General features: G+C 50.5%; 10 protein-coding genes and 1 long non-coding RNA gene across 19 annotated transcripts in view; 5 read left to right on the top strand and 6 right to left on the bottom strand.

Moving 5' to 3' along the window:
* DRGX (dorsal root ganglia homeobox) overlaps positions 1–10,681 on the bottom strand; it is a 23,906-nt gene extending 13,225 nt beyond the window's left edge. The window contains exons 1-5 of the mRNA XM_040970493.1: positions 10,648–10,681; positions 7,073–7,170; positions 6,126–6,227; positions 3,174–3,358; positions 2,954–3,066 (exon numbers count right to left, since the gene is read on the bottom strand). Of these exons, the coding sequence (XP_040826427.1) occupies positions 2,954–3,066; positions 3,174–3,358; positions 6,126–6,227; positions 7,073–7,170; positions 10,648–10,681 (532 nt within the window). The remainder of the gene's footprint in view (positions 1–2,953; positions 3,067–3,173; positions 3,359–6,125; positions 6,228–7,072; positions 7,171–10,647) is intronic.
* A 25,931-nt stretch (positions 10,682–36,612) lies between these two features.
* Positions 36,613–106,082, bottom strand: ERCC6 (ERCC excision repair 6, chromatin remodeling factor). Its single transcript, XM_040970330.1, has 21 exons — positions 106,005–106,082; positions 101,388–101,835; positions 99,849–99,969; positions 96,983–97,097; positions 91,573–92,311; positions 78,278–78,406; positions 72,230–72,388; positions 66,502–66,637; positions 56,173–56,343; positions 55,570–55,746; positions 50,029–50,145; positions 48,764–48,859; positions 45,722–45,937; positions 45,264–45,374; positions 44,874–44,993; positions 44,456–44,550; positions 43,071–43,216; positions 42,283–42,987; positions 40,434–40,638; positions 39,546–39,609; positions 36,613–38,727 (listed from the first exon to the last, which is right to left on the bottom strand). The coding sequence occupies exons 2-21, from the start codon at positions 101,819–101,821 to the stop codon at positions 38,305–38,307; spliced, it is 4,479 nt and encodes a 1,492-aa protein (XP_040826264.1). The 5' UTR covers positions 101,822–101,835; positions 106,005–106,082; the 3' UTR covers positions 36,613–38,304.
* A 33,183-nt stretch (positions 106,083–139,265) lies between these two features.
* Positions 139,266–140,870, top strand: SLC18A3 (solute carrier family 18 member A3). The gene has a single exon (XM_040970501.1). It carries the CDS (start codon positions 139,266–139,268, stop codon positions 140,868–140,870), a length of 1,605 nt encoding a protein of 534 aa, XP_040826435.1.
* A 4,568-nt stretch (positions 140,871–145,438) lies between these two features.
* On the top strand, positions 145,439–183,750 carry CHAT (choline O-acetyltransferase). The gene is made up of 15 exons (XM_040970384.1): positions 145,439–145,504; positions 149,256–149,447; positions 149,972–150,090; positions 151,422–151,475; positions 152,567–152,747; positions 154,759–154,936; positions 169,821–169,990; positions 172,525–172,625; positions 173,407–173,535; positions 175,101–175,223; positions 178,546–178,687; positions 178,776–178,838; positions 181,501–181,638; positions 183,161–183,411; positions 183,729–183,750. The coding sequence occupies exons 1-15, from the start codon at positions 145,439–145,441 to the stop codon at positions 183,748–183,750; spliced, it is 1,929 nt and encodes a 642-aa protein (XP_040826318.1).
* A 4,762-nt stretch (positions 183,751–188,512) lies between these two features.
* On the top strand, positions 188,513–201,422 carry CUNH10orf53 (chromosome unknown C10orf53 homolog). Its single transcript, XM_040970313.1, has 3 exons — positions 188,513–188,609; positions 200,566–200,685; positions 201,358–201,422. Exons 1-3 carry the CDS (start codon positions 188,513–188,515, stop codon positions 201,420–201,422), a joined length of 282 nt encoding a protein of 93 aa, XP_040826247.1.
* A 12,564-nt stretch (positions 201,423–213,986) lies between these two features.
* On the bottom strand, positions 213,987–235,743 carry OGDHL (oxoglutarate dehydrogenase L). Of its 3 annotated transcripts, XM_040970327.1 has the most exons (22): positions 235,528–235,743; positions 232,460–232,630; positions 226,821–226,923; positions 226,393–226,508; positions 226,132–226,286; positions 225,344–225,490; positions 224,057–224,147; positions 222,689–222,868; positions 222,421–222,549; positions 221,317–221,496; positions 220,979–221,131; positions 220,543–220,645; positions 220,006–220,134; positions 219,160–219,310; positions 218,188–218,315; positions 217,373–217,551; positions 216,696–216,767; positions 216,422–216,547; positions 216,245–216,317; positions 215,227–215,390; positions 214,848–215,002; positions 213,987–214,110 (listed from the first exon to the last, which is right to left on the bottom strand). In XM_040970327.1, exons 1-22 carry the CDS (start codon positions 235,729–235,731, stop codon positions 213,987–213,989), a joined length of 3,033 nt encoding a protein of 1,010 aa, XP_040826261.1. In that variant the 5' UTR covers positions 235,732–235,743. The 3 variants fall into 3 exon arrangements, with proteins under 3 accessions (XP_040826261.1, XP_040826263.1, XP_040826262.1); XM_040970329.1 differs by lacking the exon at positions 221,317–221,496 and having other exon boundaries at positions 235,528–235,731; XM_040970328.1 differs by lacking the exon at positions 232,460–232,630 and having other exon boundaries at positions 235,528–235,731.
* A 23,976-nt stretch (positions 235,744–259,719) lies between these two features.
* PARG (poly(ADP-ribose) glycohydrolase) lies at positions 259,720–374,225 on the bottom strand. 4 transcript variants are annotated; one of them, XM_040970344.1, is made up of 18 exons: positions 374,192–374,225; positions 367,243–367,309; positions 365,751–366,716; positions 364,745–364,928; positions 361,235–361,357; positions 361,032–361,115; positions 357,237–357,311; positions 326,853–326,945; positions 324,416–324,573; positions 309,275–309,354; positions 304,838–304,898; positions 301,112–301,187; positions 297,186–297,333; positions 285,778–285,856; positions 284,250–284,358; positions 272,640–272,745; positions 262,361–262,489; positions 259,720–261,796 (listed from the first exon to the last, which is right to left on the bottom strand). In XM_040970344.1, exons 2-18 carry the CDS (start codon positions 367,278–367,280, stop codon positions 261,636–261,638), a joined length of 2,670 nt encoding a protein of 889 aa, XP_040826278.1. In that variant the 5' UTR covers positions 367,281–367,309; positions 374,192–374,225; the 3' UTR covers positions 259,720–261,635. The 4 variants fall into 4 exon arrangements, with proteins under 4 accessions (XP_040826278.1, XP_040826275.1, XP_040826276.1 ...); XM_040970341.1 differs by lacking the exon at positions 374,192–374,225 and adding an exon at positions 373,830–374,049; XM_040970342.1 differs by lacking the exon at positions 374,192–374,225 and adding an exon at positions 373,830–374,049 and having other exon boundaries at positions 365,751–366,707.
* LOC121149774 (mitochondrial import inner membrane translocase subunit Tim23) lies at positions 374,048–398,463 on the top strand. Of its 2 annotated transcripts, none has more exons than XM_040970349.1 (7): positions 374,048–374,330; positions 377,168–377,226; positions 384,574–384,667; positions 384,833–384,917; positions 387,110–387,168; positions 389,109–389,219; positions 397,729–398,463. In XM_040970349.1, the coding sequence occupies exons 1-7, from the start codon at positions 374,048–374,050 to the stop codon at positions 397,842–397,844; spliced, it is 807 nt and encodes a 268-aa protein (XP_040826283.1). In that variant the 3' UTR covers positions 397,845–398,463. The 2 variants fall into 2 exon arrangements, with proteins under 2 accessions (XP_040826283.1, XP_040826284.1); XM_040970350.1 differs by lacking the exon at positions 374,048–374,330 and adding an exon at positions 374,337–374,535.
* A 207-nt stretch (positions 398,464–398,670) lies between these two features.
* Positions 398,671–418,633, bottom strand: NCOA4 (nuclear receptor coactivator 4). 3 transcript variants are annotated; one of them, XM_040970348.1, is made up of 10 exons: positions 418,511–418,633; positions 407,029–407,183; positions 404,871–405,011; positions 404,613–404,701; positions 403,977–404,085; positions 403,381–403,470; positions 402,770–402,913; positions 400,813–401,826; positions 400,322–400,435; positions 398,671–400,083 (listed from the first exon to the last, which is right to left on the bottom strand). In XM_040970348.1, exons 2-10 carry the CDS (start codon positions 407,167–407,169, stop codon positions 400,078–400,080), a joined length of 1,848 nt encoding a protein of 615 aa, XP_040826282.1. In that variant the 5' UTR covers positions 407,170–407,183; positions 418,511–418,633; the 3' UTR covers positions 398,671–400,077. The 3 variants fall into 3 exon arrangements, with proteins under 3 accessions (XP_040826282.1, XP_040826280.1, XP_040826281.1); XM_040970346.1 differs by having other exon boundaries at positions 400,322–400,462; positions 418,511–418,632; XM_040970347.1 differs by lacking the exon at positions 418,511–418,633 and adding an exon at positions 411,081–411,117 and having other exon boundaries at positions 400,322–400,462.
* Positions 418,634–420,083: 1,450 nt separating this feature from the next.
* On the top strand, positions 420,084–423,939 carry LOC121149780. The gene is made up of 3 exons (XR_005882854.1): positions 420,084–420,258; positions 421,431–421,515; positions 423,521–423,939. It is a non-coding gene; the product is annotated as an uncharacterized LOC121149780 (long non-coding RNA).
* MSMB (microseminoprotein beta) lies at positions 421,605–432,186 on the bottom strand. The gene is made up of 4 exons (XM_040970367.1): positions 432,112–432,186; positions 427,874–427,979; positions 426,162–426,267; positions 421,605–421,828 (listed from the first exon to the last, which is right to left on the bottom strand). Exons 1-4 carry the CDS (start codon positions 432,112–432,114, stop codon positions 421,699–421,701), a joined length of 345 nt encoding a protein of 114 aa, XP_040826301.1. The 5' UTR covers positions 432,115–432,186; the 3' UTR covers positions 421,605–421,698.
* Between the last annotated feature and the right edge of the window lie 138,976 nt (positions 432,187–571,162).

The following is a 571,162-nucleotide window of genomic DNA, read 5'->3' as shown; positions in this document are numbered from 1 at the left end:
CTGGAAAGCCCCGACTCACTCCTCCCTAGGGATTAGACTGAGCCTGGGAGAGAAAGGACAGTCTGACCCCAAACCACTTAACACACATTCAACAGAACAGCACAGCATTGACCCCCGGGGTGTTTAGAAGCTGACTTGGCAGCTGATACGCCCCTGGAACCAGGGACAGGGGCAGAGCCTGCAGAGTCATGAGGCAGTTCCCTGGGACATCAAGAGGCCTCGCCATAATGTGGTCAGATGTTTTTAGAAGACAAAGAGGCCACCCCCACGTCAGTCATGAATCATCTCCCAGCCATCTCAGGGACACTCACCACGGTGCCATGGGGAGTACCCTCCTCCTGGGAGGCCAGCTGTGCCATCCCGAGAATGCAATCGAACCAGGATGCCAGATCACCTAGCTGTGCACACAGGAACAGGACAGCTCCTCACCCTCTCTGCAGCAACACTCAGCTGGCCAGAGGCAAAACAGCCAAGGAGGCCTGGGTGTCACCATGAGCCCAGGGAGGTGAACCTGCTGGGGCCTGCAGAGGAGGTGCAGACACAAGAAGAGACGGACCACAGACAATGCCCTCAGCCGGCCAGCAGGGAAGCACCCAGCTGGTGCCACCACATGTGGGCCAGCAAGGTCCAGATACTCATGGGAACTGTTAGGGCGGGGTGTGTAGACCTCCCTGAGAATGCCTCCGCTGAAGTCCCAACCCTCAAGGTGACAGAACTAGGAGGTGGCAGGGGACGAGAAGGCCTATCTGCAACCCACCATGCCCAGACCTTGACCCCAGACTTCCCAGCTCCTAGAATATGGAGAATAAATTCCTGTCATTTCTGAGGCACCTAGACTGTGGCATTTAGCTAGAACCACCCAGAATACTCATCCTCTCTTGGAAAATCAGCCATTCTGGCAACCTCTCAGCCACATTGGGCTGTTCTAACCAATGCTTCACCTTGAGTGCTCAGTGCCCCCTGGCGCATTGCTTCCTATCACAGAAAAAGGGGCTTTGCTGTGTGCCCACACTCTCCAAATGAAGAACCAACAGAAGCACTGAGAGACCAGGACAAGCTAGGGCTCTCAACAATGCTGGCTGCACACACGCGCAGCGTTCACCTTCCTCCAGCCCCCTCCCCACCCTTGCTTTGTGACACCTGAGCATGCCTCAGCATCCCTAACTGTGTCTCACCAGGTCTGGAGGCAGGTGCCAGCTGCCCCAGACATGGTCTTTCCAACACACACAGACGCTCCCAATCTCAGGAGCATTCCAAACGCCCCTGGCAAAGGCGGCCAGCAAGGTCCCAGGGGTCACCAACTCTGCCCGAAGGAGCCAAGGAAGCACAGCCATGGGGCCGTGGGACACTTGCATGACTACATGCTCCTGCTTGGGCCAGCTGGTCGCATCCAGCCCCAGCCCCTCCCACTAGCCTCTGTCCGTGGTCCTGGTTGGTGCCCAGCTGGGAGATTCTCTTCCTCTCCCCTCCACCTTATCCAAACCCTACCTTGCAGTCTGCCCTTCAAGTTTCCCCTTCGGCCACTGGGCCTCCTCTTGGCTTGCCAGAAACACTCAAATGGGCTGCCATGTGCCAGAGTAACACCTGCACACAAGATGTTTACTCACCAAAGCAGTGTGGGAGGGGAAGAGCCCTGGGTGATGGAAAGATGCAGGGCTCGCTTCTTGGCAGAGCCCAAGTCCCCCCACCTGGAATCTCCTTTGTGACTTCGTGGCATTTAGCCGTCCCACATCTCTCTGCGGTGGAGTTTTCAAAATGCTTGGAAAGCAATTTTGATTTCTTTTTCAGATGTTGGAATGTTTGCATTCACATGAACACAACAGCTTGCGGGGAGAGACTCCAGTCTGCCTAGTCCTCACAGATAAGTACCCGGCTGCGATCTTCATAGCAAGCTCAGTGTTGCTGTGTGGACCTTCCCACTGGTGGCAACGGGCAGGTGCCCAGCGTCCTAGACTTTGGGGCAGTGTAGATTTCGGGTCTTCAGTGCCTGAGCAATATGGTGTGTCCTGGGACTGTGCCCCATGGCTGCCCTGCTCACTGGGGGCATGATGTGGCTCCCCCAGACAAGCCACTTCCCCTCCCCACCTGTGGCACACAGGGCACCAGCAATGTCCTTTTCTGCTTCCCAGAGACTCCCTAGGGAGACTGTTCCATCTCCCTTCCAATTCAGAAACCAAATTCACAGGGAAGATAGCTATTGTGTCTGTGGGTGCACCTGCGCTGACCCATCTTCTAATAAGGGAACCCCCTTGAGGCCAGGGAGACGACAAGCTGCACAGGACAGACAGCAGACACCTCCTCGGAGGCCTCTCTCCCACTCTCTGTTATAAGGAAAAAGTCTAGAGTTTGCTCTGTACTCCCACTTTCCAACCTTCCTTCCATGTAGCACACTGGTCCCTAAGGGGATGCCCTGGCCCTCCCCTAGACACACTCTAAGGTCCAGCCAGCCCTATTCTAGCCAGTACAACTGCCAAATACATTTGGGACTAGGTAGGGGGAGACATCAACTAGACCGCTGTACCCAAGTAAGGTGCCCAGACACCCCCAGGGGACAGCCCCTTGGGGCTCATCTCTCTAGCGTTTGAGACACATCCTTGACGGTTTCCATCCTTTCAAGCCCCCACAGCCATTCTGACAGCACACTGCATTGGGAGCCCCCAGAAAGGCACAAGGGAGAGACAGCTGCACCCAGTAGGAGCATCCTCAGACACACACAGGGCCTGGTGCAGGAGCTGTGTGACAGCACTCCCAGGACTGTCACCAGGCAAGCAGCCATCTGCAGCTGCGATCCTGGGCTGGGTCCACATCAAAGGCACAAAGAGGGTAGGGTTTGTGATGCACAGGAGCGGAAGATGACCCCACCCCAACTGCCCTAGGAAACCCTGACCCACCCCCACACACACACCACCACCACACCCATTGCTGCAGCCCCTGGCCAAAGGAGGCCACTCACCCTTCAGGGAGGCCACGTGTGACAAGGCTTGGGCATATGTAGCCGTGTTCAGGAGGGTCCCTGGCAGGCAGGAAGGGAAGAAGGGGCCTGTAGGGCCCACCGTCCGGCCCAGGCTGGCAAAGAGAAAAGAACTCATGGAGGCCCCACCCAGCCTGCCACAAAGCCTGGGATGCCCCATTCTCTACCCCCGAGGCCTGCAGCCCAGTCGGGCAGCCCTCACCTCTGCTGGGCCTCCAGGGCCTCCTTCTTGCTGCGGGCCTGAGGGTCGCCGGGGGGTGGGGAGTTGATGTTTCTCACCGGTGGCTGCGGCTGCACCTCAGCCATGGGCTCCTTGGCACCCGGTTCCTGGTCCGAGGCGCCCCTCTCTGTCTTCCTCCATTTGGCCCTTCGGTTCTGGAACCAGACCTGAGTCCCCAAAGCAGAAAGTAGAACATCAGGCAAGTGGAGGGAGCCAAAGTCACAAGTCCCAGAAAACTCCTGCTGAGCCGAACAGCTCTATAGGGCATGCTACTTGAACTCGAACTCCACACAAACAGATGAGAGGACTTCGCAGCCAGAATCAGCAGGTGCTGCCCATCAGCAGAGTAGAAGTGCCGTGGACACTACCTATGCGGCCTTACCAAGTGGTCAGTGTCAAGGCCACTTGTATGATGGCCCTGGTCTTCCAGCAGACTCAACCTTAGCACCTGCCTAAGCTTCACCTCTCCCCTTGCCCCACCTGTGGTCCAACCCCCATCCCCCCCAAGCGAGAGGCAATGATTCTAGGGTCAGCCCTGGTAATGAACTCAGGACCTCCAGATACCCACTGCCATTCTGTTGTCACCAAAACAGCAAGTCCAGAGCTCACTTGCCTGGGTCACCTCTCTGAAGCCCAGCTGGGATGTCCACGCCCACCCCAAGTGGTTAGGAAGCTGGCATACCAAGCACACAGTGCCTGGCACTCAACCACTCATTGGCCAGCGCACACCGACTGGAGTGGTCATCTCCGACCTCCCCACATTCGAACGAAGCCTCAGTCCACCTAGATCCGAGGACCTGCTTAGAGGCTAATGGCAGAGTCTGCAGCCTCAGAGAGCCGTGCCATGCACCTGCAGAAGGGCAACCCTGGGGAAGCCAGGCAGCCCAGGTTCAAAGTGCCTTGCCAACTCAGGGCAATCCAACCTCCTGGGAGGGAAGCCCTGCAACAATGAAAAGCATTGGTCAGGCTCTCCTTCCTGTCCTACTGGGCCCCTTCTCTCGCCCTCCTCCAGGGCCACCAGCACCAGCGGTTCAGGAGACAGCCCAGACCTTGGGGTTGGACCCTCTGGCAGCCTACCCCATCCCTTCATTTTCCTTCTCCTTTAACTGGACTTCTCTCTTTCCTTTTTTTTTTTTTTTAATCTGGTTGACTTTTAATTGCACATATCAGCCACCATTGAATAATGATTTTATCTATATTCTAAATTTAGGGCAGTTAAACGCAAAGCAAAATGCAGACACTTTCTTGCGTCTTAATTGAATGAAGGTCACAGCTATAACAACACTTAATTGAGCTATTTTTCATTATCATATTTTAATGACTTTGCACTGACAGTCGGCCGGCTTCCGAGGAAAGAGCGTGATGGAGTCGTTTATTTCCCTATTTAGTCATTGTTTGACAACATCAGCTTCGATTAAGACCCGGCTTTCTAGAACATTAATCATATTTGAATGAGCAAGGGGTAGAAATGTAAACACATCTCCCTTCCCCTTCCCTTCCCTTCTCCATCACATCACCCCCCCGAGCCTGGAGCCCCTGCATACACACACACACACACACACACACACACACACACATGCACGCACGCAAGCACAGTGGCTCGCACAACAAGCCCGCCACAGCCATTGTCTGCCGGCATAATAGTCAACAAGAACCGCGACAACAATTCCCCAGCTTTAATTGTCACCACCCCTATCTTACCCTTGCACCTTTCAGGGTGAAGTTATGATCCTCCACTTCTGAATGCTCAATAATTGTGTCATTTATCTCAATTTGCAGTTCAATCTTTAGGCAGCTATTGGCAAGCCGGCATTAAAAAAAAAAAAAAAAAAAGAATAGAAAAGAAAGAAACGAAAAAGAAAAGGTAGCCGGTACCCTGGCCAGGGGAGATTTTCATTTCCAAATAATAATCAGTTTAATTTGCCCGCCTATGACCAATGATTCATGTTCAGATTTAATAATCAGGATCACATAATCTGATTATGGGGCAAATAATTTGTTTACAACCCCCAATTTACTGCTCAGAATTCCATTATCTCTCTTCAGCCATTGGTTTTTAAGAGATACTAACATGACCCAGGGGAGCCCAAAGCAAACTATTATATTTCCTACAATTAGATCTTTGCATAGGCTTAACCCCAAGCCCCTGCATAAAGAAGAGCAGAACCAGCATGGAGGAAACCCCATAAATAACATGAATATATAATTGTGCTTCAAGAATGGTTCGCCCCACGGCGCGTGTGTTCCTCTCAAGCTCAGGCACATCTGCCCCGCTCGGCGGGTCGGCGCATTTAGACACCGTTGCTGGGAGGCTCCAGCAAAGAAAGCCGCCTGCTTGGAGGCGGCCACGCGAGCCAGGCTCCTCGGCTCCGCGGCAGCCCGTCAGCCCTTCCGCAGCCGCTGATGCTGATGCTGCTGCTGCTGCTGCGGAAAGATGTTCCAATTGCACCTGCTCTTCCTCTCATTCACTTTGCTGAAAGGATGAGCAAGGAAGGATCGCGTGGGCTTGATGCAATTTCTGGAAAGCAGTTCGCAGCCTGCTTCCCAGCTAAAGACTCAGATCTCTGCAATTGACCAGCCTTACCCCAGGGCGGTCAAAGCTGCTTGGAGAATAAGAATCACAGCTTTTTTTTTTTTTTTCCTTCCAAAGCAAGGAAATGGATGTGCATTGATGTAATTTAGTACCTTAGAGACGCGGACAAATTAGTGTAGGACATTATCACTAGTTAATTATGAATGACCGATTAATCAACCTAATCTAATATTCCACATTATGTTGATGTTATTAAAGTGCATCATGAAAATGACAGATAGTCTTCATTTGCGTTCTTTGGCCAAATGTGCACTCTGCAGTCACGATGTCAAAAAGGAAAAAAAATAAAAAGTTTGCCAGTTTTAATATTAGAGAGTTAAATCATGAAAAAGAAGGCTTACCTGCACGCGGGCTTCGGTGAGGTTGATCTTCATGGCCAGCTCTTCGCGCGTGAAGACGTCAGGGTAGTGTGTCTGAGCAAAGACCGCCTCAAGAGCTTCCAGCTGGTGAAAGAGGGGAAAGAACTCTGTTTAGCAGAGGGGACGGGAGCGGCTGCAGCGAGGTGAGGGGTGTAAGGGTGCGTGCGTGCGTCCCATCTGCCATGGGGAGGCAGCTGTTGAAACAACAGGCTCTTTGAAGAGATCCCACGGCCAAGGCTTCAGCCACAGACAGCAAGGGAGCTAAGACTTGTGCACAAATTTCGCACCAACAGCGGGGCCACCATACACATAGGCACGTCAAATATTTGTGAAGGGAGACAACCGGAGGACGAGCGGGAACAGTTTGCACAGTGTTCAACACGGGCTGAGAGGAAAGAAGTTACTGGTGGGAGCATCCCCCTGTTGTTCCTACAGAAGGAGGGGCGTGCGGGGGGGGGGGGGGGGTTGCTCAACTTCCTGACTGCTCCAGGCAGCTCCAGGAGTAGGGCAGGGCACAACGGGCATATGTTCAGCGAAACGGCCCAGTTCCTCGAAATGCCACCTCTAGGTTCCAGAGGCCACCCTTCCCTCCCAAGGACAAGGCCTGCAGCACCAGCCAACCTCCTGACCCCCGTGTCCTGCTATCTAAGGATGTGGAAATGCACTCCCTCCCACTGCAGATTATCATCCTGGGGTGAATGGGAGAGGCTACTTGGGGTATCCAGGCAAAGGTGGTCGTCTGGGCTCCACCCCCACCCCAACAGATTCTCCCAGATGGTTCCAGAAAAGAGAGATATACTGGTTGAAAGACAAAGAAGAGGTGCTACACACTGGTGTGTGTGTGTGTGTGTGTGTGTAGGAGGCCAGGTGCAGCAAGGAGCTGATTCCCAGGCAGAGGATGGGGCTGGACTGGGAGTGGGAGGAGGTACCTGCTGCAGCGTGAACGTTGTCCGGTTCCGCCGCTGCTTCCTCCGTAGGAACCCATCGTCAAAATCCCCCGGCGAGTGGCTGCCAAAGGGCGCAGTGCCTGCTGGGGTAAACTGGATCAGTGGAGCCGAGAACCCCTGCACGCTCCCCACCCCAGCCCTCAGTGCACCCTTACAACAGCAACCCAGACTCCTCTGAGGACACCAGCCTGCCCCTTCCAGGCAGTCCATCGCCCCATACAGCATCCTATCCATAACTGCTGGAGAGCAGTGAAGGGGGGGGGACCCCTTCTATCCTTCTTGTAGAAGGCAAGAGGACAACCTTAATCCCTGAGATGTTCAAGGCCATGGGGAGTGGGGCGGGGGGAGGGCTGGCTTGCTATGGAGCATACCTCTGCCCCCTACACCCCAGCCCACCACACCTTGGCCTCCTCCCCAACCCCAACCCGCTTTCTCAGCTTCTGAAGGCTCCATGTCTGCTCAACCGTCAGTCTCCCACCCCTTGTCTATACAAGAAGCAAGGGTGAGAAGCTGGCGGCGGGCATAGGGGCAGACAGACGGCACCCCCAAGAGCTTCCCCCAGCACTGCAGACAGTGCGAGGAGGTAGGAAGTTTATAAATGAATATGCTGGTCACAGCTCATCAGCGCCATAGCAGAGCCGTTCTGAAATGTCAGTTAATAGCAACTTTGCAGCCAGAGCTGCTGTCCCTTCATGCCAAGCACACCCAGGCAGGGGACCACTCTCGGATGGCACCTGTCCTCTGGCCTGACCTTTAACACACACGGCTCCCACTTCCTGGAACAGGAAAGCATTGTCCTTCCCAAGCAGCCTCCAAAACTCGCTACGAAGCCAGAACAGAATTTGGCCCCAAACGTGCATTCAGCTCATTTTCCAAATGTGCACTATTTACTTGATAGTCCACAATGGCTTCTTAGGAAAATAAATGAGCTCACTCCCATTAAGCAGCGAGCGCGTTACCTGCCATGGGCCCCATGCTTGGGAACCCTGCCCCATGGGCAGTGGGCACTCTTGGGCCTTCCTGCCAGGACCGTGTCCCAGGCCCAGAGACACATGGTGCTTGGGGCTTCTTCAAACTCTGTCTACTACCCAGAGTCCTCCCAGCTACGGGTTACCCCAGGGCCCTATCCTTTGCCGCAACATTCCTGTTCCTACTGAAAGCTTTCCTCTCGCTCCATCTTCCTGTCCAAATAGCATTCTACTGCAGAACCCACTTGGGAATCTTTCTCTCCAGCTCTTTGCAAATTTTCAGAGGGATGATCCCAGAGTAATCTTATTCCCATTATTTTGCAAAAAAAAAAAAAAGCCAGAGAGTCTCCTTTTGAAGCAAAAATAAAACAAAAATAAATGAATAAATAAATAAGTCGCATAAAGATACCCAGGACAAATTTTAAGATGTAATCAAATGTACCAGCTTAGTCACCACCTGATTGGTACAGATTGGTTTCATCTGATTAGAAGGTAATTTACCAATATCCACCAACAATGTGAGCGCACACATAGGCCACTGATCTATGACTACATTCATGAAATGTGCTAACGTAAGGATGAAAAAAATCTGAAAACCATCAAATTCTTTCCCATGCCACTTATTCAAGATCTTCAACTATGAAAATAATTACGCATGAACTTTTCACGCATTTGCACTAAAATAAATTGGTTTTTTGGATTCTGCTTTCCCACGACCTCTGTGAAGTGCCCACGTGTAATGGAATACTACACAGCTGTTGAGAAGAAATCCGCCAATCTGTTTCTAGAAAGATCTCTGAGCGACACCAGGAAGTCCCCAAAGAACACACAGCACCATAAGGTTTAGCCTAAAAAGACAACATGTAAATGACAGCAAACACGTTTCTTTTTTTTTTTTTTCTTGAGGGATTTTCAAGAAACCAACAACGGCAGGTGGATTTAGAAAAGGAGGCAGAAAGGGACTTTTGCCTTTCTTTGCGTAGGTTGCCGTTCTAACTGAACTTCTCAGGCAGGTGCATATGAGACTTGAACTTCATATCAACAAAAGCATCCAACTCAGCCACACCCTGCTTTCTCCAAGAATAGAAATTAAAAGTTCCAAGCTGAGAGATGGCGCCTCTCTCCATGGCGCCAACTGCCTCCGCCCCACCACACCAGGACTAAACAGAACGCTTGCTTGTGTGGATGTGACTAAAAAAAAAAAGAAAGAAAGAAAAGAGAGAGCCACCCAAGGGATCAGTGGGACGTGAAGCTCTTCTCCAAGCGCCTGGTCCTTTCAGCACCCAGGTGAGAGGCACATAACGTGCAGGGGGCAGAGCTGAGGGTGCTGGGCAGCTCTCAAAGGGAGAGCTGAGTCCCTATAGGCTGGGTCAGGATGGATCACAAGTCCCTTTACTACGTGCCCTGCAGGCGGTCAAGCCCTTTCCCCTGAATTCAGCAGAAAGTTGGCCACTTGCTCCACTCCCCAACGCCAGCTCTGACCAACAGCTTGGCGGATGCTTCCAAAACATGGAGCGCCAGCAGGTGTACCTCGCTGTCCTTCGAAGTCCATCCAGCCTGGGTCTTCATGAGCAAAGGAGATGAAACACAGAGGAATGTGTGGCCTTTTGCCCCTAGGAATGCTCACCGAGGCGGCTCCGAGTACCAGGGCAGGTCCGCTTCTCAGGTAACCTTCTGCCTCCCAAGGATCTCATGGCCTGTCGCCCTACCCCAGGCCCCGCTGCATTTCACCTCCCAAATCCTCCTGCTGTTCAGTGAGAATCCAGCATTGACTTGCTAGAAGCCCCACTGACACTGCTTGTCCTAAGGAAGGCCTCAGTTCACCTTGAGCGTGGACAGGAGTGCACCTCCTTGGAGAAGCCACCCTGGGGTCCCGCAGGTCCACAGAGGCTCAAGCTGCGCCCTTTCCAACACTTCTCCCTCCCCCCAAGCCGCAAAGAGCAGGGATCCGGCAGATAATTTCATCCAAGGCCAGGAGACTTTGAAAAATAAGAACCTTGGCCTTGGTGGGAGGCGGGGGGGGAGGGGGAGGTGGAGTGGGGGAGAGAAGGGTAATTGGATTTGGGATTCAAAATCCCACTGATGGGAGCCAGGCCAGGGCAGCGTGGGGACAAGAGAGGGGACCCCAAGTAGGCTCCAGAGGTGATCAAGGAACTCCAGACCCGCGCTGAGCTTCCCTAAACTGAGGGCCAGGTCCCTGAGAGGAAGCCGCCCAGATCTGGTCTTTCCTGGCCAGCTCGCCTTGGCTTTCCGGGATGTTGGCAAAACACCGTGAAAGATTGATGTGGCCCCCTGGGCGGGGGAGCCCCGATTAGAAGCGTGACACGAGCATCTGCCGATCCCCTTGACAGGCATAGCCCGCGGGCCTCCCCGGCCTGGGCGGGGAGGGAGGTGGGAGGCAGGTGGCGATGGGGGCGACGGGGGGCGCAGGCTGGAGCGGAGTTTCCGAAGGGGGGGCCTGGCAGCCCCAAACTCACTGCCAGGAGGCTGCGACCCTCCAGGAGTTGAGCCCTCACCCCCCCATCAGCCCCGCGGGGGCGGCGGCGCTCCGGCCTCGCACGAGCTGTCCGGGCCCCAGCGCTTACTCACCCTCCAGCTGGGGCGGGCAGTGGAAATAGAACATCGCCGACAGTCGGGTGGGCTGGACGGCGGCCGGAGATCCTCGGACAGGCTTGCTGCAAGGCAAACAAGGATAGGAGCCGAAGTGCCACTCTTCTGGGCCCTGGCGCAGCCCTGGGGCGCACCGGCCAGGGTCTGCTCCCAACACCTCCCGACCTACTTGCCGGACAGGAAAAGAATCTGAGGGCGCCCACCAGTCACAAGGCAGCGCCCCCCCCCCCTCCAGGGGCAGCCCTTGCTTGGGGTGGGGCCACTCCCTGGCCAACTGTGCCCGAATCTCTCACCCATAGCCCCAAGGCTGCGCGCGCTGGTCCCGGCTCTCCAGGAGTCCCCCCCGGCCGAGAGCCTTGCGCTCGGCCACAGAGGGCGAGCGCGCACGCGGTGGGCTCTAGCGGGGAAGGCTGCAGAGCCCCCCGACCCGGCGACCCGGCTGGAGCGGGGAACCCTACGAGTGAAGGCGTCCGGAGCCGGGCGTACCTCGGCCGGCTCGGGCCGCCAGGCTGGAGCGAGAGCGCTCTCCGCGGGCTGCACGCGGGGCTGGGCTGCCGGCGGCGGGCGGGCGGGGCGCGGCGGGCGCCCGCAGGACCGGAGAAGTGGGTCGGCCAGTAGCCAGATGTCTTGCTGTCTGTCTACGGCGCGCGCCGCCGCTCAGCACTTGCCTTTATAATCTCACGCGTAATTGGCCTTAATCTGATTATTTCCAGCGCTGTCTACAGCGAGTAACTTGGATAGGTCTACAGGGCCTTACAAATGGCCCACGTGGTGTTAAAAAAAAAAAAATCTGTCATTTCTCAGCAAACATCGGGAATGTTGCTCCTTTTTTGTTTGAAAAGAGGCTCCGAACAAACAACCAAAAGCGGCACCCCGGGGGAGGCGAGGGAAGAGGGAAGCCATTCTTTTCTGAACTCCCGGCCCCAGCCCCAGCCCGGAACCACTGCCCTCACTCCCCCACCCCACCCCCCAGCCTCGAACCTGTCGTCCTGGGAGCGCTTGGCTTGGTCTCACGCTGGGTGGGAGCAGCCGCTCGGCCACTCCGGGGCTGCCAAGTGACAAAGCGCCGCTAATTGTCGCTGCCGGATGGGTTCGGGGGGCGACTGTGCGCGCGGCTTCTCTTTCCCAGCGATCGTACAGAAGGAAAGTTTGATTTTGTTCTCAGCAAGGGGTCCCTAAATTTATGTTCAATGCTCGATGTAAATGATATGCGGTGGGACCCTCCGCAATTACTTTTAAAACGCATCGGAGGCAGACGCTCGGCGGAGAGAGACCGCCCTTCTCTCTGCCTGGGTGAAAATTAAACTCTAAAGTACCGGGCTGAAATTTTCAAGTCAGGGGCGCGGGATTGGATCAAGTCACATAAACTGGGGAAAAAAAAGCAAGTCTAATGGCGCATAATTGGTTCTGTAATAGCATTACACCAGGATAATAGCCCGTTACGGCCCTTGCACTATTAAGTGCTTCCCTGGCGGAAAGCCTTTATGATATTAAAGGGGGAATATAATGATATTTTGGTTATTAAATGCGTGTAATTAATTTATGCACCACTGAAAATAAAGTTGGTATTATGACCCACTCAAGATGCCTCGCAGAAGGCAAGTCAGACAACTGTTGATAAGTTTTTGCTGTCTGGGTTCCGTCTAGACTGCTTGCTCGTTTTATTTCGGGACGATGGCTTCTTGGGCAGACTGCACAGATTGAATATTTTATAAACGCTCTGATGCCGCGTGCGGGAGCCTTGGCGAGGCAATGGGTCGGGTCTCCGCCCCGGCCCCCGGGATGCAGCCCCGATCTTAAAGACGCAGCACTTGGCGAACAAAAGGCCTGGCGGGCCGCCGCTCGCCTCCGCGCTGCCCCACGCGAGGAAGCGCGCCTCGGGGGCCGAGGAGCGTGGAGCCGGAGGCCGGCGCGTCGCCCAGGGCCACCGGTTCGCCACTGGACGCTTCGCAAAAACCCGCCGAGAGGAAGACGCTGCTAAGCCGCTCCAGCTTGCGGCGACCCAGGGTCGGTTTCACGCCAGCTCCCCGGCGCGGAGAGTCGGCCCCGCCGCAAGGAAGGAACCGCCGCAAACTCAGGCTGGGTTCAGAGCCGAAAAGACCGCCTTGGCGCCAGCTCCGCGGGTGCCAGCTTGGGCCCCAGGGAGGGGCACGTCCGCAGGTGCAGGGGGCTGGGTGCCGTGGCCTGCGGGGCAACTGCGGACGCGGTTTCCACATAGTGCAGAAAAGGGCTGGATCCCTTTCCCAAGACCCTTGCCCAGAGGTGGCCCGCGACAGTTGCCCCTGTCGCTGTCTCCCACAGAGGACGCCTGCTCTCTGGAGCCCTGTCCGAATCCCTAAGCCCACCCTACTTTGCGACCCTGGGTCTGCCCAAAACCCGCTGAATCTCCCTCTCCGGCAATGCGCTCTGCGCGCCCCGGCACCCGAGCAATCGCCAAGCGAGGCTAGGAAGGCGTCCCGGACGTGTCCAGCAGATGCTTCGGTTGCACAGGCAGGCCGGAGTCTGTCTTGGGCACCGCCTGGGCCCCAGAAACCGAAGAGGGCCAAGCCTCAGCGTTAGCTCCCCGTGCTTTGATTTCAACCGAAGCCAATTCCAATTCAGATCCGGAGAGATTCAGGCGAGCACATGGGCTAGTCCTGAGTCAGCGAGCAGCGCGCGCCCATCCCGGGCAGGACCCTGGACAGCGGCGCTGCTTCCTGCCCCCGCCCAGGGGGAGAAGCAAGCGCCCTGCGAGTCTCTCGGGGTGCCCAGCGACGGGACGCGCCCGGCCTGGCCTGGTCCTGAGATCTCGGGGGACCGAGCCTGAGTCTTTCTCCGCCCGAATCTGCCAAAGTTAAACTCAAGACGCGCGCTCAGGACGCGCGGCTCCTAACCCCGCCGCCCCTGGCCACCTGCCCTCGGCCTCTCCAAGCTTCTCTAAGACCCGAGCCTGGCCGCTTCCCCGACCCTGCAACCAGCCGAGCTCCGGGAAAACACCCACCTCGTACGGGGCTGGCAGCCAGCTGGGGACCCCCCGGCGTCGCCTCGTCCGATGCCGGGCTCCTTCCAGTTTAGCAACACACGGCGAATCAACAGCCTAACAACCACGGCAACAAAAAAACTGCCGCGAACTTGGATGAGGAGTCCTCTTTTCCCTCGATTCTTCCAACACTCGGGCCTGGAGAACGACTAATAAGGTCTCTGCCACGGTCCCCTACTTCTTCCCGCCCCCTCCCCAAACAGGGCGTTATAACGAAAAGGTTATTTTTCCTTCATTCTTGTGCATCCGGGAGTGGGGGGAAATATTTTCCAATTAACCGAATTCACCGATGGGTCCCGCCTGGACACGCTGATAATTTACAACCTAAAAGTGTACTTTCTTTATCTAAAGACCAAGGTGACTGCTTTTAATTTTCTCTAACCTCTTTACACTTGATGTTCACCAGACTCATAATGTTAATTGGCTTCATATACGGATCATCAGTTTAATGAAGAAATAAATCCTGTGTTGCTTTATGTTTTAACAGTGATTGCTTTAATGAGGAATGTGACGTGTTCAAAATCCAAGCTGCAGGAGACGTTAGAGAGAGACTTCTATGAGGAGGCCAATGCTTATTTAAAGTTAAGACGGCGGGGTCATATTTCAGGCTCCCTACCCCCACCTAGGGTTCCTTCCAGCCTAGGCAAGCAGGCGATCCTGTGGCCCTCAAGCTTCGTTTTCTCCGTGTTCTCTCCCGGTGACTGCATAGGGTGCTTAACCTTAGCACCTGCCCTCACTGGCAGGGAGAGTTCCAAGAGGGAGGGAGGAGTCCAGCTTCCAAGGTTGTCCTTATTTGAAGAGAGCGAGCTACCTGAGACCTGGGTGCAGGTGTTTGCCAAACATCTCCCCCAGTTCACCGGTCAGCGGCGGAGATACAAGGCGTGCCTCAGAACCATGGACAGCTCCGGGCAGGCTCAGTGGGCTGCCAGTGACCCCTTGACGTGTGCAGGGGCGGAGCCAGGCTCCTGTTCAGGTGACGGAAACTTCCTTCTCCATCGCACTTAATAGCAGTGTGAGTCCGCCGGCTCTGATGGGTGTTTGATTTTTCCTAATTTGACGCTGTGTTTATGAAAACATCTCAGCAACACAGACAGCAGCAAGACCAGGCTGGAAAGGCGACATGCGAGCCCTTGATCGTTTCCAGTTGAATCATGAGTCATTTTTAATTGGATCCTGAAAAGAAACCCAAATCCTTCAGATAAAAGAGAGAACAACAACAACAAAAAAAAAAAAACCCACCAACGCCGAACTTTAAGGCTCTGGCTTGAGGTCTCAAACACCACCTGTACTGCCTTTTTCTTACCATTCCCCATGCCTGAAGAGCATCGAGGGAAGCTGTGGAGATCTTTTTGAGCCCAAACACATGAACATATACAGGATGTGACATCTGAATCGTGCTTATCCCTTTTACGAGTTTCCACTCCAGAAACTTCCCATCACGTAACTGTGAGATAAAGCAGATAAAGATCGTTCAGCTTCGGAGAAAGAGGAGGGGAAAATCCACATAGAATTTCTTAAGTTTTGCTTTGGAAGCATCGAGATCACCTACCCTGGTGCTGGTGACACGGACATCTGAAAGCAAGAGCAAAAAAGGCTCTCTCATGAGATCCCCAGTGGCCACCCGGTTTGCACGCATTGGACAATGCAACAGGTGCACACCGGGTGAGAACAGCCATACCTTCTTCCACCTGTCAGCGAATCTATTGTCATTTTGTAGTTTTGGAAATTACCAAGAAAGTCTGGGTTAGCAAGACTCGACAGAAAAAAAAATGTGAAAAAAAAATAGCAGCTAATTGAAATTCCACATGAACAGGGGACTTATGAACAGAAAATATATATATCCAACAAGGGATAAATATGCATTTTATTATCTTGGAAATTCCCTATAATTCACGGGTTTTACCGTCGTGTGAAAGTGACAGCAGCTACTTGGAGGCAAGTCGGGCTGCCAGGGCTTCCGTTGCTCCTGTCCGGACGCCCCAGGACAGAGTAGATTCCCGTGGGGTTCCAGCAGCCACTCAGCTCTGTCAGCCCCTGACCTTACTGCTTATACTGGAGGGCAACTCCAGGTCAGCCACCTGCAGGGTCTGTGCATCCCCGGGCTCTGGCCAAGCTGCTACACGGAAGCAAGGCCACGTACCCTTGCAGGATATTTGGGACAATAATGCCTATGAAGGATGCTGGTGGGAGGGCAGAATGGCAGGGCAAGGCCAGAGAAACTGGAGGTGTGTTGCTCTAAGGGAAGCCAGATACCAGCGGGCATTTCTCCAAACTCACAGAATGCATACCCCACCTCCCGATAGGGCGGGTGCACTCATCGCTGTCATCAATGTCCTGGGGAGTGAGGGACACAGGGAGTAGGAGGGGACACTTCCTGAACAGGAGCAGAGGGTGTGCGAAGTCAGGTCCCAGTTCTTCTATGCACAGAAAACAAGCTCTATTGCAAAGTAATCAAACTCAGAGACAATGTAGAGCACATGACAGGCACTCGGTCAACACCAGCCATGCCTGTCCTGTCATCTTCATGCTCTTACTATTCCCCCTGGGTTACCACAAGGGGCCCCCACGCTGGCAGACCTGCTCTCTACCCCTGAGCTACCTGAGTGCTTCCAGATGGCACCCAACCCTGCAGGCCAGCTGCCCTCCTGGACACTGAACCCATACTATCACAGGGATGTCTCCCCCCGAACCTCGTCCACCCTAATGCCGTGCTGCCGCCGTACCTTCTTCTGTTCTTCTCCATGCCCCTCCTTTTTTTTTCTTAAGATTTATTTCATTTTTATTAGAAAATCAGACAAACAGAGAGGGGGAGAGACAGAGAGGAAGATTTTGCATCCATTAATTCACTCCCCAAGTGACCACAACAGCGGAGCTGAGCCAATCCAAAACCATGAGCCTTCTCCAGGTCTCCCACACGGGTGCAGGGTCCCAAGGCTTTGGGCCATCCTCTACTGCTTTCTCAGGGCACAGGCAGGGAGCTGGATGGGAAGCAGGGCTGCCAGGATACAAACTGGCGCCCATATGTTATACGGCGCGTGCAAGGTGAGGACTTTAGTTGCTAGGCTACCACACCAGGCCCCTGTTCTTCACTCTTAATTGTCCAACTCCTCATGCTTTACTCGGCACACTGACCAAAGTTCCTGGAGGCAGGTGGACACTGTGGTAGAGTAGGTTGGCAAGCCGTCTGGGACATCCACATCTCAGATCGGAGGCCTGGCCTCGGGTATCACCTCTGCTTCCAAGTCCATCTCCTGCTAATGTGCACCCTGGGAGACAGAAAATGATGATGGCTCAAGTACTTGGGACCCTGCCATTCCCACGGAACACTGCAATGAAATCTTTGGATTCTGGCTGCAGCTTGACCCAGCCTGACTGTGTGCAAACAAAAGAAGTCTCTCTCTCTCTATCTTTCTCTCTCTCTCTCTTTCCCTCTCAAATTTAAACAAAAAAGTTGATAGGGTCAGGACTGTGGCATTGTGAATCCAACTCCCACCTGGAAGGCCACAGCCCACACTGGGACACCGTAGTTTTAATCCATATTTTTGCTAATTCCGATGAGACCCAGATGGAACTCCTGGCTCCTGGTATTAACCTAGCACTGGCTTTTGCAAGCATTTGGAAAATGAATAGCGATGAACTCTTTCTTTCCGTCGCTCTCTCTTATCTGTGTGTTCTGTCATTCTGCCTTTTACATAATTACATAAAGCTCTTTTAATAAAAAATTTTTGGAAAGTGGAATTAAAAGTAAGTTTATTTTGATGCAAAAAATAATAATAAAATAAAAGGAATTCTGGGCCCAATGCAATGGCTCAGAGGCTAAATCCTCATTTTGTAAGCACCTGGATTCCATATGGGCACTGGTTCGTGTCCCACCTGCTCCACTTTCCATTCAGCTCCCTGCCTGTGGCCAATGAAGGCAGTGGAAGATGGCCCAGAGCCTTGGGACCTGCATTCAAGTGTGGGAGACCCAGAAGAAGCTCCTGGCTCCTGGCTTCAGATTGGCTCAGCTCCAGCCATTGTGGCCACTTGGGGAGTGAACCAGCAGGTGGGAGATCTTTCTCTCTCTCTCTCTCCTTGTCTTTGTAAATCTGACTTTCCAATAAAAATAAAGAGATCTTTTTTTTTTTAAATTTGAAAATTCATGCATAGTTTTTTCACAGTGCACATTTTCAATGAAAGCTTTGGAGATTGCCCACCACCCCCCACCCCCGCCAAAGTTTCAATCCTTTGGGCACCAAGATGAAGTTGTCTTTCAATTCCATTCTTCCATGACATTTTTAAACATGCCCTCATATTCAGCTAAAAAACTGAACCAAGGGAATTCACGATGCTTGAATTAGTCAAAGGGCACAGGAATGTGTCTAGACATCTAAGCCCTTGGACTTGGCGTGGGCGTTCTGCCCAGCTACAGGCCTCACCACTCCACACTGTTTCCCCCAGGCCACCGCACACGCGTGTGACTCCTCCAGCTCCTTCCAGTTCCCCACTCCATATGTCCCTAACACCAGCTTTGTTGAGTTGACCATGAGTTCCACAATGACAGTGACTTCTTTGTGTTTGGGTGGTTGAGGAGTGTGATGAGGGGAACATGTTGAGGAGCATTTAGCTAGCAACTACTGTAGACTGGGGTTAGGGGACCCAAGCCTGAGCTCACAGCCTCAGGCCTCAGCCCCAGGAGCTCCTGGCCCAGGAAAGGAGCCAGGTGATGGGGAAGGAGAGGGGAGGGGAAGCAGGGAAGCTTCTGTCTACCTCCCTGGCACCCCCTGGGATCCCCAGCTGGGGAGGTTTCACCCTTGGGTACCCTCTCGCAGCATCAGATGGAGGAGGGCCCAGAATACACTCTCCATCCCCAGCGTGTGCCTGGCGGTTCACCTGCCCAGCCCCCCGCTTGCCAGCTCTGGCCTCGGTGGCTGACCCCCACAGCAGTCCATCTGGGCTGCATCCTTCGGAGGTCAGCTCCTGACATCCCAGCTTTGGGGGGGTGCTGCTTCCGGAAGGCACTCCCGAGCCACCGAGTTGCAATCAGCCCATGTCCTGAGCCCCCAGTCCCGGGTCTCACGTACTGTTGCCACCACGAATGGCTAGTAATAGAACTCAATCATCCCGAGGAAACCTCAAATCCGATCCAGACAAAAAGTAGACCTGCTCTGCCTCCATTCTAAATGATCTCAGCAGTAGACCTGGCTCTCAAGGTTGGCGCTTTCAGAACCCTCTTCTCTCGGGTTCACAGAAAGAGGAGCTGAGTGAGAAGAATGGCCTCCCCCTTGCAGCGGGCATCAGAAGCAGGCCTGGCCCTTAGGTCCTGCAAGCCCCAGCCTGGGACTCCGGGCTGTGCCCCTAAAATCAGATGCATTTGCCCTACAAGGAAATCCTCAGCGATGGCCCGTGCCACGGGTTCAACAGATGCACAGCGCAGATGACTTGCAGGAATGGGAAAACGTTTGCGATGTGAGTGACCAGTAAGCACAACACAAGCCTTTCAAATCAACTGCAGTGTGTGTGTGTGTGTGTGTGTGTGTGAGAGAGAGAGAGAGAGAGAGAGAGAGAGAGAGAGAGGACAATGGGGGCACATCACTGGGAGACAAGGGGGCAAATCAGACTTCTTAGACCCACACGCGACAGTGCCCACATTTCAGTGCCTGGCGCTCTCTCCACTGCAGTCAGCAGCTTCTCCCTGCCCTTCCTCTTTCTTTCTTTCCCCTCTCCTTCTCTTCTTCCTCTTCTTTCTCCTCCTCCTTCCTCTGCTCTTCCTGCTTCTCTCCCTGCTTCTCTGTAGGTCTTTCATAATTGACCTTCCTTTGACCCTCTTGCAAATCTGGACCTGCAGAGCTTGCTCTCTTGCCACCTGACCAGCCAATGCCTGTCCACACACAGGTGCCGCCTTGCCAGGATGTCCCACTCCCTTACCTGCACTGCCCACTCCATCTATTCCACCCTGGGGACGTGAGGCCCCACCACCTGGCCTTCTGAGGCCAGGCCAGGTACGGCACCTCGGGGCACATCCCGGCGGCAGCAGGGGGCCTGCCTCCTGACCTACAGGTGGCTTGGGCCAAGGCAAATGGCTCCTGGTGCACATGCTGAGCTCAACAGGAAGCTCTGATTGCAGGAGACTGGAGGGTATGAACAAGGCTAGTCCAGCCATTGCTGCTCCTCAGGCGTAAACAGGGAAGGGCAATGCTCGGACCAGCACACCACAATGCCTTCTTTCCCAGTTCACTTGGCAGGGCAAGCTGGGGAACACAGAGTTGGGGTCAGGCACCTGTCAGGTGCTGTACCTGCAAACAAATCCTGAGGGTCTCAGGTGGTCGCTGGAGTCTCTCTGAGCCTTTGCAGCAAAGCCTGCCAACGTCAGCCAATGACAGCAGGGTTCTCAGGGAGCTGCCTGGCCACCAAAACCATCTCAACTGTCCTCCTAGGGTTCCCCCAGCTCCCAGCCACCTACAGCAGAGACCTGGGGGGCGGGGGTGGGCGAGGGAATCCAGTCACTATAAAGTCAGCAGCTTAGAAAGGCTGCTGTGACAGGCAGGCCCTGCCCCGTCCCTCCCCAGCCCCACCCACCAGCCTCCTCCACCCCAGTGCTGCCTGCCGTGGGAAGGTGTCCTGCAGGCCAGTCCAGCTCTGCTTCCTCCTCCCCCTCCTTCCCTCCCTCTTTCCCTTTCTCTGCAACACAACCACACCCATGCACAACTCCACCTCTCCAGGTGAGACCTGTCTCAACTGCCTCCCCTCTCCCAAAACCACCTGCTATGGCTCTAGCCTCGCGCTCCATCTTGGACCATCCTCTGCTGCTTTTTCAGTCCTTTAGCAGGGAACTGGCTCAGAAGTGGAGCAGCTGGGAGTCTGGGAACTGGCACCCATACGGGGAATCCCAGTGCACACAACGCCAAGGACTTTAGCCACTGCGCTATCGCGCCGGGCCCATATGAGGATTTTACAGGGAAAGAGGAATGGGACCATAGCTGCAGCCGGCTTGGTGAGATTGGTTTTCCAGCTGACAGCTCGTCACAAGAATCTTCCCATGGAATGGAAGAAACATCCCTCCGCAGTGTTCCTGGCAGTGCCAGGAGCGCCAAAGGTGCATGCGCAGCTGGAAGACAGCACTGTGGTCTAGAGGTGCCCGTGTTAAAGGCGCAGTCCCAGAGTCATAAACTAACAGAGTGGAAAGGTAACTCCAGTGCCAGGTGTCACTGTGTGGTGGTGGGGGGGGGGTGTCCTTTGGGAGATGACTGGGTAGGGCTGGGAGGTCAGGGCAGAGTCCCCCTGGCTGGGTGACAATGGCTTCGTCAGAAGAGACTGAGACACAGCGTCCCCTCTTGCCACACCGAGCCTGCCTTGCCTCGGATTCCCCGTAAGCACCAACCATAGGGCTGCCGACCCCGGATGACGGATCTCCAAAGCCGCGAGCTGCCGTAGGGCCTGCTCCTCCCTCGGGCGCGCGGCTCGCTGTTCTCAGTAGGGCAACAAAGAGCCAATGGCTCCCACGGTGGCTTCCACGGGCACAGCTCAGCGCACTCTGGCACGGGTGTCTGTGACCTGGCAGCTCTGCCTTGGGGCTGGATGGCAGGATCCCCTTGACCCTGGCTCCTGCACCATCCACTGGGGATGCAGCCCCTTATCAACAAGGCCAGAGTCAAGGACAAGTTGTCGCACTTCTCCTTGGAGGACACGCTCTTCCGAGGCCTGGAAGTTACCCCAATCCCCCTGCCCACCTCCCATCCACCATGGTTGAGGACAGCTCCAGGTAAGCCCTACCGGATCGATTACAAGAAGGAAGTGAATGGAGTGGGGGGACAACTGCTCATGCTTTGTTTGGGGAACCCTTGGGGCACACTTCTGTTTTCTTTTTTTTTTTTTAGATTTATTTATTTTTATTACAAAGTCAGATATACAGAGAGAAGAGACAGAGAGAAAGATCTTCCATCCAATGATACACTCCCCAAGTGACCGCAATGGCTGGTGCTGTGCTGATCCAAAGCCAGGAGCCTCCTCCGGGTCTCCCATATGGGTGCAGGGTCCCAAAGCTTTGGGCCGTCCTCGACTGCTTTCCCGGGCCACAAGCAGAGAGCTGGATGGGAAGTGGAGCTGCCGGGATTAGAACCGGCACCCATATGGGATCCCGGCGCGTTCAAGGCGAGGACTTTAGCCTCTAGGCCACTGTGCCGGGCCCCCACTTCTGTTTTCTTAAGATACGTTTTCAGAAGAGAAAGTATTGTGCCAAAGATCAAGCAGGGGTGGGTACTGTGGCACAGCAGTTTAAGCCGCCACCTGCGGCACCAACATCCCCAAATGAGCACTGCTACCAGCCCCGGCTGTTCCACTTGTGATCCAACTCCCTGACACTGCATCTGGAAAGGAAGCCGAAGATGGCCCAGGTGCCGGGCCCCGTCACCCACATGCAGTCCAGCTGGAGTTCCCGGCTCCTGGCTTGGATCGGGCCCAGCTCCAGCCTTTGTGGCCATTTGGGGAGTGGACCAGAGAGTAAAAGAGTCTCTTTTTCCCTCCCTCTCTCACTTTTCTTCTCTCTCTCTCTTCCCATGTCTCTATATAACTCTAGCTTTCAAATAAAATAAATATTTTTTAAAAGGCTAGGCATACTTAGTCATTGCCTAGAACTGCTCACACTCTCCCACGTGGCTTCGAGAGCCCTCTGACCAGAACCCAAGGACGCGTTTTCCCTGTTAGCTTCATTTCCACCACTAGCTGCTTCTGGCACCCCAAGTTCGGGGGGCGGCAATTAGAGTGCAGTGGGCACAGCCACCCTGAAAACCTCCTTCCTGATGTGGCTCCCATGGGCCCCTAAGTCAGCCGCCTCCACCGGGAGCCAGGCAGGGGGCATGGACAGGCTAGGTGAAACTGATGAGGGTCCAGTGGCCAGGGATCCGATGGAAGCCCCATGAACACATGGACAGAGGCTGGCGGAGGGCAGAGGTCAAGGCCACGGGGACTCTGGGACCGCGGACAGGAGGCAGGTCCTGGGAGCATCAGGCACAAAACTGGGGAGGAAATAATTCAACAAGTGACATAAAGGACAGGACCCCAGGCCACTGGCCAACTCCTCCCCTCCTCAGGTAGGGTCATCCACCTGTATGTAACACAAGGGGGCCGGGGTCTCCAAGCTCCTTGCCCCCACTCTCTCTGTGAAGCCAGCTGGCGCTTCCTGCAGGGCACCAGCAGGCAGGGCTCCCTGACCACAGCCTCACCAGACAGCACCGTCAGTTGAGTTCAGAGTGCCAACGAGGGTCTCCAAGAGGGCATCAACCCATCCTGGGAAGCAGAGAAGTTCACCCCAGTTTTAGACTGCGGTGGGTACCCCCACGCTCCGGGGACAGCTTCTTAGTAGGCGACCATCTTCCTAAAGTTGCCGGGACCCAGCCGGACTAGACCCAACCCCAAGGCGCTCAGCCAGAGCCAGTGACGGCCACCAGGTGGCACCAACGTGCAGCGCAAGTCAGTCCTTTCCAGCTGCGCGACTGCTGACAGTGGAAGAATCAGCTGGGTGTCCGCTGGGGTGGCAGGGCGACTTGGAACGGGGGCAGCTGTCCACCAGCTGCCTGGACAGGTGAAGAAGAGGACTCCGGATGTGAAGTTGGAGCTATGCCCTGGGCCAGCCAGCACTTGCCGCTCCAAACTCAAGAACTTGTCTGCCCAGGTACACGCATTGCTGCAGGATCCCTCACCAATCGAGGGCCTAAGTGGCACCAGGGGTCCTTGTGGGGTCCTCACAGTGTGCACCTCACGTGGGCCCAAGAGAAAAACCCCTTCCTCCACCCAGCTGACACCGCAGCCTGGCCAGCCATCATCACCAGCAGCTTACCTTGGCTCTTCTCAAAAGCTACCCTCCTTTGGATGGTCCAGAGAAGACAGCCCAGCCCAGCCCAGCCCAGCCCTGCCCTGCCCAGCCCTGCCCTGCCCAGCCCAGCCCAGCCCAGCCCAGCCCTGCCCAGCCCAGCCCAGCCCTGCCCTGCCCAGCCCAGCCCTGCCCTGCCCTGCCCAGCCCTGCCCAGCCCAGCCCAGCCCTGCCCAGCCTCACGACTTCCTTCAGGGCCATTGCTTCCTCCTGGAGCTTCTACCTCCCTACCAGCTTGCAGCTGCAAAGCACGTGAGGCAGAGGGCATCACCCAGCCAGGCCTGCCCTCTGCCAGGAGAGGCCCTCACCCCACGCAGCAAGGCCCGCCAGCCTCAACTCTGCTGCAACCTCATGGCCCTACGTCAGGGATAAACGCATTCAGGAACTTTGGTTAGCGTTTTTTTTTTTTTTTGCTGGTTCCCTGCTGGCCACGAGGAAGCAACAGGCCACCGTCCCAGCTGCTGGCCCCGGGGACCGGTTCCCTCCTGGGCCCTTCAGTGAAAGCCTGCCACCTGCCAGCAGGATGCCCGTCTGCTGGCGGGTGGTCAGCAGGTCCTGGCGGGCCAGAGAGGAGGCAGCACACGGCCCCCACACTCTGAGAGGCTGCGGGGACTTTCTCGAGCATTCGGAGCATCTAAGAAGCCACGGAGGAAAGGGAGTTTGTTTCATCTTTCATGCTTGCTCTTTCTTTTTATTAAGATTGTTTAAAAAAAAAATTTTTTTAATTGGAAAGTCAGATATACAGACAGGAGAGGGGGGAAGATCTTCCATCCGATGGTTCACTCCCCCAGTGGCAGTGATGGCTGGAGTTGAGCCAATCCAAAACCAGGAGCCAGGAGCTTCTTCCAGGCCTCCCACACAGCTGCAGGGTCCCAAGGCTTTGGGCCGTCCTCAACTGCTTTCCCAGGCCACAAGCAGGGAGTTGGATCAGAAGTGGAATAGCCAGGATACAAACTAGCACCCATCTGGGATCCCGGTGCTTGTAAGGTGAGAACTTCAACCACTAGGCTACTGCATTGGGCCCTTTTTAAGGCGTTTGAAAACAGTTTGCCCTACATGTTTGCACTGGTTTGTGTTGCACCGTACCTATTTGGGGCTTTCCCCCTCCCACTGGGGAGACAAAGGGAACCATTCTCGTCTATGCCTGGTTTCCCATCAGAGGCTTCGTGGGGGTTCTCCCTATGACTTAGGCATCTCCACCTGTTGACTACCCTCGTGGCTTGGTATCTCCCACAGCCCCTGGTCTGCACAAGCTCCCCACAACAGGAGCGTCGGGGTTGCAGGAGCTGGGGAAGGGGGTGCTCGCTGATGCCCACTCCCGCCCCACCCAGGCGGACGGCAGTCTGGCCCACCTCGCCCCACTCAGCCGGCTCCCTCCCACCCGCCTGTGACCGGCAGACAGCTGGAGAGCTGGCTTTCTTTCCGCCTCGCCCTGAGGCTGCTGGCTCGCACCCCAGGCTCCTCATCCACCTGTTTCAGCTGCACCTGTTGGGGAAAAGCACACGCTCTGGTCTCGTCATCACGCCCTAACCGGTACGGCCTGGCAGCCACGCCTGTGGCATTCAGATTTGGTAAGTGGTAAAAAGAGGGATGAAAGAGCAGGGGAAGGTGTGTGGGGGTTCCGGCCCCATTTTTTTTTTTTTTTAAGATTTATTTCAGGGCCCGGCGCGGTGGCGCAAGTGGTTAAGGTCCTCGCCTAGCATGCCCAGGATCCCATATGGGCACCGGTTCTAATCCCGGCAGCCCCGCTTCCCTTCCAGCTCCCTGCCTGTGGCCCGGGAAAGCAGTCGAGGACGGCCCAAAGCTTTGGGACCCTGCACCCGCGTGGGAGACCCGGAAGAGGCTCCTGGCTTCGGATCGGCATAGCATCGGCCCGTTGTGCTCACTTGGGGAGTGAATCATCGGACGGAAGATCTTCCTCTCTGTCTCTCCTCTCTGTGTATCCGCCTTTCCAATAAAAAAAAAATAAAAATAAATCTTTAAAAACAAATAAATAAAAAATAAAAATCCTTTTTAAAAAAAAGATTTATTTTATTTCTATTACAAGGTCAGATAGGAGAGACAGAGAGGAAGCGGAGCTGCCAGGATTAAGCCGGCAACTATATGGGTTCCTGGTGCACTCAAGGCAAGGACCTTAGCCACTAGGCCATGCCGCCGGGCCCAAGCCCCATTTCCAGAAGGGACTGGAGCTTTCTCAGAAACTCCGGAAGCTGGTCATGGAGCTTGTGTCTCAGGGGTGGCCGCACACAGGAAGTCCAGCAGAACCTCAAGCCCGTGGTGTGGTCATTACAGACCGGAAAACACTTGGCAGCTATTCACGGCTGCAGGTGCGGGCCCCTTCCTGCATGGCTGTTCCTCCGAGGAGGGTTTGACAGGCAGACCTAGGGGAGCTGGGAAACCTGCGGGAGGGCCAAGGCTGCCCCCCAACCCCCGTGAGTCCCCTCGTGGTACACGGGCACACCCAGCCACTCCCAGGGCCCTGGAGCGCCCAGGCAGGAGAGCCTTCTCTCTGAGGTCTCCCCAGGGCTGACTTGGACACGTAGACTCTTTGAGGGGATCTGGGGACGAGCAGGTGACTGTCAGGCCTAGTTACAGCCTGGGGTCTTCGCTACAAAGTGGACCCTGAGCTCCCACCAGGCCCGCCCGGCTGAGCCCCAGGCCATCTCGGTGGTGACGGGGACGTCTGGGTCCTCAGAGTCGAGGTGTCCGTGGGGGACCAAGGCACGGCCTCAGGATACTGAGAAGCTACAGTCCTGTGACTTTGCACTTCGACTCGGGAATAAAGTATGCCTCTTCACGGCAGAAAGCCTGACCCTGAAAACAGAAAATAAAAACTCTATGTACACTCAGTAATCCTGCAAACCAGAGTTGATTTTTTTTTTAAAGATCTTCCTTTTTTTTTTTTTTAAAGATTTATTTATTTTCATTGGAAAGGCAATTATACAGAGAGAAGGAAAGATAGAAAGGAAGATCTTTCATCCGATGCTTCACTCCCCAAGTGACCGCAATGGCTGAGGCTGAGCCAATCCGAAGCCAGGAGCCAGGAGCTTCTTCCTGGTCTCCCACACAGGTGCAGGGTCCCAATGTTTTGCTTTCCCAGGTCACAAGCAGGGAGCAGATGGGAAGTGGAGCTGCTGGGATTAGAACCGGCGCCCATATGGGATCCCAACATGAGCAAGGCGAGGACTTCAGCTGCTAGGCTACCACACTGGGCTCCAGAGTTGATTTTAATGATTTTTTTTTTTCCTGTTTTCTGACACAAACTGTTGTTCACTGAAAAGGGATCCTATTAGGAAGACTTCCTTCGACAACAGTGTTGCTGAACATCTGTGAATGGCTTGCAGTGTCTCCTCCACTTGGATAGAAGGAAGGAGGTGTAAGGGCTTAGAATAACCGCTTGATTTTGCTTCTGTATATTGCTTTCTGCTGAGCAGGAGTAGAGCCATGTTGGAATAAATATAGAAAAGTTATTTCGTGAAGCAAGTAAAAGTTTCAGTTTCCCAGACATGAGCAAGGCAGCTGCAGGAATAAAAGAGATAAGGTAGCAAGGCCAGTGCAGCAAGGCCAACACAAGAATATAGTGGATAAGGAAGGGAGGCACAACAGTCTGAGAAAATGCAGACTGTTATGCCAAGCCAAGGGAGCCCTGGCGCTGTCTAATCTTAAAGTAAAATGCTAGCTGTTATGCGAAGTTTGCGGTTTTGTCCTTTAAAAAGGTGCTTTAACCTGCTTGGGGCGCACAGAGTCCTGGATGCCTCCAGAGACTCTGTTGCCCATTCGCGAATGTTCAATAAAATCCTCATGCTTATTGCAGCCTCTGCGTTTGACTTGTTTTGCCAATGACAGTGTGACTCCCCTCCACGGGGTTGGACTCTCCCTGAGTCTAACAGAGGGAACGCTGGGTGGGGATGGATGGAGGGCCGATGGATGGATGGTACTTGCGCAGGTGGATGGATGGATGGAGGAAGGATGAGTGGATGGATTGATAACCATCAACTCACAAGTACTTCTCTACAAATGGACAATTAGGTCCATTTACAGTTTTAAGTATGTGGTTTCTCATTAATGAAATACTGCAGTGCTGGCTGGCAGAGGTCTCTTTGTCACGTTGTTTTACTTTAAGCAAGACTCAGATGATGGAGGAAGCTGCCTTCCCCGGACCGGGTGCACCCTGGCAGCCCATGGCAAGGCGGGCCTCCTGCTCTATTTCAAGAGATGCTGGCACGCGGCAAGGTTGTCGAGAAGCGGGGTGGAGGTCCAACACCTTCTCTCGTCCCGTCTCCACACCGCCTAAGCAGCACAATGCCACCAGTGTCCTGGCCTCCAGCTGGGCACAGTCCCAGCTCTGCCGCTGGGGGACCTGCCTCCCACAGCTTCATGAGCTCTGTGGCTGACCACTCTGCAAGGCCGATGGAGCCCACCAGCGGGCAGTCAGCCAGCCAGTCCTGAGAGCTCCCAGGCGAGGGTACTGGACCAGAATTCTGAGAGGGGCAGGGGGGGCAGGAGGAGGAGGACAGATGGAAAATTCTTCCTCCTGCTTCAGGAAACTACATGCGGCCTCGGGAGAGCTGACAGCCAAACCTGAGAGGGGCCCACATGGTCCCCAGCTGTGCCGACTGCCGGAAGGAACAGAACTCACACCGACGACCCTCATGCCAGTCCTCATCCTGCCCCCAACCCCGCCAGGACCCAACCCACCAGGACTACCTCCAGGATGCATAAAGCTAGGCTTCGGAAGAATAGTGCCTTGCCCAACATCAAGTGATGTGAAGATGTCAGGACAGCCCTGAGAGGTGGTGCCCCAGGCTCCCAACCCCTGCCACCACCCACCCAGGCAAGTGCATGCCAGGCTGGGCACTTCCCTGGCGGCCGTCCACCTCGTGTCATCGATCCCCTGCTGTTCCTGGAAGTAGGGGAGACTAGCTGGGGATGTCGGGGTCCCCTTGAAGCAGGAAAGGAAGGAGGGGGAGGAGGTACGACTGGAGGTGTTGGTCAGGAAGTCCCAACTGTGCCAGCCGACATTCCCAGGTCTCTGGAGAAAGGGCAGTTTAGGGCAGACACTCCTGGTCCCAAGGAAGCTGCAGGGCTGTGCTGCAGGGACCAGAGGGTGACAACCCACACCTTGGGCCTCTGACATCATGGTGGCCCTTCCCAGTCGGGTGCCTGGCCCCATTCCACACTGTCAACCCTAGAACTCAGAGGCTGGACAAGCACCTGGGGGTTGGGGTGAAAGGCTCTGAGGCCTGACCCCCACCTTTGGGACAGGTTCCTCCACCCCCCACGGCCCTGCCCAGGATGAGCTAGTCAATGGGCCAAGGCAACCGTAGCCTCGGGATGCCCTAGAGAGACGGTGGAGATGAGCGTGGGGTTGGGCCCACTCCCGAGCCAGGCTTGGGCACTGAGTCTCGTGCCCCCTCAGAAACGGGAAGCCTGGAAAGACCCTGAGAAGGGACACCTTCTGGGCTAGCGGGGAGCCTGCAGCCCAGGCCTTCCTCCCAGGCCTGCTCTCCATCTCCATCTAAGATCCTGTGGTACAGTGGATGTAGCGGCTATCTGATACAGGTGCTCCACTCCCAATGCAGCTCTCCACTAGCGCTCCCAGCAAAGCAGAGGAAGTGGGAGACCCAGATGGAGCTGCTGGCTCGTCTGGCCCAGCCCTGGCTCTGGCAGCCATCTGGGGTGTGAATTAGCAGATGTCTCTTTATAAATAAACAGGCTTTTTAAAAACACCTTTTTTTGGGCCCTGCGCGGTGGCGCAAGTGGTTAAAGGTCCTCGCCTTGCACGCCCGGGATCCCATATGGGCGCCGGTTCTAATCCCGGCAGCCCCGCTTCCCATCCAGCTCCCTGCCTGTGGCCTGGGAGAGCAGTCGAGGACGGCCCAAAGCTTTGGGACCCTGTACCCGCGTGGGAGACCAGGAAGAGGCTCCTGGCTTCAGATCGGCATAGTATCGGCCCGTTGTGCTCACTTGGGGAGTGAACCATCGGACGGAAGATCTTCCTCTCTGTCTCTCCTCTCTGTATATCCGCCTTTCCAATAAAAAAATAATAAAAATAAATCTTAAAAAAAAAACCACCTTTTTTTCCCCTTAAAAATAATTTATTTCTGTAAGATTGACAGCAATATCCTTTCTATCATATCTTGGTCTAACCAGATAAAGATTTGTCAATTACATTAATAATTACAAAGCAGTAGTTCTTAGGGCCTGGCGCAATTGCTCAGTGGCTAAATCCTCGTCTTTCAAGGGCTGGGATCCCATATGGATGCTCCACTTCCCATCCAGCTCCCTGCCTGTGGCCTGGGAAAGCAGTCGAGGACGGCCCAAAGCCTTGGGACCCTGCACCTGTGTGGGAGACCCGGAAGATGCTCCTGGCTCCTAGCTTCGGTTCAGCTTCCAGCTGTTATGGCCATTTGGGGAGTGAACCAGTAAATGAAAGATCCATCTCTCCTTCTCTCTGCAAATCTGCTTTTTCAATAAAAACAAATCTTACCAAAAAGAAAAAAAGTAGTTCATGGTATATATTTTTTATTGTTTTTCTGTTGCTTCTTGATTATTCCCTTCTTTCTCCAGTTTGTTTTTTTTTCTAGTGACGTAAGGTATAAGGTAGGACTGTCACAGATCACTGTATCTACTGGAGTGGCAGGAAGACGGTACCCATTAGCTGGCTCACTCCCCAAATGCCCACAAAGTCCACAGCTGGCCTGAGCCAAGTCAGCGACTCAATGCCAGTCTCTCCCGGGGGGAGAGGGTGTTTGCAGGACCCCCACCCCGAAACATCAATGCAGCCTCCCAGGGTATGCACAGGAAGGAAACGGAGTCGGGACCGGGAGCTGGAAGTTGGTCCCAGGCCCTGGGATCCGGGACACAGGCATCTGGCCGTCTGTTTCAGCACCAGGCGGGACATCCATCCCTGCCCCCGACGTCAGCACTGACACCCAGCTGCAGGTGTTGCCCGAGAGCACCTGCAGCTACAGCCCGCAAGTTTCGACACGCCTCATGTTTTCTTTGTATGTCCTGGTTTCCCTTGTTCTCATCTTTGACACACTGACTGTGTGGTGTCCTCCCATTTCTCAAATCATTCCATTTTCCAATCTCTTAACTTTGTCGTGCAACTGGTCCCGCAGAACACACTGTGTATGACTCCCGTTGAGTTTGACAGCCTCGCTCAACCTGGAGAATGTTCCATGGATGAGAGCGTACACGCTGTACCTCCTGAGTGAGGGGCTCTACCTTCACTGTCATCTTCTACTTACTTCCACACCTGACTGGGTTCTGAAGCCCCCTGTTGTCAACTTCTCCATTCCTGCCTGTTTATGGGCTGTTACTAAATGCATGTGTATTAACTGCTATCATCCTGATGAAATGACCCCTTTATCACTATAAAAGGGTACTCTGTGACTAGTAATTTAAAAATTTTTACTTGAAAGAGTCACAGAAAGGAGAGAGGGGTCTTCCAATGCTGGTTCACTCCCCAAGCAGCCACAATGGAGCTGAGCCGATCTGAAGTCAGGAGCCAGGAGCTTCTTCCTGCTCTCCCACATGGGTGCAGGGTCCCAAGGCTTTGGGCCGTCCTCGACTGCTTTCCCAGGCCACAGGCAGGGAGCTGGATGGGGAGCAGCAGGTCTTACAATGGCACCCCCACAGGAGGTGGGTGTCACAGGTGGTGACTTTCCCTGCTCTGCCACGCCAGCTAAGTTCAGTGCATTTTTCATCTGCGGCTTTTTGCATTTGTACTGTGATACATCTGAGAAGGCTTGCAGTTCCTCGAGCTTGCTATTTGTTTTCTCGTGACTGGGCAGTTTCCCTCCCTTCCTTCATGTACCCCCATCACACGCACACTTCACAGCACTTTCGGGGTGCACTTGGTGACGTCTCATTTCTCTGAGGTTTTTGCTCCTTTTCCTTGATTCTTCTAACTCTGCCATTTGGACAGCAAAATCTCCCGGCAGGCAAGCTGGCTGAGTGGGTCTTCTGTTTGTTCAGAATCCCTCGAGTCCCTCCAGCTCGTGTTCAATTTGTTGTACTTCTTAGCTTTATTATGTGAAGCTGGCAGGGATGGGATGGATCGGGACCTGTTCCACCTCCCCTCCGCATCTCCCTCGACCTGTCGGGGGCCCTGGTGCAGTCAGGTGCCATATGTCAGTCAGGTGCCCCAGTGCATTCGGGAGCCCCGGTGTAGCCAGGTGCCCCGGTGTAGTCAGGTGCCCCGGTGTAGTCAGGTGCCCCAGTGCAGTCGGGAGCCCTGGTGTAGCCAGGTGCCCTGGTGTAGTCAGGTGCCCTGGTGTAGCCAGGTGCCCTGGTGTAGTCAGGTGCCCCGGTGTAGTCAGGTGCCCTGGTGTAGTCAGGTGCCCCGGTGTAGTCAGGTGCCCTGGTGTAGTCAGGTGCCCTGCAGTAGTCAGGTGCCCCAGTGCAGTCGGGAGCCCTGGTGTAGCCAGGTGCCCCGGTGTAGTCAGGTGCCCTGGTGTAGTCAGGTGCCCCAGTGTAGTCAGGTGCCCTGGGAGTTTGTCTCTCACTTTTGTGAGGACAGTGGGTGGCAGCTCAGGTATCCCATGTTCTGGCTGTTCTTGCCCAGACTATGTAGATAGTCTTAAGACAAGTGTCACTCCTTGGCTGGGTGCATGCAGGACAGACTGGAGACTGTAGGTGTGTGCGAGTGGCAGGTCTGGCACTGCAATTGTCACTGCCGATAGTTGACCTGGACTCGAAGTAACACTGGGCCCTTTCGCGCTGCCACTCCAGAAGTCTAAAACACATTTCAGTGCCAGACATTTTAACAATGTCTTTTATAGCACATGAAGAGGTGCTAAAAGACAAACACTCTTTATTCCCATTCATAGCTGCAGGAAATGCATTTGCTAAGATTCAGCCCTGCACTCTGGACTGGAACCAGCACCTCCTTCAGCCCAGAAAACCCTGCTACAAACAACAGGACGTGTATTTTCACACAGAGCTTTCAACTTTATCTTCAAGGCCAGGAGCAAGGCGGAGAGGTCAGCTGCTGTAAGTTAAATTCATCATCATACTGGAAACATACAAAGTGTTAAGGATGGGGCTAGAAAATCTGCAGCTGTCACTACCTCCAGCAGACACAGCTGTTACACACGGAACGATTCAGACAATTAGAATTAGGGTTGCTAAGTACAAGAACAGTATGTAAAAATCAACTTATAAACTAGAAACTGTAATTAAAAGGATGCAATTTACATAACCACAAGAACTGGAAGGCAGTCAGGAACACCTCTGAGATAACAGGGTAATCTTTTTATAAAATCTAGGCCGTAAGAGAATTATGTCCATAAATATGTAATAAATAAATGGAATGGTACAACTTATTTAGGCGAAAACTCTATCAAGTAATCCAGCTAACATGTATATTTATTACAATTGCGGAAATAAAATCTAAATGGGATGAGCTTATTACAAAATGTCTATGGATTCAAGATCCCAAAAATCACCAAGGGGTTTGTGGAGGATGAAGGACACGACTCTGCCATTTGGAACACACGATTATGAGCAAGTACCTGACCGAGTCAGGCAACAGGACAGCACCCACAGACACGCCCCCGAGTGCCCCAACAGGACAGCACCCACAGACACGCCCCTGAGTGCCCCAACAGGACAGCACCCACAGACACATCCCCGGGTGCCCCAACAGGACAGCACCCCACCCAGACACGCCCCTGAGTGCCCCAACAGGACAGCACCCACAGACACATCCCCTGAGTGCCCCAACAGGACAGCACCCCACCCAGACACGCCCCTGAGTGCCCCAACAGGACAGCACCCACAGACACGCCCCTGAGTGCCCCAACAGGACAGCACCCCACCCAGACACGCCCCTGAGTGCCCCAACAGACATCTTACCCATCAGGGGGAAGGGATTCATTATCTCTTTAACGGGCTAGAAAAATGAGCTACCACAGGGAATTGAAAGGGAGATTGATGAAAATGTATTCACAACTGTAGGCTAGGGAAGGAGGTTCTTAATTAAGAAAATGAAAACACAGAAATACTGAACGTTAAGAAGTATTTTTTTGGATGGTCAATAACATACACGAAGCAGACAGACACATGGATGTTCTAATTCCTTGGCTTTTTATGCAGAAAGAAAAGCATCCTGATCTAAACATCTTGTAAGACTTGTAAACATCTTGTAAGAACAAGCCCAGGATGGAATGTGCGGGGCTTTTAGGGCGGGCCCTGTCCTGCCATCTGAGAAGGCAAGCGACCAACTTCAGTGAAATGACGCCGTGAAGGCAGACACTGCATGCAGGGCCCCGGCCAAGCTTCCCACCCTCGGATGAAAGCACCTGCAATGCCACTCCAAAGCGCACCAGCCGTTTCTGTGGAGCCTCAAACAACCGAGGCTGTCATTCAGAGCGCACCCAAAATGCCTAGGGCGACAGCACTGAAGCAAGGCAAAAGAGGCAGGGGACGTGCCAAGCACAGGGCAAAGTGCAAGACACGCACACCTGTCCCCCCAACAAGCTCGCCGAGGCTGATCTGAAGCCTGGCCTCTCAGGATGCTGGGGGAAAAACAGCCTTCATCAAAACCCCTCTGCCTTCTGTTCAGGAAACAACCCAGACTGAGAACTAATCCATGGGCACGGCCGGCAAGCATGAACAAGCAAGGCCAGGAAACATGCAAATGTTTAATGAGCAGTCGGGGAAATGCAAGGTAAAGCAACGTAGTTTTAAAACGTTTTGGGGCGGCACTGCGGCCCAGCATGTCAGGCCCCACCTGCAGTGCCAGCATGTTATCTGGGTGCTGGTTCCAGTCCGACTGCTCCCCTTCAGATCCAGCTCCCTGCTAACGCACCTGGGAAAGCAGTGAAGGCGGCCCAAGTGACTGGGCCCTGCACCCACGTGAGACCCCGATGGAGTTCCAAGCTCCTGGCCTCAGCCTGGCCCAGCCCTGAATAGCAGCCATTTGGGGAGGGAAGTGGCCGATGGAAGATCTCCTCTCTGACTCTCCCTCTTTCTCTAGAACTCTGAATTTCAAATAAATACATACAATAAATATTTTAAAATACATATGATTTGATTTCCACTTAACACAAAGACTCCCATCGCCCCACCGATTCACTCCCCCGGCCCCCGAGCTGGGAACTCACTCTTGGTCTCCCACACGGATGGCAGGGACCCCAATGCTTGAGCCATCAGCACTGCAGTCAACGGCCGTGGGGGTCCCCTAACCTGGGTGTTCCAATGTGGCACATGGGCACCCTAACAGGCAGCTTAACTTAACCTAATGGGCCAAGCGTGCACCAGGACAGGTTAAACAAGAAAAAAAAAAAAAAGAAAGAAAGAAGACCTGCTGAGAATAATGGCACCTGCTGACGGCAAAGGTGTAGAGAGATGGGTCTTCCTCTGGAAGGGTCAACTGAAGCAGCAATCTCACTACATCCATTAAATTCAAAACCTACATCGTTTTCCATCCATTGCTTCCACGAAGCCAGAGCTGGACTCAGAGGAACGAAAAGCCGCCTTGCATTAACATGAGTTTGCAAAGTGACAAGGATGGTTATAACCACACTAGCACACAGTGCACGCACCTGGCCGCTGCCGGACACTCCCAGCTACAGGAGCTCTCACAGTCAGTGAATTACTCCACTCTCGAGTCACAAGGAAAGGAAAGCAGAAGCAAGGCAGGGTTGGGGTGAGCAGTCCCCCTGTCCCGCCTCACCTCCAGAATGAGGCCCACACATCCCAGGCAGCGAGCGGGTAGAACCCCAATTTCTTCTTTGGGGGCCTCACCTGGGAGTTTTCCTGAGATCCCACTGCCTGCAATTAGTCACACAGAACAGGCACTTGGCACCTAGACAGCTGCACGAGGGACACCTGGGTCCGAGGTTGGAGTGCCTGGTTTGAGGGCCCCTCTTGCTACCCATTCCAGCACCCCATTAACAAAAACCCTGGTAATCCGAGGTGGTGGCCCCAGGCCTTGGGTCTCAGCCACCCACGCAAGGGAGCCAAATGGAGCTCCAGCTCCTGGCTCTGGCCGGGCCCAGGCCCCTGCTAAAGTAGGCACGCGGGCAGTGCCCCAAGGCATCAGAAACCTGTCTGACTTCCAAATAAATAGTAAGTATTTTTTTAAGAAAACTATTCAAGATCATATAATGCAGTCATGTGGCCACAGAGAACCATCAAGGGGGCAGACAAGCTCAGTGCTGAGCCGAGCTTTGCCCTGTGTCCAGGTGTGAGTCCCAACCTGAGGGCGAAGTGTGTGCCGCCTGTGTGCATGACCGTGGGGTGAACGGCCTGCAGGATGACCCACTGCGGGCAACCCTATGCTCACACGGGAGCGGGGCTGGTGTGGGGGCGGGAAGGCAGACCGCCGTGCTCGCGCTGTTCCAACATTGCACCAACTGAGGAACGCAAGCGGCTGGACACAACCCATGTTAACGTGACCTGCCAAACACAGCACATGTGTTCGTGCTAAATATGCAAAACCTTCGCAAGTTGCAAATACTAGACTTCACGTGAATGAATAAATTACTCTGTGTATTGATTTAAAAAACATCCCATTCTGGGTAGTCTCTCTGAGTTCCTGCACTCCAAGCGCTCGGCGCCACCCACACGGGCGGCTGTCATGCTGAGCCCAGACCCCAGCTGGGGCCAGGCAGGGCAGAGCGGGGCAAGCACTGGTTCCGTGACCCCAGCTCTCTCTGTGTTCTAACAGTTTCCCGACCTCACAATCACTCAGGAATGCCCAAACACAGCATCCCAGGGGCCTGAACAACGACTTGACCCTAAGAAGACGAGGGTATGACAGAGATAAACACAGGGTTCCCAGAAACAAGGCACCCCTGATTTCTGACTCCCATCTGAGCCAAGTGTTCAACTCACGACTTTCTAACCTGTTTAAAAATGCCTTTTATGGGGCTGGTGTGATGGTTCAATCGGCTAATCCTCCACCTGAAAGTGCCAGCATCCCATGTGGGCACCGATTAATGTCCCAGCTGCTCCACTTCCCATCCAACTTCCTGATAAGGTACCCAGGAAAGCAGCAGAGGATGGTCCAAGGCCTTGAGACCCTGCACCCACACGCAAGACCCAGAAGAAGCTCCTTCCTCTGTAAATCTTTCCAACGAAAATATATAAACCTTTTAAAAAAATTGCCTTTTATGACGTCCCTGCAAAGTGAAGGAAATGGTATCTTCTTCCCCCAAGAAGCAAGAATCAACTAAAAAATGAAGCCAGGAACAGGAAAAAAAAAAAAGAGAGAGAGAGAGAGACAGAACATCCTAGGGGGACGCTTGGCCCACCTAGGCCATCTGTGGCTATGGAAGGGCGGGACCCCTGGACCAAACCCCAGAGCAGAGGGGGCAACATGCGCGCATCCTCCCCAAGCCCAGGCGGCCCAGGTCAGGCACATACATGACCTGGGTACCGCCGCCCGCTGCAAACGTGAGCAAGGCAAATGGAGATGGCACGGGGCAGGGCAAGCAAGCCCTGCCATGACTGCTGAGGGCAACCGGCAGGGATACAAGGAGAGTCGGGAAACACAACTTCAAGGCAAAACGAGAAAGTCAGCCCCAAAAAGGGAATGAATGAGAAAGACCAGGCTGAGAAAAGCATCAAGGGTGGGCCGGGCTCCCAGAACTGCCAACGCCTGAACAGCAGTCAGAAACGGGGAGACGTAGCTGGGAAGCACGTGGGAAGGAGTGACAGGCGGGAGGGGGCAGCTGTGAGCCGGCAGGCACCAACCCCAGGTGCTCTCAGACAAGGCGATCGGCTGACACGGCCGGGGCTCCAAGGACCGGAGGAGGCCTGCGGTCAGCGGCAGGGCTCAAGAGGCCTGCTGTGCTGGGCACCAGCACTGCTTCAGATTTCTGACTTCTGCAAACCTGTCTGTCAGGAAACCCACGTATGCTATACACACCTTTACACAGTGTGACAATTTCACACAAGCCTGTGTTGGGCTATGATCTGTCACCTGAGGCCAGGTGTGGTACCCTGTCACCTCACTGCTCTGAAGCCTGGGCTCCTGGAGCACCGTGCATTTGCGGGTTTGGGAGCAGGCTGCTCAGTCCATGTCTGGTCACGGACCAGAGGGGACGCCTGTGCATCCCTGTGCATCCCAGTGTGGTATTTTATATGAACACTTCTGGTTTTGCTTTTTTTGTTTCTGTAACACATTTTTCCCACCTAAAATCAATGGTCCCTGTAATGGAACAGACTGCTTCTGCTCAGAGTGAACAGACTACTTCTGCTGGGCCCTCTCAGTAATGGCAGTTTTGCCCAAGTAAACACCCTTACTGCCAAGCTACATTTGTGCCTGACTGATAAAAACGCCTGTCAATCTAACAGACCCTTACGAGGCAGACTGCATACATGCGACCTGAAAGGGAACAAAAGCGACCTGGAGTGGCGAGTGACATGATCGTCCAGTTCGGAAAGCTGTGCACCACGATGCTGCTGCCAGCCGATCCTGGCGAGCCGATTTATTGCGCAGGCCCAGCTGAGGGGAAGACATGTGTTAGCACCACGGAATGAATCCTTGAGGCTCCAGCACGCATGTCTATGACACGTACTCCCTGACAGCAGTGCCCCAGGAGCTACCGCTGGGTCCCTGATTCTCTCACGCACTTTGCAATGCTGGCAACACGCGTGCAGGCACCTTCTCGGGCTGCTGGCCAGAGCCAGCCAGGCGGGCAGGCATCTTCTTCCTTGGAGCTGGGACTGTGAGGTAGACACACCGTTCTGGGTTAACGTGACTGGCCGTACCACCAGCCCAGCGGGCTGGCGGCCTGGGCGGGGAGGCTGCTCAGCAGTACTGGGGCTTGAGCTTCCAAATGCCCTCGCCTCCCGGCGTTCGGTGGAAAGTGCAGAGATTCCTCAGCAGTTCCCGGAAGACACAGGACTGCGACGCCGACAGCCTGGATTCAAACTCCCGCAGGATCTCCTGAGTGCTGGCCTGGCCGTCCACGCGGGCCTGGAAGGCCACGAAGTTCCTCACCTCCACCAGCAGCTCATCGTGCTCCGTGGCGCTGGGGGCCAGGGCGGCAGCACCCGGGACGTGCCTGTCCTCGCTCTCCAGCCGCTCCGGCACGATCAGGTGGTTTCTCGCTCGCATCTTGGCCAACAGTGAAGATGAGGAAGGCACAACGGAGGAGGACTCGGCTTCCTCTCCATGTCCGCTGAAGTGTCCAGAGCCTCGGTCCTTCCCCTCCTGCGCTGTGACAGCATCCTGGGGAAAGAAGGCCACTGCGTGAGCACATGCTCTGCAGTCCCGCCCCACGAACCTGAAGGGCCACTCAGAGACTGCGTGCCGGGTGGTCGGGCTAATGGGGAAGGTGAGAGTCAACCCCCAGCTGAGGGCCATTTCTGCATGAGTGAGTAAGAGGAAAGGGAAGCTGGCTGCCCCCCTGGCCCCACTGAGAGGCAAGGGGCTCCCTGCAGGGCTCCGGGGAAGCCCTGGGCTGCCAGCACCTGCCCCTGCTCCCACATGGAGGCCCGTGGTCCCTGCTGGGTGAGGAGCAGAAGCAGAGCCCTCCTCCGTCTCCTCTCGCCCCTCTTCCTTCCACCTCAGGCGAGCTTCTTCAGCTCACCACGATCCCCTACAGCACGGCAGTCAGAGGAGCTCATCCTGCCTGACGTGTTGACACTGCTCTCAAATGAGAGGCTGCAGCGGGGACCGTGGTGTATTACAGTTAAGCCATATCAGAAAGACCAAAGAGGGCTGACCAGTGCACAGGGCAGGGAGGGGGGCTCGTGGCCCTGGCAGCCATGAGTCACAGCCAATGTTCATGCTGGGCTCAGTGCCTTTCCTCCAGGAGGCTGGCCCTCGACTAGGCCTAGAAGGCTGTAGGGCCTTGGACACCCGGCCCTGTACTTATGAGCCAAGGGCGGCAGGTACCTGTTGGGGATCTTGGGGTGAGACCCCATCTTTCAGAAAGTATGGCTGTGCCCGCATGATTGTTCTCTTCACAGCCAAAAAGAGGTGCCGCTTCCCCACCACTCAGCCAAACTGCTCCCACGCATGAGCAGCACCCTGGCTCCCGTTACCTGGCATTTCTCCGTGGCGCGCTGCACAGGTAGGTGAGAATTCCTCTTCTGCCCGAACCTGCTCCTGCAGAAGGAGACAAAACACACGTGTCCTTCATCATTGACAGGGCTTTCTGAGACCAGGAGGGCAAAACGCCCACTTTGCGCCCAGCCGGGGACAGGTGCCTCTCTGCAGCTTCTGCCCCACCCCATGCACACATGCCTCCTGAAGCCCGCGTCAGATGCACATCCTCACGCAGCACCCGCTGGGAACCACCCTCCAACTGCAGAGGGCCTGTGAGTTAGCACAGGGTCACCCATAGCCATCTTACTCTGGCTAAGCCATTATTATTACTATTTTAAGATTTATTTATTTTATTGGAAAGGCAGATGTACGGAGAGGAGGAGAGACAGATCTTCCATCCGATGATCTACTCCCCAAATGGCCGCAATGGCTGGTGCTGTGCCGAGCTGAAGCCAGGAGCCAGGAACTTCTTTCCAGGTCTCCCACATGGGTGCAGGGAGGGTCCCAAGGCTTTGGGCCGTCCTCAACTGCTTTCCCAGGCCACAAGCAGGGAGCTGGATGGGAAGCAGGGCTGCCGGGATTAGAACTGGTGCCCATATGGGATTCCAGCATGTTCAAGATAAGGACCTTAACCATTATGCCATCGTGCCGGGCCCCTGGCTAAGCCATTATTACACATCTCTGCTTCTTGTACTGCCATTTCTCATTCAAAATCTGTCACTTCCTCCCAAGAAAGCCAGCCTTGAAAAGTTGGGGAAGCGAGCGGGGAAGAAGGTACAGCTACAAAGCCCTGATGAGTTCGAACCCCTAACCCAGCGCGGCCTGGCCGACCTCTACCTTGGCCATCTGGCCAGCTGGTGAGCAGGGCAGCGTTGGTCTCTTACCTTACTCCTGCCGGTGCCCCCGACGCTCCCCTGTGGCCAGTCCAGGTGGGAACCCCTGACCCGGCACCCAGACACCGCTGCCGGGAGAGCCTCAGGGCTTTCAGAGCGTCCTGGGCCACCCGGTTGGCTTCGGCCTCCACCAGCACGTAGTCGGGGCTGGCCCCATCCATGATGGCATCGTGCCTCATGACACTGTGTACACCCACTGGCAAGGAGGGAGACAAAGGGGCACATCTCAGTGCATGCGCAGAACACACTCCCTTCTCAGCAGACAGGAACACCCGTGGCAGTGGCTGGGAGCACCCGGAGGCTCATGGACGCAAGCCCCAGGTGGGCACGGCCCACTCACCCTTCCCGGGCGATACCCTCAACCAGCACGCCAACCCAACCTTTACCCTTCCAGCCTCCCTCTGACCAAGCGGGGACACAAAAACCCACAGGAAACTCTCTAAAGACAGAAAAAGTATCAGCCAAACTAGAATTTCTAGAAGGTAATCATCAAAAGAACAATAAAAATCACCTCATGCAATGAGCAGCACAAGGGTCCCAGCCTTGCATTTGTCTATCAACACAAATGAATGAATGAAAATACATGGACTACATTTCTAAGCAAAAAAACAACAACAACAACAACACTTACCTACCTAAAGAAAACAGCTGAGAAAAAACCCTACCAAAATACAATGTAGGCAAAGTGCAAGGCAGCACGGAACAAAGTGTAAAAGCTGGAGAGCAGGCCGGGAGTCAGTGAGCCAAGAGCCTAGTGCGCTGAGAAAAATCATAAAAAGATAGCCTGCCAGGATCAGCCTAGTGGACAAAAAAAAAAGCTACAAATGACCTCAAAACAAAACCCTGCTGCTGAGGTGAGTGTGGTCATCTTTGTTCCCGAAAGTTCTGCACAAGCAAGAACCCAGGCTGTCCATCTGCTTCTCGTGGCCGGCCTCGGCCCTGCCCGTCAGGTGCCCGCTGGACCACCTGGATCACAGCGTGTCTTACTTTTCTGTACACTTCCTGTGTCTGGGGTTTTTACAGTTGTTGGATGTGCAGGCTGTGACACCAAAGGGAGATGCGAGTCGGGCTCAGCGGCCTCTGTGTTGCGAAGGCTCAGCGAAGCACTCAGGGAGACAAGGCGGGCTGGAGCTGACGCGTGAGGGTGCGAGTGAGGAGAGCCCAGTGCGGACCTCCCCGCATCCCCTGCGGACCGCAGCTGGATGCCACACCGGCCGGCACCTGAGTCAGGAGTCATCACGGCCCCAGACTCTGCACCCTAGACGAATCCTGCAAGCCTACGTGTAACCTTAAAGCAAACGCCAGCAAGTGCAAGACCTAGCAGCGTTCTCTGTGTGATCCCAGCTCACTTCCTGAAGCCTGAACTCTTCCCATGGGACAAATCGACAGCCCTATCCGACCAGGCTAAAGGGAAGCCTTGGCAGGAATGGGACACAGCAGTCCCTCCCTGACTCCAGCCTGGGAAGCAACAGGTGACACCCGTGTGAGCTCCTGGCTCCCAGGCACTGGGCAGTGAACCGGCACACGGCAGGTCCCTCTGTCCGTCCACCTCTGGCTCACCTGCTCGCTGGGGCGGTGCTTGAGCCGTGCAGGTATTCTGCGCTCCAGGACCCTGACTGCCTCGACTTCCCCTCTCACAGCAGCTGTCAGCTCTACTACCTGCCAAGCACGCTGAACGGCCAAGCACGCGGAACAAGCAGAGAGCACTCCCTACCTGAAGCAGCTCACAACCTCCTACTAGTGGGCTCGGTCAAGTACTACAGACTGCCAAGCTTCCGGGGGCCTCAGGGAGCGGGGTACAGACATTGTCAATGGCAGCGCGGCCAGGCCAGCAGGCTACCTGACTTCCTGAAGAGCTTCTCCAGCACGTAGTCGTCGGTGCTGCGGTGCGCGGCCTCATCCGTGTTGCCGCCGTCCTGCTGGCGGTAGCGCCTCTGCTTCACCAGGTGGGAGATCCGAGTGCCCTCGAACTTGGCGTCCCGGTGGGGCCTGTGGCTCTTCACCTTCGGCTTTGGGGTCTCGGGTTGCTCGGGGGTCTCCTCTGCTGCCCCAGTCTGATGCTTGGTTTTTGACTTGTGCTTAGAGAAAACAGCTTCTGGTCGCTCGTTCTCCCAGAGCAGCTCGGCCTGAGAGCCTCCGGTTTTGGAGGACAGGTCCGGCTTGGTGTCGCCACTCCCCTCGGCACACAGCCCGGGGGAGGTCTGGCTGCTTCCCAGTGCATCCTGATGTTTCCCCCTGCCGCTGCCCACCTCAGAGTCCTCTGGTCCAGGCGCCACAAGCCCCTCTTCTGCCATCCTGCCACCACTGGGTGTTATGCTGGCACTGGTGTGTGGGTCATCTTTTGCAGACCCGCCTTCATCAGAAGCCACAGTGTGCACTTCTGCCCCAGCCCCTGCAGGCTTCCCCGCGGGCAATGCAGCACCATCTGGCAATGGACTGGGCCGCGGGAACGTTCTGCATTTGGGGGCATCCTGGTCTGTCCCCAAGGCTGGCCGACTCTTGCGTTTTAAGGGGCGCCTGGGGGTCTGCACGTCTGAACCGGTTCCTGCCGAGGGGGAAGCAGAGAGAATGTCACGAGCAGGAGCGCCTTCCCGGGGGACCGGGGCTTCCCATGAGCTGACGCAGTACCTGCGAAGATGGCGCTCGTCTCGGTGCTCTGGGCCGCGTCGGGACTGCTCAGGGTGAACAGCTCATACAGGTCGTTGGACTTGAAGAACCGCCTTTGCTTCGGGTCCTTCAGCACTCTGTTCGTCAGAAACTGCTTGAAGATTTGCCTGAGATGACAGAAACAAAGCTGGCCACCCTCAAATTCTGATTAGCTCTCCCTCAAAACCAGTCCTCAAGCCACAGCCGAGACAGATAACTACAACTGCACAGGTGGCTAAATGACGGCTCCAACAGTTAGCCTTGGAAGATAACAACCGAGGGAGCCCTGAAGACTTCAGCGGGACCCCACAGAGCACAGAACCCAAACCAGAAACAGCCGCTTGCTGCTTGCACCGACAGCTCTGCCATCCTCCAACACATCTTCTCAGATGCAGCCCCGTGACCCAGGGCCCCATGGAGCTGCACCCCCTCTCCCCACTCGGGACCCACCTGCAGGCTCTGCCTCCTTCTGACCCGCCTGCCTGGCGACCCCTGCAGGGCCCCACCATCATCCCTCTGGACCCTCTGGACTGAGCAGCACCGGGCCCTCCCAGTTGTGCATCTTCAGGCCAAGCATGCCTCTGAGGGAACGCACTCCTCTCACAAGATACTCGCCATCTGCAGCCCATTTGGCACAGACCCTTAAGAACCTGGAGACCATGGTCAGTATGGTGGCTCAACAGGCTAATCCCCCATCGGTAAGTGCTGGCATTCCTTATGGACACCAATTCATGTCCCAGCTGTTCCACTTCCCACCCAGCTCCTTGCTTATGGCCTGGGAAAGCAGTGAAGGTTCACCCAGAGTCCTTGTGCCCCTGCACCTGTGTGGGAGACTCAGAAAGGCTCCTGGCTTTAGCAGTGGGATCAGGGAGGTCCCACCCCCAGAAGAGCTGGGCACAGCCCAAGACCAAGTCTTTGTAGGGGGAGAGGAGAGGCTGCAATGCCTGGACTCAGCAGTCCCCCTGCCCCAGAGCCCAGCATGTCCTACAGAACGACAGGCAAAGGCGCCTCTCTGCCCGCAGCCATGGGCCACCAGACGACCACACCTATGCGCAATGTGCATACGCCAGGCCCAGGCCCTGGCTGTCCCATCTCACAACCAGAGCAGGCAGGAACACTTCCCTCAGACGAGAACTAACACAAAGATTACATATAGGCAGTTCTCAAAGTACAAAACGGCGCAGAAAATATCAGGCCTGAAGGGATGTTTGAAAATCAACAAGAACCCATCCACACTTGCTTTAGTGGAGAACAAAATACACAAGAACAACCAAAGCTTGTATCTGCCAAGTGACAGCAACCACTATGTGAGATGCGGACTGTTTAGACCGCGCTTAGACAAGCCCTCTCGCCCCGCGGGCACTGACCGGTGGTAGATCTTCTCCTCGATGGTGCCAGCGGTCAGCAGCCGGTACACCGTCACCTGCTTCTTCTGGCCTATTCTCCACGCGCGCTCCCGGGCCTACAGCAGAGACAGCACAGTGAGGGAGAACTCTGCTGTGATGCCAAAATTGAGAATGATAATGACACCTATTCATATGACGACCAGGACTATCAAGGCCAACACACAGTCAGGTGGCAAAGATGAAATGAGACACCTAGAGGTCTTCAAGCCTGAACTGAACACAGCACACCGAGGGCTCACTGCTCGGCTCCAGTCTGCTGCCGGCAAGGGCAGACGGCAACCACACCACAGCCCCACCTGCCCATCTGGGGCTGACCATCACTCAAGCCTGCCACAGCCCCGCACTCCAAATGTGCTCTTCAGCACCATGGAAACCAGACCTGCGTGTCGGTGCTCGGGTTCCAGTCTGGGTCGTAGATGATGACTCTGTTGGCTCCAGTCAGGTTGACTCCCAGCCCACCCACGCGCGTCGTCAGAAGAAACACAAATATGGATGCATCCTAGAGGCAAAACACACAACACAGCTCTGCACCTCTGTCCCACACTGGCCCCCACACTGCCCAAGGGGTGATATGACCGTCAGAGCTGCTAGGAACCTATTGGCAATATTTAAAATAGAGAGGTATCAAACCTTTGCTTAACAAACTCCCATACCCCGACACACGCACACGCACCCCCTGATCTCAATGTGCACATCAGCCAAGCCAAGCAGCCTGTTTCCCCGCAGGCAGCCCCCACCACATGACCCTGCTGTTCCGTGCGCATATTACCTCATTGAACTGGGTAATCAAGGGCTGTCTCGATGCCACAGTCGTGGTACCATCCATCTTGAGATAGGAGTACTTCCGGGCTCTGAGGAAGGCCTCGAGGATGTGCAACATCTACATGGGGGCGGGCAGGAGTTGGCCCATGAGCGCACTACTCATGAGGGCCTCCCAGCCCAGAGCAAACAGCACAGCTTCCCCAGCAGGCCGCATGGAACCCTAACTCCCAGAGGACCACTGGTGGTATTTCTTCATGGCTAAGTCTTACAGCTGTTAGAAACGGCCTGAGCTCAGGCCCAAACTCATCTATCTGCACACCAGATTTCAAACAGGCCAAACACCTGTAGACATCATTGCTTAGATAGAAGCAAAACTCGTGAGAAGATGGCAGGCTGCCACCCCTGTGCCCCAGCTCTGGAGCAAACGAGCCTGACTCTGACCCAAGGGCCAGCCCACTTGCTCACCTGTCTCGACTGGGAGAACAGCAACACTCGCTGGCCCTGCTTGTGCCAGATTTTCAGCAATGACTCGACAACGATCATCTTCCCAGAGCGTTTCCAGTACCCGAACTGCTCTTCCTCAAGTCCGTCATCCGGGAGACTACTGCAGTTCTTGGGGCCCCCCGAGAAGAGGTCAGGGTGGTTGCAGATTTTGCGGAGGGCGATGAGTCCAGAGAAGATCTAGGGTGCACAAGAAGGCCTGCGCTCAGACTGCAAATGTGAATGCGATCCCGGGAGGCAGGTAAGGCACCTGCTTGGTGTGCGACAGAGGAACTCCCTATCAGCTGCTTAAGTTTCCTTTAAAGTTGGAGCCACAATTAGCTTGGACACATCTTCTTTCCCTGCTACAACAAAAAGATCTGGGTGGACTGAGTTTAATCGGCAGGCTCACGGTCAGTTGTTAACTCATGTTTAAATCAGAAACACCAAGGCAAATTAAGTTTGGGAAAGCTGTTACCAGCTGCACTTCAAGCTTACATTCCTGCATCTCCCCAGGAGATCTGCAGTTCCCTGCACAAGCCAGAGGGGGAGGCTCCACTTCCCAGGCCTCACTGTCACTTCAGAGAACACCTCTGCATGAGAATCGCACAGATGGGAGGGTACAGGACAGTGCAAGCAACAGCAGGCGTGGGAGACCTGCAAGGCCCCACCACCACCCTGCACTAGCCAGGCTCGGCCTGGCAGGACGGCGTTAAACAAACTGTAGGAAGGGGCTCTTCCTCAGCCTGCAGGGTGCACCTGAAATCCAGCCCAATGATATAAAAACATATCAGAAAGCGGAAATCACAAAGATAACAATCAAAGGGCACAGTAGTTTATTTAAAATAAATAAATAAGGGCAGTCAAGCAAGTAATAGATCTAAACCAATCAGGAATGTCATCAAAAGTCCCCAAAGAGGGCCCAGTGTGATGGCTCAGTGGTTAAATCCTCACCTTGTACGCACAAACATGCCATATGGGCACCAGTTTGTGTCCCAGCTGCTCCGCTTCCCATCCAGCTCCCTGCTTGTGGCCTAGGAAAGCAGTCAAGGACGGCCCAAAGCCTTGGGACTCTGCACCCATTTGGCAGACCCAGAAAAAGTTCCTGACTCCTGGTTTTGGATCAGCTCAGCTCCAGCCTCTGCAACCACTTGGGGAGTGAACCAGCAGACAGAAGATCTCACTCTCTGTCTCACCTTCACTCTGTAAATCTGCCTTTCCAATAAAAACAAATAAATCTTAAAATAAGAAAAAAGTCCCTAAGGAGTCCTCTCTCTCTCACTCCCCCACCTGCAGCTGTGCTGCCCGGAACAGTGGCTCCCGGCCACCTGCGGCTCTGAGCACAAGAAGTGTGCTGGGGCCCAACAGACAGGAGCTGCAGCTAGAAAACACACTCCCAACCTCCACAACTTAGGACAAACACAAGGAAAGCATCTCACTAGTCACTTTGCAATTCTGAATACACAGTAAGATATTTTAGTTAATTAGGACTCATAAAATGTATGCTCAATAATCATCTCCCTAATGTTTCTTCTCCCTTTGACGCTGCTGTGAGACAAGTAGAATCGCCAGTCCGGCGTGTCTTCCAGCCAGCCACCCTGGGGGCCAGAGGGAGGGAAGGCACATTTAGGAGTGGAGAGGTCTAACTCTCCCTGGGACCACAAGTAAGCTGGAAGCTGAGGTGGCTCACGCACCCCAATGGGGTGAGTGCAGGCAGCCAGGTCACCTGCATTCATCCCTCATCTTCCTCTAAGTGCGGGTTCCGGCTGGTGTGTGTGTCCGAGCACAGTGTTACCCATATGTGCCTCCAAAAGGACAGAGTGGAGCCACACGCACAGAGGTGTGGACAAGCAGCATGTACCTGCTACAGGAGGGTCCAACACGCAAATGGACTCCTGAGTCCATCAGGCAGCAACAGCTGTGCCGAGTGAGAGCAAGGCAGGCCAGACCCCAGCCCTAGGACTCTGCCACTCCAATCACCAGGACACAACTCAAAGGATCCTGACGCGTTTAGACTCCATGTTGAGCACAATCCCACCACGGACCTTGCTAAGCAGACAGGGCTCATTTCACGCTGTGTAACGCCCACAGCTAGACTGTCGTTACTTCCAGAACAGTGTACAGAGACGATGCTGCTTCGGGGGCCTGCTCCTTGCAGTGGTCTGGGTCTGCCCGCCTCCCTCTCGCCTGAGACCGCCCCTTCCTGCATGTATCACCGCAGCAGATCCTACTGTCCAGAGCTGGCCTCCACCAAAACCCAGACACAAGCACACAGTGTCACACATCAGGCCAGGGGGAGCACGCTCAGATATAACCTGGGTCCTCTTACTCCTGTCAAGGCTTCCGATTCAGCGAAGGGTCTCACTGTGATGCCTTCATAGGGGTCACAGAGAACTCTTGGCCTGGGACACAAAGCAGTGGGACAGGTCTGCATGGCGCCAAACACTGTCACAGTCACATGAGGTCTCTGAAGGGCTCTCCTGAGAAGATACTGTCCAGGGCTCGCCACAGGTGGGGGCACAAGGCTTGGGGGACACAGAGAGAGCACGAGCAGCCTCCTCTCCCCTTGTGGACAGCGAGAACTGGAGGGTAGAAGCTGAGCCAGAGGCACGTCGGGTTCCCAATCCACAGGGGTTCACAGATGCTCAGGGGACCCCAGACTCCTTGGGAAGCTGATGAGACCTAGGAACTCTCAGATGAATAAACACGGCCTCACTGCCAGGAAAGCCCAGCCAGGTACCCCACACCCATCCATGCACCAGATAAGACACTCGAGAGTAGCAGAACCCCGCATCCCTTTGGCCCTGCGTCTGGGTTTCAGCTCCACAGCACATGGCTTTGCAACCTTCCCCCGGTCACCCAACTCAGCACCTTAACTTCTTCAACCTGTAAGCTGTGTCTCACACCTCCTATGTGGGACCACACGTGAATGAGCCGTGACGACTTTTCCCGAAGAGCCTGGAACATTCCAGAAATGCATTTCCCTCCCACTTTCCCAGGTCCTCTGGCTTCTGTTCCTTCACTAACCTGCATCTCTCCATTAAGGATGTCATACACTTCTTTGGAATCAATAAAATTCTGGTAGACTTTATGTTGCTCGTCTGTGAGACGGCAAAATAAGACCTATATGGGGGAGAAAAAGTATACTTTTAAAAATAAAAGAAGAAAATAAAACATCAACTGAATTTGCTATCCCAAGAGCACAGCATTTGTAGCTTTGGTAAGGTACTGGTCACTGGAACAATGGCAGAGCACAAGCCACGCTGCAGAAGAGCACAGCCCAGCCTCACACCAGCCCCTCTGTCCCTTAGTCCATCCACACCTCGGGGCATCCCAGTGCCCACCAGGACGGGAAGTCTGGCTTCCTGCTCACAGCAAGTGCAGTGGCTGGATGCAAAGACCATGCCCACCCACCCCAGCACTGGCGTGCTCATCCAGGTCCAAACCTGAGAAGCTCCATTTGGAATTCTCTTTCCAAGTTGCTTGGCATGGGTCCCAAGCTTATCAGATCCACCTCCAACCACAGCTCTCCTTTTCCAGGCCAGTGGGGATGACGACCCCGCAGCACAGGCTGGCCAATGTCCCGACTCCCAACCCCTTTCTGCCTCCACTGGAGCACATGGCTTTGACTGTGTCTTCCCTGGCAGTCGCTTTCTCACAGGAGTCCTTGCAGGCACCCCATGGCTCTTTCTGCGTCTACCAGCAGGTGCTGGGCAGAAGGGACAGTCTCTTACCCAGATTAAGATGCCATAGCAGGACGGAAAGGAGAAGGATGGCCCTCTCAATGCCTCAGCCTCAGGGCCTGGGCCCTTGGCTCTGGATCCCCATCCCCAGGTCAGCAGGGCCTCCTGACCTGCCCTCCAGCCAGCAATCCCCCGCCCTCCTCACTGCTCCCCTCCCCGGCCCAGGCTTCTAGCCTCAGCCATGCTGGTTTCCCTGCTGGTTTTTGGTGGACTGAAGCACTGTCCTGTCGGTCCTCTGGCACACACTTCCTCCTGGCCACACTGTTCATTCTGCACCTTCTGGACCCTTCTGAGAGGCCCACTTCCCGGAGTTCCTGCCCTTGGTACTCCCCAACCCTCTGACCTGTTCCCAGGGTTCCCAGCACCTAGTGTCACCTGACATCTGCTGAACTCATCTCATCCGGGATTCTCTCTCCCTTCAAGGAACGCTGAGTGTTGGGAGCACAAACATGCTAGGTTCCAAACTCAGAACCACAGTACAGCAGGCTCTGAGTGCAATGTGCGCAGGCAGACGGGGCTGAGGGAGACGCGGCCCTGGGCCTTACACACCTGTTCATTTTTGTCTGGCAAAGAAAGGCTCATCTTGACATCTGACTTCATCCTCCGCAGCAGGTACGGGTTGATGGTGTCTCGTAAGACGCAGGCGCACTTGTAAGCAGTTTTCACCTTTAATCAGAGAAAGGAGCGAGCGGATCACTCCAATGATTCCAAGTGACCAGTGTGCTATAAAATTGTTTGGAAATGGTTTGGGAAAACAACAAAATGGTCCTATGCACTTCAGGAGGGGTGTCTCTCATCACAATACCATCAGTTAAAACAACCCATCTTATTAACAACCAAAGGAACAGGCAGGAACTCGTGCCTCCTCCTTCTCTGCTGATTACGCTCACACAGGTAAACCCTAAGGCACACTCTTCATCACCCTCTAGGGGGCAAACTGCCTTCCCACGGGTCACTGTTGATAATCCTGTATCCTCCAAGGCTACGACTAAGATCAAAGCGAAAGGGAAGGCGTGCTGGAGTGCTGCCCTGAGAGCCCAGCAGGTGACCTGCAGGGATGAGGCCGCTGGAGACGGCAGAGTGCCTGTGGCAGCTCTGGGACCCCAGAGCCCGCAAGGGAGCAGGGCGGCCTGGTGGTCACGCCCATGGCGGGCAGTAACTGCACGCAGGGAAACAGTGTCCAACGGTCCTGGCCACCACTGTCTCTGCCAATCAGAGGAACAGATGAACAAGTCCATCAACTACTGACAGATCAAAGAGAAATAGCCCAGAGACTTAATCATTTAACTACTTGTCATTTCATGGAAAAAGAAAATTTCAACTGTAATTTAAATATAAGAAAGTTAACTTCAAAAAGAAAAAAGAAAGTTAACTTCAAAATGAATAATAAGAGACTTACCATAAGACACACAGAAAAATTCAAGTTAAAAAAAATGACACATCAAAAATAAAACTAAGATGAAATGTACATATACGTCATTTTATGAGCAAGCTATGTATGGACTTCCAGACAAAAAGTTTTGCCCAGATGCTGAAGCCGTTTGACAGCAAGAAGTGGACACCTCCCTCTCCTCCCCTGTGCACAGAGGAGAAAACAAAACAAAACAAAAAAACTGAAGCATCTGTCCCACCCACCTTCCTCCATACCCAAACCTCCTCACCCTAGGCAGGGGCCCACCTGGGCTTGCATCCCTGTCAACTACGTAAATAACATCACATAGAAAATTAAAAATGTCTGCACCAAAAGAACTTACCTATTTTAAAAACAGGGGGAAAAAAATAGCAAGAGATCTCCCCCATCTGCTGGTTCCTTCCCCCAAAGGAGCACAAGGCTGGGGCTGGGAAGGCTGGAGCCCAGAGCTAGGAACACAGTCCAGGTGCGTCTCAGCCGGCTCACCCGACTTCTTCCAACTGCAGAGCCGTGCTCTCAGGCGAGCTGCAAAGCACTGGGTCTGTAACTTCACTGTGAAGTGAGGGTGACCAGACTGAGACACAGACCCTCCTCTGGGTGGTGACGCTCTCCCCTCACCCTCCTTGGCTTTGTGGGTCACTGGCTCAGTCACCTCTTCTCCTAGAAGCAGACAGTGTGTGCCGCCCTTGTCACCCTGCTCTGGGACCCCATTTATTTATCACATTGCCTCTACCCTCCTTCTGAGGGAACTGGAAACTTCTGGTTCCAGCTCCTCCTGCCAAGCTAAAAACCCATGAGCACCTGCAGACAAGCCATGATCCCAGCATCCAACAGCACACGGCTGAGCAAATACAACCACCTCTCCCCAGAACCTCACTATCCTTACAGGCAAAAATAAGGATGGCAGCCTACCCTCCCCACCCCTGCCCCATCCTTAATATTCCACAGCCAACTGCGGTGCAGACGTCCAATGAGAAACTCCAGAAACAACTCATAAGTCTTCAACTGCATGCCATGCTGAGGAGTGTGACTAAATCCCACCAGTGCTCTTGGCCCAGTGTGTCCGAGTTGCTCACTGTCTCCATTGCTGGGTGGCCAGGGATGACATTACAGAGTTGGCACACAGGACACTGTGCTCCACTGTTTCTGGCATGCACCAGGGGTCCTGGAACACAGCCTCTGCTACTCGGGGAGGACCTGCTCCCTCACTGGGTGGGGTCCTGGAAGGGCACAGTCCCAGCCCGTCTGTGTTAGAAGCTGTGAGATGAGGGCTTGTAGCCAGGCTCATTGTGAGGATTTGTACTTCCAGCTCATCAGAAAGGTCCTTGCAGAGGTTCACTGAGGCGCCCCATGCTGCTGGACATGAGGAAGCTGTGTGGCCATGGGGGCCTTGGTGCATTTACAGGTTTCCCAGCACGTCTTCACAAGGGACTTCCTGACTCCAGAGATGTGCTCATGCTACGGTTTAGCAATCTGGTGCTGTTGGTCTACCAAGTAAAACCTCTGGCTGTCATGTCTGCACCCATTCTGGATGCCACTTTGAGTCCCAGCTGCTCCACTTCTGATCCAGCTCCCTGCTAATGTGCCTGGGAAAGCAGCAGAGGATGGCCCAAGTCCTTGGGCCCCTGTACTCATGTGAGAGACCTAAAATAAGCTCCTGGCTTCAGATCAGCCCGGTTCCAGCCACTGCGGCCATTTGGGGCAGTGATGTGAGATGAGAAAGATGTCTCTCTCTCTCTCTCCTAACACTTTCTTTCAAATAAATTTTAAAAGTTAATTTTAAAACACCTGTCCCAAAACCTAAGCCATCAGAGCCAGCATCACTGACAGTGGGCAAGTAGGCCTATGACAGCCTCACAGGAGAAGTTGGGGTCATGAAAGGCCAAAGAAGGGTCAGAGGCAAAACTCTGGGGGTCCAGAAGCTTCTAGAACCGCTGGCAGGGCATCCGTGACTAGACATTCGGTAACAGAATCCCACCAACGTTCCATGTCCCCTGACTCTGAGGTTTACAGCGCTCACTTTTCGGGATGTGCTCAGAAGACAAGAGGAATCCATGTACATTGAACCCGTGTCATCAGGGAGGGAGGAGGCGGCAAGTGCAGAAACAATATTGGCAAAATGCTCTGAGGTGGCGGATCTGCGGGCAGCGCCAGGGAGCTTTCAGCGAGTCTGTGCAACTTTCAGTTTGGTTTATAATCATCTCCAGCTGGAAAGCTTTGTATTTGGGGGGTTCCCCAAACCACCCCCCCTCAAAAAAAAGAAAGAAACAAACAAAGTGTAACTGAAGGACTGCGGGGACTTAGAGGAACAGAGCCTGACAAAAGTTAATTAAGTCACTCTGGGCAGCCTCTGCAGAGGCCTCTGTGGTCACCAGAGCTTCCTCGTGTCCACAGCACTGGGGACACGTCCACAAACCTCTGCAAGGGCCTCTGCGGTGAGCAGGGAGCAGCATCCCTGCAGTGGGCCTGGATGCCCAGGGAAGATGACAATTCTGTGCAACCTGAGGCCGAGTGAAACTGCGACACCATCTCCACTACAGACGTCAACGCGGACACTGGCATGTAAACACAGGCCTCACCGAGTGGGATGCGGGCGACACCGTGGCTTCCAGAACACTCAAGGCTCAGTGTCTGTGCTGGACAGCCATGACGTAAATGCTGAAGCTGGAGCTGTTAGATTTACCCTGATGGAAAACCCCGGAACTGTTTTATGTGGCATCTGAAACCTCTTATCATTTCCAATATAATAAGCAAGTGTTCTGGCTATTTTTGGTTTTCAATTCGACAAGCACTGAATTGTAGCTATTAGAATAAAATTTCTGAACTAGAAAAAATAGTGACAATGAAAATATACATTTACTCTGGAGCCAGCAGTGTGGTGCAGCACGCTAGGCTGCTGCTTACAACGTCAGCATTGTGAGGAGTGGCTCAAGCACTGGCCCTGAAGACCAACAGGACCCCCACCATTTTAGACCCAGCATGGCTTTCCTTAGGCTTCAGTTTCCTAAAAGTTTTATTTCTGTAAGTTTTGCACTCTTTGGTTCTGCACCCAATTTTGTTTCCGCCACTTTGCCACAACCCTACTGTCCACCAATCCCATCTGCTGTAGCCTTGTGGCACTGAACCTGACGGCCCTATCCACCAATCCCTTGAGGCCCCGAGTCCCTGGCCCCCACCCACCCACCAACCATGTCTACCAATCCACACCAGTCCCATGCTGCCAACATCCGCCCCTATGCTATAAAAACACTCCCTTCATTCTTCTCTCTGCTTCTGCCTCTCCGTGCAGCCTTCTCTCTCCACTCGAATTAAGACCTGCTGTATGATCCGCTGCGTTGGGCGCTTGGGTTTGTGGTGATATTTCCTAATAAGCATCCTATGTGGCACTGTTCCACTTCTAACTCAGCTCGTTGCCACTGTTCCTGGAAAGGCCATGGAGGACGGGGCCCCTGCCACCCACGTGGGAGATCCTGATGGAGTTCCTGGCCCCTGGCTTCAGCCTGGCCTAGTCCCAGCCATGTGAACATCTGGGGAGTGAACCAGAGGACAGAAGAGTGTCTCTTCCCCCTCTGTCACTCTGCCTTTCAAGGAAATCAATCTCCTCATGAATAAAATTTGAAAATCATTCAGTCAAGACTAAAAGGTATGAAACGTTGTTTTGGTTTTTGAACAATTTTCTGAGGCTGAGGCTTTTCCTATTTAAATACAAGTTACTGCAAAGCACGTGGAGTGTGGGGTGGCATCTCTTCAGGTGGGAGGCTTTATTTCTGGCTGGGCCATGACCCACATGAAGGGGGGGGTGGCAAACACAGAAACCCTGCCTCCCCCAAGGCTGGCGGCTGCCCCAAAAGGCCTCACACCGCCCACACCCGAGCTGTCCTCTGAAGGTCCTGACTATGACAAACCCATTCAGCCTGCTGCCTGGAGCTAGGGCTCAGAGGCCGGCTGCACTGAGCTCCCCCACCCCACACACTCCCTTCACTGCACCTAGGACCTGTACACCCTGCTGGTTCTCCCTGAAATGCCATCTGGTCCCCTCCTTGTCCTCAAGCCAGGCCAAGGCCCTCAGTGCTCTCAGACTTAGTGCTCCATCCCCCCTGCCGTACCCACCTCCCCCGTAAGTGCCCTGCAACCCAGAGTCCCAACATTCTTCCCAGAAGCCCTTGCAGCCCCTGCCCTCCTGGGGCACCACTGTCTCACTGTCCATGTCCCCAGCTGTCACACAGGCATCTTTGGCTCAGCACCACCCATACCCATGGAACATGGCTGCACCCACATCACTGACCTCACTCTGGTGGCCCTTGTCCTAGAATCAGGCTGAGGGCCACCTCTGGGCCCCACCTCGTGCCCGTTTCCCTAAGCATCTCCCTTATTCTGCCCAGGCACAGCACTAGCAGCCCAGGGTGCAGTATGGTACATGATGCCCTCTCCTGGTCACATGACCCCTCTAACTTCTCATCAGACAGAAACATCCCCGGAACAAGCAAGGCCAAAGCTGCCCTCTTCACCTCAGGCAAGGTGAGGTTTCACTCTGGGGCTTTCCTCTGAGTAAAATGTGCTGTTTAAAATCTTCCGTGGGAATGTCTGAATCATCAAGCCAGAGGGATCCATATGGCTGGCCCTCTAAAAGAGCCAGCCAGCATCTTCTCCGTCTGGAATACCCCCAGGCCTCACGTTACCTGCACTGGGGAGGCATTGGAGTAGCCCCCCATGGTGATGGGCACTGAGAACTGCTCCATGAACACGGGCAGGGTGCCCAGCTTCCCGGGGAAGATGAAGTCGAAGAGGGACCACAGCTCCCGGAGGTTGTTCTGCATTGGCGAGCCGGACAGGATGATGCGGTGTGGGGTGCGGAACTGTTGGGTGAGATGAACAGCTCCTTACTGAAGCCACCCTTCCACCCCCCATCCCCCACAGCATCACCAGACAATGCCCATGATGGCCCGCTTGGAGTCACAGACATCGTGGGCAATGACAGGCTTCTCCCTGTGCACAGGTGACTCCCGGGGTCAGGGAGTCTGCTCACTGTGTAGGCTGGCACTAGGGATTAGAGATGCACTGGCACCATTCTAACAATTGGTCCTTACCAGAAGGGATGGGAACCACCATGACTCACAGCAGGAATAAAAGAACTTGCTGCATTAAGGAAAACATGTATTATAAATTCCTCACACAAAGGCCAAGGAAAACACTCAACTGAGATGTCTTACTAAAAGCTGACTGCTCATTCCCAAATAAAAATTCTAGCATCTGCCTAGAAACCTTTGTTACTGAAGTCATACCTGCTTGCAGGCAAGGGTGACAGCGGCGTTTGGATTCCGGATTTTGTGTCCCTCATCCAAGATCACATAGTGCCAGTTGTGCCTGCTAATATCATCTTGCATCAGTCGGATGTAGGAGTAAGAGGTGATCAGAATCCCATGACAGTGAGCAATATCTCGAACTAGTTTCTCCTAAAATTGTGAACCAGGAAAGTTAGCTTTAAATAAGAAATGAGACTAAATGAGCATGACTTAAAATGAAGCCCTTATCGGTGTGATGCAATCAAAAATCACTTTACAAGAAGACAAACAGAAAATGTGTAAGCCTAATTATACATGATCAACACTGGACATGCACTTAAAATTTCATTCAAGGGTAAGGTAGCAAACACCTAACAGTATGATCACTACTTAGGGTGAGGAGGCCGGGGCTTAAAGAGAGAGAGAGAGATTAGAGACTAGCAGAAAAAGTCAGCCCCTACAATGCTGAAATGCTAAATGGGCAATGATTTGAGTCCTGCTGCTCCACTTTCCACCAACTCCCTGCTAATGTACCCGGTAAAGCAATGAAAGATGGCCCAAATGCTAGGGTCCCTGTCACCCATGCAGGATACCTGGAGAGAATTCCTAGCTCCTGGCTTTGACCCTGGCCCAGCTTTGTCTCTTGTGGCCGTTTGGGAGTTGAACCAGTAGATGGAAGATCTTTCTCTCTCTCTGAAACTCTGCCTCAAATAAATCTGTTTTTTAAAGTGATAAAAAGCTGTATTGTGTAAGCAATTAGTCCACTTTTTTTTTTTTCTAAAAACATTGCTTACGTCTATCCTTGTTAGGCTTAAAATCACAACAAGAATGAGAATAAGGAGAACAGCCAAGGCAGAAGGAAGAGATCTGCCCTCCAAGGAAGCCAGCCATCCTGCTCCAAGCACACTGCCCAGGACAGGGCAGCAGACACAGCTGAGCTCTTCAAGGAAACGTAACCAGAAAGGTGGCGGGGGGGAATCAGCAATACAAATATCAGACCAAGGAAACAGGTGGAAAGAGAGAGAATTTAATTGAAGGAGGTCAACACACTAAAGAAGAGCAATGAACCCACAAAGCAAAGAACTTGATGGCACAGGAAGCTCTCCCAGAGGGAATGGAAGACTAAAAAGCCTGAGGACACCTGGGAGTAGAAGTCCTCCGTCTGGTCACCAGCTACCAGCACAGCGTGCGACTACACAAACAACTCTTTGTTTACAAACACTAGGGTCCCAACCAGCAAGCAAGTGAACTCAAGCAACTGAAAAAAGGAAATGAAAGCAGTAATAAGATAATAATAATAATAATAAAGTAGCACAAAGAAAAAAAAAAACAGCAAACATTACCGAAAAGACAAACCCAATAAACCAGCTCATGCAGACTCAGCCCTGGTTCAGCCTCAGCTTCTGGGCCTGAGAACAGACCAAGGAGCATCACCCCTGGTGCAGGGAAGGCAGACGGGCTACCAACCCCACACACCCCAGACCCAGGGGACCTTATAATTAGAAAATCACCAAAATTCACCAAAGAAATAGAAGATGAACGGAATAGACCATCACTGCAGACTCTGAAGAGAGAGCTTATGCTCTTCCCACCAAAAGTCCAAGAGGCCCAGAGTAGGAAGAAAGCCTGGTACTGAAACTGTCCCAGAATACAGACCGTTCTCAGGCTAACACAACCCTATTTCCAAAACGGACAGCACTGCCCACTTCCCCCTGTGCCTGCACGCCTCCTAACTAGGGAGACATTACTTCACAGATAAAATCTACCAACTCATGAATCGAGCAAGGCTTTCACAGGACACAATGGCTAGGTGTTCGGAAGCCCACTAACACAACCAATGTGGTCATGGTCCTCTCACACAGTTCTCTCAAATCCAATGGTTTCCAAAACGGTAATTTTATTAATATCATTGTTAAGAACTGGGACTAAAACATTCCTTAATTCAATAGGGTCTAAAGAAAAGTAGAGCAAAGGCTAGGAAACTATTGAAGGAGCAAAATAGGGAAATGTCAATTTTTTTAAAAGATTTGTTTATTTATTGGAAAGTCAGATATACAAGAGAGGAGGAGAGACAGAGAGGAAGATCTTCCGTCCGATGATTCACTCCCCAAGTGAGCGCAACGGCCGGTGCTATGCCGATCTGAAGCCAGGAGCCAGGAACTTCTTCTGGGTCTCCCACACGGGTGCAGGGTCCCAACTGCTTTCCCAGGCCACAAGCAGGGAGCTGGATGGGAAGTGGGGCTGCCGGGATTAGAACCACCGCCCATATGAGATCCCGGTGCGTTCAAGGTGAAGACTTTAGCCGTTAGGCCACACCGCCGGGCTCGGCAAATGCCATTTCTGAGGTCACGATATACTAGCCATGTGATCAAGCACCTTGTGTCTAAGAAAGGGTCAACAGGTGACAGCTGAGTTTTAACACCCAGTTCCCATTCACAAAGCTCAGGACCTGCACAATAACACCTGTGTGCTGAAGGCCACACCTGGTTTAACCATCCCCCAACTCCCAACCTCGTGACCAACGTAGGGTGCACAGCCGTACAGATATTTGACAGGTGCTCTCAGGGCTCACTTCCACCCCCTCGTCCCCAGCCCCTGCTCAGCTGCTGGGACCCAGAGAAGGCAAGGTCTAAAGAAATGAAGTGCTGGTTTTGTAGTGCAGTGGCTTAGGCCACTACGTGCAATGCTGGAATTTCATATGAGCTCAAAATCCTGGCAGCTTCCTTTCCTTTTATTTATTTTTATTGGAAAGGCAGATTTACAGAGAGAGGAAACAGAAAGCAAGAAAGCAAGATCTTCCATCCGCTGGTTCACTCCTCAAATATCCACAAAGGCCAGAGCTGAGCCAACCCGGAGCCAATCTGAAGCCGGGAGCCAGGAATTTCTTCCGGGTCTCCCATGTGGGTGCAGGGTTTCAAGCTTTGGGCCGTCCTCGACTGCTTTCCCAGACAGCAAGCAGGGAGCTGGATGGGAAGTGGAGCTGTTGGGACACAAACTGGCACCTATGTGGGATCCTGGTGCTTGCAAAGTGAGGATTTGCTGGGCCCACAGTTGCTCCACTTCCAATGCAGCCCTGCTACAGGCCCTGGAAAAAAGCAGTGGCAGCCAGTCCAAGGACTGGGCCCCTGTCACCACCTGGGAGACAGCTCAAGTTTTTGGCTTCTGGCGGCAGGCTGCAGCCTGGCTCAGCCATGACCACCGCAGCCACTTGGGGAGTGAACCAACGGTCCGAAGAGCTTCCTCTTGCTCCCTCTCTCTGTAACCCTTTCAAATAAAACAAATAAATCCTGGAGAAACGAAACAAAACAAAAAAGTAAGAATTAATATATATTTTTTTTTAATGGAGGAAAAAAATCCACAAAGCATACATTGCAACGTTCCCATACCCTCTACTTGGGCAGTGGGTAAGAACGCACGGGGGACTATCTGTGGTCACCTGATTCAGTCTCAGAACTCCAGAAGTGCCCAGATCAGAGTTTGAATAACAGTGGCTTGCTGAATATTATGGACGTCTCTATCCAAACACTTAAGACAAATCATCTCGGGTGGTTTCAAATTAAAAGCTTGTAAAATATGTAACCTCGCCTAGTTTTTGCAATTAATAGGGTGCATCTGCAATTAGCCTGCCTTACTGAAGGCAGTGCTGTTGTCATTACAAGATGTCGGAGAGTGCTGCTGTGATTACGGAGGCTCAGGAGACCAATCCCTCCTAGAGGGCAAACAGTGGACGGGCAGAAAAACAACAGTCATAAATCACGCTGTCAGCCACGGGAGAGCCGCGTGCAGCACAGGCGCATGAAGGCCATTCACGGCAACGCGGCACAGCAGCTTCCGGGGCCAGCATCGGCTGCACCTGCAATTAATTAAAATTTCCTTCAAGCTAAATCTTTAATAAACAAGGATTTGTGCTGACACTGAAGAAAAACCGGGGGCTCCAGCAACAGACTTTTACAACACACCTCGCGGAGCAAGCCTAGCAGCTACCGCGTTTGGTGTCAGGTGTACCCATGGCTCCGTATCACGTGCCCGGTGCTGCAGTGCTATGGTCCTGTGCACATGGACTAGGTCCGAGCTACTGAGGACGCATGAGGCGCCCTGTGGCCCCTTGCCATTGTCATTAGTCATGTCACTTGCCTCCTTTCTACGCTTCTGCAAAACCATGACTTTTCCCTGTCTTCTTTCAGAAAACTGGCCTTCTAAAGCACATGGGGTCCACCTCACAAACCCTGCGTGCCCCCAGTGTAAACACTCCAGTTCACTGCTTCCATCTGTGCAGGCGCAAAGAGGTCTAGGTGAAGGCCGTGACCTCGTCTGATACAGCAGGCATGAGCCTTCTTCCTGAATATACGCTGAGCTCCTCTCAATCTGCAAGAGGAAGAGGCATGCGGTTTCTTTCTTTTCTTTTCTCATTTTAAGATTTATTTATTGGAAAGAGAAAAAGGGAGAAACTCAGAAAGATAGCTTCCATCCAGAAGCTTCCATCTGATCTCCCACAAGGGCAGCTAGGGTCCAAGCACCCAGGCCATCAGCAGTGAACTGGACCCAAAGCGGAGCAGCCAGGACATAAACTGTTACCCACCTGGGATGCCAGTGTCACAGGTAGCAGCTTTATGTGCTATATCCCTTTCTTGGTTTATAACAGCTATTAAGAACTACTTGGTCAAATGTTACATACAATGACTATAATCTCTAAGTGTAAACCTAGTTATTCAATTAACCCTCACAAAATTACCAGGAAATACCTATTTGGCGGGTAAACAACGGGGCTCAGTGAAACCAAGTGGCCTGCCTAATGTCCCATACAGCTATAAACAGCATACCAGGACTCCCCACTCTGATACAGTAACTATGAAACCTGGGCTCTCCGGTCTGGTGCGATGGCCCAGTAGCTAAAGTCATTGCCTTGCATCCACCAGGATCCCATATGGGCACCGATTTGTGTCCCTGATGCTCCACCTGCCATCTAACTCCCTGCTTGGTGGTCTGGGAAAGCAGCTGAGGACGGCCCAAAGCCTTGGGACCCTGCACCTGCATGGGAGACCCGGAAGAGGCTCCTGACTCCTAGCTCTTTGGAACAGTTCAGCTCCAGCCATTGCGGCCACTTGGGAAGTGGGCCAGGGGGTGGAAGACCTTCCTTTGTCTCTCCTCTCTCTGTAAATCTGCCTTTTCAATCAAAAAACTAAATCTTAGAAAAAAAAAAAGAAGAAAGAAAACCACACTGGCCCCTCAGTGCTCTGTGCCACTGCTGCTTATCCACTCTTACGTCTCCGAAGAGCCGGGACTGATCAAAACAAGGCAAAACTCTGAGTTCTCCAAAAATCTTCCTGAGAATGACTACCCACATAGCAAATAAACGAATAAAAAGTACAATGAGAACTGCGACAACTGCCACAGACGAGAAGCGACTTCTCATTACACAGCTGCCCACACACTGGGCACGAAGGGAATGCAACCGCCTTACTAACTGAATGAGCTTTACTTCAAGGTACTGCAGACGGCACCTCCCGCTGTGAGCCAGGGGTACGCATCACTACTGACCGCTCCCCCATCCTCACGTACACTCTATTTCCCCCAGAAAACAGCTGGCCTTCACAAACACCATCTACCTGCTGAGCACCACCATCCTGACATCTGGAAGGTAGTGGTGGTGACTGTCGTCTGGAACATTAACAGTGACCAACTCACACAGAGAAAATCTTAGGTTTCCATTCAATACACTTTAAACTGACCATTACAGGAGATTCAGAGGCCTGCGAGATTATTTATCAAATGAGACTGGCTCAAACTAATTTACATATGCTTATTTCTTTTTCCTGTATTACTGCTGGGTGTGCACTCGGTCTCCCATTCAAGTACTAACCAGGCCCGACCCTGCTTAGCTTCCGAGATCAGACGAGATCGGGCGCGTTCAGGGTGGTATGGCCGTAGACTGGGTGTGCACTCGGAAAACGCTAATTACGCCGACCAAGACACAACTGATGAAAACAACAGGGCGAAAGCAGGGAAGCAATGAGGGGAAGAATGAGGTGTGCTCAATTTCGGGGACTGTTAGGTTTTCTTAGATCTGACCTCCAAATAAGAAAGCTTTATTACTTAGTTATATCAGCTATGACAGGGCATTACGAACATAATGTACTTGAATGAGCAAAATAATTAGTATTACTCTTAACTATTTCACTATTTATCATGAGAAAGGCAGATTTACAGAGAAAAGGAGAGACAGAGAAAGGTCTTCCATCCACTTAGTCCTCAAATGGCCATCATGGCCAGAGCTGAGCCAATCCAAAATCAGGAGCCAGGAGCTTCATCCAGTTCTCCCATGTGGGTGCAGGGTCCCAAGGCTTTGGGTCGTCCTTGACTGGTTTCCCAGGCCACAAGCAGGGAGCTGGATGGGAAGTGGAGCAGCTGGGACTTGAACTGGCGCCTTTTTGAAGTCCTGGCACTTGTGATTAGCCAATTAAGCTTTCACATCGGTCCTACTCTTGACCATTTCTGAGGGGAATTTTGTTCTCCTCTTTTCGCCCAGTACTCAATATTGCTATGCCAGAAAGCCGAGTTACATCGAGCCAGAATGTCCCCTTGCATCTGGACAGGGAAATCTCAGCCAGTTAGACATCAACACGGTATTTGAAATATGAATTAAGAAATGCAGAATCTTGGGCCCGGCGCAGTGGCGCAGTGGTTAAGGTCCTCGCCTTGCACGCCCGGGATCCCATATGGGCGCCGGTTCTATCCCGGCAGCCCCGCTTCCCTTCCAGCTCCCTGCCTGTGGCCCGGGAGAGCAGTCGAGGACAGCCCAAAGCCTTGGGACCCTGCACCCGCGTGGGAGACCGGGAAGAAGTTCCTGGATCCTGGCTTCGGATCGGCATAGCATCGGCCGTTGTGCTCACTTGGGGAGTGAATCATCGGATGGAAGATCTTCCTCTCTGTCTCTCCTATCTGTATATCCGCCTTTCCAATAAAAAAATAATAAAAATAAATCTTTAAAAAAAGAAATGCAGAATCTAACACACACACGGGGCCGAGGTCAAGAGCAACACAGAAAAGGCAGAGCAGGGCACCGGATGCGACTCAGGGGTTTGAGTCTTAATGCCACCAATAAGGACTGCTCCAAGATCTACTATCAGATTCTCAAATGTGTCATCACCACAAATAATTAACAGATCCCAGCATTAATCTTTGGTTGGTTATTCTAAGGCAACAGCATGGCTTGAAAGACAAAAAAGGACATTTCCAGGGCATGGAAGAGCTTTCGCTGGCCTTTTGAATAAATAAAAAGTACAACTTTCACCTTTTTGCCTAACAGCTTTCATTGTCAGAGATACAAGACATTTTACAATGGAACAGAAGGGACATCAAGATACGGAACAGAATGCTGAAATGAATCCAGTAGTTCTGAATAGCCAGAATCCTGTAGTAACAAACTGTGAGAAAGATACAGAGCAGGCAATTCCCCAGGGGCCTATTCAGGAACACAAGACTTCAAAGACAGTTAACCTCCCTCACACAAGCTTCAAGTTCACGTCCTTGAAAATAAGACCACCGACAAGAACGGTTGTCAGCAAGGTTGTGCAGCGCGGGACTGGCTGGATGCACGGCCACCCCAGAAGGTGGGTTCCCCACAAGCACAGCGGAGCGTCTGCTCTTGAAGATTTTGCTGGAACCTAAGGCTCTCCAAAGGTACACTGAGCTGTCAAGCCTGTCTCTGTCCGTCAGCAATGCATCTGGGCTCCATGAAGGCCCCAGGGACCGAGGGTGTGCAGGGGAGTGCAGCACCAGGGGGTGCGGGACACACACGCACTCACTAGACAGAAGGCAGGAACATCGGCTCATCTACCACAGGATTCTGCACCCTAAAGCACTAAGGGATAGACATATTATTAGACGATGGGAAAGAACAAAGGAAATGGGTGGCATGGTACGTGTACAAACCAAAGTCTCACCAGAAAATCAGTCCAGGCTATTAGTCTCATGTTGCCAAATACAACTTCTCTAAAATGCAAATGTTGGCGCTGGTGTTGTGGTGGAGCGCATTAAGCTGCTGCCTGCAACAGCAGCAACCCAGATGAGCACTGGTTCCAGTCCTGGCTGCTCCATTTCCAATCTAGCTCCCCGCTGATGCGCAGGGAGAGTAGGGGAAGATGTCCCATGTGCTGGGCTCCTGCGTCCAATGAGAAACTTGGAAGAAGCTCCAGACTTGTGGCTTCAGCCCAAGTACAGACAGCTCAGACCAGTGCAGCCATTTGGGGAATGAAACAGCATATGAAAGGTCCCTCTCTGTCTCCCTCCTTCTACTTATCAAATATATTAATATTTTTTTTAAAAAAAATAAAATCTGTTTCTTCATTGGTTGGCTTAACTAGTTAGTGTCCAGTTCCCTATGGGCAACGTTGGCTGGTTTGAACAAAAACCGTTAGTAAAAGCCGATTTCCATCTCCCCTTACCTGAGTTACCAAATCATTGGACATTCCCAATCCACTTCCATGCAAATGCCTGCTCTGCCAGAATCATGGGACACAAGGGAACTTGCAGCAAACGAGGTGTGGGCAAATTACAGGTTCTGGCACTGGGGTTCCTGAGTACGCAGCCTGGGAAGGAACGTTCCACTGCTCCCATAGGGGCAGTGATTCCTGGGGTGCAGAACAGCTCACTCAGGAGTTCATAGGACTCCAGAAAAGAACCCCAGAACTGGGGCTAGCACTGTGGCACCATGGATTAGGTACCACCTGTAACACGAGCAGGTGATTCAAATCCTGGCCATTTCACTTCCTATCCAGCATCCTGCCAATGTATCTGGGAAGGCAGCACTGGTTGCCCAAGTGCTCGGGCTGCTCTACCACAGGGAGCTTATCCCAAGTGCTCAGGTAGCTCTACCCGCATGGGACAGCGGCGCACAGCCTCAGCCACTGTAACCACTTGGGAAGTGAAGATCTAGCTCTCTCCTCCTCCCCCCCTTTTTCTGTAACTCTCTCACAAATTAAAAAACAAACAAACAAAAAACTTTAAAAATTTAGGGGCTAGCACATCGCTGCAGCAGGTTAATCCACTGCCCTGTGGTGCCAGCGTACCATATAGGTACTAATTCCTATCCCAGCTGCTCCACCTCTTTTCCAGCTCCTTTCTTACATCTGGGAAAACAACAGAAGACAGCTCAAGTCCTTGGCTCCTGCACCCATGTGGGAGACCCAGGAGGAGCCCCATTCAGATGAGATCAATTGAGCTCTAGCTGTTGCAGCCACTTGGGGAGGGAATCAGCGGATGAGAGTCCTCTCTCTCCCCCTGTCTCTGTAAAATCTGCTTTTCAAATAAAAATAAATATTTACAAATCAGTGAAGCACCTGCCACAAATGATCTCCTCTTGTCAGTAACATAACCTGCCAGCTTCCAGCTGTGCGCTCGGCAGGTGCCTGTGGGGCTGCTGGGCTATGATGCTCCAGGCTGGCCCTAGCCCACAGCCCACAGTGTGGATGCCAAGACAGACTGGGGAGGAAAAATGAGTAACACAACGCACCCCTGCCACCCACAGAAGCAGGCTGAATCATGGGGCTGTCAACAAAACTACAGCCTTCAGACGTGACGATGTGGGACTCGGAGAGCCAGAGCCACTTAGCTAAAGGGTGGCCTGCAGACTGTGACTCCGTTCATCAAAAGCAGGCTTCACAGCCTGCTGCCTGCTGGACTTGCCAGCAGACCCGCTGTGGGCTGACTCCGACCAGAAACGCGTGGGGCCAGGTGCTCTGCATTCAGGCATCACGGATATCTTTGTAGATAACTCACATTTAGGAACTAAAATGGTCTTGGAGAGGGGACCCAGGTCCAAGTACCACACTCATCTCTATCCCACGCATACCATGACCTCACACGGCCTGGCTCTGACATGCAGCCCATGCCCCTTTCCGGGACCCGAGGCAAGGTGTTTCCTGAACCATGTCACCGTTGAGAGAAAGTGATGGATCTGAGAGCACGACACCTTTCCAATCTTGGGCTGAGGGATGCTCGGCCTGTGTGTGACTGTGTAGCCACTTTCTGGGCTTGAAGCCACGGACACCTACGAACATCTTGCCCATGCCATAGGCCTGTGATGCCACCCATGCCAAAGGTGTCCCACTGGACCGCAACACAGCACAGGCTGTTACAGAGTCACGCCTGCATTTGCCATTGGTTTTGAAAACACAGAACTCTACTTTAAGTCAATAATATTAGTTTTAAATGAATAAACGAAGCACAGGAATGTAATTTGATAATCAGAGATCCAGAAAAGAATCAAGCGTGTGAAATGGAGGGTTTCAAAGCTGGCAGAATCAGGTCAGCACTGGGTCACAGCATTACCTTTTTGTGGGTGTAGGAGCCCGTTTCATGCAGAATCGCCACTCGGAACGGAGGCCACCATGTGTGGAACTCCTTCACCCACTGATGCATCACTGTCGTCGGGCACACGATGAGTGCTGGACCCAGCCCCTCAAACCTGCACAGGGGGGCCAGGGAGGAAACAGCCAGAGGTCAGCACGCCGCAAAACCCTGAGAACTCAAAGCAGACACTGAGCTCTACGGAAGTTCACTGGCATGTTATTCAAAGAGAAGGCAAGTAAGAAATCTCTAGGATCCCACTTCTTAGAGTAGGTGCAGGTAGTAAAGAAAAAACTGGGGCCAGTGTGGAGGCAAAAGACTAATCTTTCACTGTAGCACTGGCATCCCATATGGGTACAAGTCCGTATCCTGGCTGCTCCACTTCTGATGCAGCTCTCTGCTTATGGCCTCGGAATTCAGTGGCGAATGGCCACAGTGCTTGGGCCCCTGCACCCGCATGGGAGACCTGGAAGAGAAGCTCCTGGCTCTCAGCTTTGTATTAGTCCAGTTCTGGCTGCAGCGACCACGTGGAGGAGTGAACCAACAGATGGAAGCTCTCTCTCTGTAACTCTTTTAAGTAAAAAATAATAATAATAATAAATCTTATAAAAGGGAGCAGGGGAGGTAAGGACAGTATGGTGGTACAACAAGTTAATCCTCCATTTTGCAGTGCCAGCATCCAATACAGGTACCAGTTCTAGCCCAGGCTGCTCTACTTCCCATCCAGTTGCCTGCTCATGGCCTGGGAAAACAGCAGCGCATGCGGGCAACCCAGAGGAAGCTCCTGGCTCCTGGCTTCAGATCAGCTATGGTCTGGCTGTTGTGGGCATTTGGGGAGTGAACCAGGAGATGGAAGACCTCTCTCTGTCTCTCCTCTCTGTAAATTTGCCTTTCAAATAACAAATCTTTTAAAAAAGATTATTAAAAGAATAAAAGTATTAAAAGACAGCATCTATAGTTAAGTATAAGAAAATCACATTAGTATAAGAAAATGCTGTCATGTCCCTCCTTAGTGCTCAATGACATTACCACACAGGGTACCTTAACTTATGTGACCATATTGTATTTCCCATTTACTTGCAGCTTTGTAGTTTATCCAACTCCATGAGTTTTCCATCTTCACAGTCTTGGGAAGCATGAAGGGCAGAAACACCAGGGCACTTCAAAGGTTTACAGGAAAACAGAACTAAAAGATGACTTTAGCAGTGGGTGTCTAGCTCCAGTTCTGATGTGGCCCGAGATGCCCGTGGCCTGCCCCAGAGCACCTGCACCTAAAAGCTAGCTCTGTCCTCACTCTAGCTTCCTGCTCACACAGACCCTGGGAGGCACCAGTGATGGCTCAAAGGACTAGATCTGCCCGCCATCTACGTGGGGCCCTGGATTCAGGTCCCAGCTGTGACTAGCCCAGTCCTAGTGACAGCGGGCACTCAGGGAGTGAATTAAAGCATGAAAGTGGAATTGTAGAGTGAACCAGCAGAAGGAAGCTGTTTCTCTGTCTCTCTCCCTGGGGGAGAGGTAGGAAGCTATTTAAATAAAAAACGAAGTTGATTTTGGTACATGAATTTTGTAATCCATAATTTTTTTCATAATCCTCATTGGTCTCATGGGTTCTGACAGCTGGTGTGCCCAGCAGGGTGTGGCTGCCAGAGACATCAGCTTACAGTAGCACAGCACTGCACCTCTGCTGCCTGCCTCCAGCTGTCTTGCCAACATCCCCCACCCCTGCACTGGGGCCAGCACGCCCAACCTGCACTGCAGCTCCTCCAAACGACAGGCCCCTTGGACCTCTCCACCTCTGCCCTGTCCTCCCTGCCCCAATGTATCTGCTTGTCTGAGAGGCAGAAGCACAGGAACCAGTCTTCTGATCCCTGGCTCATTCCCAAAGTGCTTGCCCCATCCGGGCCTAGACCAGGCCAAAGACAGGAGCCCAGAACACCCTCTGAGACGGGTCTCCCACAGGGGTGGGCAGGAAAGTACAGGGCCATGACCTGCTGCCTCCCAGAATGGGCATTAGCATCAAGCTGGAATCAGAAGCGGAGATGGGGACTTGACCCTAAGCATGCCAGTCTGGGCTAAGGGCATGCACCCGGCTTCTCAAGGGAGGACCAGGTGCCCGGGCTGCCCTTCTCCTGGCCCAGGCAGCTCCCTGTCGGCGCTAAGGGAATGCATGCAGCCCCAAGAAGCAAGTGACTGCATACACTTAGGCACCTGCTGCAGACACTCCACGACCAGGGCAGGACATTTGCTTCCACAACAGTGCTCCTTCCTAAAAGGAGGCAATGCTCTCGCTCATTTACAGCCTCCACAGGGAGTATGAGCAAGAAAGATCATCAACATGCACTTAGCAGGGATTAGGAAACGACCAATCAAACACTGCCTAAAATATTTAAAAGCCAATGCCCATTCAGATACAACTCTACAGCGCACTGCTTTTTTCCTTTCATGTTCCACAGCACACTTCTTTTCCTTTTATCCTGTGCTTTGGGCAAGTCGCTGCACTAAACACTCTCTCTCTCTCTCTCTCTCTCTCTCAAAGTTAGCATTTTCCCCTGGCCCGGCGTCTAGGTGGCATCCATAAGCTTTCTCATTTCTGCCACTCGCCTTGTACTGGAAGAAGCAGGAGTTTCCATACTAAGCTGAAATCTGGGAGCAGGCCTGGCTTGTACCTGGGCCCGAGGGGACAGCCACATCCATTAACAGTGGCATCAGCTGGACGCCCTCTCCCTGCCCCAAGAAGGGCGTAAGACCATTGAAATGTACTGGGGGGAGCGGGGCCAGGGCCCATCACCAAGCTCACAGCAGCTCCTTTCATCTTGCCTGGTCATTGATCACTTAAGGACAAGCCAATAAACAGCTCTGCACTCAACCATTTCCATCTGCAGGACGGAAATCGGCTATCAGGCCCTACAACAGACAAGAACTACTAAATCCAAAAGCTGCCCTTCAGAATGCATTTCTTTTCTTGGAGTATTTGTTCTTAACTGAAAGTTAACTAACAGATCATCCCAAACTGGGAGGTATTGCTGAGTTTGGAAGGAAACTAACACTATTTATTATCTACCGTAAAACTTAGGGAGCTTAACACTGCAACACCGACAGCTAAGTAAAGGGCAAGGACCTATGTCCCCTCCGAGGCCGGCGTGCAGTCACCAAGGAGATTGTGAATCATCATGTGTAGTGTGCATTCCTCCTTTTAAAAACAAAACCCCGTCAGATTAGGAGAGCATCTGACCTAGCAGTTAAACTGCAACCCACAGAGGCTGCTCAGCTCCGGGTCAGTGTGGATTCCAGCAGGCAGCAGGTGGTCCCTGTCACCCACGCGCAAGACCTCCATGTAGTTCCTGGCTCCTAGTCTCAGCCTGGCCCAAGCACAGCTGTTACCGGCATTTGCGGAGAATATCAGCGGGTAGGAGATCTGTCTCTCTTTCTCAAATAGAATAGCTAAACCGATTTTTAGAAACGAGTGAGCTTCTTTTTCAGCACAGGTGTATGGCATCACAAAGTCTCACACTGTTTCAGGTTGGGGAGCCTTCACACTGCGGCACTGAGCCCATCCTACATTGCAGCTCCAGTTCTGCAGCGTGCGGTTCAGAGGAAACGGAGGTGGGCAGAAAAGCAACACCAGCTGAAGCAAATCTCATCCGACTGCAGATGCCGTTTGTTTAGAACATGAACATGAAGCAAAACTTCAAGTTCACCTCATTTCAAGGGGGAGACATTACAAAATATGCAGGCAAAAGCTGCCGACTTGTTCCAGCACAGGGACAAGCGGAAGTGGGGGTGGGGCACCCACATTCTGGGGAGCACCTCCATCCGTGTGGAGCTCAGCGGCTCGCCTGATCCATTTCCGCCTTCTGGGAAGCCACCTCCACTGATACTGTTTTAATGAAGCCGATTTGGGCTTGAATCCAATATGCTCCCACACTCCTTCATTATGGAGAGGAGATGAGCATCGACAGTTAATTGATTACAGCTGATGCTGGTTATGAGCCCCCGTTTGGTTCTGAGCAGGATGGCACCACTCAGGAGAGCGGGATTTCATCTTCACATGCAACGACACTGCGGGAACTGACATCCGCTTTCCCAAGCCCGCGATGGAGCCAAGCCCACACAAGGAGTTTCCCAACAGCAGCAAGCACAGGGAAGGGAAGAAGGGAAGGAAAGGAAGAAGCAAGGGGAAGTTAAAAAAAGCCACAACCGAGAGTCAGGGAGTTGTTAACCAAGAGCCTATTCAGCAGAGCAAAGGTCTTCCTGCTTTCAATGCTAAACCAATGTCAGACTCTGACAGGAAAACACTACACGCCAACTTCCCACTCTGTCATGGTCGCGGGCTAGCATGCCTTTTCCAGGCCAAACACGATACAGATTCTCTGTCACAACAGGGGCAACGCAACGTTCACTGCTGCAAACAGCTCCTGACAATTGTACAAATGCAGCTGGAACTTCAAAGATCTTCCAGACACTCAAGCATTCCTGACAGAAGCATCAATCTTCTCAATTCCTTAAGAACAGGAAAGGAAGACGAGGTGTTGCAGGGCAGACTGAGAACACTGTGCTGGCCTTGGCAGCCAGCTACGATGGGCGCAGCAGGCTATGATGGGTGCAGCAGGGTACAGCGGGCTACGATGGGTGCAGCAGGGTGCAGCAGGCTCTGATGGGTGCAGCAGGCTCTGATGGGTGCAGTGGGCTATGATGGGCGCAGCGGGCTATGATGGGTGCAGCAGGTACAAGGTATTCCTTGGGAGGGCGGGCAGGTAACTCCCTGTCTTAGGAAGCTACCCCACACAGTGCACAGTGAGTGCCTGAAGGGGCTAGGCCCGAACCCCCACCGCTCACCAGCAAGGCCCACCAAAGCGCAAGCAGCTCGTGGGTGACCTCGGTTCAGGGTGAAACACCCCACAGCATTTACTGAGCCATGGTGTTTTTCAACAACACCAATTTCTATCAAGCTAATTTACAGCATAACATACAGATTCACTAGTACCGTGCCCCCAAATACTGAACAGACTCAACGCCTACCCTTCCCCAATGATAACGCCTTACCAGTTCATTTCAATTTATAAAAGAGTGGAGACAAACATCTCCTCAGGGCCAGGCATCAGTTCCAGACAGTTCTTTGGGCTTTGGCCTTGGGGGTCAGAGCCAAGTCAGAAAGGTCGCAAGGGGGCAGAGTGCATACTTCAGCCCAAACACAAATGCTGCCACACACCCTCACGACACACGAAACTCAAGGCCCCAACTTTCCCCACTGCCAGACTTGCTGCGACTCACTCTAATGCTCACCTGGTCCTCGGCCAAAACAAACATTTTACTGTAAAACTTAATAAATGGAACCAAAGGTAATACATCTGCTTTAAGATTCCATATTGTGTAAACTATTGATATTAACATAATTGAGTTTGTAAACAATCCGTCTGTGGATGCTAACCTTAGACATTGTATTGACCCAGAGTAACTGGTGGGGCTCATCTGCGGAACGAAGCATCATCGATGCCTGGAATTCATTACAAGTGTTACATGTTTAATTTCTCCTGCCCTACAGCTCCATTGTCTCGTAAAATTTTTCCTTTGATGTCCCCCACTAAAAGAATTAAAGGAATATTGTAATTGAAATGTCATCAATAATTCACAAGGCCCTCCTCCACAGCAATACATCTGATGAAATATTCATCGGGCCCCACAGACTGACAGTCTGCAGAGGAGCACTTGCCTGTAATTGGAACCGCGAGTCCTGATCTTGCTGTAGCTCAGACTTGCCAAGAAGGCAATTATCTGGATGGTCTTGCCCAATCCCATCTCGTCTCCCAGAATTCCTCCTGCCTGCTGGCAGTGCAATTCCCACAGCCACCGAACACCTGTCTGCTGGTACCTACGACAACAAACATCCACAAGAAAAGAGAACATGGCAAATGGTGGATGGTACAGACCGTAACACAAAGTGCTCATGAATTAGTCATGCGGCTGGTTCTCGTACCAGTTAGAGAACACGCCGGATGTGTGTTTTACATGAGGAGTGTATTTATAAGGTCATGCATTTTTGATCACCTGGGCATAAAATCACAAAAATTTTTTTTTCTTTACAGAATGTTAACACATTTCTAATTAAACTGACAGATGGGGCAATCAGGAACTATTTCAAGTCTTTTTCAATTCAACATTAGAGAAAGCTTGGAATACAAGTATAAACTTAGTCTCCTGCATTCATTCTCTTTCCGGGGGAAAAAAAATCTCCAATGCTTTAAGTATCTGAAATTCTATTAATTTTTCTATTCCCCCCAAAAAAAGAGAGAGAGGCAGACAGACAGCAATTTTTTTTTCTCCCCAACCTGAACAGTAGGATCAGTTACAGCTCACCCAGGAAGTCACTGTATCTTTTGACCAGAAAAACTCAACTTGACGTAAGTCTGAACAAGAGGCCTGCTCACAGAACGGGTACGTAACAGATGACTCTGTCACGTCACTGGCAAACACCAAGACAAACAGCTGCAAGTTTCAACAACACAAACTTTAAAATATTGTACAGCAGAAACTGACTCAGGGATCTCACCAGATCAGAGCTATTAAACTTTTAAGTAAGGATTACAAATCAAAGAGAAATAAAACATCCTTCCCCAAAATATAAGTTAGTTTCTTTTCTTCCCCCATGAAGGGCACTGAAAAAGGAAAAAAAAAAAAAAAGAGGAAGGGAAGCTGAATGGCAAAACGGAAAAGAAAACATTACATTTTTGAAGCAAAAGAAACAAGTAACATCATGGAATGGCGTGAAGATGCTCGGGTTAAAAACTGAGAGAAAACAAACAAAAACAGTTAAGTTTAAAAAACAAACTAAAAATACTTTTTTTCCCCAAAGAAAACATTAAAGCAAATGAGCTATCTACTTAAGAGAGAGATAATTTTGTTGTATTGCCCAAAGACTGACTCTGGCATGTCTCCCTGTGTAATCCTTTCAGTCTGCGCTGCCTTCACTTCCTCTCTCCTCGGCAGCCACGTCACGGGCACGTGCTCACCAGGACGCTGTGAACCAACTCTACAAGCTGCACTTGAGGAGGCCAGTCCCGGGGTGCAGCAGTTAAAGTCCCCGGCTGGACAAGCGCACCCAACACTGCAGTGCCTGGTTTGAGTCCCAGCTACAGCTGATGGCTCAAGGACTGGGGCCCCTGCCACCCATGTGGAACACCAGGATAGATTTCAAGTTTCCCAGTTTCCACCTGACTTAGGGCTGACTGTTGAGGACATCTGAGAAGTAAACCAGCAGGCGGAAGATCGTCTGCTATTCTGTCTCGCTCCTGTTCTGCTATACTGCCATTCAAATAAATAAAATATAAATAAGCTTTTAAAAAAGAAGTCTGACCAGGGCTGGTGCAATGGCTCAATCGACTAACCCTCCACCTACAAGCACCGGAATTCCCTACGGGCACTGGTTCATGACCCAGCTGCTCCACTTTCCTATCCAGCTCCCTGGTTGTGACCTGGGAAAGCAGCAGAGGAGGATGGTCCAAGTCTTTAGACCCATACACCTGCGTGGTAGATCCAGAAGAAGCTCCTGGCTTCAGATGAGCTCATCTCTAGCCGTTGTGGTCATCTGAGGAATGAGCCAACAGATGAAAGATCTTTCTGTCGATCTGCCTCTCCAGTGAAAGAAGTAGTCTGACTTTAGCTACTGCCATCATTACTTTTCATTTAAGAAAAACTCTGCAGAATTTGACTACTTATTAAGATTGGTGGGGCCAGAGTTGTGGCACAGCAAGTAAAGCCACTGCCTGCAATGCTGATATCCCATCTGGGTGCAGGCTTGAGTCCCAGCTTCTTTATGTCTGATCCAGCTCCCTGCTAATGCACCTGGGAAAGCAGTGAAGATGGCCCAAGTACATGAGCCCCTGCCACCCACGTGTGAGACTAGATTAAGTGCCTGGTTCCTGGTGTTGGCCTGGCTTAGTCCTGGTCACTATAGCCACCTGTGCAATGAACCAGCAGATGGTAGCTCTCGCCCTCTCACTGTAATTCTTCACCAAAAAATAAATAAACAAATAAATAAAAGGGGGGGCCGGAGGACCAGCATGCTAGCCAGGTGGCTAAATCCTTGCCTTGCATGGGCCAGTATTCCATATGGGCACCAGTTCTAATCTCAGCATTCCCGTTTCCCTTCCAGCTCCCTGCCTGTGGCCTGGGAAGGCAGTCGAGGACGGACCAAAGCCTTGGGACCCTGCACCCACGTGGGAGACCTGGAAGAAGTTCCTGGCTCCTGATTGGCTCAGCTTTGACCATCGCAGCCACTAGGGGAGTGAACCAACAGATGGAAGATCTTTGTTTCTCCTTTCTCTGTAAATCTTTCCAATAAAAATAAATAAATCTTCAAAAAAATTTTTTTTAACTTTAAAAACAGATTGGCTATTATGATATGCACACCTTGGAGAGGAGGACTAGAACTCAAAACACAACCAAGTCTCTAGGGATGTTAAACCATTTGATTTGGGAAGGACAAGTTCCACAGAACTGTGGCGCATCATCAGAGGACAATGGCTGCCACGTGGCTACCCGCCAGCTCTGGCTGCAGCCTCCCAGCCTGCCCACAAGGACAATGTCATCACCACATTATAGAATTAGGAAGCAAAGCCTCGGAAATGGGAAAGTCGTTTGCTAGCTGAAGTGAGCAAACAGGAAGTGCAATCCAGAACTGTGACTGCACAGAGGCTCCGTTCTGGAAATACCCCAGAGCAGCAGCTCTCAGCCAGGGGCAAGCTGGCTCTGGAGAACTTGCGGCAATGCCCAGAGGTATTTTTGCTGCAAGTGGGAAAAGGGTACCAGAGATCTGGTAGGCAGAGAGAAGATAGAGATGGTGCCCCAACCATATCCAGCCCCAGTCATCCGAAGCGCCAAGGCAGAGAGACCCCGACCCAGAAACACAGTTTCAGGCTCCTGAACTGGCTGCACTGAAATGACCTCAGCTTTTGAAAAGGCCCCATTCTAGATCTCCCTCCCCAAATGCCAATTCCAGATGGAGAGCCGCCCTGTAGGAGCAGCGCCTTCTAGTGGCCGTCCTGAGCCTCACAGCACCCCCTGACTGGGAGGAATCTGCACAGAAGAGTGGGGGTCCCAGGAGGCCGTCTGGGTCCTGTGACCCAACAGAGGCAGCGCCCCGGGTGTTGCCCCTTGTATTAATCTCACTTTCTGGGGCTTTTACACAGCACAGGATTCTGGGTTTACCAGAAGGGAATGAGTACTAAAAATATTTTTTAAACAAAAGTCATGGAAAAAACATCTGCTAAGCAACCTTGTGGGTCCTCAAAGAGAAGTAGGGGTATCGTACAAAGATGTCAAAGGATGGCTCTTTCCTTCCACCCCCAATACATTCAAAAACACCTGTCAGGGCCCAGCGTCCCACATCCTAGTGCCTGTGCAAGTCCTGGCTACTCTACTTCTAGGCCAGCTGCCTGCTAATATCCCTGGAAAGGCGACAGACAATGGGGCAAGTGCCTGGGCCCTGCACCCACGCGGGATGTCAGGATGCTGTTCCTGGCTCCTGGCTTTAGCTAGCCCAGAGCTGCCTGCTGTAGCCATCTGGGAGAATGAACCAGGACACAGCACATCACATGCTCCTGCAGGGGCCACAACCCTCCTCTTCTCACTAATATTAAGAAATGCAAGAAGGAAAGAAAGGAGGGAAGGATGCAAGGAGGGAGGAAGAAAAAGGAGAAGCCAAGTGAAGTGAGCACCAGGCACCCGGCTGGACTGCTGGGCTGGGAGTGCAGCGCCAGCCGTTGGGTTCCAGTCCTATCAACGACCTTGGCTGTATTCCCCTTACTGCTCTGACAGTAAACACTGAGAAACAAGCATACAATTCAGAGGAAACACGCTACAGAGCCAACTGGAACGACTCAGGAGAAAGTCAAAAAGAGTTTCCTAAACTGCAGTGCCAGTGCAGGAAGGGCAAGCCTCCGCCCTGGCACTCCCGGGAGACATTGCAGCCGGGCACCATCCTGCTGGCCAGAGACGGTGCTTACCAGCACGGCTGGGAATACGGGGCAAAGGCCCGCCGGCCGTCAGCCCGCTGAGACATCCCAGACAAATGCATTCGCTGGGCAAACTTTCAAACCCGAAATGTAAAAGTTAAACATTATCTCGCAGAAAATAGCACTTAAATGGGTAATTGTATCTTCTGAATCCCTAGTGTACAACTATCTGCCCTGTTAATTCAATTCCACAGAGTGCAGCAAACTCAGTCAAAATATAGCCACGGTTTAAAGTGAAGTTGGCACGCCGGGAACTCGCTCACGGAGGTTCTGCCGAGGCCCCTGCTCTTCACAGAGGGGGAAACGAAAGCAACAGAAGCTTTAGAATATTCATAAAACATTTAAGATCCTGTTTTGGTAAAAATAAAAATGTTGACAAAATACTTTCTGGGAATGTGCCATTAAGCCTAGTTAAAGGAAAAGAAAACATATTCATTGTAACTACTATGGGGTTAAAAGCCAGGAACACCGAACTCTATTGGTTATTAACTGCCAAATTCCTCTGCTAGAAAATGTCATGTTTAAACCAAAAAAACGCACCCCGAGCTGCCCTCCGGCATGTGCCAGCCCAGGCACACAGCACACTGGCACAAAGACCTGCCTCTGTCCACTCCATCTGGGTATCCCTTCTGTTGGTCCAACACTGACACTGTGCTGGCCTTTTCTTTATCAGCAATCACTTGAGAAATGAAAAGAGTTGCCAACAAATGTTGTCTTTCTTTACCTTTCCACAATTAATTTTCATTTGGGAGAAGCAACAAACCAAAAGCCACCTCTCCAGACTATCAATGTTTTCCTACATAAAGGACTAGTGAGGTTTGGACTTGAATTTCCTTGGTCTTTCCTCTGGTTGGTTACGGCAACTGAACCATGCCATGCCGTGCCACAGCTTCAGGCTGCAGCTCTTGGCTCGGAGGCATCAAACAGCCGGCCCCTCCTCTGCACCACACCCCTTGGAGAGAAAACACACAAACCGCACCGTCAGCTCTTGGGGCGGAAATAGAAAGGGCAGGCTATTCTGAAGCAGACAGCTTCGGGGCTACTAGACGGCAAACTTGCTACAAAAAGGACACAGAAAGACGTTATCTAAGAGTTTCATTTCCCAAAGGCATCTAGGAGGTCTGAGGAGTGCTGGTCGTAAACCCCAGGCGGGGTAAGAATGAAAACACTCCTGCGGGCTCACTCACAGCCCAGGACCCAGGCAGCACCCAGGGCCACCCCACGAGGGAAGGCGGAGCCAGCCTCAGGCACGACCGCCCCCTCCAGGTGCTGCTCTGGTCTCCTCTCTCAACACCCACATAAAACACAGAGGTATATCCGGTCAGCTCCAAGGGATCACACCCTCAGGTGCCATGCAAGACACTAAGAAAAGAAGTCCTACAGCTTAGATCCTGCTAGAAGGAAACAAAACACTGACGTCCACAACAGCTCTGGATTAGCCTGGCTGAGGAATGAGGAATTACTGAGCACAAAGCCAACAGCACGGATGGCTCTGAGCCACGTCGGTGGTGGTCTGCTGAGACCCGCTGCACCGACCCACAGCTTACAGATGGCCCACCACGCCCCTCAGTCAACGCGTGAGCATCTAGTTTTAATGTGCAGCATGTGGCCAAAACGCCATCTGATGGTGCCTCTAGCTGCCCTCGCTTTGGCAAGGACCTGCACCAGGGGCTCCTTGCTAACTACCATGAACCCCCATACAACAGGTTGGGAACAGACAGACGAGAGAGCCGGGACAGGGCACGCACTTGAACAGCTTCTTGAACAGAAAGCCCGGCACGCGGAAGCCCTCGTCAAACTCGGCGTCGCTCTCCTCGGAGTCGGCCTCGGCCTGCGCACGCTCCTTTCTGTCCCGCAGCCTCAGTTTGTTCCACCTCCTGCCAGGAAAGACAAAAATCACAGCTCAGTTCTCAGCGTCTCCAAGCTGATTGAAACAGAGAGTTCTAAATCACCCACAGGGAAAAATAATAATAATAATAATAAAACCAAACCCAAACAGGCGAGTCGGGATGGTGCCGGGAATGCCCACTGCCAGCGGTGCCCAGAGCGCTGCTATTCAAGGACGAGGAACGATGCTCCTTTCCTGCCTTGGCACTTGAAATCTTACCTCAATGATTACAGCTGCTCTAGAAACAGCTCCGTAAGGTTTCATTTCATCATCAAAAACCACCTGCTTCTCTCCTGCAGTCCCTGAGGGCAAACTCCTCTCCCTGAGACATGAACCGAGTCTACAGAAGACCCGGTGAGGGTCTCAGCAGAACAGAGCGCCTCCAAACGGCAACACCGCACAAGGAAAAATGGGTCCCAGCCCAAGACCTTCAACGGAAAGCAAGCGTTCAGGGAAGAGCTCAGTCAGATTCATTCAACTGGGAGGAGAACCAACAATATAAAAGTGCCGAGAGCTAACCACTCAGAAAACACAAGAGTTGTCCGAATAAGGACTGCGATTGCTTGTGTCCTGTGAAGGCTTATATTTCAGAGGCACAGCACCATGTTCAAGTGGCAGGAGAAATGTCAATGACCTGGGGAAAACAAGAAGAAACTTCACAAAATTCAACAGTTTTCAAGGACACGGACTCGCAGAATTGAAGGCAGGCTGTCCGCAGCCCGCACACGGCTGAGCCCGAGTCTGAAGCCGCAGCGGCAGCAGATTCAAGCAGTAGACAGGCAGCTGTCTTTTAACCCGCAAGTTCCCAGGAGGCGAAAGACAGCAGCAACATACCAGAAAACCAAGCCCGCTCATCTGCCTCTGACCGTGTGAGTGTACCTGACAGTGGAAGGTGAGGAGGGCACCGGTCACAGCAGGGCGGCTCTGTCCCCAAGCCAGCCCAGGCTCACAGTGGAGGGGCAGGGCCAGCCCACCCATCCAGGGCTGCTACCAACACGAAACCAACTCCCTCCCTCCCAAATAAAGTCTTACCTGGCCAAAACGACCACAAAGCACCCCCCCACCAGACACAGGCCTGGGACCCAGTGTCAATCCCGCACAGGCCAGTTCCCAGGTGAGCAGGTGGTTCGCTGTGGGCACTCAGACACCAGCAGTGGAACCTCGGGCACACGTGGCGATTCCTGCTGCTCGTTCTCTGAGATCTCTGACGGGACCATCTTTGCTATCTGAATTCATACAGCCAGAACCGAGAACCGAGCATGGGGACTGCAAAGGATCATCACATTTCCAGCAGGAAACCGGGAAGAAGCTCATCGGCTAGCGCGGCCACTGAGAAAGATTTTATTTCGCAATTTTTCAAAGACAGTTTGGCCCAAGAGAAACGCCGCCACCCAAAGAGGCTGACTTTTCCTAGTGTGGTGTGGCAAGGCCCTTGCGAGAGGGTCACAGGCTGCGCTCCATCCACGCGGCACCGTGTCCTTCTGTGGGATCCGCACAGCCTTGGGCAGCTCACCACCCTGCATCGGCAGGCTCCCTCCACCGCCCGCCCTGGCTCCTCAGACACACAGGAAACCACAGAAGCCACGCAGACAGGATGCCCTCCCAGCGCCTTCCCTCACACACAAAGAGGAAAAGCGGCCGGACGTGTTCAGTCCGCTAACAAACGACTGAGGGCGGTGGGCAAAAATCATTATTGCCTCTGCGTATTTGCATCATGGTGAAAATAAACCGCCCCAGGAGAATAGGACACACAAATTAAAGACAGCAAACGCCAGGGCTGAAACCACACACACTGGGGGCTCCCTCCAAGAGAGTCCCCTGCTGGGCTGCACGACTTCCCCGTGCGGCTAGGAGCTACCGCTAAGCAGCGCCCACTGAGGCGGGGCTCGCTGCAGGAACACAGCAGGTGCCGCAGAGGGTGGAAAGAGGCTCAAATGGCCTCCACACGGGGAGGCCAAGGCCTGGCCCACCTGGACACTGCCCAGGGCCTCGTGGGTGCTCCTGCTCAGGTGAAGGGGCAGGCCAGAGCTTGGCAGGCCGGGTGGTCTGCCTGGCCAGCAGGTGTGCTGGGATCTCTGGGCCCAACACACAAAGCTCAGCCAGCCCCCCATACCCGTCTCCCATTATGCACACACACACACCTGGGCATGGACTGGCTAGAATTGAGTCCCGCTGGCACTCGTGGACTCTGTAACCCCCACAGGGCCTATTTCTTGGGCTGGGGAAGAGATTCAGTGTGAGGCCCAGGGTAAAAACGGGTTTGCAGCACCACACCAGGCAACGCAGTGCTGCCCTCACCCAGACCCTCCCGATCACCGCTGTGCCTACTCACAGAGGAGGGAGCACCCCCCGTGTGTAGTTCGGTACCACAGCAGTGAGACGGTGTGCTGCCCAGGTACACCAAGCCCACCTGCACGGAGGCCAACAGAGTTCAGCAAACGGAGCCTTAGGGAACTCCTTGGACAGATGGACCCCAGGCGAGGAGACGCCTGCCCTGTAGACACAACCTTAACTTGAAAATGCCATCACATAGGGCCACCCCATGGTACAGCATGGCAAACCTCCTCCACCTGGGACCCCAGCATCCATTCTGGGTGCCAGTTCAAGTCCTGGCTGTTCCACTTCTGATCCAGTTCCCTGGTATTGGCTTCTGCACACATACGGGAGACATGGAAAGAGTTCCAGGCTCCTGGCTTCAGACTGGTGCACCCCTAGCCACTGCAGCCATTAGGGAAGTAGGCGAGCGGATGGAAAATGTCTCTAGCTCTGCCTCTCAAATAAATAAAAAATAAACCTAAAAAAAAAAAAAATGCTGTCACGCTATGGAACAGCAGACTGTCAGAAGTGTAGTGTCTCTCCTAGGACAGAATCACATTTGGAAACATTTAAAACTGGCGGGCGGGTTGGGGGACAGGCAGGGCCCTACGTGTGCGAAGTTCAGATCTGGGACTAAACGAGCTGAAATCTTAAACACCAGAAATGGTTCTGGAATGCTAAGATTCTTTTCTTTCCCACACAGACGAGTTAGCTGAGAAAAAGCAGAGGGGGCAGTAAATCAACCCATCTTCACCTCTTTCAGACGAGGAATCACTTCCCCACCTTCTCCATCCTCTCGTTTACAAGCACCATGCACGCGACAGTCACAGCTGCAGCCACATAAACGGAGCGGGCCTGGTGTTCCTGGCAGGCACTGCCTCCCCGAGCCCGCGCCGACTCCACGGGCAGCCGCCAGGAATAAGCATTAACTTGTCACTCCAACCAGAGGCAGGCGGGGAGAGCTCTCCCTGGCCGCCTGAGCCAGGGCAGCAGGCTCTGGGGTGGGGTGGGGGGCAGCCAGAGGCCACACTGTCCTGGCGTGAGCTGCCAGGTGCCATCGACGGGACCCTGAGACCCCACCTGAGAACGTGCCGCTGCTGTTACGTTTCCCCTAGAGCTGCCAGCATGCCGAGGAGGCTGCCAACACACAGCCCAGAAGCACAGCCAGCTGCCACAGTGACATCTCTGTGTGGTGCTGTCCCCAGGAGACACACCTCTGCACGCCTGGCCGGCCCCTGGCTCTGCCCTGTCTTCTGAGTGTCCCCTCCAGGCCTTGTGGCATCTGGGCATGGCTGGGTCTTCACCGCAGCACCCACCCATGAGCACTCATAAAATTCATATCTACTTCCACAGCACACACTAAAGCGCCCAGGTCAGGACAAACTGTCTTAGCGGCATTTACAGTCCCTGGGCCAGACAAGTGCCTGCCTCAAGCTAAACGAAGGACGGACGGAAGGAAGGAAGGAAAGAAGCACAAAACTTGGCCAGAAATGATGATGGCATAAAAGATCAAAAGATCTTCCCCAAGTGGGCTCCTGACACGCCCTGCTCCATCTCTGGGCCGGCACGACCCAGCTGCACTTTCTCCTACTGGTGGGCCTCGGCCACTACCCCAGCCCCGTCTGCTGATTAAACACGGTCAGGGGCACACAGAGGGAGTGACCCACAGCATGGCTGGGGTCATGTACAGCAGGCTAGGCTTCCGCCTGGCTGGGCAGCGACGACCCTGACCACGACCACGGTTACCTCGGCCCGATCTTGGCTTAGGTAACAAACGCAGCGGCTGCCAGCTTTGGCCATGTGTGCTGTGCACCGGGACCTGGTCTGTCCCAGCGGCTGCCTCCAGGCTGGAGCCCAGCAGCACATCCAGAGGTGAGGGCACTGTGGGCCAAGGCGCTCCTGGCCCTCAACTGGAAAGAGGCCATCTGACCTTCAGAGGACACCTTATACGCTGTGTGTTCATCTCCTGGTGTGCAGAGCCAGAAACTGGCGAGAGGCTTACAAGGACTGAATGGGGCAGCCAGTGTACAATACGCCTCGGAGAGCACAGACGTATCAGCTGCTGTTTTTAATGAAGAAGGTCAAATGGAGGCATCTCAGTTAACTACGGGTCTAAAGCAGAACAGATGTGAGTTCACCTCCAGTGCTGGGCACTCGGGAGTTAAGCTCAGCCCCCAAGAAACACTAGAGGTTGGGCTGTTAACATGGAGCACTCTGGGCCTGACATCCTAGCTACTAGGATGACAAGGGGTCTGGAAATCTGTGCCATCCACCTTAGACGGAGCCGTAAGGAGCTGCGGGGTGGTCCTGACCCATCTGTCCTGAGGACCAGGCAGCAGGCTGGGCCGGTCTGAGGGTCCCTGCACAGCTGTCTGGTGCCCCCTAGTGTGTGAAAGGAGAACTACCACCAAGGGGGCTCCAGGTCCAGGGAGTGATTTGGTTAGGCGCTCCTTTACCAACTGCACTGGGAACTATTTCCTGCCATCAGCTCCTCCTCGTGGTTCTCACAGGCCTCCCCAGCCTCTGACGGGCCGGGCCGGCTGCAAGCTCTGCTCGAGCCATCCTAGTGAACGAACTGGTGAACAACCAGAGGCCTGGTGTGGGAGAACCCACGCCCTGCCTGCGGGATCTCACCCACTTCTCCACCCAGCTGCTCTGACTCTGGGGCGTCTGAGTGTCTCGCCCCGCCATCACAGGATACTGGCTCGCTCAGTGGCCTTGGTTGGGTCTGAACAAGCCTCGTTTGAGGCTGCACATGAAAATGCATATTCAAATCTGAGTAAAAACTACTGCCAGTTGTTGAGGTACTCTGGGTGCAACGCACCACTTTAAGTATTGAGTTCAATCAATCCTTATAACCCAATTGGCAGATATATATATATATATATACACACACATATGTAAAGTTTAAGGAAGACATTGGGTCTGGTGCCATGGCATAGCAAGCTAAACTCCACCTGAGTCACTGTAGGTCACTACTTCCGGTCCCCGCTGTTCCACTTCCCATCCAGCTCCCTGTCTGTGGCCTGGGAAAGCGGCAGAGGACGGGCCAAGTGTTTGGGTCCCTGCACCCCGTGGGAGACCCAGAAGAAGCTCCCAGCGCCCGGCTTCAGACCAGCTCAGTTCCAGTGGTTGCAGTCATTTGGGGAGTGAAACAGTGGATGGAAGGCAAGATCTTTCTCTCTGTCTCTCCTTCTCTCCATAAATCTACCTTTCCAATAAAAATAAGTAAATCTTAAAAAACATAAAAACAACGGGGGGAGGTGCTAGAGAGTGGGGAAAAATGAAGACAGCCGCCAAGGGAGTTAGCAGCGGAGCCGCAAGCCCAGAGCTAAGCATCAGCTCTAACCAACACGGTCTCTCCACAGAACATCTCCGAGGGGCGGCCACGGCCTCGCGTGAAGATGCCTGCAGCAGTCCCAGCTCCGCTCCTGGTCCCACTTCTGCTAACGCACACCACTGTGAGGCACAGACACGCAGGCTCCTGGGAGACACAGATGGGGTCAGTCTGGCCCAGCCCTGCCCCTGCAGCCAGCTGCAGGAAGGAACTAGCGACTGCCAGGCGTTTGCGCTCTCTCACTCGAATCCTTGCTCCCTAAATTCCCCAGAGCCTCTATTCTCTGGGACTAGCTGAAGGGTCGCTAAGAATCACCTCTCCACTGTGCGAACACTGCCAGAGAACACACCCAAGCTTGAAACTGTGCACTGCTGGGCCTGGCGCAATAGCATAGTCCTTAAAGTCCTTGCCTTGAAAGCACCAGGATCCCATATGGGCGCCGGTTCTAATCCTGGCAGCTCCACTTCCTATCCAGCTCCCTGCCTGTGGCCCGGGAAAGCAGTCAAGGACGGCCCAAAGCCTTGGGACCCTGTACCCGCGTGGGGGACCCCGAAGAGGCTCCTGGCTTCAGATCGGCTCAGCTCCAGCCGTTGCAGCTGCTTGGGGAGTGAACCATGGGATGGAAGATCTTCCTCTCTGTCTCTCCTCCTCTCTGTATATCTGCCTTTCCAATAAAAATAAATAAATATTAAAAGAAAGAAAGAAACAAACAAACAGTGGCCTGGCATGGAACGCCGCCAGCACTCTGGTTTCAGGAGGGAAGGAACGCCCCCTCCTGCATAAGGAGGTGCCCCCCGTGGGGTCCGGGAACGTTTCAGAGCAACTGGTAAATCGACTCAGTGCTCCCTCCTGACTGCAGATAACCAGGCTGAGCAACCACACAGAAACCCACCGTGCCAACCCGCAGCAGGACATGGTCAACCTGGGGGGGGGGGAACCCAAGGGACAGACACCCTCCCGCAGAGCCTCAGGGAAGCCACTCTGGAAGTGCCAGAAACCCAAGGCTGCCCCCGCTGAGGGCCAGACCTCAGTCAAGTCCAGGAGTCCACGAGCAGTCGGTCTTTTAGTGTTTCGTACGGTCTGTGTCCCTGTGGCACCACTGGTTCCGTATTCCCCGCAGCGGGGAACCCCTTGCTGAGCCCATCTGATCTGCTACGCCGAGGTACTCGACCCTTGACTGCTTCTCTGCCTTTTTATGGTCTGTCTGGGTGGCCTTAATTGGCACAGCCGAGCCGAGGAAAGACCCTGGGTTAGGAGTGCAGACTTCGCCGAGTAAATGAAGACGGACGCCGACGTTCACGCACAAGGCTGGAGCGGGAGGTGTGTGCACGGCGCGGGGCTGCACTGGTCCCCACTGTGCCTCAGCATGGCACTGGTGGAAAGTCAATGCAGCGTGTGTGCGTGTGTGTGTGTGTGTGTGTGTGTGTGTGTGTGTGAACCACCGCCCAGGGAGTAACTTCCTTTCCTCTGTAAAGCAGATTCCCACAAGAAGGAACATCACCTTGCTCCCCAGGAAAGCAGGAGACTCCCAACCACGCACTGAGCTGTCTGGGCTAAATCTTGAAATGGCTCCTGAATTCCTTGAGATCAAGCTGTTTGGGCTTTACAACCAGGTGCCAGGTGCCAGCCAAGCAGGCTGAGCATGTGACCCGGCAGCACAGGGCAGGCGGCAGCAGCCCTGGCTCTTAGCCAAAAAGGGGGTGGGCACGAGGCAGGGGGCTGGGGGGAGGGAGGTTCTGGATGTCAGCTGGGACAGGTGCCCAGGCTAAACGGGCTGACCGAGCTGCCCCCTCGGACGGCTACCACGGGTGACCACTTCTCCCCCACGGCTCAGCCTCCTCTCTCCTACGGGATGTAAGGAACCAAGAGATGGCCTGATGGCTCATTGGGCTAATCCTCCCCTTGCAAGTGCTGGGATCCCATATGAACACCAGCTGCTCCACTTCCCATCCAGCTCCCTGCTTGTGGCCTGGGAAAACAGCAGAGGACAGCCTGTACCTGAGTGGGAGACCCAGAAGAGGCTCCTGGCTCCTAGTTTCAGATCAGCTCAGCTCTGGTCTTTGCAGCCATTTGGGGAGTGAACCAGCATATAGATCTTTTTCTCTTTCCTTCTGCCTGTAAATCTGCCTTTCTAATAAAAATAAATCTTAAAAAAAAGACTGCCTTTCTTAGGAAAAAAAAGCAACCAGTGTCCCGGCTGTCCCCCTCAGTCACAGCTGCCACCAAGCTCCTTCCTTCCAGACCCCACGTCTCACCGATCCTCCCCCTGGGGCTGGACTCCCACCCCAAGTCTACACAGCAAACCCCCAAACCAGGGTCCAGCTGGCCGGGCCTTGGAGCCCCACGTACAAGGAACAAGGTGACCACTACTGGCATTCAACTGATTTACACAATGAGCCTCATCCTTCCTAACTCAAAGTCGGGGAAAGGCACATAAAAAACATTTAGCAACAAAACATACTCAAAACCAATTACATCAGGGACACCGCTGTAGCACAGTGGCTGAGGTGTTCCATGTGGCCACTGGCTGGTGCCCCACCTGCCCCACTTCCTAGCCAGCACCCTAATGACCTGGGAGAGCAGAAGACGGTCCACGTGCTTGGGAGACCCGGAAGAAGTTCCTATTTCCTTGTTTCATCCTGGCCCAGTCCCGGCAGGTGCAGCCTTTTGGAAGATGAACCAAAGGATGGAGGGAAGACCTCTCTCTCCTGTCTCTCCCTCTCTAACTCTTTCAAATTAATCAATCAATCTTAAACAGAAGCATTACATCTAAAGATTCTGCAGGTTCAGATCACACTTCCTACCCCATCCTGCCTATTCTGCTCAGGCCTCCTGCACTGGCGCAGGCCGTCAGGGCGCTCCGGGTGCAGACAGCAGGTGCTGGCTCTTGGCACCACCTTGTGGTCACACCTGCTACTGCACCCTCCACAGCCCCCAGCCGGCCCCACCAGGAGGGAAGGCAGGTCCTCAGACTCAGGGGCTTCAGGGCCACGGTGGGCGGCAATCTCAAAGGCTCAACTCAGAGGGCAGCCTGCCAGAATTACAGCACCGTCAAGACATGCAACGCAGAGTCAAAGCCTGGAATGACAAGGGGGAAAGCAGAACAGGAAGCAGAGGGGCTGTTTAACCTAGTGGTTAGGGCTCTGTTTCCCCCCCCCAGCCAGCTCTGCTCCCACCTACAGCCTCCTACTAACCCTGACTCGGGAAGGCAGTGAGGACAGCCCAGGTACTCGGGTCCCTTCCACCCACACAGAAAACCTGGGTCAAGTTCCCAGCTTGAGCATGGCCCAGCCCCAGCCACTGAGGACGTGTGGGCAGTGAACCGGCAGATGGGAGCACTCTACTAACGAAAGTTAACTAATTAAAGTTTTTAAAAACCAGTTTTTCCCACCTTGGTTCTCGTATCTGCCTTCACAATGCAACCCAGGACATGGTGGGCACCGCCAGCTCAGTCAGTTCCAGGCTGGCAGCCGGGCAGACGAGCTGCTGGGGCCTGCCCGAGCCTGCGACTGTGCCCCTGAGCCAGGGCAGGCAGGGCTGGGATCGGCCACGCTGACGAAGGCTGGGCTGGGAGACAGCAGGCTGGCAGTGAGAGGGAGGGCAGCCCCTCATGGACCCAGTCCACACCCGCAGCCTGACCCAGGCAGTGTGCGACCATCAGCGGGGGACGGGGGCAGCGAGAGCCCTCTTCTGCTGACGGTCAGCGGGCATCCCACCTGCTTGCCTCTCTGCTGACCCAACCATTGTGCCGATGTCCAGGCATGCCCCGTGGCCTTGCCAACAACGAGGGACCATTGGGCAGAGTCCCCACCTGCAGCACCAGCCCTGCCTGGTGAGAGCCCCGCAGGCCTGGTTACATCCTGCCCGTGCCCACCAGATGCCCAGTGTGCCACAGGCCCTGGCACACACCCACGTGAGCCTACAGCGGCGTCCCGGCTCGAGAAGGCGCCCGGCAGCGGGAGCCTGGAGTGCACACCAGGAGCTGCCCTTGTACTTCAAGGGTGGAGACGAGTGACAACAGCAGGGGGGTCAGTGTGTGAAGTTCTGAGTCAGCCTAGCCTGGGCACACAGCCCAAGAGCTGCTCCCAGAGTCTGCTTTCTGTTTCACGCATGACACAGCCCTAACTGATACCTGGGTGACCAGCAGTCCTCCTGGTCTACTGGCCGGTGCCGTGGACTGGTGGGATGGGCCACTATCTGCAGCATCACCACCTCGGACCCGGCTGCTCCAATTCCGAGCCAGCCTCCTGCTGCCCCTGGGCCTGGGAAGACAGCACAAGATGGCCCACGTGCCTGGAGACTGGGCTGGAGCTCCTGGCTCCCGGCTGCAGCCCGGGCCAGCCCTGGACGGGGAGATCACGGACACAGTGACCCAGCAGGTGAGCTCAGTTCTCTCCAACTGCCATTCAAATAAAAAAGCAGGTCTCATGCTGCCTAGGGGGGAGACCACCACACATCCCCCAATCTACAGAGCATCTACGGAGACGCAACGCAAACATATCAATGCGGGTGTCTGCGGCTTAATAGCCTTAATAACCGGAGCTATAAAATTTTAAGAGCTATCGTATTTTGGTGGCAATTAGAGTTATTGGCATTTCAGAAATTCATCTGAGGTTTTACTGTAACTTTTGCAAAACACTGGCTTACGATATGGCTTTGGAGATAATAAATTGCTTACAATCGTAACATTATTAAGTTACTGCCACGAAATTAAACTCAACCCGTATTTAAAATTCAATCAAAATAAACTGTTCTTGATCAAAACAATGATATGCTTAAAACATATTTAATATCGACCCAAGTTAATGGGAAGAATATAGATTGCTGAGTTAGTACTTTTGTTAATTCTGCATGGTGTTGAAGACACAGCCTGCTCCCTGCCTTGATGAAAGGCTGATCCTCCACCTGCAAAGCCAGCATCCCACACAGGCACCAGGTCTAGTCCTGGCTGCTCCACGCCAAGCCAGCTCCCTGCTAATGGCTGGACAAGCAGCAGAAGACAGCCCAAGTGCTTGAGACCCTGCATCCACATGGAAGACCCAGAAGTTCCTGGCTTCAAACCAATGATCCACCCCCCATGATTCACAATGGCCGGTGCTGCACGGATCCGAAGCCAGGAGCCAAGAGCTTCTTCTGAGTCTCCCATGCAGGTGCAGGGTCTCAAGGCTCTGGGCCGTCCCCATCTGCTTTCCCAGGCCACAAGCAGGGAGCTGGATGGGAAGTGGGGCTACCAAGATTAGAACCAGCGCCCATATGGGATCCCAGTGTGTGGAAGGCAAGGACTTTAGCCACTAGGCCACTGCGCCAGGGCCAAAATAAATAAATTTTTAAAATATAGATCGAGCAACGTTTCTCATGTAACCTAGAGCTACAATGAGAAACTACCCAGAGAAGCCACAGCTGTGCAGGACTGCACAACGCATAACAATGAGCGCCAACAGCTCTAAAGACCCGGAAGGATGTCCCAGCTCCACGGAAACCTATTTATTAATCTGCTGATCTGAGAAGTCCAGAGGAGCACACTCTCATCTCCCAGCCCAGACGGCCGCAGTGCAGGGCCCCCCCCGGGCTCACACACGCCACAGGCCCGCAGTGCAGGGCCCCCCAGGGCTCACACACGCCACAGGCCCGCAGTGCAGGGCCCCCCCAGGGCTCACACACGCCACAGGCCCGCAGTGCAGGACCCCCCCAAGGCTCACACACGCCACAGGCCCGCAATGCAGGGCTCCCCCTGGGCTCACACACGCCACAGGCCCGCAGTGCAGGGCCCCCCCCAGGGCTCACACACGCCACAGGCCCGCAGTGCAGGCCCCCCCCAGGGCTCACACACGCCACAGGCCCGCAGTGCAGGGCCCCCCCCGGGCTCACACACGCCACAGGCCCGCAGTGCAGGGCCCCCCCCGGGCTCACACACGCCACAGGCCCGCAGTGCAGGCCCCTCCCTCAGGGTTCCCACATGCCACATGCCCACAGCGCAGGGCCCACCCAAGGCTCCTGCACACCATACGCCCGCCATGCAGGGCCCACCCAGTGCTCCCACACAGTGCCAGGAGTCACTCCCACTGCCTGCCAGGGTCTGCCACAGCAGGAAGCTGGAGTCAGGAGCCGGAGCTGGAACTCCAACTCCAGGTACTCTCAAGTAGGGAGGGACACAGTTTTTTTTTCCCCTTTCTCTGTGTACGTACATATATTATATATTACATATACGCTATATAAGGCAGAGTTACAAATGGGCGGGGGGAGAGACAGAGATCTTGCATCCACTGGCCCACTCCCCAGGGTGGGGTGAATTCGCAGCCAGCAGCCTGGGACCCTATATCTGGATCTCCCACGTGGGTGCAGGGGCCCAGCACAGGCCACACCCTCCACCACTTTCCCAGGCACATCAGCAGAGCTGGCTCAGAAGCAGAGCAGTGGGACTCCCTGCAGCTCCCAAGAAATGCCAGCCCCACGCCGGCACCAGAGCCTCCAGGATGACCGCTCACCCTCCAGAGCATATTCTGGAAGAACGCCACCGCCATCTACTATAAAGAGGACTCGGGGTGCGTGCGGCAGTCTGGACACAGTGAAGGGCAGTTCTACCTAACCAAAGAAACAGCATCGGGGCGGCCTTCACTCACACAGCCCACCAGGGCTCCCCACACTTGGACGAAAGGCCAAACTGCTGAGGGCCAGGCAAGAGCCACGCACTCCGGATATGCAAGCCACAGACGGCCTTTCCCTCCAACTGGGCGGCCGTGTGAGGACACACGAGGGTGCCCAGAGCTGCCGGGATGGTGAGGACAGGCCGGCGGGGCTATGTACGGACAAACAGCACCAACCTTAGCATGCCTGCCTCCTCCCGCCCGCCATGCAGCACCTACCGAGAAAGCCCAGGGGACAAAGGCCAAGGCCATCTGCAGCGTGGAAGACAATGAGGCAGAGGGAAGTGCGCCAGGCATGGCAGTTGTGCCCGGGCACAGTGTGAGGCTCGGCTATGTACGTTCGTGTCTTCTCAGGGTCAGGACGTGGAAAGCCAGCCCGCTCCTTCAGCAGCCAAAGTGAGCTGTTACCACTTTCTTTTGCAGGAAAGTCCTCTGTAATTATCCTGCTCCCAGTGTAGCCACCACAGCCAGCTCAAGCTCACCCTCGGCCCGGCTCTAGCCCCAGCCCTGCTGTCACCTATGACTTGCATCCCTGTCTGAAGACAAAGACCCAGACAGGGAGGGGGAACCTTTCTTTTGCCAAGGGCCACCTGCACATTTAGAATATCATTCTTTAAAATCAACTGCCAGACTACCCTGCTACAGACCTGGAAGTTTCTGAGTTCCACCTGCAGCTGCCTTGGGGCCAAAAGACTCGGCAGCCAGATATGTGCCTCCTGGCCATCCCCCCTAGAAACACCAGTGCTTGCGGGTACACAGCAGGGGCTCCCGGCTGCTACACCACTCTGTGTTCCTGAAACCACCGCCTGAGTCAGAGGCAGCACCAAGTCCACTTGTTCCCCAGCCCCCGGGGCTCACCTTAACCGCTGCCGGTAGTAATTTTCGTCGCCGTCGTCACGGCACCTCGCCACCTTGCGTCCTCTCCCTGGGCCGGCTGCTGGGGCATCCACATCCTCCTCGGAGCTGGGGAAGAAGTCCTCGTCCACCTGCTGGGCTGCGGCTTTCTTCTGCCGCCTCCGGCCCTGGGGCGGGGGCTTCAGCTCATAGTCAGTGCCATCTCCAGACAGGTCCACCCCTGCCGCCTCCTCGTCCTCCTCGTCCTCCTCCTCCTCCTCGGTGGGGAAGTACTCGGACTCCTCTCCTTCTGAGTGGCCGGCTGTTCGGGGCTGCCCCTCGGGCTCCAGCGGCTTCCTCCGCGGGCGCGGCACCACCTTGCCCTGGAACTGCGCGGCCCGCTTCTGCAGCTTTCTCATGTGCTTCTGCAGGCGCCTGTCGGCCTTGGACAGCGTCTGGCTCCCCGGCTTGGGCTTCCCTTCGCTGGCCGCCGGGCCCGTGGCCGCAGTCACGGGGGTCGGGGCCTGCCGGGCTGCCCGTTTGCCCCGTGCTCGCTTCCTCCTCTCAAAGGACAGCTTGGCTTGCTCAGCCAGGTACTTCTCAAAGCCTGATGCCTCGTCGAGCATGAGCTTCCGGGGCTGCTTCTCCGGCTTCGGCTGGATCTGGGTGCCAAACGGCGTCATCTGGCCGGTGCGGATGAGCTCCTCCCAGGCGCTCTCCTGCGCAGGCATGAGCATGCTGCCCAGGCTGGACGGCCCTGGCTCTGAGAGAGAAAAGAACCAGCACTCAGCCCCACAGGTGGCTTCACGCAGCCCACGCACACAGCAGCCACCTGCAGTGGCCTCAAAGCAAGTCATGTGTGGTCTGTACACTAAGCTGTCTTACACATGCGGAACACAGTTCATTCCTGCATTGATCGGGTCAAGTTTCACACACTCCCGTTCACATGGCTGACTTGCTGGTGACTCTCCCGGGAAGCAGCACACCTAAACAAACCTAGGCCTCCACAGACAGACTCGGGCCCACGAGCATTAGTTATCAATGAGGCTGGCTGGGTTTCCGTGCCGCCTGAGTGCTGGAACCAGGATTCTGGTGGGCTAAGATCCCAGAGATACACCCCCCGACAAACAGACCCAGGGACCGACAGGTGCCTACAGAAAGAGCACATGTGTGCCCGACCCAGAGGAGAGGGCGCTGCTCAGGACAGCCTTGTCCCACCCTGGCATGCCCGAGATGGACACCGCACTCTGGTGTCTGGCTAAGGCACAATGCTGGGAGATAGCAGATACGGCTCAAGCAGCTGGGACCCTGACACACGCAGGAGAGGCACACCTGGACTGACACCCTGGCAAGCCCAGGCCACTGCATGCAATGTGGGGAGTGAACCAGCATACAGAAGCTCTTTCTCAAATAAAATAAATGTAAAAAGCTGTTAGCTGTGCCCTGTCCAAAACAGAAGTCACCAGTCACTCGTGGCTACTGAAATCCAACTAAGACCGCAGTTCCACCACAGCCTTTGCTGGGCAGACAGGGGCCTCTCTCACCATCGGCCTGTCTGCTGGACAGCACTGTGGTGGATGACAGCTGTGGGACAGGCCACGACAAGCAAACACAGCAGCAGAACCCAGGCACCACCAACCCAGAACACCGAAGACCTCAGGCTGCACAGGAAGGAATCCCCAGTTCTCAAGCCTATGTCCACATGCCTTGCAGGCCAGTGAGACCAGTCCTGGCCCGCACAAACTTGTGCCATAATAAAAGTCCTTGTAGAGGCCAAGTATAGAGCTCAGGTCCACTGCGGTGCAAAGGGGCATGTCTGCCGGCATCCGGTCACTGGCTGCCTGGCCCAGGCTCCACCTGGCCAAGTCCTAGTGCTCTGTAGGAGGGAATGGAAACAGCCACGCTTCCAGCTCCATGTGCCACTGCTCAGCACTGCACCTGGGGAGTCCCGCTTATTGCAGAACGTCACGGCAGTGTGTCAGTTAAGCACGTGATGGCAAAGTACCATGCAGCTCTCCCATCAAGGAACACTGTTAATGAGCATCCATGGGGTGTCTGGGCTCTGGACACGGGCACCGATGCTGCTGTTAACCTCCCTGGCCTTTGCAAACGTGTGGGCGATTCTGCAGTGTGCTACGCTTTAGCATACACCACCCATCAACTCCCTGAGCTCAAGTTCCACCCACAGGGTTCAGGAGGCTTCCCCATCCCCCACCCCCTTTGAGCTGTGCTACCACTTGCACTGCCCACTGACTGACAGCACTGCTGAATGCGGGTCACATGGGACCCACCCTGGGGAACAGGTCCAAGCCATCCCTCCTGGAAATGGCCTCTTGCCAGCAGGAGCAGGCTGGTGACTACACAGGCAAGCAGCCAGAAGGGCCAGCCACCAGCAGGGCAAGCCTGGCCCCTTGGCACTCCCACTCTGTCAAGCAGCAGCGCGGAGCGTGTCACAGGAGCCCCGGGGTGTGGTGGCCTCGCCGGGGCATTCGCAGCCACCTGCAGCACCGTGGTGAGCCCACAGCAACTTCCGCCGTGTCATCACAGGCTGGCGTGCTTTCCGCTGCAGCAACACGGCATGGCTGATGAGGCCTTTCACCAGGTTTACTGACCTGGACAGCCTCTTTGGTGTAGAAAATGTTCAAGCCTTTTACCCCTCTTTCTTAGTCTGCCTGCTTCAAAAAATAAAACAGAAAAGAAAAGCAAAAATGACTTCCAGGAGGTCTTAATGTTCCAGACCCAAGCCCTTCTTGCTTCACACAAGTGCAGTCAGCCCCTCAGTACTCCTGGGCCCCACACATGAGAAGGTTCTGCCAGCTGCAGACCCTAGGAACTATGGGACAAACTGCTCCTGTCTGCAACAGGTGAACAGGCACTGCCACCACTTACGTCACGGTTACACTGTATCGGGTACTGTGTGGAGACCATGGGAAGGCTGGGAGGACGCACACAGCTTCTGTGTGAACACCCTGCTTCGCTGCTGACTTGGGATGTGAGTCAGAGCAGCTCCCCTCAGACACCCAGGTGGGCAGTGCTGCAAACGCGCCCCGCTCTGCTGCCTGCCCCTTCACTGCCTGGGCAAACACAAGGCCTCCATGTAAACACAGTGTACTCGGCACACCCTTCCCTGCACAGTGTCCGCCCTGCCATGCGCACTCAGCTCCCTGGGAGTGCATTTCCGCATAAAGGAGCCGGGTCAAGACTTACCACTTCCTCAGAACACGTGCTTCCCCACGCGTGGCCTGCCTCTTCCATCATCATTCAGGGGACCACATGCAGGTGCCTCTGTTGGCCAGACCCTCTGTAAGGACCATCCACCTACTTACCCGTCCCCATGCCAATAGCACACCATCTAATTGTGACAGATTTACAACAGGTCTCCAGCTCGAGTTCTCCTTTGTGACTGCCTTGGCTACTCTTGGCCCAGCGCCTCCCGATACCAACCCCGAAATCTGTCCTAGGGTTGCACGGACACTACAACTGGACAAGTCTTCACAGCAGTGCAGCTCCAACCCGCGGCCCTTGCCTGAGACGACACAGATGTTTATCTCCAGGTCATTCTGAGCATGTAGAAAATGCTGCTGAAAACTCCGTGCTTCCTCAGGGTGGAGCTCCAGGTGTTTGGTTTTATCGTAGCTTGCATCTTTATTAATTTTTGTTGTTCTTGGCATAAGGAAACATGGCAGATGTTCGACATACGTCACACTCAATGACCTTGCTAAGTACACATGCAATTCCAACAGACGGTTCACTGAGTCTTCGGGATTCTGTACATAAACAATCACGTGTTCTATGGATAATGAGGATTTTCTTTCTTCTTTTTTGTCCTGTGCTTTCACTTTCTGCCCAGTACAACAGCGAACGAGCAAGAGAAGAAGGGGCATGCCAGTTTCCTCCCAGATCACGGTCAACACGGAAGTCCCACCCTGTCTGAAACCGGTCACCACCCGCCTCCTCCCAGGAAGAAACTGCCCACTGATCCTCACGCCTGCGTTACAGACTGGATCGTCACGGCAAGGCCAGGGTGTGGGAGGGAAGCACGGGGGCAGACGTGGAGGGCCAACACACACACACACACACACACACAGACGCCTGGTGCACGGGTTCAAGCCCAGGTCCAGAGCTGGCAACATGGCCCTGGGTCCCCACAGGCATCCTGCTGTGCCGCCTTCCCAGCAGGGGCAGGAAGGACAAGCAGTAGGAGACCCAGTGCCTCTGGGGCAACTGGTGCCTAGATAACGCGGAGCAGGAGCCAGAGTTGAACAAAAGGGCAAGGCAGAGTTCTGCAGTGTCACAGCCGCCTGATCTGCAGGGAGTGGATGACATGTAGGGAGAAGGGAAACAAGACTATGACTCGGCAAGATATCCTGAAAACTCTCAGCACTTACGATAAGGGAGAAAACGTGGCAAACGTAACCGGTGCGAGGACTGAACAAGAGAGACTTCAGCCTCTGGTTCACTCCCCAGATGCCCCCAACAGCCAGGGCTGTGCCACGCCAAGTCAGGAGCCAAGTACTCCATCCGGCTTTCCCCTGTGAGGAGCAGGGAACTACATGCTTGCGCCATCACCTGCTTGCTTCCAGGCCCATCAGCAGGCAGCTGGACCGAGAAGCAGAGCAGCCTGCACCCTGTGCGATGGCCTAACCAGTTCACCGCGATGCCTTCCCTGAGACTGGACTAAAAAGGCACATCTTTCTAATAGTCTTCTATTACTTCAATTAATTTTTCATAATAATCTTTTTGTCTCATTGAATAAGTTTCTGGAGCTAGAGGCAAGCATTTTCTTGAAGGGCTAAAACGCTAAGAAGTCTCAATATTTATTAGAAGTAGTAAGTGATCAGCAGTAATTTCGCTCTCTCCACACACACCCACATACACACCCACATGCACACCCACACATACCCACATACACGCCCACATGCACACCCACATACACACCCACACACACCCACATACCACAGAGAGTTCCAGAGCTCACACAGTTCCCCAGAAAGGTTCTCCAAAGGATAACCATTTCAGACAGGAATATCAGTGAAGACACTGCCCTGGTATAACTTAAGTGAAGACATAACGTCTAAAACAATGGACAGAGGCTTGGAAAGCCTGCCCAACACACTCCTTAAAAGCAAGCCAGGGCCAAGTCCATGAACGTCGAGGGGCAAGGCTGGGCTTCCAAGATGGGACACAATCAAGGTGCTGGCGGCCTCTACCACATCAGCTGCCTAGGAGCGTGTCTCATCCCCCCGCCGCCCCCTCGAGCAGCTGGAATGGTAAGTGTGCCCCTGCAGCCTCCTGCACACGGGGCTCCAGCCTGCACTCTGCAACCACATCCCTAGTCTGCAGCTGCAGACACCGAGCACAGCTCCCTGAACCCTGTCCTCACATGAAGGCAAAGCAAACCCAGGCCCAGGGCTGACCCCCCACTCTGCCTCACCTGCATCTTCCTCCTCCTCCAGCCTGGTGTGATCCAGCTCAACTCTGACCTCGGCGCCTCCTAGGATGGCCTGCAGGCGCTTTTGTTTGGCCGTGATCTTCTTCAGTTGTTGCTCCTGAAGCAGTAAAGCCAAACACAGAACAGTGTGAGGCAGTGCCTCGTTAAGCACCCGAAGACAGCGACACACGATCCAGAAACACCAATCAAAGGCCAAAGACATGTCACACAGGCACCCCCACATCGCTGCCACAGGGAGAGCCTGCCTGAGCGCCTGCAGCAAGCCAGGCCCCAGGCAGTTCCCTACCCCACCCCCACAGAAGCCATCCCGGGCCCCAAGTCCTGAAGAACAGGTACTCGACACGGACACATTGCGTGCACCACTCAGCTTCAGCGGCCAGTGTACCAGGTCAGCGGGCTGCGACAGACGATACAAAGGCTCATGCTGAGCAGCGGGAAAGTCAGCCCGGTGACAACCTGTCATGCGCGCGCAGTCCTTTATGGCATTTTGCCAAAGTACAAAACTTTAAAAAAGGATCGATACGATGGTTCAACAGGCTAATCCTCTGCCTTGCAGCATCAGCATCCCATATGGGTGACACTTCTAATCCCAGCTGCTCCACTTCTTCTTTTTAACATTTATTTATTTATTTTAATTGGAAAGGCAGATTTACAGAGAGGAAAGACAGGAAGACCTTCTGTCTTCTGGTTCACTCCCCAAATGGCCACAACGGCCAGAGCTGAGTCCATCCAAAGCTACAGCCAAGAGCTTCCTCTGGGTCTCCCATGTAGGTGCAGGGTCCCAGGGCTCTGGGCCATCCTCCACTGCCTTCCCAGGCCACAAGCAGGGAGCCGGCTGGGAAGTGGAGCAGCTAGGACACAAACTGGTGCACATATGGGATCGGCGTTTGGAGGTAGAAGATTAGTCAATCCTTGCACTGGGCCCCTGCTCCACTTCTGATCCAGCTCCCTGTTGACACACCGAGGCAAGCAGTGGAGGATGGTCCAAGCCCTTGGGCTCCAGCACCCACATGTGAGAACTGAATGAAGTTCCCGACTCTCAGCTTTTCATGAGCTAGGCTCTGGCCGTTGCGGCCACCTGAGGAAGGAGTGAATCAGCTGATAGAAGATCTTTCTCTCTGTCTCTCCTCTTTCTTTAAATCTTTCAAACAATAATAAACAAATCTTTAAAAAAAATAACGCTTTAAAAGAAAACCAGATTCTGCGTCCTCAACATCGTCCACCCCACACTGCTCTCTGCTCTTTTCCTGGACCCAACAGAACGGGATCTGTGACCGTCGCCAGGCCTGGTCTGTCTTTTCAAGATCAAGAACAGTCCAACACCAAAGATGGAGATGGGTGGGGGACGTGGAGATGCCAGAGGCAGCACTACTGAGCACAGAAGGAGCCCAGGTTCAAGCCCTGGCTGCTCCACTTCCATTCTACTTCCAGCTCATGTGCCTGGGAAGGCCTGTGGCAGACGTGAGCCACACGGATGACCCAAATGGAGTTCCTGGCTTCTGGCTTCAGCTTCTGAGCCCGACCACTACAGGGTTTAGAGTGAACCAACAGATGGAAGATTCTCTCTCCTACACAAAAACAAAGAAAGTTCACTGCAGGGCACTGAGGAGACCCCGACTACCTCAAGGGACCGTGAGCCTTGGGCTGCTCTTCCAGAGGCAGGAGGAGGAGACAGGGTGGGGAGGGAACAGCACAGCGGGTGGAGTGTGAGGGGAGGACCACCGGGACCACCCACGCACATGTCCCAAGCTGAGCTCACCTCCCAGGCGCAAGTGCTCCCTTCTGCGCACAACAACCCACTCCCTGTCAGCATGAGGACAAGTGGCCATCAGTACAGGTGGCCGAGCTGAGACCAGCAAAGTCAGCCCTCCCTGCCCGCAATGCATTTCCACAGCATGCAAAAAGCCCAAGATACCTTCTAAACCTCACACAGCTATGTATAAACTCCTTAAAAAAAAAAAGTCCGCAATTTCAAAAAACCAAGTTCCTAAATAAAAGGTCTTCCCCACCCTAAAGTTCTCCTACCACAAGCTGGGGAACCAGGCGTGGCTGGCACTGAACGTTAACACCCAGGGCAAGAGCAGAAGAGAACCAGGAGGAGGGCCCACCGAGGTGACCAAGTGGGAGGCCAGCACGCTACACAGCAACCAAAGCTAGGGAAGGCAAGCAGTGCCAGGGGGGAGGCAAGGCACACAGCAGGGAGCAGGTGAGCCAAGCCACGCGGGACCTCAGCCCAAGCAGCTGTGGGTGCCCGCACACTCACAGCTGTCAGCCAGGCGCGAGAGCACACACAGCTACACACAGCTCTGCCTGGCTTTTCAAGATTTATTTATTTGAAAGCCAGAGTGCTAGAGAGTCAGTCAGGCAGATCTTTCATCTGCTGGTTCATGCCTCAGTGGCCACAATGACCAGAGCTTGGTCCAGGCTCAAGCCAGGTGGCCCAGCTCCACCCGGGTCCCCCATTTGGGCAGCACGGACCCAGGTACTCCCGCCGTCTTCTGCTGCCTTCCCAGGCACATGAGCAGGAAACTGGACAAGGAGCAGAGCAGACGGGCATCGAACTCCGATACGGGATGCTGGCATGGCAAGCAGCCAACTAAAGCACTGTGCCACGACACTAGCCCCACAAGTGGATTCTAAGAATACCGAAGGACATGGGGTAAAAAGCACCAGCCGAAAGCCAAAATGTACAACAGACATAATGTACAACTTAAATATTCTCCACTATAATTACAAATACTTGCTTCTCATCTCACAAGTAATCTTCAGAACTCTTTCTAAAACAGGAACTGGGCCTACCTGATGACTTTTTCAAAGATGCAACATTCAGTGCATTATTTTGAATCACCTTATTATACTTCTGTCGCTTGACAGAATCTAGTTTCCTGCTGATGTCTTTGTTGGTGGCAGCTTGAGGGCTAAGCTGTTCGATAATTTTATTGATTTGCCTTAGGGATGTTGTGCAGGACCTGAAAAAAAAAAAAAAAACAAGACAAATGGTCTGTTTTCCACTCTGGCAACACTGTTACTACACAACCCGAAGAGATAAGTGATTTAAATACCACAATCCTTTTCCCCTTTATTAACTAAATGATCAAAGACAGACTGGAAACACTGCCCAGCTCACAAAGGGAACACGCAGGCTCCAAAGGCACCCCCGGGGGTGCTCTTTCCCTCTCTGATTTAGATCGGCTCACCCCAGGCATGAGCTGATTCACTCATTCCACAAGCCTTCAGCACCTTCTTACCTGAGACGCTGTGCTCCGGTAACCTGTGCTAAGCTTTCCTCTCATCTCAAAGCCCCAGTAAGGCAGCCTCTCAAAGCTCCGAAAAGTCCTGAACATCCTTGCGCATTTTCTTATCAAACTCAACCATGCATGACAAGTGTGGTCTATCTCACAACTGAAAGATTTGTTTACATTAAACTTTGCAGTATCACACCCCCCCACCACCAACAACACAACTTTAAATGACTCCGAAAGCAGACACCATGGAATTGCAGCTGCCAATCTCTGCACACCTGTGGATTTGCTGTTTGGCTCCTTCGTGCATTTCAGGATAAGCAATGGAAGTTACCAGCCGTCTAAGGCTCCACCTGCCACACCACTAGCCTCCCTCTGCCTGCTCTCTGCCACCTCCGTACACTGAAGGCACAAGGCCAAGACCTAACGTAAAAACTGTGTTAGGACCAGGAGCTGAAGTCATCGTCACTTGGGTCAAACTACCACTCGGCAAGAACATCTGCCCCTCCAGAGGACGAAAGAACAACACGCCAGGGAACTGTGTACAGAACATGCCGCCCCTGAGTCACCACAGTCACTGGCACCACAGCCACCTCAGCTGGGCAGCCACCTGCTTTCGCCTCTCCTCCCCAGGGCAGACTGGCAATGGCCAGGGCGCACGGTGGCTCTCCTGGGAGACACAGAGGAGGTCTCCACAGGAATTCATCTCTCTTTACACAATCAAGAGTGGGGCAGAAAGGAAGCACAGGAAGCTCCTTCTCAATGTTTCCAGAAACATAGAGCTGAACAGCTGAACTAGCAAGGCACTCAACACAGTCTGGGAACAGCACGGCTGAAGGCATGCATGGCGGAGAGCTTGCTCCCGGGATGACTGCAGAACCCCTGGCTGCAGGCGTGCTGGACCGAGGCTGCTCCGGGCTCCGGGAACAGCCTCTCTTCAGGGGACCCACATGCAACAGGCTGTGTGAGCTGCCCTGGGACCCCAACTGCTGAGCCCAGGGCTGCTGTGAGACAGGAAGGCAGAATGGGGCTGGGATGTGGAAGTGGGAGGCACTGGTCTCGATTTCCGGGCTCTCAGAGTTTCCCGGTAAGTCTCCCCATCGTGCCTGAACACAAACAGAAGCCAGCAGATGGGCAGCACTCACGCGAGGTCATCCAGGACGGAGCCGTACTCCTTCTCCGCATCGGCGAGCTGGGCCGCGTGGCTGGCCTTGTGGATGGCGCTGTCCACCTGTTGCAGCACGCCTTGCTCCAGCACATGCTGGTCGTAGACGTCCACCCCCAGGCCCTGCAGCTCCAGGGCCTGCGCGCTGGGCTCCACCGCCTGGATCTGATGTCTGTCGATGTGCAGCAGGGCCGGCCCTCTCCGTGCGGTGCTCGGCACGCTCCCCTCGGCAGAGGTGGAGGGGCCCTCTCTGGAGGAGCAGGAGGGCAGGCGTCCCTCCACACCCAAGTCCACCTCCGTCTCCCCGCTGTCCTTCTCCCGCACTGCTGCTCCTCCATCCTTCTGGACGTGGTCATTCTGTAGACAGTCCCGCTCCGGGGTCGGACTTGAGTGGGCGAGTCCCCCGTCTGACATCCCGTACAGACTCCCTGCAAGGCAAGATCACAACCATCACGAAAAGTCCTTTGGTTAAACAGAAGTGATGGCTCCCTGGTTCGGATACGCTCACGTTAAAGCACAATGAGTCTCGAAAGATCACGTGTAACTTTCCAATTGACATGAATTCAAGTTCCCAAGCATGCATTTCTTAAAAAGACACAAAGTACGCATACTCTTGGGTTCTGAGAATAAAGAAGATAAAAATGAGTCAAACGAAGAATGGGAGACATAGTTTCATCAACAAAGGGCATTAGGGCAACTGGCTCAGTCATGTCAAAAACCTGCATAGCGACCATGTGCCAACCCCACGAGAGCCCACACCTCGTGGTTGTCATCTTCCCAGTCGGCATCCTTCTGGTGGACTGCAATGTACTCAGTCGGCATGGGAAGGAGAACACTTGCACTTGAAGCCAAACCTAAAAACCTCTAAGCTGAACCATCTATGCAGCGAACGGGAGCCCTGAACCAACCCAACCTCAGACAGGGGCTGCCCAGCACCCCACGTTGCACGGAAGCACGGTCCAGACAGCAGCATGGAGAAGAACAGTATCGCGGCTCTCGAGGGCTGTCAAGAAGGGAAAGCTCAAGGCTGTCAGGGGCACCAGGACGAGGACCCTCCCTCCCCTGCTGACTGGGGAAAACCTGCAGCCAGCAATTCCACCCACAAGTACTTCCTGTGGTCATGCTAAAGGAAAAAACACTACAAAGCGAGAATGCATTCACGCTCGTGTTGTAAGCAGCACGTACCCGGATCTCTGCAGGACACACACACACAGACCTGCACAGAGCCACGAGAACCGTGCAAGGGCGAGGGGCGACAGAAGGGAGCAGGGAGCGCCCACCTTATTCCATGTGCCCGCAAACTGTGTAAAGGACAGGCTGTCCCATAATTGTCTATATAACCTATAACCACAGCATCTAGCAAATGCATTCATAAGCGTGATGACAGCCAAGAGACAGCCTTGCTCTGTATTTCACTGTGAATAAACACGGGTTTCTTTCAGAGCTGGAACTTGATTTCCATGGAAGGACCACAAGTGCTGTCCGTCATGGCATTTCTCAGTGAACAATCCTGGCTGCCAAGCTCTGGGTGCAGAGGGGACACGGACTGAGCACCAGTAAGCCCGGGGGGTCCACCCTCTTCTGCCGAACGTGATTGAGCAGCAGGGACAAGGACCAGGTGCTGTGTGAGCACAGAGTGGGGGCGCTGGGGAGCCCAGCAAACAGCACCACGCAAGAGCTGTGCTGTGCATCTGGCCCTGGCCGACACATAGGGGCTGCCCAGCACCCCACGCTGCACGGAAGCATGGTCCAGAGAGCAGCCTGGGGACGAACAAGTCCAGTCTGGCCATCTCCATCGCCAGTGAACTTGGCTGCCAAACAGCCTCAGGAAAGGAAGCAGGGAGGGGCGGCAGAGAGCTGCAGGTGCTGTGTGCAGCGGTGCGCTGCAGAAAGCAAATGTGAGCTTGGGGGAGGGACCCGCTGCAGAGTCAGCAGCTGGGACAGGGCCCAGGGACCACTGCGCAAGGGTCGGAGGGGCCTTCTGATGGGTTTCAGGACAAAATCTTCAGCTCACTGCTGACGTTTCCAGCTCTGAGCCTGTATACTAACTGAATCCAGCAATCCTGTTCCCACAGTTCTTAACTGTATTTAAGTAAAAAAAAAAAAAAAAAGTTAATCCAACCCAAATGATGAAGTCATAGTATTGATGTTCAAACACAAGGGGTTAAAAAAAAAATAGGGAAAACTGAGGGAGAAAGAGGGAAAAGTGAAAAAGGATGTTGTAGCTCAGGGCCCTGCACTATATAGCCTAGTGACTAAATCCGCGTCTTGTATGTGCCGAGATCCCATGTGGGTGCCGGTCTGTGTCCTGGCTGTTCCACTTCCCATCCAGCTCCCTGCTCGTGCCCTGGAAAAGCAGTGGAGAACGGCCCAAAAGCCCTGGGGCCCTGCGCCCAGAAGTGGGAGGCCAGGAGGGGTACTCCTGGCTTCAGATGGGCAACAGCTCCAGCTGCTGCGACCACAGAAAGGCTGCTGCAAGTTCAGGTAAGGACGTCAGGTTATCAGTCTAAGAAGCTCCAGGGAAGCAGTCATTCCGGGAGGGCTGAGCCCTTCACGCGCCTGAACATGCAGCCGTGCACAGAGGAGGCTGAGGAGGACCACGGAGGAAACGGCCCACCAGGGAGGAAGTGTAGCCTGCCGCGTGGTAGTGGGCAACCCCGGGAAAAGTATGGGACACAGGTCCTGCTGAAGAGGAAAAGGGGGCTGAGGAGCAACTGTGCCACGTCCAGGAGGCAGGAGCTGGGCAAGCTGGCCTCCCAAAGCCGCCGAGTGCCACTACCATCCGGAGCCAGACAACCTCTTCCCTCAGTGATATGCTGAAGTGGGAGAACAGAAGTTGGGGTTAAGGATGCTGAAGAGAGGAACAGTTCAGGAACTCACTCAGGGTCCAAGCTGGACATTCAAACATCCAGAAGTCAAAAAGGCAAAAGGGGACCAAAAATGGGGCAAAGAGGTGGGGACGCCGCTACTCTCAGCCTCTGGCCAGAAACCAAGTCTCTGGGTCGAGCTGGCCGTGGGAAGGCTCTCAGGGGAAAGTCCACCTAGAATCTCAGAAGGGAAAGTGCCCAAGCAACAAGGAGCGCTCATTACACCTGGCCACCTACCAGAATGTACCAGCTTAACTAGTTCCTGTCCCCCACAAAGCCTCCTGCGGAACCAGGGCCTTTTTGTTTGCTTAATAACTGTAGATATCAGGCCCGGCGCGGTGGCCTGGTGGCTAAAGTCCTTGCCTTGAACGCACCGGGATCCCATATGGGCACCGGTTCTAATCCCAGCAGCTCCACTTCCCATCCAGCTCCCTGCTTGTGGCCTGGGAAAGCAGTGGAGGACGGCCCAACGTTTTGGGACCCTGCACACACATGGGAGACACGGAAGAGGTTCCTGGTTCCTGGCTTCGGATCAGCGCAGCACCGGCCATTGTAGTCACTTGGAGAGTGAATCATCGGACGGAGAATCTTCCTCTCTGTCTCTCCTCCTCTCCGTGTATCTGACTTTGTAATAAAAATAAATAAATCTTAAAAAAAAAAAAAAAACACCATAGATGTCAATGCACAGAGCGGTGGGGCAGCGGTGAGCGCTCACAGGCCCGAGCCTGGGGACAGGCCAGCTAGCACCTGCAGGTGCCACCAGCTTGTACAGCCCTGGGGCCCGGGGCCTGAGGGTGTTGTGGAGAAAAACGAAAGACAGTGAGAAATGCTGAGTTTAAAATGCCCGCGACAACCCTATTCACTGTGCCAGATCTTAATGCATCACGAGGCGGAGTCAGCGGGGAGGGGGCGAAGAGGGGGTGCCTCTCCCTGCAATGCTGGGAATGAGAGGAGGGGGAGAGAGGGGTTGCGAGCTGCCACCTGGTTAATGGGGTCAGGGAAGGAGTGGCTGGAAAGCCCTAATTATGCACTTGCTTCCTGATGCCCTGTAGGGCAACGTGGTCAGCCCAAGGCAGGGGTGCGGCCAGCCTAACTCAATGGGGCCAGTGGAATGGGGAACCCCTTTTCCTACTGACCGCTGGCAACGAGGAGACCCAGAAGTGGGGGGCGAGCTGGCACCTCCTGGGGAACCCCTTTCCTACTGCCTGCTGGCAATGAGGGCACCCAGGAGTGGGGGGCGAGCTGGCACCTGGTTAATGGGGTCAGGGAAGGAGGTGATGCCAGAAGCTGGGGAACCCCTTTCCTACTGCCTGCTGGCAATGAGGGCACCCAGGAGTGGGGGGCGAGCTGGCACCTGCTTAATGGGGTCAGGGAAAGAAGTGATGCCAGAAGCTGGGGAACCCCTTTTCCTACTGACCGCTGGCAATGAGGGCACCCAGGAGTAGGGGGAGAGCTGGCACCTGCTTAATGAGGTCAGGGACGGAAGTGATGCCATGGTGAGCCCGGGGCGGCGGTGCGGCCGGCCTGACCCAGCGTCGGGCACGTCCTGCCTTGCCGAGCGACCCCCGCGACCGAGCCAGCGTTCCCCGACATCAGCCCCCTAGCCCACAGGGGGGCGCGCGCCGCCGCGTCACTTCCGGGCGCGCCGCCGGCCTCAGCAGCGGCCCCCGGCCTCGCAGCGCCATTTTCGGACCCCAGCCGGACGTTCAGCCCGGTGGCCGCTCACTCACCCACAGGCCGGCCGCGCGGCTGACCACTCCGGAAGCCGCCACGCACGCCCCGCTCGCCGGCAAGCCGGCGCGCCGCAACCCGCTTCTTAGAACAACCGGCCCCGGCAGGCGCATGCGTGCTGGGCGCGCCCCAGCCCCGCCCCCAGAGCTGCGCGAGGCCGACGGCGCATGCGCAGCGTGCCCGGGGCGTGTAGCAGCGCGGGCGAGGTCATGTGACACGTGGACACGTGGGACGACAGGGCCGTGACCCCCGACCTTCGGCCTGCTTTGGTCATCCAGCATGAAAACGTGGCGCTTTATAAAAGTGGAATGTTAGTCCTTTGGCCTGTTATCGAAGAGACTGTGCCTAAGGCAATTGGTACGTGGTTTAAAAAATAAAGATGGATCCAGCATAATAGCCTAGAGGCTAAAGTCCTCGCCTTGCACGCACCAACCTCCCATATGGGCGCCGGTTCTAATCCTGGCAGCTCCACTCCCCATCCAGCTCCCTGCTTGTGGCCTGGGAAAGCAGTCGAGGACGGCCCAGAGCCTTGAGACCCTGCATCGGCATGGGAGACCTGGAAGAGACTCCTGGCTCCTGGCTTCGGATCAGTGCAGCACCAGCCGTGTGGTCACTTGGGGAGTGAATCATCAGCTGAAGATCTTCCTGTCTGCCTCAACTCTGTGTATCTGACTTTGCAACAAAAATAAATCTTTTAAAAAGATATATGTAACGGTTTTGACTAGGAAGTAGAGACGTACACTGCATTGCATCTTCACATCTGGGTGGTATTCTCCATCACACAGTTACTTACATCTCTGTCAGTGAAAAGCCACAAAACAAAAACATGAACAACAGGAAGAAAAATGGGAAATTTACAACAACATGAAGTTGAAGTATTGAATGACCACTGTGTCACTGAAGAAATGAAAAAAAAAAGTCAAAAATCTTAAAGCAAAGAATGCTATTGTATGACCTATGATTCAGTGAAAAAAAAATAAGAAAAAATTTTTGAAGGAATGAAAAATAAAAATAAAAATATAAAAACCCAGGAGATGGAGCAAAAAACAGTATTGAAAAGGCTGTTGATATTTTTCATGAAGATTGCTTTATGTCAGAAAAAAATATATGTTTGTCCTTTTGGGATTGTCTTATTTCACTGAGCATGATGGTCTCTCGTTGGGACCATTTGGTTGCAAATGGTAGAATTTCATTCTTGTTCATGGCTGAGTAGTATTCCACGGAGTAGATGTACCACAGTTTCTTTACCCACTCCTCTTGTAGCAGCATCTGGGTCGTTCCCTTGGCTTTGCTATTGTAGACTGTGCTGCTGTAAACGTAGGCTGGCAGATCGCTTTCTCATCTGCAGACTTCATGTCATCTGATATATTCCCAGAAGTGGGATAGCTGGGTCATGCAGCGGGTCAATTTTCAGTTCTCTTGGCAGTCTTGAACTGACTGGCATGGCGTTTGTACTAGCCTGAATTCTCGCCAGCAGTGGGTACCTTCTCCTCCCATTCACACCAGCAGGTGTTGTTAGTGGAGTTCTGAATGTAGGTTAGTCTCATTGGAATTAAGTGTGGTGTTGTTTGTTTGTTTTTTGTTTTTAGGTGTGGTTTTCAGGTTTTCATTTGTATTTCCCTGATAGCCAGGGAACCTGAGCATTTTTTCATATGTCTATTGGCCATTTGAATTTACTATGGTTTTTTTTTTTTCTCTTCTTAAGGATTTATTTGTTTTTATTAGAAAGACAGATTGATTCTTTCCCAAGCAGCCTCAATGGCTGGAGCTGAACCAATCTAAAGCCAGGAGCCTGGATCCTCTTCCAGATCTCCCACGCAGTGCAAGGTCCCAAGGCTTTGGGCTGCCCTCAACTGCTTTCGCAGGCCACAAGCAGGGAGCTGGATGGGAAGTGAAACATCTAGGATAGGGCCCAGCACGATAGCATAGTGGTTAAAATCCTTGCCTTACACGCCCGGGATCCCATATGGGCGCCAGTTCTAATCCCAGCAGCTTCACTTCCCATCCAGCTCCCTGCTTGTGACCTGGGAAAGCAGTGGAGGATGGCCCAAAGCCTTGGGACCCTGCACCTCTGTGGGAAACCAGGAAGAGGCTTCTGACTCCTGGCTTCAGATCAGCTCAGGTTCAGCCATTGTGGCTGCTTGGGGAGTGAACCATCGAATGGAAGATTTTCCTTTCTGTTTCTCCTCCTCTCTGTACATCAGCCATTCCAATAAAAAATAAATAAATAAATCTTTTTAAAAGAAAAAAGAAACATCTGGGATATGAACCAGGGTCCATATAGGATCCTGGTGTATGCAAAACAAGGATTTAGCCGCTAGGTACTGCACCAGGCCCACACCAGCGAATGTGAAAGTGAGAAAGTGAGAAAATGGCCAGAGCTGAGTTGATCTGAAGCGAGGAGCCAGGAGCTTCGTCCAGTTTCCCACGCAGGTGCGGGTCCCAAGGCTTAAGTGACTCTGCCTCCTGCCACCCACACAGGAGCCCTGGATGCTCCTGCCTTCAGCCTGTGTTCTCCCTGGCCAATGCAGCCATCTGGGGAGCGAACCAATGGTTTGAAAATTTCTCTGTCCCGGTAACACTTTCAGATAAAATAAAATGAATCATTATAAAAAAAAAAAATCATCTCCGAGACCATCCTAGACCGGCCAGCCAGAGCTGAACCTTTAGTTTAGCCAGAAATTCCTAGCTGACTCAAACTTGTGTGGCTAACAAATATTGGTCATTATTGAGGCGTGTTTGGGAAGTTCCTGTTCAGCGGCAAGCAACAGCTAGCTGATCAGTGACACGGAAAGCTGTCAAGGCCAGGGTCAAGACCAAGCATGTGAAAGACAGCCAGATACTTTCATTCTAGGCCCAGGGTTCAGGAGAAGACCTACCATTGACACACAGGTATTGGGCGGGGTGGGGGGAGGTGTTTCTGGGAAGTCCCCATGCTGTCACACGTGCAGGTGTAGACTTGCAGGTCTCCAAAGATGTCACCGACCTCAGGCAAAGGAGATGCAGCAACAAGCCAGCAAACAGAGAGCCTCTCTCTGCTGTTCCTACTCACAGCGAGCGGTCCACGCGTGGGCACACACACCAGACCATCAAATGGACAAGGAAGAGGAGGAGAGAGAGGACCTGGGGCAGAGAGCACAGGCCACGTGGCCGTCCCCCCATCTCCCAGGCAGGGATCGCGTCACCCAGGGAAGCTGGAGGTTGGCCTGGGAGGGCCAAGAACTTTCACGCCATGTCAGAGCACCGGACAGACTTAGCAGGTGGGATCTAGGTTAGCATCTGGGGGAGGGGAGTCCTGGTTTTCTGTCCTCCCTACTTTTCTGGAAAAGATCTAAAAAGGTGAAATTGGTGGTAGTGGTTCTGGAAAGGGGAGAGGAGTCACATTTGTGCATTACCAGATTCAGGCTGCTGGGTTTGGTCTGTTACAATCTCTGCTTCAAGTTTTCCCCTCTTGCACGTGCCTGGTGGTCACCCAGTAGCGGGATAAAGGTTTGAGTCCTGGCTCATGTCCCACCCTTCAAGTTGTCAGTCTGCTGATAGCCAATGAGTCCTCCATAGTTTAACTCAAACTCCAGAATTTAAAAAAATATATGTTTATTTATTTAAAAAAGAGGGAGGCATCTTCCTTCCACTGGGTCAGTCTTTATGTAGCTACAACAGTCAGGGTTAGCCCAGTCATTCAGACCTTGCATCCAGATTTCTCATGTGGGTAGCAGGGGCCCAAGCACATGGGCCATCTTCTGCTGCCCTCCCATGCACATTAGCAGGAAGCTGGATTGGAAGTGGGGCAGCCAAGACTTGAACCAGCATTCTTATATGGTACTCCAGCAACCCATATGTTGGCTTAACCCACAATGCCACAATGCCCCCCTCCGAGTTCCAGCATGTATTTAAGCTTTCTCATATCCACCCCTCAGGCTGTCTGGAGACTTCCTGGCTGCCTGTTCAGTACTTTACAGAACAATCCAGACTGGTAACTAACTGGTGCCATGTCCTTGTCGCTCACTAATTGAGGACCTTCGTCTCTTGGCCCTCTGGGGACCCAGAGTGATGTGTGTGGTCTCATGTCCAGCCCTGTTCCCTCTCCCATGACTTCAGATAAAGAAATGCAGTCACAGGCCCAGCATGATGACTCAATTGGCTAATCCTCCCCTTACAAGCACCAGGATCCCATATGGATACCAGTTGATACCCCAGCTGCTCCACTTCCCATCCAGCTCCCTGCTTGTGACCTGGGAAATCAGAGGAGGACGGCCCAAAGCCTTGGGACCCTGCACCCACGTGGGAGACCTGGAAGAAGCTCCTGACTCCTGGCTTCAGATTGGCCCAGCACTGGCCATTGTGAATACTTGGGGATTGAATCAGCAGATGGAACATTTTTCTCTGTTTCTCCTTCTCTCTGTAAAGCTGCCTTTCTAATAAAAATAAATATTTTTTTAAAGGAAAGAAATATCATCATTGCATGCACTAGTCCTTGGCGCCCCTGAGCTCAGTGTCCCACAGTTGCACACAGCAGCCAGGTTCCAAACCGTTGCCTCCTTCTACCCGGCAGGAAATCCTGCCCACTGCCCCCACCTCGCTTCTGTGAGGGTCACGCTTAAAGACACCCACCAACCCCCTCGCAGCCCTTTGCAAGATGAGTGTGCTGTGTGCTGCCAGGCTGTTAATCAGTTTGTGGCAGCACAAATAAAATCAGAGCGTCTAATTAAAACTAATGAACAAGCGAGCGGAGACCAGTCCGGCCGCCTGGCTCTCCAAGGCTCCAAGCCGCAGATAATGAAAGTGTCACCCCGCGAGTGATGCGTTTCAGCAGAAGTGTGAGGGCAGCAGAAACGCGTGCACGCCCGGAGCTCCCGCTCCACCCGGGCACAATTTGCAAGTTCCCGGAGCCCAGTGTGGGTGCTCCTGGTGCTTCTGATTAACGACTCCCGCAGGAAGTCGGCCAGTTCTCTGGGCAGTCCCTCAGGCTGGGGTTCTTCTGCGAGGAGGAAGGGTGCGTTTTCTTCTTAAGGTTTTGGCGAAGCCCGGGCCGGAGGAAGTCGTCAACCAGGGCTCTACTGCCGCATCATCCCATGGCAGAAGGCCAAAGAACGAGAGAGACCAAACTGGTTTTGCACAAACCCACTCCATCCATGAAAGTAGGGCCCTAGTGACCTAAACACCGCAAAAGGTCCCACTTGCAGGCTATTAGTGTGGCATAGTGGGTTAAGCCATCCCCTGCAACGCCAGCACCCAATATGGCTTCTGGTTCATTTCCCGGCTTCTCCATTTCCACTTCAGCTCCCTGTTAATGCGCATATGAAAGCAGCAGAAGACGGTCTAAGTCCTTGGGCCCCTACATCCATGTGGGGGACCCAGAAGAATCTCCTGGCTCCTGGCTTCCACCAAACATAGCATTGGCCACTGTTGTGGCCATTTGGGGAGTGAAGCAATGAATGGCAGAGCTTTTTTCCCTCTCTCTCCCTCCACCTCTCTGTAACTTTCAAGTAAATAAAATATAAATCCTTGGGCCCAGCATGGTAGCCTAGCCATTAAAGTCCTCACCTTGAGCACCCAAGATTCCCTACGGGCGTTGGTTCTAATCCCACCACCCCAATTCCCATCCAGCTCCCTGCCTGTGACCTGGGAAAGCAGTGGAGGGCGACCCAAAGCTTTGGCACCCTGCGCCCACGTGGGAGACCCAGAGGAGGCTCCGGGCTCCTAGGTTCGGTTTGGTTCAGCTCTGTCCATTGGCAATTTGGGGAGTGAATCAGTGGATGGAAGATCTTCCTCTCTGACTCTCCTCCTCTCTGTATATCTGACTTTCCAATAAAAATAAATAAATCTTTAAAAATACACACACACACACACACATCGTTTAACATAAATAATGACTACTGTGTGGCCAGTGTTGTGGCATAGTGGTGTAAAGCACTGGCATCCTATGTGGGCACCATTTCATGTCCCAGCTGCTGTAGATCAGAAAAACGCCCATGAAGCCGGGCCCAGCACATACCCCATGTAAGAGCAAGGCACGCTGTACAGTGTGGATCTCTTCTCTCTGTGATCATGGAGGATCATGGTGCTGCTGACGCGCCATCCTGGAGAGGCCCTGACCACATGCCACCAGATCAAAATGTAAACTAGGAAGTAGGGGAGCCATTGAGTGCACTCTGCCCTCTCACCGTGGGCCAGTGGAGAGACTCAACGCCAAGCATGCCTGTTTGTGCAACTCTCAGGACCGGGGCTGGCACAGAGCTGTGCGCCAGTGGCGGCTGTTAGAATCGTTGGTGTTGGTGCTAAACAGCGATTCCTAGGCTCCTGCAGAGCACCGCAATGGGAACTTCCAAGGTGAACTGGACACCGGCCTCCCTCGCAGCGTCCTGGGGACCTGGTGCCCGCCGAGAGGAGGTCTCCAGAATCCAGATCCAGGGAGCACATATCCGACTCCACGTCTCCTGGGGAAGTGCTCCCTCTGCCACCTCCCTTCGATGGCCCCGATCATGCCAGCCTGGCCTGCCTTGCTCAGCAGACTAACGGCTACTGTGTTGCGTGGGTAACACATTGTTCCAAAGTGAGGCTCGGGGCTGGCACTGGGTCACGGCAGGTTAAGCCAACACCTGCACTCCCAGCACACGAGCGTGGATTTGTGTGCCAGATGCCGTGCTTTCCAGGCTCCTGGCCTTGGGGAATCAGCAAGTGGAAGCCCTCTCTCTCCTCCTCCCTGTCATTCTGCCTCTCAAATAACTAAATCAGTTTTATGATTTATGCCACCCAGGACCTGTGGCATTTTCCTGACAGCGATGTGTTCCACATAGGAGAAACACAGAAGTGACACCGGCAGGGGTAGGGGGCGACAGTGCAGAACTCAGCAAATGGTCCTGGACACCAGGCCCAGCTCGACAGAAGAGTGTTCCCTGACAATGAACATCACAGGCTCACAGCTTCTGTCCCCAAATTGAAGTTCCTCATCACGGATGACAGCTGGGGGGTCGGGGCCCGAGTGGTACACGCCGACTCCTGACGGATACAGGCCTCGAGCAAGATCACTGGGCTCAGCAAGTTTCCGAAGCAGATGCAATTTGGAAGTTCCCCGCAGGTCTCACGAATGCAAGCTAGAGCCTTTGGCACAGATGATCGGAAATGAAAGCCAAAGTTTCATCAAAGCCAAGGTGTAGGAGCAACATATTGGTCCCTTGGCGTCATTTGAAGAAAATTAATGTGTGGGGAGGGAGGGGGGCAAAGAGACGGGGAGCGTGCGGTATGCAGCACGCCCTGGAGATTTGCCCGCGGTTTTATTCCTGCTATAGCAGAAATGAACACTCCCAGCAACCCTTCCGGGAGACGCAAGACATGTGCTTAAGTGAGATTAATCAGCCCAGCCCGTGTCCACCTAATGAGTCATCTTTGACATGACAAAGAACACGAGCTGTTGGCCCGGCAGTTCTGCGCCCGGGCGCATGAAGCAACTCTGGGGCTGCCCAGGTGTTCCGCTGTGGGCTGCCCCTGAGCCTGCGAGGTTCAACCACAGCTGTGTGCTGGGTGACACTGACCACACCCCCACCCCCGATGTCTCTCGAGAGGCCTGGGGGCGGGGAAAGCAGAGAGGAACTCCTGTGCTCTTGCCCCTCAAGAACCCTCCTTTCTAGCCCAACAATGTTCCCGTGGGCCACCGCTCCGAGGCCCTTTCCCATCATGCTGTCATCAAATCCCCTCGCCATTCTTGATTGTTGATAACTCTCCCCACTCTACAGATGAACACACTGAGGTCCCAAGGTACACAGTAGGCACTGGGCGAAGTTGAGCTGGCAAATTCGGGGCTCCGGCTTATGCCCCCCACCCCCGGGCAGACTTACAAGGGACAAGGCCTGTGGAAATTCAGGGGCTTGGAAGCCATGTATGTGTTGGGGCAGCTTCCTTCTGCCCACCATGTCATCCATTTTTTTTAAAAAAAAAAAGATTGATTTATGTTTATTGGAAAGTCAGATACACAGAGAGCAGGAGAAACAGAGAGGAAGATCTTCCGTCCACTCCTCAAATGGCCACAATTGCCAGAGCTGAGCTGATCCTAAGCCAGGAGTCAGGAGCTTCTTCTGGGTCTCCCACGCGAGTGCAGGGGCCCAAGGCTTTGGGCCATCCTCACTGCTTTGCCAGACCACAAGCAGGGAGCTGGACAGGAAGCAGGGCCAATGTGACACTAACTGGCACCCATATGGGATCGTGAGCCTGCCAGGTGAGGACTTTAGCCACTAGGCTACCATGCTGGGCCCACACCATCCATTCTTACCTTCTGTTGTCATCAGATTCTGCCGGTCCACCCTCAGCGGGAAGCCTCCTGCTCTGCCAATCTGCCTTCCATCTGCATTGTCCCCACACTCCCAGGACCTCCCTGGAATCTCCTGTTCCCACCCCCGGCTTCCTTCCCCTTGTGTCCTTGGCGGGCTGAGGGCTGGGATGCTCTTCTCTAAGAGCATGGTCTGGTTTGCTTGGTGTCCCTACCCCAGCCACCCTCAACCACTGAAATACCATCCCAGACCCCACCTGACCGCCCCGGCAGAGCAGCTCCACCCCCTGGCAGAGAGCAGAAGGGAGAAGGACCCAGCTTCTTCACCATGCCCTTCCCAGGACCTTCCTAGTCCCGGAAGCTGTCTCTAAATGCCCCAACGTGGACACACCCATCCCCTATTAACTGAGTCCATCCACCTGATGAACAGTTCCTCCTGGAACACCAACTGGGTCCCTCAGCTGTCCACAGCCAAGTTCACTGGGAACAGTGTCCTTGGGTGGGCAACCACACCAACCTACCAGGACCAGCACCCAACCAGCACCCAGGACACCCCAGCCCTCGGCACAGCCGACTTGCCTGGCTCTTTCCATGAAACTCACCTTTTGGGTCTAATGTCCAGGGCCTTGAATCACCTGACTCCCCTCCTCATGGTGGCCACTGAGGGTGTGAAAGGGACAAACGAGCTGGTACACTCAGCTTGCTGTCCTAGCTCTGTCCCTGCTCTTCCGCCAGGCGAGCGAGTTACTGTCTCTCAGTTTGGGTCTCTTCCTCTTGCATCCATTCTGCAGATACTTCCCAGGCCTCCTGTGCACCTGCTCTGCTCTGGGTCCTAGGTTTCTGTTACCCACGATGGTGAGTGCTTCGATGGTGAGTACCAGAAGATACACGTTAGGCACGCCAAGGATGCACATCATGGAGACGGCTACAGAAGCATCCATCTCTGTTGGGTGCGTTTGGCCTAGTGATGAACAAGTTGGTTTAAGCCTCCACTGTGATGCTGGCATCCCGTGTGAGCGCGTTTGTATCCTGGCTGCTTCACTTCCAACCTGCTCTCTGATAATGGTCTGGAAAAGCAGAGGAGGATGGAATTCCTGGCTCCTGGCTTTGCCTGTCCCAGCCCCAGCTGTAGTGACCATTTAGGGAACGAATCAGTGATGGAAGATGTCTCTGTCTGTCTGTCTTTCTTTGTAACTCTGTCTTTCAAATAAACAAATCTTTAATAGGTTGATGAGGACAGAGATCAAGAAGAGGACGAAGAAGAGGAAGAGGTTGGAGTTATTTGAGAACCCACTCGGAGTTTGCCACTCGGAGTGCCTGGATTCAGTGTTAGCTCTGGCCCCCGATCCCAGCTTCCTGCTAAAACAGACCCTGGAAACAGGAGTGATGGTTCAAGTACTTGGACCCCTGCTACCCACGGGGAGACCTGATGGATCCTCAGCGCTTCCATTTCTGCCCCAGTTCCACCTGTTGCAGGCATCTGGGGAGTAAACCAGCAGAAAGAAACCTTTCTCTCTGCCTCCAACATAAATAATTTCTTTCAGTTCTGTGACTGTCTGCCTCCAGGACCTGTTGTTCTCATGAGGCTCCCTACGTGCCACTGTTCAGATCACCGGCGATTCATTTATTTGTAGCGATTTAGAATTGACTTCTGTAAAAGTGTATTGACAAGGGACTGGCATGATTGCTCAATGGCTAATCCTCAGCCTTCAAGCACCAACATCCCATATGGATGCCAGTTCATGTCCTGGCTGCTCTTCTTCCCATCCAGCTCCCTGCCTGTGGCCTGGGAAAGCAGTCAAGGATGGAAAGCAGTCTCCTGCACCTGCTTGGGAGACCCGGAAGAAGCTCCTGGCTACTAGCTTCGGATGGACTCAGCTCCAGCTGTTGTAGCCATTTGGGGAATGAACCCATAAATGGAAGATCTTTCTGTCTCTCTTTCTCTCTGTATATTTGCCATTCCAACAAAAATAAATAAATCTTTTTTTTAATGTATTGACAAATACTAAATGTTGTCATTGCGTTTTGAACGTAATATAACACAGAACATCCTGTGTTAAATATTGATCTCTCACATCTGAGCTGGACTTAGATACTAAGTATTTTATACTTGTAGGAAAGAACTTGAAAAGTGTGTTTTTTAAACGTGTGTGATATGTATTACTCTTCATCAAAGCGCTAGTCATGAAATTTAAAACATTGGGCTAAAAGTAGTTATTTTTCTAGAATATTCTAAATTGAAAGCATGACAATTTAGATTAACCTTCAGATTATCAGGACATGATAGATACAGAGATAGAGAACCTAAGAATGTCTTAACACATTTACGAGTTTGGCTTACAGCTATGACAGCAATACCTCTGCTTTTAGAAATCAAATACAATATCATAAGCAAATATAGAAGGTATTTGGGGTCAAGTTACTTCCTAATCAAATAATATAACCCATCGATCTAGGGTTAGAGTTGGTTAGGGTTACAAGCATTCAGAAACATTTACATTTTGTCATTGGAGACATGTTGTGGGTCACCAGGCACGTGGCAGAAGAGGGCACTTATCCGGACAATAAGATGCTGGACTCTATGCTTGGTATATGCTTACAATGAAGGAATCTCAACTGAACTTGAACTGTGGTTACACAACAAGGTGGAGGAATCCACCATGGGGGGAGGATAGTGGGAGGGGTTGGGGGAATCCCAGCACCTATAAAACTGTATCACATAATACAATGTTATTAATAATAATAAAGAAGAGTGTCACCCGCATGGTGTCCAGATGACAGTCACTGAGCAGCAGGGGTCCTGTGCGATGGCCCAGATGGATCGAATGGGAAAGCAAAAGGCCAGGAAGGCGTGGGAAGTTCGTGCAGGGCATGCCTGGCCCCAGGATGGCCACCAAGGAGGTTCCGATAAAAAGCAGAAGACGGCTGTAAACCACACAAGACCCCAGAACCACACACCACCGAGGGGGTCCTGGTTGTGCATCTATGGAACAAAACAGGTTGCCTCCCAAGCAGATGGGGTCATCAGGGACGGTGGAGCAAATTTGTGGCAATTTATAAAAGAGCCCCCATTATTTTTTTGGAAGATGAAACGGAGGCCAGCATTGTGGGACAGCGAGTTTTTGCATCGCTATGTCCCATGTTTCTGGCGTGAGTCCCGGCTGCTCCACTTCCAGCCCAGCTCTCTGCTAGCACACGTGGGGAAGCAGTTGAAGGTGGCCTGTGTGCTTGGACAGCTGCTACTCCCCTGGGAGACCGGGATGGAGTTCCAATGCTTTGTTTTTCCAACAAATAATTAAAAAGAAGACCGAGTAGCCGGCTGTTCACACCTGCTGAGGCTGATCCAACGATACTTCAGAAGAAAGTACAGCAAGGCCCACCACACAAAATAGCCCACCACTTCCGACTGCACAGAGACCTGGCCCTTGCTGTTTCCTTAGCTAGCCCCAGACGGGGCACACAGCGCCTTCCACCCACTCTCACGCACATCCCAGCTCTGATTCAGTGGGGTCAGCTTTGGCTCCAGCAGCCACTCCCGTGGGCTCCACTCTCTCCCTTGCCTTGGGTAGGTGGCAGCAGCTCAGCTGGGGCATGTTGTGTTTTGGCCATTTTGTCATTCACTCATTTATACACCAGTGCATGAGCCACCCAGTCAGTCACCTGCACCCAGCTGGTCAAGATAACCAGCTCAGTTCTGGTCCCCAGGGTTAAAGTTGCAAAGTCCAAATACAGAATCCAGGCCACAGGAAACTAGAGCTTTCTGCAGAGCTACCCCTCGAATGCACACCACGTCCCCAGCGTGCAGAGCTCGCTCCCTTGTCAATGTCCCCAGTGGTGTGACACAGCTGTCCCAGCTGATGAGCCTGTACTGACACAACATGGTCACCTGCGGTCCACACTTGACCTAGGCTCATGGCATCGAACATTCACAGGGTTTTCAAATGGGTACAGAAAATGAGCAATACAAAGACATTACCTGCAATTGAAAGATCTCTCTCTCTCTCTCTCTCTCCTTCTCTCAAACAATGCCTTTCAAATCAATAAACAAATCGTTAAAAGAGAGGGAAAAAACTGCACGTGACTTTCCAAACTTTTTGCACACAATTAAACTTAATGCTTTAATTCCGCTTCTCCTTAGCCATCCTTGACCATGTGAAGTCCCCTTGTATGATGGCGTGCACCTGCCATGACAGCTTCATACAGAGGAATTCCAAGGTCCTAAAAATCCCCTGTACTCGGCCAGTTCAGTTCCGAGCACCCCACCCCTCACCGCCACATTACTCTCCCAGAATGTCGCAGCAGGCAATCTTGTCAGACCAGCCCCTTAGTAACAAACCAGTCATTTAGCAACCAGCATTCAAGGTTCCACTGGATGGTTCATTCCTGTTCCGTGCTGAGCAATTCCACCTTGTCTGCTGCATAAGGCTTATTATTCTCCCACCGATTGGGGGACCCATATGCACAAAAAGTGAAGGTCAGCCCTCCCTCACATAAATCCAAAATTGAAATAGAGAGAGATGAAGGAGCTATACTTAAAAGCCAGAAGTTGAAAATCTCCAAAGAAAACCCAGAGTTACCTCCTCATGACTTTGGATTGACCTTGGTTTCTGAGGACACCAACAGTGCAAGCAGCACGAGCCAAAAAGAGAAAGGGTGCTTTTATCAAATTAAAATTTTGTGGTTCAAAAGACACTAGGAAGAAAAAAATAACCCACAGAAGTTTGTATTCCTTTTTTTTTGTTTTCATTTTATTTAAAAGGCAGAGAGAGAGAGAGAGAGAGAGAGAATCTTCCATCTATTAGCATACGCCCCAAATGCCTGCGACAGGCAGGTCTGGCCAGGCTGAAGCCAGGAGCCAGAACTCCGTCCAGAGCCTCCCATGGTGGTGAAGGGACCCAAGCTCTTCCCAGGCACATCAGCAGGGAGCTGGATGGGAAGTAGAGAAGCTGGGGTTTGAAACAGACCCTGGACATGGGCCGCGGGCATCCTGGGTGGTGATGACCCACTGCCCCAAATGCCTGCCCGCCCGCAGCTTTTCTCCTGGCCTCCCTGGTGTCCTTTGTTAGAGTCCCTCTCTGGTGGCCTCCTGTGAGCCCCAAGCACTCACTGTTTCACCATCTCCTCTAGGGCAGGTCTGCTAGTGACAAACTCCGGATCCTTGAGCTTGCTGGAAACGCCTCAGTTTCTCTTCGACAAGAGAAAAGCAGAGAAGGAAAAGAAAAACACTCCTTGCAGGCACGATCCTTCCCCACTGACCTTGCTTGCCATCCCGCTCCTGTCCACCTTAAGGTAGCAGTCAGCACGCAACCAGCTGGCTACACCCTCAAGGAGACCCCAGAGAACAGAGGCTGTTACAGCATGCCCTACCGTCTTCAGAAAACTTTACAGCTTTTGCACCCAGTCCCTGGATGGGGTGAGGCACAGGGGTCTGTATTTTCCTGAGCCCTGACTTTCCCGCTGCCCCACCCAGGGTTGTAGGTCAGCCTGCCACGAATCCCCAGCAGTGCCCATTGCTTTTCCCCCAGGGGTGGCCCAGGCAGGCAAAAAAAACCCAGACTGGGATAGTCTTCTAGAAAACTACAAGGTCTTGTAGAAAAAGATCCCACCTTGGGAGCTGGGATTGGCGTCTGGCAGGCTGCCGAGGGCCAGGAAGGTGTAACCAGGGTGAGTGTATCTACCTCCATGGCCATGGTTCCCTCCGGCAGGCAGCCTGCATCCTTCTGACTCAGCCTTTCTGTGTCAGTAAACCCTGCCCTGCTCTGCGGAATTTGGACCAAGCTGAGCCTGACAATTTCCCATCATCATTCGTGCTTACATCATGCTGTCAGTTCTTTCTGTAAAGATTTCTATTGTTTATTTGAAAGGCAGAATTATACACACAAAGACAAAAAGAGATCTTTCACCTGCTAGTTCACTTACTTTCCAAATGGTCGCAACAGCTGGGGCCTAGCTGGGCCAACGGTAGGACCTTAGAGCTTCATCTGAAATGTCCGTATGGGTCCAGGGGCCTAAGGACACGGGCCATCCTCTGCTGCTTTCCCAGGCACATTTGCAGGGAGCTGGATGGGAAGTGGAATAGCCAGGACTCGAACCAGTGCCTGTATGAGATGTTGATGGCGCGGGCGGTGGCTTAGCCCGGCGCACCATGATACTAGCTTCTGCAGGATATTTAAAGGAATGCTACCACAAACTACCTTTATGCTCTTTCACTTCTTCCTCTAAACCTGTCCCGCAGACATTTGGTTTCAAGCCTGAAGGGAGATGGCAAAAGCTCCTAGAACTTCAGCAGTTACACTCAGAGAGGAAGCTAAAACAGCCACCTCGTTAAGGTGTCCCGGCCACAGCAGCTGCAGCGTCCTTCACCTAATTCCAGCGTGACGCTCTTTGTCCTGTCCCACGGCACGCGAGGGCATCCGGGACACGAGGTGGCCTGGGTAACAGGTCACCTATACCACCGCACCTGGCCCCACATCCCCACTGTGCTGCACCTGGGACCCTGCCATCTGCCATGTCAGCGCTGGGGGCGAGATCTCTAGGGGTGAGGACGGGGTCCTGGAGTTCTGTCCCCAAGAATGGAATCCTCAATCCCTGCATTTCGGGTCATCATGGTTTTGCTGTCACAGGAAGCTCTCTCTGCCCCTCTGCAGACAGGAATTAGTATCTCCTCCTGGGGTGGCGGGGATGGGCTGCGCAAGCTCAGGGGTGGGCCCCTGCTAGAGACAGCCCTGAGTGTCAGAGTGCCCCAAGGATCTAGGGGAGCAGTCTTGGAAACCGGGAAGGGCGCTCCCCTTCCCGCTGACTGCAGCCCAGGCTGGGCAAGGACACCACTTCCCCTACAAAGCCAGGGCAGCACATTTAAACTGCTTCCTTCCAGGAGCAGGCTTTCGGCACAGTAACTTAGAGGCTCAGGGGGTTAAGCTACCACCTGCAACATCGGCATCCCATATGGACACCGGTTCAAGTCCCAGCTGCTCCATGTGCAATCCAGCCTCCCGCTAACGCAGCTAGGAGGACCGTGGAAGATGGCCCACGTGTTTGGGCCCCTACACTCAGGTGAGAAACCCAGATGGCGCCAGGCTCCTGCTTTGGACCTGGCCCAGATCCAGACTTTGTGACCATTTGGGGAATGAAATAGAACATGGAAGCGCTCTCTCTCTCTTTCTGTGTGTGTGTGTGTGTGTGTGTGATTGCCTTTCAAATAAACAAATGCCACTGGGTTGTCTGCAATCCTCGTCAGACTGCCTGAGTTCAAGGTTGGCCTCCACTTCCGGCGTTCCAGTTAACTCAGACCCTGAGAAGCAGCAGGTGGCAGTTCCAGCCACTGGCTCCCAGCCTCTCACCTAGCAGATCTTCCTTTCAAATACAAATAAATCATTAAATATTGAAAAAAAAAAAACCACGATTCCAGATCAGTAGCAACAGCAGCACTGAAAAATTTGTCAGAAATTCAACTGGGCCAAGTTGGAAATTCCGACAGTGGGCGAAGCCGTCCATGGATGATTCTGACGCATGCGCAAGCCTGGGGCCTCTGACCCAAGACCCTGGAGCACTGCCACCAAGGTGCGCTTGCCATAGCAGAGTTCTAACGAACCTCTAGAAACTCCGAGGCAAACAGCCTGAGATGCAAACAGGGCACCTGGACCCTTCAAAGCTCCTCTGGGGTCCGGTATGTTAGCCTAGTGCTCAAAATCCTCACCTTGCATCTGCCAGGATCCCATTTGGCCACTGGTTTGTATCCCAGCTGCTCCACTTCCCATCCAGCTCCCTGTTTGTGGCCTGGGAAAGCAGTAGAGGATTGCCCAAAGCCTTGGGATCCTGCACTTGCATGGGAGACCTGGAAGAAGTTCCTGGCTCCTGGCTTCAGAACAGCTCAGCTCCAGCTGCTGTGGCCATTTGGGGAATGAACCAGCAGATAGAAGACCTTTTTCTCTGCATCTCCTTCTCTTTGTAAATCTGATTTTCCAGTAAAAATAAATAAGTTCAAAAAAACCCGAAAAAACAAACAAAAAAAAACACCTGCCATGGTGACTTGGAGGTAGAGAGAGCAACACAGAGCTGCCATGTGCTGATTCGCTTCCACAAAGCCCTGCAGCAGCCAGGACTGGGCCGGGGCTGCAGCTAGGAGCCAGGAGCTGAATCCAGGCCGCCCCCGTGGGCAACAGCAGCCCCATCACATGAGCCATCGCCACTGCCTCCAAGGAACGGTCTGCGCCAGCCGCAGGCTGGACTCAGTTGCTGGAGGGAGAAGTGGAGTAGTCAGGATTCGAACCAGTGCCCCTGTGAGATGCTGGCATCGCAGGCAGCGGCTGAGCCAACTGCACCACAGTGCCGACCCTGCCACTTATTTTAAGGAATGTCACCAGAAACTACATTTACATTCCTTTGCATCTACTTCTAAACCAGCTCTGTAGAAATTTATTTGCAAGCCCATATGGCGTGTGGTCCTCTTAATGGTGTATTTTTTTTAAAAAAAAATCTTTATTTTTGATCTATTTATTTGAAGAGTAGAGTTAGAGAAAGAAGCCTTCCACCCATGATTTACTTCCCAACTGGCTGCCATGGCTTGAGGCTAGACAGGTCTGAAGTCAGGAGCCAGGAGCTTCCTCTGAGTCTCCCACGTGGGTGCAGGACCCAAGCACTTGGACCATCCTCTGCTGTTTTCCCAGGTGTGTTAGCATGAAGCTAGATGGGAATGGAGCAGCCAGGACTCGAACCGGGCCCCATATGGAATGCCGGCACTTGGAGGTGGAAGATCAGCGTGCTGAGCCACCACACCAGCCCCACAAACTCTGGTCTTAAAACCACATACTCACCGGTGTCCTTGTAGAATAACCTCAGCCTGTTTAGAGCAGAACTCCCTAATAGTGTAGCTCAGAACTGTGGGGAGGGGTCCCCCTGTTCTGCCCTGGCACTTCCCTTATTTCCTCTCATACCCTACCAGCAGGCCAGCCTTCCCCACCCCAGCTCCTGGAACTCCGGTGCTAGCTCAGCTCTACCTGATACCCAACTGGAGGAAAGGAGCACTGGTTCTAGAAGTAGAATGTTCCAGAACCAGGTGTTCATGGCTGCGGAGCTCAGCTGGCATCTCCTGGTGCTTGTGGGAGCCCATGGGTCTAGCAAGCCAAGCTGCAAGCTGTTGGGAAGCAGAGAGAAGACGTCTCTCTCTCTCTCCCTCTCTCTCTCTCTCTTTCTCTCTCTCTCTCTGCTATGCCCCACCTGGCCTCTCCCCCTTAGAGACTCAGCCTCCTGACTGAGAGACCACCACAACACCCCGGAGAGCACGCAGACCCCAGACACAGGAGAAAAACATGGTGATCAAGAGTGAAGGTTCTAGAACCAATCTTCCTCTCCCACCTGTGTCTCTCAGGGGATCCCCAAGACTCACGGGTTGAGACCTCAGGAGGCCCCTGAACCGAGGGGTGTCTGTGGGGACCGTGAACCTCCTGGAGCACAGCCTCTGCTGCGAGTGAATGACAGGCCGCGGAATCCTGTGTTAACTTGGCTAGACCTGTGGCTGGGGCGCCAGGCCAGACATCGGGGAGTTTGTGGCTTTAACGTGGCTTCCTCTCGCCTAACCGAGCCAAGGTTTCTGAAGAACTAAAATCCTCAGCGAAGAGAGGGAAGTTGGCCTGGAGACTGGCCTGGGGAGGTGGGCATCCGGCCTGGCGAGGAGGTCACCAGTGGGGTGTCTGGGTTATGGTGTCTAGGTCCAGGTCTGCACCCCAGCTTCCTGCTAATCTGGACCCCGAGAGGCAACACTGATGGCCCAAGTCCACTGGGCTGCGGTCACCCACGAGGGAGTCCTCCCCACCCCCCAGTTTCTGTCGGGGCCAGGCCTGGACACGGTAGACATCTGAGGAGTGAAGCAGCGAATGGGGGTGCTCTCTCTCTCCCCCCGATATATTTTTCAAGTGATCTGAAGGTTCATTAAAAAGAGAAGGCAGAGATCGCACCGTCGCATAGTATGTCAAGCCGCTGGCTGTGATGACGGAATCCTATGTGAGCACCGACCTGTGTCCCAGCAACTCGTCCCATCCAGCTCCCTGTTGATGAGTTTGGCAAAATGATCCAAAGCCTTGGGCGCTTGCGCTCACACAGGAGGCCCTGATAAAGTTCCTGGCTCCTGGCTTCAGCCTGGCCCAGCCCTATCTGTTGCAGGCATTTAGGAAGTGAATCCGTGGATGGAAGAGCTCTCTGTCTGCCTAGTAAGCAAAAAAAGAAATCCTAAAAAGCAAGCAACAAGCAGCAGTTTATAACCCTGCGGTGGCGCACGGGAAAGCCAGACAGTTCACTCTGCCCCTCCAACTCACTGACATTTCGTCAAACTGCCCTCGTGGCTGCTGTGAGGGGTGGGGAGTGGAAGGTATACCAGAAATAACCAAACACAAATATAATCTATAAAAGTGACAGATGCAATGGTAGTTGATCCTGCACGGGTGGACGCCCCCACGACAGCCCCCAAACAAAGTCAACGCGGAGAGAAGCAACAGGGCCACTCTGAGTTCTCGCCTCTCATCCGTTTATTTGAGAGACAGGGAGGGGAAGAGAGAGAATGAATCTTCAACCCGTTGTTGGTTCACTCCCCAGATGCCCACAACACAGAGTCCAGACAAAGTGGTTGGCAAGGGTACGACTCCCCGAGCTAACTTCACCTGCTGCAGGGAGCGGGGACGGGGGCACCATAGGGCATGGGACCTCAACCAGCAGCCTAACTGCTACGCCAAACAGCTGTTCTCACAGGAAGCTTTGAAGCCCGCAAAGAAACATCACATCCGCACTGGGACACTTACAAGAAAACGCTTTTAGTCCCAGTACTTTCCATCCAGATGCAAACCGCAAGAGCATGTCCTTCTCAAGAGTGACCAGACGGGGGCGGCAAAGACCAGCGGTGGACCGGCCTGACTCTGCTTTCCCACCTGACCAGTTCAGCAGGATCTGCCGGGAGATGAAGACGTGTTAGCCCTGGAGCCACCAAACCAGAAGCTGCTACAGGTCAGGGACCCAGCGATCTCTGCAGCCGGCAAGCTCTCTGGGGTGTAACTATCTTGGCCACACCCCTGCAGCCGGGCCCAGGGGCCAGCTTTCTCTAAAAGCAGGTGTTACGGTTAGGGGGGTCAATATGTGTTTATCTGGCCCAATGCCTTCTGCCAAGCCACCAAACTTCTTACTTTCGAACTTACCAAAAGAGCTGCAGCCAGCTCCATGTCAGACTGAGGGGTCCACCTCTCTGGACCTTGCCTGCCCCTTACTCGGGGATGGGTGGGACCAGGGGCCTGTGTCTGCTAGCCTGTCTCCCAGCGTTCCTCCTGGCCTGAGCAAGGCAACCCGGGCCCTGCCCCCTTTGCCTGCCCTGAAGCTTCCCTGCAGGCAAGAACTCCTCTTGGGGCAGGGCGGGAGGGTGGTGGCAATAGCTCAGTGGCTAAATCCTCACCCTGCAAGTGCCAGGATCCCATATGGGCGCCGGTTCTAATCCCAGCAGCTCCCCTTCCCATCCAGCTCCCTGCTTGTGGCTTGGGAAAGCAGTAGAGGATGGCCCAAAGCCTTGGGCCCCTGCACCCATGTGGGAGACCTGGGAGAAGTTCCTGGCTCCTGGCTTCGGATCATTTCAGCTCCAACTGGTTGCAGCCACTTGGGAAGTGAACCAAGAGATGGCAGGTGTTTCTTCTCTTTCTTTCACTTCCTTTCTGTCTGTAAATCTATCTTTCCCATAAAAATAGATTTAAAAAAAATGTTTTTAAATGAAAACTATTTGAGGGAAGCGACGCATGCCAGCCACTAAGCACACAGCCTCACCAAGGAGGGAGGCAGCGGCCATGTGCCTCCCTGGAATCAAGTCCCTGGATTCAGATCGCCCTGAATCTGCCTGCTTGGCCTATGTGCGAGGCCACGGGCACCTGGCACACCGTGTCTCTGGGGGAACGCACAGAGAATGGTTTTGGGAGCCCCCTGACAATATTCCAGCTGATATTTCAACTTGGCCCGACCACCGGGCGTGCAGCGAGAGCGGTGGGCTGCACCCCAGTCTCTCTTCTCTGTCCTTGGACGAGCTGTGTGGGGACTTTCTTGATAAGCAGCTCTAAGAAGTCAAATGCCATGCACAGCCACACGTGGTGAATGTGATCTGAGGCATGCCTTCAAGCCGACACGTTGCACGCGACTCGCAGCCCACCTGCTTGTAACCTGAGGCTGCCAGCTGTGTGTTGTACATGACCTGTGACTTGACTGGAGGGTCCAGACAGACAGACATGCCTTCTAGTGTCATGGTTGGGTGGGAGGGGCTAGCGGGAGACGCCCCTCTGCCTTCCCCTTTCTCAGTCTATATAAGCTTGTGCTTGCATTACAATAAACGGACATGTTTGATCAGACTGTCTCCAGAGGTTCTTGTGTCTAAAGGACACCATCGCCTCACCCCCTCGGTGGTTTTGGGCGCCTGCTGGTGGGTCACCTCTGAGAACTGGTCCCACGGGCAAAGGGTGGGCTCTGACATTCACCCAGATGCAGCCCACCCAGCAAGCCCCATCTCTGCCAGCTTTCAGGCATGTGAGGGCCAGCGCCCATGGCCAGTGATCTCTGCAGGGTGGCACGAAGGGGACAGCTCAAGTCCCAGCGAGCAAGGGTGAGCAAGGGGGCCCTGGACCAGCTCCACTTAGTAGAAACCCTGGGGAAGCTTAGGGGAGGTGGGGAAGGCCAAGGACCAGGGGGCCAGAGGGCAAACTGACAGGTTCTCAGTCCAAACCTCCTGCCCCGTCCTCCCTTCTGAGCTGCCCTTTCCGTGTCTGGGGGCTGACCCCCTCCCTCCAGGTTGCCCTCCCCCACTCCCTTTACCATCAACACCAGCTACCCTCGGGGCCCTATCAGAGGGGACACGTGCTCAGGCTTAGGTCACGTCACCTGAACCCTAGCAGAAGTCTGGAACTCCCCAACGCTCACACAGTGAGTGGGCGCAGGGCTGGTGCAGAGAGGATACAAGAGCAACAAGGACCCAGACAGGAAGGACCCCAGTTGTTGTGTGTGTCCCCTCCCTTCCACTGAGCCCTGGGGTCTCAAATGCCCCCCTCAACCTCCCACTGATGGGCAACTCTGTACCTGCCTTCTCCATGAGCCTCCAGGACAACAGGCACCCGAGGAACCCCAGCCTTGAATTCTGCCACATGTTCCAAGGGACCAAGCAGGAGCCAACAGGATTAAGGGGGACCAGGAACGGCTCATGAACAGGAGCAGGCAGCCGAGGAGGGAGGGCGAGGAGGGTTCCCTCCAGGCTCAGGGAGAACCTGTGCAAAGTGCCTGAGGTGGAGCGGGGCCATCCCCATTGAGCACCCGGGCACAGGTAGGTATTCAACCCAGGCAGCCTGGTTCCCTGCCGGCTCTGTTGGGTCTGCTAAGGTGATGACCTAGAATGATGTACATATCACAGCGGTGTGGGTAAAAGATGCACCCTGTTGCCAGCTCTTGGGCCAAGAACCCACAGCAAGGGCTCCTCTTGGGAGACTTGTCATCCTGCACCCCAACCTCAGGATCCCTCATCCTGCTCCCTCTCCCGAGCCCCCCAGGCTCACTGCCATGCCCCCATCTTCCACCTGTGTGACACCACAGGAGAACGTGTGTGTCACAGCTCAGGGTGTGCCTCGCTCCCTCACCCCCAAACCCGGGACAGGAAACCATCTGTTTCTTCCCACGTTCTTTTACAAACACCATTAGCCCAGCCCCTGCCTCTCGCAAACCCTCCTGTAGGTCCACCAGCTGGAGGGTGCTTTGGGCTGGCATCAAGGCCCTGTCCAGGGTCCTCCATGTACAGCATAGCCTGGGCCTCACCCCATTGAATGCCACCTGGGCAAGGGGCTGAGTGGGCTGGGGCAAGGCTTGCCTTGCCACCCTCCCTCACCAGGGGCCTACGGGCCTCCATGCAGAACAAACACCTTCCCAGCCGGTTGGCTCAACACTCGGGGTCAGAAGAGTTTGTGCAAGGTCCTGCAGTGTGATTCAAGAGCTTGTGGTTAGACACTGGGGCACCTTCCTTCTCCAACAGCCCCTAAAGAAGGCACTCTTGGATCCCACTGCCAGGCCTGGGCACATGCTAGGGATGATCAGGAACCACGTATGGGAGGCATCAGCCATCTCAGACGCTGTGGACAGCAACATGACCTGGAAGGTCCCGTGCCTCCCAGTGCCATCCTGGGGCTCCCGCACTCTGCCAGTGGCTCCTACTAAGTCCCAGCCTGTCCCGGCGTTGAGCCCGGAGCCCAGAGCAGAGATGAGGAGACAGGCCCTGGCCACAGGCGAGCATACTTGCCAGGGCGGATGCTGCCCCTGCCATGGGGGCATGGTCACTAGGAACTGTAGTTCCACAGCCATAGCAAGCTCACGATGGCTCCCATCCGATGTGTTTCCCAGCCCCTGCAGCCTTGAATAACCACAAAAGCCACATTTTGGCGGGCGGGGGAGTGTTGGTGGGCAGGGGCTGGACGGCCAGGCTTGGGTGCCTGGCCCTGGCTGGGGAAGGTGCCTGGAGCCACAACGGCGTGCCCAGATTCGAGTCCTGCCTGGAATCCTGACTCCAGCTTCTCACCAGTGCAGACCCCAGGGGGCACAGGGGCTGACTCAGTACCCGGGGTCCTGTCACCCAGCGGGGAGACGGGCTTAAGCTCCCGGGTTCTAGCTTTGGGCCTTAGCCATGTGGGCAGCTGGGGAGCGAATCAGCAATGCAAGAGCCCCTCTCTCTGTCTCTCCGTGTGTGTCTCTCTCGCTCTCAGGCTAAATGTCCATGGACAGACTGAATGCTGCACATTCCCAAGAGCTTTTCGAAGCCACATACACAAAATAGGAGAAAATTATATCCCTGACTCAGCCTGAGGCAACGAGAGGTTGTGAGAGACTGCAAGTCGCCAACCATTCGTTGGTTGTAAAAGAGCTGAACTGAGCACAAGTGTCGCAGACAGAGGCGCACACCTCGGGTCAGTGGGTCAGCCTGCTGCCTGACCGTGCGTGTGTGTGTGTGTGTGTGTGTGTGTGTGTGTGTGTGTGTGTGTGTATGAGTAAGGAGGTAGGGTATATGGAGGCTGTGCACAAGTATGTAGGTAGGTGTGCATGCATGTGTGCAAATGAGTCTGTCAGGAGTAGTGAGGGGGTGTGGAAGGAGGTGGTGTGGGGTGCGGCTGTGTGTTTGGGTGGAGGTGAGAGGGTGTGGGGTGTATGGGGTGTGTGTGCGTTCACATGGTGTGGTGTGTTCCTATGGGATGTGTTGGCATATGTAGCCCCAACCCCTCTAGGCATTTGCTACCTGACGCCCCCTGGTGTTCCTGCAGGGGTGAGCAGGCGTCAGTGCAGCGCCCCGCCCCCCAGTGCCTCGTGAGGATGGAGGAGTGTGCGCGTTGGGGGGAGAGGGTTGCACAATGCCCGAGCACTCCTGTGCTGGGGGAGGGAGACCCATGGCGGTAGCAGGGCTGGGACCACAGGACCCCGGGGTCGCAGGCAGGCAGCCTGCAAGCATGTGAGAATGCCAGGAGCTTCAGGATGGCGGGGGAATAGGAGTCACCCACCACTGAGGGTCTTGGAGCCACGCTAAGCTGGTGGACCTGACCCCCTAGAAACAGGCTAGTACCAGTCCAGAGCTGGGGATCTGCAGTCAGGCAGAGTGGAGGCCAGGAAGTCTGCAAGCTGACACATCCTCCGTGCTAGGAGCTGGGTGTAGCTCTAGGCGTAGAGAACAGAGCTGACCCCACAGACAAAGATGTGAAGTCCACAGCAGGACCCCAAAGCACAGAAGCCACATGGCCAAGTGGGCAAACAAGAGAGTGGGTTCCACAGTCGCTCCCTTGGCACATGACCCCAGTGGGCTGCACCCCCGTGACCAGAGGACATGCTGGGGCCCCCGCAGAGACTCACCTCACAGGGCCTTACAGACGGAAGCTAATCATGGTAAAAGCCTTCCACTGAGCTGGCTCAGGGCCTGGGCTGGCAGAGTGACAGTTCCCGGCCTCTGCCTCCCTCCCCGTTTCCCGGAACACCAAGGCAGTGTTGGGAGCTGGGCTGACTGCAGCCACCCAGGTTCTCAGATACTGCAAAACAAAACTTGGGCTGTCCACTAGATGGCGTCGTCTCCTTACAGGCCACTGGCCCCCACCTGTCAGCAGGTGTCAAGATGCTTCAAGAATGATACAGAGTCCCTTGCCTCATAACCAACACACAGGCTACCTGGTGTGGTGCCCGCCTGTCCTTCAGAGCTGCTGCTTCTTTTCCCAGATAGCTCACTGGTTTTTCTCAGAGCCACGGGCAGGATCCCGGGAACAGACGGCAGACGGGCCCTTCATGCCAGTCCCCACCCTCCACTGGCCTCTTCCAGCTCCCTTGATCCAAATTGCATGATCCAAGTCTGGAAAGTGAAGTGGCCCTTGCGTGTCCCCTCCCAGAAGCTTTGGATTCCAGGCAGGAAGGCTGGCAGCTGCTGCCTTCTTGGGTCTCGCAGCAAAGTCAATCTGTGACTCCTCAATGCCTGTCCGTCGAGAGAGACAATTCCTGTTATCCCAGGACATTCCTGGGTCAGGGAATTGGGAAGACTTCATGTTAGATGCCCCTCTGTCAATTCCAGCTCAGCTAAATTTGTTTGGGACAAGACAAGTTTCTTCCAGGTCTCCCATGTGGGCGCAGGGGGCCAGGAGCATTCAGCTGAATCAGAAGTGGACCTACTGGAGCTCAAACCTAGATCCATACAGAATGCTGCTGCTGCAGGCAGCAGCTCAGCCTGATGCACCGCAGCACTGGTCTGATCCTGACTCTTTTTGAAACAAGTGTCTCCTATTCCATGGTTGCCCAGTCATGGTGCTCAGTGCTGCACAGTGAGGGCAAATCGGCACCCAAGATCCTCCTCCATTCTTGAGGCGCATGCGCAGTGACGCAGAGTGACCCAGACAGTAACAGCCCACGACACAAGGAAGAAAGAGATCTGTGTGTCTGAGGGAAGGGGAGGAATCCTGGTTGGATTTGCTCAGGGTGCAGCCTGGAGATGGTGTAACTGCGAGCAGTGCCACACCAGACGCTCGAAGGTGATACTGATGTTTGGAGGAGCTAAGCAATTCTGCACAAGGCCAGAGACTGAGAAACTTGCAAAGGAAAGGCAGCTCCGAGAGGTGTTTGAAAAGACAGACCCTCTGGGCCTGCTGCGATAGCATAGTGGTTAAAGTCTTCGCCTTGCACATGCTAGGATCCCATATGGGCGCCGGTTCTAGCCTTGGCAGCTCCACTTCCCATCCAGCTCCCTGCTTGTGGTGTGGGAAAACAGTCGAGGATGGCCCAAAGCCTTGGGACCCTGCACTTGCATGGGAGACCTGGAAGAGCTCCTGACTCCTGGCTTCAGATTGGCTCAGCTCCAGCCGTTGCGGCCATTTGGGAAGTGAACCATGGGATGGAAGACCTTCCTCTCTGTCTCTCCTTCTCTCTGTATATCTGCCTTTCCAATAAAAATAAATAAATCTTAAAAGAAAAGAAAAGAAAAGACAGGCCCTCTTAGAACTGAAACACTCAAGGACACAAGTCAGGAGTCAAATCGAGGCATGACACAGAGGCCACAGCGGGAAGTGGATTACACCGTGCCTTGTGTGTCAAGCTGAGCAGTCTGGATTAACTGTCACTGCTGACAGGGCTCTGAAGGGTTTGAAGTGACGCAGCAGCTCCTATCCATCCTAATTTGCCCTGCCCAGTAAGGCTGGGCATACAGTCCCATAGGGTATAGTAGCAACGACTTTCAGCACCATAGACAGAGCCAGGGCGGTTGCGTTCCATTTCAAAATGTTGAGAGCTGCTACAACTCAGAAAGAAAAAGGTAAACAATTTAACACAGAGGAGAGAGAGAGAGAGAGAGAGAGAGAGAGGCAACTCACAAAAACAGAAACTACAAAAAGCCAAAAAACCATAGCAAAAGGCACCCAGCCAGCCAAACAAATTGATTATTGAAAGGATCATGACAACCATTTGTCTCCCAGAAGATGGACGGAAAAGGAGGAGGGCAAAACGGATGCAAGTGAGTGCTAACACATGTGGGGGTGCTGTGCAGTGCATCCACTGCTCGGGGGGGACACTTCCATTCATCCACTGAAGTGGGCGAGCTGGATACGTGCAAAATGAACCGATGGCTGGGGCTGACCCACCAACCCCCGTTATTGGTGCATCCTTTGGGGAAGCGCTTCCAATGCAAGCCCAGAGAAACTCATCAACACAGAAACAGCGAAAAATCAGCAATCACCCAGGTGTCCACCAAGAACTGAAGACATGTGCAGTAGCTACAATCAGCATGTCACAATGAGTTGAAAAGAAAGGGATGCACAATGCCATCCGGACAACAATATCTCTGTTAAATCGGACATGTCTGGGAGCCGGCATTGTGGCACAGTGCGTTGGGCTGCTGCTCGAGACACCTGCGTACGGTAGCAGAGGACTGGTTCGATTCCTGGCTCCTCCACTTCTGTTCCTACTTCCTGCTCTTGCATTCTGGCCTAAGCACTGGGACCCCTGCACTTGAGACACATGAGAGAAGACACCAACGGAGTTCCTGGCTCCTGGCTTCAGTCTGGCCCAGGCCTGCTTCTTGCAGGGATTTAGGGACTCTCTCTTTCTCTGCCATTGAGGTAGATGAATATATATCCGGTGCAATAGCCTAGTGGCTAAAGTCCTCATCTTGCATATGCCAGGATCCCAGATGGGCACTGATTCGAATCCCGGCTAGTCCACTTCCCTTCCAGTACCCTGCTTGTGGCCCGGGAAGGCAGTAGGATGATCCAAAGCCTTGGGCCCCTGCACCCGCATGGGAGACACAGAAGAGCTCCTGGCTGCTGGTTTTAGCATGGCTCAGCTGTAGATTGAGGAGTGAATCGGGGGATAAAGATCTTGCTGTAGATCTGCTATGACAATAAAAATAAATAAATCTTTTCTTAAAAAAAAACCTTTAAAACATAACAACTGATTTACTTAAACATAATGGTGCTTATGTTAAATTGCATATCAGCTTGTGTTTGTGAAGGCACTTTGGCGATTCTCTGCAGGAGGTCAGGGTGTGATTCAGCAGGCTAAACTGCCGCCACGATGCCCATACTGGAATGCCAGGTCATGTCCCAGATGGATGCCCTTCCGATCCAGCACCCTGCTTATGAGCCGGGGAAAACAGCAGCAGGCGGCCCAAGTGCCTGGGGCCCTGCATGCAGGTGGGAGACCAGGATGGGATGCTGGGCTTCTGGCCTTTGCCCATTTGGAGAGGGAACCAGCAGCTGGAAGAATGACCTTCTCTCTCTCTCTCTCTCTCTCTCTCTCTCTCTCTCTCTCTCTCTCTCTCTCGCTCTGACTTTGAAACAAATAAACTAATCACTTTTTTAAGTTCTGGAAAAGGGGATTAGAGGATTAGTTCATTTTGGTGCAAAAGATAATTGTACATCCCTGAATAGTTTTCCCGTGACACCCATGTTCACGATGTCTGTGCAGGCTTCCCCGTTACGCATGGCTTTCCAAAGTTTTTGCACCAAAACGGCTTATATTTTAACTCCGTTGTTCGCATGCCTCTTCAAGTGCTCTAGGTATGTCTGGAAAAGAGTTTCTAAAAGGTTGGAAAATACACATGAAAATAGTAATGATGGCAGGGGAGACCAACTCTTCACGGTGCTCTGATGGGCCAATGTCTTCCTAACATGATTACTTTCTGTTTTAAATAGATGTAGAATTGGATCTCAAAATCAGATGCCCCAGTATCCATGCCAAGGGGCCCTGGTCAGCATGAGACAGGAAACACAATAAAGCAAAAATAAAACATTGTGCCTTCCAGGCCCATGTGGGCAGGCATAGAAAATCCACCAGGATTTGGCGGGGGGGCAGGTGCTGGGGGTCACAGCATTTCAGGGAGGCAGAGGGCTGAGGGCAATGGAAGAAGGCCCGGCAGTGAGCCAGCCAGATGCTGGTTCAAGGGTGTGGCTGGAGGAGCCCCTGGGACCTGGTAGGAGAGGTCAGGGAGGGAAGAAGCAGGTTGCCCTGCGGTCTGTGAGAAGCCTGGAGTTTGGTGGCACTTCATGGAGGCGTGCACAGCTGGCCAGGCTGGGAAGCATGGGACAAGACTCCTCTTGTCCTGCTGTGGAGAGAGATGCTGACTCCGGGCTAGGAGGCAGCAGCAATAAAGCTGCCTTATTGCACAAGGAGGGAAGCCACGGTAGCAGCAGGAAGCCGAGGCTTGGCTTGCACCAGTTTTTACCACAAATCCTGGGGGAGTCAGAGGGATTGAGAGTGGGTTGGAAATCCCCATTCCAGGATCTGTGGAAAGGAACAACTCCAGGACCTGCCCATAATGGATCCCTGACTGCAGCCTAGCTCTGCTGTGCGCACAGAGAGCCTGGGCCACCCAGGACGGGCTGGCCAAGGGCGGCCAGGCAGGCACGTAGCCCTTTGGCTTCCGGCCAGGGGACTCACAGCTTTCCCGGAAAGACTGGGACGACCGCTCTGTTCTTTTTGCATCTGAGAATATGCGGCTGGGGAAACCTAAATTAATTAAGTGGTGCTGAGGCCCTGAGGCCCTCCGGAAACAGTGCGGGGGGTGGGGGGAATGGTCGAAGCCTGAGCTCACTGCACCCCCCGCCCCCTCCCCCTGCTCCCCACCCAGTGCTGGAATCCACAGAGGCTCCTGGGCTGGCTGGGATCTAACGCTGCACTTCAGTGCTTCCAGAGAGACAAAGAAATCATAAATCAGGAGCAGGAACCCCACCCACGCACCAAGCAACGCGCTCGCTCACTCGGTTCACATTGCTGGCATCAGACATGTCGCCAAAGCAGCAAATGGCAGAGCCCCAAAAATGATGTGACCCCCCCACGACCGACTGTCTGGGCAGTGAAGCCAGGCTGACCCAGTGTCTCCCTATTAAGCAGCAGCTGTTTCCTCAGGACCCACCCAAGATCACACACACATACTAAGCCAGGCACTGTGCACAGCAAGTCTGCCACACCTGCCTCGGCCTCCGCGCTCTCCAACAAACTCCCCCACGCCCCTCCAACGCCAGTCCAGTAGATTCTGTTCCATCAGACCAAGGCCAGGGTTGCCAGCCAGAAATCACCAAACTTTGAGGTCACACACAACAATGAATCCATAGCAAATGCAAAAGCTCTGACTCAGCCCCAGAACTCAAGCTAAGGTCTTCCAAGTCAGTCTTTCCCTTGTGCCCTGGGGGACCGATAGCTGGATGCCGAGCTACAGCATCTGTGTTCGAATCTCTCTCCACCACCTGTTAGCTCTGTCTGCGGATGGTTGGTGAGCTCATTTCAATGAGTTAGGATTTGCAAGGTGCTCACAGCAGGGTCTGGCACACAGTAAGTAGTTTTGTGTGTTTCTCTAACAAATTCCTTCTTTTACTGGTTGAGCATGCATTAAGCAGCAAATGCATACTCTGTAGCAACAATGCTGGATCTAATCGAGAAAGCAATGGAGAGAAAATGCTTTCCATTTGCTCCTATGGAACCGGGTGGGAAGTTCCCTTCTTCCGGTAAGATAGGGAGAAGCCCCTCCCCCCAAAGGAATTTATCAAGAAATCAGGTAAAGAGGGAGATGCCAGAAGCGCAAGATAGACGGGACCAGCCCTTGCAGGAGGTGGATGACAAGCATCGCCCGGGCCAGTACCCTGGACAGCTCCCGCCTACACAGGTCGGAATGCAGGGATACAGGATGCTCTCCAGCCCTCCTATGCCTCTCTGAGGCTCTAGCATTTTGCTGAAAGGGTCCTTGGCCCCCTGGTGTCCCCTGCACTCTGGTCCTTAAGGCTGATGGAACAAGGGGGTTGCCTCATGATCCGGAAGTTTGGAGGTGGCAGAGTCTACCATGCCTGGTCCTGCTTCTCATCTCGCGTGTGACCCAAAGGTGGTCACCTTGCAGGGACACAAGCAGGCAGCGTGAGTGCCAGGATACAGGCTCTCCAGCCGAGGGGGAGAGCCAGGCTCTGCCGTGGGACCCCGCCACCAACAGCCTGGGCTAAGATGTGGCCCACAGCATCCTCGCTGCACCAGTTCTGAGGCATGAGCAGAAAATCGCACGTGCTCCGTCCCTGGTGCAGGGAAAATCATAATGAATGTGTCTGCTTCCTGCCTCACAGGAACAGAGTGCTGGAGGGGGCCTGAATTCAAGCACAGCCCGGGACCGCGTGGATCCCACGGGGCTGGGAAAAGGGGGTTGCCTCCAGGAAGCCCAGGGAGGCTAGTTTCCCGTCTTGTGATTCCGGCTCCTACCTTAAACCCTTTCCTTTTGCTTTTTTTTTCCGTTTGGCCTTAGACAGGGCAGGCAACACTGGCATAAACAATCATTTGTCTGTGGGCTGGAAGGCTGCCTGTCCCTTGGGAAGTCTCATAATTGCCAAGTCAAAGACCCCAAGGTCTCACACTCTGATGCCTGCAGAACTAGGCAGGTGGGAGGTTTGCAGGGAAGGACAGGGGGGCCGCTGGGGCAAGCTCAGAACGGTCATGCACCAAATAAAACTTCCAAGTTCTCTTACCTCCAGTGAGCCCCTACCCCCACCCCTGGCCACAATCCCTCCTGTCCAAACTTGGGTGTCTGTCTCCCCACCTCTTAGGAGACAGACCCAGACAGGGGCTCAGCCAAGGTCTCCTCAGGCCAGGCCTCAGTGCCATGGAACTCTCTCAGACAGAGGGCCCTACAGAGCAGGGTCAGCCAGTGGACGCCTCTCCTTGCCCCAGGTGGCGTGGCGAGAGGAGAGCTTAGGCAATCACAGCTGGCAGGGCCACCGTCTCAGGTCTGACGCTGTGTCTCCAACGCTTCAGGACAGAGTCATCTTAGGGTCGGCTGCCAACTTTCCAACACCCTCCACATGCTCCGACAGCCCCAGACGGGCCTAGCTTCATAGCACCCACCTTAACCTGCAGGGTCAGCAGCATAGCCAGGACACCCCGACTTCGGGGGGTGGGATGGGGCTGGGGCTTCTTGTTCCTGCTCCTCACATAGACCCTCTACACAAGTGACATGAGGGGGAATGGCAACTTTCCAACAGAACAATGACAGTGGCGAGTTGGCACACTGCTTCCAGTGTGTGCCAGGCAGGTACTTGCATGGCAGTTACCACCCATGAACCCCTTTTAGAAATAAAACAACTGAGGAACCCAGACACCAAGTCATTTCCAGAGGTGGGGTGCTATGACAAGCAGGTGGCAGAGGTGAGAGCCACCGGAGCTCCCATAAAGCTCCTGTTCTTCTGCCCGGGGCCCTGGGGTCTCCTACCGGGTTGGGAGTGCATGAGGCACAAACGGCCACATGCATTTTATTTGGTCTGTTTTTAGACCAGAAGGGGTGGGGAGAGAGAGAGAGAGAGAGAGAGAAAAAAAAAAAAAAAGCAAACCAGAACCTCAACAACGCAAGCCCCGCGGGGCCACCCTCTTTCCAGCCAGCATCGGGACTAGAACACCAGCTCCAGGGGCCATCGGCGGCCAAAGCCCTTCGGGGGGGGGGGGGGGGGGGGGGGACGCAGGTGCAGCGTGGCGCAGCGCAGTGTACAGCGGGGACTGACCAGGTCAGGTGGGGGCTGAAAAGAAGAGGCCTCCGGCTGCGGGCCTCTGGCACGGTGAGCCTAGCTTGCTGTTCCCTGCCTGGACGGGGGTAGGGTGGGCGCGGCGCCCCGATCCCGCAGCTCCCGGAGGGACCCAGACCACGTCATTCCTGAGCCCAGACAGCCCATCCCCAGAGATGCAGAAAGGAGGTTGGAAAAGTGGGTGGAGGCGCAGAGAAGCTGAGGGAGGGTCTGAGAGTTCAGTGGAGAAGGGGAGACGTGGAGGGGCGAGGTGGACCCGCAAGGTTCCTGGGCCCGGACTAATCCTGGGGCTTCCAGAGTAAGGACCAGGCCACCTCTCCCAGCTCGGTCCTCACATGCTCCTAGTGGGGAATTTTTAAATTTGTTTTTATGCTGTGACAATTTGCCCAAGGACCGGTATGTCCCAGCCTCCCCTCCCTTCCTGGGGAGGGGGAGGGGGGTGATTTATGTGGGGGCGGGGCCAGAGGAAAGCTTGGGGAGGGGGTCTGTGCCCCGGAGTCCCTCGGCTCGCGCGGCTCGCCCCGTGCCAGCTGCGAGGACAGATGGACGCGGACGCGGCTCACCTCGGGGGCTCCCTGCCCGCTGCGCACCGACTCAGGCCGAGGCGGAAATCCAGAGTCCCCGGCTCCCACCCCCTCTCCGAGAGGGATGGGGGCGGCGGGGAACCTGCTGGTCCGTCCCGCTGCCCCGCGGGGACTTAGCCAGGAGCAGGGGCGCGAGGGCCGGCGCCTTGTGCGGCGCGCCCACCCCGCTATCCCCCACCCCAGGGGCTGTCCCTTCCGAGAGTTTCCCGCACCAAGACCCCCTAACTGGGGCTCCCAACCCTGGAACGCGGGGACCCCTACCCGGCCGCGCCCCGCCCCCGGCCCCCGCCCCGCCGACGTCGTATTAGCATGAGCGACGCAAGTGGCCGGGGCATCACTTGGGGGCCGGGACTCACCGCGTCACAGCCCCGAGTGGAAGCGAAGGAGGAGAAAAAAAAAGAAAGAAAAGGAGGCGGCGGCTGAGGAGGCGAGAGCGGCCGCGCGGGGCGGGGAGGTGAGCGCGGCGGCAGCGGTGGCGATGCCCCTCGGCCGGCGCGCGCGGCCTCACAGCGCGGCGGGGGCAGCTCCGGGTGCGCCCCGTGCGCAACGCGGCCAGTCTCCGGCCGCAGCCTCGCAGCGCACCCGCCCCTGAGCACGGCGGCGGCGGCGGCGGGTCCCTCGGGCCGGCCAAGGGCGCGGCAGCGGCGGCGCCTCGCGGGACGGAGCCCTTGTCTTTCCCGGGGCACGGGGCCATGCGCCGTGCAGCCACCTGAGGCACAGGGTGCTCTGCGCGGCGAGGACCGCGCTTCCCAGCCCATCCACCCTCCACCAAGTCCCGCGCTCTCCTTTCTGCACTGCGGGGGGACGTCGGCGCCCTCACCTGCTGGAGAAGCGTCCGCAAGAAGAGCCTCGTGGGGGGTAGGGGGCATGGAGTCCGCGGCGCCCGCGGGCCAGGCCCGGGCTGCGGCCAGCAAGCTGTCCCAGGCGGTGGGCGCTGTGCTGCAGGAGCCCCGGCGGCAGCGGCGCCTGGTGCTGGTCATCGTGTGTGTGGCGCTGCTGCTGGACAATATGTTGTACATGGTCATCGTGCCCATCGTGCCGGACTACATCGCCTCCATGCGTGGCGGCCACCACGACCCCACGCCGACCACCGAGGCCTGGGCGCCCACTTCGCCACCGACGCCGACACCAGCCCCAGACAACACCAGCGCCAACGCCTCGGCGGCCCCGACGGCTGCGCCGCGGCCGGCTGTGTCGGGCCTGCTGCGGCCGCGCTACCCGGCGGAGAGCGAAGACGTGAAGATCGGGCTGCTGTTCGCCTCCAAGGCCATCCTGCAGCTGCTGGTGAACCCCCTCAGCGGGCCCTTCATCGACCGCATGAGCTACGACGTGCCGCTGCTCATCGGCCTGGGAGTCATGTTCGCATCCACCGTGCTGTTCGCCTTCGCCGAGGACTACGGCACGCTGTTTGCCGCGCGCAGCCTGCAGGGCCTGGGCTCCGCTTTCGCCGACACGTCGGGCATCGCCATGATCGCCGACAAGTACCCCGAGGAGCCCGAGCGGAGCCGCGCGCTGGGTGTGGCGCTCGCCTTCATCAGCTTCGGCAGCCTGGTGGCGCCGCCCTTCGGCGGCATCCTCTACGAGTTCGCGGGCAAGCGGGTGCCCTTCCTGGTGCTGGCCGCCGTCTCGTTGCTCGACGCGCTGCTGCTCCTGGCCGTGGCCAAGCCCTTCTCGGCGGCTGCGCGGGCGCGCGCCAACCTGCCGGTGGGCACACCTATCCACCGCCTCATGCTGGACCCTTACATCGCCGTGGTGGCCGGGGCGCTCACCACCTGCAACATCCCCCTCGCCTTCCTGGAGCCCACCATCGCCACATGGATGCAGCATACCATGGCCGCGTCCGAGTGGCAGATGGGCCTGGTCTGGCTGCCGGCCTTCGTGCCGCACGTGCTCGGCGTCTACCTCACCGTGCGCCTGGCGGCGCGCTACCCGCACCTGCAGTGGCTCTACGGGGCGCTCGGGCTGGCGGTGATCGGCGCCAGCTCCTGCCTCGTGCCCGTCTGCGTCTCCTTCGCGCCGCTGGTGGTCTCGCTCTGCGGCCTCTGCTTTGGCATCGCGCTGGTGGATACGGCGCTGCTGCCCACGCTCGCCTTCCTCGTGGACGTGCGCCACGTCTCCGTCTACGGCAGCGTCTACGCCATCGCCGACATCTCCTACTCCGTGGCCTACGCGCTCGGGCCCATTGTGGCGGGCCACATCGTACACTCGCTGGGCTTCGAGCAGCTCAGCCTGGGCATGGGCCTGGCCAACCTGCTCTATGCGCCGGTGCTGCTGCTGCTGCGCAACGTAGGCCTCCTGACGCGCTCGCGCTCCGAGCGCGACGTGTTGCTGGACGAGCCGCCACAGGGCCTCTACGACGCCGTGCGCCTGCGGGAGCGCTCTGCACCCGACCCGGACGGCGAGCTAGGCGGCCCGCCCGACCCTTCGGACGCGTGCGAGGACGACTACGACTACTACTACACTCGCAGCTAGCCGTCTCCGCTCCTGCTTCGGGCCGCCCCGCCCCCACCCTCGGGGTTAGGGCAGGTGGAGGGGGAGGAGGGGAGTGGGCAGAGGAAGGGGAGGGAGAGCAATTGCCCCGGGAGCGCACTGGCCAGCTCAAACTCAGGGCCCGCCTCCTGTAACCAGGACCCCCGCCTCACCCGCTCTGCCGCGCCCCTGCCAGAACCTCCTCCTAGTGACCCGTTCAGTGGCCCCTCTCCTTGGTCCGACAGGGCGTGGGGCACCGAGGCAGGGGAACGTCAGCGGCTGCGCTCCAGGCCGAGGGGGCGGGAGGAGACCTGCGGGCCGCCACCTCGGGCCCCTACCCCCTCACCGTTCGCCGTGTAAAGAGCGCGGTACGTCTGTCTCTCCCTCACTCTTCTCCCTGTGCCAAACACAGCCTGCGCTGCGCCGCCGGTGCCTCTGGTCCGAATTAATAAACCTTATCTGTCTGAAGAGCTCGAGTCTCTTTACTGGTGGGGTGGGCACCTGAACACAGGGCCCCATCTCCTCGGACAGAGTGGTAAGTGAGTCGGCCTCACCAAGCCTCCCCATTCCCGACCCTGAACGCGTGGGAAGCCTGTAGCTCCTTTGCAACCAGGACAAGGACTCCTATTGGCCGTCACCCCTCCAGAACCCGCGCTCCGCTCAGCTGGAAACCGGGCCTCTGTGGGCTGGCGCCCAGTACAGCGCCCTAAGGGGTGACGCCTGGGGGTGCCCAGGACCTGCCGGGGCTGGGAGCGCCGGGCCCCGCCCTCGGAGGGCACGCCCCGTGCCGGCCACCAAGGCTTCCCTTCCCACCTGTATCTCGCCCCGTCCGGTCGGCCTTCAAGGAGGCAACCGGAGGCCAAGCCATTGCGGGTAAAGGAAAAAGAAACACACCAGCCGGGCTTTGCGGCCCGCAAAACGGCATCCGCGGTGTGTTTGTGTGCGCGCGCGAGCGTTGGAGAACCGGGCGCTTCCCCAGGAAGTGGGGAGGCCACAGGTGGCCGCTGCGCTTCCTCGCAGCAGGTCCGGGTGCTGAAGGGAGAGGACCGGAGTGTGCGAGCTGGGGCCAGCCACCGCGGCCCATCCCGAATGGAAGCAGCTACCCGGGGTTGTTAGAAGTTTTCCAGCCCGTTCTAGGGAGTTCCGGTCCTGGGAGCTCCAGGCTGGCGCTGAGGGCATCTCCCTCCACCACTACCACCAAGGTCCAGAATCCATGGAGCGGTCTTTGGGGGGGGGGGGCGGCGCCTGTGCCAGCATTGCCAAAGTAAGCGTGTCTGCCCTGGTGTGTGTGTGTGTGTGTGTGTGTGTGTGTGTGTGTGTGTGTGTGTGTGTGTGATTCCCCCTCTGTGTGTGCATCTGAGTGAGGCCTGTCCTTGTGGGTACTTCTTTGGGGGCTTTCTATTTAGGAGGCCAGGTCTGTCTTTCCCCTGGGTCGGGTTTCCAAGCACTCCCCCCCCATCTGTCCTCAGGAGAGACCCTTCCATCTTCACCTCCCATCCCCCAGCGCCAGCTTGGATGGGACTGTGACAAAGAGGGACAGAGACCCTGGAGTAATCACCAAGCAGGCCTTATATTTTTTTATTATTAGTATTAATATTATAAGATGGTACAGGAGAGTGTGGGTCTGGCCTGCTCAGACTGCCTCTGACCCAATCCTCCCCAGGACTGCTGCGTGAGCAAACGCTGGCTGGCGGGCGGGCGGGCATCTTGGTGCTGGGGGAGCGCGGGCGTGGGACGGGCTGGGCAGGGGGCAGCGGGCTGGGGTGGAGCCGCGTTCCCGGTGCCCTTCTCAGGATTGTGCTACCCCTGCGCGAGCTGCTCCGGGAAGCCGTCCGGACAGGTTCCGGGGACCGGGCGGTGGGAGGGGGTGGGGGGACAGAAGACAGAGAGCGGAAGGGAGCCGGGGAGGGTTCGGGAAGGAGGAGGGACGCTAGCAAAGAGGGGAGGCGCGTCGGGCTCACCAGCAGACAGTCTGGCGGCCGCGGGGACCCGGCGACGTCGGAGGCTCCAGCGGGGACCCAGGCGGCGGCCCCGGTCCGCGCAACCGACGCGCCCCTCCCACCCCGCCCATACTTACTGGCGACACCGGCCCCCGCCACCCCCACCCTACGTCCGCAGTCCTGTTTGGTGCTGTGCAGCGGCGACCAAGGCGGTGGTGCCCGGGAGAGCAGGTGAGAAGGGCCGGGCGTGCAGGCGGGGCACGGAGCTCCGGGAACGGAGGACCGCGGGTGGACACGCTGTGCCGTCATCGCAGCCCTGGCTTCAGAGGCCCTGGGACTCGCCTGGTCCTCCGAGTCCGGTACCGCGGTGACCGTCGGGGGAGGTGAGGGGGAGAGGAACGGCTAGGAGGCTGCGGAATGGTGCTGCCCGGGAGCTTGGACTTGGAGAGTGCTTGGAGCCTCTGGGTTGCTGCGCCTCTGAGCTTCCCGTGGCCGGCCAGGCACCACCGGCTGAGGGCTGAGGTCTGTGCTAGCCGCGCACAGGAGGAGGGTCCGCGGCCCCTGGAGGTGATGCTGCGCGTGCGCCTGCCGACTCAGCTGTTCGCGCAGAGGGAGTGGGCGGTGGGGCGCGGCCAGGTGATGCCCGATCAGACTGGACTGGGCATTGGGGGCTCTGTTCTGGAGACCCGTACCCCAGGCAGTCTATAGGAGGCCAGGAGGGCGGCTGCTTGGATTACACGCACAAGACAGACAAACGTCAAGGAGGACAGGGAACTGGCAGGGCAGAACCACCGCAAACTATCATACTAGGGTCAGCCTGGAAACCTGAGTTTGCGGGAGGTGGGGTGGGGGGACGGCAGGAGACTGGGCAGCCAGAAGAGACACTGGCCTGACTTTGTCCAGGTGCCCTCTCCTAGGGGCTGCTGGGCTCAGCTGGGCTCAGCTGTAGTCCTGGGCAACCCCTGATGCACCTGCTCAGGTTCTGTGATGGGGAGTTGTGTCCCAGGGACACGACTCGAGAGTGAATTGAGGGGTTTTGAGTACTTGGCACCTTGAGATCCATTACTGGAGGTCAGAAAGATAAGAGCAGGTGATACCTTGCATTGTAATCTGGGAAAGGGGAAGGGTGTGAAGCTGTTTAAGTTCCGGGGCTCTTCATGGGGAATATGGACACGCCCAGCCTGCTAGGCAGGGAGATGCTGCTAAGTTCTTTCCACCTGCAGAACTGAGACATCTGGCTAGGAGGTACAGAAATAGGAAAGTGTGTCACGGGCCAAAGTCAGACCTGTTAGTAGCACCAACCGACTGGGATCACCCTGTCCCTGCCTGCCAGGATTTTACCACCTCTGCCCCGTGCCACAGACACGCACTGCCTCCTGCCCTGGCTGTGCTTCTCCTCCTTTGCCCCCTGCACTAGGCAGAACTGCTGTTGGTGGTATGAGAGGCTAAACACGAGGAGCTGTGGGTTCTTGGCGGGGGGAATGGTGGGTGCGTTTGGTGGAAGTCGTGCAGGTGTGCCTCTGCAGGCTGAGGTTTGGGGCACCTCAGGATGCTCCCCACCACCTTCAAAACCGGCCTTGAGCAGTGGGCATTTAGGCAGTTAGGATGCCAGGTAGGGACACCCGTGTCTCAGAGCACCTGAATTCAAGTCCCAGCTCTGCTGCTGATCCCACTAATGGGCACCTGGGATCAGCAGCAATGGCTCAAGCCGTTAGGTTCTGGACACTCCTGCAGCAAGAGACGTGGATTGAGTGGGTCCCTGTTTCAGACATTGGGGATGTGTGGGGAAGGAATTGGCAGGTGGAAGTTTTCCTGTGTGTGTGTCCCCCTCTTTTAATAACAAAGACAAGAGAAAAACTGGTCTTACTCTTCTTGGTCTGTACTTTCCAAACCTGCTTTTATTGCTTCTATCCAGGCTCCTAGGAGCCCAGGCTCCCAGCCCCTTGTACCACCTCCCTCTGGTCTGGGAGCCACCAGACCAGAAACCAGCTAATTCACAGCTCATCCAGCAAACCCTGGAGGCCGCCCCCACCTCACTGTGCCCAGAGCACCTGCTCGAGCAGAGAGCCTTCAAGGGCATTGGACCCATTCAATACACGCATCCATTCATGCACCACGTGTCCCTCCTCTTCAGCTAGCTAGCCATCATCTACCCGCGGCATGCCAGCCCCAGAGATCACGCACTGGTCTGGATTCGACTCAGCCCAGTGCCAAGCAGTTGTGTCCCAGGCATGAACAAAGCGAGAGGATTGCAGGTGGCCCCTCCTACATTTGGAGGGGAGGCAAGCCCAGCCCTGCTCATCCCTTCGCTGCTGCCCTGGGGTCATGTTCCAGGTGGAGGCTCCCTCCAAACCCTCTCCTCTATGGGGGCTCAGAGAGAATAGTCATGCTCGAGGGGGCCAGGTCTGGGGTGTGCAGGGGGGGTGGAGGTGGGCACTGAGATAAGATCCAGGCTTGAGAGTGAGACCTCAATATGCTACAAGTGGTCTCTAGCCTCCTCGTGGGGCTGGGGTGGGGATCCTGTTGTGGGAAAGGAGAGTTTGTGGCAGACCACTGTGATTCACGCCTTGATGCCCTCACTTCTCTCTTCCCAGGTCTCCCCTTTGCTTGCCCAGCCCAGGAGTCCCCAAGATGCCCATCCTGGACAAAGTGTCCCAGAAGGTGGCTACGAAAATGGCCAGCAGTGAGGAGGAGCCTGTGAGTGATGCTCGGAGTCCTTCCCCCCCCCCCACCCCCTTCTAGGCCCTGCCTGGAGCCCAGAAGGCCTGGGAGCTGGGTGGGAGTGGCCTCAGGGCAAGCAGCGGCTTGCTACAATCAGACTTCCTAATCCCTGAGTCCGGACCCGGAATCACCTGTCCTCCTAGAAAAGCCTCATCCCACCCCAGTGGAGCTGTCTGTGGGAGAGGCTGCATGCCCTTCTCGCAGCCCCAGCTGCTGTTGCCACTAGCTCAGCCCAGGAGCCCTGGCCACCACCTGCTTCACTGGCCTGAGCCATACCCCCTCCCACCCGGCCTTTGTTGTTGCCCCTGTTGGCTTTTCCCCCCTCCCCCCCCCCCCAGCCTTGGTCTGGTCCCATCGGAATTTTCTTTGATGGCTCTGATCAGAACTTTCTGGTTTCTCCCCTTCGAGGCTGCCAATGACAGTGCCCCAACATATGCAGCTCATCCAAGTCTGTACTGTTGTCTGCGGCTCATGGCGTACTCCCTGCCCCAGCTGAACTGCAGTGGAAATTGTGTCCAGCCCAAACTGGCCAAGAAAGCCTGTATCTATAGGCTCCAGAGTCCAGAAGGGCCTGAGAAGGAGCCCAGCGAGGCTCAGATGCTCATGCTCGGCTTTCCTGTTTCATCTCCGAGTCCCACCCACCCACTGCGCTGACGCCAAAGCCCAGAGCAGCACGGTCACTACTCCTGGCCGAGCTCCAGCCTCACGCACAAGCAGGCCCTCTTGGCCAGATCACCAGCTGGGCTGGGCTTTCTGCTCTTCTTTCCTCCTCCTCTCCCCATTCTCCCCGCTCTCCCCCTGCAACCTATACCCGAGACCACAAGAGCAAGAGAAACAGAAGTGACTGTGATGGGGATGGGCAGCCCTGAGGTGCTGCCCAGACCTGTGCTGGCATTGCTCCCTGGGGCAGGAGCAACCTCTAGCAGGCACCGACACCCCACCCTCTGCCAGAGCAGTGAGCGCCAGAAACAGGATCAGACAGGTGGATGGCTGTCACCTACTCCGTCAACGCACATTCATGTCATCAGCCTCTCCCTGGGCAGGACAGGGCGAAGCAGAGCGGGGGCGGGTGGGGGGCACAACCCTGCAGGACCCTTCAGTCCACAGCACACCAGGGCAGGGAGGGGCATCAGAGAAGAAACCCTTCCCTTCACCCTTGCCCCCTGGAAGGTGGCCTGCTAGCCATCAACCTAAGCAATACTGTTAAAAATGCTGCTTGCCTGAAACCAGCAGCTGAGAGAGGGAGAAGAGAAGGGACGGGGCAGAGAGAGTGACAGCTGAAGAGGAGCAGGGCAAGGGGTCTGAGTCCTCCATCTGCCACCTGACTTTTTAGATGGCCTTCCATGGCTTTGCATGTCCTCACCTGTGAATGGACCAGCATTTCCTGCCCTGGCTGAGTCACAAAGGCGAAGAGTCACCTGAGACCCTAGGTGATTCCGCTAAGCTAGAGGAAGAGGGGGGTGTCCTCTCTCCCAGGCAGACAGTAGAGGTGAGGTGGGGCAGTGGAGAGGTCCTGTCCGGATTCCGGCTACACGTGGGGGTCCGGAAGATGGCAGGTTTCCTGGGACAACAGTGTCACCCCCGATGCTTCCTTTTGTAAAGTGGTCGCTAACATGGGATAGGTATACCTTGTAATGGGGTACATGTGTGCAGCATAAACTGAGCAAATTGGGCAGTGGTCTTTCCATTTTGTCTCTTTGCATTTGGGGTCTTTGGGGTGCTCCCTCTGACTCTTCATGTGTTCCATAAACATATTTGTCTACATATCATGTGACTTACTGTTACTACTCCAGCCTGACTCTGCTTTGGCACCTGTCACTCAGCCTCCCTTTATCTGCATCCTTTCCAATCTCCAGTAATCGCTGTTGTAAGTTCAGGGGGAGGAAGTCCCCATATGTGAGACAGGGAAGGTGTCACGTTAGTCCGGCGTCCTCTCCTCGCTCTAGCCGGCTCCATCCACTTTGCTGCTGATGTCAGGGTTTCATTCTTTTTGTGAAGGCTGCAGTCTAATCCACAGTGCCCATATGTCACCTTTGCCGTGCCCACTTGTCCTTCCGTGAACACCTGAGCTGGCTCCGTATCTCGGCTGCTGCCGCAGGCCACACATCTGTGTGATGTGTTGATTGTGTTTGCTCTGGATCTCTCCCTCGGCCTGGGTGGGCAGGGTGAGCTGATAGACCCGACTTTTTGTTTTCAGTTCCGGGATGGCTGGACTGATTTGCATTCCCACTGGCAACAGTGACAAGTTTCCTTCCCTCCTCGCCCTATACCTTCATTACCTTCTGGCTCTTCATCCCTCACCCTCCACAGGGCTGCTTAGCATTCACATTTCCCCATGGCCAGCAGCAGGGAGCATCTTTACACATGCATGTTGGCCATTTCTATTTCTTCCTTCTAGAACGGTCTCTTAGACTCCTTTGCCTGTCTCTCCCCCCACCCCCTTCAAGGCTTGTTTTTATTTGAAAGGTAGATTTACAGAGAGTAGGAGATGTGCTTGCTTCGGCAGCACATAGAGCAGGAGAGGTAGGGAGAATCCTTCCTCTGATGGTTCACTCCACAACAGCTGGAGCTTAGCTGCTCTAATCCAAAACAGGGGCCAGGAGCTCCCGGCGGGTCCACCACATGGCCGCAGGAGCCCAAGGACTTGAGCCATCCTCCACCATTTTTCTAGGTCATAAGCGGGGCACTGGGTGAGAATGGAGCAGCTGAGACATGAACCAGCGCCCATATAGGATGCTTATGCTGCAGGTAGAGGGTTAGCTGGCTCTGCCCTGTGCCCGTTTCTTAAGAGATCTGTTTGGCTTTTGTTGAGTTTCTGGCTAGGAATCGTTTGTCAGATGAATGGTTGCAAATATTTTCTCCCATGTCCTAAGGTTTTATAATGCATCTAACTGGGGCCAATTGCTTCTCCCACTTAGTTCTCTCTGTATCCCTCTAGCTAGGAGTTGTTATTTATAGGCCACCAATGAGGAACTAGCCTTGGAGAAGTTCAGCGGTAAAAACTTCCCCTGCACCTCCACCACCCCAGCCCCAGTCCCCACATGAAACACCATCCTTTTGCCTGCTTTCCCACCTGGGAAGAATTTCCCAGCTAGCTCAGGGCGGGTGCAATGGTCCCAGGAAATGTCCTGTGGGATTCCGGTCATTACGGCAGCACTGAGCCATGGTTCCCAGCCCATATCTTCTCTTCCTCCAGGCCTCCCTGGGAAATTAGTTAGTCCCTTTCAGATCAATTGGATCCTAGATGCCCAGCTGGGAACCGTTGGAAATGAAGAATGGTTGGCAGAGAGCAGCATCGGTGGCAGGCAGAACTGCTGCATCTTAGAGCCACCCTATATGGTTGATCACTTAAGCACCTTCACCTCCCTTAGCTCTGTGCTCCTCTGAGGCCATCACCTCCACTTTGCAGGAGGAGAGACCGAGGCAAACAGGGCGGGCATACCTTGTTCAAGGTCACGCAGCTGGACCGGAGCATGACCCCAGAGCTTTTGGAAGGCAACAGTAGGGTCTTTGTGGTTGTGCTTCCCTGGGGTGGCCAGGTCCAGGTAGGGGTGGAGGGGGTTGAGGGGAGAGGGACAGGACAGAGGCAGCAAGCATTTCCTAAATGCACCATCCAGTTGAGCAGAGCCTTAGAAACTGGCCTCAGGATAGGGAAGCAGAATGGAGGACATGGGTGGGACACATGCACGGAGGGGCACAGCCAGTGCCTGGGAACCCTGTCTTCCAGGAGCTGCCCAAGCTGCCAGTGCCCCCTCTGCAGCAGACACTGGCTACCTACCTGAAGTGCATGCAGCACCTGGTGCCCCAGGAGCAGTTCCAGAAGAGCCAGGCCATCGTACAGCGGTTCGGGGCCCCTGGTGGCCTGGGCGAGACCCTGCAGCAAAAACTCCTGGAGCGGCAGCAGAAGACAGACAACTGGGTACGGGCTAATGATAGTGGGGGAAGAGGGGGAGACTTGGTGGAAGGGGGGCTGCACAGGGACCCATATGCGGGGCAAGAGGCAGATAGAGGGAGGGATTTGGGTGAAGGGCAGGGGCCAGGAGTTGAGCATCAAATCCCACAGGACGGGAACTTTGGTGTGGAAGAACAGGTGCGAGGAGACAGGGCTTAGCAGGTGTGTGCTGAAGGAATAAATGCAAGCATGGATGAATGAATGATCCAGCACTTTCCAGATGGTATCGCACCCAGTCCTGGAACTGCCAGTGGATGCTACGGCAAAGTCCAACCAACCTGCACTTGACTGAACTCGTGCATGTGCTACTGGATGCGGTAGCCCAGCCTAGCTCTCCTGCAAACCTAGCTCATATATAGGCTGACAGGTGTCTCGATTGTCCCTCGGAGTGACCAGGATGGGACTGTGTACTACCACAGGTCGAATGCACCTGCTTGGGTGGGTGAGTGGGGGTGATGAGATAAAAGTGCCCCCTCCTGACCTCCTTGCAGGTGTCTGAGTACTGGCTTCATGACATGTATCTCAACAACCGCCTGGCTCTGCCTGTCAACTCCAGCCCAGCTGTCATCTTTGCCCGGCAGCACTTCTACGACACCAATGACCAGCTCAGGTGCGGCCACAGCTTGGGGACCTGCCCAGGTAGGGCATGGGGTCCAAGCACCCACAGGGGTGTGCTTCCTGGGGTTCCAGTGCCCCAAGGGACAGCTGCCAGCCAGGTTTAACTGTAGGTGCCCTTGAGGCCTCCTAGGAAGATGCTCCTTGGGGGCAGGGGCATGGCCACTCATGGAGGTCCCCATGGCAGTGCCGACCTGGCTGAGGCCCCTGGCGGCTGGGACACACGTTCCAGGACTGTTCGAGCGGCGGCGGCTGCCCTCCAGAGCCTTCTTCTAAACAGTCTCCGGTGGGGCTGGAAATGGTCCCTGCCTGGCAGGCGTGGCCGCCAGCAGAGCCTCTGCCATCTGCTGCAATTTCAGAGCTCACTGAGCCGCTGGAAGGGCCTCCAGCAGGCTGACGCCACCGGCGACCATGGCTGTGACAGGCAAGGCTGGCGAAGGACCGTCTCCCTGCCCTCGGGGACTCTAACGTGCTCTCTGTGGCTTAGGACTAAATGGGGCAGCTTGCAAGGAGGTGTCAGAGGGAGCAGGGCAGGCAGGTCCTGGGGGCTTAAGGAAACAACAAACCCCTACCTATTCAACCTCATGGGGCAGGACTCAACCATGCTAGTGAGACCCCCCAACACATACACACTCTATCACAGCCACCCCCAATCTCAACGCCAGCCTGCTGAGCTGCTGCCAGCTGGGGGGGAGCGTGGACAGGCAAATAATATCTGCCAATCAGCCCTCTAAATGCATCCAAGGAGGCATTTTCTTTGCTGTGTAATTAGGCCAGGCATCATCATCCACGGGTGGTTAAACCAACGCCTAGGTCCCTGGCACTGCTGCCTGTTCCCCTCACTCACCTACCTCCTGCCCCACCCACCCCACCCCAGCACTGGCTTCACTCTTCATCACCACCAAGGGCATCCAGTGACTGGCTTCTCCGGGGGGCGGGGGGGGGGGGGAGACTAGCACTCCAGGGCATCCTAGCCCCATGGTCTTAACTTCCCAGGAAGAAGTCAGCAGCCAGGCCTGTGGTAGCTGCTCCATGCCCTCCCCTGGCAGCCGGCTCACCCTCTAGGTGGTTCTAATCTTCCCTTCTTGTTCCTGGAGAGCACCTATTCCCGTGTTGTTTTGTTTTGTTTTAAACCACAGGCTTGTGTTGGATTCTGACTTGAGGGTGAGATAACAGGTGCCACATGGGATTGAGGCATTGAGGCATTCCTGGGCGTGTGGTGGTGGCAGCTGGGGAGAGGGGCAGCTAGGAAGGAAGGAAGAAGGGAGGAAGACAGGACACTGGGCGTGGGGGGCGGGCAGGGCTCAGCCTCCTCTCTCTCTGCAGGTTCGCAGCCAGCCTCATCTCTGGGGTGCTCAGTTACAAGGCCCTGCTGGACAGGTAGGACGGGCCCCCGACTGGGTTCAGGGAGTGAGGGAATGTTGTGCTCCAGCATGGTCAGCGAACGCGTCTCTCCTTTCCTGCTACACCGGAACAGAGAGAACTCTGGGAGTGGGGAACCTTGCCTTTTGCCAGCTCTGGCTGCCTTGGTCTCTGCAAACCCTCTCACTCCCTGTAAACCTCATGTGCTCCCAGGCAGAGTGGATTCCTTTGTTGGGAGTTCAGAGGCCATGGGGAAAAGGGGTGGGGTCAGCTCTGTCCCTCGGGGATCTCCCACGCTCAGTAACCAGGGGTGCCCTGAGCGATGGAGAGAGCTGCACAAACGCAGTGGGGCAGCATGGATTTTCAGGAGGAATGGACAGATAGTGGATGGGGGAGAGATGGATGGATGTGGGTGGTGAGTGGGTAGGTAATGGATCAGAGTAGATGGATGGATGGTGTATGGATGAATGAATGAGTGGAAGAGTAATGGTTGGGTGGATGAGTGGATGGGTGAATGAATGGGTTGGGTCCATGGATGGTGAGTAGATGGATGGAACGTGGGTGTGTGAAGAGGTAAGTGGAGAGGTGGATAGATGAAGAGATGGGTGGGAGGGCAGGTGAGAGTGGATAGTAGTGAATGAATGGGTGGATGGATAGATGGGATGGGTGAGTGAACAGGAAGCAGAGAGGTTGGAAGAATAGGCACACAACATGCTGACACCACAGTGCAAAGAGCTGCCTTGAACTTGACCACAGTGCACATTGCTGCCTTGAACTTGAGACTTTTAGAAGTGATATAGCAAGAAAAGAGTTTTCTAAACAGAACAGAGTGTAGGGGTGGGGTGCAGAGCACAAGTGGAGGCCAAGTAACCATGACACCTGGGAAAAATGGTGAGATCCAATGCCACACAGGTGTGAAGTGGATTGGCAGAGATGTGAACCAATGCTAGGACTCTCCACAGGCTGTGGAAGACCTGAATTCTGTAATTGACACCATGGGGGCAGTTCTAGGTATGTGCCTCAGTTTACCTGACCAAGTCCCAATCAACAGAACCAGTTCCAACGGCCTCTCTGCATGGCCACCCGCTTTCCTCCACTGTCACCTGCAGCCACTCCATCCCCACGGACTGTGCCAAGGGCCAGTTGTCTGGACAGCCCCTCTGTATGAAGCAGTACTACGGGCTCTTCTCTTCCTATCGGCTCCCCGGCCACACCCAGGATACCCTGGTGGCCCAGAAGAGCAGTGTCATGCCAGAACCCGAGCATGTCATCGTGGCCTGCCGTGATCAGGTAAGCCTCCCTTGTCACTACTGCCGTCTCTGGTCTCCAGGAGTGAGAGATGTGTCCCTGCTTACCTCAAGGAGCTCAGCCCACACTCCTAAGGTACACTGGCAGCTGGGGCAGTGTGGCCCCAATGTGGCGTCAGCTACTCCCGGGAGGTGCCATGTGCTCCTGTCAGTGAACTTTAAAAACAAGGAGAATCAGCAGTTAGTTAGAATGTGCTGCCTTGGGCCCAGTCCTAGCTGCCGAGCTCCTTGCAATGCACGTACTGTGCCCCCTCTTCCCAGGGACCCTGCACCGGCCCATCCATTTGCTTGCCTGCAGTGTCCCTGGCGGTGACATCCTTGGAGACCACACAGAGAGATGACCAGAGTGCCAGCCAGGCACATGTATGTGCCAGACCTTGCTTACCTTGACCCTGACTCTACCTGGGTGGGGGGAGGGGGTCAGCTCCTCCATTTGACAGATGAGGAAGTGGGGTGCTAAGTGGTCTGTCTGGAAGTGGGAAGGACTCCCAGGTCTGGCTTGTGCCCAAGGCCCCCTTTGTGCCCAGCATGTAACTCAGGGCTTTTTACCTGGTGCCCCAGAGCTAGTATGAGCTCCCAAGGCTTGAGGGACAAGGTGAGTACAAGGGTTCCTGAATACTCTTACCCACAGAGATGTCCTCACAAAGGCTGCATGCTGACCAAAAGAGCATGGGTTTTGTTTTGGTTTTTGTGCTGCTTGGTTCTTCCGGTTTTGTTTTGTTTTTCGGGTGGAAGGCCATGTTTCCTGCTGTCTGTGCAACTCTTCCAGCAGAGTTCCTCCCCCCACCGAGGCTTGTCTGATAGTTGAATTCATCCTGGGGCTCAGTCAGGATCTCCCTGCTGGGAGTGTCTGGGTTCCACGCTCACAACCCTCCCCCCGCCAACAGCCCACCTGTCTCTGGCTAGCTATGAGGAGAAAACACAGAACTTTCTGGGTTTTCGTTCCAAGGACAAACCCGCCCCTCCTAACCCCAGTCTTGAAGTCATAGAATGACAACATCCCATGGGTCTCCACACGTGTGCGCGCACGTGGACACAGAGATCCTTGTCGCAGCCGCCTGCCCACCTTCATCAGTCCCTAGTTGGTGACTGGCTTGTTCCCCTCCAGCTCCCAGTGCGTTTGAGTGTTTGAGATCCATCCCTAGGTAGCTGGAGCGCTCTGGTTCCTTCTGACACGTGTGTCCACCCTACAAGGACACTAGGCTTTGGCCATCCCCCTTCTGAGATTGGTGAGGCTCCTCCCCTGGTTGGCCTGCTGCCCACACCCTCACCCACTCTGCGGTGCGCATATGCATGCTACTTTGAGCCGTGGGCCAAACCATGCATTTGTAAAAGCTGTTGCTGAATCACAGACCTTCCCCAGCTAGTTTTTGCTTTTTAAGATTGATTTGTTTTTATTGGAAAGTCAAATTTACAGAGAGAAGGAGAGACGGAGGAAGATCTTCTGTCTGCTAGTTCACTCCCCAAGGGGCCTCAACGGCTGAAACTGAGCCGATCTGATGCCAGGAGCTTCTTGCAGGTCTCCTACATGGGTGCGGGGTCTCAAGGCTTTGGGCTATTCCTGCGGGGTCTCAAGGCTTTGGGCTGTCCTTGACTGCTTTCCCAGGCCGCAAAAGCAGGGAGCTGGATGGCAAATGGAGCAGCTGGAATTAGAACCAGCACCCATATGCGATCCTGGCACGTGCAAGGCGAGGACTTTAGCTGCTAAGCTACCATGCTGGGCCCTTCCTCAGCTAGTTTTGATCAGCCCAATCTCCCCAGCCCTCTCGACCCCAACAAATGGCATAGCTTGTTGGGCATGGGGAAAGCAGGAACCACCCAAGCAAGCATTTGGCTGCATTTGACATAGCCCTTATGGCTGTCATCAGCATTGTGTTGGTGACCCCAGCGGGGATGACCCAGAGTCGAGCCCCTTCCCCACACTGCCCCACCCCAGGAGCATCCCCTGGTCCTGCCCACCGGCGAGTGACGCATCCGACCTGTCTGTCCCACAGTTCTTCGTCTTGGATGTTGTCATAAATTTCCGCCGTCTCAGTGAGGGGGATCTGTTCACTCAGTTGAGAAAGATAGTCAAGCTGGCTTCCGGCGAGGACCAGCGCCTGCCTCCCATCGGCCTGCTGACGACAGACGGGAGGAGCGAGTGGGCCGCAGCCAGGACAGCCCTCGTGAAAGGTCAGCGGCTGGACCCAGTGCTCCATGCTCATCTCATGCCCGCCGGGGGCCGGGCGCCATGACTCCATTCCCATGGGCCATAATGCGGGGAGCACAAGTGCTAGGACCAGATGACGAGGTACCTGTGAGCTGACCGCCGCTCTTGTCTCTCGTTGTTCCACTGCTGGTATCCTAGCTTTTTCTGGGTGAGACTGGCTAGCGCTGAGTAGACTTGGGGTGCAGCGACTTGGAGGGGAGGAGTGGACTGCAGCTGAGCAGAGGTGTCTCACAGGTTGTCTGGGTCACTGGAGAACAGCCAGGTGCATCCCCAGGAGGGTGGCTGGTCATGTCTGTTACTTGATCACTTTTTTTTCAAGCTGTCCCTGTAGTTAGGAATGTCACTGTGTATTCCCTTAGCAAAGGCACGGATCTTTTCAACGGGGAATGTATGTATCACTGGCAGCAGCTCAAATGGCTGTGCCACAACACCAGGCTCCAAACCGGGATTTTGAAAGGCTTGGGTGGAAGACGTAAGAATGGGGCAAAGTCCTGTGCCATGAGCGGGTGGGACAACCTGGAAGATTGGAGGGTGGTGTCTAGGCAGGGGGACTGACCGGATAAAGCTGGGGTCACTCAGCCGGGATACAGCTCCCCTGTCTCAGGGACCCAGGGTTCTAGAAGGAGCTGCTGGCTCCTTGCGCTGAGCAGAGTTCAGCCCAGCTGCCTCAACCTCAGGCATCCAAGAGCTGCCTCCTGCAGACTGTCTCGGTGGCCGGTTGGCTTGTCTTGCTTGGTGTGGCTCATCTCTTGGCTGGATGTCTCCCTCCACCCATTTCCAGTGCCCGGAAGGCTGGGTGTCTCCTCTGTATGGCTGAATCTCTGTGCTGTGCCATTGTAGTGGAAGGCCAGTTAGGTTTGTTAAATGAAAGAATTAAAGGGTAACTCACAACACATGGTCCCGGCTTTGCTTCCTGCTTACTTGTTAATTATTCTGTCGTCTAATTATTGGGCACCTGCTGGATGCTTGGTCCTAAACAGAAGGTTGTGAGGGGACCACAGGGAGTGATGAGAGCTGACTACTCCAGCGAACTTGACCGCCACAATGGGACATTAATAACTCACCATTAGAAAGAGAGTCAGCTTACTCCATCCCCCCGGAGATCGTGGAGAAATCAGACCCTCAGGGGGGAAGAGACAGGCGTCAAAATAATCGCCTCTGCTTCCAGCTTGGTCTCCACTTTATTAGCCGGCCAGGGCCCAGTGACTCCCACCAGGACTGACCAGGATTGCCTGAAGGTCTAAACGCTTGGGCTGCGCTAATCGGAATTAATTTGCTAATGGCGCTTGATCTGGCTTTCTGAATGGAAGCGCCACACAAAGGCGGGTGCCATGCACCTGCCGGTGAGCAATCACATTAATCCAATTAACGCTGAGTGCCTGTGTCGCCTGCTGGCTGGCACCCATCCTTTCCAGATGCCTTCCTCACTGGAGTAGCCCTTATCATGGAGGGGGAGCACTTAGGGAGCAATTTCGGGACAGCCAGAGACAGTGACAGTGTGAAAGGTGGTTAAGCGTGAAGGCTGGGTAACGGGATGTATCTAGCTGGATCGCAAGCACTCAGGAAAGCAGAGAGGTGAGGGAGAGGCTTGGGTTGTTTTCTGCATGAGCCTGTGGGTGCACAGCAGTCCCCTTGGCAGGGTGGGTGCGGGATGGAGTCATGAGAATGGAGCTGTCAGGCTAGATGTATGTGTCTGCTTCTGGAAGGAGAGGTCAGAACAGCGATATAAATTTGAGAGCCATCAGCACCTAAATGACATTAAAAGGCACAGGCCTGAATGAGATCATCAAGATACAGAAGGACAGGGCGGGCCGTAAGGATCAGGGGAGAAAGTCTAGCAGCTTGGGTGGGGGGCGGGGGGGGGGAAGCACAGAAGGAAGACCACCAGGAGACACCCCCAGCCCCCCAAGATTCTGAGAGGAAGCAGCGATCAGCCAGCTGTGTGCCATGCCGCTGAGAGCTTGCGAGGAGGAGACGTGGAAACTGGCAACCTTAACATTGTCGGTGAGCTTGGCAAGGGCCAGGCTGGAGCCATAGGCAGAGCGATGACTGGATGCTGATGGAGATGGGCCAGCATCTCATGGCATAGTTAGTGAGTGGAACCTGCAAGTATAGATGAGTCTCTCTCTCTCTCTTTTTTTTTTAATATTTATTTATATGTTTGAAAGGCAGAATGACAGAGAGGTAGATACACACAGGGGGTAGGGGAAAAGAGAGCAAGAAAAAAAGAGAGATCTTCCATCCATCATCTCACTCCCCCCAGTGGCCTCTATCGGGCTGAGTCAAGCTGAAGTCAGGAGCCTGGGACTCCTTGTACATCTCCCATGTGGGTGCAGGGGCCCCAACGCTTAGCCCATACTCTGCTGCTTTCCCAGGTGCATTAGCAGGGAGTGGTATCAGAAGTGGAGTAGTCAGGGACTCCAGCCAGTGCCCTGAGGTGGCTGCAGGCATTACAAAGGGGAAGCTAAACCCACTGCACAACAATGCCAGCCCCTCACCGTCTCTTTGCAAATACAGTAGTTTTAAAAGAAGCAGAAACACAGAGGAGTTACCAGGCAAGCCAAGGTTCAGCAGACATGTTCTGAATAGAATCAGGAGAGGCAAGGGTGTGGTTGTGGGTGCCCAAGTGTATGTGGAAGGAGTCTGGCAAGTGGAATGACAGGAGAAAGCAGAAAAGTGGGGGTTGGGATTCTTGCACGGGCCGGTAGGAGGGCAAAGCCTCAGAAGCAGAGAACCTAAACTGGTCCAGGGAAAACAGCATGACAGGCTGGGTAAGGAGAAGTGTTGGTGGGCTCAGCCTCTGTAACACAGCCCTGCAGGGCCCACGGCCTCAACCGGAGCAGTTCAGGCTGAAAGGCAGGCGAGGGGAAGGGCTGGGAGGGTCAGGGGCTGTGAGCTCCCAGGGGTCCTCACTTGGTCTTCCTTCTGTGCCCAGCTGAGCCCTGACCATGGATCACTGTCAGACAGGTCCTACCGTCAGCTCCCTTGACCCACCAGCCCTGTCTCTGAATACAGCCAGATACGGTGGCCTGTGATGAGCTGTGCGTCGGGACGGGGGGTGGTGTGTGTAGAACTTCAGCAGGTGCAGCCCAGGCCACTCAGGAGGGGAGTGAGTGGCAGACAGAGGATAGGAGGTAGGGGTGGGGGAGACGACAAGTGGTTGGGAACAGAGTCTGTGAACCCAAAGTCCAGGGGGTGGGGATGCTTGGCTCAGAGAGAGCAGCAGGGCCGGGAACCAGCAGGTGTTGGATCTGCTCCGGGGAACAAAGATGAGGCTGTCCGAGGGAACTGAGAGAAGATGTGGGTGGGTTCCAGTTACCGGCTGGGGCAGGGATGATGAGGAAGCAGAGGATGCAGGAAGAGCCCCAGATCGCAGTGGCAAGGATGGCAGCCTTGGGGAATGGAGTCTGGCAGCCCTGGCCGCAAAGGCAGGTGGCGAGGAGGGGTTGTTTGCCCAGAAGCAGGAGAGGAGACCCGGCCCTGGGGAATGTGAGATGGTTACAGACAGGAGAGCTCCTTGGTGAGATGAGGAGATGAGCAGAAAGCTGTGTGCAGAATGGGTGAGCCACGTGGTAAAACTGGCAGGTGCAATAAAAGGCCGAGAAAGGATGCAAAAAGAGGGATAGGGTCCTATGTCCACCAAGGGAATGCACACAGCGGGGGAGCTGCACAGGGAAGGTCAGCACCGGCCCCTCCCTGCTCTGGGTGTGGCCATTGGAACTGGGTTTCCCTGCAGCCCACAGCAGGGTCCTGATGAACTTTGTGCTGTGGGCCAAACTGTGTCAAGGGCATCTCCAGACCCCAGCCCTCTTAGCTAAAGCCATGAGGCTTCCCCCTCTGTCCATGGAATCTGGCTCTTATAGGAGCACAGGCAGCCCATGAGCTCAGGCCAGGAGCCCTCCTGGGGGCCCAGGTGCAGGACACACAGGCTTCCACTAAAGAAGTCTTTCAGACAGATTCCCCCATCCCTCTTGCCCAGACATGGAGGCTGCCCCAGCGCCCCATCTGGCCTCTCTCATCGTGGCCCAGGAGGGTTTCCACCGTCCCAAGAAGAACTTGATGCTACAGGTAGGTGGGCTAAGGTCAGAGTGACTCAGCCCTGGCTGCAGCCCCGGGGTGACTGCTGACGTCAGAGTTGTCTAGAGCATTCCTTCAGATGGAAAGCAAAGCAGGTTCCTGGGCCCCAGTGATTTTCCAGTAGGGTAAGAGCGGGGCGCAGCCATCTATTTTTAAGTGTTGTGGCGTTTGCAAGCACACAGCCCAGACTAGAACCCACATGGGTGTCGGTGTCTGCCATGCACCAAGCTGTCCTTCCTGACCCCGTTGTTGTCCTGGTGTCTTCCTGAAGCCAGGCCAGTGGCGGGGCTGGGGTGGGGGGTCACCTGTCTGGGCGGAGGGGAGGAAGCAGCATCTCCGCTGGTCTGCAGCCCTTACCCTCACCAGCGAGGAGTCGAGGAGTCGCTGGTGAAGCCAGGGCGTGCGCCTCCCCACAGGGAGCTGCTCAAGACAGCCATGGGGGCCTCAGCATGTCTCTCCCCACCCGGCCACAAAGCTGTGGCCTCCCTGAACCCAGAAGGAGCCAACCCCGTAATCCTGGTCTGGAAATTTAATTAGACATTCGGCCTGAGTCTGGAAGACTACAGAGCTTGTCAATTTGTAGGAAAAAATGATGGCCGGCCTGGAGCGGCCCCCCAAGCCCGCACTGGCTTTCCTGGGCGCTGCATGGAGATCCTGTGAACAGACCTTGGAGGCAGATGTTCTGCGCTCACACAGCCCCGCCAATATGCATCCCCAGCAGCCAATTAGAGCTGGGCCACTGCTCCCGAGGAGGGACTGGACAGAAGGCAGCTGTGGCTCACGGAAGGCCGTGGTCATGGTTTACAAGGACCGTTCAGGATGGGAGCGTTGGGCTGTTTAAGTAATTGTCATCCAGAGCTGGGCAGGTCTGCTGATGTTAAAACCAATTACGCATTAGCACTAACAGTCTCTCTGATTTAATTGGCCCAGAAGTCCTCGGTGTGCTCTTCGAGGCCGTTTGCCAGTTTCCTTCTCCAGGGAGGGACTGGAAGCCATTGCCTCCCTCCCACACTGGAAGCATGAAGGCCTCTGTGGGCCACAGTGTCCAGACTGGACAGGCAGGTGGTTCAGGGCAAGAGGCTTTGCCTTGGCCTGTCCCTACTCCCATTCCCCCACCCCAATCTCAGGGCTGTCTGGGCTCTGGGGTGGGGATGGCAGCCGCCCTGTGGGGAGAGGATGAGGGGCCGGGCTGTGAACAGATGGCTGGCTGCCTGCTGCATGGAGGGTGTTGGCCAAATGGTAGCTCTTATTTGATTTGGGGAAACACTCTGGGGATGCTTTGCCCAAGGTCCACAGCGTGCCTGGAAATAGCCGGTGAACTTGGAGATGGGTAGCTGCCGTGTGCATGGACAGTGCCCTCGCAGTCAGGGAAAGCAAGCCCCTTGGATATTCAGGCTGCTTGAATTCCGTGGGTGGGATCCTGACCCTGGGTGCCCTTTTGCTCACCTGTGCTGTTCTACATTCCCTGGGCTCTGTGTGCAAACACACCAGGCACCTGTCTCCTTCCATCTCTTCTGGTCCCAGTCTCCCTGGCCCTTCACTTGCCATGTCAGGCACAGCACTACCATGTTGAGGGTACCAGGCCAATGGCAGGTGTTTCTCTACCTGCTGTCCTGCTCCTCATTCTGGGAAGGAACATTCTGGATAGTCCCAGCACTTGTGGGAACCCAGGAAGAAGAGCATTTATTGGATTTCTTGGTTCTTGAGGGTTTTTTGTTGCTACTGTTTGCTTTTTTTTTTTTTTTTAACTAGATTAAGCTTATTGGGAAGTCAATTTGAATCCTTTGTATGGGTGACAGGGCCCCTGCTACTTGGCCATCACTGCTACTCCTAGGGTCTACACTAGCAGGAAGCTGGAATTGGGAACTGGAATTAGGACTGAAACCCAGGTACTCTGATGGGGGACAGGGTTGTCCCAAACACCAGTTCCTGATTGACTTTTAAATTCCAAACCATCTGAACCTCCTTGAAATAGGCCCCACTTGGTCATGTTCTTTATATCCATATATATATATCTGCTAATACATTGTTCAGTATTTTCACACCCGTATTCTAGGGGAATATTGATTGTAGCTGCTTTAAAAAAAAATAAGGTTTATTTATTTCTCTGTTCAAAAGGCAAATACATTGTAACAGCTAGACCTGAACCAGGCCAAAGCCAGGAGCCAGGAAATCACCCCTGATCTCCCACATCAGTAACCAGAAACCCAGTACCTGGGCCATCCTCTGCTGTCTCCCCAGGCACGTTGGCAGGGCGCTGCATCCTGGAGCAGCCAGGACTCAAACCAGCCTGCTAGCGTGGGATGCAGTGTCACAAGTGCCAGCTTAATCCACCATGGCACCGTACCAGCCCTGTGTGGGTTAATGTTGGTTCCCCGCAGCGCGTTCGTCTTGTTTGGCTCATCGTGGATTTGTCAACTCCGTTAGGAGGTGTTGTGCCCTCTTACATTTTCTGCAATAAAATGTTCTTCATTCAATGTTCCGTGAAATCCTTCATTGAAATGTGGGCCTGGAGATTTCTGGGGAAGCTGTAAACTTGCAAATTCAACTTCCTTCATAGTTAGAGGACTATTTGAATAGTCTAGTTCATGTTCAGTTTGTGTGGTAGCTAATAATTTGTAAGGATTGGCCCGTTTCATTTCAGTTGCCAGTGTTCTGTGTGTCGAGCTGATCACAAAGCTCTCTCTCTCTCTCTCTTTTCTGTTCCGTGTGTCTGCAGGGTCCACAATGACATAGTCTGCTTCGTTGCTAGTGTTGTTCGTTGTGTCCTCTTTCACTCACTTGCTCTCTCTCTCTCTCTCTCTCTCTCTCTTTCTTTCTCTCATTAGTCTTTCCACAGACTTGTCTCTTAAAAGCACGGGCTTCCTTCTCATGGATTGTCTTTTTTTGTCCTGTTTTTGGTTTTTGTTAGTCTGAGCTTTTTATTCTGTCCTCTCTCCTGCTTGGCTTTATCCTGTTGTTTATTTTTCTACATTGATGTTCTGAGATCTTCCTTCTTGTAAACAGTTAGTGCCATCAATCTCCCGCTCATCAGAACCACGGCTGGATCTCACAGACTTTGAGGTCATCTACTTTAGTCTTCAGCCACGTCAGTGTATTTTTTAAAATGTGTCTTAAGAATTCTGCTGTGACCTATGGGTTATTTATTTTTTTTTTCAAAGATTTATTTTTATTATTTTTTCATTGGAAAGGCGGATATACAGAGAGAGGAGAGACAGAGAGGAAGATCTTCCGTCCGATGATTCACTCCCCAAGTGAGCGCAACGGGCCGATACTATGCCAATCCAAAGCCAGGAGCCTCTTCCGGGTCTCCCACGCGGGTGCAGGTTCCCAAACCAGGCCACAGGGAGGGAGCTGGAAGGGAAGCGGGGCTGCCGGGATTAGAACCGGCGCCCATATGGGATCCCGGGCGTGCAAGGCGAGGACTTAGCCACTTGCGCCACCGCGCCGGGCCCAACCTATGGGTTATTTAAAAGTGTGTTCTTTAATTTCCAGAAGTTTGGAAATGTCCCTGTCATTTTTCTGTTACTGATTTCTATTTTGATCCCAGTGTTGTCTGGAAATACATTTTGTGTCATTTCAATTATTTCAAACTTTTTTTAAAAGATTTATTTATTTTTATTGGGAAGATTTACAGAGAGAAGGAGAGACAGAGAAAGATCTTCCATCCATTGGTTCACTCCTTACATGGCAACAACAGCTGGAACTGAGCCAATCTGAAGCCAAAACCCAGGAGCTTCTTCCAGGTCTCCCACGCAGGTGCAGGGTCCCAAGGCTTTGGGCCATCCGCTACTGCTTTTCCAGGCCACGAGCAGGGAGCTGGATGGGAAGTGGAGCAGCTGGCACATGAACCCGCACCTGTGTGGAATACTGGCGCTCTAGACTTAGATTGCTACTCCACCATGCTGGTCCCTCAATTATTTTAAATTAGTTGAGGGTGTCCCGGCTGCTCCATTTTCTATCCAGCTCCCTGCTTGTGGCATGGGAAGGCAGCAAAGGATGGCCCAAAGCCTTGGGACCCTGCACCCATGCAGGAGACCTGGAAGAGGTTGCTGGCTCCTGGCTTTGAATCAGCTTAGCTCTGGCCGTTGTGGCCATTTGGGGAGAAAACCAGAGGATGGAAGATCTTTCTCTATGTCTCTCCTGTCTGTAAATCTGCCTTTCCAACTTGAAAGTCAGTGATGGAGAGAGAGGGAGGGAGAGAGAGAGAGAGAGAGAGAATCTTTCATCCATTGGTTCACTCCTGAAATGGCCACAGTGGTCAGAATTGAACCAGTACAAAGCCAGGTGCCAGGAGCTTTGTCTGGGTCTTCCCAGTGGGTGCAGATGCACAAGGCCTTGGGCCATTCTCCGCTGCTTTCCCAGGCCATTTTCAGGGATTTGGATCAGAGATGGATCAGCTGGAACTAAAACCAATGCCCAATGGGATGCCTATGCCACAGGTGGAAGATTAGCCTTATATATCACTATGTCAGCCCTATATGAGCATTTTTTAAAAGAACCCTATTTGTATTTATGTCAACCTGTTACCATTATCTGTATGTCTTGTAGTAATTTCTATAGATCTTGCCTCACATAAAAATAGCTTACCGCATTCCACTAACTGTTGAAATTTTACAAGTTCTAATGAAGTATAGAAAACTTATCACCTGCTGCTTGTGTTTGTTCTCTGCCATTTGTGATATAATTCCTTTAAATATTTCCTTTTATATACATTTAAAGCTACATCAAGGAGTGCTTTGCTTAACACTGGGCATGATGGAGGAAACTCCAAGGGAGAATAAAAATTCAGATTTTAATTTTTTCCATTGTTCTTTCTTCATTAATGTTCCAAGGGTCATCTTTTCATTATTTTCTTGTTTCTGGAAATTTCCTTTAGATACTTGCTATGGTTTGAGTATTTCCCAAAAACCCAATGTGTTGGAAATTTGGTCTCCAGTGTGGTGGTATGGGAAGTGGTGGCCTCTTGTAGAGGTTGGTACTCCAGTCCTTGGCTGAGAAGGGGAGTGTGTGCTGGGATTCCTCAGCAGTCATGGAAGTGCAATTCAGGGCCGACCAGACCCTGGGAGACCCTCTGGCTGCTTGCTTGGAAATGTCATCTCTTGCCTCCTCCCTTGCGCCTACCACCTGCTTAGAGGTCCTCACAAGAGCTTGTGTGATGCTTTCAGGACTTCTGCTTCTAAAACTGTGAACTGCCCAGCCCTCTTTTCTTTGTAAAGTAGCCTGTGTTGGGTGTTGCATTATAGTGTCAGAAAAAAAAGATGCATACCCCATTCTTTGCAGGTCAGTTTGCTAGGAGTACAAGCTGTTAGGTTTTATTCCTCATATGGGAATGTTTTGCTGTCCCTCCTTTGTTTCTGAAAGATATTTCTCCAAACAAAGGATACTGGTTGACAGTTCTCTCATTTCTGTCATGAAAGGTGTTTGCTACTTCTTCCAGCTCCACTGGTTTCTCATGAGAAACACGCTGACACTCAAATTGCTTTTCCCTTGGAGATGACATGCCTGCTGTCTCTCGCTGCTTTCGAGGCGTTTTTAACAAAGTTTTACTATGATATGTCTTGGTGTGTATTTCTTTGAACTTCTCCTGCGTGGAATTAACTCAGTTCCTTCAGAAAATAATAATAAGTGTTGCCTGTATGGAATGCCAGCATCAGCAGCTGGAAGATTAGCCAGTTAGGCCACTGTGCCAGCTCCAACTCAGTTTCTTGATCCTTTACATCATTTGCCAAATTCAGGGAGTTCTTAGACATTTCAGTTCTTGGTTACTCTGCTTTCTTCCTGGCAAGTTGACGCTATGAGTGTGTTAGCTCTTTTGTCTCTCAGGTCCGTGAAATTGGTTCATTTTTTTCCTCCAGGTTTTTCTTTTCTTTTTTTTTTTTTTTCCTGTGCTGTTCAAATTAGCTCATTTCCGTCTTCAAGTCTGTGGATTCTTCTCTAGGCCCCCTAAATTTCTCTGCTGAGTCCATCGCTAAGTCTTTCATATCGGTTAGAGTATTTCTTAGTTCCCGCACTTCTATTTGTTCGTTTGGCACAGAATTTGTTTCTTTGCTGAGAACTTTCCACATTATTGTTTCAAGCATGCTAATCCTTTATGATGATCCATTTGCAAATATCTATTACCTTTTTTGAACATTTCTTGCATCTCACTGTTGGTGAGTATTGGCTATCTTTTCCCCTTCCAGTTGGGATTTTCCTAGTTATAGATATGATGAATGATTTCCTATGGAAACCACATATGAGATTGGCTCCTGGTAACAACTTCCTCTGCTCCTGCTGTAACAGGCAAAGGGCTGGAGCTGCTTTGGGAAAACCAGAGGAAGGTCAAGTCCAGGTTTTTCGTGTGGCTTCCATGGACACTCTGGGGAAGGGTACTTCTTAACACTGCAGGGTGGAGGGGAGTGGCCCAAGGCCCTGTAAGGTCCCTGTGGATGCTCCACTGGGGTGGGTTGGCGGCCGGGGGCTGCTTTGTCACTCACTGGAGACAGAGGTCTTAGCCTCTGCCTGAAAACCTGACTTCTCTGTTTCTCCCAAAGTGGAGATGTCTCCCAGCAGACCGAAGGTTTGCTGCCAGTGTGGAATGGGGCACACAGGGATATGGGCAGTGCGACCCAGCTTTTCCTGTGTTATTCAGCTGAACTGGATGAGCTGCTCTCTACAGCTTTGTATCTTGTGCCCCTCTCCCAGAGAGAAAGAGCAGGCTCCTGTAAGAGTTGTTTATTTATATCTACACCCATCTTGAGGTTTTATCTTTTCATTTATTTTGCTTCTAACTCAGTTAGAGAAAGAGAGATCCTCCATCCTCTGGATCACTCCCAAAATAGCTGCAATGGCCAGAATTGAGCCAATCCAAAGCCAAGAACCAGGAGCTTCTTCTGGATCTCTCGTGTGGGTGCGGTTCTCAAGAATCTGAGCCATTCTTTGCTACTTTCCCAGGCCATACCAGAGAGATGGATTGGAGTAACCAGGACTCGAACTGGTTGCCTATATGGGATGCCGGTGCTGCAGGTGGAGGATTAGTCTAGTCTGCCACTGCATTCGCCCTTCCATTTGAGATTTTAAGTTGCTGGCACCTTCTGTTCCCAATCTGGATTGTGTTAAATTTTAAAAGTGCCAAGTGCATTAATTTCCTTAGGCTGCCAATAATATGAAATATCCCAGACTAGGCAGCTGACAGATGAGTCACTTGCTTCCCACAGCTCTGGGATGGTAGTCCCCGAGGTACGCGGGTACTGGCAGCACTGGGTTCTCAGAGGCCTTTGTCCTTGGTGGGAGGCCTGCTGCCTTCTCGTTCCACCTCCCAAGGCCTTTTCTCAAGGCACACACACTCTTGCTGTGTCTTCACATTAAGACACTGGTCCTGGGGCCAGCACCATGGCTCAACAGGCTAATCCTCTGCCTGCAGCACCAGCATTCCACACAAGCACTGGTTCAAGTCCCAGCCACCCCCCCTCCTCTGATTCAGCTTCCTGATTATGGTCTGGGAAAACAGCAGAAGATGGCTCAAGTCTTTGGGCCCCTACACCTACACGGGAGACCTGGAACAAGCTTCTGGTTCTTGGTTCAGATCAGCTCAGCTCTAACCACTGCAGCCATTGGGGGAGTAAGAGGGAAATGAGAGTGTGTCTGTATGTGTGTGTGCATGTGGGTCTCTCTGAATCTGTATGTGTGTGTCTGCATGTAGTATGAATAGTCACGCGTGTCTATGTGTCTGTGCACGTGTGTACAAGTGTAACTCTCTGTGTCAGATTTGTATGTGTGGGCATATCCGTATGCGTGTTTATGTCTCCAGGTGTCATGTATGTGTATTTATGTGTATATGTGTCTGTGTATGCATGTGTGTGTGAGTGTAGGTATGTGTGTGTCTATGTTTGTGTCTGTGTAGGTCTCTGTATGTATATGTGTAGGCATGTGTACGTATAAGTGTGGGCATGCATGTATGTGTATGCGTCTGTATGTGTGTTTGTGTCTGTGTAGGTCCATGTTTGTGAGTGCATATATTTGTGTGTATGTATGCGTTTCAGTGTATATGTGTGTAGTTGTATGTATGTACATGGGCATGTTTGCATGTATGTGTGTCTGTATATGCGTGTGCATGTGTGTGTCATGCTCAGGTGTGCGTGTCAGGGAGCAGCAGCTGTAAGTTCTGCAGCTCTCAAAGGCAGAACCGCTGGGAGTCTGTCTCGGCTTGCCTAAGCCACGAGCTGTTAGATTCTAGCCTGGTCTAGCGGTCCCCTTGGGGCTACTCCGCACAGCCTGGTGGCCCCACCACAAAGCTCTCAAGGCCCGGGGCTGGCATTGGAGCGAGCCCCTCCAAGCGCTCAGCTCCCTGCTTCTCCCTGTGGTGCAGGGGCTCCTTAAGGAAGATGGATTGGCCGCATTAAGTGCACCTCGGTGCACTGGCTGAAGACGCTGCAAGACAAACGGCTCCTGCCGTGCGCCCCCCCCGGCACCCCCGCCCTGCATTCCCATTACCTCGGGGCCAGCATCACAGTGGCTGAGTTTGGGTGCAGTTCATTTTCTGCCTTACACGTTGAACTTGTCAGCAATGGCCCCATCGGTGCTGATGCTCCAGGAGTTCATTTGCAAGGCCACCTGGCCCAGCAGCGCTGCTCTCCTGCTCCCATCTCACGCTGGCTAATGAGCCAGGACCTGACTCCTGTCGGGTCCTGCGGAGTTGCTGCCCGCCCCTCCACCCGAACAGCCTGCCTGTGATGACCAGGCCTCAGCCCCTCCTCAGGGTCCCTGCTCTGCTGCCCAGAGGTCGACAAGGCACTGATGCCCGCGCAGTTGTCCTTTTTTGCTGTCACTCTCACATTGCCCATCTGGGAAGGAGTGGACCAAGCTGTCAGTCTCCTGCCCGTGGTTGGGTCAGGCCACTGCCAGCCCACTGTGGGCGTGGGGGAGCTGTGGCCCATGCCCTGCAGATGCTGAGCCAGGGCTGTCAACACTCACCAAGGTGCGGTAGCCTTGGCATCCACGTCCCACAGGAGGGTCTCAGGGATTCACTGACCTCCATAGGGAGTTCCCTAGCTGCTTAGGGAAGCAAGCATTCCAGCCATGGCACCTGTGCTCCAGGCTGCCAGCTAGGGGAGTAGGCAGAGAGGGGCAAAGAGTAAATGCTAGTTACCTTGAAAGACATTTCCCGGAAGCTAGTCATAGAGAGCTAGAGATCTTACTGATAGACAGGAAGCAGCTGGTAACCCCCCTGGTCTGAGGGCTCCGGGAACTATAGCTCCAGCTGCTGGGACACATGCCCGGCTGCCAGCCAGAGGCTCAGAGAAGGAGGAGTAGGGGGCCCTGTGCATGCTGCCCGCAGGTGCCATACTCAGTGCTCTCCTCTGCCCCTGTGCCCAGCCCCGGGCTCAGGCTCACATCAGGACTGCTTGACATTCATGGGCATCGCAAACCCAGGTGGCAAACTTTGGTTTCAATGCTGGTGATCTTTTTTATTTCAAGATTAATTTATTGATTTGAAAGGCAGAGTTACAGAGAGAGAGAGAGAGAGAGAGAGATCTTCCATCCATAGGTTCACTCCCCAGATGGCCACAATGGCCAACATTGAACCAGTACAAAGCCAGGAATTTCGTCTGGGTCTTCCAAGTGAGTGGCAGGGACCCAAGCACTCAGGTCATCTTCTGCTGGTTTCCCAGGTATGTTAGCAGGGAGCTAGATTGGAAGTGGAACAGCCAGGATGCAAACTGGTATCTATATGATATGCTGGAGTTGGAGGCAGAGGTATTACTTGCTGTGCCACACACCAGCCCCATGGTGGTGATCGTTAAACCACAAGGCAGGTTATCCAGCTCTACACCCAGCTGCACATGGCAGAACGGGAATTAGGAGAAGGGAGCAGACAGCTGCAGCAGCCATGGCCATGACCAGGTGCTGCCGAGCACACCGGCCCAGCTGCCCTTTGCCCGGTGGAGGGAGCTGTCCGAGGCAGCCTGGCTGGCCTGGCCCTGCTGTCCAGGAGTGCAGGGATCAAGTTGACAGGGTCTCACAAGTTGCTGTCCCTGTCTAAATTGCTGCAGTGCAGTGGGGGTGCCTGGCCTTGGGGCATGTGTGGGCTGTGACACCCTAGCCTGTAGGAGAAATCCAGGATGCCATGGGTTGCCAGGGACTCACAGGAGAAGCAAATTGGTGATGAGGGTTGTGGTTCCCGGTGGGAGGGGGCGTGGGAGACGTGTCTCCTGCACAACATGGAGACTTTAGGCCTCTCTGTTTCCATGTGTCCCACACACGGCCTGAAGGAATCTTTCCGAGCTCATCCAGATGCAGGTTCAAGGGGAGCAGCCTGTTGCTTCCATGACAGCTGTGCCTCTGACCCCAAACCCAGCTGTGCTGTAGGTTGGTTTCCATATGCAACTGGCTCGTTTTCCAATATCAGCGACAGAGTTCAGTGTATGAAGAGTCTGGGTTCAGAGCACACATACGTGCACATGCCCAGATGGGGCTCATGTGCCAGAGTGGAGGGTGCTGTTGAGTAGAGGCATGGGGACTCTCCTGGCAATGGCTGGACTGGAAGTCTAAGCATCCTCTTTGGACAGGGCCAGCAGGCTGCACACCTAGGGATAGAACTGGCTGTAGTGAAAGGGAATGAGGTGGGGGCAGGGCAGAGACCACTTGGGGTAAAAGAGAGGCTGAGCCCGTCTGACTAGGAGGCCAGGGCCGGTGGCTCAAGATCTTTCTCTCCTCCATGCGCGTGCACTGGGACCAGGGCTGCCTGGTAGGGGCCAGGGGCTCAGGCTGTGCTTGCCTGTCCCTCAGACTCCACCAACCGGGACTCGTTGGACATGATTGAGCGCAGCATCTGCCTCGTGTGTTTGGATGCGCCAAGCGGCGGGGACCTCAGTGACACCAGCCGGGCGTTGCAACTGCTTCACGGCGGAGGCTGCAGCAAGAATGGAGCCAACCGCTGGTATGACAAGTCCCTGCAGGTGAGCAGTCCCGCTGTGTAGTTGGCCAGAGTGTAGCCACGCCCCAGCGCGGCACCAAGCTGAGAGCTAGCACGGATGGTGTTGGGAGCCAGCACACCTATGCAGGGAGCCCAGCCCAGACTCTTCATAAGAGCGTGTGGGCCAAGACCTGATCAGAGTCCCCTGAGGCTTCCCTGCAGCCTGTGCCAGGAGCTGGGATTGAGTCCCATGTTGAAGAGCAGCAGGTGCATGTTGGGGCATGAGCCTGTCAGGTGCAGCACTCAGTGACCCAAGGCCTAGTGCCATCCCTGAGGGGAGGGAGCATCGCCAGAGAGGAAACAAATTTGCATATTTCCATCTACACGACATCTACCTAGAGACAGAACACTTAGTAGGCTTGGAGGAAGACATTCCTGGTCGTCAGGAGTGACACCAAAGTCAGGCCCCATTCCTCCGTCCTCTCTTCCTCCCTCTGCCCACACCCTGAGCCCACTCACGTTAATAGGTGAAGCCTTTATGGCCATGTCAAACAGCGTGGGAGCCACCACCCTCCTTGGTATGGGCTTGGTCCACTCTGCCAGCTTCGCTGCACAACTCCTGTGTTTTCTCGTGCCCTGTCCAACCCTTTGCCTGTGGTCCCCATCTTCTTGCTTTGCTTGTGGGTTGTATTTCTTCTGGGCTGACTGCAGCAGCCTCCCCCATGGTACTGGGCTGCTCAATGTGGGGATAAAATGGTACACTGGGTTCTCGGGACCTGGAACTTAGCTAAGGGAGACATCTTCATTTTCATTTTTCTAAGGATTTTAAAAAAAAAAGTTTATTCACTTTTACCTGAAAGGAAGATTCAAGAGAGAAGAGCGAGGCAGAAAGAAAGATCTTCCATCCACTGGCTCACTCCCCAAATGGTCCAGTGGCTAGAGCTGAACTGATCCAAAGGCAGGAGCTTGTTCCTGGTCTCCCATGTGGGTGCAAATCCTTGGGCTATCTTCTCCTGCTTTCCCAGGCCAGATGTAGGCCATAAGTAGAGCTGGGTGGGAAATGGAGCAGCTGGGACATGAACCAGCACCCATATGGGATCCTAGCACTTGCAGGCAGAGGATTAGTCAGTTTAGCCACCACCCCTAAGAATTAATTTTATTTACTTGAAAGAGAGAGAAAATCTTCCATCTGCCGATCCCCTCCTGATAAAATACAAATAGCCAGGGCTAGCCCAGGCTGAAGTCAGGAACCTGAAGCTCCTTCCAGGTTTCCCGTGTGAGTGCAGCAGCCGAAGCACTAGGTCATTTTTTGCTGCTTTTCCAGCACATGAGCAGAGAGCTGGATCAGAAGTGGAGCAGATGAGGCTAGAACCGGTGTTCTGAGATGGGATACCCACATCACAGGTGACAATTTAATCCACTGTGTCACCATGCTGGTCCTTAGCAGCAGTTTTTATTTTATTTATTTAAGATGTATTTCTGTCTTTTATTGGAAAGGCAGAGAAGAGACAGAGAGGAAGATCTTCTGTCTGCTGATTCACTCCCAAGTGGCTGCAATGGCCAGAGCTGAACTGATCCAAAGCCAGGAGCCAGGAGCTTCTGCTGGGTCTCCCATGTGGGCGTAGGATCCCAAGGCTTTGGCCCGTCCTCTCTTGCTTTCCCAGGCCACAGGCAGGGAGCTGGATGGGAAGTGAAGCCATCAGGACACGAACTAGCACCCCTATGGGATCCCGGCACATGCAAGGAGAGGACTCTAGCCACTAGGCTGCCACGCCAGGCCCTGTTTTATTATTATTTTTTAATGTTATTATTTTTAATATTGGTTACATAGTTGAGAGGGACACATGCCCCTGTGGGCCTCTGATTAGGGTGGGAAGGGGCAGGTATGGAGAAAGATAGGTGCTTGACACATGTTTGAGTTTTTTTTTTTTTTACTCCTCTGTCTGTAAGGGAAGAGGGGGAGGGGGTGCTCCTCGCTGTCAAACTACATCAGCACCAAGGGATGGGGGACGGTCCTTTGATGACACCCCAGAGACCTCCATTTGGGAAAGAGTGTTCTGAGCGTGTTATTTGAATGGCTTCAATAGCCCCAAGGCATTGTCAGTTTTGTTGCTCCAGGGTTGACAAAATCCTTCCAAGGTCTACTGGCTGACCAGGTCCACCTTAGTGTATCCACAGACGCAGGAACATGTCAGCAACAGTTTTTTAAAGACACCATTCTCCTCTTGCCTTGGAGTGACAGGGACAGAAGGACATGGACGTGGCAGTGGGTGGGCATCCCCCTTCCATCCCCGCAGTGGTTTGGCCACAGATAAGAGTGGCTGTCCCAGCTGCGTGGCTGTCCCAGCTGCGTGCCAGCCACATCCCAGCTAGGTCCCTGACTCAGCCCCACCCACCCTGGGCTGCAGGGCGCCTTTACTGTCTTGGGATTGTCACATGGCCAGGCCACAGCGGCTGTGCCCAGGGCTCTGTTTCCAGTGGCAGAAATGGGGGCATGTGTGTTCAGGGTCACTGTGTGTCAGGGTCCCTGGAGCCAGCTCCCTCAGGGTCCCGCTCACCTCCCTCCTCCCGCGGCAGTTTGTGGTGGGCCGAGACGGCACATGCGGCGTGGTGTGTGAACACTCCCCGTTTGACGGCATCGTCCTGGTACAGTGCACGGAGCACCTGCTGGCACACATGTGAGTCTGAGGGGCAGGGCACAGGCCCACAGGAGCTGGGGATCATCTTGCTGCGGGCCGGGTGAGGGGCAGGAAACTCAAGGGGGTCCTTGGGGAGCAGGGCTGGGAAAGGTGGGGAGGTGGGGAGAGGCATGTCCCTGAGCATAGAACCATTGAGGGTGGGTTGGGGGGGGGGGGAAGGCAGGGCATGGAATTATCCAGAACATCTGCTTCCATTTAGGCAGGGAAGCCTAGAGCCAGACAAGATCATTGGTCCTGAGTCTGGACTGGCTAGCACACAGGGGGGTCTCTTTATCACCCCTTTTCCACTCCCAGACCTATGCCTCCTCCTGGCTGGCCCTAACTGAAGGCTCCCGTGCCCCCTGCCTCTGCTCACAGTTTGGCTCATCTCATGCTAGGATGTCTCGCTCTCTCTGCCCCCCTCTCCCCTCACACTCCAAGTTCAAGTTCTTGCATGAACCACTTTGAAATCCTAGAACCCAGCCTTTGTAAACACCACCTGCAGCGAGTTAGGCAAGATGCCAGCGAGGTAACAGCATCAAACGGGAAAGAAGGTACCTTTAGATGGTGGAGTTGGGAATGACTGATGGAATCCTAGCTCAGCTGCTTCACTAGCTGCCGTGACCTCCCTAGGGGGTTTCCCCATGGCATGCGGGGTCCAGCGGGTCTTTCACCATGATGGTCCATGGTGATTGCACACAGCAGCAGCCATGGCAATGACCGCACAGGCAAAGCTGCTGGCAGCCAGGACCCTGGGCACTGACCCCCTGTGCACCTGCAGGATGCAGAGCGGCAAGAAGCTGGTGCGCGCAGACTCAGTCAGTGAGCTCCCGGCCCCCAGGAGGCTGCGGTGGAAGTGCTCCCCGGAAATCCAAGGCCACTTGGCCTCCTCAGCGGAGAAGCTTCAACAGTAAGAAAAAAAAAAAGTGACTGACCAGCCAAAGATCCCAGCCTGCCCCTGGCCGGGTGGCACCACACCCCACTGCCCCTGGAAACCACCTCGCCCAAGTGTCCGTCATTTGCATCAGATGCAAACGGGCAGCTCTGTTTTTTCCCCTGTAGGTCTCACCTGACTGAAGGGCCGGGGAGGTCATTCCTGCTCTGGAAAGCAATGAGCAGGTGCTTTGAATGAGTCATTTGAATACGAGCCACTTCAATTTGCTTGAATTTATACTGCAACTGGGGGTTGGGGGACGTCCCCCTACCAGGGGAGGTAGGGCATCAGGTCCAAATGGGACCCAGGCAGGCAGACTGAAAACAGGTTCACAGCCCACTGGGTAGGCCAGGGACAGCGGGAGACACTAATGGGCTGGCCATCGAGTCTAGACCATGAGTCATTCCTTCATAACTGAGCATGAATGCATTTATCCATTCATTCACTCAGTCACTTATTAGCGGTGTGCAGCTCCAGAGTCCCTGGGGGCTGGAGGCCTGAAGGAATGTGCCACTGGAGGCCTGCCCTCTGCTTCTCTACCACATCCTACGTGACAGAATGGGAGAAGTGTCCCAGTGAGACAGCATGCTGCAGACGACCAGCAGCTCAGCTGTGCCAGGACAGTGAGGGAGGACCCTGAAGCACGGGCAGGAGTTCGTGGTGCAGACAGATGGTGAAGCAGCGTATGGCAGGGCTGGAGACCAGCTATGTGGGAGCATGATCAAGATTGGGCATTTGCTGTGGCCAGAGCCTGCCCTGGAGCACAAAGAACACCTGTAGGCTTGGGGCAGCCTGGCAGGAGGCAGTGAGGCTGGGACATGAGAGTGGACAATCCTAGGCAGGGTGATAGAGTTCCAGGAGAGAGAGGATATGTGAGGGGACATGGGATTGCTCTGCTCATCTCCGTGTCACGCACAGCCAGTGGCCGGACAATGGACCTTGCTGGGCATCGCTCTGGTGGTCAGAGTGGACCCCAAGGTCATGATAGAGGAACAGAGCGGTCTCCTCGGCCTCCCCTCGGGGATCCCTCCCATGACAAAGGCCCCGGCTTGGTTGCAGTTGGGAGGTGAGATGGCTGTGCAGCCCTTGGATGAGTTGCCCTCGCTGGGGTGATGGTGACAAACCACCCGGCCCCAGGAACAAGTCTTGGTGGAAAGATGATATAGGTACCTGTTGAGTGACAAACTCAGTTATGGTGGCCAGGGTGACCAAGGCTCCCCTGGGGATTCCCAACACACCTCCCCACGGGGGTCAGACAATGGCCTCTTGCGTGGGCAAGTGGGATCCCAGGATTTTCTCTGTGGGTTGAATAGCCAGGCCACTTCCCATCTTCTCACCTCCTCGCTGGGCTGGCCTCCCCAGGTCGCTCACAGCAGCCAGATTCTCGGATGCCCGCTCCGCTTTCCTGGGACACATACTGCATGTTGCTGACCATCTCAGGGTATCCCCAGAAGGGCGATGTCTTTCCCCAGAACACCGGGTCCTGGAGGCGTGTGTATGCTGCCACACAAACAGAAGCGTCTCTTGCACCCCTCCCACAGAATAGTCAAGAACCTCGACTTCGCTGTGTACAAGTTCGAGGGCTATGGGAAGACGTTCATCAAGAAGCAGAAGTGCAGCCCTGATGCCTTCATCCAGGTGGCCCTCCAGCTGGCCTTCTACAGGTGAGCCATCTCTGTCATTTAGACATCTCTAAGGTAGCTAGCTTGGTGTGAAGGGGGAAGGGGTGGAGGAGAGGGCAGGCAGGACTGAAGGCAAGGGATGGTGGCCAACTGACCTTTGATAAGGAGCTAAAAACAAACCAAAAAAAGCAACAAAATACGAGCTGAATCTCCCTGGAGACAGGGCTGGATCCTGTGGTACCAGCTCCTGAAGCCAAGGACGTGGGCAGTCATGTTTCTCTTCACAGCTTCGAGGCCAGGCTGAGCTCTTTGTGTGTCTGTGTGCATGCATGGGCTCCCAGCATCCTCACACCCTTGGGGAAGGGATCACAGAGGCCCTGCCATCCATTGAGACCGCGCCTGAGGCTGCAGGGGCCTGCCCATGACCATGACCAAGCATCCAGGCCAGGTGTCCACCTGGGAACCTTCCAGGCCAATTGCTGCACCCGTGCAGCTGTGAGCAGGTGCCAGCCCAGCACCACCCAGGGAGTGCTGGACTTGGCAAGGAGTGGGTGTGGCCAGAGCCCCCAGCCTCCCTGCACAGCCAGAAGAGTGTCTACTGTCCCAGGGACAGCCTTCTAGTGCCTGAACAGTAACAACTAACTGTTTTTTTTTTTTAAGTTGATGATATTTTTTTCCAATTATTGCTTTAAGATTTATGTACTCTTATTGGAAAGACAGATGTACAGAGAGGCAAGACAGAGAGAAAGATCTTCCATCTGCTGATTCACACTCTTCAAGTGGCCATAATAGCTGGAGCCAGGAGCTTCTTCCAGGTCTCCCATGTGGGTGCAGGGTACCAAGGCATTGGGCCATCCTCGACTGCTTTCCCAGGCAACAAGCAAGGAGCTGGAAGGGAAGTGGAATACTGGGACACAAACCAGATCCCATATGGGATTCTGGCACACGTAAGGCAAGGATTTACCCACTAGGCCATCATGCCAGGCCCTAATTATTTTTTTAATTCTACATTTCATGGGCACATGAAATTAAGTGTCTAATGATTACATAGCTTTAATCAGCATTTCTGTTTCCCATTTTCTTAATAAAGCTTTGGATATGCTTAATAAAGATACATAAACAATTGTCTTTTTTTAAAGAAAAAAAAAAGTTTATTTGAGAGGCTAGCAGAATGGCGTGGCAGGCTGTTTCCACCTGTGGTGCTAGCATCTTTTGTGGGAACCAGTTTGACTCCTGGCTGCTCCACTTCCTTTCTTCTTTTTTTTCAAAGATCTATTTATTTTTATTGGAAAGTCAGATATACAGAGAGGAGGAGAAAGAGGAAGATCTTCTGTCCCTTGATTAACTCCCCAAGTGGCCGCAATGTCTGGAGTTTTGCCGATCTGAAGCTGGGAGCCTCTTCCAGGTCTCCCATCTGGGTGCAGGGTCCCAAGGCTTTGGGCCATCCTCGACTGCTTTCCCCGGCCATAAGCAGGGAGCTGGATGGTAAGTGGAGCAGCTGGGATTAGAACCAGCGCCTATATGAGATCCTGGCGTGTGCAAGGCGAGAACCTTAGCCACTAGGCTACGGCACCAGACTCTGCTCCACTTCCCTGCATATGGCCTGGGAAAGCAATAAAGGCTGGTCCAAGTCCTTGGACCTCTGCACCAGAAAGACCAGGTAAAAGCTCCTGGCTCCTGGCTTCAGATAGACTCAGTTCTAGTCATTAAGGCTATTTGGGGAGTAAAACAGTGAGTAGAAGATTTCTCTTTCTCCTTCTTTTGGTAACTCTGCCTTTCAAATAAAAACAAATCCTAAAAAAAAATCAACTTAGTTGAAAGGAAGATAAACAGAGAGAGGAGAGAGAGCGAAAGGTACCTTGCACATGCTAGCTCAATCCCCAAACGGCCACAACAGCCGTGTCTGGACCAGGCTGAAGCCAGGAGCTTGAAACTCCATGCGAGTCTCCTGCTTGGGTAGCAGGGACCCGAGCAGTTCATCCATCATCTGCTGCAAGGAACTAGATCCCAAGTGGAGCCGCTGGGCCTCGAACCAGCCCTCCCACGTGGGAAGCCAGCAATGCCAGTGGTGACAACCTCCTATGTCATCGTGCTGGCCACATAAACATTTCGTCTGCTCCTGGACTCAGCCGAAGCCACCTAAAACTGGGACCTCTTGGTCCATTTTCTATAGCCATAACAGAATACCGCGAAAAGGGCATTTGGCTTTAAACGCCTGGCAAGGTGATGTACAATGACTGGAAGTTGACGGGGCTCTAGACGTGAGAAGCTGGCAAGTCCAGCATGGAGGGATAACATCTGGCCAGAGCCTTCCTGCTGCTGCCTCACAGGGAGGCCCCAAGCAGGCACCAGGAGGGACAGGGGCCAACCTCACCCTGACTCTAGGAGCCTGCCCCCAGAGCTCACAGGGGGCAGAGACACACCTCCCCAGCCCGCAGCCTTGGACTGAAGCTCTGGCTGGAGCCCTGGGATTGCTCAGCTGCCAGCTGGGCAAGGGACAGCATCTGCACCCAGGTTCAGTGCAGCAGCGTCTGCGTCTGGGGCCCCGCAGGGAGGCGGAAAAGGAGTTCCCTGCCAGAGTGCTGGGCAGAAGGACAGGTGTGCACACCAAGTTGAGTCACCCACTCACACATCAAGCCCTGTGCCCAGCCACACCCGGATCCAGGCCTCCCCCTGCAGGAGGACCACCTGGCATGGAAAGGGGTTGCCCAGACAGACCTGAGGCACAGGGCTGTGGTTGGCTGGGTGATTCTGGGCCGCCTCTCACCCTCTCTGGACCCTGTGCTTTTCTTGCCATCCCAACCCCAATGCCAGGAACTTCTACCAGCTGGCAAACAGTGGGGGTGGGGAAGAGAGAGGACATAAGAGAGGGGGCTGAGCCAGGCCCAGTTCACCCACATCAGCCCGTCCTGGCTGGTAGGGTACAGCCGTAGTTCCCTGCACTGCCCTTGGGAGGGAAGGTGCAGGGTACACTCCCACTGCTGAAAAACAGGGTCTCCTCCCCGGGTACAAGTGATTAATTGTACAATTATTCCGTTTTGTGCTCTTCATCAGACGCACCCATCAGATCTCAGAAAATTCAAGGTTTCCCAACAGATGGGGAATAGATCTGTATTTTTCAAAGCAACCAGCCACCATGTCTTTAAGTCAGCAGAGCATCGGAGCTGTAGGCGCAGGCGAACCTTGGCCAGCATTTATCTCTGGGAACCCTCCACCATGCCTATTAACCATTAGCATGAAATACGACGGCCACGGAGAGTTGGGCTATGCACATGCAGCCCTCTGGGCCCATTATTCTTTCCGCATCGATGACGCTCGGTGGAGAATGAATGGCCGCTTGCCACTCATCCGTTTTCTCGCGCAGACTCCACGGGAGACTGGTGCCCACCTACGAGAGTGCGTCCATCCGCCGCTTCCGCGAGGGCCGCGTGGACAACATCCGATCGGCCACCGCGGAGGCCCTGGCGTTTGTGAGAGCCGTGGTGGACCACAAGGCTGACATTCCGGTGAGTCGGACTCTGAGCCTCTGGGAGCACCATGGCGAGGGCACCAAGCAGCCTCTCCCTCAAGTGCCACCTCTCTGTTGATGGACAGGATCAGGAGAAGCTGCAGCTGCTGAGAGACGCCATCCGCGCCCAGACGGAGTACACCGTCATGGTGAGTGGGGGTCCCACAGCCCGCCAGAGCCGGGCCACACCTCGGGACCCTGGACCTGGCGAGGTCACACCCCCTCTCAGAGCCACCGTGAGGAATTTGGGCCGCACGTCCATGTCTTCCTGTTTTGTTTTGTTTTGTTTTGTTTTGCAAACATGTGGACAGCATTTGATACCCTTTGCAATAACGTCGTGGTAATAGTATAGCAACTAAAAGGAGGAGGGGGTCGGATTTCAGAAAGCTTGGAGGACATATCCAGGGGTTAATGTGTCAGGTGAAGATGCCCGGGGCCTGCATGGGAGTGCCTGGGTTTTGGTCCCAGCTCATGATCCCAATTCTAGCTTCCTACTAAGATAGACATTGTTGAGAGGGCCCAGTGAGGGCTCCCAGGCCACCAGCTGGGTTGGTTTCCTAGCTCCTGGCTTTGGCCCTGCCCAGTCCTGGCTGTGTATGGCTCTGGGGAGTGACTCAGTAGACAGGAGCTCTCCTTGTCTCTCTCTTTTTACTTTTTCTTTTTGTGGAAGATTTATTTATTTTTATTGGAAAGGCAGATTTTATAGAGAAAAGGAGGGATGGAAAGATCTTCCCTCTGCTGGTTCATTCCCCAAGTGGCTGCAACATCTGAAGACAGGAGCTTCTTCCAGGTTTCCCATGCAGGTGCAGGATCCCAAGCTTTGGGCCATCTTTTTTGGGGGGGGGGATTTATTTTATTTTTAAATTGGAAAGTTGCATATACATACAGGAGAGAGAGAGAAGTTCTTCTGTTTATTGATTCACTCTCCAAGCGACCCCAACCACCAGAGCTGTGCCGATCCGAAGCCAGGAGCTTCTTCGTGGTCTCCCACCTGGGTGTAGGATCCCAAGGCTTTGGGCTGTCCTAGACTGCTTTCCCAGGCCACAAGCAGGGAACTGGATGGGAAGTGGAGCTGCCAGGATTAGAACCAGCGCCCGTAGGGAATCCCGGTGTGTTCAACATGGGGACTTTGGCCGCTAGGTCATGGCACTGGGTCCAGTGCCACAAACTTTTTAAAGACCCCTTCCATCTGGGTAGCCATTTGTTCAACAGTAGAGGCCCAAGGTGAGGGGGCGGGGCTCAGGGCTGGCCAGCGCAGTTGCACCCTGTACACTTGCCTGGTTGTGGTTGTGATGAACTGTACCTGGGGCTCCATCATCTGGTAGTCAAAACAGACTACCTATGGAGAAGGAGGTCTCAGCTGAGAATTCATAATTAAATCCAACTTGTCAAAGGAATGTTTCCCTGGTTTAGAGAAATCATTCCTTTTCTGGCACTGCGGAGCCCTCATTTGCATACAAACAATGGAGAAGGAGCCCCCGCTGGGGCCGGAGATCAATATATTATCTGCAAGTCTTTTCCATCTTTGAAAGATCGAATAAAGTAGGAGAAGGGATGGAGTGAATTCCACTGTCTCTACAGGAAAGCAGGTGCAGTGCCTGCCTGGGTGTTAGAACTGGCTGGTGTCAACCTCCTCCTCATTCGGTTGCTACACCCCCAACTCTTCTGAAGAGTCCAGTGGTTGCTCTCTTGGGGAAAAGGAAGCAGCCTCTCACTAGTCACTGCTTGCTGAGTGGCTTGTTTTCTTGCTCTATGTCTGGCAAGGCCCTGGGAGTTGCATAATGACACACACACATGGTGTACCTACGTCATCCTTGGAGGATCCACTGTAGTCCCAAGGAGAAGGCCCTTGTATGAAAACAGCCCCCTGGAGAGCACAGGGCAGCTGGCTGCGTTCCCCTGTCAGGAAGACTGCCTGGAGGAAGCGGCACTGTGAGCCTGAAGGATGGAGGGACACTTAGCATTTGCAGGGACAGGGGAGTGGGAGATGTGGCTTATCTTGTTATAACACCCACCCTTGGCAGTGACTGGAGGGACAGGCCAAGAGGCCAGCAGGAAGCTGGATGACATTGATGAGGGGAGCGGAGAGGCTGTGCCCGGGGCCTGACATAACGCAAGGGTGGGGACTTCAGGGCTAAGCACAAGGGTTAGCTGTCATTCACTCTGGCTCCGTGGAGTGGGGCAGAGGGAAAAGAATGGAGGTGACAGCAGAATTGTAGGACAGATGGTACCAGCTGCCTCCAGCGCTCAGGGAGGTCATCTCAGGGACCAGCGGATGGCTCAGGCACTGGGGGCATCCGTTGAGAGCCAGGGTACCCGTGGGGCTGCGAAGATGAGGGCTGCTGGAGTCAGTTTGTACCACTGTCACAGCACACCTGCAGCTGAGCAGCTCTGGTGGCTGGGAAGGTGGCAGTGGGGCCGGGCTTGGAGGCATTGCATGGCAAGGGCTACCTGGTCCCACATTGTCCTGCAGCTGGAGGGAAGGCTGTGTTCTAACTGAGCAGCAGCGATGGGTAGAAGGTGGGAGGGCTGGGGCCAGATGCTTTGCGAAGGGCCTTATCTCATTTACCAGGGAGCTGTTCTTACAACTCTTAAGGGACATGCTCCCAATATTCTCACATTGCCTAGTTTATTCCTTTTGTAATTTATTTTGCATTTACTTGAAAAGCATATAATCAGCGCCCTGGCCCCACTGCCAGCCACTCCACTCAACCCCAGTGCCTTCCAACACTGGTGTTGCAGGCAGCAGCCGAATCTACTGCCCTACAGCACCAGGCCCTCATCTCCTGTTCTTTGTCCCCAATGGCTCAGGCCATCACAGGGATGGCCATTGATAACCACCTGCTGGCACTACGAGAGCTGGCCCGCGACCTGTGCAAGGAGCCGCCAGAGATGTTCACAGACGAGACCTATCTGATGAGCAACCGGTTTGTCCTGTCCACCAGTCAGGTACGGCCCCCGCCTGCACGCAGTTCCCACAGAGGCCTCAGGGGAGCCTTGCTCAGAGCACCTACTTGCCACCTTCGATGAGGGCATAATCTCACCCCGGCCCAGGTCGAGACAGGCCGATGGGAACACACCCAGTGCAGCACTGTAACCATCACACCTGCCCTAGCTTTCAATCACCACACTAATGGTAGTGATCTACAGACCCCCAACTGGCCTGAGACAGGAGCTCCAAACTGGTCCCGGGCTTGACTCTAGCAGGCCATGCCCAATTTCTCCCTGGCCCCAGCAGAGGGTGGGCTGCCAACCAGGCACCTGCTAGCCAGCACTGCAGTCCGGGCCTGGCTGGGACCAAAGCATTACAGACAGAACAAAATCCATTAGAGAAGCAGCCACTTAGCAGGGGACAAACCCCTGCCATCGCCAATTGACTACAGCCGCTGCACAGACCGCAGCCGCATGTGGGTGATGGAGGGGCTGATACTGCTGTGCCAGAGGCTAAAAGCCCACTCAGTAATCTGATTTTGTCCTACCGGTCGACTGGCCAGGAGCTTACAGACACGAAGCAGCAAGGGCAGAATGCCAGCATCAACTCTTCAGGAAGCCAGCCGTGGGCAAAACGTGTTTCGGAATGGGCGGTTGGCCTTCGGCTCTTGCAAGGCAAATTGATCTGACAGGGCTGTGACTCAATTAGCAAGACGGATGGTTGGTTCCACAGCCACAGACAGACCAGGGCCCCTCCCCAAACGGTGAAACCACAGTGCTGGGGAACCTGCGAGCTAAAGGGCCACTCCACCCTGCACCTGTCCAGTATTGATTGGGAGGCGTGGGATTTTTTTTTTTTTTTAACCTGTGATGGTGGCAGCTCTTGTGTTCCAAAGTAGCACTTGTAACTCCCGTGCCTTCAGAAGCCGCCTCTCCTGGCTTGTGATCCGGATCACAGCATCTCGGCGCTGTCCATTGCAAACATATCAGGCGCATTAGTAAAATTCCACCGCCAGCAACCTTTGCAACACACGGCCCTGGGTGATCGTGCCTGGCTAATCCGTGGAATGCAGCCAGGCGGCGCTGACGGTAATTAAGGACCTGAGGGGAACCAACAAGTCAGTTCTTCAACTTCACAAATTACCTTCCGGGGTGAACCCAACCCCTCTGTTGCTGGCCACCCGGGGTGCCATTTAGTAAATGAGTCCATTTCTTCCTCCTGGAATGATACCCCGGGGGAAGCCTCAGCCCAGGACCCAGCAGCCTGGTCACCCTGGGAACTGGCGGCTCCGGCCGAAAAGCGAAAAGGGGCCTGCTCCCACACAACCACTGTCCCCAGTTTTGCTTTTAGGAACCTGCTTGTGTCCATGCATGCAGGAGCAGCGGCTGATCTGGAGAATGCAGCCAGAGCCCCAGCAGCTGGAGCAGGGCGAAGCAAACTTCATGTGGAACCCTGTGCTATACCAATGCCCTGCCTTCCCACACAGGTTCACAGGTGGTGTCCCCAAACAAGCAGCTGCTGATCTGTCCTCTCCTGCAGGTGCCCACCACCATGGAGATGTTCTGTTGTTACGGTCCTGTGGTCCCCAATGGTTACGGGGCCTGCTACAACCCACAGGCCGAAGCCATCCTCTTCTGCATCTCCAGCTTCCACAGCTGCAAGGAGACATCCTCTTCGGAGTTTGCCAAAGCCATGGAGGCAAGCCTGGCCGACATGAGAAACCTCTGCAGTGCACCACAGCCTGCCCCAGGCCAGCCACCTGCAACCAAGGAAGAAGGCCCAAGACCACGGTCAGGGCCACTGACCTTGACGTCCAATCACCATTAGGTTGCCTGTCCCCAAGCCCAGCCTCTCCAAAAGCTTACAGTGGTCCCTCACCCTAGCTTTCTGCAGCACCCCCAGGCTCCTCAGGACCCAGCCCTAGAGCACACAGAAGCCTTCCATGGGGCTGGCATGTTACCCAACAATGGCCCCCCCATTATGCATGAGAATCATCAATATTTATCATGGTGCCTGCCACTCTGGGCACTGGCTCAGAGGCAGCCCGAGTGAGGCAGGGAGCTCCCTCCGTGGTCCTCTCATTTCCTCCCCTTCTCCTCCCCCACAGCGGGCCCCAGCGTGTCCAGTGAGAGGATGAGTCACCCCACTGCAGGCAAGGCACCTCAGTGAATCACAGGGTGACCACATAGCTTCCCCTGAAGCAACCCACTGCCCTTGCACACACCTTCCACAGGCCAAGTTCACTGATGGTGATATGGGCTATCAAACATTTTGTTCCTTTGGCTTCCCGGGGCAATCTTATATATAGCTATTCCAAAAGGGGGTGGAGGCTTTTCACAGTATTTCACCTGTGACTCCACAGGAGTCCTGGCAGCTAGCTGTCTGCTTCTCAAGTGACATCAAGGTCATCAAAGGGACAGGTGCAGATACAGGATGGAGTGGACCATGCCCCTAGAGTCCTTCCATTTGCATTTCTCTGCCCTTTTCCCACTGCCCTGCCCCCTGACCATGCTCTAATAAGGTGGAGGAAAAAGAGGACTGCCTAGGAGTTCGTCTTACTGTTGCCTGCTTTGTTTTGTGTATTTCCAAGAGTGAGATTTTACAGAAATTCATGGCAATGTTCATTTCAGAATTTGAGGGCGGTTGCCCAAGCAGGACAGCCTGACCATTTGGTTGTTTTATTTAAGGGCCCCAAGGACAGAAGGGGACAGGAAGCAGGCCGGGGAGGAGGGACTGGCCCTGTGTAGCCCCAGCTCCTGCTAACGAGGGACAGAGAGGCTGAGATGCCCTGAGTGGCTATGATAGGCAAGGCAGTGTGGGGGAAGGCAGAATAGGAAAACTGCATGAGTCATGTCCCCGCCCCCCGCCAGTGCCCTCCACTGCTCTGGGCGGAAGGACGGGGGAGTTTTGGGAAGACCACCTCTTCCTAAGCTACTGGGCTCTGCAGCATTCGGAGCACTCCACTCTGGCTCTGCCACATTGCCAAGGCACAAGGGGACACCTCTCAGAGGAAGGGGCTGGGAGCTGGTCTTCCGCCTCCAAGGGCAGGGGGTACCCTGCATCTTTATGCCAAGGCAAAACTGAGCCATTGCCATGGGCATCCCCAGAGACACCCTGGTAAAGGAGGCTGCTCCCTGTGTCCCCAAAGAGAAGGACATTGGGATGGTCACTGGGAACGGGGATGCATGGTAGAATATGTGCGGCCATCTTCTAATACTGCTGAATTGCCAAAATCTATACAATTAATTGTTGAGTTCTATTTTTATAAAATAGTTCTAGATTTATGGCCATATGTATATGTGTATTTATAGCCCTTTAATTTTAATTTATAGTTTTGTGCTGTAAAGAGATGTCTGTTATGATTAAGGAACTCTATATTGAAAAAAAGCTATGTGTAAATTATTTAAAGAGTGGAAGTGTATAGCCAATAAAAACAAAGCTGAGGAAGAAGATGTCGACCATTGTTTCTATGCAGAAGTGCGCTACCATGCAAAGCTGTACTTTCTGGGAACTGAAGCCATAATTTATAGGCCTACATCTGGGTCCCACCAGCAGCAATGGTCCATGAGGTGGGCAGTGGCAATAGTTAAGATACCCTTTGGGACCGCCCTGTCCCATATCAGGGGGCCTGACTTTGGAGACCACTTCACTTCCTATCCAGCTCCTTGTTAATGCACACCCTAGGAGGTAAAGGACATAACTAAGCCGGGTCCCACCCTCCAGCATGGGTGACCTTGGTTGACTTCCATCCAGGATTCCAGCTCCAGCTTGGCCCAGCCCTGGCTGCTGCAGGAAATGGATGGAAGATGGACGATATCCCTCCACTCTGCCCTACATACACACCATCTTTCTCTCATTAAACATAAATATATACAAACTTCAAACAGACACAGAGGCCAGGAGAGAAATGGAAAGGGGGGAGCCGAGTCTCTTTCTGTGTACAGCAGGCCACCACGAAGGTGGGAGCAAGGGCAGGGGTGTTTCATGGGTGTTGGGGATCTGAGTGGCAGAACCCTGGGTGCAGAGATGGGCATCTCTACTGAGCCTGCACCAACAGGTGTAGGCGCCAGAGTGTGGCAACATTGCCCCTTCCAGGGATGTGGTGAGATGACATGCAATGGCTCTTGTTGGAAAATGGAGAAAAGGAGACATTGAAAACCTAGTCTTTTGCTGCAAGGGCACAAGTTCCCTGGCCGCACTCAGTCAGCAGATCCATTCCAAGCTAGGGTGAACTCTGTGGAACTGCTGCCTCGGAGCTGAGGCACCTGCTATCTACCAGAAGCCCAAATGCTCTCTCACCAGAGCCTAAGAACAGAAATGTGAGATGATGCCCAGGAATGCCCCAGGAGGGGTGAAGGGAACAGGCACCAGGGGTAAGGGTGTGCATTGATTTGCCACGTAAGTCCCAGGCAAGGGGGCTGTAAAACCTCCAAGAGCAGAGCAGGAGTTCCCCCAACACACACATCATTGGGCAGCCCTACAAAGATAGGGAAGAGTCCCTCTGGTGACTAGCAGTTTCCCAAATCACCCCTGAACCATTCTCCTTGGAGACAGTGAGACACCACTGCTAACCTTCCTGATTCGTGTTCCCTTTACATCCACAGGACAGACACACCACCATCCCTGGGAAAAGCCAAGATGCAAAAGGACTTGCCTAGCATCCTTGCTCCTCCTTTACCTCCAGGCCCAGCTCCTCCTTCTCCCCACCATCTGCTTCCTCTAGAAGTTCTTGGCTTGGTTCTGTCCCTTCCTAGCTCCACAGAACCCAGGCTTCTTGTAAAGAGCAGGCTGGGTTGGGGGGCAGAAGGCCCTCCGCCACCCACAGAAGCAGATGCACCAAAAGGGAGAGTCTGTTAAATAGAGACTCAAGTTCCAAAGAAAGACCAGAATGACCAGAGCATGGCAGTAGGCAGGAGACACAGGTGTACCAGACCACACCCAGACCAGCAGCCTTAATTAGGTTCTCCTAAGAATATTCCCGAATTGAAGAAACATTGTAGTGGGCTTTCAAGGGACCCCTCTCCTCTTGTCCAGAAGGAAAGAACAAGAAGGAGGAGGAGAAGAAGAAGGAGAAATAAAATGTTGGATGCTTGTAAGCCAGGGTTTCTCCAGACAAAGGCAGGGCTAGAGGTGGCTTTCAAATACCAACATGTACCTAGGGAACAACATACACTGCCAAGAAATATTACATCATGTCCCTCATTAGATCCCCTGTATTCAACCTCTGACTTCAACTGTTGATGCCAACTTCCTCCAACGTCAGGCCTCTGAGAGCCGGCAGTGGTGGCTAGGACATTGGGTTCCTGCCACCCACACGGGAGACCCGGCTGGCGTTGAGGTCCTGGCTTTGCAGGCATTTGTGGAGCAGACCTGCACACGGGAGCTTGGTCTGGGGTCTCTCTGTTTCTCGGCCTCATCAATGAATCAATGAAAGAAATGTTAAACAACGAAATGGCATTTACTCATGAGCCACTTGAACAATAACAATAATGGGATCACTCTAATCATTAAAATGCATTCAATAAAACTCACCATTCATTCATAATTTAATTTTTAAACTCCTCGTCATAAAACAGAATTAGAAAAGAACAGGCTTTACTCTGAGCAAGAGCATCGGCATAAATCCTACAACACGCACCCTCCCAAACAGGGCAGTGTCGGGACTGTCCCTCCGGTGTCAGGATATAGGAAAGATGACATGCATTCTCACCACTTCCATCCGTCACTGCAATAGAGTTCTTCCCAGTACAGGACGAAGACAAATGAAGGAGGGACTTAATAAAGAAGATGAGACTGTCACGGCTTACAGACAAAGTGATGGTTTAGGAAGAAAAACCCCAAAGAATCTGCAAACAAATTCACAGAAATAATAAATAAGGTCGCAGCAGCAGCTTACACAGGATCAATATGGGAGTCAATTACAGTTTATACAGCAGCCATAAACAGCAAAGTCACAATTCAAAAGGCACCACTTCAAGAGCACCAAGGAATACAGCTAATAAGACCAAACCATATGCAAGTTAAGCTATATTGAGAGACGCTGGTGAACAAAACAGGGGTATTCCAAGTTCACAAACAGGGGAACCTCAGAAATACCTCAGTCATTCTAGCGAAACTCTCAACAAGGGGATGTGTGGGTCAGGCTAGCTCATGATACACTTCAATGGCAAAATAATGGACTTGTGACTGTTGTTGTATTAATATAGGGGAAAGCAGTGTGTGCTATGGGAGTAAATAAATAACAAAAAAAGTAAATAAATAACAAAAGAGTATACTAGCTCATTCAGGCTAAGCCTCCAGTAGAAGTCATTTTCAAATTCTGGTATGCACGCTTATTGAAAGATCTTTCTTGAACAGCATGAAAAAGCTCACTGGTCCGAGGTCAAGGAGAGGTTGAGAGTAGCATGCATGGGAGGAGGGGAAGGGGGGTTCGCCCCAAGACTCTCTGTGACCTTGAACAGGAAGCTTAGAGGGTGAGCTACCATCGCTTAGTCTTTGCAGAGTTTGGGGTGTCCTGGAGTCCAGCACCTCTAAAGGGAATTGTTGTCTGCTCCAAATAACCTAGATAGTAAGGGAACAAAATCAACTTTTGTACCCCTGCCTGGCTGGGTAAGGCTACTTGGCACTTGTGAGCATCGGTTTTGTAAACACCCAACGCGCCAGGTTGCAGCCCCAGGGTATGCACCCGACCCCCTTGCTGGAGATGCTGCTCCGGCCCAGGGCAGGGTGGGTGTGCTGGGGGCGGGACCTCAAAACTTGCCTCAGCTCCGCCCCGTCCTCGGTCCCGCCCCCCGAGAGGGGGCCACGCCCACTCCGCAGCCCACAGGGAGAATGGTTGCCTAGCAGCAGCGTGTGTTGCAACTTAGACCGGGAGGCGGCAGAGTGCGAGCGATGCCCAAGAAAGCGGTGGTCACCATACGCTACGGACCCTACAGCGCGGTGGGCCTGGCCGTGGAGCACCGCACTTTCCGCCTGGAGGGCCTGCAAGGTGGGTCCCTGCCGCGCGCGCCCCGCTCTTCCTTCCTCAGCTGCTCGAGGCGCATCTCCCGGTCCCTGGAACTCGGAAGTAAGAGTGGAAGCAAGGAGTCGCCATCGTGATGTACCGGGTTAAAGTCACCGCCTGCAGTGCCGGCACCCCCACGCACGCTGGTTTGAGTCCTGGCTGCTCCATTTCCAGTCGCCCTCCCTGCTAACGGCCTGGGAAAGCAGTAGAGGATGGCTCGTGTGCTCCGGACTCTGGACACAAGTGGGAGACCCAGAAGAAGATGCTGACTTCTGGCTACGATCATTCCAGCTATTTTTTTTTAAAGATTTATTTTTATTATTATTATTTTTTTATTGGAAAGGCAGATATACAGAGAGGAGAGACAGAGAGGAAGATCTTCTGCCCGACGATTCACTCCCCAAGTGAGCGCAACAGCCGATACTATGCCGATCCGAAGCCAGGAGCCTCTTCTGGGTCTCCCACGCGGGTGCAGGGTCCCAAAGCTTTGGGCCGTCCTCTGTTGCTTTTCCGGGCCACAGGCAGGGAGCTGGAAGGGAAGTGGGGCTGCCAGGGATAGAACCGGCGTCCATATGGGATCCCGGGCGTGCAAGGCGAGGACCTTAATCACTGCGCCACCGCGCCGGGCCCCATTCCAGCTATTTTGGGAGAGAACCAACAGATGGAAGAGTCTCTCAATAAAACAATAAAGAAGGAAGTGTGTGCCACCTGCTTTCACACAGATTGACAGGAAGAATGACATAAACCGACTTGAGGACCACTGAGCCGAGCATCACAGGTCCCAAAGCTGGAAGGGGACTGTGCTGAGCACTTTTGCTCCTCGGCAAACCTGTTATGTCAGGCCCTCTGGTGGATACTGGAGGACACAGTGTGAAACTGTGATGTGTATCCTCCAAGCGATCTTCTGAATAACAGGTGTGCCCAGCTCTCAGGGAGCAGCAAGATCATGACTAGCAGGGCTTATGGCTGGCCACCCTAGAGGGTGGAGGCCTGGAAAAGCCCAGCTGAGGAAACTGGTTTGGAGTTGAGCTTTACAGAATGAGGTCCAGGCAGGCAAGAAGGTCCCAGAGGGACTCCTGTCTGAAGGCGTGGACGGGAGGCGGGGACCAGCAAGGTGGCGGGAGGCCAGATCCTGCAGGTGCACACAGAAGCTTTACTTCTCAAGTGGCTTCCCTGAAGACGGGGCGAGGCCCACCCAGTGGTTGTTGGGGCCATCCAGAGTTAAGTAGGGAGCAGCTCGGACCAGGGCTGCATCCAAGGGTAAGCTGTGGGTGGCAAGTAGCTTGACATGGTGCTGGTGGAGGCGCTTGTTACTCCGTGGAGAACACCAGAGCTGGAGCACAACGGGGAGGAGCAAGTCCCATCTGGGGTATATTCAGCTTTCCCGGCCTCTCTCCTGTCCCGATCCTGCTTGAGTGGAGGCAGCAGTGCAGGTAAGGACGGAGGAGGCCTGAGTCCCTGTCTCAGAGAGAAAATGTACTGAAAGTGAAGAGAGCCCAGGACTGCACCTTGACGGATGTCACCACACCAGGGTCTTCTTTTTAAAGATTTTAAAACTTTTATTGGAACAGCAGATTTACAGAGAGAAGGAGAGACAGAGGGAGAGATCTTCTGTCTTGCTGCTTTACTCCTCAAGTAGCTGCGACAGCCGGTGCTGAGCTAATCCAGAGCTGGAAGCTAGGAGACTCTTCCGGGTCTCCCACATGGGTGCAGGGTCCCAAAGCTTTGAGCCACCCTCCACTGCTTTCCCAGGCCACAAGCAGGGAAGTGGGGGCAACCAGGACACAAACCGTCACCCATATGGGATCCCAGCACTTGCAGGGTGAAGATTTAGCCACTGAGCCATCGCGCCAGGCCCCGTTGTCTTCCAGACAAAATGCTATAGGAATTGAGGCCAGAAACCTCACCTTTGACCCAGTAGTCCCAGAAGACTTCCTGGAGGAGGTAGAATTTCATCGGCAGAGAGAACTGCTTTCTCTCACACAATAGCTGGTTGCAAAATATCCATGGCAAGTGGCTCAGTGTTATCCATCGGCCCAGGGATGTGGTCTCAGGATTCCAAAGAGGGCTGGGGAACAGTGTGAAGGCCGGAGGTCTGATCAGAGTCCCATGGGGCCATTATCTGGGGAAGCTTTGTCTTGCCTTCACCTGGTGGCTGGGGGTGGGGGAAGGAAGGGCTGTCGTTTTTTCTTTTCTTTTTTTAGATTTCTTTTCGGAAGGCAGGAAAGTGGGCCAAGTATGCCTTCCTTGGTCATTGGGAACATGCATTCACAAGACCATTGTCATGTTTGGGCCAAGTTGAGCTCAGCTTCTCCTTCCTGGCTTGCCATGATGAACCCTCCTGCAAAGGTGCTGCACCATTGTCCTTCACCCCTTCCATCAGATACCAAAACAATCGGGCCTCTTGGTCCTAGACTTCAACGGCCCAAACTATGGCGCCAGCACCATGACATGATAGGCTAAGCTGCCACCTGCATTGCTGGCATCCCATATAGGTGCTGGCTTGAGTTCCAGCTACTCCACTTCCGATGCAGCTCCCCACTAGTGTGCCTGGGAAAGCAATGGAAGCTGACCCGAGTGCTTGAACCCCCCCTGCACCCACGTGGAAGGCCCGGATGAAGTTGCTGGCTCCTGCTTTGGACCAGCCCAGCTACATCTGTTTCAGCCATTCTGGAGAGTTAATGAATCGCTCTTTGGGGCCTAGCGTAAGGGCTCAGTGACCTCACCTTCCGTGTCAGGATCCCATATGGGCACCAGTTCTTGTTGCAGCGGCTCCATTTCTCATTCCATAAGCTCCCTGCTTGTGGCCTTGGAGAGCAGTCGAGCATGGCCCAAAGTCCTGGGACCCTGCACCCACGTGGGAGACCAGGCAGAAGCTCCTGGCTTCAGATCATCTTAGCTCTGGCCATTGAGGCTACACTAAACCATCACACCGAACCCTCGAATGAGAAAAAAAAAAATTTTTTTTTTCTTTGTTAAAGACTGATTCTCTCCTACAATCTTCCTTTTCTTTGTATAAAGTCAATTGTAATGTCCCCTCTGTCATTTGTTATTCCAGATATTGAGTCTTGATTTGATTGATTTTTCTCTATTGTTCTTCCTTATTCTGTTTTGCTTATTTCATCTTTGTTATTTCTTTTCTTCTGATAACTTTGGGTTGTTCGCTCTTTTTCCTCCCAGTTCCTTATGCCACAGTTAGGTTCTTGACTCAAGCTCTTTTTCAAGATAATCATTTACACTTTGTAACTTTTGCACCCATTCTGCTCTCACTACATCCCGAAGTTTCTATAGGTTATAATTTTTGTCACTCAACACAGGTATTTTCCAGGTAAATTCCTTGTGATTTATCCTGTAATTCATTGGTTTAAGAGTTTGTGCCGTTTTATTTGGAATCACAAGTACTTGTAGGTTTCCTAGCTTTCCTTTTGGATTTCTGGGTCAAACTTTCCCTTGTTCTTTATGATTATGTGATTGAAATCTGGCCTTTCAAATATTCTCATATGTTTCCTCCTGAAATTAGATTATTCTCCTCCCCCAGTTTGCAACAGTGTGGTAACAGTGTTTTGACTAACATTTGGTTGGAAACAAAACACAAAGCCCTTACCCACGTTTTTGTGCCTTTGTTCTGTGTCGATGCCCTGAATCGACTCGCGGCCGAGCTGTCTGCTCCCACCTCTGCTTCCTGCCGCCATGCAGCCATTGCACCTTCACGGTTTTTTCCAACCCACATTCTGCTCAGGGCACGCACTTGACTTTCTAATATCCTCAACACACGTGAGCACTTTTTAACGTTCTCATTTTCGAAAGAAACCTCACTTCAACTTCCCTCTCGGGTTTTATGACGTCTATTGCATGTTTCATTGTAATCTTTTGCCCAGACAGCTGTGGGAATTCTGTGTGTCTCACAATGTTCCTTTGCCTTGCCCCCAGCCTTTTCCACCCTGGGTGAGTGCCAGGGGAAGCTAACAAAGCATCTTGTGTCAGTCCTTTGCAAGAACTTGAACAAGGTTTGCCCTGTTCCCAGGAATCCAGAACCAGGACCCTGTAATGAGAAGACAGGCTGGTCCCACATCACGGGGGAAGAGTGGCCAGGGCCGGTCTTGGTGCCACACAGCTTTCCTACTGGTTTAAAGCCACTTTGTTCCTGGTGCAACTGACTATTTGGTTGCTGTAGGTTTTTGACTACTTTCTAGAGTTTCACCAGTGTTAGTTTTGAGAGTTTCTTGGTTTTTTTGTTTTTGTTTATTTGTTTGTTTGTTTTCCTCTATGTTTCCTTGCTATTTTGTTGATGTCAGCAGATACCTTTGTTGTGGTCTTTTACCAGCGCCACACACGGCATGGTTTGGTGTGTGTTCAGTGTGAGCATTGACACACCAGCAGTTGTCTCAGAGCAGAATGCACATGTAATCACTCATAATCATATACAACTTACAAGTATTAGGGGCAGAAACTCCTCCATCATATTTGTCCACAGACCTGGCCAGCGGCAGCTGCCACCTGTCCCTGAACCCAAATCCCCTGCTTGCATCCCAGATCTGCCTGTCAGGAGGGGCGCGATGGGAGCAGAAACGGAAGTATTGACCTGGTTTTGAATTGGGCCCATTTGTTGGCATTGTGGTCAAAGTCACTTCACGTTAATGAGCTTTGGTTTGCTTCTTGGTGGGAGTCTGCTGAGAACATCCTTGTAGAAGACCTGTATCACACCTCCATGTTGTGAGGACTTGAGCGCTCATCCAGTGACTCCTGAGAGGGCTGTTGGAAAGGGGAGTAGGCAGGGGGCAAGTTGCAGCACCTGCAGGTCTGGTTGCAGAATGTGTGCGATTCTAGAGTCGGATCTGTTTTGTCCTTAAAAGTGAGGGCGTGAGGGAGGGTGGCGAATAATGAGATCGGATCTGTGCTTTCAGAGATCGGTTTTGAAGGACAAGATGTGGGGAAGAGGAGTGAGTGGAAACAACCCCCTGGGTTGGTTAGAAACAACGCTCTGGAGCCTGGATGGGAGCGGGAGGGGCGCTCTGAGTCAGGAGGCGCAATGACAGCTTTGAGTGACATCTGCATGCTGGCGACTTCCTGTCTGGCCAGGACCTCCTGTCACCATTCACACGCGAAGTAGGCATCTCACACTTAGAGTGCCCCCAAATCCCCAAACCCAACGCACCAGCAGCTGACCCGCCAACTTCCCTCCAACCCCAGGTGGGCACAACAATTCTCTCCTTCCACTTCCTGGGGCCCAGAGCCCTCTTCCTCCTCCACTCTGTCCTTGGTATGTCTGTCACTCAACCCTCCTTGCCCTTTCTTATCATCCCACCCAGCCTCTGGCCTCACCACCTGACTCACTCCCTTGCCTCCTGGGGGCACAGGTGATTAGGATCTGCCCCCTCACTTGGGTTGAATTGGAACCCACTGGGTTCCCGGCCCAGTCTCGGCCACTGCAGGCATTGGGGAGTGAACCAGTGGGAAGGCATTCAGGCTTGCTTGCCCTCGCTCGCTCTTTCCTCTTAAGTAATTGTTTTTCAAGCTTTGCTTGTTTATTTAAAAGGCAAAGAGACAGAGAGGGGGGTGGTATTTTCCATTCTTTGGTTCATTTCCTAAGTGGTCAGGACCAATCCAAAGCTAGGAGCCAGGAACTCCGTCTGTATCTCCCACAGAGTTGGCAGAGACCCAAGCACTCAGGCTGCCTTCCCAGATACACTACCGTGGAGTTGGATCAAAAGTGCTACGGGATGGGATGCCTGCGTTGGACGTGGTGGCTTAATCCGCTGTGCCCCAATGCCAATCCGTGAAACAATATTTTGAACAGCAGTGGGAGGGTCCACAGAGCCAAGAGTGCGGGCATGCCCTCTCCGCAGTGGGGAGGAGGACAGAGTGTTTTCTTCAAAAAATCCAGGGGAGCATTGTTTTTTTCTTTTGTAGTGGAAGATGACTTGATGATGGAAGGTGCCAGCAGGTGGCTGAGTTGAAAAAATGAGCTTTGTAGATGCATGAATGAGCTTTCGCCCAAAACTGGCAGCCAACATTCACTGCAGGCCTGGGAGTGCTGGGGGTGCTCACGGCAACAAAGCAGGGATCTTCTGCTCCTGGTGTCTTGTCCCAGCCCCTAACACAAGGGCTGTGGCGCAGAGGACTAAGCCACCGCCTGCAGTCCCAGCTTCTCCACTTCCAATCCTGCTCCCTGCTAATGAGCCCGAAAAAGCAGCAGAAGATGATTCTAGTGCTTGAACCCCTACACCCATGTGGGAGCCCTGGTGGGGTTCCTAGATCCTGGCTTCAGCCCTAGCCCTGGACAGCGTAGTCGTGTGGAGAGTGAACCAGCAGATAGAAGAGCTCTTTTTCCCTGTCTTTCTCACTGTGCTTGCTGTAGTATCTTTCAGATTATATATAACCCTTGAACAAAAGGCCCACGGCAACATCACTGGGTGCAGATTCTCCTCCATAACAATCTACATCTGTATAGGGTGTGTATCTTGGAAAATCCTGGCCCTTTGATCCTATCCCAAAGCCCTGTTTGTTATGGAAATGTACCTGATCTTGGTTGAACACACTTTAAGCAACTGAAATTTCTTATTTTTTCCGTATTACTCATGCATTGTAATAGCTTAGTTTCACACACACACACACAATCTCCCTACTACAGACTGGTGATCATGAAATTATGCTTGGCAGAAAATTCTAAGTACTTTTCTTGGCCATGGCTACTCCTTGCCTGTTGTGTTCTTTCTCTTTTTAAAAGTTGTATGAATTTTACTTGAAAGAGTTACAGGGAACGGGGAAAGAGAGAGATGGCAGTGGGGGAGGTAGGTCTTCCATCCACTGGTTCACTCCCCAAATGGATATGATAGCCAAAGCTGAGCCAGTCCAAAGCTGGGAGCCTGGAAATTCTGGATCTGGTCTCCCACGTGGATGCAGGTGCCCGAGGCCTTGGGCCATCCTCTGCTGCTTTCCCAGGGAGCTGGATCAGAAATGGAGCATGTGGGGCTAGAATCAGCACCTTATGGGATGCTGGCACTGTAGTGGGAGGATTAGCCTGATGCACCATGGCACAGGGCCCCTCCTGGTCTAATTTTAAACCTGCCAAGGACCTACTCAAAGAGATCAGAAGGAAGGCACCCTTAGAGCGCCAAGACGCCCAGTGCAGGTGCACTTCATTCCCAAATCGCATGCATTAGTTGATGAGCATCCTGGTTAACAGTCACAGCCTTGCACCTGTGCTGGGGCAGACAGGCCTAAGTCTACCTGCACCTGCAGCCCTGCAGTCAACGCACAGATGGCCCTCAGCTTGGCCAGCGCCGGCAGAAGGGGGGGCCTTTCCTGTGTCCCGGATTTAGCTGGATCCCTCTGGAAGACCAAGGTTACCACTTCAAAGGGGTGGGCACTCGGCGGGTGGCCGCGGAGCTCCTGATTGCTTCCTTGTTGGAGCTCAGCCCTGCCTCTGCGCAGACTGCTTCAGGAAGGACAGCAGCTGACCTTTCTTTGAATAGACAAAACCACAGCAGTTCCTAGCGGGGCAACGGGCCTTCTATGGGGAGAGGTGGCATTTGGAGGAGCGGCAGGAATCCTGGGGACCCTCGATGTTTGCTCTCTACAGCCAGCTGTGGCCGTGGACAGACAAGGTCTGGATGTCCCCGGGCTGAAGATCCATGCTGACCAGGAGGTGGCTTTCTGCTCTGATGGACAGCAGGCTCAGGCCCCTTGGGGCACAACACAGAAGAAGAAGCGGTGCCAAGCATCTGAGCTTGCTTGGTCATAAGCTGTGTTAGCTCCAGGGTTCTGGTGCTGATGTGGCAATGAGGCACGTCTCACTGCCCTAGAGGGCAGAGATGAAGTGGACCCCTCCATAGTCAGCACCCCCAACACCACAGGATTGGTCATTAAACTCTGATTTTCATTTATTCATTTATTTTGAAAGAGGTATTTATTGGAAAAGTGCAAGAGCAGAGAAAGAGGGAGAGACAATGACAGAGAGATCTTCCACCCGCTGCTTCATTCCCCAGATGGCCACAGTGACTGGGGCTGGGCCGAGCCAGGAGCCTCAGACACCTCTAGGTGTCCCACATAGGCAGGGGGCCTAAGCACCTGAGCCATCTGCTGCTGCTTTCCCAGACTCATTATTGGGGAACTAGATGGGAAGTGTTGGAGCTGGGACCTAAATCAGCATTCCTATATGAGATGTAAGCAATGCAGATGGCAGCTTACCTCGCTATGCCACAAATGCCAGCCCCTGCCCTGGGATCAGCTACACCAGGCCATGGAAAGCTGTTCTTGGTTAAGATGCCAGTGTCTACCTTGGAGTGCCTGGGTGGGATCCCTGGCTCTGGGTCCTGATTCCAGCTCCCTGCTAACACGCATCCTCGGAGAGAAAGCAGACATGGCTCTGAGCGGTGCGTGGTACGTGCTGGCTCCAGGCGTCAGCCCCTACCACGTGGGCAGGCATCTGGGGAAACTTCTAGCAAAAGGGAACGTGCTCTCTCTGTTTCTCTCTCTCATCTCACTTTTTGCGCCTATCTCTCAAATAAATACATTTCAGAAAACTTTTCGAAGACAGATACTGTCCTTGTCAGACGTACAGCTCTCGCCCCGTAGGGCCCTATAGGGGCTCTCTTCACTTCTACAGCCAGTCTCTGTGCCTCATTCTTTCCAGAAGGTTCCTTGGGTGCTGACAGGGGAGCGTGACAGCAGCAAGCATGCCTCCCACCTTCATCTCCCGGCCCCCTCCCTCATTCAAAGCAGGAGTGTGGGAGCGGCAGGGAGAAGAAGCGGTTTTGTTGCTGGCTGGCCTGCTGTCAGATAGAAGTCCACTCCCAGGAGAGTCTTCATTTACGCAGGCCATCGTCCAAGCTGAGGGCCTGCCTCGGGGACCTTTAAGAACGGCCACAGCGAAGCTCATGAACATAAATAACCAAGGAAAAGACAGGGCCTTCCCCAGAGTGCTGGAGCGAGGCATTAGCTGCTGTGGGTCGCTGGGGCCGCCCCGCGGGTGCTTACAGACCGCTGTCTTGCTAATGGGGACCTCACAGAGTCTCCCTGAAGCTTCCTTCCAAAGGGGGAAAGAAAATCACACAATTAGAATGTGTGCATTGGGGCCCCAGGCTCTGGAGCTGATGGAAGGATTAAGGAGTGGCCACGCCAGGCAGTTTTTGGAAACAGCCGTTGTCTCTGTAATCAGGTGCAATTAGCTGGTGGCACTTGTCAACTGATGCTCAGGGGTGTGCGTGTGGGGGTGTGTGTGGCTGATTGGAACCCTCAGCTTAAGAAAAAGCCTCCCCCCAACCCCGATTTATTTTCCCATCTCAGCTGTTGGCGGAAATTGCTGGGCTCTTCAAAAAGGTTTAATCAGGGCCCAGTGTGACTTACCTGGGGCTCTGGAGATAAGCACCAGGCCACCTGCACCGAGTCCGGGAAGTGTGCTCAAGTGACCCAGGTCTGGTAGAATGTTTGTACTCCAGAGCAGTGGTTTTTTCCTTTACCAATCACACAGTGGTTTGACCCCAAAAGGCAGGCTTGCCATCAGCTAGGGCAAAAAAAAAAAAAAAAAAAAAAAAAAAAGAAAAGAAAAAAATGTAAAGCTTATTTTTATTTGAAAGGCAGATTTTACAGAAAGAGAAGGAAAGACACTGAAAGATCTTCTATCCACTGGTTCTGTTGTGGTCTTAGGCAGTGAGTTCAAGGCCAAGAGCTTGAAAGCTGGACTACCCCCCACCTACCTGGTCCTTTCTGCTCACCTGTGACACTCACCCGGAACCTGAGAGAGGGCGGCATTGCACTGTTGTGTAGCCACTCCCCCGGCAAGCTCATGCTAGGGAGCCGCTCACTCTCTGTTGGTCACGTGCTTCAATCATTCTTGGCCTTCCAGGTACCGGCTTGCTCTCTGGCTTCCGGTGGACAGACTCCCAGGACAGGCAGCGCCTGAGCATGGTCCCTGTATGTCTGTATTCCTCACCCTCTGCCCACTGCTTGGGCAAGTCAGTGAAGATGCAAACGCTAAGATGCTTTGTATTTTTACTCTGTGTACTTTCAAGAGTCCCAGGAGAGGTGAGGTCTAGCAGTAATAAAATATGAACAAAGAAGCCAGGGAAAGGTGAATGTCTGCAGCTTTGTGTCCAAGGTGCTCACTGCCCATCCCTAAGGATAGTTTATATTGCTGGGGAGGCTGGGACATAGGTCTTCAATTTAACGGATGGACTTCAGGGTAATGACCATTGGTTCCTCTTATGATTTCAATACAGACTGGATTGCCACGTGGACTTGTCATTTGCTCATTTCTACTGGACCCTGCCATCACCAAACTACGTTAGTAAAGACTCCTTAATACATCCTGGACGTATCTGGCCTGAGCTCTCTAGCACCCTGCACCAATTCACTCCCTAAATAGCCACAAATGGCCGGGACTGAGCTGATCCAAAAGCCAGAAGCCAGGAGCTTCTTTGCAATCTCCCATGCGGGTGCAGGGGCCCAAGGACTTGAACCATTCTCCTCTGCTTTCTCAAACAGTGATCAGGACACTGGATCAGAAGTGGGACAGCCAGGATTCCAAGCAGCACCTATATGGGATACAGATAGAGGTTTTGCCTACTGCCCCATGGAACCAGCCCCATGGATATTTTCTTACATAGGAGATCTAAGAGTACGAAAAAATTGGCATGGAATTCAAAATATTGTTGCACCAGGATAAGTTACCTTTGAGTTTCATTTTTCCATATTAATTTTGAACAGATATTTCAATATGTATCAAATATATTAGATTCTTGGTTTCTATTACAAGTATTTTTCTTGCTATGAAACAGTTCATAGGGACCTGCATAGTGGCATAGCAAGTAAAGCTTCCACTTGCAGGGCTGAAATCCCAGATACGTGCTGGTTCCCATCCCAGCTGCTCCACTTTCAACCTGGAAGAAGTTCCTGGCTCCCAGCTTCACCTTGGCAATAGCAGCCTCTGGGGAGTGAACCAGCAGATGAAAGATATCTCTCTGTGTCTCTCCCTCTCTGTGTAACTTTAACTTTCAAACAAATAAATATTTGAAATAACAATGAAGTTCAGTAGAAGCCAGCATTTGGCACAAAGATTCGGACACCACTTAGGGTGTCCGTATGCCTTAGCAGGGTGTCTGGTTCAAGTCCCATTTGCTCCACTTGCGATCCACAGCTCCTGCTAACGCCCACTCCGGGAAGCAGCAAGCAGTGGCCCACATTGCTGGTGGGCCCTGCCAGCCACAGGAGAAACTAGGATGGAGGCTTGTGGCTTTGGCCTGACCCAGCCCTGACTGTGGCAGACATTAAGGGAGTGAAGCAGCAGATGAAATAGGTGTCTGTCTCTTTGCCTTTCAAATAGCAGGAAAATAAATATAATTGTAAAAAAAAAAAAAAGTTGACAATCTTGGGCCCAGAGTGATGCTAAATCCTTGCCTTGCATGCGCCAGGATCCCATGTGGATGCTGCTTTGTGTCCCAGCTGCTCCACTTCCCATCCAGCTCCCTGCTTGTGGCCTGGGAAAGCAGTCGAGGACGGCCCAAAGCCTTGGGACCTTGCACCCGTGTGGGAGATCCACAAGAAGCTCCTGGTTCCTGGCTTCAGATCAGCACAGCTCCAGCCGTTGTAGCCACTTTGGGGAGTAAACCAGCAGACAGAAGATCTTTCTCCTGTATCTTTTCTCCATCAATCTGATCTGCCTTTCCAGTAAAAATAAATGTTTTTTTTTTTAAAGATTCACAACCTTAGACATTTTCCAGTTAAAATGTTATCTTGCACATACAATGCTGTTTCTCCTTAGAAACTGTTCTTTGCAGCAAACTGAGGGCTGCACGCTTCCACCCGCGAGGTCGTAAGTCACCCAGTCCCCTCCGGAAACCCTTACCACTGAACACCATCTCCTGAGAGATAACCCCTTCTGGAGAGCCCAGCTGCAGTCTGTGCCCCACAGCTCACCTAACCCCTGCCCCATATTTTGCAGTCGTTTTGAAGAAAGATGGACACCAGCTTATCCTGGAGAAGATGGACGACTGGAACCTGGTGGAGCTGGTGGTGAACGGGGAAGTGGTGTTCCATTGCAACATCGAAGACCTGGAGTTCGGTAAGCCCGGTGGGCACCGGCCTCTGGCAAGCTCCCCACCCCAAGGTCTCACAGTGGGCCTGAGGGGAGGAATCTGGATTTTAGATCGGGTTGCTTCTCAAATTATAGATTGGCATCCCGAAGCCCCATGCTCACTCAGGGGTGCAGAAGAAAGGGATGCCCAAAACCACAAGCAGAAAACTGCCTGCTGCTCCGGCATCCTCCAGAAGCGGGGAGGGGGAAGGGAAGCGAGGCCAGGGAAGCCTTGGACTTGAAAGCATGGGGATGGAATGAAACAGGAAAGTTTGTTGCTGAAGAACGTGTGCTTCCAACTGTTTGCTCTCCTAAGTTGTGCTTTGTTCCCTTCACTGATCATCTCCACCTGCAAAGATAATTAGTGTCTACAAGCCTGCTGTGCGTGGCATTCTCAGCTTGGCCCAGGAGAGCCCCTGGCTCAGCAGGCTGGCAGCTGGCGGCCTCACTGGTGCTCTGAAGAAATGCTTCGGCAACCCATCAAGACTCATTTGTGTGTGTGTGTGTGTGTGTGTGTGTGTGTGTGTGTGTGTGTGTGTGTGTGTGTGTGTGTGTGTGTGTGTGTGTTTGCATGTTGGTAGCCTCTGAAAACATGCCTCTGTATGTCCCTGAGACATCATCCAACTGAAGAGCTGGCTCAAGACAACTCTGTTTCCCCAGGAGGTGACGGGAAACTGGACACCCTGTGCGAAGAGGCGAGGATAGCGGTGCTGAATGCCTACTGATCTCATGGACTTGGGGCCTGCCGGCAGCAGTGGCCCTGGTGGGGCACGGGCTCCGGACCGTGCTGGCTAGCAGAAGGCAGCATCAGTCCGCCCTCAGCATGTGCTGCATTGGGTGTGCCCGGGAACCTGCACACATAATAAAACTGCATCCTGTGCAGCATCTCCCCATCGTGACCCACAGGGAGAGCCGCCAATATCAGGTGCACGTTGAGCTGTAGGAAATAATAAATGCAATCTAATAACAAGGCACTCTCCCTTCCTAATAACACATCGTTGCCAGAAGCAGGTATGATTCCTTGCTGTAGTCGGCAGAGAGCCAGGAACGGGTACAAATTAAAGAGGGGATGGAGTGGGGGTGGGAGGAGTGGATGGGGTGGGAATTGAGGCCTTAAACAGTCTGAACCAAGCATTGATGTTGGAATTTGGAATTCTAGCCGTTCCTACAGATTCTGTATTGCTCCTGATGCAAGAAGACTATAAAGGTGCTAGTGAAGGTAGCTCAGGGGTGGGCATTTGGCATGGAGGGGAAGGCACTGCTGGAGACACCCACATCTCCTATCGGGGGCCGGGCCTCGAGTGCCAGCCCTGCTCCTGAACCCAGCTTCCTGCTGCGGTGCACCCCAGGAGGTCGTGCTGGTGACTTGGGGCACTCAGGCCCTATACCCTGGGCTGACTTCCTTGCTCCTGGTCTCAGACTCCCTGTCAACTACTGTGCTTCTGATTCAGTTGCCTGCTGGTGCACGCTGGGAGGAAGCAGGTCATGGTTCCCTACCTGGGTTCCTGTTGTCCTTAAGGGAGATGGGCATGAATGGGGGGGAGCTCCTGGCTTCAAGCTGGCCCATGCTTAGCTATTGGGGGCACTTGGGAAAAATTATCTGTCTTTCAAGAAGAGGAAAACAAATAAACATCCACACAGCCAGATTGTCTGCCTTCTGCTGTGTGTGCCAGACCAATGTGATGTTTGCAGGAAGGCCTGGAAGAGTCCTGGACAGAAGCATGCGGTGGTGCTGGTGTCCCTTAGGAGGAGGCTGCAGGCCCCTAAAGAGGGGTTGAGCCTGGCCGGCGCCGTGGTATTACAGGGTAACCCACTATCCCATATGTGCACCAGTTCTAGTCTGGCTGCTCCACTTCCAATCCAGCTCCCTATTAATGGACTGGGAAAACAGTGCAAGAAGATGGCCCAAGTCCTTGAATCCTCTGTATCCATGCAGGAGATCTGGAAGAAGCTCCTGGTTTCAGATTGGCTCAACTCTGTTGAGGCCATTGAACAGTGAATGAGCAGGTAGAGGAAGATCTTGTCGTTTCTCTGTCTTTCCTTCTCTCTGTAAGTCTGCTTTTCACATAATTAAATAAATAAACACATGAAGGGCTGGGGCAGGCGCTGGGCAAGCCTGGCAATTAAGGTAGTTTACATGCATAAGCCACCATGCCATGTTGGAGAGCCTCATGTGCAGTGCCCACCAGCTCTGCCTCCCAGTTTCCCCATCGGCGTAGACTCCAGCAGGCAGCGACGATGGCACCCGTCATTGGGCTTCTTCCCACTCCCACAGGACTGAGTTGCCAGCTCCTAGATTCAGCTCGGCACAGCCACAGCTATAGGCGTTTAGAGTGTAAGCCAGCAGAAAGGAGCTCCCTGGCTCTGGGTGGAGGAAGGGGAAAGAGGAACCGAACTTGCAGAGCTTTCAGAGACCCCCTTCCCTCGCTTGCAGCTTCACCCCAGCCAGGGAGCCATCCCTCCCAAGGCCCCAGAGAGCCTCCGAGCCACTGGGCCTCCTGATTGCCAAAGGAGGGCTAACCAAGAGCACTTTTCTTGTCTGTGATGAGATCAGAGATACGGTTGGCTCGGTTGGCTCGGTTGGCTCGGGGGCGACCAAGCGCTTGCAGCTCCCTGTAACTAGTTGACTGGTTCTCCACTGAGTTAGAACACTCCGGAACAGTCTCCCCCTGCTGCCAGGTTACCTGCAGCTTCAGCATTCTTGATTGTTTCCCTTCTTGTCAAAGACCCACTGGGATTAGTGCCATGGCATACCAAGTTAAGCCTCTGCCTGTGGCGCTAGCATCCCATTGGACACTAGTTCCTGTATCAGTTGCTCTCCTTCAATCCAGCTCCCTGGCCAGGGAGAGCAGCAGGGGATGACCCAAGTGCTTGGGCCCTGGAAACCCAGAAGAAGCTCCTGGCTGCAGACAGGCCCAGCTCTACCCATTATGATCATTTGGGGAGTGAACCAGCTGATGGAAGATATCTTTCTCTGGCCCTCTTTTCTCTGTAACTCTGCGTTTAAGTAATTTTATTTGTTTGTTTGTTTGCTTGCTTGCTCGCTTGCTTTTTAAATAAATTTATTTTGGGATTCAGTGTGATGGCTAATGACTAAATCCTTACCTTGTAAGTGCCAGGATTCCATATGGGCACTGGATCATGTCCTGGCTGCTCCACTTCCCATCCAGTTCCCTGCTTGTGACCTGGGAAAGCAGTAGAGAACTGCCTAAAGCCTTGGAACCCTGTACTCATTTGGGAGACCCAGAAGAAGCTCTTGGCTCCTGGCTTTGGATTGGCTCAGCTTCAGCCATTGCAGCCATTCGGGGAGTGAACCAATGGGCAGAAGATCCTTCTAACTCTGCCTTTTCAATAAAGTAAGTAAAATAGATTAGCTTTACAAAGAGAAGGAGAGACAGAAAGAAAGCTCTTTTATCTGCTGGTTCACTCCCCAGATGGCTGCAATGGCTGAAGCTGAGCTGATCCAAAGCCAGGAGCCTCTTCTGGGTCTCCCTCATGGGTGCAGGGGCCCAAGAACTAGAGCCATCCTCTACTGCTTTGCCAGGCCACACACAGCTGGTTCGAAAGTGGAGTAGCCGGGACATGAACCAGTGCCCATATGGGATGGCTAGGGCTATGGGTGGACGATTAGCCCACCCCAGAGGTAAATAAACCCTTAAAAAAAAATAAAAAACAGCTTAAGTTAACTGAAGATGTGGCATTTTGCATTTGTTTCCATATCTTTTATATTTAAATATAGCATATTATAAAGATATATAATATAAAATTTTATAAAATACATATTTCCCATACATATATTCACCTACAGGGGAAATGCATTTTTGAAAGAGTGGAACAATTGAAATAATGACAAAGTATAGTGTAAATAGCACTCAATAAAATTTCCATCTGGCGAGCCTTTTATTTCTGAGTATTCATAAAGACACATACACAGAAATTGACATCTCCCACGTGAGACCCCCTCATCTGGACAAAGACCCCCCTTATCTGGACGCAACTTGGCATCGTCCTTCCACGGTTTATGTTGCGCCTGTGAGCCAACCCTTGCTGGCCGGGTGCCGTTTCTTGAATCTGGAGGTGTCCCCTCCTTCAGTACTGATACCTGCTTGCACAGTCAAACTCTTGTCTTCTGGGACTAAGAATTGCAAGCTTTCCCCTCTCCCCCAGCCCTGTGGCCTTGGGCTGGCAGACCTGGTACCAGGTACTCCACCTGAGCATCCCTCTGCTCACCTCCTCCCTGCCTCCAGGGCATTTCTGGTGGATTCAGAGCAGTTGCCCCACCACCCAGCAGCTGCCTACCCTCTCCCGGGCCAGGGTGGAGGACAGAAAACAAGATGGCACCTGGTTCGAAGTCCAGCGGGAGTGAGAAGGGCTCCTGGGAGGTGAAGTCTGTGCCTATTTTCTGCAGAGGTGGGTCACAGTTGCAGCCAGTGTTACTGGGACAATGCCCAGACCAGGATTACCACTGGATGGGAAGACGGAAGAGCTGAGCGGATGGGGTTGCAGGAGGGAGCCTCCGGGCTAGTTATTTCTCTCATACTGTACATGTTTTCAGTCATAGGATTGAGCTTTGGTTTATCTGAGTAAAGAGTATAAAGGGTAGTTTAAAAAAAAAAAAAACAGGGAAAGTAAAAGCAGGTGTGGCCTGCTGCGGCCACCTGTGACCTCACACCCTATATCAGCACTGGTCCAGGTCCCTGCTGCTCTACTTTGAATCCAGCTCCCCGCTAATGCTCCTGGGAAGGCAGCAGAAGGCGGCCCCGAGGACTGGAGGCCTCTGCCACCGTATGGGAGACCTGGATGGAGCTCTAGGCTCCTGGCTTTGGCTCAGTCTCTGTATCGTTCTGCCTTTCCAAATTAATTTAAAAATAATTGTTAGGCTGGAAATGTGTTTAAGTAGAACTATTAGAAATTAAAATCAAGGTTTTGGCATAGAGTCGTGTCTGTGTGACTGTCCCCTGCCATTGATTAAGTGCTCTCAGCGTCGCCTCCCTCCGACTTCATCTTGGGCAGCAGAGAACTCCCCGCGGTGACCTGCGGGCCAAAGTGCTTTTTAGTGCTTTTAAAGCAAGGCTAATTAAGTCATGGTAATTAAAAGTTTTATAAGATGCCAAAGCGACGTCATTGTTGCTGGAATATGTAAAGATGGCATCTTTTAGAAAAAAAAAAAACCACAAGTGTGGCTCTGTCGGTTTTGAAAATTCAATTCAGAATCTCCACCTTGCTCGTGTCATTTTCAGGTTTTGGGTGAAGAGACTTTCAGGGGCTTCCTGCGGTGCTGATTGGGGTCTCAATACATGTGCTCCCCTAGTGGGTTTGTCCATGAGAACCATGATGAAGGCTCCTGGGGACCAACACGGTCACGTTAGGAGAGAACTGCATCCGAAGTTGGTTCCCAGGTCAGGGGAAGCAACCAGAGCCCTATAAAAACTGGATGAGATGTATGGGAGGGGTCCTTGTCAAGACTGCTGCGGGGTCCGGCATGGTAGCCTAGCGGCTAAAGTCCTCACCTTGCTTGCGCCGGGATCCCATATGGGCACCGGTTCTAATCCTGGCAGCTCCACTTCCCATCCAGCTCCCTGCTTGGGGCCTGGGAAAGGGCTTTTTCACCTGCATGGGAGAGCTGGAGGAAGTTCCCAGCTCCTAGCTTAGGATCAGCACAGCAACGGCCGTTGTGGTCACTTGGGGAGTGAACTATCGGACGGAAGATCTTCCTCTCTGTCTCCCTTCCTCTCTGTACAACTGCTATTCTGATAAGACAAAAAGTAATTCAAGTCCCGAGCCCCGCCTGGTCACCTGTCCTGCGAGCTGGGCTGCCCAGGAATGGATCACAATTGGCCACGTTTGAGGAAGCTGTGCTTCTGTGGCCGGAAGTGAGAATGGAGCAGCATGTTCTCAAGAAGAGCATGGTAGAGCTTTTCCTAGAATGAGAGGCACAGGTACCGAGTAGTCGGAAACTAGGGTGGTCTCCCTCCTGCCAAACTCACCCAGAAGGCTGTCCCATGGGCATCCTGTACCCGGTCCCTACCCTGTGCTCAGTCCCTGCTTCCGTTTCTCCAATGGCATCCCCCATGGTAATTCAAGTTACAGTCCGCGGCCGCCTCGATCAGTTCGGAAGCTTGGGGGCAGCCAAGATGACACCACCATCTACTCCTTTTTTATTTGTTAAAGATTTATGTATTTATTTGAAAGGCTGAATTATATAGAGAAAAAAAAAAAAGATTGGTCTTCTATCTGCTGGTTCACTGCCAAAATGACCACAAAGGCCAGAGCTGGCTGGTTCAAGGTCAAGAGCCAGAACCTTTTTCTGGGTCTCCCACACGGGTAGCAAAGGCCTAAGGACTTCAGCCCTTCTTCCTCTGCTCTCCCAGGTTCATGAGCAGGAAGTTGAATCAGAAGCGGAGAAGCCGGGACTCAAACCAGCACCCATAGGGATTGCCGGCACCACAGGCAGAGGTTGTATCCACTATGCCACAATGCCAGCCCTCCACCTACTCACGTCCCTACTGAAGTAGTGCTGCCCTGCAGTCTCCTCCACGGTACAGCACAGTGTCTCCACGACATGAATCTCCTCTCTACCCTGTCTCTTCACCCCCTTATCTGTTCCCCCGTCCCTGCATGTAACATCTAGGATCCCATCATCACATAAGGCCTAGACATACACACACAATGGTTTTTTTTTTAATTTATTTATTTTTACTGGAAACACATATTTATAGAAAGATCTTCCATCTGCTGGTTCACTCTCCAAGTGGCCGCAACAGCCACAGCTGAACTGACCTGAAGCCCCAGAGACGGCACAACCTGTGTCATCCTGTCAACCTCTGCCAATGTGGGGGTCCACCTCTGAGGGCAGAGGTAGGGGACAGGGTGGGGGGCTTCCACCCCACTCCTCAATGCAAGGGTTTTGAGGGTTGTTTTCCCTCCCCCAGAACACCAGCTCCCACTGTAGTTGCACACTTGTTGGCCAGCCTGCTGTATGAGTGGAGCCAATAAACAGCTATAAAAGAAAGTTTGACTTGTTCTCATCACAAAAACATGACGGTTGTCGGAGGGGCTGCGGAAGCTAGCTGCCCTGATGGGATCATTGCACAGTGGATACACAGGAGCACCCACAAGCTCATGGAGGATGGAATCAAAAGATGAGACTCATTCTGGCACAAGGCTGTGTCCAGCTCCACACACGGTTTTTGCCTTGATACCCATTTTCCATGAGCTTTTTGAAGTCCATCCAGCACGAGTACAGAGCGCTGCACTGTGCCCCTGAAATGTGTACCATCAGAGGCCAGCGTTGTGGCACAGTGGGTAAAGCTATGTGCGATGCCTACATCCCCTGTGGGAGTGCTGATTCCAGCCCCACCTGTTCTGCTTCTGATCCAGCTCGCTGCTAAGGCTCCTGGGAGGCAGCAGGGGAGGGGTCCGGGGTTGGGGCTCTGCCTCCCACATGGAGACTCGGATGGAGTTCTTGGCTCCAGGCTTCAGCCTAGCCCAGATGTGGCTGTTAACGAGCATTTCGGGAGAGAACCAACAAACTGAAGAGCTCTCTCTTTTCTCCTTCCTTCCCTCCCTTCTTCTCTGGTACTATACCATCCTAAATAACAAACACAGAAATCTTAACATGCACACCAATAATGAGGGGCCAGCATCGTAGAGCAGCATGTTAAGCAGCCACCTGCACAGCAGGTTCCAAGTCAGAGCGGTGACTCAAACTCCAGCTTCTTGTCCGGCTTCCTGCCGATGTGCCTGGGAGGCAGCCGAGGATGGTCCAGGTCCTTGAGCCCCTGTCATGCGCATGGAAGACCTAGATGGAGTCCCTGATCCTGGCTTCAGCCTGATCCAGCTGTAGCCATGGTAACCATTTGGGGTGTGAAAGCAGTGACTAGAAGATCTATTTGTTTTCTCTGTCGCTCTCTTCTCCATCACTCTACCTTACAAATACACAAAATGAATTTTTAAGAATATGTATGATAGTTAGGTACCAATTAAAAGCAAAAAAAAAAAATTCTCATGGAGAGAGACATCGATTTGGGCCCCCTGTGCCTTTCTTCTGGGAGGTCCAGCACAGTCCTTCCCTCCTCCTCCTCACTGTTCCCCAGGAGAAGCAAGCTGGGTGGGTTCGCTTCTTCCCCAGAGGGGAGACCCATGGGCAAGGATCCTCTGCTCTGGAGCCCATACCTGCTCCATGCCAACAGCAGGCACCTCAGGCTGGGAGTTCAGGGAGTTCAAGGAGTGGGCCCTGTCAGGGTCTGAGCTCAAGCCCAGGGCTGCGGGAGGCAGGCTGAGGCAGCTCAGTAGCTCTGACCAGCCCAAGTCGCTGTACCAGGGAAAGGGTGCTTTCTCAGGAGGCAGGGCAGTGGGGAGAAGGTGTCGGGACAAGTCAGGACTTCTAGCTGAGGAGTGGCTGTGCGAAGAGCCATGGTGCTGATGATGCGTTTGGGACAATAGAGGCCTGTGTTCCAGAAAGTTCTTCTCCTTGTCAAGGGGAATGGCTGCTATTCTCCAGACGGTACAGGGAAACAGGCAAGACAGCGAGTCCCACTTCATGTCCTGGTATTGACAGCAATTTCTGAAACCAGGGCGGAAGCAGAAATACAGTTTCCATCTAAGCAGGGAAAGGGGAAGCTCCCTGTGGATGGTGAGAAGAGGTTGGTGCGAACATTTTCAGGGAGAGCTTTCCAGCTCAGATCTTGTGATGGAAGCCCAAGCCTGTTGCTGCACGACCAGCGTCTGCAGCAAGGGCTTCTGTTCTGTTCTGTTTGCTGCCATCATGCTGGTGACGAGCTGCAGGCTGGAGCCAGCCTGGCTTGGCTGGCATGCCCACATGGAAGGAAAGAGTTTGAGGGGGTGCTCACAGGGGAGCAGGCACGATATTGGAGGCAAAAGACAAGTGGGCATGGCATATAAGGCATCCATCCCTCCTGCGACTTTTCTGTGGACAAGGAGGGAGAAACGCAGAGGGAGCTGAGATGGAAAAGACCTCAGGGTGTGCCTGGGGGGGTGGAGGCAGATTTTGCACAGCAGCCGGGAAGAGAGGTGACAAACAGCCTGTGGGAGAGGATAATCCATCACATTGTCTACTCCAGCCTCCACTATGCTGAATTTCCCTGCATATTCAGAGGCTACCTGCTCCTCCTTTTCTGCAGAAAACCTAATGAACCCCACTGGGACTGTGGTGACCCACTTGGCCGGGTATCCACCAGCACCATGGACAGAGCTCTACGGCCCCAGGACATTTGCTGGAGTCCCAGCTCCTTCCCGCAGACACACAAGTTACGCTTCCGGGAGACCCTCAGGATGCACAGGAAACCGACCCTGAGGAAGCTCCGTGGTTGCAAGTGTGCTGCTTGGACTGTAGTTCCCGCGGCAGTGGGCAGCCTCGGACTGTCCGGCCTGAGGGGGAGCAAGCACCTGAAGACACTCGCTCTAAGAAGGGGCTGCAGTCCTGGGCAAACACCCTGAGTGGTGTTACCACTCATGCTTGTCTTGCTCATCTGCCTCTTCTGAGGAATGTTAGTGCCTTGCTCTGTTCACTCCAGCTCTGCTGCTGGAGTCTCCAGCTGGCTGCAACAGAGTCCTCAAGCACTCACTCGCAGCCACCGTGCCGTGAAGCCCCTGTGTGGGGACAGCCTGCTCAGTAGCCACGTCATGTCGAGCCTCTGCACCTCAGCAAGTGGCCCTCAAGTGTATTCACGAGAACTGAGGTCAAGGAGGTGGGCAGGGGACGTGGGGGGCGTGGGGGTTGGGAGGAACCCTGGTGCTTTGTAAGCAGAAGGAGAAAAACAGGAGCAAATATACCCAGCCTGATGTGGCTCCTCTCCTTTTCTCCTTGTCTCCTCCCTTCCCCTAAATACAGGAAGGAAAGAGAGAGAATGTGGAAATGGTGATCTCATCAAATTTCCTAAACCATGGACCCTCATCACCCCAATCAATATGTAAAAATCATCAAAATAAAAATAATTAGTAATTTAATATATATATTTTATATATATATACCCACCCCCACCAACCACGCCTCGCCGTGAGTCTGCCATCCGTGGGCCTTCTCAGCCTGGCATTGTGAGCTCGAAAGAACCTTGTCCTGGGAATTCTTTCTGTTGGTGTTGTTACTGACATCAGAAGGTCTACCAGCTTGGCGGTTGCCTGTCTAAGCCTCGCATCCCTTTAGCATCTCCGCAGAACATTCAGTCCTAGAAGGGATCGGAAGTGGTTTCATGGAAGCAACCACAGAAATTTTGTCATGGTGCTGACATGGTGCTTAGCATGTTAAACCACCACGTGTGACACTGGCACCACATATCAGAGTGCCTGGTTCGAATCCCTGCTGCTCCGTTTCTGATCCAGCTCCCCGCTAATGCCCTCAAGAAAGCAGCAGGCCTTGGTGGTTGCGCCTTGGGACACTGCCCTGCTGTTCTCACCCCAGCCTCCCCCGGCCTCCAGGACTCTGGCCCTTCCCCCTCCACCAGAGCAGTTGTGTGGAATGGGGCAAGGCTGCCAGACAGAATGTGGAGGGAAGGGGTAGGCATGACATGGAGAAGGGCTCATCTGCTGTACCCCAAGAACCCTCTTTCCCCAACCTGTCCACCACCAGCCACATATTTAGGCCTGGGGGCGAGGTTAGGGGGGGGAAGAATTGGAGCCTGTCCCAGCTCGCAGCCCACCACAGGGTGTCCCCCGAGCTGAGGTAGGAGGCCTTCCTTTCTCAGCCGCAGGTCAGGGTTCCATGGGTAGAGGCTTGGTCCTGGTGCAGACCAAGAGCAGGTCTCCTAGCCACCATACTGGGCTGTGGCCTTGCGGTCTTCGCCATCTGGTCTACTCTGCCTACCACTTGCCTGCCACTTTTCTGGGCCATCTGAATTATGCACAGTACTGATCAATAGAGAACTTTTGGATTAAAAAAAAAAGACCTGCATTTGACATGGGAGTACCTGAGTTCAACCCCAGCTGGGCTGGACTCCCACTGCCTGCTGGTACCCTGGGGAGGCAGTGCTGAGGGCTCAGGTTGGGCTCTGTTCTCAGCATCAGCCCTGACTGTCGTACGCATGCGTGAAGGGATCCAGAAATCTCTCTGCCTTGTCAATAAATCAAACTTTGAAAGACAGAAGAATGCACAGGCGGCAGAGTGACACGACGGAAGACTTGGCCTGAGCAGAAATGAGAACCGAAGACAGCAAGACAAGATCTTCGGAGCGGAGGAGAAAGCACCGCCAGAAGGTGCTTTAGTACAGAAGCAAGTAGGAGTGTGAGCAGCGTCCTTCACACTTAAGACTAGGAGTTTACCACCTGCAGATTCTCGCTAAAGCAAAGGCTTGGTACAGGGCTACCATCTGTCTTAATGAGGTCTGATGTGCTTCACAGCCATAGCTCCCTGGAAGTCAAGAGGCAGGGAACGCTGGATCCAGCCCTGCAGGAAAGCTCCGGGTGGGTCAGGAGGCAGTGAGGGGGCGCCGGGGAGAAGAGCCTCTCCTGACTTTCATGGGACCATGGGCAGGCTCAGAACTGCCCGGTGGGCAGGGTCCTGGGTAGTGCCAGGGTAATGAGGGGAGGGGCTGGGGTGTGTGCGCTTCTGCTGGGCTCATTTGCATATGAATAGATGTTACTTTTAAATGATTTATTTCTTTGAAAAGCAGAGTGACAGAGAGGAAGACAAAAAGAGACATATTTCATCTGCTGGTTCTCTCCCCAAAATGGTCACAATAAGACCAAGGCTGGGCCCAATCGAAGCCAGGAACCAGAGGCTTCTTGTGGGACTCCGACGTGGGTACAAGGACCCATGCACTTGGGCCATCTTCTGCTATTTTCCCAACTAGTGCTCGGATGGGATGCGAGTGCCTCAGGCAGAGGCTTAGCTTGCTACACCACAGCACAAGCCCCTCCATAAAGAATTTAAAGCTCCGTTATCTCTGTCCCACTGTCTTGGGGACATGTGCATGGCACTCAAAGGAAGGGCTTGGGGAAGGAGCAAATGAACAAATGATTTGAAGCAAGCAATGGCTCCCCTACTGCGGCATCATGAGGGGGGCGACACCAACAGGCCCAAGAGGGAAGAAGTGAGCTGGTGGGCCCAGCATGGGAGCCCTGGAGCTAAAATCCTCATCTTGCACGTGCTAGGATCCCATATGGGCACCAGTTCTAATCCCAGGGGTCCCACTTCCCATCCAGTTCTTTGCTTGTGGCCTGGGAGAGCAGTCGAGGACGGCCCAAAAGCTGGGGATCCTACACAAGTGTGGGAGACCCACAAGAGGCTCCTGGCTCCTGACTGGCTCAGCTCCGCCGTTGTGGTCACTTGGGGAGTGAATCAGTAGATGGAAGATCTTCCTCTCTGTCTTTCCTCCTCTCTGTATATCCAACTTTCCAATATAAATGAATAAATTAAAAATAAAAGTCAGCAGGCTCACAGTACACAGCCTGAACCCTGTGGTAGCGGCGACCTCACCTGCCCCCTCCCCACGCGCTGTGCTCTCTCAGACCCAGAACCCCTGCCCCGCATCCCCCAATCCCATGAAAACCAAGACAGCCGGTCTCTCACAGGCACTCTTTATTTGTTTGGTTGTCTACTTTGGTACGTGTGAGCTGTGGGTGTGGCTCAGACAAATGCGGATAGCTCACAGGCCACGCGTGGGACCTGCCCAGCTTTGTGTCCACCTGTGCCTTCCCGCAGCCTTGGCTATTTCTACGAGCGTAGCAGACAGCTCTCTGGTATCAACAGAGAAGCAGGGACGGGGGTGGTGGCCTCCACACCTTCCGGGCGGTGGGACGGGGGCGTTCCTAAAGGCCATCTTGAGACACAAACAATAGAGAAACCACACACACACACAAAAAAAAAATTCCAGAAAGATCTGGGCAGCTGGGAGAACATTCTGGATGTATGTGCCATCAGGGGTGGGGAACTCCTTGGCTGCCAAGTGCCATCTGGATTTTCTAACACCATCCATGGACCATGCCAAATGACCATCTTACAAATGAGCCAGCCATGGATGTCCCGAGCTCTGAGCACCACCTGCTGTGGCCTCGGCTGGGCCAGATCCAGCAACCTCACTCACATGGCCTACAGGCTGACGCTCCCCAACCCAGAGGGTCTATCTGCTCCCTCGGCCTTCCCAGCCCTGAGAGTCTGAAATAGCCACGGCGGCCAAGGCGGGCCTGACGCTGCAGCCGGCAGCAGCTACGCTGTGGCCTGGAATGCTGTGTGAGCGTGGCCCACCTGGGGTGCTCAGTAGTGGCCTCTCTTCCTGGGCAGGAGCTCCCCCCCTCACCCCCCACCCTGATGTTGAGCCAGGCCTCAGCCAGCCCTAAAACGTCTTGCCCTCAAAGGCCTGGAGATTGAAGGCGGTGTCCAAAAACTTCTGCAGCGACACCAGGTGTGTGTTTCTGTTTCCAGTAGCTGGGGCAGCGGCTGGGCCACGGCCGACGTACCTGCAGGACAAACAGCCGAATGGCCTCATTGCCCACTCTTGTGCCTCAGACAAGTGGATGCAGCTGCAGGACCTACCTGCCTGCCTGCCTGCCTGCCTGCCTGCCTGCCTGGGTTCACCAGGCCAGAGGCCAGGGAGGAAGTTCCTCCCCCCGCCCCCGTTGACAATGGACTTGCCCAGGACAACAAGTGGGGCTAGAACCAAAGGCTGGGGGCAGCAAGGCAGCTCTGGCTGCTCAGAGCCCCTCCTGTCCCTCCCCCACCTTCCCAAGGTCAGCGACTATGGCTGCCAAGCACCTACTATGTGCTGGGCACCCACTATGCGCCAGGCACCTCACAGAGCCGTGACTGAGAACAGCTCTCACTCATTGTCCTGTGTCCAGGGATGAGGAGCCTGAGGCCTGATGTGGATGGGGGAGCCTGCAGACAGGGCACGCAGGTGCACTGGCCTCCGTGGTTAACTCCCTGCTTACTGCCCTGGCCAGCCCTGTTGCCCTACTCCTGTTGGGCCTGTAAAAGTGATGGTCACCTCCACCGGGCAGGACCGTCTAGACATGGACAGGTCCAAGCTCAGACTCCATGACTAACAACCAGTGGGGAATGTGAGGGCCCAGACAGTAGAAAATGGCGACACTAAGGCTTGATCTCTCACAGCAGCCCAACCACAGCCAGCCAGAGCCAGGAGGCGTCCTGGCAGCCACAAGCAGGCCTGGCCGAGGCAAGGGGAGGCGGTGCGTACCATATGGGCCGGTCACGGCCAAGCAGGGTCATGAAGCGCGGGCTGATGTAGTCGTAGTAGCCCATGTTCTTGTGCTCCTCCTGGCACCACACCAGCTCCGCGCCTGGGTACCTGTCGGCCTCCTGCTTGATCAGATCAAAGGGGAACGGGGAGATCTGCGGGAGCAAAGCAGGAATAAATTGGAGCAGGGAGGGGGTTGGGGTGGAGGATCAGCATTTCTAGCAACCCCAGGACACAGGGCCCAGAGCCTGCCTGCACTCTTGCTGGTCCCCCATTGGCCTGCCCCGGCCCCCAACATGCCGTCCAGGATCAGTCAGGGCTGGGGACAATGTCCCTTAGACTTTACGTCACCCTGATCGTGAGAGCCCCAGCAGTGCACCTGCTCCAGGCGCGTGAGGGCCACCTGCTCCTCCAGGCCCCGGCTGCTGCGTTCCTTGACCAGGTCGTAGTACACCTTTCCTGTGCAGAAGATGAGCCGCCGCACCTGCCCAGGAGCCCGCGCTGCAGCCCCACCTTCAGGAATCACCCGCTGGAAGCAGGTCCCTGGGGGGGCGGGAGCAGGCAGGGATGGTGTGACACGGCACAGAGGGGGCACTGGTACCATCTGCCCACTAGGTCCCCACAACAAGCATTCCAAGGTTCCTCCTGGCCACCAGGTCCCCATCCAATGCCAGGTGCAGGCCGTGGCTATAGCCTGGCACCTCTTGAGGCTGAGACGTCACAGGGAGGGAAGGGGAATGGGCTGGCAGAGGGACCATGTGAAGACACCACCGTTGGCTGAGAATCTGCCCTGTCAGCTGCGTCCCCGAGCAGCTGTGTCAGGAGGCTGTGGCACACCCGTCACCCCTGTGGCCTTAGCCCACGTCTCTGCGCCCTGCCGTGTTTTCCATTCTTGAGCTCACACCAGCTCCAGGGCACCAGGCTGAGCCAGTCGCAAAGCGCACCAAGAAGCTGCTGTAGCATCCTGCACTCCCAGGCAATGACTCGGGCACCAAGGGCACCAGGCTGCCAGGCCCCGGGAGGACCAGAGCCCAGGCACCCCAGAGCCCAGGCACCCCCGGAGCTGGGAACACCAGGTCCCCCAAACCACACATGTAGGGACACAGAGATGACCGATAGCCAATACCGCCTGAAACAGGCAGCCCTCTGTCAGCCTCCCTCCTCTGAGCTCCCCGGGCCGAGCCAGGCCAGCCCTGTGTGAGCGAGCCTCGGGTGGGAGGGGGCCGACATGGTCCCTGGGAAGCCGTGGAGTCAGCTCAAGTGACCTGAGCTGGTGTGTGCACCAACTATGGCTGGGGAGACCTAGAGGTGAGGGGTGATGAAAAGAGGACCACTGGGCAACACACAGGCCACCTCCTGGTACCGGGCCCCCACGATGGCAGGGGCCTGACATGTACCTGACACCATCTGGTCGAAGCTGGATTTGGCCTCGGGGTGTCTCAGCAGAGACTTGGGCGTAAAGATGATGAGCTGGAAGGGAAAGGAAATACGGGCCAATGGTTGGCTGTCCCTGCCTGGCCAGAGCTTCCGCACGGCGGTGCTGGGGTGGCCCGGGACTGGGGCTGGCAGCTCACGGGCTTGCGGAAGGGCAGCAGGATCTGCCGGCGCAGTATGTGGAAGTAGCTGGCCGGCGTGGAGCAGTTGGCCACGATCCAGTTGCAGTCATACAGCTGGCTCACCTCAAAGTCCTCGCTGAACACCTATAGAGGGGCAGGGCAGGGGGTACAGGCAGGTGCATCCCACACCCCAGACAGAGCCTATGGGGTTAGGGGGCCATCCAGGGGTGGCACTGATGAGGTAGGACAGACCCGTGGGGCTGGGAGGGGGTGGCCTGGGAACGGCACTCACCGGATAGGCATCGGAGTCATCGTTGCTCATCTGCAGGAACCTCTCAGGCCTTGCGGACGAGTGCTCTGGGCCCTGAAAGCCAACGGTGCATGCCCCAGCTGGCCCCGCACAGGGCGCCCACCACGGCCAGGACAGGAACCCCAGGGCTCAGCCCCAGTTCAACATTTGAATGGACAGCTTCTTGGGGGAGCCTGACCTACACCCTCATCTGTGGTGGCCCCGTGGCTGGACCAGCCAGCTCTGCCCATCCCCTCCACTGCCCAGCGGGAGGCGGCCCCTGGGTGATGCCTCTGCTGCCTGCCTGCCTGCCTGCCCTCCTGGGGAAGCCCCCACCCTGCAGACCTTTTCTCTGCCCCATGAGTGGCTGCACAGGCTGCTCATGCCAGAGGGGGAGCCCAGGGACAGTACAGCCCACCCTCCAAGGTCAGCTGCTGGTTGGGTGACATTGGACAAGCCACACCCCCTCTCCGTGTCTCAGGCTTTTCATCCCGGAGGTAGGAATAGGGCCTCCAGGCTGTGCCCAGACCAGGAACAGCCCTTCTCCATGCTACCACTGCCATGTGCCCAGGGTCCACTCCCACCCCCCTAGCGCCCTGCAGCGCTCATCATGGCAACTCTGCAGGCTGCTGGCAGGACAACCACCGTGCACCCTGGGTGCCCCGCGCCAGACCCCTCACCATGCCTTCCATGCCGTGAGGAAGCAGCAGCACGATGCCGTTGTGCCGCACCCACTTGGCCTGGCCAGTGCTGATGAACTGGTCGATGATGCACTGTGCTGTATTGTGGAAGTCGCCAAACTGAGCCTCCCAGAGCACCAGGGCGTTGGGGCTGGCCATGGCATAGCCCAGTTCAAAGCCTGAACAGAAGACACCAGGCCAGAGCTTGCTGCACGCTGTCACCAAGTGGCAGCAACTCCAGTCCCATACTGTCCCCCTGTGGCATGTCCAACAGGTCAGGAAAAAGTCCCTTAGGGAGTCTCTTGGGACTCAAAGGCTGGGACATCCCTTCCTGGAGCTGATGACAGGCCCAGAGATGCCACACCCTGGGCCCTGATGTCACACATGGTCAAGTTCATCCTTATCAACACCAGCAGCCCAGGTTGAAGACACCCTGGGGTGGCAGGGGGGACCACCTGCCAGGAGGGCAAGCTCCAGCCCCAGGCCCACACAGCTCCACAGGCATGGCGCATGAGGCTCTGGTTGCTCCCCAGGACAGGTGGAGTGTGCTGGATATCCCAGGGGGCATAGTCAGGTGTCCAGGGCCCAGGGAGGGGGCCTCAGCACCCAGAAGACAAGGTGGGGCTAGGGAATATAAAAGGCTGTGACAGCCACAGGCGAGGACAGAAGCATCTCCTGTGTGGCCGCAGAGAGGGACAGCCCAACCCCTGCCCAAGGGGACATCCCCATACCCTCAGGTAGCCCCCTCCCCCTGCCAAGGCCCTGACGCAGACAGCCCACATCAGGGTTGGCTCACGGGCACAGTGCTGACCCACCCAGAACTCCGTATTCCGAGAGTGAGCTGTTGCACACGGTGTAGGGGGCCTGGTCAGGCCACAGGTGATTCATGGGGACACATGTCCTGCGGTCCACTTCCTGGTCATGGAGCACATGGTGCCGATGGCTTGGGGAGACAGGGAGGGTGAAAGGAGAGTGGCCAGGCCCGCCAGTGTCCATCCCCTGCAGTGGGAGGCTGGCCAGCCTGTCACAGCCCTGTGAAATCTATGAAATCTCCCAGGGCTGGCAATACCAAGAAAGCCCTGGCCAGCCTGAGCCATCTGGTCTACCCACCCTTCCTGCAAGCCGGCTGTGGCTGCCCCAGAGTGCTGGGGGCCTCTGGACTAACGCTGGCAAACTGTGGTACTTCATCTGCCTGCCCTCCAGTGCTGGACAGAGTGGGAAATGCTGCAGGACACACCCTGAGCTGCTGGACACTCTGCCCTGATGCCCACATCTGCCCTCCTAAACTCTAAGGAGGGAGTTGCTGGCATGGTAAGGGAACCCCCGGGCTGGACCCCAAGCTCTAGCATGGATGGATGTCCAGTTTAAGTTGGGCCTGTAGCTAGAACCAGGCCAACAGACATGAGAAACAGGGACCCAAGGAAAATATACAGCCAACCCCAGGGACCATGTCACTATGGCTTGCTACCAAGTTCTATAATATGCAGGCCCCCAAGCAAGGGAAAACGTGATTTGGATCCATGCTGGTACCCAGCAGGACCCAAAACCTCCCTGTCAACACCATCTCGGGCAGGCTGGCCCGAGTCGGTTCACCAGGGCCCCCAGGGACGACAGGTGGTTAAATTAGCCGCTGCCTGGGGCACAGGCTCAGCCCCGTCACCAGCCCCACCAAAGTCCTATGACCACAAGGTCTGGGCCCAGGGCTCCCGAGTGCCTTGGCCTTGAGCCCTCCTGGAGTACCCACTTGGCGTCGGCCGTGCTCACTCTGGGAGTCTCGCATGCCTCACCTGAACGTGCCCCGCTCCACGTCCTGCCCACTGAGCCGCACGTGGATGCCCTCCTTGAGCAGGGAGCCAAAGGCCATGTACTCTGCCAGTGCCCAGTCGGCCGTGCGCTTCCTGACCATGTCTGCCCGGCCACGCAGGATACGAGAGAGGCCTATGAGATGGGCAAAGAGGGAATGGCTGGTAATTGGCTGGGGACCACTGAGCTGGGTATGCAAAGCAGGCCTGGTGCAACAGGCCCCCAGCTGAGCAGGTCCACCCCAGCCTCCTTCAGAGCAGCGGCTCAGAGGCCAGCACTCCCCAGAAAGCATTTGCCTTCAGCCAGCCTCAAGGGGTCATGAGTGGGGTCAGAATCCCCCCTGGAATCACCCCTTCACACACACACACACACACCCTCCCCTGCCCACTTTCCAGGAGAGAAGACTGAGGCTCCTAAAGAGAAGTCATTTCCTTAGGCTACTCAAGGGCCTGCACCTGAACCCAGGCACCCAGGTCCCACAAGCATGCCGCTGCACCAATCTCCTGGGACACACATACCCAGACACCCTTAGCAGGTGCCACAGGGCGCCCCAGCCACTGCATCAGCTCCTGGGCTTTCCACACTGTAGCGCACAGCTGGAGGTGTCATGTGCAACCCCCTCATAGCCACCCAGGCTTGTCCAGGGGTGGTGAGGTTATTCTGGAAGTTGGGTTCCCGGCACCCCTGGGGAGAGTGTGGCACCTCCAAGCACACCTGGAAAGCTCTTAGCACGGATACCCCTCCAGGCGTACACACAGTGCTCCGGGCACCCAGGTGAGCCCAGGCTGTGGCATGGAGCAGAGTCAGAGGGGCCATGCGGATAGCCTCACCCGTGTGGATGGTGAAGTCCTCCAGGGGCACGGAGCTGGCCACACTGCCGATGTGGGTGAGCACGTCCTCGGGCACACCTGTGGCTGGGCACGTCATGCTCTTGGGCTCGCCATCCACGTTGAAGAATCCTGTGTGGGAACAGCAGGGGCTCTGCTGGCCAGCACCAAGAGCCTGCAGCCTCCTTAGTCCACAGCCGCCAACCCTCAGCTGACCCCGAGCCCGTCCTCAACGTGCCCTGTTCGCCGCCACTCCCACCAAGCGCAGCTCCTACACTTGCCAACACCTTCCCACAGCCCTGGGTCCCAGCTGGCCAGCCCTGCCCCCTAGTCTACCTGCCCCCACTCGCAGCATCTGCCCTGAGTGCTCTCCTGGGCCCCACCCTCTGCAGGGAGCAGCTGACTAAGGGTGGGTGTGGCTGCCAGCCCCGCCCCCCCCGTGCGGGCAGGGATTCTGGGGTACAGCCTCGGGTTGTGGGGCAGCACCTGGGCCTCGGGCTGCCAGGACTGCAGTCACTGGGACCACTTCAGTAGACTCACCGGGCCAGGGGGAGTCCAGCCAGTGTTTGATGTGCAGGATCTTCTTATCCTTGGACCTGCCGTAGGCCTCCTCACAGATGCGGTCATACTTGGCGATTTCTTCCTGAGTGCAGGAGGGAGGGATGGGACAGAGGTGGTAGCAATGCCCTGGGCAGTTGGAGACTCAAGCCACCTGACTTGAGCACCTTATCCCTCCTCCTCATGTAAACCTCTGGAAGAAAACCAACTCAGGGCTGCCTCCTCCAGGAAGCCCTCCTGGGCTTCCGATGGAGGCTGGGCTTCCCCTAAGTTCCTAGCATGCCTGACATCGGCTTTGGGTTTGTGTTCACTTTAACAGCTAGGGTTCTTGGACACAAGGATTCTACTGGACAACTTCTTTAAGCCCCCACCCCATCCCCCAGTGCTCAGCACTCAAAGGCCCGCCCCCAGCACCCACCTCAAACTCCTGCAGGGTGACGGTGCCCTCAGCAATGAGCTTGTCGGCATACTTCTTTAGCACGGGCACCTGCTTGTGAATCTGCTTGTACATGAGCGGCTGAGTGAACATGGGCTCGTCCATCTCGTTGTGCCCACGCCGGCGGTAGCACACCTGCAGGGCAGCCGAGAGCTTACTGGCACGGGAAACAGGGTGGCCATCAAGCTGGGACACCCCCTGGATCCCACTACCCACAACCACAGGGCACACATCCCATGTGCAGGCTCTAGGGGAAGCTGGACCTGCCACCTTTTCGCCCCAGAAGCCACAGAGCTGGCCACGGCAGCCCTCACACCCACCAGGTCCACGACGACGTCTTTGTTGAAGGTGTTCCTCCACTCGGCTGCCACACCGCACACATAGATCACGGCCTCCGGGTCGTCAGCGTTCACGTGGAAGATGGGTGCGTTGACCACACGGGCCACATCAGTGGGGTACGGGGAGGAGCGGGCCATCCGGGGGTCAGTGGTAAAGCCAATCTGTGGGGGGGGGTGATCACAGCTGGCCATGACTCAGGGTCCCTCACGTACCGCTGGCCTCCCAGGTGGGCAGGTCCAGAAAGGCGGTAGGGATGCGGAGGTCTTTAGGGCCTCGGGATCCTGGAAGGGGGAGCCTGGGAGGCACACAGTGAGACATAGCAGCAACTCTTGCGGAGCTGTCCCACAGACCCCGGTCCCCAGCAGTCCCCCTTATGCACTGGTGGCAATGGACACAGTCCTGCAAGCGACCACCAGTGGGACCTTCAACACCCAAAGCCTCAGGATTCCGCTCCCCAGGGTGTTCCTAAGGAACACTAGCAGCCTCGAAGTGACAGCCTGGGTGTGATCTGTGGTCCAGACCTGCTTGGCTGAGGGGTGCCCAGGAAGCACCCAGCCTCCTGCTAGGCACTGGCGACACATGGATCCCTTTGACACTACAAATCCTGCACAGCCCCACAGGATCATCCTCCTGTGTCTGTGGCTGGGGCTGCGGCAGGCATGACGACATGAGAACTTGCTAAAGCCTACGTCCTCCACGTGAACAGGGTAGGATTTAGAGGGTCCCCCCACAGCCTCCTGTCCACCTTCAGTCATCTCATGATTACAGCAGAAGTGCCACTGTGCGGCTCTGACACTGTCCTTGTTGGGAGTGCGTGTGCGGGGGATGGGGGAAGAGCAGGCTTGTCAGCTTACGCACCTGCGGCTGGCTGACTCTGCAGGTGCAGAAGTCAGAGGTGCGAACCCAGTGGCTAGGGTGGTGAGGAGGGTGCCAATAACCATCATGGCTCCCCACCAAGAGATGGGATGGGGCAGAGATACCCCGACTGAGGTCACACACCAGTGAGCATGTGGCTGAGCGACAGGCAGGAACCAGGGCAGCCTCCCTCTGCCAGCCTGGCGTGTGTGACCCCCGCTGGTCCTTACCTGGTTGTTGACCACCATGTGCACGGTGCCATTGGTGGTGTACGAGGGCAGGTCGCTCAGGTGGAAGGTCTCATAGACCACACCTTGGCCAGCAAAGGCAGCATCTCCATGGACCAGGATGGACATGACCTGTAAGACGCAGTGGGAGCCAGGAGCGGCGCCTGCGCCCCAGCCCATAGCCATGGGGACTCAGGGTCTGGGCCAGTCTTCCTTGAGGGAGCCCCAACCCCCAGTGCCCACCTGCCCCTCATGGTCCATGGGAGCTCACCTTTCTGCCCTGGGCATCCCCACGGTAAAACTGCTCGGCCTTGGTCTTGCCCTGCACCACGGGATCCACAGCTTCCAAGTGGGAGGGGTTGGCCACAAGGGACAGAGCAATGTTCCTGTTGGTGACGCGGTTGATCCTCTCATGGTACATGCCCAGGTGGTATTTGACATCTCCAGAGCCCTGAGGGTCAGGGTTAAGCTGGGTCGTGAGGAGCGTACCCCGCCCACCCTGGCTCACACAGGTGGATGCAGCGATGGACACCCAAGCCCACGGCCTGCAAGCTGCCTGGCTCCCGTTCGCTGGGAGAGCTGTGATGTCCCTGGTCCTCCTCTTCCTCCCTGACCCCCAGGCAGAGGAAGGAAGGCGGCTTTCCTATGGGCCTCAGCTCAGACCAGCTGCTGCCACTCATAATCCCCCTTTAATTAAAAGAAAATAGATTTTAAAAAAAAAGACTAACCTTCTGGTCAGGTTCTCCAGTTTGCACACACATCACCTCGGATTCCTCAGATATTCTGAGATAGGAGCTTTTACACCCATTTTACAGAAGAGCAACCAAAGGCGCCGAGAAGGTGCCAAGGGAAAGGAACCAGGTTGCAGAGATTCTGGGCTGGGGGCCTAACATGCCAGGCAGAGCCTGGGCAGCCATGGAATGGCTCTCATTTCAACCAGCTGAGCCACTGTTCTGGGGGCTGGGGCTGTAGGCACAAGGTCCCTGTCCTCACGTTGATGGCAGGCTGGAGGAGGCTGGCATAAGACAGCAGGGAGGGAGGCAGGGGGAGGCATAAGAGGCAGGAACAGACCTGTAGCCAGAGGGTCGGGAGAACCACCCAAAGCGGTGCTAGGCAGAACTCTGAACAAGATGGAGGGCAGAGGAGAGGGCACAGCAGAGTGGGCTGAGGGCCTGGCCCAGGGAGGTAGCACAGTGAGTATGTCTGTGCTCTGGGGCAGGGCTGCCAGGAGTTCCTCAACTGACTGGCAGCTGTCAATCAGACGAGCACGGGAGCCCTCCCGACCTCCCATGGCTGTCCTGGGCACATAAACAAAGGGACCTTTGCAGGTTGGCAGACTTCTGACACTGAGGCATGTCCATGGAGGCTGAACCAAGGAACTGCTGCCCTATACATCTCAGGCCTCAGTTTCCCCAGGTGGAAATAGGAAGGCTGACCCAGATGATCCTAGGGTCCTCCCAGCCAGTGCAGACAGCAGGACTTGCTCCCAAGAACTTCATGAAAACATCCCAGCCCCTCTCCCTCTCTCCCCTGCATATGCCCATCTCAAGGTAGGCCCCAGCCCTGCTCCTCCCCAGGCTACCCCCCAACCAGATCCAGCAGCCTCCGGGGGTGGCCAGGTCCAGTGTGCACCACCCACCTCATCGGCCGCCTCCAGCTTGGGGTCAAACTGGCAGAAGATCTGCTCCAGGTCCTTGCGGATCACATTGGCCAACACGTTCAGCCTGCCCCTGGAGCCAGATGGGCTACACTCGCACCTGACCGAGGCTGCTTGCCCCCAACTCCCCAGGACCCTGCACACCTGAGTCCATTAGAATCTGCATAGTAGGTGGGTGGGTGGATGGCTGTGGATCCCTCCAGCCACTGCCCAGCAGCCCTAGGCCCACACAGACTCCTGGCCCAACCTCCAGTCCCACAACGGAAGCACAGTCCCCCCCACCCACTCTGCCAAGGGGGCCTCCCCCACTCACCCTTGTGGACAAAGTCTCCAGTCCCAGGGTGTCCTCCCCAAAGATAGGAGCATAGCGGCCCTGTTCCCAGAACCCTCCTCTGGTTGAGCACCTGCCCAGCAAAGTCTTGAAGCTGACCCACTCACGCATACCACCCCTGCCTGCCAACACTTAGTAGCAGCCAACACCTGAAGCTGCCATGGGCCACAGGACCAACTCAGCCTCGCCCTCTGGCCAGGTGCCAGGTCCTTCCAGCACAGAGCCAGTGACAGACAAACCCTGTGCTCCTGGCCGGCCAACCACAGGGTAAGGATGTCCTCGGGTTGACATGGCCCTAGGCTGGTCCAACTGCACAGAGCTCCCTGGTCTCAGGCAAGGCCTGGGGTTTTGTCCCACAGGCTGCTCTGAGCAGCCTCAAGAGGCCTATTCAGCAGCCCTGGGCCACCAGGAGGTCCACCTGCCAGGCTGGATTCCCCAGAGCCCAGAGACCCACGTTCAAAGACAAGCCCCCACTGCTGGGGACACCTTCTGGGTCTTCATCAAGATCAAAGGAAATAGGCCATCAGTTTGCAGCATGGACAGGAGAACCTGGGTTCACTTCCATTCCTACGTCCAAGGGGAGTCCATCCAGAACCACCTGCCCGGCTCTGTCTTCCCTGTGACAGGTCCCTCCATATCCCCTGATCCAGGGGATCCTTGAGAAGCATCCTGCATCCCATTATGAAATCCTCGAGACAGCAATGAGCTCAAACGGGATCCTTAGAGCATCTGTTTAGTCCTGACCCCATGTGGCTCTGGCCCAAGAACATGGCTCTTTCTGGGACAGCCTGGCCAGGCCCAGGGACTCTTCAAACTTCCTGAACTGCTTGCCTCTAACCCCCAGGTCTTGCCAACACCCTGTGCTCTCCTGTCCATCTCGTCCCTTCCACTTCAGTCCCCTGGGCCTGGAGAGGGTTGGATAAGGCTGAGGGGTACACCTGTGTGGCATCCCCAGGATGACGTTCTCGATGCCCATCTCGCTAGATTTGTCAATGATGGTCTTGAGTGCTGGGATCATGACCTCACAGCCCTCCAGGCCAAAGCGCTTCTCCGATGACCATTTCCGGGCCAAGAAGTCTTCAAATCTGAAAAAGTAAGGGATGGAGAGGGATGGGGTTGGGGCTCAGGGGCTTGGAGCTGGATGCTCTGGGACACAGAAAGCAACAGAGCACACATAGCCTGCACAGCCCAAGACCATCCCAGACACCATGCATGAGCCAGTCGCACCTTGCAGGGGGCACAGGATGAGGCGGGGATCCTCCCAGCTCAACTAAAGAATTGCTACCCACCGACCAAAAACCACACCCTCCTCCTCACAGCAATATCTCTCCAACAGGTCCTCTTCCTCTAGCCCACTGCCCACCTCACCATGCTCCACAGACCTTCTTCCCAGCTCAACTCCAGCCCATGCCATGCTGCTGGGGAGGCCACCTGGCACCCAGAGAGCTGGGCAGGAACCCCTGCCATCCTGGGTAGGTCCAGTGTCAGGGACACCCCGTGAGTGGAGCCAGGGCCAGCTTTTGTGTCCAAGCATATCCACAGCCACAACCTATCCTACTGTCCCCCGACTGTCACACTTTCCTAGAGTTCCATTCCTGCCCACTTGCCTAGCTATGTCCTGGGCTGGCTCCTGGTCAAATTGCCTTTGTAGCTGGTCCCAGTGCTCCCCTCGAGGGCCTCCCCACGGCCAGGGACAAGGTCCAGCCAGTCCTTGCCAAGGCCTGACCTCATGGAGCGCACGAGCCGGGCCAGCAGGGTCCGCTTCTCCTCGTTGGAGAATTGCATCACCCCCGGCGTCTCGAACTTCTGCCGGATCCACTGGCACTGCTCCACATCGTTGATGAACATGAACTCCAGGCCAATGTGCTGACAGTAGGTGCTCTGGGGTGAACAATGAGTGACAGGGGGACACTCCACAATGGTCCTGCCTCCTCCAGAGAGCTCTGTCAGGTGTGGCCCCGACACCCACACGCCTACCCGGACTCACCTCCAGGCGCCGAATGATCTCCCGCAGGGACAGGGTGCTCTCAGAGCCACCAATGAAGGTGGTGGTGGGTAGCTGGAACTCCTTATCGAGGTCAGCCTCCCGCAGGTCGTAGAAAGCTGGGGAACGGGAAGGGCAAGGGGGAGGCCCAGCAATCATTGCTGCCCCTTCGAGAGTCCCTTACGCCCCCTCCCTGCAGGTGCAGCCTGGAAGCTCCAGGACCCCATGTCTTGGGAAATGGGAAGTCATCAGATGCTACTTGATGGAAGAAATGGGATGGAGCAGGGTACACCCACCAAGTGAGTCAGTAGGTGGCTAAAGATGGGATGGAGCCACATGTTCCCTATGGCGCCAAGCGCTCGGCTGTCACCAGAGCCCAGGTGCCACGCACAGGTGTGATAACCACAGCAAGAGGTAAGTCCACCTCTCACCCAACTTATCGATGGTTGTGATCAAGTCTGAAGGCACAAAGGAGTCCAGGTCTGCGTCCAGAATGCCCAGGGGGTCCAGCTGAGCCACGTGATGGCCCCGAATCTAGGAGGAGGGAGAAAGTCAGGGCAGAGCTGGGATCCAATTCAACACACAGGAACCAGGTCTGGGATGGGGCCACAACATCAACCAATTCATTAGGGCTGGGACTGGGCTGACTGGCTGGGCTGGGCCAGGCTGCAGCATCCACCAGTGTGAGCTGAAACTGAGGGAGGATCAGGCTGAGACAGGTTACAGCACCCAATGGCAAAGCCCAAGTGAGGCAGGCCATACCAGACTGGGCCACAGCACCCACAAGCACACATGAGACTTGTTGGCCTGTAGGTGAACAGGGTTGGAGGGACAGCCAGGTTGGGCTAATTGACTGTCCCCATTGGTGTACACATGAACCAGAATTAAATGCAGGCTGGTTTGGCTTTGCTGCAGCATCAGCTAGCAGGTACTGAGACTGGGAGCAAATCCTGTCAAGCTAGACTGCAGAACCACCTAGAGAGTGCAAGATCTGGGACTGGGAGCGAGTCCAGTAGGGAAACTGCAGGCACCTTGCTCATGGGTTGCAGCTCCCATTGGTGAACACGACCCTGGCTAGACAGGCAGTGGCACCTGCCGGCATGAGTGCGGGCTACATAGTGGGGTCGGTTGGGTTGAGCTAGGCTCTAAAGCCTACTGATGTACATAAGAGCTGAATGAGATATGGGACAGACTGGATCAGTCTGCTGCACATACTGGCAAGCACAGGAACCAGGGCTGGAAGCAAGCTTGGTGGGGGTTATTGGGGGCTACTCCAACTAGGCTGCAGTTGCAGGTGTCTGGGGAGCAAATGGGCAATTAAAAGGCATCACCAGCCCATCACCTTTGAAGTAAATGAAAATAGGTAAAAATGTTAAAAATTCATCATCAGGGCCCACATTGTGGCACTGCCTGATCTGCCAGCATCCCGTATCAGGGTTCTAATCAGAGTCCTGGATGCTCCACTTTTGACCCAGCTTCCTGATAACGTGCTGGGAAGGCAGCTCCTGATGGTCTGAGTGCTTGGGTTCCTGCACCCACATGGGAGATTCAGAGTCCTTGGCTCCTGGCTTCAGCTTGGCCCAGAGCTGGCCTGAGAGGCCATTTGGGGAATGGGCAGGGGATAAAGGAGTTCTTCCTCTGTGTGTCTCTCTCCTTCCCTCCTTCTCTCCTCTCTCTCCCTCACTCTGCCATCCTTTTAAATACATTCGTCTTTTAAAAAAAAATCCTCAGTCGTGGAAGAGGTTTGCTCACAGAGGCACAGATTTCAAAGTCTGGGTCACCAAAAGTTTAAATCCTTTTAGACAAACTTCTTCAAGTCCTCTTACACAAATAAATACGGAAGAAGTTCATTAGAAGAAGTGATCGTAAGAAAACCATAAGATAAGAAAAACTACCCTATGAGAAAGAGGCTAATACAGGAGCTCAGACTTGGAAGAATTTACCCGACTTAGGGGCTGACACTGTGGCACAGCAGGGAAAGCCACTGCCTATAAAGCTGGCATCCCACGTGGGAGCCGGCTCATGTCCTGGCTGCTCCACTTCGGATCCAGCTCCTTGCTAATGTACCTGGGAAAGCAGAGGAAGATGTCCCAAGTGCTTGGGCCCCTGCAGCTACCTGATGAGTAAACCAGTAGAAGGAAGATCAGAATCTCTCTCCAACTCTGCCTTTCTAATCAATAAATAAATCTACCAACCAATCAAAAAAAGAAGAAGAACGTATCTTACTTAGAAGATTTGACTTCAGAACCTTGTCAATGTGGTACATCGCTGAAGACAAGATTAGATTTTAAAAACTGAAAGTGGAATGAAACAAATAAGCATGTACATCCATTTGATGATGTACTATATTGATGATGTAACTATATAGAGAGGAGCTAATCCCATTGACTAATGGAATATTCCCTAAAGATAAACAGAAGTGCAAGAAACATTCAAACTCTGGTCCCAGACCACTAAGTAGTGGGAGATCTTAAATCATGAACTCCAAGGTGGAAACATGCTCTTGTGCGGCAGTTCTGGGAACTCTGCTTCTGGCACCTTTAACCGAAATGGTGCCAAGAGGATGGGGCCAAGGACAGACCCGAATGTAGCAGACACATCAGAACACACACACACACACACACACACACACACACACACACACACACACACACACACACACACACACGAGAGGATCTCCCTGACCACTGAACCAACAGTGGTCAATGTGCCCTGCTCCCTGGAGACTGGGGGGGGGCGGGCAGGCAGAGGCATGCAGGGCAGAGGGGGGTGGTGTCTGAAGTGATACAGGAAAATCCAAAATGAGCTTGGAGTACTTGGGAGTAGCCCCAGGGAGGGAGTGGGGGGCTGGCAAGGAGGCCAGCTTGAGGCAATAATATTGATAACATCTGCAACAGACTGAAGCTTAGCAAATAGGTTTAAGTTCAGGCATTCATAGGAAAGAAAGGTGGGAGACAGGGAGGGAGTAATAGAGGGGGAGGGAGGTGTGGGGAGAGGAAGGGGGGAGGAAGGGTGGGGGAGGGAGAAAGGAAAGAGGGGAAGGAGGAGGGAAGACAGGCTCTCACTGGTCATCTTTGAAGGATGCTGGGGAATCATCTCATGATTTTGAACAGCAATCAATGCAAGGAAACCCCAAGCCCTAACCCACTGCCTGTGCAATGTGTGCCTTCGATCAGCAGCTGACAAAGTTCAACCCGTCAGAAGCGTTACGAGTAATAATCCAAGAAGCAAAGATGGGAAGACCCTGCGGGAAGCTCATGGGACTGGAATTAAAACAGATTTACCGTAGTGCAGAAAGCTTCTGAGGCCCATGCATACCTTGTTCATGGTATGCATTTTTCATGAGCTTTCTCCAGATTCCTTGTGTGCATGGATTTTTTAAAAAAAAAACTGCCCTTCCCCACAAAAAAAAAAAATCTCAAATTCCATTCTCTCTGAACTTGTAAAGTCCCCACACAGAATGGGAGTACAAGCTGGATAGCCCTACTAGGATAATTCAAAAATTCAAAATGCTCCATCAGCTGATACACTGAGTGCCAAGAGGATGCTGAGAACCGAAAATTCCACTGGTGACCTCAGCTGACAGTTGCAGTGAAAAGATGCACACATTCAAAATAGCGCATAAAATCATCTCCAGGCTACGTGTATACGGTGCATATGAAACATAAATGCATTCCTTGTTACACTTGGAACATACCCCCCAAATCTCATTCTATACATACAGATGGCCCCAAAACTGAAAAACCCCAAATTCTAAACACCTGTGGTCCCAGTCATTCTGGATCAGACATACAACCTGCATCATCAGGCTTGCATCTCCCTAATAAATGAACAGATCTGGGGGATAATTACCCAGGGCTGCAAACGATCAGAGTGGCCCTCACCATCACCACCGACTGGGAAGCTAGTTGGGAAAACATGGAAAACCAAACGTGTTTCACACACAAAACCTAGCTACCAAACTGCAGGCATCACTGGGAACACCGGGACAGGTCCAACAACAATCACTGGGGTGTCATCAGCAAAAATCCAGACTTAGAGAAATGTTACAGGATAAACCACATGGTTTCTTGCACAGAAATTGACAAAGAATGCAACCTAGGGCCATAGTCCACAGGGAACAAAACTTAAGAGCCACATCAGCTCACTGCACTCTGCGTTTATTCGGAGCTGGCTTCAAACAAGCTCTGGAAAGAAATCCTGCCTAGAAGACAAACACGGAGTACGATGACAACCGAGGCTCGCAGCCGTTATTTCTGGATGGCACCGGATGCTACTGCAGCACATTTTTCTCATTGCTAGAAATACATAGGGAAATGGCCGATGAATGAAAAAGCTGGGAAAGCTGGGATTGGCTTCAAGCAATCTGGCTGTGGGCAGGAATTGAGAGGGAAGAAGAGACAGAGGAAGTGAAGATGGGCCATGTGCTGACAGGTGTGGGAGCTCACTACACCCTTCTGGAACCTTCTTTGTGTTTACAAAATGTCCCTAATACGGTGGGTTTTCTGGACAATGCACACAGGACTCCAATCAGATCGTCATGCTCCCTACCGGCCTAGAAGGGCCCCCAGTCCTCCCTGGGAGCCCCCAGGTCAGGCCCAGGTGCCCGCGCTGCCAGCCACACGAGGGTCCTCCACCCTGGGTAGATCTGCAATAAGCCAGAGCAACCTGCTTGAACCCCAAAAGCGCTCTGCTGGGCAACTCCAGAAAGCAACTGCAGAGCCAAAAGCTGTGCACGGTCAAGGCCCTGGGGCAGCAGGCTGGCTGGCACCTTAGAGTTAACACACAGTTTAACGAGGATATTTCTTGTTCATGTTCAAAGGTTCTGGTTAGATCACCCTCTGCCTCGTGCAGCCAGCCAAGAAAGGCACAGTCACTGTGCAGTATCCCTTCTCCAAATGCTCAGACTCAGAAGCCTTGGAAGAATTTTTTTTTCCTTCAGATTTTGAAATATTTGCACGCACTTAACGTGCTTATCTTGGGGACAAGACCCAAGACGAAACACAAAATTCCTTCGTTTCCTACACAAGGGGCGATTCCTTTGTCTCATAGGTAAGGGACCTCCGAAAGGCTCATGGTCAATGCATGCTCATTTTAATCCACCTCTCTACAAGCACTCTAGACAGCTGTTCTCGAAAGGATGCAACTTCATCCAGTGTGTCTGACATGCCAGTGTTTGATTGTTACCTGTCCTGGGGAAATCGGGCCTGGGGATTTCAATTTGAGGCATCAGTTCTGTGCTCAAAGACTTTCCCAACTCCAGAGCTGACTTCATTAATTGTCAAACACAATTAGTTCCCATTTCTGGGTTGGGGGTGCAGCTCAGTGTTATCTGCTCATGGTGGCAGGTCCCCAGGCCACGGAGAGGGCCTCCCCCTGCCCCCTCACCTGGCCTCTTCCACAGTGTCCCGGCCTCATTTCCATTCGCTCCTGCTTCTCGCTCTCCAACCCTGCAGTGACTTGCTCCTCCCTCCCACAGGGTCCCCACCTAGGCCTCCCAGATCCCCAGCATCCTGCCCGCAGGTCAAGTTTCCCTGACGAAATGTCTTCTGCCACCAGTTCCCAGAGAGATCCTGACACGATTACACTTGCTAAGGCAAGAGGGCTCAGAGCAGCCCTCCAGCTGCTCCTGTTCGCTCAAGGTCCAGGACAGGACTCCCCGACAGCCCGGGCCTGGAGCGTACATCAATGATGGGAGTGCCTCCACCTCCAGGCACAGCAACTGCCCTTTCATTCCGTAAGCACCAACTAAGCACCCACTGTATGCCAGCCCCTGTGCTCTTGGAATGCTCAGGCTGAATTCAGGAGAAAATAAACATTCCCAAGGTGAGTCAACTCAAGTCTCATCCAGCATCAAGCAAAGCTGTGTCCTCGATGTAGGAACCTGGGGATTGGTGTGTGCATGAAGAAAAACACTCCAGGAGACAGCCCGCAGGCACAGTCAGCACACACACACACCAGCTACCCAGGGGGCTGTACTCCAAATGGCAACACAACAAGGGCTTCCAGAAGGGCTCCTTGGGGACAGCCTTCCCAGACCAGCCTCTGGCCATGCCCCACCTGCACTCACCTGGTAGGCCCGGATGAGGGACTGCACAGCCAGGTGGTCCTCCACCAACTTGCTGGTCTTGGTGCGGCCTGAGACGAAGGGTTTGCTCTCAGAGGTGACAGATGGGGCCCAAGCCTGCACGGGGCCAGAAGAGGCTTCCTCACTGGCTCTCCGGAAAAAGCTGTCCCAAGACTGAGCAAGATAGAATCAAGAGGGCAACTGGGTAAGAGGCCTGGGAAGAGCCATAGTGGCTGGGGTCGGGTACCCCGGAGAAAAGGGAGCCGGGCTGGCACCCATGCAGAGCCCAGCTCCCCCTGGGACTCTGCCTACATGGTGGAAGGAAGGGAGGTGTGATGGGGGCTGAATGGACTGCAGATATGACATCCTCACAGCATGGGGTGGCAGAAGGCCTCTGTGCAAGGCAGCCTCAGCAGCTTTTCAAAGAGATTCATCATTTATTTGTAAGGCAGAGCCAGAGAGAGAGAGAGAGAGAGAGAGAGAGAGATCTTCCACCCACTGGTTCACTCCCCAACTGGCCCCAATGGCCATGGCTGGGCCAGGCCAAAGCCAGAGGCCTGGAGCTTCTTCCAGGTCTCCCACATGGATGCAGGGACCCAAACACTTCAGCCATCCTGTACCACTTTCCCTGGAGCATCAGCGGGGAGCCGGATCAGAAATGGAGCAGTAGGACCAGAACCAGCGCCCATTTGGGATGCCTGCCCCGCAGGCAGTGGCTTTAATTGCTGCACCACAGCACAGGCCCCAAGTACCAGCATTTTCATTGTAAGTATCTTTGGAGTCAGCAGTTCCACTGGGAGTCATTCATTCTACAGGTATGCAGATACAAATGAGCCTGCTTCTGCTTACAGTGGGGTGTTTCAAAACGTCATGGAAAAACGGAGTCAGGAATTTATTTTGGTATTCCCAAAATTTGAAATCTGCACCGAACGGCTGTTCAAAAAGCTTACAGAAAGTACATAATACAAAAACACAATGTGTGGATTCTAAAATTTTTGCACTAGAATAAATTCATTTTTAAATTCCACTTTCCCCGAACTCTTTGAAGATTTTTGTGCTATAAAATGACAGCACAAAAGCAATTAGCAAGAAACCGATGAAACAAGTCAATATTTAAGTCATACAGCCTTAAAGACCTAAAACTGTGTCTGTTACTGTGGTTATCAATTTCCCAGACTTATTAAGAACACAGAAGACGCGTGTCCTGACGCTCTCTGTGCAGGTACAAACAGCAGAAGCAGCCGGCCTGTGCCACAGCAGGCAGACACTGTCTGTAGTATCAGCAGCCCCTGTGAGAGCCGGTTCAAGCCCTGGCTGCTCCACTTCCCATCCAGCTCCCTGTTAATGCACGTGGACACGCAATGGATGAGGGCCCGTGTACTTGGGCCTGTGCAGACACATGGCAGACCAAAGTGGAGTTCCGGGCTCCTGGCTTTGGCCTGCCTCGGCCTCGGCTATTGCAGTTACTTGGGAAGGAATGAATGAGTGGATGGAAGAGTGTACGTACCCTCTCTCTCTCTGTAACTCCACTTTCCAAACAAATCCTTCATAAATAAAAATAAAAAGCAGAAGCACAGGAGCTTCTGTGTGCTTTCCTTCACACATTCCCATCCTTGAGGACAATCAGTTGGTACAGCCCTACAGACAGCAACGTGACAACAGCATGCACGCACACACACACACGTGGTGTCTAGTCCATGAGTTAAGACGCCACATCCTGCATCCACATCAGAGGGTCCAGGTCCCGGTCCAGGTCCGGGTCCCAGCTCCACTTGCAATCCCAGCTTCCTGCTAACGCATATCCCAGGAGGCTGCAATGATAGCTCAAACACATGAGTTCACACCATTTACCTGGTGACCAGGGCTGGTACTGACTCCTGGTTTCAGCCCTGCCCGGCCAGCTGTTGCAGCCATTTGGTGTGGGTGTGCGGGTAAAGCTCTCTCAAATTAAAAATACATCAAAAATCAAAGATTCTTGGGCCCACACAACAGCCTAATGGCTAAATCCTTGCCTTACATGCTCCAGGATCCCATATGAGCACTGGTTCATGATCCAGCTGCCCCACTTCCCATCCAGCTCCCTGCTTGTGGCCTGGGAAAGCAGCAACAGAGAATGACTCAAGGCCTTGGGACCCTGCACCCATGTGGGAGACCCGGAAGAAGCTCCTGGATCCTGGCTTTGGATTGGCTTAGCTGCAGCCATTGTGGTCACTTGGCGAGTGAACCAGTGAACAGAAGATATTTCTGTCTCTCCTTCTCTCTGTAAATCTGATTATTAAATAAAAATAAATTAACCCTAAAAACAGACTCTCAGCCCCAATCAGGGCCTGAAACAATGCAGGCGTCAGTTAACGAGGACAAGAAGGCATGCTCCCGCCACGGAAAAAGAACAGCAGGGCTCCTAATGGATTCCCACGGAAAGACCTCAGAGCTCTTTCTGCAGAAAGCAAAGGCGCCCAAGCTCCCTGCTGCTTCCCTGGAAAGGAGGGCCAATCCAGGAAGCTGTCCCTAAAGGCCTCAGCAGCGATGCAGGAGGAACCAAGAGTAAATCAACAGACGCAAGATGGGTTGGGAGGCAGCCTCGTGGCCACACAGCCCCGCCACCTTTGGTCCTGGGTCACGTGACCGTACTACTTTCCTCTGCAGAGCGTGGGGGAAGGGAAGAGGAGGCAGCCACCCATTCCGCCTTCCACCTTGCCACCAGATGTCACTGATCAGCAGTAGGCATCTATTTTATCATATGGGTACTTTCAGAAACACGTATGTTCCTGATGACATACTTGTACAGGGGCCACTTAAGAGTCAGCAGAGTCTAACAGAGGGGCAGGAATACCAGGCAGGGGCAGGGATGATGGGCAGGGGCAAGGAGATATACAGGGCAGTATAAAGTTCTCAAGCACGACCCCGCCCGCCCCCTGGCACCACAGGCTCAACAACAGGAACCCAACGGGCTGCCCCATCCCCAGGGGGACAGCCCCTTTCCAGGGACTACGTGCCCGGCCAGCATGGCAGACAGGCAGGCTCCCCACCACCTCCCCCCAGGCCCCAGTCAGCCAGGTTCGGGTACCAACCTTGTGGACACTCTCGGGGTTTTCCAACCAGGCGAAGTACATCTCTTCCATGTAACTGGAGCCACCTCCACTTCTGCTGCCTGGGAAGGGGGCTGGGGGTCCCGAGGACCTGCCACGGCAGCTCAGCACCTGGACAGGAGGTGCAGCCAAGAGCCTGGCAGCCAGGGCCCCCAGCTTGGTCGACAGCAGCCTCAGTTGACTCATTCTGAACACAAGAAATGAGATGATTAAGCCATGGACCAGGACAGAAGGAGACTCATTCATTCATTCGACACCTGATGGTCCTGCTGGATGAGTAGCCCTGGGCAAGGCACTAATGAGACAGAGGGAGTGGAGCACCAGGCTTTCCTGGGGTCACAACCAGTGGCACAGTCCCCTCGATAAATGCCAGCCACAGAGCCCAAGCACCTCGTAACCCCAGCCCACACTCCCTCTGCTAGTTATCCAAGGCCTGGTGGAGACCCACGTACCACCCAGGCCCTGCCCAAGCAGTGGTCAGCTCAGGCCTCGCCGGGACTCACCTGCCCCAAAAGATCACAGGTTACAGGCAGCAACCCCAAGAAGGGCTAGGCTCGCAGCCCAGCACACTGGTGCTCAGACAGGGAGGCTAACGGGCTAAACGAGCCTTGCACTGTCAGGAAAAGGCAGAGTAAGGGGTCACGTGACCCCAAGCACCCCAGGGACCCCCTCTGACTTCAGTCCTGGCCCACTCCTAGGTGCAAACAGGAAGCCAGTGTCCACAGAGTGAAGGCACAGAGTGAAGGCAGCACAGTGGTGGCTACTCTGGTCCCAGACGCCTGCTCAGCATCACCCCCAGGACGAATGCCACTTGGGGCTCCTTGCAGTGTGGGGATACACACATCTCCTCCTCCCAGCCCCAGAACTCTTATGGAGAAAACTCTCTATGCAGCAGGTCTGCAATGCTGGGGCTTCCTCCGCTGACTCTCCAGGCCTGGAGAACCCAGGGCTCATTGTGCAGGAAGTCTGGGGACTTTGAACAGTCCCCAGAGGCCCCTGCTACCTGCACTTGCCAGCTAGTTCAAGTCAAGGGAGACAGACCCGAGGGCCTGCCCCGCCTAGAGCTCCCTCGGCCCCTCTTGACACACACACATGAACCCCCTGCTTTGCCACAGCCCAGCCCCTGCCAGGACATGGAGCACCTCCCCCTGAGCAATGACCTATCCAGGGAGCAGGGTGCAGCCCAGCACCATGTCCTGAGGAACCTGCTGTTCCCTGGCATGGCTCAGTAATCCATGAGAAAAACAACCACCCATTTTTGTCGCTCCCTAGGCCTGGCCCTGTGCCAGCAGCCCTGGCAAAGTCTGTCTAGTCAATGGGTTACTTCCCCCAGCCCTCCACCCCACCCTGCCTCCAGGATAGCCTGGAGAGACCTTCCACAGGGGTGGAGGTGGGAGAGGAGCCCAAAATGAAGCAAGGCACCACAGCTTGGGCAACCTGCCATCTCCCTGCCTCCCTCCCCACCCCCGCCCTGCACACTCACCTGAGGCAAGGGACGGGGTGAGCTCCTCAATGGAGAGAGGTTCAGCCCTGCAGGGCACTCAGCAGCGAGTCTACACACGGTGGAGTTAAAAATGCAAAGACACGTCCCACTGGGCCTAATGGAACAATGAGCCTCAACTGTCTCAAACCTTTCCACCTGCCAGGCCCTTGCTCCCTGCTGCTTCCCTGGGCCACCTGGGCTGGCTGCCCTGACAGCAGCAGGCTTAAGTTCTGATCAAACCCCATCCTCCACCTCCTCTGATCACACGGGAGACCTGAGCAGAATCAGGGCTAAATTACACAAGTGTGGTTAACCAGGCCTGGTGCGAACAGGGTTCCCGGAGGGCATCGGAAGCCCCCCAGCAACGATGAAGGAAGTCTGATACATGCCCCGGCTAAGGACATGAAACACTGAGCCCACCCATGGTGAGAATAAAAATAATGCACATTGCCAAGGGGTCCCGGGACAGACACTGCTCCATTCCACACCCCATACATGAACCCCATCCTACCCCCAGCAGCTGTGGAGTCTCCAGGGCCTACACCCATCTCTATCAACAACCCCTCTCTACCCTGCAGGGAAGGCCCAGCCAGGAGGACGTTAGGATCCATCTAGCCTGGCCCAGATCACAAACAATGGCCCCCCCAACACTGTACAGTCTACCGCAGCCACTGTAGTGGCCTTCAGGTGGCCTGGCAGGAAGGGCTCGGCCTCCCTGCCCCCTCCAATTGCCCAATTCCATCCAGGTCTGCATATGCACGCAGGAGGACTCAGTTCTTAGCACCAGAGCCCTCAGGCAGCCTGAGGAGGCCCTGTTCACACAAAGGCAACTTGGAAGGAATTGGGAGTTCGAGGCACTCCTTTTAGGGACAAAGTCACGCAGCAATGCGAACCCAGAGCAGACACCCTGGACACCAAGCTCCTGTTATGCACGCACAGCTCTGTGTGCAGCAAGGGGCACAGGGCCTGGATGAAGGTCTGCGCCCACCGCAGCTCTCCAGAAGGGCACTCAACAGAGGCAGGAGAGAGGGGAAGGTGCCTCCCCCAGAGCCCAAGACCAGGGACAAGGCAGAGCCTGGACCCTCACTGCTGTTGTCTGAGAGAGGCCCGGATGGCCCCAGAGGGCAAGCAGGGGTGTGCCTGTCCCCTCCGCAGGGACACAGGGCCCAGCCAAAGCCAACACCCAGGAAGGACCAAAGGTACACGGACCAGTTCCAAGGTCCGCTGGACAAGCGTGGAAGGCGGGGGGAGGGGTGCAGCTCAGAGGACGATAGGGCCCTGGTAAGAGGGGTGGGGGGACTAGAGAGACACGAGCGGGTGCCCCCTCCTGCCATGACAACTCAGCCTTCAGTTCCCACGGCAGTGAGCCATCAGTGAGGGCCCCACGCCCACGGCGTCCTGAGACGCGGCCCTTGCCTGCGGCTCCACACCTGTGCGCCTCCCGCAGTGCCCGGGTCCAACCTCCACAGGTCAAGACCCCGCGCCAAGTCCCTCCTCTGACCCCCAAGACCCGGCATTCGCCGGCTCGGGCGCGCCCCCACAGCGGGGGTCTCCGGGGAGCCCGCAGCCGGCCAAGGCCGGAGCCAAGGTCACGCTCCTTCCCCCGCTGCCTCCCCGCACCCATCGCCTCCAGCCCTTGGCGAAGGCCCCCCACTCCGGACAGGGGAGAGCGGCGCCTAGGGACCCTGCCAAGCAGACACGCGGGCCGCTGGACGCGGGGCCCGGGCAGGGGCAGGCCGCCGCGCTCACCGGGCGGGGGTCGCCGCGGTCCGGAGGCTGCAGGTCAGGGGGCCGCGAGCCGCGCGCCGCGCCGATCCCCGGTCACGTGCGCGCCGCCCCGTGAGCGCGCACCCCTCGAGCGCGCGCCCGGCAGGGGCCCGGAGCGCCGTGACGTCGGCGCCGCCGATGCCCCGCCCCTGGCCGGCGCTGGCCGCGGTGCTGACTGCCCAGACGGAGCGGAGCCCCCCTGGACCCGAGCCGTGGCCCTCCAGCTGCGGCGATTGTGCTGGCTAGGAAGCAGGTTGTGTGTCGGGGTCCTGGTCTGTAAAATCGGGATGCTGTTAGGATTGCAGGTTGCACTTTCTCGGGGGAGTTTGAGATCTTGCATTGCAGAATCGGATAACACATTGCAGCCATGTATTCTCCCTGTGGAGGTGGCTTGCCCTGCCCTCAAGTCCGGTTCCCACAGTCCACCCCACCTGAAAACTTCTCTGGGTCATAAATATACCATGGAACCGAACTGCTGGGACCGTGTAGGATTGCAGTAGGAGTAACTTGACTTAAGCAGTCAAGTGTGGCACATTCTATATTCTAGTAAAGGTGCGAGAGGATGTTTCAGCCCTTCTGTCTCACCCAGCACTTGGCAGTGTCTGCCTTCCACTTCTCGCCAGCATAACAGATGTGATGCCCCGTTATTTTTATATATGTGTGCTTATTGATTCGAGAGGCAGACACAAACATAGAAGGTGTCTGCCTCCCACTGGTTCACTCCCCCACAAGGGCACCAAGGCCAGACCTGACTCAACCCAAAGCTGGGAGCTAGCAGCTCAGTCCAGCTCTCCAATGGAAGGCGGCAGGGACCCAACTGCTTTAGCCATCGTCTGCTGCCTCCTATGGTGGGCGTTACCAGAAAGCCAGGCTCAGGAGTGGGATCCCCTGGGACTAGAACCGTGACACCCAAACACTGTGCCCCATCTAATCTGCCCTTTTCTGGTGGTGGAAGATTTCAACCCAACATTCTCTGTGAGCCCATAGGCTGCCTGCTGTTGTCTGCAGTTTCTCTATGGGGGTTGTTCTCAGTTTTTCAGTCATGCCTGCTGAGAGTTCAAATCACCACCAACCCTCCCACCCCTCACCCTGGGTTATGGCACCAGCCCTTCTCTGCCTTCGCTGCTTTCACTCTGGCATCGCTGGGTTCTGGTGTCAACACTGCAGCCAGATGTTCTCTCCAATACTTGAGGTTTCCCGGCTTACATAATGAAGATAAACAGACAACCAAAAGAAACAGTGTCTTACTATTTGTGGTCATGAAAAAGACATGCCCACTACACATGTACATTTCCCAGATTCCAGTAAGTACCAGCCACATTAATATGGTTGCCTGTGGGAGGAAGTGGTTGGGGGTTGGGGCTACGAGGTAATCAGTTACCCAGACCAAAGTTGGTAGGGTTCCAGGAGCAAAAGAATGGAACTAACTCCACTGTTTCTACCTGAGGTCCCCAAAACGTTTATCCGGAAGCTTCCTGTTTTAGGGAATACTGGGTTTGCTCAGCATTTACCACAAGGTGCAGCTCTTAGCACTTCCCCCCCCCCCAATAAATATTGGTTAAGCAATTGAGTGAATCTAGATGGATTCTTGACTTGGGGAGAGTCTGTTTGTTGGGTGTGGAGAACAGGGCTGATTGGGAATTCGTTGGTTACCATCCTGTTTAAGCAAAAAATCAGGTGAAGGTGAAAACTACATGCAAAGAGGCTGCCCGCACCAGAGGAAGCCAAGGGATGCATCTCAGAGAGACACAGCCCCTCTCGGCTTTCTTGGCATCCCAGCTCCAGGAAGAGAGGAGCCAACAATCAACTCTTCAACTCTACCTGAAGTGGGGTACAGGAATCCCGATCAGCCCACCCCCCGGCCGCACGGGGATTGAAAAGGCAAGGCAGGTGTCTCACAGGGTGCTGCTGATACGGCAGAAATGCTGTGAGTCGGGGAGGAATAGTCCAACAAACCCGCAGAAGACCCCTAGCATGGCCACTGCCAGGATACCCTAAGGGCGCCCCCCCCCCCCGGGCTTGTGGTCTCAGGCTCCATGCCTCACGTTAAGGGATTGAGACATGTTGGAATTCAGAAAACAAAAATCAAAGTGAAGAATCAAAATGGCAGAATGGGATAAGGGCACGTTTAAACAGATGGAAAAACATTAGCCAGTGTGAAGCAGAGAGGGCACATTCCAGGAAATAGCAGAGGACAGAACAACAGCGGAGGGACACCTGGAGACTGACAGACACAGGAAAGCAAACCGAATGTTGTGGCGTTGTAGTGACTGATACCCCGGCGGCATTCAGCAAATGGCGATCTGAACTCCTCTGGCAGCCAGAACTCCACCAGCAACAAGGTGGGAAGCATTCACTGGGAGCTCAGGAGGTGAACCCAAAGAACTGCCTGTCCTGCTGCTCTGTTCGATTTGACCAGGAGCTGAAACAGGCCCCAGACAGGCAGTGCAGGAACAGGGTAGATTTCACAGCCCAGTATGTCCCCTAGAACCGAATCAGGCACCATTTTGTGTAGGGAGACAAATGCTATGGGACAGGACTCAGCATGCACTGAGCAGGGGGTGAACTCATTTCTGGCTCAATAAATTACAGCATGGCATCCTACAGGTTCCACCCAACATAGCTCTGAGTAGCCCTCAGACGTGACAGTCAGCAGATCCAGAACTCTAGTAGTGGCACGCCAGGTGGCATTTTGTGCAGTATGGGAAAACTGTAAGACTCCAGGGACAACAGTGAGCGAGCTGTGCACGCGCTAAGCTGGGACCAAACTCACAGAACTCAGTACATTGTACTGGTCCCACAGAGAAAATAACACCGATTTTGGCATCATACAGGCCAAAATAGGTCTGTGTGGCCCTCAGATCTAATGGCCAACAGGTTCTGGCAAGATCAGCACCAACAACTTAATTATATAGGACACCTGGTGTCTCCCTAATCCTGGGAACCGCTCAAACCAGAAGGGGGAGGAAGAATGTATAGAAAACGGTGCAGCCTCAGCACAGTATCACAGGAGGTGGAGACTGATGAGCCAGGAGCTGGGGCTGTGGAGACCACGGTGGAAATCTAACATAAGAACCCAGACCTGGAACTCACTGGAAGGAGTGGCACAAGTGGCTACAAATAAAGAGCTATGTAGCAACCACAACAAGTAAAATCGAACTGTAGACCTGTGGGTGACACAGCTTAGAAACCTGCCCCAAGGAGAAGACTCTGCTAACCAAGTACAATGACCAAGAGCAAAAGAAAAGACAAAGACACAATGAATATTACTGAAGACTCCCCTGCGAAAGAGCAAAAATCTTTGCCAACCTCAGAGTTCACTGAGGAAGACATCGAGAAAATGGGACACAGAATTCAAAACACTTGTTTTAAAGTTTTTTTTTTTTTTTATCAACAAGAAGCATCTAATACAGGAGTTAAAACAATTGAAGGGACTTGTCACACAGGAAACGAATCAAATGAAAGCTGCTGCAAGAACCAGCATCCCATATGGGCGCCAGTTTGTGTCCTGGCTGCTCCACTTCCCATCCAGCTGCCTGTTTGAGGCCTCGGAAAGCAGTAGAGGACGGCCCAAAGTCTTGGGACCCTGTACCCACATGGGAGACCTGGAAGAAGCTCCTGGCTCCTGGCTTGGGATTGGCTCAACTCCGGCCATTGCAGCCATTTGGGGAGTAAACAAACAAGCAAATAGAAGATCTTTCTCTCTCTCTTTCTGTACATCTGCCTTTCCAATAATAATTAAATAAATCTTTAAAAAAAAAAACCCTCAAATAAAAGGGCCCAGTGAGGTAGCCTAGTGGCTAAAGTCCTCATCTTGCACGTACCAGGATCCCAAATGGGCACTGATTCTAACCCCAGTGGCCCTGCTTCCTATCCAGCTCCTCCTCCTTTCTGTATATCTGACTTTCTAATAAAAATAAATAAAATATTTTTTAATCAAATAAAAATAAGTCTTTGACAAAAAAAATTTAAAGCTCTCAGGCGCAGTGTCTCCCTAAGCTGTCCTGCCGTGTCTCACCCTGCCTTCTCCCCTAAGCCAGTGCTGAGCGAAACTAGAATTCCACTTCCGCAAGGTTGGTCCTAGCACACTGGCTTTTCTTCAAAACCTTCGCCCTTCACTCCCTCACCCTGCTGCCTTCCTCTCTGGAAGTCAGCCATAAAGAAATTCTGTCATTTCAGAGGGGCCCTGCCCCAGCCTTGGAGCGAGGAGTGGCTGGTGGCAAGAGCAGACAGCCTTGCCTTCATTTCTGCGCTCGGCCGGGGCTCAGACCCCTGTGCACCTGCCCGTGCTTCCTGGACATCAGCACACAAATGGGCACTCCTTCTGGCGTCTCCTCTGAGTCATGGACACCAGGATCGAAATGGACTGGCTGAGTTTTTCTCTTGTTCGCTGGTCTTCTGTCACAGCAGTGTTAGCCAGGGCTCTTATGAGCTAGAATACACCTATTCTTTTTTCTCTCCCTTATTCCGCAGGCCAGGAGGAGCAGCATATATTTCAAGCTGTGAATGACATGGTCAGATGGGAAATCTTTCTCAGGGGGCTGGCATTGTGGTACATCAGGTAAGCCCACTACCTGAGATGTTGGTATCCCATTTTGAGGGCTGGTTCAATTCCCAGCTGCTCCACTTCTAAGTCAACTCCCTGGGAAAACTGGTATAGCATGGCCCAAGTGTGTGGGCCGCTGCCCCTCACATGGGAGACCCTGATGAAGCTGCTGGCTCTTGGTTTCAGCCTGCCCAGCCATGGCCAGTATAAATGGCCATTTGGGGAGTGAACCAGTGGATGCTGTACTCAGCCTTTCAAAGTTAATAAAGAAATCTTAAAAAATAATAATAATAAGGAAAGAGCACTTTCTCTGGCAAGTAGAGGGAAGTTGTAGAGGTAAAAGTGGAGAATCAGTTCCCCAGGGGGAGAGACTCAGCGATGGAGTTGGGGCACAGGTATGAGAGGCACACCTGAGTTGGCTTCCGGGAGTTTCCTGGCAGAGTGTTTATGCATGATGGGCACAGGGTGGAACATCCCAGTGAACTCAGTGGGTGATGCAGGCTGGGAGAAACAGCAGACAGGTTCACGAGTCGCAGCCACAGATATACCACTCGAAAAAGAGAGAAGGGGCTGGGGAACTCAACTGGCTAATCCTCTGTCGGTACACGCTGACATCCCATATGGGTACTGGTTCCTGTCCCAGCTGCTCTACTTCCCATTCAGCTCTCAGCTTAAGGCTTGGGAAAGCAGCAGAGGACAGTCCAAAGCTTTGGGACCCTGCGCACATGTGAGAAACCCAGAGAAAGTTCCAGCTGTTACGGCCACTTGGGGAGTGAACCAGTGGATGGAAAATCTTCCTCTCTGTCTCTCCTTCTCTCTTTAAATCTGCCCTTTGAACAAAAATAAACAAATCTTTTTTTAAAAAAAAAAAAAAAAAGAACGATAGAGACACGGAGCAGCAGGCAGGAGCAAGCCCTGACAAGTTAGGAGCTGCAGAGTCACCAGAGGTGGCAGAGAACCCCACGGGGAGGGAAGCTGAATCACTCTCTCCAGGGCTGTGCCAGGCTGAGGTCACGGAGTCCGGAGTCGGCTGGCTGCCAGGCCTGCCAGCTGAATTGGTGCTCTGCTAATTACATTGATTAAAGTAAACATTTGGGGCAATCAAGGCTCCCGGAGGGTGCCTGCTCCTCCAAGCTCTGGAGAGGACCTGAAGCAGTGGGTGTGGGCTGTGCAAGGATGCTGGAAGCCAGCCTTTCTGTCTTCCAAACTTGTGTCTGTGTGTGGGACGGGAAGCACACGTTCTTACTGATCGATTCTGCTTGTGAACAACTTAAGCGATAAAAGTGCTCATGGAAATGCAGGTGATGGAAAATTGTGCATGAACTTCAAGGTGTCGTTGCCCAAAACGAACTTATGGAGCAAAATGTGAAAATTCACCCTGCCTCCCCCCACCTTCCCCAACCTCACTGTCTCTTATCCAGGGGTCACAGCTGGCCAGTGTGGTGATCACCAGAAAAGACTTATTTATTCTCATTGGAAAGGCAGATTTACAGAGGAGAGAAGAAGAGACAAAAAGATCTTCCATCTGCTGGTTATCTCCCTGAATGGCTGCAATGGCTGGAGTTGAGCCAACTCAAAGCCAGGATCTAGGAGCTTCCTCTGGGTCTCCCACATGAATACAGGGTCCCAAGGCTTTGGGCCATCCCCTACTGCTAAGTGGAACAGCTAGGACATAAACCAGCGTCCACATGGGATACCAGTGCTGCAAGGTGGAGGATTAGCCAGTTGAGCCATTGAGCCTGCCTCTGTGATGAGACCTTTACAAGACTGCTGATGAATTTGCTCATGCGTGATGATGCATATACACTCTTAAAAAGCATGATACACACATGGACGGACACATTCCCTGGCTTCCCCTTTTCCCTTTGGATGATCTGTATGATCTCAGTATGTGTAAGATTGTGCCTTGTTTATGGGCATGCTGTATTCATGGAAGGGATATATACTAATTATAGTTCCTCTTTCTTCCCCTTGGGTGATTTTAAAAAAATATATATTTATTCTGGTTATTGCGGGTCGCTCCAACTAGGCTGCAGCTCCCACTGGGTTATGCGAGGGCTGAGTATGTGCTGGGCAGCACCAGGCTGGACTGCAACACCCATTGGTTCAAGTGGAAGTCGGGTGTGAAACAGAACCAACCCAGTGATTGCAACCACCAGCTGATCGGGGTGGTGGACGGTGCTGGGCCCTGTACTTGCTAGTATATACCAGAATCTGGTTTGAGAATACCTCAGACAAGATTTCTTTGGAGATCTCCCCAATCAAAATGCTGGACTCAGAACCCTAACCAAGAAAAGAGAGAAGACAGAACAGGTCAACCAACCATCTCAGCTATATCTTGGCAGCGAAATACGGGTCAAACAGAGACTCTATGATGGACTATGTCAATTAGCGGATTCTTCAAAGACCTCACAGTGCTTGTAGTGTCAAGATTGGCAGCGATTCATAACTGTTGAAATATCAAAACCACCTGAGCAAGAACCTTAGAGCATACCCTACATCCGGGACCTGGGGAGGGTGGGAAATTGGGTGGCCCTTCTCCCTTAATACCCCGCCCCCCTTTAAACATGAAGGAAACAATATGGAAAAAATAAGTCCTACCCACTTTCCTGTAGCTCTTGAACCTTTTTACCCTAATTAACTATGTAAAGATTGTCAACAAAATTTTTTAAAATATATATATATATATATATATTTATTCCGAGAAATTCCCCCTAAGTATAGCCTTTGGCCTGGGTACAGGTGTTCTAATGACACCGATTGCTGCAGTAAGATGGATACTGAATGAAAACATACCCGTGTTTTGGGATTTGACGTGGACAGCGTCCCACTGCGCTGTAGGTTCCCACTTCCTCGGAACAGTGTCCGTCCTTACCATTTGTACTGAGAGGGCAAAATGAACCTCCCTGTTGTCATTTGTATAAGACTGATAATTAGATGGCAACCCATATGCATGATTCGTCTAATGAGCTGCTTGCCATTGTTTATCGTTACTTAGACGCAGAGGGAGAGACTAAGAGAGGTCTCCCATCTGGCTCAAACTCCAAATGTACACCGCAGTCCAAACTGGGGCTGGGAACTGCATCCGGGTCTCCCATGTGGGTTAACAATGATCGAGGTACTGGAACCATCACAGTTGCCTTCCCTGAAAGCCAGAACTGAACCCAGGCATCGCAAGCTGGGCTGCAGGTGCCCCAGCTCATGTCCTCAATGCTAGTCTGGATGCCTGTCCTAATAGGTACCATTTTATGTGTCCATTTTTAAAAAGTAGATAACCGAAGTTGCAAGTCCACATGGTGCGTATTTGGCACAATATTTTTGAAAAGTTCTTCTTATGGTCTTTGTTCATTTTTCTGTTGAGTTGTTCACATTTTTCTTTCTTTTTTTTTTTTTTAAGATTTATTTTTATTGCAAAGTCAGACAAACAGGGAGAAGGAGAGACAGAGGGGAAGACCTTCTGTCCAATGGCTCACTCCCCAAGTGGCGCAACGGCCAGTACTTGCCAATCTGAAGCCAGGAGCCAGGAGCTCTTCTAGGTCTCCCACATGGTTGCAGGGTCCCAAGGCTCTAGGCCGTCCTCTACCGCTTTCCCAGGCCACTGGCAGGAAGCTGGGTGGGAAGCGGGGCCACCGGGATTAGGACCAGTGCCCATATGGGATCCCCGTGCATTCATGGCGAGGAGTTTAGCTGCTACGCTATGACGCTGGGCCCATTCACATTTTTCTTACCTGTTCAGAGAAATCGTTTTTATGTCCTGGATGATAATATTTTGGGGTGGGCATTTAGCCCAGCTCACAGGACAGGGCTTCCACTCTCAGACGGCAGCAGATCACTGTTCCATAGCAGGAGGGGGGCAGGTAACAGTAATAACACAAGATCTTGTAAGACTTACTTCTTTTCATTTGGAAGGCAGATTTACAGAGGAAAGGACGGACAGGGGGATGTTCCCTCCACTGGCTCACTCCCCAAATGACTGCAATGGCCACAGCTGAGCCGATCTGAAACCATGAGCCAAGCGCTTCCTCCGGGTTTCCAACATGAGTACAGAAGCTCCAAGGCTTTTGGCCATCCTCTACTGCTTTCCCAGGATACTAGCAGGGAGCTGGATCAAGAACGGAGCTGCCAGGACACAAACTGGTAGCCGTATTGGATGCCAGGAACCTCAGGCAGAGGCTTAACTTGCTACACCATGGCGTCAGCCCAAAATAAGGTCTTTAAGGAAGAAATTAAGTATAAATGAGATCTTCAGGGTGGTCTAAAATAAGAGGCAGATGTCTCCTGATAGGAAGGGCAGAGTGGCACCTAGACACAAACAGGGAGGAGTTGGCTCCTGCCAGCCCAGGAGAGACCTCTGCAGGAACCAAGCCCACAGGCTGGGCCAGTTATCCAGGCTTATCCTACTAGCTCTTGCTCAAGGGTGTAGGAACTTGGGTTGTTTATAGTCCAGTGATGCTCCGTAATGGGTGGGGGTTCAGGGATGTGGTCTGATACACCCCTAAAGTCTGGCTATGGGGTAGTGGGAGGCACTTTATGGTCCAGAAGCAGTGGGCCAGGGATGCCCTACCACTGGCAACGCAAGGCCTCTTCTACCAGCAGCACTGGGCTTGGGCGATGAACCCCTGCTGACAGCCGCAGCAGCACATGGCATGCCTTCACGGTTGCAAATCCTGCCAGGATCGGTGGAGCCTCAAAGCCCCCAGGCAGTTCACGGCCAGGCTGTGCGAATGAGAGAAACCAGGTTCAGGTTCCTGACCTCGCAAGCCCTCCGGCTGATGTGCCTGCAAGCATCCGAGGGAATTCCATGGGGCTGGGCCTCTGAGCCCAGGAGAAGCTCCGAAGTGTGCGGAGGCCAACCGCGGGCAGAAGCAGTGGCCGTCCGGCGGTGCAGCACGCGAGGCGCTTCCTGGAGAGTGGGTCCAGTGGAGGAAAGGGGTTGGGCCACGAGCCCAGACCTGCAAGCAGGTGCGCGGATCAGCGGGGCGAGGACACAGCGGCAGTCCCAGCCTCAAGCTCCTGGACTCCCAGGGATCTCCCGGACAGGCCGGCTTCTCGAGCCTCCTGCTTTCCCGGGCGACCAGGGGACGGGACATGCGGCAGCTGAGACCCCTCCCCGCTGCCTGGCCCAGCTGAGCGCGCCCCCCCGGGGAGTCCCCAACGTGTGCCCGGCAAGGAGGAGGTGGTGGCCAGGAGGGTGCCTGGGAGGCCTGGCGCGCTGCCCGCCCTCCCCCGGGGGTGCAACTAGGCTGGGGGTCCCAGGCGGCTCTATTAAAGTCGTGGGGCTGGGAGATTCTGGTGAAAGCAAAGCAGGCCGTTCCCTACCCGCTCCCAGGCAAGGCCAGGCAGCCTGACCCAGACTCCTGGCATCCTGGGAACACTGGCAACAGGTCTATGTACCAGGTGGGAGGAGGCCAGCCGGCCAGCCAAGTAGTGGGCACCGGCCTTGGGGACAGACCAGGCTGTAGTGGTCACAGTGGAGTCAATCAGTCTGCGTGAGGTGGCACTGCACAGCCAGCCTCAAGCTGGTGTCGTTCATGGGGAAGATTGCCTACTCTAGCACAAGAAAAGCCCAAAAGGCCCTCCAAGGCTCAATGGTCTAGAGAAATGCCTGGGGCGGAGTAGGCACGACTTTGAGTGAGGTCAGTGGCGAGCCCTATCGATCAGCCAGAAAGAGAACAGGAGAGGAGGTGGGCTGGGCCGAGCACAGGTCGTTCCGGGAAAGCAGCCATCCTAACATTGTATCCAACCGACCAGAGCCAGAACGAAGACGTGAAGCTGCAAATTGCGAATGCACCACTTGGTTTCTGTATTTTTTTTTTTTTTTTTTTGCAGCTTTCTGCATCTTAAAGGTAGTTTGGAAACAAAAAACTGGCTTCTTGATTGCTCCCTCTTCAACTCTTTTCTGAACAAGCTTTAGGCAGCTAGAAGCGAGATGCTGACCTTATACTTGACCTCCTAGGAAGCCAGGCGGATGTGAGGGCTCAGGTCAGCTCATGGCTCCTGTGTAGTGTGGAGGCTGTGGGCTAGGTTGGGGGGCCTTGGGCAAGCCAGTGCCTCTGTGGACAGGGTTCAGATGTGTTCTACCAGGAGGAAACGAGCTACCCAAATACAGAGCCGAAATATTGCTTCTTCTCCTTCTCTTTCCCTTTCCTCCTCCTCATTATTGTCTTATGTATGAAAATCATATCCACAGTCAGGCAGAGCTTCCACCCCTTGGATCACTCCCTCGCTTCCCACCTCCAGGGCAGGCCAAGGCTGAAATGGGGAGCCAAGGGGCACAGTCCAGGTCTTCTCCCACATGGGGGCCTGGAAACGACCCATCATCACCCACCCTTCCAAGGTCTGTAGTAGCGGGAAGCCGGAGCGAGCCAACTGGGGAGTGAACCAGTAGATGGAAGATATTTCTGTTTCTCCTTCTCTCTATAAACCTGTATTTTCAATAAAAATAAAATAAATCTTTAAAGAAAGAATAGATGTGTTCACTCTAAGATTTGGGCATAGACAAAATAGGGATGAACACGGTATGGTTTATGTGTGTGTGGTGGAATGCCTTGAGTCAGGAAAGCTGACTCCTGCACACCACAACCTGGATAACATTCAAAAGTGTGTCCAGTGCAAAAAGCTGGATGCCAAGATCATTTTTGTAAAAAGTGCTGGCTGGCTGGGGAGAGGTGGGGGAGAATGAAAAGTGAGTGAGATAAGCTGCCTTCTGTTTAAATTTTTTTTTTAAATTTTACGTTCAAGAGTTGCAGAAAGAGGCAGAGAGGGAGAGAGAGAGAGAGAGAGAGAGAGAGAGAGAGAGATCTTCCATCTGCTGGTTCACTTCCCAAATGGCCTCAATGGCTAACGTGGGCTGATCCAAAGGTGGGAGCCAGGAGCTTCTTCCAGGTCATTTCAAGTAACCGCAGGGACCCCAGGACTTGGGCTGTCCTCTACTACTTTCCCTGGTGCATCGGCAGGCAGCTAGATGGGAAGTGGAGTGGCCAGAACTTGTACTGGCAAAGGATTAGTGTGCTGTGCCACAGTGCCAACCCTGAGTTATCTTCTTGGGGTAATGGAAATATTTTAAAATCACAGCCCTGTGAAGGCAGTGCAAATCGCTTAGACCCGCACCTAAACCAGGTGAATTTCCTGGCATGGTAACTAGACATCTTTCCTTTCTTTCCCTTCTTTTCTCTTTCTAACCTCATTCTTTTGTGCAATTCAGGCTGAGGAGAGCAGTTGAAAAACAAATGTTGAGCCAGCATCTAAGTTGCCAATACTCAGGCCAGTCCACTGTTCACTTCTGGTTCCCCAAAGCCTCTTCTCTTTAAGGAGGCGCTGTGACTGACTACAAACACCACGCATGTTGGCAAAGCCTTATTGAAAGATTTTTAATTGTTAGAGCAGTTGTGGGTAATTTATCCAACAATTGAGCAGGTTGTATGGAATCTGCCTACTCCCTCTTCCTCACAGTTTGATAACTGATGAGCTAGCTTGGAAACATTCTTACTAACTAAATCCACAGACAAAGGGGCCACGGCCCAGTCCTCCCAGCTCCCCACCCTAGACCCCCAACAACCACTGATGCTTTTCCTCTCTTGCTTCGCCTATTTCTATCGTTTAAGCACATGCTAGACTTTTCAGATTGGTTTCTTGCGCTTAGCAATATGCATTCCAGTGCCAGTTCCACGGCTGCAGAACTGCTTCCTGTCACAGCACTGAATAATACAGCAAGGGGTGTGTCTGTTTATGCATCCATTCGTCTCCTGGACAGCCTTGCTTCCAGATTGTGGCAAAGGTAAACAAAGCTGCTACAAGTATCTGCGTGCAGGCTTCTGTGTGGACATGTTTTACATTTATTTGCATAAATACTAAGGAGAGTGAATGCTGGATCAGATGGTAAGAGGCTTAGGTTTGTGTGAAACTGTCAAACCGCTTTCCAAAGTGTCTGCACCATTTTGCATTAACTGCTAGTAATGAATGATATGCTTTCAATATTTGGTGTGTGTGTTTTTTTTTTTAAGATTTATTTATTTTTATTGCAAAGTCAGACATACAGAGAGGAGGAGAGACAGAGAGGAAGATCTTCCATCTGATGATTCACTCCTTCACTCCCCAAGTCACCGAAACGGTCCGTGCTGTGCCAATCTGAAGCTGGGAGCCAGGAGCTTCCTTCCAGGTTTCCCACGCGGGTATAGGGTTGTAAGGCTTTGGGCTGTCCTCGACTGCTTTTGCAGGCCACAAAGCGGGGAGCTGGATGGGAAGTGGGGCTACCAGGCTTAGAACTGGTGCCCATATGAGATCCTGGCGTGTGCAAGCCGAGGACTTTAGCCTCTAGGCCACCACGCTGGGTCCAATATTGGTGTTTTTTGTGTTCTGGATATGGGTCATTCTCCCTCTCTCTTTTTAAGATACAATTATTTATTTGAAAGAGTTACAGAGAGCGAGAGCCCATCTTCTGGTTCACTCCCCAAATGCCAATAGCTAGGACTGGGGCCGGGCCAGGCGGCAGCAGAGATATAGGAGCTCAGTCCTGATCTGCCATGGTGGGTGAGAAGAAATCAACTACTTGGCTTCTTTGGCTGTGCATTAGCAGGAAGCTGGAGTCAGGGGTGCATTGAGAACTTGAACCTAGGCATTCCCAAGTAGCTTTTCTTTCCCTTCCCCCCTAAATATCTATTGGAAACACAGAATAACAAAGAGAGAGAGAGAAAAAAAAAACCCTTCCATCTGCTGGTTCGCTTTCCAAATGCCCACAGCTACCAGGGTTGGGCCAGGCTGAATCCAGGATCCTGGAACTCCAACTGGGTCAGCTAAGCGGGTAGCAGACCTGCAATCACCTGGACCAACTTCTGCCTTCCTAGACACATTAGCAGGGAGCTGGACTGGAAGCGGAGCAGCTGGTGTCTAGTCAGTGCTTCTGTATGAGATGCCAGCCCTACAGGCAGCAGCGTCTATACCTCCCTGCTGGCTGCCCTGTTCTCCTTTCACAGACTTATCTGTCACTTGTATGTGACCTTTCGTAAGATGTATATTTAGGTCCCTTGCCCATTTTGATGTCAGGTCGTTTATTTTTTCACCCCCTTCAGTTTTAGTGTTCTTTGTGTAGAGGCCAGCATTTTAGCATAATGAGTTAAACTGTACCTGCTTAACTTTTCGTGATGAATTTGTCGTTCAACTTCTAACCCAGCTCCCTGCTAACGTGCTTGGGAAAGCACTGAAGATGGGCCACACACTTGCACGCATGTGAGAGACCCGGATGAAACTGCTGGCTTTGGCCTGTCCTAGCCTGGGTCCTTGTGGTCATTTGGGGAATTGAATCATCAGACAGAAAATCTCCCATACATATATATATATATATGTAGTAAATAAAATTTATATATATTTATAATTTATATAATAATACTATATATAACTATATATAATCTTATATATTTAAATCTGTCTTTCAAATAAAGATTTAAAAAATCTTAAAAAAAAAAAGTTCCCAGCTCCTGGAACTAGCCCTGAATTGAGAGCACTTGGGAAATGAGCCAGTGGATGGAATCTCTCTCTTTCTCTCTCTCTCCTACCCCCAACTCAAAAATAAAATTTTAAACAGTCTAAAGATGTATTATGCACTGACCAAGTGAAGTACTCATGGCTGTTCCCACACTGAAAAATCAATAGGTTAGTGAAACAAACTAACATGATCACACCAATAGCATTTGACAATATCCAACTGCCACTTGATTTTTGAAAGGAAAACTCCGTAAACTAGGAATAGAACTTGCTCACCTTGACAAAGCACATTTACAGAAGAACCCTACGGTGGACATCATCCTGCATGGTAGGAAACTCTGAACAGGGCAGGCTACGTACGTACTTTCACCATGCCTCATGGACATATTAGAAGTTCATTACACAGATTGCTCATAAAACATATGATCATTGGGCCCAGCACCGTAGCCTAGCAGCTAAAGTCCTTGCCTTGCACATGCCAGGATCCCATATGGGCGCCAGTTCTAATCCTGGCAGCCCCACTTCTCATCCAGCTCCCTGCTTGTGGCCTGCAAAAGCATTAGAAAATGAACCAAACCCTTGGGACCCTGCACCCGCATGGCAGACCCAGAAGAGGCTCCTGGCTCCTGGCTTTAGATGGGCTCAGCTCCGGCCATTGTAGCCACTTGGGAATGAATCAATGGATGGAAGGAAGATCTTCCTTCTTTCTCCTCGTCTCTGCATATCCTTTCCAATAAGAATAAATCTATATAAAGAAAGATATGATAATCTATCTAAAAAACCAGGAATAATTTATCAGAAAGTTAGAACTAACACGCTATAGGTCACAATGACACGGGCTGGTTGAGGCCAAAGCCAGGAGCCAAGAGCGTTATCCAGGTCTCCATTTTGACAAACTGGGATTGTTTTTGGGTTTCTTCTTTGTATAGCCTTTCCTATGGTTGCTCCAGTAATATACTGTCTCCAGCGTGGGTGCAGGGCCATCCTCTCCTGCTTTCCCAGGCCATAAGCTGGGAGCTGGATGCAAAGTGGAGCAGCTGGGACACGAACCAGTGCCCTTATGAAATGCTGGCATTTGAAGGTGGAGGATTAAACCAATGGAGCCATTGTGCTGACCCCAAAATCTGTCCTTCCAATGAAAGTAAATGAATCTTAGACACACACTCACACAGAGCAGTCCGCAGTGCCTCCATTTACCATGTTGTGTGAATAACTTTTTAAACCCTTTTCTCTCCCACATTTTAAATCTCCTCTACATAGGGAAAAACAAGGCCGTCATATGTTTGTGTCAATAAACCGAGTTCAGTAACTTGAAGTGCAATGGAGCTGATTGCATTTATCTCTACTTCTGCTTTGTTTTTCCTTGCTGATATTCCTTCTTTCATCATTTCCTTTGTTTCAAGAACTCATAGGGCAGGTCTGCCGGCAATAAATTCTCTTGGTTTTTTCTTTCTCTGAGAGTATTGATTCCCCATTCTCTCTGAAGTGTATTTTTGCAGGGTGCAGCAGTCAGAGTTGACAGTTTCTGTGCTGCTTCCTTCGTGAAGTCGGATGCTGTCTGCTGCTGTTTGAGTTGCGTGTGTCCTTTAATCTGTCATTTTTTTTTTCTCACCCTTCCCAAGACTTCGTTTTTTTCCCCCTGCAGTTTCCAGAATTTTGACGATGTAATAATAATTTTTAGGTTTCATTCTGTTTGAAATTCACTCAGCTTCTTTAATCTGTGGGTTTACATCTTCTACCAAATTAAAAAAAAAAAAAGATTTTCTTAAGCAATTTTCAATCTCCTTCTAGGAACCCAATCACATGTTTTTTTAGTTTTATCTATTTTATTTCAAAGACAGAGTAACACATGGGGAGGGGGAGGGAGGGAGGGGAAAGAGAGAAAGAGAGGGAGGGAGAGAGAAACAGAGAGACAGAGAATGACTCTTCTATCTTGTGGCTCACTTGCAGGTGCTGCCAGCAGCTGGAGCTGGGCAGGTTGACAGCAGGAGCCTGCAGCTCCTTCCTTCCATGTGGGTGGCAGAGACCCAGGTCGCTCAGTTACCACCTGCTGCCTCCCAGACTGCGCATCAAGTCAGGAAAGCACATGCAGCCAGCCCATCTTGTTATGCCATTTGTTTCTACAACCTTCTCCAGAGCAAGTCGGGGGGCAGGAAGTTCAGCACTGGCGGACTGACCCCGGTATTGAGATTTTGTGCAAGCTTCCAAACTAATAGCTCAAACATGCAATGGATTTCTGTGGGCTAGGAAACAGAGTGGTAAGGAGAGAACGTTACCAGCGTAACCTCACCCGCAGTGCCAACACACGGAGTTGAGGGCTGGGGAGTGTCTCCCCTGAGCAGAGAGTTCTGTGACACGGCTGGAGGAAGTGCTCACAGGATCCACAGCCCCTGGAACCTTCAGAGCATCTGCTTCTGCTGCGGATCTGAGCTCTCTGGAGGCAAGACTGAATTAGCAAGAGGAGACAGGCAACAGGAAGCGAGACCTCAGGAAGCTGGTAAGGGAGAGAAATGATACAGCATGAATTCTCTTTGGAAGCTCCTCAGGGCATGGGGCTGTAGCTACCTGCCTCACATACATATCGGCAAATCCACTTGCAAAAACTTCCCCCAAGTCCCTAAGATACATTCTAAATGTTTTATAATGAGCAATCATGCCAAGTCTCAAATAAGTAGCATTAAGAGGGCAGGGGCTCTGTGGCACAACACGCTAGGCCGTTCTTTGTTGAACTTGCCAGGATTCTGGTTTGAGTTTCAAATGCTCCAACTTCAGACCCAGAGGGAGATGATCCAAGTACTTGGGGCCCTGCCACACAATATGGGAGACTCACAGGAAACTCCAGGCTCTTGGCATCTGCATGACCTAGTTCTAGCCATTGTTGGGGAATCAACCCGCAGATGGAAAATCTCTGCATGCCAATTAAATAAATATTTAAAAAATTATGGTGGGGCCAGCACAGTGGCCTAACACTGTGGCACTGTGGCCTGTGGCACTGGTATCCAAGCAGGAGCTGGCTCGTCTCCTGGCTGCTCCACTTGTGATCCTGGGGAAGCAGTGGAAGATGGCTCAAGTCTTTGGGCCCCTATACCCATGTTGGGAGACCTGGAAAAAACTCCTGGCTTGTGGCTTTTGATCAGGCCGGCTTCAGTTGTTGTGGCCATTTGGGGAGAGACACAGGAGTTAGAACATCTCTCTCTCCTCTGTAAATCTACCTTTCAAGCAAAAATAATCTTTTTTTTAAAAAGGAGGCTTCATTTTCTTTTGGGGGGGGGAAAAGTGACAGGTCAAATTTATATTCTCATAAAAATCATTTATGAGGCCAGCATTGTGGTAAAGTGGGTAAAGACACTGCCTGCAATGATGGCTTCACATAGGAGCACCTGTTCAGGTCCCAGACTCTAGTTCAGATCCAGCTCTCTGCCAATACACCTGGGAAAGCAGCGGAGGATGACCCAAGTGCTTGGGATCCTCACCCACATGGAAGATCTGGTTATAGTACCTGTTGAGTGCAACCCTGCTTCTTGTGGTCATTTGGACAGTGTACCAGTAGATGAAGATGCTCTCCCCCTGTAACTGGCTTTCAAACAAAAACATTTTTAAGAAAACATTTATTTAATTTTTTTGTAAAGTCAGATATATAGAAAGGAGGATAGACAGAGAGGAAGATCTTCCGTGTTTTGATTCACTTCCAAAGAGGCCACAATGGCCAGAGCTGCGCTAATCTGAAGCCAGGAGCCAGGAGACTTTTCTGGGTCTCCCACGTGGGTGCAGGGTCCCAAGGCAACAGCTTACACTGTCCACACATTATGCCACCTTATTTTTCATTGACCATATCTACAACCGTAACTCCTGCAACTCCCCATCTCACTTTTTTTTTTTGTTACATTATTTTTTATTGATTACACTGCATTATGTGACACTGTCTCACAGGCTCTGGGATTCCCCCAACCCCTCCCCAGACCCTCCCCCCATGGTGGATTCCTCCACCTTGTTGCAGCATTACAGTTCAAGTTCAGTTAAGATTCTTTCATTGCAAGCATAGAGTCCAGCATCTTATTGTCCAGATAAATTCAACAGTTTCTTGGGGAGACCATCTCTGGTCTGAAAGCAGAGCTGGCAGAATATCATCCCGATCCATTAAAAGCCACAACATAACATCAACATCAATTTACAACATTATGCAATTAATTGACATGGTATTGAGTAACAAATATGTTAAAAAATGCAAGTTCTTAACTGTATCCTCTACTTCATTGCCATTTCAATTTTGGTTTATTCAGAGAACCGGCTGCTATACACTTTAAAATGGCTATAGGGTACTATTCAGCTGTCTTGTGACTATTTTCATTTTAGCATTCAGCAGTTTATAGTGTTGAAGCTTAATTTTGCTGAATGTGGCAGATTTTGGGATAGTCTAAACTGGCTTATAACAAGGCATATGTCAACAGCTGAAGTGCAGAACAGGGGTTGGGACATTGGCTCAACTGGCTCATCAACTGCCTGCAAATGCTGGCATTCCAAATGGGCACCGTTTTGAGTCCTGACTGCTCTACTTGCTATTCAGCTCTAATGCTTGCAGCCTGGGAAAGTAGTAGAGGATGGCCCATGTACTTGGGACTCTGCACCCACTTGGGAGACTCCAGAGAAACCCCTGACTCCTGGCTTTAGTTTAGCTCAACTCCAGCTGTTGTGGTCATTTAGGGGAATGAGCCAGTGGAGGGGAGAACTTTCTCTCCACCGCTCCTTCTCTCTATAAATCTAACAAAAACACAGCTAAATAGAATTTTAAAACCCCCTACAAACATGATAAACCTCTTGATTCCCATATTCAAAATCATCTTGACACATTAACCCTGTATGTGAAATAAATAGAAACAGAACCAGTTATCCAACGCAGATCCAATTTTGCGGCTTGTTAAGCAGCACCCCTGTGGAAGGCTCGGGGGTTCCACGTGCGTCCAGGTGAGGGGTGGCTGAGGCTAGGGTGGCCCTGGGGCAGGTGACGGCAGCGGGTCCGGGTGCAATAGCAATTTCTTCTGGTAAGCCTGACATTGGAAGGGACTCCTTTTCCCTCATCTCCCAACAAAGGCGGCACATGCCCTCCCTCAAGACCAGGGTCCGGGTGCTGTCCACAGGTCAAGTACAGGCTCTCTTACTTTCACCACTTTAAAACGGATCTACTAGGCTCAGCTCTCCATTGCATCAAAAAGAAAATAAAAGCCATGAACTTGCAGCCTCAGGGATCGGACAAGAGGGAAGAAAACAGGTGAGACTCTGTAATTACTGCCTTGGTGAAGTTTTGTTGAAATCAACCCAAGTGGCTCTCGGGCTCAGTTCCGGTCTATGCTCGGAGTGGCGAGGCTTCATTGTGGCCTCCGGAGCAGCATGCAGAGGGCAGTGCCTGGCGTGCCAATCCCGGACTGTGGTTCCATCTCCCTTTCGGGGACTCGTTTGTGGAGACCCACCCCAATGTCACCTTCACTTGGCAAGACCATTCTATCAGGGTTAACTGAAGGCAGATCCTTGATTAATTAGTCACTCCTGGTGAAGAATAAATCATTACAAGTTCAGTTTGCCTAATCCCCAAATCTTAAATCCAAAACACTCCCAAGCCCGAACCTTTCAGTGGGAAATTCTACAATTAGTCCAATCACAGGTGTCCTGCTCCCGGCTGTGTGTACAAGGTGTACATGAATGCAAATGAGTTCGGGGTTTAGACTTGGGTTCCTTCTCCACGATGTCTCATTATTATGTATGTTGAAGCACTCCACATCTGAAAAAAGGCCCACATTGGAACCACTCTTGGCCGCATGTGTTTTGGGTAAGGGACACTCAACCTGTGTCAGGAATGGGGTGAACAAGACTGCCAGGCCCTTTGCGCCAATGAAGTAGGTCTCCTTTCAGAACGTACCCATGGGTCTAGCTGGCTTTCTACCACCTGAGCCCTGGCCTCCATAAAGTGGCCAGCATAGCACCTAATATACAGGGACACTCCGTGAATACGTCCCAGTCAACTTACCAGTTATTTGTTGAGTACCAATGCTGCGCCAGACCCCATGTCTGGTGCTTTTTATGTTTCATTTTCCAGTAGGTGTTACGGGCTCATTTAAAAACAACAACAACAAAACATTTATTGTATTTGGCATGGTGGCAAAGAGAGACGTTCTATCTGGAGGTTCACTCCCCAGACGACGACAGCTGGGTCGTGCTCCAGCCGAGAGACTAGAGCTCCTGGGTCTCATGTGGTGGGTGCGGTCCAAGCGCTTGGGTCATGTTTCACGTTTTTCCCAGGCACATGAGCAGGGAGCTAGTTCAGAAGCAGGGCAGCTCGCTGGCAGCTTAGTTTACTGTACCACATACTGTTCTCTATTAGCCCACTTTCTAGTTGAGTTAACCGAGGCTCAGGCATTCAGTTTATTCAGACAATAAAATGTAGTTAGCAGGAGCTGGTGTTCTGGTCCAGTGGATAAAGTTGCTACTCAAGATGCTGGCATTCCACCGAAGCATTGCTTTGAGTCAAAAGACTGCTTCACTTCTGATCCAGCTTCCTGCTACTATTCCTGGGAAAGCAGTGGAAGATGGCCCAAGTGCTGGGCCTCTGACATCTACTTGGAAGATCTGATGGAATTCTAGGCTCCTGGTTTTGACCTGGCCAATCATTTTGGGAATCAAACAGTAGGTGGAAGATACATCTCTGCCCCCACCGCTCAACTCTGCTGTTCAAATAAATAATCTTTATATGTTAAAAAGAAAGGTAGCCAGGAGTGTGTGGGACAAAAATGTTGAACCATATTTCTGTATATTAAAGAAAGGAGTGCCCAACATGAAATAAAACAATAAACCCAGATGAAAGAGAATAAAAGGCTCTATTACATACCTCAGAATGCAGACACAAGGGTTAATTAGATGTTTGATTTTATTTATTTATTTTTGCAGAAGGCATTTAGGGATAATGTATTGAGTCCTCTGCATATTCTTCCTCCTCAAGCTTTCTCCATGTCCCAGAACACACTGGGACAAAGAATAAGTTGGGCTTACTCTGGGAAACCCAGCAAGGAGCCCGGGAGGCGATGTGGGCAGCCCTCGGCAGCCCTGGGAGCTGAGCTCCGGCTTCTGTGTTCTGCAGTAGCAGGGACAGCAGCCTATCAACCTGGATGTTGTGATTTCTCCATCACCCAAGTCAATCTACTTCGTTCATGAAACATTTTAATGATCTGTTTCCTTAGGTTAAGAGAGGGAGAGCATGAGGATGGCAAAAACAAAACTCAAAAAAAAAACCCAAGCAAAACAGGTGGGAAAAAAATGGCAAAGAAATACAACTGTGAATGCTTAACCAAAACATGGAATGGGCTGGGGAGGAGTATGATCTCGCTGTTGGCAGTAACAACGCCGGGCTCCTCTGACTGTGGAAGATGATCAGAAATCTTTGCCTGGTGACAGGTGGCTGCCTTCAGGGCCAGGTCTTCCCACAAGCAAGAGGGAAGGGCCCTGGTAGAGGACCCCTTGGTCCTGCCCGCGGGAATGCAGCCCACTTGCTGGCTCATCTGCACGGTCTGCTCTCCAGCCGGGGTTCCGAGAAGGCTGGCTGCAGACCAGGACTTGGGTGTGGTGCAGGATTGCTTCGGGAACTAAATCCTACTTTGAAGGCAGGAGCGCCCTTGGCTTTCCACTTCAAAAAGCGAAGAAGCGTTTTCATCTGATGCTGCTGCAGGCTTCCGAAGCACATGACTGCAGACACAGGAGGTTAAGCAGAGCCGCTCATAAAGCCTCGGCCTCGCCACCGGCCACTCCTGCACCCAGGCTTTACCTGCTCACACGCAAGCACGCTCTTAACGGCAGCCACGCTTATGAGTGTATATAGAACCTGGCTGGTCTGGGAGGTTGCCACGAATGACTTAATGAAACGTATCAGCCATCTAGCCTTTGAACGCCAGAGAAACTTCCGGAAGTATCAATCAGCCTGGAGTCTCCGGGTCCCAAACTTTGGTTCTAAGGATATGCCTTCAGCACCGCAGAACGAACAATGATCCTAACTTAAAAATGAACGGAATCTCAAGAAACACAGAAATTGTCTTGAATCTGATTTCTTTACACTAAGGAAAAGTCCTCTTTTATTTCGCATTTCCTTTTATCTTGTTCGGTCTTCAAAACTAGTATCAATACAATTGATCAGGAGAAAAAGGACTGACAAATCATTACAGAAAAAAGTCTCCAAAGAACCATTTGTTGATATTACTTTGTCATAAATAAGGAACTATTGCAACCTAGTTCTGTATTAGTATGCAACATGTACGAAAAACAAACAAACAAAAAACCCAACTAACCCCATCCTTAATTTTTGAAATTCAAAAAAATGCCAAGTATAACAGAAGCTGGGGGTGAAAGGCTTGTGGGGGGCTCTCCCGCAAACCCAGGTAAAGACTCCCAGATTTGTGACTTCTTTCCTGGCACACGTGGTATCTGCTGCTTGTGAAATCTGTGAGCTCACAGAGGCAGGAAGATGGAGACCTGACAGGCTGCGAACAACCCTTGGTGCTACTTCACCAGAAATGTGATTGGTTTCAAAAAAAAAAAGGGAGATTTAGAGAATGAAGACTGAGATAGGAGAAAACTGGAAAGAAAACATAGCTAGGCCCAGATTAGCCAGCAAGGAGGTCGCTTAGATAGACAAGCCGACCACCGCATACCCGTGGAGGGGAAATCATGTCCTTGACTACAAATGCAGATTATGTACACATTTATATTGTCTTCAGTTCTTCCACCGCACCTGACGAGTCCAACAGAGAGCCTCTGGACAGAGGCGGGAGGTCCTGTTTATTGGCTGGTCAGGTCGCTGGCCTTGGCCCGGTCGGGGGTCTCTGTGCAGGACTCAGCTGCGTGGTATATGAAGGGGTACAGCTTGACGTGTGGCCCAGGCGTCGAGCAGTTCCTGCACTCTTCATTGTAATAGCGGAGCAGCAGCTGGTACACTTCTCCTGGAGAGTGAGGCCAGGGCGAGGCCATATTACTGTTTGCAGGTGGGAAAAAGCTTCACTCTGAATCTTCCTAGCATAAGATTAGATTTGGCTTTTGAAAACACAGCCCGGATCTCAGATTATGCCTGGAGGGCTTCCTAACACAAGCCCAAAAGTCCTTAAAAAATGTGGTTTCAGGAACTACTGATAGGCTCATGACTACTGCCAGGTACTGACTTGGGGATCTCATGGCCACCTAACTTGACACTCAACTCCTGAGTGGCCACACTGGACAGGCACGCCCATCTGCTGACTCGACAGGGAGACCTCTCGGTCTTCCCCCTCTTTTTGCTTAAAACAGGCACTAACTCCAGCTTCTGGGGCCTGACTTTAGAAAGATGACATACTCAGGATCTCAGATGGAGCTGCCAGAGGCAGCAGTTGCAAATGCTGTGCTGGGAAGGTCTGTCCTCCCCCCTCCAAGTCGCTGTCCCCAGAGCTATCCATTCTGGGTTCAGCAAGTGCTCCTTTTGGATGCTGCGCTATCGATCTCCATAGCAAGTGTCAAGCCCAGCTGCTACTTACCAACAGTCAGCTTCCTCTCGGTAAGGAAAGTGTGCATGCTGTAAATGTCTCTCATCAATTCCGAGTCCCCAAAGGTGAAATAAACCACGTCTCGCTCGGCGGCAGCAGCTGCCAGGATCTGTATTAAGGCTGTGGTAAAGAGGAAAAAACCAGACACTTTCAGCATACCTCCCATCCTCATACCTTTGGCTGCTTCGACCAGCCAAGTCTCAGAAGGTGTGCAGAGATTTCATTACAAATTAAACACTATAAAGTCTAATGCATATACACATGGTGGCCACAAGCACACTGCCCCTGGTGACACGTATGTGTGTCCCTTGAGACAGCCTCAGCTGACAGCAAAGGTGCCACAGGTGCACAGGAAAGCCAGGTCCCACCACTGCCATAGTGGTCCTGGAATCCAGGTCATTGGGAAATGTGCTGTCTCCAGGTCATCTTTATCTGACACCTAAGACAACACATCAGATAGGGACCAGGATTATCTTCCCTGGAGTAAGGGACCAGGTGCATCTGAACCACTAGGTGCATTAAGGAATAGCACTTTCTCCCCACCCCACCCCACGCTCCCCCCCCCCCCTTAAAAATTATTTTCCCTTGCTAGGCTGCTGCTTCCTCGGGTGAGTGTTGAGAGTTGGGGCTAGGGTTAGGCTGGGTTAGGCTGCCGCATCCTCTGGCATACCTGAGAACCAAAATGGGTTTGGGCCAGCCAGGCTAGGTCACAGCACTGAGGCAAGTGTCAGCAGGACTGGAAGAGTCATGTCAACCTTGACTGCAGTATCCCCTGGGAGGTGCAAGATCAGGGGCTGGAGCAGGCCTGGTCGAGGATCTGTGGGCATTCCCTTGCTAGACTGTACCTATTGCTGGTGAGCGTGGGAACCAGGGCCCAGGGTGGGGCAGGCTGGAGAACATATCAGCACCTGTCAGTACACATGAGGGCTGGGTCTAGGGATGGGACAGGCTAGGCTGCAGTAGAGGTTGGCACGGGCAAAAACTGGGGCTGTGGGAGGACCTGGTGGGGGTTACTGGGGGTTGCCTTGACAAGGCTGTGGTACCCGATAATATATATGAGGGTTGTCTGTGGTGGGCCGGCAGGGCTGGGCTGCAGCACCTGTTGGTTCACATTAAGTACGAGACTGGAGGTGGAACTGATCAGGCAGCTGTATCTACTGATATGTGCACTGAGTGGTACAGGTGACAGACTGAACCTGACTCCACACTGGCTGGCACATACAATATGCAAGTCTGGGGTCACCCCAGACTTCTTGAGGGATTCCTGAATCAGAATGCTGGACTCAGATCCCAGCCACATAGAAAATCACAATGTGTGTGGTCCGACTTAGCAGTGTATGTATTGGGACTGGTCCTCCTCAGTTGCTGATGCCTGTGCAGTGGACAGTGTGCCCAGACTCACACAGGAGTTGTGATGGCCAGCTCTACTAGGCCAGCAGGGGAGTTGACACTGATTTTTACTGTCTCATCAGAGGATAGAAATCAGAACCGGTTGGACCACTCTCCTGTTCAAGCTTTGCAACATGTTCCTGCATCTGTGGATGCATTAACGTGGACTTTGTCAAACAACAGACCTTGAAAATATCTTCTTAAGCCTGGAGCTAAGAAACCAACAGCTTCTCAGTAACACCCTTGAAACATTTTTCCTCACATCTGGGTCTCTAAGGCATCATCAACTGACCCTCCCCCATCCTGGGTGCTAATGTAGTTTGACAGTTAAGGAGTGGCTCCCCTCCCCTCGCCTGCGGACAAGGAAAAAAAATTGTCCCATCCACCTCTCTCTATACCTGAATCATAAGCCCATATGGGTGTGCATACCTTTCAATTATATAAACAATATTAAAAGGAAAATAAAAAGTTACACAATAAATAAAAATGACTTCATTGAAAGAGATCTCTTATTGGCTGATTTCCTTCCTAAATGCCCATGACAGTCAGAGCTGAGCCAGAAGCCAGGAGTCTGTGAGTCAAACTGGTTCTTCCACTTGGGTGCTAGGGACCCAGTTACCTGAGCCATCACCTGTTGCCTCTAAGGGTGGAATCCAAACCCAGGCTTAGGACGTGGGGGAACCAAGTAGCATCTTAACAACATCAAACATCACCCCAAGATTCTTCTTCCTAGTCCAGTGTTTTTGGAGCTTGGGAATGGCCAGGGACCTAGAATGTGGAAATGTACCAGACTTTTCTCTTTTCCCAACTACTTCTCAAATACAGTGAAAAGCAAGAAGGAAAAAAAAAGAAAAAGGAAATGGTGTCTCCAAGACGGATGTTATCTAGTCATGGGACTTCCACACTGCTGCTGGGAACACTGCTCCATAACAGAATCCCCGTGAACAGACAAGGTGCATTTGAGGCTCAAGCCAATGCACTAATGCGATATTTCCACACACTGCTATTCATCTGCAACTGACATTTTGTGTTTGCTTGCTTGTTTGAACTATTTTCTTATGTGATTGGCGGTCTTCCGTGTCCTAGGCTTTCCTGGGAGGTCCTCACAATCTCCTAAGCCCCACATCAATCTCAAAGTGGGATCGTGTGTGTGCGCCCCTCCTGCGCTCTCTGCAGCAGGAGCCAGTGTCTCTGTAGCAACTCTGCTGGGCTGAGCTGATACGACAGACTCAGCATCTCCAGGAATCAGAGCTCACAACGTGCCAGGCCTGAAGCTGTTTTCCAAAACTCAAGGTCCTTTATAATCTTACTCTCAACACATAACTTATGGAACAAAACAGAACAGTCACATCAGATGTTCTTTTGCCAGCTGTGTATGTCTTACTTTCTAAAAGGGAAAATGGGTGTCAAAGCCAGAAGCCAGGAGTTTCTTCTTGGTCTCCAGGTGGGTGCAGGGTTCCAAAGACTTGGGCCATCCAAGAAGTAAAGTGTTTACAAATGAGATGCAGGCAAAACTGGTGGGAGCAAGGTTGAAGGAGCTCCCTTGCCCCCACACCAAACCAGTGTAAACAGGAAGCTCTGAGTCCATCTGATCACACAGAGATAAACAGAGGAGAGTAGGTCAGGCTGCAGGAAGCTTTAGAAATGGCAACCTTCTCTTTGCAACTCCCACGGTCAAGACTGGGTCAGGTAAGAATCACTGAGAGGGTCAGTCTGGGCAGAATGCTGTCCTACAAGTGCCTTCCAGCAGATGGCTTATCAGTTGACAGCAACTCCACAGCGGAGAAATGAGGTAACATTAGATGATGGCAAAGCAGGCCAGCACTATGTCAGACGGCCTTCAGGTGCTTCAGGACAGGACCACGAGCGTGGTGTCCTGAGAACGCACAGACTGCATCCGGAAGAAGCAGCCAACAAGGTCAAAGAACACGTATTCTCCCAGTGTGCCAATGTCTTACGTGAAAGGCTGTGCAAATGGCCTGCTTGCAACAGGGGCTGAAGGACAGGACACGTCAGCACAGCACCGGGCTCTGGATCCTGAGCCCGGCGGGACAAAGGCCGAGAAAGGGCTTCACCAGGTCATCGCGCACAGTGGGAAAGAGTTGATACCAATACAGATGACACTTATGAATTACAGAAAAGAATTTTCTTCTCCCCTAGGAAACACACACTGAAGTACTTAGGAAGAAGGGCAAACATTTGTAACTAATAGTTAAGAAAAAATAACTGTCTGTGTATACACAAAAATACATCTACATAAGTAAAGTTTCTTATTTTTTTGTAATTCTTAAGATTTTAAAAATAACATAGGAAAGAAAAATCATTTGAATTAAACTAGTAAAATTTGACATGGTTGAGTGTTTCTCTAATTTGAAGAATTTATGACATTACATGTGTGATTCTAAAATATATCAAAGTATGTCCTAATTTCTAAACTAGTATTTATTAGGTATCTACAACACGGGAGGTGCTACGACTAGGTCTCATTAATTTCAAGATTGTTGAAAGTAATTAATGTTAAAATAGAGATAAATTTTAATTAAAATTGCTCAACCAATTTATGCTCACGTTAAAGCTTCAGTACCCGCAATTTTAAAAGGTTCCTCATTAACCGAAACTATGTATAAAAATGGAAACTAATGAATTGTCACCTTCCTCTTCTCAGAGGCATCACTTCTTCCCTTTCAGCGAAGATGGAAATTTCACTTTAAAAAAAGTGAAACCTACTGAAACGAAGAGAGATCCAAAGAAAGCGGCTTTTAAATTCTATCTGCCTTGGGTTATTGGTCTCTGGGAAAATACATTTTAATAAAAACACACAGGATTGACTTCCTTACAGGATTCATTCATTTTTCAAATGTTCCACAGGCCATTTTATCACTGCGGACAGGCAATGAGAGCCAACCTGGCAGAACCACTCGCAAAGACGTTGCACAAGAGGACAGAAAGCCAGCTTGCAGGGCGCTCTTGACTCCGTACCCCTTTGTGTTTGCCTGCCGACTGGCCAGGGCCAGCCGACAGAAGGCCCGCCTGCAGTCCTCATGCTCTATGAATTGAGCCAGTCAAGAATTCTCTCGGTCCCGTCTTCTTTTGCAGCTGTACAATGAAGGCGCTGAACACATAAGGATCTTTTCAAACTTTAGAACCCCCAAATCACTGTCACCACCTCTCAGTAGCAGATGTAAGACTATTAAGCAAACACACAGCGAGACAAACTGCTGTCGACCTTGTGTAAGCCAGTAATCGCTGGCGAATGCCCTCTGACACAGCACTGCTCTTAGAGCTCCTGCCTAGGACACGCTCAAGAACTGCAAATCCAGAGGATTCTGTCTCGCGCTACCCCAAAAGTCAGAGAATAAATCACAAACCTAATAGGATGTGTGGACTGCTTCCAAGTATGATATAAAAGCATCAAATTCTAACTTCAAGCACAACTAGATGCCAAAGTAATCACTTAAATTGACCTGCAGGGAGCTTGATTTTAATTTTCTTTTTGGCATCAATGTTAAGCTATGGAGCAAATAGGTATGGACATTTAAAAAAAAAAAAAAAAGAATTCATGGTGTCCTGTTGCGACAAATGAACCCAACAGAAAGTGGGTCAGATGACAGATAGTCCTCCCACAGGGTGGTCTGAGGCCCCCACAGCATGAAATATTGGTAATCACTGCTAACATGGAGCTCTCCCAGCCTCCCGGGAGGGCTGTTTGCATCTCAATAGCCCAGCAAAGGATTCCAATCCTAAACTCCTAGGCCTAGTTTCACTGAATACCTACTATTTAACACCACGGTAAAATTGAAAAATAATAATTTGAGCCGCTTCAAGGCAGGGACAGCTTGATAAGAAATAAGGAGAGTTCCCATTCATTCACAGTGCTCTCCAAGGGCCAGCACTGTGGAGGAGCATGTTAAGCTGCTGTTTGCATCTGTGGCATCCCATATGGGGGCCAGTTCAAGTCCTGCCTGATCCATTTCTGGTCCAGCTCCCTACTACGAGCAGTGTTTCTGGGAGGGCAGTGGAAGATGGTCCACTTTGGGTCCCTGCCACCCATGAGGGAGACTGGATGCAGTTCCCAGTTGCTGGCTTTGGCTGGGCCCAGCACTGGCTGGTGCTGCCGTCAAAGGAGTTAACCAGCGGACAGAATACATCTCTGTAACTATGCCTTTTAAAAAATAATTTTTTTTGGAAGCAATTTCCCGTGAGATCCTACTGGGGAGCTCAGAAAAAGGGACTAGGCCAAAAGCCCCTCTGGCTTCCCACAGTCCTTTCTTCCCTGATTCCGTCTGTACCCTTGGTCATTGGGTACCTAGGGCTAAAAGCTGTTAATAAGTGTCTGAAGAATAAATTAATACATGAAAAATACTTATTAGCTGCCTTAGCAATGCACATATAAATTTCTTCAAAATTAAATCAGTATAAACTGCAAAACTCTGGAATAATTAGGCAAGAAGCACATTAAAGAATACTTAACTCTATTTCTGGTAAGAGGAAATGCAAGTGTAGGGACTCTCAAATACGCATGTTTCCCTTGTCTGAACCTTTTTTAAAAAATTGTCACAATGGGCCAGGCACAGTAGCTTAGTGGCTAAAGTCCTTGCCTTGCATGTGCCCGGATCCCGTGTGGGCGCCAGTTCATGTCCTGACAACTCTATTTCCCATCTGGCTCCCTGCTTGTGGCCTGGTAGGGCGGTAGAAGACAGCACAAAGCCTTGGGACCCTACACCCATTTGGGAGACCCAGGTGGCGGGGGCATGGGGAGGGGCTTCCTGGCTCCTGGCTTCAGATTGGCTCAGCTCTGACTGTTGTAGCCACTTGTGGAATGAACCAGCGGATGGAATATCTTTCTCTCTGTCTCTCCTTCTCTTTGTGGAGCTCATTTTCCAATAAAAATAAATCTTTAAAAAAAAACCCTCCAAAAAATCTTGTTACAAAATCAATATATGCACATCATAGAAAAACACAGGTTAAAAAGAAAGTAAACAAGGTGAATATCACCCACTTAGCGACAACCATTATCTACACAGAAACAGAAAACCTCAAATTTATTTGTTTAACACTTCATAAATGCAATTTACCTTTTATTTAAAACAAGGTATTTATATATCAGAGCTGGCATGATAGTTTAACTGGCTAATCCTCTACCTTGTAGCACCAACATTCTATATGGACGCTGGTTTGTGTCCTGGCTGTTCCACTTCCCATCCAACTCCCAGCTTGTGGCCTGGGAAAGCAGTAGAAGACGGCCCAAATCCTTGGGACCCTGCACCCATGTGGGAGACCCGGAGGAGGCTCGAAGCTCCTGGCTTCGGATTGGCTTAGCTCCAGCTACTGTGAACACTTGGAGAATGAACCAGCAGATGTAAGATCTTTCTATCTCCTCTCTGTAAATCTGCCTTTATAAACATATCTTTAAAAATAGTTTAAAAAATATACTTATTTATTTGAAAGGCAGTGTGTATGTCTGAGAGAGAGAAAAAGAGAAAGATCTTTCATTTTGGGGCCTAGCGTGGTAGCTTAGTGGCTAAAATCCTCGCCTTGCATGTGCTGGAATCCCATATGAGTGCTGGTTCTAATTCTGGCAGACCTGCTTCCCATCCAGCACCCTGCTTGATCCCTAGGAAAGCAGTCGAGGACAGCCCAAAGCCTTGGGACTCTATACCTGCGTGGGAGACCTGGAAGTGGCTCCTGGCTTCAGATCCGCTCAGCTTTGGCTGTTGCGGTCACTTGGGGAGTGAACTATCAGACGGAAGATCTTTCTCTGTCTCCCCTCCTCTCTGTATATCTGACTTTGCAATGAAAATAAATAAATCTTTAAAAAAAAAACCCTTCCATTTATTGTTTCACCCCCAAATGGCTGCAATCAGAATCCAGGAATTCCATCCTTGTGCCCCACATGGGTGTCACAGGCTCACATAGGTGAGCGATCATCCACTGCTTTCCCAGGGACCTTAACGGGTAGCTGGCTTCAAACTGCAGCAGCTAGGACTCAAATCAGCACTCTGACATGGGATGCCAGTGTTGCAGGCAGCAACTTGTTGGTGCCATAATGCCAGCCCTGTAATTTAACTCTTACAACTCACATGGCATATCTGTATTTTCCTTTGATTTGACAATACACCAAAAATGTCTTTCCACGTCAGCAGATGAATTGCCATCATTGCTCTTAGATTGTGGCTGCATAATATTTCAGTGGGCAGATGAACTAACGCTTTTCAAACACTGGTTTCAGTAAACAATCACCCTAGAAAGACATTGTGATTCCTTCTAATTTCCTAATGATTATTCAAGTAAATTAAGGAGGAGTTAACACGGTTATTCCACAGCTGAACTCTCAGTAACAGAAAATGAACCACACAATGGAGATCTCCGGATTCTGTACTTGCTGGTCACTGCAGCACAGCCAGCCACAGTCCGAGAGAAAGGCAAAGAAATGAACACATTTCCAAAGCCCCCTGGACTGTCCAGCGCAATGGCCGCGGTTCATGGCAGACCTGGGCTCTCGACTGATGACATGAGTCTGGGCATTCATTTTACTTCAGAGAAAAACAACAGCAACAAAATGTCTGTCATAAGATCAATAAGCCCAGAAGGAGAAATAGCTTTCCTCAAGCAAATTCAGAATGAGGAAGAATTTCACAAAGTAAAAACGGAAATTCTGTCTTTGTAAGCTTTAAAAACATGGGAAAAAAATGTGGCTGAAGGTGTCTGGAATGGGAGAACAGAGATGATTTTTCTAAGTACAGCCCAAATATTTGAACACATCAACTCAGAGCATCAAAAGCCCAATAGGTTGAAATAAATGAAAAGAACTGAGAAAAATGGCTATAATGCATGACAGTTGTTAATGTTTCTTAATATACAGTTATAATAATAACTAAGAAAAACGTAAATCCCAAAGAGATAAATGGGTCGAGGGCATGGAAAAGCAATTCACAAAGTAAACCAAAAACATCAGTAAGCACATGAAGACTGTTGAACCTCAGGTCTACCTCTGGGAAGGCACTGGCACTTGCCTGCATCCCTTGTTAGAGTACCTGGGATTGAGTCCCTCCTCCTGGCTCAAGTGTCGGGGCCTTGTCACCCACACGGAAGAGCAAGGCTGAGTTCCTGGTTCCTGCTCTAGCCCGGACTCAGTCACTGCGTCCATTTGGGGAGCGAGTCAGCCAGATGGGGACTTGCTCGCTTTCTCTATTATAAAATGTATTACTTAATATGCTAATAGTAGATTTCCTGGTGTTGAAAAGTATCCATGAGATTACAGGCTTTTTAAAAGGAAGTTGGAAAATGCATATGAGCTCTTGAATATCAAACATTTTGTTACACAGAGCTGTGTGAAAGGACAGCTCCCAAAAGGTTCGTGGTGAATTAATTCTGCTAATACTATAATTCATGGCATTTTTCTGAACTTAAAAAAATGTCATTTTAATAGAAATAACAACAAAAAGCATGTTATTATTGGCAGAGTGGTTACAATGATGACCGTCGTGATTGTTCTATTCCCAAAGAGATGGAGTTTAGATCTAGTTTGGTCTAGCAGGGCCAGCTGACTGCTTTGTGTTGGCTTTTATCGTTACCTTGAGAACTGGGATACAGCTAACAGAGTCTGTGTAGCGTCTGTCCTGGGTTTCTAGCCAGACCTTCAAAAGCCCTTTGCTATTTTGCTATCCCACAAGGTCATTCCGAGGGCCAGGCCTCCAAGCTCCAGTGAGGAGGAGGAGCGAAGCTAGTCCAATTCCACGGCCAATGACCTAATGAGGCCCCGACAAAATTTCTGAACCCCAATGATCAGCACGGCTTCCTGGTGGCCACAAGGACGTGTCAGGTGAGGGAGGTGCCCTGACTGGGGAGGGCACTAAAGCTTTGCATGTCTCTGCAGGTCTCACCCAGACAGTATCGTGTATAATAAAATGACAAGGGGAAGGAGTTACTTCTGAGTGCTCTGGGTCACTCTAGGGAATTATCAAGCCTTAGGGGAGTTCTGGCAATTTCCTGGATGGTAGCCAGCTGGTCAGAAGTGGGGACAGCAACTGTCCCTACTGAGAGGGCTCTGAGCCACCTCCAGAGAGCTAGTGACTGAGCACACTGCGTGGTGTGGGGCCTGCTTTCAGGAAATGCAGCAGAAATCATCCTGATGACAACAGTACAATATTACTTTCAGTAATATATGCTTCTGAAAGTAACAAAGCAAAACAAAAACACAAAAGTTACAGTCTGATAAAAGCCAATAGCTCGTTGACTGGGTTTTGTGATTTTTCTACCACAAGCAATAAAATACAAGAAATATTTATCCTTCCTGGGGACCCAAATCTGGGCCACTGACACCGCCACCCCAAGCTAAAGTCCCATGGTGCCGGGTACCCCTGTGACAGCACTTGCTACTATGGTGCCATGCTGCAACTGCGACGCTTATCCATAGGCTGTTCCACAAAGTCCAAAGCAGGGGGCACATTTTGTTTTTAATGTTTGCATTCAGAACATACCACACTGTTTAGAACATTGTTCAGTGTTTGGTAGGTGACTGAATGAGACACATTGACCTGTGTGCAAAAATCACTCCAGCAGTGAAAGGTGAGTGAGTGGATGTTTTTAGTTTGAAACTTCAGTCAACTTGGTCACTTCCCTCTGCAGATCTCTTTATATTCAACCAACCAGTGTGTCTGATAGCTCAAATAGACAAGCAACCTTAGAGGAGATAGTCAAGTGAAACTAAGTACTCCTTTCACCACAGTTTGAAAAAAAGAAGAGTGGCAAATGGTGTTTTCTTTTTTTTTTCCATTTGCTTGGTGGTCTCGTACCAAGACAGAACCCTGGAAACCCGGTCTGAAGGACGGACTGATTTTCCCCTGGTCCGAGTGCGCTCATCCTTCTTGGGTTTACGCACCTTTCAATCGAGCATCACCCCCAAAGGCACCACAGCCCCAGTTTCCCGTGGCCACTGCAGCAAGATTCTCGGAAGCGACGCCAGGACGCAGAAATCCACAGTAGGCCTGCAGGAGGAAAGCAGCAACAGAGCACATGAATGAGCGGACGCCACGGGGGCTCCTGCCTGACGGCCTGGGGTCAGCTTCCACTGGCACTCTGCTTTCAAAGCACAGGGAAAAACAAAGCAGGGGAAAAGCCTGGGATTCCATAAGGAGGACAGTTAGACACAGTTAGATTCTAATATTTATTTGTTTTGACGCCGGGCAAGTCAAATCCCTTAAGCCAGTGCAAGTCTTGGTTTCCTTACTGGATTCGAGCAAACAGAAATAAAAAACACCAGAGGTATTCCAAGACTTGATGAGTCCTAATGGTAAAGTTATCAGGGACTGAAACTGCCAGAGAAGACACTAGGCAGGACTTTGCTTTGTAGGGACTTGGCTAACATGTTACTATCACACTTCCCCAGCGCCCTCTGAGGTGAGAGGTCTATATCAGAAACAGTGATTAACTTTTCAACTTCTGGTCTTTTACGTGCTTAGCAGAGAAAGCTATTGTCCATAAAAGGGATTCCTGCACTTTTTTTTTTTAATAAAATATTTGCTTATTATTTTGAAAGAGTTACAATAAGGAGGGAAAAGAAGAGAGAGAAAGAGAGAGATGTCCCATCCGCTGGTTCACTCCTCAGATGGCTCCAATGGCCAGTGCTGCATTAGGCAGAGGCCAAGAGCTTCGTTTGGGTCTCCCACAAGGGTGGCAGGGGCCCCAGCACTTGTGTGATTCCTCATGGCTTTCTCAGGGTAGCAGCAGGGAACTGGACAGCAGGCAGAGCAGCCAAGACACAAACTGGGGTCTATATGGGATGCTGGCATCATAGGTGATGGCTACACTACCATGCCACAACACTGACCCTGGGATTCCTGCATTCGAAGATCCCATAATGATCTTTCAGATTCCTTTTAGTCCTAAAATTCTTGCTTCCTAGCTTTGTTATTTTAAGCTTAAACACATATAAGAACAAAAATGTGCCAGAAACCCGAGGAACATACAATCTACCCTGACGATGTTGGTTAAGTTTTAATTAAACAAAAGATTCATTTTACACACAAGAAGGCTAGGCTAAGGTTTAGGTTCCAGAGTTTCTGATTTCCATTTTGTTGTTGTTGTTGTTGTTGTTGTCAGCCTAGTGGGTCTTTCTGTCTCCTAAAGCTTTTTAGTTTTCTGAGTCTATCAGACTATATTAAGAGGTTTAATAAAAAAAGCAAAGCAATGCTCCCCTAGCTTCTCTCAAATACCAAGCAAAGGCTAAAATATAGCCTATGTACAACAGTAAATACAATTAAAAGAATGATCTGTGACAAATATTCCCAGAGAAAAGCCAAGGATGAAGAAAGATGCTTCTATGAAACCCACACATAGAAATACAGTAAATTGTTCTCTGAAGCTTCCACAAAGGCATAAAAATTTATTTTATACACTGTCTGGATGGATTAACAAGGCTGTTCCTTCCACCCCCTCCTAGGCCGTAAATCTGACAGATATTAATTACAAGCTGCTGCCGGACCATTATTCAATACTGTGGTACCGACACAGAACTCCCCAGATCACCTGCATAATCAGATGCATGGAGCTTCAGAAAATCTCTCTCAGGCCAAGAGTATTAGAGTGCCAGGGAGCTCCTTTTTCTTTCTTTCTTTCTTTTTTAAAGAGTTTGGGTCTTAAATGAGCAAGGGGAGAACAAAGCCTGTCTGAAGAAACCTACTTTGCCTCTTGGTTTGTCCTCGATGCTTGCCAGCACGACTGGACCACAGCAGTGCCTGTTTGATGCTGTCAGAAGGGTGCTGGTGTCTCCCTCACAGCTACCTCTAAATAACAGGGCTGGGTGGATGTGAAGCAGCAAACACGGTCTACTGAAACCAAGGCCTAACAATGGAGAATTCAACATCTAAACTGAGGCAAAAATCTAAGATATAATTATGAACTCATTTTCTTAAATACTGACTGCAACAAAGAGAAATAAACCATGACACTAATCTGCATTTGGTGATTTGAACGGGTAATAGCAAAGGAAAAGTTTGGTGGGGAAGGAGCTGGGGTAATGTTTCTGGTGCTGTGGCCTAGCTCACCAGCTGAGCTGCCAGCTTCCTGCACTGGCATGCCAGTTTGCGCCCTGGATACTCCTGCTTTTGAGCCAGCTTATCGCTGCTGCATTGGGAAGGAAGCAGAGAAATTTCCAAGTCCTTGGGTTGCTGCCATCCAAGTGGGAGAACAGGATAGAGTTCTGGGCTCCTGGCTTCTACCTGGGCCCAGCCTGGCTGTTGTGGCCATCCGGAGAGTGGAGCAGTGGATAGAATCTCTCTCTCTGTCTCTCCCTCTCTGTAGCTTTGATTTTTAAGTAAATTGTAATATAAACAAATAGATAAATAAAATAGGGGTAGATATTACGGTGACAGTGTCTGTGATAGCAGCATCACACAGGGAGCTGTTTTGTGTCCTAGCTGCTCCAAGTCCAACCTAACTCCCTGTTAATGGCCTGGGAACGTGGCAGCTGATAGCCCAAGAGCCTGGGCACCCAGCCAGCCATGTTGGGGATCCAGAAGAAGCTCCTGGCTCCTGGCTTCAGCCTGGCCTCCCACTGGCCTTTGTGGTCAGCTGTGGAGTGAACCAGTGGATGACAGTTCTCTCCCAATTTTTAAACAACTCTTTCAAAATAAATAAATAAATCTTCATAAAAAGAAAATTAGAGGTAGAAATTAAATGACACAAACTTACATAATGATTAAGAAATAACTGGTCATAATGACAAAATACAACGTCATTCTACTAAAACCAAGCACTTTGTTTACTTTTTCTGTTTTAAAGATTAAAAAGATGATTAGAAAGGCAAAGCAATGAACAGAGAGAGAGAGACATGAATACAGAAAAATCTTCCATCCACTGGTTCACTCCTTGAACGGCCACAACAGCCAGGATCGGCGCAGGCTGACGCTGGGCGCCTGGAAAGCCATCTGGGTCTCCCGAACGGGGGTGAGTTCTTGGACTATCTTCCACTGCCTTCCCAGGGGCACTAGCACCAGAGTTGCCAAGGCCTCACTCCACAAGGAGAGGCGCTGGTGTTTCCAAGAGCTTCCTGCTGGCAAATGCCATTCTTTTGGCCCAGGCAAGAGCCGGAGTACCCGAGGAGATGGAACAGGGTGACAACAGTGGAAGAAACCAGCTTGAACTTGGGCCCATCCTGACCTGGGTTTCAGTCATGACGAAGTGATGGCTTTTACCAAAAAATTAAAAAAGAAACATTCATGCCTCAGGATAATAAGGAGAAAATACCAATGACTTCCCCAATTCATGTCAGAACCTGATGAAAAGGGAAGATAAAAGTAACTTTGGAGTCAAGTGCTAAAGAAGCAAGAGGAAAAGACTAGAATCTAGAGTTAAAAACTAGAAACTGGGGTATGTGCCACGGTATAGATGAAACTGCCATCTGCAGTGCTGACTCCATTTGGATGCTGCTTCACTTCTGTCTCAGCTCCCTGCTAATGTGAAAAGCAGCTGAGGATGGCCCAAGTGTGTGCATCCCTGCCACCCAGGTGGGAGACCTGGGAGAATCTCCTGGATAGGCCCAGCTCTGGTCATGGTAGCCATCTGGGAAGTGAACCAATGGATGGAAGACTTTTCTCTCTTTGTAACTCTGCTTTTCAAATAAAATAATCTTAAACCAAAATCAATCAATCAATCAAACAAAAAAACAAAACAAAAACTAAGAGATCAGCCAGAAAGTGGTGAAAATACAAATGTGGAATAGAAACAAAGCAGAAAGAGACCAAAGGCGACAGGTTTAACAGTCTAGAGGCTCTGAACTGCACCCAGGACAGAGATGATAATCAGGACACGGTCTGGCACATGTTCACTTGGGGGAGAAATTCTGGCTTCAGCATCCATTTTAGCACGCCCAAAGCAGACAGCTAATGTCCTTCACTATGTTGTAAATACATTAATTACCCTGCTTGCTGGATTCATAATTTTAGAGACTACTGTTCATGAGGTCAATCTATCACATATTAATTAAAGTTAACATAGTTGATTTGATACTGATTTCCTGAGTTTTTTCCCCCCTAGCATGATGTAAAACATAAAGATCCTTAATCTTGGGGCTGGGTGCGCAAATGGGACCCTCAACTCCACCGGCCACTTCTAGCAGGTGGTGGAAGGGACACAGCCCAGCCTGGCTGCTTAAAGGCAGCAGGAGCCAGCTTGGCTTGGGCTGGGGCAGACTATGCTGGGAAAGGGTCTAGCCCCCACTGGCATGCGAAGGATCTGAGTCTGGGAGTGGGCTGAGTGAGGGAACGTGGGAAACTTCCCTAGTGGGTCATAGCTATTGCTGTTGAGTATGTGGTCTAGGCCTGTAGCTACCTGGGCAAAGTAGCTCCAACTGTTGGCAAATGTGTGGGTTGGTTTTGGAAGGGGGTGGACCTGGCAGGGCTGAGCAAACCTTAGCTTACCAGCAAGTGCAAAAACTAGGCTGGAGCACAGGTCATGCCAGGCTAGGCTGTCACACCTACTAGTTTGCCTGAGTCAGAGATGAGAGCAGACTGAACAGGGCCAGGATCCAACACCTGCCAGCCAGAACTGGGATTGGGGGCAGGCTGGATCAGGCCAGGTTCCAGCATCCAAAGGCAAAGGCCAAGACAGAGGAGGGACTATGCCAAGCTGGATCACAGCAACCACTGGCACACGTAAGATCTATGGCTGGGAACAGGTCGACGACGCCCTGGTTGGGCCGTGGTTTCCACTGGTGAGTGTGAGGGCTGGAATCAGAGCTGCTATCTGGTCAGGACATGGCTGCAGTGTCACTCGGCACAAGTGTGGACTGGATTTGGGATGCGCCAGACTGGGCTAAACTCTAGCACTCACTGGTACTCGTAAGAACCAGGCTAGGTGTACAACGGGCTGGCTGGGCTAGGTCTCTGTCCCTGCTGAGCCATGTGTGAACTGTCTCTGGGTGTGGACCAGGCTTGGCTGAGCTGTAACAGCTAATAGTAAAAACCGGACATGGTAAAGGTCAGTCAGAAAATGTCATTGTTCCTGCTAGGAACAGGAAGTGGACTAAGTAGGGCTGGCCTATGGACCTACTGATGGGTGCAAGACCTTGGCTGGTTAGACTGGGCTAGGCTGTAGCCCTCACCAGCATGAGCTGGAAATGGGGGTAGGCCAGGCCCAACTAGGCCACTGACAAATGCTGAGGTGAGGCGGACCATACCAGATTGGGCTGAAACACCTAACCTGCACACGTGAGACTTAGGGGAGTGTAGGCGAACCTGATTGTTGGGGGAGGCTGCAACACCTATTGGCCTGAATGTGAGTTGGATTAGGGGAAAGCCAGGCTGGGTTGATAGTTTTTACTGGTGCATACACAAGCCAGAGTGGGTGTGGGAGGGTTGGGCTTTGCTTCAGCATTAGCTGGCAGAGGCTGCCATGAGGAGCAAATTCTGTCAAGTTAAACTGCAGAACCTCCTGGAGAGTGCAAGGTCCAGGAGTAGGCCCATTAGGGAAACAGTGGGCACCTCCCTCTTGGGTTGGCACTCTGACCTGCGAGCATGAGAACCCGGAGTGGGGCAGGCATGACTAGAAACAGAGTAGCACCTGCTGGCAGGTGTGTGGGCTGGATAGTGAGACTGGTTGGTCTGAACTGGGCTTCAGTACCTATTGACATGTATGAGAGTTGAACAGGATGTGGGACAGACTGGACCGGTCTGCTGTACATACTGGCAAGCATGGGAACCAGTGCAAGGGGTGGGCCAAGTGGGACTTATTGTGGGTCACTCTGATTGGGCTGCAGTTCCCACTGGTTTGTGTGAGGGCTGAGTGTATCGTGGACAGGATTGGGCTGGGTTCCAACACTCACTGATTTGTGTAGAAGACACAACAATTGCACGTGTATAAGCCGACTGGGGTGACGGAAGGGGCCAAACAATGTATTGGCAAGCACACACAAAAATCAGTTCTGGGATCACTTCAGACGAAGTTTCTTTGGGGTCCCCCCAACTGAACTGCTGGACTCAGAACTCCAACCACGGAGAGAATTGCAGGTTCCATGGTCTGACCATAGAGTGCATGTGTCAGAGCTGGGCCTCCTCAGTGGCTCAGCTGGAGCAGTAGACATCACTTCCAGGTCACATGCAGGATTATGGCAGTATATTGGAGCCTGCAGAGGACATCTGGTACCATACCAGAGGATGAAGGACAGCACTCATTGATCAACTACCCCAGCAGTGAATATCTGGGCAAATGGAGACTCTAAGTGGATTCTGGAGAGATTTCATTGGGCTTGGAGTGATGAAATAAGCAACAATTCAGAACTTTTGAATGATCAAAACCTCTTGAGCAGGACCCTCAGAACATGCCCCACAACGGGGACCCTGGGATGGCATTGGGTGGCTGATTCTCCATTCCATAGAATGGAGGTGTTAGGAGGCTGGGCGTGGCTTCTTCCCTTCCCCCAGATATAGGAAGGAAAAAATAAAATGTGGAAACAATGGTCTTATCCATTTTCCCACAGCCCATGACCCTTTATCACCCTCATCAACTATATCAACTATAAAAATCATCAAAAATAAAAACAATTTTCTAAAAAAAAAACCCCTAATCTTTCATAAGAGAACAAAATAATATAATCAAAGAATCATAATACCCTTGGACTTAGAAAGTAATAACATTTCTATATATTTCCTGAAAAGAAACAGCAACTATAAAAAGGTACAGATTCTTCTGTTATATATAACAGAGAAAAACTTGGGATTATCTAACTGTTCAAAAATAGGACAGTATGCCAGTCTACTTGAGGGCTGGGGATGGGCTAGTCTAGGCTAGGTTGTAGAACCTGCTGGTGAACACCAAAACTGGGGGCAGGCCATCTTAGACTAGGCCACAGCATCTGCTGCCACACGCAAGACTTGGGTTTGGGAGCAGGACTGGAAGGGGAACTTTGGAGGCTCTCTTGCTGGGCTATTGCTTTCATTGGTGAGTGAGAGAGCTGGGACTGAGGGCAGGCCAGGCTCAGCTAGGCTGCTATACATACTGGCAAGTGCTGAGATGGGTGTGAACCACGTAGGGCTGGACTGCAGTACCCCCAGCAGGTGAAAGGCCTGGGGTTGAGAGCTGGCCTGCAAGGGGAACTATGGGTACTTCACTGCTGACCTGAAGCTTCTGCTGGTGAGCCAGGATAGGGAAGGGCCAGGCTGGTCAAGGCAGTAGCACCCACTGATATACATGTGGGGTTGAGCTGAGCTAAGCTGCAGCACCAGTGGTATGCATGAGAGCAGGATGGGATGTGGGCTGGTCCAGGCTAGGTTACAGCACATGCAGGCACACACAAAACCAGGGCTGGGAGTTGGCCTGGTGCGTTATTAAATGTTGACTCAACTAGGCTATGTTACCTACTGGTGTGTGTGTGAAGACTGAGCCTCCTTAGTAATAACACCTGCATCCAAGGTGGCTACATCCACTGGCTCACTCCCTAACCCTACGACAGTGAAGGGTAGGCTGAGCCAAGGTCAGGAGTCCAGGGCACAATCTGGGTCTCCTACTCGAGTTGTGAGGGCTCAGGGAGCTCAGTCATCACTCACCGCCTTCTAGAGCGTGCGATGACAGGAGGCTGGGATGAAAAGCAGACTCCAACCAGTGCACTTCAGTATAGGATTAAGGTGTCCCCACTTAATCCTACACTGTCCAAACATCTGCCCTAGCAATGGTACGTTCTGACTTCATGTTCGTGAGAAGTGATGCGTACTTCCAGAAGATCATAAATGAATGAATGGGTACTGAACTTAAAAAAAGTACTGAGTGGTGGACAATAATAAAAATATCAACACACAATTTGATAAGAGAAAAAAGTCAGCCACAACAATTCACTTTGTCTAATATCTGTTCCAGAAAGCTCCACAAACCACATCCATCACTTAGCTTGGCCTAAACAAGGCGAACGTGGTGAAACAAAGCTTCCCACAGGTGACCTCTTCCTCCCTTTCAGAGAGCTATTTGCCACCTTTACAAGTCAGAGCCATAAATCTCCCCAAAAAGGTAATTCTCTAGCATGTTTCCCAGCTGATCTCGCACGGGATAAAACACGGGCCTCACAGTGTCAGCTCAAGTGACACAGATTTATTTACGTTTATTGGAAAGGAAGGATTTACACAGAGAAGGAGACAGAGACAGAAAGATCTTCTCTCCATCGATTTACTCCCCAAGTGGCCACAATGGGCACAGGTGGGCCGATCCGAAGCCAGGGTCCAGGGGCTTCCTCAGGGTCTCCCACGTGGGTAGAGTCCCAAGACCTCGGGCCGTCCTCTACTGCTTTCCAGGGCCACAAGCAGGGAGGTGGATGGGAAGTAAAGCAGTCAGGACATGAACTGGCACCCATACAGGATCCTGGCATATGCAAGGCGAGGATTTAGCACTAGGCTACCGTGCCGGGCCCAGATCCCTTCCTTTTAAAACCACCCTGTGCTCGGGACACCATGAGGATCCAGTAACAGCGACAGAGCCTGGCTGGAGCAACCTCATCCAGAGGTAACAGCACTCTGAGGGATTGCTTTTTTATTAAGATATGGTGAGTAGGGCCCGGAGTGATAGCGTAGTGGATAGGGTCCTCGCTTTGCATGCACCGGGATTCCATGTGGTCACCTGCTCTGGTCTTGACGGTCCCTGCTTCCCATCCAGCTTCCTGCTTGTGGCCTAAGAAAGCAGTTGAGGATGGCCCAAGGCCTTGGGACCCTGCACCTGCGGGAGAGACCTGGAAAACGTTCCTGGCTCTTGGCTTCGGATCAGCACAGCACCGGCCATTGCGCTCACTTGGGGAGTGAATCATCAGACAAAAGATATTCCTTTCTGTCTCTCCTCCTCTCTGTATATTTGCCTTTCCAATAAAAATAAATAAGTCTTAAAAAAAAAAAAAAGATACGGCGAATAACCACTGCAGGTAGCAGGCATGCACTAGATTCCTTCGGCAAAAACTAATTGTTGCTTCATTGAGGAAATGTTAGTTTTTCTATTCCTCCCTACTGTCTTATTGGCAGGTAAAAACAGAAAATCTCTGAACTAGTCCAAGCCTCTCTCAGGCGATCTGACACAGTCTCTGCTCCAGACCTCACATAACAGAGTATAAAACAGCAGATTCAGTATTGTCTCCACATACGTGCCCTGTGTGGTGTAAGCCAGGGCAATCTGGGGTCAAGCTGCGGCGTGCTCACTGCACATCTGTGTGAACCAAGGAGTCCCTGAACTTCCCAAGGCTCTGGCCATCACAGATGTGGCGAAGATAAGAAAAGTTATCTTTCCTTGAACGGTTAGAATTAAATCAGAAAGTACATTTAAAGTGCCTGGCATACAGTAAGCAGTCAGGAGCTTCATCCAGGTCACCCCCAATGGGCCCCTGGGCCATCTTCCACTGCTTTTCTCAGGCCATCAGCAAGGTGCCTGATTGGAAGCAGAGTGGCCAGGACACAAACTGGCGACCATATGGGATGCTGAATCATTTAACAAATTATTTTTGAGATACTCATTAGGCTGGCAGTGTGCCCAGCATTCACTGACCTAAAAGCAATAAAGCTCTTCCTGTTGCCAAGTTGTTTACAGATGTATTCTTTTTGTATAAAGCTCATCTCATAAGCTAGATTTTAGAAGTAAATTTTCAATGTTGGCTGTACTTACAACTAACTTGAATCATTTGTATCTTTAAAATATATGAAGGCAGGTAAACTGGAGGTTAGTGATAAAACAGGTAATGCAGAAGCATCAACTGGCTATTGAGAATTTTTAAGACGTACTTATGTCCCAAGAGTGCCACAAGAACAAGATGCAGGTGGGAATACAGTTTATCCCCAAGGGGAACCTTTCCATCTGTGTCAATATACTGTGACACTGTGGTCAGATACATTTTGGTTTCATTTTCCTCTTTGTGTTTCTCTCCAAATCATCTACTACTTACATAAACGTCTTCTAGTTTTAGTGATCCTGTGACAAATTCACATATACATGTCTAAGGAACGCCTGATAAAAATCAAAAATAAATCTTGTTTTACTTGCTATGCCAAGCACGAACAGATCATGGGCTCAGAAACCGGCTTGAGAGAGAGTCCGGAGCAGGGAGAGCAGGCTCTCATACGCACCTGTGCTCTTTGGCACACGTGATCTGCTCTGACTTGGGCAGGACAGAAATTTAGAACTACTAATGTTCCAAAGACTAGCTTTTTTCCGGAGGGTCTTTTTGAAGAGTTACTTTTTTTTTTTCACTCTTCAAATTCTCAGAAAAACCAGGGCTGGGCAAGGGTGAATCCCAGAGCCAGGAAGTCTACCCCATGTGGGTGGGTGACAGGGACCCACCCACTCTTTAGCTCTCGATCCTCTTTCACTTTCCAGGGCGCACAACAGCAGGAAGCTGCTTTAGAAGTGGACGTGGAACTCAATCCCAGATACTCCAATAGGAGATGCATGTGTCCCAAGAGGTAGCTTAACCCCATTACAATGTCTACCCCAGGAATTATTTAAGAAAAAAAAAAAAAGTCTGTTACAAGTTCAACTTTGGGAAGTAGTGCATTATTCTTCAATTTTTTTTTTACCATATCCATTCAAGAATTCTAAACATTGAAATAAACTAATAGATTATATATAGAAAACATCTTCAACAACAAATTAGATTCTCAAATGGAACAGGATGTAAGCTTATTTATCTGATTATACTCAAATTATCTACTGGTTTGTTAGTAAGAGCCTTCCTGGATTATTTGGTTGTTTATACGCTGCCTGCTATCATTACCAGAAGTCTTTATGTAGGGACTGGCAACACTGCTGCTCATTATCTTAATCTCATAACCAATCCTACTTGGAGGAGTCAGGTGATGCTTTTCAGAACTGGATCGGGCAGCCTGGCTCTGAGGGCAACCTAAGGAACTACACAACACTTCAGCTTTTTTGGTAAGGCTCCCAGTGTGGAGAGCAGAAATGAATGTATGATGAGTTATTTACGATCCCTAATAAACAGGAGTGAAAGTCTGAACAGCTGGTATGGCTCCTTATATCTCTGTGATGGAATAAAAAAGCAAAGGATTAAAGCAGTACTAAGCATTACACATCTAATGTGAATCTGAGCCATAATGAAACAAAAATTCACATGACACTTTTGCTTTATCTGCTTTAACCCTGTTAGGGCACCTTGTAGATAGAATGTCACCAAGCAGGTCTGCAAAAAAAATAAATAAATAAAGTCAGGACTCATTTGTTTCTCTACAGTTTCAGGATGAAAATGTTCCCAAACAGCTAAGAGTACTTGATGAGCTAAATGCACGTGTAGGATTTAGCATCAGACAATAGCCTATCTGGCAACCTCGGCCAGTAATCAAACAATTACAGCCTGGAAAGTACAGCTTGTGCTAGCTAACACAGCCATTAGGTCAGGAGAGCTGTGGGCAGAGACATCCTGACACTGCAAGAATTACCAGAAAGCATTAATTTCAGCATTAATAAAATGGCAGTAAATAGATGACAGCTGCCAGATGAACTAAGAAATAAGGTTACTGGCCTTGTTAAGCTCACGTCTCATTTTCTCAGGCACAAACTGATCGAGGTAGCGTCTGAAGTGAAGCGCGTCGATGGCCACGATCTCAGTGTAGCGCCGCTGCCAGTCATCCCTGGGACGGGACAGAACAGGAAGGAACAGGAATAGCAAGCAGTCACTCAAACGAAACCTAGTAGGGTCAGCTGCTGAGACTGGGACGGCGCTGATGTGCTAGGAACAAACCCATCAACCGGGTCTACAGCTACAGCAGGGTGGAAAATCATTTTATTGCTAGGTTCAAGGCACAGACACTGTGTGCACTGTCAGGCAATAAACAGTGAGATGATAAATTATCAAGAGACAACACAGCATGACATATTGTAAACAGGCACATCATTTACAATGAATCTCAGAGGATAACGGATTTGGGGGGGGGGCAAACAAAGGGAATTTAGTTCTTTGTTTTCCTTTCACATTAAGATGTGGTGCCTTTCTATGTCAACACAAGCTCATTCCTTTGCTTTGAAGGAGCTGCTCTAAATCACAGGTTTTATAACATCACCAGATATTGGCCAGGAAATAATCCTAAGAAGTGTTAGAAGAAATGTACAATAATTCAATTGCTGACCCTGAGAAAACTTTGTAAAAAAGACAAAGACATCAGAGCATTGCTTGTGGAGGTAAGAAGGGCTAGCTGACATAATTTTAGAAACATGTAAAATCCCAAATATTTCATCTCTTTATAAATTTGACATATTGCTATGCTAAACAACTTTTCACACTGAAGAATAAGAACAGAAACCATCAGGTTAGTCCAGCAATCATTAATCAGGAACAGACATCCCATACTGGAAAGTGCTTGCTGCACCCACACATTTTAAACAAAACAAAGGGAAAGAAACCCGAGGCTGTCCTTGAGAGAAGATAAAGTTCATGGAATGGCTGCAGAAGTATCCGCTGTCCAACTCCATGGCTTTCTTATTATCAAAACTGAAACTTGCCCACAAGCATCAAGAGGCACAAAGAAATACATCTGGGAAATTGATACCAACCTAGTGAGGAAGCAAGGATGTCAAAATGTGAAAACCCATTTCCTGAAGGAGGGAGACAGCAGCACGGCACAGTGCTGGTTCTGCTGCGCCAGTGGTCTGTGGCACCAGACTGACTGTCCCAACATAGCTTTCTCTGTGTCTACTCAGACAAGTTCAGGGTAATGAAATCAGCTGGTCACAGGCTGTAAGCTCTACTTAACACATACTCAGAATCAGCAGGGCTTGGAAACTGACCAGCACTGCTTCCAGTCGACAGCTTAGACACACAACGGCACAGAATTCTGCCATCCTTGCTTTTGGCTTTTCATCTTCTCTGTTCTTCCATTTGGTATAGAGAAATCGTATTAATGTTCTAAATGCCAATGAGCTTGTGAGGCTAAGACTAAAAATAAACTTCAAATTGCAGATATGAGAGTGGTGGGGGAGAGCATGAATGGATGAGAGCGAAGCCCATGTTTGCTGAGTTTTAGCTTCGAGACACTGAAGTGTGAAACACTCACCGTTCACTCCCGTCCTCATGGCTCCGGGCCCAACGGTATGTTTCAGCGTAGCCTGTGTATTCACTGTACTGTTCAGTACCTTCAAAAAAAAAAAAAAAAAGAAGGGTCATTACTAACTTCAGCCTCAGCAGGGAAAAGTCCTGCTTAAGACCAGCACAAGGCAAAGACTGCCTCTCCATCACGTGTGCTCAGCCTGTCCTCAAAGTCCTGGGCAAGGCAATAGACAAGAAAAGAAATAGCAGGTATAGAATGTAAGAATCATTAAGACTTCCTACTATCAGATATCATAACTGTGTACATAGCAAGTCCTAAAAAAATGACAGTATGAGTAAAAAAAAAATCACAAATCAACTTAGTAAGCTAAAAAGTAGATTGGGGCTGGCATGGTGGCATAATAGGTTAATCTCTGCCTGCAGCGCTGGCATCACAAATGGGTGCTGTTCCACTTCCAATGCAGCTACCTGCCTGTGGTTTGGGAAAGCACTGAAGGATTGCCCAAGTCCTTGGAAGACTCCAAGACAACTCCTGGTCCCTGGCTTTAGACTGCCCCAGCTCTGGCCATGGCAGCCTTCTGGGGAGTGAAACAGGGACACAAGAGCTCTCTCTGCCTTTCCCATCTCTATCTGTAATTCTGACTTTCAAGTAAAGTAATATATATATATATATATTTTAAAAAGTGTGTTAGTATACTAGCTGCAAACAATGGGAAAAATCAAAACTTTTCAAGAATCCATTAATCATGTCAAAAATGTGAAATACCTATGAGCAAATGTAGCCAAGATCAGTCGATATTACTGAGAATAACTTGTAAAGACTTAAATAATGGAGAGACATACTGTGCTTTTGTAATAACAGAACACTCAATGTTGTTATACTGTGAATTTCTGATTTTTAGATTTTAATCCTAACGATAATCACAGCAGATAATTTGAAAAATTGGAATCGAGGGCTGGTGGGATGGCTGAATGCCTAAATCCTCACGTTCCTTATAAGCACCAGAATCCTATAAGGGTGCGGGTTTGTGTCCAATCCAGGTCCCTGCTCTTAGAGGATTGTCCAAGTCCTTGGGTCCCTACACCCATGTGGGAGACCTGGAAGAAACTCCTGGCTTCAGAGAGGCTCAGCTCTGGCTGTTGCAGCCATTTGGGGAGTACATCAGTGGATGTAAGATCTTTCTCTCTGTCTCTCCTCTCTGTAAACCTGATCCACGTTCCAAAAAAACCAAATAAGTCTTACAAAAAAATTGTCATCCAGATGGTGACTTTAAAATTCATATGGAAAGACAACCTATAAAGCATAAAACAAATTTTGAAATAGGGCAAATTGGAGGACTCAACAGCCCCAACACATACTTGATTTTCCAGAAAAGTACTATTAAGAATCCATGGGGGAAACAATATTATTGCTGGAATAAGCAGGTATTCATAGGAAAAAAAAAAAAACCTATAAATCTCTACTGTGAGTCATCGTATCAGTAGCATTATGAGTAACAATTATTTTGAGATGGATTGCGGACATAAACAACGTAAGAATTCAGAACAAAAGACAAAATAGCTTTATCACATTGGGAGCAGGGAAAATGTCATAGACTGGATAAAGAAAGTGATGACCACAAAATTACAACAATAAATCCTAAACAAAAACAAGAGTAGGTCAAAATCACAACATTTTAGGTCAGTGTGAACCATCTTCAGGCAAGACTGGAAGAAAAATAACACTGGACACTATAACACTGGAAAGAATAACACTGGGAGATAAACAACGACCTCATAAAAGAACTGCATTTAAAGTATTTGAAGAACGCTCACAATAAAAACAATACAATTTAGAAAAGTGGGTATGACTTGAACATAAATTTCACACAGGAAGCTTCGCAATTGGCTAACAATCATGACATCAGAGAAATGCAAATTAAAGCCAGCATATCACTAAAGAACCAAAAGAATGCATGCATGGAGTTTTGGTAATACATTTCCATGAACTCCTTGGGAGCTGGCCAGGCTGGACCTCTCAGATGGACTGAAGCTGCTGACCATAGGATGCATTTCTATTCCTTCACCTCAGCTCTGCTCCTAAGGTCTTGCAACAGATCACAGCAGGAACTCGCGGATTTACGCTCAGAGTCTCTGTTATCTAATGTGAGGACCTGAAACAGTGGCACCCAGTGTGTGCGACCGAGGAACTGGACGCTACTCAAGTTAGGCAAGCTGACACATAAAAAAAGCTCATCACCAGCCTAAAAACACAGAAACAATCAGAATAGTCATCAATAGGAAATTAGCAAAACATGTACCATGGTCATCCAAAGGAATTGGATCATCCAAAAGAATGGTGTTGCTGATCCACCCAAAACACAGGCGAATCTCCCACTAGGCTGGGCAAAAGCAGCAAGTCACAGAAGAATCCACACTACAGAAATGTTCTGCTAATGAAGAAACCGGAAGGACCTCACCTATACTGAGACATTACAAGTACTATTTAGAGCACTCAGTAGGATTCCTACCAAAAAGCATCACCTGAATTTAATTAGGAAACACTGGGGAACCCAGATGAGGACAAGCCACAGGTAACTGGGTTGCATACTTTGTAAGTAACAGACAGGATGAAAAGATTTCAAAGTAAGGCTGAAAATGGTTGTGGCTTAAAGGACACCTGATTGCAACTGTAAGAGCCTGGATGGCTGAAGACTGCCGGAAACCAAGCTGGAGAGGAATATACTGCAATGACTGATGGAATTAGAATGCAGACTAGGGTGAGGTGACAACAATATATCCATGACAAATGTTCTGATTTGGGTAAATATTTTGGGACGGCCATGGGACTTCTAACACACTCTCCCAACAGTTTAGGAAAAGAAAATGGAAAGACTGAGGAAGCCAATGAGCCCAAAAGGTAAACTGGTGAATGGGCAAAGGCAATATGGAAAGCCCATGTTAGTTTTTCAATTTTTCTCTAAATCTAAAATTTATTACACACACACACATACATGGTACATATCCAAATACATACAAAGATACTTTAAAGAGCTCAAGGAAAATGGAATTCAAAGATTTGTTTTGGCACATTTTTTTTCCATTCACGCAGTTTTAGTATGCACATCAGGAACATTCCAAAGACTCCTCATATAACATATAAAGCTGTAAAAACTCTTAAAAGTTTATATATATGATTAAAACGTCCATTTAAAATTCAGTGTTTTCCATACTGGCAAACCAGGGTAGGGGGCAGGCCTGGTGGGGGTTATTGTGGGTCGCTCCAACTAGGCTGCAGCTCCCACTGGGTTAGCGAGGGCCGAGTATGTGCTGGGCAGCACCAGGCTGGACTGCAACACTCATTGGTTCCACTGGAAGTCAGGAGTGAAAACAGAACCAACCCAGCAATTGCAACCACCAGCTGATCGGGGCGGTAGACGGTGCCAGGCCCTATACTTGCTAGCACATACAAGAATCAGGTCTGAGAACACCTCAGACAGTTTCTTTGGAGATCTCCCCAATCAAAATGCTGGACTCAGAACCCTAACCAAGAAAAGAGAGAAGACAGAACAGGTCAACCAACCATCTCAGCTATATCTTGGCAGCGAAATACGAGGCAAACAGAGACTCTATGATGGACTATGTCAATCAGTGGAATCCTCAAGGACCTCGTAGTGCTTGCAGTGTCAAGATTGGCAGTGATTCATAACTGTTGAAATATCAAAACCACTTGAGCAAGAACCTCAGAGCATACCCTACATCCGGGACCTGGGGAGGGTGGGAAATTGGGTGTCCCTTCTCCCTTAATACCCTCCTTTAAACATGAAGGAAACAATATGGAAAAAAATAAAATAAAATTCAGTGTTTTCATTTTATTATTTTGTATGCTCATCTTTCAAAATAATCTATCTTTAATTCCCGTAGAATTTTGGGAAGACACTCATGCCATTATCAAGAAAAGTGAGATCCAGATGCCACTGTTTCTCGTGGGAAGCCCTCCTGGACACTCAGTGGAGCGGCTTGGTCACTGCTCTGTGCTTCCGGGTGTTTTACACACAGTGTCACTAGAGCTCTCCCTAGTCTACAGAATCTGAAACTCAACTGTATATATCCTCAAGCAACAATAATCAAAGACAGGTTTTTTTTTTTAATGTTACAATAACTAAAAACTACAAGTACTTAGGAGTACACCTGACAAAAACATGAAGAAGCATGCCATGAAAATTATAAAATAGTAATGAGAAAAAGAATCTAACCAATCTTTTAAAGCTGATATTTTTAAAAGCAAATGTAATCTGGCTCCCTCTCTAGACCGTAAATTGCTTAAGGACCAGAATTAGAGGTTAATTAGACTCTCCTGCAAAGGAGCAAAAGCCTTTGCCAAACTCAGAGTTAACTGAGGAATACATCAAGACACTATAAAAAGGCCAAATATGAGTCATAGGAGTCCCAGAAGGAGCAGATTAAAAGAAGCTGGGATTAAAGGTGTATTCAATGAAATAATAAGGGAAACTTTTCCTAATCTAGAGAAAGAATTGGGAAACTACATCCAAGAGGGGCACAGAACTCCCAACAGGGTTGACCAAAAGCGATCTTCACCACGACACATGATAATCAAGCTCTCTTCAATTAAACATAAGGAAAAGATCCTTAAATGTTTATGTGAAAAAAAAAAAAAATCAATGGACATATGGAGGAATGGTAATCAGACTCCCAGAAGACCTCTCCCAGGAAACTCTACAGGCCAGAAGAGAATAGAGAGACATAGTCCAGGTTCTAAAGGCAAAAAAATTGTCAGCCCAGGATGACGAACCCAGCAAAGCTTTATCATATCTTTGACAATGAGATAAAATTCTTCCACAGTAAAAAAGAATATGCCTCTTCCAAACCTGCCCTACAAAGGACCCTTAAAGATGTTCTCTTGATAGAGAAGAGGAATAGTACCTATCAAAATCAAAGGCAAATGTGAAGAACATCCCAGCAAAGTAACAACAGAAGACTAAATCAATGAACAACCCATTGCTAAAATGAAAGGACCAAATTGCCACCCATTCATATTAACCTTGAATCTAAATGGTTTAAACTCAACAATTAAACATCATAGATCAGAATGAATTAAAAAAAAAAAAAACATCTTTTTGTTATCTACAGGAGACATAGGAGACATATCTCACCAAAGATCCGCAGAAACTATATCATGGATTTTGATGTTTTTTAAAAAAAAAAATTTAGTTTCATCTCTTCAAAACTTGCTTTTTTATTAAATTCTTCACTGACTCACAGATCATACGGTAGCATCATTTTATTTAAGAAGGTTCTTGATTTTCTTTTTCATTTCTTCAGTGACACAGTAGTCATGTTATTTAACTATAATTTTGTAAACTTCTTCGTTTCTTCTTGTTGTTGATTTTGCTTTGTGGCTTTTCACTTTCGGGGAGCATAGTAACTGTGTAATATCATGACTATCATATGACTATGACTATCATATCCAGATGTGAGGATACAATGCAGTATGCATCTCTACCTTCCAGACAAAGATGGATTCCAATGAAACTGTTAACTATATCTTGACAACAGGATGCTGGACTCTCCGCCACTGTCCATGCCCGCGATGATGGATATTTGACTGTCTGAAGAACTACACTATAGTAATGATATGGGGGAACTAAAAAAGGGGGAGGGAATTTAGGGAGAGGGTAAGGGAAGTCCCAGGGCCTATGGAACTGTATCATAAAATAATAACAATAAAAAAAAGAAGAAGAAGACAAATATCTGTTCTGTCTTTGGAAAAAACAAAAGTTGAAAATGTGCAATATCAGTGACCCTGTTTGTGTACCAACTTAGGATGGCTTCACTTTTTCCGGAGAACAAGGTCAGATTTATTTCCTTAAGAGTATAAGAAATCTAATAGACATATACAAATACTCTTGCTTTTAACAAATGGAATGCCACCTCTCTTTTTCTAAGCAGTCACCTTTCAAAACTTGACCGACTGCCTTGAAATTTATTAAAGAGCCATGATGAAAATGTAAAGCTTTCCAAACATAGACTTTCATTTAAGGAAAAAACAAGAATTCAATTAAAATCTTACCAGGAGTTCATGACAGCCTTACTTTTGTTGTTGTTGCTGTTACATTTAGTAGTTATTAATACTCTTATTTTCTGTTACAGAAATTAATATTTGTAAAAACATTAGGAGATCTTAAAGAAAAAAATCCTATTTACTAATGGATTATGTCCTTGCAAACCTGTACAGGTCACATATGACACTTTGGTTAGCATCACTTATTTATATATTTTTTCATTTATTAAAAAAAAAATTAGAAGGAGATACAAAGACTTTCCTTCTGCTGATTACTCTCCAAGTGGCCACAACAACCAGAGCTGAGGTGATCCAGGAGTTTCTTCCAGGTTTCCCACATGAGTGCAGGGTCCCAAGGCTTTGGGCCGTCCTCCACTGCTTTCCCAGGCCACAAGCAGGGAGTTACATGGGAAGTGGAGCAGCAGGGACATGAACTGGCACGCATATGGGACCCTGGTGGATGCAAGGCGAGGATTTAGCCAGTAGGCCACTTTGCTCTGTAAGGTTTGTGCCAAAGCATCTACTCTTTGAGTTCACCACAAAAAGACTGAATAATTCTCAAGAGCACCTGGTAACTGTGGGTGTGCAAGTTATTTGCTAATGTTGTAAAGAAACACATGAGATGGAGAGATGGAGAAAGAGAGAGAGAGAGAATCCTTTTCCCTTCCACACTTGCTGGGAGGTCTTAGCTCATGGCTGCCCCAGGGAGGATGACCACAGTAAGCACACGGATAACACTGTTAGTATCATCAAAGTATTTGCCTGTTTGCATGACCTGTTCCATATTCATTTAAAAGTCTGATACCGACCAGATGTCCCACAATGATGATAAATTTAATTTACTTCCAATTTCTCAAACTCTTCTACAGATTCAGGCAGCACAGTCCCAGTCATTAGCTCACGGAGCCAGGCTGCATCACTGAAGCAATGGAATTGATCAAGCAGATAGATTGCAGGCCATGGTTAAGAGGCTCCTAAGAAGGGGATGGCAGAAATCCAGGCTTCAAATAGATGATGAAATGGCCATTTCCATTAAGGGAGCTTCACATCACAGATATTAATTAGGAGGCACCATAATAAAGTTAAGTGGATGTGGGAGAAAATGCTGAGTTAAAAGTCACCCCAAATGTCCTCAGCCTGAGGTAATTCCAGATCTGAAAGTGAGTCAAGGATCTGCAATTTTCTACTTGCTTCACAACAGCCACGGCTGCAGCCACAGGTGCGTCAGACAACAGGCGCAGCGCTGCAATGGTCCTTGTTCAAAATGGGGATAAACTAAAAGGTATTGGTTTTCTTTTACTATCACCAGCGGAAATAGCATCTTTTACTTAGAGTAACATGAATCGCAGTTGACGTGAGACTTACTTCTTTCCTAGTATAAAAAAAATAAGGCAAACTTTGTGTTTCAATGATTCTTAACAAGCTTTTTTTTTAATTTTCACACTTATAAATTCCTGTTAAAAACTGATGAGAAATTTGTCTTAAGTCTCTAGGTCCAACACAGCAGAAGTGCTCAAAATCAAAGATCCTTTAAAATATGATTTGCTATATCTACTTGGGTAAGGGTTTAACCACATCCCAGGCCATCACACCAACATAAAACAGGATGAGACCAATGTCCAAACTATTTAGTTACTGGAATTCCTTGCATGTTCACTTTCCCCAGTACCTCCCAAGTGACTCCTTCCTGGTGCATACGTGACAACAAACATAGACAGATGGCCAAGATGTGAGCTGACGCAGTGTGAAGAAGGGGTTTATTTTCCCATTTTGATCACAATCTTGGAATTCCAGGTGAAATATTTCCCATCATGGTTCAAGCATGTGGCGGGGGCCCAACTGCCGAGAAACTCCTTCGCACCACCAGGTTTTATTTTTTGCCTGACTTCACAGAAACGGCAGTATTAGAGGGAGAAGGATTATCACAGCACGTATAAAGGATGAGACGGGCTCATCGAGTGTACTTTTATCAATGGTGCTTACAAAAAATGAGGATACCTGCAACATGAGTGGAGTTAAAAAAAGCCTTGGAAACTCCTCCTCCTGGAGGAGTGACTTGTCTGCAGTAATCTAGGGAGTGTCTGTTCAAGGAAAAGCAGCTGAATCTTGGTAAGAAATACCAAGATTTATCTACTGTGGTGTTTTAATCTGCCCTAATTCTAGGCAGTCTAAAAAGAACTCCAGCTGTCGGTTCCCTGGTGAGAGCCAGCAGCCGGCCTGCTGCGTACCACGGGGCACACAGACGTTCTGCTCTCAGAGAACACTCGCTCTCTGTCATCTGGCAGTCCCAGGGAAGACCTCACAGAGAGCTGTCTTTTTCTGGTCAGACTTGTAGCATGTCCAGTGTCTGAAAAACCTAATCCCCAAGGGTGCTCGATGACAACAATTAATCAAATGATTAGAGAGAGAGAATGTTTCATCTTTTGGTTCATTTCCCAGGTGGCCATAACGGCCAGGGCTGCATCAGGGCAAACCCAGAAGCCAGGATTTTCTTGCAGATCACTCACATGGGTGGCAGGAACCAAACACCTGGGCCATCTTCTGCTGCTTTTCCAGGATGTTACCAGGGATCTGGATTGGAACTAGAGCAGTGAGCATACCAACTGGTGCCTATATGTGATGCTGGCATCACTGGCAGCTACTTTATCTACTATACTACAATGTGGACCCAACAGGCAATTTTTATCACTGAGGGTACGTACCCAAGGTGGTAGACAAGAGGCTGGGGAGAACAGCCGGGCCAATTGAAATACTTCAAAGGAAAAGCTGAGGGATGAGGTGTGCCTAAGGAGTTTTGCAAAATTCTAACTATTCCCGGGAATCTAGGAGGCCACATAAATGCCCAGATGTGCAAAACGCACATGAAAAACATCCTCAACTGCCTTGGCTGCCTGACCCGGGAGCTCTGTGAGGTAGGAATTAAGAGCCAAGGTAGTGGAAGGTGAACGCCAACTGGCAGAGAGAGCTCTTCAGCCAAGACTGAACACTTACTGCTTTCAGACCCTTAAGGATAGCTGTACAATCATCCTAAGCCTAGGACCTGAGCGGAGACCATCGTGACCATATGAGAAAGAATGTAGACTTTCAACAATTACTTTCGCAATGTCATTAAACAACAAACAGCAGCGACTTCTGCCACCAGGAAAACCCAACTTCTGGAGTTGCCACAGAGTATTGTTAAAAATACCTAGTTCTCAACAACAACAACAACAAATGATATGGAAAGAATGAGAAATTACAGCTCAGACTCAGAAAAAAACCACTCAATGGTGACTGTCCCTGTGAAGCCCAGATATTGGGTTCCTTAGACAAAGACTTTGTATCAGCTACTTTAAATATGTCTAAAAGCAAGAGAATGACACTTTTCAAATAGAGTCTCAACAGACACAGACCCAGACAGACACTCTGGAGGTGAAGAATGCAGTAACTGAAATGTAAAATTCACTGGAGGGATTCAAAGGAGATGAGAATAAAGAATCGGTGTCCTTGGAGCTAGGTCAACTGAGACACCAATAGCTTCGGGGACAGGGGGAGGGGGGCCATCAAGTATAACAAGGAGAGCAAAGAGGGGGGGTAGGAAAAAAAACCTCAAGAAAGAATGGCTCCAACCAAACTGCATGATACACATTAGTCTAAAAATCCCAGAAGCCCAATGAATTCCAAATAAGATAAAACCAAAGGCATCCACATCTGGATATATCGCAATCACTCTGCTGGAAAGACACAGTGAGAAACTAACATAAAAAGCAAAACTCAGATTTTCTCTGTTGCCTACAAATGTAACTGAGCTAAAGGTCGTGGCTTCAAGTTCAGATTTTGGAGTCTTCTGTTATATACATCTCTGAATGTAACCTAATTAAACTCTTGTTTTATGCAACTCATAATTTTGGGGAATTAAATGACAAGCTAATTTCTTTACCTCAGGTCAGTGGTTCGTCTTTAGTGTCCAAGGCAGCAATAGGTTTCAAGTTGAAATAAGAAATCCATGTTTGCTGTGGCAGAGCGGGTTAAGTCACTGCCTGTAGGGTTGGCACCGTATATGGGTCCTGGCTGCCCCACTTCCAACTCCCTGCTAACATAGCTGGGAAAGCAGTGGAGGATGGCATGAGTGTTGGGGCTCCTACATACATGGGGGAGACCTGAAAGAAATCTGGCCCCTGGATTTGGCTTGGTCCAGCCCTGGCCATTGGGGCCATTGGGGCCATTGGGGAAGGAACTAGAAGATACAACACCTCACTCAATTAGTCTCTCTTTCTACACCCCTCCCCCACACTTCCCTACCCCGCCAACTCCCTCTGTAATTCTGCCTTTCAAATAAGTGAAATACTTAAAAGTACCAGCGGCTAATGACATATTATATGGGAATGGTTTTTAGGTACTCAAATAAGGTGCTCATCTTACATGTAGTGGCTGATTAAGAGTTTCTTAAGAGCTACAAAGTGAACTGTTTTGTAGTTCATTCACAACCATTACCACCACCAAAAATCAAAAAAAGCCCCTATGACACAATGTTTTAGACTAAAGAAACTCATTTTAGTTTCTTTAAAGCAATATTTTAAAATTTCTTTCACAGATCTTTTTCCATTGTTAATGTAAAGAAATCTAGGTGAGGCACTAATAAAATGACACTTATTTGAGAATTAGAAGTTAGGGTAAACATAAGGTCACGCCTTTATTCCTCCCCCAGTAAAGGGCACTGTTGGACTGGTGGGCCTAAAGCTGTACCGATGCTTTCCATAGGTACATAATGTCTTCACACACAACTAAAACAAACTACTTCTAAAAAAATAGTTCAAAAAATTTTAATTTGAGAGGTGGAGGACAGGGAGCAACTACAGAAGAGAGTAAGCGGGGGGAGAAGGAAGGAGGGAGAGAAATGGGGGGGGGGAAGCCAGAGAGAGGGAGAAAGCAAGAGAGAGAGAGAGCACGCAGTGTGACTCATTCCCCAATTGCCTGCAATGGCTGCAGCCACAGTGGGAGCTGGGGACTCAGCCCAGGGCTCCCACTGGATCAGTCACCTACAGCCTCTGGCAGGGTGCATGTCAGTAAGAAGCTGCAATCAGAAGCAGAGTCAGAACTCGAAGCCAGGCACCCTGAGACATGGGATGTGGGTGTCCCATCAGTGGCTTAACCACACACAAAAAGGAAAAGGTGCACCTAAAACATCTTGCTCAGGATCAGGAAAGTGAAGACCGTGAAATTCTAAAAAAGCAAGCATAAGTTAATGAATAAAAATAAGGGGACTCATCCCAAGGAAGGGGCAAAGCTAGATGTTGACCCAGTGGTCTCTAGTCTGCATGACAGTATTCAACATGGGGAAAGCAGCCCCACTGACCAGACTTCCCAAAACTAACCTGTGATAATAAGACATTCATTGTGATCCAGCACCTCAGTGAAGAGCCGTGAAACAATCAACTCAGGATTGATTAAAAAGCGGATTTCTTCTTGCACAAGTCCTGCACTGGTTACACCACCTCCAACAAAACGATTTGCAAAATCCACCTATGTGGGAAAATGTGGCATGTTAAGTGATGGTCTAAAATACCTGCATACACGACAAAGAAGCACATGCCCACTAAACTCTGATCTTCTTTTTCTTGCTATGAAAATCAAGCCCCAAATTAGCCATCTTCCCAAGGGGAGCAGATGACTGCTGCTTGTAATCAGGCCATCGCAGTCCACACAACATCTCCGTCTATTTCTAAGGATACTAGCCACAGAAGGAATTCACAGAATGGAGCTGTTGGGCCATATCTGTATCATTTAGACTCACATGTGTGCAAACCTGGTGCCCCAAGGGCCACAAATCCAAGAGAGAGCTTTGTTGTCAAGTCTTCAAAGTCATTTCCTCACACTGATCAATTTTTTCTTTACATATGTACATGACTTCACTACAGTTACGCCTTTCTTCCACAATACAGCAAACACTGAACACCAAAAAGATTAGTAACTGACTACTCTCGAATAATCTTTCCTTTGTGAATGACTGAAGGGATGGGACTTTTGTCCTAAATTATACTCAGATCCCATACTCCAAACCACCTGAACATTGAAAATATATATATATATGTATATAAGTCAAAAAAAGGGCGGGGAAAGAAGCTCCAGTATGACGATACAACTAAACTAATATTTCTAATTTAGTCTGAAATGCTACGTTAAGTTTTATGTAGAGTACTACAATGGAATCTCCCAGCTTCTACTGAGCTGCATGATCCTCAAGAGAAAGCAGACCCCATCTGGCAGCGTTACTTCAGTCTATCCTTACTAAGCAGGCCAGTCATGCCAACTGTGCTAAGCCCTATGGGTCACTATGTGAGAAACAACGCCTATCCTTAGGTAACTCTGAGATATGAAATTACACACACACACACACAAAACAGAACCTATCAAGCATTATAAAAGAGGCTGACACATTTTCAAATTTCTGTAGAAAGTAAGATTTCTTAAAACTTGTTTGTGTCCTCTAGAGCAACTTACATTAAATGATAATGTGGAGCCTATTTTGCAAAAAAAAAAAAAAAAAGAATAGAATGTAAGTTTTGACGTGTAAAAATACGTGTGAAAAGACAGAAATTAACAGAAGGCAAAGCAGTCTTCTCACAGGTAGCAGAGTTCAGGAAATGCTGAAACACACAACCGACAAGTTCCTTCAGACACTCGCGTGTTTCGTTTTCTAGTCTTGAAGCGCTAAAACTAATGGTCAAACCAGAGCCACTATGTAGAAAAATAACCGTGGTGACACAAATTTGTAGATACTTTCCTACTATGTGGGAGGTCATTAGACACTGCTAGACTGAACAAATATTGACTGAGTGGTATGCTAGGGACACATACAATTCCAAGATGAACAAACAAGATTTGGGTGACTCCTGGCCCCATAGCATTTGTAATGATAGATGCATAAGCACAACAAGAACCGATTAGCATGTATTTGCATTTCTTACAGAGTACAATGAAGCAGAACTGGACCACAGAAGGAGCATGAGGAGTTTCATGAGAAGACAAGGCACTATGTAACCCCACAGTCAGTACATTAAATATCCGTACCATTGCTTATCCTTTGTCTAACAGATCAAAAACATTTAGACCTGAAAGGTGTGCTAAACACTAAACACAGGGTCTCTAAAAGCAAGAGGTCTTTTAGAAAAATCAAAATTTCTACTACATAAAAAAAAGTTCTTATAAAGGTGAGAAATCTTTCTGCCTACGGAAAAAAGGATGAGTGATTCTTTATTTTTAGCCTCTCATTATCTGAGTCTCATTCTTTAAAGGTACTTGTTTGGATTACTCAGTGTCTGAATTTTATCCTGATGCAAAGAGAGAGATGTTAACACTCCGCAGAGAGATTCTGTTGTTGTTGCCATTTGGCATAATACAATTTACATACTACACAAGGAGCTCTGTAGCAGTGCAACACAATATTCCCCCATCTCCTGGGGAGATGTGGCATGGGCAGGGAGAACAATTAATAGTGCTACAGGCCTTTCTAGCACTCTTTTAATCTACCGAAGTCTCACATTTCATAATATATTCTAGGCAAGTTGGGAGAACCTCGACCTTGACTACAGTTAGATAATTCTCTGTCAAGGCATACGGAAACAAAAGGTCAGCCTGCCTACTGTGCTAACCAGTTTTGTTTAGTTCCTGTGTATTATGTGTATTAAGATGCCTTCAGCTTAGCCAAGACTTTAATGTGGGCAAAAAACTTCACCGAAAAGGAAATGTGTATATGTGTATGTGGGCAGGGGGGCAGGCGGGGGGAATGTGACATCGATTTGAAACAGTTTGAAGCAGACTTAATTTGCCTAAATAGAAGAAAAAGTATAGAATTAAACACAAAGTAAACAGGACAAATGTTAATTCAATTATTCTAAGTATTTGTGTTTATGAACTCTAGCAGTAATTGGAAAAAATTGATTTAAGATAAAACAGCTTGTCTCTGAATATCTTAATTACAAATATGTTCAAAATAATGTCATTCTAAAAAGAATGTGTTTTATTACTTAGGACACACATATACAATAATTAGCCACACACAAATCAATCCAGTGACATAATAGTGTTATTCACACAAATTGGTCCATGTTTAGGCACCTGCTTCCTTTACCTTCTGCCATAATACAGTGTTAAAGATCTAAGGGGAGAAATTTGCTATTCCAAGTATACACCGATATGATGTGCAGTTTCTTTCAAAGAAAACTAAATTTAAAATGCTCTCATAGGGCCCGGCGTGGTGGCGCAAGTGGTTAAGTCCTCGCCTTGAACGCCCGGGATACCATATGGGCGCCGGTTCTAGTCCCGGCAGCCCCGCTTCCCTTCCAGCTCCCTGCCTGTGGCCCGGGAAAGCAGTCGAGGACGGCCCAAAGCCTTGGACCTTGCACTCGCGTGGAAGAGGCTCCTGGCTTCGGACCGGCATAGCATCGGCCGTTGCGCTCACTTGGGGAGTGAATCATCGGACGGAAGATCTTCCTCTCTGTCTCTCCTCTCTGTATATCCGCCTTTCCAATGAAAAATAATAAAAATAAATCTTTGAAAATGCTCTCATAAATGGGATAAAAACACAAAATAGCAACATTTTGTCCTTGATTAGTGAATCTTTAAAGTCACTAAAAAGCAAAAGGAAAACATGGGCTCAGATGAGGTGCAAAGGGTATCTTTAACTCACTTTCCAGAGCCCCTTTCTAAGCATGAACCTAGTTAACAGATTAGTAAGCGAGACCCAGGACGAACAGGCTCACCTGTTTTTCAAGAGACTGACATTAGTAACCACCGCTAGCTTCTGTGCCCACAACTGCCACAAATGGCAAAGAGGCCGTTAGGGTCAATCTGTCTGAGACATCTGCTTCCTAAATTCAAACAAGGCTGCCGGTGGCAAAGGGACCGGCAGAAGTTCAGCGTCTCAAGCTGGTCCTAGTTTGGGCTAAGCAAAATCCTCGACAGACAGGAACGAAACTGTCTGGTGACAGCCTATCAAGACCATACCCTGGTAATGTCTTCCACTGTCAACGTGCGATCATTGTCTGAACTGAGAGGACCGAGGGGGCCCGGATGTGATGACTTCCTGTCAAAGGCTTTTGAAAGAGGCGCACAGAACACAGAGGAGGCTGCCAAGTAACGACATTGCCCAGCCTGTCAAAGTGACCTGTTTGGTGTTCCTCTCCATTCTGCACCATGCTTCTTTGCATTCAATCAGTTTCAGGAGACAAACAAGCAGCTTCTCAACTTCCCTTTGCTGTCAGGAGCCTGACAAGCAAGTCCCGTGCAGCGGCCCGCCTACCTGCAGCATGCCCTGCCCGTTCCCTTCGATCGTGCCCTCGTGAGTGACATGCAGTCGTGTCAGGGGTTTCTCGCATCTATGACGCAAACACATGGACACACTTTTTAATGATGGGCAATTCACTTTGGAAAAATCTGAAAATATAGATCAGTAAGTAAAACAAAGCTGAAGTCACCCTAAAATATAAAAAAAAATTAAGATCTGGGCCCGGCGTGGTGGCGCAGTGGTTAAGGTTCTCGCCTTGCACACCTGGGATCCCATATGGGCACTGGTTCTAGTCCCGGCGGCCCCGCTTCCCTTCCAGCTCCCTGCCTGTGGCCTGGGAAAGCAGTCGAGGATGGCCCAAAGCTTTGGGACCCTGCACCTGCGTGGGAGACCCGGAAGAGGCTCCTGGCTTCGGATCGACATAGCATCGGCCGTTGCGCTCACTTGGGGAGTGAGTCATTGGACGGAAGATCTTCCTCTCTGTCTCTCCTCTCTGTATATCTGGCCTTTCCAATAAAAATAAAATAAATCTTAAAAGAAAAAATTAAGATCTGTTAGTTTTATTCTTGTGCCAGAGTTGGTAACCCAACAAAATAAATACAGACAGCAAGAAATCAGGATTCTCAGATGGGCTCTTTGCTTGAAAGTTAGAATTACAGAGAGATCGATCTTCCACTCCCCAGAAGGCTGCAACAGCCACAGCTAGGTCAGGTTGATGCTGGGAGCCAGGAGCTTCATCTGGGCCTCCCAGGTGGATTGCAGAGACCCAAACACTTGGGCCATCTTCTGCTGCTTCTCCAGGCCATTAGCAGGAGGCTAGACTGGAAGTGGAGCGCCTGGGAGACAAACCCATATGTGCCCATATGTGATGCTAGCCTTGTAGGTTTTTTTACCCACTATGCTAAAGGCTGGCCTCATAGATGGACTTCTATTTCCATTGGTTTGGTAACTGTGTGTGTGTGTGTGTGTGATCATCTTGATGAAAACACATGTCACAGAATTCTGCTCCATGCACTATTTATATTAATAATGATGAACCTAGTAACTGTAAGTCAATCAAAAGACAGAATTTTTTTCTTTCCTAAACAATGCTCATTGAGGGGCCCGGTGGCGTGGCCTAGTGGCTAAAGTCCTCGCCTTGAACGCCCCAGGATCCCATATGGGCACTGGTTCCAATTTTGGCAGCCTTGCTGCCCATCCAGCTCTCTGCTTGTGGCCTGGGAAAGCAGTCGAGGACAGCCCAAAGCCTTGGGACCCTGCATCCGTGTGGGAGACCGGGAAGAAGTTCCTGGATCCTGGCTTTGGAGCGGCACAGCACTGGCTGTTGCACTCACTTGGGGAGTGAATCATCAGAAGGAAGATCTTTCTCTCTCTCTCTCCGCCTCTATGTATTTCTGCCTTTCCAATAAAAATAAAATAAATCTTTTAAACCAAATTACAGCAAAATATAAGTGATTTAAACTTGCAACTGTTAAAGAATGCTAACAATTTGAGTCGGAAAGATTATTTTTTAAAAGTAATTTAAGGGGCTGGCAATGAGGCCCAAGGCATAGCCTGTCAAGCCACTGCCTTTGAGGACAGCACTCCACACAGGCACTCGTTCAAATTTCAGCTGCGCTATTTCTAATCCCGCTCCTCACCAACGTGCCTGGGGAAGCAGTGGGAGATAGTCCAAGTAGCTGAGCCTCTCTGTAGTATGTGGGAGACTTGGAAGAAGTTCCTAGCTCCTGGTTTTGGTCTGGCCCAGCCCCGGCTATTGGGGCCACTTGGGGAGTGAACCAGCAGATGGAAGACCTCTCTCTAAGTAACTTTGCTTTTCAAATAAATAAATACATTTTTTAAAAAAAGAATGATAAAAAGTAAGCTGGGGAAGCACTGGTTGTTTACTTCCTTGTTTCAAGGAGTCCAAACACATTTCTAGCGTTACTGCAGTCCGAAAGCTCAGGAACTTAGAAAATAATAATAAATTTTGTTCTGAGAGCTTTATTTGTATTAGTTTATTTAACCCTCAGAAGAGCCATATTGTTATCTCCTTTAATAGGAAGAAAAGCACAGAAGCATTCAAGTAACCTAACCAAGACCAGAAGACAAAGCAGTCACGATTTGAGCTCAGATGCGCTAATTCAACATTCTAAATTCTCAACCAGGATGCTGTAATTATTAGAAAAGTTATTTTCTAATAATTATTTTCCTATAGAAAGAGGGTCCATTTCTTGAGATCCTCCTTTCCTAACCATTTTATTCAGTGAAAAGATTAAAGAATTATGACACATAATTCTTTGGGCTACTTATAGTCAAGAAACCAAACCAGATATTCCATCTTTTGTCAACCATTCTCCAAGACTGAAGCTGGCATCATTATCAAGTTGTTAGAAACTGTTTCTTTTTTTTTTGGTGTGTTTTACACATGCAACTTCTTAGCAGGTCTTCCCTTCTGCTCCCAGCAAATCCCTGCCTGGGTATTTGCTGGCCAGGGTAATGGACTTGCTGGTACCCACAGAGCTAATGGCAAGATGCCAGAAACTCGGGAGTCGAGGAAAGCCTCCAACACCCTCATGCCCATGCAGCCTCTCACACCAACACTTTCATTTCTGTACCTGCCTTTAAGTACAGGCATGTTGGTTCTGCAGAGTCTGGGAGAGCAGATTTTAATGGATTCAAACTCAGAAAGCAGTCGAAACAAAAAAAGAGAACAATGAAATATGATAGAGAAGACATCAAGTTAAATGCTGCTTATCAAAGAGGACAATGTTAGCATTTCTTGGGGGTAGTTACTGGCACAGCAGCTTTGCTGATCTGTGCAAATAAGCTTGGCTCTTTCCTCCCACGTGGTGGTACACAGACAGGCCGCCTTTTACACAAGAGCCAAACTAGCATCAGATGTGGAGTAGAAATCCAGAGGCTGAGTTGAACTCAACTCCTCCAAATAATCTATACAATTAACAGAAGAGGGCAGATCTGGCCAGACGACCCTTAGGGCTGGGCATCCTATATGAAGAGAGACTAACAAATGAAAGTGTGTCAAGAGCAGCTTTAAAAGCCGGGAAACGGTTAACCCTCATAAGGACTTGTGCAGTTTTGGAAGGGACAGCAGGTCAAACAAGCATTTTTAAGATACAGGAAGGAAGGTCGAATGAGAAAGAAGACTGGAAACTGGAAGGACGGACCAGGAATGAGGAGGAGAAGGGATTCTTTAGAAGACAAGATATTTAAGCAAACGAAAGTGAGTCTTTCATCACTGAAGCTTCCCAGTCTCCCTCTGTCACAGGTACTATAACAATGATTGACATATGACTTCCTGGGGCCCCTTTCATCTCTAATGCGTCATGATTTCAAAACACTATACCTGTTCTCTTCCTTTTTAGACAATATCTCTTTATATTTCAGTTGAATATAAACCAAACCAAACCAAACCAAACCAAAAAACTCCTATTACTCTTTTCTTCTAGAAAGAAAAGCCATAAAATACAAATATTAATGGGAATAAGGAAGCACACTTAAATTTTAGGGTTCATTTAATACTAGTGTCTGAATAAATAAAATAATTCTAAATAGGACTTTGCTTAGATGAAAAATCTAAAGCAAAATGATGAAAGTCAGGGCTGAGGGCAGATTTAATTTTACAACTGCATTTTTCCTGAGAAGAAACTTGTTGGCATGGAGGCAATGAGACCTTGGAAACCATCGTTCCCAGATAGAGCCCTAAGTCCAAGGGTCTAGGAAGTCTTCTCATATCATTACCTTTCCCAGTCTGGAAAATCTTCAAGACTCTGTCTTGTGAAGGTTACCAACCCAGTAGGTTCTACAAAACAAAAGAAGAAAATCACACCCAAGTTTCAATTTTGAAGGGATTATGTACACATGTAGGGACACACGCACGCACACACACACACACAGTAAAAGAAGGAGTCTAACTTGTTGTAAAACTGTAAAGTCCATGTCCCCTGTTGAAATAGAGTTGTCCTTCAGTATCTACAGGCGGCTGGTCACAGGACAAGCCCCCCTCTACCAGGATCAAAATCTGAAATGTTCACATTTGTCACATAAAATGATGCACTGTTTGCATGTAAGACACTCTCAATCTTCCTGTATAGATTAAGTCAGCTCCAGATAACTTATACTCAATACAATGTAAATGCTATCTACGTACTTGTAGTACTGTATTCTTTAGAGAATTTTTCCCCCAAATATTTTTGATCTAAAATTGGTTCGGTCCACATATGCATTAACCCATGAACACAGAGGGCTGAATATTTGATAGACACTGGTTTTAACTGATACTAACATATTAAAAGTTCTTTTGCCCACAGTAAATAAAACTATACAAATAATAGTAGGATTTCAGTGTTGGTACTTTTTGATACAGTTTTTAAAACTGAAAATAATTCATTTAAAAAAAGCATTAATCAGATGTATAATTGATGTAACTTAAACGCAATAAAGACAAAATGGAATTCCAGCTTGTAAACTCCTTTTCAGAGAAAAGCTTTCCACATTTAAAGACTGGGAAACAGACATAAATAACACCTTAAGAAAAGCAAAACGCCTAAGATTTAAAAAGGGAATCGAAAGCATGTCTTTTGGAGTTAGAACAGCTAAGTCTCTGGCTTAGATAATAAATAATTGTTCTATTTATAAATAGCACCTTAGCTGAAGGAAGAAATAGGGATTCTTAGGACTTTAGAAAGATATCTTTTTGAAGAAGTAACAGAATTTAAAGGATTAAGATGAAATATTATCAATACAATAGTGTTACAGGGTCGGACATGTTCTTTGGTTAGACTTAGTTTTTATTTTTCTTTCTCTTTCTTTCTTTGTTTAGTGTCGGTGGCGAGAGCAACAAACAAGTCAGCTGGCCGGAAGTAATCTGCCCGATTCAAGTCAAAGAACAAACTCAAAGGGCCATACCATTTCTGCTTTCTTCAGTGGTGAGAGAGAAAGGCTCGTAGGCACAGAGAGAGCTGTCAGGGACTGTTAGTGATGGTGCCCTACAGCCCAGTGTCGGCTCAGCAATCACCTCACTCCTACAGACAACTCTGCATCTCATTTGCGCTCAATCATAAGTCAGTAACAACTCAAGGATCATGAGTTGTTGCTTTAGGAATGGAATATTTTGCCAATATGAGTGTGGAAATATTGTTAGATCTCCACCTTTAAGATGAATGGAAATCACATTCAAATTTCACAAGAAAGAACTCAAACATTTCAAACACCAGAGGTGCGACTCTTAACAGGAAGCCAGTTGTCTGTTGTCTGTCATCATTTTGCAACTTAGCAGACAAGAGCATCACATATCACTCATACATTAAAAAGATGGCGAGAGAAATTCATACCCATGGTGTGCAGTCAAGAAAAACACTGAGCAACACAGGTTTTTAGCTAGAATGATTAGCGATGCTTCAAGAGCCTGCCTGTTAGCTTCTTCCAGAAAAAGGCAACTTCCACCTCAGACAATTTTGGCAACCAAATACTTCCCTTGACAAAAGCATAATACATACCCCCACAGGGCCAATCATATTTCCTCCCTTTTAAAAGAGTGGGCCAATGTTTAAACATCTCATCTAAGAGACTTCATCTGATTTAATTCAGAGGGTTTTTCAAAGCCTGGCAGTCTCAGCAACCTCATTACAGCCACAAGCATGAAATGCGGATGTCCTGATGGAATTACATCCTACCAGTTCCACAGAGCAGGTCTGTCACATATTAAGCTTCTGAAACCGTACATCTTCTATACATGTAATGGAGTTGTCCTGCCCGGTCTAGTGTCAAGTCCAGTTTTCCCAGAGAAATGTGCACCTGCCTCTGCCGTCCACGTTCTGAGTTACCAGCCCTGCTGCAGGCCTCTGCAGGCCGCACGGTCTGGCTCCAGACTTCACACTTGGGGCTGGTGCCTCGAATTCTCAGCCACGTCCTCCCCACACTCAGTGTCAAGGGGGAGGCTGACAAGGCTCTTTACTGTCCTTGTCTTGCAAAGCCAGGTTAAGTTTTTTTCTTTACGCTTAGCCTCTGAGTACAGATTTCTGGGTCCTTTTGTGTATTTTATCTTTCTCGTAGGTGTGCCGTGTGCTGGCACTTCTAACTACCTCTGACGTCCCAGAATTGATGGAAGAGATTTAAATAGATTACTATAAATCTTTTTATTCCACCTTTCTATTTCCTCCTTAAGTCATTAGCTGTACATCCTGAAAAGCTAGAGCAATGCTTCACTATGCATCTACAAAGGACAAAGTTACCATGGACAGCAAAACAAGCCAGGCAATCAAGCATTTAACTATCATTTCTTCAATCTTTTAAAAAATGCTTATGACAGCTTTTATATGTCTAGTTGAAAGAAAACTTTTAGTATTTTTTCCTCAAAGTATCTGAAATCCTAAAACTTAGTGAACATCAAGTTAGCTTTCAGAGAAGACATACATAACTTGATTCCCAGGATTAAAAGAATAAACTCTGAATTATTTCATCATAACAAATCTCTTCAGGTGTAGACAGAAAAAACTATTCCTTTTGCTATCCTGAGTGGTGCTGTATTATTCTCCTTTATATCTCACTCAGTATACAGTGTCATAAGACTGAAATTGAAAAGGCTGAGATAAATAATCCTCTATCAAAGAAGTATATGCCCTTTCCCCCAAATACTAAAATACTGACAAATGATTTCATTCCACAATTTTCAACAATGTCCAACAACACAGAATATGAAGGACAATGTAATGCAAGATTGAAAGAAGGAAATTTGAAAAATGACCTTAAAATGATACCAAGGCATGTTTTAAGTGCAATCCCAAAAGCTGGATGAAATCAACTGGAAAGAACCCACCTCTTGTGACCTGACCTACCTAGGGTGGAAGGAGACCTCTGAAGTGCTCCCGTTTTCTTTATACTCAATTCTGGATAAAGACTAACCAATGCTACCAGCTGACATGCCTGTTTCTTATCTATAAATGCCCCGTGAGGTAACTGTCGTTGGCACTTTATCTAGCAGGTGAGAAAACTGAAGTTTACACGTAGGTATTAAGAGAGGCTAGACTGTGTGCACTGGTCCAATGGCCCGGTGGCTAAACCCTTGCCTTGCATGTGCCAGGATCCCATATGGGCACTGGCTCATCCCACCCAGCTCCCTGCTTATGGCCTGGGAAAGCAGTGGAAGACGGTCCAGAACCCTGGGACCCTGCACCTATGTGGGAGACCTGAAAGAAGCTCCAAGCTTTAGATGGGCTCAGCTCCAGCTATCATTGCCAGTTGGGGAGTGAACCAGCAGATGGAGGATCTTTCTCTTTGCCAATCTGCCTTTACAATTAACAATAAATAAATCTTAAAAAAAAAAAAAAAGAATAAGCAGCAGCTTGACCATGGCCATCCAGCTCCTAAGACAGCAATAGCTCCAGCCATCCATTTTCAGGTCATCACCAGCATGTCGGGTAATCATCAGTGCCGGCCCAGGGCAAGGGAGGCTACATTATGGAGAAACACGGCAGGTTAGCCCAAAGTAGTGTCAATAGCAGCACTGTACAGCTCTCTAAGAACTCTACAGAGGGCTTGGGGAAGGAGGAATAAATAGAAAAATCAGGAATTAGTTGACCTAAGCAAAAACATTTCAACTAGTTCTTCAAATAAAGAGCAGCTACAATGTATTCCTGGTTCACATTTTTTTTTTTTTAAATATTGGTTTTACTCATGGAAATGTCTGAATACATATATTATAGATTTCGGGCCCAGCGTGGTAGCCTAGTGGTTAAAATCCTTGCCTTGATACGGGCACTGGTTCTAATCCCGGCAGCCCTGCTTACGATTCAGCTTCCTGCTTGTGGCCTGGAAAAGCAGTCTAGGATGGCCCAAGGTTTTGGGACCCTGCACCCATGTGGGAGAACCGGAGGAAGCTCCTGGCTTTGGATTGGCTCAGCTCCAGCCATCACAGCCGCTTGGGGCCATTGCATGGAGGATCTTCCTCTCTGTCTCTCCTCCTCTCTGTATATCTGACTTTCCAATTAAATCCTAAGAACAAAAAAGATTGCAAAGGATGAGAGTCTAATGACCCCCCACATGCATTCACAACACATCAGCACTATTTCATTCAATGTAGACTTGCCACAAGTTGTACTTGAAACACCAAATGCCTTTCCCTTGATTTGAAATAGCCATGTCAGCATAAAAATCATAGCAAGAATGAAAGGAATTTACTTTTCTCTGTGACTCTTCTAAAGTAGCAGAAGAGTGTTTTAAGCTTCTCTGGCTTCCTTGGTGAGCGTCCTTCAAACAACCTGAAAGAGACCAAAACCACAAGAGGGTGGGGGACAATTCAAATGGCTTCAATGACTTACACAACACTAAGTCTAGATTGCTACCAAGTAATACAAAGGAGTAATTTTTCCAGAATTAAATTCTGTACAGATTACTGGGAAACTGTATTGGATTCAAATGGCCTCTGGGCAAGTACTGAAACCAACTCCACCAGGTTTCCTGGAGCCGGTCAGTCAGGGGGCACCCTCTCCATACCCACTCATGCATTGTGCTTCGGTACTCATCACCCTCCAGGGAGAAGGCAGCCACTCAGAGGCGACCCTCTCTACACACACCCACCCACCTACCCATTCACTGTGCTTCGGTACCCATCACCCTCCAGGGAGAAGGCAGCCACTCAGAGGCGACCCTCTCTACACACACCCACCCACCTACCCATTCACTGTGCTTCGGCACCCATCACCCTCCAGGGAGAAGGTAACGTTAGTACCCCCAAGTCCAGTAGGGTCAGTCAGTTCATGCACAGCCACGTTCCCAGTGGCAGATACTATCCATAATTTATAACATTACTAGGCAATTATGTAATCAACAAAACTGGAATCTCAGAAAAAAAAAAAATCCACGCTGTGTGTCTGTGGTAGAGTGAGGGTGGGGACAGTGCCCTAGGCAGCTCTGACAAGAGAGTGGGGCCAAGCAATCCTGGGAAATTGGGCAAATCCATTTGCCTTCTCAAAATTCCTATGCTGAATCCTCCATTTGGCTGAATTAGGAAGAGGACCTAGAAGAAAAAGAGGTCTTGGATAAGGTGGGGTCCTAACGGTACAAGATTAGTTAGCTTGTTTGTTTTTAAGATTTATTCCCTTGAAGGGGAGTTTCACAGAAAGAATGAGAATGAGATCTTCCACTCATGGCTTCACTCCTTGAATGGCCACAATGACCAGGCTAGGCTAGGAAACTTCACTCAGTTTCCCGGCACAGCAGCCAGGAGTCCAGGCACTTGGTACGTCTTTCAGTACTCTTTCAGGCACATGAGCAGAAAGCTGGATTAGAAGCAGACCAACCGGGCCTGGCGTGGTGGCGCAGTGGTTAAAGGTCCTCGCCTAGCACACCCGGGATCCCATATGGACGCCGGTTCTAATCCCGGCAGCCCTGCTTCCCTTCCAGCTCCCTGCCTGTGGCCCCGGAAAGCAGTCGAGGACAGCCCAAAGCTTTGGGACCCTGCACCTGTGTGGGAGACCCAGAAGAGGCTTCTGGCTTCGGATGCATAGCATCGGCCATTGTGCTCACTTGGGGAGCAAATCATTGGATAGAAGATCTTCCTCTCTGTCTCTCTCCTCTGTATATCCGCCTTTCCAATAAATCTTAAAAAAAAAAAAAAAAAAAAAGAAGCAGACCAACCAGGAAGAGGAAGAGACACCAGAGGTCCCTCTGTGCCTTGACAGGACACACTACTAAGACAGGAAGAGGATGCTCAGCTGGAACCAAATGGGCCAGCGTCATGACTGTGACTTCCAGCATGCAGAGCTATGAGGAAAACACATTTGTGTTGTTTAAGCCACCCACACTAACACAGATCCTTTGGGTGGTAAACAGTACAGCTCATGTCATCTAGTTTCCAGCAATGTAGACTTGCACTACTTACTTTGAAATGATGGTCTATTGTTATTGGGAACAAATAATTCAATTTATCCTAAGGGAAGAAAAAGCAGGGCTTTGGAAACCTGTGACCCGAGTAACACACTAAAACACTTCTAACACAAAAGCATGCTTTATTTAACAGTCATACAAAGATGCAGGGGCTACAAATGGAAGAGTATTCGTTCATCTGCCTCTAGTCATGTTTGCTGACTTTAAAACCAGAAACCCTCCAAGTCACGGTCTACTTTAATAAGTACCAAAATGGGTAACATTTTTCACCATTAGAAGAACAAGCCTTTGAAACTATGTAGGAAAGCTAATTCCATGCGAAGAGCCTATTGAGTCACGGAAATGAATTAGAAAAAAGAGAGGAAATGCGGATTTTCAAATGACTCTGTTTTCAATGATCTGAAATCTGTACTCAGAGTCAACTTCAGAAAAAAACATTTTATATGAATATTTATTTTCTAAAAAGACCAATAATGCTGGATATTATTTTAACCTAATCTAATCTTTAAAAAACAGTTGAAAAATAGATGCGTAAAATTTTTATTCAATTACAGAGAGTATGCTTCTAAAAATATTTAGGTTTTTTTCCCCCTAAAGATTTATTTTATTTATTTGAAAGACAGAGTAAGAGAGGGAGGGAGGGACGGAGGGAGGGAGAGAGAGAGAGAGAGAAAAAGAAAAGGAGAGACACAGAGATCTCTCATGGGTGGCTCACTCCCTGAGCTAGGCCAGGCCGAAGCAAGGAGCCAGGAGCTTCATTAAGGTTTCCCACGCGGGTGACAGGAGCCCAGGCATCTGGGTGATGCTCTGCTGCTTTCCCACGTACATTAACAGGGAGCTGGACTGAAAGAGCAGCAGCTGGGGCACAAAGCAGCGCCCGTATGGGATGCTGTCATCACAGGTGGCAGCTTTACCTGCTATGGATGCCGGCCCTTCTGAAATATCTAACAGATACTTAATACAAATAAAAATATACTTAACATATACATCGTTACAATCCAGGGCTCCACGAAGGTGCATGACTTGGCTTAGTTTTTTCTGCAATATGCCAACCAGAATGATCTGTTTAAATCCAATGGTAGTTGAGGTCAAAACCAATAAACATGATTTACTATGAATACCACGGGCTGTGTTACAAAACTCTCTTTCAGGTGCACTACTCAGTCAAGGGAAGCGGCAGCATGTACAAGCCAGCATTGCTTTCTTCTGGAGATAAACTGATATACCACACACTTCAACTGTACTAGTGTGGGGTGAGAGGAAACGGCTGCCGTTCTTACAGACTAAATCCCCACAGCAGAAAAGCAAAAAACCAAAGCGAAGCAAAACAAACAAACAAACAAAAAAACAGTAAAGAAACAGCATCACCAGCTTCCGACTGTGGTCAGCAGCTTGCACAGTTGCATAAAAGCTCACCTATTTCACAGCCCTGATGACAGGTGATTACTCTGGGAACCTCGTGCGCCTGCAGATTTATTACCCTGGCGCTCCTACAGACGTTCCTGGGAGAGTCAGGATCGCTCACTACCAATGAGCACCAACCAGGCTTTATGTTTTACGCCCCAAATCAAAGGAATGAAGCAGCATGTCCATGCTCCAAGCCTAACCCCACACCACTGTGTAACTAAATATACTTCATCTTCCTGTATGCCGACAGGAGGAGGGACACAGTCTAGGGAGATGAAGCAAATTAAAAACAAACAAAAAACCAAATCTTAGACATTTGTTAGACTTGGCTGTTGTGAAGTTTCAAATGATATGAACAGCCATCTGAATAGAATGGATTATCTTGGTATGGAAGAATGGAAATAGCAGAAACACAGATGCACAGCAAGGACTAGTCATCAGAAACAACCTGTGGGACAGAGTTTTGGAGTGCAGAAAGAAGATCAAGGGACTGCGGATGGACAGGAAGCAGAGGAAGAGAGGCTGGCAGAGGTCAGGATCCCAGGCGCGAGAGGACGCCACCACCTTTGCTATCCTTGGACTCTCAAAGTCCTAGGGCTAAGGGCCAGGCTCACCAAGGCCTCAAGGCTCCTCTGAGTGGTAATAAAGAAGGGGTGGGTGGGGGCGGGGCAAGGCTTCGGCTCAGTGGTCAAGCTGCTGCATGCCAGGCTGAGTTTCAGCTCTGCCTGGATTCCAGCTTCTGGCTAACGCACAGCCTGGGGGAGCACCGAGGGCTGCAGGATACCCGGCCTGTGCTCCCTGCCACAGCCTTGGACCAGCCCTGGGCTCCAGCTGTTGCGTGTGTGGGCTTTCCTGGTTAGCAAACACTGAACGGGTACTCTGTCTGCCTTTCAAATAAGTAACAAAAATAAATGACAATAAAAAGGAACAGGGTTCAAGACAGAGAGAGGGAATAAGAGACAAATATATGGGGATAGAGACTCAGCAGGGAGACTTCACAATAACCAAGCATTTTAAAAACTTTTCATTTTTAACACTTGTCAAATTTAGATTTTTCAGGTTCTGAGCAGGTATATTTAAAAATCTATTTCCAGGTAGCACGTGAATTCGTGCATAAATTAATTACAACCCCTTTACAGGTAAGGAAGATAATTTGGATTTACATGAACACACTTAAAATCAAACTGAAAATGCCAGTCAGGCAACCTTATTTTGCTCTAAACAAAACTGTTTGCATCTTCAAAGGAAAAAGTCAATCAAGGGTCAGATATCTATTAACTGATGCTTTTCTTCCCATAGTTATAAAGAGAAGCCTAGTTTAATAAAATCTTTCCGTGAATGGAATACTGATAACATTACTGGGACTGGATTCTACACACACACACAGATACATTCCCTCCCTCCCTCCCTTTCTCTCTGTCATGCAATTTCAAGTTAAGTATTCATCCCATTAGTATATAGTGAAGCAGGCCCCAAATGCTACAACCTCTAAACAGAAGCAAGGAATAATGCAGAACCCAGCCAGAAGTTGTTGCTGGCTCTTCCGCGAGGCACTCAGCCATATGGCCCCAGCAGCATTTTCAATCTAGGGAAGAGGCAGATGTAAAAGGCTCCTGGGCTGACCACTGCTGAGACCCACAATTTATCTCTGACCATCTAGTTTCCATGCAATCTCAGAAGCATCAATGCTAATCACATTGGAGCCTTTATATGGATGCTTAGGCCCTGAAAGGCAAGCAGGGGAAAAGGTCAGGGGTATTTAACATAACTAAACAGGTCTGGAAGAACAGAACAATAAATAAAAAAGGAAGACTTATTCAATTTATTGACGTCAGCCTCCCACCACATACTCTCAGCATTTTTCTTATTCAATCAACTAGCTCACCATACCTCATTTGAAATTAAGTACACTTACATACACAGCTCCCAACTGCCAGATATTATAATCATAAACAAAGCTACGCAAAAAAGGAAGCACAACAAATGCTATAAAGTCGGCTCATCAAAGGGCTCATTCCATGAGGTATCTGAGCTCTGAGGAGCCACAAGGAAGAGGAGGACTCTGAGCTGTTCTCCGTTTCTTTCTGGGTTTGAGCAAAAGACAGTGCTCAAGTCCCAGTGGGGGGGGGGGGGAGTCAGGGACCCTCCTAACCCTCTTTAGCACACAAGGGTCTTTATTCAGAAGCATCCGGGGACAACCACAGCGAGTGGACATCACCCAGTCAGTGCTGTACTTGGAATTGCTTGTGTGTCTCAGGCACTTTAAAAACATACAAAGGCATTATGGAGCTCATGGAAAATGTGCATGACAACAATAACAAAAAAAAGAATATTTCAAAATTTTTATCACCACGAGCTGGCATTGTGGTGTAGCTCATAAAGCATCCATCTGCAACACCAGCATCTCATCTGAGCACTGGTTCCCATCCCAGCTGCTCCACTTCTGATCCAGCTCCCTGCTAATGGCTTGGGAAAAGCAGTGGAAATGAACTTATCTTTTTTATTTTTTTAAACAATTATTTACTTTTCTTGGAAAGTATGATATACAGAGAGAAAAATCTTCCATCTGCTGGTTCATTCTCCATGTGGCCGCAACGGCTGGAGCTGAGATTCTTCCGAGTCTCCCATGCAGGTGCAGGATCACAAGGCTTTGGGCCGTCCTTGACTGCTTTCCCAGGCCACAAGTAGGGAGCTGGATGGGAAGTGGAGCAGCCGGGATTAGAACCGGCGCCCATGTGGGATCCCGGCAGATGCAAGGCGAGGACTTTAGCCACTAGGCTACCGTGCTGGGACAAATGAACTTACCTTTTTTTTTAAAAGATTCATTTTATTATTTTTTTGGAAAGTCAGATATACAAAGAGGAGAGACAGAGAGGAAGATCTTTTGTCTGATGATTCACTCTCCAAGTGGCTGCAATGGTTGGAGCTGGGCTGAAGCCAGGAGCCAGGAGCCTGGAGCTTCTTCCAGGTCTCTCACGCAGGTGCAGAATCCCAAGGTTTTTTGGGCCATCCTTAACTGCTTTCCCAGGCCACAAACAGGGAGCTGGATGGGAAGTAGGGCTGCCGGGTTAGAACTGTGCCTATATGGGATCCCAATGCGTGCAAGGCGACCACTTTAGCTGATAGACTACTGTGGTGGGCCCATGAACTTATCTTTTAATCCAATTTTCCTAACCTTTCTGAAATTTCCCCATAAACCCATCATCACAGCAGGCATCCTGTGAGGACTCCCAATCAAAAATGGAGGCTATCAAAGGCTTACCTGCTTTACTTCATTTCAATGTGCTCCTATTCAAAAAGAATATCCACCAACCCAGAGGCTACTTTCAAATCCAGCGGATCAACACCAACTCTTAAGCTGGTGGGAATGGCAAGCTTAAATCCTTCATTGGTCTCTCTGGACTGACTTACAACTTTGGTCCACTTAAGTAAATCAAGAATTATACTTTTCTTCATTCCCTTTATTTAAAAAACAAAGTATTCATTTGAAAGAGTTAGGGCCAGACTGAGAGACAAGATCCTAGTTTCAACCTGGCCCATCCTGGCTGTTGTGGGTCTTCGGGGAATTAAGCAGTGGGTGGGAGATCCCTGTCTGTCAATGTCTATTTTTGCTTTCAAATAAAAATAAACAAGTGAAAAAACCTAAAGAATTTAGTAGTGACTTGCAAATGGCAAGTGCTTACTAACTACTGGCCACTGTTTAGGAGATATGCTCTTATGTGAAAACAATTTCAGGGCCCGAATTCAGGGGCTAATGTTGTTAAGCTGCCATTTGTTACACCAACTCTGTGCTTCTGATCCAGTTTCCAGCTAACAAAGGTACAAGGCAGCACACGGTGGTCCAAGTGTTTGGGTGCCTGCTCCTAGTGGGGCGATCCATAAAGTTCTGGGTCTCTGGCTTCACCCGTGCTCAGACCCAGCTGCTCCCTGTACCTGAGGAATCAATCAGGGAATGGAAGGAAGATTTCTCCCGCTGAACTTTTTTTTTTTTTTTTTAAGTTTTATTCATGTGTTTGAAAGGTGGAGACACAGAGAGACCTTTCTTTCACTGGTTCATTCCCTAAATGGTCCCAATGGCTGGGCCGGCCTGAAGCCAAGAGCCCAGAGCTTCATCATAGTCTCCCATGTGGGTGACAGGAGCCCAGCCACTTGGATCTTCTGCTGCTGCTTTCCAGGCACACTGGCAGGGAGACAGACTGGAAGTAGAGCAGCTGGAACTCGAACTAGTGCCCATAAAGGATGCCAACATTGCAGGTAGTGGTTTTAGCCTCTGTGTCACAACATCAGCCCCCAGTAATGAATTCCTCATGGGTAAGAGCATATGTCTGGAATTTGCTTTCAAATATTCTAGCCAGGCACAACATTGAGGTGCTGCTTGTGACACCAGAATTTCATGCTGGAGTGCTTGATCAAGTTCCAGCTGCTATTAATCCAGTTCCTTGCACCCACACCTGGGAAGGCAGTGAAAGACGGCCCAGATACTTGGGGGCTTCTGCTACCACCCCTGGGAGATGCAGTTGGACTTCTGGCTTTGGCCTGGACCAGCCCTGACCATTGTGGCCATTTGGGGAAACCAGCAGATTTAAATTCTGCCTCTCCCTGTTATTTTGTCTTTCAAATAAATAATTTTTTTTTTAAATTGCAGTTACCCCTAAAAAAGGCAGGGTGGTTAGTTAAGTGGGAAAAACAATACAGTAACAATAAAACATTGGCAAGGACTGAAGTTGAGGATTAAAAAATGGTCACCACACTGTTGATTTGTATGTATTAAAACATGTTGTAAGAAAAATAATTTTTAGAAAAGTGACATAATCCTAACAAAGATGATACACTGCTGTTAATGGAAAAAAACCTAACTTGTCAAATTATACACTTAATGCCACACAGCCAGTTTTCTGAGGCATGACATCAGAGTCTATTTTAAGGGTCATCATGATAGAGGCACTAGCCAATCACTTATGCCAAAGAAACAAACCTGCATGTGGTCCTTGAGACACTGAACTCTGAAGCATCAATTAGAGCTGCTGCTTACCAAGATCAGCCACCTACTGGGACTGCCTTCAGAATTTTGGTTTTAGGAGTGTTATAAACCATACCATTCTGACAGCTTCTAGAATGATCAAAATTTTATTCCAAATAAACAGAAAGACTAATTACTGTTTGGACAATTCCACTACCCACACAGCTTCATGTAAATAGACAATTATGTATATATTATTTAAATTGACTTTCATTGGAAAGCAGATTTACAGAGAGGAGAGAAAGAAAGATTTTCCATCTGTCAGTTCATCCCCCAAGCAGCCTCAATGGCTGGAGCTGAACCATCTGAAGCCAGTAGCCAGGAGCCAGGAATTTTCTCTGGATCTCTCACACAGGCAAAGGGTCCCAAGGCTTTGGGCTATGCTGCACTGCTTTCTCAGGCCACAAGCAGGGAAGTGGATGGGAAGTGGAGCAGCTGAGACATGAACCAGCATCCACATGGAATCCGGGCACTTGCAAGGTGAGAATCTAGCCATTAGGTCATCCCTGACGATTGTATTTTTAGAAAATAAAGTTTTGATTTTTGTACAAAAATACAAAATTTGACCATTTTCTTTCTATATTAAAAATTGAAATGTGCACAAGTTTTGTAGTCTTCAACTAGTGGGTACCGGTGAACCTATTTTTACAGTAGAAAATGTTTTCTACTAAGCCAAAAAATTATTTCGTAAGGATGTTCTCTACCCAATGGTAATTCAATCCCGAAGAACTAGGTAAGTCAAAGATGAAAACTGTTTACTCTTAAAATCAAAGCATCTCGGTGTTTGGCCGTGGGGCTGGGGCAACAGGAGCCTCCTGCTGCTAAGCGGGACCCCAGTGTGCCTATTTGGCACCAGGCTCTTCCTGCTGGCCACCCAGCGGCAAGCTCTGGAGTCTTTAGGGTATGTAATTGTTGCCTAGGGACAGCCATGGATCAGGCCAGTGTGAGTGTAGGCGAGGGATGAATCCAGGGTGATTTCCAGCGATTGATTCATGGAACTTTCTGACAAGCATGGGGACTGAGACCTGATGGTTTGGAGGGGAGAGTCCATAAGATCTATTTGGGCCAGACTCATTCACCAGCCCACATGGGAATCCCGAGACAGGCTGTTAATGTAGAGCATCATTGACTGCCATACACCAGTCCACACAAAAGCTATGGCTGGGGGCCAGTCTGGCAGGGATAGGTATCAGTACCAGACTGATTGGTGGAACAGGGGACAGGTCACACTTGACAGGGTCAAGCCACTAACCAGCATGAGAGAGAACCAGGTCCAAGGGTAGATTCTGTGGGGGAAGTGTGGATCCAACCCTGTGGAAATACAAGTATCGCTGGTTAGCTCACAATTTGGGGTGGTGATGGGATAGGTGCGACCATGGAACCTGCCATCACTGATGGGTAAAAGAACTGACAACTCTGGGCAGGTCATGGCAGCAGCACCTGAATGTGCATTTTGGAACAGGATGTGGGGTAGGCCGAGCTGCAACTGGAAGGGGGTGGACTGGGCAGGGCCGAGCAAACCTTAACTCACAAGGAAGAACAGAAATCAGGATGAAGCATACGTCATGCAGAGCTATGCTCTTACACCAACTGGCCTGCATGAGCCAGGGATACTGTGCCACAGCATTGAAGGCAAAAGCTGAGACAGGTAAGTGGCTAAGGCAACTGCATCAGAGCAACCACTGTCATGCTCATAATCTAGGGTAAGGAATAGACCTGAGTGGGGAGCAGTGAAATTACACCCCAGCTGGGTTGAGGTTCCCCCTGGTGAGAGCAGGGGTTGGAGTGGGGGCTGCGATCTGGTCTGGATATAGCTGCAACCTCCCTTGTCACAAGTGTGAACTGGGGCTGGGCGCACCTAACTGGGCTACACTCCAGCACCATCTGGGGCTCTGGAGACCCTGGGTAGACGTAGGATGGACTAAGCTAGGTCTCTGCCCTACTGAACCATGTATGAGCAGTGTTGGGGTATGGATGAGCTTTGGCTGGACTGAAACATCCAATAGTAAGAACCAGAATGGATTGAAGGCCAGCACAGAAAGGCCACTGTTCTTGCCAGGACAGGAGGTGGACTAAGTAGGGCTGGCCCATGGACCCACTGGTACACGCAAGATCTGGCACTGGGAGAGGTTCTGATGGAGGAGCCTGGGCAACTCTTCTGGCAGGACATAGTCCCTGCAGGTGAGCGCAAGAACCATGATAGGGAGCAACCCAGACCAGCAAGAGAAAGATACCCTTTCCCCCCGACGTGCATTTAGCATAGGTTGGGGGCAGAATCAGTTCAATCATCCCTGGCGAATCCGAGCACCGGAACAGAGTAAGGGTCGGCCCAGATTTGGTCGCAACACATACCAGTGCACATTACAGAATGCCAAGGTGGGATGACCCAAACCAGATGTGCCTGCAGCACCCAAGCTGCACACATGAGAATCAGGGAGGGAGGGGGCAGAGCCAGCAGGGGGAGTGTGGGCTCCCCTGCTGGACAACCACTCCCACTGGAGGACGTCAGTTGGGATGGGGGTAGACTAGACCAGCGGGGCACAACACCTGTAGGCCTCATGTGAGCTAGATCAGGAAAAAGCCAGGCTCGGCTGACTGTTCTGACTGGTGAAAGCATGAATTAGAGTGGGTGAGGGTTGGTGTGCTGCAACATAAGCTGGCAATGGCTGGCACTGGAGGCTAAATCTGTCAAGCTAAACTCCAGAACCACCTGGAGAGTGCATGGGAGTAGAAAGGGAGTGGCCTAGTAGGAAATAGTGCCTACGTCCCTCTTGGGTCACCACTCCCACTGGAGAGCATGAAAACCAGGACAGGGGTTGGGATGGCTAGACAGAAAGGCACCTGCCAATATGGGTGTGGGCTGGGTAGTAGGGCTGGTTGGGTTGAACTAGGCTTCAATGCCTACTGGCATGTATGAAAGCTGAATGGGATGTGGGACAGACTGAACAAGTCTGTAGTACATAGTGGCAAGCATGGGAACCAGGGTAGGGGGCAGGCCTGGTGGGGGTTTTGGGAGTCGCTCTGAACAGACTTCCTACTGGTTTCTGGGAGGGCTGAGTATGAAGTGGGCAGGATCAGGCTAGACTGCAACCACCACTGGTTCGTGTGGAAGACAGGGTTCGAAATAGAACTGACCCAGCAATTGCAACCACCAGCATGTGCATAAGCTGATTGGGATGACGGACTCTGCCGGACCTTATACTGGTAAGCACACACAAGAATCAGGTCTGGGATCACTTCAGACGAAGTTTCTTTGGGGATCCCTCTAACTGAACTGCTGATCTCAGAACCTCAAGCATGAAGAGACTATGTCAGCAATTCAGAACTGTTGAACTACCAAAACTGCATGAGCAGGGCTCGTGGAGCATGCCCCACATCGGGGACCTGGGATGGGTGGGAGGCTGGGTAGGGCTTCTCCCCTTTCTTTCTCCCCTTACCCCAGATGCAGAAAAAAAAAATGCTATTAGTGTGGAAACAATGGTCTTACCCACTTTCCTGTAACCCTTGACCCTTTGTGCCCTAGTCAACTATGTAAGATTATCAAAATAAAAATACATATTTAAAAAAAAAAGCATCTCTTCATTCCTAAGAATAAGGTGAATAAAATATATTTTGGCAAGTAAGGCAGCAGACTGAGAACAGAGTTTAAGTTAGTCTTACCACTCCACTACTTTTGTAAAATTTATGTCCCTTTGTTAAGGATTTACTGAAGTCCTACAACACAAGAGACTTCATGAAAACAGCAAAGGACATGACAGAGAAGATTCCCTAAATAAAGAAGCAACTGCGACAAAGCAGGTTGGTGGAACAACAGGAAGAAAACAGGAAACAAAGGCCCACGGGGCATCAAGCACTCCAATCAGCTCCAACTGGCCCTTCCCCACCACTACACTACGAAAGTACTGACTCTCCTGGCGACAGCCACACTACAGTCAAATAGGATCCGGTGTGCCACTGGCCAGTTCCCCTTTCAGAGCTTTTGGGTGGCCTAGCAGATACAGCACAGTCTGACCCTAATCTACGTCTGCAGCCTCCCCCCAGCGGCCACACTGGTGCCGAGTCCCTGACATGCAAAGTCCTTCTCACCCACAATGCCTCTGCAGGTGTCAGTCCTGCCTAGAACACAATCACTTCTCCTTTCCTCCTTGGCAGAAACTGCTACAGTCTTTCATACTTAGTTCAAACATGATTTTGACAAGAAAAATTCCTTTATTAAAGTAATAAAGTATGTCCTGGGACCAAGTGCGATGGTTCAGTGACTAAATCCTCGCCTTGCATGTTCTGGGATCTCACATAGGCATTGGTCTGTGTCCCAGCTGCTCATTTCCCTTCTAGCTCTCTGCTTGTGACCTGGGAAAGCAGTGGAAGGTGGCCCAAACCCTTGGGACCCTACATCCAATTGGGAGACCCAGAAGAAGCTTCTGGGTCCTGGCTCTGGATCAGCTCTGGCTGTTACATCCAATTGGGGGAGTGAATCAGCGGATGTAAAGATTTTTCTCTCTTTCTCTCTGTAAATCTGTGTATCTGTAAAAATAAATAAATCTTAAGAAAAAAGCTGGGAATGTTTTGTGATTTCACAGAAAAAGTCCCTCCAAAATAGTGGGGCTTGTCAAAGACACAAGGGAGCCAGACTAAAGGAGCCCAGTGGTCGAAGCTACAACAAAGTAGTAGCAAAATAATCAGTGTCTTGCATTTTAACTTGTATAATAAAGTATATCCATGGCTTCAATTTAATAATAGGAAAATTAGAGCAGAGGGACAGTCTTTCCTGACAGTTCTAACTAATAAACTGAGAAGAAAGAAAGAGAAGAATCAATGCCCAAGGCTGGGTGGGCTGTGGTGGACCAAAGCCAGGAGACGGGAACTCAGTCTGAGTCTCCCGTTTGGGTAGCACGGAGGGGAGCACCAGGCATCACCTGCCACCTCTCAGGTGTGCGTTAGCAGGAAGCTGGAAGCAGAAGCAGGACTGCAGTTCAAACCCAAGCACTGGGCATGTAGGCATTTTGTGTGTGTGTGTGTGTGCGCACACTAAAGATTTATTTGTTTTTATTGGAAAGGCAGATACACAGAGAGAGCAGATACAGAGACAAAGACCTTCCATCTGTTGCTTCACTCCTCAAGCGGTCACTACAGCCAGAGCTGAGCCGATCCAATGCCAAGAGCCAGGAGCTTCTCAGGGTCTCCCATGCGGATGCAGGCTCCCAAGGTTTTGGGCTGTCCTCAACTGCTTTCCCAGGCCACAGGCAGGGATCAGGATGGGAAGTGGAGCAGCTGGGATTAGAACCGGTGCCCATATGAGACCCTGGTGCATTCAAGGCGAGGACTTTAGCCATTAGGCTACTGTGTGGACCCAGGATGTCAGCATCTTAAACACCTGTTAATGGTGATCTCTATGTAGCATTTTAACAAGAAAGATGGCATGATGTTGGGCAGAAGTCCCAGCAGACAATACACCAACCAGCAGTCAGCCCCCTGGTAGGACACACTTGAGAGGCACAGCCCGTGTCTATGCCATCTCTGCCAAAATTGTAGGACTTATTTCAATGGTAAAAGTACATCAGGCAAACCCAAATTGAGAACATTTTATAAAATAACTGAGTAATAATCTTCAAAAGAGCTCGAGTCATGCAAGAAAAGCACACAACAACAACTACAAAAAAAAAAAAAAAGCTTTTGTTTTGGTTTTAAAGAAACAACAGCAGCAAGTCAATTGGAAGGCAGGAGTTTGGTACAGTGCTTAAGACACTGGCTGGGTTGGCTGCATCCCACACTGAGCTGTTTAGGTCCAAGGCACTGGGTTTACTCCTAAATCCAGCTTCTTGCTATCGGGCGCTCAGGGAGTAAGCAAGAACTGCTTCAAGCGCTCGGATCCCTGCTACCCACATGGGAGACTTGGGCTGAATTCTGCATCTTGGCTTTGGCTTTGCCCAGCTCTGGCTGTTGCAGGAATCTGAAGAGTGAATCACTGAATGAATAATTTCTCTCAAATAACTAGTTACTTAAAAAAAAAATAAAACCATCAAGTAAGTGATTTTACTACACCAATCTGTGAAGCCCAAAGCACTGTCGAACACAATGCCTTTTGTTTGCTCCATGACTCCAACTTGTACTGAGAACTGGTTCTCACGGATGCACCTGCAGAGGCCGGAGATGGCTGAGGGGAGGAAGTGGAGCAGGGGATTACACAGAACACACTGGAAGAGCGGAACACACACTCTAAGCAATTCCTAACATTTGGCAAAAGAAAAAAAAAGTTCACATTCTACTCAAGGATTCCATAAAAATCACTCTAAAGTGAAGAAAAAAGTAAATAGAGAGGGGGAAAGAGAGTGGGAGTGGAAGGGAGGGGAGAAATGACATTTGCCAAGGAGATTCCTTGACAATACAGCTGTTTGTGCAGATGACAGAGAGGGTGCTCATTTGGGAAAAGGGCTGAAACATGAAACTCCAACACCTTCACAACGTGTTAGTCTCATCAAACAATCCGAGCATCCCTTTATCTTCCTTTCAAAAACAATACCACCCTGATAAATTAGTCATGTCTTCAAAGAGTCAAAGTCACTTATCACTTTTCATCTTCAGTACATTTATCAAGTCTCATAGGACAACTTCACTTACAAGCATGATTTCAGCTTATTATAAGGAATGTGGGGCACACCAGATACTCCTGTAAACAAAGCAAACGAGGCTGATGGAATCTGGCGCCCTCCGGGGAGGACGACGGACAGGACGGGGTACCGGAGCCAGGCCGACCTTAATGAAAGCCTCCCCTCTCGAACTTCCTGGCTCCTAAGTCCCAAGCAAGTTCTTTGACCTCTATGAACTCTACTTATGTTACCTGCAAAGTAGTACAAACAATACTTAACTCACCAAACTGCAAAAATATTAATTTTAACGACATAAAATGCTTGGCTTGTGGCAAATCACTAAAGAAAACAAACAAAAACTAGCTCCTTTCTACCCTTCTGTATTTTCACTGTTCAAAACGTGTTCTCTTAAAGACATACCGATTGAAGTTAATGTCTGGATAGCTAGAATATTCTGATTTCATCTTAGCATTTCGCCGTGGAAAAGTGCAGAAGAAAGCATTAGCTAAAAGACTGGCAATCTGTTCCTGTGACATTGTGATGGAATGATTCATCTTCTGCTTCAGGAGTGGTATTGGCTGAGAGAGGAAACAAAAAATACAGACGAGAAGAGCAATAATTAGTTTAGCAATTTCCAAAGCAGAGGAACCAAATTGCATTTGCTAAATTAAGGCAGGAATAATTTCAGGCCACTCTTGAATCCTTAAATCAGCAATGCTGTTAGAGTCAAGGGCTGTTTATCAGGGATGATTGAAAAAATGTACTTGTTTGACAAACTGCAGATTGCTAATCAATGATAGTGAAGAGAGCATAAAACATTACTTATTTGTGAAAAACAAGATTGCTTTAGCAAGTAAATAAAAACACGTTACCCCTGAAATGAAAAATTCTAAGAAAAGATGAAACAACACAATACTGGGTTTAGCTATTATTATTTGTACTAAATTTCATCCTTCCTTATATTAAAAATTGTTGGAAAGAACAAGTTTTCCATCTTAGTCCCTAATAAAATGATCTACAGAATGTAATTCTATAAGTCTTTTCCTTTTCTATTCTGAATCACACAAACTCTTCATGAGACCCAAATCTTATTTTATTATAGTAATTAATGGAATATGTGAAAACTATAACATGTTAAAAGACTGGTGATTCCTACATAATCAAACATTACAAATCCAAGAAGATATACAAGACATTTCTCCTGCATATCTTTTTATGTCTCAAATGTCTTCTGGATGCTCTAAACTCAAATTCACTGAGCCAAGCATTGTATTTAGTGAGTTTTATTCCATTCCAATTGGTTAAAATATGTTTTATTGACCTTCTGGTACACCTAAAGACCAACCAATAGTTTACTTATTAGTGGATTAAGCTTCAAAATGCTCCATATCATGCTGAAGATGCTTTTGCGCTCCCTAAAATCCGGACCTAAGAGCCCTGTGTGTCTACACTGATGTCAGAAAGGCTGCCTAGAGACCTGCCCTCTCAGGCCAGGATAAACATCCCAACGGCCAAGGGCAAGGTTGGGAAAGACAAGTCCAACCTCAGTGCTGCAACAATGAACTTGTTCAGAGTAACAAGAAACGCACCTCGCTTCTAAAGGAAAAATTCACCAGGAAAAAAGATAAGGAAAAACATAAAAGGCAAAGAGTTTCTTTTTCCAATGGTTTCCCCTCCTCCACCCGCCTTCAGGCCTTAGCAATCACCAATTCCAAGAAAGAGGAAATAGTGCATATTGATCTCCGATTTTCATCTTAAACATTTATTTATGAGCCAGCCATGACAGGGTGCCAATGGCTTAAAGCAAACTATTACTTGATTCTGGTGAGGAGTGAGCTCTTAACGCCCATTTTTAACACGCAAACATTTCTTGTCCCCCGCATAAACAGTGTAATTTTAAATAGTGTAAATGCTTTCTGCTCTTTTGCTAAGGCGTAATTTTTGAAAAAATTGTATTTTGAGGAAAATGGAGGGTGTTCATTATACTGCAGAGTGCTGAGCCGGAAAAACTGACAGTGGTAACTGTGATCCAACGTATGCGACCTATTACCAAGCAACTCGCAAACTTCTGACCTACAGAAACTGTGCGGGCATAGTAGAGTGAGTGCGTTCCGGCAGCTGCCTGCAACACACGATATCCAGTCACAGACTTCGCTTCTGATCCAGTTCCATGTGAGTGTGCCTGGGAAGGCAGTGGAAGATGGCCCAAACGTCTGGGTTCCTGCTACGCGTGGGGAGACTGGGCGTCCAACTCCAGTCTGGTCGAACCCAAGCTCTGGGAGCCATCTGGGGAGTGAACTAGTCAAAGAAAAATCTTCCTCTTGATTCTCTAACTCTGCTTTCACATAAATAAATACATCTTAAAACAATTTTTTTTTTGCTTTAATTTGTTACATATATGGACACAGTTAAGTCATTCCACATGAAATGAAATGCTAGATGCTCTTATTTTTAAAGGTAAAGAATGTACGTTGAACTCATTTGAGATGTATTACTTTGTGAAAGATAAGGAAGCAGTGAGTGGTAACTAAGCCATTTTGAAAATAAAATATTCTAACTCCATTAATATGTTTTGAAATAACAATTACTTTTAAATCAGAATGTTTACACAAAAAGGAAAAAAAGTGTGAGCATTCAAATATCAACAGTGTAAACTGAAGCTCAGAAATTGAATGCTGCATTTTTAATGTTCTTTGGCAGCGTTTTCTTTAGCCTCTAACCTTTTCCATTATATAGCTAAATTACCATACTTGGCAAAATTTGCTCTCACTCCCTCTCTGACCCTGGCCGCAAGAGTTGGAAGAAAATTCAACTGTGAGTCTGCAGTGAGCTGCAGAGGAAGCTTACACACACCGACCTGGGTGCAGATATCTGGCAGACACAGGGCCATTTTGACCATGTCTGGTAGAATGGACTGACACAGATGCTGCGCTTCTGCTTCTTCCAGTACCTGCAAACCGAGAAAACACGTCACGTGCATAATGACCAACAAACAACACTCGGTTTGCAATACAATCATGTTTCTGCTTGTCCTGGATCCCCACAATAAGGTACATTGGCAGCACTACCCCAGGTTTGAAGTACATCAACTAGATGCATCTATACATTTTGAACTTCATGCCCAAAGGTATTAAAATTCACCTCAGTGCTCTACAGAGATTAGGCAACCCAAATAGCAAGGTTCTTTTGTGTTAACACAATTAAATCAAACTGTTACAAGGGCGTACCATACATTCTGCTATCGGTTATGTATCAACCCAACAGGTTCTGGGGACTACCAAGGACCTGTCCAGTAACAACAGCCTCTCAGTTAACGAAGTCACCTTCAGAGCACCTGCTTCCGAGTCTACTGTGTCAAATCAGACCTAGTAGACAGGAAATCGGGTTTTAGGACCCTACCAATATTCCCCATCCAGGCATCCTTGGGAAGTTAAAATTCACAACTCTCAAAATCTGAAACACAACAAAGGGGACATTCATGGTCCACTGCTTTTCTTCTATTTCCCGTAATGATAAGGCTTTAACATATCACCCTGGGCCTTTGACTCCAACTCCTCTCTAAACATCTAAAGGAACACCTGTGATTTAGATACTACATAAAACAGCATGTGTGTGTGTGTGTGTGTGTGTGTGTGTGAATAATCTTGTTATCTCAGTCACACTGTAACCAGAAGAGGTCTCAGCTGTAACCCGGTACAACCTTGCCGGTACAACAGTGAGAAGTAAACTGAGGCCAGGACATTTCCAGATCACCTGGGATGAGAAGGCCGACTACCCACTAAGTGTCGGTCGCCACTCCCCAGGCCTCCCCGCTTCCCTCTGCACCCCCTTGCTCGGAAGGGATGAACGAACCAAACGCCTGCAGATTTTGACTGTCATCAATTCGTTATCTGCAGCTCCACACGCATGTCTGTAACTAGAGAAAGCCACATAGGTCACTCCTTTTCGTTTCAGTTTGGAGGTAAACTTGAATGTGAAGAGTTCTCTTTAAATACAAGCTATGAAATCTAACTTACGCTCACCTGCCTTTTAAAATGAAGACAATGGGAAAAGTGATACTCAGAGAGATATTCGCAGCCAGGGAGTCCGGGATTTATTGAAACGTAAAGTATGTGGAAGATTAAGAGAATGCAAGAGTATTAATTCTGGGGAAAATAAAAAGTTGTATCGGAGGAGAAGCACTCACAGCCCGGATATGATGCTCATATCCCTAATGAAAACACAATACTGACACAACTGAAATATGACGACGACGGTGGGGAATGGGAAGATAGAATCAAGGGTGTTTATGTGTGTGTGGGGATGCTTCCTCTTTATAAGGAGTCTCCGTAAAAACAGATCATGGGCCAGTGTGGTAGAACAGGGGCTAAAGTCCTCACCTTGCACGCCTGGGATCACTTAAGGGTGCCGGTTCGTGTCCCAGCTGCTCCACTTCCCTTCCAGCTCCCTGTCTGTGGCCTGGGAAAACAAAGCCTTGGGACTCTGCACCTGTGGGGGGCCTCGAGGAGGCTCGGGCTCCTGGCTCCGGATCAGCTCAGCTCTGGCCATTGCGGCCACTTGGGGAGTGATCCAGCGGACAGAAGACTTTTCTGTCTCTCCTTCACTCTGTGTCTCTGCCTTTCCAATAAAAATAGATAATTCTTTTTTAAAAAAATCACACTCATATAAAGCATTCTATTTTGTAGATCCATATTGAAGACTTTCATAAAATTCAAAATTTACAAAATATGTAATATTTAAGATATCCAAAACTTTCCTATAATGCAGCATTTTGTTTTCAAAAACTTCTTTTTGAAAAAATTACAGGCTCACAGGACACTGCAAAAATCAAAGAGGTACAGTATGCCTTTCCACTCAATTTCTCTCAATACAGTTTACATAACTGTAAAATACTATTGGCTTCAGGTAGTGATACAAAGGACACCTTTCTATGCCATCTTTTTAAAAAGTATTTATTTCTTTTCATTGGAAAGGCAGATATACAGAGAAGAAAAAAGCATCCAACGGTTCACTTCCCAAGCGGCCGCACCAGAGCTAAGCTGATCCGAAGCCAGGAAGCAGGAGCTTCTTCCAGATCTCCCACATGGGTGCAGGGTCCCAAGACTTTGGGCTATCCTTGGCTGCTTTTCCAAACCACAAGAACGGAGCTAAATAGGAAATGGAGCTGCCAGAATTAGAATCGGGCCCTTATGGGATCCCAGTGTGTGCAAGGTAAGGACTTTAGCTGCTAGGCTACCGTGCTGGGCCCCTTTCTATGCCATCTTATCCCATTTTCATTTGTACAATACCCACCAAGGTAAGCACTGTTCCACGACAAGATCTCCCATTACACGCGTGTGAATATTCACAGCCACCCTCCTTCCTACACCGTTCCTCAGCCCCTAGTAGTCACTAACCTGTTATCCTCTATAATTTTAACTTTCTCTATAAAAGGAACCATAAAGTGCGCCTGTCAGTGCCCTGAATTCGTTTATGTTTTAATTTGAAATGCAGACTTTTACAGAAGGAGAGATAACGAGGAGCCCTTCTATTTGCTGGTTCACTCTCCAAACGGCAGCAATGACAGGTGCCAAGCCAAAACGAAACCAGGAGCCAGCAGCTTTTTCCTGGTCTTGAGTTCAGGAGCCCAAGGACTTGAAGTCATCCTCAGCTGCTTTCCCAGGTCATGATCAGGGAGCTGGGTCCGTGTGAAAGCAGCCAGGACGCACACTGGAGCCCATACGGGACGCCAGTGCTGCAGGCGGAGTATCAACCTGTTATGCCATGGCCCCGGCACCTCAAACTGATTTTTTAAAAAAATGTGGTATATTGTCATTGAGTCCAATTCAAGGTACTCCACACACCGATGGCTCATTCCTCTTCGTTAGTAAGCAGTCTTCCGTGTAATGAACATACTCAGTTTTAGCAATCCACTTACTGAGGGGCAACTGGTTGCTTTTGTTTTTGGCAATTGCTAAGACCACATTTTATTCTCAATCTACCTTAAACCTCTAAAATGACTTCTTGTACAACTACAGCCAAGTAACTTGGAAACATCCACCCTAAGAACCTTTTTTGTTAGCAATTCTGTGAACACACAGAGACACACACCATACACATGCCAGCACACAGGAAAGCAGTCCTAGGATCTAATCTCTTGGTACCGAAGAAATCTGGACTTGCTGCGGGTGTGGCTTAGCGGCTGCTCCAGGCACTCTAGGAAGCGGAGCCGACCGCCCTTTACTGCTGCCCACAGCTGCCAGTTCCGCTGAAGTGTGGAGACGCTGCTTTGCTGGGTCCCTTTCCTGTTTCTATTCACAGGAAGATGCCTTCAGTGTGTCCTCCCCACTCATGAGGACCGCGCTGGACAGTGCCTTCCAATTCCTGAAGACTTAAAGCAGGTGATCTCATGGAAAGGTGAAAACGCCATCACACTTACCATACCACTCTTTGTTCTTTAAGTTCCAAGATCCCTGCTTTTATTATGTTATTCATTTATTTTGCCGGAAGCAATTTTTTTTAGGATAGGTTTTTGGGGATGACAGACTTTCACTGCTCTTCGTTCGTCTGAGAACAGCGTGGTTTTCCCTGCATTCTTGGTTACTACTCTCCCTGAATACAGACTTCCGGGGTGATGGTTCTTTCGGCCCCCATGCTTCCTGAGGGGTAACCTACTGCTCTTAGCCTGGATCTGCCCCTACAGACAACACACCATTTCACTGCTGCTTTCAAGAGCTTTTCTTTGCTTTGAAATATTTATTTACTTCTTTGAGTTAGGAGGGGTGGGTAAACAGATATGTGGTGGGTGAAGGGAGAGGAAGAGAGAAGATGGGGGTGGGGAAGACTTTCCACTATCCAATTCACTCCCCATTCAGCCTCAACAGCAAGCAACGTGCCACGGCGATGCCAGGAGCCTCGTCCAGGTCTCCTGCCGCGGGTTTGCCTTCAGCATTAAGAAGCATAGATTCCTTTAGTTTATCTTATTTGACTTCACTCAGCCTCTTAAATCTGCCAATGTACATCTTTTACCAAACTTTGGAAGTGTCCAGCCACGCCTTCAAGTGTTTTGCTGCTGTTGTGGGTCCAGCTGGTTTTTTTCCTATCCTGGTATTCCAGTGACATGAATAATAAATCTTTTATCATGATCTCACAGATCTCTAAATCATTTTTGTAAGTGATTTTCTTTCTGTTGTTCAGATTAAATGTCATTATCTTTTTCAGTTTTACCAATTATTTTCTGTTCTCATTCTCCATTGAAAACATTCACTGAATTCTTAAAGAAAAATAAGGTATTATACATATTTTTTTCAGTTCTAAAACGTGCTTGGTTACCTAAAGCCTCTACTTCTTTGCTAATACTTTTTTTGTTTCATTTAATTCAATCATGTTTGTAATTGTCCATGGAAATCTTTTTGTGGTGGCTACTTGGAAATGTCACCTAATTCTAACATGCACGCTCTCTCATCTCAGTAGAGATTTTCTCTACTTTGTGCATACTGAGATCTCAGATGGCATCTGAACCTTCTCTGGGGTGGACACAGTGGCCTCGGGGCAAGGGCATGGTTACCATGGGTCAGGAGTCAAAGTGCAGGGGCCCAGGCAGCCTTTACTGGCCTGGTGGAGAAGGGGGGCGATCAGAGCAGGCTCCCCACCAGGCCTCTGCTGATGCTCCCCTGCTATCATGCCCTTCCCAGGGTCCCACAACCCCTAGCTGATCACTCCTCTCCGCCCCATCCCCAGGACTCTTGTGACTGTATTGTCCACGCTGCCAAGTGACTTTTGGGGCAAGGGAAAAGTACCTATCTGGACACTTTGAGTCAAAAGACACTTCCCGTGCAGTGTCTTCACAGACTGACAGCTTGTTCTCCTCCGGGCCTCTGTCCTGACAGATGAGCAGCTGCTGCTACCCTCCTGCGGACGAGCTTCACAGCATCACTTATTTCTCTGATAAAGCGTTACTGCCTCGCAACTAGCCACACTCCAGACCTAAGTCTGGAAACAAACAACAACAACAAGAACAACAACGTCACTTGGAAAACAAGCAACTCAACTACAACGAGTTAGGACGCATAATCCAAAAAGATGACATGACCTAATTAATACCTTCTCATATATTAGTACCGTCACAAAACACTTGGATTTTATATAAAAGCTTACTTATCTGTACAACTTGTTAATCTGTGGAGTTCAAACTGGAATGCAAGGGAGAAATTTTTTAAGATGTAAATCCTTTAGGCACTTAAAAAAAGCAAGCGCTCTTTAAAAATTTCTGTAGCAATTGTTAAAAAAAAAAAAAACAAAAACAAGGACTGCTTACCATGATTGTAAGATAAACATTAGGCTCTGGGATTCCCCCTTCCCCTCCCCGGTGGATTCCTCCACCTTGTTGCTGTATTACATCTCAAATTCAGTCAAGATTCTTTCATTGCAAGCGTATACCAAGCATAGAGTCCAGCATCTTATTGTCCAGGTAAATTCAACGGTTTCTTGGGAATCCTAGAGCCTATGAAACTGTGTCACATAATGCAATGTAATTAATAATTTTAAAAAATATATATATATTAAAAAAGAGTAAGATAAACATTAACCGGGCAAAAAGGAAGCCTACCAATAAAGGCCTGACCCCTTCTGGATAGTGTAGACAATTACACGCATCAAGTGCTTTCCTCCCTGTGTGCCTGGGTACGCACTCAGGTACGTCATTGTTTGATTCTAGCAACACTAACTGTTTATGTATACGTTTAATGCAGCATCGACATAGTAAAGTTATTGTTCCTATTTACTCTTTTAAGGTTATAGCTCAGACCGGGTATTCTGGCAAAGTAGATCAAGCAGCTGCCTGCAATGCCAGCATTCCATATGGACAATAGTTCAAATCCTGGCTGATCTACTTCCAATTCAGCTTCGGACTGCAGTGGAGATTGTCTCGGGTGTTTGAGCTGCTGCATCGCACGAGAGACCCAGAAGAAGCTTGTGGTTCCTGGCTTTGATTGGGCCCAGCTCTGGCCATTGAGGCCAATTGGGAAGCCAACCACTGCATAGGAGAATCTTTCCCTCTCATCCTGATACTACTTTTAACATAATAAACAAACAAACAAACAAATAAATCTTCCAAAAAAAATGTGCAGGTTCCTGACACCATCCCAGCCAAGGGGACCAAAGCAGGTCAGCATGATTCTCAGGAAACTGCATTTGGAAAAAATAAAGATATAGGTCTGCAGTTGATTCAGTTGGATGGTGACAAATATTTGAATGCCTACTACATTCAACACGTGCTAAAAGACGACAGAATAGGAAATGATAACATATGTGGCCAGTGGCTTCGCGAAGCTCAACCAAAAATTCTAAGCTGTCTTTCCAACCCTAATGTGTCAGCTCTAAGCTTAAATGACAGTAGTAGGTGCAACCTCACCACAGCAACCGAAGCAAGCCTTTCTCCTTCGGTAGGAACACAGGAACCAAACCTGCCAAGTCTGATCTAAGTATCTACACAAGCATGACTAGAAAGGAGATTTAAACTATTTTATCTCAATGACAACAAAGTCAGTTTCTATGTTGCTATTAGTCCTTTCAAGTATCATTTCTTATGTAAAGTAATCCACTTGCATTGCAGAAAATTCACATAATCAAAAGAAAGTAAGACGAACCTGTAAACTCACTGCCAAGGCACCCACAGGGCCGGACTTTTGGCCTAGTGGACAAGACACCTAGTGTTAGCGAGTGGTCCATTTTCTAGTTAATGAGGGCCGCAGTGGGCAGTCCTGACGGCTCCTGTGAATCGGTTTGCTGTCACCCACATGGCAGCCCTGTACTGAAACCCCGGCTCTCAGCAAGCACGTAGGGGACGATGCAGCCAACGGGAGCTCTCTCCCTGTCAGCGCCGACGGCCCTTGCCCCAGTCCACGCACTCAAGCATTCACTGCTAACGTTTTGGGATATAACCTTTTAGGTGACTATCCATTTTAAACTTGGCGTCTTGATTCAACTTAGCACAGTGGACACTTTCCCACATAAACAAATATTCTCACAAAAGCAAATGTAAACTCTATATCACCAACTACTTATTTACATAAAAAGTTTAACTTTCATTTCATTTGAAGACAGAGTTTGTTCCCCATCTACTGGTTGACTCTCCCAAACCTTCCAACAACCAGGCCTGGGGCAGGCTGAAGCTAGGAGTCCAAGATTCAAACTCCCAAGTGGTGGGAAGGGAAGCCGCTGCTTGAGCCACCATCATCTGCTATATATTAGACAGAAGCTGTAGGGCAGTCATTAACTGGATAAACTGCTGCCTGCAATGCTGGCATCCCAATGGGTGCCAGTTTAGGGTTCTGGCTGCTCCACTTCCAAACCAGCTCCTTGTTAATACGCTTGGGGAACCGCAGAAGACAGCCCGGTGCTTGGGTCCCTGTTCCGGGCTTCATCCTGCCCAAGCCCCAGCAGCTGTGGCCACTTGGAGAGCTAATCAGTGAATCTTTTTTTTTTTTTTTAAAGATTTATTTTTATTATTTTTTCATTGGAAAGGCGGATACACAGAGAGGAGAGACAGAGAGGAAGATCTTCCGTCCGATGATTCACTCCCCAAGTGAGCGCAACGGGCCGATACTATGCCGATCCGAAGCCAGGAGCCTCTTCCTGGTCTCCCACAGGGTACAGGTTCCCAAAGCTTTGGGCTGTCCTCGACTGCTTTCCCAGGCCACAGGCAGGGAGCTGGAAGGGAAGCAGGGCTGCCGGGATTAGAACCGGCGCCCATATGGGATCCCGGGCGTGCTAGGCGAGGACCTTTAACCACTTGCGCCACCGCGCCGGGCCCTAATCAGTGAATCTTTATTGCCCTCTCTGTAACTCTGCCTTTCAAATAAATAAACTTAAAAAAAAAAAAGGAGAAAAATAAGAAGAAAAAGGAAGCTGTAACATACTTGGAGTAACCCGGAATCAATCCAGGTACTTGGATATGAGATGTGGGAGTCCTGACCTTAAGTGTTATGCCCACTGCCCACTGTAGTTATTTTAAAAACATGTTTTTTACTCTGTTTTTTGCTAACTGAAGAGAGACAGAGAGCAGGCTCCCAGCCACTGGTTCCCTCACTAAAGGCCGGCAATGCCCAGTGCTGCCAGAATGAAGCCGACAGCTGAGAACTCAGCTCTGCTCTCCCACTGAGTGGCAGGAATCTCATTACTGGAACCCATACTGCGGTCTCTCAGCATCACCTAGGCAGGAAGCTGTGACCGGGCGCAAGCATCGAGACTTGAATGCAGGCATTCCTCACACCGGATGTGGCCACCTCAACTGGTGTTTTGGACTGCTAGGCCAAACACCTATCCCATTTTTCACCATTTTTAATAAATATTACTCTACTTATTACAATGCCATAACTTCTTTAATTCTAAAATTTTCCACCACTATAATTACCTCTGACTCATTTCCCTGTCCACACGCCTTGCGGCAGGCACTGACCCTAGCAGGTGAGAGTGCCCCGTTCCACGTTGGAGTACCTAGGCCAGATCCCAGGCTCGTGTTCCTCTGGGTCTCACTGAGGCCGAAGCTGGGAGGAGTGGAGGTGCTGATTCAAGCGTGTGGCTTCTTGCCATGGACATGAGATGGAGACCGCACTCCGCGCTCCTGGTTCTGGTCTCGGCCCTCCTCCAGCTCCTGTGGGCCAGATGGGAGTTCTGTCTCTTTCTTCCTTTCTCTTTTGTCTCTTTTTTCAAACTAGCATCTTTCATGAGGCTTTGATATATAGGCTGTAAAAGTGCCTTTCAGAAAGGCTCGGTCCTTTTATATTCTTACTGGGGCCGTGTAGGAAAGTCTGTGACTCCAGCTCTCTCACACTGCATGTTTTCTTGTTATTTTTGCAATCTGATGGGCTAAAATGACATTTATCATTTCTCTTCATTTTGGTTACTAATACTGTTAAACTTTTTATCCTCATGTATACAAGTCCCTCTTTAAGAAGCATCTTGACTTTCATTAATTTTTAACATGTGAGTGTATTTTTGCCTTGAATACCAGAAATTCAGACACAATTAAAACTTTCCTTGATCATAAACTCCTAATTTCAAACTGCTTCTGAGACGTAAACAAATGTATGTCTCCTTCCCAAACTAAGGGCTTAGTTATACACGCACATAAATATTTAGCTTTTTAAGATACTGTTATTTTTCAGCAACCTGCTTTTTCCTTAACAGTTCTTTCAAGGAATAGAAGTAGAATGTAAGTGCTATATTACTCTACAACACAGATACAGAACAATTTTTGTAAAGACTTCTCACTAGCAGTAATTCTATCATCTGACATGAACAAGCACTGGAGCCATCTTCGCTGCTCCTCCGGGTGTAGCAGCAGGGAGTTGGTGTGGAGTGGGAAAGCCAGTATTTTCATTTCTTTTAACAGAGCTGATGAGTGATACAAAAGGCATATTTTTGGTTATCCAAAAAGCCCCCAGATTGCTTTCCCATACAGGAGTATCACTTTAAAATCTCAAAAAAGTCTGTAAATTTCCATGGCTCTTTCTACCTATATTTGGACTTTTTAACTTTATCCTTTCTAATGCCTTGTACTAAAAAGTATCTTAGTCTAGTTTTAACTGGTATTTCTCTAATGACAAATAATAATCACCTTTAATGTGCTTACTGGTCATGTGCAAACTTTCCTATGTGGAACATTCCTACAATTGTTTGCTGATTTTCAACATGGTTGTATGTGTATTTTTTATGTACTCAAACATAACTACTTTGTCACATAACATTTGGCAAATATTTTCCTTTTCCATTTTGCCTATTCATCTTTGTAGTGATGTAAGTACTTATGATTTTTTCTATAGAGTTACTATATGTTCTGTATACTAAGACATCTAATTTTTTTTCTTTAAAAATATTCATTTATTTTGTTGGAAAGGCAGATATACAGAGAAGAGGAGAGACAGAGAGGAAGATCTGTCCGATTGTTCACTTCCCAAGTGGCTGCAATGGCCAGAGCTGAGCCAATCTGAAGCCAGGAGCCAGGAGCCTCCTTCAGGTCTCCCATGTGGGTATAGGGTCCCAAGGCTTTGGGCCGTCCTCGACTGCTTTCCCAGGCCACAAGCAGGGAACTGGATGGGAAGCACAGCTGCCGGGATTAGAACCAGTGCCCATATGGGATCCTGGCGTGTTCAAAGCGAGGACTTTAGCCTCTAGGCCATCATGTCGGTCCCCCGCCAAAATATTTTTTTAAATTTATTTTCAGCGGCATAGTGCTAGGTTTCCACCTGTAACCGTTATGGGACCCTGTGTGCCTGGGAAAGCAGTGTTGGATGGCCAAAGTCCTTGGGCTGCTGCATCCACGTGGCAGGCTGGAAGAAGCTTCAGGCTCCTGCCTTCCATCCACCCCAACTGTGACCACTGCGGCCACCTGGGGAGTGAATCAGATGGAAGACGTCTCTGTAACCGTCTTTCAAGTAAAAAATAAACCTTTTTGGGGCCCAGCGCGGTGGCGCAAGTGGTTAAAGTCCTCGCCTTGCACGCCCGGGATCCCATATGGGTGCCGGTTCTATCCCGGCAGCCCCGCTTCCCATCCAGCTCCCTGCCTGTGGCCCGGGAAAGCAGTCAAGGACGGCCCAAAGCCTTGGGACCCTGCACCTGCGCGGGAGACCCAGAAGAGGCTCCTGTCTTTGGATCGGCATAGCATCGGCCGTTGCGCTCACTTGGGGAGTGAATCATTGGACGGAAGATCTTCCTCTCTGTCTCTCCTCTCTGTATATCTGCCCTTCCAATAAAAAAAAATAATAATAAAAATAAATCTTTAAAAAAAAATAAACCTTTTTAAAAAATTATTTTCATTTCACTTGAAAGGCAGAGAGATAGTGGAACAGAATAATATTTTCCATGTGCTGTGTCACTCCCCAAATGCCTGCATGAGTCAGGAATCAGAGAAGCCAAGGAGGGGCCCAAACATTTGGCCATCTCCTGTGTACATCAGCAGGAAGCAAAGGAGCCGGGACTTGAGCTAGCTAAATACCCTTATTCATTTTAGCAATTGTTTCCGGAATCACCCAATTTTTTCCTACATAAGCAAATATGACAACTACAGATAGGCACAGTTTTACTTCTTCCTTTCAGATTTCATATTTAACTTCTGAGTATACTGCTACAAACAGTACAGGGGGCAGGTGCCTTTATTCTCCTCCAGTCCTTGTGGGATATACACGGTATTTTATATTCCAGTACAATTTCAGCCAGGGTTTTATTGCAGCTACCCTCTGGCAGGCTGAGAAATTCCCTTCTAGTGCTAGCTTGGTAACAATTCTGGATTGTGAATGGGTGCCAAGTTCCAGCAACTTCTATTCTGCACCTATTGAAACAATCGTATGGCTTTTCAAATATGAAACTAATCTTGCATTTCTGGGCTAAGTCTCACTTGATGATGTTGTATTGGTTAATACATATTTACATATTGTTGGGCCCCACTGTCTGATGTTGTATAACAGTCTATCATACAGCAGCAACAGAAGCAGGTTGACTTTATAAATGTCTTGGGTATCATGCCCATCCATCCATCTTCTCAGAGTTTCCATAAAACTCGTGTTATGCCTTTTAAAAAACATTTAAAATGGTTGATCAATTAAAAAAAAATCTGGGCCCACAAAAGGAAGCATCTTTGATTGGGCATATTTCACTGACAATACTTGTAAGTTGTGCAGTTAAAACATTCTCCTCGCCTTTGTTATGCTTGTTTTTACTATCTTGGATAAATCTCCAAAACGTGGATTCTTTCCCAGTTGTGGCTTTATCTACCTGTCACTTATGTGCACTTACTGCGCTACCTGCAGCTCGGTCCTGTACACCACTTCTCGGGAACACTCAGGCTACTGGATGGAGGAGCTCTGCCCGCTGCTCAGGCGGAATGCAGCCTGCTTCCAGGCTCATCACACGCGTTCTGATGACCAATCACAACCTCTTTGAACCTGTTTTCTCACCCATAAAATGAAAATTTCTGTCTTGATGTGGTCAAAATTAGAACTGTTTTAATAAAGAAGAGTTGTTGTTACTATGCTGCTGTGGCATGATCTTCACCCTCTGCCTTCTATTTTATTGCCATTAATCCACTAATTATGCTTCAAGTCTAGGCTCACATCTCGCTTGAAGCTTTCCTTAATGTAACTAATTGTTCCTTCCTTTCTGCGGCCAGGTAAGTAGGCCTTACTGGAGCACCTCCCACAGTCTCTAGCTCTCTCTTCTTCAACAGCCTTACAATCACCATTACACAGGTTTCTCTTCTATCATTTGTGAAACACTGTTCATGCATGAACTGAGTTTTAAACATTTTCTGTACCTAGTACCCAGCACAGTGCTGTATTCATTAGTATTTGAACAGTAAAGAGATGGTGAACATTTTAAATGACATTTTATCCTGAAAACATGGCTGCAAAATAGAACAGGTAAGGGCATCTTGAGAAACTGCAGCTTGAAGAATGGAGAGCAACTTTCCCACGTTCATCAGCTTGGTGGCTGACACCAGGACTGGATGCCAGGTTCTGAAGGATAGTCATCTTACCTATTTAAAAAAAAAAATTCATTGACTTCTTGAAGAGACGTTGAGAGTGAGACTGAGACAAAGGGACCCACTTATGGGTCCGCTTCCCAATTATCTGTAATGGTTCAGCCTAGGGGCCACGGCTGAGAGCTGGGAACCCCCATCTAGGTTTCCCACCTTCATGGTAGAGCTCAACGAAGCTGTCCCTGTTACCTCCCACAGTCCACATTAGCAGGAAGCTGGGGTCAGGAGAAGCAGGGAAACATCCAAACTAGGTGGACATCTTAATAGTTAACAAAAGGCCAACCCAAGGAAGAGTATTTTGGAAAGGAGACACCAGCCAAGAAACTGGAAGGCTGCAGTTCCAGGTCCAGATCTGTACTTACTTTCTGTAGTCACACTGAAAAACCCCTATGTTCTTTATTTCCTCATCCGCAACAAGGATCATTCCACTATAACCCTGTTTAACTTACAGGCACAAAAGCTCAGATAACAGTGTTTTATGAATTCTAAAGCTCCATATACAATAGCACAGTACTAGGAGCTAATGGGCCAGTAATTCACGGCCTCCCCTTCGTCACCCCCACGGTAATTAACCGCCAAGTGCTCGGGATGGATCCAGCAGGTCCTTACACACTCGCTACCTCTTAATCACTACCCAGCTACTTTTCCTCAGCCCCCCAACCAGTCTCACTAGATTACTACAATAACCTAACTGCCACCCTGCTGCTAGTTCACCTCCAGTTTCTGCTCAAGTACAAGGGTGGTGGGTCCCTCCTCCACCGGAAAGCTTTCAGTGGCTTTTTGCTCCATTCTCAATACAGTACGAACTCCTTGAACTCAAAGGCAGGCTATCTCGCACTGGATACTTAGCTTAAGCGAGCAGAATGCCTTCGATGCACGTCACGTGATAGCCAACTCAACAGTTCTCTCTTCTACGACACCTACCTGTGCTTCCACACTGTGACCTATCCAATGGACAAACCTTCCCTCCACAGACAGCCCTGACGCTGGCCTACCCTTTCAATACCCTGCTCAAAGAACAGTTCGGCTTAACATCTATTCAAACTTCCTCTTAAACTGGAAGTTAACTCTTCCTCTTGTAAATCATCAGCACTTCCCCTCCCCCCCAAACAAGACTTACTGCTTTACACTGGAGTTATTAGGGACAGGCTTTCTAGCCCTTACTAGAAGATGTGTGATTGAGACACCATGTCTAGAATATTGACGTTCATATGTAACTGTATAACATAAACAGTTCTTAAATTGATTGGCACTTTCTAACAGAGGTAACTGATTTTTCAAAGCCTGTCTTCCTCCTCTCCATTGTCTTCCAGAATTTCTATAGCTTAGCAAAGATCACCATTCCTTGAAAAGGTTAATTAAACTATATATAGACTCGGCTTTTTATGCTACACCGTAAGCTTACTGCAGCTTCCTCTAAGCTTTTCTAAGTTGGAGAGATAGGTTCATTTTTAAAAGTCAAAAGAAATAATATGATGAAGGTCTTTCAGATTCACCTATTGTTCAAGCATGTTTTACGGTACAAAAGAATTAGAGGGGGAAAAAAAGGAAAGTTACAAAACGAGCCATAAATTACGTAAGAATAAAAATCAACTAGAGAAAATGAATGTTTATAACATTTCTCTGGGCATGAGGCAGGTTGACACTCTGAACAGAAGAGTATGACAGCTTACAAGAAAACAGACTCCCTCATTCCCCTTAATTTCTGAAGGCTCATGAAAGCCTGACAGGCCGGCCACGGGGTGATCTCTCACGTGTATCACCCATGACAATCATGACTTCAATAGAAATGTTCTTCAAATTTTAATAACATCCAGCTGGCTTTCAGGAAATAACCAATCGGATATATATATATATATATATATATATATTATATATATATATATATATATATTTGTATTTTAAGAAGGCATATTTCACATATTAACAGGAAAGTAATCCGTGGGCTTAAATAAGCCTGTTTAAAAATTTTATTTCATGGCATCAAAGGCAGCACTAAATGCATGTGGTGACAAAGGGGAAGGAGCCGTCCAAGAGCAAATGCTCCAGGGCCCACAGTGGTGACCCGGGCAGAGGACAGGCTCAAAGTCACCCACCCCGTTCCTTTCCACTTCTGCCGCCTGCTTTTGGTTTTTCTTCAAACAGCTATGAAGAGCTTTTTCCCCATGAAGTTTCAAAGTGCTATGACTCAAATGGAGGAAATGCCTAAAAAACTCCCACTTCGTATAAGCATTTCAAATGATCGGTTCTAAAGGAAGATACGTGACGGTCTTGAAGGTACGTGTCCTCTAACTTAGCCTGGACACAGTCTGCAGTAGTCCTGTACCAGTCGGGCATTTACTGTGCACTGGTTCAATCTTCCACAAGCACTGTTGTTTCCGCCCCATCAGTGGCTGATGCCAGGGGTGAAGGAGGACGCCACAGATGAGCTGTCACCCCAGGAGGCAAGCAGCTGGGCCTGAGAGCCACAGGCTTGGCTGCACGGGGTGACAACTTCACCACCATGTACTCCTAATTCTAAATAATTAACAACTCGCTTGGGAACACAAAACAGTTTCGGGAGGACGTCATCATCTAGTTGTGAAGCAAGCTATGTTTCTAATAAAAAACAGTCACACTATTTCATATGTAAATGTCATTAAATCAAATACGCAGAATAGAGCTGCCTAGTTTGTGAAACAAGAAGGAACCTTCAGCCAGTATTCACAATCGCTATCTTTTTCATGCTAATAATAAAATGCACAGGACACTATTACATCAGAAGGGATAAAATACCAAAGCAAAGCTTCGTTACCCTCTGTCTGAGAATCTGCTTCTCAATACCGTTAAAGCAAATAATTATTCCTAAAGAAACAATCCCCACACTGGCACAGGATGCTCTGATGGGTCTTTCCCATCTCTCACTTCTATTACTGTAACACGACACAGCCGTACCCATCAATCACTCCTGCAAGTGCCACCAAACCACAGTGCCATTACACACAAGCTGACAGATATTTTCAATACCGTGTAGGCACACCTGTATCCATCTCCTGGAGACAGGCCATCAAGTGCAACACAACAAGACTTCAGAGAAACAGCTAATGGTAATGTATATGCTTTCTAGTTTTAGAAGCAAAATGGATCTATTTCTCCAACAAACAAAGGTGAGCATGGACTGCAACTGGCTACCTTACTTTTATTCTTTGAAATAACAAGGCTTGTTGAGCTATGAGAAGTACTTTGAGATTTTTTTTCTTTTGATTTTAAAGAGAGGTTCAATGATAGCTTATCATGCTCACATGAACAGTAAAAAGAATTTGTCACACAAATCAAGTAATGTGCATACCGCATTTGACAGCATTTAATTAATGCTTTCCTTAAATTATCTGCGATGAATTAATAATAACTACAATAACTGAAAGCTTCATCCTTATATGCTGAAACAAACCTAATTTCCCAAAGGGTTCGAGGGAAATCCCTGGCAGCAGGTTCTCTGGAGGAAAAAATAAAAATACAAATGCACTAGTATTAAACACTAACAAATTAAAATGCATTTTAAAGACTTCCTTTTGAAATAATTTTGGTTTCAGAGACCAGGTAGGACTGGAAAGCATGCGAGGACTGGAATGGCATTCAACTATGCTAAATAAAACAGATGAAAAGCTCAGGCTCAGTTTATCATCTGGGACATTCATTCTTTCTGAGAATTAAAGAGGTAAGTGGGCCCCCTGCAGCCAGGAGTTGCTAAGCTTGGGAATCCAAGGGTGAACAGTTCAATAGGTCTCTTCTACTTAACTTCTATGTTGCTGCTGAGTGCAAACACACAGGAGTACTGAACACTCAGTTTGTCTGGGACACCGGATTCAGCTGTGAGGAATAAACTCCAGGGTGAATCATGCAAGGAATCTGCTTTCTAGAAAGTTACACTTTCGTATGGAAAAGGATGCTACATACCAACGAAAGGACTATGTGCCTCACCTTTTCTTTCAGTTGGCAATTCCAGGTGGTCAACTGCCAGCTTGTACAAAAAACTCCTCAAGATCCACACTTCTGGGCATGGTGGCGTGGCCTAGTAGCTAAAGTCCTCACCTTGAACGTGCAGGGATCCCTATGGGCGCCGGTTCTAATCCCGGCAGCTCCACTTCCCTTCCAGCTCCCTACTTGTGGCCTGGGAAAGCAGTCGAGGACAGCCCAAAGCCTTGGGACCTGCACCTGTGTAGGAGACCCAGAAGAAGTTCCTGGCTCCTGGCTTCGGAATGGCATAGCATCGGCCGTTGCGCTCACGTGGAGAGTGAATCATTGGACGGAAGATCTTCCTCTCTGTCTCTCCTCCTCTCTGTATATCTGACTTTCCAATAAATAAATAAATAAATCTTTAAAAAAAAAGATCCACACTTCTGCGTACTGGACTCATCTCTGCCTATACTTAGCCACGTTCAAGAAATACTGACTGACCATAGCCACATCTGGGACAATGAGATGCCTGGGTGAAGTCCTTCAGGCTGACGGACACAGTACTCAGGAGACAGAGCACATCTGTGCAGAAAGGGCAAGGATGAACCCAGGTACCCCCCTGAGAGCACACAGAGGAGCTTCTGGCTGAGGAGGCAGAAGAGTAGCCAGGGAAAACAAAGCCTGCGAGGAGGAGGGGGGTGGATTAAGAGCAAGCAAGTGACATGACGGAGAATCACAGGCAATTCAGAGTCATCAGAACACCAGGTCTGGAGGATAAACATGGCATCAAATGCATGCCAGAGCGATGGGCAGGGGTAAGGTCATGGGATGCCGTAAATATTCCCCACTGGAGCTCAGAGCAGATGAGGTGTCACAGAAGGTTCTAAGATGTTTCAGAGGGTGCAGCGTGGGTGAGCAGCTTGTGAAGGATGGGCTGGAAGGAACCTGCACTGTGCAGCAGGGGTCAACGGGACGAGCCCGAGTCATAACGATGGTATGGGTGAGACCGTGGCACCAGAAACAGGGACATGACTCAGGCGTGGTCAGGAGGTAACTTTAGAGTACTCTACTGCAGAGGGAAGGAAGGGCCAACTAGCAGGAAGTGGAGACTAACTCAGAATAAGGCAGCTAAGCCTGAGGGAATGAATGGATGAGACCCACTCACAGAGCACGCAGTAAGAATGATCTCATGGGGCTGGCAGCTGTGGCACGGGGGTCAAACCTCCATCTGCTATATACTGAATGCTCATTGGCTCCAGATCTGGCTCCTCCGTTTCTCATCCAGCTCCCTGCCAATGCACCTGGGCAAGCACTGCAACATGACCCGAGTGTTGGGGCCCATACACCTCGGTGGGAGAGGCAGAGGAAGCACCTGGCTTCAGCCTGGTCTAGCCCTGACTGATGTGTTCATTTGGGAAGATGGAAGTCTGCTCACTGCTTCTCTTCTTCTCTCCATATTCCACTTTTCAAATAAATTTCAAAAAGACCTTTAAAAAGAATGGACACAGCACAAGTGTAAAGGATTTACTGGGTATCCAATAAGTCCATCAAGCTTTTTTTTTTTAAGATTTTTTTTTTTTTTTATTGGAAAGGCAGATATACAGAGAGGAGAGACAGAGAGGAAGATCTTCCGTCCAATGATTCACTCCCTAAGTGAGCGCAACGGCCGATACTATGCCGATCCAAAGCCAGGAGCCTCTTCCAGGTCTCCCACGCGGGTGCAGGGTCCCAAAGCCTTTGGGCCGTCCTCGACTGCTTTCCCGGGCCACAGGCAGGGAGCTGGAAGGGAAGCGGGGCTGCCGGGATAGAACCGGCACCCATATGGGATCCCAGGCATGCAAAGCGAGGACCTTAACCACTGCGCCACCGTGCTGGGTCCAGTCCATCAAGCTTTCATAAGCTGACACAAACAACTAATGACAAAGACCTAAGGGTCGCCATCAGTAAGTGGAATTTAAAGCTCTTGGGTACTAAGGGATATAACAAAGAAAATCACAAACTATACAGGCAGAAATATGGAGGATGATGAAAAAGTCCATTACGGGACGTCAGGGGATAATGATGTGTCAATGTGGGTTAACCAGTTTTAACAAATATACCACTCTGGTAGGGGGTACTGATACTGAAGGTGGCTATGGGTGTGTGGGGCACAGAGGGTATAGCAGAAATGTTTGTAACTTGGGTTCTTTTTGCTATGAACCAAGAACTCTTCTAAGGAATAGAATCTTCCCAAAAAGTCACTTATGAAAGTGACTGGCTTGGTGAACCCTGCAAGCCAACCAGGTGTTAGCCAGGATCAGAGAAAAGAGGGCTGAGGTCAGACAGGCCACAGACAAACATGTATCCTAGCGTACAATTTTGTTTGAAACAGTTGAGGAGTGAAATAAGGGTAGCTCTTCCTGTGAGTTAACAAGAATGAAGAACGCTAAATGAAGGAAGTGAAAGAATTTCTATTTTAAATAACCTGACTGTTCTGCTCCCGACTTAGCTTCCCAAGGCACCTGGGAGAGCAGTGGGACATGGCCCATGTTGCTTGTGTCCCCGCTGCCTAAGGCGAGGTCTGACAGGCGCTCCTGGCAATGGCATCAAGACCTGAGCCCCTGCCACCACAAAGGAGGCCTCGCCTGAGTTCCTAGCACCTGGCTTCACATGCCTCAGCCGTGGTTGATGCAGCATTTGGAAAGTGAACCAGAGAACAGAAGACCTCCATTTTGTCTGTTTCCAAAAAATAAAAATAAATATTCAAAAAAAATCAAGATTTATATATAAAAACAGAAAAAAATAAAAGAAAAAAAAAGACTATAAAAAATGTGGTCTTCGTGGCTTCAGTCCTCAGGCACCAAGTGCCTAGCCCTCCAGAGGATTTGCCTAAGAGCCTTTTCTTTCTTCTTTTGAAATTCAAAGCTTTGAACTTGGCAGACCTCTGCAAGCTTTCAACTTTTCCTACCCATTTCCCTCCGACCTAATGCCTGGGCAGTACATCTAAACCGATCTAGCCTCTTCGCTGGGTACTATGTCAAGGACCAACTGTGACAACTCACATCTCAACCCACAAATGAAAAAATTACATGCCATTTAGTTACCTCAACTCTGTGAGCCTCGATTTTTGGTTTTTCATTTCTATAAGGGATATATTAATATTCTCTCCCTACTGGAGTGGATCTGAGAATGAAATGAAAGTATGCTTCTTACACTGTAAGGTACACAATAAAACTCGCAATAATAAGCAGCACCGCAGATAACCAAACAGGATGTTCCAGCGAACACAGAGCAGACATCCACGAGGGGAATCTTGCAGCAGAGCTGTGGTGGCTTGGCACCTAAGTGGCAGGCACAGAGGAAAGGAAGGAGCCTACCCCAGGAAGGAGGCTGCCCATGGCTGCTGCCCCCAGTGGGCTGCGACAGTCAGCACTTTCAGGCCTCACTCTCCAGTTCAGGATCCCACTTGCTTAGCCTGGAGCTGGGCTTCTCAGGGCTGAGGCAGATGAGACCCAAGCAAGCATGACCTCAATTCACACACTTCACTGTGGAGTTCACCTGAAAATAATCTTTATTTCTCTGTTGGAAATGTTCTTATGCAGAAGGTATATTTTTATGGTGTTTTCCATGTAACTAAACCACACGTATGGCAACAGGGTGTAATGCCATTAAGCTGACAAAACTCAATACAACACACTGTAAAGCATGATGATGTAGCCAGCTTGCAGTCTGACAGCCTTAAGTTGTTTCATCACCACTTGTCAGCAATGAGCAATGTGGCAGTAACTCAGGGTTAACTGCTGTGTCTTGCCAGTACCAATCCTAAGAGAAAGCTCCACTGACTGGCCGAGTCCTTGGACAGCCATGGTTCTTCCTACAGAAGATGGGGATGGACCATGGCACCATACCACAATGTAAAAATGAAATGCATCCCCTCATATCTGCCCCCAATCCCGAAGCCACCCTGAGGCTAGTAAGAGACACAAATACAGGGAAATTAAAACATGGAGTTACTACCACTGCTCACATAGAGATGCCTGCATAATGAAATCAACCATTTTAAAGATCTAGTTTCTCTCGATATTTGAAACAAATGAATAAATAGAAGCGTATAGCTATAGGTCTGAATGTACTGGCTTTATTTCATTATTAGAACATAGGATGAATGAACTCTGCTGAACAGATTTCTACTTTTCAGATTCAATGACTTCGAACAACTTTGACCTCTCATAAATAAATATAATCCAGGCAGTGCTTCATAAACACAAACAACTAAGTTCGCCAGTGACCTCATGCATGGAGGGTTCAACTAGTTGCAATGAAGCTTTCACAGTAACTCAGCAAGTGTACTATGGCAAGCAGCCTCCTCATGGCAGCCATCTGTCCTACCAGGAAGGCGCTATTTAAAAGGAATCCTTAATATGCAAAAGAACATATTAATCAAATCACGGGGGAAGTTCACATATTTCATACAAATCTACAAGTAACAATTCAACTGCTTTAATATTTTAGTGACTCTCATTAGCTCCCTTTGGCTCCCACCGTTCTCATGAACTAGGCGGAGCTGTAAAGGCAGGCAGCCTTTATTGATTCCAGGGACTATGACTCACCAAGGGAAGGAGTCCAGAAAGGCTAAATTTCCACTGGACTCACGATCAGAGGTTCGAAGGCTAGAGAGATAAAGACATTAGACGTAATCCTGTGAATCATTCGAAGCCGCTTTCATTTGATTAGGGATTTGCTACAGGCTCTTTATGTCAAGTCTAACAAGGACACTCTTGAATTTTTTAGGCTTGGAAGAAAGATCCGGAAAATGGATTATCTCTGAAGAATTCTAAAGCAGATGCTGAGGAGTAATGTGCTTCTATACATTGTGGAACTTCTTTCTACGCTAGCAAAATTCAAAAGGCATGAAGGCCCCAATCCTTACCAGTGACTAGAGAAAGAATCCATCCTACTTCGAAACAGTAGTCTCAGGACACTATTACTATTTCAGCTCAGTTTTCCCCAAATTGTTCTAAAGAACACTGACATTCATAAAAACGTTTTTAGAAATTTCAGGGGGCCTAAAGGGAGCTATGAGGCATGGAGAGAGAGAAAAAAAAATTTTTTTTTTGTTTTTGTGTTGTATGCTATTTACAAATGGCTGATCTAATACCTTGATTTTTGTCTAGTATTCCCAACTTATTACATTTTAACTTTTTCTAACATAATACAGATGTAAATCAAAACTTAATTTCTTTTAGCAATTACTCTCCGTGAGATGACTTCTTCAGTAATTTAATAGAAGTTGTTGTTGTTGAGTTTCAACTGATGTGTTGTCACTACGTCTTGATTTTGAAAGATTTTCATGTCACATCAATTCAAAAATGTTGTTAGGTGAGCCCAGGTGTAATATAGTACATGTCTCAATTCTGGAGACAATGAATTATGTTGGACCTGTTTCTAAATTTAAAACTCTGAAGAAAAGGATGGCCTGGATATAATAATTTTCTTTACATAACATGCATCCTTCAGGAGTCAGTATGATTGCCACTTACTTTTTAAGTAGCACATAAAGAAAAATGCAAATTCGGTAACAGATGTGCACACTAGTCAGTACCGAAGGAGGTCCCACACAGCTGCTCTCAGAACCGCCAGGACACCAGGACACAATATTTGAACAACGACAGCAGAAGGTGGCGCACAATGTCCAAGTAATAATGAAGACTCTTTTGCATGTATGATTTGATGCAAAGACCGCATTCTGTACTTTTTAAGATATTAGTGGTATCCAAAGAATATTTCCCAAGCCTCATCACAGCAACAAACCTTTCTACAGATCAGTTTTTTTTTTTCATTTTTGTTTTTAAACATCCTCTAATTTCTATGCTCCCAATTCTTACTCTCACTTTTAGCAAACACCAACGGAAAACCCAGAAACAAACCAAGAAACCCCATCACCGCATAATTAAGGGCAGCCTTGGATAAAGCAATATAAGGAAGAAATGAGAGCCTTTTATTCAATTCTATCTTTTCCACTCTACAAACAAAAGCAAACATGATGAATTACTATAATCCTTAGATTTCCTTTTCACAACCAAAGACTTTGCTATAAAATGTGCTTCATAATTTAATGGTCAAACTAATTAACACTTTACTTGCAGTGTGAAACTTACATTAAAAATATGTAAAACATGTATGTGTGACGACATGTGTTGTTGGAGTAGAACCCCCGGTTACACTGGCCGTCCAGGCCCAGCAGCAGAAGCCAGCAGCACCCCGACAGCAGGAACCCCTCCACACACCGCTTCCGTGCCCTTCCTCAGCCACTGGGCATAACACCCCATGTGCACGACACAGCCTCAGACACCAAAGATGAACCAAAATAGTGTCACAGGCATCATGAAATCAACGTATTTCAAATTCCTCTAAGATGCATTACTAGAGAACCTTTACCAACACTCACACAGGACCTTGAGTTAAACTTCCCTGTGACAAATGCCAGAAGTAACTACATGGATTTATCTAAAACATAAATTATTGAAGGGCTTCAATTTAATTCTGTGGAACACTACACAGGAGGGCCATAAAACACAGATTGTTTGTGCCTAGCAGTTCTCACAGCTGCCAGTAAGTAAGACCAATATTAGCACTCAAGATGCAGAAAAACATTAAATGGCTAGTTCAACTCAGTAACATCTGAGTATCTGACTATAAATTATAAATGAACAGATTGACCTTGTGATCTTTGCACGGTTCTGACCAAACAACAAAGCCAGCAATATTCCCCTCTTCTGCTCCAACAGAGGATACACACAGAGCAAATTTCGAAGAATCCTGGCTCTCTTGCTTTTTTAACTAGGTACCAGTGAATGACAACAGGGAATCACGCTGCGTCTTGATATTAACTTATCCTATTATTCTAAGGTAGTCTGGATTACAAAATCTATTACACAAAAAATTAATCAAAGATCGACCTTAAGGAAGTAAAGAACAACAGCTTAAAAAAAAAGTGAATTTATGTTGACAGTGGTGTTCCACTTGAACTGTGTGTTTCTTTTGCAAAGCAGGATACTCAGGAGTTCACTTACAATTTAATAACAAAGACTGTATAATACAGCAAAAAAAAAAAACCACTTAAAATAGACTATAGATTATGTCAAGTAATAACTAAAAATTACAGCCAAAGACTTGAAGAAGAAAACAAGAAATTAATATTTGGCTACAGCTGTCAGGACACCTTGGATGCCTTGCACCATCAGCACCCTGAAGCGCGCCTTCATGCCCATGACCTACACTAGCCATGTGCAAACTTGCCCTCTATTAGCCATCCAGGCCTGCTTCTGAGCAAGCATACCAGACAAGGCAAGCAAGGCCCTGCTTGGGTATTTACAGTAACAAGACATGGAAAACTACTTTTCTTCATACACAGTAACAGAGGGGTCATAACCAACGGATATTTTAAAATCAAATGTTATAAGTAAAAAAAGATTCAATCGGCTTCATCAAGTTTTCACTGCATCAGAAACTATATCTCTGTAAGAATGGGGGGGATATTTTCATACCCCAAATCCTTCATGGGGATAAGGCTTCCACTTTGTAGTTCACGGCTGTTTTTTCAACTTGTGAGAGTCAAAAACTCAAAAAGATAAGCCTGAAATTACTGACATAACCTTGACATGCATAACTGTGCTAGCATGAATGTAAAAATTACCCTTCATGGGCCCAGCGCGATACTCTAACGGCCAAAATCTTCACCTTGCATCTACCAGAATCACATCTGGGCACCACTTTGTATTTCAACTGTTCCATTTCCCATTCAGTTCCCTGCTTGTAGCCTGGGAAAGCAGTGGAGGACGGCCCAAAGCCTTGGGACCCTGCACCTGTGTGGAAGACCCAGAAGAAGTTTCTGGCTCCTGGTTTCAGATTGGCTGAGTTCTGGCCACTGAGGCCACTAGGGGAGTGAACAGTGGACAGAAGATCATCCTCTCTGTATCTCATTCTCTCTGTATATCTGCCTTTCATTTAAAAAAACAATAATAAATCTTTAAAAAATTACCCTTCATATCCAGTTAGCTTTGCAGACATTAATGAATCGTAAAATTCACACTACAATGCCAACGTTCCTAAGTAGCCAAAGGAAACTCCTAAAAGAACAGGCTCTTGGTGGCCTCACATTTCTTGAATTGGAACTTACTACAACTACAATAATAAAAACTGGCTGGAAAAAGGGCATAATGGCAAAAAAAAAAAAAAAAAAAAAAAAAAAAAGACCAAGAAACGGAATTCAGAGGCCAGAAATAAACTTCACATTTATCATTAATTTAGTTTTTGAACAGGTGTCAAGACAATTCAATAAAGATAGTGTGTTCTTTTCAACAAATGTTACCAGGATAACTGGTGAGCCACATGTGAAAGAATTAACTGAATCACAATTCCACAAAGTTGATACGAAACCCATATTCAAAGACAGACAGCACGATACAGTGGGCCAAGCTGTTGCTTGGAACACTAACATCTCATATCAGATTCCATTTTCAGCCCTGACTCTGCTTCCTATCCAGCTTCCTGCTAATGCACCTGGGAGGATCGGGGCCCAAGTGCCTGGATTCCTGCCACCATGTGGAAGACCTGGAGGGAGTTCCTGGCTCCTGGTTTCAGCTTGGCTCTGCTGTGGTTGTTGCAGCCATCTTAGGAATGAAGCAGCAGATGGAAGATCTCCTTGCCTTTCAGATAAACATTTTTTTAAACTTTTAAAAATGGGCATTCATATCGATTAAAACCGGACCCCTAATTCACTCTATTTACAAAAATTAATGCAAAATGAGTCTATGAGCTAAATGCATAAGTCTGAGAGTTAAACCTCTTAAAACTTTCAGAATATAAAAATAATGAAACTGGAATAACTTCCTACATATGGCAGCCAAGTGAGCAAAATACAAAGAAAAAAAATGAAAATAAGATTTTATCCATAAAAAACATTTTCTGTTTAAAAGGACATAAGAAAATGAAAAGACAACCGGCAAATAGGAGAAAATACTAAAAATAGGTGTAGTTATATAGATTTCATACTGCTCCTATCAGAATTTATAGAATTTGGCAATTTCACCTCTAGGTATACACTTCAGAAATAGTGACACTAATGTCCACAGCAACATTTTAACAGCCACACACACAGCAGGGCACCCAGGAGTCCACCAACTGAATCCAGAGGGGAGATACTCATATAAAAGCTGTCTCTTCCTCTTTCTCTGTCACTCTACCTTCTACATGATGAATTTTAGTCATTGCTATTTAAAGAACTAATTTCCCTTAACTATTTCTCCTTTATACTCCTAACCACCTAAGCTCTACATTCTGTACAACATTTGTTCAATGATACTCGTCTGTTTTTTTAATGCCCCAGCTGGCTGTGCTAAAGCACATCTACTCCGTTATAGTCCGTTGTGGACCTGGGTAGGGTCCCCAGCTTTCTTAGGATGAGTCTTTCAACCAATTCTGACTTTGTGTGGCACAGTCTTACGTTATTAAATAGGGACACAATGAAAAGAACACGGAATTTGGAGTCTAATACTCCTTTTTGTACCTGCTAATTATCATTGGTTACTTGCTTTGGTGCAGAAAATGAACTGAGCTCAACTCTAGATTTAATATCTAAACTTAACGTATATACAATGTTGAAAACATTATTTAACCTCTCAAAACCTAATCGTATTTTCTTTTCTAAATTAAGTGTTACTTATACTTTACAATTGAGGTTTAAATATAGTAAAACATTCCTTTTGAAATGCATATGTATGTTCCCAATAAATATAATTTCCCTTGTTCTTATTTTCCTTAGACATGACTGGAACAATTTTATTTTAGGTTTGTGAAAAATGTAGTATTATAGAGAGGACATACCCAGGGCAGAGATGACCCTAAACTCTAAGGCACCGTAAATGTACGATTTATATCATGATGAACTCTGCATCTTATTACTCAAAATTATGCAGATTCTGAGAAACAATGTCATTTAAATAAAGAAAATTCTTCTGTCTTAGCTGGTAGCAGGATAGTTGCTACAAAATTACTTAACCATGACCATGGAAAAGTGAAGTAAGGTGATACCTTATTTTCATGAACAAAAATACTAAATTTCTTTTTAAAAAAAAATTTTTTAAAGATTTATTTTATTATTATTTTTATTGGAAAGGCAGATATACAGAGAGGAGGAGAGACAGAGAAGATCTTCCGTCTGATGATTCACTCCCCAAGTGACCACAACGGCCGGAGCTGAGCCAATCCAACGCCAGGAGTCAGGAGCTCTACTAGGTCTCCCACGTGGGTGCAGAGTCCCAAGGCCTTGGGCTGTCCTTGACTGCTTTTCCAGTCCACAGGCAGGGAGCTGGATGGGAAGTGGGGTTGCCAGGATTAGAACCGGCACCCATATGGGATCCCAGTGCATTCAAGGTGAGGACTTTAGGCAGTAGGCCACCGCACTGAGCCCCTAAATAGTAAATTTCAACAGTAAAGGAAGGGGGGTCATATTTGTCGGTTGTTATGGAAACAGTGGGGAGCAGGGTGAGGGGCAGGTGTGTAGAGAAATCAGACAATGACGGCACACTGCACTTCTGAGAAGTACGCTGGTCTGCCTAGCTTTCCCAGTTGGAACGGCCAGTCTCCTTGGCGGAGCAAACTACGTCCCGACCACAGGGCCTCTAGTACCATGCCTTATTTACACACAGCAAGCGCTCTGTCAGTGTTGATGGACTTGGTCTCAACATACTGGTTTTTGGGGTTATCAAGGTCAAAAGATTATTATCTAGAAGTAACAGGTCAAATTAATAAAAATTGGCATTTTTCTGAATACTATCCTCACTCTCCATTTCAAAAATTACACTGCTACTATTATAAATAAATGAAGCAAGCGTAATTTGGATGACTCGAAATAATACTACAAGTGCAAAGAATCAAGTTGCAGATAATTTTTATACCACTGGTCCACATAAGAGCCAGGTCTGGGGGGAGGGCTAAGCTGGGCCGGGCTTTAGCAGTCACGAATGAGAGCTGGAATGAGTGTAGGCCGGTCAGGCAAGGCTGCAGTCCCCTCTGGTGAATGCCAGGGCTAGAGGTGGGCCATGTCAGGTGGGGCTGAGCACCCACCAGCATGCACAAGATCTAGGGCTGCAAGTTGGTGTGAAAGCAGAACCTGAGTAACTTCCAACAGGCTGTAGTTCCCACTGGTGAGCATGAGAGCCAAGGCTAGAGACAGCCCCGGCCAAGCTGGCCTACAGTTTCTGTTCGCATGTGAGCCAGGCTCTGGAAGTGGGTCCGGTGGGCCACTCCACAGCACTCACTGGCAGGTGTGACAGGCAGGATGGGGCGTAGGCTGGGCTGTAACACCCACTAGTTCATGTGAGGGCCGGGACTGGAGGCTGACCATGCTGGCCAGACTACAACCTCCTCTGGCAAATGCTGAGATGAAGCAGGCCATGCCAGACTGGGCTGCAGCACCCACCAGCATGCACAAGATCCATGGCTGTTGGTAGGAGAATTTTAGGGACTCCCTGCTAGGCCTCTGCTCCCACTGGTGAGCATGAGAACTGGGACTGGGGGAGCTAAAGTCCTTGCCTTGCACACGCTGAGTTCCCATATGGGTGCCGGTTCTAATCCTGCTGACCCTGCTTCCCATCCAACTCCCTGCTTGTGGCCTGGGAAAGCAGTCAAGGTCAGGCCAAAGCCTTGGGACCCTGCACCTGCATGGGAGACCGCAAAGAAGTTCCTGGCTCCTGACTTTGGATCGGATTGGCTCAGCTCTGGCTGTTGGGGTTGCTTGGGGAGTGAATCAAAGGATGGAAGACCTTCCTCTCTGTATATCCAATTTTCCAATTAAAAAAATAAAAATAAATCTTCAAAAAACAAACAAACAAAAAAAGAACTGGGACTGCGGGCAGGCCCGGCTGGGTAGGGCAGCAACATCTATCAGGCAACATGGGAACTGGTTCTGGGGCAGGGCAGGGCTAGGCCACGGTATTACATCCACTGGCACACACAGGAGCCAAAGGAGTGCCGCCAGCTAGGTTCCCCGCAGCATCTGCTGACAAGTACTGGGACCAGGTACAAGTCATGTCAGGCTGGACCTCAGCACGCTCAGGCAAGCCCAAGAACCTGGACTGGGAGCCTAATAGGAGACCTGTAGATGCTTTTCTGCTGGGCTACAGCTTACCCTGTAAGCCTGAGAGCCAAGGGGGCGGGTGGGGTAGGGTCAAACTGAGCAGGACTAGATTCCTGCACATGTTAGCAGACACAGGAACCTGAACTACAGGGGACCTTACAAGGGCTACTGGGGCTTGTTGCAACTAGGCTGCGGTTCCTGCCGGTGTGCTAAAGGCTAGGTTTGTGATGGGTTACGTTGGACTAGGCTGGAGACAGAACCAGCCAGGCAGCTGCATCCACTTGTCCGTGCGCTGGCTGGTGCAGGTGACAGCAGAACATGACCCGGCTCCAGCTGATGCACACAGAAGTCTGACGTCACCCAGACTTTTTAGGGAACTCCCCAGCTGGATTGCTGGACTCTCAGCCACAAGGAAAACTCACCAACTATGTGGTCTGACCTTGGAATGTATGTATCAGGACTGGGCCTCTTCAGTTGCTGATGCCTGTGCTATAGACGGCATGTCCAGACGCATACAGGGGACACTACAGGCAGCTCATCTGGGCCAGTGGAGAATACGGAGTGTCTCATCAGCGGATGGAAAGCAGCACAGGTTGGACAACTCCCCTGGCCAAGATTTGCAGCAAGCGTCTGGGTCTGTGGATGACTCGTTCAGTCTGAGGTAGACTTGTTCAGTCAGCAGACCTTAGAAAAGATTTTCTCAATGCTGGCACAATGACACGGATGACCTCTCAGAACTATCAGAACCACTGGTGCAGCACTGTGAGAACAGTCTTCCCCACACTGGGGTCTGTGCGGCACCATCAGAGGGCACTGTCCCCTAGCCCCGGTGCTGATGCAGTTCTACAGCAGGTCACAGGAGGGGGAGAAAGGAAACGTGCATCCCACCCACCTTCCTCCTGCCCCCAGTCGGAGACCCACACAGGTGTGCATCCTTCTCAACTAGGTAAACGATATTAAAGATAAAACGGAATTCAGTTAAAAAAAAAAAAAAGAGTTCTGTAGCTGATTTTGGTGGTGGAGTGGTGGTAGTTACACGAAGTCTCAGCAATGCAGGGATTAATTAATTATATTCAAACACAAACGATTTCAAATATAACTAGTGAAATCTAAAGATGGGTGAACTGGACCCGCCTGCATATTTCTTTGCAATTTCTTATAAGCACCTCAAAATACAATGCTAAAAAAACACGCTACTGGTTTTTCAAAATAAATGATGCCCACTCTGCTATCGGGTCTATGTAAACTGTGTTCTTCTCATTGCTAGAGGAACAATAACTCACTATAATTCCCCATGGAAAACGATGCGCAGTATACAGATGCAGAACCACCGAGGTCTGGTGCCTTTGGACCTAGCCACCAAGTTTCTGCAAATAAAGTACAGAACACGCACACAGAGACATCATCGCACCGTTACTAATTATAACTAATTATAACTGATTATAAGTCACTAAATACACCATCTAGGCGTATTTAATGCTGAAAACGGTACAACACAACAGACAGCAAACAGGAGACTAAAGCAAAATTCAGTATTAACTCATACCTACCTCAAACATGTACACAAAATAATGGAAAATTAAGATATTCAATTAATATGGCAGAATTTTGGTGTATTCCTCAAACCTTCTCATGTATTATATTATTACATAAAGAAATATGTATAACTTTACCTTATCCCAGAAATCAACCAAAGCTGTAAAGTCCCATTTCTTAGAATATGCCACGTTGTATTTCAGAATAGCATCCTATGGAAAAAGCAGAAACACCACCAACCTCACGATACAGCTCAATGAATTATCTGTGAACAGCCCCAATGGCATGAACTACTTCCAGTACATTTCTTTACGCAGGACAAGCTCCCTCCTACCATTAGATACTCCTTATCAGTAGCTGAGGACAAATTTATCATCCATTTAAGAAACATGAGATTAGAAAAGTCAAGTAATAGGGAAAAACACAATTACCCTCAGGCATATATGCCAAATGCAAGTGACATACTCCAACGGGCAAAATGGGATGTTGGGGATAAAAAATAAACTCAGATACCATACCAGTTTGCAATTCCTTCAAGGGTCACATCCAGATATACAATACATTCACAGTGTTAATAATATCACAGGGTATGACGGGGTGGGAGGGGGAAGGAGTTTAAAATCAATCATAGGATAAGAGGTAATAATGAAAAATAAAATTCAGAAATGCTGACCTTAAGCATTCCACTCTTACCTATTTTTACAAGCTACATATACATTTATCTTCTTTTAGCAATTCACACAAATTGCATAATTATCTGAAATGAAAAGTAAAGGCATTGCGCCATCTACTGGTGTACTTAAAGACTGACTTATTTCAGAGTTAATGAGAGTGAGAACTAAGGAGATTTTTCTTCTATCTGCTGGTTTATTCCCCCAAAGGCTGCAATGCTTAGGACCAGGCCAGGCCAAAACCAGGAAGTTCACCTGGGCCTCCCACACGGGTGCAGAGCCCAAGCACATGGGCCAGCTCCAGCTGCCTTTCCCAGGCCATTAGCAGAAAATTGATTCGTGTGAACTGGCATCCTTAGTGAGTGCATGGCAGGCATGGCTTTTCCTATTAACCACAAGGCTGCCCTTGGTATAACCCTGGTTTCCAGGGTTGGGTAAACACCAGACAACCAGCAGCTGTACAAAAACAAAACAAAACAAACTACTGATAACTACATTTTAGCCCATGCTTAATACCAATTTTTAATGCTTTATAACATGCATAATTCATAAATACATGGAATTAATAACCAACTGATTAATACCTATCCAAATTTTTTAAACTGCAGGCATGTACAGATCAAAAAAAAAAAACATTCTGTTAAAGCATTGCAACAATTCTCCAAACATCCTGAGGAAGGTTTAACAAATTCAGTATTTTGGAGCCAGCACAGTGGCACAGTAGACTAACCCTCCGCCTTGCAGTGCCAACATTACATATTCCTGTCCTAACTGCTGCACAACTGATCCAGCCCTCTCCTTACTGGGAAGGCAGTGGAGGATGGCTCAGGTCCTTGGGACTCTGCGCCCACACGGGAGACCCAGAAGAAGCTCCTGGCTGTGGATTGGCTCGGCTCTGGCCGCTGCGGCCACTCGGGGAGTGAACCAGCAGATAAAGAACTTCTCTCTGTATCTCTCCTTCTCTATCCATCTTTCAATCAATCAATAAATAAATAAACAAACAAGCAAATAAAGTATTTTACCAAAGAGCTTCCTGAAAAATACTGCACTGCACACCAACACCAAAACACCCAGGTTTAAAATAAATCCACAAGTATATTTATCTGAAATTAGCGGAAGTGCAACCCGTGCAACACTGGCACCCCATACAGGAGTGCAGGTTCAAGTCTCAGCTACTCCAGCCAGTCCCTCCTCCTGCCAAGAATGCACCCCAGCAGGGCATGGGAAAACGGCCCACGTGTTAGGTCCCCTGCCATTCCTGTGGGAGTTCCTGGCCCCTGACTTTGCCCTGATCTGCCCCTAATCATTACTGGGATTTTGCCTTTTAAAGAAATAAATCTGTAAAATAAAATAAGAGCATAATTTAAGAAAAAAAAAAAAAGCTTTTTCATTCTCTCACAAGCAATAAAATGTCGCAATAATTCAAAACTTCTGAGGCCAGTGTCTGGCATAGTGAGTCAAGCTGCCACCTGTAGTGTCGGCATTCCATGTGGGTACCAGTTTGAGTCCCAGCTGCTCCACTTCTGATACAGCTACCTGCTTACGGACTGGGGAAGCAGGGCAGGATGGCTCGAGTGCACCCACGTGGGAGATCCGGAAGAAGCCCCTGGCTCCTGACTTCAGACCTGCCGAGTTCTGGCCACTGCAGCCATTCGGGAAGTGAACAAGCGGATGAAAGGCTTTCCGCGTCTCCCTCTCTCTATGACTTTCAAGTTAAAAGAAAAACGGTATGCTTCTTTCAGCCTTGGTGACTTCTTTTTAGTTCATGAGTCACAATAAGCACAGAAAAATGTCCTCTGGGAAAACGATCACACACATTGTTTATAGAAATATCACTGTACAAATCAATTTTTGAGGCTACTGTTTCTTTTTGCTGTGATGTCTCTAATCCTTCAAGGTCTATAAATAGTAAAAAGAGGCCATTCTATTCAGAGGGATTTGATGTTTCCCCCTTTTACTCCCTCAGCATTCTTTTAGCAAAGGAAACAATTACCATCAGCAGAGAAAATCTCAATGGATTACTCTGCCCTGCACAATTTACCATAAGACAAACAAAGGAGGGAAATTCAGATGAAGGCAATGGTCCCTTTCCAGCTAATCCCGGGGCACTAAGGGACTGTTACAGAGGTGAGCAGACGCGGGAATTCAGAACACCATCAATTCTGTTGATGTTATGAAGAGGAAATAGGAAAATTCGGCCAAATAGCCCTTATGGAACGTAGCGCAGCATAATGCAGCGCTTCTCCGGGCAGTATCCTGGGGTAGCCTGCCTCTGCGTTTTGAGTTTAGATTTCAGTTTTTGCCAACAAAGGCCAAGTGACGACACAAATATTTCTGTGCAAGAAAGGGGAAACTGGTAACAAATTAAATGAATGTTCAACATGCTTGAAACTGAAAACCAAATCTGCTGAGACGGCTATTTATGTATACATGTACACATTTAATTAATATTAAAATAAGTAAATCCTGCTAGACCTTAAAATTTTTCTGTTGAAAAGGAGTCTGCTTGAAATAGTTCATTGCAAGATTGATAAATATTATCCCTGATGAATAATATTTTCAAAATATACTATGGATAACAAATCAATGCTTTTCATTTAAAGAAAAAACCAAGAATGTAATGAAATGTGCAGAAATCAGAGGAAAAACAATGATGCTATAAATAAATTATCTAAGCAAGAATGAGACCTATTTTCATAGAATATTCTGTCATTACATATATTTGCAGAAAAATGAAAAGCTTCCTTGGCCACAGCACTCTCCCCTCCCAAATATATAAATAAATTATGTTCACTGATAATCTAGATATAAGAAAACCATGTTTGCCATTACAGTTTTACATGAAATATTTAAAAATCAACAAATCACTCTCAAAATGCTATGAGTAATAAATTATCAGCATGAAAAAAATAGAATCTGTAATGTATGCTTTAATCATTAGGAAACTCAGATTCCTTTCGGCAAAAACTGCTGAAGGCGTAAATCTTTCCTTACTCTTTTAAAGGCATTTCAGAAACACACTCATTTAAATAAAAAATAAAAGAGAGGCTTGAACTGACAGAAATTGGATGGGGAGCCAAGGAAACACAGGTCTTATTTCTGGCTGTCCAAATGATTGCAGGTGGCTGCAGGCAACTCATTTGCAGCTCTCAATTTTTACACTGGAAACCAGGAACGTTCTCTTCTCTTCCCAGCTAAGAAATGTTCCCCGCGTCTCCTCTGGCATCTGCATGTGAGAGACAGGATGGTACAAGAACCCACCTTCAGGTTCTGAGGTCGTGAGAACTTGTTGAGAAGTGCAGTCTGAATGAGCTCCCATCGGCTCCCGGCTGTTCGCTCACCATTCTTTTGGGGAAATGAAAAACAGGTGAAGCAGTTAATTCTTTCGCATGCTAAAACTGCACGTCCATCAGGCGAGTACGACACCATCTTTCAGATCAGAAGGACATCAGTTTTGCTCTCACCTCGTCTTCTACAGGGTACAGGTTTTGTTCCGAACAAGGCATTTTAACATGCTTGTTATCCCATAAATCTTTATAATGTGTTGGAAACGGCTTAGGAACTTCTCCCGCTCGCAAAAGATCTACCTGAAATAAAGGAGAAACAGGGAAACTCTTAAGTACATGAAAACTAAGTAAACCCTCCGTGAACTCCCCACAGAGGCAGGCGCCAAAGCCAAGGCCACAGAATAAACACCAGCATACAGGCTGGGAAGCTCCAAGCTCCCTTTAATGTCCAGATCAGCACATCCTAAGCACCTGTCCTGCCTCAGGCCCTTCCAGCCCCATCATTCCTCGCTGAACTTCCCAACAGCTTCCTACCCCTTTCACTAACTCTGACTGCTTCCCAATGCATTCACTGCACACCCCTGCCCTCCCCCCCCAATAAAAACCTTAATCTCTGCTTTGGAGTAACATTACCTAAGCAGTCCCCGTCTTCAAATCCTATAACGCTTTCACTCTGATTCCACATATCATTCAGCTTTTTATATCCAAATACTATCTGTTCTAGATAAAACTTTGTCCTTAAACACAGAAAATTCACTTTCAGGCTTATATATAACTCACCCCCCCCCCAACCTTTTAAAATACCAGTCCTACCAATTACCACCTCCCTACACTCTTGATTAGGTTAATCCCCTACTCTCACCTTCACTTCTATGAAAACTTCAATCTTTCCAATCATTATCACACTAGCGCATGTATGCTTTCTATTCCCTCCCTTGGCGCTAAATCTCGAGAACAGGAACAGGGGCCAGGGTGTGGCACAGCTGCTAAGCGGCTAGGCTGCCACTTCGGACACCTGCAGTCCACACCGAAGCGCCCAGCCTCTCCACTTCAGCTCCTGCTTCCTGCTCAGAAAGTACCTGAGTGGAAGACCCAGCCGGAGTTCCAGGGTCCCGGCTTTGGCTTTGCCTACCCCTAGATACGGTGGGATTTGAAACTTAAAAATTTGGATTAACATTAAAAAAAAAATTGAAATTAACAGAAAAACTTGAAAAAAAAATTTTAAATAATCCAATAACTGCAGTTAGGATATTTGACAGAACTTGGAAAAGGTGTATACACAACCATGCATATAACTACTACAATATACAATATACAGTATATAAACGTCTAAGCAGGTCATTTAAACCATAAAAGTTCTGTGTTCCCTGCTCATATGCAAGAAATCCTAAGGTGCCTTGCTAGGCCTGAACTCTTCCACCCAATGTTTTCAAAGTCCAACCATGTAGTGCATATTGGCATCTCACTGTCATGAATCACAAACGCATAATCAAATCAATTATGATTTTAATTGTTCTATGCTATGGGTGAGAGGTTCTTAGTGTTACTAAGAACCTTTTCTATACAAATTTAATCACCTGGTAGGTTCAAGGAAGCCTTCCTGCAGGAAGTGGCCATTGCAGCAAACACTGAAGAATAAAAAGTTAACTAGGTAAAAGGGGGGAAAAAGGGGATAGTTTATGGACATGAAGAATGTCCGTGAGCTTTACAAACACGTATAGGAGCTACTTTTACAATCGTGTGCAAGTGACCAGTAAAACCCCAAGGGGGTATGTGGCACCCCCGCCAGGGCAACAGGAAAAGCAGGCTCTCAGAAAGTCTCAAGGAACTTCAACGAAGCTTACTGGCCACCCATGGGAGAAGACCAGCAAAGGAATGTAGTAAGACATGAAAGGAGAACAAAAAAACTAAGATTATAAGGTATTATGGAAGCTGAAGGATGAAAAAAATGCCGGGAAGAAAAGCTCTGATGTCTAACGTGGTCAGTCGTTATGATCTTATATCTCCATGTTGTGCCGCAAAAGATATTCCACGTCATCTGGGAAAGCATTTTTTTAGACCCAAAGGCCTTTGAGTTTTTAAAAAATTAGTTGTTATTGGGCCCGGCGTGGTGGTGCAAGTGGTTAAAGGTCCTCGCCTTGCACGCCGGGATCCCATATGGGCGCCGGTTCTAATCCCGGCAGCCCCGCTTCCCTTCCAGCTCCCTGCCTGTGGCCTGGGAAAGCAGTCGAGGACGGCCCAAAGCTTTGGGACCCTGCACCCGCGTGGGAGACCCAGAAGAGGCTCCTGGCTTCGGATCGGCATAGCATCGGCCGTTGCGCTCACTTGGGGAGTGAATCATCGGACGGAAGATCTTCCTCTCTGTCTCTCCTCTCTGTATATCCGCCTTTCCAATGAAAAAATAATAAAAATAAATCTTTAAAAAAAAAATTAGTTGTTATTAAAGTAATACTTCAATTGAAACTACTTAATGAATGATCAACCTTCCAAAATTGGATTATGGTAATGGTTACATCATTCAGTAAATGAAGTACATTGACTGGGGTATAAAAAATGAGTTAACATTATGAATATCAGAAAGAGTATTTTTTTAAAGAAGCACAAGAGATGGGAACATTACCGTTGAATGAATACACAACCTCCTGAATGAACTGAATGTTGCTGAAATGCACACTAGAAAATTTCAAACCACCCCCCCCCCACCTCTCTCCTTCTCCCACACACACAGCGAGTGGTCATCAAGCATTGTGGTTAAGATACCCACCTGCCCCACAGGAGTGCCTGGGGAGGTGGTGCTATGCCACGGCAGGTTAAGCCACTGTGTGGGACACCTGTGACCCCATCACGCTGCAGATGGGAGTCCTGGTTCCTGTGCTTGGGAGGCAGCAGATGAATGATGGCTCGAGTACCTGGCCCCCGCCACACACGTGGGAAACTCAGGTGGAGTCCCAAGGTCAAGGCCGTAGCCTGACTCAGCCCCAACTATCTTCAGGCACCAGGGGAATAAATGACAGGTGGGAAGCCCCTCTCTCTCTATTGCTCTTTCAAAACAATCACTATTTTTTTGTAAATGGAAAACAGTGCCTGAGCCTGATTCCTAGCTCTGGTTCTACAATCAAGCTGGTTCTGGATTTTTGCTAATGAGACCCCAAGAGGCAGCAGCGATGGCTTGTCACCGGGCTTCTGCGCCCCACAGGAGCAACCCGCACTGCCCTCTGCCTCCGGTTCCTGGCCGTGTTCCAGCACCGGCCACCAGGTGAACTTCGGCAATTCTCTGCCTCTCACTGCCCTGGGGGGTGGGGAGAAAGATGAGACTGACATCAGACACACAGAGATGCCAGTGAGGCAGTGACAACAGCAAACAGGCCAATCGAAGACTCTGTAAGTTGGCAAAAGAGAATTACTTAAGGACACCACACACACAACCTGGAGTTTCAGGGGGTGAAATAATGCCCAATTTCTTCTGGGAGCTCAAAAAATATGAGGCATCTTCAAACTTCAATTTTTCCTTTCATCACTAGCAAAAAGTAATATTTCTTACTGATTTGTTAGTTAAGAGCAAGCTGTTATTTATTTTACGTATGCAGCAAAGAGGTGAATTTCTACATCTCAATCTTCTCCCTATAGCAAACACAAGAACCCAGGACTTCCGGGCCTCTCTCTGCACAAGGAAGCGCTGGTACCCACCCGGACGGTTACTGTGTGGTTGGCAGACGGTCTCAAGGCAGGGAGCCGGAGCCCACACCAAGGCATCCTTCTCATTTCTTCTATAGGTGTTCCAAGCCACTTCTTATCTGGAGAGAGGTGAGGTGGAATGTATTTAGGGATCTTCCTCTCTGTTCTTTGGTGTTTGATTTCACATTGTTCTTTTCTAAGGTCAAGACAAATGTGTTCAGCCACAAGTTACTCACTGTTTCATTTCCCGGGCATACACAAGCACAAAACTTACCCAGGACATTATTGCTTAAAGTGCACCAATCCTCTCACTTCAATTGGTTTCATGCTTATAATCAAACATTAAAAAAAAAAAAAGCTTATGTTAAAACCAACAAATTATTTTCAGTAGTCTGTGGAAAGAATTTCTAAATATATATCGGTGGTCTTCTCAAAACAAAACAGAACTGAGTTCTGGTTCGCAGAATCTGCCACTTCTGTCTCCCCACAGCAGTGTTCAGCAAAGCACCTCCCATCACAAAAATGACCGAGTAGGCTTTAAGACTCCAGAGGAGAAAATAGCAAAAAATACAAGGGGTATGAAATGTGACAGAGATGCATGCAAGCCCCAGTGTTACCATCCACATTTGATTGATCTGTAATTGTAACCCAAATCGGTTTTCTCATATGTGATGAGAGTATAAAACCACCTGCCAACCTGCGGGTGCACGACGGAAAGTGAAACACACGACTGGTTAGAAAAGATGGTTCCAGCAAACAGCAGCCACTATCAAATGATTTTCATGTCCTAATAATTCCCCAAAATGCCAGAAACAAGTCCATGAAATTACAAATCTTATCTCCAGTTTTTATTTTACCTCTTTCTGATCTGTCTAGCGTTTGAACTTTGGTGGATAGATTTACATTCAGTATAAACAATTAGGAAGAATCGTGACTATTTCTTTGCTTCGCTGGAAACTCCATGTTTGCTATGAAAGCTGTTACACAGCAGGAGAGCTAGTTCTAGGGAAACCATTACCTTCGGTCCTCCGTTTTGGGCATTCTCATGAAGTGATCTGTGATCTTAGAATCCTTTTTCCCATGATGCTTGGAATTTCTGCATTCCACATTCAGGCTCGAGGTGTTTCCAACCTGCCTGGCGCTGAGGTCATTCAGCCCCATGCGGCTCTCTCCTCCTTCAAACTGGAAATGTAACTGAACTTCGCCTGCCTTAGCAGAGCCCCGCTTCCTAGACTCCGTGTCAGCGTGGCACCTGGACAGTTTATTGGCTGTTTGGGAGGAGTTAGCATCTTCTGACTCGTCAAAGCCCGGGCTGGTCTCTTCATCCGCGTCCGAGTCCTGACAGCTATTTTTGGAGTTGTCTACATCCATTGGTGACTCCGGCTCACTTTCCTTCTCACACGAAGGAGAATTTTCCAGGCTGCCTTCTCGTGCGCTTCGTTTGTTGTCATTCTTCAGTGTGGTACCAACATCTTCGGAGCCCGTGTCTGACAGCGGACTCTCCGGCAGCACGCTGCCATCCTCCTGCGGACAGCGAGCGCAGCCTTCCGCACAGTGGCAAGATGCGCTGCACTTCTGCTGCCTTCCGGCTTCTCTGGCCTGCTCGTGTGCAGTCCCCCGGGCGTTTGCAAGCTTCACGGGGGTCAAAAACTGCTGATGATCTTCTTGGTCCGTGTCGCTGGGACCATCAGTCTGGGGTGACTGGTCAGTGTTGGCGTTACTGAACTGCTCCGACGCCTCGGTGCCCGTGGGAGGCTCGCCTTCCGGAGGCGGCTCCCTGTGCCTCCCCTCGTGCTGCCACTTACACAGGGTCCCTGTCTGTTGCTGGTTCGGGTACTGCGTGCTTTTTCCAATGACTGGCTTCTCACGACTGAGCTGAGGCACGTTTCCTAATTTCTCTGAGTGCTCTTGGTAGAGGTTACCTTTTTCTACAGAGCTCATCATGGCTTCTATACTTGTATTGTTGTTTTCTTTCCTATGCAAGCTGTAAGAGAAAGGAGACAATCTGTGGTATGGGAGAAGCCATTCCCGTGACCACACCCCTGCAAGCCACGGCGATGGCGACCCTCCCTGTGGTTGCTGGAGCACACAGCAGCACACTGGCCCACCACTCTGTGTCTTTGCACAAGTCCCTGTGCTGCCCTTTCCCCAGCTGGACCCCTCCCGGTCACGACCCACACGGATTCTCTCAGCGACCACCACTGTTCCCTGCGCAGACCTTTCCTGCCGCACTTGTCACACTCAGCAGTAGCTGCACGCTCAGCGTCTGCCTCCAGCACCCCACTATCCGGTACACAAACACGGGCATGTTTCTCCTTCATCGCTGCATCTGAAGGATACAGGGGGGTCCCCGACACCCTGGCACACAGGAAATGCTAAAAACATCACCGACAAACTGAAAAGAATGAATGAACGTACATATAGAACGACAGGAGAGCAAAGCGGGAGAGCGAGAAAACACGAGGAGGTAAGATACAACGCCCTATGTAACAATTTTCCTGCTGGCATACCTCTCTGGTTCAGCTGTCTTGATTCCTTTGGTGTCCATCCAACTGGTAATAGGCTTCTGTTTTAAACCTGTAAAAAAAATATTTTCTTAATCAATGTGCATGAATCCATTCCTTCAAAGACACACACACACACACACACACACACACACACACACACACACACAGAGCATTGTTCTGTGACTAAACAAAAACCACTCCTTCTACCTTAGCAGTAAGAATTAAGATGGGTGGGGCCAGCACAGCAGCCTAGTGGCTAAAGTCCTCGCCTTGCATGTGTTAGGATACCACGTAGGCACTGGCTCTAATCACAGCACCCCATTTCCCTTCCAGCTCCCTGCTTGTGGCCTGGGAAGGCAGTTGAGGATGGCCCAAAGCCTTGGGACCCTGCACCTGTGTGGGAGACCCAAAAGAGACTCCAAGCTCCTGGCTTCGGATTGGCTCAGCTCTGGCCATTGCAACCACTTGGGGAGTAAATCAGCAGATGGAAGATCTTACACTCTATCTCTCCTCCTCTCTCTATATCTGACCTTCCAATAAAAATAAATGAATCTTAAAAAAATAAATAAATAAAAGGAATTGAGATGGGAACACAAATGCTAGTACTTACGGCACCTGGCAGAAAGTGACTGACCCTCAGAGGAGTTGCAGTCTTGCAGTGGCTAAGGGCCCAGGCTGCACCACAACAGCACCTGGATCCACAGCCCCGCTCTCCCATGGGCATCTCAGGTAGCCGAGCACACTTTCATATTGTACACGGGCATCACTTTGTGTCCAGGCCGCTCCATTTCTGATCCAGTTCCCTGCCTGCAACTTGGGAGGGGGATGGCCCAAAGCCTTGGGACCCTGAACCCACATGGGAGACCCGGAAGAAGCTCACGGCTTGGGATCGACTCAGATTCAGTCACTGTGGCCATTTGGGGAGTGAACCAGCAGCAGATGGCAGATCTTTCTCTCTTTATTTCTCTCTGTAAATCTGCCTTTCCAACAAAAATGAATAAAGTCTTTTTAAGCATTCAGCAGGCATTTAGCCTAAGGATGCCCATGCTGTAAATAGCAGAGTGCCCAGCTTGGGTTTCCAGCTTCCTGCCAGTGCAGACCCCGGGAGCAGCAGTGATGGCACAAGCATTTGGGCTGCTGCCAGCCACATGGGTGCCTACAGAATGCTTGGTGCTCAGCCTCAGGCCAAGGCCAGCCATAGTAGTTGGCGAGTGAGCCAATGGACGGGGGTGCTCTGATTAAACAATTCAACAAAAGCTGTGCAAGTTCATGGAACGGGACTCCAGACCTCAAGTGTAGGAGGCTCACAGCAAGAATAACCAAGTACCTGGAAGACAAGTCTAAGCACAAGGCAACAAGAGCCTCCTGGCAGAAACAGGTAACGAAGCTGCCAGTGCCCGATCCCCCAGCAAGAGATGACCCTAGAGCCAGCTGCCAAACCTGCGGAATCAGAATCCGCGCCTGAGCAGAGAGTGTCTCTAAACTTAACGTACTGGCTATGGATGAAATCTATCTAATACTTCAGAAAATACAATTTTAAACAGCCTCAACTGCTCTGTAAATTGCAGTAAATTGTGAAAAGACTTCACACACCTCACATCTCCTCAAGCTCCACATGAGCAAAACAAGTGCAGGCTTAAATTTTGAAAATCAACAGTTTATTGACGAGATAATATAATAACTAAAAATTCCAAATTTGAGATTTTATATCTAAATATTCAGGTGCAATATAATAGTGTTTTTAAACTAGTTTTTAATAACTAGGAAGCAATCATACGTAGTTCAAATTTCTTTTTTTAAACATTAGTGACTTTATCACTTCTGCAGCGAATCAGGCTTCAAAGAAAACAACAGCTCAGTCAGAGGGAGCAGGAGGACGAGCCATGCAGTTCTGAGGCTTTTCCCTACGGTTCCATCTGAAATCCTCCAAGATTCATAATCTTTCACATCATGGTGGTGTTCAAAAAGTTTCGGATTCCAAAGCATTTCAGAGTACACATTTTTGGATTAGGGATGCTCCACCAGTGAAGGCAATGCAAATATATTCCCAAATCTTCCAACCCCAAAGTGCGGAGAGTATCTGGTTTCCAGTATTTCAGACAATAGATGCCATTATCTGACAGTTCAGAAAGCTCCCCTACTCGCAGCCTAGCAATTAAACGCCCCTTCCTGAACCAGCACTCGTTCCGTGTCTGAGCGCAGTGGTCCACAAAACATAGCGCCGGCCATAACCGCGTGGCACCTACGGCCACCGCAGGTCACTTCACCACAGCCTCCGTGAGCCGCGTCCCAGTGAGGCTGAAGGGGAAGAGCGTCCTCTCCCGGGGCAGCCAGACACTGCAAACGTCCTTCTCTCTAGTATCGGACTTCAGATGCTGGTTCCTGAAGCCTAAGGGGTGAAGAGAGAAAAGGGAGACAGAAGGAATCCAAATTCCCCTTAATTACACGTTCTTCGGCCCTCTGGAGGGTCCCCCAAGGGAGCACTTTTTGTCTGTCCAATACCAGCAATTCTGGCTTCCACAGTTTTTTTTTTTAAAAAGATTTATTTTCACTGGAACGTCAGATACAAAGAGGAGGAGAGACAGAGAGGAAGCTCCTCCATCCAATGATTCACTCCCCATGCAGCCACAACGGCCGGAGCTGAGTCGATCCAAAGCCAGGAGCCAGGAGCTTCTTCTGGGTCTCCCATGCGGGTGCAGGGCCCCAAGGCTTTTTGGGCCGTCCTTGACTGCCTTCCCAGGCCATAAGCAGAGAACTAGCTATATAGGAAGCAGGGCTGCCAGGATTAGAACCAGCGCCTATTTGGGATCCCAGCGTATGCAAAGCAAGGCACTAGGCTACAGTGCTGGGCCCTTCCTGACGCCTTTTTCCCAGCACACCCAGAGGGCCGCCTGGGAGCTCTCCTCCCCCACACTCTGCAGTAAGCATAAAATGTCGCCTCTCAAGCTGCCTGGGAATTTCTTTAACTGGAAGTAATCACTGCAATCAGGTAGTGATAAATGATGGGGTCAAATAACGTGGGCAGAGATCCGTGACTCAGCCACTTACTAGCTGTTCAATTTCTTTGATTCTACATTCTCATCAAGGAAATAGGGAGCGTTAACAGGTACCTCCAGGGGTTATGTGGGGAAAAAAAAAAGTATTACCCAGCCTCACAAAGCAGATCCTCAACAAACAATACTCTCTCCCCACTCTGTGATCCACTGACATCGGCAGTTCTGCAGCTCTGCTGTGACTTCCGATTACTTACACCTGGTTCCCATCAGTAACCTGAGCATTTCAATGAGGTTATCCGGTTAGCAGGCACAGACACGGAAGTCAGTGACATTCTCCCAACCTCCTCCAATGGCCTCCCACAGCAACATCCTGGACCAAGCGCTCCCTGCCGGAAAACAAGCCGCATGCTGCGGTCTGCCTACAGGCACATGCGCACGTGTTAACCAACATAAGAAATGGGCACAGGAAGAAAAGACGATGCCAAATTATAAAATACTGAACGGGGTGGGCGTCTGACCAGGCAACGCAGACAGTCCACGGCCTGGGTTCCCACCTCTGACGATGTCAGCTTGCTGCTAACACAGAAGCAGCAGCTTCATGGGCCACACGTGAAGACCGGACTGCTGCTCTAGGTCCCTGGCTTCTACAGGCATTTGGGAAGTCAACCAACAGGTGAGAATTCTGCCTCCCTGCTTCTCTCTCTCTCGGACAAAAAAGGTATTTAATACCCACTGCCCAGCTCTCCTTCTCCCAGTGACTCCAAAATAATTTCCAAAAACATACTTATTAAGTAACAATTTTCCTGCCTCTTACTTCTCCCAAGATAAGGATATGCTGTATTTAAAATTTTAATTAGCAAGTTCCTAAAAAAAAAAAAAAACTACCAACTGTGGAATGGTTTTTAATACAAATTTAGATTTCAAACACTGGATGAAACCAGGTACATGGCAGACATTGCAGCAGGAACGGAATAGGACAATTCCAATCGGAATTTGGCTTTTCTGCCTGAAGGCCCCTTCTGCTCTGGCTCCTTGTGGGAAATCCACACCTGAAATCCATCCCTTAGACACATGACCTACTGAACAACTGTTTCCTCACCTGATATTCATTCACAGCCTTCACTTTATGAACTCCATTATTTATAAACTACAAACATTCATTTTTCTCAATGATATAACTCAACATAAGAATTTGTCATGTATAGCAAAGCAAGGTATTATTTCATGAAGCATGTTTCAGTTAGAAACACGGCATTTTTCAGGGGGTCCTTGTGACCCCGCCCCTGCGTGGTGGGTGCTGGATCCATGAGCCCCAGGGGCGAGGGGTCTGGTGAGGCCAGAGTCACAAGGCCCAGGTACTTGTGCCCACCTGCTCAGTGGGTGCATGGCCTGTGAACATCCGGGACAGGGGTGCTGTGGGGGCCCTAGTCATGCGGCCCAACTTAGGGCACGGCACCGGGGGAGACTCACTGGCCACCCAGGGACACGCTTGTGGAGATCCGATGCGTGGGCTTGCAGGGGTCTGGCACAGGTGGCCGCATGCAGGAGCCTGAGGTCTCCCATCCAGGATTGGTGGTCATGTGTCAGAGCTGGGCCTCCTCAGTGGAAAGGCCAGAGAAATGGACGGCTGGCCCAGAAGCTATGGCAGCCCACTGGGGGCCTGTACAGGACATCTGGTGCCATAGCAGAGGAAAGAAGGCAGAACAAACTGGACAACTACCCCCAGCCAAATGACAAGAGCAAATATCTGGGTGAATGGAGAGTCTAAGCTTGACTGTGTCAATCAATGGACATTTGAAGGGGTTCCTCACCCTCGGATCTGCAAGATCGACAGCATTTTAAAACCAGTGAAACCACCTGGGCAGAACCCTTGGAGCAGGCGCCACATCAGGGACCTTGGGCTGATGGGGGGGTGTGGCTGTTCCTCCTCACTGGGTCCTGGGGTGGCTGGGAGGCTGGGTGTGGCTTCTTCCCTCAGACACATGAAGACAGACCATTTGGAAACAATGATCCCACCCACTTCTTCCCGACCCTCCATCCTTCCCACCGTGACCATGTAAACATCACCTAAAATAACAATAAAAGTTTTTTTAAAACATGGCATATTTGCTGGTTGTACTCTCATACATGGTATCAAAAATTTTCTGCACCAAAACACACCTGTCTCTTAATTCCACTTTCCCACACACTCTGAAGTCCCCTGTACTTAGCTGGTGCGCCAAATAGAACTTACAATGCATATTACAGACACAGGTCCAAAAGTCAAAGACATCCTTTCTGAAAGAATTTTCCCACTAAGGAGTTTTTTGTTTGTTTTTTTAAAAAGCAGCTCTTCCATGAATCACAGAACAAAGCTCAGACCCCCTCCAGCAAGCCCTCTGGCTGGCCCAGAAACTGATCTGACATGTTATACCACGGAGCAATGCTTCCTTTCTGAATGTCCTCTGCTCTAGAGGACACGAGCCAAGCCACCCTGCGATGCTGGCATTCCTGCAGGTTCCTGTCATCACCTTGGCCGTCTTTCCACGCTGCCCGTGGAGGGTATCATGGTGCGTGTGTCACGAACTCCCCAATCTGCTTCTCCCGCACAGACATAAACCCTTAGGTGCCGACCCAAGGATCCCAGCGCACTCTGAACTCACGCACATCTCCCCATCCGTTCTGCCTGCGTCTGAGGCGGAGCACCTGGCTATCTCCTAACTGAACTCATTCCTTCCCAAGTCCTGCGTCTCTGGTTGTGTTCCCTTTCAACCCACCCTCCATTTCCCACGCCATCACACACAGGCACTATGAACTTTCTGATCGCGTCACTTCTCTACTGAAAACTCCCAACAGGTTGGGCATCCCCAGGCCCAACACTCAGACTCAAAAATGCTGCAAAGTCCAAAGCTCTCTGAACACCCAGCATGAAGCCGCAGGTGGGAAATTCCATATCTGACCCCAAGTGATGCCTTGCGGTCAAAACGCCGGCCTGGGTTGCCTTCCCCACTCCCTCCCTTCACCTGGCTCACTGCAATTCACTCCTTGGACCTCGGAACATTATTATTTTAAAATCCTCTCTACCACGTTAAGAAGCATCAGCTGTCATCTGTCAGAACATCCATCTCCCTTCTACTGTTCTGACCTGCACCCTTCTGTCCTGGCAGCTTTTTAAGGCAGGAAGGCAAAAGAGGCCACACACACACACACACACACACACACACACACACATCCTGGTTCCATCAACACAAACACACACACACACACACACACACACACACACACCCTGGTTCCATCAACACACACACACACACCCTGGTTCCATCAACACTGTGTCAGGGACAAGGCACCAACAGCTCCGTGGAGTCCAGAATGAGTCAAGCTGTTAACAGCCGCCTTCTTTTACAGCTAGACACTCAGGCGCACACCCAACTGGCACCCCTAAACTATTACAAAGTAATTACTCAAACGGAAGAAAGCAAACAGGTGGGCCGTCCAGTCCCGGGAAGAGAGATTGCATGGGAGTCTCCGATTGCATGGGAGGGTCCGCAGCCCCCGGGGTCCCGCACACAGGAGAACACGCACGCTGTTGTGGACGTCCCCCCTTCCACGTACCGAGCGAGGTGGCGCCGCCTCTGCGCGGTCCCGCCCGCCCCGGGACGCAGCCGGCCGAGGACGGTGGCCCCCCGACCCGCACGGGAGAGTCCTTGGGGTCCAGGACGCGCCTCTGCCTGCCGGGGAAGCTCCGGGCGTCCGAGGCAGCCGGCGGAGAACTTGCAGCCGTGTCCCAGCGGGGTCGTTTGGTGCAGGGCTCACAGCCGGGGCCCGCACTCATGCTGGGACCCGCAGCACACGGTCCCCGGGCCGGCCCAGGCTCGGGAGCCTCATTCAGGAACCGGGAGAGGGGCGGCCGGCGCCTGCCCGCACCATGCCCTGTCCGCCCGCCTGCCGGCCCTGCTCGTTCTCGAACACCCCACCTGGACGCGCCGCTCGCTCAATCGGCCTCTGCTCACTTTCCCACCACCGGAAAGCCGCCGTCGGGCGCCGCCGACTTCCGGAGCGCCACACTGCCGCAAAACGGAAGTGTGGCGCTTGGCAGGAGCCGGCGCCCGGAAGGTCAGCTTGGGAAGGAGGCCGTGGGGGTCGCGGCGCCGTCCTCTGTGTTCGCGAACACGAGGGGCTTCCGACCCGAGACCTCGGCGGGGAGCGGACGCCATGGAGGGCGGCGGAGGAAGCGGCAACAAGACCACGGGGGGCCTGGCCGGCTTTTTCGGAGCGGGCGGCGCGGGGTACTCGCACGCGGACCTGGCCGGCGTCCCGCGTGAGTTGTGGGGTCTGAGCGGCGCGTCGTGTCCAGCCCGGGGTTTTCTTTTTTTGGGGGGGGTGGAATGGGAGAGTCGGCGGCGGGCCGAGCGGGTGTGCGTGTGCCCTGGGACGGGGAAACGTCCACTTCCCCGGCCAGGCTGCCCGCCAAGGGACCCGAACCCGGACCCTGAGAGGACTCTTCATCCGTGGGTTTGCAGAGGGATCTGTCGGCTCTGCAAGTCCGCGTATGCAGGATTAGAAGCTCTGAAGTTAACTGCCTTCTCTCCGCTCTCTTCCCCTGCCTCCTCCAAGCCAGCCACACATAGCTGGTACCCCAAAGTAGCCAGGCAGGAACAAATGCATACGTAATGCATGTTAATGAAATAAGGAATTGGGGGGAGGCGGGAAACCATCTGGAGGCGCTGCGGAGGAAACCGAGACTTGCAACGGTGATTTTTTTTTTTTTAAGATTTATTTTATTTTAACGGAAAGTCAGGTATACAGAGAGGAAGATCTTCCATCCGTTGATTCACTCCTCAAGTGGCTGCAATGGCTGGAGCTGCGCTGATCCTAAGCCAGGAGCCAGGAGTCTTTTCCAGATCTCCCATGCGGGTGCAGGGTCCCAAGGCTTTGGGCCGTTCTTGACTGCTTTCCCGGACTACAGGCAGGGAGCTGGATGGGAGCAGGGCTGCCGGGAGTAGAACCAGTGCCCATATGGCATCCCAGCGTGTGCAAGGTGAGGACTTTAGCCACTGGGCTACTGTGCCAGCCCCAACGGTGGTTTTTAATAAGCCAGGAGAGGATTCTATGACAGGGGACAAGGTCAGGTCCAGAAGGTGGAGAACAGCCTGAAAGCCAAGAACTACTTATAACAACTGGATGGGTGAAACTTGAAAGAAAAGCTTTTACAAAAAAAGCAGCCTTCTTCCTCAGAGTCCCTCTGCTGCTTTCATAGGTCCCTTACGATCAGGGACAACAAAAATGACCTTGTGCTGTCCCCTAGGGTGCACCTGAAGCTATCTAGAAGGGTTTATTCAGAAAAGTTGGTCTCTCCCGTAGCAGAGTCTCCTTACATGTATGGCTTGGAAAGTGAATGGAGGCAGGACTGGCGCCATGGCATAGTAGGGTAGGCCTCTCCCTGTAGTGCGGGCGGCCCGTTGGTCCCGGCTGCTCCACTTCCCGTCCAGATCCCTGCTAACGGCCTGCAAGAGCAACAAAAGATGGTCCAAATCCTTGGGCCTCTGCCAGGCGTGTGGAAGACCCAGAGGAAGCTCCTGGTTCGGGACTGACCCAGCTCCAGCTGTTTGGACCGTTTAGGGAGTGACCCAGCAAATGCAAGATCCTCCTCTGTTTCTTCTCTGTATGCCTTTCAAATAAAAGGAAATAAATCTTTCAAAATAGAGAAAGTGAACGGAGCCGCCCGAGGATGCGCAGTGTTCTTTGAACCCAGATGGTGTGGCACCCACGTTCTGGAAGCAGGATTCCAGAAGGAGAACCGGATGTTGTGTTGTTTTGTTTTGTTTTTGCTCATCTGAAGCTTGCACGCTCGGAACGTGAGCTTAACGTCCGTAAAACAAAACAAAATAACCTGCGTGGAAAGTGGGGCTGTGAAGTAAGTGGTAATGACAACTTGGACCACCCGAGAGGGCAGTGTGCTGACCGGAACCCCTGACCGGCGGCCGGCAGGGATGTGACCTGAAGCACATCAGACTGCGGGTGTTTGTGCAGTAGCTGTTGGCCAGTGGCCTGCCAGGTCGCAGGCCATGAGAGCACAGGCAGCTGACGTGGCCTTGCTGGGCCCTGCCAAGGTGGTACCTGGCAAAAAGCAAAGCCCCCCAAGGCTGATCTCCTTCTAGGGAAATCATGTGAGTTCCCACGTAGATAGTGAATTGAAGGGGCGTGAGGAAGGGATCAGAAGGTTGCTTCTGTAAGCTGGAGTGGTTGGGCCAGGTGTGAGCGGCAGAGCTGTTGAGTAACGAAATTCCCAATGGAGCTGGAAAACAGAATGAGGGCTTCAGATTGATGGTAAGAGTTGGCGGGTGACGAGCAGCCGCTGGAGGTACACAAGATCCAGAGCCTAGATTAAAGATTTGGTGAAGTTGATCTTTGAAAGGTTTTGGTTTGCCGTTTTTTTAAAGTGAGTGAAATTTAAGTCTGGTCTTCTGAAAGTTTGCGTCTGCTTTTGAACTAACTCATTCCTGCGGTGACAGCCTGAGAATGTTCTGCCTTGCCACTTTAAGTCAGCTGTCAGCTTTAAACCCCGAGTGAGAGCACTTGAAATATTTATACACAGCTTTGTAGTCGGAACCCACACGCAGCCACTGGTCTTCACGTGGATTTGAGTGCTCGTTTTATTTTACTTTATTTTGCAGTCTGGATACTTGTCAGGCTTTCTTGTAGTTAAGTGAGAGAAACAGGATCTTTCTAATTGGTCCGGGCTGTGTCTCCCACTAATATGTTGATTGATGATGCATGTTGTTGCTGTATGGGATCTTGAGCCATAAGAACAAGCCCTGGGACCTGAAGTGATAGGACTAGATAAAATAGGAACATGTCCCCGCTGCAGTGAACTTGGGACAGTTGCCAGGCGTCTGTTACAACCTTGAGCCGAATTAAGTCAAAATAACTTTATTTTGTTTTCTTTCTAGTAACTGGTATGAACCCTCTGTCTCCTTATTTAAATGTGGACCCACGGTATCTTGTACAGGTAAGGTTGACATGTTCCTGGTTTGCCACCTGAGCTGTGTTTGAGCTGCCCAGAGGCACTAACTCTCTGGTCTTCAAGTGCCACATTTTGGTTTTGCTTTTTTTCCTCTCTCGTAAACCCTTGGACCCTAGCTTGCCGATTTGAGACCAGTTAACTTCAGAAGTTCTATAGTAAATTAATTAAAAACACTCAGATGAAAGTGTTGGCATAGGTAGTTATAAAGTTCGTTTTTACATCAAAGTTTCAAACAGAGCTGGTTGGATGCCTCAGGAAAGCAAGATTGAATAACATTTGAAGGTCAAGTAAGGTACCATGTCATATTAATGTATTGTAAAGCAGTAAAGGAAAGAATACAGGACGTAAAGTACACGCTTTTCTCTTAACTTTTTAATATTGTTGACACAGTTGAGGAGGATACACAACCATGTGGACCTCTGCTTAGCATGTGGGGAAGGTGGATGGGACAAATGTTTCCGTTTTTTTCTTCTTCTGCCTGTAGGGGAGAAGGGGAGGGGACCACTCCTTGCTGTCAAATTACATCGTCACCCCAGGATATGGGGTGCTCCCTTGATGATTCCTTAGAGACCCCATTGTGGAGAAGAGTATTCCAAGGATGGTTGAGGGATTTTGATAGTTGTGAAACGCTGCTGGTTTTGTTGCTCCAGGGTTGAGGAAATCTTCCCAAGTTCTGCTGGCTGATCAGGTGCCACCTCAGTGCATGCCACGCACCCAGGCATCTGCTACAAAGGTTGGTCCAGAGACTGGTCCAACCTGTCCAGCTTTCCATCCTCTGATGAAACACTCAGTGTTCTCTGCTGGCCTAGATGAGCTGGCTGTCCCTTGTATGTATCTGGGCATGCTGTCTACTACACGGACAACTGAGCAGAAGTGAGCAGCAGAGACATTGAATAACAGAATTCCGGATGCAGCTTGAAAACAGAACAGGGCTTCAGATTGATGGTAACATTCTCAGGCAATCAGCAACTGAGGGGGCCAGTCCCAATTGTGGTCAGACCACATATCTTGTGTTTTTCTCTGTGGCCAGGGTTTGAGTCCAGCCATCTAGATGAGAAGTGCCCAAGAAATCTCACCTGGGGTGACCTCAGTCTGGACTCTTGTGTACACCAGTAAGAGCAGGGTCAGATTTGCCCTGTCACCTGTACTAGCCAGCAGTACATACTGGTGGATGCATCTGCCTGGTCAGTTCTGTCCCCAGCGTCATCTCTTATGTAAGCTGATGGGTGTTGCCAGGGTAGTCAGGGCAAACCCCAATAGTCCGCACCAGGCCCAACCCCAGTTTTTGCATGTACTGGCTTGTTCTGCAGCCTAGCTCAGCCTGTCCCGTATCCCACCCAGCTCCCATGCACACCTGTGGGTGCTGCAGCTTAGCTCTGCCCACCCTCAGCCCTGGCTCTTGTGCCTACCACTGGGAGCTGTGGCCTCTCAGGGCAGTGTCCACAGTTTCCCTACCAAGTCTACTCCTTGCCAAGGGGTTATACAGGCTAATCTTTTTGTAAAATGTTTTTATTTTAGATGATGCTTACACAGTTGATCAGGATGGGAAGTATTGAGGGTCAGGGAAAAGGGGTGTGATCATTGTTTCTAAGTTTTCCATTTCTTTTCCCTGTATCTGGGGGGTCGGGAGGAGACCAGGGGAGAAGCCACATCCAGCCTCCCAACCACCCCAGCACCCAGGGATGGGGATGGAGAATGGCCACCCAGTATTGACCCAGGGTTCTGCCCAGGTGGTTTCGTTAGTTCTGAAATGTCTGTCTCACCTAGAGAACGCTTGCAATGTGTCCACTTTAGGGTCTCCATGCTCCCGGATATTGGCTGTCATCTTTGGGCAGAGGTAGTTGTCCAAACTGTTGTCTTCTCCTTCCTCTTATGCAGGCTAGTCATGCATGGTACACACCCAGTCCTGGCACTTACCAGCAGGTGTTTAGCCTGGCCCAGACATCCCCTCCATCTCTCCCTCACACAGGTCAGCAGGAAGGACATGATTCAACAGGTACAGAATGCATTAACACTGTCCAACACCCAAGCTAGAAATAGAAAAGAACTTTTTCAGCTTAGTAAATGGCGTCTACGAAATATCTTAAGCTAATGTATATGAAACTGAATACGTTCCTCCTAGGTTGACAAGTAAATCTGCCCTGCTCACTTCCGTATAACGTTGTCTAGCCAGGGCAATTTGGCAAGAGAATGAAATGGCGTACACATTGGAAAGGAAGAAGTCAAACTAGAAATGACATGATCTTGTCTGTAGCAACACACACACACACACACTAACATGTTAGAACTAATCTAATAAAAGAATTTATAAATTGGTTATTGGAGAAACAATTCTATTGCCAAAAGCATTGGAAACATCAAAATGTTTAGAAATAATCAGAAATGGGGTCAGCACATTGGCTCAGCTGGCTGATTGTCCACATCTGAGCACCAGCATCCCATGAGAGCACCGATTTCTGTCCTGGCTGCTCCACTTCCCGTCCAGCTCCCTGCTTGTTCTCCCTTGCTGACAGATGGGGAACAAATATTCTTTTCAGCACTTGTTGCTGGAGTAACCTGAGTCCGTATTCCAGAGAACAATGAGGTCACTTTCGGTGTGGCAGTTCAGGTGGTAATTGGGTGTTGGAAACCCATGTCAGCCTGAGTTTAGGTTCTAGCCCTGCCTCCAGACCCAGTTTCTTAGATTTTTTAGATCTGACACCAGAAACCCAACCGATCAGTTCAATCTGTAAATTTTTGTGCTTTGTACAACACCATCATAAGAGAAGAAGACTACTTCCCGTCCAGCTCCCTGCTCGTGGCCTGGGAAAGCAATAGGGAATGAGACTGCACCCGCATGGGAGACCCGGAAGAAGCTCCTGCATCCTGGTTTTGGTTTGCCTCAGCTCTGGCTGTTGTGGCCATTTGGCAAATGAAACAGTAGATGGGAGATCTTTGTCTCTTTGTAAAAAAAAAAAAAAAAAGTGCCTTTCCAATAAATAAGTCTTTAAATAAAAGTTGTTTTAAAAACCCAGTTATATAAAGATTGTCAAAAATAGATTAAAAAAAAAACCTAATTATAAAATGGGGGTGAAATCTGAATATAGTTCTTTATGAAGGTCAGTTTCCAATAGCTGTCAGCATTAATTTGAGAAATGCAAATTACAAAATTACAACGAAAAGCCAGTTCACATCTGCTAGTGACTAAAATCAGAAACCAGCCAGAACGATTCGCAAGGAAGTGGAAAAATTGGGCCTTCATACACATTGCTGCTGGGAGTGCAAAATGATATAGCTGCTTTGGAAATAGTCTAGCAGTTTCTCAGAACGTTAAAAATAGAGTTACTTTATGACCTGGCACTTACTTTAGGTAAGAGCGTATGCCTGAAGAATCGAAAGCATGACAAGTGACCCATGAATATTCCTAGTAGAATTATTCAGAATTGTTGAAAATGGAAACAAACCAGATGTCCATCAGCTAAGGAATGGATAAGCAAAATGTGTTCTGTTGCTGCAATGCAGTGATGTTTTGTAATGATACTTACTGCGGCATTTGATGACCACGGAGAACTTGCTGACCGACGGAAGCCAGTCAGAAACAGCCAGAGGCTGGACGATTCCATTTACATGATGTCCACAACAGGCAAATCCATTGACACAGCACGTGGGTCAGGAGCTGCCTCCGTCAGGCTGTGGGGAAAATTGGGTGATGGAACTGCCATGGGGTGGAATTCTTTGGGTGCTGAAAATGCTGTAAAACTGATTGTGCTTCGTTACACAGTTCTGAACATCCTGGAAACCATTGAATTGTTTAAATTTGTGAATTACATGGTATGTGAGTTGCACCAGTATCCATTTAAAATCTTCAGGAGAGTGGTGGAGCCTTTTGGTTCCAAGTCAAACCAGCACTAGCCACCTTTGTTGTTGGAGTTAAGTGCAGGTGGCAGCCAGGTGACGGTGGGGACCTAGCCTGCTTTCTGTCTGGATGTCGGTAGGGTAATTGTTCTCTCTTAGCTCTGGATGCATTGCTTTTTACTCGGGAAGACCCTCCTTAGGTGTCTACTTGTAACTTTGTAACTAATTTTGATTTTATGTGGGATCCAAGCTTGCAGATTGTGCCTCGAGCTCAATTACCGGTAGAGAGCCGTGGTGGCCCCACGTTGCTGGAGCTTGCATGCAGCAGCTCACAGTGATGGATTTGTGCCACCATTTTTATCTGGGCTCTGTTTGTGGTTTTAGCTTACTGCTGCCTTTATGTTCTCACTATTATATCCTCGCTGAAATATTCTTGAAAAACGTAAAGTTGGGGCCCGGCGCAGTGGCCTAGCGGCTAACATCCTCACCTGGAACTCACTGGGATCCCATATGGGTGCTGGTTCTACTCCCGGCAACTGCAATTTCCACCCAGCTCCCTGCTTGTGGCCTGGGAAGGCGGTTGAGGACGGCCCAAAGCCTTGGGACCCTGCACCCACCTGGGAGACTTGGAGGAAGTTCCTGGCTCCTGGCTTCAGATTGGCTCAGCACTGGTCGTTGCGGTCACTTGGGGGAGTGAGCCATCGGTCGGAAGATCTTCTCTGTTTCTCTGTGTATCTAACTTTGCAATGAAAATAAATAGATCTTTAAAAAAGAAGACGAACGTACAGTACTTTTCCTCCTGATTATCTGATATGGAGACATTTCTGCTGATGCACAGCCTGGGTGCGTGGTCCTTGGCATTAGCAAGCACTGCGCGTCGGGCACTCTGGTGGCCCTGGTCTCCAGGTGGTCAGCAGCGCTGGCTTCATGGCAGCCTACCAGTCTGTCTTCCCTAGAAGCAGTCCTCAGGCGTCGGCCTCATTTGTGTGTTATGTAATGTACATTTGATTCCATTTCTTTCTCTTCTTTAAAATTTTATTTATTTTTGTTGGAAAGTTTGATTAACACAGAGGAGGAGAGACAGAAAGATCTTCCATCTGCTGGTTCACTCCCCGAGTGGGTGCGATGGCCAGAGTTGAGCCAGTCTGAAGTCAGGAGCCAGGAGCTTGTTCCAGGTCTGCCATGCTGGTGCAGGGTCCCAAGGCTTTCGGCCGTCCTTAACTGCTTTCCCAGGTCACAAGCAGGGAGTTGGATGGGAAGTGGAGCAGCTGGGATGCGAACTGTTGCCCGTATGGAATCCCAGCACATGCAAGGTGAGGATTTAGCCACTAGGCTACCATGCCAGGCCCTGCTTCCATTTCCTGTGACTTCATTGTGCTTGATTCCGACTGAACAGTAATGTGCTACAGACATGTACCTGCTGTTGCTTGGTAACATTATAGTCATTTTAAATACTTCTTTATTTTTACTTTGTGATTCGTTTCTGGATTGAAGAATAATTATTTACCTTATTTGATTAAGCATACGTCTCCAGCAAGAACATTTGATATGACAGTTAGGATAATACTGCAGTGACTGCACTCTGCATCAGACTGCCTGGCTCTGGGTCTGCTGCGTTGGAGTCCAACTTCCTGCTGATGTACACTCTGAAAGGGAACAGGGAAGGGCTCCAGTACTTGGGTCCTTGACACTCTGGGAGACTCAGATTGCGTTTCAGGCACCCAGCCATGGCCTGGTCCAGCACTGGTTGCCGTGGGCACTGGGAAAGCAAACCTGCAGACAGAAGATCTTTTTCTCTCTATTATGTCTGCTTTTCCAATTAAAATGAAGTCATTCATGTAAAAGTCAAAACAAACCTGGGCAGGTGTGGTGACGTACTGGCTAAATCCTCACCTTGCATACAGGAACCCGTTTGTGTCCCGTGCTACATTTCCCATCCGGCTCCCTGCTTGTGGCCTGGGAAGGCAGTCAGGGACGGCCGAAAGGCTTGGGACCCTGCACCCGCGTGGGAGACCTGGAGGAAGTTCCTGGCTCCTGGGTTTGTACTACTTGTACCATTAAAGTAGAACTACTCACTTAATAATACTTCTTTGATAGTCTTAGAAAGCAGCAGAGTCTTTCCAATAAATGCATGCAAAAATATGGTCATAAATCTCTGGAAGCCCATCGGAAATCCTAGACTGAGTGCAATAAAATGATTGATCTTGAGGAAAATCCTTAGAAAGATCACATTCAATTCTTTGCCAAGATTTCTGTGCAAAAATGTAAGAAATTCTAAAGGACAGCACTTTTTGGTTTTGGAGAAAAAAAAATTAAAAAGCTGTATTTAACACAGTAAGGACCACTGAGAAGAAACACCTGCAGGTCTTGAGCCTTAGTGGGTACAGCCCTGACACTGGTGTCCTGTGGGTGTCCACGGGCTCGGCCAACACTGCCCCGTCAGTAAGCACATCTAGCTTCATTACACTGAAGTGATCTTCGGGTATTAATAAGCAAACACTGAATAGACTCCTTGCCATGTTGTATTATACATTTCTTTGTCAATTTGGGAGGCATTTTGAATTTTTCTAAAAAAAGATTCTTATATTTTTATTGGAAAGGCAGATGAGCAGAGAGGAGAAAGGATGGTCTTCCATCCACTGGTTTGCTCCCCAAGTGGCCCTCATTGGCCGGAGCTGAGCCAATCACCAGGAGCTCCCTGCGGGTGTGCCACTGGGGTGCAGGATCCCAAGGCTTGGGGCTATCCTATGCTGCTTTCCCAGGCCACAGGCAGGCAGCAGGAAGGGAACTGAATCAGACGGGACAGAAGACGGTGCCCATATGGGATCCTGGCACTTGCAAGGCGAGAATTTAGCCCCTGAACCATCTCACTGAGTCCTCTAACAGTTTCCAGTCGCCAGCTTTTACAGCTGTCCTTTTTAAACTCCTTAATGTTATTGCTTTACCATTATCATTTTGTAAGGCAGATTTCTTCCAGTCAAATTTACACTAGGGAAGGAGTCAAATATTTTCTTTATAAGTCAGAGGTTTGAACACGAAAATTCTCCCATACACTGGTTTGCCTTGTAAATGTCAGCAGCAGCTGGTCCTAAACCACACCAGGGTAGGAGCCCAGAGCTCAATGTTGGTCCTGCTCAAGTGGCAAGGACCCTGCCAGCCCTGGAGCTGTCAGCTGCTGCCCCGCGCTTGCACATCCACAGCAATGGGATGGAGCTCAACCCAGGTGTTCTGCCAGGAAGTGCGCAAGTCCCCAGAGGCCCCTTCACAGCTGATTCAATACCTCCCGCCCCCCAGGCCTGGAAACGAAATGTAAAATGAGAATTTTCTAGGGTATGTGTTGTGCTATTTCATCTCCTTTTGGTGTAGGCATTGCTTTTCTTGCAGGAGGTTTTGTTTATTTGTTTGTTTCAAGAAGTATCGTTGAGTTTTTGCTTTTTTGCAAAAAGGTTAAACAGGTGACGTGAGCGCTGAGGTCTGTCCTTGTGATTGCCCTTGCAGGATACGGATGAGTTTATTTTACCAACTGGCGCTAATAAGACCCGGGGCCGATTCGAGCTGGCCTTTTTCACCATTGGAGGATGTTGCATGACAGGTAGGTGTGAAGATTCTTTTGTTAAAGCAGTTGATGGAACTTAGATAGTAGTAGATTCAGAGGGTTTTTAAACTTTTTTTTTTATCATTTTCTAATAAAAGAATCAGAAGTGGCGTTGTTTCTGAATGTCAAGCTGTATAACGGGTGAATTGTTTGCTTTACCAGGGGCTGCGTTCGGGGCCGTGAACGGGCTTCGGCTAGGATTGAAGGAAACCCAGAACATGGCCTGGTCCAAGCCCAGAAACGTACAGTAAGTCGGTCACCTGATGTAGCCGTGCTGCAACAGCAGACTCCGCTTCGTTGGTTCGGTAGTGTTTAAATGAGAGGAAAAAAATCAGATCGGATTAACCCATCCTCAGTCCTTTCCCAGCTCGTTTAGCATGCTTTTCAAATTTCTTAAGACTAATAAATAATTTGTGCTGCTATGGGGCATGCAGAGAAAATGAGAAGCACCTGAGTGGTGGCTGGCTCTGCTGTCTTTCACCTTTACTAACCTCACTCTTTCTGAAGCGTAGTGCCACAAAATTAAATTCCTAGCATTTATGGGGTAGTTCCAAAAGGGTAAGACTGTTTTATGCTGGGTATGTAACAGACTGTAGGAAAGGGATAAGAACATTAAAAGGACTGGGAAGTGTCTGTAATGAGAAGTCAACGCGATCAATCCAGAAATGGAGTGCATAGTACGTATTTGGTGGCTCATAATTTAGTTGCTGGGATTCTAAACATACTGTTCAACCACCAGATGGCAGCAGTTGTCCCATAATTAGAACTGGCAAAGCTCTGGAAGACCTGTCAAGTTCCTATTTCTGTGCGTCTGTAGATTGTTATACGTACACGCCCAGCTACGGTGTTTTATTCTTATATGTGTCCCCTACATTTTGTGTGTGTGTGTGTGTGTGTGTGTGTGAGAGAGAGAGAGAGAGAGAGAGAGAGAGAGAGAGATGGGACATTTTGAATATGTTGACAAATAGGATGATACAATGAACACCTGTGAATCATGGCCAGTCCTTAACCATAACTCCAGCCATAACCAGTTAGATTCTAACTCCTTTTGGAAACATACTTAAGCATTTAATGGTGAATTTGGCAGCAGAAGATAGGCTGAGAAAGATAACCTGCCTTTCTTACGGCGGTAATAGTTAGATAATTGTTCTAACTCCCTTGCATGGGCACATAACATTGAATGATGGGAAGAAGGTGGAATTGAGAGCCAGCCACGTTCAGGTAGCTTTAGTGTCCTAGTTGCATTACTTACTGTTTCATGATTTGGGGTAAACTTTCTGTACTCCGTGCCTTAGCGTTCGGAACTGAGGGATGGTCTAGCGAGAAATAGGTAAGGGCTTCGCATATGGAAGCATGTAGGTGTGTTACCAAACCACATCCAAAAGCATTGTGCACCACCAGCAGTGCAATCATGAAAATAGCTTAAAACTAGTTCTAAAACAACATGTGGAACTTCAGGTAGTAGTTATCAGTGACTAGATAACATCACGGATCCACAGTGTTTTAGAGCCAGGACCTTGTGTTCCTGTAGAGCGTCACTGGAATGACTTCTTCCATGTCGGTTGTTTCCGGCAGGCGTCGGCTGTCCGGGCAGAACGTTCCTGCAACGGTGTTACAGTGCTGGGGGAAGGGCCTGTCCTCTTCAACCAGTTCTGCAGCGGGGGGCACTGGCGCCAGGCCGAGCTCTGCTTCCTTGAGCGTGAGCTTAGCATTCGCCTTTGGGCTGCTTAGTTCTAGCCTGGGAGCAGACAGTGCCTTCTCCACGTGTTTTATTTAGCTCTCTCCTTTTCTTTTCTTTTTTTTTTTTTTTTTAAGATTTATTTATTTTTATTGGAAAGTCAGATATACAGAGAGGAGGAGAGACAGAAAGATCTTCCGTCTGATGAGTCACTCCCCAAGTGAGCGCAACGGCTGATGCTATGACGATCCGAAGCCAGGAGCCAGGAACTTCTTGGTCTCCCACGCGGGTGCAGGGTCCCAAAGCTTTGGGCCGGCCTCGACTGCTCTCCCAGGCCACAGGCAGGGAGCTGGATGGGAAGTGGGGCTGCCAGGATTAGAACCGGCGCCCATATGGGATCCCGGTGCGTTCAAGGTGAGGACTTTAGCCGCTAGGCCACGCCACCAGGCCCTCTCTTCTTTTCTTTTAAGTCTTCTAAGTTTCTTTATAAAGTAAGGTCCAGGCTGTTACCTGAAGCTTTGCATATTCAGTATATATTTTAAATATTAAGAGAATTTTCCTCAGTCATCCCCCCACAGTGGTGAAAGATTCAACCTAGCTTCCCTGAAGTAATAGCCATCTTTGTTGAAATCTGAGGAGGTAGTAAAAATAAAACTGGAGAACACCCTTTTCAGTAGCTACTGTTTTATATTTATATATCAGGTTACTAGAGAAATAATGATTCTAAGTATGGATTCTTTGTCTTTCTTCTGCCATGGTAGGATCCTGAATATGGTGACAAGGCAAGGAGCACTCTGGGCTAACACTCTGGGGTCTCTGGGTGAGTAGAGAGCGCCTTCAACAATAAATTGTTATTACAAGCAGAGATTGCACAAGCTGTCATAAACAGTTTGATCAGCCAAAAACCTCTAGTCGCAGTATTTGAAACAATTGTGGGTTCTGTTTTGTTTTTTTAAGATTTACTTTTATTTAAAAGGCAGTTTTCGAGAGAGAGGGAGAAGCAGAGAGAGAGATGTCTTCATCTGCTGCTTCACTCCCCAAGTGGCTGCACTAGCCAGAGCTGGGCTGCTCAGGGACCAGGTCTCCCACATGTGTGCAGGGAACAAGGACTTGGGCCAGCCTCTGTTGCTTTCCCAGTCCCTAAGTAGGGAGCTGGACTGGAGGTGCAGCTGCCAGGACTAGCATCAGCATCCATATGGGATGCCAGCGCTCCAAGTGGAGCCACTCTGCCGGCCCCAAAACAGTTGTGTTCAAATCTACACTGATGAATAGTGCAGCCCCCTTAGGGAATAAGCATGAACTAGATGACAACCACAAAATCCATAAGTGCTAAGAGCTTTCTGATATCATCTCTGAAGCCTGCATACATTATTGCCCAGAAAGGAAACCAAATAAAACTATGTTTTCATTAAGTGGAATCCAGATATTTAGGTACAAGACAAGGGTTTGTATGTTAGGAAAGGTTCAAGGTCCTTTGTCATGGGGCGTGACGTGTTGATCCAGCCTTCCTGCTGTGTTTTCCTAGTAGCTTGTCAGCAGTCTGTCTGCTCCCTTGAGTAGATTCTGAGGTCCCAGTTGCCTGAGTTTTGATTGGTTCTTTGTAGATAATGAAAACATTTGTAGTTCTAGGCAAGGGGTGACTTAGTGTGCTTAGTCAGACGCAGATGCCTTTGATTCCGTATCATGTGCGAATGACTGGCTGTTCTAATTGCTGATCGCTTACAATAGACCTTTAGGGGCACTTACGCCCTGACATTTAAGGATGTCATAATTTGTTCATGTGGTTGAAAGTCCAAAAAATCTTTTCATTGTGGTGGATTAGCTAGGGCAATTTCAAGAGAGGTGACCCTCCATGTGACAGAGGCAGGACCCTCACCTGTCACGGGGTGTGGTAGTTGTAAATGTCAGATTTGCTTTTTGCCCTTTAGCCACTCCCCTATGTTTTCTTGTCTTCTCCCATCCCTCCCCTAGCCCCGTTCTCCTTTGTGCTTTTAATTGCTTCTATGCTTGAGTAGTCAGCGGGCCTGCCGTCCGTGGTAGCCGGAGATGGCTCACCGCCATGCATGTTCCCATGGGGATGTGACCAGTCCTAACGTCCTGCTCACAGGCACTCAGTTCTGCTTCTGTAGGTGAATAGAAATACCGCAGCAGGGGAGCTGTGAGGCTGAGCTTGAGGAAGTGCTGCGGGAGGGCCAAGGGTAGCTGTGATCTGGGGAAAGGGTAAAAAGGCCGGATGAGAATCTGTAAAGGCACTGCAGGCTAAGTGATGGCAGTTTTCATGTGTATGAGAATCAAACCTCCTCACAGTTTAAAAAACTGCTTTTGTGTAAAGAAATGTGAGTGTGCATGGAATCCAAAGTAGATGTGTCAGGAGTGACAAGTAGGTGAAAAGTTAAAAGTACTTCTGGAACTGCCCAGTGGTCCTTTGTCCAGAAAGAGCTGCTGCTCCGGGATCCTTGTAGACATCTCTGCCCGTCGGCCTTGCGCAGGCGCACGTGAGTTTGAGTGTGCGACACTGAGTCCAGCTCTTCCCGGCTTGTGACTTAAATCACCGTCTCACCTGCCATGGCGTGGGAAGCCCTCCCTGGCCCGGGACTGGTGTACATGCTCCTTACGCACATTCGTTGTCATGTTCTTACTGCTAGACAGTTACAGTGCTCATTCTCTATGTATCTGTGTTTGGATAAATGCGTTTAAATATAGTTGCCATACTGAGTTTACATGATATTTTTGTCACTGAGCTCTTGGTTTCCCCTTCAGCTTTGCTCTATAGTGCGTTTGGCGTTGTCATTGAGAAAACACGAGGGGCAGAAGACGACCTCAACACGGTAGCGGCCGGAACCATGACGGGCATGTTGTACAAATGCACAGGTAGGGGCTGCTGAGATACCTCCTCATACACTTGAAATGTGCTTTTTATCTGGGTTCACAAGCATGGAGTCCATTGACATGGTTGTGCAGCCAGTTCTCAGAAGTCTCATCTTGCGGAAAAGACACTTCACCCCCATGAACCAGCAGCTCCCCATAGCCCCGCCTCGCAGCCCTGAGCCCTGCTGCGGTGTCTGATTTGCGTGGAGACCTCGTATAGATGCAGTCATGCGGTGCTTGTCCTTCTGAGACGGGCTACCGCATTCGGCACGATGTCTTCAAGGTTCGCCTGTGTCGTAGCTCGGCTCAGAATTTCCTTCCGGAGGCTGAGTAGTCCACCACGTGTGAACACCACGGTGTGCCTGTCGGTGCTCTGTGGAGCGCTGCTTGAGCTGCTGCCGCTGTTGGACTCTTGTGCGTGATGCTGCTGTGAAGATGAGAACAGAAATACCTGCTGAAAACACTGTTTCCACTTTTGGATGCGTACCTAGTAGGACTGTTAGATCATAGGGCTCATTGCTGGTTTTTTACATTGGAAAAATGAGAGTGTCTTTGATATGCTTTTCGTTAATTTTCTTTATCTTGCATAGATTAAGGAACGGAAGAACTGGTTTTGTCTTAAGCAATCTAACTGGTGAGATCAGCATAGATAATTTATCACAAGACACACACACACACACACACGCGCGCCAGCATCCGTCCCCGTCACATTAGAGCATGCCCCTCCTGTGAGATGCCTGCTCTCTTGGCCGGCACGTTGACACCAGGCTTAGACAGTTCTCTTCTGTGGGTAAGTTTTGCTAGTTTAGAAGTAAACCTGTCCAGAAAATGCCTAATTCATGTTTTTGCTGATGTTAATGCATCTTTGCTCACTCTTCTTAATGTTATATATACAGTTTGATGAACTATCTTTTTAAAGATTTTTACGATTTATTTTTTGAAAGGCAGTGGTGGTGGGGCAGGTGGGAAGGAGGAGGGAAAGAAAGATCTTCCATGTGCTGGTTCACTACAAATCCAGGAGCCTGGAAGTCCATTCAGCTCTCCCACACTGGGTTCCGGGTCCCGGGCATGTAAGCAGGGATCTGAATTAGAAGTGGAACAGCTGGGACTGGAACCTGTGTTCATGCCAGTGTGGTGGTGGTGGGTGGAGACCCAGCTTGCTACACCACAATGCTGGCCCCTAAACCTAAAAGAATTTCATAATGCGAAAAGGTCTGCTCGACTCTCCTCAACTCTGAATCCCTATTTCCAATGGCAGCTTCCCTGATTAGCTTTTTAAAACAAACTTTTGAACATTCTTCTTTATGTGAGAGACAAAGCGCTGCCATCTTCTCCCAAACACCGCACTGGCCGTGAGCTGGGAACTTGGTCCCAGCAAGGTGGGCGGCGGGAACCCAGTAACTGGCAGCCGGGGCCAAGTTCCAGGCCCCCGCAGGGTGGCAGGAACCCAGTAACTGGCAGCCAGGGCCGGGCTCGGGCCCACTCTGCTGCGTCAGCCAAGTTTCTAAGTAACTCTTAGTGTTTGTCAATCTTTACTGTGATGGGCTTTTACAGGAAAACTGTGCGTGGTCCTGTAAGAATTCTACCAAATATGCTTTTGGGAGAAAATGGCTTGCTAGAGCGTCATCCTTTACCTGTTGTGTGTCACATGGGTTTTTAATTATTGGAAAAGCGGAGATGCTCGCAGTGGAAGCGAAGTCATCAAGAGGTTGTTTGGGCATGTGAAAGTTTACTTCTGAAGACGTGACACGGCAGGCAGCGCCTTTTAGTCGTAGCCCTAATGAAAACTGCCTTAATTTGAAGAACTGACTGTGTCTCCTTACTGACTGCTTTTGTAAGCTTTGTCTTAGTGGTATAAGCCAGGAGTTTGGGGGATTCTGGGGATGGCCTCTGTCTTGGTTTGTGAGACTTGCTTCCTAGAAATACATGATCAGGCCACCCTAAGGCTGATCAGCTGGCTGAGGTTGGCAAAACTGCAGCCGTTCTTGTTTTGCTATGACACTGGCCATGTTAAGGAGTTCTCATGTGCCAGAGGGAATTTTTTTAAGTCGAAATTTCGTATACCCCCTAAAATTGTGACATAGTGGCACCTGGCACAATGGCTCAGTGCCGGAATCCCATGTGGGCGTCAGTTCATTTCCCAGCTGCTCCACTTCCCATCCAGCTCCCTGCTTATGGCCTGGGAAAAGCAGTAAAGGGTATCCTAAAGCCTTGGGACCCTGCACCCATGTGGGAGACCTGGAGGAAGCTCCTGGCTCCTGACTTTCTAATAATAATAAATAAATTGGAAAGGAAATAAATTTGGAAAGGCAGATCCATGGAGGGAAGGAGAGACAAAGATCCTCTGTCCACTGGTTCGCTCCCCAAGTGGCTGCAGTGGCTGGAGCTGAGCCAGTCCTAAGCCAGGAGCCAGGAGCTTCCTCCAAGTCTCCCACAAGCAGAGTGCTAAGGCTTTGGGTTGTCCTCGTCTGCTTTCCCAGGCCACAAGCAGGGAGCTGGATGGGAAGTGGAGCAGCCGGGAAACGAACCAGCACCCATGTGGGACCCTGGTGGTTACACGGTGAGAATTTATCCACTAAGCCATTGTGCCAGGTCCCAATAAATTAAAAACCAAAAAAAAGGTAACATAATTTGTTAAAGAAGCAAAAGACCAGAACTAAAATCACATCATCAGAGTTCCTCCTGTAAGTGCACCTCGCTGTATTGTGACAGCTTTTTTTCCTAGTATATTTTTACTCATGAGTTTTGTTTCTACTTTTTAAAAAGCTCTATCTACTGGTGACACAGTCTGAACTCTTTCCTTTTCCTTTAAGTACTATTTTTAAACAATTATTTCTTTCATTTAAGAGGAAGTATTTTAGTTGTGTGTGGGTGTGTGTGTCACAAAGGCGCAGAGGCGTGGAGGGGAGGTGTGGATGGCAGCTGTCGGGAAGGCTCCGTGGCCTGGGCTTGGAGCAGGGTGCCAGGGAGGCAGTGCAGGTCTGCTGTGTGAGGGATGCGTGCGGGCTGTCAGGATCTACCTTGGCACGAAGCTGGAGACGGGCCTGGAACCCAGGCGCTCCAGGAGGAGTTGCAGAAGTCCTAGGGAGCAGCTGCCCCTTGGCAGTGGCCGGGGGCTCTTCTCAAATCGTTTCTTTTGAAAACATAGTTTTGTCCAACAAAACTCACCGAGTGCCATCCTTGTACTGTCAAAATTTTACATTTGTCTAACCCTAAATTGTTAGGTTTCTAACAAAAGTGGTATTGGCTGTAGTTGGGCTCCCCGGCAGCTGTTTCTGTGAGCACATGCCCAGATTTGCCCTGCAGGGATTCAGAGCTCTTAAACTTACATATCCGGCCCGCTTTTAGTGCAGAAGAAGCCTCTTGTTCTGGGAACAACTCGGAAGGTTGGGCTATGTAATCCTTTGAGACATCCTCCTGTGTCTATAGCACAAAAATGTTAATTGATATTTGTGACAAATTCCGTTCTGAAAAAATTACTCTTAATCATGCTGGCTAAGGAAAGCAGCCAGAATAAAGATACCTTTTAGCAGCGTGAGTATAGAATGTATGTAGTTGCTTAGCCATTTAAAGGGAACATGTGTCACCAGCTGTATGACCTTTGGAAAAAAAAAAAGTGTTGGTAAAATTGGACTTTATTAGTTTGCATAGTTGTGTTTGTAAGTGCTTACTCTTGTAGTTGCAATTCAGTGAATGGTGATTTATTTTCTTAGAACTTGCCCTGCACACAGTAGCATCATTTCACCCAAGAAGCTTTTGTGTTTTTTCATTTCTTCATCGATAACATTAGTTATTCAGTAGCATGTTGTTTACCTCCCTGGTGCTGTACATTTTTTGTTTTAACTTTATTGCTGTTGTTGACTTTGTTTCATGGCTTCTCATTTAAGGGAATGTATAGTGACAGCGTAATAGAGACTGGCATGTCCAGATGTGGAAGATACAGTGCAGTGTGCATCTCTACTTCCAAATCCAAGATGGACTCCCAGTGAAACTATTGGACATGTCTAGACAATAGGATGCTGGACTGTCTGCCATTGTCTGTACCAGCAATGTCAGGACACACCTGATGGACTTGTGACTGCTTATGAAGGACTATACTGTAGTAATATGGGGAAAATCAGTCAGTGGGGGTTGGAATTTGAGGACGTGGTAGGGAAATCCCAGACCCTATGGAATTGTACTATGAAATTCAAATTATTTATTTTTAAAATCTTGATCTTCACCCTGCTATTTTGTCCTAAATCTTTAAAATTAACTGGTCCAGTACCCCCAAGTTGTTAGCAGCTGGGTGTCCTGGGCGTCTGGATGCACAGAGCGTGGGATATGCCTAACTGCAACATGCTGCTCCCCCCAGAAGGAAGGGCATCCTCCCGGTGCTCTGCACAGACAGACCAGAGGACCTTGTGTGAAGTCAAAGGAGCCAGGCACACAAGGGCAAGCTGTGACTCAGGAGGTTCTTAGTCCTATTAATGGGAAATGTAGAATGGAGGCGGCCATGGGTCCCGGGTGCAGGATGGAGAGACGGGTGTGTGCTGGCGCTGGTGACTGTCGCACAGCCCTGCAGGTGTGCTTACTGCCTCTGAACCAGGCACGCGCAAATGGCTGGGACGAGCAGCTTTATGTTAACATGCGTTATACACAAAAACTGTTTTAAAAACAATTCAGTAGTCCCTTTCGAGAATGATGTTTTGTGGTGGGTGAGACCATGCCACCTCCTGCTGGCAGCTGAGGGCTAAGAGTGTATAACATTTTTTAATGGTTATTTTTAACACGATTACATAAGCACTTACATAAATCTTTGACCCTTAAAGCCTGACATACTCAGCCTAGGCCTTTGGAGAAAGATTTACTGCCCTCTGCTCTAACGACATTGTCATGTGGACGAGTTGAATGCCTTAGCTGTGCATCCCACAAACCTGGAACTTAAATATTCTAGGCCGTAATTCCCCGGCTTACCTTTTCTGAAGAGTTGTGTTAGGACCCAGCAGGGAGGCGGTCAACTGGAAACACAAGCCCCATGCTTGTTCGGCTTATCAAGGGTGACCATTGGTCTTATTTGGTTACTCTGTGTTCAGAGCAAGCATATTTGCTGATTAACTTCCTGTGCTTAGTTGGGCAGAAGTTGCTTGATTACAGAAAGCCTCAAACCAAGGTCCTGAAATCTTTTATTCGGTGGACAAGTTAGGAAAACATGGAATTAACGAGGAAGGTTAAAATCTGGCTGGTTTATGGAAAAAGGTGGCTGTGAGTCAGAATTAGTGAGTGATTGGTAAATGCATACCACCTGTGCTTGGGGTTGTCCTAGCGATAACCATTCTGTCTAGACTTTAGAAAGGTAATCTCATTGGTTCAAATTAAGGTTTTTGTTTGTTTGTTTTTTTTAGTCTTTATTTTATTTTTATTGGAAAGTTAGATATACAAAGAGGAGGAGAGACAGAGAGGAAGATCTTCCATCCTTTGATTCACTCCCCAAGTTGCCACAGGAGCTGAGCCAATCTGAAGCCGGGAGCCAGGAACCTCCTCCAGGTCTCTTATGTAGGTGCAGGGTCCCAAGGCTCTGTGCCGTGCTCGACTGCTTTCCCAGGCCACAAGCAGGGAGCTGGATGGGAAGCAGCACCCATAAGGGATCCCAGCGTGTATAAGGCGAGGACTTTAGCTGCTAGGCTGGTCCTATTGGGCCCTAGACTAAGTTTTTATCTGCTTAAATAGAAAGCTTTCTTGGGGATTAATAATTCATGAGGAACACATATTACATTATTGGTTTCCCAAAACTTCAAAGTATTATAGGGAACATTGTGATGATGTTGAGAAAAGATTCCCAGGGCTTATTTCATAGCCAAGAAGTGGCTTGGAAAATGGAATTTATGGGTAGGTTTGTTTGGGAGCAAAAAACCAAAAATTCTTTTGAGATCCACATATGTATGAGGACTCTTCAAAGAGATTTTAGAAAATGCCAAGTTATGAAGACACAGGGCCTGGTTTTAATTTTGTTGTTGGATTAACATGAATTGTTTAAATGCATTTTTCTGTGACCTTCTGAAGGACCTGGTCAGTGGGCCGGGTGGGGGCTGTGTTCTTGGACCCTGACAGGAGAGGTGGGCTTGTTGGTCCTGTCTGTCCGAGCCAGCCAGTAGGCCTGGGGGACCTAGGAGGGCTGGCCTGTGCTCCCGCCGTCTGCCCTCAGCCACAGCGATGAGGCATCTCGTGTTTATGTTGGTTAGGCGGAATTGAGTATCAAGTGTCAGCTCATTGCCTCGTAAATTTTATAGTTTATGGAGCCACAGCATTGCTGCCTCACAGTCCTTGGCATTCGCTGTCTCTGTGCCTTGGGGTGGTTTTCCCTCCCAGGGCTTGGTTTACAGGTGATCTTCCACAGCCTGGTTACTGGCTTGCTAGTGAGAGACTGAACGTGGACTTTCACACCCTGTGATGAGTGTCCGTGTGCCACACAGCAGAAAGCTGCTCAGAGAGGATGTCTGTAGTTTGGGTCTGTTCTGAAGAGATAAGGACAGAACTGACAGTGGAAGCATAGGAACCGGGGCGGGTCAGCTATCAGAAGTCTTCAGACTGGAAAGATTCATCTATCAGCTGAAGCCACGTGCTGGGACGCGAGTGCAGAGTGGTCAGTTCTGAAGTGCTGTAACTCGGCAGCATGGCTCCGTTCCAGAATTGGCCTCCGTAGGTAACCGGTGCCGTCCTAGGGCGCTCCAGCTTTGTCTTCCTTGTAAGTGAAGTCCCGGCTGCCTGAAGCTGTGGCATCTGCCTTGTCCGGGAGACTAACAGAGCATCTCTTTTGCCAAGCTACTTTGGAAATGCCCACTCCTGTGTGGAATGTTCACTTGGTTCCTCTTTACCATGTAAAACATACAAGACTGACATTTTACAGCTATAGACAGTTGGCCTTTTCTAGTTCTGAGAAATTTGTAGTTTCCTCTTCCTTGATAACTGCTTGAAAGCAGAAATATTTTTCTTCATTTGGAATGCTCACTGCTGATCTTTTTCTTCCACATGAAATAATCTTGTTGAAAACGGTTCAGATTCTTTTATTTTTTTCCAAGTATGGGTTGCGTAACTTCATTACGTGTGGAGACTGTCGGTACCTGGTCAGAGGCATCTTTACCATTGCATATCTGCACCGGTGTGTGTCCCAGCTGCTCCACCTCCCACCCAGCTCCCTGCTTGTAGACTGGGAAAGCAGACGAGGGCAGCCCAAAGCCTTAGGCCTCCACATCCATGTGGAAACCCCAAAGAAGCTCCTGGCTTTGGATTGGCCCAGCTCTGGCCATGGAAGCCATTTGGGGAGTGAAGCAGCAGATGGAAGGTCTTTCTGTCTCTCCTCCTCTTTGTAAAATCTGCCTTTCCAATATATTTCTAGAAATATATAATTTATAAATTATAAGTACATAAAAATATAATTTATACATATATTGGAAAGGCAGATTTACAGAGACACGAGATAAATCTTTTATCCATTGGTTCACTCCTCAAATGGCCACATCAGCCTTGGCTGGGTAAAGTCAAAACAAGGAGTTCATCCTGGTCCCCCTCATGAGTACAGGAACCCAAGGACTTGGGGTAGTCTCAGCTGCTTTGCCAGGCACATCAGCAGGGAGCTGGATCAAAAGTGGGGCAGGTAGGATTTGAACCAGTGCCCACATGGGATGTCAGCACAGGCGGTGGTGTAACTTGTTACTCTATAACACTGGCCCCAGGTTGTAACTGTGCTTCTTGAGTCTTCAGATATGTAGATGGCCTGTCTGGAGTTCAAGGCTATTAATTACAGCTTCCAAACAGGGTGTCACCTTGTCCTCAGCCTTGACTCTATTCATGGCACTGCACTGATGTAGTTCTAAACTATATAACTAGCAGGAAGTTACTCATCCAGTTGGAACTTTAATAACAATAATAATCAGGCCCGGTGTGGTGGCCTAGCGGCCAAAATTCTCACCTTGAAAGCCCCGGGATCCATATGGGCACTGGTTCTAGTCCCCGCAGCTGCCCTTCCCATCCAGCTCCCTGCTTGTAGCCTGGGAAAGCAGTCAAGGACGGCCCAAAGCTTTGGGACCCTGCACCCGTGTGGGAGATCTGGAGGAAGCTCCTGGCTCCTGGCTTGGGATCGGTGCAGCACCGGCCGTTGCGCTGACTTGGGGAGTGAATCACCAGACGGAAGATCTTTCTCTCTGTCTCTCCTCCTCTCTGTATATCTGACTTTGCAATGAAAAATAAATAAATCTTAAAAAAAAATTTATCAGATTTGTCAAACTGCTGTGGAGACAAGCTCAATTGAGAGTGATTAAGAAAATGATTAATGCTAGTCACCTTAGGCATAACAGTATAAAGCTAAAAGTGAAAAAGGTTATAATTGTTTTAATGTAAGATTATGTATTACACATGATCGCTCCTGTTTGGGTGAAAAGGTGTCCCTCTGTCATGTCTTCTGTCCATTTTAACAACCTTCCTGTACTCCTCCAAAGGAAGGGCGCTGTTTGATGGTGTTTCCCCTTCTCTCCAGGTGGTCTTCGAGGGGTCGCGCGAGGTGGTCTGGCAGGACTCACCCTTACCAGTCTCTATGCACTGTATAACAACTGGGAGCACATGAAAGGCTCCTTGCTCCAGCAGTCGCTCTGAGGACACGGCCAACTCCGAGGAGGACGCCTCAGTCATCAGTCTGGAGCTGTTTCGTCTTCTGCCTACAATTATTTTTAAAAAATTGGAGATTTTGACTTGCTGCAATCAAGATCATGGATGGCTGACCAAGACTGCCACGCCTCCTTGCCTTTAGTTGAAGCCAGAACCCTGCAGTGGGTGTGGCCAAGTGATGTTGGGTCTTTTCCTCCTTTGGAGAAGACGTTGCACCTAGCCTCTCTTCCCCTTCAGCTGGAAAACCACTTACTCCCACTATCCAGGTCCTGAGTGCTTGTAATGCCGTACCGTTTGTTCACTTGAGGGAGCCGAAACTCTTCCTAACGCCCTAGACCCCAATAGAGGGTGAAAACAGGACCAGAGGTAGCAGCTTCAACACTGGGTGTTTCCATTTTAAACCATGTATCTGACTGTAATGTAAAAGTTACTCTTGGTTTTTCTGCCCCTGCAGACTAAAACATTTTTTTTCTTTCTTTCTTGTGGTGAAATGAAGGGCTACTGGTGATCATCGCAGGTGGAGTGAGATTTCCCTCCAAAGGGGCTGACACTAAACCTCACCATGTTCCAGGTCAACCATTAAAGTAGTGGACTAGTCTGCCCAACAGTCATGCTGAAGCCTTTGTCCTTTGTGCGTTCGCTCATGTGGGGAACAAGCTGGACACCTTTCAGAGAGGCCTGGGAAGTAAGGACACGTTTTTAAGACTCAAATAAAAATAGTTTGAGCTCCAGTTGTTTCTTGGCCATATTCCTAACCAGAATATTCCACACGTATATGTAACAGTTTTACAGATTCACACAGCGAGGACAACAGTGGTGGTTATGCTTTTAATGGAGAAAAATGTATCAATGCCAAAGAATGTCTTATATACTCATTAGCTCAGTGATTAAAGTCATTACATTTGGTACAGTACAATGTGTTGGATTTCAAAGAAGAGACTACACATTTTTCTGCAACCTAAGGTATTGCAAAGGCTCAAGTTGTTTTTAATACTACCTATATTGTAAAATATCCGGGGGAAATTAACAAGAGTTTTTTTAGTTGCATGTGGTGAAACTGCACAGCAATGACACTGTTGGGATCATGACAATTTTCCTAGCATTATTTCCAATAACAGGCAAGTTAGGGGGCTAAGCTATCTCAGAGATTTTTACAATCTTGTAAATCCCATGTTTGCCCCAGAGAAACATTAAAGCATGTACATGATTTTAATGTTAAGAAAATATCAAATAGTTTTCATAAAGCTTCAGTAAACACCCCAAGGCACAAGTGTTGAAGTGGCCTGTTCACTACCATGTCACTGCACTGTGGTTTTGGAGGTACAGGAACGCTGTGCTTGTGGGCAGAGGGCATCGACTATCCCTGTGGAAAAGCACCAGGTCCCACGCTCAGCTTCCACTGACACAGGCTGCACCAGTTATCCGCAGGATAGTGAGTGGTTCAAGGACTGCATTTACGGCATATTTTGCCTTTCTGCTCTTAGTGCTGGAAGATTTTAAGCATGTTGGCCTGTAGAGTATTTTCAAAGAGTGAAGACTACCCTGAAACTGGTCCTGAACAAAGAGCCTTTCTGAAAGTGCTCCTTGGTACTTCAGGAACGGGTGGAGAAATGAATAAGGGACAAGCTGACTTTCTCAAGTGAAGAAGGATCATGTAGAGCTGATAATCTAGATTAAAATGTTTGGGCAAGATTATCAATACATATCTGGTAAAGCAAACACTACCGTATTGGCAGGGCTCACTGTACTGAGAAGAGTCATTACTCGGGCCATGGACAGAAGAAATCTCACAGCAGGAGAAACATCTTGGGGCAACCCACAGGGCAGACAAGTCACCAGCTGTAGGGCAGGGGCATCAACAGATTACAGAAACATCTCACTTTTAAATGACAGCGTTTTAATGTACTTCTAGTGATAACCCAGGCTAAGCAGCCAAGGAGGCTTGTGAGGACTGTCCACCAACGTGTGCTGCATTTCTCAGGCGGGGGTCGATTAACAACACTTCTGGAAGAAGGAACTTGGCCATCTCAGTGTCAACCAGTAGCCTTTTTCCGTTACATGGGAACTTGGAATTTTAGAACTTGTTTTTCTTCACTAGTTCAAAATCAGACAGGAAAAGAACTTAAGCTCACAGTTCAGACCCAGAAACAATGATTTGGCAAGCCACACTCAGCTCATGGATGCGTGATCATCTGAGAAAGAGCTCTTGACTGTAGTCCATTCACATCTACGGAAAGAAACCCACAAGTAACAAATCACTTCAGTGGAAGCAAAGCATGTTCTCATCTTGAAACTGCCACAAGAGATCTGAAAATTCTGACATCTCCAAAGGTCATTCTGAAGCCTTATGAGCAGCCCGCCATTCCCGCCTCCCCATATCTGCAGTGGATAAAGCATTTCACATGTAAGACAATTCCACTGTGACCAGCTGTAACACTGTAAATACACTCTTGGCATAAACCTACCTGTAGAGGAGTTCGATACAACCACTTCTCTTTATCAGCCTTAAGCTGCATACAGGCAAAGAGGTCACACACTGCCGGGAGGCCATAGCGCTCAGGAGTGAAGGGCCGCTCCTTCTGCAGAGGTGAAGTGAGTAAGACTTCCTGCAGGAAGACAAGACAGGTGTGCTGCCGCATGACGGCTGGGGGGCCCCAAGGCCGGCCCCACCCATCTTCCAACTACCGACTGGAAATATCGTCAATGTCAGCTGACACCAAAGGCAGCAGAAATTCCCCAAATCATTTCCTTAGTAAAAACAAGTTGCACTTCTCTTTCCTGCAGGATTGGGGGCTTGGCAAGTGCACTCATCATTTGTTCTGAATAATCTTACGAGTTTTCCTTTCAGTTGCCAACATGACATCAAAATAAATACCTCAGCCAGATTTAGCATTTAACCTATTTAAGGATATGGCCTATTTCTAAAACCCAGACTGTTATTTTGCTGTTGGCTCACCTTAACCTTCTTCCGAAGTAGCCACTTGTCCTCTTCAGAGGCTGGCTGGCTGAGCTTCGCTACCTTCTTTCCGGGCAACACCCAGTCAGCAGTGTTGAAGGGATACGGAGAAGTGGCTGTGGGGCTTTTTAGATTCTGTTTGCCAGGTCTGTCTTCCGTAGGAGGCACTTCCCCAGGAATTCCTTCTTTGCACACAGGACTCATGAGCCACTCTGACAAGGGACTGCTCCTGATGGCCTGGAAGGAACCAGCGATTCTGGAAGGGGCCAAGGCTTTTGGTGCACTAGTTTGTTCTGTTTCTCCTTTTCTGGAAGGACAGAGCCACATACTCAAGGAATCTTTATGCTGCTCAGGTGCAGACTTGGGTTTCACAGGCACTCCGTTTTTGTCTTTCCCTTCCTTCTTTAGAAGCCACTTACACAGAGCTTCCTTCTCACAATTCTCCTCACACACACACTGCGCAAAGCTGGCACAGGGCTCGTTAGCTTTGCACACCTCTTCTACCTTATAGGGGTCCTGACGGGTCTGGACCAGCCAATCCTCAGGAACGAGGCTAGGAGTAGATAGTGGCTTCTTGGCTTCCAAGTGGTCATTCAGGCACTTGAGACTGCCCAGGTTTTCGATCTCCACGCCTTTGGGCTGGTTGCCCCCACAGTTGGTGCAGGAGCCGGGCTTGGCGAGCCAGTCGCTCACGCTGTAGGGCTCCTGGAAGGCCTGGAACAGGAGCTTCAGCTGCTCACTGGCCTCACAGCTGCCATTGCCAGGCCTCAGTGGCGTCTGTGATTCCTGGGGAGTCACCAGCCAGTCAGACAGGTCCATCTCATCTGGAGCAAGCAGCTCTCTGTCATCCACCTTTCCAAGTTCACCAGAGAACGCACTGGTGGCAGGATGGTTGTTGCACTTTGGGGAACTTGGCTTTTCCGGAATTTCTTGCTGACTCCTGAGGAGCCAGTTTTCTAAGCCCTTCAGATTACCCCAGATGTTACTGAGGAAATGGCAGGCTCTGGCAGGCGTCTACACAAAAGAACACAGTGTCAGTGCAATCAGGTCTGCATTTACTGTGCCCAGTGTTTCTAGGTGTAAACCCAAGAGGCAATGGTGTTCTGTTTAAATACTACTGAAATATGCTACATTAAAAAAACTGTTCTCTGTAGTTTGTGGAAAACAGAGATGGAAGAGACAAGCTATAACTGAAGTATCTGCAGCCTCAGTGATAGTAAGACCAGTATCTACATGAGTAAATAGAAAATGGGCAAGCAATATATGACCAAGAAAGTCGTCACAGAATCTAACATGAAAGTGAACAATCGCCTTACTCGTCAAAGGAACCCAAAACAAAAACAAAGCTGGCACTTCGCATTAAAAAAATCAGAGGAAGAAAACCTTGCAGTTTTCAAGGTTTCAGGAAGCAGGAGACCTGAATTCCCTGCTAGTGGAAAGGCGACATGACCAACTTCCTGGAAAATCAAACTGGCAGTAAGTATTGATACTCTAAAAAGGTACACTGCACTGTCACCTTGGGTGCCGTGGGGAGGCATTCATTCCTAAGGGAACTCCTCAGGAATGCACATGAGTGATTAACTACCAGAGGCTCGTGAGAGCTTTGTCTATATCTAGAAATACAGATTGAAGTTATAGCAATGAAAAATATATGCTATGGCAGATTTTGTGGAATTAAAATATATTTTATACAAGATTTACAGAATTACTTTGTGAAAGTATACCAATGCATAAAAAATTAGCATTATAAACAAAAACATTTGTCTTGTGTTCATAATAGGATTGTGGGTTTTGTTTTTTAAATATGAAGTTATTTCCTAACTTTTAACTGTAAGGAAGAGATGTCCTTAGTGTAATTAAGTATGCGTCCATATGGCAACAAAAACCAACTACTGATTGGTAACTGACCCCACCTGCTACTGTGGGTACCACAGCCATAAAGAAAGCAGCAACAAACCTGACTGTTCTCCAGGGTCGGCTTTTGACTGAGCCAGTCCTGGAGGTTGGTGCTGGGTGCATAAGGAACTTGACAGCCATTAGCAGGTTTGCTTCCAAGGAGCCAGTCACTGAGAGGAACAGCTGGGGTGCAGGATGCGGCCTTCTGTTAATCACAGAAAAGGTTGCCTTAACAAGGAAATGTCACATGCCATATACAGTCTCCCAGAGAAACGGCAGACTCTGGGTTTGCCGTGGGGCGGGCAGGTGCCTGCCTTCCCTAGTGTAAAATAAGGAGTATAGCAGAGCTCCTGGACTCCAGGATTCTCAAATCACATCGCCTTTGGAAAGAAACTGAATTACAAAGACAGTCCCAAAGAGAGAGCAATACCAGTAAGTCAGATGACCTTAATGTCCTGACTGGTTATTAATGATTACCTATAGCTATAAAATAGTTTAATTTCTACTTGACATTCAATCTCAGGAAAGTATTCAATTACACTAACTCATTACCACTAGTTTTTTTTGTTTGTTTGTTTTAGTTTTTTGCAAATAAACTGTATAAAAAGGAAAAAGAGATTTACTTAAAACCCAAAGGAACCATAAGCCAGCAGAACCATAAGCCACCTTTACCTGCTCTGGTGATGGAATCCAGCCTCTCTTTTCCAGCAAGGGTCCAGTGTTTGCTGAACTAGCATGAGCCATCAGGTGTTCAGGAATTTGCTATCAAAGCAAGGCAATCTGGTCATGTTATTCATGCTTACACACATTCACAAATTCCATGTATTATTTTTCAATTTAAAATATTACAAGAGTTGCCACTTCACTACAATACTACTTACACTATGTGACCTACAAAGCAGTTATGAAATCTGAGTCCTCTATTTACTGTACATACATATAGATGTAGCTATATCACACCAGCAATGGAGATATTATTACTTTTCATGTGCCCCAGATGAGACCACGTCTGATTCTTTATTAAAGGTCACTCAAGCCATAATTTTGTAAGAAAAATGTCAAGAGCGTTTACAGAGAAACAGGATGAGTTACAAAGACCTTCAATGAGTCAATTCCCACACCCCAAAGGTAGCAGTCTAGTACGCTATCAGCTTTATCAGGAATGAAATTTCTGAGAGCTACCAAATGCATATCTTTTTAAATCAGGCCGCCTGTGGGAGACCACAGACCACAGGCACCCTGATGCATCTTAGAGGAGCATCACTCACCATGGTCTTGAGGGACCCGAAGGTGGTGATGGTCTGGCGCAGGGAACTGGTGTCGGCCTCAAAAAGCAGGACAGTCGAGTCTTCAGGCTTAAGGGTCAAACTGCCCAGTCTGGGGAAAAATAGTGTTTTTAAAAAGACTGATTTATTTCTTGAAAGTCAGAATTACTGTAAGAGGGAGAGACAAAGGGAGATTGCCCATCTGCTGACTGTCTCCCGAAAGGCCCACCGCAGCCACAGCCGGGCTGGCCATGTGGACACAGGGGCCCGAGGACCTGGACCCTCCTCTGCTGCCCTCCTAGGCCATTAGCAGGAACTCAAACTGGTGCTCATATGGGATGCTGGCACCACAGAAGGATAGCATGCTAAGCCATCATGCTGGCCTGCAGTAAACATAAATTTTAAGGAACATTTGTTCAACATCACAACAAAAGCCCAATTACGATTTTAAATGACTTCATTTCTCTAAGAACTTCAACTACTGATGACTGGAATGAGGCAACACCAAATATACATATACATGATGATTTCAAATAGAAAACAGAGAAGGGCAATGCATGCAGTACGCCACAAAGCTATCTTTTGACAAACCAAGATTAAGGAGTCTGAAACCAAGCTTTCCAAAAAAAAGGTCTTTACCTCTCCAGACACACGGAGACTTGATTGGCTAGATCTTTGCTTTGGGTGCACTCCAGCTGATGAATGAGACAGTTGAACTGGCCCAGTAACTGCAAGAAAAAAGGATACCATTTAGTCCCAAAGACAATAAAAGCAGCAGGTGGATCCCAGCTAAGCAAACTGTGCAATTGAACTTAGTTATCCAACTGCATGGCAAGGAAGACATCCTCCGGAAATCTAAAACCAGGCTCCAACCAGTCCCAGTGCCGCGGCCCTCACCCAGTAGAGCTGCTGGGCCTGCTGCTGGAGCGTCTCCTCCTTCAGCTGATGGATGAGGTCCACCTGCTCACACAGCCACACCTCTCGGCTGCGCAGACATTCCAGGTGGCGGCTGATGCTGCTGTGGATCTGCGCTTTGACCTAGGAAGAAGACGTGCACGTTAGCTCCTCCACCGACCTGAAGCCAAAGAACCAGCGGTGAGGGTCTTCCACGTCCGGGACCACCCAGCCTTTGATTGGTAGCAGCTACAGTACATCTTCCGGGGGGGGGACATGTGTACACTCAAAACTGCGTTAGAGGATCAAGATCTGACATGCCGAAGATGATTCAAGGATCCACCAAAGTCTTACTGGACCCCAATTTTAAAGAATCCCAGGCCCTAAAACCCTCCCTCGGAATCCTTTCGTCTTCAGAGAAAGTTAATTTTGAGCACTTTATTTTCAAGAGAAACTAGAAGGTTGTGTCTTCCAGGAGATGCTGAGCCCCTCAGCTTCCCATGTAATTTGACAACCTCTCGCTTTACAGGTTTATTGGGAAAGGACAGCCAGCCTCATCTGCTCCTAAGCCACACAATGAGCAGTCCACTTAGAGTAGCCTGAATGAGCAAACTGAGGTGACTACAGAATGGACAGTTTAAATACAACGATAAACCGCATGTTTCTGGAAGCATAAGCAATGATTCAAATGGGAGCTAAATAAAAAAAAAAAAAATTCCCAAGGAGAAAAATCAAAACTGCTGTAAATTATTTCATGAGAATATGAAACTACATATTTTAAAATCTCTATTTATTTCAAAGGCAGACAGACACATAGACACAGAGTTAAGACAGAAAGCTCCAAACTCCCTGCGGCCTCACCCCTCAGATGCCCACGGTGTGGCCAGGGCCAAAGCTGAGAGCCAGAAACTCAAGGCTGGAACCCAAGAGCCTGAGTCATCCCTGCTGCTCCCAGGCTGTGCGTTAGCAGGGAAGCTGGACCAGAAACGGATAACGCACACTGAACCCAGCACTCTGACATGAAGCACAGCTGTGCTCTTACCCAGCATCCTAATCGTGCCCTGAAAACACTTTAAATTTTGTTCTGTGTAATAAATGCAGTTCTGTTTCAAAGTCAAGTTATATTTAGTTTGCATACTTGCTGAAGAATGCTAATGGGATTAACAGGTTTCACTGCGGCCTGTTGCAAAAGTCATACAGGAGAGCAATGTCACCAGCGAGCTAAGACGATGAGGGCAGCTGGAAGAGCCCTCATTTACCTGTCAGGAAGAGGTGCATGCGCACTGCTCACTCCCTCCATTGCTCTGTGCTGATGACCATGCCCGGCACAGGGGCCACATGGAAGAACCATCAAAAATCCAGTGGTTACAACATCCACACAGCCACAGCAGAAAGCCAAGTCTCATATCTGGCTCCAGCTCCTGGCTCAAGCCTCCTGCTAATACACAGAATGGTTCAAAAAATTGGGTTCCTGCCACTGTTGGGGACACCTGGTCTGAGTTCCCTGATTCCAGTGTTGGCTTGGTTCAGTCTCAGCTGTTGGAAGCATTTCAGGAGTTTAAGCATCAGAGCTGAGCTCTAGGTATCTGCCTCTCTTAACTCTAAAATAAATGATTTTTAAAAGTGCACATTGAGGGCCCGGCGGTGTGGCCTAGTGGCTAAAGTCCTCGCCTTGAACGCGCCAGGATCCCATATGGGCACCAGTTCTAATCCCGGCAGCTCCACTTCCCATCCAGCTCCCTGCCTGTGGCCCGGGAAAGCAGTCGAGTATGACCCAAAGCTTTGGGACCATGCACCCGTGTGGGAGACCCGGAAGAAGCTCCTGGATCCTGGCTTCGGATCGGCATAGCATTAGCCGTTGCGCTCACTTGGGGAGTGAATCAAAGGATGGAAGATCTTCCTCTCTGTCTCTCCTCCTCTCTGTATATCTGACTTTCCAATAAGTAAAAAAAAAAAAAAAAAAGTGCACGTCGAAAAGAATTCTACAGAGTAGGGCTTTCAACTCTTCTAGGTCTTCCTTATCATCCCTTGGGATCAAAGGCACCTAGGTGCCGGATAGCTGACCAGGACTGAGTAGACCATGCAAGATATGGGGTGCAACTTTTTGGTTGGCGTGCGGCAGCTGAGCCCAGACAAAAGAAGAGACAAGCCCGTGTCATACCTCACGCAGGTTCTCTTTGATCTGCTGTTCAGCCCGGAGAACTTCTCCGATGGCAAGCTCCAAGTCCCTCCGTGCATCACTGCACCTCACAAGAGGTTCTCGATTACTCGAGCAGCCACTCTGGTCCTGTGCAGTATTCATTCTGCTCACAGTTCCTTTAAAAGAAACAAAATGGATAATAATAAGAATTCCAAGTAGTACAATAACTATGATCTAAAACCACCTTGCGAACGCTCCTAAGTAATCATCCCAACCAGTGGACATTACCAAGTGCAGAGACTACGTCCAACCCAAGACCCGACACACAGGATACTCCGTACTACTGTCCCTCCCTTCTCTCTGCCCATTCAGTGTTGCTGCCAGTGACACTCCACATGTAAACAAGTATTTCTGAAGGAGTGCACAGGTACCTTAACAGGGACACAGACTCTGAGAAGTGAAAAGACTGTGGAGCCTAAGTTTCTAAACCACCCAGGCCTTTGAGGCATGTGCTCCCTGGAAGGCTGCGATGGAGACCAACAGCTAGGAGACCACAGTTACTTCGAAAACAGGCTGTGAACTAACAATGTAATACACAGAGTTTACAACACCACTGATAACTGCCATTGCCTCCATTCACAGGAAAGATGAAATTTCTGATTTTCTGTTTTAGGAATTTTTGATTTTGTTTAAGTTGGAAGAACACAGGTATGATTTTCACAGCTAGAGAACGCTCACACGATTCCGATACAAAGGGGGCACTTAGAGAACTGGTCTGGGCAAATGCAGAGCATTCTCTCAAGTCTATCCGAGCTGAGAAAGTAGGAAAGGCAGTATGTGTTACAGGAAGATGTCGGCAAAGCAATGAAGGGAAGCTTGACAAGAGCGGCTGGGTGCGGAGTTTCATGTTTATTCTGAAGAAGCACTGACCACTGCAGCCTGCACAGTCACCACGCCCTTACGCCAAAGTGACTTCCCTCTGGACAGTAATACACAGACACAGTATCTCTGGACAGTAAGACGGCAAGACAGCATGCTATCTTTGTGGACAAAGGGATAATAAGCTAATCGAAATACAATACAACTGACCATAAATATTTCTGACATGGTAAAGTTTGTAGAGGTGTGTCCAGTTCTTCCTAACTACTCATTTTCCTTTAAGGAAGGCATAGAAGTCAGACATTAAATTTGGAGGTAACATGGTACAGTGACAGAAAGGGATCACAAAACAATTTCTACATAAGCTGTCAGTGTCTATAAAATGTAAATGTTTTGCATAAGAGAATGAAACATTTTTAATGGAAATCCTTAATTGAAGAGTAGGGAGCTAGCAGTGTGTGAGGCCTGAGGGCAAAGCAATGCACATGCTAATTTGAGTGCTCTAACCAAAGGGTCTGCTTGGCCAGGGGCCCAATCTGTTTATTACATTTCAAACTTATTTCTGAGTTGCAGGCTGGATAAGAGGGGACTTAGAAGGGGGAAAAAGGCCTCAAAACCACACTAATCCTCCCCAGGATGAAACTCTGCTGAGTTGAGATAAGAGACACTTTTAGGAGGACAAGATTACACTTCTCAAATACCCAGCCAGCAGTCAAACAGAGGATTCAGATTTGCTCAGAAAAGGATTTGCAGTAAACATCTTAGGCAATGCAGAAAAATGTCTTAATAGCCCTGAAACCAATGGCCACAGAAAAGCCAGCTGCTGGCTGAACAGGGCTGAAGGCCTCTGGGGACAGAGCGGACTCTGACCTGGTCACATCTTCAGGAGGAGCAGCTGTGTGCCCAGGTGAAAGCTGGACAGGCACAGGGTGTGTTTCTACAGCAGAAACAAAACAGGAAGCAACTCAACAGGCTTTCTTTTCACCATCTCAGCAAAAGAGCCAAATTCAGGAACTGACAAGCTCCTACAAGACAGTGGCAGACTCGGGAAACTGAAATTTCCCCCGGTTAGCTCTATGCCCTCAGAAGGACTATCAGAAGGAAGGGCTTTTGAACTGCAGCCGGTGCTGCCGTGAATCCTAAGAAAACCATTCTCAGGCTGTCACCATCTGTGTTGAACGCCACAATGCCTGCAGTTCAAAATGCAATCGACAAAATGGAAATGCAGCTTCAAAACATCAAGAAGCGCAGAGCTGTAGTGTGGGAGACAAACTCACAAGCATTCCCAGATCCCCAAAGCAGCCTTCACCATCCAATCCCAACAACTGCACACTGTTTAGGGGAGAACATGGCACGCACAGGGGCCTGCCCCTTTATCAGCTGTGGCCAGAAGGCAGGACAAGATTAAAGCTGCTCCACTTCTAACCTAGCTTTCTGCTAACGTGTCTGGGAAAACAGTGGAAGATGGATCAAGTGCTTGGGTTCCTCACCCAGCTCGGTTATCTGCAAGAAGCTCCTGGCTCCTGACTTCACTCTGGCCCAGCCCTTGGCCGCCGTACCCATTTCTGGTGTGAAGCAGCCAGCAGATGGAAGATCTTTCTCTTCCTCTGTGTAACACTCTTCCAAATTAAAAAATAATAAACAAATAAATAAATCAGAGAGCCAAAAAAAAAAAAAAAAAAAGAACCCAGCGTATTTGGATGCTCCTAATTCTGATTTCTTGGCTGGTCTAACAACATCTTTTCACCTTGATACGCAAGAGTGGCTCCAATTTGATGTGGCCTGGGCAGGACGCTGGTCTAAAACGATGACCTCTAGTAACTACTGGAGGGTAAGAAAAACAGCACATAAGCTAGGGAAAGGGGTTCCGAGCCGAAAAGGCCTGGACTGAGAGTCTGCCCAATTCACACCTGAGGACATTAACACCAGCTCGCAGAGTTAGGACGAAGAGGTGGTGCTTTGATAAGCACTTCCCCAGTCTCTCACTATAAAGCATAACCAAAATCAAACCGTTTTTAATGGAAAAAACTCAAGAGCCTAAACACGTACATAAATCTGATACACTTTTGCCAGTTTTCTTATCTGTAAGAAGGCTGAATCAGATTGTAACTGAAAAATATTTTTAACTTTTTTCTGCAATGGATTTGTTTTTTCACTTTTAGCTTTTTATGATACAGTTCCATAGGCTCAGGGGTTTTCCCTGCTCTCCTCCTACTTCCCCTTGCCCCACTGATTGCACCTATATTATTACAACAGTATAGTCCCTCATCAACAGTCACAAGGGTGCTATAAGTGTATTCTGACACTGCAGGTACAGCAGTGAGAGAGTTCAGATCTATGTAACAGTCTCACTGGGAGCAGAGATGCTTGATCCGGAAGCAGAGACGCAGACGGTGACGGATCTCGGAATGACAGTCTCCGCTCTGCAGCTCCTCTAGCTGAGCATCTGTACATGGCCTTGTGTTTTCAGGAAGGTTGCCTTATATCAGAGAGAACCTAACTAAAAGTTTCTAATCAATAATTAAAAAAAAAATACCGAAAGTGTCCTTTTGACTTCACATCTGTAATCCAAACTACTGCTTACCACCTTCCCATAAAGGGCTGTCCTAAATGTTTGCTTTTAGGAGCAAAGTTAACAATGTGTGGTAGCCTGGTGGCCAAAGTCCTCGCCTTGCGTGCACCGGAATCCCATATGGGCACTGATTTGTATCCCGGCTGTCCACTTCCCACCCAGCTCTCTGCTTGTGACCTGGAGAAGTAGTTGAGGATGGTGCAAGGTATTGGGACCCTGAACCCACATGGGAGACCAGAGAAAGCTCCTGGCTCCTGGCTTCAGATCACCTCAGCTGCAGCCATGGCAGCCACTTGGGGAGTGAACAAGCGGACACGGGAAATCTTACTGTCTCTTCTTCTCTCTGTACATCTGCCTTTCCAATAAAATAAAGATAAATATAAATAAAAATAATAAAATAATATGAATAAAATAATATAAATAAAATATAAATTAAATAATAAATAAAAATAAAATAAATACATCTTTTTAAAAAGTGCTTTATGAAGCTTGGCTGCCTCTAGGATCCCTGATCTGGATGGGGGTGGGGGCTTAAAGAAGGGAGAGAAACACACAACCCCAACATCCCAGGCTCCTTGAAGAGGAGCTCCATAAACAATAGCCACTGTAGACAATTACACACTGCAGCTTACAGATCCAGTTCCAAAGGTCCAAGATCATGTAACAGGAGTTGAGCAATTAACCCCAAATGAAGCTAAGTCATTATCATATGGTTTAACCAAAAAATTTCCAAAGAGCTGTGACCCTCTGTGACCCACACAAACTGTAATTTGAGGTTGGAAACAACCCCAGACATGTCTCAAGTGCATCAATGAAGCCACAAAGGCCCCCACAGTCTGTTGCTTCTGAAGGGCCAGGGCTGTAAAGGCTGACTGGGGTCTAGAACTAAGACTCCCAGGGTCCAGTCCTAGGTTGTCCACCCAAGACAAACTTGATCTTCCTTTTGTGTAGTAATAAACTGTTAACTGTCAGCAGAGTTTAAAATAACCTTCTAATAGAACTTCCCTTACCTGCTGCACTCCATGTTGGTACTTACAGCTACAATGTATCAGAGCCTTGGCCTAGGCTAACTCCAAGAAAAACAAACACTGGGTCTTGGGCTAGGTTCCCAGTAACACCATACTGCCCATTCCCAACGCCAAGCAGTCAGGGCAGAGCAGAGACCCTGGGCACCGGTCTAGCATTGGCATTACAGAAAGAAGCCTGGCACCGTCTCATCACTTGTAACCTCACCTTCTAGTCTCCCAGTCTCTGCCACCTGCCCCTTCTCCCCCATAGACCTCCAGTTTGTACTTATTTACATGGTATCCAAATTACTGGTCAAAGACCAAGGTCAGTACAATTGATCCATAGGATATATAAATGCTCAACACACTAAATTCAAAATAGTAACTGGCAGTTTGGTTTTCTTTGATGAGCTAACCCCCATTAGATGTTTATACAAACTGTTAGTAAAAGAAGCCATACATTATAGTAAGTTGCAATTTACCGTAATCCTTTTATTTCACACGGTGGGCTTTTTTTTTTTTTTTTTGACACTTAAAAAAAAAGAGCAAGTCTATTTCTGAAATTCTAATTCATTACTTCAAGGATTAATAGGTCTTTCCCTGACCCGGGCAACTTGAAATTCGTTTTCAAGACAAGCAGTTTACCAGATTCAGAATCTACTTCTGTAATGCTTTAAAAGCCAAAAATAAACGTAATGTCACAACATCCGATGGGGCCTGCGGCGCTGCGAGCAACGCCTTTCCCCAGTGACTGACAACCTACCGCAGAATCCTACCTCTTAGGGACAAACGCGGCCAAGCTTTCCCAGTTCTAAGCACGCCCGCCGCACACCCAGCGCAGCGGCCCAGCTCACCCAGCGGTTCCCCAGCTTCCCCAGGGTCCCTCCCGGCGCCGCCCAGCCCATCCGGCCCGGCACAGCCCCAGCACTCACGTCCGCACCTTGGCACCTCGGCACCCCGTACCGGTGCCCAGGCATCCGCAGGCGGCTTTAAGCCGAGGCTGATGAAAGGCCACGGGAGCGCGCGCGAGGCTCCGCCCCCAGGGCCGCCGGGCACGCCCACGTGCTGCGCCCCTAACAGGCACTTTGATCCTTGCTTTAGGATCCCCTGGCTAGTCACTACAGAGCAAGGAGAAGCCGCCGTCAGAAGGCCTGCGTTGTTACTGAATGTGCCTAGCCCTAGAGTACCGCTGTCAGAGACTGGGGCTTGGCCCTGGGCTTCTTCTAGGAGTTCTGACGTCCCCTCGCCTTTGTGACACAGCTCTCCCTGCACCCAACAACAGTGTGTCAATCTCACGCACAACCACAGGGGGGTCCTCTGTCCAGCACCCTGTGTCCCACGCCCTGGGGATGCTTCTCATGCAACACACCAGGACGGAGTCCCCCCGCCCCTCCAGAGACCACACAATTCTAGGCCCTGGGACTCTCCTGTGGACATGAGGCCTAAGTGTCACAGGAGGATGTATCATGCAACATGTACCCAGAGGATGGGCTGAGAGTTGTGTAACCACAGAAATAGACCTTCACCAACCCCAACCTGTGCCTTAGTTTCCTACCTGTAGAAAGCAGGTGATAAAGAACCCAACTCAGTAACAATGACACAACCTGATTCGCATACAGGACACCCTCTGCCGCCCACTGCCCTCATGGCTCCTCTGGTTTTCCACGACAATCCTCATTGCCTATGTATCTTTTCAGGCTTGATGGTGAAGGTTACACGGCAGGGGTAGGGGAAAGGAGGGAGAGACAGCAAAAGTGCTGGCTGATCCCACAACCGCCAACCAATACTCAGGCCTGGGCCAGGCTGAAACCAGGAGCTGGGAACTCAACCTGAGTCTCCCGCATGGGTGGCAAGGGCCTAAATACCAGAGCCATCAGCACCACATCATCAGGAAGATGGATGAGAAATGGAGGTAGGACATGGGAGTGCCCCAAGCAGCAGTTTAACACACTGTACCACAACACCCACCCCTCAGGCAATTTTAAAGGTTAAAAAAAAAACCCAAAAAACCAAAAAAACACTGTCTTGCTTTTTTGCAAACAGCAAGAGTAAAGCAAAGCCACAAGAGAAGCAGCAGAGGGGAATACAAAGAGCTATCTCTCTCCGTTGAGCACCCCTAAGATTTGGGGGGAACAATTTCCTGGGATCCCAATTCAGATATTCGCTATCAAAATAACAAAACACAAGTTTCCCTGATGCCAAATCCCTCCTTGGATTACTCCTGTGAAGACAGAAATGAACAACAGAATCCAACAGCGCACCAGCATTGTGGCACAGTGGGCTAAATCGCTGTCTGTTAAGTGCCGGCTGTTCCACCTCTGGACCAGCTCATTCTAAAGCACAAACAAAAGCAGTGAAGATGGCTCAGGGACCGGGCGCCTGTCATCCACGCGGGAGAGAAGGCTGGAGTCCCAGGCTCCTGGCTTCATTCCTGACCACTGCAGTCATTTAGAGAGTGAAGTAGCAGATGGAAGATTCTTTCTCATTCCTTCTTTCTGAAACCCTTTCAGATAAATGAATTAAAAAAAAAATAGCCCCCACACTTGGCCTTTTGGCTAAGATCAAGTGTAAAAAATAGGCCACACAGCATGAATGATGAAAACAAAAATGTAATGGTACTTTGTACTTTACCAATCACTAGAAGGAGAGAATTCTCAGTCTGTTACATAACTCATATAGAGCTTTCATCTAATCTATACATCCTTTCAAAGGGCCACAATGTAAATACAACAGAAACTTGCTGGCCAGCATTTCCTTGGCCCGTGGTCTCTACCCTCTCTCTGAGGTGCTGCCCTATGCCCCAGCGCACCAAAGGCCCCAGTTACGCTCCCACTTCAGCGCCACTCAGTCAGTTTCTGAGTCGCCTGTGTTTGTTCTCAAGTGACTTATGCCAGCATTACTTATCTTAACGATGGTAACTAATCAAACATGAAAAGATTCGAGGAAAAACCCTCACAAAAATCTATGCATGGGCCTGGCGCGATAGTGTAATGGTTAAGGTCCTCGCCTTGAATGCGCCGGGATGCCATATGGGTGCCAGTTCTAACCCCGGCGGCTCCACTTCCCATTCCAGCTCCCTGCTTGTAGCTTGGGAAAGCAGTAGAGGATGACGCAAAGCCTTGGGACCCTGCACCCATGTGGGAGACCAGGAAAGGAAGTTCTTGGCTCCTGGCTTCGGATCGGGGCAGCACCAGCCACTTGGGGAGTGATTCATCAGATGGAAGATCTTCCTCTCTGTACATCTGCCTTTCCAATTAAAAAAAAAAAAAAATCTGTGCACAAGGCCAGTGGTCACGCGTCTTTTACTCCCTTAAGCTTCATTATTTCTCATTGTGTCATTATAAAATAGGTTAAAGGGAAAAAATGTATAAAGCACTGCTGCTCCCTTCTGTTTCAAGAGTTGCTATGCTCTCTCAAAACAAGACACGTGCTCACCTAAAGGGACCTCCAGCGCCCCCTGCTCGCCCACAGGACAGAGTCCACCTCTTACTAAGAGTTTCCATTTCCTGACTGAAGCCTGCCTCCGCTGCCATCTCCCAGAGTGCCCCTCCCCGACCTGGGGGCCGGCTGCTCTGTGCATAGTCCAGTCAGATCCATCTTGTCGAGTCTGACTTCCGATGTTCTCTGCCTGCAATGCTGACCCCATCTCTTTCCATGCATTTTAATTTTTCTCAAATTTATTTCTATTGGACAGATTTACAGAGAAGGAGAGACAAAGAGAAAGACCTTCCATCAGCTGGTTCACTCCCCCAAATAGCTGCAACAGCCAGCTCTGAGCCGATCCAAAGCCAGGAGTCAAGAGCTTCTTCATGGTCGCAGGTGGGTGCAGGTTCCCAAAGACAGAAACCCTTACTTCTGTCAGCTGTGTGTTGCCCCACCGAACGGTACAATTGCGCATCCTGTTCCTAGAGCACTCCGGGCTCAGTCCTAGGCCTGCAGACGCGCCTCCCGTGCATACGCCTCGCCCTAATGAGCAGCAGCTTCAGCCTGTTGCAGAATCAAGGCAAGCCAACTCCAGGAGGACAAGTTCACCTAAAAACGGCTAAGCATGCAGGACGCCCTACTTATGTCCACACTCGATGTTGAAGCAACAAAGTTAGACACACACTGAAAACCATGCCGAAATCAAAGCCTTGGCCACCCATGTTAAACAGTCTAAGAAGTGACAGGAAGAGCAATAACACGCCCTGGACACCTACAGTTCCCTCACTGAGCCCAGTGCGTTCGGCCGGTGGGCTCCCGAGGACTCCCCGGAGGATTGCCTCTCACAGGCCTGAGGAGCGAATGGAGGCGCTCAATTCCCAGGGCTCAACAGTGCTTTAGCAAATTTGGCAAACACGCTCCCCATGCGTTCCCAGCGGGGACTGGGGGAGGGGCACCTGTTAGGGTCTTCACAGGATTTGGCTACCCAAACTCGGAAGCCTGCTTAAGAACCCAAGTTTCAGGCCCGGTGGCGTGGCCTAGTGGCTAAAGTCCTTGCCTTGAACGCGCCAGGATCCCATATGGGCTCCGGTTCTAATCCCGGCAGCTCCACTTCCCATCCAGCTCCCTGCTTGTGGCCTGGGAAAGCAGTCGAGGACGGCCCAAAGCCTTGGGACCCTGCACCCACATGGGAGACACAGAAGAGGTTCCTGGTTCCCGGTTCGGATCAGCGCAGCACCGGCTGTTGCGCTCACTTGGGGAGTGAATCATCAGATGGAAGATCTTCCTCTCTGTCTCTACTCCTCTCTGTATATCTGACTTCGTAATAAAAATAAATAAATCTTCAAAAAAAAAAAAGAACCCAAGTTTCATGTCACGGGTATCTGGATGAAAATGTCAGTAGATTAAAGGTGGAGCCTTGATCCACTGGAGGAACTGAAGGCCTCTGGGCAGGGAGAGGACTGGATGAACTCTGCTGGGCTGCAGCCCCACCCTCAAGTCAGGATGGCACCATTAGGGGCCGACCTCACCCGGGTGCACCAAGAGTGCGCTTCCTCATCTCTCAGCTTCCTGGCTGGCCTTGGTTTCCCCCAGGGCCAATGGAATCCTGGACTGTGAACCCCCAAACTGTAAGCTGACAGAGATCTTCTGACCTTCTGAGAGGCTCCTAGAAGTATTTAGGTTCAAGCAACAAAAAGCTGAGTGGCACTGCTCAGTTGCCGGTGACTCATGGCCACAAAGCACTTAGAATAGTTGCAGCACACAGTGAGAGCTGCACAGGTCTTGGTCATTTTGAGGGTTTATTACTCTGTGGTATTATGACAGTGTGATGCGTAGAAACCACTGATGGCTCCTTCCAGAAAACACACCGTTCAATAAATTCTACAGCCAGCTGACTAAGTGCCTACGACGTGAGGTTCTTTTTTTAGTCTTCGTAAATGTTAAAGGTATTGTCAGCACCAGTTTAAGGAAAAAAAAAAAAAAAAAAACTCCAGCTCAGGCTTGAAGAGATGAAATAGATTAACTAGTCACATGTTTCCAAGCTGAAATGCCAAGATTTAATCACAGTCAGAGTCAGAAGCTCCGGGCCACACCATGTGTGTCAAGACTTACTCGAGGTTCAAGGCTTCATGTCCTCATCCAGCAAGTTATGGGGTGTCTAAGCTCAGCACACTGACAGTCCCTGACCACGCAACGGCGACCTTGGCCGTCAGAGGGGCTACGATCTCAATGACTCACCAAGGACAGGGTGGACAGTAACCGATGACATGGAGGAAGGGACAGAGTTACCCATCACCCTCCCACGTGGCTCAAAGACGCCCCCCAAAGTGTTAACAGGCACCCCATGAAGGAAGGCACTGGGAAATGCTAAGAGGCACTCCTGGAAGGGACCAGGAGTGGCCATTCCACAGGAGAGCCACCTGCCTGCCCCAAGGGCATGCCCTACAGATTTAGCCATACATGGTCATAAAACGTTCAGTGCCCACATTTTTTTTTTCTCCCCAGCGACCCAAGGACAAAGAGGAGTGACGGAGGAAGGAGAAGCAGAATGTCAGGGTCGGAACAGCCACTGTGCTAGACTCTGGATCTCTCAGACTTCCACCACCAAATGTGCAAGCTAGCAGTCTTGGAAAGAGCAACGCCAGCAGCCTGCCCGGCGCCCTAAGGCAGAAAAGGGAAGCTCCGTCCGAGCCCAGCAGGTGGACAGATGCGGGCTGGGAGCCCCTCACAGCAGGCCGTGACGAGGGGCACCCCAGCCCTGTCCTTGGAGCTGCTCCGGGCCCCGCGCCACACTCCCGGGACCCAGAGCTGTTTATGTAACTCCGCTGGCTGCTGCCTCGGGGGCTGCAAGGAGCCCCGGCACACGCGGGCCCTGGGCCCTGGAGAAAACATTCCGGGAGTGAGCGAGCACGCCCTGCTTTCCGCCACATCACAAGCTTGGGCGTGAACACGCGTGTGCACACAGCCGGGAGGGGCCGGGCCCTCAGGGCCAGCTGGTTTGCAAGGAGGCCGGGCCGGGGAGGGAGGACAGGGCAGGGCAGGGGCCAGAGGACAGCCCAGGGCAGGCACGAGCGGAGAGCCGGGGATGGAGAGATGCCCGGACCGAGGACGCAGGGCAGCTCGGGCCGGGGACGGAGGAAAGCCCAAGGCAGGCACGAGCGGAGAGTCGGGGATGGAGGCCGGGCCGGGCCGGGCCGGGCCGGGGACAGAGGGATGCCCGGGCCGGTAGGGAGGCAGGACAGTCCCGGGTCGGGGTGGACGGAGGGCCTGGGAGAGGGAGGGCGGCCCGGGCCTGGCGAGCGGAGATCCGGGGACAGGGATGCCGGGGCCGGGGCGAGCGGAGATCCGGGGACAGGGATGCCGGGGCCGGGGCGAGCGGAGCCGGGGAGGCAGGATAGTCCCGGGTCGGGGTGGACCGAGGGCCTGGGAGAGGGAGGGCGGCCCGGGCCTGGCGAGCGGAGATCCGGGGACAGGGATGCCGGGGCCGGGGCGAGCGGAGCCGGGGAGGCAGGACAGGCCCGGGCCGGCGGGGAGGTGGACTGTGGGCCGGGGTCAGCCCCGGCCGGCCTGCCCGCGGCCCCCGCGCCTCCCGGCCTCCCGCGCCGGCCGCTCCCGGTCCTACCTGGTCCGACGGCCTCTCCCGCAGATCCGATCCAGGAACTCGGCTTGACCCGGCGTCTTCACACACACTAGCCCAGGCCGCAGACAGGCTTCTCGCGAGAACACCACCTTCCTCCCTCGCCGCTCGCCACTCTTCTGACACTCTCGCGAGAGCTCTCCGCCAGACGCCCTCGGCCGCCCCCTAGAGGGTCCGAGGCGCAAGTGCGCGCTCTTCGCCTGTCCTGGACGTCCTAGGAATCCTCCGTGAATATAAACATCGAGGTGTTTGGGGGTTTGCTTCTGAAAACAGATGCTGCTCTAAGCCACGATCTCAAGTGGTTCTGGAATGTCCTCACAGAATTTCGTATCCGGATACAAAATCAATATGGGAACACACGGGAGGAGGGCGGTTATTGTGTAATTCACTTGCTTGCGTTGAATTCCTACAGCCAGAAAACAGGGTGGAGTTTGCCGTTGGCTGGAGAAAGTTGTGCATGAGTAGTTGTGCAAGAGGCAGAAAGTGAATAACAAATGCAGATTCCACTCTGCGGGAAGCAGCCTCTAGGACAAGCTTCTCGCTCCCTGTTACTCGCACCCTGCCCCCTCTCTCCAGCTTACAGTATGACTGCACCACGATGGGATTTTTTTTCAAAAACTTTTAAACTTTCTTCAAAGATATTTATACATTGCAAAGGCAGAGTTGTTGAGAGAGACAGGGAGAGAGAAATCTTCCATCTGCTTGTTTCCTCCCCAAATGGCTGCAATGGCCAGGAGACAGGTCTGTCCAAACCTAGCAGCCAGGAATTTTGTCCAGGTCTCCCATGTGGGTGCAGGGGCTCAAGGATCTGAGCCATCCTCCACTGTTTTCCCAGGTGCTCTAAGGGAGTTGGTTCAAAATGGTGCAGCTGGTCTTGAACTGGCACCCATGTGGGACAGTGGTGCCACAAGCTGTGGTTTTGCCTACTGTGCCACAGCACGGACCCCCATGTTGGAATGTTGGTGTGTGTGTGCACCCAGATGTTAAAAAGGGGCTCCTTTTGTCTCAGTGAGACAGATGTGCTCATGCTCACTGCTGACTGCTTGCGCCTTTCCCAGCTCAGGAGAAAATCATAACAGGGTCTTTAAAAAGGAGGAATAGGTGTATTTATTTATTTGTAAGGCAGGATTACAGAGAGAGATGGAAAGACAAAAGAGATCTTCTACCCAGTGGTTCACTCCCCAGAACCTGGGCCAGGAATGCCATTTGGCTCTCCTACATGGGTTCACGGGTCCAAGCACTTTGAGCCATCTTCCTCCTCTGCTTTCCCAGGCACATTAACAAGGAGCTGGGTCAGAAGTGTAGAACCAGGCTGGACTGCAACACCCATTGATTCAAGTGGAAGTCGGGGCTGATAACCAACCCAGTGATTGCAACCACCAGCTGATGGGGGCGATGGCCTGTGCTGGGCCCTGTACTTGCTAGCACATGCAAGAATCTGGTCTGAGAACACCTCAAAGTTTCTTTGGAGATATCCCCAATTGAAATGCTGGACTCAGAACCCTAACCAAGAAAATAAAGGAGACAGAACAGGTCAATCAACCATCTCAGATATATGTTGGCAGCAAAATACTGGGCAAATGGAGACTGTATGATGGACTATGTCAATTAGTGGATTCTTCAAAGACCTCATGGTGCTTGGAGTAGCAAGACTGGAAGCGATTTATAACTGGTGAACTATCAAAACCACTTGAGCAAGAACCTCGGAACATGCCCTACATCTGGGACCTGAGGTGGTCTTCTCCCTTAATATCCCCCTTTAACCATGAAGGAAACAATATGGAAATAATAGTCTTATCCACCTTCCTATAACCCTTGAACCTTTTTACCCTAATTAATTATGTAAAGATTGTCAAAAATATAATTAAAAAAAAAAGAAAGAAAAAAAAGTGTAGCAGCTGGGACTCAAACCAGCACACCAAAATGCCAGCCCCTACAAGGGTGTCTCATGAGTCCCACCCGAGAGTGACTCCTACAAGTGAGTCAGGCAGCCTTAACAGAAAGCGGCAGGAGGCATAAGTGGGGATACAGGGGTTAGGGAGCTGAGAAGTCCGAGGGTGGACTGGCAAATGTAGATGCAGTGAGGGGGTGGGGAGCAGTGGGGAGGTGTCTGAGCAGCACTCAAAATTCCTATAAGGAAGTCCACCATCCCCAGACCAGTATGTCCACAGCCTGCGCTCTGGCCTGATGCCTCTTGCCTCCAGGGAAGGGTGTGGAAGGGGACTTCTGCATAACCCAAGGTAACCAGGGAGCCTTTGATTATCTGTGAATGACCAAAGCCACTGAGGGGCTCAGCTGGATGGCTCAACAGGTCCACAGCATGCTTAAACAAGATAAGGCCAGGGTCCGGGGGGCTGGGGGTGTGGTGGGGTAGAAAGCTCTTTATCAGCTGCCTATGGATTGCTGGACAGATGACCTGATGACCTGTCACATCCCTCCAGGCAGTGACTCTGGTAAGAGAAAGAGAGAGAGGAGTTTTAACTACCTGGCCTGGGCACCAGCCCAGACCCATTGGGTGAGCAAAAGTTCCCCAACACAGAATCCCCAAAGAGTGTGTATGTTGACACTGGTCATGTCATTGAGTGGTCTGCCAACTGTGATAGATCACTGATCATGGGGGCTGCCCCCTTATCACACCCCAGGAAGCCCTGGCCCTCTCCTTCCCTCCTGTGCTGCACCAGGGACACTGCTTCAGGCTGTCTTGCTCTGATCTGTCCTATCTTCTGGAGGACACATGTGGACACAGCTGGACAGGGGTTGGGGGTGGGGAGGCACAACAGAGGACATCCCTCCATGAAGCGGAAGGGAGGATTAACATGAACACCTCAAAAAAAAAAATAACGAAAAAAGAGGATCACCTTTCACCACAAAGGTGCATATGTGTTGTTCATTGCTCGTTGAATAGCAGGCTGCTGGCCACAGCCACAGCAGTAGCGCTGGCCCTGGGAGCAGGGGACACAGGACAACCCACAAGAGGCAGGAAAACACATGTAAGTTGGATTCACATCCATTTTTCCCTCTCCTTTTGCACTTGTGCATTGCATCAAGGCACACCCACAGTTCATACACAGAGCCAAACGATGCTTCCAAATTGTCCTTTACTGCTAAGTAGAGCTACACAACAAGGCTGTTAGCATGTGCCTCGCTGGACCCGCACGCCCTCCAGAAGTGCTTCACATGATCCAGGAGGTGACAGGACACTCATTTTCTGGGTTCTCCACCTCCACCACAGAGTAGCTGCAGTTCTCCTTGTGGAAGATCTCCTTGCACTTTGTGGTGTCAAAGCCAGTAGGGATTGCAACTCTGTCATGGAGACAAACCAAAGCCAATTAGAAGCTAAAAGATCCACCCCCCACCACCAAACACACCCACACTCACATATACACACCACCACCACCACCACTGCACTTGGACCAGGACCAGCTCTGCGAAGGAAGCAGGCCCACTGTAACTGCTTCTCCTCCCATTGTTCCCCCATGTTTGGCTGTCAGCACCCTTCTCCCTTCCTCTCCACCACCCCAGCTGTGGCCCCAGAGCACCTGCATCAGCTTGTTCCATGGAGTCACCCAGACCATCCCTGCTGCTAGTCATACATGTTGTGGCCTACAGGCACAGGACAGCCCTGAGAGACCCAGCCAGGGCCAGGCATGTGGCTCCAACCCAGCTCCCCTAAAGTCCCCATTCAGGAAGTGGTCAGGAGTGGGGGAAGGGGTAGCGCCATCCCAGGCCTGGCAGGCAGGAAGTTAGGAAATAAACCATCTGAAGCCACAGGAGCAAAGAGCCACTCTGGGCCAGGGTCCTGGGACCTAGGCCAAAGCTTAGGAAAACTGGGGACCACCTCGCTAGGAAAATTCACCCATGCATTCTGGGTGGTAAATAGCTATGCCTCATTTGCCCCCTGAAGCCCATGCCTCAACCCTGCATTTCACCTGCCTCTGCCCGGAGTGTGCATGGAAACAGCTATGCCCGGTTCCTTTAGGACAACGCTGCCTCCCAAGAAGTGACCCCCGACTCCTGTGTTAAAAGGTCACCCTTGTCAGTGTCACTCTTCTATCCCATCTGCCTGCTTCACAAGCCACCTAAACATGGGGCTCAGAACTGGAGAGGTTGGGGCGTTCAGCACCCGAGGTCCTGCAGGCTTGTCCTGCGAGTGGAAGCAAGCAACAGCACTGAGGTTCTGGTTTCATCCTTCCAGAGCTGGCATCTACATGACTCCTTGGAAGAGTCTGAGGAGCTGGAGAGTATTTATGCTAACATGTAGAGTGAAAAGCCCAGACAGCAAAATTCTAAAAGGGAAAAATAATGAGTAGAAAATAGGAAGGAAATGATGATAAGATGCTCATCATTATTGCCTTCAGGCAATAGGATTCTCATTTTATTCCTCTGATTCCTATACTTTGTGACAGTGCTGTAATTAATGTGTTTTAAATTAAAAACTTGGGAAATTATCATGGACATTTTTAATATTAAAAGTGGTCATTTGGGGGCCCATGTTGTGGCATACAGACATAAGCTGCCATCTGCAATGCCAGTATCCCAGGTGGGTGCCCACTGAAATACCCGCTGCTCTGCTTCTGATCCAGCTCCCTGCTAATGTGCCCGGGAAAGCAGCAGAGGATGGTCCAAGGGTGTGGGTTCCTGCACCTGTTTGAGCGGCCAACAAGAAGCTCCAGGCTCTTGGCTTTGACTCTGGCCTGGCCTGGCCTGGCCAGGCTTTTGCAGCCATTTGAAGAATGGACAAGTATATGAAGGACTCTCTCTCACTTTCTCTCTCTCTGTGTGATGCTACCTTTCAAATAAACAAGTCATTTTTTTTTCAAAGAATGCTTACTGATAGCCAAAACTGAATCAGATAAAATTTTTTTAAGTAAAAAAAAAAAAAAGGTTGTTTAATGGATGGAATGTAAATGTTGTGGTTGCCATGGAAAACAGATTTCTCCAAAAGTTAAAAAACAAAAAACATCATTCTACATGCCCCAGCATTTCTACCCACAGGCACGCACCCCAGAGGACTGAAAGCAGGCACTCAGCCAGTCTGGTAGAGTAGCATCGTCCACCACAGCCAAGAGCTGCAGCATTCCTCAGCTGATCAGCACAGGAGCGTGAGGAACAGGTACTAGCTACTCCAATCATCCAGGATGGTTTCCAAGTATCAAAAGGAAGCAATTCCTGATGAAGGCTGCAGCCTGGATGACCCCCACAAAACACGCAGGGAACAGTAAGCCACTCCCAGAAAGATGCACATTGTGTAATTCCATTTCTGTGAAAAATCTACAAGAGGTGAACTTACAGAGACAGCGGATTGGCAGTTCTCATGGGCCAGGGGAGGAAGAAGGTGCGATACTGCCCAATGGAAGGAGTATAGGGGAGGAGTCATTGAAAGGTTTCAGACATGGTGACGATGATTGAATAGATCTATGAATTAATTTCATAGCTCTGCATTATACATACTTTAAAGTGGTAAAAAAAAAAAAGGAGGGAGCAGTATTTTGAAATATATCTTTAGCACTAACTTTTCTTTAAATGTTTAAAAAATAGTGGTTTGTTGTCCAGGAGATGCTGATTTTTATCATTTTCAAAAGTTTATTTCTCCTCATCTATTTGAAAGGCAAAGTGGCACAGAGAGAAAGACAGAGATGTTCCATCTGCTTATTCACTCCCCAGATGCCCACACAGCCAGATCTGGGCCAGGGCAAGGCCAGGGCCCCGCATTCCACTGGGTGTCTCCCACAGGAATCCAAGTTCAAGGTTTGTTATCGGCTGCCTCCCAAGAGCACTGGAAGCGGAGCAGCTGGCATTAGAAATGGCACTCCCTCCCATGGGAAATGTGAGGGTCACAGCAACAGGGTCTGTCACCTGCTGAACCACAATGCTAGCCCTGGATGCTATTTTTTTTAAAGTAAGTTTTTAGGAGGACATGAGATTGTGTGGTTGTGCTGTCTGAGCAGGGACAAAGTGCGTGGCAGAGGGCATATTCCTGGATTTAACTTTTGCCTTAAACAAGACCTAGATGAAATAGCTCAGAGCAAATGAGAAGGGAGGACCATAAGGGGTGCTTCTTCCCAGCACTGCAGGCTGGCTGACCTTGGATATTAGCCCACACAGCTCACTCTCTCTGTGGCCAGGGAGCAGGGATGCTGGTTCCCAGGGGATCTCCCACCATCTGCCAGGGATGGTTTACCAGTCCTTCCCCTAGTCAGGCACAGGCTTTCTCCAAGCTTGGTTCAGATATGGAGCTACAAAAATCCAGATTCAGCCATGATGCACAGTGTTCCAGCTGCTGTCGGCAGGCAGGAAGTCTGCCAGCATCCCAGTTCCAAATTCCTCTTGTTCTGTTCTATACTTAGCACCAGCACCTACTTGATAAATGTGCCAAACTTTGCAGTTGTATAAACCTTAGGGAGACTCAGATGGTCAGGTTGAGGTCAAAAGCTCATTCCTCCGCTCACCGGAGTTGCCTTCAGACTCTCAGAGTCCCTGGTTACAATGCAGATTTCTCAGTCCCTCCCCTCACAGATTCTGATCAGAGGCTCTGGGGTGGGGCCCAGGGATCTGCATTCTACCCAGCCTCTTGGATGAGTCTGTGATCCGCAGGTGTGAGATACGCTGCTGTACACAAGTGCTTCTGTCAATGCCACTCACATTCTTGTGGAGAGTGATGTGAGCATCAGGTGAGGCTGTGAGGGTTGGGAGCAAGATGGCTGTAGGGAATTTGTGCTCCCCTCGACTACCACAGCAGGAAGCATTTGCAAGACCTTGGAGTTTGATGTGAACTCACAGCAAACCAATTTAGGGTTGATAGCACATGACAGACGCACTGCACCATCAGCCCTTACATCTCATATCTATCTCCCCCGCCTCTCCTTAGAGCCACTCTTCCTTCTTCAAGTGGCCAAGGCTGAGCTGATGACTGGGCCAACTTCTAGACCATTGGATGTGCTTTCATGTGTCCAGGAACCCAGCGGGATACAGAGATTCAAGGAGAAAGATACTAGAACTAGTGTTGTTCGTATAGCAAATCAAGCTAATGCCTGCAAAACTTAAATCCTATAGGAGTGCTGGTTGAAGTCCTGGCTACTTTATTTCCACTGTACCTGGGAAAGCAGTGGAAACTGGTCTGAGCAGTTGGGCATCTGCCGCCATTGTGGGAAACCCAGATGGAGATCCAGGTTCCTGGCTTTGCCCTTACCCAACCCTGGCTGTTGCGGTCATTTTAGGAGTGAACCAAGGATGGGAGATTCTCAATCTCTCTCTCTGAAGTTTGTAAATACATCAAGAGAAGAATAAATAGGACTGAAAACTAATTTCCATCCTTCCCTCTCCTCTCACTCCCCCTACATCAAGAGTAAATTCGAATGTGCATTGTGGCCATTGGATGATAATTATAAGACAACGTCAGGTCATTGGTTGTAACAACTGCACTGCTGTTGGAAGACATTGATAATGGGGAGACTGTGCCTGTGTGGGGAAAGAGGTGTATGGGAAATCTCTATACCCTGGCTTAGTTCTTCTGGAAATCTAAGACAGCGTTAAACATAAAACCTATTTAAAGCAAACAAAAACACTCCCCTCCCAATGATGGAGCTTTGAAAGAAGGAGCTGTCACATTCCTCCCCACCACCCATTTGAGACTCACGTGCTGCAGCACTGAATCTTGCTTTCGTCACAGATGCACCTGTCACAGTTTTCTGTCTTCCACGCCACGTTCAGCTGGTGTGTGACTCCATCGCTATCCCTGCATTCTAAAACATCACACACAGCATCCTCAGGGGAGTCCCCAAATCACTGGCAGTAGCAGGCCACACAAGGACAGGGAGGCCAGGCCCCTGTCATTTGACAATGGTATCCAGGAGACCTACTTCTGTCCTTCTCATGGCTACTGTGTAGTAGCAGCCATTGATTCTGTTTTGTTACAGAGCTTAAGCCTGTCCTGATTTTGTTTCAGAACAGATAGTGTGAGAGATAAGGCCCTCCTCTTCTAATCAGATTTCTACCATAACATGTGGTCACGGTGGGCCCAGATGTTCTCCTACTGGCTTCTCTCTAGATAAATAGCTCACAGCATCACAACCCCCCCTTGTTTTGCATGAGCGGTTTCTAGGTGAACCATGTGAAACATACTGGGTACTTCAAAACCATCCTCAGGGACAAGGCTGTGGCAAAGCCAGCTAACTGACCTACTTGGCATCCATATAGGCACTGCTTTGAGTCCTAGTTGCTCAACTTCTCATCCATTCTCTGCTCATATGTCTGGAGAAACTGTGAAAATGATCCAAGTACTTAGGCCCATCTTACCCAACAAAGGGGAACTCAGAGTTCTGGGTTCTTGGCTCCAGCTTGTCCCAGTCCTGGCCCTTATAGCCATTTGAAAAACAAACCAGCAGATGGAAGATATTCTCGCTCTCTTTCTCTCATTCTGTAACTCTGCCTTTCAAATAAAGAAGATAAATCTTAAAAGAAAAAAAAGCCTCTAACATCTGCAGGTAGGCAATTGGCCTAGTGATTAAAATAAAATTTAAAATTTTTAAATAAATAAAAACTCAAAATAAAACAAAAGTACTTATATGTGGGACCCACCTCAGAACAAGGAAATCCGAGACTGTGAGTCTGGAGCCCAGGCCATTCCATGGTTGAGAAGCTCCCTGAGAATTCCAGTGTTTGACCAAGTGGATGAACCACTGCTTTGTACTGGAAGGACCAGCAGCAGCATCACCTGGGATGGCATGAGATGTGCCTACTCCCTACTCCCATACCTGCCTCCAGACCCACTGAGTCATCCCATGCTGCTCTCAGTGCTCAATCAAGGAGCTTTGATTTGATCTTGAGACATTCAGAGCTCCCATCTGCTGCCCACTTGTTCACAACAGCCCTCATTTGGTCCAGTGCCAAAGTTGGAGGCCAAGAACTCAATCCAGTTCCCCTACTTGGGTTGCAGGGACCCAACGAATTGAGCCTCATCTGCAGCTCACGGGATGTGCATCTGCAGCAAGCTGGAATTGGGAGCAGAGCTGGGACTTGAACCCAGGCACTTGAATATGGAATGCAGGGGTCCCAAGCCACAGGGTAACTCATCCCCCAAGAAGGAGCCCAGACTTCAGTGATTCTAATTTAGCTGATCTTAGATGGGATGGAATCTGAGCACTGGCAAGTTTCCAAAGGAGAAGGAAGACAACTCTCACATAACTGGGTTTAAGGACAACGGTGAGTTAGAATCCTTCCTCTGGCTCCATTTGTGTCTTTACTCCAATCCTCCTTCTTACGTAGATTCAAAGATATCCAACCCTTGCCTACAGGTCGCATCTCCCAGGCTGCAGCTGACCTAGTTTATACTGGAGAGCTGGGACTCACCATTGGGGGAATCCTCCACTCTCCTGTCATACAAGAATAAATAGCACTGCGCGTTGCATAGTGTCATGAGGCTGGTGAAGACCACGAGGCTACGTAGCAGAGTGTCCTGGAACAGAAAGAGGGGTGAGGATGGAGAGTGGGTGAACCCAGAAGCACAGGGGTGGAGCTTTCACTCTCAGCTTACCTCGCACGCAAACGAGACCAGCACAAACCAGGAGTGTAAGCTATGGAAAGTGACACAGGTCAATGGCACCTGGAGTAATAATGCCCGGTGGCTATTTATCACAGGATTGGGGAAGCTTTTATGAAGAGGGCCTTTTCCTTCTTCTTTTAGCTTTGCAAGAATGATGGAGAAATGGAATTTCTGGCTTTCTAGGATCCATTGGGTCAGCTGGGGGACCACAGGAAAGACAGATGCAGCCCAGGCTGTGAGCAAGAAATCAGATGGAGTTTTTGTTTGTTTTGTTTTATTTTGTTTTTGTTTTTCTAGGTGGCAAAGGTATCTTTGGTGGTTATACACAAGTCGATCTAGGAGAAGGATCAAGCTATTCTTGTCATCCTTTTGAGATGAGCCACACAAACAAATAAACATTAAAGTGATAATTTCCAACAATCTCATAAAAAGGAAGATGGAGTGGGAGTACTTATTTTTTTTTTTTAAATTTGGGAGTTGGCACGGTGGCTCAACTGGCTAATCCTCTATCTGCAAGTGCTGGGATCCCACCCCACACAGGCAATCATTCTTGTCCCAGCTGCTCCACTTCCCGACCAGCTCCCTGCTGTGCCCTGGGAAAGCTGTCAAGGACAGCCCAAAGCCTTGAGACCCTGCACCCATGTGGGAGACTGGGAAGGAGCTCCTGGCTCCTGGCTTCAGATTGGCTCAGCTCTGACTGTTGCAGTCAATTATGGAGTGAACTAGTAGATGGAAGATCTTTCTGTCTCTGTAAATCTGACTTTCCAATGAAAATAATTTTTTGAAAGATTTATTTATTTACTATTTTTTTTAGAAAGTCAGATTTACAGAGACAGAAAGATCTTCCATCCACTGGTTCACTTCCCAATTGGTCACAATGGCTGGCACTGAGCTGTAGCCAGGAACCAGGAGCTTCTTCCAGGTCTCCCATGCAGGTGCAGGGTCCCAAGGCTTTGAGCTGTCCTCGACTGTTATCCCAGGCCACAAAGAAGAAGGAATCTGGATGGGAAGCAGAGCAACTCGGACATGAACCAGTGTCCATACAGGATTATGGCATATGCAAGGTAAGGATTTAGCTACTACACTACTGTGCCATGCCCTGAAAGTATTTTTAAAAATATTTATTGGAAAAGCAGAATGACAGGGAGAGACAGAAGGTGAAACAAAGATCCTCCATCTGTTGGGTCACTCCTCCAGTGGCCACAACATCTGGGGCTGGGACTCCATCCAGGTCTCCCTTGTAGGTGACAGAAGCCCAAGTACTTGAGCCATCTGCTGTTGCCTTCCTAAAGCATTACCAGGGAGTTGGGGTAGGAACAAATCAACCAGGACTCAAACCAGCACTCCATATTCGGTGCTGGCAGAGTAATCCACAGCTTAATCCTGTCCCGTATTGTTTTCTCCTGGCACTGGAATTATGTACTTTAACAGTTTTATATGTAATTATAACACACACACACACAAAATTTAAGTGCTTTTCTCCAGTTAAAAAGTAAGGAATGCAAAAAGAAGGTACTGACATGCGAAAAGAAGATTTACAAAAATGTGTACAGTCTGCCCACCAGAACCCCAAACCAACATCTTCACACATGCAAAAAAATACAGATGGGATATGTTAGACATTTATGCAGCAATAACATAGATTATGCCAAGCAATAAAAGGTACGCTTACCAAGATACCACAAACTTGTGTGGATTCGAAGCCACAGGATTTTTTTTTTTTCTTTTTTGCCTCTGAAAAAGCCTTAAAACCTGTGGCACTTACAGTTTGTTCGACTTTCTATTGAAAGATAAGCTATATACAACAGCGATTGGAAAGAATCAGGAAGTCAGTGCTATGGTGTAGCGGGAAATGCCACCGCCCTTGACGCTGGAATCCCATATGGGCAGTGGTTTGAATCCCAGCTGTTCCACTTCTGATCCAGCTCCGTGCAAATGGCCTTGGGAAAGCAGAATATGATGGCCCGAAGTTCGAATGTTTATCTTAAGACTGTAAAGTCTTCACAGAAAATGTAGGCAAATATTTATCTTACTCTCAGCATTAAAAAAAGAGGAAAAGCAGGTTTGAGCATGGAAAAGTTGCCAAAGCATCAAGAGAAATAAAAAATATATATATGGAGAACAGGATCATTTCAATTCTGTCATATATATATTCCCATGGAAAAAGGTATGCATCTCAGTATAGATGGTGTCATTTCATACCTGTGCCCATGGATGCAATGAACAAGCACGTGAAAAAGTTAGCTGACTGAGAACAAAACAAACGTCAGATGCAGATAAAAGAGAATCATAATGGGATGACGAGAATAGTGCATTAATTTAGAACACCCAGAGGGAAACAGGCACGTGTGGGAAGTGATGGCTACAAGAGTCGTGTTGGAACAAAAATTAAGGGTGAGATGCAACTTGAAAGCCTGCACCGACAGCCTTCAAAGCCTTCAGGACACCAGCAGCCTTCACTTTGCGTTTTCAAGATTTCATCTTAACAAGGCCATGCAGCAGTGGGAAAAGGAGACACGTATACACAATGGTTAAGAATGCAGGCCTGAGAAAAGCACCTGGCGAGCTGGAGAGGAGCGAGAGGAAGTCGAGGAAGTCGGTGGTGGCTGCAAACAGTTTGAGGGGTGTGGCTCCCCTAGGGAGCGGGGGATGTAGGGGCAGCAGTCAAACATGGTGTCTGATGGGACTACATGTTATCCAGGTGACAACGTCTCAGAAATGGGTCTGCTCCCCCATTCCACTTAGGTGGCCCGGAGATTGTCCTAGGTGGGTGCCAGATGACTTGAGCGACACCCATCAAAACTCCAGCTGCAATTCATTCCCCATGGAAAGGTATTAGCAGGCGGGACCTCTGATGAACAACTAGGTCCAGTTGGCATAAGCATTCATGAGTTCACAGACTACTACGTTATCTTAAGGGTGGGTCTAGAGGCTGGCTTCGAGGTGCAGCGGGTTAAGCTGCTCACTATTGACACACTGGCATCCCTTATAAGGGTGCTGGTTCAAGGCCCAGCCACTCTGCTTCTGACCCAAACCCTGCTAAACTCGCCTGGGTTCCTGACACCCACATGGGAAGCCCAGATAGAAGTTCTAGGCTTCTGGCTCCTGCCTGGCCCAGGCATGACTGTTGCAGTTATCTAGGGGGAGCAAAGCAGTGGATGGAAGATATCTTTCGGTCTCTCTCCCCTTTTCTCTGTCACTCTGTCTTTTCAAATAAATAGGAGTTGATGTTGTAGTGCAGAGGGTCAAGCCTCCACTTGAAATGCCAGCATTACACGTGGGCACCAGTTCGAGTACCAGTTGCTCCACTTTCCATCCAGTTCTTTGCTAATATGCCCGAGAAAGCAGAAAGATGGCTCAACTGGTTAGGCCCCTGTTCCCCATGAGGGAGAGCTGGATGGAATTCCAGGCTTCTAGCTTCAGACTGGCCCAGCAGCTTTGGGAATGGAGCAATGGATAGAAGATTCTTTCTCTCTCTTTCTCTCTCTCCAACTCTGCCTTTCAAGTAGGTAAATAAATCATACACACAGCACACACTCCTGTTCTCACTGAAGACCAATTACATCAGAGTATGGTTTATAAACCTGCCCCCAGGGCATCCTGCTTAGAGCTCGGTGCCAAGCCTCTACTAGACAGAGAGCCACGCCTGGTATCCCAAGCAGCTTGTAGCCTTTCCCTCACTCCTACCCTGGCTCAGCTTCTCTATAAAACAGTGCAACGGCAGGTCTGAAATTGCACTGAATAGTATAAGACATTCTCACAGACCCTAAGAACCAGAGAGAGGCATGTGAAATCTTGTTGGACTCCAGAGTTATTAGGAAGAAAAGCAACTCACATCTTAGGCAACAGAAAGCACGAATTCACCAAGATTTCCCAGAGTTCTGAGACTCTCTTCACACCCCGCATCTTCAATGTCAAGTCACGTAGCAAGGGTCATAACCAGGTCTGGTCATCATTAAATGCATTTAGTGGTTGCTGGTGCAAATGCAATTAAATAGAACATTTCCCCCCTTCCCGGCCTCTCTGTATGGACCCAGTCACCTACCATTGTGGTGCGCAGTGTCTGTACAGACAGGTACACCCAGCAAAAGTCAGATCCAGCTTTTATATGGGGCAGGATAATCCTTTGTGCAACATGATTCAGCAAAGCAACACACCTCAAGTGTTTACAGAAGGCTATCAATGTTCTCAGATGGTTTATGACTGATTCATAAATCAAGGCTCCACCCCAAGTGTTTACCCTTCTCTCTACCCCAACCACATTTCCCCTTGACCTGAGAGAGCAGGTCAGAGCAGGAGAGAGCTCTTCTGCATGGAGCCTTCCCTCTGTCCGGTAGCCAGCAAAGCACATGACACGTTCCGACTTGATTTTACAACATAGAGATGGAGGTTAGGGATGCCAGACCATGAAGCTGGGTATTGTGAAGAAGCCCCAGGGACCAGCCCAGCAGGCCCACCAGGCCTGCAGCAGCCGCCCCAATGTACTAAGTCATCCGGCATGGCGTGGGAGACCTCTGCTGAATGCACAGGTTTCTCTGGCCAAGCCACATGACTCCACCTACTGGAATTTCCTAAAGCTCTTGCTGAATCTTTAGCTTACTTCTCTTTCTCCTTCCTGTTCTTCTTCTAAGATTCATTATTGAAAAGCAGAGAGAGCGAGCAAGAGAGCGAGCTTCTATCTGCTGGTTCACTCCCCATACAGCCATACAGTTACCCGATGGGGCTGGGTCCAAGTGAAGCCAAGGAGCTTAAAGCTTTATCTGAGTATCCCACCTGGATGGCAAGGCCCAAGCACTTTCCCAGGTGCATTAGCAGGGAGTGGGGTCACAGGTGGGGAAGCTGGAACTCAAACTGGTGCCCATATGGGATGTGGGCAGAGCCAGCTGCCTCCCTGTGCATGGTACATTGACAGATGATAGGAAATGGATGGATGGCTAGATAGATGAGAAAAGAAAGGAAAAGTTGATGCTCAACTTTAACTGTATCTCAATGTTCACTTTATAAATAGAACTAGCCTAATTTTTCCATGTGCATGTACGTATGATGTATACATGTATTTGGTTGCACCCACCCCAACCAATCCAGGTTCACTGTAGGAAAAAAAAAACATATGGAAAGAGATAAAACAAAACAGTAACAACAAAAAGCCACAGGTGATTGGACCATCCAAGAGAGCTGCTGTAACTATGTTGCAGAATTTCTCTCAAGTTTCCTGGGTGTATCTGCACGGAGGAGAGGCCAAGGTCATGTGTACCTTCTTCACACATGGCATCTCCCCTGCACTGCCGTGCTGTCTGCTCTCCTCACTCAGAAATGCCTCCTGGGGACGCAGGGTTGACCTCACGGCTGAGAGGAAGGTTAAGAAGACCACACCCCACTTCGGAGAGTCGGAACTGCAGTCCCAGCTCCTGCTCCTGACTCAGCTTCCTGCCAATGCAGACCCTGGGAGGCAGCAGCGATGGCTCAAGTGCCTAGATTCCCACCACTCATGTGGGAGACTTAGATTGAGCTCTTGGATCCTAACCAGTCCTGGCTGTTGTACACATCTGGGGAGAGAGTCAAGGGTCTCTCTCCTGCTCTCTCTTTACCCACTAAAAATCTAAACTTTGGGGGATGGCATGTTGGCGTTACTAGTCTTCCACCTTCAGCAATGGAATCCTATGTGGGCACTGGTTCATCCCCCAACTGCTCCACTTCTGATCCAGCTCCCTGCTTACAACCTGGGAAAGCAGTAGAGGATGGCTCAATGCCTTGGGCTCCTGCATTCAAGTGGAGACATGGAGGAAGCTCCTGGCTTTTGGATTTAATAAGCTCAGCTCTAGCCAGCTCTTAGCTGTCTCCATTTGGGGAGTAAATCAATGAATGAAAGACTTATTCTCTCTCTGCCTCTCCTTATCTCTTAGTAAAATCTGCCTTTCAAATAAAAATAAATAAATCTTAAGTGTTGCATATATACCCTTGAGTATCAGTAATTTGGAATATGATCACCAGGTTTTCAAAATTTTTAAATTTCATTATAAAACAGAGAGAAAAAGAATTTTTCATCTACTGATCCAAGTCAGTGAAATAAATCTTAGTTTTTTTTAAATCGCATGATTCTATGAGACCATGTTGAACACTAGGGTTGCTGATTTTTGACCCAGATTAAGAACTATGAAAATTTAAATCCTTTAGGTAAAAATTTCCCCACATTTAACACTCATTTCCTTAAGACAAATTCATAGAGGCAAAATTTCTGGGTAAAAGAAAACATAATTTGTCATCTATTATTCTGATAGCTGGAAAATAATTTTTGTTATAGTGACTTTCCTTTCATCATTGGCAAGTTTTAGGCTGTTCCTTTTTTTTTTTTCTGTTTTGAACTGTCTGCATTTATTTTCTCCTTGGTTAGTCAAAATTCGTCCTAAAGATACTAGCTCTTAACTGCCACACAGGTTAAAATGCTTTCATCATTTTTCATAGCCAGGACACTGACTTTAGACTTTTGGGTTAATTTTAAGCTTCTGATATTTATTTATTTGAAAGACAAAGTGTGTGTGTGAGAGAGAAGAAACAGAAACAGGGAGAGAAAGAGAGCTCCCCAAATGACTGCAGTAGGTAGGGGCTGGGCCAGAAACTCCATTCAGGTCTCCCACGTAGGTAGGGACCCAAGAACATAAGCATCTTTTGCTGCTTTTCCAGGTGCATTAGGGAACAGGGTCCGATGTGGAGCAGGTGGAGGGTGAGCAAGTGCTCTGACAAGGGTTGCTAAGGCTGCAAGAGGCAGCTTAACCCACTGTATCATAACACTGGTCTCTGGCTTGGGTGTTGGAGGAGTATCGAATTTTCCCCACTCATGTTTCTACTTTTATAATGATGTGTTTTTGACAGGTAGATTTCAAGCCATTGGTACTTATTACATGGTTCCTGGCTTTGTTTAGGTGAGATTAGCTAGCTTGTTGAGTGTCATATTTTAAGACATTTTACTATTAAGTAAGCAATGAATACACATGATAAAACTTAGAGAGACTCCTTTCTTCCTGCCTTTCAATGTCTTAGATCACCTTTCTTTTTTTTAAAAAAAAGATTTTATTTTTTATTGAAAGGCGGATATAAAGAGAAGAGAGACAGAGAGGAAGATCTTCCGTCCGATGTTTCACTCCCCAAGTGAGCGCAATAGCCGATGCTATGCTGATCCGAAGCCAGGAGCCTCTTCCTGGTCTCCCATGCGGGTGCAGGGTCCCCAGGCTTTGGGCTGTCCTCGACTGCTTTACTGGGCCACAAGCAGGGAGCTGGATGGGAAGCAGGACTGCCAGGATTAGAACCGGTGCCCATATGGGATCCCAGGCGTGCAAGGTGAGGACCTTAACCACTGCGCCACCGCGCCGGGGTCAGATCACCTTTCTTGACCCCTGCAGTTACTAACCACTCTGGTGTCTATCTTTCTATGGATATCTATACATGCAATGCAGCAACTGAGAAGTTAGTGGAAAATGCACTTTATGGAAAAATTTGTACATAAATTACAGATTTATTTTTTGCACCACACTAACTTGTATTTTAAATCTATTTCCCATAAACTTAGAAAAAAAAGTATTTGACATGGGGAAAACAAGTAGAGAGGAACAGGAAAAGACAGAGAGCTTCTGTGTCCTGGTTTCTTCCCCAAAAGGTTGGTAATATGGACACTGGGCCAGGTGTTAGCCAGAAAGTGGGAACTCCACTGGGGTCTCACACACGGGTGGCAGGGGCCCAGGCCCTGGAGCCAGCACCTCTAACTCTCAGGTTCTGAGTTAGCCAGAAGTGGGGCAGCAGCCGGATGCTCAGATGTGCCACACGGTGTCAGCTCCATTGGTGAAATGCCAGCTCTTCCACAAACCCTACTGAGGATCGTCTTCTACATGCAAACGCTTGTGCTCTTGGGAAGGTGCTCCCTAACACCTTGCCCGCGATTCTGCACTTGCTGTTGTCTCTTTGTGCTCCATCCCAGCTGCCCTAGGCCTCCCTGATGTTCCCAGGAAGTCCGTCACACCCAGGTCATTTTCACTGCATGACCAAACCTCGCCTGAAGCACCTGCCAGCCTCGCTGCCTTGCTCCCCTAAGTTATCACTTCAGTGCCATCTTCTCAGTGGACCTTCCCTGAACGACCTGTGCACCCTCTCATCTGTGCACCTGCCCTCAGTTCCCTGCTTCTTATCCTTCCTACTTCGGTTTGCCTCAAGACACTACGCCTTGTTACCCTAGAGGCATAGTTTCCTACTTATTTATTCATTGCCTGATTTTTAGGGCCTGTGCAGTGGCATAGCAAGTGAATCCTCCACCTGCAGTGCCGGCATCCCACATGGGCACCAGTGCATGTCTTGGCTGCTTCACTTCTGATCCGGCTGGTCTGGGAAAGCAGAAGATGGTCCAAGTCTTCGGGCCCAGAAGCAGCTCCTGGCTCAGGGCTTTGGATCAATTCAATCCCACAACAAGTTGTGTACGTGTGTGGTGACACTGTTGTAAACACAATTACTGCACTTTTGGTTGCATAAGAGTACACAACATACAATTATGCACATTACATAATAGTTGATAATAAAATAAACATCTGGGGGCCTGGTATAGTTAGCCTAGCAGCTGAAGTTCTTGCCTTGAACACGCTGGGATCCCATATGGGTGCCAGTTCTAATTCTGGCCACCCCGCTTCCCATCCAGTTCCCTGCTTGTGGCCTGGGGAAGCAGCGGAGGACGGCCCAAGATCTTGGGACCCTGCATCTGTGAGGGAAACCTGGCTCCTGGCTTCGGACTGGCTCAACTCTGGCCATTGTGGTCACTTTGGGGAGTGAATCAGCAGATGGAAGATCTTTCTTCTCTGTCTCTCCTCCTCTCTGTATATCTGACTTTCCAACAAAAAAAAAATCAAATAAATCTTTAGAAACAAATAAACATCAGGGTTCCTGGCTTTAGGCACTTACTCTGCTACACTGACATCATTATTCTACAGTACACTCCTTCCACTTCTGGACTGCCAATGCATCTCTAGGAATGGAATCCCATGGCTGTCCTTGCGGAATGCATGTGTGAACGAGTGCCAACAGGTGCTTCGTACAGCCCGACGCCCAACACGGGATCTGGGAGTGGAGCCACAGCTGAGCTGCTGCTGAAGGAAACAACGAATGTCATCCCCCCTTCTCTCACTAACACCCCAACACACCAGGAGGCCTGCAGTGAGATGTGAAGTAAAGTATGTGGTGGCTAACCCAAAGGTGTGGGCTCATGTACTTTATTCACCAGGTTTCTCGTCTTGTTCACTGTCTGGATAGTTCATGAGTCTCCATAGAGCTGCTAGCCTGCTGCCTTGTGGAAGATTCGCTTGTCCCCATTTGCAAACATGGATACAGGGGAAGTCCCACCTTCTAATCCTAGCAGCTGGGATTGGCAGCCCTCACAGCTTTTCCTCTGAGACACACACACACACACACACACACGGGTTCTCAGCTCCACAGAGAGGATGCACAGAGAACATTCTCAGATAAGTGCTCTGTGTGACTAGCACAACATTATATGTGCCTAAGCAAGCCCTGTGCTCTCCACCTCGCCCCATACCCTGCACATCTTACTCGCAAAAGATCTTCCCAGGTGACCTAATCACCTTCCACTAGGCCCTGCCTTTTAAAGACCCACCACCCCGCCACAGTGTTAGATTAGGGACCAACATGTAAAACTGGGGAGAGGGGGAGTACATAAATTGTATCCAGGCCAAAGCCGTCGGGGTACTGGTGTGGTTGGGTTTGACACAGCACCATCATCTGATGTAGGAACTGATTCAGGTCCCAGCTGCCCCACTTCCTTTCCAGCTCCCTGCACATGCACCTGAGAAAGCAGCAGAGGATGGTATGAAAAATGTGGGGGCCACCATCTAGTGTAAAGGTTAACCGTCAGGTTTGGGAGGCACAGGAGCCCTCCTAGGGAAAGAAAAGCTACAAAGCAGCAGCTGGAGTTGACACCTTTACATGGAGATGGAGCAGGAGTAACCACTGTGAAAACTTAGAGGTGTTACATGGCCTGGGGCTAGGGGAGTTGGTTAAGCGTAGAGGTGGATAGAAGGCATCTATAATTTCATCATGTTTGCTCATACAAACTTCCTTGACATCAAAATCCCATACCTGTTGGTAAAAATGTTATTTTCCTGCTACTATACAGAGTACATCTTGCACGCAATATTACCTGTTTTAGAGAAAGAAAAGGCGAGGGGTCAACATTGTGGTACATCAAATTAAGCTACCACCTGTGATGCTGGCATCCCACATGAATGTTGGTTCAAGTCACAGCTGTTCCACTTCCTATCCAGCTTCTTGCAAATGCTCTTGTGAAGGCTGTGGAAGATGGCTCAAGTCCTTGTGCCCCTGCCACCCACACCGGGGACCAGGATGGAGCTCCTGGCTCCAGAAAGATGGCCAGCTGCTCAACCAGCCCCTCCAAATGCTCATCTAGTCTTGGATTTTGAACTCTGAGAACCATGAGCCAAGCTAAATGTCTCTTTCCTTTCAGAAACTCCAACCAAAAAGAGAAAAAGAGAAGTGGGGGCTTGGGGGCAGGCAGCGCAAGAGCTGAGCAAATACATCTGGGATGAAGCACAGAGAAGCCCACAAAGCCAGCCTTTGTCCCTGAGAATAAGGTGAGCCAGGGAGTCACCTGGAGGCCCAGAGGCTCCTTTTGTCAAGGGGATTAAAGGCTATTTGGTCAAGGATGAGGTGCCTCCCAGCTTAGAGCAGCTGCACAAAGAACCAGAAATACCTGCTCCTGACTTAGTGAGAGTGGCCCCAGATTTCACCCTTTACAAAAACCAGTTATGTATTTGACAGGCAACAGAGAGGCAGGCAGGGATAGAGAGATGGGTATATAGAGATATCTCCCACCCACTGGTTCATCCCCTAAATGACTGCAGCAGTTGGGGTTGGGCCAGATGGAAACCAGGAGCTGGATTTAGGGGTCCCACACAGGTGACAGAGGCCATTCTTCACTGCTTCCACAGGAGGATTGGAAATGGAGCATCAGGAACTGGAACTGGGGCTCTGATCTAGGGTGCCAGTGTCACAAGTGACAGCTGAACACTCTACTCCACCCATGCCAGCCTCCGAATTCTCCCTTGTGGAGCCAACACCTGCTGTCTTTCTGATGTAATGCCAGGACAATCAGGCTTTTCTTATTTGCAGTGATATGCAACTGCTCAACCACCATAGCCAATAGGGAAGCTGCTGGCAGTGTGCATGGGGGAGGCTGCTGGACCAGGTGTTGTCCCTCCAGCTGTGGCTGAGATCTGGAGGGATAGGCAAACTGGGCACTCAGGTGACCCCTGGGGGACCAGCATCAGCAGTCACAGGTCCACTTGCACATCTGAGCCAACACACAGCGATGTCACCACCATGCTTCTTGCTCCTTCTGGTGCCCCACAAACTATACATTGGTAAATCACCCAGTCTGGGTCCTTCAGGTGCAGCTGCAGAGAGCAGAGTTAAGGCATAGTGTTATTGCAGATGGAAGAACTTATTAGGGGTTTCCAGGGGACAAGATGGAGGCAGAATTTGGCTCTAGGGTTGCTGGCTCTGTGTCTCTCTTGGGGTTGACAGTTCTTCCCTCCCACACACCTGCTAGGAAGGTCTGAACTTGAGAAAGGAACCAAATACAGTGAGGCTGCTGCCATCTGAACAGGGCCTCCAGAGTGGAGGAAGCTCCCACCCAACTCCTTGCTCTTCTCTGTCCCTCCCTCAGGACCACTGCCATCAACAAACTCCAGCAGTGAAGTGTGTGTGTGTGTGTAGTGACAGAGATAGAAACTGATCCACTTACAAAAGCTTGGGAGGTGAGGAGATTCCTGCTCTGAGCTCCCCAGATGGAGTCAGCTCCCTCAGAAGGCCCGCAGTACATGGGGCAGCAGCACCTGGTCTGACCCTCCTTATGCCATTCAAGCTGACCCAGCTCTGCTCTCATTTCAGGGCCAGGTGATCCCACCACACGGAATCTGCCCCAAGAGGCCAGATCCCAACCCTAATGGTTACCCAGTCCAGAGGACCGCAACCATGCACTTGACAAGCAATTCTTTCATTGCCCATCGAGGGACTTAACACAGAATCTGTCACCTGCACAGACAAGGGGCCTGTGGGAATGTGACCTGCAAATAAGTTTTCTCCCAATTCCCTTGACATATATGTGACTCCCAGTCTGTTTCCCTCTGTCCCTATGCTGACGGAGAAATGTGTCTGAGAACTCTTCTCTTTAGGAGAGAGCTGGTTGAGTGCAGAAGCAAATGCCAGCCGACCCTGAACCCAGGTGTGGAAAATGCAGGGCCTGGTGGACAGCCGTACTCAGGCCAATCATCTCAAGGCTCCTGTCTTACTAAAAAGTAGAAGATCCGGATTCTTTGGGACTCTTCCCATCATCAGGTAATAGTTGTCAAAAATGTCTTTAAAAAATAAGATTTGCTTTACTTATTTAAAATGCAGACTTACTGAGAGGGACACACACACACACACACACACACACACACACACACACACACACACATCCTGCACTTGCTGGGTTACTTCTGAGCCACAGTGAAGCCAGGAGCACAGAACTTGGGTCAGCCCCTGCTACCTTCGCAGGTGCGTAAGCAGGGGAGATGGAACAGAAGTGGAGCAGCCCGACTTGCACACATTGCAGGTTGCGGCTTGACCCGTCACATCACATTACCAAACTCATGGCTTCTGAGTTAAGTAAGATACATTTGTAGGTTAAATCTTGCTTGAGGGGTTGTGATTTTGTGAGCTTGCTCTTTTGCAGTCTCTAAGGCCCTGTTCCCTGGTTCTTTATAAATCCCCGAACAGCATCATGCTCTCATTATCCTGAAGGTCCATTCCCAGGGAAACCAGAGTGAGGGGTGGTAAAAGGGAGGCAGGCTGGGCAGGGCAGTGAATATTGAGTCAGCTCCAGCTCTGCCACCTGTAAGGCTGGCATCTCCCATGAAATGCTTCTACTGAGTGAGTGTCTATGAAACACTTGCGTGCAGTGTTGAGAAGGCAGGTGCGTGGGTGGGGCAGAGGTATATGAATAGTGCCAGCCTCTTGCCCACTCTTGCCCACTCTTGCCCACTGGATCCTATGGGCCCAAATCCATCCCGCACTGCATGTAACTCCTGGGTTGCATCTACCGACCTTGTGAGACAGCCCCTGAGGAAGCCAAGCTCTCTGTGAGCAAACTGCCCAGGCCTGGCTTTCTCTTAGTGGGCTTAGCGGATGAAGCTCCAGGTGGCAACAGCAAATGTCTCGAGCTTGATGACCAGAGAAATGGAGGCAAGGCATTGGGAGCCTGGTCCCATCTGGGCTGCAAGGCACCTGCCTGGGAACAAAGACTGGTGACCCTGACATTGATGTGTGAGAGCCAGCCAAGAGGCCCAGGTCCTGACTAGTCTGGCCCACCGGCTGCAGCCATTGGGTGAATGCACTAGTGGAGCGGATGGATGGTCTCCATCACCCTGCCTCATGAATAAACAATCTGAACATTTCTTTGTTTGCTTTTTTTTCTTAATTGAAGAGGTACTATGACATTGAGACAGTCAATCTGACATCCAAATGGGTGCGCAGCTGACACATTCCGGAAGGTCCCAGGTTCATGGGGAGGGAAAGTGTGAGATTTCGCCATGCTACTAACAATAGCGTGCAAGTTGAAACTTTGAAATGTACATATCTAGAATTTACCACTCAATAGTTTCAGGTCTCAGTTGACCAAGGGTAACTGGAGCCAAGGAAAGCCAAACTGGAGCAGGTTGGGGGAGACAGCTGTGTTTACCCTTGGCCTTGTCCACTCGTATGGGAGCACCACCAACAGCTTTGGCCTGGCTTGCTCACCACCCCCCAGCCCTTAATGGGCTCCCAGCACAGAGCGCAGAGCAGATGCTCCACAACACTTTAATAGTTTCTTTCTTTTTAAAGATTTATTTTCTTTTTTATGGCCAGAGCAGAGCTGATCTGCTCTGGAGCTCCTTTCAGATCTCCCACATGGGTGTAGGGTACTGAAGCTTTGGGCCATCCTCTACTGCTTTCCCAGGCCACAAGCAGGGAGCTGGAAGGAAAGTGGAGCAGCCAAGACACGAACCAGCACCCAGTGGATGAAAGATAAGGATTTTAATCACTAGGCTATTCTGTCAGACCTGCTCCAGAGTGCTTTTAAATGAATGAATGGACATGAGCTACCTTCGGAGATGAAGAGCCAGAGCAGAGTGGTAAGGCCCGTGTTCATTCCCCACTTTCTCTGCCCCTCAGATGCTCATCTCATGCACCTAACACTTTCAGTAATGCTCCTGTGAGCTACTGGGAAGCAGGATGGGGATAAATCATTTCTTTCTTTTATAGGTTTCCATATTTTTAATCATGCCAAAGAGCAATCCTTTGAACACTGGGATCGAGGGCCTGCGATTTAATTGCTGGCTTCTCCACAGCGCTCTCACTTGTGGGAGGAACTGGTGGCCACAGTGAGGGACTTGGGGTTAACCTCGTGGCTGCTAATGAAGGGTACACTCATTGTAAGGGGGAAGCCAGGCTCCTCATCACAGGATCAGCTTTTGAGAGGGCTCTATACCTTCTCCTTTCTCAGACTTCATGGTTAACACCTGCAGCAGGAGCTCAGCACACAGTGATTTGTGAATGCTGGGGAAGGAAGCACTGGGGGCAGGGTGGATAGCAAGGGGGGCTGGCAGAAGGGATTCTTGTAACTTTCCTGGACTCTAGTGTTACCTTCTGGGGTGGGGATGGTGCTGCATGCGTGGCTGGCTGTGGAGCTAGGACAGTTCAGAACATACAATGTATCTATGTCTCCCTGAGCAAGAACAACAGACAGGAAGGCAGAGGGACAGAGAGGTCAGTGATACAGAGACTGATCTTAAATGTACCCTCCACTAATGCCTGCTTGCCTGAAGCAGCAACTGGGGGTGCACTGTTCCCTCCCCACCTCCTGTTCAGTGCAGGGCTCCTGGCTAGCCTGGCCTTATTATTATTTTTTTTTAGAAAGATTTATTTTGATAGGAAAGGCAGATTTTACAGAGAGGAGAAACAGAACAATCTTATGCCTGCTGGTTCATTCCCCAAATGGCCACAATAACCAGAGCTGAGCTGATCTAAAGCCATGTGCCAAGAGCCAGGAGCCTCTTCTGGGTGCCCCACATGGGTACAGGGCCCAAGGCTTTGAGCCATCCTCCACTGATTTCCCAGACTATAAGCAGGGAGCTGGATGGGAAGGGGAGCAACTGGGACACAAATCGGTGTCCATATGGGATGTCAGCATTTGCAGGCAGAGGATTATCAGTTGAACTGTCATGCTGGCCCCTGATCTGGTCGGCTTGGTCCTGATGATGCTGCTGCCCTCAGCCTCTAGTCCGTGTGAAAGTTGAAGCTGTGCTTCCCACCCAGTCTCTTCCCCATGGCAAATTGCTCCCGGGGTTGGAGATGATCAGCTCTCGGTGGATCTCCTGTCACATGCTGGATGCTCTCCATGCAGCGACTCTCCACAGTGTCCTGTATCAGCAGGCCTGTGAGCAGCATGCCAAGCACAGGAGAGAGATCCTGGTGCCTTTGCAGGGGTTCCTTTCCAGGTGGCTGGCTTGGTGGTCCCCACTCAGTGAGCAGGTCCTTGTTGGGGCACTTGCCTTCCTGCATAGTTCTGGAATATTTTTCTGGAACATTCTCTTAACCACCCATGGCATTTACACCTGTTCCCTGCTTTCCCCTGCCCTTGACACAATCTAGTTCCCCACTTGGGAATGAATGTCCTAGAAAGAGGAGCCACTGGTGCCCGGGGCTGTGGCGTAGGGGGAAATGCCACTGCCTGTAATGCTGGAATCCATATGGGCACTGATTGAATCCCACCTGTTCCAATGCACTCAGGAAAGCAGTGGAGGATGGCTCAAGTGTTTGGGCCCCTGGAAGAATTCCTGGCTTCAGATCAGTCTAGCTCTGGTCAGAACAACCAGTGTTGTTGGAGTGTGAATCAGCACATGGAAGATTTCTGTCTCTCCCTCTGCCTTTCAAGTAAGTCAATAAACCTTAAAAATATTAGCAAAAGGAGGAGCCATCACACCCTCTGTGATGGCTGTAAATGCTTGGGATCCTGGGTGAACTTCCTGGCTCCTGGCTTCAGCGAGGCCCAGCCCTGGTTATCGTGGGCATCTGGGAAGTGCACCAGCAGATGGGAGGCCTCTGTCTCTTTTGTTTGAAAATGAGGAACAACAAACACCAGACTCTCTCTCATCTTTGGTTGGTTTCTCTCTTTCTCTCCCTCTTTCTTTCATTTGGATGAGGCTCTGTAAGCACAAAAGGAGATGATGGCCACTTACAACTTGTAAGTGAAAAAATCAAGTCCCAGGAGGGATCTCCCTACCCACCTGAGGAGCCCGTTGTCATGACTCAGCCTCCATAGCCACCTTGCGGGCTCTGGGCCCTGATGACCTCAGCACCCCAACATCATGGCGGGAGGAAACAACTTGGAGGCACCCCCATGTCTAAGTGCTTGCTGTGTTCCTGTCTGCTTCTCAGGCAGCTGTGGGCTGTCCTGGCTGGGCTGCTTTAGGACTGACCGTGGCATGGCTGCCAGTTTCACAGCAGCCCTGACTGCGCCCCAGGGGGCAGGAACAGGACTAAGGGTAGGCTGCTGATTCAGACATCACCCTGGTCAGGCTCACTTGCTCCTTGTCTGGGGTGATGGGTGATGGGTGATGGGTGAGGAAGGAAGCTCTCCACTTCAGCTTCCGGGACCCCTGGGGGGCTGTGTAAAAAGGAGAGTCTTCAACTGAGCAAATGGAGACTCTAAGATGGACTATGTCAGCCAGTGGATTCTGGAGAGATTTCATCGTGCTTGGAATGGTGAGATTGGCAGCAGTTCACAACTGTTGACCTATCAAAACCACTTGAGCAAGACCCTCAGAGCATGCCACACGTCAGGGAACTGGGATTGGTGGGTAGCTGGGTGGGGCTTCTCCCTTTATCTCCCCCTTTACCCCAGATACAGAAAAAAATGTGGAAATAATAGTCTTACCCACTTTCCTGTAGCCCTTGAACAAAAAAGGAGAGTCCTCACGTGGGACCTCGGGCAAATACTTATAGGCCCCACTGATTTACTGCTTAGTGTATTCTATAGGTGCTTGTTTTGTTTCTACACAATTATTTATTTTCAACCTTTTACTTCTGTAAAAAGTGCAGGTACAACCCCAAGAGGACAGTCTCACTTGTCCCACTCCCTTGCTCCCCCTCAATCCTCTCCCTTGCTCCCTCCTCTTCATTAGTTTTGCATAAACATGATTCTTACCTGCTCTGTATTCACTGGCTTAGTTGACCACTAATCATGATATTCAACAAATGAAATGTGGGAAGACCACTGATTCACTGCAATATAAACATGGGTTAACACAGATAAGCCCATACCCAAGTGACCACTTTGTTCCTATTTATATTTTTTCCATTTTATTTTTAATTTTATGACACAATTCCATAGGCTGTGGGATTTCCCTTACCTTCTCCCCAAAGTCTGATTTCCCCCATGTTATTACAATAGCATCGTCCTTCATAAGCAGTCACAAGTCCATCATTCTGCATTTAGGTGTATCCTGATGTTGTGGGTGCACACAACGACAGAAAGACCAGCATCCTGTCGTCAAGATATATTTAACAGTTTCAATGGGAGTCCATCTTTGATTTGGAAGTGGAGATGCATATCACATTATAATTCCTATACTTTTTTTTTTTATTCTATAGTAGCTGCCATATATCAGAAAAAAACATGCAATAAAAACATGCAATATTTGCTGGTTTTTTTTCTTTTTTGAGACTCTTGCTTCACTAAGCATATGGTTTCTGGTTGTACCCATTTTGTACAGTTGTTTATTTTTGTTTTATTGGAAAGACAGAGATAGAGAGGAAACAAATGACCAAGAGCAGAGATGTTTCCTCTGCTGGTTTACGCTGCAAATGCTACCAACAGTCAGGGCTGGGCCAGGCTGGAGCCAGAAGCCCGGAACTCAGGCCAAGTCTCCTGGCAGCAGAAGATGGCTCAAGTGCTTCGGCCTCAGCTGCCCCCATCTGGGAGGTCTAGATGGGGCTACTGGCTCCTGGCTTCTGCCTGGTTAGCCCAGCCTGTTAGAGACATTTGGGGAGTGAGACAATAGTTAGAACATCACTCTTTATCTCTCTGTATGTATGTTCTTGTCTCTCTAGCTCTGTCTCTCTCCACTGCTGTGCTTTTCAAGCAAACAAATAAATTCCTTAAAATGAAAACCCAGAAGGAACACCTGGAAGAGGCTCCAGACTCTGGACCAGCTCAGCTCTGACCACTGCAGTCACTTGGGGGGTCATCTAGTGGGGGGAAGATCCTTCTCTCTTGTCTCTCCTTCTCTGTAAATTTGCCTTTCCTATTAAAGTAAATAAATATTTTTTAAAAGTCACATATCTTTCCCTTTGACACAAAGGGTGTCTCTGCTGGATGTATCCAACTTGACTCACCCAACAACAGCCTGTGTATCTGGACAGCTTGGAGAAACTTTCAACACCCATTGCCTTTAACAAGGGAGAAGGATGTGAAAGCAAACAGCAGGTGCACCCATAAAGCAAGCAAGTGCACCGCGAGGCAGGGAGTGTGCACAAGGGGCTGGTAACAGTGCAGACGAGATCACACGCTCCTTCACAAGTACTGGCAGCCTGAGGCAAAACCTCAAGTTCAGAAAGAGAGCTCGGGAGACAGACTCAGCCGCACTTGGCCAGCAGTGAGGAGTTACACGTACGGAAGCCTCCAGCATTTCCTTTACATTTCCTTCGTTGTTCCAACTCCATAGGCAATGAGAGCCTGTTCTGCTGATGGTCCTGCTGAAGGTCCTTGGAATGTGTCTAACCAGTGAGGAATTCCCTGTCCAGTTTTCCTGTCTCCAACAGCAGACTTCCCACATTCTGTTCCTGGTCACATGTGTTAAATCCAAGGACCCAGGGTCCCTTTCCTTGTCCTGCCTGGAGGCATGTCTCCAGCCTCGCTGTGCTAAGTGATGCCATCACAGTCACTAGCGAGGACTCTGCCCACTGAAGATGGAAACTGAGTAACTGTCCACGGCGCTCTGGCACAAGTGACAATGACATTGGCAACTTTCTCCATTCAGACACCAGCTCTCTTGCCTCATTTGTGAGCTTTGGCTGGAGGGGAAAGTTAATGAGCTGGCTTTTCTTTTTCCCTCCCCATTAACATCACACCACTCAGTCAACACCTCTACCATCTTCCATGCTACCTGGAGCCTCCTTTCCTGTGCATGAAACCCACAGGCACATCCCAGCACATGGTCTATCCTCTATGTCTTCTCAAATCATCTCAGCTTTGTCCCTCCTCGCCCCCTCTATTGCAATACCTATCCTACCTCCACCCTCCACAAAAAAAGATCATGAAGGATTTTCTCTTATCGTGTCTGTCTTAAATTCAAAAGGAAGAAGGATGAAGGTAAATATTGAGCTTGCCTGATAGCCCAACCTTGGCTCAGTGCATATTTAATCTGTCCTGTGCTTCTTGGAAAAGTAATTAAGATAGATAAATAATGATGACATTTAAAGCTGGTCAACCTCAAGTTCTGGGTTTTTCTCCTGCTAAATTGCCTGTCCCACAATGAAAACACATTGGCACATGTTAGCCAGGGAGGTGGGGAACCCTGGGCTTGTCTGGATCCTGGGCTTAGTGGTGGGTATGTTCTGCAGCTCTCAGGAGGAGGGGACTCCATATTTAGTCTTTTATTTCCAACCAGGCTTTCCTCGCTTGTGGCAGGAATGGCAAGAGAAGATGATAAATAGCACAGCCATCATCCACCCAGACTAGCCATCCATCCCACAGCAAGGACAAAGGAGAGCCACTGGGGAGAGTTCTGATGTGGGTTTTTGAGAGGGGGCGTGAGCCTTGCCAATCATCAGGGTGGGCCCTCCAGAAAAGGGGACAGGCAACAGAATCCTTGGAGAAGTAGAGGTATCTTTGAGCAGGGGTAGGGAAATGGTGCTCACTTCCTGCCATGCCCAGAAAATCAAGGAAGTGGCAAAGTTCCCATACCTCAGCGTATGGTGACAGCAGCGGGGGGGGGGGGGGGGAGGGTGGTGTGGGGGGATGCCACCACTGACCGCTGAGCTCCCAGGGGTGTCTGAGGACATCCAGCGGTGCCCCATGTGTCCAAGATGGCTTTGTCTAGGAGTTTTGCAGTGAGAACAGCACAGTGTGAGGAGGGTACTCACAGGAAAGTAGATATATTCATGCCCTCTGAGATTGACTGGCCATCTTGCCACCTGCCCAGGGGTCAGGAGCTGGATCAGAAGCAGAATAATCGGAGTGGTATCCCATGCTGCAGCTCCTCGCCTCCCCCCACCCCCAACAACACTATCCTCCAAATGTCTTAACACAGAAGAACAAGTCATTTTGCAATGGATGCCTAGTTCCTCAACTTGTAGGTGGTGGTCATGGTTACACCTTATTCTTCACCAATGATGGCAGCAGAAACAGGTCCCCAACCACAATGCCCAGGAAGGGCACTTTTCTTTTGTGTTGCTCCTGATGTTTCAAAGTGCCTACTTTAACAGATTCACAGGGAGAAACAGCAGGAACCAAGAGGTTTTTCTGTCTCCCATGTGGGTGTACAGGGGCCACCCTGGACTTGGGCTAACCTCCATTGATTTCCCAGTCCATAAGCAGGGAGCTGCATTGGAATTGGAGCAGCTGGGACTTGAACTGTTGCCCATAGGAGATAAAGGCACCACTGGCAGAGGGGTAGGTTGATATGCATAGCACTGGTGTCTGTCTTTATTATTGAAAAACGTATATTTGCTTAATTTAGACACCAACAGAGACAGGGATTTGATGACCAAGCTCTTCTCCCACCTCCTCAAAACTATCCAGGCCATGGAGGATCTGGAGCTGTGAGACTAAGGCCTGTGTGTGACACAGCAAGGCCAGCTGCTACCTGGGCCAGCTGCAATCCACATGAGACAGCCAGCATGAGTCCTGTTTTCTGCACTTCCAATCCAGCTCCTTAGTAATGAACGTGGGGAAGAAGGAGAAGCTGACCCAAGGACTTGACTCCCTGTCCCTACATAGGAGGCCCAGAAGGAGTTCTGATATCCTGACTTTTGGCTTGACCCAGCTCCAGCTATTGTGGCCATGTGGGAAGTAAACCACTGAATAGAGGATCACACATCTGTGTGTCTCTTTCTCTGTGTCACTTGGCCTTTTAAGCAGATGAAAATCAGTGACCAAGTGATGAAAACAGAGCCGCTGAGGAGCTGTTCTACATCAAAGGTCCCTGGCCCCTGCCTCTGACCATGGATTTCTGCATTGACTGAGAGGCAGCAATGATGGCTCAAGATGGGCGCCTGCCACCTGCATGGGGACCTGAACTTTGCTCCCAGCTGCTGGCTTCAGCTGGGGCATTGGAGGAGTCAACCTATGGTTAAGAGTCGCATCTCTGTCCCATTTTCTGCCTTTTGGTCTCGCAAATACATATTTTTTAAAAATAATAAAGATGGGGGCTGACACTGTGGCACAGCCAGTTGGGCCTCGGCCTATGGCACCAGCAATTTATACGGGTGCTAGTTTGAGTCCAGGCTGCCTCGCTTCTGATCCAGCTCCCTGTTTAATGACGCATGAAAGAAGGACAGTGGGTTGACCCAAGTCCTTGTGACAATGCGCCCAACTGGGGAACCCAGAAGCAGCTTTTGGCTCTTGTCTTTGGACTGCCCATTGTGGCCATTTGGAGAGTAAACCAATGGATGGAAAATCTTTTTCCCTGCCACTCCTTCTCTCTCTGCAACTGTCTCTCACATAAAAATAAATAGAAGTTTAAATAATAATAATAGTAACAGTTAAGGAAAGCTTCTGAACAAATGCAGTTTGATTCTGAACTTGAGCCTAGAATCTCAGGATGATGGGGGAAAGCTGAATGAAGATACAAGACTCCTGCTATCAAGGATGAGTTTTCTGATTCTGAGAAATGGACTGAAGTTACACTAAGTGAATCCTTGTTCTCAGGAATTCTATGCCAAAGTATTCACGGATAAAGGAACATGATGAGTCAGATTATTAATTAAAAGATGTTGTGTGTGTGTAGACAGGAACCAAGACTGAGTGAGAAGGGAGGAAGAGAATACGAATGGGTGTACAACTCACACAGGGCAGATATTGGTGAGTGCTGCATGAAGGAAATACAGGAGATGTTCCAGAAGTTTTAAGTGCAACATCAAATTAAAATCCAAAGGTCTTAAGGAGCCCTCTTACTAGCCACAGCCATGTGAAGAGATGACCAACGCGTGAGGCTTTGGAAATCCAGGTCATAGGAAAGACCTGTTCACACCTGCAAGAAGGCCACCCTGCAAACTCAGACAGCACCTATCGATGCGGCTGTGCAAAAACTGGACTTGAGTGGCCATTTCTTAAAATGGTCAAGCACGATGTTACCATCTATAGCAGCAGTTCCACTCCTAAATGTATACCCCAGGGAACCAAACCCAGGTCTCAAACACCTACCTATCAACTACCACAGTACCAGTATAGTGACACTGTTTATAATAAGCCAAAGGTAGAAGCTGGCCAGTTATCTGTGAACAGACTGGGAAAATGTAGCACGTTCATATGCTATGCTAGCCAGCCATGATAACATGTATTGAGGCATGCTATGACCTGAACACACTGTGGGGACAACACATTGTGATTCCATCGGAAGGCAATGTCCAGAACAGCAAAGGGTTTAAAGCCAGGAAGAAGGACAGTGGATCCTAGGGCTTGGAAGTGAAGCCAACTGCCAGATCATTAGTCATGGATGGAGCTGCTGAGAACATCCTAAAATGTGTCACAGTAGTAGTGGGACAACTGTGGGTATATAAAAAGTCAATGCATTGCACACTTTAGGTCAGCGAACTGTCTGGTGTGTGAATTCTATCTTCACAAAGCAGTTACTCAGGGTCAGTGTCCTGGTATAGCAGGCTAAGCCTTCATCTATGGTTCTGGCATCCCAAATGGGCACTGGTTCGAGTCCTGGCTGCTTCACTTCTGATTCAGGTCTCTGTTAATCTTCCTGGGAAAGAAGTAGAGAATGGCTCAAGTCCTTGAGTCCCTGCACCCATGTGGGAAGCCTTAGTGAAGCTCCTGGCTCTTGGCTTTGGCTGGTCCAGTTCTGGCCATGGTAGCTATTCAGGGGAGTGAAACAGCAGGTAGAAGACCTCTCTCTCCCCTACCTCTCTCTGTAACTCTTCCTTTCAAATAAAAATAAACAAATCTTTTTTTCAAAGCATTTCCTCAAAAAGCACTCTTTTGTTCTCTAAAGTATTTCCAGTCATTACAACAAATAGTAACTCCTGAGCTTGATGCTGGATTCAAAAGCAAGCAGATGGGATTATTGAGTCTTTGCTCTTGTGATGGAGGGAGCATGGACTAGGAGGTCAGGGGAGTCCCTCTTAGGAGAGGTGGACACACAGCCCTCTGGAGGAGCGAAGAGCTGAGACAAGAGCAGCGCTGAGCTGGGGACTAGCAGCCTTGATGACCGGAGTGACAGCTGCTGCCCTCTGAGGGCCTCGCACAACAGCTCCTCTTCATCCTCACAGCATCTATGTGAGGGACCCACCTGTTCCAATGGGAGGCAGAGGCCAAGCAGGGTTCCCCAACTCTCTGTTCCCCCTCCAAAGCCCCACAGGCTAACGGAGGTAGTTGGGAACAGAATTGTTTTGGAGATTTCTTGCCAATTCCCTTCTCCTGGAGGCCCTCCTCCCAGCCAGGTGAGGGACAAGAGCGGAGCTGACAGTCCAAGTGAGAAGAAGCCCTTCCTTGCTTTACCATTCTTATGCCCAGGCATGGCACTAGTGACATGGTCTGTATGGTCTTCCTCTACAAGTCAGGAAGGAGAGAGAACCATGCTAACCCCTCTGATGTTAGAATCCAAACTCAGAGGAGGGTTCTGATGTGTGGTGTGTTCAGTCAGTGAGTAGTGGGAATTAAAACGTGGCCCTTCAGGATGTGAGGAGGAATGGCGGAGACAGATTAGCAGAGACCTGAATCAGAAGTGAAGCAGCCAGGACTCGAACCAGTGCTCATTTGGGATGCCAGAATTGTAGATGAAGGCTTAGCCTGCTATACCAGGACACTGACCCAGGACACTGCAGATTAGGGGCAAGAGTGGTCAGATTCTTAGCCTTCAGACTTCAGCATGTGAAGGCTGTCTGGGAAGACATGGGTGGCCAGGATGCATGCCCAGAGAAGAAGGGATGTTTCTCTTTCCCTTCTGCCAGTTAACCCGGGTGAAGTGCTTCATCCCCAGAGGAGACTGTCCATGGGGCAGGAAGCAGAATCAGCCTGCCAAGCTCCCCTCACTCCCATTCCCAAGGAGAAGTGGAAGGTTCTCCTGAAAATGTCGAAAGAGTGAAGGGAGAAGATCGCTTAAGGGAAGACAAAGAGCAGCTCAAAAGGAGGAGGATTGAGAGTCCGCAGCGGATGGGAGAGAAATCTGGGGCTCTCAGAGCAAAGGGGAGCCTGGGCCTCTGTTTCTAGTGGTGCTACTTGTGGGTGGAAGCAACAGATGAACAGTATGCCCAGGAAATGAGACCAGAGGCCACCCAGCTGGGCTCCCAATGAATGATCAATTCCTGTCTTCACCTGCGCTCCAGGCCAGCAAGGGCACTGCAACAGGCTGAGCACACAGAGAAGTAACTGCCCAACATGCTCCCTTGCCTCCCTCCATTTCTGCTGCCGCCGCCACATCGTCAATCACTAGGGAAACACCATGATGGGACAGCAGGTGCACCCCCTTGGGGTAGTTGGCAGGGACACAATGTGCAAAGGAGAGTTCCTTTGGATAGCAGTCTGGCAGCTTCTCAAAAAATAAATAATCGAGAGTCACTGTGCAACCCGACCAACTGGAGAAAAAGACTGAGATCTTTTTAAGATTGTTCCTGGTGGGCCTGGTGTGATAACTTTGTAGCTAAATCCTGACCCTGCATGTGCCAGGATTCCATGTGGGCACCGGTTCATGTCCTGGCTCCTCAACTTCCCATCCAATTCTCTGCCTGTGGCCTGGGAGAACAGTAAAGGATGGCCCAAGGCCTTGGTACCCTGCACCAGCGTGGGAGACCTGGAGGAAGCTTCTGGCTCTTGGGTTCAGATTGTCTAACCTCTGGCTGTTGTGCCCAATTAGAGAGTGAACCAGCAGACAGAGGATCTTTCTCTGTTTCTCCTTCTCTCTGTAGATCTGATTTTCCAATAAGAATAAATAAATCTTAAAAATAAAAAAAAGAATATTCCTGGAATTGGCACAATGGCTCAACTGACTAATCCTCTCTCTGAAAGTGCCACCATTTCTTGGGCACCAGTTCATGTCCCAGCTGCTCTACTTTGCATCCAAATCCCTGCCTGTGGCCTGAGAAAGCAGTCAAAGATGGCCCAAAAAACCTTGATACACCGCACCCATGTGAAGAAGCTCCAGACTCCTGACTTCAGATCAGCTCAGTGTTGGCCACTGCAGCCATTACAGGAGTGAACTAATGGATGGGACATCTTTCTCTCCTTTCTATAAATCTGCTTTTCCAGTAAAACAAATATTTTAAAAAAAAAAAGAGAGAGAAGGAGTGTTTCTAGCACCATTGTTCATAACAGCCAAAAAGCGGAAACAACCCCAACATTCATCAATAATTTCTTTTTTTTTTTTTAATTTTTATAAGATTTTATTTTGACATTTTTTACACAGTTAATTAGGGTAAGAAGGTTCAAGGGCTACATGAAAGTGGATAATACTAGTATGTTTTCCATATTGTTACCTTCATGTTTAAAAGGGGTTATTTAAGGGAGAAGGCCCACCCAATTTCCCACCCTCCCCAGGTCCCAGATGTAGGGCATGCTCTGAGGTTCTTGCTCAAGTGGTTTTGATATTGCCACAGTCATGAATCGCTGTCAATCTTGCCACTCCAAGCACTATGAGATCTTTGAAAAATCAACTGATTGACATAGTCCATCATAGCTGAGATGGTTGGTTGACCTGTTCTGTCTTCTCTCTTTTCTTCGTTAGGGTTCTGAGTCCAGCATTTAGATTAGGAAGATCTCCAAAGAAACTTCTTGTATGTGCTAACAAGTACAGGGCCTGGCACCGTCCATCGCTCCAATCAGCTGGTGGTTGCAGTTGCTGGGTTGGTTCTGTTTTCACTCCCGACTTCCACTGGAACCAATGGGTGTTGCAGTCCAGCCTGGTTCTGCCCAGCACATACTTGGCCCTCACATAAACCAGCGGGAGCTGCAGCCTAGGTTGGAGCGACCCACAATAACCCCCACCAGGCCCACTCCCTACCCTGGTTTGCCAGTAAGTGTAGCAGTAATCCAGTCTGTCCCACACCCCATTCCACCCCAGCCGCTATCTTAGTTATCTTAGTTTTATGTCCTGTGAAAGTGGTAACCCAAGAGGGATGAGCCCACTATTTCCCTCCCAGGCCTCTCCCACTCCCAGATTCCAGTTGATGCTGCGTCTAAGCCCAAACAACCCTTGCCCACTTTAATTTTGCTTGCACCAGTAGGAATAATCCGCCAAGCCCGGCTTTTCCCTGATCTGGTCCGCATGAGGCGCACAGGTGTGGTAGCTCTGCCTAGTCTGGTCTGCCCCCATCCCAGCCCATGCTCTCCTGCGGAAGTAGCTGTCCTGCAAAGGAACCCTCCCTTATTCCCCTGCCGGCTCTGCCCACTTCCTTTCTTGTTCTCAGGCTGGTAGGGCGCTGCGGTCCCTTCCGGTACAGGCAACCTCACCTCGGCATTCCATAATGTGCACTAGTCTTTGTTGCGACCAACCCTAGGTCGACCCACACTGGTGCCTGGATTTGCCAGTGGATAATGTGGACAGATTCAGCCTGGTCTTGCCCCCACATCAGCCAATTGTATGCCAGTGGGTAGCTTTCCATGGCCTTTTCTGGGCTGTTTCCTATCATGTTTCTTGCGTTTACCTGCCAGGTCTGTGTCCTGCCAGAGGAGTTGCCCAGGCTCCTCCATCAGAACCTCTCCCAATGCCAGGTTTCACGCTTACCAGTGGGTCCATGAGCCAACCCTACTCAGTCCACCTCCTGTAATAACAGGAACTGTGGCTTTTCCTGTCTGGCCTTCCACCCAATCTGGTTCTTGCTGTTGGATGTTCCAGCCCAGCCATGGTTTGTCTATACCCACAAATGGCTCACACATGTCTCAGTAGGGGTTTGAGACCCTGCCTGGTCCATCCCACATCTGCCCTGGTCCTCCAGAACACCAGGGGGAGTCGGGGTCCGGCCCGGTTTGGTGCATCCAATCCCAGTCCACACTTGTGCCAAGGGAGACTACAACTGTTTCCAGATCAGAACGCAGCTCCCCTTCCAGGCCATGTGCCTCTTGGTGGGAACCTCAGCCCAGCTAGGGTTGTCCCCTTTGCTCCCCAACCGGGTCTGTTCCCAGCCATAGATCACTTGCCTGCCAATGGATGCTCTGACTCAGCTTGGCACAGCTCCTCACCTGTCCCGACCTCTGCCTTAGACCCTGTGGCTTAGCGTCCCTGGCTCCCACAGACCAGCAGGTACAAGAACCTAGCTCGGCAAGACCTCTGTGCCCTCCTGGTTTCTAGTTTTACTTGTGGGCTAAGGTTTGTTCAGTCGTGCCTAATCTACTCTGTTCCATTACCAGTTGACACATTGGCCAACTGTTGGAGCTACTTTTGCAGGACAGGCCCCAAGCCCTAGCTTCTGCATGACTGGTATTTGGTACTCAGAATTATTAGTGATTTAAAGTTTTGCTAAGGAAGAGTTACTGCCTGTTTCAGGTCCAAGAAGCACAATGGGTTCAAACTGGAGGGAATTAAGCAGCAACTCAAAGAACCAAATCCCCAGAGCTCCCCGGCCGGGCGGCCAGCTCAGCACATGGCGGCTGTCCGGGATCCAGGCATGAGACGCCCCGTCCTGAGACCCACCAGCTGCCAGGGGGCTGCTGGAGGTTTAAATAACCCAGGCCCAAGGTCGCGCCCCTCCCAAATCCCATTCACCGCCCCATGAGGGCGGCGGGTGGGTGCCGGGCCTGCCCAGTCCCAGAGGCCTTCCCCTCGGTCTACTCACCCCGAAGGAAGTGGCCCCCGGAACCAGCAGGCCCGGGGACAGCTCAGCACATGGCGGCTGTCCGGGATCCAGGCATGAGACGCCCCGTCCTGAGACCCACCAGCTGCCAGGGGGCTGCTGGAGGTTTAAATAACCCAGGCCCAAGGTCGCGCCCCTCCCAAATCCCATTCACCGCCCCATGAGGGCGGCGGGTGGGTGCCGGGCCTGCCCAGTCCCAGAGGCCTCCCCCTCGGTCTACTCACCCCGAAGGAAGTGGCCCCCGGAACCAGCAGGCCCGGGGACAGCTCAGCACATGGCGGCTGTCCGGGATCCAGGCATGAGACGCCCCGTCCTGAGACCCACCCCATCAATAATTTCATGGTTAAACAAGATGTGACAAATCCACACAGTGCAATATTATTTAGCAAAGAACAGAACAAAAAAATATGGAAATTATAGTCTTACCCACTTTCCTATAGCCCTTGAACCTTTTACCCTAATTAACTATGTAAAGATTGTCAAAAATATAATAAAAAGAAAAAAAACAATCAAAATTATACTACCAGGAGCTAGTGTTAGGGTTAGTGGTTAAGATGCTGGTTAAGACACCTGTGTCTGCGGCCAGTACTGTGGTATAACCAGTAAAGCCACGCCTGTATCCCATATTGGACACTGGTTAGAGTCCTAGCAACTCCACTTCCAACCCAGCCACCTGCTAAATTGCCTGGGAAAGCAGCAGAGAATGGTCCACGTGTTTGAGCCCCTACATTCATTTGGAAGACCCAAAAGAAGCTCCTGGTCTCAGACCAGCCCAGCTCCAGCTGTTGTGACCATTTGGGGAATTAAACAGCTGATAGAGGATCTCTCTCTCTCTCTCTCTGTTTCTCTCTCTTATTCTGTGTTTCAAATAAATAATGAAATCTTGGGCCTAGCATGGTAGCCTAGCAGCTAAATTCCTCACAGTGCAGGTGCCAGGATAAGAGCACCACTTCCAATCCTGGCAACTCCACTTCCCATCCAGCTCCCTGCTTGTGGCCTGGGAAAGCAGTCGAGTACAGCCCAAAGCCTTGGGACCCTATACCTGCATGGGTGACCTGGAAGCAGCTCCTGGCTCCTGGCTTAGGATCAGCACAGCTCCGGCCATTGCAGCCACCTGGGGAATGAATCATCAGATGGAAGATCTTCCTCTCTATCTCTCCTCCTCTCTGAATATCTGGCCTTCCAATAAAAATAAAATGAATCTTGAAGAAAAATGAAAAAAAAATTTTTTAAAGGCACCATGCCCTTTATCAGGGTGGCTGGGTTAATACTTGATCTCAGTTCTTTTATTTTTTTAAAGATTTATTTTTATTATTTTTTCATTGGAAAGGCGGATATACAGAGAGGAGAGACAGAGAGGAAGATCTTCCATCCGATGATTCACTCCCCAAGTGAGCGCAACGGGCCGATACTATGCCGATCCGAAGCCAGGAGCCTCTTCCAGGTCTCCCACGCGGGTGCAGGGTCCCAAAGCTTTGGGCCGTCCTCGACTGCTTTCCCAGGCCACAGGCAGGGAGCTGGAAGGGAAGCGGGGCTGCCGGGATTAGAACCGGCGCCCATATGGGATCCTGGGCGTGTAAGGCGAGGACTTAACCACTTGCGCCACCGCGCCGGGCCCGATCTCAGTTCTTTTAAATCAAAGATTTATTTATTTGAAAGGCAGTTACAGAGAGGGAGGGAGACACACAGAGACCCAGCTCCAGCTTTTGACTCCGGTTCCTTCCCACTAATGTGGACCTCGGGAGGCAGCTGTGACTAGAGAGCAGTGGCAGCAGCAACAAGAATCTTTCATCAAGCAGGACCAGAGGATAGGGAGCATGTACAATGAATTGTTCAAAGATGCTACAAAAAACACTTTATCACACTCCTTTTTTTCACAAGTATGTCTATTGCCAAACTTTTTGAAAATACATGCATGCTTTTTATGTGAAGTGCTTGAAGTATCCTTATATATTTTATACTTTCAAAATTGCAAACAAAACTTGGGAGGCAAAAAGAGTACTGGTATCCATTTGGTCAGTTGGATTTCCTATTAGTCTGTCAGATGGAGGACACTTAGCAAAAACCCAGACAGGAAGAGTTAGGTCCCGGATCGCTGGAGAGCATGTTTTAAAACGTGGATGCTGATGCACGGCAGGTTAAGTAAGCCTCCAGCTTTGGTGCCAGCATCCCATGCGGATGCTGGTTTGAGTTCAGGTTGCTCCACTTCTGATCCTGCTTCCCACTAACGCACCTGGGAAAGCAGCAGAGCATGGCCCACGTCCTCAGGTCCTCTTCTGCCATGTAGCGGACCTCGTGGAAGCTCCTGGTTCCTGGCTTTGGTCAGCCCAGCTCCAGCCATTGTGACCATTTGGGGAGTGAACCAATGGATGGAAAATTTCTTCTCTCTTTCTCTCTATTGCTCTCATGCTGCCTTCCAAATAAAAACTTAAGAATAAATCTTTAGGAAAAAAAAACTGTCAATGCTGAAGTGGAGCTGATATAAGCTGCAGGTGTTCACTGTCCTGTATTTGTCTTTGAGCTTTAGTTTTCAGCGGGCATATCATGTTTATGATGGGAAACGTCAATAAACCACCTGTTTTGTTGACCCTTGGCACTTGGTCCTCCCTAGAGTTTAAACTCACAAAGCTCCTTCACTGCATTCTCGCACCTTTTCCACACTGCCTTGTGTACTGGGACCTTAGAGCATGCTCTGGTTCAGAGCTCAGATAAATAACCACAGCTGTGGCTTCCCACCTTGTTCATTCAGGATATCTGTTTTGCATGTAGTCAGAATCTAAGAAAAGGCATGTGGATTTAAATGACATTTTTGTGTATTTATCCATTTGAAAGAAAGAGAAAGAGAGAGAAAAAGAAAGAGAGAGAGAGAGAGATCTTCTATTTGCTGATTTACTATTTGCTGTGAAAGCTGGGCTAGACCAAAGCCAGGAACCTAATCCTGGTTTCCCATGTGGTTGCAGCAGCTCAAGCCCTTGGGTCATCCTCTACTGTTTGCTCCAGTGTCTTAACAGGAAGCTGGTTCACAAATGGAGCAGCTGGGACTCAAACTGGTGCCCGTTTAGGATGCTGGCGCTGCAAATCGCAGCTTCATCCTTTGTGCCACAGCACTAGCCCCATTAAGTGACATTGTAAAGAAAGTGTTTACTTAAAGGTTCCAACATTCAGAGCCCCCGAACAAATGATTTAGAGCTAACAGGAAAGTGCCAGAAAGCAGGAAATAGCAAGTACCCACAAATGGAGAGAGGTGTCAGGAAGAAAATATCACATAATCTACTTATTTATACTCTCTTTGTATTAGTCTTAGCTGCTTAACTGGGTGGTGAGCTGGAAGGAGCTTGGCCAAGGGAATTGTGGGCATGGCATGAAGATGAGGGTGGACACATTCTCTTGAGAACCTTTGTGAGCATTCAACCCTGCGTTACCAGGAAGCCATGGGCATCAGCAGACCAGGGGTGTGCCCCAAGACTGTGAGAACCTACTGTTCCTTCTTTGCCACCCAAACACTAAGGCAGTGGTAGAAGCAGGTGTCCTGTGAGCAGGAAGGACCAGTGTCATCAGGGCCATTCTTGGTGGGGAGTGTTGTATGTCTGAGCATCTACTCCAGGCATCCAAGTACGTTATCATAGCATCCTGGGCATGGACCTGTAGGTCAAGCATCCTATTCCCCTTGTTAGGGATGGAGACACAAATTCTCTGTCTCTTAATTTTTATTCAAAAGGTATAGAGACGGAGAAACAGAGAGATGTTCTATGTGCTGGTTCATTCCCCAAATAGTTGCTATGGCTGGGGGTTGGCCAGGATGCAGGCAGAAGTTAGGGGTTTCTCCTGGGTATCCCACTTGAGGGCAGGGACCCCAGCACTTGGGTCATCGTCCTTTGCTTTCCCAGGCCATAAGGAGGGAGTTGACTTGGATGTGGAAACTGCTGGGACTCAAACTGGCGCCCATTATGGGATGCTGGTGCCACGGATGGAGGCTTGGGCTGCAGTGCCACTGTTCTGGCTCCCACAAACTCTCAATGAGATTAAATAACTGGTTGAAAGCTCTGTTATGGGTGAGGGACAGATGGTCACTGAGTTCTACTGTCCACAAGCAAGCAACGAGATCAACATGGTCAGGCAGATTCGTCCAGGACATACATCGACTACACTGGGCATATGGATAGAAGTGTAAAAGGGACCACCTGCTTGAACATTCTGGTACCTCACTCCTATTTTATACAGTGAAACCCCAAGGAGCAGGACCAGAAGGCATGGGTACATTTGTTGACCATGCTGTGTGCCTCCCAGACAATATCAGGCCTATCCTTGGGCTGAAGCTAGGCTCCCGTCAGCCACTGGAGAGGAGCCCAGCTCTTGCGGGAGGCCCTGCTTGGACAACACCAGGTTTCTATGAGAGGGTCTTCTGCAGTGACAGGTCTTCAAATGGATTGTCACGCACCTTCAGCCCAGACCTGGGGGATTTCTGGGAGGGTTAGCTTCTCGTCTCTTTGAGTGGCTGGTACACAGAGAGGCCTGGTCTATGACCAAGGGTGCCAATCTGAGCCAACAGCTCAGTCTCTACCTGACATCAGTGGAGACCAGTAGCACCTTCTAGCTCAGAATGTGACTGAGCCAAGGACCTGGTGTTAGAGAAACAAGAGCCTGTGAGCCGGCCAAGTTTTCTAGGGGTGCAAATTATCCTTCTTTGTGTTCTCCTGGCTTCAGATCGGCTCAGTTCTGGCTATTGCAGCCACTTGGGGAGTGAACCAGAGAGTGGAGGATCTTTCTCTCTGTATCTCCTTCTCTCTGTAGACTTTTCAATAAAAATAAATACATCTTTTTAAAAAATGAAGCTAGGGCTGGGTGCAATGGCTCAATCCACAACTTGCAAGTGCTGGGATTCCTTATAGGCACCAGTTTGTGTCCCAGTTGCTGTACTTCCTATCTGGCTCCTTGTTTGTGGCATAGGGAAATCAGCAGAGGATGGCCCAAAGCCTTGGGACTCTGCACTCACGTGGTAGACCCAAAAGAAGCTCCTGGCCTCTGACTTCAGATGAACTCAACTACAGCCATTGTGGCCACTTGAGGGGTGAATCAGAAGATGGAAGATCTTTCTGCCTCTCCCTCTTTACAAATCTGCCCTTCCAATAAAATTATTTCAAGAAAGAAACTAAAATCAAAAAGGAGGAAAGGCCCTGACATGATGGCTCAGTGGTTGAGTCCTTACCTTGCACACACCAGGATCCTATATGGTACTGGTTTGTGTCCTGGCTGCTCCACTTTCCACCCAAATCCCAGTTTGTGGCCTGGGAAAGCAGTAGAGTATTGCCCAATGCCTTTGGGCCCTTCACCCATGTGGGATACCCAGAGGAAGCTCCTGGCCTCTGGCTTTGGATCAACTCAGCTCTGGCCATTGCGACCACTTGGGAAGTGACTCACTGGATAGAAGTTCTAGAAGTTCTTTCTCTCTGTCTTTACTTCTCTCTGTATACATGCCTTTGCAATAAAAATAAATAAATCTTCAGAAAAAAATTAAAATTAAATTTAAAAAAAAATCCAACATTTCTGAGATTTCTCTCTTAGACCTGTGGTTCAGAGACTGATGGTTGCCATGGGTAACAGTTTGGTGGCACAAACTGATTTGGAGTTTCCCTGGTTCATTCAGCTCTTTGTGGGTGAAGAAGGTGGGTTAGGGACTAGTGTTGTGGCACAACAGGTTGAGTGGCTGCCCAGGACATTCTCATCTACTCAAGTGCCTGGACCAAGTCCTAGCTGCTCTGCTTCCAATCCTGCTTCCTGCCAAAGCACAGAGGAAGCCACAGAGGATGGGCTAGGGAGTCAAGTGTCTGTCACCTATGTGGGAGAATAGGTGAGGGTGTTCCTGGCTCCCAGTTCCTGGCCTAGGTCTGACTGAGGCCTAGCTACTGCACAGAATTGGGGGAAATGAACCAGCAGTGGGGTTTTTCTATTCGCTCTCTCTTTGCCTCTCAAATGAAATTGGCAAAAGTTGAACCAACAAAAACAAAAACAAAGAATACACAGTTAAGACTGAAGAATCATCCTGGATGGAAAGGGCTCTGGAGATCTGGTAGTCAAGTGCATTGAAGTATCTGGTAGGCTGCACCAGCAGGAAAAAGGACATTAAGGAATGACTCAAGGGGCTAGTAAAGTGTAGTAATAGATTAAGTCAACATTCCATGTGTGCTCCTGTTTTCCTCCACTCTGATCCAGCTCCCTGTTAATGGGCTGGGCAATCAGCACAGGGTGGTGCAAGTACTCAAGCCCTCGCAGTCACATGGGCATCCCCATGAGGCTCCTGGTTCCCGATTTTGAACCTACACAGCTCCAGTCTTTGAGGCCATTTAGGAAATGAACCAGTGGCTAGAAGACCTCTTTCTCTGCCTCTCCTTCTCTCCCTGTAAAACTTCTTTTCACATAAAAGTAAATAAATACTTAAAAACAAACACACACACACATATGTATTAAAGGGGCAACTCATGACTTGGTCTGCAAATAGCTCAGCTCCCTGCTGTCCCATGGAGAGGGTGACTCTAGTAAGTGATCATGGCAAGAGGTACAAGTGTGCCCTGGGTGTGAGCTCCTGGCACCTGTGTTGGCTGCTGCCCTGTTTGCCTAACTGACTTTCTCGTGCCCCTTACACTGTTTCCTGTGCCTCCCAGGCCAACTCACTAGTTAAAAATCCTTGTCTCAGGTCTGCTCCCAGGGGAGACAAAACTAGAACAATTCCTTCTATATTATCTGAGGCATAGAAATAAAATAAATGTGTGCTCCTGCAGTGGTTAACCTTGAGTCAAGGGGCCTCCTGGGATGCTGGCAATGACCTGCTTCTTGGTCTGAGTACTGGATGTAAGTCGTATTCCAGCCACAAAAGTTTTTCAAGTTGTACAGTTATAGTGGGTATATGTTTGTATTGGCATAAGCCAATGAAAAGTCTTTAAAATTTTTGTTCTCTCTGTAAATATGCCTTCCAAATAATTAAAAAAGAGAGAAAGAGAATTCTGTTGGGTATAGGCACTATGGGCAGTGGATTCAGCTGGCTTGTGGGAGACCCACTTCCTGTATTGCAGTGAGCACCTGGGACTGAGTCCTGCTTCCTTGGTTTCCTGTTCTGCTGATGCTAGTGGAAGGCAGCGGGTGATGGTTCAGGCATGTGAGTCTCTGCCACTTCCATGGGTGACAGGGATGGAGCTCCAGGCTTTGGTCTGGCCCAGTCTCGGCTGCTGTAGGTATTGAAAGGCTGATCCAGGAAATGAAAAGTCTGTCCCTCTCCCTCCTTCTCTGTCATACTAACTCTCAAATGACTTCAGCAACATATTTCTGTTGGCTTGGGGGGAGTTTCTGTTGGGTATTGTTTTCGTGATTTTACAGTGAAGCATCTGCTGGTTCACTCCACGCATGGCTGCGATGGTCAGGCCTCAATGGGCCAGGCCAACAGCAGGAGACAGAAACTCCCTCTGGGTCTCCCACATGACTGGCAGAGACCTGATCCCTTGGGCCATCTGCTGCTGTCTTCTCAGGTGCATGACCAGGTAGCCAGATGGGATGCAGAGAAGCCAGGATTCCCATGAACCAGTGCTTATATGAGATGCCACCCACCCCTGGCAAAAGCTCATCTTCATTAGAATTCATAATAAAACAAACACAAGAGTTAGGGTTAGAGTTCAGTAAAATAGAAAGTCATTTTTAAAATAAGATTTTCTGATCAAATGCCCAAAAAGACAAACTCCAATGAGGTAAAAAGTTGGGCCTTAGTGGCAGAGAAAATGCTGAGAGGGGAGAGATGAAGGTGGCACAGCAGGCACAGAAGCAGGCAGAGAGCAAAGCAAGCTGGGGGCACCAGGAGAGACTGCACATGGAGGTGTGGTAATACCAACAGGCAGGATTACCCAACTCCTCGCCAGAGCTCAGAAGCACAGTGTTTGTGAAATAAACCAGGAGACTCTAAGTTCCTTATCTCAGGTTCCATAAAGAACATCTGTTAAGGAAACTTACAGGTCAGCCTTAGTAGACGCAGGGAAGTTCCCTTCTCTGCAGCATCCGGTTTCCATCTTGTGGCCTTTTAGGGTATTGGACACAAAGCTCTCAAGAGGGCTCTGGGAGTGCGGTTCCTGTTGGCCTCTCTCCCAGAGTCTGAAGGTTAAACCTAGGCTTAGTTGTGAGGGTCCCCATTCCTGCCATGCACCACGTAAGGAGAGTCCCCAGGAGATGCTGGAATGGACTTGATTTTCATCTGAGGCTAGACTGAACAGCATTCACGTCACTATTACCATAAAACTAGTTCAGCCATTCCTAATGGTAGAGGAAGGGAGAGAGGGAAGAAGGAAAGAAGGGAGACAGAGAGGGTAGAAAGATATATATAGAGAAAGACATTTTGAGACAGAGACACAGAGAGAGGGAGATCTTTTATCTGCTGGTTCACTCTCCAGATGGCCACAATGGCCAGGACTGAGCCAGGCCAGGACAGGAGCTTTATTCACACCTCCTACTTGGGTGTGAGGGCCCACACAATTGAGCCATGTTTTGTTGTTTTCCCAGGCTTACTATCAGGGGGCTGGATTGAAAGTACAGACTGGGACATGAACCAACCTCTGTAAAGGGTGCTCTCATTATAGGCAGTGTTAAGCCGCAATGCTAAACTGCAACACTGGCTGTTTGCTTAGAGATACTGACATTCTTTTTTAAAATTTAAAAGGTTCATTTTTCTTATTTCTTTGAAGGCAGGGAGGCAAAAACAAAAAAAGAGAACTGTGAGAACGATCTCCCACCTGCTGGCTTACTCCTTCAATGCCTGCAACAACAGGGCTGGATGACACAGAAGCCCAGGAGCTGGGGACTCCATCTAAGACTCCCACGTGGTCAGCAAGGACCCAACTACTTCAGCCATCACCACTTCCCCACCCCCAACCCCAGGGTCTATGCTGGCAAGAAGCTGGGAGCAAGAGCAGAGCTAAGATTTGAACCCAGTCACTCTGACATGAGATAAGGACATGCCACACAAGGTAGTCACTGCTGAGCCGACTGGCTGCCCCTCCACTTTTTAAAACTCTTTTCTTTTTGAATTTTGAATTATGTGGTACAATTTCGTATAGGCTGGGATTCCCTACCCGCAAACTCCCAACCCCCCATAGATTTTCCCCATTTTACTACATGTTCCTCCATTTTTTCTAAATGAACTTGATGTCAGATGCTGGAATGACTTGCTGTAAACCAGGCTGAGTTGTTCCCTGAAATGAAAGCAGTTACTGGGGTCTGTTACAGGACAGTTAAGTGCCATGTACGCACACATGCAGAAACGTGCGTGCAAGAACACCTGCCTGCACTCGCTCCCTGTCTGCATCGCTGCTCTCCTAAGCAAAGAACCAAAGCTGCGCTGAGATGTTTTTTCAAAAGTATGATGTGGAGATTTAAGATGGTGATGTCCTCTGTAATGTACCTTTATAAATGATAAAACAGATGCAGGCATTCAATTATGGACTCTGACATCTGACTTGATGGCATGAAGAAGAGTGTTGGAGAGCATGTAAGCCAGGTGGTGGCCCTAAATGACACAGATGATAGGGCACCATGGGAGGCACCAGGGCCCCTGACAGCCTAAGTTTGCACCTTAGATGCAGGAGGGCAGAATTCTATCTTGGAAAAAATTGGGTGCAGTGGAGATGTGCCATATGTCTGAGCAAGGTCGCTGCTGTGTAGGAGAAACAACCAACTAAACACATGGATGATCATACACAAAACATAGACCCAGTAGCACAAGTAACACCTAATAGCTTCAGTGGTATAAAGCCACATGAAGCCAGAGAATTTGGACTGGCATTGTGGTGTTGCAGGTTAAGCCACTGTACGTGAGGATGGCCTGCCATTTGGAAATGCTGGCTTGATTCCCAGCTGCTTGACACCATATCCATCTGCCTGCTATGTGCCTGAGAAAGCAGAGTAGGATGGCCTGGCCACTCATATGGGAGACCTTGATGGAGTTCCTGGCTCCAGGGTTTGGCTTGGCCCAGACTCGGCTATTGTAGTCATTCATGGAATGATACTGTGGATGCAAGATTTCTTTCTCTCTCTCTAACCTTCCCACTTTCTATCACTTATCCTTTGAAATAAATAAAATAAATTTTAAAAAGATAGGGCCGGGTGTTGTGGCATAGTAGGTAAAGCTGTTTTCTGCAAGGCTGGTGTCCCACATGGGTGCTGGGTCATGTCCTGACTTCATTTCAGATCCTGCTTCCTGTTAATGGCTTGAAAAAAGACTGGAAGACAGCCCAAGTGTTTCAGACCTTGCCATCCAAATGAGAGATCTGGACGAAAGTCTAGGCGCTTGGCTTCAACTTGGTACAGTCCACAGGCTGCTGCAGCCATGTAGGGAGTGAGCCAGTGGATAGAAGTACTCTCTTTGTCTCTACCTATCCCAATAAATAAATAAATAAATAATAAACAAATAGAAATACTTTAAAAAAAATCTCAAAAACTACAAAGAATTATGCCAAACAGAGATCTCAAAAGTTAAAGCACATGTAAACACATCACTCCACAGATAGGTTGGAAAACAGCCCTGAAGTGTGCATCATCCAGCAGGGTCCTAACCTGAGGGGGTCTGTAGAGTGAAGCAGTAAATGGTGATGAACATGTTGATAAGTGTGAAGACTGCATGACCTCATTCCAGCTTTCATCCGTGGGCATTCCAGAGGGCGAGAGCAGAAAGAATGGGAGAGAGAAGTCAGCATTTACCAGTGCTAAACATTTCCCAGAGAGAAGAAAACAGGTCTTCATCAAATGCCAAGACGAAAGGATCACCTGTTGTTGCACGTTTCATCAGCAGTGCTGGGGACAATGTGTTCCACAAGCTGCTGGAAGATGACTCATTTCACATTTCTACCTTCAGGCATGGTCACAGTTTAGCACAGATGGCTGAGAAGCAAGCAAAACGGTGACTCACTATTGACAACGAAAGGAAAATGTGTTTGCCTTGAGACCCCACTTTTCTCCATCTGATTGATAAATGTCTTTGATTTTGATAGTATCACATTTGTCATCAAATGAAAGAACAAGTGCCCTCATATCCCTCCAGAGATGGAGCTGATGAGCGGGTCAGTTTGTCTACTCAGAACACAACCCCTGCACTGTGTACAAGGAGGTATAGTCAAGCTGGTCCTGGAAGCATCGCCTGTGATGCAGAGATAATCAACCATCATCTGAATGTTCTTCAGTGGGAGGACGATTAAAAGCACCTGGTGGACTCATCCTATAGAACGCTCTGCAGAAGTTAAAGAGTAACAGTGGCCAGCACATAGCCCAGTGGATGAAATAGATGCCTGTAACTATCAGAAGACTTGAGTTTCATTTCTGGCTTTAGCGTATCTGCATGTGTGTGTCTCAACTAATTGTGATAGGGTGCAGCTGAATGATAGCTAGCACCCACAGCAGTGGGCAGACTCTCTGGGTTGGCAGTGTGTAAATGGCTGTGGAAGTTTCACTTGCTCTACATTTATCCTGCCTGTAGTGCACTACTTAAGTTAATTAACTCATGGAAACTTTGGGCTCCAGCCACTCCCTTCCTGCCTCCTGCCACTTAATTAATTGAACGTTTTGTACTTCTCTGGAAACTTTGTACTGCATGGCTTTCAAGCTTATTGGAGGATAAGAGCTTAAAACCTTTCTGTTGTCAGCGAACTCTGGGGTCACTTGAAAACCACCTGAATCATTGACACTCTAAAGTCACAGGACACGTGCCTCTGTAAGCAGCTGCACCTGCAGTGTAGTTAGAGCTGCTGTTGCCAAACTTGGCCAATAACTCTACATTTGTTTCCCTTACAACTCTACATTTGTGTTGGGCATCTCTCTTGCTTTTTACAATAACAAGTGGTGATTGGAACTCCTTTTTGGTAATAAGTAAAGACAAATTGCACTTGATGTTTTAAAATTTGCTTGATAAAAGATACAGAACTATGTGTATAAAATCATGTGACACAATCCAATATCTCTGCACATATGCAATTCCATTCATATCTATACATGTTCAGGCACATGATCACCTAGAGAAGGCTCCAGAAGTGCAAGCACTCCCTCCACCATGAGACTGCTGCTGAGGAGGGAGATGGGATGAGGAGTGCAGGAGAGGCATGCTCAGAGGGAGTGAGAGGGGAAGGGATGCTGGGGACTTAGTCTTATTTATAAAATAAGGCTGAGAAAGAATCATACTCCTTTCCCTCAGGCTGCATTGGCTTTGATACAAAGGGACAATTTGTTGATCTAATCTAGACAGCCCAGCTATTCCAGGAGCTGGCTGCAGAGACCCCCCCACAGTGCTTCAGCCCATAGTACTCACCAGACACCAGAATCTGAGGGGGTGAAGAGAGTGGGCCATGGCTGCACCATGCATTCACAGGGCCTAAGCAGGTTCCTAATGCACAGTTCAGAAGGTTGTATCTGCTGGGAAGTCCTTTTATGTGAGACTGGAAACATTATCTGCCAGATTAGGTTTCTGATAACCAGTGAACCCTCTTGCCCTTAACCCTTTCTTGAACTACTTGTGTTCTGAACAGAGGGACCTGAGTCTTCTATTATGTAATGGAGCAAAGACACAGGGTGAGGGTTGTGGGAGTACACCCAGGCAGGTGCTCCAGGACAAGCAAGAAGGGAAGCCTGCAGAAGGAAGATAGCCAGGGAATGGGGAGGGGAAGCGGTAATGAGAACCACTGAGGGCTTGCAACGTTACTGGGCACGTTGCCTGTAGCTGCAGGTGCAGGAGACACTCAGGGGGATATCTGCAGTCCTGACCCAGGGTCCCCAACATGGGGATCTCCTCAGAGCCAAAGCCCTAACAACAGTGACCACCTACATTTCAGAATGCAGAAAGCTGAGCTGGTAAAGGAATCTCCTGCAACCTCCTAGTCAAGCACGTGAGACTCAGTAAGAAAACAGAGAAAGGAGCCGGGCTGCTGATGAGTGATGAGCAGACTCTGTGGCACATCTTGTTCCTGAGGAAAGAGGCACACTGCCAGCCCACTTCTGCATGGGATCCTTCTCTTGCCTGCTTCTGGCAGTGGCCCCTCACCAGACTGCCTATCTCTGAGTGTGTTCAGCCTCCTGCAGCCCTACCAGACAGGCCCAGGCTGGAACCCAGGGACTTGGGGGGTGGAGGGCAATTCGCTGTCCCCAGAATTCAGTTTATACCCTAAATCTCTAGGCCAGGAGAGCTATGGTTTCATGATCCCTCTTAATATTCCAAAAATCACTGACTCCATAGGGCTAGGGAGGGAAGTCAGCAGTGGGGGTCCTGGACCTTAAGCAGGGGAAAGTGCAGAAAGCCACCCACACTCTTAGGTGGTATTTGTGGTCCTCCTCCACACAGTCATGGCTCTAGGGCTCAGAGAGTAAGATGAGGCCACTGGTTCCAGGGTCACCCAGGGGACTTAACAATGGGCATGACTGAGACCCACAGAGAGTGCTGGGGTCATTCCATGCTGGCCTGGCCTCAGGGGCTAGAGGAGGCCTGGCAGTTGGTGGCTGCATTACCCTGGTGCAGGCAAATGGCCAGTCACAGACCCCACTGCAGGGCACAGCCTAGCAGAGACCACCCCCAGTGTACAGGTGTTTTCATGCCACTAATTTTGGCTTCAGTGCCTACTCCCAGGTGTTCATTCTGGGTACAGCTGACCCCCACCTTGTAACTGTTCTGAACCCATGCATCGTGCACTGATGTGGTGATGAAAGCTGTTGTTTCAAAGGACAGGGGCTCTCGGCTATGACCATGATGTGGCATCATGAAATGGCTCCAGGGCTCTAGTCATGGCTGCCTGTGAGCCTACAATGATTTCGTGGCAACAGGTCCTTTTTGTTTTTTCATTTACTTAGTTTTATTGAAAAGGCAGAATTACAGAGAGAAGGAAAGACACACACACACACACACACACACACACACACACACACACACACACACACACAGAGTTCCTATATCTGTTGGTTCATTTCCCAGATGGCTGCAATGACTGGAGCTCTTGAAGAGGCCATGAGCCTCTCCCAGGTCTTCCAAAGGGGAACAGGGTGCCAAGAACTTGGACCATCCTCCACTGCTTTCCTCCACAGGCCATGAACAGAGATCTGGACTGGACACGGATGCTCCATTTCTGAGTCTCGCTGATTATGGCAGGAAAAAGCAAAGGAGGCTGCTCCAACATCCTGGGGCCCCTGCATCCACAGGGGAGACCTGGAAGAGGCTCTTGGTTCATAGCTCTGTAAAGACCCAGTGTCAGCTGCTGTGGCCATTTGGGGCATGAACTAAGAGCAGGAAGATTCTCAGTTTCTTCTTCTCCCTAAGTAACTCTGCCTTTAAAATAAAATCAATACACTTGGTGACTGTGGAACAAAATTAATACATAACATTGAAAAAAAACATGATTTTGGTATAAATTTTGTTATAAGAATTTTACTATAGGAACCTCACGTTTTCAACTTCATCAGTTTTCTTTCCTTTTTTGGTTGGTCCAAAATTAATGGAATCTCAACTGCTTAGTTCTGGTTAATCTGTCTGCCTAATTCCCTTAATACTCTTCAGGAGTATTACCATCTCAGTAATTTAATGGAATCTCAACTGCTTAGCTCTGGTTAATCTTTTGGTAATATGGACATTTTGATGATGTTTATCCTGCCATGGCAGTTCTCAGAGTCACTGTACTGCTGCCAGTCAGAGGCTCCACTGACTTAACGCTTCCTACATCAGCCATGTTCCTTTTGCAAAACTTGCATATTGAACAAAGGAATCTAGGAATTTTCTTTGGTCCAGACAAAACAAGGCTTAAATAAATGGTTTCATGGCCCATAGTGTCCACGTACCTCTTTAAACTAGGTCTAGATCCTGATCTTCTCCCTTAGCTGGATGACTTAATTTCTGAGAAGTTTTTATATTACCCTTTGATTGTTAAAACCCAGGTGGTTATTCTTATGTTCATTCACAACTTTGAACTTTCTTAGCCTTCTTGAAAATGGGTTTTAACAATAATCCCAGAGAAGGAGTAGAGCGGCAGGCATCAACAGAGAACCCCATTAACATCTGTGCAATGGACTAATCACTGGAGTTCTGCAGTTTTGTATTTTATCAAAATATTGTAGGGTTTTTCTTCCTTTCAATGATCATGCTATTCCCCAAAACTTTACCACTACATAATGGAGAGGAATCTTAAATACCTCAGAATTGAACTAAATATGTGGAAGACTTCTATGATAAAAACTATGAAACATTTAAAGAGGAAACAGAAGAAGACATTTAAAAACAGAGAAACATGTCTCTGGATCGGCAGGATAAACATCATCAAAATGTCCATATTACCAAAAGTAATTTACAGATTCAACACAATCCCAATCAAAATTCCAACAACATTCTTCTCAGAAATACAAAAGATGATACAAAAGTTCATCTGGAAACACAAGAGACCATGCATAGCCAAAGCTATCCTGAAGAATAAAAATCAAGCTAGAAGAATCACAATTCCAGAACTCAAGACATACTACAGAGTAGTGGTCATCAGAACAGTCTGCTACGAGTTCAGAAACAGAGAAGATCAATGGAACAGAACAGAAACACCAGAAGGAAGCTCACACATGTATAGACAACTAATCTTTGACAAGAAAACTGAAAACAATCCAAAAAGGACCTGGTCTTTTCAACAAATGCTATTGAGACAACTGGATAACAGCTTGCAGAATTAAGATACAAGACCCACATCTGTCACAATATACGAAAATCAGCTCTAATAGTTCAAGAAGCTAAATCGACACCCAGAAATGATCAAAGTATTAAAGGAAAACAGGAAACACACTCCAAGAAATAGGAACGGGGAAAGACTTCTTCGAAAGACTTCTTCGAAAAGACTTTTTCGAAAAGACTTCTTCTTACCAAAAGCAAAGGTAACCAAAGCTAAATGAACAAATGGGACATCAAAAAAGCTTCTGTACTGCAAAGGAAACAATGAATAAACTGAAGAAGCAATCAACAGAATAGAAAAAACATATTAACACTCTATCCAAGTGATATGCGACTAATATCCAGGATTTACAAAGAGCTTCAGAAACACAGGGAAAGAAAAACAAACCAAAACAAAAACTCCTGTAAAAAAAGCTCGGCAAAGGTAATGAGCAGACATATTTCAAGAGAAGATATTCAAAAGGCTAACAGACATAGGAAAAATGTTCAAGCTCCCTAACAGTCAGGGAGACACAATTGAAATCCACACTGAGGTGCCACCTATCTAACCCCAGGGAGAATGGCCTACATTCAGAACTCTAACAACACATGTCAGTGTGGATGTGGGGAGAAAGGTACCCTCCATCACTGTGGTGAAGTGCAGGCTAGTACAACCACTATGCAAATCAGCAAGGAGAATCCTCAGAGAATAGCAACTAAACCTCTTAATACAACCCAGTTATTCTGTACCTAAAAATATACACAAAAGAAACGAAAACTGCACATGAGAAAGGGATCGGTAATCCTCTCCTTCCAGCAGCACAAGCTACAATAGCAAAGACATGGAAACAATCCAGAATCCCATCCAAAGAGGAGTGGTGAAAGAAACTGTGGTACATCTACTCCAAGGAATCTTACTCAGCCATTAAAAAGAATGAAATTATACCATGCACAACTAGATGGTCCCTACTAGAGACCATTATGCTCAGTGAAACAAGTCAATCACAAAGGACAAATAGCATATGTTCTCTCTAATAGAAGGAAATCATCATATAAATTGAAATAGTTGGGGATGGAGTAACAGTACCATATCCAGATGTGAAGACACAATGCAACATGCATCCTTACTTCCAAATCAACGAGGGACTTTCAACAAAACTCTTAAATATATCTAGACAATGGGATGCTGGACTGTCTGATATCGTCTGTCTCAGCAATGTTGAGGTACACTTGAGTAACAGGGCAATGGATTTATAATTCCTTACCAAGGACTGTACTTTTGTGACAATATGGAGAAAATCAGTTGGGGAATGTGTGAATTATTGGGGGACAGAAATCAACGACTCTATGGAATTATAACATAAAATTCAAAATTAAAAAAAAATTTAAAAGAATAAATGTGATATAATAAAAACATCCTGGCATTAATCATAAAAATCCCATCAACAGGGCCCGGCGCGGTGGGACAAGTGGTTAAAGGTCCTCGCCTTGCATGCCCGGGATCCCATATGGGCGCCGGTTCTAATCCCGGCAGCCCCGCTTCCCTTCCAGCTCCCTGCCTGTGGCCTGGGAAAGCAGTCGAGGATGGCCCAAAGCTTTGGGACCCTGCACCCGTGTGGGAGACCCAGAAGAGGCTCCTGGCTTCGGATGGGCATAGTATCGACCGTTGCGCTCACTTGGGGAGTGAATCATTGGACGGAAGATCTTCCTCTCTGTCTCTCCTCTCTGTACATCCGCCTTTCCAATAAAAAAAAAATAATAATAATAAATAAATCTTTTTTTAAAAAAATCCCATCAACAGGAGCCTAAGAACACATCACCTCAAATCCCATTTTCTCTGGCTCTCCAAGGAATGATGCCTAGTCCAGATAATGTAACCAAACAACTCACGTTTTCAACGAACTGGGTGCCAAACAGTATATGGAAGGCAGTGTAGACATCATGCAGGCAACAGGCTGTGGCTTTGTTTTCCCAGATCAGCGCTTCCACCAGGGATGGTCTACTGGGAGAATTCCTGTAGACACTGCAGCAGCTGTTCCAAAGGCAAGCAAACGGCACATCAGTCATTATAGACACCTGTTCCCCTTCACAAAAGAAGTGGCTGTGTGTACCGGACAATTCCACTGATGGTGCCAAGACCTGGGACATGGCACAATACCAGGGCAGGTCAGTGGACGCTGCCCACCATTTCCCACAGGCCTCCTGCAGTCCTATATGCTGGGCATGCTACAGGACACATCATGGGTAAAATAACCCTGTTACCATTTATAGTGTTCATGTGACCCTTTAACTCACCAGTTTCAGCTTCCTGTCTCCTGCAGCCCTTCCCCCTCTCCCTGGAGCATGGAGGCCACTGGCCATGCCAAGCTCTCATGGGCACATGGGGTTTTGGGGCTCCCATGCTCCCTCCACCCTGAAATCATCCCTGGTCTTATCTCTCACGTACATGTGAGTCGCCAGGAACCAGCCTTGGCTACTATATGGTCCAGGATGGTCCAGCATGGGCCAAGGACTACAACTAGAGGAACTGCATAAGGGAGACCAGCACACCAAGAAGTGAAAATACAGTGCAGTACGCCTCTCTACTCCTGGATAAAAGATGGACTCCCATTGAAACTGTTAAACATGCCCTGACAACATGATGCTGGGGGAAGAAGGGAAAGGGGGACAGTAGGAGAAATCCATGAGCCTACGGAAATGTATCATGAAAAATGAACACTTAGAAAAAGGCTTGCAGTCAAGAATTCTACATCTAGCAAAACCACTCAAAAAACAAACAAAAGCATATGCTAAAATATTCTCAGATCAACAACAATGAGATGTTTTTCACAAATTTTCCTCAAGGAAGAGATTCACAGGAGCTCTTTAAGCTGAATTCGAAGGACAATAGGCAGTAACTTGAATTGACATAAAAATCAAGAACGCTGATAAAAAGGTATCAATGCTCTACGTTCTCTGTCTTCCCTCTGGTGAAAAGACACCTGCACAAATAGTATTTCTAAAAACCATGTTGAAGGGCTTTTAAATGCATAAATGCAATCTGTATGAAAATAACAGTATGGTGGGAGGCATCGGTGAAAATCTTGTGTTGAGGCAAAGTTTTTCAAGAAATTAAAAGTTACTAATCAATGGAGAATCAAGATAGCGCAATAGGGTAAGGACATGCTTAAACAGTTGGAGAAATATTAGCCAGTGTGAAGCAGAGAGGGCACATTCCAGGAAATTGGAGAGGACAGAACAACAGCAGAGGGTTATCTGGAAACTGACATCACAGGAAAGCAGCAAACACAATGGTGTGGTATTGCAGTGACCTATACCCCAGTGGCATTCAGCCTATGGTGATCTGAATTGCAGTGGCAGCCAGAACTCCACCAGCAACCAGGTGGGAAGGGACATTCACCAGGAACTCAGGTGAATCCAGACAAATGCCTGTCTTGCTGGTCTGTTTGATTTGACCACGAGCAAAGACAGCAGATCCCAGAGGGGCAGTGCAGGAACAGGGTGGATTTCACAACCTAGTCCACCCCCTAGAGCCCAACTGAGTGCCATCTTGTTGAAGGAGGCAAAGGCTATGGACAGGAATGTGCATGCAGTGAGCTGGAAGTGAACTCATTTCTGGATCAGCGAACTGCAACAATGTGGCATCCTAGAGGTTCCACCCAAGATAGGTCCGGGTAGCCTAGAGACCTGAGGACAAGCAGATTAAGAACTCTAGTAGAGGCACTTCAGGCGCCATTTCGTATGGTGGGTAAGGAATATAAGACTGCAGGGACAACAGTGAGCTGTGCATGCGCTTAGCTGTGAGCGAACTCACTGAGATCAGAAACAGAAACCAAAACTCAGAAAAAGAAACAAACAAAACAAACCAAAGCAATTAAACCATTACACTAGAAAATACCTATTTAATGCAAAACAAGGCAGGAATGGAGAAACAGAAGCACAAAGGCATAAGGCATGTGGAAAACAAAAACCAAAACGGAAGACACAAATTCTGTCAGTAACGACTTTTAGCATAAGCTGTTCTTAACTGTGAATTATGCTCCTATCCAAAGTCAAGTATTGAGAGAATGACTCTCTTAAACAGTCAACCAGCTGCGGACTACAGAACCCATATTTTAGATTCAAAGATAACACAGGTTGAAAGCAAATCAAGTGGAGGAATACCTACCATGCAAACAGTCATGAAAGGACAAGTAGATCAGCTTTACTAGCATCATTCAAAATGGGGTTTAAGATAAAATAAAGCAGGGTTCAGCATCAAGGCTCAACTTGCCATTGTTCCCCCTGCAAGTACCTCGTTCTCATATGGGCACCGGTTCATGTCCTGCCTGCTTCACTTGCCATCCAGCTCCCTGCTAGTGGCCTGGGAAAGTAGTCGAGGAAGGCCCAAAGTCTTGGGACTCTGCACAGGCATGTGAGAGACTGGGAAGACTCTCCTGGCTCCTGGCTTTGGATCGGTTCAGTTCTGGCTACACATACCTAGACATATACATATAATCCAAACATTATGTAAAAACATGCACACTTACACTAATAAACTTACACACACACTTATAATTACACATATACCTTTATAAGCACCTGTGTATATACTGAAGCACACATACATATATACACCCCCATGTCTTGCCCTGGTTCTCTTTCCCCACACCCATTTCCCCTTGACTCTCTCTTCCCCATCTCTCTCTCTCCCACTTCCGCCTCCCTCCTCTCCCTGTGCCCCTTTATCCATGTCTCCCTCTTTATCCATGCACCCTCACAGACCCACACCCCTTCTCCATTATCTGAACACATGAATACACAGATATATACCTATATAAACTCATACATGGCTAATTCATACACACATAATTACATAAATACCTTTACAATATATACCTATATATAAACACCTACTTTCACACATGTAATTACCTAAATATGTACCTTTATGCTATATACACACACACACATATATATATACACACACGTACATTCACACACACATATACAATACCCCGTTCCTTGCCCAGGTTCCCTGCCTTTCCACAACCGTGTCCCATTCTCTTTTCTTGTCTTACCCTTCCGCTTCTCCCTCCCTCCCCCTTTACCCTCCCTCCTCTCCCTGGCCCCCATGTTGCCTCTATAATTGAGCCCCCTCATACTCCCTGGCCCCTTCCCCATATCTAAACACATGAATACACAAATACAAATATAACCTCATACGTGTTACATTCATGTACAATTACATAAAATATACCTTGATAATATATACATATACATACCTACACTCACACACACATATACATGAGTACCCCATCCCTTGCCCTGGTTCTCTTTCCCCACCCTGTCTCCCCTTGTCTCTCCTTCCCCGTCTCCCTCTCTCCCCCTTCTTCCTCCCTCCTCTCCTGTCCCCCCATGTCCCCTCTATACCCGCGCCCCCTCACACAACCACGCCCCTTGCCCATATCTAAACACATGAACACACAAGCAAAAACTCACAATGCCTACATTCACACATATAAATACATAAATATATACCTTTAAAATGCACACATGTAGACACCTACATTCACACACACATATGAGTGACTATCTCATTCCTTGCCCTGGTTTCTTGCCTTTCCCCACCCCATCTCCCCTCGTCCTTCCTTTCCTGTGTGTGTCTCTCTCGCCCTCCCTATGCAACTCCATCTGCAGAAAAAAAATTATCTTAATCAATAAAAACAATGTTAGCATTTTTATTGGAAAAGCAGATTTACAGAGACAAGGACAGACAGAAAGAGAGGTTTTACCTTTACTGGTTCACTCCTCAAATGACCAGAATGGCCCCAGTTGAATCCATCCAAACCCAGGAGTTTCTTCTGCAGGGTCCCAAGGCTTTGGGCCTTCCTCTGCTGCTTTCCCAGGCCACAGGCAGGGAGCTGGGACTGAAATGGAAGAGCAGGAACTTGAACTGCCGCCCACATGTAGGATGCAGGTGCAAGGAAGCATCAGATTTAGTGCCCCCACCCCCTACCCTTCCAGATGGCCGGAGGCTGTGCAAGAGCCCCCACCCCAGCAGGGCCTCTCGGGAAGCCAGGAGTCTGGGGGCCCACCCTAGTCCCCGCCCCCCACCCTGCCTGGAGAAGGTGCCCCGACCCAGCAGGGAAAGATGACCTCGCCCTCAACCCTTCCAAATGACCTGGGGGCCCACTAGAGAGGCCACCGACCCAAGCCGAAAAAGGCGCCCCATCCCCTACCCCTGCCTCTGGGTGGAAAAGGCGCCCGACCTTCACTCGTCCAGGAGTCTGTGGCCCCGCACTAGGAGCCCCCCGACCCAGCAGGGAAAGATGACCTGGCCCCCAACCTGGCGCCCGGACCCCCACCCTTCCAGGAGTCTGGGGGCTCCCCTGAAACAGGCCGCGGAAGGGGCCCCCACACCCTACCCTTCTGAGGGGCCCCCAACCACGACCAGGGAAGGTGCTGCCAGATCCCGACCGGCCCAAGCTGCCAGGCGCCCGCCTGAGTGTCCCCCAACCCGGGCCTGGGAAGGCTCCTTCACCCCCGACCGTTCCAGGCGGCCAGGCCTTCCTAGCGGCCCCGACCAGTGCCTTGGATCTAGATTACCTTTTAAAAAAATTACTTTTATTAAAAACTTAGAGAGGAAGATCCTCTGTCATTGACTTACGGTTTAGAGCTCCTCAGTTCTGGAAGTCGGCCATTATTGATCACGCCGGGGTCACGTAGGTGACGTTCCACGTTGGCGACGGGGTCACGCACACGCTGGGGTCACGCACACGCTGGGGTCACTCTCAGGAGTCATTCGACACGAGGACTCCGAGGTGAGCGGACGCATGGAAGCCCAGGTAAGCTGCGGACCGGATAGTCAGTGTGAGGGGCCGGGCCGGGTTGCAGTCAGCGGTCCGGGTGGAAGGGCTCCCAGCCGGGGTGGAGGGGCATTTGCTGGGGTGGGAGGGTCGCAGGCCGGGGTGGAGGGGCTCCCTCTCGGGGTGCAGGGGCACCGGGGCAGAGTGGCACCGGGTCGGGGTGGAGGGTCAGTGGGCCGGAGAAGCACAAGGCTGGGGAGGAGGGTCCACGGCCAGGATGGAGGGGCAACGGGCCGGGATGGAGGGTCACCTGGCTGGGATGGAGGGGCACCTGGCTGGGCTGGAGGGTCACCTGGCTGGGATGGAGGGTCACCTGGCTGGGCCGGAGGGTCACCTGGCTAGGCTGGAGGGTCACCAGGCTGAGGCAGAGGTTCCCAGATGGGACAGAGGGCTCCCGCTCCCGACAGATGGAGTGGAGGTCACCGGACTAGAGTGGAGGCTTCCGGCTTGGACACGCTGGGAAGGACGGTCCTGGCTGGTGCAGTGTGGCTGACCTGGCCACTCCAGATCACCCATGTCCCCAGCCTCAGTTCCTTTTTTGTCGTTTTATCAGGTTGTTGTAGTAGTATTCTATGCTTTGCTCTTCTATGTTATGCTTGTGTTTATGCTTTTTGACTATGTTATGCATATGCCTATTCTGTGCTATGGTTATGGTTATGCTATGCTCACGGCTATACTTATGTCCATACTATGCTCATGGCTAGGCTGAGCTTATGGCTGTGCTATGCTATGCTTATGGCTATGCTGTGCTTATGGTTATGTATATGGCTAGCCTTATGGTTCTGCTATGCTTATGGCTATGCTGTACTATATCGATGGATATACTATGGTATGCTAATGGCTTTGTTATGCCATGGTATGCTATGCTTCTGGCTGTGCTATGCTGTGCAATCTACATGTTTATGCTTGTGGTTATGCTATACCATTATATGGTGTACTACGCTATGGTATCATATAATATGCTATGGTATATAATGCTATACTATGGTATGCTCTGCTCTGCTCTGCTATGCTATGGTACGGTATGGTTTGGTATGGTATGGTATGGTTTGGTATGCTATGCTGTGGTGTACTATTCTATGGTTTGGTATGCTGTGCTATGCTATGTGGTATATACTGTGCAATGCTGTATTCTATATGCAGTGCTTTGCTATGCTATGTTATGCTCCCAGTTTTCTCTCAAATGGAGGGCCGCATGGCAGGGGCACACTGTGTCGTGTGTACACTGTGGACATATGTAGAATTTGGTTATGTGAGCTCTTGGTCACATTTGTGCAGGACCAGCAACAACTGTAACTTGGTTCCTGAGCACTGGGATCCTGGGGGTGGGATGGACAATGCAGCCCCCTGGAAAGGAGGTGAGTATCCTGGTTTAGATGGTAGAAGTTGGGGAACCAGATTGAGGCTGAGGTGTTGGCCTGGGCAGGAGAGCTAGTTTGTGGTTGGACAGGCTGAACCCAGGGAACAACACAGTGTTGTTTCCCCAACAGGACCTTTCAGCAGGAAATGCCAGAGACATGCTGCAGGACCAGTTTGGCTGTAGAATTTTGCTTCCCAAGGGCTATAGGCTTTGAGCCCTGATGGATAACGCAGCCCTGTGGAATCCCAGGTGAGCTACGTGGCTGAGTTGGGGTGGAGGGGCCAGGGTGTAGCAGAGGGGCTGGACAGAGTCATGTGTGGTGCAGGGGTCCCATGGGCACCAGGGTCACACCTCAAGACCAGTGTGGCTGTTGGTGGTTGGTTCTCAGCACACAGAGTGGACTGTGTAGCCCTGGGGAACCCCTGCTGCAGAATGCCTTTGAGAAGGCCTAAGTGGAGGGGCCCTGGGCTGGAGCGAAGGGGTGGGGACAGGGCTGAGGGACTGGCATCATGTGGGTGCCTGGTTCATGGCCCAGGACCAGCTTGGCTGTCAGGTGTTGGTCTGTGGGACACAGAGGTCCTTGGGCAGGGACAGACTGCAGATTTGAAGAATTGCAGGTGAGCCCCTTGGCCAGTTTGGGGAAAATGGAGGGGTCTGTCAGGGGCTTAGGGGCTGTGTTAGGGGCCCAGGCCAGGTCACATGGGTACTGGGGTAATGTCTCCAACTGAGATTTTTGGGAATGTGGTTTGACAAAGGTGGTGTTCCTTGGGCCTGTCTGACAGGGCATGCAGCCACTTGTAATCCCAGGTGACCCGTGTGGCTAGAGTGGATAAAGTGGAGGGGTGCAGGGGCAGGGCCATAGGGGCCAGACTGATGTGGGATGCTGCTTTGTGTTGGGGTGGCTGGGCTGGGGCTGAAGTAGCCAGGCGCAGTCAGAGAAGCCATGCTGGGGCCAAAGGTCTGTACTCACAGAAGGAGTTGCAAAAAGGATAGAGTACCAAAAATGGGGTTCTGTATGTATTGGGGTCTCTGGGTGGCAGGGTCATGCCCAGGACCAGCTTGGGTGCTGGGACTTGGTTCCTGGGTCACTGTGCTCCTTGGGCCCAGATGGACTGTGAAACCCTGCAGTGTCAGGTAAGCTGCATGGTTGGGAAGATAGAAGTGGAGGGGCCCAGCTGGGGCAGAGCTGAGATGTTGGGGCATGAAGGGATGGAACAGCCACACAGGGGTTCGGATCATCAGGACGCTGAGGTCAAACCCCAGTTCTGGCTTGGCTACTGGCATGTGGTGTTTCGAACTCTGTGATCCTAGGTATGTGAAGTACCATACAGCCATGTGTACCCCCAGAGGAGCTGCATGACCAGAATGGCGAATATTGAGGGGCAATTTTGTGGTGCAGGGTCTGGGCCCAGGGTCATGCTCTAGGGCCAGTGTGGTTGTCCAGGTTCCGTTCCTGGAGCATGGAGGTCCTTAGGACCAAGTCAGCTGTCTAGCTCTCTGGAAGCCTCAATAAGCCGCACTTCTGGGACAGCAAAACTGGAAGGGTGCTTCGGTTGGGGTGCAGAGGCAGAACTGGGTTAGAGGGGCCTGGTTGGGGTGGTGTGTTCATGCATAGATGGAGGGGCCACAAAGGCCCGGACAGGTTGACCCCAGGTGGCTGTGATCTTTCCCCTAACTGGAACCACCAGGCAGGTGCGCAGTGAGGTCAGATGGGTGTAGGAGTTGTTTGAGTGCTGGGATCAAGTTCCAGGACCAGCTTGGCTGCCAGGACTCGGTTCCCAGAGTACTGTGGTACCTGGGGCCAGATGGATCATGCAGCCCTGTGTAACTCGGGGTGAGCCACATGGTATGGATGGTCAAAGTGAAGGGGGCTCTGCTGGGACAGAACATCCCTGCTGGGAAGGAGGAGTTGCTCTAGAGATGGAGGGACTAGATTGAGGCTGGCCAAGGTCATTCTCCAACAGGACATCCATCGAATGGAAGCATGCTGAGGTCATGTGGGCGCTGGAGTTCCATGTATGGACCAGCTTGGCTGCAGGAACTCATTGTACTGATGGCTTTGTTCTGTGGGACTGCACAAACCATAGAACACCTCCAAAGCCCATGTGTGTCTTGAGACTGGAGGCAAAATGGAGGGAGCCAGGCTGGTGTGGAGGGCCTGTGCCTGGATGGTGGGGCTAGGCTGCACTGGAAGGTCCCGGGTTGGTGAATGGCCTGACTAGGCCAGAGGAGCTGGACCTGGGGTGGAGGGGCTCATTGGGTCTGGACATGGAAGGCTTAGATGACCATGTCTTTTCTTGAACAGGATGTCCTGCTGAGCATCAGGAGCATGCCAGGTATTCTGTATGCAGTGGGGTAATGAGTATTGAGGCCAAAGCACCAGAGACATGCCCCAGGATGAGCTTGGCTGAAGGGCCTTCGGCCTGAAAGGACTGTGCAGACACACAGGACCCCAGGTGAGCCCAGAACGATGATCAAATTGGAGGGGGCTCGGCTGGGGTGGAGCATGTGGGCTTGGGCAGAAGGGCTGCTCTGAGGCTGAAGAGGCTGCACCCAGGTGTCCTCAGGTCTCTCTGAGCAGAACAGCTGTCAAAGAGAAGTGTGCCAGGGTCACCAGGGTGCCAGTGCCTTGTCCATGGACCAGCTTGGCTGCAGGGACTCACATTTATTATTTTATTCCCGGGATCTGGATTGACTATACAGTCTCATGGAACCCTCACCCCCAGGTGAGCTGTATGGTCAGGATGGCAAAAGTTAAGGAGCCAGGCTGGGGCTGGAGCATCTGGGCTGAGGTGGATGGGCCATAGGGGCTGTGCTTGGCAGGAGAAACTGCATTAGGGCTGGATATAGTTGACCCAGGTGGCCATGGTCTTTCCCTGCACAGGACGATGATGGAGCAGCAGGAACGCCCTGGTTTTCTGTGTGCTGGAGTCCCATGTCAGCATCATGCCTCAGCAGCAGCTTAGCCACTGGAACACAGTTGTTAGAGCACTGTAGTCCCTGGATCCAAGTAGAGGGTGCTGTCCCACAGAACCGCACCTGAGCTGTGTGCACAGATGATAAAAGTGGAGGGACACCATGCTGGATTGGAAGGGCTGGGATAGGGCTGGAGGTGCCATGCCAGGGCAGAGGCGCCTCGCTGGGACTGGGCAGGCTGGGCTCATGCTGCTGTTGCCCCCAGATTCAGTTCCACTTCTTTCATGCCAAGGAGCCGAGCAGGCACAGGTTTTGGATGCTCTGTGGGTTGGCTCTAGCCTAGATCTGCAAGAGCATCCGGCTGTGGTTATTGCCACTGGACTCAGGCATGTGATGGAGGACTGTGGAGGTTTGGAGGGAGAGGAAAAGAACCTCGAATCCCATGCCAAGGATAATTTGGCATGGGATTCAACCTTCAGGTGCCAAGTGTGGGGAGAGGAATGGTGGGATCCAGGAATTTGAGGTTGGTGGCTTAAAGGATCGTATAGAGAGCATTTATAAATGGTAGCAGGGATTCTGCAGCCTGCCCAGCATGTAACACTGTGAGAGTCCTTCAGGCACTCGTGGCCAACATCCACTGACCCTATCCTGGTATTGTCCAGTACCACTAGATCTTGGCGCCCTTGGGAGTAGCATCCAACAGATGTAGCATCCAACATCTTTCCTGTTGTGAGGGGAATAGACAGGAGTCTAATGACTGATGCAGTGTGTTCTTGTCTTTGAAACAGCTCCTGCATTTTCTCTGGAAATTTTCCAGCAGACCCTGTCTAGGACGTATGAACTCAAGATGCGCAAACAGGGTTATCTGGGAAGCCAAAGGCACAGACTGTCACCTACAGAATATCTTCAATGTCTTCCTTATGCTAACATGCAGCTCATCGAAAATGTGAGTTATTCTGTTACTTGCTTTGATTAGTCACCATTTTGTGGGGGAGCCAGAGATAATAGGCTTGGATGTGATGTGATGTGTTCTGCTCTCTGCTGTTGAAGTTTGTTTTTAGGATTAATGACTGGTTTTTGATCAATAGTACCTTGATTTTGTTCAAAGCATTTAAAAGAAATCTCATTGTAAGTTGTTCTCGTTGTCTCGTTTCCCCACCCCTCTTTGAGGTGGTCCGCAGTTGTACCACATTGTAGGGCACTCACACAAGCTGGGTGTGGCATTGTTCCAGGACATCTGTACCTGGTCTGACCCTCTGTTCACCAGAGTGTGGCCTCATCTGTTGGTTGGGTGCATGAGGTCACGATCAGTTATTTTGAAGGGCTCTGCTGTCTGCTTGCAGTGTTGTCAACTTCAGCTTGATGATGGTTTGGAACCTGTGAAGTAAAATGAACCATGGGCAGGTTGCTGAGCTTCAGTCCATGTGTGGTTTTATGTAAATATGCATTATGTTTGTGCTGGACACCAGGAATCCCTGAGTAAATTAGCCTATGGGAAAATAGGATGTGAGAGGTTTCTTTTGTACCCAGTGTTGGTATACAAGATGGTTTCCCAACATCCCCCACATTATTCTTCTATTTAAGATTGCTTGTTCTCCCCATGCCCATTTGAGCTATTTGGTGTTTTCATCCAGATGCTGTCATGTTGGGGATCTTATTCCTGAACTCTGTCCCATCATCTACTGGCATTGTGCCCCTGTGCAGGCATGTGTGGCTTCCCCTGAGGCCTTAGGGGTGCTTCTGTCATAAATGTCATATTGGCACAGAAGCCATAGATCCTATGAAGGGTGATGCCAGATTCATCTGGCTGCTGACATGTGATTTTTGGATATTATAAAGGGCTCAGAACCTCTTGCAGGAGTAGGATGAGAAAAATGTGATTCAGATCGCCCGTTCTGCCTTGTTTGGGTTTTGGGTATTGACCAGGTGAGAAGGTGGAACCATGAATTCTGTGGCCTCTTAGGTCTTGACCTTTCCCATAATGTGACATTACCAACTTTGACTTTACCCTCAGTCTCCCTTTTTTGCGCTTTGTTCCATTTTATTTTCTGTCCATCTTCATAGTGGTGACTTACCTACTGTCTGATGATGGTGGTGTGCATTGTTGATATAGCTGTTTGCGTGTGGAAATTTCTTCCTTCAGCTTTACCAGGAACATACTTGCTGATGGTTCACAGAATTGAGCCAAATTTACTGGCTTTGCAGTAACTCAAGCATAGGACTGACTGAGAATTCTGCTTTTTTGTGCATGAGCTTCAATTTCAGTTTTGTTTTGTTTTGATAAAATTGTGTGTGTCTTTGTATTTTTTCGTTGTGTTTGCTTTGTGGCAGAAAATGCACCCGATTGTAGATTAGTCTTCGTTAAAAAAAAGGAAAATCCACAGCCAGCCTGTGTGTTTTCCCTATAAGGAAGAGACATTAAAGGAGAATGAAGGACATGTGTGTGTGAGTGTTTGCGTTTAGGAGGGATGTTGTAGGATGCCAGAGTCAGCAGGCTGATGCTGACAGATGTCTGTCACCATTCTGTTTTAAGAAACCTTCCAGCACCTGGCATGGTGCCTCAATTGGCTAATCCTTCACTTTTACATGTCTACATCCATTGGTGTTGGCTTATGTCCTGAATGCTACAGTTCCCCTTCGTCTCCCTGCCTGTGGCCTGGGAAAGCAGTTGAGGATGGTGCAAAGTCTTGGAACACTGTGCTCGGAAGGCTCCTGGCTCCTGGCTCCTGGCTCCTGGCTCCTGGCTCCTGGCTTTGGATCAGTTGAACTCGGGTTTTGTGGCCATTTGCTGAGTTAACTAACGTATGGAAGATCTTTCCTTCTCCCTCTCTCTGGAATCTGGCTTTCCAAATATATGTATATATATATATATATATTTCCAATTACATTTTTCAACAACATATTTATAGTATGTGTAGCAACAGTATATATATACACTGTATATAGTATGTATTATATATCCAACTATATGCATGCATACTTATATGTTTATATAAGTGATGTGTATACCTATATATACACGTGAAATACATATATGGAGAGAGAGAGAGAGAAAAAGAAGGTGTGTGTAGCATTCAAGCCCCATGCAGGTTAACTCTGTATGTCTCATTAGCCAGAGGTTAATGACGGAGAAGCAGTCAAAAGTCAGAATCACATCCAGGTTCTGTTATGAAGCAGGTGATAGGGAATGGGTGATGAAAAGGACAATACTGTGGATTTGCTTGTGTTGTCCCAACTTTGTGGCTTGGCGAAAGTGATTGCTATGTGCTCATGTAGTAGTGCTTTTCTAAATGTGTTTCATTGATGCTATTAGGAGACATGAGGAGACGCTTTGTGTAAATCATTCACTTGAATAATTTACAGTAATTTAAACAGTCTTGCAGGTCGAAAAATTATAATTATAGAAAAATTAAAATGATATTGGTTCACTCCCCAAATGGCTGCAGTGGCTAAAGCTGAGCTGATCTGGAGCCAGGGGCTGAAAGCTGCTTTGGATCTCCCACGTGGGTGCCAGGGCCCAAGGACTTGGACTGTCCTTGACTGCTTTTCCAGGACACAAGCAGGGAGCTGGATGGGAAGTGGAGAAGCTGGGACATGAACTGGTGCCCATATAGGATCCTGACTCTTGCCAAGTGAGGATTTTTCCATTGAGCCACCATGCCAGACCCCCAAAGTAAATAATTTTTAAAAAATAAAATGACATTACTATAGTATCGATCTTCTGGAATTGTTAGAAGGTTTGCATGATATAGGACTTGTAAAGCTTCTAGGAGTGTGCTAGCCATTGTTTTATTGCTGTTATTATTATTGTTATTTATATCACTACTGATGTTGTTAATAATTGTAACAGTTGGTAATTGGATAATGAGGAAATTACGAAGATATCACACACATGACTAAAACGAAATCTACTGGCTTAGAGTGATGAAGTTTGCAGCTAAGGATAATGATTTATTGACAGTGAAAACTAGTGCTTTCTGCTTTCAGTGGGTTCCATAGATGCTAATAACAGTGATTGGAGTTCCTTCACCATCTGCTCTGTGCCAGATACCTTTGGGATTGCTGCAAATGTAGCATTTTGAATTCTGTTAACAAATCAAACAAGTGACCTTTCTGCTCTGTGGATGGAGAGACTCCACCTACTTAGAAACTTAGTCCTAGATAGCCTCAGTCAGTGCCACCCGACCCCCTGTCAGCCTGAGACCTGGGTTAAAGGCCCTGCTAGGCAAAGTCACTTCCTTGCCATGAGGTGCTCTTTCCTTCCTCCTCCTCTGCATCTGGAGGTCCAGTGTTCCGTCCCTGTCACCTGGTCCTAGAACCCCCAATTGCTCTTCCTGTTCTCTGCCAACACCCTAATTCCCAGCTTGTGCACATATACCAACTCTGCCGTAAGACTCTGCCAGCTGCCAAAACGTGTAACTTATGGTCACGGAGAGGCTAATGCCTTATTCCTTTTTGGGTCGTTCATTTGAGAATGGGATTGGTGACCTGAGGTTTTGTTACCACAATGGTTTACTTCAACTAATGCTGCTACTACTGCTACTACCACCACCATAACCACCATCCCCTGCTCCTTTCTGCCTCTCTTGCTAAGTAGACTTTATTTTTGAAGCAATTTTTTTTACTTCTTTTTTGAATTTTTATTTTAATTTTGGAATTTTATCATACAATTCTGTATAGTGTGGGATTCTCCTTTCCCCAGTTTCCAACCATGACTGATATTGCCCATATTGTCAAAGCAGTACATTTCTTTATAAGGAGTTAAAATCCATCAGTCTGCTATTTAAGTGTGCCCCAACACTGCTGATACAGACAATATCAGACACTCCAGCATCCCATTGTCTAGATATGTCCAACACTTTCATTGGGAGTCCATCTTTTATTTGGAAGTTGGGATGTATGTTGCATTGTGTCTTCACATCTGGATATGGTAGTCTCCATTACTCCATCACTGTACATTCCAGTTTGCATGACGGTTTCCTTATATTTGAGACAACATATGGTATTTGTCTTTTTGGGATTGATTTATCTCAGTGGTCTCTAGTTGGGACTATCTAGATGCAAAATGTATAATTTCATTCTTTTTAATGGCTGAATACTATTTCAAGGAGTGGATATACCATGCATTCTTGAACCACTCCTCTTTGGATTTAATGAGGAGGTCTTCCGCTTTGCCATCTTTGATTATGATTTATTCCCTTTCTTTCTCATTTTAGCACATTTCTGAAGAGTGTTTCTAGAGTTGGCTTAGTGTTGCTGTATTCTAGTTTCTCTTTACTATGGAAGTATTTAATTTCATTCTTGAATAAAAATGGGAGCTTCGCTGGGTACATTATTCTTGGTTGACAGTTGTTCTGCTGTAGGATTTGAAAAATGTTACTCCATTTTCTTCTCTTATGAGAAGTCAGCAGTGATTCTGATTGGTTTTCCTGTAAATATAGTCTTGTCTTGGTTATTTCAGCCTACTGTAGTTACCCATCTTTTTTCTTCCCCCATGGTCTTACAATAGTATAGTACTTCATAAGCAACGATTAGTCCATCATTATGTTATTTAATTGTACCCTGACATTGCTAGTACAGACTGGCAGAAAGTCCAGCCTCATTTTGTCACAATATCCACCAGCTTCAATGGGAGTCCATCTTTGATTTGGAAAGAGAGATGCATACTGCATTATATCTTCACAACTGGACATGGTAGTCTCTATTACACAGTTCTATACAATTGCTTAAATGAGAAGCTATGAAAGAAAATCAACAACAGGAATAAGGATAAAAATAAAAGATTTACAGCACCATGAAGTTAACTAACTTATTACTGAATAACCAGTGCATCGATGAAGACATGAAAAAGGAAACACAATAGCTTCCTGGAGAAGATGATGCTACTGTGTGATCCATGAGTCAGTGAAGATTTCCATAAGAGAAAAACTATTTTGAAGAAGTGAAAATAAACACAATATCAAAACCCATGGGTTGCAGCACAAACAATATTGAAGGGCTATTGATCTTATACTATTCATGAAGGTTGCCTTATATCACAGAGAACATATTGTATTTGTCCTTTTGGGGTTGACTTGTTTCACTGAGCATGATGGTCTCTAGTTGTGACCATTTGGCTGCAAATTGAATAAGTTCATTCATTGTAATGGCTGGGTGGTATTCCATGGATTAGATGTACCACATTTCTTTACCCACCTCTTTGGATGGGCATGTGGGTTGTTTCCATGTGTTTGCTATTGTAGCTTGTGCTGCTGGAAGTAGAGGATTACAGCTCCCCTTCTCTCATGCAGATTGCATTTCCTTTGGATATATTCCTAGGAGCGGTATAGCTAGTTCATAAGGCAAGTTTATTTGGAGTTCTCCAATCAATCTCCATCCATGTTGATTTCCATAGTGGTTGTACTAGTCTATATGCCCACCAGAAGTAAAGGAGTTTTTTAAGAGTGTAAGTCAGCCATTGTTACATATATTGATATGTTGATGATGATATGATAAGACATTGTGCAATCCTTGTGCATCTTGCAAAAGGAAAATCAGTGATTATTGATAGAAGTTATAAGCATTCTAGAGTTGACTGAATTAAATATAGTGGCAAAGTTTTGAGACAGTACATGGAAACAGAAAGGAAGACAAGCCTACAATCAGCGGTTGATAAAATACAAGACTGAAAAACCCCAGTGATTAATCCATTGCACAGTTTTTATGGGGTTCTCTGTTGATGCGCCTCTACTGCTCTGGGATTAATGTTAAATCCATTTTCAAGAAGGCCAAGAAAACTTAAAGTTGTGAATGAACATAAGAAAAACCACCTGGGTTTTAACAATGTAAAGGTAATATGAACACTTTTCAAAAATTAAATTATCCAACTAAGATCTGGAACTAGATCTAGTATAATGAGGTACATGGACACTATGTACCATGAGACAGGGTGACCAGTTACTTAAGCCTCGTTTTTTCTGGACCAAAGAAAATCCCTAGATTCCTTTGTTAGATATGCAAGTTTTGCAAAAGGCACATGGCTGATATAGGAAGTATTAAGTCAGTGGAACCTCTCACTGGCAGCACTACAGTGACTCTGAGAACTGCCATGCCAGTTCTGCATTGGACTAAGTTCACCTCAGCAGAAGTGTCAGAATCAAGAGTGACCAGCAGTGGACCTGGAGGTGGTATATCCAAGGAGTGGATGTGACCACTGAGGGACAATGTGGATTCCTCACAGAGGAACTTCATGAGGCAGAGAGACTTGCCGGAAAGCATTCCGAGGGCAGAGCAAATCCATACCCTCTGTGGAAATGGGGCTCAGCCTGGTCTCCTGCCTTGCAGAATTGTTGGTTCACGAGTGGATCAGTCACAGTGCAGAAGATGTTACCGAATGGCTGGTCACAGCTGTGTGAGGAGCAGACAGCCTTGTGATAAGAGAAGGAACTGGGATTCCATTGGCCTAGCATGCAGAAGGGGAAGCTGCAGTGTTGGCTGTCAGATACTCTGCAGAGGAAAAAATACAATTCAGTTATTTACTGATTCATGTGCCATGATTAGTGGCTTTGCCATGTAGCCACAAAAATGGAAAACACCACATTGTTAAAGAAATGGTAAGGTTATTTGGTCCAGGGATTACTGGCTAAAGTAGACTCATTGAATCTCATGAAATTCACGTTACCCATGTTTCAGCCCAATGAGAGGGTAATACTCCTGTAGAATCTTAACCAGAGCTAAGCAGACAGGGTTCCATTAATTACGGATCACACAATAAAGGAAAGAAAACTGATGAAATTGAAAGGATATGAGTTTCATGTAGAAAAACTCACACTAAAATAGCTTTTAAAAAAAGATTTATGTATTTAAATTACTGGAAAGACAGATATACAGAAAGGAGATAAGAGCAAGATCTTCCATCCCCACGTGGCCATAATGACCAGAGCTAAGCTGATCTGAAGCCACGAGCTACTTCCAGGTCTCCCATGTGGGATGTGGGTACAGGTTCCCGAGGCTTTTGGTCACCCTGTACTTTCCCAGACCACAAGCAAGGAGCTGGATGGGAAGTGAAGCAGCAGGAATACAAACCTCTGTCCATATGGGATCCCAGTGTATACAAGGTGAGGACTTAATTTCTAGGCTATCTGCCTGGCTACAAAATTACATGTATTTAAAAAAATGGTTTTTCTCTGTTGATTTTATTTGAAATGCAATGTGCGAGAGGGAGAGAGAGAGATCTTCCTTTTCCTAGTTTACTCCCTAAATGGCCGTAACAGCTGCAGCTGGATCTATGCAAAGCAGTGAGCCAGGAGCTTCTTCCAGGTCTCCCCTGTGGATGCAGGAGTCTGAGAACCGTGCCAGCCTCCACTGTTTCTTCAGGCTATTGTCAGGGAGAATCTGAAGTGGAGCATCTATGACTCAGAGTTGTATCCATATGGCATGTCAGCAGTGCAGCTGGAGGCTCATCCTGGTATGCCACCTTGCCACCCTGCCACCCTGACCGTGCCCCATGCCCCCACCCAATTTCATGTTCAGAAAGCACTGGAATCCCATGAAGTTAATCCACAGGAGAGAGAGACTACATCAGTTTCAGTGTGTGAGGAAGGCACCATCAGGCTGATTCTGTTCCCCATTCCCAGGTTTTGAGTGTATCCCCAATGGCACATACGGTGAAAGCTCCAGCCCTCCAGAATTGTGTCACAGCAGCCCCCAGGCCTGTGCACCCTGTTCCATGAAGAGGAGATTGGGCATGCACAGGATGTGGAGATGACAGTGGACAGGATGCTGTAGAAGTTGGGCGGAGTGGGGGAGGTGGCTCAGGCCAGTGGAGTCCTGCTGGCCGTAATGCAGGGGGTGACAGCTCAGCAGGTGCCTCAGTGAGAATCAAGAGTGCTTAGGTCAAAGAAAAGGGGAACCCACAGTGTCCTGGAGGCAGCCAAGCCCTTTTCCAGGGCCCAAAGTCCATGCCCTTACTCCACTTTTGGTTCCATAATGAAGCTCTTCCACTGGCTGCTGAGGCTGGGTGCTCTCCCTGGTTCCTCTTTGATAGGATCACAGGTACTGAAGACACTTGTGGTCATGGCTGGGATCCAGTGTGAGGGGCTGGAGGCAGCACGTGGAACTGTATGAGTTCTGCTTTGCTGGGGCCGGTTTTAGAGTAGAGGGGCTTCTGTAGGAAGATTTCTGTGTCCAGATCATTCTAACCGGAGTTAAGTGGAACCTCAGTGTGGTTTTTATTTGTAGTTCCCTACTTGCTAGGGAGCCTGAGTGTTTTTGTATGTGCATTAGCTGTTTGATTTTGTTCTGTGGGAAAATGCTCATTTCCTTGACCCATTTCTTCTTCTTTTTATTTTTAAAATGGCTTTTTTTTTAAAGAGTTGTTTTCATTTTAATTGGAAAGGCAGATTCACAGAGAGAAGAAAATAGCAGAGAAAGATCTTCCATCTGCTGGTTCACTCCCCAAGCACCACAGTGGCCATGGCTGTGCCAATCTGAAGCAAGGAGCCAGGAGCCTCCTCTTGTTCTCCCATATGGGTTTAGGGCTCCAACACTTTTAGGCCATCCTCTACTGATTTCCCAGGCCACATAGAGGGAGCTGCATGGGCATTAGAACCGTGGGGACATGAGCTGGTGCCTGCATGGGATGCTGGTGCATGCAAGGCAAGGGTTTCAATCACTGAGCCATCTTGCCACACCCTCCTTGGTCCATTTCTTTAAACGGTTGTTGGCTTTGCTGTTATCGTCTTTATAGCATTCTTTATAAATCCTGGATATTATTCTGCAAAGATTTTCTCACATTCTGCTGATTGCCTCTTTGCTTTGTTGATCTTTTTTCTTGCTGTAACGCACGTCTTAGTCCCATTAGTTTTTTATTTCACCGACCGTGTTTTGAGTAACTTTCCTAAGAAGTCTTTACCAGTGCCTGTGTCTTGTAGAGTGCTTCCTGTGTTGTCCTGTACTAATTTGATTGTTTCTGGCTGTAGATTTAGATCCTTGATCCATTTAGAGTTGATTTTTGTATAAAATGAGAGGTGGGAATCTTGTTTGCAATCAGTAATTGCAAAAACATGGAAGCAACCGAAATGCCCATCAGCAGAAGATTGGATAAGAAAGCTTTGGTTCATCTACTCCATGGAATACTACTCAGCTATTAAAAAAAACAAAATGCAATTCTTTGTGGCTAAATGGGCCCAACTGGAAACTATAATGCTAAGGGAAATGAGCGAATCCCAAAAGGTTAGATACCACATGTTTGCCCTGATTTAACTTGTAATTTTTGTTTGGTTGTTGGTTATTTTTATTTATTTTTTTTTTAACCTGTCATTGATACTTCATCTCTGTTTTATACAATTTAAAATGCCTGGTTGTATGACTAAGGTGTACTTCCTGTGGCATGCCTATTTAATTGGTTTTTTTTTTTATTGTTGCTTACATTATATTATATAGTACAGTTTTATAGGCGCTGGGGATCCCCCCCACCCCTCCCATACCCCTCCCCCCATGGTGGATTCCTCCACCTTGTTGCATAACCATAGTTCAAGTTCAGTTGAGATTCATTGCTTGCAAACACCTGCCTAGCATAAAGTTCAGCGTCTTATTGTCCAGATAAGTTCAGTGGCCTCTTGGGGAGACCTTCTATGGTCTGAAGATAGGTCTAACAGAGTAAAGATCCAGTCAGTTAAAAGCCCCAACAAGGCCTCAGTATCATTATACAACATTATGGAATTAATTGACATAGTATTGGGTAAACAATATGTTAAAAATAATGCAAGTTCCATTCTTCGAAACATCTGGGTTGAGACAGTATCAATGACAGGTTCAAAAAATAACAAACCACCAAACAAAAAATTACAGGTTAAATCAAGGCAAACATGTGGTATCTAATCTTTTGGGATTCGCTCATTTCCCTTAGCATTATAGTTTCCAGTTGTGCCCATTTAGCCACAAAGAACTGCATTTTGTTTTTTTTAATAGCTGAGTAGTATTCCATGGAGTAGATGAACCAAAGCTTTCTTATCCAATCTTCTGCTGATGGGCATTTCGGTTGCTTCCATGTTTTCGCAATTACTGATTGTGCTGCAATGAACATAGGGATGCATGTTGGTTTGTCGTAAAACAGGTGTTTTGGATATATTCCTAGGAGTGCTATTGCTGGGTCATATGGTATGCTGATTTTGAGTTGTTTGAGTGTTCTCCAGACTGATTTCCATAAAGGCTGTACCAATTTGCAGCTCCACCAGCAGTGGAGTAGGGTTCCCTTTTCCCCGCATCCTCGCCAGCAAGCGTCGTTGGTGTTCTTGTTTATGTGGGCCAATCTTACTGGTGTTAGGTGGTACCTCATCGATGTTTTAATTTGGATTTCCCTTATTGCTAGGGAGCTGGAACATTTTTTCATATGTTTGTTTGCCATTTGGACTTGTTCCTTTGTGAAATGTTTGCCCATTTCCCGTGCCCATTTCTTGAGTGGCTTGTTCGTTTTGGTTTTTTGGTTGTTTTGAAGTTCTTTGTATATCCTGGAAATTAGCCCCCTATCGCCTATATCGTGTGCAAAGATCTTCTCCCACTCTGTGGGTTGCTTTTTTACTTTGTTGATTGTTTCCCTTGCTGTACAGAAGCTTCTTAGTTTGATGAGGTCCCATTTGTTTATTCTGTTCTCAACTGCTATTGCTTTTGGTGTCCTTCTTAGAAAGTCGGTACCTACTCCTAGGTCTTGCAGGGTATTTCCTACATTTTCTTGCAAGAGTTTGAAGGTTTCTGGATGTAGGTTTAGGTCTTTTATCCATGTAGATTGGATCTTAGTGTATGGTGATAGATGTGGGTCTATCTTTTTGTTTCTACAGGCTATCAGCCAGTTGTCCCAACAACATTTACTAAAGAGTCCTTCCCACTTGCTTAAGCTGTCATTAGTCTTTTTGTCAAAGATTAATTGGCTGTATCTGTGTGGATTCCCTTTTGGTGCTTCTATTCTATTCCATTGATCTTCCTTTCTGTCTTTGTGCCAGTACCAGGCTGTTTTGATTACCACTGCTCTATAGTATGTCCAGAGGTCCGGGATTGTGATTCCCCCTGCTAATTTCTTATTTTTCAGGATGGTTCTAGCTATTCGTGGTTTTTTGTGTTTCCAGATGAACTGTTGAATCATTGTATCCAGTTCCGTGAAGAATGTTTTGGGCAATTTGATTGGAATTGCGTTGAAAATGTATATTGCTTGTGGTAGTATAGACATTTTAATGATATTGATTTTGCCTATCCAGGAGCACGGGATGTTATTCCATCTTTTGAGGTTTTGTTCAATTTCCTTTTTAAATAGTTTGTAGTTTTCTTCGAATAGGTCTCCTACACTTTTGGTTAGATTTATTCCCAAATACTTCATACTTCTCTCTGCTATTTTGAATGGTATCCTGTTGGTTAGATCTTCTTCCATCTTGGTGTTATTTGCGTACACTATGGCTGTTGATTTTCGTTCGTTAATTTTGTACCCCGCCACTCTGCCAAACTCTCGTATAAGTTCTAGCAGTTTCTGTATTGAGTCTCCTGGTTTTTCTATGTATAGGATTATGTCATCTGCATATAGTGAAAGCTTGACTTCTTCGTTTCCTATACGTATGCCTTTGATTTCTTTTTCTTGTCTTATGGCCTCTGCAAGTACCTCTAGGACTATGTTGAATAGCAGTGGTGATAGTGGGCACCCTTGTCTTGTTCCAGATCTCAGTGGGAAGGGTTCTAGCTTTTCTCCATTCAGTATGATACTGGCGTTGGGTTTTTCATAAATTGCTTTAATTATGTTGTGGATTTTCCCATCTATGCCTACTTTGGCTAGAGTTTTTAGCATGAAGAGGTGTTGGATTTTGTCGAAAGCTTTTTCTGCATCTATTGAAACTATTATGTGGTTCTTGTTTTGCAGTTTTTGGATATGGTTTATAACATTTATGGATTTCCGAATGTTGAACCATCCCTGCATTCCAGGGATGAATCCTACTTGATCCGGATGAATGATCTGTCTGATGATTTTTTGAATTCTATTGGCTAGGATTTTGTTGAGAATTTTAGCATCAATGTTCATCAGAGAAATAGGTCTGTAGTTTTCCTTCTCTGATGGTTCTCTATCCGGTTTTGGGATTAAGGTGATGTTGGCTTCATAGAATGAGTTTGGGAGGGTTGCTTCCTCCTCTATTGTTTTGAAGAGCTTGTAGAGGATTGGGGTTAGTTCTGTTCGGAATGTTTTGTAGAATTCTGTAGTGAAGCCGTCTGGGCCTGGGCTTTTTTTCGTTGGGAGATCCTTGATGACTGTTTCAATCTCTACCTCGGTTATGGGTTTATTTAATTCTGCAGTTGCCTCCGGACTGAGTTTTGGTAAATGGTGGGAGTCCAAGAACTTTTCTATTTCTTGGTGGTCCTCAAATTTGTGGGAGTACAGTTCTTTGTAGTAATTTCTAATTATTTTCTTAATGATTGCAGTGTCTGTTGTTATGTTGCCTTTTTCATCTTTAATGCTGTTGATTCTCACTTTCTCTTGTTTTTTTTTTGGTCAATCGGGCCAGTGGAGTGTCTATTTTGTTTATTTTCTCAAAAAACCAACTTTTTGATTTGTTGATTTTATGTATAGTTTTTTTGATTTCTATTTGGTTTATCTCCTCCCTTGTTTTGATGATTTCTTGTTTCCTATTGTGCGTGGGACTCTTCTGCTGCTGTTTTTCCAGATCCTGGAGGTGTGAGGTTAGTTCCTGTATTTGGCGTCTTTCTTGGGCCTTGACATGCGCTCCGATTGCGATGAATCTACCTCGTAGCACTGCTTTGGCGGTGTCCCACAAGTTTTGGAATGTTGTATCAGAGTTTTCATTGGTTTCCATGAATTTTTTGATCTCATCTTTAATTTCTTCTCTGACCCATTGTTCGTTTAATAGCATATTGTTCAATTTCCAAGAGTGCCTATACTTCCTGGGGAGTTTTGAGTTGTTGATTACCAGTTTCATCCCATGGTGGTCTGAGAGGGTACATGGTATGATACTAATGTTTTGGAAGTTGTTTAGATTCGCTTTATGTCCTATCATGTGGTCGATTCTGGAGAAGGTGCCATGCACCGCTGAGAAGAATGTATAGTCTGTGGCCTTAGGATAAAAAGTTCTATATATGTCTACTAAGTCCAGTTGTTCTATTGTTTGTGTGAGCTCTGTTGTTTCTTTGTTGAGTTTTTGTTTCGTAGACCGGTCCATTGTTGTTAGAGGTGTGTTGAGATCGCCTACAAGAATTGTGCGGGTGTCTATGTCTTCCCTTAAGTCTGTAAGTAATTGCTTTACGTAAGTAGGTGCATTAAGATTCGGTGCATAAACATTAATGATGGTGATTGCTTCTTGATGGATCATTCCTTTCACCAGTATAAAATGGCCTTCCCTGTCTCTTTTGATGTTAGTTAGAATGAAATCTATCTCGTCTGAAATTAGGATAGCTACCCCAGCTTTTTTTTCTCGTCTATTGGCGTGGAATATCTTTTTCCATCCCTTCACTTTCAGTTTCTTTGCATCCTTTCTGGTTAGATGCGTTTCTTGTAGGCAACAGATGGTTGGGTCTTGTTTGATGATCCATTCTATTAATCTCTGTCGTTTGATTGGTGAATTTAGACCATTTGTGTTGAGAGTTAAAATTGAGAGGTTGCAATTTTGCCCTGCCATGTGATTGTGTTGTGTGTGTGTTGTTGCCTATGTAATTGTCTTGTTTGTGCGGCCTTTAGTTTGGAGACCTTCTTATTTGCCAACTTTGTTTGTGATTTGCCTCCTTTTTGTCCGGGACTAGCGCATTTCTAAGGAGACTTTGCAGAGCTGGTTTTGTGTAGACATATTCTTCTAGTTTTTCTTTGCTATTGAAGTATCTGATTTCATTCTCATATACAAATGAGATCTTTGCTGGGTAGATTATTTTTGGTTGACAGTTGTTTTGTTTCAGGACTTGGAAGATCTTTGTCCATTCTCTCCTTGCTTGTAGGGTCTCTTCGGAGAAGTCAGCAGTGATTCTGATGGGTTTTCCCCTGTATGTGATCTTTTCTCTACTTCGTACTTGTCTCAGGATTCCTTCTTTGTCTTCATTGGAGTAGAACTTGAGCACCGTGTGTCTGGGTGAAGATCTCTTTGGATCATGTCTGTTGGGAGTTCTCTGTCCATCCTGTATGCGGGGTGGATTCGTGTTCCAAGTGTTTTGGAAGTTTTCCTGTATAATTTCATCGAGCACTGCTTGCATCCCAGATTCTCTTTCTACTCCCTCGGGGAGGCCGATGATCCGAATATTCAATTTTCTAAGGTAATCCTTCATCTCTTGCATCATTTTATTAGTTTTGCTGAGGTTTGTCTCCAGCTGTTTGATTCGCTGGGCACTTTCATTTTGTGTGTCTTCTGTTTCAGAGATCCTTTCCTCTGCCGCATTTATTCTGTTGATGAGGCTTTCAATCTTATTATCTTGGGCGTCCAGTTTGGTTTTGATTTGTTGTATTTCGGTGATTATGCGGTTCTGGTAGTCTTCCAGCTTTGTGTCCACGTCTCTGAGAAATTTTAGCATTATTTTCATCAATTCCTTTGCTGGTAACACTTCCATGTCTTCATCTCGTATCGTCGATATTGATAATGGCTTTTGGCCCTTGTTTGGTGGGGTGCTGGCTCTTTCATCTGGAGCACAACTCTTTCTGGTGGTTTTTCCCATTGCGTTGGTGTGTTCTGGTGAGGCAAATGGACCCGTGTGTTGAGGGGCTGTCAGGTGCTTTCCTGTAGAGATTGGAGCCTGCAGGCGTGGTGTTGCCGGGCGTGGTTATTTTCAAGGCACCGTTGGTGCGTTCTCAGGGCCCGGGGCTGTAGAGCACCACCTTGGGGGCCCAGTGGATTCCAGGCACACTCTGGGCACCTCTTCTACAGGTGTGACACCCCAGGGCGTGGAGGGATGGAGGCGCTCTCTGGGTGTGCCCCCTTCACGGGAATCCGCAGGGCGTAGAAGGTTTTATGTGCTTTCTCCCTGCGTTCTCCGTGTCAGGGACTGCAGGGTTTTTCAGAGCCCACCTGGTGCGTCTCCCACACACGGGACTGTGGGTGAGGCACTTTCCAGGCGTGGCTCTTGTGCAGTGAATCCACCACTCGTGGTGTGTGGGTGTTCAGAGCCCCTGCTCCCGTGTGGCTCCCCCACACAGGCCCTTAGCGGAGGAGTGACCCAGGCGCCCTGTTATAATGACTTCACGGCAGGTTCTCACCGTGTCAGTGTGATGCAGGAGTTTTCAGGGCTCTCCTGGTGGGTCGCCCACGCTCAGAACTGCAGGGTGGGAGGCGAGAAGTGAGCAGTTCACTCTATGGGAGTGGTACCTGCGTGTCAGGGACACACAGCGCTACACTTCCCAAATCTGAGCTCTCGTGACACCTGACACCTGCGCTGCGGAGGTGCTGCTGCTGCAGGCGGGGCGCCCAGCCCGCTCGGTGCGGCGCGCACTCACCAGTGCGCTCGGTGGTTTCGTGCACTCACCAGGCAGGATGTGGGGGACTCCAGACCCTCGCCAGCTGCCTCTGCGCACCGAGCCGCACTGGTCCCCTCAGCGCAGGAACTTCCGAGGCGCCTTCCCGCGGCCCCCCTCAGCCACCAACACAACACCACTGTGCGTAGTTCCACACAGACCCAACAGTTTCGGCCGCCTGCTCCGCCTTCTCAGAGGCTGGAATCTCAGCAGGGGGCGAGAAATGCGGAGGCTGCCACGTCAACCCCGAGCTCACCAAACGTCCGGCTGCTGCAGTCTGCCTCCACCGCTGCCGAAGGCCTCCCGCCAGCGACGATCCCCCTGATCTCCCTGCCTCCGAGCTGGCCGCGTCTCCCGTCAGGCCGTTTTCAAAAGTGACTCAGCAGGTCTAGAGTGGGATGTCGGTTTCTCTGACTTTGCCCTGCTCCGTTCTCGTTGTTCTTCCGAGTTGTGTGGATCTTTTTGGCTCCACACTGTCCCAGGGAGCTTCACGGACCTCTCCCTGCGGTTCCCTGCTGTTCCTCTTTGCTGCTTCTGTAGCGTTCTATCTTAATTGGTGTTTTTGACCTATTAGTCTTCAGTTTCACTCCATGATAGTGTAAGAAGATGCATGGTGTAATCTCAAATTTTTTTTTTTTAATTCGGTGAGGCTTGTTTTGTGGCCTATAATGTGGTCAATCCTATAGACAGTTCCACGTGCTGATAAAGATATTGTCATCTCTGTAGGATGAACGATGCTGTTGTTACCAAGTGAGTCCATTTATTGCATTGTGTTGGTGAGTTCTCTGGTTTCCTTGCTCAGTTTTTGTCGTTAACTCTGTCTTTGGATGTTAGTGTGGTATTAATGTCCCCAAGTATTATTTTATTGAAGTCTATTTCTCCCCTTAATTCCATTACTATTTCTTTCACGTCCAGGTGCCCTGGCATTTGGTGCATATACACTTCAGTTATTCTTTCGTCTCTCCCATGGGGTGTGTTAAGGGTTTACAATTTCTTTCTGACATATTGACTTTTTCATTTCTTACACTTCAGCTTCATTTCAAAACAGTATCTATATCTCCCAGCAGAATTTGTCATCCATGTCATGTATGGATTTCTTCAGCTCATGTATTTGCCTCTCTGTATTGTTCAATAAATATATGATCTTTCTTTTGAGTGCCTTTTTCGGACATTTCATACTTCTGTTTCTATTCACACTATAATTTTGAAATGTTTCTGTGTTTCCTTTGTGGAATCATACTGTCTCCCTTCTTTAATTTCTGTTACTGTTTCAGCAGTTGTGGAAACCCAGATTTTTCTGCTGTGAGGGCTTTTGTGTTTGAAATACACTTCTGTGGCTGGTGAGGTGACTCCTCGGGATATCCAGGAAGGTGTGCTGGGTTAGGACAGTGAGCACTATCTAGTGCTTCCCTCAACACCTGCTGTACCTCCAGAATCACTTCCACTCTTCTAGTCATCATTTTTCATAAGACATAATTTTAATCCACCTTGTTTTCACAGGTTTAATATCCCACAACCGAAACGTAGGAAGACCACAGTCCCATTGCAGTATAAACATGAAATAAAAGTAACAATAATTACAATATTGGTTAATACAGAAAGTGGATTTTGCAAATTCCACATAAACAACAAAGCAATCACGTTCCTATCACTTCCTTGATTACCCCCCAATAGGCCTGTCTTTTCTCTATCTTAAAAATATGCGCATAATTTTGTTTTTTGCTTTGTTTTGGTTTAACTTTTTTGTTTTTTTGATGTCGTTGCATACTTGATTAGTGTGCCAAGGATCAAGGGCTAGAGGAAAGTGGGTAAGACCATTGTTTCCACATTGTCTTTTTGCCTTCGTGTGTCTGGGGGAAGGGAGAAAATAAAGAGAGAAGCCACTCCCAGCTTCTCAACCATCCCAAAGTCCCCAGTATGGGGCATGCTCTGAGGGCACTGCTCAAATGGTTTTGATAGTTCAACAGTTCTGAATTGCTGTTGATATCACCACCCCAAACATGACAAAATCTGTCCAGAATCAGCTGGCTGACATAGTCCACCATAGAGTCTCCATTTGCCTAGATTTTTACTGCTAATACTTGGTGATTATTACTGCTAATAATTTGTCCTGTCCTCCATTCTCTGTTATGGTGCCAAGTGTCTTCTGTAGATTCTAATGTGCCATTGAATCCTCCACATGCAACTAGCTATTATGTCCACTATTTTGTCTAGGCATTTGAGGAGGTCCAGCTCTGACACAGGTACCCCATGGTAGGAAAATGAACCCTACAATTTTTCCATGGTTGGAGTTCTGAGTCCAGCAGTTCAGTTGAGGGATCCTCAAATAAACCTCTTCTGAGGTGATCCCAGACATGATTTGTGTGTGTGTTTGCCAGTACAGGGTCTAACAAAGCCTATTGCCCCAGTCAGCTTACGTGCACACTGGTGGTTTCAGTGAGTGGGTCAGTTCTGTCTCCAGCCCTGTCCTCTATGCAAATCAATAGATGTTGCAGCCCAGCCAGCTCCTACCCAGAATACACTTGGCCACATAAAGCAGTGGGAGCTGCAGCCTATTTGGGGCAACCCACAATGACCTCCAACATTCCCACCCTCTGACCTGGTTATTGTTCTTGCCAGTCTGTACAGCAGTCTGGTCCAATCTGTCCACATCTCGTTCAGCTCTCATGCATGTCAATGGGCACTGAAGCCTAATTTAACCCAACCAGTCCCACTGTCCAGCCCACAAACTTGCTGGTGGGTGAAACTCTGACTAGCCATGCCTGCCCCAGTCCTGGTTCTCATGCTCATCAGTTGGAGTGACAACCCAAAGGGAGATGCCCACTGTTTCCCTAATGTGCCCACTCCCACACCTGGATCTATTTCACAGGCTAAATTTAACCCTGATCATAAAATTCTATAGTAAAAATTATGCTTCAGTACAAAAAACAGCTAAATACAAAAATCAAAATAGACATGAGACAGCTGAATAGAGGCCGGGTGTATATAAATTAAAATTGAAATGTCAGTGAAGTAGTCACAGGATGTGGTTAAGAACTTGTATTTTCTAACATATCAGTCACTCAATACCATGTCAATTAACCCCATAATGTTGTAAACTGTGGTTGATGTTGTTATGGCTTTTAATTGGTCAGAATGATATTCTGCCAGCTCTGCTTTTAGATCAGAGATGGTCTCCCCAAGAAACTATTGAATTGATCTGGACAATAAGATGCTGGACTCTATGCATGCTTACAATGTAACAAGCATAACTGGATTTGAACTGTAATACTGCAATAAGGTGGAGTAATCCACCATGGGGGGATGGTACTGAGAGGGGAGAGGGGAACCTCAGAGCCTATGAAACAATGTTGTAAAATGAAATGCAATAAAAAAAAATACCATGGGAGAAAACAGTAGGGATGTTGGGAATGGAAGGGGGAATCCTCTGCCTATAGAACAATATCATAATTTTTTTGAAAATATAGCATTGATCTTTCAAAAAAATCTAAAATATGTAAAAATTTGACATAGTAAAAATGTTCAAAGACTGGGTCAGACCACATTTTGATAACATGAAACTATGAACAACCCATTACTAAGATGACAGAATCAAATTACAATCCATTCGTATTGACCCTGCCCATTCGTATTAACCCTGAATATAAATAGCTTAAACTCAAACATCATAGATCAGTATATTGGATTAAAAATATATATTTGTTGTCCACAAAAGACATATTTCACCAACAAATAACAGTGGAAATTATATCTCATGGATTTTGATTTTTTGTTAGTTTCATCTCTTAAACACACTTTCTTCTCATTAAATTCTTCAGTGGCTCGGGCCGGCTTCGTGGCCTAGCAGCTAAAGTCCTCGCCTTGAATGGATCATATAGTAGCATCATTTTCTTCAAGAAGGTTCTTGATTTTCTTTACGATTTTTCAGCGACACATTAGTCATTCGGTAGCATGTTATTTAACTTCATGGTATTTTAAATTTCTATTTTTCTTCCTATTGTTGATTTTGTATTGTGACTTTTCATTTAAGGGGATGTACAATAACTATGAAATGGAGACTAACATATCCAGATGTGAGGATACAATGTAGTATACATCTCTGCTTCTAGACCAAGATGGACTTATAGTGAAACTGTTTACTATATCTTGGCAATAGAATGCTGGACTCTCTGACGTTGTCAATGCCCGCAATAACGGACGTATGACAGTGTGTGAGGAAGTATACATTAGTGATGGTATAGAAGAACTCTCTGATGGGGGAGGGAAATGGGGTGGGGTTAAGAGAAATCCCAGGGCCTATGGAACTGTATCATAAAATAATAATAATAGCAAGAAGTAAAGTTTTTTTAAAAAAAAAGAATATAGGGCCCGGCGCAGTGGCGCAAGTGGTTAAGGTCCTCACCTTGCACAGCCGGGATCCCATATGGGCGCCGGTTCTATCCTGGCAGCCCCGCTTCCCTTCCAGCTCCCTGCCTGTGGCCCGGGAAAGCAGTCGAGGACGGCCCAAAGCTTTGGGACCCTGCACCCACATGGGGGACCCGGAAGAGTCTCCTGGCTTTGGATCGGCATAGCATCGGCCGTTGTGCTCACTTGGGGAGTGAATCATCGGACGGAAGATCTTCCTCTCTGTCTCTCCTCTCTGTATATCCGCCTTTCCAATAAAAGATAATAAAAATAAATCTTTTTTTAAAAAAGAATATAATGTATCAACAAAAAACTATACTATAGGCTAAAAATAACAATCAGTTCTCACTGCCTTTGTTGGCCATTTGCATTTAATCCTCTGAAACTTACCCACTCCAGTCCTTTCTTTCTCAGCTCATTTTTTGCTTTGTTGTTGTTGTTGAGTTTCTTGAGCTCTTTATAGATTCTGGATATTAATCCTTCTTGAGCTGCATACTTTGTTAATTTTTTTTCATTCTTTTGGTTATCTATTCATTTTGTTGGCAATCTCTATTGCAGTGCAGAAGCTTCCTTACTTGATGCAATACCAATTGCTTATTTTTGCTTTAATTGCCTGTTCTTCTGGGTTGTTTTATGAGAAGTTTTTGTCTCCGCCTATATCTTACAGAGATTCTTCTCTATTAATTTGATTGTATCTGGTCATTGGCTTATATCCTGGTACCCATGTGATCTGGCTCTGTCCTCTAGAATGACCCTTAAGCCTCTGACAGGCTGCTCCACTTTCCCTATATTGGTCAGTTCCTTGATTCTGCACAGTCTGTCCATGCCCAAAGACCTCTGTGTCCCACAAACCAACACCTGACAGCCAAGCTGGTCCTGGTGTGAACCAGGCACCCACATGATGACAGCCCCTCAGCTCTATCCCAACTCCTCCGCTCCAGCCCAGGGCCCCTCCACTTAGGTCTTCTCAAAGGCATGCTGCAGCAGGGGTTCCCCAGGGCTACACAGTCCACTCCGTGTGCTAGGAATCAACCACCAACAGCCACACTGGTCCTGAGGTGTGACCCTAGTGCCCATGGGACCCCAGCACCCACACGACCCTGTCCAGCCCCTCTGCTACACCCGGGCCCCTCCACCCTAACCCAGCCACATAGCTCACCTGGCATTTCACAGGGTTGTGCTGTCCCTCAGGACTCAAAGACTACTGTGCTTGGGAAGCGGAATTCTGGAGCCAAACTGTTCCTGAAGCTTGACTCTGGTGGACTCCTGCTGAAAGGTCCTGTTGGGTAAACAACCTGGTACCTGGATCCAGCCTGTCCAACCCCAAACTATCCCTCCTGCCCAGTCCAACACTACAGCCCCAGCCTGGTTCACCAACTTGGGCCATCTCAACTAGGCAACTCACCTCCTTTCCACGGGTTTCATCATCCCTCCCACCCTCAGGATCCCAGCACTCGGAAACTGAGTCCCAGCTGTTACTGATTCTGCATGTGCCCCTGGCACAAACATGACCCGGAACCTACGTGACCATGTTGTGCCTATGACCCCAGTGTATACATGACCCTGCGTGCCCCCAGAAAGTAGCCCTCCAATTCAGAGAAAGCTGGGAGCAGCCTGGATATGTGTCAACACCACCACCATCCCCCCCCCCACTGAAAAGAAAAAAACAGTGGAAAAGAAGCCGAGTCTAGGGTACAGGTGACTTGGCAGCCATTCCACGCCATTCCAGAGGCCACCACCCCCAAGCCAGTGACCTCCACCCCAGGAAGGAGCTCTGCATCCCAACCAGGAACCCTGTGCCCAAGTACGGCGACCCTCTGCCCCAGGCGGGAGCCCTCTGTCCCAGCCTAGTGACCCTGTGCCCCAGCCAGGAGCCCTCCACCATAGTCTGGTGGCCATCCGCCTCAGCCTGGGCCCTTCGCACTGACTATCCCAGTCACGTGGCTCACCTGGTTTCCATGCTACTTCACCGCTTGGAGTCCTGACGTCGACTGGTTCTGGAGAGTGACCCTGATGTCCACGTGACCCCGGTGTGTGCATGATGTCACAGCCCATGTAATAGTGTCATCTACGCAACCCCAGCATGCTCAGCAGTGGCCGCTCTACAGTTTGGCCAGAAGGGGAGAGCTGAGGTAAACTGAATAAATCACTAGACAGAAGATCTTCTTTTCTAGCTCTATCTTAATTTCCAATAAAAATAAAATAAATCTTGAAAAAAAAAAAAAGCTAATCCTGATCCCAGGCCTCCAGGAAGGGTAGTGGATGGGGGTGCCTTCACGCCCCGGGTCGGTGGCCTCTCTGGCGGGCCCCCAATTTCCTGGAGGGGTAAGAGTGGAGGTGCCTTCCCAGCCAGGATCAGGGGCCTCCTGTACATGTCCATGGCATCCTGGAAGGGTAATTGGTGGGGGCACTTCCCAGGCGCAACCCTGTGGAGCGCCTTCCCCTGGCCGGATCAGGCCCCTGGTTGTCTAGAAGGGTAAGGGTGAGGCGCCTTCTCAGGCCTGAGTCAGGTGGCTCCTTCCTGGGCCAGGATAATCGGCTACTCCAGGGACGGGGGCAGGCCTCGTGAAGGGGGGATCCCCAGCCCAGAGCAGAGGCTGTTCCAGCAGACCCTGGCCTATTGAAAGGATGGGGTATTGGGGTACTTTCCTTGGCCCTGGTCAGGGGACACCATTCCCTGCCCAGGTCGCGAGCCACTCTATCAGCCCTCTGGACACCTGGAGAATAGAGGGTGGGGGCGCTGTTCCTGGGCTGGGGGCACATTCTTTCTCTCTAGGGTGGGGGAAGCTTGGGCAGAACCCAGGCAGCCTGGAAGGGTAGGGTGTTGGTGCTCCTTCCCTGGCCCTGGTCTGGGGACGCCATCCCCTGCCTGGATCATAGGACACTCTGGTGGTCCCCTGGACTCCTGGAGGGTAGGGGGTGGGGGCGCCTTTCCTGGCATGGATCAGGGACCACTCAAGCATGCCTGGCTACCTGGAAGGATAGGTAGGGGGTGGAGGTGCCTTTCCTGGGCACCTCTGGAGGGACCCCATCCGATTGAATGGGTAGGGGGTGGGGGGACCTTCTCCAACCTGGTTGGGGGCTTCTCAGGCAGGCCCCTGGCCACCTGGAAGGGTAGGGGTGGAGGGTAGCTTCTTAGGCCCGTGTCCATGGTTGCCTTTCTCAGCATATAGTTCTTGGACTGCTAAGATGGGCCCCCTGCTGCCATTATGTTACTGGGTGGGTGTGCCTTCCCTGGTATGTGTCACAGGCCACTTGGGCTGAACCCTATCTGGATGGGTAGGGGGTGGGGGCACCTTCATGGCCTCGGTGAGGAGCCAGCCATTCGAGCGGACCCATGGCCCCCTGGAAGGGTAGGGTGTGTGGGCACTTTCCGTCTGCAGGGTCAGCGGCTGCTCCCTGGGGCCACGGGTGTCTTAGATGAGTAGGGGTTGGGGCAGTGGGTGCTTTCCTTGCCTGTGCCAGGAGCCTCTCTGATGGGCCCCCAGCCACCTGGATTTGTTGGGATGGGGTCCCCTGGGGACTGCCCTCAGCTGCCTTGACGGGTAGGGTCTGGGAACGCCTTCCTTAGACCAAGGTGGACTGTGCCTTCCCCACCTAGGTCTGGGGCCGCTCAGGCAGACAAAAAGCTGCCTGGATGAGTACAGGGTTGAGGCACCTTCCCTGGCCTAAGTTGGGGGTTGCTCATGTGGGTCCCCTGGAGCTTGGAAGGATAGAGTGAGGCACCTTCCATGGCCTGGGTAAGAGGAACTCAGGCAGGACCCATGCCACCTAGAAGGTAGGGAGTGGGGGTTCCTTCTCCTGCATGTGTAGGGGGCCGCTCAGGCAGGCCCCTGGTTGCTGGCATGGATAGGGGCTGAGGGGGTTTTCTCTGGCCTGGGTCCTTGGGTGCTTTCCCTGACCTGGATCTGGGGTTACTAGGACGGGCTTCTAGCCACTTGGATGGGTTGGGGGTGTGGGCACCTTCTTTGGTCTTGGTTGGGAGCTACTCAGGGGAGTCCCCGGTAGGTATGGATAGGTGTGCCTTCTCTGCCCAGGGTCAGGGGCCGCTCAGGCAGGCCCCCCTCAGGCAGGCCCCCTGCACCTGGATGGGTAGGGCTTAGGGATGCCTTCCCCAGCCTGGGTTGGTTTGCAGCTCAAGTAGACCCCAGGCCACCTGAATGGGTATGGGGATTAGGGCACCTTCTCCAGTCTGGGTCGGTGGCTGCCATTACTGGCCTGGGTTGAGGGCAGCTCAGGAGGGCCCCTGGTCATCATGATCAGTAGGGGTTGGGGTACCTTACCTGGGCTGGGTTGGGGCTGCTCAGGTGGGAGCTTGTAAGAATAGAGTGGGGAGTACCTTCTCTGGCCTGGTTCAGGGGCTACTCTGACGGGTCCCAGGTCCCCTGGAAGGGTTGGATATGTGGGTGCTTTCCACTGGCAGTGAAGGGGGTCCCCAGCACCTTAGATGGTTAGAGGTTTCTGGTGCTTTCTCCAGGCCAGCTCGGTTGATGCCTTCCTTGCCTTTGTTGGGGGCATCTCTGGCGGGCCCTTGGCCTCCTGGATGTGTAGGGGGTCGGTGTGCTTTCTTCAAACCACGTCTGTCTAGGACTTCCCTGCCTGGGCCAGGGGTAGCTAGGGAGGGCCCCTGGCCTCCTGGATGTGTGGGGGCATGGGGGTACCTTCCCCGGCTTGGATTGGGGGCTGCTCAGGGGAGCCCCTGGCTACCTAGTAGGTAGGGAGTAGGGGCACCTTCTCTGGCCAGAAAAGTGGGCCACTCGGGCAGGCTGTGGTCTCCTGGATCAATAGGGAGTAGGGGCTTCTTCTCTGGCCGGGATCCATGGGCACCTCCCCACCCTGTGTCATGGACAGCTCATTGGGACCCTGGCCACCTGGATGAGTATGGATGGGGGCGCCTTCTTCAGCCTGACTCATGGACTGCTTGGGCGGGCACCCTGCTGCCTATAAGATTAGGGGTTGTGTGAGACTTCTGAGGCCCTGTTCAGTTGGTGCTTTCCCTGGCCTGGCTCTGGGCAGCTGGAGTGGGCTCCTGCCTGCCGGAATGGGTGAGTGGTAAAGGTGCCTTCCTGGGCTTCAGTCTTGGGCCACTGGGGTAGTCCCCTGGCCACCAGATGAGTAGGGAGTTGGGGGGCGGTGCTTTCTCTGGCCCTGGTCATTGGGCACCTTGTCCTGCCTGGATTGGGAGCATCTTGGCCGGATCCCCCAGCTGACCAAATGTGTAGGGAGTGGCATGGCTTCTGTGGCCTCGTTTGGGGGCTGCTCAGGCAGGCCCCGGCCCCCTAAAAGGTTTGGGTATGTGGACACTTTCCATTGCAGGGGTGGCTCCAGGCTGGGCCTGTCTGAAGTCGCCTCCTGTCCAGGGGCAACTTGGGTGCCTGCTTGGGTCTTTATCTCTTGCCTATTGGCTGTGCCAAAGGGGTGTCTCAGTGCTGAGACTATCTGAAGTCACCTTGAGCCTGAGGGCAGCTTTGGGTACTGCTGGGGTCTTTAGCCCCCACACCCAGCAGTTGGCTCCAAGCTGGATCTACCTGAAGTGAACTCCAGCTTGGTGCTTCTTAGGAGCAGTGGGTGACTTTGGGGGCCTGCTGGGGTCTTTTAGCACCCACCCAGGTAGTGGGGCTGGCATAGCTGGTTTCAGGCTGGGCCTGCCGCAATTCACCTTGAGCCTGTGTGCTCTTCAGGAGTGACAGTTGACTTTGGAGGAATGCTAGGGTCTTTTAGCCCATACCCAGCTGGAGGTGCCAGCAGGGGTGGCTCCAGGCTGGGCCTGCCTGCAGTCACCTCAATCCCATGGGCCACTTGGGGGCCTGCTGCGATCTTTTAGCCACCACCAAGTTGATGGCGCCTGCAGGGGTGGCTCTAGGCAGGGCCTGCCTGAAGTCACCTTGACTTACAATCACTTTTGGAGCCTGTTGGCCTCTTTTAACCCCTTCCCAGCATGTGGTGCCTGCAGGGATAGCTCTAAACCAGGCCACGCTGAAGCCACCCCGAGCCCATGGGTGGCTTTGGGGGCCTTCTGAGTGCTTTTACTCATCCTAGCTTGGGGAGCCAGCATGGGTGACTCCAGGTGTGTTCTGGGATGTACGTCAACCTTTATAAAGCAGCTTGAATGCAGCCAAGCAGCTGTCGAGTAATAGGGTCCTCAAAGTCATCTGACGCCAGAACTGATGCCACAGATACCTCCGGCCTTCAGATTCCTGACTGCTTTGCAGATAACAATAATGTTCATATAAGATGTTATTTCCCCTCCCCCACCCCCCACCGCAAAAAAAAAAAAAATCAGTAAATAAGCCAACAAAACTGCCAGTGCGGCATGCAGAGTTCAGGGACAGAATGATCTGGGAGCAACACCAGCCAGACCTGTTTCTTTGACACATGAACTTGTGATTTTCTCTAGCAAGGGCCACATGGGGAAGGTACAGGTAGCCTTAGGCACGGGGCTCCTGCCCAGTCCAGGTCAGCCTCAAAGCTCCTGCCATATATTGGATGTGCATGGCTTCCCTACAGAACCTGCCTTGGCTCCCTGTGGGATGAACCCCCAGGAGCTGCACGTCAGTGGCCTTCCTGGAACGGACACTGTCATTCACCAAGTAGATTCTCGCACTTTTCCATCGCTTAGTCACATGGAGTCAGTGGTGTGCTTGACTTGCCGTGGCACAACTCCTGCCATTTGGGGAAGGAACCAACAGGTGGGAGATCTCTGTCTCTCCCACTCCCCTTTTCTTTCCCTGTACTTCTGCCTTTCAAATCCATAAAAAGAAATCTTTGAAAAATCATCCACATTAGCTCCAAGCTAGTGAGTGGTCTTTGTGACTGATCTTACTGGCCAACCAAGTGGGACCCGGTAACGTAGCTCTGGCTTCAAGTCATCCAGCCAAGACACAGTCACCACTGGGGGCCTACCAGCCTGTCTGCTTGCACTTGTGCTGCTTCCTTCTGGACAACTCGCCTGGGAAGCTTGTTTCCCCTCTCTTCCTTCATACCCCCCGCTTGCAGTCATGACATAGTGTCCCCCTCAGCTGCAGGGGCAAGTGGCAGAGTCTGGCTGCAACTTCACCCAATGTTCCTTGTCTGCCCCTTTCCCCTGTCTCTAGGGCATGATTCTGGTCCCTGTTCCTCAGAGCCCGGACTAGTCCTGCACATTGAGGCAGAGCCTGGGGAAGGAAAACAGGGTAGTGTTGTAATGGCAGCTTCAGCAGCCTAGTGTGTGGGGCTGTGCCGGCATGTCAGCCTGCATCCAAGGTCTCTGGGAAAGAATCCTGGTGGGATTTCCCCTCCACTATAGAAGTACAGCCTTGTAGGACTGGAGGTGGACACTGTGCATTGCCCAAGACTCACCTTGGAGTACTAAGAAAGCACTCACTTCTCAGGTGTTTGCCTCCCCCGATGGTTCTGACACTGGAGAACTTTCTGGATCCCTGACCTCTCCGTGCACAAAAATGGCAGTATGTTCCTTGGTCCTGTGAGAAGGCTGACTGTCAGGGAGATACGGAGTGGGGGATCTCACCGCACCCCTTGTTGGGTGAATTCAGCACAGCCCTTAAAGCTCTTGGAAAGTTCATTCATTCTTAGAGACTAAGTCCATACAACCAGGCTTCTGAGAAACAAAGCTTATCCCCTCTTCCACCTGCTCATTGTAAAGAAAGGGAAACTGCCAGGAAAGACCCAGAAAGTCCCCGGGGTGTTTACTTAGAAGGTTGATAGGAAAGTCCCTTCCACTGTCAAGGACTTTCTTACCTTTCTAGTCCCCTGCAAAAGATGTAGGAATGGATAGCTCTGCCACACTCTCCCTGGACTTAGCCCATGCAGGAAGCTGTGTATCTTGCAGAATGAGCCTGGACAATCAAATATTCAATGAGATTGTGACTTTGCACCTGCTACTCCAGATGTTACAGAGACCACCTTGCCCACGCTGGCATTTATGGGGCAGCTGTCCATCTGGTTCACATTTTCTCGCACATGTCAATCAGGAAACATGCTCTGAAGTTTTCTGTCACCTGGTGAGGACAGCAGCAGATGCCCAGCATCCTCCCTCGGGCTGTGTCCGCTCTCCAGCTGTCTAGCATGGTGTAGCCTACAGACACCTTGACCCTCTGAATATCCCACAGGCATCCTGCTGGCCCAAGCCACTGGGAGCAGGTGCTGGCTGGACGGTCAGAGGTTTTCATAAGACACAGGCAGGAAAGATCTACCACCCTCAAATTCGGTTACCATCCGGTGGGTAAAATTTCCAGCAGTCCAGGATTGTGGGCCATAGTCATGAAATATGCAGGCCCAGGCATTCTGATCCAGAAGGCTGCCATTCTGAAATATCAAAGCCCTACAAATATAATCCTGGGGAAAAAATCATAAAATATCCTTTTACAATATTTATTTACATTTTTTATTTGGCTTAATTGAGAAAAATAAAAGCACTATGGAATACTTAATAGGTCATGTACCAACCAAAGCAAGCATTAATAATATCTGTTTTTGTGAGAATTAACACCAAGGTATACTAATGACCACCACACAGGTATACCAATTGCAAGCAAGTACCATTAATTTAAAAATCAATGAAAAAATGCAAAGCTTAAATGCATATTACTGTGGTTGGTAAATGTGTGTACACAGCTTTAAATCCTTTTTTTCTTTATCTAAAAATTAGAGAGCAAGAGCAAGAGTGGAAACAAGAGAGAGAGAGACCAGGGCCCAGCACGGTGGCCTAGTAACTAAAGTCCTCACCTTGAAAGTGGCGGGATCCCATATGGGTACTGGTTCTAATTCTGGCTTCTCTGCTTCCTATCCAGCTCCCCTGCTTGTGCCGTGGGAAAGCAGTTGAGTACATTCCAAAGCCTTGGAATCCTGTACCAGCATGGGAGACCTGGAGGAAATTCCTCATTCCTGGCTTCAGATCAGCGCAGCACCAGCCGTTGTGGTCACTTGGGGAGTGAATCATCAGATGAAAGATCTTCCTTTCTATCTCTCCTGCTCTCTGTATATCTGACTTTCCAATCAAAATTAATAAATCTTTTTTAAAAACATAGAAAAAGAGAGCAAGACCTTACATGTGCTGGTTTGCCCAAAAGGCAGTGATGGCCAGGGCAGGACAAGGCTGATGCCAGGAGCAAGAAACCCCATGTAGATTTCCCAAATGAGTGGCAGGGGCCAACACTAAGGATTTCAGTCTTTATGGATTGGAATTGGAGAGTGGAAATTTTACGCTTTAAGGATTTTGATCTGCCCAGGTTTCTGTGGTATAAATTGTGTCATTCATGACTGTTTGGCAGCAGTCAGAAAATCCCCATGAATATGAAGGACACACTGCTGTGCCCCTCACCACCGGGAATAAGGAGCACGATGATAGGTGGTCCTGCTGTTATTGAGGCAGGAACAGCCCCAATCTGGGGCTCTGACTGCAACTTGCTGAATAATGCACAGGTGGTTTCAGCACAGAAGGTGGCTCTGTAGCAGGCGCTGGTGACAATGCAAAGACACATGGGTCCATGATGTTTAACTCGGCACATCCAAGGATGCCCAAGGAAACTTTGGCAGATAGAAATGCTGAATGAAGCCCCTGCTGGACCCTTGCAGGAAACTCACAACACAGACTCCTCAGGGTCTCTAGCAAGGCCACAACGTGGCCTGGAAATAACAACTGAGAAACAGTGACCATGCATGAGCACCTGAGCTGCTCTCCATAAAGTCTGCATCATCCAACACTGAGAGCAAAGTGTATGGCACTGCATCCCCCATGGCAGTCATGCAGCTGAGTTCAGGAGATCTGACTCAGGCCCTACAGCTCTCATTCCTCTTCATCCTTGGCTGCCTCCACTTGAACAGGTAGCTGCAAACGCCAGAGGGACGCCTGCAGAGACCCATTTGAAGACCCTCGCATACAGAGCTGCTAATCCTGTCCACCAGCTCAGCTTGACTTGGGGGACATGCGCTGTGGGGTCCTTTCATCTTAGCCATGTGGAGCCACATTACACAATCCTTGCTTCTTCACCCGTGTGGACTTTTTTATGCTTATTCCCAGAAATGTCCTTCTTAAAATCCGTCAGTTACCGGCCTTCCCTCATGTCCTATCCCCGAAGGTGTTTGCAACCAATCATTCCCTAAGCACAACCATCTCCAATCTGTGAGCACTTCACACCTGCTGACTGCATTCCAGCGTGTTGAGGCCAACAATGTATGATTTGCATGGTCACATTAGAACACTTCTGAAACTCTTCAAAAGTCACTAGGCTTTTGTGCCATCAGCCTAGGTCACTCATACTCTTCCCTGAATAAACCTCTTTCTAAAAACTGTTCAATAGATTGTATTTCCATTGGCAGTGAAGTGGCAACAAGTGGAGGGAGGGGTTTTGTTCACAAGTTGCTCTCAGTGCAAAAAACAATGTTGCTTATCATCACTTACAAGTTTACCGTAAGTTTCAGATTGTCTAATGATATATTTTGATGTTTTAATTTCATGCATCCTTTATTTGAATCTCTGAAAGCCAGTGAGTGGAGTGAGAGAGTCAAAAGCAGAAATCTAGGGGCCAGTGCTACAGTGCAGTGGGTTAACTCACCACCTGCAGCATTGGCAGCCCCTGTGGGAATCAGTTCAAGTTGCTGCTGTTCCACTTCTGAGCCAGTTCCCTGCCCATGTACCTAGGAAAGCAGCAGAAAAATGGCTCAAGTACTAGTGTCACTGCACCCATGTGGAAGACCCGGAAGAAGCTCCTTCCTCCTGCCTTTGGCCTGGCTCATCCATGACCTTTGCAGCTATTTGAGGAGTGAATCCATCAGGTGAAAAACTTCTCTTTACCTCTAACTCATCCATTTAAATAGATGAAAGTCTTACAAAAGAAAAAAATGGCAGAAACTTCTGAAATACAAGTGAGGTCTAGGAGAATGCTTACAGGAGTCACATAGGCCCTAGAATACTGGCCACATGGTTGCTTCCTTCTCTAAATTTCAACACACTAAAAATAATTAGAAACTATACTTTTATAAAGGGATAATAAATTGCATTTCATATCTGGTGCAGAAGGTCAAGATGGTCAGTAGCCACACTGGCAACCTCTGTTTCATCATCTATGCAGTGGAGCCACGATTAGATCAGGATCACACCATGCTGGTCAGGTGCAAAGGGAGAAGGGATTAATGCCATAGAGGAAGGGAATGGGAGAGAGACCCCAGGAGTCAGGGTCAGGAGGCAAGGTGATTCTGTAGCACCTGCTAGTTCCCAACCCTGAGCTATCAGTTGAAGAGCCAGTGATCACTGTGGTGGCTCGGGTGCTGGCAGGGCTGAACTGCTGCTGACAGTGACCACTGCAACCCCTGGGGCTAGCCATCCTGGCGATGAGCAATCCGGGAGCTGTGGGCCTGTTTCCCCTCCTGCCGACATGTGCTGGCCCTGTCCTTGTGGTCAGCAGCTGCCCAGTGTCACCAGCCTGTGGACTGATGGCTGGTGCCGGGGAAAGCCAGTGACTAGTCCTGAGCCCGTACTCAGTGTCCAGGACAGGGTTCTGGCTTCTGCTGTTCATGGTCAGGCCAGGCCAGCTTGAAGTCCAGGCAGGATGGACTCGGCTGGCCACTCCTCTCCCCTCCATCCCAGGACTGACTCCATGTGCTCAACATCTAAAGCACCAGGAAGGAGGGGCAGGAAGAGAGCAGGAGGAGACAGCTGAGGGTGGAGTGCTGGGATGGGGCCTGTGGGTAGAATGTGAGGTGGCACCAGGGAGTCCCCAGCTCTGAACGTTGCAACAGCGAGCACAAAGTTGGGGGACCTCAGTTGGAGCACAGGCGTGTGTGGGCTCCCTATGCTACACGTACACAAGTAAAGAGGCCTCTATAGCTTTTCTGGAATCACATCACAGAGAAGAAGTGAAGGGTGTGCAGCAGGGCCAGTTGTAATGAGACATGGAACCTTTATAGCAGGTGACAGAGGGCACTGGCACCCTGATGTTCATGGCGCCCCAGTTCTGCCCTCTTCTCCTGGGCCCCACAGAGGCTACAGGGCCAATCTCTGGAGGTATTTCATGAAGGCATGGCTTACACCCTGACCCTCCTGCCACATGAGACACCACTTGTGAGTGGCTGGCAGCATTCTATGATGTCACAGTCACTGAGAGGTGCACCCTCTGGGTAGTTAGGTGACAAGTGGCCAGTTGTCTGCTGACCACGGACCTGTACAGGTATTGGTGGTGAACCTAACAGACATATATATGTGAGAACGCAATGAGTTCTCGACGAAGGTGAGTGGAACTTGCTCTCTAGCTCTTATCACAGGTGGGGACAGCCAGTCCTGCTCTGAGAATCCAGAGATGTGGAGGAGTGGGAGTGGTGTTTCCTGGAGGGTGATGGCTGCCCACAGGGGGAGGAATCTTTCCTGGGAGGTAAGACCAGGACTACCTGACCTTCCCTCCATCCCCATACCCTGGGCAAGATCCCTCCTGTGGTCTGGCCACTACATGCCTGTCAGCCTGGGTGTAGGGCTGTCCCCCTTTGACAGGGAGATAGAGTTCAGGGTAGCAGTTCCCCTGTGGGCCCTTCAGTACTCAGCCATTTTTGTATGTGTGCTTTGTCTTGCAGATGCAATATGGATGCTGCGAGGTCCCCATGGGCCAAGGAGCGCGTGTCAATAATTATGAAATATGAAAGGGTACTGGCCAGGGTGCAGGGAGAAGTGTGGCCCTAACCCCACTGGGTGTGACTGTGACCCTGAGACCCAAGGGGACACAGAAGGGAGAGGGGTGTGCAACTCTCCTTGACTCTGAGCACCCCCGGCTCCTGACTTGTGTCCCCTTTGGCTGCAGGGTCCTCAAAAAACGCTTCAGGAAATGTTGCATGGAAATGAGGATGCAGATCGTGGTGGCCTTAAACCAGATAAATTTGGTTTTTTGTGGTGAGCTGTTTGCACCCCAGTTCATCTCTGGGCAGGGTTGGGCTTCAAGAACTCCTGCAGCTGTTTTCATGTAGCAGGTTCAAACAAGAGCTACAATACCAGCATTCCAGATGGGCACAGGTTCATGTCCCAGCTATTCCAATTGTGATCCAGCTCCCTGCTGATGGCAGTGGAAGATGACCAATTGCTTGGAATCCTACACTCATTTGGGAGAACCGAATTAAGTTCCTGGCCCCTGACCTTGTCCTGGTTCACCACGGATGGAAGTCAGTCTGTCAGTCTCTCACTCTCTATCTCCCTTTCTTCTTTTTCATGTATCCCAGGGGAGCATGTGCCTGATGACAGCACTGGGCCCCAGGGACAGAAAGCATCCCTGCCTGGCCCTGGGATGCCTGTACGCCCGGTCACCAAGGCCTACTAGGCATCTTCCAGCAGGGTGGCCACCTCCCCTGTCCCTTCTCAGTCCCTGGGCTGAGCTTCAGGCAGGAGGAGGGTGACACTGGTCCTTTCCTGGCCTTGCCTGGGAGAGGAACAGTGCTTGGTTTGGGACCCATTTAATGACTTTCTCTTTTACCTTTCAGTGAGAAACTTCCCAACAATGACACCATTGGAGAGAAGGTAGGACATTGACCTTGGCTTTGGGCTGTATGGGTGGTAGTACTGGCAGGCCTGTGGGTCCTGTGTCTGGGGATCCAGGGGTCCCCTAATGTGTCTGGGGACCCAGGGGTCTCAGTTGTGTATGGGCTGTGTTGTAATCAGAGGCAAGTCCCCCGGGGCTCCCCTAGCTACAAAGCCTGCATCCATGGCTTCCGTCTTTTCTGGCTCCTTGTGTTGGGTGCCCACAGGGCTCCTGTGATGTACCCAAGGGGGCCACACTTGGAAGCCAGCCCCTGGTTCACCCCTTCCTGTCTCTTCCCAGTATAAATTCCAGGCAGCCCGCAGACTGCAGAAATGGATTAAGATGATTAAAAACTATGCTAAATACTGCAGCAGCAAAAAGGTATTTGGGAGAGGAGGGCCGCTGGGGAACCTGGGACAGAGCTGGGCTGAGCAGCCCCCGTGGCTGTCAGGCACCGCCTGCCTCTCACAGGCCCAAGGCCACTGTTCTGTCTCAAAGGGGACATGGGTCCTCTGTACCTCTCATACACACACACACACACATTACTGACCTGGATGAAAATCCAGTGTCACCATTGCGCTGGATCCTGTTGCCCCACGGGCAGGAGTCAGCATAAAGCAGGGCCTGTGGGGCCAAGTCATTGTGAGTCATGATCCAGGAAGGGCTAGGTGGATCCACACAGCTCACAGCCTCCCCTGCGTGCCCCCTCACCCTGCATACTCCCCAAGGTGGGCCTGGGAAGGGGTCTCACCACAGCCCTTTTTTTTTTCCTGCAGTTTCATAGGAGAGTGTCCAAGGGCATCCCCGCCGAGGTGCGTGGGGAGGCTTGGTCTATGATCTTGGACATACAAAAGAGGAAGACCCAGAACCCAGGGCGATACGAGGTATGCCAGGGCCCTCAGCCTGAGGTGGCCCACCTTCTCAGGCCTGGCCAGGAGCCAGTGGCTCTCATGTGGTGGACAAGTGAAGCCCAGGCTGAGTGGCCCTTCAGGTGGGCCTAGGGTTCCCTTTCCCTAGCCTTCCTCTCTGGATCCTGCTTCAGTCTTCCTGCTCATCTCCATGGACTCTGCTGGGCCTGCCCACCTGCACATCTGCTGGAGGCACAGCCCTCCTCCTTGTTGGGCCACCCAGATGCTTGGCCACAGGAAGGCCCAGAGCAGGTGCAGGGTCCTGGTGAAGAGACTGCTTGGAATGAGAGCATGGTCACGTGTGCTAGGGGCCCTCAGCTGGTTCTGTCTGGACCCACAGGGGAGTGAGCTTCCTCAGGGAACTCTCCCCATGAGCCAGAAGAGCTGCTGTGGACGTGGGGTGCTTGAGTAGTTGTGGGCCTGTGGCTGGCACTGAGGCTGGTCTCTCCCCCTTGCCCCACTCTGCAGCAACTGAAAGAGAGGGCCAGGCTCTGCTCAGACCACGTTCAAGAGATCGACGTGGATATTTTGTGGACATTCCGAAATAATGTCATGTTTGAGCCACGGTTTGGACTACAGTAAGGCCTCTGGGCTGCAGGGGCCCTGGGGACAGGGAGGGGCAGGGGTCCCAGGGAACTCGGTACAAACCTAAAGCACGGGTCATTTACATCAGAAAAACCAATGGGTGCCTTGGCCTTCGTAATATTGGACAGTTTACTTTCCAAAAGACACTATGGAATTAAGTGAAAAGAGACAGAGATGATACTTGTAAAATATCTAAAATGAAGATCTGATTCATTTAATAGAGAGATCTTAAGCCTCAGTGATAAACAAGGCAAGCAAGAGCCTTTCTGCTGGATGTGGGCCCGGGCTAGGAGGGACACTCCAGGACAGCACACAGAATCCACCTGCCTAACATATACACACCTGCTTAGTGCTTAACCACCAGGCGGCACCAGTGCATGCTGTTGGAATGAGAGAAATGAACCCATTCTAACTGCTGAGCATGGGACAGGACAGTCACTCTGGGTCATTGCTGGGAGGAATGTGCAGGGGTTCCAGCACTCAGAACACACCACAAAGATAACACTCACCTTCCATGTGAACACACACGAGACATGCACACTTCCCCAGGATTCGAAAGCACAGTCTCCTCTCTCTCTTTTCTAGACAACAAGCTTTGTTTCAAGTCCTCTTAACTTACTCCTACTATGACCCCGTGAGTATTCTGGGAGAAGCTATCTGGTCTTGCTCCCTGGGGTGTCCACCCAGGTGGTCTCTGTCACAGTGAATCAAGGCCACACTGAGGGGGCCTCTGTCTTCCACAACTTGAGAGCAAGCGGTAGAGGCCAGGCTCCGTGAACCCAGCCTCAAGCCCTGGGTACAAAAGAGGTGCCATCCTACTGAACTGCTCTGCATATCTCAGGAGTAGACAGGGTTGGGGATGCTCCTCAGTACCAGCATTGCACAAGGGTGATAGGCAAGCTGTGTGACTGTGGTGTGGTCATCACAGTTGAGTCTGGGTCCTCCTGATGCCATTGCACCCATCAGGTGTGCGACAGGTGTCATTGGCCTAAATTCCACTCCACACAGTTCTATCACCTTGCAAACCCTCACAGAACATTCCCATGAGGGGAGTTGCTGCCAGACTCCTCAGGTGATAGCAGCGAGGTCTGGGCTTCCCCATCTTCCTGACCTCACCTGGACACCCTGCCTTGTGACTGTGGGAGTGATATCCAGACAGTCTGAGCCCTGGGCCTAGTGAGCCAAACCCTGGTGCTTCTCCCTCCTGTCTGAAATGATGCCCACTAGAGCACCCATAGGGGCTTCTGTACGGGTGGAGCCTGGATGCCAGCAGCAGCCTGCCACACCATAGTGTCTTGGGGGTAGGGTACATGTATCCTTGGCTCTGGTTTTCCCCAGGCACTGCCTGAGCCCAGGCCTTGTGGGATTCTCTCCCAGGACACTGGGATCTCATGTGTGCTCCAAATCTGGAGGTCACAACCCCCATGTAGCAGTAGCAGAGCTGGGCGTGAACCCTCAACATTCTCAGGAGAAGGTCCCATGGCACATGAGGACAGACAAGCTGTAGGGTGTCACACTGATGCGCATTTGTGCTTCTACAGGAGGTGGGCTATCGCAAGGGCCTAAGCCATCTAGCGGCATTGCTGCTAATGTGGATGAACGAGGAAGATTCCTTCTGGGCCCTAGTACAAATTATGGAAGATCAAAAATATGGGTTGAAAGGTTGGTGGGCGTAGAGTGGGTGTGGTGGGCCCAGGGCATGCAAATCCATTGATTGTCACACAGCCTAGTACGCCAGTGTCAGACTTTAGTCCCATTTCCCATCTCCCAAAGGCCCCAGGCTATGGCTTTGAACAGGTATCTCTTGGGTCCCAACTGGCCCTCCTGCCTCACACTTGTCCACCCAGACACTCACCCACTGACCCACACCAAGTAACCCCAGCAGGCAGCATCCGCTGATGGGTCACCCCTCTTCACTTCAGTATGGTCAAATGGTCCTGATGTACCTACACTGGCTGTGGCATTCCAGCTGTCAGCAGGAGCAGCCTGGCCTGGGCCCCACACAGTCCCACTGCTCCCACCTCCCCTGTGGCTCCTCTGCCCCAGCCAGGTGTCTTCTTTCCTGCCCTGTGATAGGATAGCCTCCCTCCCCTCTAGGTGCTCAGGAAGACCCCACCCTAGGCCAATGGCTTCTCCTGGGAGAGGCTCTGATTGGAGGGCTGGGGCCTGATCCTACTCAGATATCTACAAACCGGGGTCAGGGAAACTGGAAGACCTGCAGAAGCGTCTGCAACATATCATACACCAGGCACTCCCTGCTCTTGAAAAACACCTGGTGAGTAAAGCGCCTACTTGCCTGCTCTGGGGGGCTCTGCACACAGATGGGGGCCGTAGGGGGTGCCTGGGACCAGGGGAAGCCACATCACAAACAAGGCCTTTATTAATTGCTTGGGCCTGCAACAACGTGGGCATTTGGTTCACTTTCCAGCACATTGTCCCCTGAGCTGGCATAGATTTAACAGACTCTCTCCTGAAGGAAAGGGGCTGGAGGGGAGGTTCCCTTCAGGAGCCTGTGCTCATGCACCTGCTGCTGGGCTTCCTGCACCCTGGGGCCCTGCCAAGGGCTCAGGCCACGGGGAGTTCCAGGCCTGCTCCCCGCCCTCACCTCCCCCTCTCTGTTCCTCAGGAGGAGCAGGAAATATGCCTTAGAAGCATCACCAAGCACTGGTTTACACAATGCTTTCTAGAGATTGTAAGTGTCCTGGGGACCCTTTGCCCAAGGCAATTGATGCCCAGTGCCTGGCTGCCACAACCCCCTCCCCTCACTTTGTGTCCAGTTTCTGACAGCAGGGCTGAGTTCCTCCAGCCCAGCAGACACCAGGAGGCACCCTGCTGTGCACACAAGTCAGATTCTGCCCTGCAGGGGGCCGCCCAGGTAGAGGCTGAGGTTCCAGGGCAGCAGGGAAGGGAGAACATACATTGAGAGAAACCTGGAAAAGCCCAGCATCTTCCAGGAGGAGAGAGAAGGTGCTCGAGGCCTGGGCATCCACCCCAGTGTATAGCTGAGCTGCCCAGGCCTCACTCCTGGAAGGCTACCTGGGAGCCAGCCCACAGGAGTGCTGACCCCTCAAGCAGCTCACAGGCATGCTGGCATCTGCAGTGTGGTCTCCAAAGTGCACAGAGCAGTGTTGGTGGGCACCAGAGTACTGGGTGTGCTGGCCAGGCCTCTGCCCTCCTCTCCCTAGGCTGTGGGATCCTCAGTGGTCTCAGATGTGGCTGACAGACATGGCCAACTTGGCAATGAAATGAGACCCTCACACAGGATCCTATGGCTTCATGTAGGCAGCCTCCTGGGGTGTGTGGCTGTGCTGGGACATGGGCACTGCCCATCTTATAGCCCCTAGGGGGATCTGCTCAGCCCTGGATGGGTGAGGTCCTCTCACACCTGCTCTTCCTAGGTGCCATTTTCACTGGCAATTAGACTGTGGGACAACATTTTGCTGGAGGGACAACACATGCTTACCACGATGGCCTATGTGGCATTGAAGGTGCATCAGAGTAAGTTCTCATGGACTTGAAGAGGCCAGGGCATTGGGGGTAGAGGAGCCGGGGTCCCTTGCTAATGCACAGTGAGCAGGACGTGGGTGTTGATGAGGTGCTCTGATAGCCCAGGGTCCTTTGGGGGACTCTGAGTGCACCCAAGTCATCTCAACCTCAGCCCAGCACAGCCCATAGGGAGGCCTGGCCAAGGTCATTCCTCTGGAGTGTGGCACCTCCATGGTGGGATTGACACCCATTGGTGTCCAAGGTTCACCCAACCCCTGCACAGGCCAGAGACAGGGGTCAGAGAAGCCGTGGGTGCTAGGTCATCCATGTGGCCCCTCCCAGCATGACACCCTCCCTCATGCCTAGAGCGCCTGCTGTCAATGTCCGGGGATGACCTTCAGGAGTTCCTCCAGGAGACACTGAAGAAAACCTGGACCCTGGACGATGATGTTGTCATCAAGAAGCTGCAGGGCTGCAAGCGGGAGCTAGCCAAGCTAAAATGCCCCCTGCCTGCTGAAGGTGAGCCCAGAGCAGGTTTCAGGTAGCCCATTCTGCCTTGGGGGTGTCAGCAGTGGGAGGACCCAGGCCGTTGGCTCACTGCACCCTGGAGCCCAGATGCCCTGCTCTTCAGCCAGATGGCAGTGTCCCTTTCTGCCCTAGGGGCAGTCTTTCCCTCACTGGCCCCAACACAGGTGCAAAGCCTGATGCCCACAGCTGAACTCCCAGGATCCTCATAGGACAGAGGTGTGGCAGGACTCCCACCTGCATGTAGGATTGGCTACAGGGAAGTTTGGCTGTGGCCAACCCTGGGCCCTGAGGGTGAAAGCAGCCAGTCGCTCCATCTCTTGCAGTCACTGGAGAAGACCTGGAATGGGCCCAGGTCACCCTTTTGTGGGCATCAAATCCTACACAGAAGAGCAGCTCAGACCCAGAGGGAGGGACTGCAGGTCCCAGGGCAGAACCCAGAGTGCAGCTGAGGGCAATGGTGCCCTTGTCTCTGAGGGCACAGAGGGCAGCATCACCAGCATCACCATCCTGCTGTGTGTGGCGATTGGAGAGTCCCTGTGCTTGTCCACGGCTGCTGCTTCCATAGGTGGTCTGAGCCCAGGTCAGCCATGCGGCACAGAAAGGCTGCAGAGCAGGCCAGGCGCAGGCCCATGCAGGTACTGGTGAGGCCCAGCTGGTGCCGTGTCTATGTCCTCATGTGGCAGAGGCAGTGATGGTGAGTCTCCCAGCAGGGGAGTCTCCCAGAAGGGGCCATTGTTGTGTCCTTGAGGAACAGAGTCCCAGAGGCAGAGGACGCTGGGCATACCCAGGCACACTTTAAAGGAGAGCATCCCCTGTCACTGAGGGCCTTTGTGTGATCTCCTTGCTGTCCCGCAGTCCCAGCTCTGACCACCAACACCTGAGGGGTCAGTTCATTCTAGCCATTTAGGAGTTACACAGACAGTCACACTAAGCTGGTTCCATGTCAGGGTACAAGGAAGCCTGATGTATCAGGCAACAAGAACTCCACTGAGTCCTGAATGGATGGCAGGTCCCCCAAACAACAGAGAGTGGGGCAGGGTGCTCAGGGCCCTTACACCCCTGGGGAGCTGTCCAGCTGGGCCAGCGGTGTCCCTACACTGACTTAGGCCTGGCTGCACACACGTTTCCCTCTGAGCTCAGCAGCCTAAAGGGTGTGCTGAGCATCACACCAGGTGACAGGGACCCCGCTGATCAAGTTAGGGCAGTGCACCCTGCAGGCCACGTGTGGTGTCTGTGGTAAAGCAAAACTCGCCTGTTTTCCTCCCAGAAAAACCTGAAGCAGTTGGCAGCCCAACCAGGGGACGTGCCCGAATCTCACTGGAGAGCATCTTTCCATCTATGGCCCTGAGGAGAAAGAACAGGATTCAGGAGAGCAAGGGGCGTCACCCTGAACCTGCAGCTCCTTCATGCCAGGAGCCCCCTGGGGATTCAAGTAACCTAAAGAAAGATGCAGAGGAGGAGATGGGGAGTCTTGAGGAGAGCAATCCACAGTCACATGGCCAGGGGCGCCCTGAGGGTGCCTCGGTGCCTATACATGCCGCACACCTCCCAGGACCCCAGCACACCGTGCCAGATGCGCCAGGCCCACTCCGGCGCGGGCTCGTCAAAGTCAAAGTGCCCTTTCATGATGATAGTGATGAGGAGCCAGAAGAGGAAGGAAGCGTGGTGGAGGAGGAGGAACAGGTGGAGGAGGAGAAGGAGGATGTGGAGGAAGAGGATGTAGAGGAGGAGGATGTGGAGCACAACTTTGTGGAGGAAGAGAACTTTGTGGAAGAGGAGGAGCCTGTGGAGGAGGAAGAAGAGGAGGAAGAGGAGGATGAATTTATGGAGGATGAAGAGGAGTTGCAGGAGTTTGAGGAGTTGGAGGAGGAGTTGGAGGAGGAGGAGTTGGAGGAGGAGGAGGAGGCTGGTGTGCGCCCTCGCTTTCCGAGCTTGCTGTGCGCCATTGTGCCGCTTGAAACCATACATGAAGAGGACGAGGAGGAATATAATGAGGACGATGCCTCCCCAGGGCCCTCGACCCCAGCCCTGTCTGAGACCTCTTCCGCATCTTTGATTTGCTCTTGCCCCGCATCCCCACGGAGCCTGCAGGGGAGGGGATTGCTGTTCGGAAGACGCTGCCTGTCAAACCCCGAGCTGCCTACCAGAGGCACAGTCTGCGAGCGCCTTGACCTGGCCAGCCAGCAGGGCTCCTTGGCCCCCAGCCAGGCTGTCCCAGCCCCCTGGGCCAGCCCCATGAGGAGAGAGCAGCAGCTTGAGGGCATTGTTGCTGCTCAATCCACAGGGCAGCTGGATGTTGTTGGGCTCCTGAAGGAGGGTGCCAGCCCCCTATGTGCCCAGCCTAGGCTGACCAGAAGCCTGCCCTCTGTTTATTCTGAGGCCTCCATGTTGGACAAGGCTCCCCTCCGGAGCTCGTGTCCCCCTATCCTGACCTGTCACCATGAATCATATTAGGCTGTGCAGCCAGTTGGTTGCAAAGGAAAATGTAAAGGAGGAAGATATGGAGCACAACTTTGTGGGGGAAAAAAAGAACTTTGTGAAGAGGAGGAGGAAGTTATGGCAGAGGAGCCTGTGGAGGAGGAGGAAGAAGAGGAGGAGGAGGAAAAGGATTTACGGAGGAGCCTGTGGAGGAGGAGGAAGAAGAGGAGGAGGAGGAAAAGGATTTACGGAGGAGCCTGTGGAGGAGGAGGAGGAAGAGGAGGAGGAGGAAGAGGAGGAGGAGGAAAAAGGATTTACGGAGGAGCCTGTGGAGGAGGAGGAAGAAGAGGAGGAGGAGGAAAAGGATTTACGGAGGAGCCTGTGGAGGAGGAGGAGGAAGAGGAGGAGGAAAAAGGATTTATGGAGGAGCCTGTGGAGGAGGAAGAAGACGAAGAGGAGGTAAAAGGATTTACGGAGGAGCCTGTGGAGGAGGAGGAAGAAGAGGAGGAGGAGGAAAAGGATTTATGGAGGAGCCTGTGGAGGAGGAAGAAGACGAGGAGGAGGAAAAAGGATTTATGGAGGAGCCTGTGGAGGAGGAGGAAGAAAAGGAGGAGGAGGTAAAAGGATTTATGGAGGAGCCTGTGGAGGAGGAGGAAGAAGAGGAGGAGGAAAAAGGATTTACGGAGGAGCCTGTGGAGGAGGAGGAGGAGAACTTTGTGAAAGAGGAGGGGAGGATTCATGGAGGAGGAACCTGTAGAAGAGGAGGAGGAAGACTTCGTTGAGGAGGAGGAGTAGTTGTTGGAGATAGCACCCACTTCCCTGAGGAGGGAGATGTTTTGCTGGAGACCAGAATTCCTCTGGCTACCCACCACTCCACCATTAGGAGGAAACCTAGGACCTTTAATGATTTAATATTGATTGATTCTTTTAATTGTTTGTTCAAATATTGATAATAAATTGTTTGCTTTGAACATGTTTCCTTTGATATTGGGATCCTCCCTACCCCCCACGAACACAGCTGCTACACAGATTCCCTGAGTGTTGCAAAAGGCCCACAAGTTTACCCAGAGAACTCATGGTGGAGGTGAGCTGAGCAAGGCTGGACCACAGAACTCACAGACAGGAATCCACCTGACACTTGCAGGAGCTGAAGCTGGGAAGAGGGGAGGTGGAGCAGGCTGCAGCACCTGCTGGTACAGGCAAAGGCCAGGACTGAGGCCAGACCAAACCAAGGAACGACACTGATGCCCCCCCAAGCATGTGTGAGGTCAGGCTGGGAGCCCCCTGGCAGGAGAATTTGGGGGAACTTCCCTATTAGGCTGCATTCCTGCTGGAGAACGCAGGAGCCAGGGCTGGGGGTGGGTCACATGAGGCAGCTCTTCTTTACTCCTCAGTTTCTGTGGGGACAGGTTCTGGGGACAGACCAGGCTAGGACAGCCACAGAACTGATGGCATGCACAGGAAGTCAGGGCACAGTGTAGGGTGAGCCTGACTCTGCTAGGCTGCAACACCTGCCAGCGATAGCCGAGACTGCAGGTGGGCCACGCCAGGCCAGGTTGAAGCACACATCAGCACAAGCAGAACATGGGACTGGGAACAGGTCTGGTAGGGGTATTTTATTTACTCTCCTGCTGGGCTGCAGCTCCCACTGGTGAGTGCAAGAGTTGGGGATGTGGGCAGACCAGGCTGGGCAAGGCTGAAACACCATTTGTAATACAGCATACATGTGGACTAAGTCAGGGGCAAGCCAGAATGGGCTGGGCTCCAGCACCCACTCATACTTGCAAGAGCCAAGATGGATGTGGGACAGGCCAAGCTGCAGCATCCACTATATCACACGAACACAACGTCTGGGAGTTAGGAAGACTGGGCAAGGCTGTGGCACTCACTGGCAAAGGTCAGAATAGGTAGTGGCAGTTGTACTATGCCTTAGTATCTGCTGATGAGTGCTAGGACTGGGGGCTGGTCGTCCCATGTTGGGCCGCAGCACCCACTGGCATACATAAAATCCATAAGATCCATTGCTGGGAACAGGCCTGATAAGGACTTGAGGAACTCCCCTGCTAGGCTGCAGCTCCCATAATTGAATGCCAGATGCAGGGCTAGGGACAGGACATTCTAAGCTGACCACAGCACCCAGCATCCTATGTGTGAGGCTTGTCTGGGGGTGGGCCGAGCTGGGCCAGTCTACAGCACACACTGGCATGAGCAAGATCCACAATGGGGCTCAGGCCAGGCTGCCTCCTCTCCCTGTCCCAGTTGTCACCTCAATAACTGAGCCCCCCACACACACCCTCGCCCCTTCCCCATATCTAAACACATGAATACACAAATACAAATATAACCTCATACATGGCTCTATTCATACACAATCACATAAATACATACCTTTGTAATATATACATATACATACCTACACTCACACACATATACATGAGTGAGTACCCCATCCCTTGCCCTGGTTCCCTTTCCCCACCCTGTCTCCCCTTGTCTCTCCTTCCCCGTCTCCCTCTCTCCCCTTCTTCCTCCCTTCTCTCCTGTCCCCCCATGTCCCCTCTATACCCGCGCCCCCTCACACAACCACGCCCCTTGCCCATATCTAAACACATGAACACACAAGTAAAAACTCACAATGCCTACATTCACACATATAAATACATAAATATATACCTTTAAAATACAGACATGTAGACACCTACATTCACACACACATATAAGTGAATATCTCATTCCTTGCCCTGGTTTCTTGCCTCTCCCCACCCCATCTCCCCTCATCCCTCCCTTTCCTGTCTCTCTGTCTCGCCCTCCCTATGCAACTCCATCTGCAGAAAAAAAAATTATCTTAATCAATAAAAACATCTTTAACATTTTTATTGGAAAAGCAGATTTATAGAGACAAGGACAGACAGAAAGAGAGGTTTTACCTTTGCTGGTTCACTCCTCAAATGGCCAGAATGGCCCCAGTTGAATCCATCCAAACCCAGGAGTTTCTTCTGCAGGGTCCCAAGGCTTTGGGCCTTCCTCTGCTGCTTTCCCAGGCCACAGGCAGGGAGCTGGGTCTGAAATGGAACAGCAGGAACTTGAACTGCCGCCCACATGTAGGATGCAGGTACAAGGAAGCATCAGATTTAGTGCCCCCACCCCCTACCCTTCCAGATGGCCAGAGGCCATGCAAGAGCCCCCACCCCACCAGGGCCTCTCGGGAAGCCAGGAGACTGGGGGCCCGCCCTAGGCCCCCCTCGACCTGGCCTGGGGAAGGTGTCCCGACCCAGACGGGAACAATGACCTCACCCCAACCCTTCCAGGTGGCCGGGGGCCGCTAAAAGTGGCCAGCGATCTGGGTTGGAAAAAGCGCCCAGACGCCCCACCCCCAGGAGTCTGGGGGGAGGACCCCAGAAACGGGCCGCGGAAGGCGCCCCTACTCCTACCCTTACCAGCGGCCCGACCACAGCCAGGGAAGGCGCACCCCAACCCCGACCGGGGAACGCCCTCCCACCCCCTACCAGCCCAAGCGGCCAGGCGCCCACCCCAGTGTCCCCCGACCCGGGCCTGCGAAGGCTCCTCCACCCCCTCCCCTTCCAGGCGGCCGGGCCTTCCGAGCGGCCCCGACCAGTGCCTTGGATCTCCATTGCCTTTTTTTCTTTAAGATTTTAATTTTGTTAGAAATTTAGACAGAGACGAAGATTCTCTGTCACTGACTTACAGTTTAGCGCTCCTCAGTTTTTCCTTTCTGGCCGCACTGGAAGTCGGCCATTGCTGAACACGCTGGGGTCACGTAGGTGACGTTCCCGCGTTGACGACGGGGTCACACACACGCTGGGGTCACGCAAGCGTCAGGGTCACTCACAGTTCAGTCGACGCCCGGACTCCGAGGTGAGCAGATGCAAGGAAGCCCAGGTAAGCCGCGGATGGGATAGTCAGTGTGGAGGCCCGGCCGGGGTGGAGAGTCAGCGGGTCTGGGTGGAGGGGCTCCCGGCCCGGGTGGAGAGTTCGCGGGTAGGACAGAGGGGCACCGGGCGGGTTGAGCGGCACAGGGTCTGGGTGCAAGTTCACCGTGCTGGGGCGGAGGATCACCGTGCTGGGGCGGAGGGCTCCCGGCTGGGGCAGAGGGTCACCGGGCCGGGGTGGAGGGCTCGAGGCTAGGACAGAGGGGCGACGGGCCAGGGTGGAGGGGCACCTGACAGGAGTGAAAGATCACCGGGCCGGGGTGGAGGACTCGCAGCTAGGACAGAGGGGCACCGGGCCGGGGTGGAAGTTCACCTGACTGGGGTGGAGAATCACCGTGCTGGGGCGGAGGGTTACCGGGCTGGGGTGGAGGATCACCGGCCTGGGATAGTAAGTGCTAAGGGCCTGGGCTGGGATGGAGGGGCTCCAGGCCGGGGTGGAGGGTCACTGGGCTGGGTTAGTCAGCGCTGAGGGCCCGGGCCAGGGTGGACGGCTCGCAGCTAGGACAGGGGGTTAGCGGGCTGGGGTGGAGGGTACCGAGCTAGAGGGTGACCGGGCTGGGGTGGAGAGGCACCTGACCGGGCTGGGGCGGAGAGTCACTGGGCCGGGGTAGAGGGTCACTGGGCTGGGACGGGCAGTCACCTGGCTGGGATGAAGGGTCACCTGGCTTGGGTAGAGGGCTCCCAGCTGGACTGAGGGTCACCTAGCTGGGACTAAGGGTCACCAGGCTGAGGCACAGGGTTCCCGGATGGGACAGAGGGCTCCCGCTCCCGACAGATGGGGTGGAGGTCACCGGACTAGAGTGGAGGCTTCCGGCTTGGACAGGCTGGGAAGGACGGCCCTGGCTGGTGCAGTGTGATGACCCGGCCACTCCAGATCACCCATGTCCCCAGCCTCAGCTCCTTTTTCGTCATTTTTTTGAGGTGGTTGTTGTTGTTGTATGCTATACTTTGCTATTATATGTTATGCTTGTGTTTATGCTTATGGCTGAGCTATGCTTATGGCTATACTATGCTTGTAGTTATGGTATGCTTATGGCTTTATTATGCTTACGACTATGCTTGTGGCTGTGCTTTTGGCTAAGCCATGCTTATGGCTATGCTTTTGCCTAGGTTATTCTTTTGGCTATGCTATGGTTATGCTATGCTGTACTTTTGGTTATGCTATGCTATGCTTATGGCTATGTTATGCTTTATATTGTGCTTTTGGCTATGCTTATGGTCATGCTACGCTTATGGTTATTGTACGCTATGCTTACGGCTATACTATGCTGTGCTTATGGCTATACTATGCTTATGGCTATGCTTATGGCTGTGATATACTATGCTTATCGCTGTGCTATGCTTATGGCTATGCTGTGCTTATGGCTGTGATATACTATGCTTAGCGCTGTGCTATGCTTATGGCTATGCTGTGCTTATGGCTATGTTATGCTTAAGGCTATGCTATTCTATGCTGTGCTCTGTTATGCTATACTTAAAGCTATGCTGTGCTATGCTATGCTATCATATACTATGGTATGCTATGGTATGGTATGCTATGCTATGCTGTACTATGGTATGCTGTGGGGTGTTATGCTATGGTATGGTTTGGTATGGTATGGTGTGCTGTGCTATGATATTGTATGCTATGCTATATGCTGTATGGTATGAGCTGTGCTATGCTATATTCTATATACAGTGCTATACTCTGCTCCCAGTTTTCTCCCAAATAGAGGGCTGCATGGCAGGGGCACACTGTGTCGTGTGTACACTGTGGACATATGTAGGATTTGGTTATGTGAGCTCTTGGTCGCATTTGTGCAGGACCAGCAACAGCCGTAACTTGGTTCCTGAGCACTGGGGTCCTTGGGGTGGGACGGACAATGCAGTTTCATTTGATATTGGGATCCTCCCTACCGCCCACGAACACAGCTGCTACACAGATTCCCTGAGTGTTGCAAATGGCCCACAAGTTTACCCAGAGAACTCATGGTAGAGGTGAGCTGAGCAAGGCTGGACCACAGAACTCACAGACAGGAATCCACCTGACACTTGCAGGAGCTGAGGTTGGGAAGAGGGGAGGTGGAGCAGGCTGCAGCACCTGCTGGTACAGGCAAAGGCCAGGACTGAGGCCAGACCAAACCAAGGAACGACACTGACCTCCCCCCAGCCCCCCCAAGCATGTGTGAGGTCAGGCTGGGAGCCCCCTGGCAGGAGAATTTGGGGGAACTTCCCTATTAGGCTGCATTCCTGCTGGAGAGCGCAGGAGCCAGGGCTGGGGGTGGGTCACATGAGGCAGCTCTTCTTTACTCCTCAGTTTCTGTGGGGACAGGTTCTGGGGACAGACCAGGCTAGGACAGCCACAGAACTGATGGCATGCACAGGAAGTCAGGACACAGTGTAGGGTGAGCCTGACTCTGCTAGGCTGCAACACCTGCCAGCGATAGCCGAGACTGCAGGTGGGCCACGCCAGGCCAGGTTGAAGCACACATCAGCACAAGCAGAACATGGGACTGGGAACAGGTCTGGTAGGGGTATTTTATTTACTCTCCTGCTGGGCTGCAGCTCCCACTGGTGAGTGCAAGAGTTGGGGATGTGGGCAGACCAGGCTGGACAAGGCTGAAACACCATTTGTAATACAGCATACATGTGGGCTAAGTCAGGGGCAAGCCAGAATGGGCTGGGCTCCAGCACCCACTCGTACTTGTAAGAGCCAAGATGGATGTGGGACAGGCCAAGCTTCAGCATCCACTATATCACGTGAACACAATATCTGGGAGTTAGGAAGACTGGGCAAGGCTGTGGCATTCACTGGCAAAGGTCAGAATAGGTAGTGGCAGTTGTACTATGCCTTAGTATCTGCCAATGAGTGCTAGGACTGGGGACTGGCCGTCTCATGTTGGGCCGCAACATCCACTGGCATACATAAAATCCATAAGATCCATTGCTGGGAACAGGCCTGATAGGGACTTGAGGAACTCCTCTGCTAGGCTGCAGCTCCCATAATTGAATGCCAGATGCAGGGCTAGGGACAGGACATTCTAAGCTGACCACAGCACCCAGCATCCTATGTGTGAGCCTTGTCTGGGGGTGGGCTGAGCTGGGCCAGTCTACAGCACACACTGGCATGAGCAAGATCCACAATGGGGGCTCAGGCCAGGTTGCGTTGGACCACAACACGCACCAGTTCACATGAGGGCTTAAGTCGGAGGGAGTGGTCAGGTAGCTGCTGCACCCATCAGCAAGAGTTAGCACTGGGATCGGGCAGGTGGAGCCAGGCTGTAGCATCGGCTGGTAGTGCCAAGCTGGGCATGCCATCTCAGACTAGGACACAGTACCCACTGACATATGCAAGACCCAGCAGTAGGAGTGGGCCTGCTACGGGAATTTCAGTGACTCATTTGTGGGGCTGCTGCTTCCACTGCTGAGCATGAGAGCTGGGACTGGGGATGGGCTGGTCTGGAGACAGGCCAAGTTGAACTAAGATTCAACACCCATGACTGCACACGAGCCAGATGCATGCAGGACAGACTAGGTTAGGCTGCAGCACAAGCTGGCACACACAAGAACCGGGCTGGGGGCTGACCTGGTGGAGTTTATGGGGAGTCACCTTGACTAGGCCACAGCAACCACTGGTGTGTGTGAAGACCAGGCCTGTGGCTGACTGGCCTGGGCTAGGCTGCAGCACCCAGCAGTTCACATGAGATGGGGCTTGGGGCAGAACTGACCAGGCAGCTGCATCCTCTGATTTGTGTACTGGCTGCTGCAGGTGATGTCTGAACACGACCCTGTACACACAAGTCAAGTCTGAGGTCAACTCAGGTGAGGTTTCTTGGGGACTCCCCAACTAGATGGCTGGACTCCAACCCTGACGGCAGGGAAAATCATAATGTATGTGTCTGACCTTGGAGTGCATGTGTTGGAACTGGGCTTCCTCAGTTGCTGACATCTGTGCAGTTGACAGCAGGCCCACGTGCCCATGGGGAACATAACAGCCACCTCATCTAGGCCAGGAGAGGACACTGAGGGCCTCTGCAGAGGCTGGAAAGCAGGACCAGTCTCCTGAACAAGCTTTGCACCATGTGCCAGGGTCTGTGCATGCACTAAGGTGGGCTTTGTTAGCCAATAGACTGTGGGAAGATTTTCTCAACCCTGGAGTAACAAAGGCAACAATGTCTCAGAATTATCAGAACCACTCAAGTAACACCCTCACAACACTCAGAGTCCCAAAGTTCAATGCAAGGATGCTATTAAAGCAATTTTATCTTTTAAGATTGATTTATTATTGGGTTTTTTTTTTTTTGGAAAGTCAGTATACAGACAGGAGGAGAGACAGAGAGGAAATCTTCTGTCTGCTGAATCACTCCCCAAGTTGCTGCAATAAGCAGAGTTGAACTGGTCCAAAGCCAGGAGCCAGGGGCCTCTTCCCGGTCTCCCCATGTGGGTGCAGGGTCCCAAGGACTCAAACCATTCCCAAGTGCTTTTCCAGGCCACAGGCAGGGAGCTGGATGGGAAGTGGGGACACCGGGATTAGAACTGGTGCCCATATGGTATTCCAACATGTGCACGGTGAGGACCTTAGGCACTTGGCTACCACGCCGGGCCCAAGAATGTTATTTATTTTTAAATGACTTATTTATTTCTATAAAGTTAGAGGGAGGGAAGGAGGAAGTGAGAGGGAATCATTGTCTTTCTGCTGGTTCACTGTTAAACTTGCTGCAATGACCACAGCTGGGCTGCTCTGAAACTGGGAGCCTGGAGCTTCTACCCAATCTATGTGGGTGTAGGCCCCCAAGCATTTGGGCCATCCTCCCATGCTTTGCCAGGCCATTGGCATGGAGCTGGATTGAAACTGAAGCAGCCAGGACTTCAACTGGAGCCCATACGGGATGCCAGTACTGTAGGTAGAGGATTGGCTTGCTATGCCATGACGCCATCTCTAAAAGAATTTTAATTTACCTTAGAAGGCCTGCTGAAGGAAATATGGCTTTGTAATCTCCAGTGTTGGACTCCAAAACATTTTTTTTCTCAGAATTTCTAATTGTTCATGATATATTTGGACAAACTGCAACTCAGGGTTCATGAAGAATGTATAAATGTTTACTTGGCAACACAAAAGCAGTATGATGTGGCACATTTTAAGTAAAATAGATATCTTATAAAATTTTTTAGGAGCTCTGTGCAATAGTCTGTTATATAAATCCTCATCTTATATGAATCAGGATTTTATATCGGCAGCATTTCTAGTTCTGGCTGCTCCACTTCCCATCCAGCTCCATACATATGGTCTTGGAAAGCAGTAGAGGATGGCTCAAAGCCTTGGGATTCTGCACTTGTTCAAGAGACCCAGAGGAAGCTCCTGGCTTTGGGTCGGCTCAACTCTGGCCATTGCGGCCACTTGGGGAGTGAAGCTGTGGACAGAAGTTCTTTTTCTCTGTCTCCTTCTCTCTGAAAATCTAAGTTTCCAATAAAAATAAGTAAATCTTAAAAATCAGACATTATCAACCTCATTGATGGTTAAAGGTTCTTTTTCAAGCAACAGAAGTGAATGGGAAGAAAGAAAAGGCAGGGTGTGTGCACCAGTGCATGGGGTAAATGTATACTCAGAACTCACCCTTGTGGTGTTTGGAGGGGCTGTCAGGAGTTGCTCGAAAGGTATGGCTGAGCCCTGGAACTTCTAGCAAGCTCTGAGTAAAGATTTTGATTCTGAGCAGAGAGAGCCTGCAGTTCATAGTGATGGCCCAGGGGCCAGCATTGTTGCACAGTGGATGAAGCCATATGCTGTAATACTAGCGCTGCTTTGGATGGCAGCTGCTCCACTTCCATCCCACCTGCCTACTACTATGCCTGGGAAGGCAGCAGAACACAGCCCAAGTGCTCTGGCCCCTGCACCCACATGGAGACCAGAATGGAGTTCCAAGGTTCTGGCCCAGCTCCATTCACTGGGCACATTTTAAATACAATCCACTAATCTTTAAAAATGAGAAAGGATGGCCCACTTTTAGTCTCCTGGCATCCCACTAACAATGATGGCAGTGGCTTTCCAGGGACCTGCGTCCTTAAGATGGACGTGGGCACAGCGGCCACCTGTGTGGAGCTGGATGGGCTTCCGGCAGGTGGAATTCACGTCTCCAGCAGGAGGGAGCCCCCAGGCTCTCGTGCTCCCTCCAACTCTGGTCAGTGCAAGCAGGTCACTGGAGCGCCGATGATGACAACCTCCTGCCCCCATTCTTCATTATTAGGCTTTGATTTTATCTTTGATGCTTTTGTTGTTGAGAAGAATGTATGTCCATGAGGACCACTGATTAGAGTGGGTAGGGTCAAGGGGGAAGGTAGTTAGGACAAATGCTTCCAATTCTTTTTCCCTTTGTTTCCTGTAACTTAAGGAGAAGGGGAGGGGAAGGGAAGGAGTCATTCCCAAAATTAGCAACCAGAGATGGGGGATGACCACCTGATTTCATCTTAGAAACCCTGATGTGGAGAAGCATATCTGAAGGTATTGCTTGAGTGGTTTTGATAGTTCTGCAATGTTCTTGGTTTCACTGCTCCAGGGTTGAGAAAAATTTCCAAGGTGTATTGGCTGACAAAGTCCACCTTAATGCATTCATTTGTCCAGACACATGCTGCCAATACTTGGCCTGGAGACTGGTCCAACCTGTTCTGCTTTTCAGTTTCTGATGGCATTCAACATCCTCTGCAGACCTAAATGAGCTGGCTGCCATGTCCCTCATGTGCATCCAGGCATGCCATCCATTGCATAGGCATCAGCAACTGAGGAGGCTGAGTCCCAACACACGCATCTCAAGGTTGGACCACAAAATCCCTGTGGCCAGAGTTTTGAGCCCAGCTGTCCAGTTGGGGCTCCCACAAGAGACCATCTAGAGTGACTTCAAACCTTATTCTTGTGTGTGCTAGCTAGTGCACGGTCTGGTTCAGTCCATCACCCACATCACCCTATGCACACACTGGTGACTGTAGCTGATGGTCACTTCTGTTTCCAGCCCCATGTCTTAAGCAGCCCCCACAAAACCAGCCCTTATTTACACCAGTAGGAACTGCAGTCTACTTGGGGTGGTCTCCAATAACCCCACCAAGTCTGTGCCCATACCCTGTTCCTATATGTGCCACTATGTGCAGGAAACTAGTCCATTCCATCCCAAATCCCATCTGATCTCATACACGTCTCTGGGTGCTGTGGCTCAGCTCAGTCCACCCCAGACCACAACACAGCCCACACATATGCCAATGGATGCTGCCACATTGTCCGGCGTAGTCCATCCCCAACCATGGCACTCATGCTCACCAACAGGAACTACAAGCCCAGCACAGGAATGCCCACAGTTTCTCTACTGGGCCCACTCCTAGCCCTGAATCTTGCACTTTCCAGGCATATTGCTGTACAGCCGGACATGACTTGCATCCAGTCCTGTGGAAAACCCTGCCAATCTAAAATTCAAACTACTACTACTAATAATGACAGGGTAAAAAAAGAAAAAAGAAAACCCTGGCCAGCCTGCACTTATCTTGGCCCTTGCATGGTGGCCTAGCCTAGCCCTGCCCTTCCCCAAACCCAGCTCACATGCAGGCTGGTGGATGTTGTAGCCCTGCACTGGCTAATCCTGCCCTCTTCCAGTTCTCATGCTCACCAGTTGGAGTAGTGGCCCAGCAGGGGAGCCCCCACAACCCTACCAGCAGGTTCACTGCTAGCCCTGGCTCTTGTGTGTGCCAGCAGGTGCTGTTGCCCAGTCTGGCTTGACAGGTTTAGCCTTGGCTTTTGCTAGCACGTGCTGCAGCATGGCTCTGTCCAGCCTGCTCCTAGCCCCAGCTTATGATGGCAGGGTCCACAACCTTGTCAAACCCAGTCAATCCCCAGGTCTTTCCCTCACATGAACTGGTGGGTGTTGTGTTCCAAACCAGCCCAACCTGCACCTTGTCCTGGTCCTGGCTCTTGCACCTACTCGCAGGTGCTACAGACTTGCCCACACTTGCCCAACCCCCAGCCCCAGTTAACCTGAAGACCTGGCACATATGTATACTGATGGATATTGTGGTCCAGCCTGGCCTGGGATGGTCCTGAGCTTTGGCTCTTGCATGCACCAGCAGGAGCTGCAGCCTTACAGGGGAGTTCTGCAGGTTCCTCTATCACACCAGCTCACTTGATCTCATGTGTGCTGGTGCGATCCTGGGCCAGCCTGACATGGTCTGTCCCATCTGAGCACTTGTCAGTGGATGCTGCAGCCTGTCCTGTTCTGGCCTGCCCCCAGTCCCTGCTTTGGCTGGAGGGTTCTGTGGCCTAGCCGTGCCCAGCCTATCCCCATCTTAGCTCTCATGTGAATTAGCAGCTGAAGTAGCCTAGCCTGATGTGGTCCATAGCCAATCCTTGGTGCCAATGAGCAGTGCAGTCCTGCCTGGTTTTGCCCACCCCCATGCCAGCTCTCATGCTCACCAGTTAGAGCTGCAGCCCAGTACGGCAGTTCCTCAAGGTTCCCCACCAGGCTTGCTCCTAGACCCAGATCTCACATGTGTGTTGGCCGGTGCTAGTCCCTGCCTAGCATAGTCCACTCCTAGTCCCAGCCTTTGCATGTTCTGGTGGGTGCTGTGACCTGGGACAGTTTGACTTGCTTCTGTTCCTAGTTCTCATGTCAGTGACTTCCGTGGCCATGCCTAGCTGAACCCATCACCACCGCCAGCTCTTACACAAACCAGTGCACTCTACAGACCCACAGGATGACTTCAATATGCCCTACAGAATCTGACCCCAGAACCGGCTCTCAGGTCAAATGGCCACAGAATCCTGAGTGCAAGGTGACAGTTTCCTGTGTGTTCTAAACTTTCCTTATTGGTCTCTCTCTAATCTAATCTATGTAATATTTTAAAAGATTTATTTTATTTTTACTGCAAAATCAGACATACAGAGAGGAGAGACTAAGAGAAAGACCTTCCGTCCAATGATTCACTCCCCAAGTGACCACAACGGCCAGTACTGTGCCGATCTGAAGCCAGGAGTCAGGAGCTCCTCTAGGTCTCCCACGTGGGTGCAGGGTCCCAAGGTCTTGGGCTGTCCTCAACTGCCTTCCCAGGCCACAGGCAGGAAGCTGGATGGGAAGCAAGACCACCGACCAGAACCAGCAACCATATGGGATCCTGGTACATTCAAGGTGAGGACTTTAGCCACTAAGCCACCGTGCTGAGCCCTAATCTAATATTTTGGGGGGGGGGTGGCCCCTCCGGAGCAACCCTGATGGTCATTGCAAGAGAGGGTGGGGATCCAAAGTTGGAACTAAGTAAGGACCAGAGAAAGCTCTTCTACCGAGTCCTGAAGGGAGTTTACGGCTCTGTTTCTGAGGACTGCTCAGGGCTCCTGGGTGTTGTTCCGATGACATTAGATCCTGTGAGGAAGCAGCTGGGCTTCTTCCATCCCTTGTGGGAGATCTGAAAGGGAGTGGATGACCTCAGAGTTCTTGGCCTACGAGGGCACTCCTCCACTGCCCAGGTCTCTTCAGAAAGGCTCTGGATTCTGAGTGGCCATGGCAGTCCCCTACCCTGGTGGGATTCTGCCACCACCCCAGCACATACCCAGCAGACTTGGTGCCCTCTCCCTTGCTCCAGGAGGGGAGCAGGGCTCTGGAAGGTTCAGGAAGACAGGGAGAGCCAGGGGAGTCAGCAAGGGACACTGGCATCAGGACAGCCCAGGACAGAGCACAGACAGGACCAGTGTTTGTCCTGAGCAGGGCTCTCCAGGGTCTGGGAGCGTGGAGCCTAAACGCACGTGAGGAACCAGAGGGAGCTTGGCTGGAGCTGGATATGGGGACACAAAACAGGAGCAAGTATGTCCAAAACAAACAGTTTAATGCAGGGTCAGAACAGGGGGTAAAGGTCTGAGGTTAGGGGTGAAGGGCTTGCTGGCCAACGGGGCCTGGCACAGTACCCTGAGTGTGGTCTGTTCAGGGCACTCTAAGCAACCATAACACATGAATGGCATCAACGCATGAGTTGGCCGAGGGTGACACCCCTCAGGGAGAGGGAACAGAAGCCCCTGAAGGGAGCTCTGTGCAGCATGGAGGCCAAGATGGAGAAACCGGGCAGGCTGTGAGCCCACTCTTGCAGCAGCCTGGAGAACTGCAGCTGCCCCAGGAAGCGGGTGGCAAGGAGGCCCCTGGCAGGTGAGGGCACCCATGGCTGTGGTCCTGGCACAGCAATGACTCCAGCAGGTTCCAGGCTGGAACTGTCCTCATGGCAAGGTGGGCTGCCAGGAATGCTCTGCAGGTCTGTGGTCTTGAGCCCCACAGCTGGGGCTGCAGGTGAATGAATGAGAGCAGGTGCCAGCCTGACTAGGGCAGGTGTGGAAGGGGCTGCGAGGCCCTGCTGGTTGCCCAGCTCTGGGGGCGGGCACTCTGCACCTTTGGCAGGCACACTGAGACGAGAGGTGCTGGCCCAGGAGGACAGGCTTCTCCCTTTCCATGCACTCTTGGGGCCCAGGGAGATGCCGGGGGCTCCCACACACTCGGAGGTCACCCCAAAAGAGCCGGAGCCCCCACACTTGGTGTTTTCTTCTGCAGAGTTCTCAGCCTCCTCCTCTGGGCTGCTCTTCAAAATCATGTGCAGGGAGGAACTTTCTGGAAGATGAGGCCCTTCTGGGTGAGAAGTTATCCCCTCAAGCTGCTCCTGTCCGGTTTCTGGAGCCATGTTGGAACATCTTGGAGTCTTTGGGGGAAGCACCCGCTCCAGAGAAACACGTGGCAGCCCCAGGCACAGGCTGCAGCACTCGTCCGGCTTTGCTGCAAGGAAAAGACAGAGGTTTGCATCTAAACGGACACCATGAGGCCTGAGGGTGGGGTCCCTGGGGACCCTGTCACATGGGGTGACACTGAGGACACCGTCTAGGTTACTGACCCTAGAGGGAAAGGTGTGTGCAGCTGGGCCAGCACGGTGTCGGGGACACCTCTGACTCTGCTGGACAGACCCCCAGGGGTGCATGGCCCAACTGCCCTGCCTCTCAGTCTGAGCTCTGTGGACACCTGGCATCCCCTCAGGACCATGAGGTTGCTGCAACCTGAACCCCAGGCTGCCCCGTGCCCTGCCATGGGAATGGCTTAATTAGGGCACTGTGTCCCTCCTAAACGGCAGGGATGGCAGGGACCCCTCAGGTGCCAGAGGTAGGAGCTGGGACTTCAGGACAGATGAGGCCACAGGCAGGGCTCTTGGGGTCAGGACATGCGGCACACGAAAGATGGCAGGGCTGCCCTGAGGCTTCTGCCCTTGAGTCCCTGCCACCCAAGCACAGAGCACTGGCTCTTAGCTGGGACTCGCCATCAGTGCCTCTGTGCCCGAGGACATAGGAGGGCAGCTGCTTGGAGGAACAGCTGTGCCTCCCCAGGACCTGCTCAGGCCTGCGCCTGGGCCTGCCTCTGAAGCCTCCACACTTGGACAAACCCGTCTTTGTTCTGCATGCTGACCCAGGCTCAGGTCAGCTACAGCAGCAGCCATGGACAACCCAGGGACCCTTCCCACCACTGCACACAGGAGGATGATGCTCCAGGTCATGCTGTCCTCTGTGCCGTCAGAGACATGGGCACCAGGCTGGGCCTACAGCCCTGCACTCAGCTGCACTTTGGCTTTCGCATTGGGGCCCGTAGTTCCTGCTTCTGCAGTGGTAAAATGCAATGCCCACACATGGGGTCAGGGAACCTGGGCCTTCCAGGAGATCTCTGGTGGCAGCAGCACCAAGTGCCTGTATGCCTTGGCCCTTGCTGTACAGGGTCAGCCACAACCTCATCTCTCTCCATCCCTGCCCTCACCCCTGTCCATGAGGCTCTGGGTGTTCAGCTGTGGTTGTCAGGTTCTGTGTCTGCACAGGGTTAATCAGGGAAAGGCCACTGATCACGTGGTAGGGAGTAGAAGTCCCAGGAGGGCCCTGCTCCTGTGCTGCATGGGGATGCTCCAAGAAGGCTCTGGCCTCCATCCCCACAGTGAGTTCAGCTGACCACCGGGCCCCACAGCGACCTTCAGGAGAGCCCCACAGCCTGGCCCACAGGAGTGGGGTGCTGCAGAGATGGGATGGAAAAAGTCATCACCGCAACCCTCCCTCGACCCTGATGAGCATATCTGGAAGCTGCCTGAGGCCCAGGCAGGCCGTGTGCTCAGAAGCTTCTCAAGCAAAACTGAGCTGCAGGGGGAGACCAAGGGTGACACAGAAGAGGCAGAAGACCCTGGGGCCTGATTGCCAGGCGTGGGCACTCCCACTGTGGACACCCCCAAGGGAAAATCAGGACGAATTCCTGTGCTGGGCTCACCTTGGGGAGGCAGGAGACAGTGCAGCTTCTCCAGTTCATGCTTCGAGGCCTGAAGCTGTTTGATGAAAACATCATCGTCCAGGACCCAGGTCTGCTTCAGGGTCTCCTGGAGGAACTCCTGCAGGTGGTCCCGGGGCATCTTCAACAGGCGCTCTAGGCATGAGGGAGGGTGTTAGGCAGGGAGTAGCCACAGGGATGGCCCAGCAGCCACGGCTGCTCTGACCCCTGTCCCTGCCTGTGTAGGGGATGCATGCCAGCTAGGACACCCATGGGTGTCAAGGCAAGCATGGAGGGGATTAACCAGGGAAGAATGCCCTGTCCAGGCCTCCCTGTGGACTGTGCTGGGCTGGGGGATCCTCAGAGCCTACCCCAAGGTGCCCGAGAAGCAAGAGACCTCATCTTCCTGGCCTCATCCCTGCTCACTGGGGACGGGCACAAGGACCCAGTTCCTCATCCCCAGCACCCTGCCTTCTTGGGGCCCTGAGGACTTACTTCTATGAACCTTCAGCATCGTGTAGGCCATTGTGGTGAGCACATGCTCTCCTTCCAGGATGAGGACATCCCACATCCTCAGTGCCAGGGGGAATGGAGCCTGGGGGAGAGAGCAGGGTCTAAGCAGGGCCACAGTGGGGAGGGTGTGCAGGGCCTGGCAAGGGAGGGGTGGTCACAGGAGTCCCATGCTCTACCACAGGAACTCATCTCACTGTTGGGTGGGACCATGGCTGCTGCCCACTTCCCAGGTCACTGAGGGGCCAAGGCCAGAGAGGAGGGGTGAGACCCCATGAGCATGGCCAGGATCCAGGGCTCCAGCAAGAGCTCTGTGCCCTTGGGAGCTCAGGGGATGCAGGAGGCTCCACATCTGGGTGAGGGCCAGGGCTCAGCAGAGCCGAGCCCAGGCTACCCTGCAGGATTGAAGCAGCAGCAGCCCCGCTGCATCCTGGGGGACAGCCCAGGCCTAGGGGATCCCCTGCCTCCTCCTGCAGGCCTCTGGCCTTCAGCAGGATTCTCAGCATGTGTGCTCCAGGGACCTGTTCAAGCCTGCTATCCCCGAGCCTCAGACTCAGCCTGGCAAACCCTGCAGGGCAGGGCTGCCTAGTGGGCACAGCCATGGCCCTCTAGTGTCTGCTGGGGTTGTAGGAGCTCAGCCCTACTGTGGGGGTAGACTAGTTACTGGGGCAGGAATCTCTCTTGGTAACGGGTCTCTTGGGGTGCACTTACCACATCCAGAAAACACTGTGTGAACCAGTGTGCAGTGCAGTCCTTGAGGTTCAATCCCTGCTCCTCCTGAGGAAGAGGCATAGGGAGGTAAGGGTGGTAAGCAGGCCTGGAACTCCCCATGGCCTGGGCCCTTGGCAGGGCCCCAGGGTGCAGGAAGCCCAGCAGCAGGTGCATGTGTACAGGCTCCTGAAGGGAACCTCCCCTCCTGCCCCGCTCCTTCAGGTTCCCTTAAATCTATGCCACCTCAGGGGACAAGCTTTTGTGAGAAAGTGACCTTCCAAACCATAAACAGGCTGGGGACTGCTTTGTTCCCCCATCACTGTGAAGAGAGCTCCCGCTGGAGCCAAGGAGGCACTTTACTCACCAGGTGCTGTCCCAGACCAGGGAGGGTGCGGTGCACGACATCTTCCAGGTGGTTCTGCAGCATCTCCAGCTTTGGGAGTCCCGGTTTGTAGAGACCTGGGTAGGATCAGCCCCCAGCCCTCGGATCAGAGCCTCTTCCCAGGAGGGCTGCAGAGCCACAGGCAAGGGGCAGAGCCATCCTGAGCACCCAGGGGGTGGGGGAGACCCTAAAGGGCCAGGTGGGAAGACAGATGGCCAGGGCAGAGGAGCCCAGAATGTGGGTACGGGGGCCAGGAGGAATTTGGGGTGCATAGTAGGCTGTCTCTGCTGACTGCCAGGGTGTCCACAGCCACCCTGGGTCCATCATCATTATTCCAATACTTGCAAATGAGTAGGGGGTGACCCCATAGCGGATGCTGCTTCTGGAATTCCCTTGTGTGCCTCAGCGGGGTAGAAGTCTGAGTTCATACATGTGAGGCACAGAGGTCAGTGGAGACATGAGTCACATGGACAGACAGGACAGACTCACCTGCAGGTTCCCACAAGGGATGGTAGGGTCAAGGAAGCAGGATGAAGGGAGCGGGTATATGGCTCAGTACAGGAGACCTTGTCAGGCCTGGCTTCTCAGGAGTCCTAGGGAGATACGTCCCCCACACCCAGGAGCCAGTGAGGGACTAAGACCTCGTCACCTGGCTTTGTGACCACGAGTGGACTTGCATGCAGTGCACACACCATTCCCATGCACCTACCGTACAGTGAGTATTTCCTGTTTTCCATGAGCTGGACCAGAGCCCAAAATGCATCTTCCTCACTGAACCACATCAGCAATACAGCTGCTATGTGGCTGAGGCCCTGGCCATAGCCCCCCTCCTGCAAGAACCCAGAACACCATTGAGTACATGACTTTAATCACTGGAGCATATACCAGGTCTCACAGTCCCTGGAGAGAAACAGGCAGAGCAGGAGCTCAGGCAGAGCTGGGGAAAGACCAGAGGCAAGGACACAGGTGCATCCCCTAGACTTCAGAGTGAGGCAGGTGGCTCTGGGAATCCAAGCTCCACCCCCACGGAAGCCCCTGGAGCTCTGTGCTCTATGGGTGCCCTGGTGGGCACCATTTCAGACAGAAGGAAGAAGCACCAGGGTTTGCATGCCAGGACAGAGAATGGACACGTTATGGGTATATATCCAGGCTGGCTACATGCAAAGGCAGGGTGTAGGGGGCAGGTCAGGAGGACGGGGAGGGCCAGTCCTTGCTGGGTTGCCCAAGGTGTCTGGCAGCTGCTCCCCTCATGGGAAAGATCTGAGTAGAGGACTCTGGCTATGGCACTTGTGGAGAGGAATTGAGACCAGTGGCACAGGCCATGTGTTTAATGGGTGCAATAGCATCTAGAAGACCCAGCCTCGATAGCGATGACCACAGCGCAGTCACACAGCTTGCCCATCCTCCTGTGGAATGGTGGTACTCACAGGACTATCTCCAAGCCTGCCTGCTCCTGGGGTACATACAGCTGTCCGGGGGGGAAGGCACGCCCTTCTGTCCCCAGAACTGGAGACCACAGAGGCCATTAGCCTGGCTTCTGCATTTGATCTCTCAGTTGGGGCTGTCCCAACAAGCCAGCCCTGGCTCTCTGTGACAAGGGACACCCTGGGTGGACAGCCTGGGTATAGGACCTGGGGAGGTGATCCCAGAATACTCACGGGATTGTACATGGTGTAGGCCATTAGAACGTCAAACAAAGCCTTCTGCCTGCAAGAGAGAGGAGGCAGTGCTTCCTTCCCTGCTGAGGCTCTCAGTGCAGCCCTGCCTCCCTGACCCTGCCATTCCAGAGGGCCCAGGCCACTTCTCTGCCACAGAAGCAAGGATGCACTCAGGGCACCTGCCTTCTTGTTTCTCATTGCACTCTCTCTCTCTTTCCACAGTGTCTTTTTGCAAACAACAAGTGTTTGATGCAAATCAAGACACTGGATCCCTTTATTTGTATTTTAAATTAACTGCTCCGCAGTTTGTGCCCCACCCCAGGAACCCCATTTCCCCAGGACATTTACTCCTCCCTATCCCCTTGGAGCCACTCTAGCCCAGAGGCCTCACCTGGCTCCATAGCGTTCTTGGAACATTAGGTGACTTCGGAATGTCCCTTGCACAGCCCAGTTGATCTGGTGGAATTGCAGCGATTGCAGCCTGGACTGCTCCTTCATTGCCTGCAGGGCAAGGCCAAGGGCAGGAAGGAGCCTGAAGAGCAGGAAAATGCCCCCTGCCATGCAAGCACCCCATCCACAGCTGCTCTTCGGGTGATGGGGAGGGTCCTGCAGGAAGCTCATTGCCCTGGGCGTCTGGAGTCTAGGGAGGATCTGGACCGCCCATCTCACCTTAGCACACGTCACCCCCAGTGCCCAGCAGCCCTGCAGAGGGAACCCTCCAGGGGTCTGTACAGTGAGTGTCAGGCCAGGTGACTCTGCAAGGCCCCTCTGTGTTACTCCATGCCACCCGCCACACATCCCAGAAACTCTTACCCTCAGCGACCTTCAGGCCCCAGAGCCTCCTCATAGCAGCTCAGGTCCTGACTATCCTGTTTGTCCCAGCTTGGCCAGCCCTCAGTGCCACCCCTGCAAGTGGGGCCCGTCCCCATCAAGACATCATATATCGTCCTTGGCACTGAGCTTTTCCTGGGCAATGATTAGTCTTCAGGTTCAGGGCCAAGGGTAGCACAAAATCAAGACAAGGCAGGGCAGGGCTGGCAACAGCACTTGAGCCCTGCTCCCAGGGCGAGGCCAGACACAGGCAGGACCTGGTGACAGCACTGTCAGCTGAGGGCAGAGTCACGTTAACCCTTTGGGCGCCTCCCGCCACTAGCATCATGAACCCAGCCTCAGTACCTGCCCTGTGTCCAGCTGCCCAGGTAGGCCCAACAGGGAGAATGGCAGGGCCCCAGCAAGAAGCACACATGTCAAGGCTTATTTGGCTTTAGGGAAACTTGGAGGAGTCCCAGAGACAGCATCCAGAAAGATTAAGGCAGGAGGAGGCTCTGCACCCCAAAACAGGATCACCTACCATGGAATACCCAGTCTCCTGATCCAGCCTGAGTAGGTCAGGTGTATTGTGGGCTGAGTGCACAGTCATACCTTGTACTTCCCCACGTTCTGGGCTTTCTTCGTGTTCACATCAAGCATTAGCATCCAGACGTTTCCCCGCACCTGGCTGGGGATTCCTTTGTAGCATCTCCGGTGGAACTGCAGGAGAGAGGAGATCAGGTGAAGGGGTCATGGCTGCTCCGGGAAGGGCATGCAGGGGCAGGTGTCAGGAGGGGGAAGACTCTGTGCTGTGTCAGTAGGGGGAGGATCTGTCTGGAACTGGTGACCCACGGTGAGAGGAGGGACAGGGCTGAGGACCCAGGCTTGCTATGCCTGCTCCCTATGGAGCATGAGGAGGCATGTTGGACCGCATCTGGGATTTTCCCCAGTGGTGACACTGGGCTGTGTACCAGGAGAGCCACCTGCATGAACGGTCAAGGGGTGTAGGTGACCCGTGTCTACTCAGGACAGTTGCCCCAGGCATTTGAGAAGTAGGTGTCCAGTTCAGCAAAGGCTACCACCTATCCCTGCTCTGCTCAATCTCTTCCCCATGGACCCTCTCTTCACGGTACCTTCTTGCTGTCACAATATTTCTGATAATTCTTTAACATTTTGACCCACTTTTGGAGTCTCCGAGTTTCCATATGTTTCTGCTGCAAAAGGAGAGAGGAAGGATGGTGTGAGGTCAGCTGCTGACCCCTGTGGATGGCCCCTGGATGCCAATCCGGAGTCCTGGGATGACTCAAGGGAGGAGAAAGGAAAAGTGCAGACCCTGAGCCCCGAACTTGCTGCCTGGGGGAGCACCCAAGGCCTGGGTTCTGCAGCACAGCCTATCCTCAATGCTGAGTTCCTGAGCTACAGTCAAGACTGTCACCATCACACCATTGGGTCAAGGTGGCCATAGGCCAGGTTTCCCAGAGCTGCAACCAGTTCTGGGACAGGGGAGTTAGTGTCCCCACTCGGGCCTGTCATTTCTGCATGGGCAGGACCTCATGGCTTTCCCAATCACCACTGTCCACACCCACGGGCTCCCATTTTGCCCTCAGAAAACAGGCCCATGGCCAAGGCCTGCTTCTCACCTTAGTCTCCAGGATACTGGCCTGGGGCAGCATCTTCTCACTGGAAGGGAAAACAGGCAGATGTGAGGGAAGGCTCCATACAGACACTTCTACATCCACAGCAGGTTGGGGAAGAACCAGCATCCCCACCTCAGCCCAAGGGTCAGAGAAGGGAATGGAGGAGGCAGCCATCCTGACAGTGTATAACCAGGAGGGGCGTTGACCGTGAGCACAGAGCATTTCTGCTCAGGCACAGATCCTCACTGTCCAAGGCTACTCCATGTCCCAAGTCAGGCCCACATCCAGGAGTGCAGCAGGGCCCTCGGCAGCAGCTGGGCTGCCCTGGGATGAGGGCATGAAGGGTCTGGGTGCCCCCATCAGCCATCGCCAAGAAGTGATCTGAGGATTCAGCAAAACCTGCACCTGCCCTGCAGAAGTCAGTGCTGAGAGTGTGCACCTGCCCACGAACAGGACACCATCACATCCTTTCTGGGTGTGTCCCCTTGTTCACCTTCCTCCCCGGTGCACTGCTCACCCAAATGTCAGTCCCAGATGTCAACTAACAAATGTCGGCTGCCCTCTATGTCCTTCATCTGACAGCTGAGACCATGACCACCCACTCTGGATGCTTTTCCTCCAGATTCTGTCTTACCGAGCAGCCAGAACCCCCCTGCTTAATCCTGGTCCTGAGGTGAGCTACAAGGACACACCCTGAAGCAGCTCGAGGTTCTGCCCCTCCTGGTGACCTGAGCCTAGCACCCCAGCTACAGGGCTTCTGTTACCCTGGACAACTGGGTGAACAGCCTCAAACTAGGTCCTGTACCGCAGTCACCACTCTCCTCCAGCACAGCCAGAGCTCATCTGCAAGCCCCACCCTCCCCGTATGTGCTGTTGTATCCTGTGCTGCATGGAAGCCACAGCCCTGGCTGTCCCTCAGGCTTAAAACCTCAGCGGGACGTTAGCATGGCCACAAACACCTAGGATGAGTGTTTATCTGCCCGGTTTATATGCTGACGCTGGATGCTGCAGTGGAATGCAGATGCCCAGGCTATGGGCCCTGGGAACAGAGCTGGACCCTCAGACTGCCCACTGTCCTTAATGCAAACAGGTTTCTGAGTGCCCAGCTGCTGCCACATGCCCACTCGGTCCCTGCCTGAGCCCCGAGTCACTCGCTGGGTGTCTCTGATCTGCTCAAATGCTGACCAGAGCCTGCGCTGTGACTGCAGTGTGGGCCCAGGTAGGGCCCTGGGGACAGGTGTTCAGCCTCAAGGCAGGACACACTGAAATGGTTCCCTGGCTTGGAAGGAGCAGGGGTGCGAATGACTCACTGTAGAAATCCAAGCCTGTCTGGGAAGAGGTGGCCGCTGTCATCATCCTCTTCTTCAGGCTCAAATAGTGCCGCACCTCGGCGGCCCTGCAGCCAAGAGGGAACCAGGTGAGAAACCAGGGTGCTTAGAGCCCCTCAGAGCTGAACCACTCTCCTCTGTGCCCGTAGATGGACTGGGTCATGCACTCACAGCCAAGCACTTCAGGCAGGACCCACCTCCTCTGCCCAGCACCCTGACTGTACCTGCTCATATTTGGCGATTGTCGCTGCTCGCTCACGGTCCCATCGGGCCCTCACAGCGACCATGTCCAATCTGGAAGACAAATGTCCAAATGTGACCCAGCACTGGGGAGCTCATGGGGACTGCTGCCTCACCTCTGTCCCCATGATCACTGAGGGGACAGCCCCACACCCATACGTGCAGGCCCAAGTGGCGAGGACTCAGGATGATGACTTGGTCAGGGCATGCAGACAGAGGGAAGATGGGGCAGGGACAGCCACCCTCTAGCCCCATCTGCCAGAGGAGGGACACTTGTCCTCTGCATAGTGTCCAATTGTCCATAGGGAGAGTCACAACTCAGGTCAGGGGTCTCCCTGCCCCACTCCCACATCTCCAGAGATCTCAGAGCAGCGTCCTCTGTTCCAACCTGACATAAGTGCTGTCCATAGGATGGACTCTGGAGCCCATGTCCCACACAGACACACAGTCCAGTTATGAGAAGTGACAACTGTATACAAGCCCTACTCACAGGTCTCCACCGAGGGCTTAGGGCCATCACCCATGCAGACAGACAGCTGAGATCAGTGCAGTCCCCTGGGAGTGATGGTCCCATGCCAAAGCACACACAGAGCCCATGTCCCATTCACCTCCATCGCGAACCCATCTGCATCCTTCAGCTGTGCTCCAGCCTTCACTACCAACAGCAGTTCAGTAGCTCAGTTGATGCACTACTGGCCAGACTGCCTCATGTCCTGGTTTGAAATTCCCAGTGGCTGTGATGTCATGGCATTTTGCCAGCCAATCACGGGGCAGCATCTGGCATGCGGGCCAGGGTTCCAAGCCATGGGCTCATTAACTGCCACTAGAGATAAGCAAGTGGCCTCCACAGGGCCAGGCAAAGAGAGAAGGCTGTGGCTGGGGTCCCATGGACCCAGGGGTGCCAGTGCCCTGCACCACCTGCTGAGAGACCCCACATGCCAGAAACCTGCACCTCCTGCTCTTCTTCCCCCTCTGTCATTACATAACACTACAAGTGCCAAAGCATCTTCATATCCGCCTTTCCAATGAAAAAATAATAAAAATAATAAAAATAAATCTTTATTTAATGTTTTTTATTGGAAAAGCGATATACAGAAAGGAGAGACAGAGAGGAAGATCTTCCGTCCGATGATTCACTCCCCAAGTGAGCGCAACGGCCGATACTATGCCGATCCGAAGCCAGGAGCCTCTTCCAGGTCTCCCACGCGGGTGCAGGTTCCCAAAGCTTTGGGCCGTCCTCGACTGCTTTCCCAGGCCACAGGCAGTGAGCTGGATGGGAAGTGGGGCTGCTGGGACTAGAACCGGCACCCACACGGGATCCTGGGCGTGCAAGGAGAGGACCTTAACCACTGTGCCACCGCGCCGGGTCCTAAATAAAATCTTTAAAAGTATATATTGATAGTAAAACTTCTGCACTGCTTATTTAATCACATGTGAAAATTTGCCAGTACTTATCATTTTTGAATTTTGTCTTTTTAAAAAATTCTGCAACAAGCCAATATGATTTTAAATGATTTTGCAAACATTTTGAAAAGGTTTCTCTCTAAATACATTCTCACACATGTGAGTCAACAACTTGATTCACATTCAGAAATTAAGTGCAGCAGTACAAACCCCTTCCACAGCAACCTGACACGCCATGAGTTAATGTAGGAATCAGTGCTTGGTTGATTAAATGGATGATGAACATTCTCCAAAGCTTAATCTCCCAGGGCAAAAAGAGTTGTGTATCACCTTTAAACTAACTAAATGATTGGCTGTTTCCACATCTGAATGAGGCATATCAGCAGGTGCTGTGGCCTAGTCAGGGTGACCCCCAAGCCCTGACTTTTGTGCATGCCAGCCTCTGCTGCAGCCTAGTCAAGCCCAGCACACATCCCACCTGCCTCTCATGCACACCCAAGGTGCTGTGGCTTAGTTCACCCGCCAGCCCTCATGTATGACAACAGGTTCCACCACCTTGTCCAGCCTGACCCACCCCCAGCCCTGGTCTTTGTGCTCACCAGAGGTAGAACAGCCTAGTGGGCAGTGTTCACAGTTCCCCTGCCAGGCTTGTTCCCAGCCCCAGAGCTAGCACTTACTGGGGAGTACTGCAGTCCAGCCTGCCATGACTTGCACCCAGTCCAAGCACTTTCCACCTGGTGCTGTGGCTGAGCCTGGCTGGCCCACATCCATCCTGGCTCTTGAGGACATCAGGGGTGCTGCAGCCTATCCCAGCCTGGCCTGCTCACAGACTGGCTGGCCCCCAGGCCCAATTCTCACACTCAGCAGTGGATTTAGCAGCCCTGCAAGGGAGTCCCCAAAATTCCCCTACCAGGCCCACTCTCATCCCAGGTCTTGTGTGATCCAGCAGATGCTGCAGCCTAGTCTGAAACATCCAATCCCCAGTCTCAGCATTTGCCAACAGCCTGGCTCATCCCTGCCAGCCTCCAGTGGCAGCTCTCACGGCAGGTGCAGCAGCATGGCCCAGGCTGACCCACTCCCAGCTCTCATGTCAATTAGTAGGTGTTGAGGTCCAACCCAGCCTGGCCTGTACCCTGTCCTGGCTCTCACTCGTGTCAGTGTGTTCTCTGGACTGATCCTGCCCAGCATGCTCCAAGACCCAGCCCACATATGTGTCAACAGGTGGCACAGCCCAACCTGGTCTGGCCTGCTCCTAAGCCCAGGTATTGGTGTTCACTACCCAGAGCTGCAGCCTAGCAGGGGAGTTCCCCAAGTTTCCCTAACAGGCCTTCAAACTCATTAATTGGAAAACTAGCTCAAGAATTTAGTCTTCTTGTGGCTTTTCAGGTAGGTAGGGCTTAGGACCCTAACTCTGCCACATGAGACTCTACTTGTGAGTGGCTGGCAGCATCATGTGATGTCACAGTCACTGAGAGGTGCACCCTCTGGGTGGTTAGGCCAAAGTGACCAGTAGTCTGCTGACTGCCGACCTATTCAGGTATTGGTGGCTGAAGCAGGAGACAAATTTGGAGTACCAAATGGATTCTCAATTAAGGTGAGTGGGACTTACTCTCTGCCTGTGCTGTGGTATGGGGACAATCACTCCCAGGTGGGTGTCCCTGATCTCCCAATCCTGTGTCCATGGGTGACATCACTGAGCCTTCACTGCTATACTGTGCTGTGTGGCAGACGTGAATGTAGATGCAAAGTGTGAGACATGAAATCACGAGCAAGTATTCTGTTCAGCTGTGATGGAGGGGAGGGAAAGTACAGGGACAGAGATAAGCCTTATGGAGTTGCACCCACCTCGGTCAGTATATCATCACTGTCCCATGTTGGCACATGCGATGGATGTGTTTGGAGTCTCGTCATCTGTCCCTTATCTGTGGTTAGGAAGATAACATGTACAAGTAGGCAAAACAGGAATTGCTTAGCTATTTCTTAACTGATGAGACACCAGCAATGCCAAAGGTCTTCCTTGGTTCCCAACTGGGAAAGCATCCACCAGAGCAATGCTTCCCAGTGAAGCAACAGAGTGAGGGTCAGGGAGCCTGAACCCTCCAAGATTTCCTGAAATCCAGGGCACACCCTGGAGGAACCCCACCTCCAGGCTCCATCCTGTCAGGGGCTTTCATTTTCACTCTGAAAGCAGCCTTGAACTAGAAACATACCTGCTTCCCAGCTTTGTAGTTCTATTTCCCAGCTTTGTAGATCTATGCCAAGATGAGAAAACAAAACACCAAGCTTTCCCTGGGACCCTTAGATGGGAGCCCGCTTGGGGACAACTGTGTCACACACGCAGAGGAACATAGGGGGGACCCACATAGAAGTCAGCCAGGGTGGCAAGAGGAAGCCACATAACCCAGGGTGTGCAGGAGGAAGCTTCAGGCAGCCAGGCTAAGCCAGAGTCCAGGAGTCTGGGCCCAATGTGCTGGGGTGTCTGGCCTCTGTGGAGCCAATGATGACTGTGATGGTGCCTCCGGTGCTGGCAGGGCTGAGCTGCTGCTTACAGTGTCTGCTGCATCCCCCATAGCTGGCCATCCTGGCAGTGAGCACTCCAGGGCCTGCAGGCCTGAGGCCTCTCCTGCCCACATGTGCTGTACCTGTCCTTGTGCTCAGTACCTGGCCAGTGTCACCTACTTGTGGGTTGAGGACTGGCACTGGGCAGTCACAGCTGTTCATACCTGAGCCCCTACTCAGTGTCCAGGACCAGGCACTGGCTCCTGCTCTACATAGTCAAGCAAGGCTGGTTTGAGGTCCAAGCAAGCAATGCTCAGCTGGCTGCTCCTCTTCCCTCTATCCCAGCAGGAATCTCTGTGCACAACACCTAAACCATCAGGGAGGAGGGGAACAAAGTGCTGGAGTTGACAGTGCTGGGGGGCGGGTGGCAGTTATAGGACAAGAGGTGGATCTCTGTGGTTCCCCACATCTGGTCATTACAACAGGCATAGGGTGAGAGGACCTCAGTTGGAGCAGAGGCACGTGTGGGCTCCCTCTACTACCATATACTCAAGTAAAGATGCCTTCACAGCTGTTCTGGAATCAAGCTGTAGAGGAAGAGGTGAAAGAGGGGCAGGTCTAATGGGACATGGGACCTTTCCAGCAGGTGACAGGAGGCTTTGGCACCCTAGTTCCATAGCACCCCAGCCTCAGCTCTTCCCCTTCACCTGGCCCTGAAGAGGCCACAGGGCCAATCCCTGGTGGTAGTATATAAAGGTGGTACTTAGGACCCTGACCCTGCTGCCATATGAGACACCACTTGTGAGTGGCTGGCAGCATTCTATGATGTCACAGTCACTGAGAGGTGCACCCTCTGGGTGGTTAGGCCAAAGTGGACCAGTAGTCTGTTGACTGCCGACCTATTCAGGTATTGGTGGCTGAACAGGAGACATATTTGGAGTAGCAAATGGATTCTCAATTGAGGTGAGTGGGACTTATTCCCTTCCTGTGCTGTGGTATGGGGACAGTCACTCCCAGGTGGGTGTCCCTGATCTCCCAATCCTGTGTCAATGGGTGACACCACTGAGCCTTCAGGGCTGTTTCTGTGGGCAGGGTGTGTATACAGCCACCTCAGTCCTACACTGTAATATGCACTGAGTATGAATGTGGGTCTGTGTGTGGGTCTGGGTGGGACCACAATCACCTATTCTGCTCCACACTTCTCATCAGCTGGGGGTAGAGTGGGGGGCAGTGGGTCTGGCTTTGAGATCCCTAGGGATGCAGGAAGCCTGAGAGGGGCAGGGTGACTCCTGGGTATGGATGCCCAGCTAGAAGAGGAGTCTCATTCCTAGGAGGCCAGACAGAGGCTGTCCCTGCATCACCAACCCTCTGCCCTGTCCTCTGGGAACTGGCCATCAGGTGCCTTCTGCCTGGCTGCTGGGGTCCTCACCTCTGTCTATGGGACAAATCCTGGGACATGCATATCTGTAGATTCACCTGTGTTGCATCACACTTGATTGTGTATCTTACAGACATGACTGGGCCGTCCTGAAGACCCCGAGGGACAAGGAGCGTGCTCAGGTCATCGGTCTGTATGAAAAGGTACAGGCCAGGTGGCTGGAGGATGGGGGTGGGTCCCTTGCCTCATTCGCTATGCGTGTAATCACCGATCCTGGCATCCATTGGGACAGAAAGAGGGATGGCTCAGCTGTCCTTGACTTTGAGCACCCTTGGATTCTGACCTGGGTCCCCCCTCTTGACTGCAGGGACCCTGTCGAAGGCCCTTTTTTTATATTGGAGAAGAAAACTGCAGTGAAGACCTTGTGCCGGACAGGTTTGGGTTCCTGTGGTGAGTTGTTGGCACCCCAGCTCACGTCTGGGCATGGGTGGGAAACTCCTGCAGCTGGTGTTCTGGTATAAGGGGTTAAGTCATCACCTACGGTGCCAGCATCCCACATGGGCACCAGCTCATGTTTCAGCTGTTCTACTTCTACTTTCTGCTGGCTTGGGAAAGCAGAGGAAGACGGCCAAGTACTTAGGACCCTGCACACGTGTGGAGATCCAAATGAAGTTCCTGGCTCCTGGCTGTGTCCTGGCTCAGCCCTAGCTGTTCTGTTAGCTGGAGAGTGAGCCAACAGAAGGAAGATCTGTCTGTCTATCTATCTACCTATCTATCTCCCAATATCTCTCTTTCTGTTACTCTTTCAAATAATAAAAAAAAACTGTACAGTACCCCTATAAGGAAGCACATCTGTCCAGCAAGTGCCTGGGTCTCAGGGACCAGGTCAAAGTCCTGCTGAGGTCAGGCCTCTGAGCAGGGACAGCTGGGATATGGTCACAGGGCTCTGAACAGCCTGGGGCATCCAAAGTAGAGACCAGGATAGAAGTGTTTATAGCTGAGAGCCCTGGCTCTGGGTCTGTGCTGGGAGGAGAGCAGGGCTGGGGTGCAGGAGCCAGGCCCTGAGGCTGTGCCCACAGCTGTGCCGGACAGCAGAGAGGCCCAGAGAGGTAAGTGCAAGTGACCAGGATGGGCAGAGCCCGGGCTGTTTTTGGGCATGTCTTATCGGTCCAGGGAATTCTGGCTTCATGATCTGAGTGAAGCCAAGGATAAAGAAGGGTCCGAGTGGGGAGAGATGGCTAATGTCTCAGTCAATAGAGGACTGAGGTGGGGGCAGGCACTCCAGGTGGAGTGTGCACAGGGGAGAGGAGAGGAGATGGTCCCTGGGAGAGAGGAGGTGGTCCGATGTCCTGAGTCCAGGGTGCACACAGACTCAGCCCACTCCAGGGTGACTTTTGGGGATGGTTGAAGTGGGAACAGAGCCCATTGCCCTGGGCAACTTGTCCCTTCTTAGAACAGCATCCTCACAGCTTCTGCAGCCCAGAGTGTGGGCCTGATGACAGCACTGCACCCCCGGGGACACTGAGAGTCCCTGCCTGCCCTGGATCCCCTGAGCTCATGATCACCAAGAAATGCCTGGTGTCTGCCATCAGGACAGTCACCTTGCTTTTCACTTCTGTGTGCCCTGGGGTGAGACGATACAGCTGGTTCTTCCCTGGTCTGCTTAAGAGGTAGAAGTACCCACTCTGAGATCTGGCATCACAGCTCTGCTTCCCTCCCCTTTCTTTGCAGCGAGAAGTCACAGCCCCAGGGCAGTGCTCCGGGGACTAAGGTGAGAACCAGCTCTTGGCCATGGGCCCCACCTATGGCAAGCAGTACCAGACAGCATGTGCATGCAGGAGGTGGGAAGTGGGAGCCACAAGGTCCTGCACCCACAGTGTTACAGGCACCTACAGGGCTGTGAACTCACCTGTCCCAAAGCTGACTCCAGGTCTGGGGTCTCATATCTCTGGACCACTTCAAACTGTGCTTGTGACTGTCTGGGCTGTTGTGACTATCTTGACTGTAGCTCAGAGGTCTCTGCCTTGAGGACAGGGTGTGCTATAGTCAGAATCCAGGTCGCCTGTGCTTCTCTGATGCAACATCTGGGCCCAGGTCTGCAGCATCTTGGGCTCCTTCCGTGAGTCTGCACAGGGCTCCTGAGCTGCATCTAAGGGCGCAGTCAGTGCCAGCCCTGGGGCTCATGCCATCCTCTTTCCTTTTCCAGCAAAAACGCACCGAGTCTAGGAGACTTGGAAAGTGGGTGAAGATGTTAAAAAATTACACTAAATATCGTGGAAGTAAGAAGGTATTGTGGAGGGAGCACCTCTGGGGACTACACTGAGCAGAGCAGGGATGGGTGGTCCCCTTGGCTGGGCTGGACACTGCCTGCCTCTGGGAAAAATCAATCTCTTCCCCAAACATGGGTCATTTGCCCCACTTGTCCTTACAGATTACTGTCTGGCTAAACAATCCAGTGTCCTGCTGGGAATATCCCAGATGTGGGTCCTACGTGCTACCTCATGCTCTGTAGGGAGCAGACAGTGCATAGCAAGCCTGTGCCCTCAGCCCCTCCCCTCTTCTCTCTGTGGGTCATGAAGCTCAGGCAGCTCCTCCCTCTGCTGACTCAGCATAGAGTCCCTGGCTTCCCCGTCCTGACACCCCACCCTGCCCTCCCTCCCTAGAGTGGCCGTGGTGCCTCTCATTTGAGCCTCCTCTCTCCTGCAGTTCCACCAAAGAATTTTCAAAGGCATACCCAGCGAGGTGCGGGGGAAAGTTTGGATGATCATGCTGGATGCCGATGCGCAGAAGGCCCAGAATCCGGGGAAGTACATGGTATGGCTGCGACCTCATCCTGCAAGCAACATGCACTGCTCAGGCTTTATCAGGAGAGTGGGTGGGCAGTCCAGTATTAGGGTCCAGGGCCACCCCCTTCATCTGGACTTGATCATTCTGCAGCCTACTTCCAGGACCTCTAGACCCAAATAGGCCTGGACATCTGTGCTTCTGACCAGGTCCCTGCCCTTCTCCCTTTTGGGCATATCCTGGCTGCTTGACACAGCAGGTGCTGAGCAGTGGCTGAGTCCATGATGGGCAGGAAGATCCTGGAATGAGACCCTAAGCTTAGACAGAATCTTTGTTAACATACCCAACCCTCACCTGGACCTGCCTCCTCCTGGCCTTGCATTCCCCCAGCAATGCCCTCCCCCAACGTGGCTGGTGCTCTTGCCACATTCAGCACTCAGCTGCTTCTGGGAAATGCAGGAGTCAGAATTTCAGAGGGTTGGCAGAAACTGCTGACTGTCACCTTCTAGGATGCCATTAAGAAATAGAGCCTGATTGGCTTTGCCAACCCTGCCACCCCCTATGTACGTCATGAGTTTGTAGCTGCCCCTGAGAAATTAGTTGCCCAGTGTCAGGTCAAAGCCAAAAGTGGCTTCCAGTGTCTGGATGGAGATGGGCCCTGCTGGAGGGGGAAGCATTGAGGCTCATGAGGGTGTGACTGAGACCCCAGGGAGGGGAATCTGAGGCATGGTTGGGGCCCAGGCTGAGGCTGTTCCTAAGAAGTACCATGGGCAGGTAGGGGAGTTTACAGAGGGACCTTGGTGGAGCCCCTGGCCTGATGTTGACCACAGCGGTCCCCTCTGCAGGAACTAAAGGAGCAGGCCAGGCTGCAGTCCAAACACTTCCATGAAATCAACTCCGCGGTAGAGCGTACTTTCCGAAACCATCTGATGTTCCGAGACCGCTATGGAATAAAGTAAGGCCTCTAGGCTGCAGGGGCCCCAGGAGATGGGGAGGCCTAGGGGATAGGGTACAGAAATAGGGACCTCGGGAGACTGGGCATAGGCTTGACACACGGGTCATTTGTGAGAAGAATAAGAAGCAAGAAGGAAGAAAGAAGTCTTTTTAGTCCATGGACCTTTATTTATATTGTATACACTTTCCTAAGACACCATGAAAAAAGGAACACAAGGGAAGAGAATTTATTTTCACTCACATCTAGTAACATTATTACTTCCAGAATACACAAAGAACTCTTAATAACAAAAGCAATGGACAGGCCCTCAGCACCCCAGGGGCGCAGACTCAGGAAGACACTTCTAGAAAGCACAAATTATTCATTGCTTCAACATATGAACACATGCTGAATGCCTGAACCAACGTGGGCTGCCAGCGCATGCTGTTAGAAAGGGTGATACGGAAACAATGTGGACCATAGCTCCCAGGAAATATAGGATGCAGACCCAAGTCTGGGTCATTGCTGTGATGGGGCAGTGGTCTGGCACTCAACAGCACAGCAGGGCAGATTTTCACAAAGATAAGCACTCATGTGCCATGTGAACCCAGCCCACACATGCACACTTCCCCAACCATTGAGGAAACCACTGTAAGGATAATCCTTCACGCTGGCATCCATTGATGTGTCCACAATCATCAGACATGGAAGTAACCTGGGTGATGGTCAGCTGGAAATTGACAAGCATTCTGTCTTGCACCTGATTCAGAGAACAGGATTCAGTGAGCAGGAAAATGTGGGGCCCTGGGCTCACCTGAATGGATCTCAGGTACATTATGCTCAGAAAGGAGGCTGATCCTCAAAGCCTAGCCAAGCTGTGATCCACTCAGGGACACCTGAAAGAGTCCAGGTCCCAGAGGCAAGGACAGGGCAAGGGTGGCCCTGGCTGGTGGAATGTGGAGAGCTGGGCCAAAAGAGCCCATGGGAAACTGCTGGGTAGTGGAGCTGCTCCCTAAATGGCTGAGCTGGCTTGTGGGGTGATGACTCTCTGTGGCATGGAAAACCCTCATAGTGTATCTCAACAGAGATGCTCAGCTGTGCAAACTGAAAATCCATCACAAGGATAATAAAAGTGCACACACTAAACCCTGAAATGCCTTTGTGTTCTGGTGGGCAGCTCAGCCAGACAGCTCAGAACAAGCAGGTGCCGTGAGCATGGCCCTGGACAAGTGGTAGAAAGTTGACCTGGGCCCTCAGTGGACTGGCAGGGTAGGGCAGCAGAGCTGCACTGAGAGCCTCAGCAGGGAAAGAAGATTTGCTCATCCTCTCTCTTCCAGGCAGCAGGATTTGTTTGGAATTTTGATGGCCTACAGCATGTACAACCCTGTGAGTATTCTGGAATGCACTTCCCAGTTCCTGTTCCTGACATCTGTCCAGAATGCCCCTTGTCACAGATTGCCAAGGCTGGCTTGTTGGGTGGCTCTCTTCTGTGCAACTGAGACAGCAAGTGTAAAGGTCAGGCAAATGGTCTCCCTGGACTCAGTCTCAAGTTCTGAGAACAGAAGGGGTGCCTTCCTCTTGCACTGCTTTCTGCACTCAGGGAGCAGGCAGAGTGAAGCATGCTACTCTGAGTACCAGCATCCTACAGGAGGGATAGTGAGCTGTATGACTTTGCTGTGGTCTGTGACATTCTTTGATGCCATGGCACACACAAGATTCGTGGCAGGTGCCAGTGGGCTAAATTCCACTCCACACATTTCAATGTCCTTGCAAACCCACTCAGAGTTTTCCCATGAGGAGAGCAGAGCTGCCAGACTCCTCAGGCCACCCCAACAAGGTCTTGGCCTCCCCATTCTCCTGACTTACTCCCTGGCACCCTGCCTGGTGCCTATAGCAGTAGTATCCAGGCAGCCTGGATCCACACCCATGACTTGCCCATTCTCTGTTCTGGCCTTGGTAAGCCTGACCCTGGTGCTTCTTCCTCCTGTCTTAAATGGAACTCCAGGGGAAGTCATGGGGTGGAACTTGGATTCCTGCCCCACCATGAGATCCAGGGGGTACACACATGTCCTTGCCTCTGGCCTTCCTCTCGCATGCCCTGAGCTGAGGCCTTCCAGGGTTCTCTCCAGGAATATGGAAACCAGGCTCATGCTCCAATTCTTAAAGACCTGACCTCCAGGGGCAAGAGAGGTCCAGGAGCTCCATTCTCCATCTCCATATTCCCTTCAGTTGGTGATCAAGCCCTCCCATGGGGGTCACCGAACCCACATGAGACCATCCCAAGGAGGTCAGGAGGTCACTAAATGCTGTTGTGGGTTCTTGCAGGAGGTGGGCTATGGCCAGGGCCTGAGCCATATAGCCGCACTACTCTTGATGTGGCTCAGTGAGGAGGACGCGTTTTGGGCTCTGGTCCAACTCCTGGAGAACAAGAAATACATGATGTCTGGTAGGTTGACAGAGAAGTGTACTCACTGCATGCAAGTCCACATAGCCATGAATCCACATGAATGAGTCTTTGTCCCTCACTGGCTCCTGGGTGTGAAGGACAGACTCCCTTTGGAGGATTCCTTAAAAGCTGGGACTGCCACAGGACACCTATACTGAGCTATACACCCCATCCCTATCATCTAAGCCCTGCAACATTGTCCAGGCTGTCATGTGGGGGAGCGTATAGGTCAGTGTGTCCCATCTGTGTCCAAGTGACTCATGTTCCTACTGACCTTCGGGCTTCACGTGGATCTACACAGACTCCCACTGAGCCATATCCAGTGCTCAGGAGGCAGCATCCCCTGTGGATCACCCCGTCTTCCTCCTGCATGTTAGAATGGTCATCCTCTACCCAGACTAGCTACAGTGTTCCCAGTAGTCATTTGGGGGCAGCCTGGATTCGCTCCCACACAGTCTTGCACGCACCCACACTCTGTGGCACCTCTGCCCTGGCCATGTGTCTACCCACCTGTCCCTTGAGATTCCCACACACACCCCTGGGTGCTCAGAAAGGCCTCACCCCTTGCCTGTGGCTCTGCCGCCCTCCTGGGAAGAGGCTCTGATCCGAGGGCTGGGGGCTGATCCTACTCAGGTCTCTACAAACCGGGACTCCCAAAGCTGGAGATGCTGCAGAACCACCTGGGAGATGTCGTGCACCGCACCCTCCCTGCTCTCGAGCAGCACCTGGTGAGTAAAGTGCCTCCTTGGCTCCAGCTGGGCTCTCTTCACAGTGATGGGGGAACAAAGAGGTCTCCAGCCTTTTTTGATCAGGAAGACACTGTCCTGCCAAGGCTTCCCTTTGTTACTGGCTCTGCAGCAATGTGGGGTATGGTTTACTTTCCAGCACTTGATCCCCAGAGGTGACATAGATTTGAGGGAGATTCTCTAGGAGGAGAGGGGATGGAGGGACTTTCACTTCAGGAGCCTGTGCAGCTGTGAGGTGCAGATGCACCTGCTGCTGGGCTTCTGCTTCCTGGGGCCCTGCCAAGGGCTCAGGCCAGGGGGAGTTCCAGGCCTGCTCCTGGCCCTCAACTTCCTCTGCCTCTTCCTCAGGAGAAGCAGGGAGTGAGCCTCAAGGAATGCACTGTACCCTGGTTTACGCAGTGTTTTCTGGATGTGGTAAGTGTCCCTGGGGAACCCACTGCACAGGAAGTTCCTGCTCTAGCGCCTGGCTCTCCCACTCCCGTGTCAAGTTGTCCACAGCATGCCTGAGCTCCCCTAGCTCCAGCAGACACAGCAGGAACCCTCTGTACACCCAATGTACAGTGGGCTCAGATGTGGCTGACAGGGGCCCAACTACTGGTGAGATGAGATCCTCACATAGGAGCTATGGCTTCATGTAGGCAGCCTCCTGGGGTCTCTGCCTGTGCTGGGAACAGGGTCACTGCCTACCATGCAGTCCCCGGGGGCCCTGCTCAGGCCTGGATGGGTGAGGTCCTCTCATACCTGCTCTTTTAGGTGCCGTTCCCTCTGGCATTACAATTTTGGGACATCATAATACTGGAAGGGGCACACATTCTTACCACAGCAGCCTATATGATTTTGAAATTGAACCGAAGTAAGTACTCAGGGCCTGAAGATGCCAGGGTGCTGGGGGTGGAGTAGCCAGTGTACCATGTTGAACAGTGAATGGGGTTTTAGGTGGGGATGAGGAGGCCTGGCAAGCTCTGGGCCCCTTAGGAAGGTGTCTGAGAAGGGCCGCAGCCAGCACTTGTTAGAGCAGGGACAGGGGTTGGAGCAGCCATGGCTGCTGGACCATCCCCATGGCCCCTCCCAGCCTGACACCCTCCCTCCTGCCTAGAGCGCCTGCTGAAAATGCCCCGGGGCCACCTCCAAGAGTTCCTCCAGGAGAGCCTGAAGCAGGCCTGGGCCCAGGACAACAAATTCATAGCCAAGCAGCTGCAGGCCTCCAAGCATGAACTAGCCAAACTACGCTGCCTCCTGCCTCCTGAAGGTGGGCCCATTCTCCATGGGGCAAGAGAAGGGAAGGGATGTGTCAGCAGTGAGAGGACCCAGGCCTTCCAACTTCCAACCCATGCAGGACCTTTTACCTCTCCTGTATCACCTTGTTCTCCCCTGCTCCTCAGTTCTGCCTCCAAAGCTTTGAATCACAAGGCTTGGCTGAGCCTCGGGCAGCTTCCAGATGTGCTCTTGTGGGGAGGGGCAGCCTCCAGATGTGCGTCTGTTGGGGAGGTGGGCTGGGCTGTAGGTCTGGGTGTTCTGCTGATGTCACTGTTTGGGTAGAGGCCAGATCATGCCTGGAGCTTCAGTGCCCGGCTCGAGCAGCTGCCCTTGGCTCACTGCACCCAGGAGCCGAGCACACCTGCAACCCCCACTTTCCACCCAGATGACCAACATTCCTGACTGTCCTAGGGGTTGTGGCCAACCCTGGCTGGGCGTTTGATCCCCTCCAGCCACCTGAGGTCACCAGCAAGGCTCAGAAGACCCTTTTATGGGCATCCAATCTCACATGTGTGAGCAAGGCAGGGGCAGAGGCAAGGACTGTGGACCCAAGCAGAACCCAGAGTGCAGCTGAGTGTGGAGGTTCTAGGCCCAGCCTGGTGCCCATATGTCTGTGGGCACAGAGGGCAGCATGACCTGGAGCACCACCCTGCTGTATGTGGTGATGAGCAGGGCCCCTGCACAGTAGCTGCTGCTGTAGATGACCTGAGCCTGGGTCAGCCCTGCGGAACAGAGGTGGGTTAGTCCAGTTCTAGGAGTGGCAGAGGCAGGCCCATGTGCAGGCGTGTGCAGGAACTGGTGAAGCCCAGCTGTGCCTCCCAGCTGGTGCCTTGCATGTGTCCTCTTGGGGAGAGGTGGTCGTGACTGAATCTCCCATCAGGAAGTCCAGCGCTGTGTCCTCAGGTGGCAGAGGCCCAAGGGTGAAGGACACAGGGCATGTCCTGCCACCACTTTTCTGGAGAGCATCCCCTGTCCCCAAGGACCCTGCTGGTAACCTCATCTCTGCCCCCCAGTCTCAGCTCTTACCATCATCACCTGAGGGGTCAGTTTCATTCTAGCCCTCTAGGAGGGACACTAATGCTCAGTTCATCTGTTCTCATGTTGGGGCACAGGAGTGGGGGGTTAGGTGCCTGGAACATCACTGGGTCCTGAGTTGATACCATGTGTCCCCAGAGCTGAGGCAGGGAGGTCAGGGCCTGTGCTGCCCTGTGGGGCTATAGAGGAGGAGCCAGAGGTGTCCCTGACACTGCCCTGGCCCATGCTGCATACATCCTTCCCTCCTGAGTCAGCAGTTACAGGATGTCTTCAGTGTTATATAAAGTGGCAGGGATATTAGGAATCAGGTGCAGGCAGTGTACCCTGCAGCCACAGTGTGCCTGTGGAGAAGAAAACCTTGTCTGTTTTCCTTCCAGCAGTGCCTGGCGAGTCCTGCAGCGTGGGCCAGGGTTTGTCCCCTGATTCTCAAGAGCCTGCCCCTGTCCCCCCAACACCTCAGGACGGGGAGGCAGCTCAGGCCCCAGGGCCACTGTGCAAACAACCTGAGCCTTCGGCTTCACTCACTGAGACTCCCCCGGTGGAACAGAACACCTACCGCCTTGTCTGGGGGATAGATGAAGACGAGGAAAACTCTAACAAAGAGGACAGCTCGGAGTCCCTGGGCCAAGGGGCCCTAGTGCGTGCTTCAGGGTGTCCATATGTGATTAACCCTGCCGAGAACCCATGGAGCATGTGGAACAAGGGGAGGCCGCTCCAGTGTTGGAGTCTGCCCAATCTCCGGATGCCTGTCCAAGGCGAAGACTGCCCGCCTGCAGAGCTGGGCAACCAGGAGGGCTTTAGAGCCCGTTCCCTGCCTTTCATGGAGCCCCTGGGCTCAGGGCCCATGAAGATGATTCCAGCCTCAGACACAGGGCTGGAGATGGCTTCCCTGAATGGGAGCCTCCTGGAATATGATGATATTGATAAGCTGGAGTATCTGTGAGCCAGCGTAATTTAGGGAGGACAGCCCAGCCTGCCCTCCTTGGCTGGAGGCCTCCTTTTTGCCTCCTCCCTGTGGAATTTGTAACAGCTTAGAAGACGGGGTGAGCCCCCGCAGTGTCCACTAGAATGGACTAGAACCTGCCTTGTCTAAGCAAAAGGCGGCCTTTTCATTGTTTGAGATTTCCCTCAGGGACTCCTGTCCCTGCCCCCCACCCCAATAGCCCTCCCTTGCCTCTCCCTGAGCAGAGTGGGAAGATAAGTCAGCAAACAGAGCAGAGTCACTGCCTTGTGCCCACCTGCACCCTCCTAAAATCCTCAGAACTTTACCCTTTTCATTCTTAATTAAATAAATAGTTTGTTTGGAATGTGTCTTCCATTGTGTTCTTCCCAGAGCCCAGCTGCAGCAGTGTCCCCAGGTTCCTGGGGAGTGGCCAGAGGCTCCATAGCCCTCAACCCCAGATTGAGACCTGCTGACAGGTGTCTGCACCGCCCTGCTGGGGAAGAGCCTGTATGCATATGGATGCTCACCCCAGGCCAGGCTTGGAAGCCCGTGGTGCCCATAGCAGGAGCTTCCCCAGGAGAAGGGACTGGTGGAGGGGTGGGGGCAGCTGGGCCTTAAAAGGGCTCAGGTAATTAGAGAAGGCAGAGGGCTGGAGCGGGGATCCTGTCCTGGGGCTTCCATGGGAAAGGCCAGAGGAGTCCGCAGCCCAGGCTGGGCTTGTCTGAAAGAGGCCAGTGAGCTCAGGGGGTGCTCTCTGATGGCCTGTGCCACCCCTGTGGGGGATGCAGGGTTTGTGTGTGTGGCAGATGGAAGGAGGCTAGGGCTGTAGACCTCAGGTTGCCTGGCTTCCAACAGACAGGAGTGCATGTGGGTGATCACTACTGTCTTTGAGAATCAGCCAGCACCCCAAGGCTTGGTCTGTCCCAACAGCTGCAGGGCTCCCAAATGTGAGAACATCAAGAACACGTGAGACAAAAGTCACAGCAAATGATTTTTTAAAATTATATATTTTTATTGGAAAGGCAGATTACAGAGAGGAGAGACATAGATCTTCCAGCTGCTGGTTCACTCCCCAAATGTCCACAATGGTCAGAGCTGAGCCAATTCAAAGCCAGGAGACAGGAACTTCTTGCAGATCGCCCACATGGCTGATGAGATGTGCACACAGGCCAGTGAGGTGCCACGGCAGGTTAACTGCTGCCTGCATTGACAGCATCCCGTTTCTTCTGCTTCCATCTGACTCCCTGATAGCTCACCTGGGAAGACATCCAGGATGGGCTATGTCCTTGGGCCCCTGCCACCCTTGTGGGAGACCTGGATGGAGTTCCAGGCTCGCAGCTTTAGCTGTTTTTGCCATATGCATCTAGAGAAGAAAATGGAAGATCTCTCTCAGCCTCTCCTTCCCTGTCACACTTTTGAATAAATCTCTTCAAAAGTTGAGTACATTAAAAATGCTTACTGCAGTGCTTAATCCCTAAGGGACGCTATGCATTCCCCAATGCAAAGAATTTTTAGGGAGTTGGGGGTGGTGGCAGGTCGAGCTAGGCAAGACCATGGAATCCTCAGATTCCTGTGGATACTGATGGCTTGGGAGGGAGTTTTTCCTTATTATATAAATTTGATTCTGGATTTTGGATGATATTTAAATTGTTGACATGGGTAGAAAGGGTTGAGGACTAGGGGAAAGTGTAATAGCCTATCCCCAGCATGACCCACACTCCAGCCTGGTTCCTGCACATGCTAGTGGGCTAAGGTTGGCCTGGCCCTGCCTTTTCCACACCCTGCAGGACAACACACACACTTGGCAACGGGTGGAGCTACCCTGCCCATCCTGACCAACACCCAGGTCTGAATCACATGCTCACCAGAGGGAGCTAAGTCCCACCAGCGGAGATTCCCAAGGTGTTAAGATTTATACCAGAGAGAATCAAACAGTAAATGTATTATTCTACACAATTCTGATCAAATGCAAAAATGATTTTCAATGGGCCAAAAGAGCTGGATAATTATTCAACTCACAGAGGAATGTAAAAGGTCAAAAAGCGGGCCCGGCTCAGTAGCCTAGCAGCTAAGATTTTTGCCTTGAATGTGCCGGGATCCAATGGGGGTGCTGATTCTAATCCCAGCAGCCCCACTTCCCATGCAGCTCCCTGCTTTTGGCTTGGGAAGGCAGTTGAACATGGCCCAAAGGCTTGGGATCCTGTACCCGCCTGGGAGACTCAGAACCACTGGCCGTTGCGGTCACTTAAAGAGTGAATCATCGGACGGAAACCTTCCTCTGTGTCTCTCCTCCTCTCTATATATCTGACTTTGCAATAGAAATAAATAAATCTTTTTTTTTAAAAAAAAAAGGGCTAAAAACCTGAATCACTTTGAGTCTACTCTATTCAGATTCAGTAGAAGGCTGTAGTATTGAAGGCTAGGATGCTGGCTGACAGCGAAGTATCCCAACAAAGGACAGAAACCAGACAGACTCACGGTGGCACTGAAGCCTAATTCTATACACACACACACCACCACCACCATCACCACCACCACCTGTGGTAAGCAAAGAGAAATATTATGCAATAAAGGTGATCTGCATGGGGAAAAAAATATCCCTGCAAAACATCGTACGCACACCCCATGTTCACACATATCCACACAGATACACCTGCTCCTGAGGACAAGAATAAAATGGTGTCATAGAAAGCAGCTCCGGCCCAAAATGTCTATTATTTAAGAAAAAGAAACGGGGAGCAAGCATCTATAATGCAGACATGGCAAAAGCTTAAAATCAGTTCATACTAATGGGTTCATGTGGTTAACATACATTGTTTTTCTTCTTTTTTTTTTTTTAAAGATTTACTTATTTTTATTGGAAAGATTTTTCAAAGAGAGAAACAGAGAAAGATCTTTCATCTGCTAGTTCACTCCCATTCAGCTCCCTGCTTGTGGTCTGGGAAAGCACTTGAGGATGGCCCAGAGCCTTGGGACCCTGCACCTGTGTGAGAGACCCACAAATTCCTAGGTCCTGGCTTCTCACAGGTCCAGAACTGGTGATCATATGAGAGGTGAGACAACAGATGGAAGTTATTTGTTTCTTTCTATAAATATGCATGTCCAATTAAAATATAATAAATCTTTAAAAAATAAAAGAAACAACTTCGTGTTAGAGGTGTTACAGTGTGGTCGATACAGCTAATGCCCGCAATGCCATATGGGTGCTGGTTCAAGTCAGCTTCCCACTTCCGATCTAGCTCCTCTAAATGCCCCTGAGAAAAGCAGCAGAAAATGGCCCAAATGTTTGGTTCTTCATGCGCATGTGTAAGACCTAGATGAAGCTCCTGGCCAGTGCTGGCTGCTGCGATGAATGAACCAGCAGATGGAAAATTCTCTCTCCCTTTCTGTGTGACTATTGCAAATAAGTAAAAATCTTTAAGGAAAAGAACCCTTGACACTGAAGGATGGGTAAATGAAGCATGGCAGTCATACAACAGGATAAGAAAAGCAAAAATGAAGTCCCTGCCAAAATCTCATCATTGTATCACAATGCTTATAATTAATATAAAGAATGCATAATGCAGAAACACACACACAGTTGAGAAATGGCCGAACTTTTTACAAAAACACTAAATACAAATCCAGTAGAGTGTTCAGCGGCCAGTTAATGAGCATCTCATGTCAGCCATTTATTTAAGTGATCTAACATACCATGTAGGTTTTGTTTCTGCATTTGGAACTAATTGGCAGTGCTGATAATTTTGCTAGGGATTCAAAAGATGCAAAGAAAACTGAAAGTTAAACAGCTTGGATGAGTGGAATCCCCTAGAACATCCTTTGGGGCTTAGTATGGGGCGCATCAAAGTGTGCAAGCAACTGTGCTTTTCATAGTTTTACTAAGAATGCTGAGCATTTTCTGCTTCCTCACCCTTAAGAGGATGAGCCAGCTGTTACTGCCATTCGCCTGGTCCTCTGAGCAAGCGCTGACTTGGCCGTCCTTGCAGTCTTACCCACACTTCTCCTGAAGCATTGTTCTCAAGTTCAAGTCAAATCAGAGCATAAAAACTGCTTCTGGGTCAGCTCCTAAAGTGTGTTATAATGAAGAGCTTAAGCTTCAGTACATTTTAGCTTCATTCCTCCCATTTTTAGATGACTTGAAAGAAGTTAGTAACTGTGCAAGGTCAACTAGTGACTGAAGTGGAATTTTTGTTTCAAAATGAAATACATTTTTTTAAAGAAATTGAGGGCCCAGCGGCATGGCCTAGCGGCTAAAGTCCTCACCTTGAACGCGCTGGTATTCTATATGGGTGCCGGTTCTAATCCCGGCTGCTCCACTTCCCATCCAGCTCCCTGCCTGTGGCCTGGGAAAGCAGTCAAGGACAGGCCCAAAGCTTTGGGACCCTGCACCCACGTGGGAGACCCAGGAGAAGTTCCTGGCTTCTGGCTTCGGATTGGCATAGCATTGGCCATTGCGCTCACTTGGGGAGTGTATCATTGGATGGAAGATCTTCCTCTCTGTCTCTCCTCTCTGTATATCCGCCTTTCCAATAAATAAATAAATCTTAAAAAAAGAAAAGAAATTGAATATTTGTTTATTGGTTTTCCACGTGTTACTGAGTAGCTACGGTTTGTGGAACCACTGTGCTAGGTTCTAGGAAAGCTGTTCCAGTTGAATTGTTCAGAGCTCTTTCTGTCATTTCTCGCCGCTCCAGGATAGGCCACCTTGCAAGGTGTGTACGCTGGAGGAAAAGTTTGGAAACTGTGGGGTGCTGTGGGAGTGCAGAGTAAGTTTATTTGCAGCCTCTGCGAGTGGAGGTGTGTAGGCAGGAGTGACATTTAACCTGAGACCTGTTGATGCACAAAGACAGAACTGGCAGGGCTTGATGGCTTGCAGATGAAGGAGGCAGTGAGTCCCAGGTATGGGACAGGAGCAGGTGAGCAGATGGTCGAGTTATCTGTTGAGACAGAGGGCAGTGTAAGGGAAAGTTAATGCCTTCAGTTGCAGAGAGCTGGGACATGACCTGCTTTCCATCTGAATGCCATTCATATGGAATGCCCCCTCACGTGGGGCAGTTTGACCTGATACACCACAGCACTGCCCCTCTGGAGGGTTTTAATGCATGGGAGAGCTCTGCAGCATGGGCAGTAAAACGCGGGGAGAGGGGTCTTGGAAGAAAGATTTCTGTGTTTCCTATACAGGAGGAATGATGGGGGAAAGATGAGCTTATTGGGAGGAGAGATGGTAAGAGGGGAAGGCTTTGATTTGTTTATAGTTCTTCATTTTTAAAGATCTTTTTGTTTTTATTGGAAAGACAAATTTAGAGAGGAGAGACAGAGACAGTTTTCATCTGCTGGCTCACTCCCCTAATGCCACAATAGCTGCAGCTGAGTTGATCTGAAGCCAGGAGCCAGGAGCTTCTTCTAGGTCTCCTGCATGGGTTCAGGGGCCTAAGGCTTTGGGCTGTCCTCTACTGCTTTCTCAGGAGGGAGCTGAATGGGAAGTGAAGCACCAGGGACATAAACTGGTGCCCTTATGGGATCCTGGTGCTTTAGTCGGGGGGGGGATTTGCTAATTGAGCCATCACACTGAGCCATATTGTTTCACTTCTGATCCAGTTGCCTGCTATTGCACCTGGATGAACACTGGAGGCTGGACTGAGTGTTTGGGTCCTGCACACACATGGGGAGCTGAAAGCAGCTCTGGACTCCTCGCTTCAGCTGGTTCAGCCTTGGCGATGGCAGCTATTTGAACTTTGAACCAGAAGATATTTTTTTTCTCTCTTTCCTTCTAAGTCAGCCTTTCAAATAGTAAATGAAAAATTTTAAAGAAAAAAAAACCCTGGGAGACCAGAGGTTCTTATTTGGAGGGAATTCGGGATAACAGCAAAGCTAGAATGGAGGGGTGGAGTTTAAACCTAGTGTAAAAGCACTAAATAAATGCATCCTGTATTAAGTAGTTGGAGGATAGAAGGTTTCAGGAAGATTAGAAAGTAGCTAGATGGCGTAAGCCTTCACAGAGGACTTTTATAGTAAGATGGAGGAGTGACGGTTTTGTAGAATCCAAACTGAAAGGTCAGGTGGCAGCAGGGCGAGGAGGTGGCAGATGGGATGCCCTGGTCTCTCCTGTGGTGGCAGTGTGCCGTTGGATGGGCAGATGGGCAGGAAGTGCAGACACGGTATGAGTATGGATGGAGTACAGAGGTAGCTGATGAGCCGTGTTTACATTTCGGATCCTGAGCTGAAGAAACAGATGAATGTCCTGGTGGCTTAAATTCTGTGTTTTAGGTGAGTACGCCAAACATCTTGATGTTTTGACTTTGAAAATCCAAATGCAGTGGAGATACAAAGCAAAGGTTTTCAACACTTAGAGCAATAGAATGAAAGAAATACTAGAAATTTGAATTTAATAAAAACGTTTTATAATTGGCTCTAAGCTAGTAGACATCCAACGATTTCTCAAATGTTCTTCAGGTGGCTTAGTAAACTAGAAAAGTACCACGTGTGTGTTACTTTAAACAGTGAAAATTTGTTAAGATAATAGGCCCAGCTATGACTAGAGGGTTTCAAGTTCAAGTTTCCACTGTCGAAGACAAGCCAAAGGTCAAGTCTGCTGTCAGTAAGTCATCATTACCTGATAGAGGTTCTGTGGATGGACCGACTGTCTGGTGTGGAAGAGTTTATGAAACCCTCTGGGGCAAATACACGCCTTCAGGACCGGTTTGCTAAGTGGCTTGAGTGTGCTTGGTCCACAGAAATGTCACCACGCGCGTTAGCACCATTATAGCATCCACAGATCACCTGTTGGGCATCTCGTACTTGAGATGACTTTCCATTTTGCTTTCTGTGCACCAGGTGAGTAAGGACTGTAAGTCGGCCCCACTCCACGAGTGAGAACCGCACAGGTCCTCCCGGCCGTCGGCAGAGCCGCAGTCCAGACGGCGAGCATCCTCAGGTCCCAAGGCAGGCAAGAAGCGCAGCCTTTGTGTCTGCTTAGTACAGCCCAGGCCCCAA

This window comes from Ochotona curzoniae, unplaced genomic scaffold (genome assembly GCF_017591425.1).
Source record: "Ochotona curzoniae isolate NIBS_2020 unplaced genomic scaffold, NIBS_Ocur_1.0 scaffold_4763, whole genome shotgun sequence".
In the NCBI taxonomy this organism is placed as follows: Eukaryota; Metazoa; Chordata; class Mammalia; order Lagomorpha; family Ochotonidae; genus Ochotona; species Ochotona curzoniae.
Note: the sequence above shows the minus strand (reverse complement) of the source record. Positions and strands in the feature narration are given on the sequence as shown.

Excerpts from the sequence above, each read along its gene's own strand:
- ERCC6 (XM_040970330.1), bottom strand. The coding sequence starts at position 101,821 with ATGTCAGACGGGGGACTCGCCCACTCAAGTCCGACCCCGGAGCGGGAC. Across the intron at positions 45,375-45,721 it reads TGTTCTCCCAGTCGAGACAG|ATGTTGCACATCCTCGAGGC; the intron begins GTGAGCAAGTGG and ends GCCCCCATGTAG. Across the intron at positions 39,610-40,433 it reads GGGGCACCGGCAGGAGTAAG|GAGCAGGTTCGGGCAGAAGA; the intron begins GTAAGAGACCAA and ends CTCCTTCTGCAG.
- SLC18A3 (XM_040970501.1), top strand. The coding sequence starts at position 139,266 with ATGGAGTCCGCGGCGCCCGCGGGCCAGGCCCGGGCTGCGGCCAGCAAG.
- CHAT (XM_040970384.1), top strand. The coding sequence starts at position 145,439 with ATGCCCATCCTGGACAAAGTGTCCCAGAAGGTGGCTACGAAAATGGCC. Across the intron at positions 149,448-149,971 it reads AGCAGAAGACAGACAACTGG|GTGTCTGAGTACTGGCTTCA; the intron begins GTACGGGCTAAT and ends ACCTCCTTGCAG. Across the intron at positions 181,639-183,160 it reads TTGTCCTGTCCACCAGTCAG|GTGCCCACCACCATGGAGAT; the intron begins GTACGGCCCCCG and ends CCTCTCCTGCAG.
- CUNH10orf53 (XM_040970313.1), top strand. The coding sequence starts at position 188,513 with ATGCCCAAGAAAGCGGTGGTCACCATACGCTACGGACCCTACAGCGCG. Across the intron at positions 188,610-200,565 it reads CCGCCTGGAGGGCCTGCAAG|TCGTTTTGAAGAAAGATGGA; the intron begins GTGGGTCCCTGC and ends CATATTTTGCAG. Across the intron at positions 200,686-201,357 it reads CATCGAAGACCTGGAGTTCG|GAGGTGACGGGAAACTGGAC; the intron begins GTAAGCCCGGTG and ends CTGTTTCCCCAG.
- OGDHL (XM_040970327.1), bottom strand. The coding sequence starts at position 235,731 with ATGAGTCAACTGAGGCTGCTGTCGACCAAGCTGGGGGCCCTGGCTGCC. Across the intron at positions 220,646-220,978 it reads TCACCCTGCAGGAGTTTGAG|GAAGAAATCGCCAAGTATGA; the intron begins GTGGGTGCTGGG and ends TCCTGCACTCAG. Across the intron at positions 217,552-218,187 it reads CTCGGAATACGGAGTTCTGG|GCTTTGAACTGGGCTATGCC; the intron begins GTGGGTCAGCAC and ends TCTTCTGTTCAG.
- LOC121149774 (XM_040970349.1), top strand. The coding sequence starts at position 374,048 with ATGCTGGGACCCGCAGCACACGGTCCCCGGGCCGGCCCAGGCTCGGGA. Across the intron at positions 377,227-384,573 it reads ACCCACGGTATCTTGTACAG|GATACGGATGAGTTTATTTT; the intron begins GTAAGGTTGACA and ends TTGCCCTTGCAG. Across the intron at positions 384,668-384,832 it reads TGGAGGATGTTGCATGACAG|GGGCTGCGTTCGGGGCCGTG; the intron begins GTAGGTGTGAAG and ends TTGCTTTACCAG.
- PARG (XM_040970341.1), bottom strand. The coding sequence starts at position 374,049 with ATGAGTGCGGGCCCCGGCTGTGAGCCCTGCACCAAACGACCCCGCTGG. Across the intron at positions 304,899-309,274 it reads TAGAAGAGTCACAGAGAAAA|AACCTACTGGGTTGGTAACC; the intron begins GTAAATTCCTTT and ends TTTGTTTTGTAG. Across the intron at positions 272,746-284,249 it reads TGAGACGTGAGCTTAACAAG|GCCTACTGTGGATTTCTGCG; the intron begins GCCAGTAACCTT and ends TTCCTCCTGCAG.
- NCOA4 (XM_040970346.1), bottom strand. The coding sequence starts at position 407,169 with ATGAATACTGCACAGGACCAGAGTGGCTGCTCGAGTAATCGAGAACCT. Across the intron at positions 403,471-403,976 it reads TCGGGTCCCTCAAGACCATG|CAAATTCCTGAACACCTGAT; the intron begins GTGAGTGATGCT and ends TTGCTTTGATAG. Across the intron at positions 402,914-403,380 it reads GGATTCCATCACCAGAGCAG|AAGGCCGCATCCTGCACCCC; the intron begins GTAAAGGTGGCT and ends TGTGATTAACAG.
- MSMB (XM_040970367.1), bottom strand. Across the intron at positions 426,268-427,873 it reads AGTGGAGGATTCCCCCAATG|AATGCAGGGATAGCGATGGA; the intron begins GTGAGTCCCAGC and ends GTGATGTTTTAG. Across the intron at positions 421,829-426,161 it reads AAGATTCAGTGCTGCAGCAC|AGTTGCAATCCCTACTGGCT; the intron begins GTGAGTCTCAAA and ends TCTCCATGACAG.